This window comes from Columba livia, chromosome 2 (assembly GCF_036013475.1).
Source record: "Columba livia isolate bColLiv1 breed racing homer chromosome 2, bColLiv1.pat.W.v2, whole genome shotgun sequence".
Lineage (NCBI taxonomy): Eukaryota > Metazoa > Chordata > Aves > Columbiformes > Columbidae > Columba > Columba livia.
This window is the reverse complement of record NC_088603.1, coordinates 87,771,819-88,348,534: the sequence shown is the minus strand read 5'-3', so window position 1 is coordinate 88,348,534 and position 576,716 is coordinate 87,771,819. Positions and strand designations below refer to the sequence as shown.

Here is a 576,716-nt window from a genome sequence, read left to right as displayed (position 1 = left end):
TTCTCAGGTCCTTGACAAATTCTTGGCATGGCATTGAACTAATCAGGAGGAAATGTTCGATCTGCAAAAAGAGATGAGTTGCTGTTGCTAGCAAGTTGTAAAATTTTTGAGGGGCGCTTGCAGACCACAGAAAAAGGAGGCCATGGTGTTGCCCTGCCACATGTTCTGCAAGTAAGAAGGTGATGGAAATGGAAAGGTCACTGTGTCACTGTATAATGATAAACCTTTCAGTAAAGCACACTGGTCTGTGGTTCGTATCCTCTTACTGGTTTGTGTTTCTTAAACCTAACATGGTGACACTCTTCCATCCAGGCGATGGTCAGAGGAAAAAGTAATATTCCACTCTATGCAATGGCTTATGTATATGGTCAAAAAGGAAAATATCCAAATGCATCATGAATTACAAAACAGGAGATGTAGAGCGGGAGCTTAACATCTTGGATGACTCCACAGTCAACAACAGGGTGCTGACAGCTTTTGAATTTAACAGGTGCTTTTCCCATAGCTGTATCAAGTGCTACCATGGAAATTACTGAATCCCTTCTGGCAGGGGGAGGCCACCTTTAGGCACTCGTGTTGCACAACTCAGCAAAGGATGGACCACCTGAAGAGAGCAGGTGTTAGTGTCGGCTGTTAACGTGGGCTGCTGTGACAAGGCCAGATGAGAGCTTGTGCAGTTCTCAGCCAAGAGCAAACACTGCTGATCCCCCCCGGAGGTACGCTTTTGGGCAGCAGGACATATGCCTTTTGTCTGTATGATGGAGCAGCCCCTGATGAGAAGATACATTACTATGATTTTGCTAAACCTCATCACTTCATAAACAAAACAATTGTGTCTTGGAGATTCCAAAGTTATTTCTGAGAGCTCTGACACCCTGATGGCGTACTTTGAGCTGGTAAAAGCAAACACTACTTCTACCAGTGGGAGAGAACCAGATGAGTTGTATGGCTACCTCTTTTCTCTGACTTATGCTGTGTCCTCCTGTCATTTTGTTAATAAGGATGTGGCCCCCATTACATGGAAGCACATAAAAGGAGGAATGACCCTGGTATGCAGCACTAATACTTGCTTTGTAATATTATAACTTGTTTTGCCCCTCATGCATATATCTAGAGCTTTGTGACCTCTTAGGTGCCTTTCAATGTCACTGATTTTATAACAACACAGATTTTCTGAGATTTCAGGTGACCAGACGAGCGAGCTGCTGCTACACAAACACATTACTGACTTTGCATCATCAGGACTCGAATCCTATGGCTACCTGCAGTATCCATGAAAGTTAAAGGCATCACTCTAAATGAAACAAACAAAACCCATCAATTTTGAGTTGCTGAGGGACCCTGTATTGGACCATGGCATAATTTCAGACAGTAATACACCCCAAAATATCATGGTAGAGCAGTGCTCTGTTGTCAGGAACAAGAAGTGTGTGATAGAAAAGAAGGCCCCTTCAGAAGATGCAGAGATGCTCTATGACAGGAGGGTACTCAACAAAAATTTTAATGGCCTTTCCTATAGTTTTCAATCACTGGTCATTTGGTCACTGTCAGGAACATCCTTTTTCTGCTATTCTGACAAGGCACAGCAATTCTGGAAAAAATAACTTTGTAAGAAGTCTTGGAGAATGCCAACACCTTGCTTTTCGCCATGCCCAAGTGTCATGTTCAGTTACAGTTGTTGGCAATTGTTGTGTCAGAATAGCAAATCTCCAAATAAAAAATCAGATCTGCTCTGCAAATACTTTTTCATCAAATTTCTGGAGATGAAGATCTTAGTGACTGTCCTTACAAGGAGAGGCTGAGAGAATTGGGATTGTTCAGCCAGGAAATGAATATACTTAGGGGTATCTTATTAGTGTGTATAAATACTTGATGAGAGGGTGTAAAGTCCAGACTCTTCTTGGTGTTATCCCATGGATGAACAGGAGACAATGGGCACATACTGAAGCACATGAAAAGACCTGCACCTTTGTTCTTGACTCTTCTGGAGGCTTTCAAGCTAAGAATTGATTTTTTTCTGCCAGTGCAGCTGAAAAAACTCACTGACATTCAGGACTTAATAAGAAGGACCCATACCAACATCCTGTCTTGCTATCTGGGCAGGCTTAGGAGCATGATGTCCCATTGTCTGAGGAGTGACTTGTACCTTCTGGAGCTGTTGATGCACACAGGGCTATGCCATCAGTCACTTGGGTACACGCCTAGAAATGTTTATCTGGCACAGGGCTTTGCTGGAAAAAATCCCAGGAGAGCTGTTTGGTGTCTATTTTCACATTTAGTCAAAAGACATGTATCTCCTCTGGTTTATTTCTATCTCATTGCCAAATATGCTGTCCATGGTTATATTAACACTGGTGGTCAAAGCCTCTGAAAAGTGTATTTCTGCTCTCATGTTTTCTTTTTTAATCAAGGAATAGCGCTCAGCATGTTGCTGATCTGGAGGCATGTTGAAGGCAAACAGGTTACAGGGAGGAGTGGACTCTTCTCTGTTGGTTGACACCATATGGCTCCCAATCAATTGTAGGAGTTGCAGGTATTTCCACACACGACAGACTTTCCAAAGTCAAGATGCAGTGGTTTTGCTAGGGTTTGATCACCATGTATATATAGAGCTACAGAATGTATACCTTGGTGTTTAAAGCTGAAAGAGTTCTAAGCATAATTGCTGTTAAAATCATTGTTATCTGTCAACACAATAACAACAAACTTGGGTACCTGTCCCAAAACCAGATTTTCCTAGTTGCTGATGTGACTGCCTGCCTTGTTGAATGTCTTCATGCCCACCCAGTCAACCAGATATTAGCGTTGGCTCTGTGTAAAGACCTAATATGCCCCAAATACACCCTGTGTGCCACTCGCACTTTCTTCACAGACAGGTAATAAGTGGTAAAAACTGGCTTGCAGGCCCCTGTTGCCAGGTAGCTCATCAAACAAATGCTGTCTTTCTGCACATCAGCCTAATTTCTACATCCACTCAGCTCTACAAAAGCTTGTCTTGAAAGAACAGATTGTGGTGGAGTGGTCCCAAGTGCTCAGTTCTCCTACTTTGGGCCATCAGAGATGAGTATTGCCTCAACTGCTTTTCATTTTCTGCTTTCTGCTGCCCAGCCAAGTCTTTGCAGAACAGCCCCATGGAGAAATGTGTGGACAGTGTCACTGCTGTGATGGGGAAGTGACACAATTATTGTGTATGAGGGGCAGCAGTTGTTGCTCTGGTCTGTAAGTCAGTCTCCCAACATAACTGATGGAAAACAGAGCCTGGCGAGGCTCATAGCTTCACTGGCACTGAGGTTGCACTTCCCAGCTTTCATAGTTTTGCAACAAAGGAACAGCAGATCGTTCAGATCTCTCTAATCTTTGCTATTTCTGGCTATGAAAAAGTCCATAGGTGCGGACTGCCATGGTGGAAAGTGGAGGCACCTCCACAAACAGGCTTTTCTAAATGCTAGTTTGTGCTGGGGACACTGCAAAAAAATCCAGCTTTAAGCTGACATATTATTCTAGGCGACCTTAAATGTAAGCCATTCCTTTAAAAATATATCTCCCTTTCCAGCAGTAGAAGAGGCTATATATATATATTTATTTTTTTTCTTTCTCCTGGTCTTTCAATTTCTTTTGCACCATTTGGCCTGGGTTGTTCTTTTCCTTCTTCTTCCCAGCCAGACTGCTGTCTGATGCCACCTGTCCTCGTGTTTTTAAAGGGCAGGCACAGTTTGTCCCTCTGCCAGGGGTCATGAAAAGTCTCTCTTTCTTTTAAAGATTTTTCTTTGAATGTACAGAAGCCAATAAGCCACAGGTCGTCCTTGATTTGCTGATCTTCCCGATTTGCCCAGCATGAGCTTGGATATGTGTCCAAACACATTTTTTTCAATGTCTTGAGTGATACTTTCAACATGAGATTTAACAATTTCCAAGCCCCTTTTCAAAAGTTGTTTGGCCTTTCTACAGCTGAAGTAGGTGGAATATACCTCCTATATACATAGAATCTATGGCAGGCTAGAGAGTACACCACTTATGCCTGTGCCATACATAGCAGGCATGCTATGAATGTGTATAACCTTTTTCAAATCTCTCTTTTCTTTCAGATACCCTTACATGGTCTCTCTTTTTGAGAAAAGTTGCAGATCATTAATTTAAATTTAATTTAAATTTTTAAATTTCAACTACCACAAAATTTAAAGATTTTACTTCTGCAGGCTCTGTGGCTGTGATAGTTCTGTGGCAGCTATGCTTATAGCTCCGTATAAGCCCTGATAATATATCAAAGTAGCAAAAAGTGTTGTGGGCTATAAAAAATCTCCACATCTTAGTGTTGAGTGTCCTGTTAAAGTGCTCTATGATGGATGCTTTTACTCCATTAATAGTAACAAAGCAGTGAATGTTATACAGCTTTAAAAGCTTTTTTGAAGATTGGTTTAGAAGTCTTTTGCCAGACAATCTGCAACTTCTGAGGTGGTGTGCCCTTGGTAAAAATGGTGTTAAAATTCTCCCCAGCTATTGTGCAGTGGCCTGCTTAATATACCTGTCACCATGAAGATGCACTGAACACCATCCTTGTGTTTGGAAAACAGTTACACATCCACCAATGCCTTTGCCTCTGCCATAATTAGCTTGTTTATTTTAAAGAGCTTTCTTGCTTCCTTACATAAGCTTTAAGCATCTTGGATTGCCAGCCACACTGCCACTTGGCTTTTGTTTGGACTGGGGATTTGCTCTTTAACTACTTCAAACAGGTGACTTATACCCCCAAAGTTTCCCATTTCCCCAAGAGCATAGTGTTTTCTAACAGGAGCTGTGGCATAGACATGTCTACCAACTCACCACTAATACACACATTAAGAAATGAAGCACTGGAAAATCTGCTTAACTCATACACAGAGAAATTTTATTAACTGGTTATGAGGAGCAATGGTTGCTGGTAAGGCTTCTCCAGCTCCAGCACTAGATGAAGTCTCTCCTATATGTTCCTCATCATCTTTTCCTATTAGGGATCTTGTAGTAGAGTTTATAAGGCTTATTACGAGAAGACATCAGTGTTCCTCCCATTTCATGAAGCTGATTTACAAAGAAGTAGCTGTAGTACTGTAGTAGGATGGACTTTTCTTCTCTGCCTTTTTTGTTTGGGATGAGTATTATTCCTTCTGTGTCTGAAAAGGTACCTTCACAGGGGTCTGTGGAGTATGTATGCTGCATTTTGACATCTACACTGATTCACAGGAAAATTAGTTGTTGGTTTTGGGGAAAGGAAAAAGTAACATATTCCCTAGCTACAAATCACAGCAGAGAATGTGGTCCTTAAGTTACTCTCTCAGGAGAGGAGTTAAACACATGACTGAAAGTCCAATGCCTTTTTTCTTTTCAGATTCCAGCACAGTCAAAATTAATCTGAAGGTTTCATAGTTGATATTGCAGTTGAATGCCGTACTGAATGTCGTGTTACGCTCTTTTCATGCCGTGCTATGCGATAATTCTTAATCCTACTCATGTTATCCCATTTGTTCTCCCAAGCTAGTATCCTAATGACTTGGATAATGAAATATTTAAATCCTATTTTGGCTCACAAAATGTTTCAAAGCATGACATCACAAAGGAATGGAGCCAACCAAAAGTCTGAATTTTGTGTTTTGGTTTAGTAAATTTATGAATAACTGTGATTTTAATTTAGATCATTAACATTTAAGCAAACCATATTTATTTTGTCAGATTGTTTGTGATTAGAATTAAAAACTTTGCAAACTGCAGGGTGAAAGCACTTATACCACTAGGTATATTTTTGAGTCTGGCATTCAGAAAGAGCTTTTTAGCCAAGCCAAGTGTTTCATTCCCTTTTTTTACGTTTTCTGACTGACACAATCTCAGTCACTACAGAATAATGAAAACAGCCTTTGACTGAAAAATCTGATTGTTCAAATGAAAAATGAGATTCTTTTTTTTTCATCTCCCAGCTGTCATATTAAACTCAGTTAAGATCAAGACTGAGACAACATTGTTACATTTCTGTATTTGCTTTTTAGTGATCATTCTTTACAGTTTGGCATATGGACAAAAGGCTCAACATATATGTAAATGGAATGTTACTTAACTTCACTTTTTTTGCCTTGAGTGGCTTGTCTAAGTCTGTAGTGGAACAGTGAAAATGTGCACTGATTCCTGACAACACACTTTGTCCATTCTGGGAAGAAATACAAAGGTCCAGTCTGAGAGTTTATCATTTCATGATCTTTCATGGGAAATTAACATGTCTTTCATAATGCAGTCACACAAGAAGAAGAACTACAATGATAATATTGGGATTTTTATTCAAATTAATTTTAATTTCACATTAATTTTATTGTGAATTGGTATTATAGACACTTAGGAATTATTTCACTTCTGTACAAAATATCGCTTACTGAAATGAAGTACCTGTAAGCAATAGGCATGCAGCCTTTCAATGTATAAAATAGGCTTACAAGAAAGGTGGATAGAGATGGAGAGAGACTTTTTATTAAGGCCTGGTAAGGACAAGGGGAAGTGCTTTTAAACTGGAAGAGGGTAGATTTAGATTGGACATAAAGAATAAATTCTTTACAATAAGGGTGGTGAGACAGCGGAACAGGCTGCCCCGAGAAGCTGTGGATGCCTCATGATCGGAAGTATTCAAGTTCAGGTTGGATGGGGCTTTCAGCAACCTGGTCTAGTGAAAGATGTCACTGCACATGGTGTGGGGGATGGAGTAACCATAACAGTGCCACTCTGCTTGGCTCTGTGCCAGTTACTGTGCTATGATCTTTGTCTCCCTGTTAGGCTGCATGCTCTTTGATTTACACAGCCATGTACCATCTTTATCCAAGGCTGAAGCAAATAAAGTCAGATCCTTCACTTCATGCCTTAGAAATAATTTGGTGAAAATAGTATATGGTGACTGGTATTCCTGAATTCCATATCCTCCATATCTTGCTTCTTAATCATACCACTGACTCAAACCAGAAGACACTTTCCTCCTAGAGCTGACAATACTTTTGTAAGCAAAAGAAGCGTGTCCTACTGCTGTTCACAAAGAGACAACTGGCATACTAACAGATACCTTCATAAATATTGCATAGTCTTCCAAATCTAAGCATGAATACAAATATTCACTGTATAAGCAACCTGATCTCTATGTCTCCTCCAATTTTTGCCATTTCCTAGTCTTCTGCTTGAAAAGTTCCAGTCATTTCAACCTGCGGCCTCTTGCTGCTTGTCCACCTGGGCACCAGTCAGACAGCCAGAGAAGACGTGAGCAGGTCAAGGATGAGGGAGAGGAAAATGTACCCTTATGTGGGAATCCTCAGTCCTTCTGATCAATAGGATGGACTTGGGTAAGAGGAAACACATCTGGTACAGCAGAACCTAGAATCATGTCATAATGGAGATTAGAAGGGACCTCCAAAATCATTTAATCCAATGTCTGCCTTAAAGCAGGCCTGATTTGATCAGGCTTCTCAGAGACTTGTTTAGTCAGGTTTTAAAAACCTCCAGAGTTCAAGATTCCACAACCTCACTGAGCAGCCTGTTCCTGTAATAGACCATTCTCATGGTTAAAAAAAAGAAAAAAAAAGAAAAAAAAAAAAAAGAAGAAATCCTTGTATCTAACACAATTTTTTTATGATCCATCTTGTGTCTGTTGACTCTCATCTTACCACTGTATACGTCTGATTAGAGTCTAACTATCTTCTCTCTATCCTGTGACTGAGTAGTCATAGACAACAATAAGGTCTCTCTTTAGCTTTTTCTTCTTGAGCCTGAACAGGCACGGTTCTCTCAAATCTCTTTGAATGTTGTATGCTCCAGCTGCTTCACCATCTTTGTAGCCCTCCATTGGACTTAGCTAGTCTGTACAAATCTCTTTTGTAATGAAGAGCCCAAAACTAGACAGAGCACTTCACATGTGGTGTCACAAATCCTGAGTAGAAGAGAAGGGTAACTTCCCTGGTCCTGCTGGTTACATTCTTGCTAATACAACCCAGGATGTGATTGCCCTTTGTTGTAAGGGTGCATTGGTAGCTTAGATTCAACTTGTCCGCCAGGACCATGAGATCTTTTCTGGTAATATGATTCCTTGATACCTGTCCCTCAGCTTGTACTGTAGCAGGGGTGGATTGCCTGACATCATTAGAAAGTTTTGTTTTCTTTGATCATGGCACATCATTCAATGAATATGAAGTTCTACTAGGAGAAAATGGTATCCATCTGATAATAGGGAGAACATCCACATGAACGGACTTACTAATGCCACCAGGACAGGGACCTCAATTCAGAGGCAAGTGAGGAAGTGGTGCATATGGAGGAGGTAGCACATGGGAGAAGGTTACAGAGAAAACTTTTCACATTGCTGTTCAAAAGGAAGGGCATTCAAAGGCGTATCTCTAATGTCTGGACATTAACCCACAGTGAGCTACATGCAAAAAGTGTTGAATGTACATTCACAGCCACAGAGCTTCTTCAACACCAGAGCAGTGCATAAACATGTAACTAGTAACAGCATTTTTCATTCTCTACTAAGTTAATTTCTTCATGAGGGAAATCAGCAGATATAAAGACATTTTGCTTGCCTCACAGTTGTTACTGCTGTGATCATTTTCTCCAAAATTATTTTGTTGGGTGGGCATAAGTATCACATTGGGAAGAAGAGACCTCTCTCTACAGCCTTTTCAGCCTGATACATTGCCATCAGATGACTCCAAGTGATGATACCTTATATCTCTTGAGAATTTACACAAGTTCTTTCTGTGCAAAAACAAATAGAAGGTAAGATTCCCCCCTAAGATTTCTCCCCTGTTTTCCAGTTCTTTTTGTTTTCCCACATCTCCCTCCCAAACTGACATTTGCTTCAGCAAATTTCTGTAACATATTCCACACTTTTTGTCAGCAGGATTACCTTTACCACTGGGGGCTTAAGAGGGAAAGAGCATTATTAACATTTAGTAGACTTCATTGAGTTATATCCCCTTTACTTGACTATATCATGCTCTAAACCTATATTTCTCTTGAACTGTGTACATATTTTCTGCTGGGAATATAGAAATTTTATTGCAACAGAGGACTTTCTGCTTTCTAAAAAAGCAGCCTTGCACTGATGAAAAACAAAACTGTGTTGACAAATGCACATATTTATTTTCACAGGCAAGTGGAATAGTTGCTTATTTTTTGTGACCTGCTAAAATTCTAGTAAAGTAAAAACTGAAACTAAGTTTTAACGGCAGAAATCTGAATGAGTAAAATAACATGCAAAAAATATTTCCTTTCCAATAAATCTGTTCCTCTTTTATAGCCTATTTATCCAGCATGAAAGAAGATTGTGGTGTACTTGAACGTCAGTTAATGAATTTTTAAAAAGGAATTAAGCTTTTTGAAACTAAAGAATGTGAGTCAGTAGAGTACATTTAACCATGTACTGACTCAATCATCTTCAGTAGTCATTTTTGCTTGATGAAGACTTGCAGGGCTTGGTTCTTTAAGTGATATATTGTTGTATTCTATGTAGGGCTTCATGTCACTACGAACCAACAAAATGTTGATGTATTACTGATACATTTCACCTCCTATTCGCAATGATTACAACTTGATACTTTCTCCTTGTCTGAGACTTTAGCATGGCAGAAACAAGACTGATTAAGGTCCGGCTTTGATGAAGTTGAAATGTTTCTTACTATAAAATATCAGTAGTAAATCAAAGCAAGCAGGGACTATTCCCTACAAAAGCATATGAAATGTCTCAAGTGTTTTTTGATTTATTAAACTGCAGAATAGCTAGAACACAAAAGACACTTATGGGTCTCTTAGTTCTCTCTGTGAGGGATAACCAGAATATTCAGTGTGTGCAGAAGTTGTCCAATGTTAAAATGGCTAGACATGGGTCAAAGACATTTTGACTGAAATGTAGATGTACTTTAGAACAGGATTTTGGCTTCAGGTACACAGATAAAGTGAGCAAGCATTTCAAGTCCACAAAAAATATGATTATCTGTCTGCAGATTTTATGTGCTTCTTTCTGTTAATAGCTTCCTTTTCTTTGAAAAAGTCCATTAAGAGCAGTGGCTGTATGCGTGATTTTCCATTATTAGTACTGTCTCTTGAAGCTGTAAAACTCAAAGCCATTGCACAATTTCATTGCAATATGTAACACTTCCCACAATTTTTGATCCCAACAGTTCTACTAGGAATAAATGTCATGGGTACCCTTTAGCAGTTAAATTTGAATCCCAGCCTAGCGACTGGTAGACCTGGGGAGATGGAGCAGTAACAGTCTCCCTTCTTTAGCTAATCTGACCCTTGCTTCAAAAATGTGAGGGCTTTGTTTCTAAACTCATACTTGGATCTATTATCCTGGTTACTCTGAGTTGCCTAAGACAGGACAGTGAAGAACATATTGGCTTAAGGTGAAGAAGCCAGGAATTAGTACACTTTAATTTCCATGTAAGAAAAACAAGCTTAGCATCTGAGCTGGTCAGTGATTGAATGTATTTCTTGTATTGGCTATACCAAGGACATTCACTAGATTTTGACGTGAATTTTCTAACTAACTCCTTCAGATGTTTCTGCCCTCCTCATCAGTATTGCCACAAATATATCTCTATTTGATATTATGGTCAATTTAGTGACTAAAATGGTTTTGTCTTCTTCTTCTAAGGCAATCTATTTACTACAATATTTTTTTACTATCTCCCTGTTCCTCAGTAGTGTCTTCATTCATTTAAGTGAATAAGAATAGGAAATGAGCACATAGGAAACTGAAACACAGCTACCCATGTTACCTTCTATCCATATAGATCCACGTGGAGTACCTGCTGCCTCGTGGTGGCAATGATTGCTTCAAGAATGCAGTTATAGCTGTCTGACCCCACCTAGAGACTCGAAGATAATGTGTCAAGAAGTGTTCATTGTGTGTTAAATCTAGGCAAGATTTCAGAGGGTTCTACAGAAAATTAACCTCTTAAGAAAATGGGTCCCTCCCTAAAATTATACAAAGGAGGTTTGTGTAACAGAATATATAGGATAGGAATTGTCCTAATATTAGTAAGAAATCTGTTCACTTAAGGAAACGTGTTGGGAGTTTCTTCTCTATTTCTCTCCGAAAAGGCAAGTTCATCATAATTGTATTTTTCTAGCCACTATATAGCCAGAAGCAGTGTTCTTTTGTTCACACAGGCTCATGTGTACAGCTGTGTATTGATGATGATCTGTATGTCATGAGAATTGTTTGTGTCAACAGTGCTTTTTCTTAAATAAATACATCATTATTTCTGAAATATCCAGCAGTTCTACAACTATATTTGGAGTTCAGCTGTTTGTGAAGTTGTGAACTGAATTGCTTCTATTTTATGTTTATAAATGTTAATTTAAGTCTTTTGTTAATAGAGCAATCATTCTGAGAGCAAAGCCTTTAACATAGTGCCTTTATTATATTCTAATGTTTTTTTCCTAAGTTGTTATTAGCCTAAGGAACATATTGGTACATCTACATGATAAGCTATACACAATTTTAAAATAGACATTGGGGACACCCGGGTAAGTTCGAGTGAGGAAATCAGTGTGAGCTCAAAAAAACCAGTAATGTTATTTTAATTATTGTCCAAATGATTGTTCTAGTAACTAGCATTCTATTTTTTGGTTTGTAAACAGATACGAGCCTGCACACCTGGCTTCAAACCTCCCCCTACAGTTCTTATGAATGTGCCATCTATTACAGCTAGCTACAACCTGCTCACAATGATGTCACCAGTGAAAGCCATCACAGTGAAATGGCCTTTCTAAGTGCCTTATCTGCTCTAGCACTCTCCCACCAAAAGAGGCTGTTTTCTCCCTGAGAGGCGAATCCTACTGAATTGCCATCCACACTTACCATCTCCATATGGTTGTAACTGACAGAAGGGCAATAGAGAACCAAAATCTTATTTTAGGTGATGCAGTGAACAGATACCACACATTTTATTTATTAAAGACAGTAGGTGTGTAGAAAACCCTTCTACATATCTTCAAGAGATACCGTAAAATACGTGGAGTGTTGCCATGGGTAATTTTTCTCCAGTGAAGAGCTAACGGACTCAGATGAGAGCTTGAGGAGAAAATTTTTTTGAAATTATAAGTTTTAAAATCCTTCTTTTAAATATTTCGTCAGTGCTTCAGAAATTTAAGTAAAACCAGGGTAAATCTACAGAGTCCTTATGTTTCCACAGTGTTCAATTAGCAGTGTTTTTCTCCTGAAGTTCATATTCAGAGGACATTTATGGAGCAAATGAAAATATGAGCAAGCATATCTGCACTAATTCTCACCTACCTAATGCAAGAAATGAGAGTAATGAAGAGATTATAGGTTGTAGCTCACATAGCCTAGTGCAAACCCACCTTCATGAGCAGTTCAAGCTGGTACTAGGCTGGCACCTGAAACATCTGCAATATAGAATCCTTTTAAGTGCCTTATCTGTTCTAGCACTCTCCAACTGTTCAGCTAACTTTTAGGAAGAATTAAAAACAAGCTAAAGTTGGGATAAAATATCAGAACAATAATCTCTTAAACTACTGCAGTGAGGTCTTGTCTGCCAGAACGACATTTCTGTCACTACTCTTACTCAAGCTAGAAAGAATGTACTTTATGTACACCTATCTACACTACAAGTATATGTTTCTTGATAGTGTTGTCACATCTACAAGTTGCATGCTGGGATTAAAATTTAACTGTTAAGGGGTACCAATGTAGAACAATTTTTATTTTTCCTACTAAGCCACTTGGTTGCTTTTCATAATTTATTCTGAGTAGAAGCTGATGCAGTCACAGCAGTCTCTGGATTAATTTAATATACTTCAGACTCCCTTGCTATCTCAAAAAACCCCAAACTTCTTTGGTTAAAAATTTTACAGTTTTACATTTACAGTTTTACAGTTTTACATTAGGCTGAAATGGAAAAGAAAGCACCAGAAAAGTCCATGTTCCAAAAAGTACTCTTCTGTATGTCTCAATATATGTTCATATTTTATTTTCTAGCATGTAATGTTAGAAATGTCAGTGTTAACTTTAAACCCAAGTATATTGTGGAAGGTCTTATAGCAAGGTTTTCTTGTTTCCATTTTTTTCATAGTATAGTATGAGATGAAGAAAATTCTACTTTTCAACATCAGTTATATCTTATTCATATTTGAGTAACATATCAGAAGGGAGTTTTGATATTATACTCAAGGACAACATCACAATAATTATTCCTTAGAGATGATGAGGATCCAAAGGTGACGTCATAACTACATTGTACTGTTCTAGAAATAGGTCACATCTTCAGCTGTGCTATTGAAGAAAAAAAAGGTGAGAAAGAAAAAATATTCCTTCCCATTTTCAGTTTTCAGACATGTTTTAGGAACAGACAGCAGTGGATATATTGAAAAATGCATACCGTTGAATGGCCGTTGAATCTAGCAGTGGTGTTTCTAAATCTTTACTTTTAGGATGAGATTTGAGTTGTAAGTTCATTAACATTATTAATGTGAGATGAAGCAACATGCATCTGCACACAAGTGTGCATTTTATGTATCTTCACTAACAATGTTTTTTGACATTTTCATGGGAAGAAGAGAAGGGTGAGCAGATCCTGATTTTCTGGTAACAGAGGAAAGGGCTAGCTAGTACCTTCTTACTTTTCTAGTCTAATACACCACTAACTTTTAGATGATAAGAAGATTAGAGAGGAAAAGGAAAAACAGAATGGGATCCTATGAATAGATCAGAGAATATTTTGTGCCAACAGCGGCTAGTAATAAAAATGTGTAAGTTTAAATAGAGCTGGAGCACTTTTATTGCCATGTGAGATTACAGAACACACACGTTGATATATAAAAATGAATATTTATATGTATATAAAACATACAAAAATATGCACAAATACTTGTCTCAGAGCCTGGGATCAAGTAAAGGGAACAGTTTTCTACCTACTCTAGAGTTGTATGGAATTGTTGGAGGGACTTCTGATCAGTAAGGATCATTCATCTGTGCAGAACCAGTCACTGGGATGAGTGCAGCATGGTTTGTCCTCTGTAACGTGATTGACATGTTTCCATGATGATTTCTTTCTTTTCAGTCCTCCCTTGCCTTTATGAATTCCCAGACACCCACAACTATAGAAAACAGTTAACATACAAAAAACCTATGCCCTCATCTTCATGTCCAGAAGGCAGATCACTATATAAGTGTGACTGTTTAGAGCAGGGCAGTAATAAATGAAGTGACAGATGCTCTCTATGAACCCCTGCCCTTCCCACCAGGGAAAGAGAAAAGGAGGAAAAGGAAGAGCGACTTAGGAGTTCGAAAATTAAAACAACTTTACTAATAATGCTGATAATAAGAGAAATAATGCAAAATATACAAAGCCAATATTGGGTCTCCCAGATGATCACGGATTTGTGTGCTACGGGTACTGATGTTGTGCCAGCAGCTGCAGGGCAGACACCAGGAAGTTCTGGACTGGAATAAGCAGTAGATGGCAACTGGAATCAGGAAGGCATGGACTGAAATTGGATCAGGATCACAGGCAGGACAACGGGCAGGCTCCTCTTTAGAAGCTGGTCATGGATGAAGGGAGTAAGATCCTCATGATGCCTTGGTTTTAAACTGAGTATGACGTTTATGGCATGGAATACCTTAGTGGTCAACTTTTGTCACCTGTTCTGTCCTCTCCTCCCTGCAAGTACAACCCTTTTAGGACCCCTCACTTGTGGAACATATGAGCTCTAACCGTGACCTTGGCTGCTATAGAAAGAAATTAAACATGGGTCTTTTCTGCGTACCTTTTTTACCGTTAGCTCAGTAAAGGTACACACATCAGGCATTGTCAGTTCTGGAGTGGACACTGTCTGAAAAACATGCAAACAACTTCAGAAAAATGCAGTTAACCTAGAAAACTTGACAACTTGTCTTGTTTTAACCAAAACTAGGACAATAAGATTGCTGCTGATAGGCATCTTGAAAGCATAAAGAAGTTGAATGAATGGATGTATGTATTACTCTTTGACCAGAAAGATTTGGTCTGCAATGAAAAAGGTCTAAAGAAGATGGGAAGACAATAAGACTTACAAATAGTGGAAGACGATAGTCTGTCCTAAAGGGACTGGAGGCTTGCAGCTAGCTAGTACTTTTGGCTAGCTGCATCTTGCATGCTATCAGGATATAGAATCTTAACTGCATAACTTAAACATCCAGTGTTGATGGTTTCTTGGGAAACCAAGAAAACATCTTGGTTATTCTATAAAAACATGAGACTTGGAAGATTTGAAATGATCTACCATTCTGAGGAGTTTGCTAAGGGAAGGGGGAGATCCTTAGCCTCAACTTTTGGGCTAACTGGAGCCCAGGAATGCTTAGTGAATTACCAGAAGAGAAATTTGCTGCTGGATTTATCTTCACAGAAGGGAATGTTAAGTATAGACACGGAAAAACAACAGAGAGTATCTTGTGGAAACTGTCTTTAAGAGGTTCGTTCTTGTAGGAACTGAAGCAGAGGAAAGGGAAGACTTGCTTTTTAGGGAGTATCAAGACAGGAAAAGCTAGGTTATGTTATAAAAAGTTTGTCTTCATATACAAAAAGGTATACATAGGAACAGTGGTGGTGATGGCGAGCCCAAATAATACCCTTCCAGACTAGCCCCTGGCTCACCACAGGTGAGTAAGTCCCATCTCCACAAACATGAAGGAGCACAGATGCAACATGCTATTGACAGATGCAGCAAGCTATTGACAAGCTGTGGTGAGTTGACTCCAGACAACAGCCAAACTCCCACCCAGCCACCCACTCACTTCCCCCACTCAGCAGGATGGGGAAATAACATTAGACCACCTTTCCTCTCCCCTTTCCCAGGGTCAGTTTCACTCCTTCAGTCCCAACTCCTCTACCCTCACCCTGAGTAGCACAGAAGGGAATGAGGCTGTTTCTCACAGAAGATGCCACTGCAGCCTCATTCCTGCAAAAATCTTGATACCTACACCCAATATACAGGCCAACAGCCAGTCAGGAAAACTGAGCCCCTGTTCCAGCTCCTCCCAGGGCTGTCACAGGAGTCCACTCTGCTCTATGCTCTGGGGTGACACCCGTCACCATGAGGCAAATTTCCCGAATTTCCTTTTGCAAAGGTGTCCCATGTGCTATAATACAATTATTTAACAAACCATTAGATGACTGTGAGGGAAAATCCTGGGACAATTCAAGTAACTGAATTGTGAACAATCTAGGTTATTGTCAAAACTGAGATGTAAATTGTCTCTTGTGGGTGGAATTGTTGTATTTGAATAAAATGTAGACTTAAAGGCACATATTTAGGTCCTTTCAAAAGCAGGTAGTCTACCACAAATGGAGACCTAAACTGTGACAGCCAAGAAGCAGAGACCTGAGAGAAACAAACAAAGACTGGGTTCTCTACAGTCTTCTCTGTGGAATCTGGTTACAATGGGAAATAAACACCTGCAAAGCAATTTCCTCAACTTACAGAAACAATGTCAACCTTTATGGAGTCAAGTAGCAGGGGTCTGATTTGTACAGGAAAAGCAAGGAGCCTTTGGGAGGTACAAAGTGTATAAATTTTAGCCTCACCATTCTATGAAAGATTTGATGCTTCCAGCCATCTCCTACCTCCTCTGTCCCTATATCCACTCCTGAACCAAGCTTAACACTGTAAATGGTGCAGGTTGTGTACTTGTCAATACTGTCACTAGTGGTCCAGTAGGTGGTCCAGAAATCTTGTCCTCTTCTTATCCCCACTGTGTGCATGGTAGGTCATCCTTTGCATCCAATCCAGGGTAAATGAAACAGCATCTGGAGGAAGAAAGCCAAGTATGGAACAAAAAAATAGATTAACTGAGTTTATATCCAGTTGTGTAGACATGACTTTCCTTTATCCAAGCTAATTGCTCTATGGGAAGAATTCTTGCATGCTGAGAAACCCTTGAAAAAATTCCCAGCACATCAGCCATGACAACCCAGGTCTCCTGAGCTGCAGAGCAAACCTCTCACTATTCTGCCTTCTGTTCTATTGGCTACAAAACAGTGAGGTAGCACAATCGGAGAGGGTTAACCTGTGGACATGAAGAGACTCGGTCTTCAACTGTGAAAATCTTGATGACTGGCAGTTTAAGTGGGAGTCCAAGTGCACGGGTGACAGCAAACAGCATGACAGCAGGAAGAGAGGCAGCTGGAAGATAAGAACGCAGGAACAGGACTGGAAGTTTCTCTAGGGGCTGTTCAGATCCCGTTTGTACCTGAGCTTCCCACTGCAGCTGACCCGGGAACTGGCCAAGGGAGCAGCATTTCCTCAGTAGTGCAAATTGTAGGAAGAACAGATATCTCTCTCTGATACGTAGGTACCTATATGATAAACATTCAGAATAGTTTTTAATACCTACAGACCATACCTTCTGTAGTTAGGAAAGACATGCATACCATTTTTTCCTGCCTAATACTGTCAACAGAAAGTTGAGATAGGTGGGGGCTGATTGAATGCAGCTGAATGTTTCCTTGGGACTTTTAAGACCTGGAAAACAAAGTAGAGGTCTTAGATTAATTCCTGGTGATGGTCTCACCTGTAAGCAGAGAGGGCAGAAGCTGTTTTAGTCTCTAAATCATATTCTAAAGGAGCTCAGATGCAGCCATGATGCTTGCTTTTCCAGTTTCCTGCTGTGAAATTACATTAAAAGGAACTAAAAATACACTTTCTATTACTGCTTTTTCATGCAATTAGATGGTGTACTTACTACAGGGATATTATTTACCTGTCAGGATAAAGACAAGTTAAAGTTTGTAATAGGAAGTCCTGGAGACATTCACTCTACTTCTCTGAACTCCATGGGATAGTGTTTACGGTCTTTTGAATTCAGTGTGACAATGTTTCATAATTAAGATTGACAAGCAGAAACTTAAAATTGTGTTGGTTTTTTTTTTTTAAATACATCTAATTACTAAATAACAGAAACAAAGTACTGGCAATATCATTGGTTATTTGTATTTAAAACCAAAATAGAAAGCATACTAAAAAGGAATACTTGGAGAAGCTGCCCTGTCCTCTCATAGTTTCTTCAGACATTAGCAGTCTAAAAAAAGTTTCTTTTTCCCCAGTTATATAATTAGAGAAATTCGTACATTTGCATTTAGGAAAGCAGTCACTTTCAAATGTGTTCTACAAAGCCATTTTACGTAAAAAAGCCATTTCCAAATCATGCTGTTCTTCTAAGTATGCTAGAGCATAAAGTGTAATTAGAATTCTTGCCTTAGAATTTAGTGGGAAATGTTTTAGAATAATTCAACTCTCCTTAAAGCATGAGTCACCAGCTGGCTGAGGGCCTGAAGAGCCACATCCCAGTCCTCTATCCCTTTGTTAATTGGGATGCTTGTGCATAAACTTCCTGTTAGGAAAAAAAAAGACACGTTTTGCTGGTGGTGTTCCCACATGTTTGCAGGTCGATGCTGAGAATCTGTTCCCATCTCTGCTTTTAGACTCCCGTTCCCATTGCAAGAAGGACCAGCAGAAGAAGAGCTTGTCTCTGCTCCTGCTCTTTGCCGTTGGAGGAAGCACTGGGAAACTCAAAGAGGGACCTTCTGTCTTGGCAATCGGGAGGAAGATCAGCAGGCAAAGTCCTTTCAGCCCAGCACTGATGCGAGATAGGTACCGATCTGATCTGTGGCTCATGGAGCATGTGCTGTTTGCTCAATATGTAAAACAGAGAAGGGTTGGACCATACCCAGTGAAGGTCACATCTTTAGACAATTTTGTCTCCTTTGAATGTACGTGAGCTTCCAATTTCTCATTCCTGAAGTATAATAATGTGAATGTAATTGGGCAGCCTCAAGAGCCAAAAAAGCCTTCTTGTTACACATGTAGTGACCGCAGTTAACTCCTTCATCTGCTGAAGTACTAAAGCTTTTAAAAGAAATGCTTAAGAAGGGATTTTTCTTTTGGCTTTTAAAAAATTATTATTATTATTTTCAAGCTGAAGGAGATTTTATTACATCTGTCTTAGAAATGTCTGCAGTACATGACCTAAAAATTAACAAGATAACAGTCAATTGCAGCAAGTGCATAACTGAGAGAATTCAAGCTCAAACAGCTTAAGATTCACAAAACTGTAGCTAATGCAAAACAAGATTTACAACAAAAAAATATTAGTCTATCTTAACTATATGCTAAGTATTGATTTTATTGCTTATTTACGGGCACGAAAAATTTTATTCAGCCTGCCCCCACTTACAAGAAATTGTTAGTGGAAGCATTCAATATGCAATGTGGGAGTCACGACTTCTACGGGAACTCTAATTTTTAATTGTGCTGTTCGGACAATTGTGCTGTGGACTCCAGAGAACCTCTCATACTGATTTTAAATCAGATTCAAAGTGGTCTTTGCCAGGCAGTCTAAACTCATTTGGAGCACTGTTATACATCAGAGAATGAGCTGTTTAATACCAGCCTCCTCTTCTCCACATCCTTGATTCATGGTAACATGGCCATTTAAAATATAGCAAGCAGGAGCATATTTCATACATTTCAGTCAGGGCTGCCCAGCCACAGACTCCAGATTTCTTTGAAACATTTTCTAACCTCAGTGCAACTTTCTGTGCAGCTTTCAATTGACTGCAGTACTACAATTTATCACCCAAGCAATGTCCTGTAGGAGAACCACAAAAGCATCATGTTTTAGCTATTTCGTAATGACATTTTAGTTCTCTCAAAAAAGATAAGTTATTCAACAATTTCATGAAGTGGAACACTCACTAACCAACTGTATGGTACATTTTGTATCAAAGATATACGATCCTCATGTTGCTCTTTAGCTCTGACAAAATGCTTCTTGCACTACTAAAGTTGAGTTCTGCTGAATGTTTATTTATTTAAAATACTCTGTGACCATTATCTGTAACTGACTGAACATGGTTTAATAGTGTTTTACCAGACAGTATAAACAGAGGCTGCAGGATAAATAGAAGGGAAGCATGCTGTGGAAAGATAATGGAATCTATATGTGCATTCAGTATTTCTGTCTTATTCAGCTGTTAGTTTTATTATCTTTACTATCACGTTCTGTCTTTTTATGTTATTTCTCATCCTGAACATTGCCTATTTTTAAAGTATTCTGCCATTCAGTGACTAACTCAGATTGACTCTACAGCATAAGACAAGTTACCAACTGCTTCTGGCAACTGATCGTATTCTTATTCATTAAAATCTTAATGCCTGCAATATATCCTAATCACAGGATTACTTTTGCTTTTGAATCAGTCTAGCAAGCCTAATGCCATTGAGGATTTTGCCTCTTGTCAGATTAAATTTTACAGGTTATTGTGCTAGAAGGATTGGAGTTTCCGAGCAGAGTTACTGGTGAAATCCTGATCTTCTTACAGTCAGCTGGAGTTTCCCCTAAGCTTAGCTGACATTCAGCTTTCTATGAGGAGTTTCTCATTTTTAGGGCATGGTTCTAAGTTGAAAGTTCTTGAACATTTCAAATCTCATGTTGACCCTTTCAATAAATCATGGGCCAGATTGGACTTTTGTGGGCACTAAGAAAAGGAGAAGCATTAGGAGTGAGGACATGGAAGCCTCTCTGTACTAAAAACTCCTCTTCAATCATTCCCTTCCAAAGAAAATTCTGAATCACTTGTGGCAAAAAATTTGACACTAACCATTGCAAAACTCCACCAAGAAGGCCACTTTCTATTGGCCTTTCATGTTAGCCTCCAAGCCAAGACTGGATGTTGTCCTGACCTTACAGCACAAGATGTCTTTAGCAGGAAACATCATATAAGATGTAGGTGCTCAGACACACTTGTCTTTGGCAGCTGTCTTTCCTCAGCTACCACTTGTAGAGCTCAAGAAGCCTCTTATCCTGTTTTTGGACTGGAGCTGAGGCAGAGCTGCCTTTGGAAGATGGTCCAAGACAGGACAGCAAAGGCCTTTTCTCTGATGTATGTTTGTCAGGGTTACAATAAAACAACTACCTCAACTACCTCAGGTCCTCTGACCTCAGGTGACTGCAAGGAAAAGATTTATTTGCATCCCTGTCAGTAACTCTAGGCGTAGCATTTAGTATACAATAAAGTAGCCGGCTGCATAGGACAACACTTAGAGATAATGGTTAGAGACCTGTAACATATGACTTCAGGAAGCATGTGATGTTGAGAGGCTCTGACAAAGTTGAGACTGATGGATGATCTAATTGTTCCCTGCATCTCATTGACCATTTACAAAGATGATGGAGAACTTCATGTTAGTGCCAGATACTAAAAGAAGGAAATAACCTAGAAATACCATGTGAGGGCTTTGCAGTTTGCCCAGCAGCTGGGACCCTGCTCTAACACCACCAGCCTGCCAGGCTGAAGCCTTGTACAGTCAGAACTGATGACTCAGTTGATTTATACCACGGCATGCCATGATGCCTTTACAGTGGACTGGGAGATTTTGCAAAGAGAGGTCAGTGCCAGCACTGCCTTCTACTTTAGCCAGCACCCTGTAAGAGTTTGAGACCCTGTCTCCAAAAATCTCTAAATGTAAAGAAAGGCAGCAGCCTTGATACGAGGTCTTTTCTGAGCAGTGTCTTATCCATGGCATGTGGCAGGGATGACAAGCACCAGAAGAAAGGTAGCATGTGTTAAATGCAGTGAACCCTCCTGAGGAGCCTACCTGATCAGGGCTGCATTTCTGGTGTGTGTTACCAGACCAGCCTGCAAAGTACTTGGTTTAGGGGCAGGATGGCTTTGTATGAATCAGATGGTGTTACTGCTTCTGCACAGAATCATAGAATTACTTTGGTTGGAAAAGACCTTTAAGATCATTGAGTCCAACCATTAATCTAGCACTATCAAGTCCACCTCTAAACCATGTCCCTAAGAACCACATCTACGTGTCTTGTAATAGAGCCTTCTGTTAATCACTGTTGAGGTGAAACTCACTCCCAACCTGCCTGTGGCTGTGTAGTCTCCCTGATGCAGGTCCTGTGTGATCCAAATCTTGCTCTTCTCTGTCATTCAGAGGTTTCCTTCTTTGTGGGCACCCTCTGCAGGGATGGTGAGCTTCCTGTATAAGCTGTACCTGCAACTTGCCTGTGATACAGAGTCTTTGCAAAAATGAGTTACCTGTGGGATGGAAATATCCTGGGGGCACGAGATTATGATAATGATGTCACATTGCCTTTGGGGTGTGTACTGGAGAACAGGGCTGGTTTAGCATTAAACACTTAAAAGTGAAAGTCAGGGCCGCAACCTAATGACTGGAGACACCCCAGAAGGCACTGACAGGGCTAAGCAGACGCAGCATTTCAAGAGAGCAACCTCACAAGGCTCACAAAGATACCTCAAGGCCAAATATGCTGTTGCTGCTTGGGGAATTTAGCCTTGTATGTATTGCCTGGCATGAAGAAAGCATGACTTAGCAAAAATGTAGTGCTAGTGTTAGGTTTCCTCTTTAAGCACTTAAGCCAATTGTTTATATACACTATGAACATGCTCAAAATCACTCTGCATCTATTGCCTGATTCTTTGTAGATCCATTCCTAGCCAAGTCATCTACATTTCTGCTGGTGGGCCTGGGCACAAATGCCTTAAGGCTTAAACTGTTCCACAATTAATCATCTGCTTGGTGGCCTTGACATGCCTGAGGGAGAATTCCCAAAGGCTGTTTCTCCTACATGATCTGCCAGTGGAGCCTATCGCTGTGACATGATGAAAGATGATGCCACACCAAATGAAGCTGGCACATTACGATATGATGTCACCGGATGTCAAGAACTGATGTGTGAACAGAGGGTAAGGTCCTTTTGGTATATGACTTGAGGCAAGTGGGGCACCCCCCCTCCCCCAAGAGTGAAATAAACCCACGACAGCCAGTGACTTGGTAATTAACCCCATTGTTCAAATATTTGAGTGAAATTCCTGCTCTGAACCTCTTGCATGTTTCAGTTTGGACAGTTTAACTGCTATAATGTTCCATTTGCATGCTGCTTTATGTGCTTCAGTCCTGTTAAGTCAAAATGGTTTGCTATGCATGTTTTATCACGAACATTTCCTGTGTTGGTATGTGTTTTCTTTTTCACACTTCATTATATATTTCTGTTTCCATTTCCCATTCTGCATCTCAGCTATTGTATCTCTTTTGGCATTTCACATGCCATTACATTAACTGCATTAATGCTGCATTAACATTTCAGTTCTTCTTTTTGCTTGTCATTATGAATGTTCGTTATCACAAATAATTTTATTTCTGATTTCACATCTTGTTACTGATTTTCCAGACCCTCACTGTGGATTTCAGTGTTCATGTTACACCATACACTGGGGGGTTTTCTACCTGTCAAACACTGATTTTTCGCAACCTGCTATGGGTACTTTTCTCTGCAGTTCATTATGCATTTAATCTTTCATAATTCAGTCTGCATTTTCCCTACTGCATCACGATTCACTACTTAACTTTGCCTCTTATTTTGTTTTTCCTCTTTCATCTTAAAGGTGCATTTCCAGTTTTGCCTATCATTACTCTTTCAGATTTTGTATTTCACGGCTTATTAAAATTTTTCAACTTACTCTGTATTTTTTCTGTCAAATCCTATTATGAGTTTTCCTTTTCACATCTCATTACCCACATTTTGACTCTGAATCTCAATATGTATGCTTTTTTACACCTCATTTCCACTTTCCAGTTTCAGGTTTTGCTCTGTGTGTTCATTTTTATTTTACTGCTTGGTTTTACTTCAGTGTCTCATTATGTACTTTTAGATCTAATTTGTAATTTCATGTATCATCACTTATTAGTCAATTCCTTTTTGCTGCCCATTACAGGCTATGCACAGCAGCCTGAGCATGAGCTTTCAGATTTCCCCAGGTGTTTTCCTTTTCTCACTTTTTCATTTAACTTGCTAAATCTTATGATAAGTTTTGTATAGTTCTACTAGCATCTTATCATAATTTTTCAAAGCTGTAGTGTTTTTTTTTTAATTTTAATTTTATTTTTTTTACACCTGAGTAAACAGTCTTTCTTTTACACCTCAATAAACGTATTATTTTAATATCTAATTACTAATTTGATTGGTATCATACTACAAATTTCATTTTTGTAGCTCATAGTAGGTTTTAATTTACAGAAATCATAATGAACTTCCATTTTTGCATTTTTTGAAACTTGGGGATTGTGATGCCTCTTAGCACACATTTTCATTTCTGCAAATCCTCACACGTTTCATTTTCAGATTGTGTATAATTTTCTGTGTTTTCTTTTTTCAGAGCTATTTCTGCACTTTCCCTAATGCACGCAATTATGCAGCTTCATTTATTTCTAATGACGTGTTTCAGATTTTGTAGCTCATGACACACTTCCGATTTTGAATCCTCTCATGCTTTTTTTATTTCTTTATTTAAGCATTTTTGTTTTTGCATTTCCTTACAAATTTTTCCTTTTTGTCTCTCACCAAGTTTAAGTTATTCTTTGAAGTTTTCCTTAGAAGTTTTCCTGAATGAATCATCTGATTTGATTTTTTAACTTTTACAATACCTCTTTTCGTGTATAACATCACCCATTTTTTATTTTTGCACCTCTTCTTTTACTGTTTACATCTGTTCTGCATTTCATTATGCAGCTGCGTTATTCATAGCTTGTTCCTGATTTGTCTTTAAAATGTTGTTACATATTTCCATTTTACATGTCCTTATGTACTGCTTATGTTGCATTTTTCCACTTATGAGTACTTGTTTGTGTTTTTGAGCAATTTCATATGTATCAGATGTGATCTTTACTCATTTTATCACCTGTTTCTCTATCATCTCATCGTATTTTTTTCAGGTTTTCCTTTTCTTTTCTTTTATATATATTCCTAATGGAGGTTGTTTCTTTACAATTGCTTAAGTCTTGAATGGCACATCTCGCTATATTTTTCTTTTCACCTCCCATTGGTAGGTTTCAGTCTTTTTTTATTTTCCCAAAAATCAGTATGCATTTTCATTGCTAACACATGGTCTTTTCCCTGTGACTTAACACCTATTTTAACTTTTCTATCATACGCACTCATCCTCTGGCATGTATTCTTACATCTCTTATTTCCCTCTTGCCACTGTGTTGCACTATTTCACGTTTACTTTCAAAGCAGGTGTACTTTTTTTTCACTTTCACCTCTTATTTAACCTTTTACTTCTGTCACCTTACTTTGAATATTCTTTGAATATTCTTTTCCCCGGGCAGTGATGTTTTCTTTTTATATGTAACATTATGTATATTTTTATCTGTATTTCCTTGTGATGGCACTTTTTTATTTATTACATATCAGTCTGTGATGTTTTCTTCATTTCTTCTACTTTTTCCTCTTAGCTACTTGCATTTAATTATGATTTTTCCATTTCATCTTGCTTTTTTCTACTCACCTATGATTTTTAAAGGTTTTACTTTTCACTTTTACACACATTTGTTTTTATATATTACCTTTTATTCTGTATCTCGTCAGAAAATACTTTTTCTCTTCTGCATGTCATTGCTTTTTTGCTTCCCATTGAATGTATTCCTTTCTGCAGAACAGTAGGTTTTGTTGGTATATCTTTTACACCGCCCCCCCCTTTTCACGTAGTGCCGAACTTGCTTGTCTCTCATCATATCTCCCTTTCTGCCCCTCACTATGCAAGCTTTTTTCACACACCACTACACATCTGGCTTTCACATCTCATCATTCATTTTAATTCCCCTCTTTCTCAGAAAAAATTTAAGTAGCTGATGGCTCAGAGGTATTTATTTTAATTTTGTGTACAACATCTTAATACTGAAACCAAAGTGTACTTCCTCTCATGGTTTACTTGGTCCTTCATTTTTTCTAGTTCCTACTTGTGTATGTAAAAAACCCAATAAATTGACACATCTTTCTTTTCTCCCTACAGGGAGACTAAGTGCTTTTGGCTCACAGAAAAAGCCAAGAGGAAATACAACAGAAAACAGATATGTCAGCACTGAAAATACATTGCAGGCACTATGGGAATATATAAAGTTGAAGATGAATGTATGCTTAAAGGCATAATTAAGAACTTTTTCTCAGGTTTGTTCATTAAAATAATACATATTTTGAAATGCTGATTGCATTAGCAAGCACTCTCCATTTTCATAATCAGATTTACTCTATGAAAATCAGATTAGGCAGGTTCTCTGCTCTTCCCAGCTTACCTTGGGGGAGGGGAAAAAAAGTAAGAGAAATATGGTTCTTCGGCTAGCTCCATGGCTCCAGTAATACAAATTAGGTGAATGGTGATGGAGGTTATGAGGTTGCTACCCCTGATTGACTAAGCAGCATCTTAAAAACCATGGAAATGCTGTTTGGAGGAAACCTCTGTAGGTTTCCAGTTCAGCATCCCAACAAAGCTCTGAGGGCACTGCCTAGCCTCCTGGCCATGGCCAGCTCCACCTGGAGCCTCCTCCTGCCCTGCAAACATCCCTGGACCCCATTTCAAGGTGAGCCTGGGGCCTTCAGCCCCTGCCTGAGCTGTGCTGTAGGAGTGCTGGTCTACAGCCACAACCCTACCCATCTGGACCCTGACCTGCAGCCTGCTTGACCTTGAATCTGCTTCACCACTACAGACCTGCCTGGACTCTTGGCTGAACCTGACTGTCCCCCTCGGCGTACCCTGCTTGCCCTGCTGGGACACTGTGGCACTGGGAGTTGGTGGGACCCTGCCCTGCCAGCTGCAGAGAACCGCTTGGCTCATTGCTGCTTGACCTCCTCTGCTCAAGTGGGACAACACTATGTTGTCCCAGCCTGTGTTTTGCTAAGCCGCATACTGAAAGCCTCCAGCTGTGCACAATCTACTTCTCCCTGGACAACCTGTTCTGGTGCTGCGCTGCCCTCCTGCTGAAGCCCCCAAGCTGCTGAATGCAGCTGTTGTTATTCGTTACATTGCTTGACATTATGGTGAAATGTTTTTTTCCCTTGACTTTGTAGTTGCCTCTTCAAACAGTGTAGGCAGTGATCATGTGGTCCCCCCCATCTGTTTTCCAAATCCTCCTCAGCTAGAGAGGGGAAGTGAACAAGACCATTGGTGCTGCCTGTGCTTATGTGTGGGCTGAGTGTGTCTGTGTTCATCGGTACAGCTGGATGTGCGCATATATATGTATGTGTGTGTGTGTGTGTGTGTGTTGTGCACGTGTGCATGTTCTTGTGGTCAGCGTGTGCTCAGCCTTGCTACTGAGTGGCCCTGGAGGCAGCGGCACTTCTCTCCTGGGTTACTGGATTTGGCAAGTCTCAACAGTCTTAACCACATCCCCAGATCAGTGTCCTCTACAGGTTTGCTGAAGGTGGACTCTGTCACATCCAGACCACTGACGAAAATGTTGAACCACATGGGCACTAGTATGAATCTCTGCTTCAGTCATTGCCATCTTCCAACTAGATGTTGGTCATGACCTGAGTGTATTAGTCCAGAAAATTTTAAGCCCATCTAACAGTTGTCTTGTCCATTACACTCATTCTCAGTTTTCTGATGAGGATGCTGTGGGAGGAAGTACCTAAAGTAAAGGTATATCATGCCCACCTCTGTCCTTAAGTTTTGTGTCCTTTTCCATTTCCTTTTTCATCTGTTTCCAAGACATATCTCAGGAAAGAAAGAAAAATTCTCTAATCCCTAGATTCCCTATGGTGGGAAATCCAGACATGTTAATATTAAATTTTTATCACGATAATTATTATTTCCATGTCTGATATGACCTGCTACAAGCTGTAACAGATGAGAGACACATACAATCTGGTTCTCTGTGTCTACTATAAGGGGTCAGAAAGCTGGAAAGTAGTTGTAGCTCAGTTCTGGCAACAAGGGACTTGTCAGTGTTGTAGGATAAACAGACTAATGGGGAATCAGTTCCCTTGAATCCATACTAGTTTGATCCCACCTCACTGAAACTGTTTGCAGCAGTTTGATTAAGGACAGTGTCTTCTTACAATTTTCTATTTTATCAGTGCTAATAGTTGCCTAAATATTGTCTTAGAGTGCACTTATCTGCAAAATTATTTTTTACAGGAGAGGAAACAAAATATGTCACTCACAAATAAACTTGCTCATTGAAGATAATTGATATTGGAAGCTGAAAAGTGAAACAACTATGAAACAACTGAACAGTTACTCTAATCAGTCAGTGCCCTTAAATGAAGATCTATCGTTTTCAATCGTGAGACAAGTATCTCAGCACAGGACTGATTTTCTTGCTTCATTTCATGGGCATGTAGACTAAATGAGTCCATTTAAGGAACAAAAATTGTAAAACAACATAAGCACAATACAGTAAAGACTTTTAGATTCAGACAAAAGTGGGTCCAGTACTTACTCAACATTCATCCTTTTTTGCATCATTCTTGAAATTCTTCCTAGAGAACATGACAGACCTCTAAATATTATTTCTGTATCTGTCCTTAATTTCCACATTTCTGAATGCTCAAGAGCAACATGTTACTTGCTCACATGTCACTGTTAAAATTAAAACTTAAAATCCCCAACCATTATATCAGTTTAAAGACATATTAATAAATGAGATTATTAGGGAAATTTTTGTGCTTGAATACTTTCTATATTGATATTATCTTCCTTAATGACAGTTCATTTACTTTCAGATTGTGCTAGGAAATTCGTATTTGCCCGGACAGCAGTCTCCTGGGAATCTGGAAGGCACTTGCTTTGCTGCTGCACATAATTTAGTTCCTGTCTGGCACCTGTAGCACTGATGTGTAACTTGAATGTCTGTGGCTGCTTATTGCATTCACATTTGTTCTGAGTGAAAGTAGGCAAGAAAAAGCACAGTAACTTTGATCAAGCTCTGACCTCTTTTGAACAGACATGCAAGGTCAGCATCCTGTGTGTCACATATTCCTTTTTTACTTCCTTGTAAGCCCTTAAACAAATGAACTATATAAAGAACATACGGAACTTGCAGTTCCATTGTGCCTTTTAGTATATCAAGTAAGACTATTATTTTCTATTTTCCTTCACTATTTGTGAGAAATGAGGTGCCTACACTTGTTATCTGACAGATTTTCATGGGCAAGAACAATAATCAAGGGATTCTCCTACTGAAGATTCATATTCTGGATCCCTGACAGTCTGGGTTCTGGTGTTGAATGCTGGACTAATATTCCTTGATTGCCAAAGGTTTAAGTCAGCTGATGACTTTTACATATGTATGCAAGACAGCTGGAAGTATTTTTGAAATTCAAGGTCAGACTAAGCTGGTATAGTCTGGGAGCAGTGCCTGAAATCATGCACTGCATTGGGCTATTTCCCAGTGTAAGTATATTTGGGAAATATTAGGGCAGTATTCAAGACAGGAGATCTGACAATCCAGCTGCATCCCCTATGCATGTAAAAAAACCCAATAACAAGCAAAAATCAAACCAAATTGTTGCTTTTTGTTATAAACATGATGGTTTAAAGATATCATCAGGATAAGGCCTATAGTCAGTAACATCGTATTAGACCAAGTGATATAATGAGAAGAAAAGTAGACAAGTTTTGAGCAGGCCATCCCTTTTCCAAACAACAGACATCAGACATAATTAGGGATTCAGAATACTTCCCCTGAGGTGAGTTACTTATCAGACTGACTCTGAAAGAAAAAGTGTGTGGAGTCTTCAGAGCTGATAGGACATTAGTGCAAGGGGGCAAAGAAAGGAAGAGAGAATTTTTGTATTCTGTGGAGAACAAAAAAGTTGGAGAGGGAAGAAAGAGACTATAATGTGCCATAAAAAGTGTCTTTATAGAATCCATGGGTTTTGATGTCCTAGAGTAATGCATGTAATTCTCAGGTGCATCTGTGCACAGTGTTTTGTAAGACTCCCTTGAGGATCAGGACTGAGATGAAGGCCTTGCTCTGTGCAAAGCATTTCCTTGCTAACTATATGTGTCATACTTTACAAATTACCGCAGCATTTAATTCTGGCTCATAGTGGGTGCTTACCCCCACACGTCCCAAGAGCTTTTGGTGTGCTGGATGAAGTGTGCCGAGGTCAGATCTGAAAGTGGAATAAGGTCACTAGTAGATTTCTTTGGGGATCTGGGCTTATGTTGGAACTCTTCAGCACATTCATCGACAGGCTAGAAAAGGAAGTGAACCATGAGGTGACAAAGTTTGCGGCTGATACCGAGCTACCAGTGTGACAAAATGTGCCCATTTTTTTACTGCAGCAGAAACTCATCATGGTACTGACTGGGCACTACAGTGAATTGTGAAATTCTAGTTAAATAAATATGTAGCAATGCACATGTGGGGAAGAATAACCCTTATGTGTTGTTGTTTCACATGTATAAAAAAGATGAGCTCTGAGCTGACTGTTACCACTTACTTGGGAGTGAGAATTTGTGGTTACAAAAGATGCTTCCGTGCATATGTCATCTTGGTGCTCTGAGGTTACTGAAAAGCAAATCGAACAATATGAAAGGGGGAGGCTCAGTCCTTCAGCTGCTCTTGGTCAGGAGAAGTAGGATACTGGAATCAGCACCAAGATCTATTTTAGGTTTGACTCAGTGTAGCTATCCTTATATTGATGATTCTGTCACATTGCAGTATTAGTGGTGTACTGTTGACAAACTTTTGTTTGGTTGCAACAGATTTCTTGCATATTCTAGATCCCTTTGCTGTATTTTGTACATTGGAAATTTGCTTTGGGATTTAGCAAGTTTGGGAGGATTATTAGAGGTCAGCAGCAAGGTTTCATAAATGCTCTAGGGAAGGGCTTTCATGTTCACAAATCTGCCTAATGTTTCTGGCTGTGTCACTTGCTCTAGTACACAAAGTGGTCAGAATTCAAAGGACTGAGTAGCCAGGACTGAGCAAAAGTCCTTGGTCCAACATTGTTGACATGAATCATTCACAAAAATTGAATGTGATACAAAATTCTAGCAATATTCCACATACATTTTCCAAACAAATAAACAGCTCACCTCCGAAAGTTTTAGTTTGTCTTATTCTACTTTTTCTCTATTGAAAACACTTTACTCATAATGTGCCTGCTGAAAATGAAATTACAAATGCAATTATTAGCTACTCCCAAAAACATTTACTCCATAGCTGGACATGAGATCACTGATGATGAGTAGATCATTGGTCTTTTTCAGTGAACTTGCATATAAAATTGTCCTAGGGTAATCAGAAAAATGGCAGTTCTTGCCATCATAAACTTTCCAGAGAAGTGTTTGAGTGCATACCTTTCTTTGTAAGTTCTCCGTACTGACAATGATTTTCCAGAGTAGAATACCAGGCAAAACAAAATGAATTGAAGGCATACACCAAGAAAAAGAGCTGAACGTATTTTATATAAATGCAATAAAAAATCCACAGTACTAGTTTGCAAATCTAGTAGAGTATAAGAGTAGTAGTGAGCTGTCTCCTGACAAATTAGAACTAGAAAATAATCCATTTAATGAATGGGTTTTCTTAAGGTGTTCAGGCAGATGAGCGGGTCATAGCCTGAGATTTAGCTAATTGATCAGACCATGAGAAACTACAGGACGTGACATAATGAATAACACAGCATGAAGCTCACAAAAGTTACACGTAATACCCTGAGGAAGGGCCGGATTTCACAAGTGGTTACAAGTGAGTTATGTGAGAGGTGGTCAAACTTCAGTGACAATTGGAAAAGAGTAATGTGGATCTTTAGATGAGTACAATCCTACAAGACCCCCAGTATCTGGGTAACCATAGCAGTAATATCATGTAAGGCCTAAATCATGTAGATAACAACATCAGAAATACAAAATTTGGGTACATGTGTGACAAAACAGGGATGAATAGGAGAAATTAACTAGAGATGAATTAGGGTGAAGAAACAGAGGGTTCCAGGTGAATGGGGAGACTACAAGTATGGGGAAACAAAGAGAAGGTGGGGATGAAAAGCTGTATGTTAAGAAGGCTTATAAAGTGTAATCTGCTTTCCTACCTAGGCAAGGGAAAAACTCCAGTTAATTATTTCATGTGAGATTCATGTGGGAATAGGTTATGTCTCAAGAGTAAGTTAGTGTTTAATCTAGCAAGCTTAAATTCTGCCCGTCACAGTAGTTAAACCCTTGACTTGACCCCAGAGGAGGAACTTCTGATGAGTCTCAGTTACTTTTCTTCCTGTCAACTCATGTGTGGTACTTCATCACTTTAATACCAAAAATGAGATAGACACCTCCCCACATACACTTGTTTCAGTGATATAAATATAACATCTTAAATTCTGTTTTTAGTTTGTTCAGAAAAATACCGCAACCTGCAATCTAGTTCAGATGGGATTAAAGAGTCTTATTGACTTTATCCTATTTGATCTATTCTCTATTGCTCAAAACAAGTCTCACCACACTCAAGAGAGGGCTTGAGCAAGGGACCCAGGGCTCTTATCTAGGAAACAACATAGTATGGTTTGGGATGTTGTTTTCAGAGAGATGCTCTTTTTACTGTGTCACTCCACAGGCATTTGTGTTGATACAGTGCAGGGAGTGAGGCAGGGATGCAAAGGGGAGACTGGGGTTGGAGTGAAAATTCAGGGAAAACATGGTAGAGAGCTTTAAGTAACAGGTTGGTGGATATTTTATGACCATCCTATGGTTTCTAAATGTTGGCCTTGAGTATCTATATGTTCTTTTATTTCCATTTTAAAAAGTTTTTGAGAGTTCTTTCCTTCATCCAGTCAGTCAGTTACTCTTATCTTTACAGATAATGTTATTTTAAGTACGGTATTGCATTTTCTTGAGTGCTTCAAGGTACAGAGAATAGAAGCAGAGTAATTTAATTTGGAAGAGACCTTTGGATATCATCTAGGCCAACCTACTGCTCCAAGAATGGCTAACTTCGAAACAAGATATGGGATACTCCTTAAAGTATCTTCTGTAATTTGTTTAGACATTAAGAACAGATAATTTTAATTTCTTGCTTCTAGGCACTCTGTGCTATTTGAATGCAAAGTGGTATTTTAGTATTAAATTTGTACCCAAAGGCCCAACTTTCAGCTGCTGTTGTGCTGAAGGGGTTCCTAGTCAAATCAAGTGTGGATTGGGAGCTGAGCATTCAGGCTAGAGTGACATGCAACCACTCTAGATTGCCATTGCCTACAAAGCTGAACTGTCTCACTGATGAAGATGAGTAGGAGGCTGGAGCATGGGATGTATATAGAGAGGTTGGGGGAGCTGGGTTCATAAGTTCGGGGAAAAGAGGGTTGGAGGGGGAGGGAGAAACCTCACTAAAGTCTGTCTTTACTGAAGTGAGTGACAGAGAAGATGGGCTCAGACTCATCCTGGGAAATATCCAAACTTGTAGATTTCTGAAATGTGATGAGAAAAGGCATGATATGACATGGAAGTTAGTTCTGCTTGAAGGAGGTGACTGAACTAGATGACCTTCTGAGGTCTCAACGTAAAGTGTTCTAAACTTCTTTGAATAGCATCTTGTGAGCAGAAGGTATCTGGTAACTTATCACATAGTATCTCACAGACCTACTTAAGAATTTTCCATGGCATTGGCCAAATGAAATTGGAAGAAACTGTGATAAACTGTATAACTGTACATATATATATATATATTAAAAAATGTAATATAATTTTAATGGTCCACTGTTCATTTTATCTGATAAGGACAAGGTTACCTGTCAAACCGACTGCCTGTTGACTAGATTTGCAGCTGTAGTGAGTTCTAAACAATTACACAAAATAAGCGCTCATATAAATTTAAGAAAATGATAACCTCTTCCATCAGCTTTAACCAGTTATATTCTGTAAGGATTGAGGCACAAAAAACTGTGTGATTCAATAATGTCAAAGTGTGGATTGGAGCTTTTTTTATGTCTGAAGCACACTCCAGTTTCATACAACACATTTTCATATAGTGCTCAAAATTTCCTTCAAAGCCTTACAAAAGTAAATGACTTCCCTCCCTGACTCCTGGTTATCTTCAAAAGTCTAATCTGGAATTTCTTGATGACTATAAGTAGATTTGATGTGACTGATGCATCTCTCAAGGAAGAGTATTTTGCCTTCCAGCTCACTAAAGAGTACTGTGATCCAAAGAGAACTTGATTGCAAGTCATTTTTGAGACCTAATGTTGTTTTCTTATGTAGCTCTTTCCCAAGACCAAACAAAACTATGTTTTCCTCAGGCTTGAAAATTAAAGTGAAAATTAAAGCGAAAATGCCCACATTTGAAGCAAGACAAGGAGCCATCTGTGACTGTAAGACAAATAATTTAATGCATCTTTTTGTCAGATCCAGTCCAGCAGTTTCAAGGCAGGTGACAAGTCTGAGGTCAAACGAGGTAGTCAGTCCACAGCTCAGGCACAGCACCCAGGTCCATGGCCAGGCACAGGCATGTTATGATATAGCCGGAGACAAGCAAACCTGCAGCATAGATCAGACTAACAGGGACTAATAGCCCAGGATGGAGCTCAAACAGGGCTGGATCCATGAACAGAAGGGGTGGATGGATCCCATGGGTGAGGTTGACCAAGGCCTCCTAGTGCCCTCAGGACACTGACACATCTTGGAGCAGTCAAGAACTATCACTAACATTATACGATCAGAAGATAATGGGATTTTGGACCCTGAAGTTTATTATCTCTGAGTCCACTGTGAGCCTTAGAGTTTTATTACATGTTTCCCATGGTCATCCTACCTCTCAGTGTATAGCTTACCTGGAGATAATTTAGGCAAGTGCCTCTTGATTACATTTTTTTTTCTCCTTATTTTTCAATGAGACCTTGTTTACAATCACCATTCAGAACTCACTCTGATGAAAAAAAAAACACAAATATTTTCTTTACAAACTATTGTCTGAAACTCATCACAATATTATGAACATGCATAATACATTACTGTTGCATCTTTGCAGTACCACTGAAGGGAAGAAAACTCTCATAGATTCAGAGAAACTGCACTATTCATTTCATTTCAAGCTGCAAGGACTTGGTACAGTTGCAAACCAGAAAAATTAGTTTAATTCAGGCAGTACAGTCTCAGTTAAGGAATTCAAGAATGGAGGAACATAAATGAGTTATTATCTTTGGTTAACTTCATTTACTAATTTAACGAACATCTTTACAGGAACACTGAAGAGGTAAGGCTGCATACCAACTCTACTAATTAGCATTTCATTTCCTTGATCGGGAGACCAATACGGTCTCACATGGCCTCCTGGTTTGATCACACCATACCTTCAAACTCTAGCAGTTCCACTGCCTCTGTTATCATACTACCCTGCTTCATCCACAAGGCAGATACACCTAATGTGCTGAATTATATATTTAAGAGAAAGAAAAGAGGATTTTTGCAGTGAATATTGACATCCATGTTTCTGAACTTTTTGTGTTTGAGTCTATTCATAACATTTCCTTTGTATAACATTTGTATGCCTTCTCTTTTTAACAATCACAGAACCCATCACAGAGAGAATGGTCACAGAGTTCATCATAAGCAGATATCTTGCACACCTGTTTGTCACTCAAGGTAATGGAAAGACTAACATCAACAGCTGGTGTAATATTCTGTTTAAATCAGCCCTCATGCCACAGATGTTTGTTGACAGCAGAGGAACAAAAAAACTTGAGGATTATAGAAACATTTAGATTTTCCAGAGGTGGAAAATCTTTCCTGGTTGCCACAGGCTGTCATTCCATTACAGTTTCTTTTCCAGTCTGTGCTCCTCTTTCTTGTATACGTTTTTGTGTCTTAGCTCCCCAAGAGAAGTAAATGAGAAGTACTGTTGCATTGTAAGTCTTAGGGAAGACATTGTGTTTGAGGAGTCAGTGATCTTGAGCAAGCCCTGACAACCATCCTGGGCCTTGTGCTTGATATACCCATATGTTTGCACAAGTGAGTGCTACATAGCCCCAGGTATATAGCAACAGAAGGCAACTCACTGGAAGGCTCTGCATATGTATTGATCCTGGATACAGTTCCTAGATATGTTTACCTAGGTATGCTCAGGTGTCCATAAAGAAAGAGATCTGTCAAAACAAGATGGGTGATTCTCTTTTCCAGTAAGAGCCAGAAAGAACCCTGAACCCCTCCCAGCACAGAGCAACTGTGCAGCCAAATGAGGAGGAGAGGAGTTAGCAGTTACTTTATGAAATATATAAATAGCTCATATTGTTTACACTAAGGACTTTGATGGGATGTGTCATTTAAGACTTTGAGGGGTAGAGCTCCTTCTGTGATATGTAGCTGTTAAACTGTACAGTGAAGGAATTGTGAGAAACATATGTGTTGTCATACCACTCCCCCATGACACTTCCCATCTTTTTCATTACTGAAGAGGAATAGCTCCAAGACTTTGTGGGGAGGTGGTATCATACACCACTTCACAGAGAAAGCATTTCAGCATTTGCTTCTAACCTGAGCTTTATGTACAACTCCTTTATTAAAAAAAAAAAAATAAGAGAAAAATATTTTTGCCACACTGCCTGCCTATTTGTTTTATTCTTCCTGTTACTTAAAAAACACTTTCAGGATGGACAACCTGATTTTCTACTAGGAGAATATTAAGTTCTACTATTAAGTCAAACTCCTGTGTATACAACTGAAGTCAGACATTTCACTGCAATCCATTGTTCTGTTACCAGGGGTATCATCAGCAGAATTCATTAAATACCTTTTTCAATTCCAGTGAAGTCTATCTTCACCTTTTCAGCTGGAGAGAGTAATATATTTCTCAGCCTGCTAGATAAAACAAACAGAAAAAAAGCCCAGGGAGACTGAACTGTCTCTTAAAGGAACTTTCTCTCTCTTTGCCCTTCTCTCTTTTTTGTCTTGTTTACCTGTGGTGTTTTGTTGTTGTGTTTTATTTATTTTTTTTCTTTTTTTCTTCTTAAGAATACACTTTTGATGCAGCAGCAGGTTCTTCTCATGCTGAACTCTCATCAGTGAGATGTGCTGATACAATATATTGCTGTCTCCAAATCTTAGCTGATAATTCTCAGTCTTAATTTCTGCATTCAGACTATGCTTTCAGTTTATCCAAGAAAAAAAGAGGCTATCTCAGTAATTTAACCTTTGTTATAGTTTTCCTTCAATAAAGAAGAGAACTAAATCAAAGAGTTCAAAACTCTTAGATGAACTCTTGCTAGGTGAAGATGAGCTTGAGTTCTCCGTGAAGTTGTGTCTCGTTCTGCAAATTCCTAGCTGACCTGAGTTCAGCGAGGCTGGGGACACTTCCACCAGAGCCAGAAGAATATATGCTGTCTCCAGGAAAGAATGTACGTTTCATACATGTCTTCTAAGATTAGACTGTGGTTAAGTGTTCTGCAGAGTAGTCCTGCGATTAACAGTCCTGGAAAGCAAACCTCTAGCATGTTGTATCCAAACAATCATGAAGCTTTTCAGAAAATAAATGTCAGAACTTGAAAAATACACCATATTTTCTTTAGAGAAATTGAATATATCTTTGTTTGGACAAGCTCACACATTTCCATGATATATTTCTTTCAAAATTTTGAGTAGTCCTCCAATGCTGTGCATATAAATGTATGTTATGGCTTGTTTTATGCCCTTGGGAAAATATTATCAGAATTCAAAGCAGAAGAATTAATTTTACCAGCTTTCTATATGGTACCTCTTGGTGTAATAACGAATCTGGATGAGAGATTCACTTAGAGATTTGCAAGATCTGCGGAAAGATTACAGGTATAGGGAAACAAGAGATTTTACTGAAAAAGGGAAAGAAACAGTGGCTATTTTAATAATCACCTGCATTAAAACTTTTTCGTAATCAAAAATATGTCTAGCAGAACAACTCTCACCTGTGAAATCGGAGTTAATGATACTAACAGTGACTCCTATTGTCAAGAATAGTATTTTTTTACTATATGTGTTTTCATCCTGCATGGATGATCCTGTAGGCAAGTGTCCTTTGAGAATTCCAGGAAAGCTCTCCCCATGACCTGTGATGAAAATGAGTCTTGATGGTATTCAAATTAGAAAGGAGGAGAACTAATCCAGGTCTGGCTACCTACCTGCAGGGGAAATAGATCAGCCTATAGCGGAAGAGTCATGTTTCTGTAGCCCAGAACTCTCCATCGCAGTGTGCTCTGGGGCTACCTTTCATGTCAGGCATCAGCTGATGCAGAAGAAGCAGAAGTAGAAGCAGAAGCTCCAGCACCACTTTCTGGAGCTACAAGAACCAACCTTCTTAAAATGGGATCCCAGGCTCATTGTCCTCACTTTTCTCACTTTCTTTGTCATAGGTCTTAGCTGTCGAATACAAGAATACAACTCCAGGCTCACAACCTCCTCCTATTAACACTTACCTTCGGCCTTGAAGTCTGGAGCTCACTAAGCCTTCTTCACCCACCTGCAGTATGTTCTGCCTCAGCCAGTGCTATGTGCTAAGCCAGGAATGCAGACACCAGATAGAATTACTTCAGCCAACACTAGCCGGACCTCACACATCAACAAATTACGTCCAGGTAAGCATTGCAGCAGCATGTTGGAAGAAAGTGTATTTGCATAACATTCCCAGAGTTGCTTTTCTGTGCATTCTAGGTCTTACCTTACCTGATATCTTATCTGATATGGGCCATGTCTGGTCTTAGTCTTAGTGTGAAAGGAAGTCAAGTATTCTCTATACAAAAGAGAAAAAGTTAAGTAGATTAGTACTGAGAAACCTCAGGCAACCCCTACATGTTCAACAGCAGAAATTAAAAAAAGATAACAAACTATCAGAAGCTGAAGCAATGTGACTCTACCTTGGTATTTTAGCACATGTATTGAGAGGTTAAGGTTTTCTTTGGCACAGTGACTGCTGATGATACAGAAAGTCTCTTAAAATTAGTTTTTCTGGGGTTATAGCATTTTGTCAGAAGTCGGTGGGCACAATATTCCCTCTTTTTTCCTCCGACTTGTTCAGAAGTGTCACATTTGAGAGTGATGTCTGAAAATGTTCTTGTGGTGCCAGAAGACATTTTTATTTCCAATTCTGTGACAACTTTTCTGGAAATAAATTCTGCCAAAGGCAGCAATTAAAAAAACCTTCCGACTGTGCCTTAGGCTGCACTTTTGTGTTTGTTTTCTGCACAAGCTACAAAACCGGTCATGACAGTAAAATATTTTGCTGGCATATCTTGGAGGCATATGTTCACCAGAAAGCAGTACTTAATTTCTAGATTTCTAGCTCAAATAATTAGCTATTAAGCTAAAAAGAGCTGAAACTTATGATTCCATTTCAGATATTTAAGAGTGTACGTTACACAAGGGCATGCCAAACATCCCAGCTTACTACAACGTTTTCCCAGGGAACGCCTTTTTTTCTCAATTTCTGACATATCAGTGTGGCTGTCTTCACTGCCTAAGATGACATTTTAAGGAAGTTTCTAAGCTTCAAGAGTGGGAGCAAGTGCTGTGCCTTTTCTGCACTCTCTCAAGAAAGAGACATCTGCTTCCTACTGAACTTCCTTGGAAGTCTCCCAAACTATAATCATCCTTACCCTTCCCACCTCATGTCTTCTCATTGTTACCCCTCACTCTAACAGCTTCTTTTAATTCTCTTAATGATGCCTAGTAGTGATTCTAAACCCAACTGGAACAAAGCACAGTAGCTGACACTCACTAAGACTTCCTTATTTCAAACTTACATGCCATGGCATGTATGAGAAAAAACCAAACAAAATTAAACCAACCAACCACTACCCCCACCAAAAAAATGGCAAAAAAATCCCATATGTTTTTAATACTGGCTGTGAAGTTAAGGCTAGAATATCATTAATCCCATTTTAAAGAGGAAATTTGCCAAATGATGTTTCCCACACTTCCTGGTATTATTTCTGTACTTTGCCAATATGACAGGAGAGCCCCACAGAATCCAGCTCTTCAAGTACATCCTTTCAGTTCTTTTACAAACTTTTTAAGAAATCTGAAATGTTAGCACTAGAATAAATGTTATTTGATCTGCATTCAAATAATGAACACCACCAGGAGCAATTCAGAATATATATCTATTTTTTTAATATACCTGCCAGTGCCTTGTTTAACTGAACAGCTCAAAACCAGATTGGTTATGTCAATCTAAAGTTTGAAAAGTATCATGTACAGCTGACAACAAATTTCTGAGAGCCAAAGTAATCTCTTCAATGGATACTAAATGAAGAGAAGCACGAAAACAGGTTCAAAGCTGAGAGTTTTTAAATAATCAGAAGCACAAGGTTATTTGCATAATGTTTGACTGATACCTTAAAAATGTAACAAAACAGTATACCTAAAAGATGATGTGTGCTGCAAGCACACTGATAGCAACTTTTTTCTTTAATTCATTTAAAGCTATTTAAATCAATTAGTGTGATTTGGAACAGACTTACAGAAATATTAGTCATATAGTTTCACCTTTATAACATGGGGAAAAATGACTAACGAAGTGTCTGTGAAATAGAGTGGCCTTAGTATGGATGATTTATGTAACGAATGTTAATTAAAAAAAAGTTTTTAAAGAATCTGTAGTTTTACTCTTCCTTCTGAAAGGATGTATTGTGTTTAAAAAAATAATAGAAAAATGAGATGGTAGGACCATAAGAAAATTCAGTCTGGAAGGTAACTCAGGAAGGATCTAGCTGAAGCTCCAGCTCAAAGAAGGGTCAGCTATATGAGGTCAGGTTAGGTTACTTGGAGCTTTATCCAGTCTGGCCTTGAAAATCTCCAAAGATGGAGACTGCACAAGCTCTCTGGGCAACCTGTTTCACTACATGACTGTACTCATGGTGAAAAATTTATCCTTATAGCCGGTCTGAATCTCTTTCATTTTAACTTATGTCCATTGTCTCTGGTCTTCCCATCATGCACCATCATGAAAAGCCTGGCTTCATCTTCTTGGTGACCTCCTTATCAGAATCTGTGTCAGCTATGAACAAAACATTTATCTCTGTCAGCAACACTTCCTTGTTAGTGAATATCAGATGCAACTGTGCATCACCTTCTTTTGCCCCAACAAGTACTTTTATGAATAAGTTATCCTTCACACACACAAAAAAAATTGTTTAACTGCTTGCATCCCACCATGTTGCTATTCCAACTAAGATCTGTGATTTATAGAATTACTGGGGTTAAGAAAGTCTTCTCTGCAAAGCAGTTTTCCAGCCAATTGTCTTCCAGCATATATTGGTGCATGGGGTTATTCCTCCCTATGTTCAGGGCTTTCATCACCCTTTGCTGAACTGCATCAGGTTCCTCTTTGCAGATCCCTCCAGTCCCTCAAGGTCCTTTTGAATGGCAGCACAACCACCTGGTGTATCAGCTACTCCTCCCAGGTTTGTATCATCTGTGAGCTTGCTGAGCATCTACTCTGTCCCATTATCAGGTCACTAATGAAGATGCTGAATAAGATTAGACCTATTATCAACGATGGGGGCACACCACTAGTGACTGGCCTTCAGCTGGATTTTGTGCCCCTGATCACAACCCTTCTGACCTTGGCACTTCAGCCAATTTTCAGTCCATTTTGCTGTATACTTATCTAGACATCAGCTCGTTTAAGGGGATGTTATGAGAGACAGTGCTGAAAACCTTCCTAAAGTCAAGGTAGACAACGTCCCCTGCTCTCCACACACCCACCAAGCTAGTAATCTCATTGTAGAATGTTGATTAAGAATGAATTCACCTTCCATGCCGACTGCTCCCAATCACCTTCTTGTATTTCATGTGTCTAAAAACATTTTCCAGAATTAGTTTCCTGGGGATCAAGGTGAGACTGACAGATCTGTAGTTCCCTCGACCTTCTTTCTTGCCCTTCTGGAAGACAGGAGTGACATTCACTGACAGTCCTCAAGAACCTTCTCTGATCATCATGGCCTTTCAAAAATAACTGAGAGTGGCCTCACAATTGTGATGTTATCTTAACATCAACTGTTATGAAGTACATCGTCATAGGGGAGAACTGTCATGATGTTACATATGCTGTAGCTTTTCTGTATTGTCCAACACTCTCTTTTAGACCCAAATCAGGTGATTAAAAATAAAAAATCACTTACTCTAGGATTTCCTGTTTGATTATGACCTTCTTAGAGAACATTTTCAACATTTTTTTTTTTTTTTAATGTGGTTATAAGACCTGGAAATGGATTGGTTTCAAAAATGAAGGCTAAAATAATCTCAGAACTGTATGCAATCAAGAGAAAGGAGTTTCAAACACTGTGTCATTTACCATGACATATATATTGGGTTTTTCAACCTGGGGAATAGAAGACTCTGGGGAGACCTTACAGGAGCCTTCCAGTACCTGAGCGGGGTCTACAAGAAAGTTGGACAGGGACTTTTTACAAGGGCATGTAGTAATAGGACAAGCGGTACTGGCTTTAAACTGAAAGAAGGTAGATTAAGGTTAGATATAAGGAGAAATTCCTCACCATGAGGGTGGTGAGGCACTGGAGCAGGTTGCCCAGAGAAGCTGCCCCATCCCTGGCAGTGTTCAAGGCCAAGCTGGATGGGGCTTTGGGCAACCTGGAGTAGTGGGAGGTGTCCCTGCCCATGGCAGGGGTTTGGAACTAGGTGATCTTTATGGTTCCTTCCAACACAAACTGTTTTATGATTCTGTGGTAGGTTGGATGAAAGCTTGGGTTCTGACAATGCTACTGCTGCACAAGGGAAATATAAGACTTCTCATTCCCCAAAAGTAGAAATTAATCTTTAGCACTTTTCTCATCTTTTATCATCATTAAAACATCTGTTATCCAGACATAATATTTAATAAGTTCACAGCAAAATTTGCATTCTAAATACTTTGTGATATGATACGTAGACACTGCCTTTTATTCAGAGCTTTATGAATAGTTTAAAAAGTAATCACATTTTATTGTACTGACTGCTTGCTTTGAGCTCATCTAAATGATAATAAGGGAGAAAATGAACGAATTATTTCATTAGTTTTTCATGTTTTCCATAAGTATTGAACCATCTCCCTTAAAAGTTCTCCTTCTATTGATTTGTGCAGTCATTTCTGCGGATTATCACTACTTAGATACTGAAATAATTATCTTTGCTTAGTAGCTTTTTCTTAGAGGAAAGTCCTAAAACTTTCTGGCCATTTCATATCAGTGAAGAGCAAAACGGATTTTTAGCCTTCTCTTTAAGATCCTCTTCCTGTAAAATCTGCTTTCTCAGATTTCTAAGAGAAAGCATGCATCCTGCTTAACTTTCTACAATGTACCCTACTTGTTCCAGGAGGAATACATCTGATTTGTAACTTCTAAAAGTCAGTCCCATTTAACTGATAAACTACCACTTCTTTGCTCACTAGGTTATAACCATGAAAATCTGTGGCAGTGCCCATTTAATTCGAAAGCCTTTATTCAGAAGCAGTCTGAGCTGTTATGTCAGAGATGTGACTGTGCCTTTTCTCACACGAGATAATAAGTAGTATACCAGTTTAAAATATCAAGTGTTAATTACAAAGTAATTATGAGTACCAAGCTCATAGCACAGGTGTCTCTAGCATAACACCTTTCAACAGCTGCATCCCAAATTAGCAAAATTCCTGACTTCCATGACTACACAGCAGAGACGTGCATTTTCAAAGTGAAATAATTGCAAAGAGTAGAGTATCATAGACCTGGGTGGGCCTATGGAAGAGACTTTGCTTTGGCAGAAGGAAAATGGATAATATTTCTTTTTGCAAAATCCCTTGTTATGAGCTTGAACAGAATTTCAGAACAAGGTGAAAGGCTTGCTTCAAAGCTGATCTTTCTGAGATGTCACGGCTCACAGGGAAGCACACATGCTTTGGAGTCTGAGCATGGGCTTACAGGAACTCCTGGGGCTCCCACAGGGAAGTGAAAGACAAAAAAATAGTGAATTGTAGTAAATGCACATCTGTATCACCTGGAGATGGTAAGAATATCACCAAGCTGTAAGGAGAGAGCTCTGTAGCCAGCTAAAGGAAGAAAACATATCTGTGAAAGCCTCTTACATAGATAGCGAAGTGACAAACACCATTGTATGTGAGGCAATGCAACACAGAGCAGAAGCATATAAAAAAGGGTTCCTGCAGTCCAGCAAAGACACTAGACATCAGCTGGGAGGCAGTAACTGGCCGTGCATATATCCAGACTTATCTTATTCCACAATCAGTTTATAACCTTAGGCAGCTTAAGTGATTCAAGCCGCTGTGTTGAGCACCACAAGTGTAATAAGCTAAAAATGGATTTACAGTCTGTTATGAGCACTTGAATGATGGGCAAGTAAATGAGGAGCAAGTGAACTTGATCGCTTTCTGGTAGGTGACATGCCCTTGGTGAAGTGTTAGGTGAATTCAGTCTAAAGTGAATAATTATTTTTAAATCTTTAAACCAAAATATTCTCCTGTCCTTTCCAAAATGTTTTTGTCCATTGTGGAAGAACGTCTTTGCAGGCTGTTTCTAATTGCACTGAAACCTGAGGGAATTATTCATATAGAAATAGTAGAAATAGTTTAGCATATATTTCAGAGTCTTTGCTATTCTAGACAATTGGAACCTGATAGATTAAATTAACAACGAAGAATGACAGTTACAAGCAGCTATCTTAAATCATTATGGAAATTCAGCTACTAAAAAGATGTATCGGAGTTATGAAAATGTGTACAACAATGGGACCATCCTCTGAGACCTTTGTATGTAACCCTAGGGCTATTATTTGTTTGCCTCCTGAGTTGACCCCGGTGTTATTTCACATTTGAAATATTTGTGCCTACAGCTTCAAGTGATAAATGTAATTCCTTCAGAAATTATTTAAATTAAAGCATTTTGATAAATGTAAAGTATCAACAATATAATGTTTCAGACACATGTTCTGTTACGTCTGTTAACTGATCAAGAATCAAGGAAACTCCGAACTATAAAAAGGACATGTTTAAAACAATTTTAAAAATTAAATTGAAAAAATCTTAAGTATGGTTTCCAGTTGACAGAGATAACAATACTTCTAGGGAACTGACAGACTTTCTGTATACTTGTAAAAAAGTGAAACATGGTGAAATAATGTGATCAGATGAAAAATTATGAAACATTGAATCACTACAAGGAAATGTGTCTCACGGACACATTACAAAAATTGGATGAATGGCTAGATAGAACATATACTGTAGATTAGAATAAGTAATTATAAATGTCTCAGTTTTCTCATGAAACAAAGACTACGTTTTTATCAATGTCTAACGTTTTGATATTGAAAGGTAATTGGAGCTACGTACACTGGTAGTGCACCTGCAGAGTACACTGCTTCTTCACTGTCTGCAGCTAAATTGAAACTTTCAGTCTACGTTTATACCATATTCCCTGGGTAGACAGCCTGGTGCCTGCATCAGATGGTATAGAATTTCTCATATCCATCTTTTTTTATCACCTAGAATTCTGTGTCAGGACCACAGAATCATTTGCACTTTTACAGTGAGCCTCTCACAAATATTTGCTTTTATTTTCAACTATTTTAGAAAAGGACAGATGCAGCTTGTTGAAAGGGAAGGTATGAAAAACTTACGGTTAGTTAATGTTTTTGCCTGTTCAGTGGTTCCGCACCTTCAAATAGGCCATTTTAATTTCTTTTATTCAAAAAACGTTGCTTGGTGCCATGCTGGGAGCTGGCAACTACTAATAGCAGTCCTGAACTGCACAGCAGGATTTTCACAGGGCTACCAGCACAGCCCCATGATGCAGCAGAGTTCTGGCTCAGAACAAGTTCTTTGCAAATGCAGACTCTGACTCCTATTCCCTCTGGACTACAGGTTACTTTTCTCTGATCCTAAGACATCAGAATTAATAAGCATAGTAGTACATACAACAGAAGCACCATTTGCAGCCTGCCAGACTTGATGATTTACAGCATAATGCCAGGTGCATGGCAAAGACTGTGACCACAGAAGACATCCTCGGATATCTTAGAAAATTGTATTAGGAAGAAACAGGAAAATTTGCCAATGATTTGGGACCAAACTGTGGAACAATGACCTTGGCAGAGGGCATCTTCTCTTCCATACCCATGTTTCCTCATGAAAAGAAATAGAGGGCTTGTTCCAAATCAGAGCAATGTGGATGACCAGGAGATTACGGGTCCCAACTGAAATCAGCAAACAGACATGAACAATTATTCAAATAATTTTGAACTGTAGTGTTCCCAGGCCATGTAAGCTTGGATTCCTGAGCATACCTCAGTCTGGAAAAGGAGAGAAATACATGCACCTGGTATGATTCAAAAACAAGGTCAGTTCTGCTCAGATCTCCATGGGACACAGAAAATGAAGCATACTCAAGAGCTAGGTCCAAGGTACTCAGAATGTTTTCAGTTCACAAGTAGCTTTGACAGTGCAAGGGGTCAGTCTTTACATAATTATTAGTCATCATTCAGGAAGGTGGAACATTCGGTTTCTCTGCATTCTTAGTTTCAAGAGGATTGAACCACATCTTTGACATTCTAGGGAAGTGTCCTCATTTGAAGAATCTCAGAGTACCCACTGTCCACAAGTATGAGTACAAGAGCCATGGTACTAAAGAAAGAAGACAAACAATAAAACTGGAACATGACCCAGGTAAAAAGAAAATTTCTTTGTTGGAGGAAGTTGTGGTTTGTGGGAACAGCAGGACATGCAGTTCCAGCCACTTGGATGATAAAGAAAGATCAATACTAACATGACCATCCGGACAGTCAAAGAAGAAATAATACTAATGTGATTAAATCACAGCAGTTAGTCAAAATGTAAATGGATTGTATGGAAGTATGTTTTTCATGAGTGTAAGGAGTGACAGCCCAGGCCAGTGAGAATGGTATCTTGGGCCGGAACACCACCCCCAAGGATGTGTGATGTATGAATGTTGTTGGGCCTGGGCTATGAATGAGTGCGTTGAAACAAGGTATGCATGGGAACGTCACTGAAAGCAGTCATGACATGAGTGTAGTGTGTTTGGAATAACAATTATGGAAAAAACATGCTGTCTAACCTCTTGGTCCAGGCCCATATCTTTAAACCTATAAACTGAGCATAGTTAATAAAGAGGGTCTCAGCTTGTCTCAGCTTAGCTATCAACTCTGCCTGGTTCTGCTCTCACTGCTAACAAGAACTTTGTCTCTGCATCTCTGTCCGCTTTTCCATATGCATCGTTCTCATCACCGCAGTGGGTTGCACATGTAAAACTCTTATGAGAAACCACACCTTTGAGCATAAGGTCACCCCTGAAAGAAAACTAAAATCACAGATTAAGAGGGTAGAAAGTTTGAGAAAACCAATGCCATACCGATTTTCCTTACTTCCTTCAAGAACAGCAGAAACATAGGGTGACTTAAGAGAGCTCTTAACAACAGCAGAACTTCCTATTCATCTTAACCACAGACAGATGAGTTTCCATCATGGCTTTCTGATGTTTTATCCCTGTCTCATAGCTACTTCATCCCCTGCATTAGTAGTTCTATCTGTTTTTTCTGTAATTTCTATCCCTTTTTAAATAATTCATGCCTAATTAGATTACTTCCACAGTGAACTGACCATGAAAACCTCATTGACAGAAATATTAAAACATAGTGTGACTTTTATTTATAATAATAAATTGTTTTGTTTTTTAAAAAAATTTAGTGAAAATAGAAGTCAAATTAAATTCATTCACTTGTTGCAAAATTCAATTCTGATTATAATTAGGATTTTAGGATTTTAAGTGGCTTTATTTGCATGCATATTATTCCTCTCATCTGGAAATATTCCAGGCTACTGATTAATTTAGTATAGAAATCTAATCTGGGATAGTCACGGATGGAATTATAAAAATAAAAAGAACTTTACTAAAAGAAATGTAAAGTTAGTGCTGCATTCATGTAAAATTCATTACAGTTGAAACTCATCAGTTATGCCTATTAACATGTAAGAAATTAATCATTCAAAAATCCTTGTGCCTTGCAACATCTCAAACTCAATCATTAATTTCAATATAGAAAATTCCAGACAAATCTTTCTGAGGTGAAATTAATGAAAAGCCATCCAGTGCCCAAAGCAGGAATTGAAAAGGTGGTACATTTTTCTCATATTAATTATTTAATCTCTAAGGCTTAGAATTCACTTGAGAAATCAGTTATGAGTATAGCAAATACCTTTGTCAACTAATACATTTTGCATGAAATTAAACATACCATAATATGTGCCTGTATAGTAAACTCAAAAACCTAAAAAATGGAAATGCGCTGCAAGTTTTTCCCGTTAGAAACAAGCACATTACCAGGGATTTAAAGGAAAAAAAGGATTATTCAATTAATCAAAGACAAAAATGAAAACCTGTAAGTAACTATTATGGAGAAAGATTCCAGATAGAAAAGGGTTTTTTAAGTAGCAGAAAAAACTCTAAAGTAAGATTTAATGTTTCCAAGATGAGGCTAGAGAAATTTGAACTTGAAACTGCAAATTTTAGTTGTGAGTTAAGTTATTAATCACTGGAGCAATTTTCTAAACATGTAATGGTACTGTAGAAATAGAAGTCTTTGGAATGTTCTCTAATAAAAGAGGGAGACTTTTCACAGAAGTTAGTGAAATCATATTTACTGACTTGTTCAGGAGACCAAAAGAGACATACTGCTGGTCTTTTCTGCTTTTTAAATCCAATCTATTAAATACAATTAATATGGCAAATATATGTTTCAAGTCAGCAAACTCTATCTGTATGGGATTCTCTTGAAATTTCATATTCTGTCTTCATCCATGTATAATTTTTGCCATATTAAAAATTTGACCTCAGCTGACAGCTCTACCTCAGGATGAACTTTCTGGAAAGTTTGAACAAAAACATTCCAGGTGTTTCTGAGGACAAGAAAGAGATAAAATGTTCATTTTCACATTAAAATGGTCTGACGATCTTTCAGATACAGTAATGATCTTTTATGCAAAGATCTCAGCAGAAAAACGACTTTTTAATAATTAATGTAGTTTTTCCTGCTGTAGAAATCAACTAACTGGTGATTAAGATACAGGATTTTGAAAAAATTCAGCCTTCAAATATTTTTTATGGAATGTTGAGAATTTATTTGGTAAAGTCTCTGAAGACATGTTTTTCACTGAGCAAAGTGAAGTGTCACAGAGCTGTCCATGCTAATGACTTGGCTATATGTTTTCCTCATACTGTAGGCACATATCTTATTTCTTCACAGCTCCAAGGCTGATGGTAGCTGGACTGGTGTTAGCTGGAATGGAGTTAAGCTTCATCATAGCAGCCCATATGGTGCTGTGCAATTTGTGGTTAAAACAGTGTTGATAACATACCAATGTTTTGGCCACTGCTGACTGATGTTTGCACAATGTCAAAGTTTTCTCCTCCATCACCCCACCCAAAGTGAGTAGCCTGGTCAAGAAGTTCCGAAGGGACATAGCTGGGACAACTGATTCAAACTGACTAAAGGGATATCCTGTACCATATGATGCCATACTCAGCAATAAAATGTCAGAGAAAAGAGGAGGAAGGGGTGGTGTTTGTGCTTATGGTAATTTGTCTTCCCAAGCAACTGTTACTTTTACTGAGCCTCTGCTTTCCAGGAAGTGATCGGACATCTGCCTGCTGATGGGAACTCAGTAATTAATTCCTCTTTGTGCTTTGCTTGTGTATGCAGCTTTTGCCTCAGTTATGAACCTGGATTATCTCGATCCATGAGTCTTCTCTCCTTCCTTTAATTTTCTTTCTGCCTCTTGGGACAGTGGAGTGACTGAGAGGCTGGGTGGGTGTTTGGCTTTTGCATAAGCAACTTCCATCTTTTCCATGTGAAGCTGTATTGCTGACAGGTTTTCCTCTTTTTTTTTGGCAGAACCAGAACTCTGTGCCTCCTTTTCCAGTTGTGGCTGGGAGATACCCCTTGCAGGGGAGCCATGTGTAAAGAGTATGTATATATGGAGACCAGTTCCTATTCTCCTCCTATCCCGGGTGACCCCTATGGCCCTGCACTGCTGTTTTCCAGAAAGAGACAGGAAAGTTGGGCAATAAGAAAGCTACTTTACAGATTTGTATACCTGTGGATATATACAAAGTCAGCCAATTGGTTCACTACAGGTAATAGCACAGGAGTGACATAGTATCTTATGGATTATGAGGGAGAATGAGTCTCTGAAGCCAAACTGGGAGCAAATCACCATGATTTAGTGATACATGAACTTTAATAGTATTATCTGTTTGGAATATCTGCCTCTGTAAATTACCCAAAAAATTTATATTATGGTATCTCTACTTCAATTAGTGTCATTACTGTATCAAATTTTAGTGCCAACAGAAAAAAAGCCCTTATCTTTGTTGTTCTCTGGGCAGCACTTCAGCTTGAAAAATGGCATTAAAATTGTGCTGAGGTTTTCAGACCAGCAAAGGATACAGACATAACAAAAAAAGAAAGCCTGCCAGTACAAATTTACCAAAAATCCTCGTTCAAATCCAGTCATCAACATAAAAATTTTGATTTAGGTGTTTGAAGACCTTATTCAGAAATTCGTCACTATATGAAGTGACAATTGATTAGAACTATTAATACAGCTGCTGATTTTCAAATGTATAGGAAAATACAGAATTGCCACAAATGAAGAGTTAAGTCTCATTACTATTGTTTGCTGGTGAGAAAAATAATTGTTTCGACAGCTGTATAAGAAAGTAGGGCAAGGAGAATGGAAAGTTGAAACAGTCAATACAAACTGTTCTTATCACAATGGCTTGTAGGGTGGTGGGTGAAGCAAGCTGCTCCGTGGATGCACTAGAAACAGGGTCTCAAGGGCACCTTTAAGCAGTGCAGTTTTCCTTTAGGTTCTTTGTGAGTGCATTGAACTATTTGTTCTCTGAAATCTTGTGCTATTGTTAAGATTGGAATGGCTCTGACAGTCATGTGAGCAGGAAGGAGTCCATTCACCTGCATCATCTAACAGGGATCAGTTCCTTTTCAACATATAGGATCATCTGCATAATAATTTTACTGTATTAATAATTCCTTCTCAGATATCAAACAGATACACAACAGATACTTAGAACCCAGTTAGAGACTGTTATTGAGATACAGTATTTGTCTTATTGTGATGCCTTAACTAATGTTTTAGTAGAACATATCTATTCTCTGGGGTGAAGGCCTTGGTAGAAATAAAGCTTCTGGTGTACAGTTCACACATCTCACGCCCCCCTTGTTGTTTTGGAAAATGTTTGTGACATTTTTAGATATATGGCTTTCCAAAATGGAAATTTAAGAAAAATGAAACGAAACAAACCAAAACAAAAAGCAAACAAACCAACCAAACCAAACCAACAACACCACAAAACAAAGCAACCAACCAAACAAACAAAAAAAACCCCAACCCTAAGAGTCAGATTAGGAAAAGGAAATATATGTATTTTCTTATATGTGAATATTAGAAAGTGACTTAACAGCTTGTTGGAGAAGTTTTAATCAAACCATGCAAATATGACATTCTTATACACTTTTTTTCCTGAGAAAAAATCCTTTCTTCTTGAAGTTCCGAGACAGAAAATTATTTGGATACTCCATCTGAAGCGATCTTGAAGTTAAGAAACTGAACAGAAATTTAGCTGTGGTTCCTGCCCCATGGCTTTATCATCTTGCATGTGAAAGGGGAGAATAGCTCTCCTGTGATCTCAGTACTCCTCCTGCTAGTGACCAGGAACTGTATGCAAGAGGAGAGAAATCACCTGTATTGAACGCAGAGGACTGACTCTACCAGACTGATGTTACAAGCACAAACTTAAAAGGAAAGGATGTGGGAGAATGGGAATAAAGTTAAAAAGAGCTAGGAAGAGATGAGAGGAGAGCCTGGAATAATCAGTAAGAGGTTGTGGGCCAGAGTAGAACACTGAAGGACAAAGGTGCAGAAAAGTGAAAGATTGAACAGGACTTAAGATCTGCTGGCCAGTGACCTTCAGAAATCAGTGAGAAGGGACCATCCAATAGATTTTCTGGAGGCACTGGCACTTGAAGGAGATGACCAGGGAGAAATGGATGGCAGGAGAAGCACCACTGTAGTCAGCAGCATGATCAGATGTCCTTCATGTGCTGATTAGTGTGCTGGGTCTGCTGTAGATCTGAACTAGCCACTGTGTAGGGGTGCATATCTGTCTAACGTGTTACTACAGCATGCTTTTTAACTCACACTGTCAAAGTCTTCTTTGAAGCCCCTTTAGCTTCTCAGGATAGATTCACAAGAGAATATATGAGACTAAAAATGTAAAAAGGCACCTTCTGGGATTCATTTCTGTTTCTCTGTTGGGTGATCAATTCACATTATTTTTTGTCATGGAAGCACCCCAAAATTACTCCAAGCAATTGTAAGCTTAAACCAACTTTAATTTGGAACCAAAATCAAATGACAGACAAAATAACAGAAAGCAATGGGAATGATGAAGGTAATCTAAAATCAATCAGCACTCCAAAAACATTTAACAAACTGCAGGTTCTATATACCAGTTGGGGGTATTATACATACGACCACACAAGAATAATGATCCACAGCATGTACTCACTCCCTCAAAAGAGAAGCTTCTTTCACTCAAGGGTACCCAGAAGAAATAGTCACTTGCATGAGGGGAGCAAGGGTTCATTCAAGAATACATCCAGAAAAAATAATCACTAGGGAGAAGGTGAGGGAAGTTTCCTTAGATTACATCCCTGATCTAAGGGGATCTGTTCATAGTCCCACTGCTCTGAGAGGACCACTCAAAGGGGGTCTTCAGCAGGGGCCTCTTTTTATAGTCTAGTTGGGTCTGACTGTTGTCATTACGAGCATGATCCAGAAGCTACTCTGGGCCTGGGCACCTCACTGTCTGAGGACCCTCTCTATTGACTGAGGATCTCACCTCTCCTGTTCCTCCAGCCAGTGGGAGATACATGTGACTTCAGCTCCCATGCCCCAGAAAGGAAGAGACATGATGTTCTGCATCTACCAAGTTGCATACATGAGGGCAACCATAGTGGCGCACAAAAGGTGTGAAAAAGCCAACAACTGTTGTATTGAAAGCTCGGGACCTCATAAGGGTGGGTACAACTGCCACACTTTTTAATAAGAGGGAGGTTGGGCATCTGTCCACATTGCCAGCCCCTTTTAAAAGCAGTCCTGATACCCCAGCAAAGAGACGTGGACTCCCTTCAGGTCCTCACCACAGCTGTTTGGTCCCCACTGTTCTGGATTTATCAATTTCCATGGCCCCACTGCCCCTGAGGAACTTTAGCAGGAATGTTGCTGCTGAGCTGGAAGACAGTGCAATGCAATGGCTCAAAGTAGCAGCAGGAGCACTGGATGCTCTTTCCAAATACCAGGCCAGTTCAATATATCAAAGTTGCAAAGGCTCTTGCATAGATGGAAAACTGTTGTTGCTCAACCAAAAGAATACTCCCCCAGCAAATATAAGAGGAAAAGTTAGGGGAAGGCATTTTAATTGCTTCATTGCAAAGCTAGTAAATCTTTCACTAAAGTAGTAATGTAAAACCCTTTGAAAAAATGACATTTCATGTTACAAATGTGAAGACAAAAATGTGTTTCGTGTACATCAGCAACCAGAACTGAAAGTTTGGGGTAAAAGAATAAGAACAGGGTTAGTGCACAGTGATGCTGTTCTGTCAAATACTAGAAAGACCACTAGTTATGGGAAAAAACCACACACAATTAATTATCTTTCAGTGAAGCGATTATAAATAAAATACCACACCCAAGTTTTAACTTCAGTAAATGAAAAAGTAGGAAACTCTTTGATGTGGTGGTAAATCAAATCTCCCAAACCTGGTAATTCCATTTTGACAACACTCTTCCTCATGCTTTTTTTTTTTTTTACACTTTAGCTGGATCTATTTCAGAATCCCAAGGCTTGGGTTTCATTGTGACTAGATTAATGTCACTAAAATAAGTGTGTGTTGCAACACGTCACATCTTTTGTGTAAAGCAAATGGGCATTTAAATCATGGTATCTATCTTTGTATCTGGTCAAAGGAGATAACACTGCTATTTGTTAGGCACATGCCATTTGTTATCTGCCCAGACTGTTTACGCAGTCGCTTGTGAATGGATAAGAAAACTTAGCATGGGTGTACTGATGTCAGCAGGTAAAATGGATGTCCTTATGCAAAGTCTCTATTTTAACAGACTTCCCAAGTCAAAGATTGTATCTGCCCTTTTCATTATAACCTTTAACGGATAATCTTCTGTGGATTCGTCTATTCAGTTTTACAAATTGATTATATTTTTCACACATATGGCTTTCTGGGGCAAAGAATTCTATAGTTGAATGACAATTTGTGTGGAAGTCCTTTGTTTGCTTCTTATCTGCAGCTTGGTAATTTCTTTTGATATTTCCTGTAGTTCCTGTAAGAAATTATGAATTATTCCCTGCAATTAATCAGAATATGGACTTGACAATGCTGCCTTCCCTGCTGCACAACCCCAAGTCAGCCTGTCACCTAAATAAGACACTGAACATGTGGATGAAGCATAGGGCCATGCCTGAAAAGAGTTTAAAAGAATACATACTGGAAGCTATCAGATCAAGGCTGTGGAGATAAGAAATGACAGGATTCTGATAAACTTTTGTCCACTTGGTTGTGGTGTGTGCAAGATTTAGATTTTCTTCTCATCCAGTAGAACCTAGAATCTCCACCAGAAAATCCGTATTAGATTTGCAGAAAGATACAGATTGGATCTCTGTCTAAAGCTGTGTGGGAAACAATTTTTAGTCTCTTCACTGGAGCAAAGGTGACATATTCTGAAGAATTTCATTCAGTTGTTGAACAAGCAGCATTTAGAATAGCCAAAACCTGACAGCATTTGGGTTCTCATGCAGGGCAGAGAAGACCGTTTTAGAATCAGTAACGGTGCCTCATTCTGGTGTGGATGTGAACCAAGGCACTAGCCTACAGGCTATTCTCTGAAGACTGTTTCTCATGTTAGATCTGGATATATTGTATTTTTTGTATTTAATTAAGCCGTAATTAGGACAGAGTGTAAACAAGGGAATGATGCTAACACACAGGAATGAGAGACAAACTAGTTCCTTCAGGCCGTGTTAAATACAATTGAAGACAGATGCTCTTCTTGGTAGGCTGTAGCCTAGACAGTAAACTGTTTGCTGTACCATACTTTTCTATGATTCTCTGAATTTAGTGAATCTAAGGGAGAATGAAATGTGATTCTCTAATCTGTGAGCAGAGGTTCTCACCTCAGAAGATGACTTGTATTCCAGTTTCTTATTCAATGAGTACTTGATGTAAAATGCTCAAACTTTTATCAGAGCAGGTATTTAAATCCAAGTCAGCAATCAAACCAAGTAGACTAATTGTTATTCTCTGTAGACTGACCTAAATTTATAACCCATATTTTGGTGTGATCAGAACTCCTCTGATAACACCACTGTTCTCTCCTTAACATGACAGGTGTGTGAGGGCAATTCTTGCTCCAGGAAGGCTGTTGAACAGGAAAAGCTGAAAATGCTTATTTCAGTGCACTGTTGAAGCACTCCCTGTGCTTCAGGAGACAATTCTGAGAGAGCCACCTCTTAGATTATACTAGTCCCTGGAGCCTGCTGGGTGGCTTGTGAGAAAATTTCCTCAGGAAAGGCACTGATTCCAGTTTTGAATCATAGAATGTCCTGAGTTGGAATGGACCCACAAGGATCATCAAGTCCAAATCCTGTCCCTGCACAGGACAACCCCACAGTTCACACCATGTGTCTGAGGGCATTGTCCAGTCTCTTCTTGAACACTGTCAGGCTTGGGGCTGTGACACCTCCCTGGGGAGCCTGTTCCAGTGCTCCACCACCCTCTGGGGGAAGAACCTTTTCCTAATGTCTAACCTAAACCTGCTTTGACATGTCTTCCTGCCATTCCCTCAGGTTCTGTCATTGATCACCAAAGAGAAGATATTGGCTCCTACCCTTCCTCCTCCCCTTGTGAGGAAGCTGTAGATCATGATGAGGTCTCCCCTCAGTCTTCTCTTCTCCAGGCTGAACAAACCAAGTGACTTAACCCACTCTTCATACAGCTTCCTCTCCAAACCCTTCACCTACTTCACAGCCCGCTTCCGGACACTGTCCAGTAGCTTTATATCCTTTTTATCCCGTGGTGCCCAGAACTGCACACAGTGCCCCAGGTGAGGCTGCACCAGTGCAGAGCAGAGCGGGACAGTCACCTCCCTTGCCTGGCTGGCAATGCTGTGCTTGGTGCACCCAGGACACGGTTGGCCCTCTTGGCTGCCAGGGACACTGTTGGTTCATGTTCAACTTGCCATCAACCAGAACCCCCAAATCCCTCTCTGCAGAGCTGCTTTCCAGCCTCTGATCCCCCAGTCTGTACAGCCAGGGTTGCCATGTCCCGGGTGCAAAATCCAGCACTTGTCCTTGTTAAACTTCATGTGGTTCTCCAGTTTGGCTAGATCCCTCTGCAGAGCCAAAGCTTAGGCTCCCTTCAATCTGAATGAGTCCTTTGGACCATTATGAATTAGACTGGGACAATGACTAAATCTGACTTCTAAAATGCTGTGGAAAGTTATGATGAAGTCAGTTATGAAGTAACTCAGCAGGTATCTCAGCAGTTCAGACTATTGTCCTGTAGATAACAGGGTTTCCTGAAGAGTTTGTCAGAGCTGGCCTTAACTGCTTATGCCACACATTTCCAGAAGCTAATTCCCTATTAACCAGAGAAAAAAGGCAATCAGAAGAGCTGTTAGAGAAGAACAGAAAATAACCACAGCCTCAGGCATGGAAAAACTGCATGGGTCTGAGAAATAACTCTGTCCCTGGAGCTCCAGAGCTGTCAGAAGATAAACTAAATTAGAACTTTTGTAGTGAAAGAAAACAAAACTATGTGCCATTTAGAGAGATGTTTTGTCAAATAATTAAGCTGCCTTCCATCACTATTTTATCTATCTAAACCAATAAAAACAGTGTGTAGAACACAAAATATTGGCTATGTAGGTCTAGTGAAGTTAATATTATGGACCAAATGTTTCACTTGATGCAATTATAACACCTGATGGCAGGAAGTTCACAGATCAATAAAACATTATTGTGTTTCAAAGCCACAAGCAAAAATTTCTCTAAGAAACCTTTTACTTTGCAAATAATACAGAGATACCAGCTCCCTCTTGCAAAAATAAATAAATAAATAAAGACAGACATATTCTGGTTTATTTGGAATAACAACTTATAGCTCATTTTGTAATTCTATGGAACATTGTCTGGGAAGCAATTTATATACAAACACGAAATATATGAAGCATGCAAACACAATGTAAAATGCAAGACCTTTCTAAATAACTTAGACATCACCCCTTGCCTTTTGCTTGATGGTCAGAAACAAAGCAGAAGTTAATAGACGTGAATCTACAGTCTGCTCTATCATGTGTGTTTAACGTAGAATTTTCCTACAGAGATCTAGGACCTAATGCAAAATCTTCTGTAATTACCATCACTGTCTGAAATTTTAAAGGCAGTAACCCACACCATAACAGAGCAGGTAAAATTGCAAAATATTTCATGTTAAGTATGTTGTGTTATGGCAAACTAGTTAGAGGAACTGATGATTGGCTCACCTTTTTTAAGGATTCTTTGGTCACTGGTGCCAATCTCTCAGACTGATTGTACATTTACTCTATTGAAAAGTAACACTTTGTCTATTTCTATAGACCTTTATTCAGGCGTCCTGAAAAATACCAAGTATATTTAAAGGAATCAACCCCTAATGAAACAAAAACATCCTCTTGTGGCACTCTTCTTGCAATACTAGCTGCTAGGGACCTGCACATATAAATGGATATCTATTCAAAGCACATAAAAATATATCGCATTAGTGTGCTATACTTATTTAATGGAATTGTCTTATCTACATAACCAGAGGCTCAGCTCAGAGGTAAGAAGTCAGACAGGCTTATTATAACCAGTAAGACAATGTGATAACACAGAATCATAGCCCCTTTGGCCAGTAAAAAAGGATGTGGGTTTGACTGTAAGAAAGCTCTATGTGAATATCAAATCACAGAATAATTACTGGAGTGTAAGCAAATGTGTACAGTTGACTTTCTCTCAAACTGCCTTGTCTTCTCAACTGGTTCCCTGCCTGAAACACAAGCATTTTCTTAACCCACTAGATCTAGTTTTCAGGGGATGAGCAGTATTGTGTCTAGAGAAAGTGCTTGTAGCTGTAATCCTACAGTGAATACAGAGCGATGCAGGACTGAAGAGAACTCCAGAGATCTCTAGTTCAGTCCCTGCTCCAAGCAAGACTGACTTTAAACCTATATCAAGCTGCTCAGGAGTTTAGCCAGGCATATTCTGAAAATCCACAAGGACAGAGATTCCCCATACTCTCTGGGCAACTTGTGCTAGTGCGCAGACACTCTTGTGGAGGTGAACGTTTTCATTCTGTTGACTTGGAATTTTCCTTGTTTCAGCCCATGAGTATTGTCTTCACTCCTTTCTCCATGCACATCTGAGAAAAGTCTTACTCTGTTTTCTCAACAACACTCCTTTGGGTAGAAAAACAACAACTGGATTCCCCCAAGCCTTCTCTAAGCTAAACAAAGTCTGACCTTCCCACTGAACGTTGTGTGCTCCAGCCACTCAACTATCCCAGTGGCCCCCTGCTAGACTCACTGCAGTTGTTCTGTTGTGCTGCAGCGTTTATAGCAGCCATCACCTTTTGATCTATTACTGCTTCTTCCACTACCCAGCTGTGTAATTCTGAGAAGACCAAACCACAATATTTTTTTTCTTTTTCTCTTCCCACTTTGTTTACTATGTCCCTTCAGGATGTGGATGCTTAGAAGTAAGGATTGTTTCTACCACTTGTACGTACAGTTCCAAATATATCAGGATTCCAATCTCTGTTGGCTTCTGGGCATTGCTACAATAGAAAGAGCAATAATACTTATCCACAGTAAGCACACATGGAAAAAATAATTGAATACGACAAAAAGAGAAAGACTTAACCATAAAAAAACCCCTAAAGTATGAAATGAAGAATGATGATTTTTTAATGTGCTCGGACTGTTTCTTTCATAGAGCAAAAGGAGAAGTTGGTATAAGCTGGAATACCCACCCTGTTTTTCCCCCATTTTTGCCTCACTGCCTGTAGCTGCCATCCTTGTGTTTTCCACAGTCACTGGATAAAGGTATTGGTCTTGGGAATCACATCTTCCATTTCCCTTCACTAGAGTGCTTCCTGCAGGATGGGCTTCACTGGGTTTCTCTGGGTTTATGCCAATAGATCTTCACCGAAATGTTGTAGTTGTGTTGTTGCTAAGTATAATGTGTGAAGACAGAATCAGTCTGTAGATGTGATGTGACTTTCAAAAGGTTCTTGGGATGCTAGATTTTTATGTATCTTCAGTGCCACTGGGTGCCTTACAGGTATCTCCAGGTAGGTTTCATTGTAAAAAATAAGGTCTCTCCATTTTTAGTTGAACTCAGAAAGAACCCAACCTGTGTGCTTCTCAGTGTTCTTGTTACACAAGTGATATTGCTCATTCATGTAAACAAGTAGTCAACTGAAGGATATAACATGCCATGGGGCAAAGATTAATGTTCTTCCCTGTCCTGTTCAAGGGTAGACAAATTTTATCACTTAATAAAAGCTGACCTCCTTTACTAGTCACTTAGACCTTTACATAAGCACATTTTTTTTACTATTTCTGAGTAGGCAAGGCAGAAATTGCATACACGAAGAATTCAAAATACAGAGCATCAGAGTATTGTTAGATCTTATAGAACTTTCCCCTGCCCTGTTTTGTGGTTGTGTGGGTTTTTTTGTTTTTGTTTTCGCAAGCTTTCTTTTTTTTTCTAGAGTGCTAAAGGAAGTTTCTAAATGAAGTTCTGGAAGCATATTCTGTTATTTCCGAGTTCTGGAGGATTAAAAGTAAAAAATGTTGTCAAAGAATCAGCTGTGAAAGTACACATGAATAAGTCATCAAAGTTATTGCTGGTAGAAAAAGTTTTGTTCACTCTCATTTTTATCTATTTCGTAGATAAAGGGATCAGACAGTTTCAGTGACTAAGGTTATAGGACTAATTAAGCACTGATCTTCCAGGTTACAGTTTGAATTTTTGCCTTCTTTCACAGGGGCTGGCATATATTTAAACCAGTAGATTACAAAGCATAGAAAAATAATGGAATCATATTGGAATAAAACTGTAGATCAAATTACTAAAACCAAACAAGCACAAAACTCAAACAGAAAATCTCCTGCAATCCAACTTATTTGGTATTGAGAATCTCTTAGATGAATTCAGAAAATGTGATTCAACTTTTTACTATTTTAAATTACACAGTCCCATATAATAGAATACAAATTATCTATAGGTTTTCTGGGTTATCTGTCTTCCCCACAGCATTTCTTGACCCCAAAAGTACAGGATTCTTGACTTTCCTAATTTGAAAATTCTGCTTACAGAATTTTCCTTATTGCCTGGATATAACCCAGCAGCTTTTCCCTCAACAAACATAAGAAACAAAATGATAAAGAATTTTTTTCCAGGAATTATCTATTTGATTTAAATAAATTCCATTAACATAGAGCATGCCTTCTTATATTAAAATTTTTAATACTTTTTTTTTGTTGTTTTCATACTATAGAGTTGTCTTTTTCATGAAAATGAATGGTTCTGTGGAAACATCACATCAGTGCTTAGTGATGGCAAAAAAACCCAGAGTGAGTGCTACTAAATTACTAGGAAAAAAATAGAGAATAGAAGATACTCTTATGCCACTGCCATGCAGTTCTAAAACTATTTCTTGACAACTTCCTCCTCCTTCACTACAAAAAGCCTATAGCAGAACTGGAAAACATATGGACAAGGTCAACAGTGAAAATAAAATGTATGGAAAGCCTCCGTATGTGATCAACTAGACAAGGACTCTTCAATTTAGGGTGGAGCTGACCGAGGTCATGGAAAACATACATAGAAAGCCTATGAAATCAAAACAGCCTGGAGAAAGCGAGGATGCAGGTCACTACTACCAAAAAAAAAGTAGAAGCCATCAAATGAGAACAGTAGGTGGCAGGTTCAAAACGAAACAAAGGAGGAGGTTCTTCACACAGTGTTAAGCTATGAAACTCCTTGCCAGCTGTTGGTGAGAGCTAATCATTTGCATGGCTTTGAAGGGAGGCGAGATGGTATAAGAGAGAGAAATCCACAGAGTGGTAAGATATGGAGAAGTCACTTCTGCACTAGGAAGTCCTCAAGCTACGAATCCTTGGTGCTGGAAGAGTATTTGGGGCACTTATCACTAGATGTTTTCTTAATTCCTATATTCTTTCCCTAGGTATCTGAGCTGGTGACAGGGAAGGCAGAGTCATGAGGCCATCCATGCCTATGTGGCAATAGCCAAATAACTGCACTTCATGGATGAACATCCATGACCTTCAATTTTGCCTTATATATTTGTCAAAAATGGATTTTCTCTGCCTTCTTCTGGCCATTGCAAAGGGAAACCTTCAGCTCTGGCCATAGTGACCAGATTTTGACTTTCTCTGGATCCTGCATTATGCACTGGATTGTACCATCCACCCAGACCCTCTCTGCATACTGAATTCAATGCAGCCCAAATTCATTCTCTTTCTCTAAGCATTGTTTAGAAGCCAAGTCATAACTTCTTTTCATCTCTCCTAATTCTACCATTGCTGGCTGTCTGCACTGCTCATCTGACTTAGCAGAGCTCACTGAGCCTTAAGAGCACCTTAGCAGGTGGCTGTAGATACTACAAGTAGTTGAGAAGCAGGTAACAGTAAAGGGGATGGAGGACATTTATTGCAATCATGCCCATTGTGTGTTTTCTTGCCTAGCTCAAACTGGTTCTGAATGATTGGTGGTGGGATCTCAGGAGTGACCTGGTGCCAGTGAGTTTATTCCACATACCAAGCACAAATGGTCTCTTAGTCCCCTGTGCACCCTGGCCAGAGCAGGAGCCACAGCTGATCCATCTTCCCAGGCCGACACCATAGACACAAACTGTCATTCCAGATTTTTGTAATCAATATGACACAAAGGATGAAGTCACAGTAACAAGTCCCTCCCTCCATCTGGAGTCACAGAATCATAGATTCATGGAATAATATTTGTTGGAAGATACCTCTGGAAGTCTTGTCAAACACATTCCACATCTTCCTGAAAGAAGTGCCTTTAAGCTACAGAAGCAGTCAGTGCTATCCATCTTGGAGTTAGGCTCCAAGGTCTCGTCACTCTCCTTGGCATTTTTTGTCAGCTGATAAAAGTTACTTCTAGCTTGGTGTTTTGGCTTCTGTTAATATTTCTCAGGTGCACAAAGCTGCTCATGCATTATATGGCTAAGCTGGAATTCAACTCAGGTTTGAAAATTCCCTTAAATGATATGGCACCCAAAGAGTCACTGTCATAAGGAGTTTAAGGAACGGATTACAAAATGGCAAATGCCCACATGGATACAGGCTCCCACCAAATAGAAAGGGCCATTAAATCATTTTTAGCACATCAATATTTATAATTATGGAAGGAAAAACTGTTTATTTAAAAAACAATCCAGTAATAGGAAGTCAGAAAGTATCCTTTCTGGTTTCTTTATAAGAAAAATACAAGTGGTATTTTATCTCATAAATTATTTTAAAGAGCTCAATAGGTCACATCTTCTGTGATCTAATGGTAGTCTTCATAGGCTAGTTTTTCTCAGATACCATATATTTTTTAAAAATAATTTTGCACGATCATGAGTTATTTCTGTCTTCTTCTTTTCCATGTTATTTTTTTTGCCTTCTTTCTGATGGTTCATGTGGTGAAATTTAAACTTTTAAGTATGTGTTATTTCAAAAGAACCATACCAATGACTAATTCAGTGTTGTTTGGCACTTTTTCACAGCATTAAACTAGAGTGGATAAAATAGATTTAAATATAGATTATCTAATTAATTTCTGTCCCTATGTGTCTCCTGTGAGGTGATATATTACATGAAGGAAGGATGAGGATAAAAAGTCAATGATATTTGGCTACAACAGACGTGCTTGTGTTCTAGCACATATGGAAAGAGCAGTCCTAACTTCCTCAGACAGTACTGAGTCTTAATTTTGTACAGTATTTTGCACACACTGAGCAAAATAATGAATTTGCAATCTAAGATAAGATAGAATTCCACAAGTGTAATGAATAAAGGAATAGGAAAAGGGGGAGTGAGTTGACCAGTGCTGTAAACTTGTCTTTTCAAAAGCCACTATGACTCTACCAGTAGAAACACACAGGATTTAGTTTGACAGGAAGATAATAATAGGCAATCTTTGCAGGTGACTTTCGCCAGCCAGCCAGTGATGCCTGTTGGGAAGACACTACAACAGAGTGAGAAAACAGAACAGAACAAAAAAATGTCCTATGTGTGGGAAACAGTTGAGTTTAAAACTCTCTGGTTTGTTCCAAAGGACTGAGAGTTAAGTCTGAATGACTGAGTATATATATAAAGATAAGAAATGACATAACCAGCACAGTTAGCATAATTTTTTTTGTAGAACACCAAGCTGTTCATACCACAGCAAGGTTTGCTTATGTCTTACTGAGCAGAGTTTCCCTTCTTTCCCACCCTGCCCCCTGCCCCAGGAGAAATTGCCTACATTATCAAGGCCTTGTTTGCTGAACTTACCTATTACTGGTATTTTGTTGTATTTTGTCTCATCTTTAAGTTTCTTTAGTATTAGTAGATCATTTTCCATATGTTCATATTTAGTTGAGCTGTTTCTGTTTTAGAGGCTTCAAAATTCCGGCTGTAAGAGTTCTATTGCACAGCCCTTCAGCCTCTGTCCTAGGACCCGAGCTCAGCTCTGCAAATTTGCAGATTCTCTGGAATGTCAGACTTCAGCAAGAACAACCGAAGTGCCACGAAGTACAGATTGATTTATTTATTAATATTAAAAGCATTGCAAAGAAAGCCCATCATAAAATTAAAGCCTATATCAATGCTAAAATTAATAGATGTTGATTCCTATCCACCTGTCACTCTGTCAGTTCTGATATATTGGTGCTCTGTTGGAAAGAAAGTCTTTGAAAGCAAACTGGCCAGTAGATATCACACAGAATGGAATTTGTTATTTAATAATCTTCTTCAACCAGCTCAACCCAATATATGCCATTTCTTTCAGACGTTTCCTGCCACTTGTTTCTCTTTTACTCAGTTTTAGTTCCTGTATCAAACTTCCAGGCATCCTGCAAGGAGAAGATAGTCTCCAGGTCATACAAATTGTTTGTAAACGTCAACGATGATAAAAAATTAATAACACCTATCAGAAGATATTACCATAAATTAAGTTTGCTATATCATTACAAACTTATCCATAGTGTTATTATTTTTAAAAATACTTAATACATAGACAGTAGAAACTTTCATGAATGATCATTTATATGTTTGTTTTTATCTACTTGTTTTATTATTGATTGGCTTCAGGACAAGAAATTTCCTAGAATTCTCTGTTTTGATGGTACAAAATGAGGGTATTACATGCCTCACAGACTATTTACATTCAGGTGTGAAGAATGAAAATGGTTTGTAAAGAAGGCAACTGTCTCACAAAAAAAGCATCTTGCCTGAGGAATTTATTATAGTTCTGCTTGTGACTGAACAACTGTACTTTCTTAGTTTTACATTCACTTATTGTCACATTTGTTGTGCCAAGAGAAAAAAGTCCAACTGCTCACTTCAGCTAAACATGTTTGTTCCATGTTGTTATTTCAGATGTACTACTTTCCTTTTTCCTGTTATTATGACTTATTGTTTCTTTTCCATTTTATACACTTCCACAATAAATAGCATAGATGGGAACTAAAATAATTAGCTTGAAAGCCTAGGTCTCTGTACTTGAGAAGAGTAGCAGACTCCAGCATCCTTGACATGCTCCCGGGCAGGGATACCGTTCGGAAAGACCTTGACAGGGTGCAGGGAGGGATTGGGAGGAACCTCATGAGATTCAACAAGTCCTGAAACTAGGAAGGAAAAAATACTTGCAGCTATACAGGCTGGTGAAGTTCTGTCTCGGACGGACCTTTGCTGGAATAGGAGTCGTGGTAGTAGCAAGAAGAACAAGAGTCAACAGCATGCTCTGGTAGACAAGCAGGCCAACCACACCATGGAGTGTATTAACAGGAGTATACCTATTAGGTTGAGGAAAACTGTTCTCTCCTTCTACTCAGCTTTCATCAGACTGCACCTCAAATACTGCACCCAGTTTTGGATGTGCCAATGCAAGAAAGACACTGATAAACTGGAACATATTCTGCAGATGGCCACCTTGGGAGAAGAGGCTGAGGGAAGGAAGATTGTTCAGCCTGGTGAAGAAGTGGCTTGGGGTGGGACACACACCAATTAGAAGCATTCTGTAAACCTAAAAGGAGGTCATCAAGAAGATGGAAGCAGGCTTTTCACAGTGGTGTGTACCAGCAAGACAAGCAACAATGGGTACAAGTTGAAAAAAAAAGATTCAGACTGGCTATAGGGAGACACTTTTCCACCACGAAGACAGTCAAGCAGTGGATCAGGTTGGCTGGAAAGGTTGTGCAGTCTTCATCCTTAGACATTTTCAAGGCTGGTGTAGGTAAACCTTAAATAACCTAGTCCAACCTCATAGATGACCCTTTTTTGAGTAGTAGGTTGGACTACATGACCTCCCAAGGTCCCTCCTCACCAGAATATTCCTGTCATCCCATGATCAACCTAGAAGCCTTCCTGAATTTGCAGAAGTGCAAAGAAGTAATTCTTTCCAATAATAGCACTGTTCTAAATATGGCTATTAACACTATGCAAATAAGTAATTTCCTTTGGCACAAAGACTTTCACTGTATAATTATCTTCAGAGACTTTGTACCTCTAGGTCTACATAAAATGAATTATACTCAGTACTTTCTCCATGTGCATTCAGTAACAGCATGGCAAGAACTATAGAAAAGAATTTCTGTGAATCTATTTTTACAAACTACTGTGGCTTCAGTTCTCCCAGAATGATCCACAATTTTTAATTATATTTGGCAGAGAAAGAAAATTGGTTTTGTATTTACAGGCATTCTGGAGGAAATGAAATGTGCTATTCAGTTCAGCAGCTAATCACAGCTTAATGATGGAACAGCGAGATCAAAGTTTTATGGTTTTTGGGTTTTTTGTTGTTGGTTGATTGTTTTTTTTAACAGCCTTAGAGGAAGTTGCAGATACAGTAGCACATCCTTTGAAAAAATCATGAAACTGGAGGATGAGACTTCAAGTGAATGCTCAAACTACTGACCTGCCAGCAGACACCAGCTCCTCCATTTGCCTTCCTCTGGTTTTGTGCTTCACTTGCCATTTTTCTTGTTAGAGACTCTCAGCCTTCTTTTCCTCCCACCAGATTACAACACTACCTCCTGCAGTCACCATGCCTGGTCAGAATAACTTCATGTATTTTAAGCGTGCTTTCCCACATTGCTGTGTAAATGTTAGTAAATAGCGTAAGACTAATGCTGAAAATTATGTTAAAGAGTAAACACTAGTGTAAACTAACCTAAGATTAACTCGCCCAAGAATATCAACACTCAGCAACTCCCAAAAATGCAAGATGAAAGTACATTAAAAAATTTTGCCTTTAACTGAAAGCCATGCTTCACCTTGTGTTATCTTCTAACAACAAAGAACTCTTTGGGAGCACTAGCAATGCTGGGAAGAAGTGTTGAAAATTTAAAGTAAAATCACAGGTATATCAAAAGAGACAGTGACCAACCTTAAATGTGATTCTGAGTAGTCTAGTTTAGCAGTTTTCTGAGATCACAAAATTGCTTAGAATTAAAAAGTGTTGGTTCATTCACATGGTTCAAAATTTGCTACATCTCACACATAGTTGTGTGCTGTATCTTCCATTCAACCATCAGAAACACGTGTATGTGAATAAATATACGTTTGTATATGCACATATCTTTTCAGCTTCATGTGACAGAGAATGAATGTGTCCCATATTTGTCCAAAGCCTAAAGTATTTGCAAACATTATCCGCATCCTGCCCATTTAATTAATCCATTCAGGTTCTTTTAAGCTATTATTTCTAAGCTCAAACGCAATCCCATGTAGAAAATAAAATAAAAATGTACAAATAAATCCAAGCTAATTTCTAAAGCATGAGTTTAGGAAACAAAGTTAAACCTGATGAGACTGGAAAAAAGTGCCAGGGCATTTTTAGGGCAGAACTTCAATTTGCCAATATGGTTTTGTTCAACTTTATTCTCAAGCATCAATATGTTTCAGTAAAATATCATATTTGAACACCTTCTATTAAATGCAAGCTTTTTATGGTGCATTTCCTCACACCCAAAGCTGTGATGCTCTTTGAGAGTGACAGAAAGTCTGGACAAGCTGATCAGGCAATGACACATTTATTAGTGGCTACAACTTGCAGTTATACCATATTCTTTCAGTAGTTAGAGATGTATATGCATGGTGGGTTGACCCCTGCCACCAACTAAGTCCCCACTCAGTGGCTTCCTCACACCCTGCTAGTGGAATGGGGAAGATTATTAGGAGAAAATCAAGAAAAACTTGTGGGTTTAGATAAAGACAGTTTGATAAGTGAAGGAAAACCAGGAAAACAAGCACTGCAAAGGCAATTGGGTCACCACCTCTCACTGGCACATTGATGCCGTGCCACCCTCTGGTCAATGGCTACTTTGGAAAAACTCTTCCTTCTTCCCTCACGTCTACACCAGTTTTATTGCTGACAATGTTATATGGCAAGGAATATCGCTTTGGTCAGTTGGGATCAGCTGTCCTGGCTGTGTTCCCTCCCAAACTCTTGCCTAACCCCAGTGCCCCAGCCTACTCACAGTGTGAAGAAACAGAGAAAGCCCTGACCCTTTGTTCAGCAACTCCTAAATCATCAGTGTGTTGTTAACACTATTTTGGACACAAATCCGAAACAGAGCACTGTATAGGCTGCTACGAAGAAAATTAACTCCATTCCACCAGTCCCAGTACAATGAGAATGGAGCAGAATGCCACTGAATTCCTGGTATTCTGCAGTATCAAATGCCAATAATTATCAGGCAACAGTTAAGTACTTAGAGTGATTTGGGCTAGACCCTTCAAAGATGTGGGACAAACTCTATCAGTTCTGAAGAAGCCAGTATATGTGGGCAGCTGTTTTAGTGAAAAACATTACAGGATGTTCCAGAACTGGAGATGATTTTTACAAAGAAACTGTCCTGACAAAAATATCTTCAGTCATGCTGATGTTTATGAAATAAATCCAAAAAGTAAATACACAGGTGTTTTCAGAAGGCCTGAGTAAAATGTTTGCCATAATAAATAAAAGAAAGCGAAACACAATCAGTACCAAACACAATCTATACTTAACTCAGTTGAACAGAATATCTCTCAAAGCAGAAATAAACTACGGATTTTGTGTAAATAAAAATCAGACCTCAGTACGTGAACAGTAACTGTGAATGCTCACTGGAAAATTACTTGTAGTGCAGCAAGATAACATTCAAAAATGGAAACTACCTCATGGACTATTAATAACTTAATACCAAAAAGCAAGAAGAAACATGATAAGAGACAAGTAATTATTTGTTATTTGAAGAGCTACATAATTCTAAGCCTTTATATTTTTTTTTCTTGTGAGTTTTTTGTCATTCCTTCTGTGACGATGTTGGTAGAGGTGCAGTGCCTGTATCCCTCCTATAGTTGACACTCCCTACATTCACTAGCAACAGAATTCTACAACAGGTTTTATTTAATGTTATTCCCCTGTTCAGCAAAACACTTCAAAATCCTGCATTTGAAGTCACATGACACACAAAACAACATCAAAAGCAAACCCATTAGCAAAAGCAATCAACCATTACTTGATCATCACTAAGCAGCACTGTACAATTCTCAAGTGGCCATAGTGCACAGACCCTCACTGTAGATGATGAAAGGCAATCATAATTTTCTGGAACAAAGTAGCTGGTTATATAGCAGTACCTGCCTAGAACTCTGCAATAGAAGGAAATACATGTTCTCTCTTTTGTGTATATGTGTTTTTAATAAAGTTTTGAAGCTTCAAATAGGCCAAAGGCCCAGATGACTAAATTACTACCTCAAAATGAAATCTTCTTTTATCACTTTGTTAAGCGGGCATAGGACTGTATTTTGAATAGAGCTTTCCAGACTTGCAGACAAATCCAGCTCTTAAATAAGCAGATATGAAGTGCCATTAGTGCTATGAGATCGCGATCACATATCACATAAGGTTGAACTTGGCCGTCATTGCAGAAGTTACCCATTGCTTATCTAACTTTTATCATAGATTTCAAAGATAAATCTGATGTTGTTGCATGTGGTATAACTCAGTTCCTGATTACAGCACTCAGGTGTAACATTCAAACGTGAAGTTCCTCATTGTGTCAGCATTGTTATTGAGAGTTGCAAAAAAGAGTCTGAGGCATTCCTCTCTTCCTAAAAACAATTTACCATGTAGGCAGGAATGCAAGCAGAATGACAAAAGAACACATCACCTTTTCTGCAATGATGTATTATTTGTTTAGGAATGATTTATCTGCCAAGAAGTGAATAAGACACAGGTTGTTCATCACATGGAAGAAAAAAACACCTTCATTGGTCTTGCTATGCATGAATCGGCAATGATACTAATAATACTGGGATTTTATCAATAAAGATTTTTGTTATTGTAATTTATGTGATGTCTATGTGCAAAAGCTATTCCACAGACATGTCAAATGGTTTGGTCCACGCTTACCATACCCTAATTATTCCTTGTCCAGAACTGCAGCTGTCCGTTCTATCATTCCTGGATGAAGAACAGCTTGAAGTTAGCCACTGACCTCGCAAGGCTGTTCAGCTCAAACTATGTGTACATTAAAAGAGCAGGAAGAGGTTGAAATTATTTATTTAAATCAACCACAGGAGATCAGGGAGTCATGAGTATTTACATATGACACACCTGAAGAAATAAAAGAAAAAACATATTTATTTTCTTGTGTGAAAATATGACTATCCTGTCTCTTGTATTCAACCAAACAATGGTAGATGTTTTCTTAAGGTGATTCATCATCCATGTAATTCTTCTTACATTTTAGGCTCCATCAGGAGGAAGATGTTAGCTGTGGAGCACCCTAACTTCATAAACAGTCTCTATCCAGTATTCCTGAAGAGTTTTTTCACTCTTTTTTTTCAAAAGTAAATTTTCTTCTACTTTATTGAGGAGATGATAGATACTCTTCTTATTAAATTAAGGACCGCTCTGTATCTTAAGGGTTACAAATGTTGTTTTGGCAGACTAGGCGACATGTCTGTAATTTGGTAGCCTATTAACAACTCCTTGATTCAGTATGAGGCGAAAATTTCCTTTCTTCTATATGCTTGGTGACTAAATATCTTCTTTCTCTAGGCTCTATGTTTCATACCTGTCTTGTATTGCTAAACATATGCAAAAAACTTTTAAACTAGCATTAATCAACATAGTCTCAATGGAGACAAGGTTCAACCATAATTAGCCACATGAGTTTGAAGTGAAAGGTTTTTGAAATCAATTTTAAATGGTTGTGGTAAACTTGGCTGCAAATACTTCATGATGCTTTGTGTCCCTCCATTGTGCCTATTCTACCATCAAAGAAGAGGACGAAGTGGTATGAGAGACTTTTGGCACAGTTTGCTTACTCTCTAAGCTCCATGTTAGCAGGTCAGCCTAATATAAGGCCTCACTGGTGTTACTTCACTGTCCGTCAGCTTGCCACCCCCTTTCTTGAGTTTATTTATCTTTAACACTGAGTTGAATTTTCATACTTATTTGATTATTTATGTTAAAATCTAACGCTATTGGAGCCTCCCCCTTCCCCAAAGTACTAAGCTGGACTCTAAGAAACTTATATGATTCTGTTGTGAATGAAATTAAGACAGGTCACTTTTTAAAAATGAAGATTTACATGGGGGTTATTTATTTCCAGAATTCAATAAAAAAATATTGTTTGCAGATACTTCTAAATTGCTGTTCAATTCCAATACAGTTTATTTCACCAAAGCTAAAAAAGTACCAAATCTAAAAACACCTCCCACCCCAAATTTCTCTGAAGCTTAAATGGGTAGCTTAAAAAAGAAGAGAAAGCTTGGAAGGATCTACTTTGTGTTCTTCTACTGAAAATAGTGTTATAGAGAAAACAGTCAGACTCTTCTCAGAGGTGCGTAAGGAAAGGAGTGGAGACAGTACTCAGACTGAAAAAGGGAAATTCCAAGTGGACAGAAAGAAAAATTAATCTCCCAAAGAGTGCCTGAGCACTGGCAAAGGTTTCTCAGAGAGGATGGAGGTAACTCCTGGGCAGCTTGATCTAGCTCTTAAATCAGTCCTGCCTGGAGCCAGAGGCAGACTACTTTTATGTATTCAGTATAGGATTTTGGCCAGAAGCACATCCATACTGATCCCCTAAATACTAGATCTGGTGGGGAAGGAAAATAGCTGTGTTTCAAGTAGAACCAGGTGAAAAGACAAGATGTTTTGGTAGCAAAGCGGCTCTAAACATTTGCTTACCCTGCACTGTCTTCTGTTGCCATGGTATTTCAATTCATTACAAACATGAATGCTTTTACCTCTGACTAGTGATATATAACATTATCAGCACTTCACAGACAGTGAATTAAACACACAGAGCAAAGCCCTAATTATCTTGCCCAAAGGTCAAATGCAGAAGCTGTGAGAAATTCAAGAGCAGAAGCAAGTCTTCTAAATACTATTCTAGAGCTTTAATTTTAAACATCCATAGTTTCAAGAGGATTTACTTGCCCTATTACTGCAAAACAGTAAAGTAGTAACTGAGGTACCAGAGCATCCAAATTACTGTTTGCTTCCTACTTTATACCTTGTAGTACACAAATGTGTTATTTCTGTTGGTAATATGATTTGGAGAGTGATAGCTAAAACACTCTAACAAGCTCTGACCTGTAGCCAAACAATCCTGTTGATTATACCCCAGTAGTAAGAATCAGATGCAACACTAAAAATATTCAAATATCTATGCCGTTGGCGAGGAACATCTGCATGAAGCTCAGTGCTGAACGGTGGACCAATCAGCAGCTGTAAATGTTTTATTACCATACACACTTTCAAGCACATTTGGAAGTGGAAATCAACCCCCTGCTAACTGGTCAGGACTGATATGGAAGGCATCCTGTAGTAAATTTTCACCAGCATGTCACCAATGAAATGACAACAAACAAAATGAAGAAAATTCCAAGGGCTAGGAATAATTTTTCAAGCAAAATAACAAACAAATCAACTTGTGGAAATCCAAGCTCCTATTTAGGTTTCTATTTCGATTAGAGAGAGAAGACTGATCAATAAAAAACAAGGAAAACCACAGATGGCTACATAGCTTTTCAGCGATTTCATTGAAATAAAATGTAGTTTCTTATTTCCTTTCTAACAAAGGTTTTAAAACTTTTTTAAAGCTTTGAAACGTCAACTAAAGCCTATTCTCCTGAAGAAGTGCATCCCATCCCCTGCGATATCGCACAGTTAGTGTGCTGCATTCCTCTCCTGTCCTGCCACAGCACCCTCACCACCACACCTGCTGTAATCTCCACTTCCTGCACCCACAGTGCCACCGTCTGTTGCCCTGACAGTGCTCTCAGTCCTCTCCATCAGCCTTGGTCAGCAGAAAAGCAGGAAGCAACATATTTGGCTGTTGGTCCTTCCTGTGTCCATCAGACACAACTGCAGATGCAGCTGCCGACGTCTGCTGGGTTGTCCGCCATGGAGGGCCAGGCTCCTGCTCTGCTGCCAATTCACAGTATCACAGTATCGCAGTATGTTTGGGATTGGAAGGGATCTCAAAAGATCATCTAGTCCAATCCCCCTGCTGGAGCAGGAACGCCTAGGTGAGGTCGCACAGGAACATGTCCAGGCGGGTTTTCCTTTCTTCTCACCCCTCCTCAAGGTTCATGATGCTTGCAGCAGCTGCCTGTCTTTGGTATCTATCATGCTGTCAAATCAAGTTTAAAAAGGGACCTAAAGCTTTTAGGGCTGAATAAGAAACATAAATAAACTTCCTTAGGAAATTAGGATTAATACACATAATACTAATATTTGTATTTAACTACTAATAAAGTAAATATATGGAGTGTCGGACTTTAGTCAGCTACTCATAGATTTTAAGTGGAAGTTTCACACAGACCCCAGACAGAAAATATGCTCCCAAACCTCAGTTGCTGGGAACCTACTTTAATATGAACTGAGAGGAAGCACTGCTGAATCTAAAATAACTGTGGGACACACTGAGATTACAGATCTTGAAAAGCAGATGAATGGAAAATGTGACTAAGCCTTTTCTGGTTACCTGATAGAAAAGCAACAAACATATACTGTTGGTTACAGTGCTAAATTCATTGAGGACAGCACAGATGTGTGAGTCATAATTGTCTTCTTGCTGCAAGCTTACAGTTTAAAGCCAGTCTCCTAATCCCCTTGCTGCTCCGCTTTCTCACATCAATATTTAGGAGCATTTTAATGGTTTCTTGCTGACAACTTTCTGTATATACAAGAAGTATACTTCTTTCAGGAAAACAGTGTTCACAGCTGAGTGGGCAGTACTTTACTTGCATTTGGTCTTCTTTAGTCTCTCTTCTGTCAGTGCACTTATTTTCTACCATATTTGTTCACAGTAGGCTAAAAGTCACTAAAAATAAATAGGATTTAAAGAGAAAACAGCAACATAAGAATCTGGATTTTTTTTAATCTATTTGAATTATACCACAATGGAAATGTACATGAACAAGAATAAAAAAATAAGAGTCTACATAAACAAAAAAACTACCTTGAAAGCTCACATGAGAGAAGGAAAAATATTTTTTTTCATGCTCTGACACATAAAATAGTTTTGCTCCAGGCATTAAAATCAACCTCTCGAGGAAACAAAATATTATTTGGAGGTTGAAGAAGAGGGCTTGGGACCTACAGCTACATTCTGCCTTATACTCCAGGTTATTCAATTGGTTTGATTTCAAAGCATGTAAAACTAGTCAGGTAATTATTGTTTCAGTTTCACGTGAGTTGGTTCTTGATAAATACAGGGAATTCTGACTCTGTTTATTTCTCCATTTTTCTCATTTGGTCACCTTTTTCTGACCAAAATTCCAAAAAGCAACAGCTCAAGCATAAAGCTCTGGCTTTTGCATAGGTTATCACTGTGTATTTATACCCCTACCTATCCACTTTTCCAGTAATGGTATCTGCATGCAGGGAATATGATGACTTTGTGTACAAGAGCCTCCAGTTAGTAATGAATATTAATCATGCAAGGCAATATTTGAAAAACAAGTACTCATGGAAAATGGTTAATCTTGTACTAATTTAAAACTGCACTGAGATGAGACAGGGAAGAGATCAAGAAGGTAGATTATGAAGTCATCTACCTTCTCAAGAATAGAATGATGACCTTAGTAAGGACAGACTGAATCACAACAGATTTAATCTCTCCATAAGCCCTCCTTGCATCCTAAAAGTAGAGGAGCATCTCTACAAACCTCTTCCAGGCCGTAACTATATGCTTCTACTCAGCTTTTTATATGATGCTTCACAAAGAAGAAAGAAAACAAGGAAATAAACCTTCCCTTCCTTTCCCCTTTTGTTGAAAAGATAAAAATGTTATAAAATATGCTTTTCAAAAGTATTCAGTAATACTACACGTCCAGTTGAGGTTTTGTGCCTGAGTATCAGAGCACTTCGTATTATGTGGCACTGTTTATATATACAATATATATCTAGTATACACAATACTTATTAATATATAATAACATGTACACAAATCCCACTAATTTCAGTTGAAGCTATGAATGCTCAAGACATCTGTAAATGTAATATCTTGCTTTCTAACCCTACCTCCACTTTTATTTCCAGCTTTCTTTCCCAGTGAGACCCAGCTCATGTCCTCATAAATCCTCATTGTCTTTTTCTTTCTTGAGGCCTCCTCGTTTTTTTCTTCCCCTCCAGATCTTCTCAATTCAGTGGTCAGACACAGCCTTTCCCTGATTCTCCGTCCTTTACTCTGCCAGTCACTGTCAGGTCAGGCCACACATCTTCTCTGCCAGCACATCTCTCTACAAACCCAGCCCTAGACTGCCCAGCTGGTCCCAGTCTTATCACTAAAACACAGCCCTGTGTTCTTCACACTTCTGCAGTGAGAGTTCTCCGTATTGCACAGTTCTCTATTTTGTTCCTGTATGAATTGCACTGAATATACCTTGCTTTCATAGGTACATGCCTAATAACACTGTGTAACACCTTTGAAAGAACAGAAACCTTTAGCTTAAAGAGAAAGAGCAGTATTGACAGTAATGACTCTGAGGACTCTTATACCATTTTTCCAAGTGTACAAATAAAATGGTCTCAAATTTCAGCGTCACTGAGGATGAAGGCTTGCAAGTATGCCATTATCTTGTGTTTTGCCATCCTTCATGGTCCCCATTAGACTGATGAAAGCTTTCACTTCTAGAGAAACAGAGGTTTAAGAAGGAACTGCTATTCCTGCTTTACATACTGATAGCTATTATCAAGCATATCACAGAGGTCTTTGTTAACCAGGAAATACTATGCAGAAGTGGTTAATTAACTGTGGCGATGTGAAAGCACCTGAGAACAAACAGCTGGTTATAAGCAACACTATAATGCTCCAATTTGTGTTGGCTGTTTGTGTTGTTCTCCCAGCACAGACTTTGCTGGGTATGGTATATTTTCATACTGATTTTTAAAAATCTATTTGGACATTTACCTTTTGTTCCGCAGTGCCTGATCTGAAATATTGAAGTGAATACGGGGACACTGTGTTGTTTCACTGTTGCAATATTTACCTTGGATATGCTGGGGAGAAGCTATTCGGGGTATAGAAAAAAAAAAAGTGCTCATTTGTATATCCCACTCTATGTATGCCCAATGAATGCAGATTTTACCACCAGAAAAATGAAAGCATCTCAAGAGTAACTGTGTACATGGTGCCACGTTGCAAAGCAAATTACAGAGTATAAACCTAACTTGTGCATCCATGTCCCTGGTATAAAAAGTTAGCTCTTATCTCTGTTATATTTCTGAACAACAACCACATTCTTCTCTCTTACTGGAGGATTACGAACCCAAGTATTGGATTCTTAATTAACTGCTGCAAACATGCTTCTCATTTCAGAATGAAAAAAGAGAAAAGGAATATAAACTTAACCCAGACCAAAAGAGGTAAAGATCTACTGCTGGGTTGGATCCTGACATATGGTATGTTGTGAGTTTGTTTGTTTGTTTGTTTGTTTCCCCTACATAGCTGTGCTCCAATATATCATTTTATGGTAAAATGCAGTAGCAGTTTATTTGGTCATGAGGAAAAGTCTGCTAAACTGTTCTTCTACCAGACTTATTCCTCAAGTTTGCTCATGAACATCATTGTCTAAATTTAGCTCTGGAAATATATCTAATGATTTTATTTCAAAGCATGTTAATAGCTGTCTCAGTCCCAGGTCGGCTACAGTCCATGCTACAGCAATAACCATTGTATCACTGTAACACCATTGACCGCTGACATCACTGTCTCAGTGAACACTCTTAAGTAAAGAATTAAAGCAATATTCCAAATCAATATTTGCACCTTTTTCCCTTATTGCTATGTTTAGATATTGAAAAAGCGTATTTCTTCCTGTCAGAATCCATCGCTTTGATTCATCTATACTTTAGCAGTATGATTCAAGTTTCCAAGCTATACAATGAGTAAAAAGCATATAACCAACAGCATCAACAAAATTCTAGCACAATATAAGCTAGTATTACACACACGTTCTCTGTAATCACACTCAACTCCTGTGAGAGGAATTCCTTAATTTCAGGAGAGGAAGCGGGAGAGTGACTCCACCCTCCCAATCACTGATGCCTTCTCACCCTAGAATTTCTAGTGCTTAATAAAAAAAGGAGCAGGAATTCTTATATGAGCAGTGAGGAAGGCAGAAAATGTAGAAAGAATGAGAAAGAAATGGATGTGGACTGGACAAAGAGAATGAGAAAAGGAACACAGGAAAAAAAAACAAAAACAAAAACAAAGCCAAAAACAAACCAAACCAAACCATAACAAAAAACACACAAAAACAAACAAACAACCTCCCCCAAAAACAACAGCAAAAACAAAACAAACAAAAAAAACAAACCAAAACCAAACCCCACAAAAATAACCTGGGGAGAATGGTGGCCAGGGTGCAGAGACAAGTGGACGCCAGGATAGAAGAGATTGGGCAACAAGGGACTGATGCGACAAGGATGTTGCTCTGAGTGGAAAAAAAAGCCAAACCCAAACAACCAAAACAAGTAAGAGACAGTGAAGAGCAGGAACAGGATGAGTAATACAAAGCCTGAAGTATAAGAAGATGATTGCTACATCTACTGTGTCCTTATGATCTTCTCGAGGGAGCAATTCCTTTTCTAGAAAATGATCCAGGCAGCTCATGTCTAACCTATCAATGGCTACTCCCAGCTGGTGTGAACTGAGCACCTCGGTGTTGCAGAATACTTGGAATAAAGTCCTAGCCTGGTACCTGTTGCACAGGCCTTTGCACCTACTCACTCACAGGCATATGTACAAAGCTGTGTACTTCACGTTGAGCATTTGCATGTTTTACACAGTCCATGTAGAGCACATTTCTCTTGTTTTAGCTGGCCTGCTCAGAGTTATATTCAAAAAACATCTATGAGAATTTTTCCTACTACTTTCCTGTTCATTGGCAGGGAGATTTTCTTGGTTGTGAAGCACTCAGTTCAACCCAGTATAACACAAAGCATGCAGCTACGCTGGCCTCCGCTTTGCGTCTCTTTCAGCTTGAGACATTTAAGGTGTTCAAGATTCAGTGTGTCTTTACAGCTTACCAAAAATAATGAGGAAATAATTTTCCATCAGTTATTCTGGGCTCTTGTAGCTTTCTGCTGAGCATGTATGTTGAATGGGCATGTGTGAAAAGGTTCATAACAATCTATATAACATGATGATAACTATACAATAATAATATGTACACTTGGTATCTCAGCTTGTTATCTCATCTCTTAATTTCTATTTGCCTGACTATTGAGGTCATATATTCCTTGTGACAGGAAGAGTGTGCTAAGCTCACCTAGAAGTTACCCCATAAGACTGCCCAGTAACTCTTGCTGCAGTTACTTTCACTCACTCCCACTTCCACTTAGAAGCAGACAGGAAATCCTTGTACAGTGCTCACAGAACAAAAAGAGTTTCACAGCTATTATGAAGACTATGCAGTTGATATCTCTGTTAATATGGTAGATTAGGTTTTCTGGAATATCTGCGGGAAGCTGAAGTTGAAAGAAACACTCTGAAGATAGGATTGTGCTAATAAAGCCATACATTATAAATATAAAACAAAGGGATAAAGAAGTAAGGAAATCTCCATGTACGTGCTGTCCAATCAAGAAGGAAACTCAGGAAAAACAAGAAACAAAGGAGATAGCTTTCTTAAGTGGAAAATAAACTTGCACATAGACCATGACAGGAAATTTAAGGCTTTAATGTTTGATAGTCCACTTCCTCACTACAAAGCTCTTTTTATCCACACAAAATGCTAGAGCTTCCCAATATATTTACTACCCCTATTCCTAACGCTGCAGTCTATCTCATGATAATGGATGGTTGCATCCAGAGGCTAGTGGTCAACGTCTCCTGATCAGTGATGAGTGGTATCCCTCAGAGATCCATATTGGGACCAGTACTGTTTAATATCTTCATCAATGACATGGGCAGTGGGATTGAGTGCACCCTAAGCAAGTTTGCAGATGACAAGCTGAGTGGTGCAGTTGACACGTCTGAAGGACAGGATGCCATCCAGAGGGACCCGGACAAGCTCAAGAAGTAAGCCTATGTGAACATCACAAGGTTCAACAAGGCCAAGTGCAAGGTCCTGCGCCTGGGTTGGGGCAACCCCCAGTATCAATACCGGCTGAGGGATGAAGGGATTGAGAGCAGCCCTGTGGAGAAGGACTTCGTGGTACTGGTGGATGAAAAGCTGGACTTGGGCCAGCAATGTGCACTCAAAGCCAAGAAGCCAACCATATCCTGGGCTGCATCAAAAGAGGTGTGGCCATCAGGTTGAGGGAGGTGATTCTCCTTCTCTGCTCTACTCTGGTGAGACTCCACCTGGAGCTCTGTATCCAGCTCTTGAGCCTTCAGTACAGGAAAGACATGGACCTGTTGGAGAGGGGCCAGAGAAGGTCACAAAAATGACCAGAGGGCTGGAACAGCTCTGCTGTGAGGACAGGCTGAGAGAGTTGGGGTTGTTCAGCCTGGAGAAGAGGAGGCTCTGAGGAGAACATATTGCAGCCTTTTAATCCTTCAAGTGGTCTTGTAGGAAAGATGGGGACAAATTTTTACCAAGGCCTGTTGCAACAGGACAAAGGGTAATGGTTTTAATCTAAAAGAGGGTAGAATTAGACTAGCTATAGGGAAGAAATTTTACATAATGAGGTTGGTGAAACACTGGTACAGGTTGCCCAGAGAGGTGGTAGATGCCCCATCACTGGAGACATTCCAGGCCAGGCTGGACAGGGCTCTGAGAAACCTGATCTAGTTGAAGATGTCCCTGCTCATTGCAGGAGGAGTGGAACTAGATGAACTTTGATGGTCCCTTCCAACCCAAACTATTCAATTATTCTATGATAATACATTCTACTTTATATCCTTGCTTGTAACAATAAGGAGATATATGTTCAGCTCATAATCCCCCAGGCAGCCATCCGGAGTTGAAGAGACATTATTGTCATCTTCTTGTTAAGCATTGCTGGCTTGAGGAACTCCTTCATCTTGATCAAAGACTTTTATCTTGAGAAGAGATCACTGATTAGATGCTCTGACCAGGCAGCCAGAGGTTTTAGCTGAGGGAGCCTGGACCTAGCTTAGCATTTTGGCTCGTAACAGGAGAGTGCTCTCCAAGCAAATCACCTGGTAGTCCTCACTTACCTTGAACTGGTTAAGTTCACAGTGAAGTTTTCACAGACACAAACTTGATGCCTTTCAAAGCAATCTAAATTTGGAAGGTCTTCTCCAAGTTCTTACCAGGCAGTCTCCATCTCCTAAAGAGGCATGAAGATCCAAACCAACATGTTGATCACACTGAGCTGAATTACTCTAAAGGACACCAACTATTTAACCATCAAGTGCTCCTACAACACCCTGAAATGATTTTTCAGGCAATATAAAGAACCGAATATCGCATGTGCCTTCATATTTATAGAGGACTTCCAGCCTTCTATTATTTGTAAATTCATTGTTCCTTTCTCACCTATCCACCCATTTTCTGTTTCAAAATTCACTCTCATCTTTACCTAACCTTCCTTCTTTTGCCATGCCCTACTGAATCTTTCTTTTATCACTTTCCATTTTTAGTAGTCATAGTAGAAGTGGTGGTGGTGGTGGTGATGGTGGTGGTGGTGGTCTTCTCTGATTTTCTATTGTTACCTGCTGCAATGCTGACATCTACTCCAGAAGTACCAACTTTGAGTATGAATGTAGTAAAACTGCAAATAATATATATATATATAAAAAAAAGAGAAATTAGGGACAGGTTGTTAATTCAGGAGCAGTTTTGATGGAGAAAAAGAGATGAAATGGCTGTGAGAAGGTACATTGAATTCAGAAAAGGAGTATAAGAGATGAAATTATAGAAGACAGGATAACTCACTGACAGGAGCAGTATAGATGCCTATAAACAATAACAAATCTGATAAGCAAATATCAAGATCACCAGGCAAGTTCAACGGGACAACCAGCTGGGCTGTCTTTCAGGTCTACAGCTATATGACTTGGTGTGGGGAGAAATAGAGTCACACCTTCATACTTACAGAATTTTAATACAACAGAAGCTCTTTATCTGATTCACTAGATTTAAGAATATTTAACAGCTTCATAGCAGTACATAACAGCCTGCACCACTGTAATAATGAGTTAATATTAGTGGTATGCTATTTAACTATTTAAATTATTGAATAATTTTGGTGTTCTTTGCCAATTTCCTCATATTATATTCATTAATCAATAAACAACTTGATCAGTTTACGTCAGTTATGTCTTAAGGTTCTGATTTAAAAGGGGAGTGTTAAGCCTCAGAAACACTATGTCTCCAAGCTTGGGACTTGTGTGGACACACTTATTCGTCGAATCACTACCTAGAAGAGTCCAGAGAAGACTTAGTCTCTAGCATCGCTCTGATGTTCTCATTGCTGAGCACCCGAAAAGTCCCCCACCAGAGAAAATCAACACCTTCAGAGACTTTTGGGGTCCTCTTCCTCTCACAGTTTACATAAACAACTCTCTCTATCAGCATTCCTGATTCCAGCCAGGTAAGTGCCATGAAGGTATGCTAGTGCCAAAATTCTAGAAGCCTCACTCATCACCATTTTAGCATTTGGTTTAGAGCTTCAGAGGCACAATAAATGTCACTGGTCTGACTGAGGGGCTTCTCTGCCTTTCAAAGCAATTCCTCCAAGGCTGAAAACTGTGGTGACATGAGAACCCACTTATCGTATATTCTCTTCAGTGTTGGGAGAAGCTGAGTTGAAGTACTATGCCTAGGTTTAAAACTTCTTTTGCACAAATGTACCTCAGGTTCAAGATCAAGAAGAAAGAAACTGGATTTGTTCCTTTCTTGGGGAAGAACATGACAAGAAGAGAGATCACAAGAGTCTTCCTCTACGGTTATGGAAATTATGGTTTTCATAAGGTTATAAATATCCCCTTGGGAAATGATCAGAGGAAATCAAGTTACCAGGGGAAAACCTAAGATTAGATAGAGGTAAAATTTTCATTATTAAGACAGTACAACTAGCTTGTAGAAAATTGTTGGAATATCTTTCACTGTAAGTTAATAAGAGAAGGTTAGACAAGTACCTGTACAAATTGCTTAGATACACTTGATCTGCTAAAAAGTATGGAGTAGATTATGTGACATTTTGAGAGTCCCTCTGCCTATATATAACTGTGATACCTGAGTCAATAACTTCTGATACTAGAGTCATATTATAATTAATCCAAGTATAATTACACTACAAAACAAATGACATTTTTAATTTGAATTTTGGAACATAAAATAACACAGGAAAAGAAGAAATATCAAACAAAAACATTGCTGTTAATAGGTAGAGCTGTATTGTTCTTCAGCTTCTACTTAGCAGGTTTTCTTTCTATGTTGCTTTAAAATGAATAAATGAGTTGATGGCACAGATGAGACAAATGATAACTTTCTCTATACATGTAGTCCAGATTCTGAAATTCTTAACATTACCCATTAAAATCAAATCACATACATAAAAATGAAAAAATATCCCTTTTACTTTTGTTCTGACATGAATGTGTGAAAGTCCACGAAAACTTCTACACAGAAACTTTTCAAGCTAAATTCTTGTGCCTTCCACTGCTTAAGAACAAAGAGCAATGGAATAAATGTTGGATGTATTTTGCTCTCCTTTGCACCTCTTCACACTCGTACCACAATCTGGATAGTCTCCATTGCCAATATAGGCATATCGTGTCACATGGAACAATAAATTTCAAGAGAAATTTGAGACCTCTGTAAACAGAAAAACACATAGGCAGAGAAGATGACAACTTCTATGAGACTACTTAGTTTATTGAATTAAATTCTGTAAATATATGCAATATCTGTTCTAAGTTGATATGGAATAAATAAAAGGAGAACTGACTTTGATACAGTCTAGTGAGATCAATCTATTTAATATCAAAATATTACTTTGGTGACAACCTGCTTTGTTTTCCCATCAGAATAGTGTTACAGTAGACTGTGAGGTCAAAAGTGCAATATTTTCTTCTCACATCACTGTTTCTTCCAAGTGGTCTTCTCTGAATGAAGATACACTGCCTTCAGCAGGAACAGTCAAAAAAAGTTGGTGTAGGAAAAGTGGCATATTTTGCTAGCAATTTTTTATTTGTAACTAGCAGTTGAAAGACTTTTTCCTGAACCACTATCTTTACCTGGCTAAGTGACCTGGCTAGTAGAAGGTTTCTGAAAAATGTTGTGGGGTTTTTTAGTAAATTGACATTTGCAAAGAAGTCATTATTTAGTTCCCCAAATGATTTCTTGCTATTTGACATTTTAGGAATTGAATTTACATTTTCATACAACCTTTTGCATAATTAATATACTAAAAATGATTATTTGAAAGAGGTGAAAACCTACTCTCCTGTACTATGAATGTATCACTAGGGTCATAATTATCATTCAGTTACTAGTTATCCTGTATTCAATTTCACAACTCCTTCCACAATGAGTCTTAGTTTCAGAAAAAGACCTTTTGTTGTTTCTCCTCTTTTGTCTGGTCTAAGCCTTTGATTTGTTTCCAGTGTCAGTTTTGCCAAAGAGGTTATTTCAATAGCCTCAGGAATAAAGTTGAACACAAAAGCAGAGTGTTCCTGCATCAGATCAATCGCTATAGATTTCAGGTTTAGCGCCCATTTTAGGCCCTATATGCCTGTTTGGGAAGAAGAATCATTATTTAACTCTACCTTGGCACTTGGATCCTGAATTTCAGTGGTGACAATGAGTGCTGCACTTGATACCCAGGCTGCTATGGAGAAATTGGCAGAACATAGGAAAAGATAGTGTTGCTAGATGTATTATCATTTGCCAAAAGTGTTACAATATCTGTATACATGGCTATTATTTATTCTTTATAACAATGGAAAAAAAGGCCAGTCCAGAAAAAAACCTCAAACTAACTCCCACATTCTTTCTGCCAGTGGTATGTCTCTCTTATTAAAGTTGGAAGAATTATACTAGTCAGAACTGTGGGGTATATGTTTTTTTAGGATCCTTGAAAACTTTGGGTACCTTTTGAAGAGCTGTTTAATCATCATTGTGTGCAGCCACAACTTAATCTGTGAAAAGTATTTTAGCAAACATTAGCTAAAGCTTAATGTTGAGCCTTTGTTATAGAACATTTATCTAACCAGAACAAAGTACAAACTTCTCTCATGCAGAGCAGTGTCTAACCCAAAGAATGTGACTCAGGGCCAAAGGAAAGGATAAGGCAGTGGGTTGTTTGAAAGAACTTCTAGTACCTTTACTACCACCAGATATTCTTCATGTTACTTGTAGATGACTAGGTTGTACTGTTAGGCTTAGCTCTAAACCAACAAACAAAAAAATTTAAAAATTGCCATTCATCACACTGAAGAATGTAACACCCTATGAGTAGTAATTATTCACTGATCACATTTTGTTTCTCTGTAAAAACAATCTAGGAAAGGATTTTGATGATTCAGAACTGGGAAAGTCATGGAATAAATAAATCTGAAGAGAAGGTAAGCAATTCTTCTAAATCAAAAGACGCCCAAGTAGTTGGAACTTTCAGTTTAAACACTAATAGGTAAAGGGGAGTTTTTATAAAGACAAAGAAAAAAATATCCCACTTTTCCACATTCTATGATGCTTTTCTGACATAAAGAGGTTTGTTTTTTATTTAAATGAAAACTTGTCATTTTCTTTTAAGCTCCCGTCTGATTATTTCTAACATTTATTTCTGAATTTTTTAAAAGGTGGCATTTAGGAAAGCCCTGGCCTTACATTGAAGCTGTGGACTGGTCTTCTGTGGGATGCTTGAATGCTTGAGTAATAGAGTTGCTGCAAAATATATTTCGCCAGACTAATGCCATTTCAGTTCAATTCCTTGCACCCTTGGCTTGCTGTTGACCATCAGCCATCATTGCCCGATGTGAAGCTTAGAGTCCCAGAAAAGTAGGTTTTATAGCAAGATATAAAAGAATGCAGGGAAGCAGGAAGCCTACTGAAAGAAGAAAATGAATTGAATTGCTAAGGATAAGAACAAGAGGTTATGAAGAGAGTCAGAAAAGCTAAAGCAGAGCTAGAGGAAAAGGTAAAGGAAAGTGAAAAACTAATAAGAAATAACGCTAAGAAAACCAGCGTGTTTAAGATCTTTTCTGTGTTAGTTTCCAACAGTGTTTTTGGTAGTTACTTTTGAGCAGTACTCTAAGTAACATAGATGTCTGATTAAAAACATGGGAGTTTCTACTCTTCTCGTGAAGAACTGCCAGAGGGCAGTGATTGCCACACCTGAGCCTACCTGGTGACTGAGGGCAATTGTATGAAATTAGATTCTGTTTCAAGGTACACAATTGATCCATCTCTCAGCCTCTTTTTATTTTAGGTTTGTTTTTTTCCTTGTTTGTGGGGTTTGTTTGTTTGTTTGTGTGTGTGTGCTTTTTTGTCTGTTTGTTTGTTTACTTCTGAGGGTGGGAAGGCAGGACTGGATGGTAAAAGGAATGAGGATTTGGACCTTCCCCTCCAGAGACTCAGCCACTCCTGCTGCTTGCTTTTTGTGTTGGACTCTTAACTCATGTGAAAGCGCAGAGATAACAACATGCTTCCCCACCTTGCTTGTGCTAAGAATTTTAGGACAGCATGCAGGGCTTTAAGTTCTGTTTTGTATGTGTCTGTGGAAAAATAAAGATTCTGTAATCATATTGGTTCAACCTAGGAAGCATCTTAGTTATATAATGAACATACAATGCCATGTGCCAAAAAATAGGGTACAGTCATGTGGAGCTTCTCTTTGCCCATTGGTAGCTTAGAAAACTGACACTAATGAGGTCCCTTGATAAGCAAAGGCAGAACTAAAAGCATCCTAACTTCAAAAGGATTTTGTGCTTCAAATATTAAAGTGAAACAGTGGAGGGAAAGGGTTCATAGTTGTGGAATCTCACGAGTTAAGTCAAACTGCCTGAAGATTAAGAGCCGTGTCTGACCTTGCATCACAGATATATAAATGATAGAAAACCTGTTCAGAGGAGATTATTGTCCCAAATTCTGTACAATTTCTAAAGGAACTTCCCACAGGGGACTATGTGGCTGAAGTTAGATAAGGTCTGACATTGCTAGGGATCATGTGAATGATATGCATGATTTTGTGAGCATCAGGAATGAGTTTTTCTCATGTGTATATGCCCGGTAATCGGCAATGAGGAAAAAAATCAGTCATGCTTCACTAAGGTTTTTAAAGAAGTTGTGGGAATAATGATAATATCCTAAAAATAAAGCTCTAGGAAGATGTAAAATGCTAAAAAAATATGAAATATATTGTAATACATAAAAAAGAAAGATAGGCCAAGAAAAATAGAGTGATTTCCAGGGTCAGATTTTACTATCCTAAAAACATTTTGTGTTTCTCACCACCTCTTAAAGGTTTCCCAGTCTGTGGCTACTACTGAGTATCTAACAGCAAGAGATCCTGGCTGCTTATGTAGGGTCTCTGATCCCAGGAATGAGTGCTTCAGTGCAGGTAGATGACTCATGCAGGTTACCTTAACTGAGTGATTGCCAGGTACTTGATGTTCTTGTGTTTCAGACATTGAATCAATTTTGCTGTGTTTCACACTCCCTGCTTGAGCCTAGTCTGTTGTCAGGAGATCCCCTCTCAGTAGTTCAGTGTTTAGGAATGGGAGACAAGTAGTGTAGGAGTGAAATGAAAGAGGGAAAATGAAGCTGCTGAGATGGTGTATGTGCTAGACATAGGAAAGACTGGAATTCTTGACTGAGATGGAGAGAGGAACAGAGTTAAGGTGCTGATTTTCAGCAGTAGGGAATAGGTGGTAGGAGAGTACATGTGGCAGCATGGGGCTGAGCTTTTAGTTGGTAAAGTCATCTCGTGGGAAGGGCAGGAAGAATATTATTGTAGAATAAGGGAGCTTGGAGGCCACCTTGTCCAACCTCCTACAAAAAGCAGGTTTAATTTTCATGTTAGATCACATTGCTCCTTAATCCTTGGACACTATGGGATCTTGATCCAGGCTTGAGGAAGGTGTACAGTTTCTGATAGAGAGTGGCAAGGGCTGAGGTGGCTCCTGTCTGCTGCTTGCCATGCAGTTGGACACTAACAGAATGCTTTAGAAAATGAGTGTGTATGGTATGCCTCTTGCCTGTGTAGGTTTATGATCTGTCATGGAGCCAGCAGGGGCTGACCTTTAACTTCCATGTAAATAGAATAGGTAGGCTGGATGCAGAAATGAAAATACACTTTTGGCAAGCAGTTTTGAAAAAAATTACTCCTTTATGTGGGAAAATAAAATACAGAAGAAATTAAGTATTGCATTCAGCAGAAAGACCCACGTCCAACAGTGGGATTTTGAAAAGTTTGACTGCTTCTGAGAATCATCAGTTGAAAAATCATAAGTAATTCAGGCAATTTTTTTTTAATTAGGGGGAAAATTCAACTCAAATCTTAAAACTTAAATAGCTCCCTTGGCTTTTCTTGAGGCTTCTCAAATTAACTCCAGGATCCAATTCCTTGTTCACTTGTGTTGTGCAGTCAGTTTATGAAGCTGGCCAGTGTCTTGCATAGATTAGAAGGAAATTACTACTTTTCTGAAGGGAAGTCAGAACATACGGTGGATAGGTAGATAATATTTTGTGTTTTGAGGGGTCTTTTACATTGTTTTTAACTCTTGTGTTGCAGATCTGGGTCCTAGATATCACATCAAAGCGACTTGATGGGTATGTAAAAATGTGTGGTTTCTGAGACGTATTTTCTTAGAAAATACAGAACAATTAACTCAGATTTTCATAATAGTTCTTTTGCCATTGTAGTATTTCTGAAGTAACTTTGCCTTTAGAACTTTTTCATCCTTGCTCAGCTAAAAATCTGAGAGTCCTGCAGATGGTTTCAAAAGGACAAAAAAGGCTGAGTTTGCACACCTAATTCTATGTTTTTTCTTGGGAGGCAAGACTGCAGATGGCTGAGATGTCTCTAAAAACTCCCAGACTTTTTAATGAGAAAGGAGTGATTAAACACTGCAGGACTGGGCATAATGTTTACATGCATTAAAATGCATGTAAATGCATAATGTTTACATGCATTACAGCTTGTGTTGCTGAGAGCTGATGATGGTGCTATATGTTCTTGAAGGGACAATATTTTTCTTGACTTGCAGTTAGTTCTCAAAAACAATGCATATTTTTAGAATTTAGATTTGAGGGTAGTGATCTACAGTCATTTTATGTTCCCATCTTTACAAAAGGAAAAAAAATGGAATCAAAAGTCTTCAAGTTTAGCAGGAATGAGTAGGATTTTCACTACTTGGAACGTGCTAAAGTGCCTTTTCCTGGATCAGAATTTCCTTGCAGTTCGGTAAACCTTAACATCAAAGAAAGAGATTGATTTCCAAGAAGGTATGTGGTAAATAATATGAACAAGGAAAAACTGTTTTTAAGAGATCAAATGTCTGTGTGTAGAGGTAGGTTTAGCTCCCACATTGACAACATTCTTAATTAGGGAAGAGTATGATCACTGGAGGAAAAAAATGGGGTATAACAACAGTGAACTGGAAATGGTATGAAGAATCGTACACCACAATTTATTAAATCTCTCAACCATTATGACATTCATTTCTCCTAACCTCTGTTCTATCTCTTCTTCTTTCTGTATAAATCCAGGGATAGTGTTCCAGGCACAGAAACAGACGCGATGGTACTCACAGGAGTAGCAATAAATTTGTTTCCGTTCAATGAATCAAGACAACTGTTCAGCACAGTAAGAACTTTTATTATGTAGTCAGTGTTGGTTAGTAAACACAAAATGATGGATCTTCCAAAGGACACAGATCAGAACTCTACTGGGCTTCAGAGCAGTCTTCCTCTGTGGACCTCACATGTGCATCTGGTAGTGTTTACCTTCTGACAAGAAGGACATGGAAACAGAAATTCATGTAAGCAAAGGAACCTCTTTTCTCTGACTTTGTATTGATCTCTTGCTGGGATGTTTCTGCTTCCACAGGAGGCAAGCAGGGCTTCTGGATTTTCACACTGAATTGTGAGCACATCATAATCTTTTTAAGATATTACATGACATAAGTACAGGAAGTTCCTTCCTAATCTGAAATACTTGTTGCATTAGCACGTTATTAATCCACAAACCAGAATACTGTTATCTGCAACCATTGATACTATAATTAAACAAATTAAAACCTAGATATAACTATCCTATAAAAAATGAAGTGGTCTGCATTTTTTAAAGCCTGTTTTAATTAAAAAAAAAAAAGTTCACTACCCCCAATTAATTTTCAAGCGGAGCATTTAGCTAAAAGTCTTGTGAGTTTATGTTAAAAAATTGGTCTTTAGTGTTGAAGCCAGAAAGTGGTGAACTTTCCAGAAAGAAAAGTCTTATTCTTTCTCTGTGTTAAACATGGTATATGTGCCACAAACGAAATGCAGTAACTTCATTTTCTGAACTGTTTTGTTGGAGGGAAGATAGCAAAGACTTAGTGTGACAAACTAGTTGTTAATGTAAGAATAGGACAAATATACTATAAAAGGACATCAAAATGCTATTTAATGTAACTCTTTCTGTCTTGGTAAGAAACAGTCTTATAAGCATTAAACCTGACTCTTTTATTTTTCCTTTTTCTTTTTTTTTTTTTTTTCCTCCCCAGTTTCCTAAGGTGAATCAGGCTCAGACATCAGGAATTACAAGAGACATTGAAAAATTGAATTTTTACACCTGGGGTGGTACAGAGGACTCATTTGTGAAAATATCATCTAAACTGAATTACGGCCTTCTCCTCTGCTGCTTACCTGCAGCACTCTGGGTTATAAGTCCTCATTGCTAAAAGTTAGAATCTAATAATAGTAGTAATAACACTAGTACTAGCACTAGAAGCTTCAAATGATGATTTGTTCCCTTTTTGTTAGGTGTTACACAAACACATTTGAAATGGAAAGATCAAGGGAAAAATATATGCTAGTATTTTTCCCATTTCATATCAACGAGTCACAATACATTTAAGCAAATTTCCAATGTTCTCCTGAATTAGGATTTAATACTGGAGTGATGGTTAGGGCACGCCAACTACATCTGAATTAATCTTTGCCTGCATGCTCTACTTTTCCCTTCCTCCTGTTGCTTTGCTTGTGCAGGGAAAGGAAGATTAGGGTGTAATCCTCACATTTTCACTTGAAATGGAGGAGGATCACCACAGGGGATCTGTCAAGGACTGAGAGCTGAACTAGATTAAGCGTAGCTGGTTTTGATCAGAGGTTCATCTAACACAGTATCTCACCTCTAACAGTGATCAGTGGAAGGTGCTTATGGTGGACTGTAAGGATAGACAAGTACACTTTAAACACTCACCTAGCTACCTTTTTTATTTTAACATAACTAACATATTTTGTGTTTCATAACCATTAATGTGTGCTTTTCCCCACACCAGAAATCTTCCAATCTCTTCTTAAAACTGTAGGAACTCTAAAAGCTCATCAGCTCTTGTGGGAAGGAGCTATGTATTTTAAATCTATCCTTTCTGAAGTGCTTGTTGTTGTTCTGAAAGTGTTGCACCTAATTTCCTTTGTTGCTCCCTGTTACTGAAAGAGACAGAGAACAACTTCCTACCTTCTGCAGGCCATGCTTAATTTTACAGGTCTCCAGAGGTCCCCAGTCACCTCTCTTCGCAGTCTAATTTAATAATAATAATATTAATAATCATGTTTTATTAGCTATTCATGGTCAAAATCCACACATTCTTATACTCCTTATATTTTACTGTTTTTTGTTTGTTTGCTTGTTTTGTTTTGTGTCTTCTTCTACAACCTGCTTCAAAATCAGGAGCAAAATGGGGGATTCAAGACACAGATCTCATAGAGATTTATACAGCAGGGTTATGCTCACTGGCTTTTTTTTCCTCTCTCTCCTGATAGTTCTTCAAACTTGATTGTCATTTTTGACCAGCAATTAGCACTGAGCTGATGTTTTCACAGAGTATTACTATAACCCAAATAACTGTTTCATAAGGGTCATACTCAGTTCAGACTCCGCAAGTGTACAATCAGATTTACAATTCTTCCCTGGTCATACTCTTCCTCAAACAATTTGAACTCCACAAGTCTCCTGCGGGCTCACTTTTCCAGTTGTCAATGTTGTCTCTTGGAGAACCAATACTGACTCCTCTTCCCAGGACCTTCCAGCTTGGAGTCATCTGCAAGCTTGTTGAGCGTGGACGCTACCGTATCATACAGACTGTTTATTGAGACATTAAACAGAAGACTGAAGATGTTCAGTCACTTGTCCTCTTGTACTAATGACTTCAGAAGTTTCAGAAATTGTTTTCTTTTATCATTCTCAAAAAAATAGAAATTTAAAGTTCTTTCCTCTCACGTAGTTCTCTCCACAGTCTGCAGTAGAAGTTACATTTACATGTTTTATTTTATTAGAAGTTTTTTTTTTCTACTTTAGTTTATTGCCTAATTGCATTTTTTTTTTTTTTTTATAATAAACTTGGAGGTGATGGAGAGGCCCTTCTGTTGACCAAAGGTTTGGATATAGCTTGACTTTGTGAGGAATATTGTCTGACAATTTCAGTAGAAAATAAAAGAATGTTTCAAATCCTATATTAGGGAGTGGACTGATACTCCGTATTTTATATTAATTCTCTCCGTTGTAAAATGTGTTTATATTCTATCCATTTCTCTCTGTTTATAGCAAGGGAAAGAATATTTTGCTGCATTAGACTGGAAAAAGTAAAGGTATATTGAGCTAAAAAGATTAGATATTCGAATTAAAATAAGTGATGCATACGAAAAAAGGAACTGTGAAAATAAGAGGAAAAAAATATGATACATTGAGAGATCTGATGTTTCCCTAAAATGTCTTTTCAATGTCCTTTAGTCTTCTTCTGCTCATCCGTTTGTTTTATATTACACAGAGCTCTTCTCACTATTGGACTAAACTTACAAATTGCCACTTCATATTCAAATGATCTTGCACCAACAGAATTAAGTTCTAGAAAAAATAACTTCTCCCTTCTCCTGCTTACTACCGTTTTATTTTAAGGGTATTTGTCTTGTTGGGTTTGAACCAGTTAAATCACTGTATTTTTTAAAAAAAATAGAATAGACGGAGATCCTGTTACGTTGCTAACTATATCTGACTCAAAATAGATGAATTTGAAGTGGGTGGCCAGAATTACAGGCAATATTCTAGATGAGCTCTTACATGATATCATTTGAAATGGAAAACTGGAAGTAGTTTGCCTGATGCATCTTATAATTGTATTTGCCTCGTCTATAACTTTTCAAACTGGTTGTTCACAGTCTGACTAATCATGAGTATTTCTTTCTCCCGTTGTCTGTAAGCTGAGATTCTTAGTGTTAGTTTGCCCATAAATAATGTAAAACTGCTGTACTTTCAGATATTATTGCATTTCTATTGCTGCATTGTCAAACTCTTCCTCTTTGCTTTGTCCTATTTCTTCTCTGCTTTGACAAAATGTTCCTGGTGACTCTTGAGTCTTTCTCCTAGCCACTGCTATCCTGACACATCATGGCAGGGAATTGTTGAGTCATTTGAGCACCAAGCAGGCAGCTTTGAATGCTCCACTCGCCTCTGAAAATCTGGGTCCCTCATTTTCATTCCCCTCAGTTTTCATCTCTACTTTTTTCTTTCTCCTTTAGTTTCTTCTCAAATTCATTAGTTCTACCCCAGGCTCTTCCCAGTTCAAGGTTAAAACAAAGCACGTACTGAAAAATATATCAGACTTTATGTGGGCTGCACTGTGCCTAGAAATGCTAGAAAATTGATTTCTAGGAGCACAGCAAGTTTAGTCAATGTTCATTGTTTCCAGCAGTGTAGGCGGGTTTGTTGTTCTGAGGAACCATCACAAAACAGCCAGGGCAGGACTGCTCCATGAGGGACAGTCAATGACAGCAGAGGGTGACTGCAGTGCAGGGGGGGTACTGCTCTCCCCAACAAGGGTGCAGTCTCCCCACATCTGAGCAGGATGGATCATAATAGGGGTCCACCAAAATGGGGTGATTCACCAGGCCCACTGTCCCCACAGGGATCCCAGTCAGGAGGAAGAGGAGATGCGGCCAGAGAAGAGGAAAGAAAAGGAGGCAGGGCTAAAGATAAGCTAACAGGTATGAAGTCCATCCATGAGACAGTGCCAGAAACACAGAAGGGGATGCATACAACTACAGGGGACACAGACAAAGTAGAGTTAACCATAGCACAGAGTGGATCTGGGGTTTATCTAAGGAAAAAAAAAAAAAAATGAGCTCTTACTCTAATTGATGACTACACACTCATTTTGCCTGCAGAGCTGCATTCACTAGAATCTATATAGTCTATGTGCAGGTGGTTTTGTCTCCCATCCCTTCATTAATCAAAGGATTCAGAATGTGCTGCTTTGGTTTAGTTCAGTTATTACTAAAACTCATGACCAGCCCACACCAGTTGCCTCTAGCAGGTTCCTGTCTGAGAATTCAAAAGTCCAATTTCAGACAGTCATCCACAGCTAATTATCTGCAGCCTGTAAGCATTAGCACAGCTCAGTTTAGGACTGAAGGACCAACCCTGAGCTTAAATGGAGTTCCTGGACCAATTTGCAGAGCTTGTGTGGGTGGAGGCCTCAAGTGAGGCTCGTCAAAGCAATTTAGGCCTATTAGTGCACTCATGGCCCTGCATTCATGAACTGCATAAAAAGCCTTCCAAAACTCTTCAAATGATCAACTCAAAATGATACTGATAGGCTAAAATATTCTGTTCCATTTTATTTTTTTTTTTCCTTTTTCTTTTTATCCTTCTCTTATGCAAATTCCTTACTGGATTTTCACATCCATCTGATCTAAAACAAAGCATTAATCTGCATATACTCTAGAGCTGAATGTGTCTGAAGCCACCACCTGCTTCTTGTGTTTTACACGTAATGTATTTCCAAAATATGCTGTAATAAAGGATTCCAAACCGCAGTGAACTGTGGTAGCTAAGAGGGTTTTAGGAGACCTGGCTCAGTCAGTTGCAAATATGCCTGACCTTTCAAGATCTTATCCTTAGTTTGCTTTGATCTGGTCAGATGCAAGACACTTCCAGATCAGAAGCAAGTTAGTTGAAATGCTCTGGAAGTAATGGCAAAGTAGCTCATCTATGCATGCAAAGCTAGTTTGGAAGTAGTTTTGTTTCTGAAAGTATTCCCTCCTGTAGAATAAGCTGATACCAGATTTTTCAGTCTATTAAATAAGGAAGACAAGGTGCTTATTAGAAGTAAGGTACATTATACCTTGGCCATATGCTGCTTATAAGCAGATGCAAATGTAATATCATTCAAGTGACAATAGCAGATCCTTAGGGAAATGTTCCTGTAGAAACACAGTCCACACATATCTGCAGGACTGACAATCACTGCAGTGATTAACATACAGATACCTTTATGGTAATCCCTCAGTACAATTTTTTATTGCATCAGTCTACCTCCAGCTGTGGAGAAACTTCCATTTTGTGTTTGTCTGAAAGAAAATAAACATAACCAATAATGTCTTTAAACAAGAACAAAGTCAAGAGAGTGCTGTGATTTGAGCTATAGCAGACAGCTGATGGAGTAATTTCTGCATGATGTACAACCCATGTGCAGAATATAGCTCAGTAAGCAATACCTTTGGGTGACAGATAATTTATGTCATTCATCTTGTCATCAGCTGAGAAGATAAGTGTGATTCTTAGCTGGCTGACCAAAGTGAGCATGTCTCTGAGTGGCCAGCCAAAAAGGTATCTGTCCGTACCTTCCAGACTGAAGGTATGCTGGTTTGTCAGCACACCAAGATGCTCATGTGTTTTCCTTGTCCATCTGCCCAAGGAAATGCATGGTAAGGTATTTGTTCTGTGCGCATCTGCTGTGTATTTGCAGGCAAGCGAGCCCATCAGTGCACAAGTATGTTACAATATTACTTCAAACAAAATTTGTGTTCATTTGGATAGGGAAAAGAGGACAGCAGATTATGGGGGAAGGGGAAGGCGAAAAACATACTGTAGCAGAAAAGAAGGTGCTGCCTACTGCAGATAAATGAAATATGTTTAAAAGTTCACTCATTTATATTTGACATGTCTGGGCTAAATTAATGCAGTTGCCTCTTCATAAGCTATAGATGGGTGACAAACAGGCAATTCAGATAAAGTGAGGGAACAGAATGCATCTTGTCCTGCCTTTCTGAAAGATTTTGGCTATGTGACTTAGAAAATTAAAAGGTCATTTCTCTTTCTCATCACAAGGCCTTTCATACTGAATACCTTTTCTACTTGTGAAGAAAGCACATATTGAAATGGTAGAGAAATAATAATTTTTTCATTCTTTGAACATTAAAATAAAGACATTGCTGTAAACCTGGCTGTCACAGACCTAGTCTAATACTTAGTTTTTAATTTGACAATTCAGATCAGCTGTTCTTAGTCCTTGCAATGATACATTATGCAATCAGCTTTGTCTGGTCTACAAAATTATTTTGCTTGGAGAATAAAGAGCTCTATTCAAGGACTTGTAAAAACAATAGCTGATAAGAAGACACCCCCTAGCTACTCTCTCCTGCAGATTTTTTTTCCTCAGTACTTGGATATACATATTGTCATATTTGCATTTAGCATAATAGCTGGCAGAAACCTCTGTGAGGCCAGAGAGGAACCTGTGTGTAGTTGCAGGCAAGAGGTGCATCTGAGTATATAAATGAAATAGAAAGGGCATAGAAGTCAGAATGAGAGTGGTTAAGCACTGGAACAGTTTGACCAGAGCGCTGGTGGAATCTCTGCCCTTGGAGGTTTTCAAGACCCAGCAGGGCAAGGCCCTAAACAATCTTATTTAGTTTAGGAGTAGGTCTGTTGGTGCAGGGGGTTGGACTGGGTGACCTCTGGAAGTTGCTTTCAGCTTTTCAGTGATTTTCTGAATCAGCTCTAACAGTAACCCTCTACAGAAGTAAACTTCAGGAGGCTCTCTAGCTGCTTGTTTTATCTCACTAGCTCTTAATGTTATGCCTAATTAGCATTCCTTTGCACACAAAATCAGCCTTGTTCACATGCCATAATTACTTTCACTTCCCACCTTGCAGACTGAGGCAGACTTCTCAATGATTAGATGTTATCATTCTGTTGACAGTGCTTCTGAACCTCTTTGTGTCAAGGATGAGATACTGACTTCTTGTTTGTAGAACAACACTTATGGATGTGGCTTAGTCTAGGGGCACTTGAGATGAGTAAGATTTGTGGGGGACAGGAAAGAAAGCAGTTTCTTCTTGCTCCTTGGCTCTTCTCCATTTTTCTTAATCTCCTCCTCCTCTACATTCTGAGTCAACTGCAGGCTTCAACTCAGCCCCTAACCTGTCTGTGCTCTGTTTTCCTGTAAGTTCTTAACCCTTTTTTCACTGCTAGGGCTCACTGTTCTGTTCTGCATACTACGCTTTTCAGAAGCAGCAGGAAAAATGAAAAAAATCACAGTGATGATGGAATTAGTTACAAAGGAATAGATCCTACCCAAATGAGTCAGGAATTTACTTGGGAAACAGTACTGTCAATGATCATAGGCAGCAATCTTCCAACCCCTTGCATTTTCCTTTTTCTGGAGGTTGTTTTTCACTGTGAAACTCTGTATGTTTTCTTCTTCTCAAAGCGTTTCTGGATGCTTATTCTCAGTCTTCAGCAAGCTATGCAACTTTTAAAACCACCCACTTTCTATAGATAATTAAGCTAATCAGAGAATTCAGATTAGAGAACTAAATCTTGACAGTATGAATAATATTTCCTCCAACTTTTAGACTCAAATGATAACTCATGGGACCCACAAGTCCAAAGTCATAGTTTTTTCCCAACTGAGGGTTTATTTTTCACCATTTTTCTACCCTGTTAAACTCTACCGAAGTCTTTCTGTAGTATACAGTTAAATATGACAACTGCACCATTGACACAAATTACCTTTTTAAACTACACAGATTGCACATCCCGATGATCTGCTCCTGAATATCTCATGTGAGAATCAATACCAATATTCTCTTGAAAGTGACTGCTGAATGGAATCACTCCTCAAGTGCTTAACAAGTCACATTCATAATGAGACACTTTACAGGCTTGCAAAGCCTACGTTTTTATTGAAAATTTCAGCATTGTTAGCTCTACATTTTCAGTTTCGGTTCACAGCTGATATAGTCTGTAGTTCCATGAAAATTCAGGAACTACATGAATGCTGCCCCTTCGCTCACAAATAAGGAGACTTGCCCTTACTTACATTGACACTGCTGTGCTATATAAATTGGGGCGTCCTTTATATCTGCCTGTAAAGATGTCTCCATCTGCAGTTAATAGTTTCAGGGCCCAGAGCATGCTCCCACTGTTCTGTGAGTTTAGCTGACTGCATTCATGCCCAGCTCACTGGTGAGAGCTGTACTGAAGATACACACAACAGGACTCATCAGAGGTCCTCTCTCCTTGCCTTGGGAGCTGCTTGCATGCTGAAGTTCTCTCCCTTGGTCCCCACCTGAGCTGCACTGTAGCCTGCCCATGCCTGCCCACCTAGTCTGGTGATCCAGATCCTGGTCCTGGCCCACACCCTGGACTCTCCATCCTGACTGCAGACTTCTCTGTCACTGTTTACTTGTCTGGAGATCACCAGACATTGGCTTACCTTGCTCAATGCCTCCAGAGCTGATCTTCACGCTGACTTCCTGACACAACTTCCTGGTGTGATCCTGGACATGCCTCGTTGCTGTGCAGTTGTCCATAGCTATTGCCATATGGACTTGGCAATCTGAACTCTTGGATGAAACTGGAGTCCCGTGTTCCCTTAGGGAGCAACCTGCCCAGGCTGCACCCTGACAAATAGGCGGCCGCTGACCTACCCTAAGGTTATAGCTCACTTACCCTCTTCTTTTTTTTTTTCTTTTGGCATGCAAAAGTTAGTAGTAGAGAGTTCAAAGCATTATGTGAACTAACACTAAAGAAACTTTAGATCCCAGAAAAGTTAAGCCTGATTTGAGCTTAGCATAGTCAAGGAAAACTGCTTCTTGTTACCTGACCCATAAAAATGAAAGAGGAAACCAAAACTTCAATGTGCTCTCTAAGACTGGCCCCTATCAGAGAGATGAGCTTTTAAAAGTCGTGCAGACAACAACACTAACAAGATCTTTAAGCAAATCCAAAGCGTTTTAGTGTTATGTAATTTGGATTGTAGGAAAATCAGCCCTTTTGCACTACTCACAATTTATATATTTGACTTTACATTCCAATGGTACCATTAGGTTTGTTTTTTCTAGTCACCGTGGATGTAATTTTTGTGCAGCCACTGGAAAATTCAATAGTTATATAAGACATTCAAAAAGTTGCTGTTTGAACTATTCCTATCTGTCTTATTTTATCTGTTAGTAACTGATAATTATGAGTTCATGCTGATTTTAAATTTCACTTTCTACAGCAGTGCTTTTAAAAGTCATTTGGTTTTACTCTGACTTATTCTTCTCCAGTAATACATTTCAAGGTTTGGGTGTAACACTGAAATATTCATAAAGTTCCAAACCAATTGCAATTTTTTTGCATTGTATTATAGTAACAGAAGCTGTCCTGACCGAAAAATGGGACACAACAGAGCAGAAAGAAGGGTGAAGGATGAAGGGAGAGTAAGAGAAAAATAGAAAAATAAAAAAGATACAAAACTGAGAATGAAGAAACAAGAGAAACATGGGCAGTAATAAAAGAAAACCAGAATAAGGAAAAGTAAAAACAGTGGGAAGAGATAGGAGGAGAGTCATTAAAAATAGAATATAAATTTTTGGTCACCATCCAACAAATAGGTTAGTAAAATGCCAATTTTTATCTCATCTTATACAGTTGACATACTACAGTAGCTGAAAGACTAACAAGCCAGTGTGACATTTAAGTTTCTGAGGGGAAAAAAACCCACAAACTTTAGGTGAAATACAGGATAATAAAATGAAGAAAAATTGTTGCTGAGAAACTGCATTTAAAACAATTAGAGGGGTTATCTGAATGCAAGTTCTTAGAGACTAGAAATCGGACTACCTGAATTTTAAGAAATGGTGGAGCTATTATTTTCTTGGCAATCTGTTTCTTTGGATAGCCACCCTGAACTGGACGGCCTGAAGTGTTTGAAAATCTGGCTTTTAATGGCTTATCAGTTGCCCCTGTTGTGTCAAAGAATAAATCAGATGTGTCTGATAAGGTCTACCTTCCTTCACAGCCTGTTTATCAGCATTAATTCTGTTTATAGTCTTTAATTCCTCTGCTGTTGTATGCCATGGTCTCAGAGGTTTGGTTTGTTTGTTTATTTGTTCATCCTCTTCCCTGGGCTTATTATAGTTTCACTAGCCTGTTGTTGAATCAATTGCCCCGCTTGACTTTCTTCATTTCGTGGTGGCAGGACATTAGCACTCTCCCAGCCCTTGGTCTTCCTCCGCCACTGTGTCAATTACAATCACATGTAGCCTTCTGGTTTCAGCTCAATGAGTGAAAAGTTTTTTATTAGCAGATTAGCACAGACCCTCCCCAAAATCTTCCCCCCACCCCGGGTCTATCAGCGTAAATTCACATGCCACATCCCTCTATAACCTAGGTTTACTGAAGTGATCCTAGGGCTTTTTGTCCCATTGAAAACAATAATGATTAAAGTATTTAAACTAAGGAAAACAAGCTGATCACTGTTACTTCTTAAACAGCTGCAGTGGAGCTGGAATATCACATCTTGACACGTTTCCAGGCTCCTTTCTTGGTTAGCATTCCCATTTTAAGATGCTGGTGGCTGGATGAAGGATTTCTGCTTTTGGCAGCATTCAACAGAGTCATTAGGAATAGGCTGCTTGTTGTAAATTGCATCTGCCTCTGTTAAACCTGACTCTAAGTGGCATATTTGTGATGTTTGGCCTCAAGTTGACTTGATTATATTAAAGAGTGCACTGCAAAGTGCTGGTAACTGAAGGGCTGTTAGCCTAAGTGTCCCTGCTTAATAGTCTTTTGGTCCAGACAGCTATTAGTACTGAAATTCTGTGGAAACCTAGCACATTATATTCACATGCCTCTTTAAAAATGTGATGTAGAACAACTTTGCCGCACAGTTTTGGTCTTTGTGACAAATCAGAATTTTGTGTACCAGTGATCACAAGTAAGATGGGAGGTAGCTCCCAGAAGGCATGCACACGTGCATATAGAGACGCAATTTTATAAATTGTTGTAACTTGAGACTTCATATTTAGATTAACATCATCATAACTCAGGATTTTGCCCTACAGCGCACTTCCAGAGAACACCAACGTGTTTGTAATGCCTGTAACCCAGAAGTTTAGATTATCTGTCAGAGTTCTGAAACAAATGCTATGTGAATTTACTGACTTGCTTGTAAGCTGTGTGTGTGGATTTGTTTTTAAATCTCTAAATCTAGGAATGTCTAGGTAATGAAGGAATAGCAAAACACTTCCTGTTTGCTTTTTTCCCCCATTCACTGATGTCATGTTCTTCTTCAGCAGGGCATGAGTATCAGCGCCCAAGACTGCTTTCCTGATTCAGACTTAAACACTAGATTCAGAATGGACATCATTGCAACACCTACTTTTTAGCTGGCAGTGCAGTAGTACTCACAACCACGCCTGGGAGAACTTCTTCCCTGCTGTATCACACTCCTATTTCTTTCTATGGTTTATTGTATGTGTGTTGTGTGAAGAAGGAGGCAGGGTTGGTCTGGAGGGTTGCACTCCCGCTCTGTTGGCACTTGTCCACCATGAACTGGTCCACACTGAACTCTCACTTGATCCAGAGAGGACAGGAACCTCTTAGTGTTAAGTCTTTAGCAAACTCTCAGGAACTCTCTGTTGCAGTGCTTTCAATAAAGATAACTTATGCAAACCTTTCACAGAATAAAATAGTGCCAAGGGAATAGAATAGAGACCAGGTCCTCTTCTGCCATGAGTACCAAACAACTACCTTAGCAAATTCATTTTTTAGCCAATAAATTTTGAGTGTTTCTGCAAAATGGGATACCTTCAGCAAGGGTTGTTTTCCACTCTTCTCTGGCTAATGCTCAAGGCAGCTTTCAGGGGGCATTCAATGAGCAGCAGAATCCCTTTGACACCATGCTACATACAGGGAGGAAATGGACTTAGGTCTACTGTACCCTAATAATTGCTGTAAAAACTAAAAAAAAGGAGAAAGAGAGAGTTTTATCCGCTCCTGTACCTATTAAAAAAAATCCACTGTGACACAGCCTCTCTTGCATGCGTGAATTAATAAATCTCAGACTGCATCTACTTCAGCAAGTCCTCAGATATTTAGAGGAACACTAATTGGTCTTTTGTGCTAGTTACATTTGCAACTGCTCAGATCCATTAATGCTGGGGCATTTCTAGACATGCTAAGAAGCAAAAATCTAGAGAACTGGGAAATACTAAAAAAACTCCAAACATAAGCAGCTACAGAATTGTTCGTATTTTCAGAAGCAGAAAACAAAAAAATAAAAATTAGGATTGTGATTTTGGCCACAGATAGATGCTACTTACGCCTTATTTCAAATACTCTTCACATTTAAACAACCTGTTTGCTTGAGTTTAAATTGGATGCCTTATCTTTGTAAGATTTGGTCCTTTGGTTGCTGATTCTTCTTGTAAATCTTTCTATGATAGATTTTTAAAAAGAATTTAACATGACTATTATAAAGACTTTGGACTACAGCCTCTGAGATTTAGATTAATCTTTCAACATGCTCAGCATGTTTCCTAGTTCTGAAAGGTGAATTATTCTACAGAAGTTTTCCATGAAACAAAATGACACTATTTGTTTCCATGGCAAAATGAAAGTTTCTTTTCCTGTAATCAGTTTGCATCTTTGTACTCATAACAAAAACAATCTGTTTAAAACCCGCAGAAATAAAATATGTTGGCCAAAATAAAAGTGTAGGGCAGTCAAACTACAGGAGATAGGTTACATAATATACTGAGGAAAAGCTACAAAGTAGGCTTTAATTTTTAAAAATGTTATGAGGGATTTCTTTCTCTCTCCTTTTTTTTTTTTTTTTAAACATGAATGAGTATTCTCAGATAGAGTCCAAGAACGGTCACAATCAAATATAGAATTAATGATCTCATCATTTGTGTGATTCTACAGTTTGAATATGTGCCACACTTTAAAGCTTCATAGTAATGACATTCAAAAATTACAAAGGACCTACCTGCATCATGCATGGAAGTTAACAAACCAGTACAGACATTTTATTTTCAATGTGAATATTACTTCAAGTAACTCTTCATTTGCCTCAACTGTTAAAGCACTCTTCCAAGATTCATAAATTTTGAAAGCAGTTATGAGCAAACAGTGAAAGTTATGGTCACTTAACTCTCCAAAACCCTTAGCAGAGTACCTACTGGCCAAAAAGCACCAAGTACCTGTCATCAGCTTCTGACAAGAAGTAGCTGGCAGCCCCAAGCAGAGAGTAAAGGCTACAGGTAACCTCTGACAGATTACAGCGTGATTCACTCCAGTCACACAAAATGCAAATTTTGAATTTGATGTCAGCTGGAATTTGCTTTTTACCTTTACAAGATGGAAAACTGATCAGGAAAAAATATGGTGTGCAAGGATGCAGAGAGCACTAGCACAGAACAGCCTCGGTGCTTATGACTGAGGGCAATGCAGACAACCTGCTGCAGCTTTTGCAGCCAGCAGGCTAAATTCAGCTTGGGTTAAACTTACTGCAAGGCTGATTTAGGTCTGGTTTTGGGAGAGCACCTGCCCTAGTTAGGAGACAAAACATACATTCAAACCATCTGCTTAAACCTTTCTTTTGAATTGTGCTGTAACACACTAAAGTGGTGACTGACATGAAACTTCTGGTTTAGAACATGAGAGTAATGTATTTTTATAAAACACATTACAGTACATCACAATAAAAAGCTTAGGAGGGTAGGAGAGTGGGCTCAGCCTGCTGACATCCACTCACGTAAGCTACAAGCAGCCTTCCCTTCAGGCTCTTACAGTTACAATTACTCCTATAATTGCTACACAGGTGTATGTGACCAGTCCGTGCTTGAATAAGCAAATGTGAGAAGAGTCCTATAAGGTCAATTAAGAAACAGTAATGACTTTATTAATTACTAAATTCTAGGAAATGGGGGATTATAGGATCACAAGGCTGCAAGGAATCTCATGAGCTCTTCTACTCCACCCTGTTCCTCACAGCAGCCAAACAGCTAAAGCTAGGTCCCAAAAAGCATTTCCCTAATCTGTTCTGAAGGGAGACCTGTCTTCCACCTTCAAATGATGATGTCCCTCTGTTATCTATCCCAGTTACTTCACTATCATGATCATCACAAGATGTTTTTCTATCCTGAATGTTCTTCCTTGCAGTTTACTTCAGTGGCTGTTTCCCTTGCAATATTAATGTAATTAATTATTCCTGCCTCAAAAGCCTGCCTAATCCATATTCACTGATGCTCAGTAGTCCTGAGAATGAAGCAGTTGATGGATTTGGGCAGAAATAGAAGAAGTGTATCCAGTTTCCTTAGTGCTGAGAACTTGTATTGCAATGCTTCCATTTCTACAGGAGTCTCTAGAAGTAATAGCCTCCTCCATCTTCCCATAGCTGTGATTTTACAGTGGGAAAGACTGCTATTTGATTTTTGCAGCTGCAGAAAAAGTGAGCAAACAAGACTCAGCTGCATGAGTGAAGAAGCAGATCAGAGGAAACAATTTCAGTTCAATTAGAGTGTAGCAACACACTGACTACCAGAGAGGAAAATAACATATTTTTCTTCTCCAAAAGATTCAAAGACAATACCATGAAAAAATGCAAAACATGACAGAAAAATATAACACATTCATATTCACGAAGGGGAACGTTCCCTTGTGATGCAGGAATTGGTTGCGTGTTTCATCACGTGAAAATGGCAGTCCCATCCTGTGACTCAACATAAGCCTTCACATGATTAGTATGCAGTTACTTGTCATGCGAGCAGGACTGCTGGAATTCTGTTCCCATAACTGCAGTGATTCCTGGTAACATGAGTAGAAAAGTTAGGGCATGACAATTACTAGTCCATTAAGAGTGATCTGTTGTGCACCCACGCCAAAATGTTCTCAGATGTTGCTTTAGACAATCAAAATCTTATTAGATCAGCTGGAGTTTTCAGAGAAACACCTTTACAGAACAAGTTACATTGATTTAATGGACTTTACCAACTTTTGAGCCCCAGGTACACTTACCTGCAAAATTTAATCAGTGTGTCACTGAAGATTTCTATAACTCTTTACGCTTTAATGGGTAAGTATATATGTAAAAGCAATACATATATTCCAGGGAGACTATATTGTGGACTTCCAGTACTTTAAGGGGGCTTATAAGAAAGATAAGACTTTTTAATAGGGCTTATAGCAGTAGGACTAGGGGCATGGTTTTAAACTAAAAGATGGTAGCTTCAGACTAGATATAAGGAAGGATTTTTTTACAATGAGGGTGGTGAAACACTGACACGTTGCCCAGAGAGGTGGTAATGCCCCATCTTGGGAAACATTCAAGGTCAGGACAAGGCTCTGAGCAACCTGATCTCGTTGAAGATGGCCCTGCTCATTGCAGAGGCAGTTGGACTAGGTGACCTTTAAAGGTACCTTGCAACTCCAGCTATTCTATGATGCTATGGTATTCCACAGTGGGAAATGATTTTATATACAGCTAAATTTGTCCCTAACCAATACAAAACAATTGGTATCTGAAAGCACTTACTTTTCTTTAAAAGTTCTCAAGGAGTTTTAAATTATAGCTTTAAAGAAATTCTCCTGTTTCATGTAGGATCAAGATTTCTCCTTTTTGAAAATGAAGGTTTTAATAAATCTTAAGGTCACAAGAGACCTTAAAACTGGGCTTTTACTTTATAGTCTTCACATGCTATGCAGAAGTATGGTTAATGCCTGCTTTATTGAGGGACTCAGTCAAATGTTTTCAGTTATGTCTTCCTAGAAGTTTTGGAAGACTTCAAGAAATTAGTGTTCCAGCATTCTTTAGTGGTTATTCAGTTATTAATGACCCTGTCTTTTAAAATGTGGATGTTTTTCCTCAGATTTGACACAACATGATTCAATGGCTTTCCTGGGTATGCCATGAATTCTAAAAAAAATAAAAATAATTCAGAAAACAGTAATTTTTAAGCTCTCTGAGGCTATTTATGGAGGAACTAATTTTCATGCCTGTGTTTTATACAGGCATGTGTAAAACCTCCTCCTTTGGGAAGGAGGCATGCTGAAGGGTACAGTTACATAAAATAACTGGCAAAATGTTCTACTGGGCATTTTAGGTTCTTAACTTCAAGAAAACCTTCTTAAACCCATACCTCCTGCTGTGGAGATACTGACAGCCCACTGGTGAAAATAAAAACATTTTTCTGCCATTTGATAGATTCAGTATCAGTAAGTCCTGGCAGCAGTCTTGCACTGTTGTGCACCTAAAGTTACCAGTAGCCCCTTGGTATCCTTGTCTGCATGACCTCATCCAGGAGGGATCAGGTCCTTTGCCCTCAGCACTTGTCTTCATATTCAGGTCTTGTAGATGGAATATGATCTTACACCCCCCCATCTGTGCTGCATTTCCTAACACTCTGTTAGTGCAATCGCCTGGTGAGACCCAAACTCATAAACTTTGTGGGTCTGCTTGAAAGCCAGGATTTGCTTCTCTATCTACCATTTCCTAGGAGAATTCTTTAGTAGTTGGTCTATAAACATGCTGAGAGAGAGGTCTTGGAGGTCCCTCTGTCTGTACCTCCAAACTTGTTCCAAACTTGCCAGAAAAAGAAAGATGGAAAAAAACCTGATGGCTGGGACCCCTTCAGTCATGCTCCTCACTGGACTTCTGAACACCAAATTGTGGCCAGTCTTTTCCCAAACCTGTTCAGTTTTTCCTACTACACAGTCCAGCTGACTTCTTGCTCAGCTTCCACAAGCACCAAATTCTTCTAATTCTTTCCTGTTCAAGGTACATGGATATCCAGTTCTGGTTAAAATCAGTGGAATAAAGGACTAGGTGTTTAGGCAGTATAAATAACTTGGAAGAGGGGGAATGGAGAATACAGTTAGACAGGAGGAAAAAAAAAAGCAGTTACCAGTTGAGACACAAAACTTTGGCAATGTCTAGGTTTGTAAACTAAACAAACCAGAGCATGTGTTTTGGCCTGGAATCTTTTACAGCACAAGCTGCCCTATGTTAGTAAACTTTCTGTCTTCCGAAACAGGGTGCCCATAATCTGGTTACTCCCATTTGGCTTTACATGGGTGCTTTATCATGCTATTTAGTGCTAGAAAACTCGTGAGCTCTATGTGTCCATGCTGGCAGTTTCTGGTGCAGCATGTTGCTTGTGACTCCTGACTCACCTTGGGATGTTTCTTCTCCTGTTTTTGTTCCTTTATGTTCACACCAGACAAGATTTGATACCTTCTCATATTCATGGCCAGCTTTTTCCTTCAGGCTGAGACCTGGGTCTCTGCTTCAGTTCCCATTTGGTGTAATGAGACGTTGATCTGAGTCCATTTCAGGAGATTCTGAGAGAGAGGTATAATCATGTTTCTTGTTAGTTGAGTAAACAGTTGAAGTCAACCTCTTTGATCCCTAGGGAATGACATGCACTCTTATGACAGATCAAATTAATCTCTCTCTTGACAGGAACCATTTAATTTCTGTTTTGTGTGTGCGCATGTATGAATTATCTTTGCAGCTCGTATGATGTCATCTTTTGTATATATTGTAGCAATAAGACTCTGTTGCAAATGCTCTCTGACGGTTGTCAGGGCTATTTTTCAGGTGTTCCACACCAGCCAAACTGCAAGGTTAGTCCATTTCTGCAAAGCCTTTGATGGACTGATCTTGTCTGTTTTCCAACCTGAGACAACAGTAGCTTGAATACTCACATTCCTCTATGCTGTAAGATGTTCTGTGTGCTGTTGCCAAATCGCACAGTGCCTAAGTAATCATAGTCATAGCAATCATTAAGACTGAACTCCATGAACCTAATGATGTACAATTAATACAGGACTGCACAATATCTCCTCTCTTATTACTTGACCCTCTTTCTTAACGCCTGTTATAGGTCTTTGGACCAAACCATCAAAAACTCAATACTTGTTTATTTTTCCAGACAGTAATACTGAAGCAGGAACTCTCAGAGGTCAAGTAAGTGCAGCTTCCTAGTGGCAGAACAGTAGACATGAACATATTCTGCTGCTGTAGTAATTGTTTGACAGAGTCCTTTCAGAACAAAGTGATTCTAAAAATATCGCAGTCCTAAAGGGTGTGTGTTACCTCTCTCAGTCCAGTTCTAGGCAAGAAACTTCACAGCAGGAAGAGGTTACATGTAACATAATTTCCTCATTCAGGGAAAATTGAAGTCTTCTTGGATTTCATTGTTAAAGTACAACGAGGAGAACAGAGATTAAATTTTCTGTCAGTTTTGAAAAACCATAAATTATTCATAGTCTAAAATGTTTGCCATCTTTAACCTTTTGAAGAGCACAGCATTCTGTTTTAAGGCTACCAAAGTGTTTTCCAGAACTGATCTGCTACAGATGCCTCACATATCTGCTGGACAATCAGTTTTCTTCTAAACTTTGTTTATATACACCTGACAAGCAGCACTACCTATACCCTCTATCACCTAAACCAGATTTCTGCTCTGCAACAGCTGTCAACATCAATAACAATCCTTAGTTTTTGCTAGTATCCACGTTGCTATGGCTTTAAAGAAGTTTTATTGCTGAGCTCAAACACAAGCAATGTCAGCAATTGGTGCTGCAGCTGACTTTCTCCATGGAAGTTAATCAATGAGAAGCTTACTGGCAGCAGGTGGTTAATTTCCCATTAAATAATCTCCATGTGAAATGGCATCCTTTCCTGGCACGTTTTTTTGATTGTGGGAGAGACTGACTTGGCTGACTTGGCCATCTGTCAGCTAGATGATCTGATCACAAAAATATATTTTAGAAAAGTCATGGTTAAAAAAAACCCAAACAAAACACCAAAACAACAACAAAAACCAACCACCCAAAGAAACCAAAAAACCAAACCACAAACAAACAAACAAAACCTCACAAAACGCCACAACAAAAAGCAACCGAACAAAAACCCAACCAAACAACACACACACACACACACACAAAGAGAATTACTGATCAAATAAATGTTTCCTGACCACTCCTCACTCACTTGTACAAGCACCAAGGCTGCTTCCAGGGAGCACATGGAAATGTATAGCTACCAGTAGAGGTGGGGGCAGGACAGTATTATAGCAACATGGGTTTTGATGACTTCAAGCCACTCTGGAATTTCATCTTGCTAAATTTAATTTAGATGATTGGTGACATATAGTATAAAAATGTATTTCTTTGCCAGGGAAATTACTTGTGAAATGAGAGATTTCTTAATGTGACTATGTGACCAAGTTGCTGAATAGGTAGGAAAAGGAAGAAACACAATATCCTGGTTGTAGAGGAAGGCAAAAAGATGATAATGCTGCATAGAGCTTGGCAGTGAGCTCCATACAGGGCAGTTAATGACAGAGAGCTCCATACAGACCTGTTAACCAGAACTAGCTTAGTTGTCTTTGCAGGACATGGTTTTGTGACCTCAGTAATAATATGAGACCAAGTTGCTTGTGGAGGAGCACAAGAGACAGAAGCCATAATTCAGGTCACGATGTGACAGGTTCTAGTAACTGTATTCAACTCCAGGGCTCTTACTGCTTCTTGATGTGAGATCATGTATCCCATTTTGTGATGCTTGCTCTTTCCCTTTCTTATGGGGTCACATTTCAAAATAAGGTGTCTACCAGTATTACACACCAACATTTGCAAAACTTCTCACTGGCTACAGTGTGAAAATGCAGGCTTGTGAAATCTAACACACAATGGACTTTGCTTACTGATGATTTAGCTCCTGTTTCCCAGAGCCAGTGAGTGAAAAAGGAATAAAATATGATTAATGAAACTCCAGGTTTATATTAGCAGCTTTGACTAACTAGTTTGTTGTTTGCTTGTTTGTTTTTTAAATCTATATATGTAGGTTTTATTAAATTATTTTTTACTTACTCTGAGATTGACTCTTTGAAGCAGGGCTGAGTATCGAATTTTGCGTAGCATTACACTGAAAGTTAAACTTCAAGGAAACTGCGTGTGAAAGCAACTATAAATAGGTGTTAATTGCTCTCAGTCAAGTTCAGAGAAGGCTTGCCATGATTTTTCTTAGTTAAATATTATAAACAGTATTGAGAGATGGCAATGCATTATAAATTGTATAAAACATAACAATGGAAGCTAAATATTATGAATAACTGGTAAACAAACTTTTAGAAAATCTAATGTTCTTTAGCAAAAATCTGTATGTTAGACATTTCAATAACAGGTTTCAACATAATATTTACTCTGTAGCTTAGGATGGAACAATGTACATTCTTTAAAACTCAGCAAAATACATTGCCTATTTTACTTTACTTTCCTTCTTGTTATTAACAAACAATATACGTTTATGCACGATAGTGTTTCCAAAGGGAAATACTCCAAGTATTTTGCAGACCCAAGAATACTGGAATTGATGAATTATGTTATTGTATTTTGGGCCACTGCTCTCCCACAGGGCAAATAAAATCTCTGAGAATCAACCTGGCTTCTTCCCAGCCTCCTGAGGGAAAGGGAAGAACAATCACATCTGGACAGTCCCACTGGGAAAGTGGAGTTGTAAATTAGAAATGCAGCAGGAGGGAGGGCAATCTCAGGAGTCTGGACACTGTTCATGCTGCACAGTCTTTGTGCATCTGGTTCCTGTTGAAGGCCTATAGGAATCTAGAAGATAGATGAATAGATAGATAGACAGATAGATAGATAGATAGACAGACAGATAGATAGATAGATAGATAGACAGACAGACAGACAGACAGAGTACTGCTTATCCTAAGTTCGCAGTTCAGGAAGATGTTTAGGGATCTCTCAGCACAAAGTCTCACAGCTGGAACTGCATCAGCAGTAAACACAACTAATATCTTGAGAAGATGCCACATACCCTCTTCATAAGAGCTTCCAGTTTTGAGCACTCATCCAGGACCTAAGACCTCATTCCTGTACTTAATGAATAGGTGGCACATCACTAAGAAACCAGCTGTAATGTCAGTGAACAAAGGACTCTCTCTTGGAGTGTGTGCATGTCCACTGGCAAGTTAGGCTAGAAGAGTTTTCAGTGATGCCAACTTTTCTCATTAGCCACTTGGGCTGTTATTAATACATCTCTTTCATGGAGCGTTATGTTCTCTGTTGAATTATAATGAACCATTAGAATTTGCACAGGCTTCTCATTGCATCTCTGTAACTTATATGTAACTTTTACCTTGCAAGTGAGATTGCTGACATCAGGTTGCTCTAGCCTTAAAGCGTCACGGGAGCTACAGAGCTCGTGAATTAATTCATGCTCTACTAATTATTTTCATACCCCTGATTTTACATTAATTTTAATTAATCTCCAAGGTTGATGGTCTATGTGTGCACACATATAAATGTATTATATTGACATACACAAATGCACATCCTTGCTTATAAAATAATTTTTCCTGCATCAAGTGTCATAGTTATTTTTTAAATTACTTTATCTATACTACTGTGCTTATCTTTTGAAAATCCAAGAAATGAAACCAGACGATTCCGTCTCTAAATAAACCTTATTTAAAATTGCCTGTATGTTTGCATTTTCATTTGTTACTCCCACCACCCCTCTCTCCCCTCCCAGGGAAGTTTAGCTAAATAGGTATGAAATCCACTACGAAAATTGCATTGTTTTTCATTGCACTGAGCACCCTACCATAGTCAGGTTTGATCTTGTCATATTAATTGTATGCTCCAGTGATGCCAACTAACCTTATGACACTGTATATGGAGCTATCTATATGTAGCATTTTAAAAGTTTTTTCTCATCCGTGTTTTTTGCCCTTGGTATATGGAAGCCTAGAGAAAGCTGCTTGTCTGCAAACCTCCTAAAGTCCATTTCAACCACAGATTTGGAGACTAACACTTTTAAAAGTCTTTTCTTCTTCTCCCAGAGTTTGTGGACCGGTGTCGTGTTAATTTTACTCAAGGGCATTTTTAACTTCTCACTACTTTTCAAGACTTCAGGGCACTACTTCAAGACTGAATGTCTAATCATTGAAATAAAAATTTTGACACTTCTTTTTAATAAGATTTGTATATGTTGAGGTTATAGTTTCTTTGATTTGAAGTTTTTACATCGGTTCCTTAGATTTCCTTTCATCTTTGTTCAAACCTATGTCCTCATGATACATATGTTTCCATTCTTGTTTGAGCATTCTCATAAGAGCACTTTGGACTACTTTCTGAACGTGGAAAGAAAAGCAGTCACCACAGTACCAGTTCCATCTCTTCCTTTCCTTTCAGTGGATCTGTGCTGAAGCAAGATTGGTTTAGTCCAGCATTTATCTAAGAGGTTCAGATATATCTTATAGATAAGAAAGGTGTGTGGGCTAGACCTGCCCATTTCAAACTAATTTCTTTTCACCCATTGGCTAAAGTACTTTCAAGACTTTACAAGCCCTTTTTACAATTTGCAAGAAATGACTGTTTTTCCACACAAAGATTTTGCTTTTTATTCCATTGCCTTTTTAATCTCCTGTTCTTGCATTTGTTTTTACTAGCAAAGATCAGAGATGTCATTTTTGCTAAGAGCCACAATCTCAACTAGACACTTAAAAAAAGTGTCTGTATTTTTTGAGAAATAACATTTTAGTTAATCACAGTTAGTGATTAACTAAAGTTAGTGATTAACACAGTTAATCAAGTAGCTTGCTGCTGTGTAGGAATAGGTGCAACTTACAGGAAGACACACTCTGTAGGCATATAGACCATCATCTCTATTTCTCTACCTCACCTACCCTCCATGACCATGCCAGCACTATACATATGTTGCCTCATAAATACTGTTTTCCCCTTATTTGTAAAAGGCCACAGGCTTTGTACTGACCTCATACTGCAATCTTTGGGCTAGTCTGCTTAGGCCTTTGTTGGGTTTAGATGGTGTTAGGCACTGTATCAGTTGCCTGGTGGCCACATATTGGCTCCTCTCTGGGAGTGCCTGGGGCAGGGGGCTGGCACCCCTATGCAGTCACTCTGGGACAAACAGCCCCTCCATGAGAACGGGGCTGGGGGAGGGCTGCATGCAATTTTCAATGTTTAGTCTGGAAGAAGTGACAAGAAGCAGACTGTGATAAGGAAACATATAAAAATAGCAAATTGAAGATTAGTCTAGCAATAAATTCCTAACTCTACCACTAGTTTGTGTTCCTCTCTGCTCTGAAAAAGATTTTCAGTGTAATCATCTAACATACTACAACTATCACAGCAGCTCACATGTACAGATATTCTAGCGATAAAAGCAGCTGCCTTGATCTATCAGAAATTGCCAGGCTCACCTGAGAATTTTGCTGAGAACTATCCATGTCACAGCTCGAACAGCCTACAGGCAAAGAAGAGTTAGTATTTAAAACTTATGCTTAACCAGCAAACAATCTAATGAAACTGAATATTCCTGGTCATTCATCAATTCCTAGGAAAGTGACCAAAGAAAAATCTTAACAGAGGCAGAAGACCTTCCTGGACTGGAAGAAGCACAAGTTAATATTGAAATATTATGGACTTACTACTTACTCTCTTAGAACCCAGAATCATGTGATTGCAAACAGCAAACTTGCTTTCAGGTTGTAAAAGTACTCACTTCTTGCCCTTGTGATTTTATAAAAAGTTGACAATTTTACCAAAGTGTTAACAGTGCAGAAATGTCTGGCTTGCTCCACAGAACCTATGCCATGCCTCTCAAGATGGATTTGATATTTGCTGATCATTTTCTGTAGAAGATATGTGGGTGTGTAGAGTTTACTTCTTCTCTGAGATTTTTGGTCACTCTCTTGTTACTCCCAAGAAAAGGGATCCCACAGTTTCCTTTTTTATTTTTTTTCCTTTTGTGATTGGAAACAGCTGTGTTAGAAATAACTCTGTCATTATTCCCCATGTCTTTGAAAGGGATAAAAAACCCACTGTCACATAACTGGTGATAGAGGATCAATACACGCAACCGAAGTTAACAGGAAATCCATTTTTTGCTTTCTATCCAAGTTTCTTTCCAGTCTGTCAGGGAAGATTAATATCATGTATTGAATAAAGTAAGAAAGGTAGAAATAGTTGGCAAGAGTAACAATACTATCAAACATTCTTAGCAAGTTTAGTAGAATATTGTCCGTTTTTCATCTCTAATCACCTAAAATGTCATTTGAGGTTATCACAAGCAAACCAATATAAACAAGGGAATTTTACCTGAAGAAGGTAATGATCAGCTGTTGTCTTTTGCTTAGTTTTTCTTCTGGGTGTATTCATTCCATAAGCACTTAATCAGCGTAGTGAAAAAGTCCTCCAGAGGCATCCTGCTGAGGTTTCATGGATGCCATGGCAGATTGTAGGGCTCTTTCCTTCATGAAGCAGCAGATTCCCAGCGTATTGCACATTGTTCTGGGAGAAGGCAAATGGGAATCCCACTTCTCTGGCCAGAGAGTTAACAAGAAGGACATTTGCAATACCATTTATAGCATATCAGGTATATTCTTTAGTCCCTAGCTCCAATATTGGCTGTACCATGTCTAAAACCACAGAAGCTAATGAGTGTGAAGTAATTCAAAGTCAATTGTTAGCCATCACTCTCCAATGATCTTCTGAACAGGACAAACAGGACTGTTGTAAGGTACACAGATTTTGGACACAATCCAATGTTTCCTCAGAGAATCAGCTGATTTTTAAATTTCACTCAATCAATTTGATACTGCTTCTCATAAATTACTTGGTCCTTCAGCAATGGCACCTGGGTCTATCTGAGCATACATAGGCAGGAGCTACACCACCTACTCCAAAGACTCAAAGCCTTCCTGCCCCGTAAGTCCCCGTAAAAGCAAATCCTAATGATAGCAGGGACCTCAGGGCCCATGACAATAGGTGAAGGGTGCCAATCTCATCTATTCAAACTGAAGCTTTCTCACACTAGACTAGGACATTTTTTCCCCCAGTACCTGCCCTGTGTCCAGGGGCCACAGTCCTGAGAGCTGTAGGTACCTCTGTTTTGTGCAGACAGTCCCACCACACAGAGTGTGTCTCCAGCCTCAAGCAGCTTCCAGTTTCTTTCTGAACTGTGTTTGGGTAGGGGAAATGTGTGACCCTTTGAGTGAAGTTTCTTTGCATGATTGCTAAGGTTTTTTGTACGATGCTTGTTTTGCATCATTGTTTTCGTGTGCCATAGGGCTGACTGAATTATTATATGGCCTATAACATAGGCTCATTCCGTAGGCACACTTCTTCACATCCCACTTTGTCATCTTTTAAAAGATGGTGTTTAATTCTTCTATTTTGGCTAAACATACATACATGCATTATAGGTGCAATATAATTTACTGACTTTCACATCTATCTTGACCATTTAGGAAAATACATAACATCCAGCATTTCAACAAAATGTCTTCTTCTATGCTCGTATGTTTGTCTTCATGAGTAGTCATCAGTTCTCAGTTTTAAGGAACACATTGGAAGTGATTTTCTCTAATGTTTGCTTGGGCAAGAGAAGGATTTTTGCACCCATGTAAGTATGACTCAGTGTTTGGTAAAGATTTTTATAGCTGTAGCTTCTGGCAGTATTAATTAGAGAGAATTATAATGTGATAGACAGGTTTTGCCAGTTTAAAATGCTTAACAGAACTCCCTCTGTCTCTCTTAAAAACCAAATGAAGATTTTGATTGCATTTGCATATCTGAATTGTTAGACACCTTGAATGTTAGACTCCATGAATATAATAGGTTATATGCAAATTAAATAATCAGAAGTTTACTTAAACAGATAACCAGATATCCATGTGTATGTATATAGCATTAGGAATTGTACAATACCAAGCATAATAAACATTGTGGGGCTCTTCTTCATGAACTTGTTGCTAATAATTATTTTCAATCTCATCTTACAGATTTCTGGTCAGACTTTCTATTATTGATACTTCAGTCATTTTTCAATTATTGCAGTTGATAATTTCAGGTTTCTATTTGACTGGAGCTGGTGTTAAGCTATTAATTGGAAAAAATGAGTATATTTTTAATGAAGTGTTTTCTGTCATTATCTGCTCCACTGGCTTCCTAGATCCCAAACAAAGACACTTAATTAGTGGTTCAGTCTCTCTGGTCCAGTAAATGTTTTAATCAAATACAAAGAATAAAATGCAGCAAGAAAAATCTAAGAATCAGTTAGTGTACAACCTTAAAGAACATCTTTACTTTGGTTTCTTTCTCCACCCACAACTTCTCAAAAACCTAGTGTTGTAGTTTTTTGTGAAATAGATGTCAAGAAATATTTTTTGTGTAAAATCAAGTATTGTTTTCTGGCCTACCCTGCTACCAGATGACAACTTTGGAAATTCTTTTTCTTAACATGAAGTAATTTTCAACAGTATTTCATCCCAATGGCAACATGAAGTGTGAGTTAATTATCCAGTGATTCTTAGTATACTTTTCTAGAAAATGGATTTTTTAATATGCAAAGACATGTTCTTTAACCATGTATGGCATGCTACCAGGACTACAAAGTGACTCACAAGCAGGATGCTAAGTATGCTTTCTTCATGTCCTAAATGAAACAGTTAAAACAGTGAAAACAACCCTCTGTTAGACTGCATATCTGGACATAAAATGAATAACTCTAAATCAACTTTCTGTGCAAAGACAGTGGAACTCAGATGACCAAAACCAAGAATCATCAGCTCTCCTTAATTAAGCATTCAATTAATAATTATTAATAGCAGGTGATATCACCTATTGTTAATTATTACATCTGAACAGTGGCAGATCTGCTCATTTGAAGTTTCTGTATCTTGACCTTCATTGCAATTTCTAGGTTACCAGATCACCATGTTATTGGGTGCAGACTCTGGCTGTTGTTCCTACTTCACCATGTGCTGTGCTTTCTTACCCTAATACAGTACATTTCATCCCCCTCTAATACCATCAATCTCCAGATGCCTCAGCATGCATAGACCAAAGCTGGAATCCCTAGTTTGTACTTTTCTCTGCTTCTGAAAACTGCAGATACAAGGAATAGGTAAGCTTTTGTATGTCAGCTCTTGGTTGATGCAAGTCACCCCTTTCTTTCACTCTACAATTGATTTTAAACATGTGAATTCAGCTATAGAAACTGATATAAGTGCTGATTTTTCATGGTCTCAAACCAAAAATGTATTTGGTTTCGTAGTCATAATTTAGTCTTTTGGTATTTGCTCTCTGAGATTGTCATTAGTAGGCCTGACCAAAACATTAAATCTATTTTTAATTCTGTTATACTTCTGAGACTTTTTTGTTTTCTGAGGAAGAGAGAAAAATTATCTCCAGGATTTCTACTAAACTGTCTTCATGTTTTTTTTCTGTTTGTTTGTTTGGTGGGTTTGTTTGTTTGTTTGTTTGTTTTCTTTTTTGTTGTTGTTGGTTGGTTTGGTTTGATTTTTTTTAGCAGTTTATGGTCCTTTCTTTGGTGACACACATCAAGTGAATGTATTCAAGAAAATCAGATCCTTGGGCAGATCTTTTTAGAGGCAGATTGTGGAGCTCACCAAGACACCCAACTGGTTTCTGTGGATGCCTTCAGAAGTACATCCTGTACCATTGATCCACTTGTCACTGCGTGCTTGATGCACATGATAGTGGAAAGCACATCTACAAGCCACTTCAATGTAGGAAATGAGATCTGATGTTCATCTCGTCACAGAATTTTCTTGAAAATACTTGCTAGAGTTCATATACAGTATTATCTAGTGTACCTTTCTAACAGTCCGGTAGCGCCCATGATCTCCTGAGATCACACACTAAAGCATCTTATGGACAAAAGACAACACATTAGACAACACAGTGGAGCATCAAGGTAGGAAAATGTGCAGTTTGGTTGAGATGCTGGAGGCAACATGGGTGCGGTGATAAAGCAGGAGAAAAGAACCCGATAACACGGATCTGCTGACTACATCTGATACGTAACATGACTTCTGTTAGGTAACCATAACTTTAGGACTCATCATGGTTTTACAGACAGTTTGGTTAATCTGGACAACATGAGTTCCTGTTCTAACTAGTAGAAATGAGCTTGGTTAGGTCAAATGTATCTTTACGTCTTTGAGGTATGTGAAGTTCCTAGTTAATACTTACACCAAGAAGAAAGAAGCTTTCAGTGGAAAAGGGGATGAAATAGGTAAATATTTGGAAAAAGGGATGGCCCAAGACATCAGGTGATACAATATCCCATTGGAAACTACCATTTGCCTAGGAGTTTCAAACAGCACATGGGCCTGACTGGAGATCTAACTGGGCCACTGGTTAGAGACTGACAAGGAATGTGGTGGGATTCCAGGCAGGCGCTTGAGGTCAAGGCCAGTGATGGTCAAGATCTGGGTTATCTATGTAAAAACTGAATAAATCAAAGTAAATTCAGCGTCAAGCAGCTATCACAATACTGTAGTTTCAAAAAAGGGAGGACAGAGTCCTTTGCAAAGAAGAGACAAAGGCTCACACAGGGCTAAGGAAAAGATAAATAACAGGATCAGATGAAAAAAGTCCTCGATAAAACTAACGCTTTTGGACAAGTTTGTGCCAGCTGGCCTTTACTGTAGCCGCTCCTGAATCACTATCATCTCTGAAGCTTGCAGGAATGCCCCGAAGGAGTAGTATGAGCACAGTGATAATAGTCCTGTCCCATTACAGTCTGGGACCTGCTTAATCACTAGTGTTTCTCCCATCCCTTAGACTGCCTTTATTTCAGGTACTTTTATGTGGTATTCGACTATAAATCCTAGATACAAACCCTTTCAGAACTGTGAAGTTCAGGTCTGGTTCTTGGCTGTTGAATTACAAAGCCTTTCTACCCAGATCTGTGCCTGAGATTTGAACCTCCTTATGCTTTCATGTTTTGAAATCTGAATCTGCTCCCTCCTTGACGTTAGCGAAACACATCTCAGTGTGAAGTCAGGGTACTCAAACCTCTTACTGTTTCTCTTTTTGCACAAGAGGGCAAGTACACTGCAGCTAGATATTCATCATCCACTTCAGGTGCACTTTGTCCAAGAAATATTCAGAATTCCACAGGACTTACTAATTTTGTGCTTTCTGTAATCCAGGTATAAATTTTACTATGCATGTATCCTTCTCCCAAACATTTGCGTGAATTATTCCAGCCCCATCAGCCCCATGAGCTGGGTGAAATGCAGTTCTGCATCTGAACTGTTTGTTGCAAATCTGCAGTCAAAGGTGGTAAACCCTGACTGAAAAAAAGCCATGCTGAGCTGACGGAGCAGATTGCCACCATAATGGAGTATAACTTCACCTTTTGTGGTTTTGCTCCAGAGAATTTACATGCTTTCCCTGAAGTCAGACTGTTAATTTACTATCTTACTTCAATGGCTAAGAATAAATCAGACTCTCTTGGTTGGGCTGCTATCTGAAATTTGGTGTGAAAGAGCCACAGTTAAGAATATTTACTCTTCACAACGACATTTCCACTCTTCCTTCATCCCTCTGTTTCCTTTCATTTTGCAGACAAATCTCTTTAAATAGTACAAAGATACCACTTGCAAACACATTCCATTCCCCAAATATAAGGGACTTTAATAATTTTCTCTCAATATTTCATCAGCATCCCTCATTATTAAGAGCAGTGTCCCCTAAGACAACAGTGAGCAGCAACAGTGTGCCACAACTGTATGAAAATTACGACTCTGTGTTGCAAAAGCTGTGCCTGAGTGACCTGTATGTCATCCCCACTGGACCTCACTTCCTTACTTCAGCAAGTCAAGAATTCACCAAGTAGTTCAGTAAATTTATCATACTATTTGCTATTCTTAAGTAGTCTTCTGAGGTGTGCCTGGCAGGACTACAAAGAGCAGTGAGATCTGAAGCCTGTTTCATGAATTATTGGGTGATAAGTTAAAAGAACTCCATACTTCTAAAAGTAGGTTGGCTTCTTAAGAAAACCTGTCTTAACCATGCTGTAACTGCAGCCGTTATGTCCCCTGAGCACAAAAATAAATTTTTTGATGCATTTCTTGTGTCTCTCTCCTCTTGCAATATATGTTTGCCCTACTATTTACCATGCAGATCACTGAGCTCTCTGAGGAAGTTGTTTTTGTCAGGCCAGACCATTCTTCCCAGAGTTCATTCCCCTCAGTGACTGCAGACCTTTCATGGATTTTTCATCACCGCTTTAAGAGAAAGAGCTGTACTGGTTTCTATTAAAAATACTAGGATCCTCCTGCCACCATCTCAGCTCAGGAACTGAGGCCTGATGTCTGGGAATAAGCCAATGCTTTTATCTCACCAACGTTGCACCCTGTTGCACTTCCACCCATCCCTATTCTCCTCGGAGTCCTTAAGATATTGTCTTGGTCTCAGTGTTTTATGCTTCAAGGCTTGATTAACTTCTTGCATTACACATAGCCTGCTAGAGGGCATTCCAGGAAAGTAAAAGCAACACTGCAGAAGCTTAAGATATCTGGCTTGCAAGATGCCATGTACCTTGCCATGTCCTGGACAGATGAGAAAGTTTTCTGTAAGGCTGTGAGAATTTGAGAAAAAAAAGATGTAAACAGCTGGGAGGAATTATTTCTTCAGATTTTTACTCTTTTTTTTAGGCCTTTCCTTTTACATGGCTGCAGTATTGAGCCCATTGGAGGCTGGAAAAAATAAGAAGTTGTAATAATTTAGTAAGCAAATAATAGTTGAAAACTGGAGAGAAATAAGGCACATAAGTAAAAGAAACATGGTGACTGACTGTTTTCACTGATCTGCCCCCCACATTTTTCTTAGAAAGAATTCATTTGTTCCATTTACACAACTGCTCATCACAAGGAATTGCTGTGGTAATAAGTCCCTGTCTCTCAAAGAAGATAAGATATATCTGTCATACAAAGTATATTTAAAGTGAATTAAAGCAACAGGAGATTAAAAAAGGAAATCAAACCAAGGGAAAACTTAAAAAATGTCAGTAAGGATAGAAAATCAGCATTGGAAGACTGATCATATGTCAAGATAAAAACTGACAAAATGGAAAAGAAGCTGTGGATTTGTGTTTTGCCTGTCAGATTTATCCCACAGCCACTACAGGCAACAAGAACAATTTCTGTTTTGTCATCAAAGCTGCTATGTTGCAGTCAGTGCAATAAGCATTACTTTAAGCTTCCTTTCAGTGCATGATGTTTTTAACTGTTCAGTATGTGATTAGAGGAGTCGGGATCGCATGTGTGTGTGTATTAAAGCCGGTGAGCATGTTGTCCGGAGTATGGTAGGTCCAAACGACTGCTGTAACAAACTGAGATTAAGTAACAAAGCTACTGTGTTCTCAGCTGTAAAAGAGAGGGGGTGAATTAGCTCCTGTGCCTTTCAGCATTCTGCAATGGAAGCAGACAGTTATCTGAGTTCATCTGTCCCAAAGCATAAATGGGAATAACATCATTTAATTCTCATCTTTCTCTGCCAGAATCCCTGGTTCTTAAGTTTCTACTTTCTGAGCTCCAGGTTACTGTTTACAGCACAAACCCTTAAGTGTTCCCATCTGAAAACTCCCCAAATTTCAACTCCCATACCATAACTGTACTAAAGCTCTGCTCATAGAACCCCTTCCCCAACAAGGATTCAGTCACAGAAAGGCTGACATTGGCAGGGACCTCTGGAGGTCATTTGGTCCAACCATCCTACTCAAGCAAATCACCCAGAGCTGGTTGCCCAGGACCATGTCCAGATGGCTTTTGAATATCTTCAAGGCTGGAAACTCCACAGTCTCCCTGAGCAACCTGTGCCAGTGCCTCAGTCATCCTCACACTGAAAAAGTGTTTCCTGACGTTCAGAGAGAACCTCCCATGTTTCAGTTTGTGCCCGTTGCCTCTAGTCCTGTCACTGGGCACTGCTGAAAAGAGCCTGGCTCCATCTTCTTTGTATCTTCCTTTCCAGTATTAGCATACATTGATGAGATCACACTGAGCCTTCTCTTCTCCAGCCTGAACAGTTCCCTCTCAGCCTCTCCTTATATAGGTAACGCTCCTGTCACTTAATCATCTTCATCTTCATCTTGACTCTCTCCAGTAGCTCAATACCTCTCCCGTAGCTCAATACCTCTCCCGTAGTGAGGAAGCCAGAAATTGATCCGGTATGCCAGATGTAGTCTCCTCAGTGCTGATGAGAGGGGAAGGGTCAGCTTGCTTGACCTGCTGGTAACATTCCTCCCCATAATGCAGCGCAGGACATCGTTAGCCACTTAGGCCTGAAAGGGACATTGCTGCCTCATGTTCAACTCAGTATCCAGCAGGACCCCCAGGTCCTTCCTGGGAAAGCTACTTTCCAGCTGGTCAACCACCAGCATGTACCGGTGCATGCACTTCTGTCCACTGGACTTCACCCTCTTCCTCACCACAGTCCCCACATTCGTCCCATCATCTCCTCCCACCCCTCAGCTTCTGCTCCCACTTAGATCTCCCTCTGCCTCTTTGCTCTCAGCCCCCATCCTCAGCCCACAGTGTCTACTGTCTGCAGTTGCTCTGCAACTCCCTTTCTATTTTAAAATTGCTGATAATTCTTCCTTCCTCCCCCCGCCCTGGACTCAGATTACTCTCCAGCATCCATTTGTCATTGACTCCACCTCCTTTCCTGACTTTGCTCACAGGAAAAACAAAAGCTGGCTCCACGCTGCAGCTATCAAAAATCTGCTTGAATGTATTCAGATGAAAGAAAAAGAGCAGCTGTCTGGGGGGAAAAAAAAAAAAGATGTATGATAGCCTGTATTATACAAGTAGGCATTTTCTTGTGAGCTAATAATTATTGTCATCAAGGCAGAATCTGTACAAAACTGACTGGAACTCTTTCAATTAGGAATGAATGCCAACACTAAGTTTGAAACACTCAGAGATTTAATATAATTTTGTTTCTTTTGTCCTCTATCTATTCCTACAAATAAGAATTAATGCACTTGGACAAAAGCGGGACACATTGCGGTATTTTTAACTAGCTTTTCTTTCAGTATGCAGCAAATCCTGACGGTCTCTTAAGTGGGGTAAGCAGATGTACTGAGATACCTGCCACTCTGCCTAATGAGCCTTTCTCTCTCATCCTTGTAATTCCCTTCTTCTCCAGGAGTCCACTCAAGAACACAACTTCTAACCTGAAATCAAAGTATTAACAAAGGAAATCCAAACTCCTCTAAAATGTAGGAGTCTTCAATTTCACTACATACTCCAAAAAATACAGATCCTTTTCATTCAGCTGGTATGCTACTTCCATTTCAGTTTGAAAACAGCATGATTTCCCAGAGAAAAATAATCTCTTTTGAGCCAATTGGCTCAGAAGTTTAAAATACAGAATTCAGAAAAAGTATATTGCATATGGTTTTGATTAGAAAATAGCCTTTTCATCAAATTATCTTAAAACATGAAATGGTGGACACAGGGTTTCTGAGGATAGAACATCAAAGGAAATTCCTCAGAAAACCAGCAACTTTCTCAGATCAGTGCTGTCAGATCACAAGACTGTGAGTGAATTGCATCATATAATGCAAGGGGGTTTCGAATTTTTCTCTTTTTGTGCTTTTCTCCTCTTGTTCGGGCCTAGGGCATGCAGAAGACAAAATGGAGAACAGAGTAGCAGAACAAGCAGGAACAGTTGCGATAAGTTTATAAATACGTACAGATTGAATGAGTGGCAAATCTTCAGAGTAGAGTAAGAAAGAGGCAATGACAGGAAAAAGGCTGAAGTATAAGATATGCTTGTAGTTAACAAACATATGTGACTGTTAGGCATACATGGTGACTGAAACCAAGAAAGTAGATAAAATCAACAATCAGTTGAAGTAACAGAACTTGGGAAGGCCTGCCAGAGTAGAGAAAATAATATGGACGTTGAGGTCTGGCTGCAGAGGCACAAAAACTTATTTTCAGAAGAAAGAGACTAAGCAGAAAGTAATGTGTGTAGCTTTCCCTATGTATACACTGAAAAAAACAGACTGACTTCTATAGGAGGCTAAAGTTCCTTCATTTGATCTTGAAAATACATGAAGGGTTTTTCAACATTTTACTTCATACTTTTCTGTCTTTATTTTTAGATAGTCATTAAAATAGTTACAATGTGTTTCTTTGCATTCCATATTTCCAAGTCTTCTTTCTTAATGTGAACTCTGATGAAATGAGATCTTTTAACACTGAAAATAGTGTTGCGTGTTTGACATAAAGAAAACAGTTATGGAAGCAAATTGGCTAGAGTATTTGAATCATCCTAAACCAACGAGATTTTTTTTTTTCTTAAATCACTTTTCATTTCTAGATACTTCCTATGGTCCTGGGATTATTTAATTTAGTATCATTGATGCAGACTGAGCTTTCCAGTAGGAATTCCTGTCATCTCTCTGGATGACGCCCTCTTCATCTGCACTCTATTTTTAAAATAGAAAATGTGATATTGGGAAGAAGTAAACAATTCCAGTAATTGTAGTCTCATGCACTCCTGCATCACAAAATCAGTGCCAGTAACACCAACACATCAGTATAATCAGCACAATTACATATGCATGACTACTTTGAAATCTGAAGGTTTGTGTGTGTTTAGTGCTTGTGAAAAGGAGCATATTGACAGTGTCCGAATCTCACATCTTCCATTTCTCCACAGAAGAGTTTCACAGGGGGAGCTAGAGCACAGGAGCCTTGACTGTGACATGACCCATTCTTAAGCACTAATCACCTGTTATTCCCATCTTGTGCATGAGATCACCTTCAAACTGAGGACGTAAAGACACAGGTCTTTTGTTTTCACCAATCTTGGACTCTTGGGCTTCCTCAGTGTAATATGGACATTCACAGCGCTGCAGATTTTCTGCCGTGATTTGAGCCACATGCTGTAATGCAGCCATCCAGAACTCTGAAGAGTAACAGCAGCATAACTCTGTACTATAAAGCACCCATTGTGTATTTCCTTCATCACCATAATAGTGTGTTTTGCTAGTGTGATATTGATTGAGAATAAATCCTGTGTACTTGAGGTGTGGAGGGTTCCTGCAGCTGGATGTAGCCTTCTGTACATGTTGATTTAGAATTTCGGCATGATTATGTTGGCCAGAGAAGGACCAAGCTTCAGCCCCTTGAACATTTCTGTCCTCTGCCCTCTTGCCCTGTGAAGAGGCATATTCTGACTCTTAGGAGACAGAAGTGCCATGCTTGCTACAGGAATCATCTGCTGGCTACTGGCTGGAGGCTACCACTCCTTGTGGGTGGCACACAGCCCAGAACTGAGCTGCAGGAATTAATCCTAAACACACCTACAACTTCTAAAGGCTTTGAAAACTAATCTGCTTTTTCCTCCTCAGAGAAAGGCGTAAGCGAAAGGTAATAAATTACAAAGAGAAATAACAAATGGGGACAACATAACCTTTTCAAAGATGCTGCTTTTCTCAGCACATCTATTTTGATACCTAGGTTTGGGAGCAACGCTCAGCACATCTCTGCTGCCCACTGCACATTTTTTTCACAATTAGAGTGTTCTGCTGGAGCATTGCTGACTTATATTGAATTTTTCCCGTTATTTCACTTCTGTGAGGATAAATTTGAAATAGTCAATTGAATGTGAAGAAGTTAACAAGAGAGTGAATTTTCTGTTTATCAATAAGCAGAAATGAGGAAAGCTGTCCCATGGCCTTTAATTCATCAGCTGTGATTCAAGAAGTCATAACCAGTAACAGAGAAAACATTTAATTCTGAATTTAAACAGACAAAAATATGTAACAGTGTGTCATAATATAGTGGATCAGAAAAAATATATTTGGCAATATCTGGAAAGCTAAGGTTTTAAACTATTTGACAAAACACTGAAGAAATACTTAACGGCTCGTGATGAAGTTTGTCACTTGAGGGTCAAATCAGTTTAGTGTCCAGAAACTCTCATTTCATAGTTTCAGATCCTTTCTTGTTTCACAGTAAGGTTCTCTAACGCCTGTTCAATATTCTTTATTACTGTGAAAGATGATAGGACAGTTCTACTGGTTTGCTCATAATTTAATTTATATGCACTGTGTGGTATGTCTTACTATGAAAAGAGGGGCTGCGCTTCAAGGCCAGAGGGAGTCTCTTTGCTCTCTCATGGCTGCCATGCTCCAGGTTGAGTGGAGGCCTCTGGAGGAGACACTTCTTCCCTTAGAGCTTCTAGCAGCACAGGGCAGGCCCAGGGCAGGCCCAGGGCAGGCTTTAGAGCTGAGTGCAGAGAAGAGACATTCCCAGAAATGCAGAGATGGTTGTGCATGGTGTGCTCAACCCAGGAAGCTACTGGAGAGGAGATGGACTGCAAAACACAACAGGAAAAGCTGCCTCACCCCACAGAGAGTTCTGGGTTCTGCCTCAAGTGACAAAGCAGAATGGTTTTAAATATTTTTGTCTGCTTATGAAATCTGACTTAAGAGTTCAGAGGAATTTGACTTTTAGGTAACTCCTTTATAGGAATGCTCCTGCTTCAAATTGATACTCCATCACGGCTAATTTACTTTCTGCTCCTGGCAAGCATACTCATGAAACTGCACCCACATTACCAAAAGTACCATAATAGGAACATTTAGTTGTCAGCTGAACAAATCCAAAGGATTCAATGGATGTGAAAATCGAGCATGTTGTAAATGTAAATAAGGCCAGGGTTTTGAGAGGTTGATGTATTGCTGGCATCTTATGCCTGGCCAGCTGTAACCATCAAGGGAAAATTTTTGCAAAAGTACTATATTCACAATACAAAATTAAATCTGAATGCATTTGTTCTAAAAAAATAAAACAGCCTCCTCTTATTTTCTTTGCCAGAAAATCATGACAGACAATTCTGCCTCTGAGGAGCTGAGCTCCCCTGAATGGCAGGAGGGAAAGCAGCCTAAATGAAGTCAGAAATTGTTAGTTATTGTACCAAAGGAGAGGATGGAGGGAAGCAGAAATGGTATGAAGCAGGAAAAGATGGGCTGTGAAAAAAAGGGCAGATTTTATGCACATACATACTCATGGATAGGATGAAGCTTGTATAGATGCTCATTCATACCTGCTGGAATGTCAGAAGGTGTGCGAGTAATGGAGGGGTGACAACAGCATAGTTCTACCTATAAGCTTGGAGGATAATTAACTATTGGTGATAGTTCCAATTAAGCTTTCCTTTTGCGGCAGGATAACTTAAAAACAAACAACAAGCACATTTGCAAAGTTTACCACATGAGAACCTTGAATGGGATGCTCCTAGAGACTGTCAGAAAACAAGTCGCTGCAACAGCTCATCAAAACTGATGCAATATAATGAAAAAGCATACCCTTGCAAGCATTTTCCCAGTACAGAACAACCAAATCTGTGCTTTGCTATATCTTCTTTAGCCAAAAGAGAGATTTTTCATTTTTATTATTCAGATTCTCAACATGATTGTCTCTGTCACAGAATTATTAGGGATCAACTAGCCTAGGCACAAAATTAACTAAGAAGGTAAGCTGTGTATGACAGCACCTTCTCTTTTAAGAACATGAACTAAATTGTGAACAGACAGGATACTAGAAAATCACCTGCAGAATCTGCAGTAACCACTAATAGTTATATTCCTATCTAAAGGGACTCAAGGCTTAAATTTTTTATGCCACAATAATATTTTCTTTCATTTAACTAATTACTTCACTATAAGGTAAAGAACCTCCTTTTTCTGTCTGTACTAATGCTAAGGATGCCAACTGGGCAGCTGTATATTCCAGGTTCCTTTTTTTTTTTTTTACCTTGATAATGATAGCAAACGACTGAAATGTTATAGTTGACATCAGAGAACTAGTTAGGGAAAAATGGAAACTTTTGACAAATAAGACTCATCTTCTCTACTGGGACAATGAATATTTTGGTCAGAACTGCACACTTTTTCTAATTTTTTTCTTTTATTATTTTTTTTTCATTCTGTTCTTTGTAAAGGTGACCACAGAGTCACAGAAAGATTTTGTTTGGAAGGGACTCTGGAGGTCTCTATTCCCACCGGACATTTGAACAAAGCCAAATTCAGACCTATATGAGGTTGCTTAAAGCCTTGTTCTAGTGACCTTTGAAACCTTCTAAGGATGGTGACTGCAAAACCTTTCTGAAGAACCTAACTTTTACAAAGATATGGAAATATTTATTTATTTATTTACATGAAGTGGAATAAATAATTGCACATTAAAGCCAGCCCTGTTTTTTTTTTTTCTTTTTCTGATTCTTATTTCTTAACTAAGCATACCACTACTATGATATATGAAACCTTAGCAGACTGAAACTGAGGAAACAGTGTTTTTTCTTTTTTAAAAAAAGAAGAGTATTTGTGCCCTAGATTGTACAATTGTCCAGCTTTACTTTGAAGAGGATTATCTGCATAGCAGCATAGGTCCCAGTGACAGATGGGCACTTTTTGAGCTGTCCCAGCTTTTCCAGATTTTTTAGCGAACTAGCCAGCTGTTTTTCTTGCTGATGGTCCTGATATGTTCTCATTTGCCCTTACACATCCTTCTCATCTTAATTTTTTTCCAGGAAAGAGGCAAAGCTTCCAGTTAGTTCCTCCCACCCCAGCCTAAAAATAAAACTCTTGCCCAGTTCTATGGTAAGATTTCATATTTCAAAAAGTAATATCTTTTTTTTTCCAATAATGCCTTTCACTACTGCATGCTCTTCTGCACTTACTTTATAGGTATGATATTTGTCAATGCCAAACTCACAGAAGAGAGAATACTATACACACTAGATAGACAGCTTCTCACCTATGTATTTGTAGGATTTCAAATGCAACACTCAAAGCTGCTTTAATTTGCTGGAGGATCAAGACAGCTTTTTCTCCTGTCAGAAAATCCTTTGCAGCTGGAGCTCCCAAGTAGCTGAAATTTTCCTTCCTGCCAGAAAGAGTAGTGCCTGCAATGACAAACATTCCTTGAAAATCTGAGATTCCGATGGAAGGTTATCAGGAGTGTGCTGCTCTGGATGTGCCATGAGGTGGGCAGGAAGGGTTTGCACAGCTACATCTTAAAAAAAAGTCAGGCCTCAGCTGGGCACACCCTATCAAGTTACAGATAAACAACCTCTTTTTCATTACAGAGTTACCACACAGTGTTATCTGCTTCTATGATCATTTGTTTTTTCAGGTAAATAGTTTTGAAAGTACACAATGATCCTGATGCAGAGAGTGAATTGTAAATTGAGAGTAGAGGTTACCAGACTTAACTGGGTACAAGATGGCTGCCGAGACTGGAAACCTGCAGGTCATTAGGCTGCAAATTCCGGGAACTTTTTATTACATCCATCACGTGGTAAACATCATGTTCTACTTGTGGTGCATATTGTCTGTTGGGAGGTGTTAAAGGGCCTCAGAGCTGGCAGTTGCAGGCATCTTAGATAAGAGGGAAAATTGGGTCAACAAAGCTGACAATGTTTTATACCTACCAAAATCAGGCTACTAATGAAAAAGTTATGTGAAATGCAAGATGTTAAACTTAGTATTTTTTACTGTGTTTAATCTGGCTCCAAAAAGGATTGCTAATTCATTGAAGACTGTGTCTTTTTGTCATCTGTTATCCATATGCCATGTATAAACATATTTGTTCATAAATGCCACTATGTTCTCTTTTCTTGGAATCAAGAACAAATTATTCTAATTATGGATGTTTGCACTCCTTTTAGTTAACAATTGCTACTGATGCGTATTCTTCAGACACTTACTTGATTCTCATATGGTGTCTCTGTCTCATACATTTATCTCTCCGTTCTCATTCTTGTGAGAGATGCGTTTCCTTCCTCAGACCATTCAGATCGTGAGCATGCAGATTCTGTCAGTGTATCAGGTTAGAAAACTACAAGAAGTTTTCCATTTTCTTTTGACACTACAGTCAAGTTGGGTAATTTTAGAAGAAAAAGACATGAATGCTGTCCCAACCACCTACATTTTGGCAGAAATCCTGGTGTCAAACAGACACACTGATTTGTGTCAAGATTGTTGTTTACTTTGCACCATATGGAGAAAATGAAAATAATTTCATTTTGCAATCATTTCACAGTTCTTGCATATTTGCAATACTGATTCAGTACTGAAGTAAATACCTAAATTACATTTTAAGGGGAGGAGGTACAAAATTATTTAATTTCTATCATCTGTTATAATAACTTTGTCCCATTTTCCCTTTCCTCTTTTTAAATGCTGTTTAAAATACTGTCCGCTTCAAATCAAATTTAAAAAAAATGTTCTCTAAGCTAGTAGAAGGACTGTTAAAAACCATTGATCAGACCTGTTGAGATTATATTCTCCATGACATATTTTACAAGTATGCATTTTAATTATTGCCATCAGTTTTCAATCAGATTATGAGAAACAAATCAAAAGGAAGTTATTGGAAAAGCTCTGGAGTACTCTATTTCACAGAATTTTAATGACAATTTTCATTTCCTATTCATGCCTTATTAGAATGCTTTTAAAATCTTAATCCTTCACAAGGAAGAAAAAGAAATGTATAAGATAGAAATATCAATATGATAAAGTTCCTTTCTCCTTGGAAAAAAATCCAATTCACAGTGAAATCAAGCAGAGAAGACAGCTCTGAGTAAGAAAGTGAATCTTTTAGGCAAATGCTTAAAATCTTCTTGGTTGGATTGTACATAACTGAAAACATGTGCATGTGTTTGCATATATCAAAATTATAGAGTTCTCAGGACAAATACTTGATATCAAACTCTAGTATTCGTTTTCTCTTATTGTAATAACTTATGAAAACCTCCCTTCTGTTATATAATAATTTCAGATAAGGGTTCTGCAGAATCAGGACAAATGGCCAGTTATGAGATGCACGCAGCTTGATTTTGTTCAGCTACCCTTTCATACTTCCATGCTGGGGGAGTCACGCTCTGGTCTGACACAATAAATGTGTTAAACTGGCTTTAGAGATCTTCTGTTTTCCAGTGGCGATGCTGTTTCAGAGGGACTGTTCTGGCTGTCAGGACCAATGAAGCACAGTGCATGTCTGTCATAATTCATTCCTCCCTGACCTGCACTTTCTCTGAAGTGTTAATTGAGCAAAATGAGGTCATAAGCTGATGATACAGAGCCAACAGCCTTCTCATGTTCAGCATCTGGAGGTGTTGCTTCTGCAAAGGTGTCAGTTGTTGACTGTTCAGGACAATTTTAATTTTTTATCTGCTGCTGAGCGTACAAGGTACAACTGATGCAGAACAGAGCCAGGTTCATGGCTGGTTGTTAATGTAGCCATTTGAAAGATTCTTGATTTGCATTACATAATCCATCTATAAAGCAGACTTTGAGAAAACATATTTCATAAAATGGTTGCTACTAGTACAAACTGAAGGATAGTAAAAATCACAAAGCTGTGTCTCCAGTAAGTGCACAGCCAAATACAAACCTTCCTTTTCCTGGCTTTGTATTCTTACCTGCTTCCCCTTCCACCAATCTCCTTGTTTCTGCTGAGGTATCTAATGTGATGCTTCACAGCATGTCAGGTAACTCCTCTTGTGGCTCTCCCTGCACAGAAACTTCCCAAATCTGTTTTCCCAGCTTTCCCCATTGATGTCTAAAGTGTTGTAGACCTGGTTGTCTTAAGTCTACAAGACAGTTCTGGAGTTTAGATGACATGTAATCACTTGCTAGCGTTGTTAATTTCAGACAGCTGAATCACATCACAATACCCCAGAAACTCAGGCAGTCATCTTCCCTCAACAGGAAGTCATCTTCATTCCCTTACAGGGAAGCCCTGAGCAACCTGGTATAGCTACAAAGCCAATCCAATTTAGAGTAAGTTTTGCTTAGAGGGCCGTGAGAGGTCTTTTGCCACCTGAATTTTACTATAATTCTTACAGCACAACCTTAACCTGGAAGACTGGCACTTGGTACATGTAATATTAACAGCATTATGCAAAGCAGCAATGTGGTGGGGGAGGGTTGTTAAAAGGCTTTGAAAACTGCATAGGAATTGTACCAGTTGTGCAGTCCTATCTTTTTCAATGTGTTCAAATACAGTTTAAATTAATATTCTTAATACTATTGTGTTCCTAGTATAATGATATGCAGGTTTGTAGTTAGGAAACTGCAAGACACTAACACAAATCTTTGCAGCTGTCCATTCAGAAACATTTATTAGTTTATAATTACTGAAGTAAGTAATATGCCTTTTGTCAAATTATTTTGAGCAAGCACGAAAAATGTATAACCAAAAGAAAGCAGTTTAAGCTTTGATGCCAGACAGTGTCTACGTTCAGCAGCTGTTTAGTGCAAGGAAACATATTGCTTCTCTAAAGCAGATGCTATAAAGAGGATGAAAATATTCTCAGATGAGTGATAGGAGAGTGATAGGAGGGTATGAGAACTCTGTGTGTTTGAGACAAAAATTATACCCACAAAGACAAGCAATATCCCTTTAACATTGTGATCTTGTGTAATTCATTACGAATATGTGTAGAATCTTCTTTTTTTTCTTTTACATAAACATAAGAACAACTAAGTCAGGTTCAATCCTAGCTTAGTGGCACTAATAATTAATAGGCAGTCTTGTTGCTACTTGAATGCTAATTGCATAACACATATTGGGTAGTAGCTGTTTATCTGGAGTATATAGATGCTATACATTAACTTCCCTTACAAGGGCAGTGCAAGGACAGCAGGGAGAAGTGTGGTTTCTAGGTTGTTGGGGTGTGGGAAGTTGGGAGTCTGCAGCATAATATACACTAAGAAACTCCTGGGAAGAATGTGGCTTGGCACAGAAATAGTTTCTTACAGACCCAGAAGGTTAATGCAGTATTTGTTGCAACTGGAAATCTGATGAAGCCTGTTGGAGCAGGACTGAAATGGACTGTGAAAGAAGACAGTATGTAAAAGGAGGTACGTTTACAGACCCTTCTGTTTAAAAGATCTTTTGGTCTAGTTGCAGTTGTGTAGCCTAGCATTCACAAGAACTTCAGATGTTCAAATTGGGGAAATGACAAAGGCAAAATCATGTCAGAAGTCTGACCAGTTCACACGAAGGTAAGAAACAGCGTCAATCCCTAACATGACAGTGTTCCACTGGGTATCTCTGGAGTGATGTGTAGGGCCTTACTAGCAGGGAAATACTGGCTGTATTGCACTCCACCACAACCATGGAAACATTTCAGCTTGTTGCTTTTGCCACAAATGAGAGAGTGACAAAATGTGTGATTGGGAATGTTATCTTTGTGTGGCCTTGCCCATGTCCTGAGAAAAACATGTTCAGCCCAGCCTGCAGGACAGAATTTATCCCCTTTTCTGACTCGGTAAACACCTTGCCTTTGGATCAGCCTACAACTTTTAGGTGAATAAAAGCACCCATAGCCCACATCTAGTGAAACTGTGCAGAAGTACGTTTACTAGGGCTTGTTGAGTCCTGACCTTTCTTTGCACAAGCACAAAATATGATAATCCTCCTCCTAGGAACATGAAATTCCATTTGTAAAAGTCATAAAGCTTGGGAACAGCCAGGTCTCCTTTTGGAAACATGGACCAGAATTTCACTGCTCTGATATTTGCTATGGACCTTCTTTTTCACCTAGCTACACTTAGATATCAGATGCTTTTATTAATTTGCTTTTATGACAGTTTTATAATTTTGATATTCTCTCTTCCTGGTATTAATGCTTCTCTCTATTTATAGATAGCAATTGTTCTAGCTAAGATTTAGTTTTGCAATATTATCAAAAACCAGGCTTTTCTAGTCTCCTTTAAAATATAAACAGACAGTTTTTTGTTGACTTGGTCATGTAAGAATATGGCTGTCCTCTAGAAGTTAGAGACAATTCCCAGGTTCAGGTGTGTTATCTAGTAGGATTCTTGTTCTGTTTGGGGGTGAAATCTGGATGTTTACCACTCTGTTTTCCTGAATTTGCATTGGAATAAAATCAAGGCACATAAGCGAAATGGAGCAGTAATAGCCTCCAGCTGATTACCCTTTTAACAAGATGTAGGGAGAAAATGCTGTGCAGTACCCATATCCACAACATAGACACAGTTTTATAGTTCTCTGTACATTATCTGTTTTTCACTCCTATTTTTCAGTATTGATAGTCTGGACTTCATCTTGTATGACAGTCAGGACTTTATCTTATATTCCTGATGGGGTCCCACCACCATGTCTGTAATGATATCAATATTTCCCTATCCTTCTTTCAAATACTTTCCTCATACCTAATAGAATTGCATTTGCCTTCCTTGGTGCTCAATTTTGATAGCTTGTAGTGAACCTGTAGCTAATTAGTTGAGATTACAGGTCCTGTGGCTTGTCAGTTATTTCCAAAAGTGAACTTCCAACTTATTCTGAGTTCTACAGTGTTTTACAAGTGCATTGCCTTGCATATAGAAATACTGATTTTATTCTCATTTTCATTTTTTCAGGGCCTGTGGTCATTCACTTATTGCAGTCCTCTTTTATGGTAATACATCCCAGCCTAGCATATTTAGTATGCTTTATTCATAGAATCACAGAATCTTTTTGTTCGGAAGACACCCTTAAGATCATCGAGTCCAACCATAACCTTACTCTAGCACTAAACCATGTTCCTAAAAGCCTCATCTATAAGTCTTTTAAACATCTTCATGGATGGTGACTCCACCACTACCCTGGGCAGCCTGTTCCAATGCCTGACAACCCTTTCCGTGAAGAATTTTTTCCTTAATATTCAATCTGAACCTTCCCTGGGGCAACTTGAGGCCATTTCCTCTTGTCCTATCACTTGCTACTCAGGAGAAGTGACCAACACCCCCATGCTACAACCTCCTTTCAGGCAGTTGTAGGCAGCGATAAGGTCTCCCCTCAGCCTCCTTTTCTCCAGACTAAACAGCCCCAGTTCCCTCAGCTGCTTCTCATGAGACTTATTGTCATGCATCTTTTTTTTTATGCCAACACTATTAATGAAAATATTTGAAAATATGAGTTTCAGGGGCAGTACTTAGGAAACTCCACCAACTACCTTCTCCTGGTATGATATTTGTTTTTTCAGTAGTACCTGCTGTGTTCTCCACTTTGATGAGCATCTTACCTGCCCTGCAGCTCCTAATTCTATCAGTTGTTCAGACCTTTTTGAAACAGAGTCCCTCAAGCAAGACACACATCCATCTTGTATTTGGTACTTCTGAAAAAAGAGTGGGAAAAGCATGCCACTGAACATGAAAGGCAGACAGATGTCTGCCAGCCATTAAGTTGAAATCAGTTGTATAAATGAGTAATCTTTGAAATCCTGTTAACTTTTTTGTAAATTGCTTCTATTTTTTTCTGACAGTGAATTAATTCCATAGCTTAAGTTCTACAACGTATTTTAAGATACTCTTTTTTGAGTTTTAACTGTGATATCTTTTAACATAATAATTTCATATTCAGCGTATAATGAGAACTTTTCTCTACATCACCATTCCTATAACAGATTGTTTATGTCACATCTAAACTGTCATCCGCTTTTGTAAAGTTCTCTATCCAGAGACTCACAGATAATTCTACGAGCCCTTCACAAATAAAGGGCATATAGAAGAGTTTGATGCTGACAGCAATTATTGTTAATATTTCTTTAAAAAAATAATATGGAATTTGTTTTTTTCATTGGTCAGAAATATGGTCTTCTTAACCTGTATATAGCTGGTGGCCCTTTTAAAACAGGAGCCACTTAATAGGAGCCACTTAATGTCAACCTAAAATTTAAAGAAGAAAAATATTTTGGAATACTCACTTTTTTTTTTTTTTTTTTCTCTCTCAGTGAGGTGTAAAGTGATGAAAGGAAATATTTCAAAACAGAGTTCATAAGCAACATGTGGAACCTGCTGCCAAAAAAGAAAATCTTTTACTGAGATTAAGAGCTTGGTTGAATTCCAAGGCTGGCATGTATCTCTGGATTCATCTCAGCCCCCCTCTGATTGTCACTTCATGAAGTCAAAGTATCTTACTTCACTAATGTTTGACAAGCACTCTGAGCTTCTCAACCGAATAGAAAAAAATCCCCCTAGGGTTTTTCTGACTGCCCTCTCTCTCTTGCCGCTATCTCTGTCAGAATCTTTAGACAGCTTTAAATTTTGAAACTCTCTCTTAAACAATGAATGAAGCAGGGATTTGGATATTCAGCTATCTCATTCTTCTTTCTCTAGTGGGTAATGTATTTCTAAAGACAATTAACATCACTTGCAGAAGATAAAATATCTCAAAACTATGTCAGGATTTGTAAAAATGTCTGGAAAAAGTGAGAGAAATTGGAATCTTTCTTTAGCATGTCATGAAGCAGCACCATCTCAGAACTGTAATATATCCAATAATATTTGCCTAGGGAATAGGGGGAGACATCAGAAAATATTTGCATGTTATAAATATGGATCTGGAAATGCTTTCTAACTGGTTTCAGTAGCTACATTTTGTTTAGTATACAGAGTAGGCACTAAACAACTGAATCTTATACTTACGCTATTTTACCAGCCTTCAGAATTGTTTGGATCAGTAAGAACTGTATTTGTGGCTGACAGATGATCATACCCAAAGTCATCAGAGAGATATCCCAGAGTTTTGTCTACCAAGGTAAAATGCTTATTTGGTAGTGTCAGCTGAATACATTCTCATTTAAATGGATTGAAATGCATTTGACTTCTGTGAGTACTGGCCTTATTTATTCTCGCAGTATGGCTAAAGCCAATTTGAGATAATGTTCCTTCCAAAATGTAGCCATTACATCTAGCATATTAAAGTTAATCAATTGTCATTGATTTTGGTTCTATGCCACACTGGTGAACACATTAGTCCCCATTTCAGAAAGTCTGAGACAACGCTTTGGTATCATTTAAAGAGCTTCTCAGAATCAAGATTTTTAGCAGGACATTTATCAATATTATTTTTTTTTCCTTAGTTCACAACTGATATACTTGAGAGTTGGTTAAATATATAGGCAAACATATACATTTTAATCTCAAATTCATACAGATAAAGGAGACAGGCAGCTGTTTCTTAACAAGGAAGGGAAGAAAAAGAGATATTTTCTTGCCACTGCATGTCAATACAAAGTAAAATATTAATTCAAAAGGTAGTGAAGTGAACCTACTGTGTCTTTCTTGTACTCCTTTCACAATCCCAATTGCTTTGGCTTTCTCATTCTACCTCCTCTTGATCTTGGCTGCACTGTATTGGCCATGTAAGACAGATACCAATAAAACAGAAGAAAAAAGGTTTTGTTCTGAAAAACGATGAGTCTCTGTAGTAGGTAGGACTTCAGAAAATGGTTAAGTGCTCAAAAAAATATTACCACTTGTATACTATGCCTACAGTGCCTTCGTTATACTGCTAATAACTGCAGAACTTGCAGGAGAAATTATTTTAGAAGCCCATATTAGCAAGTCTTTTACATGTTTCTGAATACGAAAGGAGCCTGGTAGTATAGCTGAGCACTGAAAAGTGTTCCTGCTCAAGCTCCAAACTAGAATTCTTGATATTGCGTGTAACTTCCCTGAGGAGCTGGCAGTTTCTTCTGTTTCAGAAGGCCAGATGGAATTGTTACATTTTTTTTAGGGAATGAAAAAAGTCATCTTGCAATGATTTTTTGGACCATTCTGGTAAAAAAAAATGTATTGAAAAAACCTGTTGTGTTCTGTGCTTACTATAAATTACTTTCACTCATTGCCACACTCGGCAGCAGGAAAAATCCAGCCACTAAGCTCTTCATTGCAGGTGGCTCCATGAAGATCACCAATATTCAACACCAGTCTGAGTTCCTTCACCCACTCCAGCTGCACTGTGTGCACTTCCTCATCAGATAATCTGAAGAAAGGATGACTGCAGGCATGTCATTACTATAATCCCTTTTCAGTATATTCCAGTATATTACATTTGTAAGTGCAGGTCAAGAAATTTCAGAGGTTGTGGTCAGAACTGAGTGATGACTCTCACATAGTAGATTACTTACTGGCTGGAGTATTAATTTGCATGCTTGGGATGCTGAGTACTAGGAGACATCCAGCCAGATGAAGAATCACCTTTGCCCCAAGTTACGGGAGAGAAAAGCATCTTGTCCAAGAGCTCATATCCGTAATTTAGATCAATAGAAACATACCTTTATGCCAGAAGTATATATTGAGAGGAAAAAGAGGTGGCCAAGTGTGGGAATGAAGTGTGAGAGACAAAAATCTATATCAGAGCTGTCAAACTAATTTTCACTGGGGTCCACATCAGCCTCGCAGTTGCCTTCAAAGGACCAAATGTAATTTTAGGTCTGTTCACATGTTTTAATTCAACCTCAGGATGTCTTGTGCAGTGAATCAATTTCTTGCATCCAGAACCAAACCCAGCAATGGTTCTGGGACACCTCCCAACCTGCACTAAGGATAGGCTGTTTTTACTCTTGCTGCCATATGCAATACCTCAGCCTTATCTCAAAATAGTTTGTGTCTCAGTGTGGCAAATTACAAGTTCACATTAGAGAATAATAATGCCAGTGGGATGTAGCCCAGCCTTTGCGTTGTTACTAATAATAATGTCACAATGCCATGGGACAACAGATAGGACAAAAGAGACAAGTGCCACATAAAATAGACACAGTCTATCTTCTTTATCTTCTCTAGAAGAATATAAAACTATTGGGACCACTTGGCCAAGGGACATAGATTCCCCCTAAAAGTGATGCATTTAGCACTCGAAATGGAGGCCTTGTATCCTGAAACCCAAGTAGTCCTCTCACCTGTGTCACTCCAAACTACAAATTTCTTGATGTCCATCATTTTGAAATGACAAAAAACTCCAAGCTTTTAAGCTGGGAAACATTATCAGTGATATCTGAAAGCCTTACAAGAACTCTGCTTGATTCAACTCACATACTAATGAGCTCACAAACTGTGGATCCTGTAAACAAGAAAACATATGGGCTTTTATACATGTATCAACACTTTTAACAGAAATAATATTTCAAGCAAGTAGCTACTGAGGTTCTCAATGTCTAATGTTACTGCAGGAACTATAGAGCTATTCTTCAACCCAGGTTCAGGAAATATTTCTTTCTGTCAAAAATTAAGATCTAAAATATTCCAGGGTATTTTCATGTGTCATGAAGGCTACATTATATAAGAGTAACTGTTATCACTGTCATAGGCACTGCTTCAGGGCTGGAGGAAGTAGGAGGTGAGCAGTTGTTACACGAATGTCTCTAAGATATGTGCGCAATAACCATATTTTAATGAATACTCCACCTTGCCAATTAATAAATTAGTATGTTGCTGTTGCTAACATGCTTTTGCCTTGCATATTTCTTGGATTTCAAAGGTCATGCTATAATGTTCAAAAGCATATATGAATAGAGAAAAGTTTAAAAGAATTAGCCAGTAAATCATACCTGGTCAAGTGTGTTCATTGGAGTGCCCTTGAAATACTTTTTTTTGTTGTTGTTCTAATCACATTTCCTTTTTGTTTATTCCATAACAGCAGAGAAGTTGTTTGGACATTGCTCAGGCAATCCTTTGGTCCAGATCATGACTGATGGGTTTTATTGTATGAAAAATACTTTGATATTAAGAAAAACTTTTCTGAAGAGCTTCAAAACTTTGTATCAACTTTTATCAACTTGGCCTAGTTTTTTCAGATACAGCAAGAAAGGATAATGTTTATTTTACTGATATGGGCACTTTATTTAGTTTATATATATATACATATATATATACACACACACACACACCGTGTAAAGCTAGAATGTTCAAGCTTTAATGGCAAAGGCCAGCTATCTAGAAAAAAAGTGATTGTATTTTTCAAGATACTAAACACTCACAGTTTTCCTGGACTTCACTAGTACCTACTTTAATCAAAAAAAGGTCTCTTGGTGTAACTTTGGTCAGTCATCCTATACATATTTGGACAATTCTATTTGCACAAGACTTGTCAGAGTCCATGAGAGAACTAGAAATAAGGCAGAGTAATTTCATAACTAAACACAGAACAGCTGGGGTTGGAAGGGACCCTTGGAGATCATCTAGTCCAACCCACTTGCTAAAGCAGGTTCACCCAGAGCAGTTCGCACAGGAATGTGTCCAGGAGGGTCTTGAATGCCTCCAGAGAAGGAGACTCCACAACCTCTCTGGGCAGCCTGTTCAGGGCTCTGGCACCCTCAAAGTAAAGAAGTTTCTCCTCATGTTCACATGGAACCTCCTGTGCTTCAGTCTGTGCCCATTGCCCCTCATCCTGTTGCTGGGCACCACTGAAAGGAGTCTGGTCCCATCTTCTTGACACCCACCCTTGAGATATTTATAAGCATAAATAAGATCCCTTAATGAAGCTCCTAAATCCAATTGCAGATATGTCATTTAGAAATCACAGTGAAAGCTGTTAAACACACTTTTGAAGATCGCGTCAGGTAAGTACCTAATTCTTGCATGCAGCAGTGATTTCCTTGCCGGTGTAGTTTCACTGTCTTAAGTGAAGTTACATTACCAGGAAATGTGTGTGCTACAAAATGAACTCTCTTAATTGAAAGTGCTGCTCATTCTCACACATGGTTGTCATGTCACTAAGACTCAACCCATATTTCCCAAAAGAAAAACTTTAGTCTTCAAGGGAATATCTAGTCAAAGCAGCATTTCTCACTGGTAGCATAACTTTTACATAGAAATTGCAATGCAGCGTAAGCAAATCATTTATCATGTAAGGGTGACTGCCTCATTGCAATAGTTTTTATTCACTGAACTTTGAGTTACATGTCAGCATGCCAAATCAAACCCAGCTTTTACCTACCACCACTGACAAAGCAAACATTTCTTCTTCTTTGATTACTCATTCTGTTTCCTGAGCTCACATCTAGTCAAGTCAAAAATAGGAAATACTCACTGATGTAACAGTGACGTAAAAATGATGTTACTGTGTGGAATCTCCTGGTCCCCAAATAGGAGCTTGCTAACATTGAGAGGGAAGAGAATGTCTCTTTGTAAAAAGTTCAGTCTTAAATGTATTTGGTCTTAAATCCGTTGCTACTCCAATATTTTAAAAATAGAAGCAGAAGTTTAAAAAAATCACTTTAATTTTTCTTGGAAGGTTTCCATAAGCTCTTCATATAACTATATCCAGTGACTCTGGCAACGTGTTTTGCAGGAAGGACACTCAAAAAAATTGCAGCAAAGTAATTTTGACATCTCAGGAAAAAAAGTCAAACAGATTATCTGTAACTTTTTAACAGTCAGATAAACCCAAATAAACCCTCTAAATCCCTGAATGCTACTTTAATACTACTACTATTAATTGTATTCTAGTAATACATTTAAAATCAGATTGCAAAAAACTTGCATGGTCTAAACCTATATCAAACCTTGTTGATATGCGTTAGGAATCGTAGCTTCATTTATCTTTTCAGAAATGCCACTTTGTTGACTTAAGTGAAATATAGCACATGCTACACTTCCAGAGGGATGAATTTAATCATCTTGGGATTTTTTTATTTCTAGTTCAGAATGTTCTGTATATCTTTATTAGATGCATTGCACTGGCAGATACATTTTTTTTAAATTATCAAGAATTTCTGTGATAGTTCCTCCATATTTATTCTGTATATATTTACACAATAAGAAGTAAGATTTTTGTGATATGTTTCTGTGTATTATTAATAATGTGATTCAGCACCCCAAAATTATTTGTCATCTAAATTATGAAATTTAATATGAGATCACAGCTTTTGAAAAATGTCTTTCACTGTCAGAATTTCATTTAAAAGCCTCTAAAGGACAAAAAATTGTATTTACTTCTAGTGAATTAAGATTATTGTCTGATGCATTGCAGTTCTGTTTAGGAGCTAGATATGTGGCAAACTAGTACAAACAAAAACACCTGTGTTTGTGAAATGTTACAACTTTAGGGGCAGTGGCTAGGAAATTATTTCTACAATGAAAAGTGCAGGACTGCTCTTTTTATCTAAAAAAGATCGAAGGAAGACACATAAGTGAAGACTGATCCTAAACATGTGGTATGATGCTTTTATTTCAACTGTAATCATCCATTGACCACCATACATAGGTACTGGATAGATATCTACATTAATTTATAGCTTCATATTCTCAGTATTTTGTCCAGCCAAATCTGATAGAAAACTTCGGGATACGTAGACAAGTATACTCCATTCGGTTGCCAGACACAAAGCAAGGAAGGTCATTTTTAGGTTTCTGTGGGGAAAGAGAAGAAATATGGGTTTAGTTGATACTGTTTGTTCAAACTATGTGCTGAAAAAATGCTTAGGAGTTCCACAGCCCAGACAGTGTAAATGGGAGCAAGGGTGCAGGTGGGAAAGATGTCAAGGATCTTTCGTTCTTCCCTCCAAATTCTGCAGGGCGTGCCGCCTTTGTGAAGGAGATATTAAGAATTTATTTAATAGCCTGTGCTGGTTTTGGCTGGGAGAGTTCAGTTTCTTCACAGTAGCTAATATGGGACTACATTTTGGATTTGTGCTGAAAACAGTGTTGATAACAGAGGGATGTTTTAGTTATAATTGAGCAGTTCTTACACAGAGTCAAGGCCTTTTCTGCCTCTCACACCATCTCACCAGCAAGTAGACTGGGGCTGCACAAGAAACTGGGAGGGGACACAGCTGGGATAGCTGACCCCAACTGACCAAAGGGATATTCCACACCATATGATGTCATGGTCAGCATATAAAGCTGTGGGAAGAAGAAGGAAAAAGGGTACACTTGGAGTGATGATGTTTGCCTTCTCAAGAAATGGTTACGCCTGACGGAGCCTTGCTGAACACCTGATAGGAAGTAGTGAATTAATACCTTATTTTGCTTTGCTTGTGTGTATGGCTTTTGCTTTACTTTTTAAACTGTCTTAATATCAATGCAGGAGTTTTCTCACTTTTACTCTTCTGATTCTCTGCCCCATGCAACTGGGGAAAGTGAGTGAGTGGCTGTGTGGGGCTTAGTTGCTGGCTGGGCTTAAACCACAACATAGCCTTAAATAATGAAATAGGTAGCCATTCCTCATAAATATATACTTCTATTTACTGTTAGTTGCCCTAATAATTACCAGTTTGTTTTATTACTGCTATGTTGTTTATTTTTATGAGAAAAAAATTAAAAAATGAAAGGGTAGATCTGATGTTTTTCATTAACAGTTGTGGATATTTACTTTGTCTATCACACTAAACAGTACAGTACATATTCATATTTGTAGACTAAAATATGTGGTTTTTTCTTCAAAAAACTCCAAGCCAACTTGTTTCTGTCTTTGCCTGTTTTACTAGAAAAAACAGGGAAGATTTTTCACACCATTTCTTATTTAAAATCCAAGTAATCCACCATGTTTTATCCAACCTTGCATGACCAGACTGTCCTTATGGTTTTAGAATGGGAGGAAAAATTTAGAGAATGGTTGGACTAGATGTACTTTTTATTTCAGTATTGTACAGAGAAGATATTAAATGACTGTTCTATTCAGAGATATATCGGTCCTATACACGTGAATAATTGTTTGATTTTTGACATTGCGCCTTGGTTCATATTGTCGCTGAACAAATTTGGTTCATGACAGGAAAAGAATCTTTTAAATAATACTTTTGGAGCAATCTTATAAATCTTCCCTCTTCCTCTGTTTTAGTGGTTGTTGTTTTTCTTGGCCTGTGTATGCCTGTGAAAAAATCTGTCATTTCCTGATAAGCGTGGGATACAAAGTGACAGAACAGAGTTAGACAAGTCAGGTAGCACAAAAAAAAAACCCAGAATTTTGCCATCTCTCTGCTAGATGTGCATAGAGTTGGGAGAAAAAGTTGTTTAAAAAATAACCAAGTTCCTGCAACTTCATTCTGTGTAGGAATTGGGTTTGTCTGGTATGTTTTTTCTGTAACAATAATGTGATTCATTGCTTATGATTATACATGTTTCATAGATTTGGACTTTTATGACTTTTGAGTAACCCTTTTTTCACTGCGGTATCTTGTTTTCTAGCATTTTTATAACCTTTGAAAATGTTAATCAATAGAATGCAAGATGAGCAACTCAAAAGAACCATCTCAGCCTTAGTGCTACTGCAGAGAAGGTGTGATCTGCAGGTCCAAGCAGGAGTCAGTGCTTACCTCGGTTGTTTTCCTGCAGCTCTCACAACCAGAGCTGCCCTTAGAGACACCCTCACCTCTTGTTTCCAGGCCATTTCACCTGCTCATCAGCTTGTCTGGGTTGACTTTTGCTGGCCATCACATGCACGCCCACATTCATTCCAGTCACCAGCACCATGGACATGTGGATCCTCACACCCATGGTCTGACCCCCATGGCTTTGCTCACACACCCACTCACACACACACATCTAGACAGCATAGAGACTCCCCAGCCATTTTTAATCCCCTTCCCTCTCCATTTTCCCACACTTGTTCCTCTTAAAATCATCTGAACACCTCCTACCTTTTGTTCCTCGCCTAAACATCCCATAATAGTTCATTTGCAATCGCAAAACATTCTTCCCCTGCATCCTGTAATGTTTTCCACACCTCTAGGCAGCAACTACCCTCAACCCAAAAGGTGAGTTGCAGAGCTGACTCCCATGGCTCACAGGAATGGGTGTCACACCTGGAGCCTGGGGTGGAAGCTCTCCTGGTACAGCCCTGGGAGGAGCCCAAACAGGGTGTTCATTCTTTGAAGTCCTTAATTTTGATTCCCACCTGTCCCTGTCCTCCTCAGGGCTTGTGGACATGGGTCTCTGATGGGCTCAGAGCTCCTGTGGTGGCCCTGGCAGTACCCAGGGCAGGGGATTACTTGGGCTCCTCCACTATTGTCTTTCTGTGCTCCTCTATAGGAGTGCAGATGAGCTTTTATCAGATAACCTAACAATCTAGGTTTGCTTTATTGTATATTTATCCTTTTCTCTCACTTCAGAATACAAGAAAAACAGTAGGCTTAACTTACACCTAATAGGAAGTATCCAGATCAAATTGTATTGGGCCCTTAGAAAAATGAGGTAACATAATGTGTTTCAAAACAGCACACATCATCAAGTTGCTGTACTGAATTTTATAATACTCTTAATGTTTGAAAAATGGAGCAAAAGGATAAAAAGAAAGCTTCTCAAACTATGTAAGGTTCATTTACAGTAACACCACCCCAAATGTATTACCTTTTTTCTTAACTTCACCAGCTCAACTAGACTTTTCCTACTTGAGTGACCTTCACAACTTTTTAAAAAACACCTACTTTTCTGAAAGTACTTTCTCTTTTTTATTTATTTTTTATTTTATGTTTCTAAACTATTTGCAGTTTCCAAATAGCTTCTGTAGTGATTGCAAAAAACTTCAGGCCCAGACACAGAGACCCAAGCTCCCCGAGGGCAGGAGACTGATGTGGGGCCTGGGAGACAGGAAGGGAATGTGAAAAAGAATGGGTAAGCGTAGCTCACTCAGACTGAAATTGGACCTCATCGGATTTGGATATGAGCCTAAATAATCAAATAATGAATTGTTTTAAGAATGATGTTAATAATTTCATTCCCACTGCTTTGTGGGTCTACTGTCCATCTAATTGTCCTTTTACCCATTTTTATTGTCACAGATTTGAGTTTTCATTGCAGTTCAAGCCGTGGTAAATGAGAAGCTTCGCAATTTTTCTGCTCTCTAACACCTTGAAAATTCAACATGGCTGCAGATCATATGGACTTTAAGGATTAAAAACCAGCTACTAGGTATATTGCAGTATAATGATTGTGGCACTATCATGCCATAATAACTAATTTGATTAATAAAATGTCCAGAGTTAGTCACGTTTTGAGTCAATAAAGTTCTGGAATTAGCATCTAGTGAAATTACTGTAGGACTGCACCATGCTGCAATCAGGCACCCAAAGGATGGTAAGTAAGTAAATACACTTTGTGTGCAAGAAGAGTCATCAGAGTTAATCCTGTTAAGGACCACAGGCAAAGCTTTGTGTCTCAGTTGAGACTTGACATTATGACACCTCAAAGGACAAAGGCACTTTCACCAAAAACCTTAAAAGGCTTATTTTGATATTGGTGACTCATGAAGAAAACTTGGAAGAGAGGGCGAACATGCCAAATTTAAGTTTGTTAAAGTAACAGATGTAGAGACTGTTGGATTGGTAAAATAGAGGAGTGGCATTTTAACCCTGCACAGGAGCTGAATCAAGTGAAAATGTAGCTGAAATATTTGTTAAATGTAGTTAAATGTAGTTTCAAGTCTCTGTGGAAAACTCATTGTTGTCTATGAAAGTAAACAACCCATGTAATTGTTGTCTTAGTGGACTGGAATAACCTACATCACTTCTCTGAAAAAAATAGTTAATTTCATCATCGGACACATTAGATTTGCTCCAAATGTTATTTACTATTTCTGTTAGTTCATCGTACAGGATCTGGACAGAAATTGGAACAGTGAATCTTCTGCAATTATGTTGTTTTAGACCTAAATTTAAAAGATTTAATACTCATCCTGCTTGTTATAAGGCCCTTGGAGGTGTTTCTATAATAACTAGATTTAAGTGATGTGGGTTTTTTCTTTGTTTGTTTATTTGTTTACTTGTTTGGGTAGGGGGGTGCGTGTGATAGTTGTGGCGTTTTTTTTGACTCTCTAGCTGTTGACACTTTTCATTCAATTTTGAACTTCTTCCAGAACTTTATAACCCTTTAAATGACAGGAGAAATCCTATTAGTAAGTATCCAATTCTAGATCCAGTCCACCTAGTCTGCCTGAAATCTGAAATCCAAAGAGAAGCTTTTTTTCTGACAAAATTCAAATGTGTTGGCAGACCTGCCAAACATACAAAGTATCCAGGAGTAACACAAATCTTGCACAAAGATGATCTGTAGACATTTTGGTTTGTTGTTCTATCTGACACGAATAAAGAAAATGTAACGTGATATAATTAACATTTCCTTCTTAGAACTTGAAACATATATTTAGTTCTTATATTGTCACTGAAAGCATACCTATATGTTACTGGAAGTATGCTTCATAAAGTTTTTAACATTCCAACTTACAAAGTTTTGGCACAGGAAAAATAAAAGGTGTATTCAGGAAGAATAAAATGTGGATTTGGTTAAAGCACTGAGCAATCACAGCTGGCTTTCTTAGTTTGTTACAAACACCTACTTCCCTCTGGGTAACAATATTGCCCTAGACATTATATGGAGAAAAAAACAAAATAAAACAACACTTTTTTTTTTTTTTTAGTTTATTAAACTTGTTATATAAATCGATTTTGAGTGTTAACATACTCAACAATAGCTGAAGACCAGAGAAATAAACATAACAAGGGTAATTCTAAGCATGATTGCCTTCGGATACCATGGTTTGCTTAAGGAGCCTAGTAGCACAAGCCATGTAGTACATTGCTGCCTGCAGCTCAGTTGTGCAAGTGTCACACATCACATAATCATACTGGCAGGTGTATTTTAATAGCCCTCAGCTAAACAGCCTGTTATGGTGCCATACAAACACCAAAAGCAACCCAGGAGCTCATTCTCCCTCATCCTGTCAGTTGACACTGTCAAGTTCAGAGAATGTCATCTGATTTACAGAAAAGTCCAGCAGCAGAGATGGCAAAACGTCTTAGTGCAAAGCTTGCATCTTCACAATGGTTTGTGGACCCAGCCTAAAAAGCTGGTAGAGCAACCAAATATCTTCACTCCCACATCAGTAAGAACTGGAGGGCTGCACAAAACGACAGTGAAAGGCAACTTGTTTGCCACACCACTTAACCAGTAATAACAGAACTTCAAATCAGGAGAGGCTAGAATAAATGATGAGGGAAACTTTCAGGAAAATAGTATTCCTTTACTGTACTCCATTTGAGAACAGTGTTTAGGTGCAGTAAGTATGTCAATTAATGTGGAAGCAGACCTACAAGTTTCGTAATTTAAAAATCTGTCTTGAACTGTTAATTCTTGAGTGTCCTAACAAGTTCTTGAAGGGATGAAGAGGGACAGGTCATATATAATTTTTTTTTTCTTTTTTAGTACCAATTAGATAACTCTATATTGCTATGATTTCATTTACACTTGGAAATATTTCTTTATTACTTTATGAGAAAAAAAAAGCTGCAAATCAAAATAGACATTCTCCTTAAAGCAAATCTGGTTTAGGGGGCTAGATAAATGTTTTAAAAACATTACAGATATGAAAGAAACACTCGCAAGCTCTGAACACATGAAAAAAGGAGTAATAAAAGAAAACACATCTCATTGTTACCATAAAACAAATGTGTAAGGAGAAAATAAGAGGCTTCATGTCACACCATGCATTCACATTATGCTTATTCAAGCTGTAATTCTTCTAAGTGTCATCATCCACATTCCCCAGAGAAGATGCCTGCATGTAGCTGTAATTTATCTCCCCTGGGACAGGTATCCTCTTCACCTGTTTACACCATAAGAGGCCTTAAAAACTTATAGAGAAAGTGATTAAGCTCAATGACTTCCTACAAGGCATACAGAAATCACCATATCCAAAGTAAAGTCTGCACACCCCTTTTGTGCTTCTGCAAATGGCATTTGTAATGCTCTAAAATGAAACAACACCACAACCAAACACCCCACCAACAACAACCAAACAAAAAACACAAACAAAAAAAAAGGCACCCATCTTGTTATTAGGAAAATATGCTGAATTAGAAAACACCCTTGTAATAGGAGGACTCATGAGACAGTAGGTTCATAATTTTCCATCCTGAAGAAGAGTCCGCTAAGGAGCCTATACCTGACACACTGCTTTTATCCCCAGCAGAAGCCAAGATGGTAACAACAGAAAAAACGAAAAATCAACTTGGCACATGGTCTAGAACTAGTCAGAGCACCAAGAATTACATCAGGCTTGCTGTATTTTAGATGAATCACAGCCTGGAACTACTATGTGATACACTACACTTAGTCAGATTAATTATTCCTGAAAACTTAGCAACCTGAAATGAAGACAAACTATCCATTTTAGCTATTGTTCATTAAAAAACAATAATTAAAAAGAGGGATGTTTTATTCGTTAATTAAAAAAGACTATTCTGTGTAACAGGTGGTCATCTGTAGCTAACTGTATTTCATTCTTCCTTAGATGAGCCTCCATTGATTAGGTATTAAATAAAGCCTTTGGTATAGGCTCAGTAACACCATTGTGAATAATGTACGTAATGCGTGTAACACTTCGTTTGGATATAAATCTACATGGTATGACAAGTCCCTCTCACATTATCTTCTTTTTTCAGCTGAGGACCAATGTTTGAACAGCATGAAGGCCACTGATTCTTCCGAAGGTGATGCTCACATGAAAAAGCAAAGATTACTCAATTGGCTAGAGGCTTCAGGATAATCCATATAACAATGACAGAGTAAACCTCCACATGTGAAAAAAGATCACAAAATTGACACTTCAAATGTGAAAAGAAAATTAAACTTTTTCTTGTGGTTTTAATAGCTTAAAAATCTTGTAATCCCAGGTTTCTTTAATTGTGGTGCACAGAGTGTTTTATTTGTTTTTCATTTCACTGCTCTATTTTTTTCTTTTATTTTTTTAAGGTCATGCATTTTACTATTTCCCAGCATTTTAGCTCGTTTCTGCCTGCTCTGCTTATGTAAGGAAGTAAGACGGGTGCCACACGTCAAGGGCAGAACTCAAAGCATCCCTTTTCGCGTTATAACTAGAGGATTCACAGTATCAAAATGCTTGTGGCTATTGTAGAGTCTGCTTCCATCCCAGCTTCTACGCAACAGCGAAGTAAATCATATTATACAAGAGCAAGAGAATAAATTCTTTGAGTTAAGGGTATGTGACTTTTACCAGAAGTATAGCCTGAAGCAGAATAATGTTCACAAGTTCCTGGAACATACTGCATCTAAAAGAGACAAACTAGGCAAGAAGAAAAACAACAGTGTCATCCAAATGAATGCCTTTGGGGAAAAAAGAAGAAGTGTTTGTGTGTATCTTCAAGTTTCTGAATGTATTTGAGCATGTGGACCAGTAGCATGAGCTGTCATGAGACCAGAGGGAGAAATCATGACTGTGTCAAACATGGTCTTCATCACTGCTGATAAAACAGTATTCCTACGAAAAGAGACTTAGATATCACAGCAGATTCTCTTCAATATTCAGTATTATTAAAGGTTATTTGGCCTGTTGATATCATGCTGGGCTTACTTGTTCTTCAGTTGTATTATTATGGTTGTGTGCAATAGTTCCTGGCAGGTGAGGACAGACGCTTGTTTACACTCAGTGGTAACAATGATGGGGCTGATTTATGTCTCCAGTCCAGCCTGGGTGTGGGTCAGAAACTTGTCATGCTGCTCCGCAACACCTCCAGTCAGCCATGTCATAAACAGGAATGGGACTTTTACATGGAGAAAGGGTTTAACAGGCATCCTGCTGACTCCTGTAGCCACTGGAGTTATTGTTCTGGCTGGGTTGGAAGGTAACAGCTGTAGACACTCACAGTTCCTTTCATCTCAAGCAAAATTTTTACAAAGCAAAAGCTGGTCATAAGCATAAATCTGCATACTGGGCAACCTTTTTGGGCTATTGTTGATTATTTACCGTGTCAGATAATTAGATCTCCATGTACGCTACTATTCTGAAATACATGAGATGCAGCTTTCCTGAGGCGTACAGGGAATAGCTGGAAAAAGCATTTGCTAAGACTCTTCTTACGTGTATAAACAGAACAAGTTATGCTTAGAAAAGAACTAGACTTCATATTACTGGTTTCTCCTCCATGAAGAAGTAGACTTACTGACTTTGACAGCTGTTTATTAGTTAGTTGAAAAGCAGCCTTAAATTAAGTTCAAAGATGTGAGTGAACATATAAAACATTACAGCTACACTCCCTATCTTTCCCTTTCAAAACACCACAAGTTCTGTAACTTCTAAAATATAGTCAGGAAATTCATCTGATCACATTCTGGATGGGTATCACTGCTACTGTTATATTTTGTGCAAGGGGAAGGAATTTGAACCCTCGGGCAACTCTTGTTAAAATAAGTGCTTTCAGTTCTGCTAACTGGTGAAGTTGTCAGCAGGCCAAAGAGGGAAAACTGTGTGAAAATTGAACTACATTTTACTTTTAGAAGTGGCCTTTCCTGTTAAGAACTGAATTATAATGCAGAGCAGCGTGTGGAACTTCACACTGCTGTGTCCTATAAAATACTTTTTCTACAGAGGAGTCTAGTCCCCACTGTTTTCAATTTGACATTGACGTGAGCAATAAATCTGACACACACACACAAATGGAAGTTAGAATATGATGATATACCATTATTTTGAAACAGAGATCTAGCTAAAACACTTTCAGAGAAAGACATCTTGAAGATCTTCTAAAAATAGGTTACTAAATGATGGAAAAGGTATTTTTCTATTAGCACATCTCCACTGCCTGTAAATAATAGTCATTAGTCTTGTGTAGTATGAACAACTGCAACGCTAGTGATTTAGAAGATTAGCTTGAGACTATTTCTCTTATCTGTAGAGCCAGGTTAAGGAGCCCTGTCCTTCCTCCAGCCTTCCGCATTGATTCTCATTTTTGCTTCCTATCTCAGTTTACATTGCTGCAACTCTGAGCTAATGGTGTGATTTCATTATCATCCTTCTCTAAATGTTCCTCACATGATAGCCCTAACAAAACAGCAAAACAAGCAGCAGAACAAAACAGTTTATGTCTAAGATTGCAACAAACTGAGAGAAAAAAATAATTTGTAAGCAAAGATGTTATAGCGTATGCAACACATTGCATAAGTTGTTAAGCCAAATAACATTTTTATTTCAGGGTTAGTTTATTTTTTAAATACAAGATAAAAATACAGGAAGCCAATTCTAAAAGGAGATGTTTTATAAAGCTAGAGGGGTCTTTGTTCCTAAAATTAGAGTAGAACCCTAATGACATAAACAGCAAGCATTTTAAGAAACAGGTAAGAGATGAAGACTTTAATGTAAGTGCATCAAGCTGCCCTGCAGGAAGTCAGGGTAATGAAATTGTACTGATTTTCTGCAGCAGTGAAGAATGTCACCATACGTTACTGCTCTGACCAAGATAGTCCCTGTAACACTTTTCTGCAGTAATTTGCTTTGGAAAAGATGGAGATTTGATTTTATCTTGAGACAATGTGGTGCATGTAGTTCAATTCTTTTTGAATTATTTGGTTATTCGCCATGTGCCACAATGCAATGACATATTCTAATAAAAATTATTTGTTCATTAATTGTTTACATATCTAACAATATCTGTACAACTATGTAGCATTTTATTAGACTTCCTTATGCTCATCGTCCAAATACTAGGTTATATTTAAAATGAATCATCTCAGATACGCTATAATACCTTTAGTTTCCATAGTGTTTGTCCACTAACGGTACACGTGTCTTTGTGCCATTCATTTAAAGGAGAATTTTGTTTTCACTCACTTTTAAAATTAGAGAAATTAAAAATACTGTTTTCTTCTAAATAATTTAAATTTCCTCAGCCATGAATTGAAGGTGATGCTCACAAGAGATTCCTAAGACATAATCACTGATTGCAAAAGCCTTTTAAAATAATTCAAAGAAGCAGACTGTAGAAATATTATCATTATTAAACATGATATAGTGTATCAAAAGCCTATTATATGTATAATATTAGCCATTAGGAAGGGAGCAGAGGGTGCTTCTTGCTAATTTTACAATGTTCCTCTGTTTAAATGTGTCTGGACACTACATGATAAATCATCTTGTGAGTTTAGCACAGCCAGAGCTTCATGACTCTTCACAACTCGTTGTAGATCAATTTGTGTTTCCATGGACCTTGTGACACTTTTGAGCTCAGTCACAGCCTCAGCTCTGTGCCCTGTTGGCCCTGTATGACTGGCCCCCAAGCACAAAGTAAAAAAATAGAGGGGAGGTGAGGAAAAGAGAGAAAAGCACCTGCTGAAGCAAACACACCCTTCGCGTGGTGAGGAAAGAGAGGATGCTGGATGGACCAGGAGACGAATGAGAGCACCCCAACCCTCCCCGACATGGAGGGCAGGGACAGAGGGACGAGCAAAAATAGTTGAATCATAGAATCATAGAACATCCTGAGTTGGAAGGGACCAACAAGCATCATCGAGTCCAATTCCTGTCCCTGCAAAGCACAACCCCACAGTTCACACCATGTGTCTGAGGGTGTTGTCCAGTTTCTTCTTGAACACTGTCAGGGTTGGGGCCGTGACACCTCCCTGGGGAGCCTGTTCCAGTGCTCCACCACCCTCTGGGGAAAGAACCTTCTCCTAAGGTCCAACCTAAACCTCCCCTGGCACATCTGACATTCCCTCAGGTTCTGCAGCAAAGGAGGGAGGGAGCATGAAAGGGAAGCTGACGGGACAGCATAAAGTCCCGGGCCCAGCTGGAGCTGCGTGACCTCACCATCAAGCTGCCCTTGTCTCACAGTTGGGCAGAGGAGAGAGCTGAGGAGAATCCCAGGCTGAGGGCTGCTCTGGGCGCTGCGGTGCTAGAGTGGGTTGCCCCAAACAGACTCACAAACCATACAAAAGACCAAACTTTGTCCTAGGATGAAAACCTAGTTTCACAGGAACAGTCTATGCATAATTAATGAGTAACTAATCTGTCAAGTACTGTGGTCAGCTTCAGTCCTATGTCTAACGTTCCCACGGAAGCTCATTGGATTTTTATAATAAACTGAGGCTAGAATATGAAGCTAATTACTGGCATTCATTTAGATGTGAAATCCCATACAAGTTTCAAAATTCTTATTAGCATAGGACTTGTAAGCACCTAATTTTTTTTACTACAATAATTTAATTATATGCTTATTAATATAGCTGCAAGTAAAAGGAGAAAGCAGTCTAATTATATATTTATATACTGTATGTTAGCACATATTTGTGCTAAGGGCTATAGAAATCAGTATAAGAAACAATATGCCATACAGTGAGCAGGAAGTCAATTAACTGAACATGGTTCAGTTCTTCTATGTGAGCTTCTAAAACTTAGTAAGAAACCAGCTATGACATAAATTTACTCACTGTGTAAGTAATACACATGCAAGAATAATTTTGGAGGATTAGGCCTTCCATTACCGACCATCGAATTTTATCTAAATAATCCTCAAGCTAAGAAGTAAAAAGAAGTTACTAACTGAATGATTTATAATGAATTAAAGGAAAAAGTAATTCAAGATTATTGGAAAGATAGAGAGAAGATAAGTATTGAAGGAAATGCAGTTAAGCTTTTTTAAAGTTCAATTAAGGCTTGCAAAAAATTAATGAGATGTTTGAATTATGTTTCCACCTCAAAGGCAAGCCCTAAAATTGGAAGGCATGAAAATAAACATTGTGATACTGTCTGTACTATGAGTTATTAAGCAGAAAGAGACAAAAAAAATCTGAAAGAAATTAAATAAGTCCAACTTGAAATTTGTGAAAATTTTTCACCAAATGTGTTAAACAAATATTAAAAGTCTCATTCTTTACAGGAGTTATTTAGCATGTACTATGTATTAACACAGATCCCATTCTATCTGTGCTGTATTCTGTGTGCTTCTCCAAGACCTGAACAAAGAATTGAGGAATAATATTTCCTTAAATGTTCAGAATTATCACTATTATCAGTTTCTTTCACAAGAGTAAACCTAAGAAATGTGAATCTGTACTGTCACCAATGCCCTCATTTTACTTAGAAGTTAAAAAGATACATCTCATAACCCTGAAAAAAAAAGCATGACCCAAATATTCACAGCTCTCCATCATTTTCTGTCTATAATACTTTATGTCTCTTATGTGGACCTCCACAGAAGTTTATAAGGGCTCCACCTCTGTTTTTCTGAAATAAACCGTTTAACAGCAATTATTAAAGTGCCTCACAGATGCAATAATGAAGGTGAAAAGTGTGTTTTGACCTTAGGTCTGTGGCAAAGCTAACATCAGTTAATACCCCTTGCCATGTCTCTCCATAGTGCCATGCAGCATAACAGATTTATGTTGCATATCATAAAAAATCTTTGTTTGTCCTGAGTATTAAACATAAGCATGCCAAAAAGCTTCACAGTAAAATCAACCTAAGAATTTCTAATTGGAAAAGAAGCAATTAATAAAAAACAGACGTGCTTGAAAATCCAATCCCTTTATGAATAGTGGTTGAATATGTGCATAGGCAGACAAACTTAAGGTGATATGTACACTTTTTATGTCCATTTAAAATACATTCTGCTTAAACATCATCAGTCAGAAATGTGCTCTATTCATTTCAAGATTTTTGGATACTGCTCTGATTGATTCTGCTGACACAGCCTAAAATAAGCTCATTTTTCATTTTTTGGCTATTTACCACTGGCAATTGACAGCACTTTGGGCCAGCTCCAAAAACTGTCAAAGCCATGAATAATCCATCTCCTGGCTCAGTTAATAGCTTGTTCCCTTTCTCCTTTTTGCACCAATTCATATGCAGACTGTTCTCCAAGCCTGACAAGTGGGGTAACTTCAGCAGCAGCAACAGCAGCAAGGGGTGGCCCTTGTGAGGTCAAATCATACCCAGATAACACTTGGAAAGAGCATATTCTGGGATCCTCTTTAATAAGCCCACTCCCCAGTCTGCAAGGCCCCCAAAGTGTCTCTAAACATCAGAACCAGAAGCAGAAACAAAGGCAGAAAGCACCCAGCTTCTCTCTACCCAACCTGTTTGTGGAAGCTGAAGAAAAGCCAAAGGGCAAGGAGAAGCAAAGGCACAAGGTCCTTTTAGCAGAGCAACCTGGCCATGGAAAGCAGAGAGAAGTATTGCTACCAATATCCCCAGGAAAAGCTGTGAGTAGAGCTTCAGGTATCTGAGCTGGCAAGACTTTTTTTTATAGCTGAAGATTTTAGAATGTTTTTCAACAACTTATCTGAAATCCTGGCCTACAGCATTCGTAGTGACTGAAATCCTCTTCCCATGTCGTGAGCTTTTCTTTAAGATCCTCTGGAAGGAAATATTGCTATCTATTTTCTGTTGTTAACAGAGCTACCAAGTTATGTGTGGTTCCACATGGGATACTTACTCAAACGCATTGAGGCACGTTGTGATTGATATATGCCAAGTGTCAGCCTTTAATTAACTCAGCCTGGAGGTGCAGTGTTAGGGTAGGATTCAGAGCACGCCCATATGTATGGAACAGGAAAGTGGTTGCTGCCTTCCTTGGAAAACTGAGCAGACATATGGGGAGTAGATCGGGTAGGTGGTTGGTATCATGAATTGCTGCAGGTGTGGGATGTATATGTGTGTGGGAGGGAATCTTTGCTAGGCTTGCTTGCTAGCTGTAGGATGAAGAGAACTTGGAGTGAGTGCTTCGGGAACTGGAAAAATCTGCTGGAGGAACTGGGTGCCGGATTTGTTCAGTTTGGCTTCTGGAGAACTTGGAGGTGGTATGAGGGAGTGTTACTTTTGCATCCCATGTAACGTTGCTGCCATCCTCTCGGAGACTGCTGTTGCTTCATTCTGCCCCTTCACAGCTGGGACTCACAAGACAAACACAATTTTTGAAAAAAAGCAGCAGTCAGAAAGCAATTCTGCAGCCCAGGGTATAAGTTAAGATGTATGGCAGGCCATGTCTGTCACTTGTGCATCATAGCAGTTATAGAGCAGTGCTGCCAGTTCCTTTGCTGCAAAAGGCAAAAATATTGGGAGTCTTGCTGGCACCAGTCCCTCTCCACTAGACATAGGAGGTTGCTTCTGTTGCTGCACAAAGGCAAATGCACAAGCTGCCAGATCACAATTTTTGGCCCTTTTCCTGAATCTTTATAAACCATATCTGAATACGAATTTTTATTTTGCTTCAGGAAAGAATAGTGGTGGTCTTTTATTTTGAAGCCAGGACACAAATTTCCCCATTATGTGGTTTTGTTTCTGGATTAATCTAGATGGCAGTTTGATATATTAAACCATTATATTTTTTTTCTTTATTATTTTTTTTTGTCCTTGAGGGCTCCAAAACAGAGCAAAAATCTTGATGTGTTGCTGGAGGAACTTCAAGAAAATTATTCCAGAGCCTGGATATGACCCGGAATGATGCTGGCAGATCTACAGAGATGCTCTTTACAGTAATAATGGTGAGGTTTTTGCAAGTATTTATTTGGACATGCTAATATTGGAGTTTTGAAAAGATAATACAAATAACTTAAATAAAGCCTCCCTTTTCTTTTTTCTTTTTTCTTTCTTTTTTCTTTCTTTTTTTCTTTCTTTTTTCTTTCTTTTTTCTTTCTTTTTTCTTTTTTCTCTGTCTTTTTTTTTTTAATTTTGTTTTTATTTTTTCTTCTTTTTTTTTTTTTTTTTTCCCAAAAAAACCCAAACAGTGACACCTTATTAAACAGAGGAAAAAATATATAGATTTTTCATATATGGATACTGGAGGCACTTTTAACAACCAGCAAATTTTCAGACTTGTAATTCAAACCAGGCATTGATGTTTGAACAAAGTGAGATTGTAGTCAGTACTGTTGCAAGTGGACACTTACTATAATAATTTTTTGGCTAGGTTCTTGGGTCACAAAGCATGGAAGTGTGAAAGTCAGCATGTGAGGGAAAGTCTCTTATTGTCTTTGGGCTCTTAGCTGGCCTGCCGCATTCTGATCTTAGATCAATCTATTAGTCCACTCACTTTATGAAACACTTATCTAAATCTGCTTTTCCAGCAGAATAAGGGACTATATTACATAATTTTCCATTACATTTTCTGTTGTGCCAATTTAGACACGATTTATCTGTAGGTGTTATCTCCAGATGGGATGGCTCAGCCCTACAGATCAGGTGTAAAATGTAAAAAGTAAAGTTAGAAAAAAGAAAAAAATAATAATAACAAAAAAATCCTCAACCAATCCTCCAGAAGATTTGCCTTAAATCAGGAAACAAACAACAAAAATCAAATGGATTATGGATCTGTAATCCTTTTTTTGTGCAGAAAATATTTTTCCTTTTCAAAGTCTAACCAAGTTTCTCAGACATTAAATGACTTTGAACCTATTGGAAGAGTCCTGTTTATTCAGGCAGCTATTGCGTTTTCCCAGTTCCCAAATTCTGTGCACAAAATTTTCTGTTGTTCCCACCTTCTGTAGTTAATTACGCTCACAGGTGTTAATATCTGCTTTCCCAGCATTTGCTAAGATTCGTCTCACTCTTTCTCCTCCCAGACCTGATGCTACAGAGGTGGATTGAATGAGAGCATTATTCACAGGTCAGCTATACCTTCTCCACTGCTCAGATATTTCTGTATTCTTGAAGGGATGATGTATGTTGCTCTCTACAATAGCTCTACCAAAGTGCTCTGGGAAGTACTAAGGTTTGGAAGAGAACCTTTCAGATCGGATTCTTCTTCTACAAATACAACACATTTCTGGGGGAAAATCTAAAGTACTTGATATTTATTTATTCTCCCTTCCAAAATGGGAATTTCTGAAAAGTGTAAGGCAAAAAATGTTGGCAACTTCATTTCAAAGCTTTTCAAAAATTCTTCAAATTGAACTACTTCCTCTTGGCTTGGTGAAATGTCGTGGTTGAGACGGACAAACGACATAGACCAAGTTCTTCCAGGATGAAAGTAGTAGATGCCATTTATTGCTACAAGTGCATTTTTATACAATTCTACCAGTTCATGTGTCTTTTCACTACTGGTTACAAGTTACAGCACTAACATCTCATTGGTTAATTTTTCTATCATCCATGTTATTCTTCTATCCCCTTCTCTCCCACGGGTACATCTCTCCTCTCTCCGGATACTCCTTTACTCCCACCCTTCTCAAGGGTAAATCTTAATATCTCAAGGCTGATCTCTACTCTCATATTTTCTGTCAAGGATTCCACAGACCCGCTGCAGTTTCCCACAGTGAAATGACCTGAAGTGTTTAATTTCAAGCTATTTTTATGTTAATCTGTATCTTCGCTGATGGAATGATACCCTTGAGGAGGAAGGTGACAACTGGATTAAAATAGAGAATCCCAGTGGGTCAGACATTGTGGCCACACAGCAGTGCTCACTATGAACTGAGAATCCCACCAGTCCTGAGATGCTCTGGAAATCTTCACAGTCCTGTGTGGAAGCTGTAACCTGACCCCAGCAAGAGACCAGAAGGTGGACATAGAGGACTCATAAGGCAACACAGAAAACATCATGGTTAGGATCAAAACAAGCTGAAATGAAGCATTTTGCTTTGAGCTTTCTGATGGAAAATCAAGAGCTCAAAAATTTACCAGGATGAACCACACTTGTTACAAACAGCTTGTTGCATCAGTAAATCATTTCAGCAGAATATCTTTGCTGGCTCTGATCACTTCTGTTACACACATTTCCTTAGTTTTCCTGAAACACAAACTCAACTGCTGATAAGGAGATGGGCTGCTCGCTCTCAGTAGGTATTTCAGAGGAGATCTGGAACACCAATGAAAACACTTCTGCCATTGATAATGGCAAAAATTGCCAAAGAATGGCGATTAAACATTTGGTCTATATTTAGGTTTATGTTTGGTCTATATTTAGGTACATTAGTGGAGACTCAAATTTTCTGTTTATGCTGGATGAACATTCAGTACCTTTTACTAAGGGTCCAGCCATGGATTGCATTAAAATATTGTTTATATTTGTTTATATTGTTTATATATTGTTTATATTTATATATTATTATTTATATATATTATTTATATATTGTTTATATTTATATTGTTTATATTTTTATTGTTTATACTTTTTTTCCACAAAGATTCCCTGCTTAAAAAACCCACTTTGTTTTTCTCTTCACTGTGAGCAATTGTTTACTACCATCCATTTCAGATGAAGTTACATTTCCATAATTGACAAAATAATGAGTCATAACATACAACAGAAAATTAATTAAACATGATGTGTCATTTGCTTCATTATGGTAACTTTTCTTGAAAATGGAGTAGAAATAAGAGGCAATTTTACAAAAATGCAGGGGTTTACCATTGTGTCTGATTATTTTAATGAACAAAATACATTCTTAGTACAGTTAACATTTTTAGCCATGGTGATCTAACATAGCTGTGTGTGAATTAACTGGATGTGATTAATAGTTGTGCTAAATAGTAGAATTACGAGAATTTCAGATACAAAAATATTTGTATTGTCCAGAAGGAAAGTTTAAGTTTCATGGTAGATGGTTCAAATTCATTATTAGCACAACCATAAGTATTTAAATGAAAACTAGACTAAAAGGAAGAGTTTGTAAATTTGCCACATTATTTTGTAAGTTTTTTTTTTTAGAGAACAGTTTTTAATATAGCAAAAGTAACTGTATCCAATCTAACTGGACTGAGATAAAGCAGCTTTAGAAATAATAACTGAATACATCAAACATAAATTCAATACTCTCACAAGGCCTTCTATCATGTGTAACTGAGGCTATATTTATCACTTCTGCTCTTTTTCAAGTAAAAAATACATCAGATTTCGACTGTACGTTTTCTTATTCAGCCATAACAGAAGCCAAGCAGAGCCGTGGCTCTGTGTAGAGCCTCTCTCCAGTGCTAGGTCATTAGTATTCAGAAAAGGAGAATTAGTTTTTGGAAAGAGTTTATTTCTTCTGACAAGGCAAACTGATAAGAAACATTCCAGGAAAGGAAAGGAAAAAAATAAATGAAGGAGAAAAGATTAGATGGCGACATTTCATCCTTGAAAGCAGCATATTTTTAGAGGGTAGCTATTATCATTAAGTTACACCCAAATAAGAACAACTATTAACAAAAGCACTGAAAGTTTAATTAAAGGCTACAGAGACTTTAATTTAGCAAAAATAGCATGCAGTTTTTCTAAAGCCACAGGAGCAGTGATCTAGGAGGGATATGATAGAGGGAAGAGAGAGCTGTGCAGAAGTACCTCACCGTTATCCTGCACTGTAAAAATCACAATGCATCAGCTTCTAAAATAGGGCCTTGCAGTGACAGAAATAGAAATAAATAGCAGAAGAGAGAATAAGCTGAGCATTAACTGGGCAGGAATGAGTGCTTTTGTTGCGTTGGGTTTGAATGCTAGAATACTGTCTAGAGAAGAGGAGAGACTGGCATTTCAGCAGACCTGAGCTTTCCAAGACATGGCTGTGGCTGTTTACTACATCACTTTTGTAGCCAGTGAAACACACAGATGCTGACAGGAACTAATGTTTCCTGGACAAATATACACTGTTGACACCATGAATGCATCATGGACTAGTGAGACTGGTAAACACACTGGCAGTCATAAGCTTCTTTATTATAGCATACATGTATTTATGCCTCCCAAACAAATATGTATTAATCCCCCCCCCCGCAGTTAGCAATCTGTATTTCCCAATAAAATACAAATTTCATTCAGACTAATGACCAAGGCATACCTGGTCCATAAATACTGTTTTGCACTTTAGATATAGCTTTACTAACATACAATCAATCACACCTTAAAATCAGAATAGCCAAGGTAGTTTTCAGACAAAGTTATGTTCTTATTGGAAAAAAAGTGTAACACCAAATAAAATAATAGACAACGATTGTTGTCTCTTGTGTATTATTCCCATTTTGTGTTAGCTTTAAAAACGCTGATATTGCAATTAATTTACCATAGAAATTTGTATATTGACACTGCCTTGCTTCATCACTGACATGAAGGATTTAAAATTTTCTCACATGTTTATTACCAACTTTATAACACCTGGTATTTTTCTTAATGTCTGAGTTACATGATTGGCTGAGAGTATTAACTTTTGCAGGGGGGTGACTTTTTAAATTAAAATTCCTATTCCTCAGGTTTTGGAGGATAAGCCTCTAAATAAAACATTTGGGAAAAAAATATTAACAGGTAAACAAGAATATTTGTTGTTGGTTTTATTAAAAAATGCATAATTTTAAGTACATTTGGGAAAGAAGAATTTTAATTCAAGTCTTACAGTTATGGAAATACCATGGGTATGGGTGCTTAGGACTGAGAGAAAAGAGTAAGCTCAAAATGATCTTTGGGTCAGGCTATCTCCTGTTCAGGATTTTTTCGAAGGTGACTAAGAGAAAATGGAAAACTTTACTGTTGAAAATTTTTGTCTTCTATCTCTATTATAAATAAAAGTGGTGAATCTGCAGCACCAGCTAAGAAACATTTTAGTTTATCATTCTGTGAAAGATGTTCTATGAAAATTGATAGCACCAGTCAGATTCAATCAACTTAATATTTTTTTGGTGTACCACGGGGATGGTGCAATCTTTCGGTTTATTTTATTTTTGATTTATTCAATTTTTTTGGAGGAAGATGTTATATAAAAAAAAACAAAACATATCCAGTTTTTTACCCTGGCCTTAGCCCCTCTTTGGATTTTTTCTTGCTACCAGTGGTGAGTCATTTCCTGTAGCTCTATGTGTAGCTGGTAAGTTGCATAGTTGTATATTCTGTAGTCCAGCAGTTTTGATGGCTTGGCATCCTTTGTCATTTATTACAACTACTGTTACCTCAAAAGTGTTGCAAACAGAAAATTTGCTTTCTGTGGCTTTTTCTGTGACAAGGTCTCTTTCATGACCTGAGGATAGCTTTGCAGAAAGCTCTTGTTTTGACAACTAACGCTAAGTGACATTAGGTGTGACTCGCGGACTCACAGCTGAAGACCCACAAAGAAGTGTGGAGAGTTGTGAGATCTGACTGTACTGACCCACAGCAGCACTATTGTATAAATATGACTTTGAGGCAAGCCTAATTTCTTTTTTAAGATGACCTGACGAAAAAAGGTAAAAGATCTAAGCTGGGTTCACAAAGTCCATGAATATTTATATGCCTATACAGATGCAGAGGCATCTGGTGTCTTGGTCACCTCAAACAGCATGCAGAAGTTAATATGAGGCTCCAGAACGGCTGTCCTGCTTGATTTGTAAAGCTGTGGCATTGTTTTGGGTTGAATTCTAGCTTAATGAAGTTAACAGGATTTTGTCACTCACTTTGAGGGAATAATGATAAAAATATCTGAAAATAATAATCTCATTGCTTCACTTGTTTATTTTTAAGAAATGTTACATACTTTCCTCACAGTTTATTTAAAACAGGTTTTCCCAATTTTGAAGCTATTACATGGCCTGTTACATTCTGTTGTTCCAGATATTATGTTTTCCTGTATATGTTGAAACCAGAGAAGTGTAAATCACAGCCTGCAGTGGAAATGAATTTTGCTTTGGGAAGCAAGAGAGAAGAAAGAAAATTCAAAATAGACAAACAAGGAAACCCATGAAATAAATTTAGCCAAATCTTTCCACTTCATTAGGAGAACATACAGAACATTCCAAACATTAAAAAAAAAAAAATGAACTGAAAAATGACAATTACTACATTTGTTGAGACAGAAAGATAAAACTGTATCTAGAATTTAGAACATGCATAATGGGTTTGAGACAAGAGCAGCATGAGGTTTTCTCTACTTTTTTGCTAAAGACAATCTGTTTTTCACTTCCAGCTTCTCATGTCTATATAGTGACTGTCTGGGCCCTGCACAAGATGCAGAAATTCTGTCACTTCTTGCACCCTGGTCAGGATTTGACTGCCCGAGCTGTAAGCTGGCTCTGCCATGGTGCTGCTGTGGCACCTAAGACCACAGCACTGTGCAAGGGGTACTTAAGAAGGAGCTGTGAGAAGCTTTGTTGGAGGTCTCCATCTCTTCATTTAGGAGCTGTGGGTAGCTCAGGCCCTGAAGCTACATTGCAGCTGAGCCTATGCCTGGCCATGTACCTTTGCTGTCCCTGACTTGATGACATGACTTCCTGGCTTGACTTTGGGCCTGTCTTGTTGCTACAGGCTTGTGTGGAAGTCACTGGTCTGTCAGCTGAACCTGGTCACCATTTTGTAGGCACTCTTCAGTTTTGGTTGGGTGGAAGCGCGCCAAGTCTTGCAAGTGAGGTGATTACATCTGTCTGTCATTCTCGGCTTCTGGCTCACCTTCCTCTATGGAGCAGCCCCAGTTTTGCTGTTCCTTAGCAATGAGGATGGGGATTTATATTAGGACTGATAAACTCGTGCATTAGTTTCTTGGTGTTGGAAGATGAAAGTCAGTGAAATGCTTCTCATCTCAAAATAAAGGAGAACCAGCAAAGGATTGTACAGGTAATCAAAGTAATGGAGTACCTTCTACACAAGAAACAGCTAAAAATGCTAGGACTCGTCAGCTTGGAAAGGAGATGACTGATGTGGAACAGGACTCCAAGCTGTGAATGACCTAGAGACCTTTAAGTAAATATAATGCTGACAGATTCAAAAGACATTGACGGGCATGGTTCATGACACATGTCGCTGGGTCACTGAATTACTTGCCAATTGGCTGTGGAGTCCGAAAGCATAAAAGTATTCAAAAGAAAACAAGGTATGAAAAAAGCAAGGGGTGGAAAAACTCTACCAACACATCTTTACTTACTTCCAAGACACTTTTTCTTTATGATAAAAATCTCTGAGCTACAAATCACCAGACGTCTGAAGCATCATTATATGCTTGCTCTGTTCTCATACACTTCCCTAGGCATCCGCTAAGGCCCCGCCAGACAGGATGCTGGGCTAGACGGATGTCTGCTCTGGCCCGATACAATTGTTGTAATGTTCTTAGCACCCCCGGTTGACACTAAGGAGTCATTTATGCTGTCAGGATTTGTCTATGGAACAAGGACTTACTGTTTTGAATCTCTGGGGGGAAAAAAGGAAGTGTTATTTCCCGTAAAGGATTCTGCCTGGCTTCTTTCAGTTCTGCAGTACCTGGAGGATGAATGCAGAAGACACTTTTTAGCTACAAATTTGGAAGTTTTATATCAATAATATGCATATAAAGGTATAAAGACATTTGCAAAGTTTCGCATCAATAATTTCAATTCTATCCAGAGTGCATACTATTTGGAGTATCTGAGGTCTGGAAAAGCATATCAGCATATATTTTGTACTGAGAAGTAGCACTTGCTTTGGCCCCTTCTCTTGAGTTCCTGTATTTCACCGGGAACACAAGATAAACACACAGAAAGAGGGCTGAACTTGTTCAGCATGTTTGTTACTTGATTCCTTCAAGTGTCTGTGCCCAGAGGAAACAGAAGAGAGGGAGTTTATAGAGAGGTGAGGATGAGAGCTGCCAGCCTTATCATCACAAGTCCATTTTCCGTTCTTTGAGTAAAATGCAAGCTCCTGTGTTGCACCTATTTCAGCTGAGTCATCCATGCCCTGTGGGAGATCAAATGAGCATTTAAAAAGGGGGCAAGCTCATTTGAGGAGATTATTAGAGACCAGATGCCAGAAATGTATTATGGGGGGAGAGTATAAAAATAGAACAAGCTATTCAGGCAGCAGTGAACAATATGATGTACAGAAAGAGGAAGAAGGAGAAGGCAAAAGAGCAATTTGGATTATTTATAATAGAATGAACTCTTTAGATAATTGAACCAAGTGATCCAATGCACTGATATATTTAAAATTGATAACTCTAAAATAACTAAATTTAATTAAAAATAAATCCATTCACATAAATTTACACAAATTGTCCTTTGCTGTAAATGTAAGTGTAGTATCAACAGAGGAAGATTGAGAGTGTATATGTCACCTTTGTCTCACTGTCTCAAAAAAATAGCCATTTATTTTCATTATGCAGCCTAAGAGAAAAAAACAAACAAACAAACAAAACAACATAGAAGGTTTCAAAGCATCTCAAGCCACACAGTAAAGTAGACTCACAGATGAGTGAGCTCTGAAAAGTGCCCACATCGTGAAGTGGGCATGGAGGACTTAGACAAATGACTTTTCATATAGGTTTCAAAGCCTGCTGGAAGGACACAGGACACTGGATAGAGAGGGGAATTGCTAAGATTTGCATCAAAGAAGGGGTTTAAGGACACTAACAACATGACATTGCCCTAGCAGTGCTTATTCTCTTTTGTATCTCAGTAAGTAACAGGATTACCATAAAGGGATGTTCAACCTTAGCAGTTTGGACATGACTTTTCTTGCACGATAGGGTGGAGAAGATATCCACTAGTGCTGCGAGATATACCTGTCATTTTGCATAATTCTGCTCATGGTTCTTCATGTGGGAAGGGACCTCTAGAGCTCTTTCAGTCTAGCCCTCACGCTCAAATAATGGCTACCTTAAATATGTTTTTTCAGGATCTAACCCAGTCAAAATATTAATATCTCCAAGACAGAGATTTCACGACATCTCTTGGCAACTCATTTCAGTTCTCATCAACCTTCAAAGTAAAAAAATCTTTCCTTTAACCTAGCCTGAGTGTTCTGTTTTCAGCTTAAGTCCATTGCCCTTTGTGTTTCCAAACTGCACTTTTAAGAAGAGTCTGGCTACATCATCTCCAATTATATAGTCCAAACACCAGTAGGATATTACCTTAACCTTCTCAAGGACAAAGAAACCTAATTCTTTGCCTCTCCTTGTACAGCATGAGCTTCAGTTCCATAATCAAGTGATGGCCCTCCTCTAGACTTGCATTGGAGTGACATTATCTTTCTTTTACTCGGTAGCTCTGAACTGGAAATGAGCCCACAATCATTAACAAGCAATTTACCCTCAGCTGAATCCTAAACTTTGACAGAATTTTACCACTTTAGCTCAAAAGTACTTATTTCCACACTGAAGCCAAAAGACAACTACCTTTAAGCAACTTCAAAACTTGTGAAACTTGCTGCTCTTAACCACATTTTCAACCAGTAGAGAATGTGTCCTTCACTTAAAATCCTTGGAAATTATTGGCTCCTGCAGAAGACTCCTCTCCTCTTTCTCTTCTTCTGTGAAATATTTTCAAAGAATTACTTGCCCATTTCTCATACATTCTACAATAGTAACATCACTGAGTTCTTCCTCCTGTCCTGTTTGGTTAGCAAGATGTTACTGCACTCTGCAGCTCAGCAGTCCTGGGAAGTGTAACAGAGAAGAATGTTTACTGTGTTGCTCTCTCACTCTTCCTCACATGCATACTATTTTTACTATGCAGAGCTAGATGGAATAATATAAATAATTAATTCATATTTGATAAAAATTGCAATTAAGACTGCTCATTTGAAAAAAAGCTTCTTATTTTGCCTCTCAAATAAGATGCAAGAATCCACTTGTTCAGAAAACTGTTAATTGCTTAAATTTTATGACAGTGCTCTTCAATGTAAAAGCAAGATCTTAAATCTCTGCCAAAGGAAAGGTCAATTGCCCGGTCTTCTCTCATGAGCTTATGAGATAGCATCCCTCTGCATTTATATGACTGAGGTCAGAGACTTTTTTGTGTATATATAGTAACACAGCATGTTTTTACTTGACTTGGAAATGTTGTAAAGACAGTAAGTAGTGCTTCATTAGGATTTTCATCTGTGGTATTGATGAAGCTGGAGGTGATTCTAAGCCATTCTTCAACATGCTTTTATATGTTTTCTGAGTGAAGGTGATTACTATTATATGTTATCTACAACACAGCTGGTATACAAGAGGAAAAATATTCCTAGTATGTGTATTGTATGGATCTTGAAGACAAATATTAGCAATGTGATCTGCATTAGCACACTGGGAAGAATCAGTTCTCTCAGAATTAGCAAAAACAAGTGTTTTCAACTGTAATGCATATATATTTTTGAAGCAGTTCTTGCAACATGGCATCAGTCAGATAAATACAATGGTACTCAAATCCAAAATAACATTTCTATATTTAACATGTAACTTTTCTGTATCTTTTCTACACTTGCACTCTGTGTAGCCCAGCAAGGCCATGTTTTCTCATTATAAAGTTTTATTAATATTATTATAATCATCCTGAGACTTCTGTATTCTGGCCTTTAGCTTTACACCATTAAAATTCACGGTCTCCCCTCACCAGTCCACCAATAAAGAACACAGATTGACTCTGGAAAAGACAATTGTAAGTTTCAGTGACAAGTAATGTTAAAATGTATCACATAGGTCTCAAAAAAAAAAACACAAGGAAAACCCAGAAAAATGATCCTTATCTTGATTTTAGGATAGTCTTAGATGTTTAATGATCAATAAACAGCTGTGCTGCTCTACACTAGCAAACTGTCCAGCTCAGAATGGTTTCAATATGTTGGTTTATGCACATTCACAGGATAAGAGCTCAAATAGCTATACTTTTCATCCACAAGTGGAGCCTGACTACCTCAACATGTGACAAAAAGGTAACCTGAATGTGGGGTTGGAGATTAAAGCCCTGTATTCCTCTCCGTGCTAAAAAAAAAACTGTCCTCAGGCAGTACACATAGGCACACAATGTTTAGGTAAAAAACCAACACCCCGATACAAATTCTGTAACAAAACAGTTCCACTGGGTACGTTTGCAGATGGAAATTTCATCAGCCAGTCTCTGCTGTTTTCATGTTATGTAGTGATGTCACATTAGTCATTCTGGTTAAATAGAAACTGTCAATAAAAGCACTTTATAAGCAAGGAAGTATGAAAAATCTTATTAGTGTGTGGCAAGAAGTCTGTTTTAGAAAAGCTGTGTGAATCTCCAGTAAGTAAATAAGAGAAGTAAAAAAAACTCTGAGTAAGAAAAAGGATGCAAGTAAGAAAACTGGTCATGAAGAAGAATATGGGGAATGGAGAAAAGAAGCCTTAAACAGCCAGATGCTGAGAAAATATGCATTAGAGCATCAATTTGAAACACAGTGGGATAAAGCATAGCAGTTCTACCATTTTTAAGTGGCACTTTAATATCTGAAAATGAAGTATAAACTGAGCATGAGTCAGTTCAGTACAGCTGCCTCATCCAAGTATGCACCTCAGTCCTCAGAGAAAGACTAAGGGGAAAATAGTTCCTTTCATGAGCCATTAAACAAGCACGTACAGAGGAAGGCAGGGTTCAGAAAGTATTGGTTTAGACCCTGAATCCCAGTGTGGGAATGGCAAGCCCAGCTTTGCACAGAACGGTCTCCACACCAGACCATGTAGCGGACATCAATGGAAACGTGGTGCGAGCAGCTGCCGGCAGCTGCGTCACTGACACGCACGTAACCCATGCTGCATATGAGAAGCCATCTTCTGTAAACAACACACAACAACCCTGTAAACAACAACAACCCCCTGCAGCGCTACAGGCTGGGCGCAGAGTGGCTGGAGAGCAGTCAGACAGAAAGGGACCTGGGGGTGCTAATTGACAGGAAGCTCAACATGAGCCAACAGTGTGCCCAGGTGGCCAAGAAGGCCAACGGTATCCTGTCCTGTATCAAAAACAGCGTGGTCAGCAGGACAAGGGAAGTGATCCTTCCCCTGTACTCTGCATTGGTGAGGCCACACCTGGAGTATTGTGTTCAGTTCTGGGCCCCTCAGTTCAGGAAAGACATTGAAGTGCTGGAGCGGGTCCAGAGAAGAGCAACAAGACTGGTGAAGGGACTTGAACATAAGACCTATGAGGAGAGGCTGAGGGAGCTGGGGTTGTTTAGTCTAAAGAAGAGGAGGCTTAGAGGTGACCTCATCACTCTCTATAACTACCTGAAGGGAAGTTATAGCCAGGTGGGGATTGGTCTCTTCTCCCAGGCAGTTAGCAATAGGACAAGGGGGCATGGGCTTAAACTCTACCAGGGCAAATTTAGGCTGGATATTAGAAAGAAATTCTTTACAGAGAGAGTGATCAGGCATTGGAATGGCCTGCCCAGGGAGGTAGTGGACTCGCCGTCCCTAGAGGTTTTTAAACTGAGATTGGACATGGCACTTAGTGCCATGATCTAGTAAACGGACTAGAGTTGGACCAAGGGTTGGACTCGACGATCTCTGAGGTCTTTTCCAACCCAGTCGATTCTGTGATTCTGTGATTCTGTAAAAGAACTCCACCTCGCTGGTCATCTTTGTTTGCTTTAACCTCATAATGGCACTACTCAGTTTATCAAGTGTTTGCATCACTTGCTGATGCAGTATTTAGAGTTCAAACTTGAATGTAGAAGGCAATTCTGTGAAAGGCTGTGGAAAGGCAAGTATTTCTCTGTAGATTGTGGAGAGCTCACAGCAGAGCATGAGAAAGTGTAAGGAGGCAGGAGGGGCAGAGATGAGCCATTTTGGACTGACCACAGCCCCCATTCCCCATCTCCTGCACCATTCCAGGCAGGAGAAGTTGAGTTGTCAGGAGTGAAGGGGCGAATCTGAGCCTGGGAAGAAGGCAAGGGGTGGGAGGAAGGTGTTTTAGTTTTGCCTTTGTTTCTCACCATCCTACTCCATTTTAACTGGCAATACACTACATTTAGTCCAGGTCCAAGTCAAGTCTGTTTTGCCCATGACATGAACTGGTCAGTGGTTGCCCTGTTGTTATCTCAAACCATGAGCTTTCCATCTTGTTTTCCCCCATGTGCTGTTGAAGATGAGAAGCGAGAGCGGCTGAGTGGGGCTCTGGCAGCCAGACAGTCTTGTTAAATTAAACCCCTGTTTAGCATGGCTGGTTTTGTCACATCTATCTCAGTTGAGCATAATTCAAAATTTGTCGAAGGGAAGCCTGAGGAAGCTCAATTCTTCGTTTAACTCTCTCTGTTTGCTGCTTTGTCACCTAAGAGATCTACGACAGCAACTTTTGCCTTTTGGCTAGTTAAGTAAAAGAAATCTTGCACCATGTGCCTTTCCAGCACTGTAAAGAAAACCAGTAAGGGCTTAGTAGAACAACATATAAGAGTCTGTCAAAAATTTAACTGAGGTAGTGAAAACTGCTTTACTCACAGAAGACAGGGTTGTTTAACCTTAGTATGATGCATAGCAAAGTATGTCATGTAGTAGGTAGATGTGGCACTACCTGGCAGAAGCTCCAGGCATGTATTACAAGACAGAACTGTTATGGTACTTATACCGTTTTGTGAACACATTCAGTTTCTTTCCTTTAAGCTAATTTATAGCAATACAAAGTTATCTCACCCATACCTGCAATCAGAACAGGAAACAGTTTCCTGAGTAAATATATGCTAATTTAAATAAGCTGCTCATATTTTTCTTTTCTAGCATAATCCTATTGCTTACTCAGCAACAGAATGAGTCATAAAAACCAGTTAGAATCAAGAGTTAATGTTAAATTCTTTGGCATTTCCACTTTCATTTATCATACATTTGCAAAGGAAATGATACATTGCATATCTCTTTTTCTCAGGTTTGTTAAAAATCTATTTTAACTATACTGTCTGAGGTCAGCTTGCTCATGGGCACCAGTCTGACATGCAAGAAAACAGACTGCTGTTCAGAGGAAATAAATCCCACGGAGTAGCTTGCTTAGATTTTCTTTTTTTTTTCAATTTAATTTGCCAGAGATGACAGAGAAATTATTCCTGCTCAGGAAACAATCAGATAATGAGGAAAGGCCTGAGGCTTTTAAACACAGCACCTCTACTTCCCTCAGTGGCATTAGTGGTAATGGCCAGTAAGTTTCTGGCAAGTTGCCTCTTGCAGGAATGCCATTTACTTGCTTTAGAAACAATTATATCTGAGTCTCGAGGTGGTTTATTCCATTTTTAAGGTCGTTTTAAATAATTAATAAAGACTCAGTACTTCTGTGGGCATCAAGTTCTATTTCCAGTGCTGATTCTTGCTACAGACCAAGAACCCACATCTTCCTGACAATAGCATCAGCAGCATCTTGCTGATGTCCCACTGGCAAGCTAAGCAGTGTCTTTGCAAGACTGGCTGCCAGCAGTCTAGAACTTACTCTGTGTGCTATCAAAAAGTGCTCTGTGTTGGTATTGCTCTAGGCTGGGGTACTAAATTAAGCACAATCTTATTAGGACTGTATAGCAACCAGACACAAGCTGTTTCACATCTGAACTGGTTCAAGAAAAAATATAGGTATATAGGTATATTAGGACCTGCTTATAAAGAGTATCCTCAAGTATCTGTCTGAGGGAGGGACCTGGAAAAACACACCTAAAAGGGAAGGGAAGGGGAAAGGGGAAATGCAAAAAGGAAAAGGGGAAAGGCAAAAAGGAAAGGGGGAAAGGGAAGGGATCATTGACATTGGAAAAAACAAAATCCCTACTTGAAGCAAGCCTGTTTACAGATATTTACATGTATTTATCATCAGGTTTTAATACTGTTACGGTAAAATGAAGAACAACTTCAAGAATTAATGAAGCAGGACATGCACTGAAGAGTTTTTAGGAAAGTATTACACTCCTCGCTGTACCTGACTGTCCTGTATTTGAAGAGTCCTGTACCATGTCACAAAGACCATCTTCCTTTAAGGTGTTCCTTTTTGACCAGTTCATTCGCTATCTCATAGTAAGGTTTCTTGAAATATAAATATCATCTGCACTAAGTCCGTTAGGGAACATAAGCAAGAATATTTCTGTATTGTGTCTGTTTCAAACATGAAATATGTAGTATTTATGCATAATGAAAAAATATATTTCCACTGGGCTTCTGCAACAGGCCAATTTGTCAATATAATAAAATGCAAATTCTACATTTTGATATTAAAGTGAGCAGACAGGTTCAAATTAAATTTCTACAAGGTAGTTCTTTAAGAATTTGCCATCAAATATTCAAAGATTGTATGAATGCTATAGAACATCTCTAAAAATGAAACAAAAATAAAAAGACAATTTTCTTTCCTTTGGAAAGCAGGATTCGTTTGTTGTAAAGTTTAAATGTGTGTCAGATGTGGAAACACAGCTGAAACACTAAAAACTTCATATCATTTAAAGTGTTCCACATTAATGTCATACTAGGCAGGCAAAAACATGAATTATGGGAAATGCATTAATTTGTTTTGTTTAAAGATATAGTATAGAGATATGTTGACTACAAAAAAATATTTCACCAAACTTCTTTAGGCATGAAACACCCTAGATATAATAATATAATGCCTCGTATGCTCTTGAATAGCTTGACAAGTTGCAGTTTCAGTCAACTTTGGCTTTCAATACTTGCTGTCATGGAAAGAAGAGCTGTTTCAAATAAAAGACATGACATGAAAGGAGTGAATCTGGAGCAAGGTTCCTTAGATAAATGACCTATCAACCTAGGACAGACATAGTTATTACTTAATTGGGGGAAAAAAAAGATAATAGATTATGAATATTTAATTAACAAGACTCCAGCGCAAACCAGAGGCTGAAACAGAGGCAGAGATATCTTAGTCTGAGATTATACTGCTTTTTCCTATTCATTAGAACCCTACTCAATGCTCTTTTGTTGTGTTTGTAGTATCTCTTATGTTGATTGTAGATTTAGCCTTCCTTATGGAATTGTAATTTATATTTTATAACATTGTATACTTTGCCATTTATCGTCTTGTAGCTCCCAGCCCATATGTTTTGAATTACACTCATCTGTAACCGGATATATTAAGTCTGTTGAAGTGTCTATAGCTGGAGTTAAATCCCTATATGCTTGATTATGTTATCAAGTCTTTCTCAATAAAATTAGTAATTATGTACAAGTTTCTTTAAAAGAGTGGAAGAATAAGGGGATTGATTTGAAAGATGGAGAACTCTTATGCAGGTAGTGTTTCTTTCTTATTTATTCTGCTATAGTAAACTCAACTTTAACTCAACATAAGGCTTCATGCTATCCTACTATCAAAATAATGAAAACTCTTCCAGAGCAATCAGTTTTGTGTAGATTCCTCTTACATATAAACTAACCAGCCATTTCCACAATCAAACATGAAAGACAGCACAACAAGGGACATAATTTACCTGTATCAGTGGCTTCAAAATGTGGCTTCTGCTCAGACTGGATATGTCAAGCTTCAGAAGATTGACATCATGCTCTTTGCTCATTCCTCTACCCAACAGCCATCATTAAATGTGTTGGACTACTTCTGTTCTCTTCCGTGGTGAAAATCTGTCAGCTGCTTGTCACTTGCAATGTTTCAACAGATGGTGAAGCCTTCTGACTGTTTTCCTAGGATTTTTGTAAAAAGGTCACTGCTTAGCACTGTCCTGCTTCAGAATTCTCACACACGGGACTATATAACGAATAGATGGCTATCCTGGTGCCAGTGAAATGGAAAGTAATCAAAATGGTTAGTGGACATGACATATGATGAGAAACTTCTTGCCCTTCCTGAAGATGGGTGTGAAACTTTTGCCATTCATCAAGAAACATCTTCTCATTCCCTCCTCTCCAATTTCCATGAACTTTTAATGATGACAGAGTATCTTCTTGCAGTTATGAAGCCAGCTCCATCACCGCTCCTGAATAAATGTGTTTTTTTCTAACATTCTTTTTTTTCCCCCCCTCAGTCTCATGAAGATTTAAGTTAACTTCCAGTATTGATTAATATGAGGTAAGGAAACTAGACTGTTTCTTATTGTATTTGCTCAGTTCTATCTAAAGGATGGTTGTTTGAGTTTTGGCTGATTCACAGGTAGTAATTTAGTGCCTCCACAGATGGAACAATGTGGTAATTTAGTGGAACAAGTGGGCAGGGTAGTGTATCAAAACCAAAACAATAGTCCATGATGGAAAGCAGCATTTTCGAAGGAGATGAAGTCTTCTTTCATTTTTATCAAGGTGACAAGAGCCTTATTTTATGTCACCTAAGACTGTTTATCCAAATTCTGATACTGTCAATGATCTTTCATTGCTATTTCCTTCAAATTTAAAGTATAAGCACAGATTTTTAACAAACTTGGCTGTGGTGGTGGGTTATGAATAAACCCTACTCATGAAAATAGCTAAAATAGCTAGAATGTAGAACTTCCTGTGCCTTTAGATATGTGAAGGTAAAGGTAGAGAAAACAAAACCAAACCAAAACAAAACAAAAAAAACCAACCCAACAACTCACACCAAAATGAGGGCTTTGAGGACACTATTGTATGGGCAACCTGTATTCAAGGCATTGAGATAGGCTTTTGAGGAGACCATAGAATTACAGATTAGTTGACTGGGATATTTAAATACTTTAATAGTTACTTGGGAGGGACCTGAAGCCATGAATTTTGATGGAGAAAAAGAAGAGAAAGTTTGTCTTGATATTTGGAATTCACAGGATGGAAGTAAAAAAAAAATAAAAATCAAGGATACAATGCTTGGTTTTCTATGGATTAGCGATAAAGAAAGAAACTCAGAACCCTGGGTAAGGACAGAAAACAGAGGGGAAAAAAAAAAAAAAAAAGAAAAAAAAATCATGATAAAAAGCTGATCCAGGTAACAGCAAAGGTACTTCTAAATTCTGAACATTCCAGAACTGATTTGGATATTGAAAACATGACAAGAGGCAGAAAAAGCAAAGGTGGTACAGAAATAAAGGATGACTGAAAAGAAATGCAGTGATTTAATCTGGAACCATTTATTTTTAAAATGAGATTTTTTTTTAATATGGTAATCCAGACAACTATGCCTGTGAACTTACTACAGTGGCCCTTAATGGAAAACTCTAGGTACAGGCTCAAAATGTCTTAGTGGCTTCTGGACAAAGAGAAGTAGTTAGTAAATACGATTAATTACTGCACTGTGTTTAAAAAGAGCTAAGGCTTGCAGTGGGTGAGAAATTGTTTTAATTGATTTGTTGGGTGAACTACCTGCCTGTTTTCTAATTGCTCCTTCCTTTTCCTTCCCTGAGCTTGGCCTTTCTCTGTTGCGGTCGCACAATAAAATGTTCCTCTAGATGAGAAAAATATTTCCCTGCTTTTCCAAAGGACCTTCTAAGGTTGAGTGATGCCTGATTCCTGAAGTGTGCATAGTTTTTGGCTATAAATTAGTCTTTAACAAACACACCAAAGACATAGCTTGCTCGACATGGTGCTCAGCTCTATTGGTTGTTCAATACCTAAAGAGAAATTTTGACTGGCAGAGAGAGAAGTTAGGGAGACAGGTGACAGCAGCCAACTTGTGCTTAAAGGCTGCAGAGGCTGGCAATAGTCTTTTGGATCTTGGCCAACAAATGGAGACTACTGAGATAATACATTTGGTTCCCTGTACTTTATAATATACGTCATGACTTGGTGAATAATTGTAATTAAACTGGCAGAACGTCACTGAGAGAGAAAAATAGCAAAAAACATATTCTTAGGTCTTACATAGACCTAAGTCTGGGGTATTGTTATTCTATTATCTCCACCACTGAGACTCTGTAGAATGAAGCTTTTAATAAGCAAAGAAAAGGTGTGGAGAGAAAAGTATTAAATTCCATGTGGTGTTGTCTGCCTCACAGTGAAAATGTCCCCTGGGAAGAAGAAAAAAATAATGCTGTATGAGCTGTCTAGTTCAGAACCATTTCTATACCCTAATGAAGACAATTCTGGAATAACATATCACTCATCTTAGGTGGAAGGGGCAATCTGTATAAACCTGTCTCACTGGTTATGGGCAGTTATTGTCTGTCACAGTGCTTGAAAAAAAGATTGGCCTGTCACTGAGTGGGACATTTGAAAGTAGGATGACATATACAGAGGGAGCAGTCAAAATACATATGCTTCATAGCTGCAGCAGCTTTAACAGAACATATGAAGATAAAAAACATGGAATCAAACAATATTTAACAAGGGAACATTACCACAGCAAACCCAAGAAGTTTTATATATTGCTGTCATAAGCATTAGTTCATACTGGTTACCTCAACATTTAATTGCTTGTGTAATGAATATAGTCTTTATTATTACTGTTAACATTATTGTATTACAGTTCTATGTTTATCTTTTAAATGTAATATAATGATTATGACTTTTACAATTATACTACAGCTCTAATGTTATTATAATTAAAAATAATACTGTTGTTAATCAATTAATGTCTTGTATCTGTGTCAACAATATTTCATACATAGTTATTATTTCAAACTTTTTTATTAATGGTCTGAAATGCCAGAGTGGGAGACTGGGGTGGCTGACATGAAGACTTGAACTGCCAGTGGCAGAACATGACTCAAAGCAGCCCGAACCAGAGTGGCACGAGGAACACACAGAGCATTTTTAAAAGAAACCAGGGTCAAATCATAAAGTACAATATGTAGCTGCCTACATTTCTGTTCCCAGAAAAGTGGTGACTGAGTCAAAATTAGTGAATTATTAGATAGTGAAGCAGTTAAGGAGTCCTTTGGAAAAATAGAAGTTAGGAGGGAGAAATCGACAACTTACTGCAAATTTTTTTGTATATTTTCCACAGACATCTGAAAATTTTGGAGTGAGAGCCAGACTGTGAAAAGACTAATGTGAAACACAGGCTGCTGTTGCATGAATGAAGGGGCACCAGCACTGGAAATACAGGAAAAAAAAAAAAAAAAAACAAAACATAAGAAAAGGCAGTTTAAAATGTGGAAAGATTTTATGATGTCTTAGAACAAGAGGAACAGAAGCTAGACATATTTTTCTCTGAGCATTTTTTTTTAGCATTTGAAGCATATAATAGAAAAATCCCGTTGGTAATGAACTTATATGCAATAAGAAGCTGTGCGTTTGTAATTCATCACAGGCTGCACATTGGTAGAGACCTATCTGTGTGGCAGATTTATTCCAAGCTGAAGGTTGCACGCTTTTTTTCATAAGCCTGTACCACTTTCCATTCCTGTTTCATCCTTGATTCACAATTTTCTTTTGGGGCAGCCAGCTTAAACAAGCATCAGTTTTGCAGCTGCCCATATATCACATAAACTCTGTCTGCTGGAGTTGGTGTCAGCAGCAAGAGTTTCCCATGGTTTCAGCATTTTTCTGCAAAATGTTAGTAATATTTGGGAAATGGACAGCATATGTTCCCAGAGCTCCTTGTGAAAACAATAGGAGTCTGAATTGTTCAGCTCTGTGAGTCCATCCAAGCCTATTTGATTATTGACTTTCTCTTTGTCTTGAATACATCTTGAATATATTTATAGGAAGCTTAGGGAAGGGTTTGATTCTTTCCAAACCAGCAGAAGTAAATTAGTGAAAATAGCCATGGGTGTCAAATCCCAGAGTAGCCCCATTTCGATCATCTCCTTTCTCACAGTTTGCAGGCAATGTGCTTGTACTGTTCTGATTCACCAATAATGGGATGTTTTGCTTCTGCTTCTCCAGAGTGCCATGGTAGGAAAGAGAACATGTTCCTTACTCCTTACAGCACTTGAGTTCTGTTCATTGCAAATCAGTTCTAGATGAGATAAAAAGCTATAGAAGAACTGAAGCTTTTGGAAAGATGGAATGGCACTGCTCATATTATTTACTCTACTTCTTCATACAGTTTGCTACCTGCATAGTGAAGTCTTCTAAGAATTACACAACAGTATCTATATACAGAAGTCTTTATACTATAATGCATGTGGTGTTAAATTTCTCTAGAAATAGAAAAAAATGAAAAAAAATAATGGTTGAATAGTCTTTGATAACTTAGTCATATAGCTACATCCCCAAAATGTGGGGCAAACAAAACCAGAATACTTAGTTAGCGTGCCTTGTATAAAGACTGCAGGCACTAGCAGGTTTAACTTATGACTGAACGCTTAACTTGGATAAAGATCTTTTTTGGAAACACATTCATAACCACAGTACATACATTCAGATTCTAAGTAAAGACACTGCTTTTAATTTTCATGCTGATAAAATTCATTTACAAGGAAAATGGAAAAGGAAATAGCTTTTTGGAAGCTTTAATATTCCAATCAAAATATTGTGTGGTGTTCTGCAGATTAGCAGAAGTTATGCTATTTTAGCACATGTGACAAAGGAATAAGTGCTTCCTCTCCCTGGGGAGAGAAAAACACAAAAGAAAAATCAGAAAATTTCGTCAGCCATCCTAGTAGTCTTCAAGACATTTTAGGAGAACTTTCTTAAAATATTCAGAAAATAAATATATGTTATTCCTTTTAATTGCTCCCAACTATAAAACATGAAACTCAAATATTATATACAAAAATCAATATGTCATGTGGTTTCCCAATGTTGTGAAATTAATTGGCAAAAGTCCTTAATTTCTATTTGAAAGTATTCCCATGTTCACTCAAACTCTACATAAGGCAGAAAATAATGAATTAAAGAAATAAACTTCTGAAATATATACAGAAAAAGAAATATTACTTTCTTCCCCATGCCTCATCATGCTTCAAAGATTAACTAGTCAATAATAGTGTATGAGCATCTTTATATTTCATGCGTGACATTTTTAGGTACTTGGAGAGGGTGAAAAAAATGGGAGAGCTGGAAGGGACTGGAAAAGGGAAATTCTTTTTTCCTGAGTTTAAAATTCTGATAGAATAAGAAGAGAAGACACAAAAGTGTTTGCTTTGTTTTGTTTTTCCCTCTCCCCTGGGCCCTTCTGAAACCATGTCTTGTAGCTTCTAACGTTTACTGTCTCTGTAAAACTCTAAAACCCTACAAAATAATTTTATCACACCTGAAAACACGGAACTTCTCAGCAGATGAAGTTGTGACAAACATCACATCCTTTGGAAACCTCTAATGGCAGAAAAAGTTTGGTTTGGTTTGGTTTGAATCTTATCCAGAACACCTATCTAACCTTTTATTAGTATTAAGAAGTTTATCAGTGGTTGAAGCAGAAACTGATGATTTCTTATAGGTGTAAATATTTCTCTCTTTTCCGAGAATATTTAAAGAGAAACGAGTGGAAAAGTGATGTTTTACTACAAAGCCAGGACACTGGGAGAAATCTGGGTGTAGAATTCTTATTCTTTGAATAAGAATCTGTGATATACCACTCCACAGAACATAATGCAGTGATGGGGCTGTGCCCAGTGACAATACAGGCTTTTGGTTTGTGATCAGTAAGAACCTCTTACTCAAAGATTTTTACTGCATATTTTCCTTAAGTACCTTTTTTGGACATTTGAGAAAAGGTGTAGAACAGCTCTGTGCAGTATTTTGGTATTTAATGTTTGTAGTATTTCTGCATTTCTTGACTTCAGTTTCTGCATTTGTTCCAAGTCAGTACATTTTTAAAGAGGTATGTGTTTTCCCAATTTCTTATTTATTCCTGACTGAACAAAGCAATAGTTTCTCTAAAGGTCAAGAAAATACTTGCTCTATGTTATGATGTCTCTTCATGGTTCTAATAGATCTTCATCCTTCACTGCCCTAAATAAAACCCTTTTCCAAATCCATTAATACAACCCCTTCATGCTGCTGCATATAATTCAGTCATTTATTAAGCTATCCCTATTTGTTCAGCATTATCTCATCTGTATTTCCTACAGGATGTCACTTATTTAACTGTAGCCAGTCCAGTAAACTGATTTCACCTCTTGAATGTGAAGTCTTAATTTATTTTCACACTGGAACAAGGGTCTGCTGTATCCAGTATCTGATGCCTATTTCATTTAAGGCAGATGCTTGGATCCAGCGAGTAATGCTTCCTTTTACTTGAATACATTTAATTTAGCAGCGTTTCACAGTTTAATTCATCCCAGTGAGTTAATGAACATTCATAATAATACATAGATATATTTCTCCTCTAAAAATCAGTAAAATTAATGTATTAAAAAAGTTTTCACCAACTATTGCTGCTAAGATTCTTCAGTGGAATTTTAAAATTAGTCTTGGCATGAGCACTCATTCAGAAACAATTTTGAAAATACAGTACTTTATAGCAAAACATACTAGCCTGTAAAATCCAAAACAAAAGAAGGAACTTACAGACTAGAGGAACCTCTAAATAGTAGACTAATATTTTTTCTAATATATGCAGTTCAGCCCATGTGTGACAGTCTCACATACTCCATCAGCAAAATACTGAAATTTCATACCCATAGTGTTTAGTAACTGAGCACTGATGTTTGCCATATTTCTTCCAGCAGTACAGCACAGCTTGATTCAAGACTGAATTTACTGAAGTCCTGCTACATCAACAGCTTTTGGGCAAATACATTTTTTGAGCAGGCATGGGAATCCCTGGGATCCCAGGGGTGGATATTCAAAAGAAGAACCAAGCAGCAGGAAGCCTGTGGACATACTAGAATGCAAGATATCCACAAGGACAAGTGCAATGTCATGCACACACCGTACTCTTGAAAGTTCAGTATAAGTGAAACATCTCACTCTGTGTGATGCTGGAGCCGGAAGAAAAATGGTATTAACTAAAAGAGAAACATTAGCCTTCTTGATAGATACAACATTGGAAATATGTATTGAAGGAGCCTGACTAATTCACAGGTGACATCTAATGTGAAGGAAATGCAAGGGGAGAAATAGATCATGTCAAAACAAAATAGTGCCCAGAAGTGTTACATGCCAACAAATTCTGTGATGATTCTTGCTGTTAAAATGAGAAGTTGCTCCTTGGCTCTGTTTTCAAGTACTGCATCTGACTCCCTTTGAAAACAAACAGGAAAATGGTTTGGAAGGAAAGAGTGCTCTGTGTGCATGGTATGGATGAGATGGCATTAGAGCTGTTGTGTTCCACCCAACAGAGTCTATCAACAATGAAGTGCTGCACCTGTGAAGCCCTCTACTCCCTGCTAAGTAGATAAATGCAAAGAGGTTCCAGAACTGCGTGCAGTCTTCAGAGTAACTTCATTTTTGTTTGTTTATTTCCTTTCTGTTGTGGACCAGAAGAAACTACAAATGGCAAAACTCCCCTGAAACACAGACCCTAGTTCTCATTTGTCCTTAGTGGTATAGTTGAGCTATGACTATATACTCTTAAGCTTGTTTCTCTAGTCAAATAAACTAGAACAAATTAAAAAAAATTTTGTAATCATTACTCATTTTCTTTTACCTTATGAAGCTTTCAGAGTGGGCACCAATTACGAAAAGAATTTAATGGTGGTATGACCTTAGTTCTAACCTTGGTTGTTTTTCAAACCTAACCTATTTATTTGCTGGAGTTTTAATTCCTTTTCTTTTGCTGGATTAATGTTTCCTTATAAATCCAAATACTTTATTATTTTAGGATAACTGAGCTTTTTTTTTTTTTTTAAATTCGTGCTCCAGTATAGTACTTTGACTGACAGTTATCACATGCCAGCTGTTAATCTCTTGATGTTGTGTAATGACATATGTATTTGGAGGATTTAGAAATTAAAGTTGTGGGAAGATGTTTTAATGTCTGTATTTGCCACTCACTCAAGTCACAAATTCAAGGTATTTCTTACATCTGCCTTATCGCATTTCTTGTACCTCCCATCACTATTTTACTCAGCAGGCACTCCTCTGCTGCAAAGTCATGTTGCTTACTTATGTTTTCTTGACCATGTCTAATATATTGTTTGTTGTATGCCGTTGCTCTTCTGTTAGATCTCCTTGTGATAGTTTTATCTTCTCGTTTTTAAGTTAACCTCTCAGATGCAAGATAACAGCTGAGCTGAGACTACCTCTGTGAGGCTGTCTGACCCTCTTTTGTAAGTAGAATGTGGGTGGAATTGGAGAAGGGAAAGAGGAGCATGATTTGTTGTTGTTGTTGCTAGTACATAAAACGATTTGTTCAGTTCAGCTTAAGAGCAGTCCCCAAGAATATTACTATGAAAACTTATGGTTGTATCAAGAGGTCTTGAAACTTTATACCACTTCTGCTCAAATGCAATCTAAGACCCTAAACTGAAGTTTGAAAGAGGAAACATACACAAATAAGTGTGTAACACTTTTCACCATGAGCAGAAGTAAGTTTTGAACATCACTTGAATTATTTTAAATATCAAATTAAACCTAGTCAACAGCATCTCTTGTGGAAAAAAAATCACCTTTAATGAAAAATCATTTTTGATGCCTTGCCTTTGTATAATAACATTTCAAAGCAACTAAAACAGTAGGTTCTCTCTACATACATGTATGTTTATAAATACCTCACACCTCAAATTCCTTTGAAATTCTTAGGAATTAGTTTTGAAAGCCCCATGTAAACAAATATCATTAAAAAGGAGCTTTTGTTTTTTAATCAAGACTTCTTTCATTTGCTCTGTGGTAAAATTACTTTGCAGCTTCATGTGGTTAAAGACAATTCTTGGTTTAATCCATGCAAGGAATCATTGGAAGGAGCCTCATCTGTTCCATTACTAGAATAAAGTACTTTTGTACTTGTACTTATGTCGCTCCTGACAGATGCCTGTCGATCCTGATCTGAAAGACCTTTAGCAATGAAGATTTCACACCCACTCTATCCCACTCTTCTTCTGTTCTTAGCAGTTGAAATCTTTCCTGAATGTCTAATCAGAATCTCCTCTGCAGAAGTCCACTCTTTCTCTCTCTATTTGGACAGGGAAAAGCTACAAATTTTGCTTACTTGACTTCAGTGAAGCTTCTGGAATGAAAAAAAAATTAAAAATTACTTAGAGAAAGATATTAAAGAAATTAAATTCAGCAGAAGAAGATGAAAAGTAATCCTATGCAGGAATAATAAATGGCATGAATATTGGAGGGGATCAGTGGATGTGGCTCTCTAGCACTTATGCAGTAAAACATGAAAGAGACTATGAAGGATGATGACTGTGACACAATAATATTGATATAATATGAAAAGAAATAAATATCACTCTGGAAAGTATAAACAGATATATTAAGTAACTCTGCTATATAGTACAAAATATGGTAAGGTTGGAGTATTGTATCCTATTAGGAAACCTTCATTTTCAAGAAAGAAGTAAAGCAATTAATGGAAGCTCAGATGATAAAAATGGAAAGAAGGTAAAGTGTAGTATATATGATCTGAAAAGGCTGAACAAGCTGGGACTTCCTAGCTTTAGAGGAATGTGACAGCCTTCATCACATAGGTGAAACAGTTCCAAGGAGAAAAGTATTATTTGATAATTTAAGGACGTTACAATTGTTCTCTTATCTTTTTTCTAGTATATTTTGCATCAGTCTGTAATCACAAAAGGGTTTTTCAGGAGTTGGTCACATGTCAAGAGTGTCAGGACAGAGTTCAATGTTGACTTGCCATGTTTGACCTGTTCATTGGCCTGCTTTAAGGGTGCCCTCAGAGTCAGCAAGACTTGTGTGAGTCCATCTTCACTTGAGCATTCACAAACTGCCCCAGGTATTTCCCATGATCTTCCCTGAATTTTGAAACCAGGATTCTTAAGTAGGTTGTTCTCAGTGACATCGGGTTGTTGACTGGATCATACTGACATGACATTATTTGTTGACTTCTTTTGTACATAGTTTCTTGCTCTCAGAAGCTGTGACCTCGCTAGGCTGAACAGATTTTAACGACACTTAAGACCAAATACAGCCACTGGGGCAAAGCTTCATCAGCTTCAACACAAACAAGCAAAGTACGTGTGCATTCTCACTCCATTACTATGAAAATCAGAGTGTTCAGAATACATGCTGATCATTGCAGCACTAGGAGTAACTACAGAAGTGTTTGAAGCTAAATTAAAATCAATTTGTTTGGAATTAATATTGATAAACTCTTTGAGACTTTCTACAGTGTCAAATTACGATGAGTTTTATATCAACTACATTGTACACACTCAGCAAAATACCTTATGTGTGGGATCTGGGATATGATATTCTTTCATTCTTTGTGGATGGCATGCTGTTGGAGAAAAAGGCCCTTTTTATCAGTTAGAAACGCAGTTTTATAGTTAGCATTTCTTAATTAGTTACATTTACTTGTTCTTTATATTATTACATTCTTTCTAGAGCAGTTGCAACTGATATAAGGAAAAAATCCTTAATTTGTAGAAGAAACACCATGAAGATGCATTAAGGCTTAATTTCAGCAATTAATTTTCATAGCTGAGTTAATAATGGCTAACTAAAGGTTTTGCTAATTGAAGATAAACATTGTAATAACAAAATGTCCGTGTTGGTTCTTTTTCATTTTAAAGCAATGACATAATTCTCAGCAAGTAAGATTTGTCTCCTTTATATTTTTTCCTGAAAGAGCAAGCTGTTGAATGACGATACTAAAAGGATCAGAGATCTGAAAGAAACCTTAGAAAACAGAACTGGAAGGAGTGTAGAGAGATCATACTATTAATCCTCATGTGCATAATTAATATCATTGCTGTGGGTAATCCTGATAAATTAAGTGGAGTAGCTCATGTGAATAAATAAAAGAATATGTCTACAGGTCTGATATGACATTTTTTAATTATTAAACTGCAATTTTCATTTTTTCTTAAGTACACAAAGTTGTTGATTTAAAGACCTCTGAACTGGTCAACCATTTGAAAGCAAGAAGTTCCACAGATTTACCAGAAAAAAAATAGGACACTAGAAAATGGAAAAAAAGTTCTTTTAAATGGTATTTTGCATTTATATAGTAAGTGTTAAGACAACTACATGTGTAACATAGGAGCACTAGATGCTAACACTGTTGTGTCATTTTGTTCTTTCATAGCCTTACAGTTTTATTTGGCTTATACCAATTTCTTCATATTATTTTTATTTCTGAAAGGAGTAAATAATATTACTTCTGAAAGGGAAGCATAACTATTTTAAAAACAGTATTTGAGCAATTAACAAAGTGATACTTGTTAAAGAGAGCATTTACAAGCTTAGTAGATGTAGATAATTTCAGGATTCAGTTTCAAGCATGGAAATTCTCTTCCTCTTTCTGAAAGTGCACTTGGGAAAAGTATTGTAATCAGTGGAATGTATTTAAATTATAGAGTGTTGCCTCCCCAGGAAAGCACCATGCTCATCTTGAACCCATCTGAAAGTAGAAATGAGCAGCTTGATGGCACAATGTTGGGATCCTGGAAGTTGCAGTTAGAGTTGGATCAAGAGAGGTCAAGGACGAACAAGACAGTTGTCATAATTTGATGCATGACTGCCTTTCACAAACAATGTGATAACGAAAGTAGACAAAAACATTAAGAGCAGTGTGATTTTTAGAGCAAGATCCATCTGCCTGGAAGTGTGCAAGTATTTCTCGATTGCACATCTGGATAACTATTCCCACGTGTTTATTGCTGGATCTAGCTCCTATGGCAAAGTCAGCTCTAAAAAAATGAAAATTGCTTCATGTATTCCTTTGATGTTATACTTCAGTCTAACAGCTCTAGGTTTTACACTAAAGACATATATTTTTGAAATTCTTTCAGTTTAAATTACGACATTTGTTTTACTGAAATGATTGAAAAAGAGTAGATAGTTCATATCTACTGTTTCTATTCTACGGACTGTTCAATATCAGGGCTAGATTGTGAATTCCTCACTTACTCTGATTAACAATAATCTACAAAAGTAGGTCTACCAAAAGCAGTAACAGGTTTTGTGCAACTTTCTTACTTACTTAGCCTTTTAATTCCAAGCCTGAAATTTTAAGATCTCCTTTTTTACTTCCTTTTTTTTTTCAATGAGGATATATTCTCCTTCTTCTCTCCATCAACAGATCCTTAACTGATTCAACCTACTGAACAAGGGAAAGTGTAGAGTCATGCATGTGCGCAGGAAAAACTCCAGGTTCCAGTATAAGTTGGGGAATGACCTATTAGAGAGCAGCGTAGTGGAAAGGGACCTGGGGGTCCTGGTGGACAACAGGATGACCATGAGCCAGCACTGTGCCCTTGTGGCCAGGAAGGCCAATGGTATCTTGGGGTGTATTAGAAGGGGGGTGGTTAGTAGGTCGAGAGGTTCTCCTTCCCCTCTACTCTGCCCTGGTGAGACCACATCTGGAATATTGTGTTCAGTTCTGGTCCCCTCAGTTCAAGAAGGACAGGGAACTGCTGGAGAGAGTCCAGTGCAGGGCAACGAACATGATGTGGAGCATCTCCCTTATGAGGAAAGGCTGAGGGAGCTGGATCTCTTTAGCTTGGAGAAGAGGAGACTGAGGGGTGACCTCATTCATGTTTATAAATATATAAAGGGTGAGTGTCAGGAGGATGGAGCCAGGCTCTTCTTGATGGCAAACAATGATAAGACAAGGGGTAAGGGGTTCATTTGGAACACAAGAGGTTCCACTTAAATTTGAGAAGAAACTTCTTCTCCGTGAGGGTATTAGAACACTGGAACAGGCTGCCCAGGGAGGTTGTGGAGTCTCCTACTCTGGAGACATTCAAAACCCACCTGGACACCTTCCTGTGTAACCTCATCTAGGTGTTCCTGCTCCGGCAGGGGGATTGGACTAGATGATCTTTCGAGGTCCCTTCCAATCCCTAACATTCTGTGATTCTGTGTAATTCTTGAAACCTCTCTGACAGCTTGCACTACCTAATCAATTGTTCTTCCAGCCTGCTTTGCATGTGACTACAAACTTGACTTGTTGCATACCCCCAAATACTTCTCTATCTATATATATGTATATTTTAGAGGTAAATGTACAAGATGTCAAACAAAAGACAGATTGTAATACACAATCACGTTCAATCAAAAATAATTGAACAATTTGCAAAAGTTACTAATTATAAAACAAAACAAAACAAAACAAAAATCCACCAAACCTAACCCATGCAGGAAACGTGTTCAACTCATTTCTAGTGTTGCTAAGTGTCTGGAGACATCTAGAAGTCCTTAGTCATACAGTTCGCATAAATTACCAAATCTGTGAAACTCATCCCTGAGGTAAAAGATGGCTCAAAATCAGTATTATTTATATCCCATTTAAGCAATATCACGAGAAATTGGTTTTTAAACCATTTGGTAGCCTTCAATCACTGCAGTCATGAACTCCAGTCATGAACTACAATTATGGTCATTAAAATGCAATATATATCTTATTTTACTTTCCTTGTATCCAAAGGAATAAGATAACATTTCTTTATTGTGATAAAATACAATATCAGAAAGATATAATGCCACCAGGTATATTACTCTTGACATAGTTAGATACAATATGGGAAAGAATTGCTGGTGGGGAGGAGGGGCTAATGAATAAGCACATATGAATTTATACTAAGAAAATCCTAAATTTATCCTATTGCCAAACTGTAAACAGCTGGAATTGCTCTAGCTATTCAGAAATTTTAAAATATGGTAGGTGGTAGCAGGACACATTTATCTCTGCATGGGAGTTTTCTTTACAGTGAAATTATAACCCTGATACTATCAATACCTTTGAAGGTCTACTTTGTATCTTTAAAAAAATAAGAAGCTTGTCTACATGGTTTAAATTGATAAAAGATACAAAACCTTTAAAATTTTACTATATTTACTATTTTATGAAGATGCTTTACCAAATGTTCTTAGGTCTTTATCTTTGGAAGTCTTTCTAGGGTACTCTGCTTCTTAGCCTTTTTTTTTTTTTTTTTAATTTATTTTCTTCCATTCCATTCCAAAGATTAAATACATCATCTTAGGTTCTCACAGGGTTTTGAGGCATCGCCACTTGCACCAGTGCAACGTCAGAGTTCCAGGCAATCTGCTACCAAAGTGGGATTTTCGGTCTCTAAGTAGGTCTTAAATGTTCCTTGAATTGCATGTGAGGAGAACTTGGTCCTGATGTCACAGAATGCCACAAATTGACTTGGAAGTCGTAAACTTGTGGGCATAAAATTTTAAGGAAGCATATGCCTTATGAGGAGAGGCTGAGGGAATGGGACTTGTTCAGCCTGAGAAAAGAAGCTTTGGGGAACCTATCAGCAACCTTCTGGTACCCATAAGGAAGTTATCAAGAAGGTGGAGCCAAGCTCTTCACAGGGTTGAGAGGGTGAGAAACAACAGGGACTAGTTAAAACATGATAGGTTCAGACTAGATATAAGGAAAAACTTTTTCACTATAAAGACAGTCAAGCAGTGGATCTGATCACCTGAAGAAGTTGTGTGCAGTTGCCATCATTACACATTTTCAAGACCAGACTGAATAAAGCCCTCAGTAACATGGTCTGACCTCACAGGTCACCTTGTTTTGAGGTCCGTGGGTTCTGACCCTGCAGGAGATGACCTCCTGAGGTGCTCTCCAGCCTGAATTAGCCAATTATCCTATGATCCTTTTTATTTCAATCTTGAACAAAGAAACAGATTAAATATTTATTGAGCTGTCTGTTTATTTACTGTCTGTAATTTAAAGGTTAATACGTTTTTAACAAAGGAATTAAAGAAAATTAAAAAAAAAATGGCTCCATCCTTGGCAGAGGTTAGAACACACATCTAACTCAGGTGATCAATGATTCAAGCAGGGAAGATGCTCTATATAATTTGTTACTCACAAACAAGGAAGAATTGCCTGGTGGAGGGGTGGGGAGGAAGGTTAAGGTCAGCTTTGTCTGCATCGATGGTGAGATTCTGTCATTTAAAATCCTGAGAAAACTGAAGAAAACAATAGATAGATCAGAACCATGGACTTCCAGGAGATATAATTCAGCTTATTCAGGGGTCTGTTTCATGAAATCCCATGGAAAACTGCTCTAAAGGACAAAAGAACCCAGGAGAGCTAGTAGGTCTTCAAAAAAACAACAGACCATTCTAATGCACAGGCAGAAGGTCAGCATGACCAAGGACCTCCTGACCAACCTTAACCTCCAAAAGGAATCCCACGGTAGGCCAAAGTGTAGACAGACTACCCAAAAGGAATATGGAGATATTACCTTTAGCATGCAGTGTTGGAGTTAGGAAAGCCAAAGCTCAGCTGTTGTTGAAACCAATAAGGGACGGAAAGAATGGCGATGTGAACTTCTATATGTACATCAACAAAGACATTCAAAGGGCCCAAGCAGCCAATGCCATTTTATTGTCTCAGTTTTCACTGGCAAGGTCTGCTATCTGGCTTCCCACGTCACTGAGCCTACTGGCAGAGCCTCTGGGAATATAGCATTACCCATTGTACAAGAAGACTCTTAGGAAGTAATGAAGTCAGTTAGATATACACAAACCCATGGCATCGGATGGGTTTTACTTGAGGTTGCTGAGGGAGCTGGCCATACTCATTTTAAGGTCATACTCTATCATCCTTGGAAGGTCATGACAGCTGAGGGAGGTTCCTAATGAGCAGAAAAAGACAAACATCACACCCACTGTCAGGAAGATCAAGAAGGCAAACCCAAGTAACAACAGTCCTATCAGCCTAACTTCTGTCCCCAGAAGACTGAGCAGGAAACCCTCCTGCAAGTCCTATCCAGGCATATGTACGAAAAGAAGGTGATAGGGAAAAGTCAGCATAGATTTATCACAGGGAAATCCTGCCTGCCCATTATAAATCAATGCTAGGCTCTGTGGGATGAGGATAACAGTACATGACATTTACCTTGACTTCAGCAAAATGTTTGACATGGTCTCATGTAGTATTCTTGGAGTCAATTTGAGAAGACACAGACTAGAAAAGTGGACTGTAAGAGGGATGAAAACGTGAGTAGACTTTCAGACTCATCAGCAGTACAAAGTCCAAATGGTAGTCATTACTAGCAGCATCCCTTAGACACTGATATGAGGATGATATTTTTAGTGTCTTTGCTAGCAGTTTGATGGGACAGAAAGCACCTTCAGCAAGTTAATGAATGACATCAAGTTGTAGATGGGGAACAACACATTGAAGGACAGGTTTGCTACTCAGAGGGTCCTCAATGAGCTGGCCAAATAAGTTGATGGCAGGCTCATGGAATTCAACAAGCACAGATTTGTGGTCTTACATTTTTATGCAGAATAACACTGTACACCAATACAGGTTTCGCACCAACAGACTAGAAAGCAGCTTTGCAGGAAAGGGGTGGGAAAACCTGGTGTTCAAGAATGGTATAAAATAAACACAGGTCAGTAATGTGCACCTACAGCAAGAGTGGCCAAAAACATATCAGGTTGTGTTAGCAGAAGAGTAGCCAGTAAGTGAAGGGCGGTGATACTTCCCCTCTGGGCTATTTGCAGATGGGCTGCTGTGCCTGCTTGTGGGCTTCTCAGTACAAGAAAGACACTGCCATCCTGTGCAAGTCCAATGGAGGGTCATCAAAATGCTCAGGGGACTGCAATACACGGGATATGAGGAGAGACTGGACAACTGGGTTTGTTCACCTTTCAGAGAAGGCTGAGGAGACAGTTTTGAAGTGTCTAATAAGAGGGTGTACAGAAAGCAGAGCCAGATTATTTTCAGAAATAGGGACAGGACAAGCAGCAGCAGCACAAATTGCACTTGAATGATGTTGCCATAGTGGAGTGAGTCCAGTGGAGTTGATTAGTTGCTGGAGCACACAAAGTATTAGAAAAGACTAAGAGAACTTGGGTTGTTTAGCCTTGAGGTGAGAAGTCAAGAGGATCTCTTGCTGCATTTATGAAGTTCTTAACAGAATAGCACAGAGAAAGTGGAGCCAGTCTCCTCTCAGAGGTGCAGAATGCATTGCACAGGGGGCAACGGACCTAAGTTGCAACACAGAAAATTCTGATCAGGTTCAAGGAAGGCAACTTTATTTGAAGGCTGCTTAGCACTTGAACAAGTTGCCCAGAGAGCCTGTAGAATCACTGTCCATTCAGCTGGACAAGAACCCAAGTAACCTGACCTTGTTGAACCTATTTGGGGCAGGAACCTGCTTGGATTAGCAGTCTGTTAGAAGTTGCTTCTAGCCTAAATTTACAGATGCTATGATTACTTTTTTAATAGTTTTAATGAAAGTTTGCATGTATTCTATATTTTTAAATTTAATATAAAAATATTGATTATATTAATGTATTTTAACTTTCTCATTTTATAAAAGGGAACATTGAGAAGACATTATCAACATTTTCTACATTTAGAATGCAGAATTACACAGTCTGCCAAAGTTTGTTTGGGTTAATGTAAATATAAGGCTTATCTTTGCTATCCACATACAACAGAAGGTTTGTTTTGTTATAACGTACAACTAAAATAGTGCTTAATTGTGCTTTTCATAATATATTTGCAGAGCATGTGTTTACATGTTACAGCTGTGTATGCACCAATCATGGGTGGCAGAGTTCTGCTCTGAGGCTGTGTGGTCCCTCTGCCAAGTCATATTGAGGACTTTGAAGGAAGGAGAAATCAGTAAAGCTGATATACTCATAAAATATATGTACACATACACATATACGTACATAGACGCAGAAATACACAGATTATATGGGTACTTGTACTCACACTTCATACTTATACATATCACTCATGCAGTCTGGAATTAGGTCTGCCAAGTGGCCTTCTAGACAGTTCCTCTTTCCATGACTCTTAGAGTTATACCAAAGACTGATAGTTAAAAGTAACTCTGCCTATACAGACACCTTTGCATAACCCATAGACTTTTTCCCAAGACTATCATGTGCTCAGGTGGTAGGGTAAGAATTGGATGGTTATGTGTAACAGCACCACCTGGTGAAATATTTTCAAAGTCTACATAAGGCAGTACTAGTAGAGAAGCAGTAGTGTGTGGACATCAAGACAATGCTGAACCAAGCTTTTCCCAAGATAGTTTTTCTAATTCATTGCTTATTTCAGAGCTGCTTTGAAGATCTCAAGTATTAAAACCAGTCATTTAGTATAGAACTTGCAACTATCTGAATTTTGTGGTCACACCATTGCAGCAGCCATCATAAGAATGGAAGAGAAGCCTCAAGAGGTCATTTCATCCATCCCCTGGCCCAGAACAGGATCATTTATCGTTATATACATCCTACCAGCTGCTCTCAAACTTGTTCCAGTCATGTAAAAACTTTTCTAGACAAAAGAAAAAAATAATAATAATAAAAATAAAATCCCACAGACTTGCTAAAATCTTACCTGACAAACCTGCAATCCATTACTTCTTTCCCTATTTATCATATGAATCAATTATTCCCTTCTTTTTGCAGTTTTTTTCCTTCTCTTTCCCCCAGGAGGGGCTCTGAATGTTTTCTAGTCATTTACTCACTCTCCTTTTTCTTTTATAGATTATCTTTGCTCTGGTCTAGCTCCTCCCTGAACACCAGTGCCAGACTCGGCACATAATTCTCGTAACTGCTGACTTACCAGTGTCCAGTGGAGCAGCAGAATCACCCAGTATGAATTAGAGGCTATATTTCTGGTTATAAACTCCAACTAGACATGTAGCTTTTTCGAGGGAACATACCATGATTCCTGTTCTTAAGCAAACTTTAGATCCCTTTTTGCAGCTCTGTACTAGGCCAGTTATTTCTTGATTTTTGTATGAAGTGCAATTCTCCTGACTGCACATGGCAACATGTGTTTCCCCCTGCACAGCAAAATCCTCCTTTTTTATATCAAGTTCCCAGCTTCTCAAGCTTCATTTTCACTCCAAATATACTTGAGTTCTCTTCCAGCTTTATCTCACTTGCAGATTTAATAAACCGTTCTCTTATCTCATCCCCAGGCTAAGCATGAAAATATGATACAGAACCAGGCTTAGAACAGACTTGCACAGCATCTTCCTAAATCGCTCCATTCATTCAGACACTGAGTCAGAAATAGCTGCTCTCTTGGTGCAGTTATTCTGATTTCTAGCAACTCTGCACCCACTCTACAATAATTTAATCTGTATATTGTTTCCCTCATTTGCATCTGAGAATACCATCTGAGATGGTTTCAAAAACCTTACCCAACCATCTTATTTCTCTGAAGTCTGTTACCCTGTCACAGACAGAAATCAGATATTATCGACCAGTGCTTAGGATGAAATCAAATTATGTTTAGCTGATCTGAAAGCATCTGTTCTACCCAGATATTTTCTGTCTATTAGAGGGTGGACTCTTAATTTTGTCTTAATTATATTTGCAATGATAGCCATCTGATTACAATGAACCCTGAAAAAAAATTATGCCTAATCATCAGGCCTCTCCACAAGGCCTGTCATAGCATCCTCTCATATTCAGTATGTCTTTGGATTTGATTTCACAATTCAAGTCATTAAAAAATAATTTCTCAATACCGGTCTTACTATTACATTTCTTATGAATCATTTAATGCCATAGTCTTTATAATTTGTTCCTTCATATTACTGTTTTTCTACTCATCTTTTTAATCTTGTTCAGTTTTTTCTTCTGCATGTGTATATACATATATATATACATATATTTTCTTAAGGGGAAAGTACATTTTCTAAGAATTAATCAAGATTGTTCAACAGGGAAAGTATAAGTAATATCATTATTATTATTAGACTTCCTGGTCACTTCTGTGGACTTAAACATTTATTTCTAACATAGCATAGCTAGAACAACAACCTCAATGAAAAAAAACCAGGAAGCAAAACCCAACCAAACCAAAAAGTGAAAACAAACAGAAAACAAGGAAAGTGGGAGCATAGAAGGAGGCTTATGATTAGCTTGTTTGCCCACTCTTAAACCTGTGAAATAAATCCTGGGGAAAAATGTAGCACTTTTGAGAATTTTATTTGGGGTGTTCTTATGTATGTGATATGGAGACAGGTGTGGAAAGAGAGTGCAACGGATGTTCTGTGAGACAGATACAGTGCTAAAGCAAAATTATGTAAAAAACAGAAATGTACTTACTCAAGAATGAGAAACTAGGACCACCTTTCCAAGGACAGGTGACTGGGATGACACCTGGCAATCTGATGCCACTGCTGAATGTCTGTTATGCTGACACCCAGCTCTGCACAGGTGATCTTGCTTGCTTTGTATCTCTTCCAGATCACAAAGGTGTGCATAACTTTTCTTAACACTATTTAAATATTATAAAAATATTGCTTTCTATACCATTCTTAGTAATAGGGCCATCAGTACATAAGAGATACTCCAATATTAAGTTGATCTCTGTGTTTTCTGGACAGTTTTGGGGAGCTGGGAAATCACTTCACTTCCCTGAAATGATACAATTCCAGAAATCTGGTGCAAATCCAGAATTGCACCACTTTGTCCTGGGCTCTAGCTGAAGCTTTTAACCACAAACAGTATAATTCTTCTTCTGAAAAATATCGTGTGTCTTTTTTTTCTCTTCTGAGATGATCTGTACTGATCCCAAGAATACTCAGACTTGTTGTGTTTTCCTATAAGTGACAGACACCAGGAAAACAGAAACTTTGCATTATCTATGAGCAATGCAATATGCAGCTCTCAACACTTGTGAACCTGCCTTTGTTGCAAAATTAATTGAATCTTTCTGCCAACATGTTTACAACAAGGAATGAAGTTGCAGGCTTTACTCTTTCACAGTCCAGTTGGCTGAGCGACACTCGATCTATAATTCACACTGCTGTGCATTTTGATACCAATTTTATTTTTTCTTCATACTTGGCACAATTTTGTTGCATGCCTTCTTACGTAACTATCTGGCACTAGTATACAACTTCATTTTTCTCCATTCCAAGTTAGCAACCCATTCACATAATAGATCTTTCTCACTTTTTTTTTTTTTTAGACAGTTTAAAAGCTCCAAGCGTAAGAAGTTCCTCTTCTAAAATTTTAATTTAAATGTAGCTATTCCTTCCCTATTATGCTAGTCTCAATTTTTTTCTTAAACATGACATACATACAAATCTACAAAGGAAACACATTGAGGAATACTGTATTCTCCACATATAGGCTTGTTATGCTAGATAAGATACTCCACATTGTTTTATAGCATGTTACTGTTTCTTGGGGATACAAATAAATACTTGAGGCATGGTTAAAGCTTTCAGCCTTTGCTCTGGCATTTTCAGCACTTGATTTTTCATCTTCATGATTGCATTAATGCTATTGTCTTCCTTATAATAACAGTAACAATGTTATGATAATCATATCCCCTATTTAAGCAAAGCGAAGCAATATTTTCGGTAATAAAACAAAGTAAAGCAGTTATTTATAGATGAGGGAAGAAGAAAAGGCTACCTCTAGCAAATACAGCAGTGCATATTTTATATTAGGAATGACCGTTTTATTTGGAAATTTTATTTACCTAACTAGGATTTCAGTCAGGATAAATATTTGTTCTGAAGTAAACTCTGGTTTCAATCCTCACATATCCTGGAAAAATGAAGTAAGTTTTATTCTCAGGCTGAAGACTTCACATACTTTATTTTTAATTTATGTCCATGAAAAGCCAGGACTCAGTGTCAACAGTCATAGAAGAGTCATGGAAAAGATCTTTAAGATCATCAAGTCCAATGGTTAACCTGGCACTGCCAAGTCCACCACTGAATCACGTCCCTGAGAACCTCATCTAGATGTCTTTTAAACCCTTCCAGGGATGGTGAGTCTACCACTTCCCTGGGCAGCCTGTTCCAGTGCAGACAACCCTTCCTGTGAAAAAGTTTTTCCTAATATCCAATCTAAACCAAAGGATCTGAAGACCTTCAAACTCAAACCATACTTGTTGTAGTTCCTGCCTTCCTGTGCCTGACTTCCTCTAACAACAAGGATGCCCTTTGTGTTACAGGAAGCCCTTTACTCTTTATCCATTGACATCATTTAATACATTTTAATTACACATTTACTCACTCTTACAGATTCTCTGCTACTGATCCTTCACCTTAGTTTGCAACATCAGAAAGCATGCAGTGCTAATGAAAACATTTTTATGGCATTCTTATAGGTTCCAGACTCACTTAGGAGCTACTTAAGCTAATAGATACTTGGCGCATTTTCTATTACAATACCAGCTAAATGATAAAGTGTAATTAATATTATCAGTAAGTTCTGGGGAGGGGGTGGCGAGTTAATACAAATTCTTTATGATCTGTCACAACTAATGGTTTTAAAGTCACAAATACTTTTCTCAAAACTTTCCTTTACCAGAGAGAGAGAGAGAGTGAGGAGTATCAGAGTGTTACCAAGGAGTGATTATATTGCTTGCTCTGTGTTTTTGTTTTTCCATCTATAAAATGGTGATTTCTCCCCGCCCAGAAATTTCATGCATTTTTAATTAATCTATTTAAAGAACTTTGACTTGAACAGAAGAATGGATTTACTTTCCTCTTCCTCTTCAATTTCTGTATTCCTGTCATTTATATGACATTTGCTTTTCATAAATGTTCTTTTTTTTTTGCAATTTTCCTTTGAAATATCACCCCAACTTTAGAAAAACTCTCAAACTATTTCCTTGCCATTGGAAATTCCAGATTTTCACTCTGTAATGAATGGTTATGATCAGCAAGACCATATTGTCAGATGTTCACCAGAACAGCATTATGTCTGTGCATGTAAAATGTTCCAATATTTTCAGTAATTCGGATGAGTGAAGCTGTTTGCCAAGGAATGCTTTAGGGGTTTATAAATTGAGTGATACTTAATATAGAAGTGACTTAAGTCCATTTGTAATGTTCATATAGAAGGCTTTTTATGTTTTTGGAAATTGAAATGGCTGAAAGAAAACAGAGACCCAAAGGAGAGTCACTTTTCTTTTGATTGGTGGAGTTCTATAAATCACACCCCTAGGAATGCTGAGCATCCCTGCAGAAACAGTTTGTATCAAGGTGCTGATGCTTGGCACCGTTGAGGACTGTGAGACTTATTTCAATGGGATTTATCAGTATTTAAACAGCCTCAGGAATTGGCCCAATAATAATAAAAGAATGACTTTATTTTTAAATTATGGTTTCTAACAGTAATTGTGTAGTTTAAATTGTTTTGCCTTTAACTAGTTTTTCACATTTAAAAGTTGTTGGCATAATGCTAAGACTAATATTCTTTGTGCTTTTTTATCAGTGTTACGGATGTCTGTCTTTTTTACAGAAGAAAGTCTGTTCCTGTTGTGTTGTAACTGTGCTTATGCCATTTCTATACAGGAATCAGAGAGAAGGATGAAATGAATTTCTGACCTAAAATTTTGTTGGGCAGCATGGGCCCTTCCTCACTGGCCAGAAGTCATCTCGTCAGTTTTTAAGGCAGATCTTTTTCAGATTCTGGATGTATTCACCTTCACTGAATAAGGGTTGGTTTTTTTTTATTCTCCAGTTAATTTACTGATAATTCTCTATGAAAACTAAAAGAGAGAAAGAGGATGGCTTTGCTTTTGCACTTTTGGATGATGCTTATGTAGTATTGGGGCTTTGGATGAGATTGCAGTGTGGGTGAGAACTTAAACTGCATCCCTTGATCTATTTGTTGAAAAGGTATCTGTTTTCTATTACCAGCCTTAATGATTATCTTTCAAGATTTCTGAAACTTTCCAGAAACTCAAATTGTAATAGCAGAAGCATTACAATGTGTGCAGGTTGCTGCTGACCAAGATGGAAAAACTTTGTAATGGTTCTAGGTGAACAGTTTAGGCACTCCACTGAGGTAATTCTCTCAAAGCCTCTTCTTAATAAAGGTCCTACTGAGAGGTCCATCCATCCTGGGAACTGGTCTCCAGCACTGGCCAGTAGTAGATGCTTGGTATTATGCATAGAAATTCGTGACGACTAACGAAGAGACAATATCTCACGTGAAGATCCATGACTGGACTTTACTGGTAGCCTAATCCTGTAACAGTCTAATCAAATATAACAACCACTTTTTGTTTTGGTTTGGTTTTTTTAGTCCAGTTACAACAATGCTACCACTTATACCTACATTTCTTAATTCTAATAAAGGTTATTATTAATAAAATAAAATCAACAGCATCTGCCCTTTAAGGTCTCACTCTTTCAGTGGATTGTTACAAGTTGCCAGTGTCCCATGTTTTTTCAAAGAGGAATACAGTGTTGCATGTTCATTTTGTGGGCGTGCTCAGAGTTATTTTTTCATGTTTCCTGATTTCGCCAGGTTTAGTTATACTATGGTTACTTAGGTCTGGTACATCTTATTGCCACGAATCCTTTAGAAGCAGAAGAACTCCACAGCTGAACAAAACTAAGCAAAACTTGAGCTAAAGCAAGTTAGGTAAGTTCATATAGATTAAAGATTAAAATTACAGGACAAACAGCAGACACTGGAAGCTGAGTAGTTTTGCTGCTACAGCTGTGGCAACCTGGACAAGAGTCATCTGATCACACAGCAAAATAAACTTTTGACTTTTTTTTGTTTGTTTGTTTTGTTTTGTTACTACACTTAAAATGAAGTTAAAATACCAGACTGGCTGAGCCACAAGGCTACAGCAGGAAGGGGTATAAAAATTGGACAAAATGTGTAGTGATGCCTCCTCTGACTCACCTTTCAGCCTTCAGTGATCTGCAGCTGGGAAAAACAATTGTTCAGAAAGTTTCTAAAGTGAAAGTTGTTTCTGAGCCCAATAGCCACCAGCAGATTCCCCCTACTGGCCCACGACTTTCTCATTTGCTATTTGAATGCTTGGAAAGATCTAGCATTCACAGCATCCTTCAGCAAACAGTTCCACACTTTGCTTATGAACAATATGAGGAAAAGATCATTTAAATTAGGACAATTTCTCCAATCTATATTTAACAGAAATTCTACAGATTTTGATTCAGATGTGAAAACTGATGTAAATGAAATACATGTTTCTGAAAGGTTTTCCAGTTCTCCCTACTAAATCTTGTTAGTCTAATAAAGTAAGTGAGGTTAAGATCAAATAGGGTCTGTGGAAGAATAATATAAATCATTATCTCTGTTATATCATAACCTCTGTACTTTTCTGTAGCGCCAAGGGTCATTAGACTTACCCAAAACAAACAAACAAACAAACAAACAAACAAACAAAACTTATGCAAGTCATTGTTTCCTACCAGTCCCATGAATTTCATGAAAGGGATGCATGCACGGCTACTTCAGGGAAAATGGCAGAAAAACGGTTCTCTAGCTTAATTAAGTATTGATAGCAGACAAAACAAGTACTGATCTCCCTATAACCTCATAATGTATTACTGTGACCTCTCTTAATCAAAATACTTGTGTAGCTTTTACAGAATTTATTTTTCCAAGCAGTCAATGAATGGAATATGATTAATTTTAAAAGCATCAGTTTTTCACAGACCCAGAAAACTACTGTATTTATCTTCTGTTTAAAATATAAAATGCAAGTGCGATAGCAAAAGTGTCATAGCCTACAAGCTAGGAATCACTGCATTTTTTTTTTTAAATGAGCAATTCTCTGTTTCTTTGGATATTTCCGAATTTGCAGACTAACACAATCAGTTTATGAATTAAATAAGATCGCATCAGATTTTTTTTCCTCTTACTTTTAGCATTTCAGCATGACAATTATGAACATTTCATGCCTTACTTCTGGGAATTCTGGTTGCCTTTTGAAATTTGTACTTGTACTTACACTTACAAATTTCATTCTTTTCTTAATGCCTCAGCTGTCTAGAAAATGGCCAATTTTGGGTTTTCATTTGAGATTTTTTTTATCTGCTTCACTATGAAGGACGTCTTTAAAATACTTTCTTAATTGTTTTATAATTGGATATTTTTTTTTGTAACCAGAATATTTTATCGTAATTTTATTCTTTATTAGATTATTTTATAATTCTCATCCTTTACTCCATGTGTTGATAACTTTCCAAAATACTCCTACACCACTGTCACAGCTGTCTTTGAGCATTCTCTACCAAGTCATGTAAGCGTTGTCTTGCACTTCTTCACGCATCTATTGCCCTCATTTGACTTTACCACTCAGCAGAAGACTGATGCTGAACTTCGGACAAATGTTCCAAGTTTCATATTGATCCTTAATTTGTTTCCGGCAGCTGTCATCCAGCTCTTGCTTGTTCTTTCTTACTGAGTCTACTTATTTCTTTATTCTGTGACTCTTTCTACCCTATCTTTAAAAGTAGTGACTTGCTTTATAAATTTTATTTCCTTTCCAAAGCCTCAAATCTGTTTTTAACTAGTACTTGATGTAGTCCTGTCTTTATTTTACACCCTTTAAAAAATTCTCTATCATATTTGTTTTGTTTATTTTGCTGATTTTAGCTGCATATGAATTTTAGATGTTGCATTGTTTTGAATCAGTAAGTATACGGCCAGTCTGACCATACACAACTCCACTACTTGATTATCACACACTTATGAAAGCATATGTAAGAAAACACATTGCTAGAGAAAAAACATGTTAATAACTAAATTACTGGCATAACAAAGAATATACTCTTTCATGATCAAAAGAAAAGTTATTTTTCTTGCAGTCAGAGGTCTACATGGAAATGTAATTTAATTCCATATAGCAGGTGTGATCTTAGGAGCTTATAATGAATCAGGACTTTATAATAAAATACAAGAATTCCACAGTTTTGATGAGAACAATTAGTTAGTCCATAATTAGTTATGACTAATTCTTACCTCTTTCCTACAAGGATAAAAGTCATAAGACTGTCTATATTGTTGTGCACAAGTCCCTGCCTATTGATAGTGAAGACTTAGAGAAGGCACATAAGAACAGGACATGTAGGATAATATTCTCTGGGGTTTAACTGCTCAGTTTCCGTGGATCAACCTGTTTGGGTCTTCTCTTGACCTAGAGCAGGGGTGTCAAACTCATTTTCACCGGGGGCCCTAGTTACATTTATATAGTCCTAAAATTACATTTGGCTCATTGAAGGCAACTGTGAGGCTGATGTGGCTCCCAGTGAAAATGAGTTTGACACCCCCGACCTAGAGTCGAGGTCTCTTCTACCTTGATTATAATTTTTAACTAATTCCTTGATTTTTTTCTAGTCCATTTTAAATGAATTTATACTTGGTTTTCATAGCAGCGACTGGCAGTGAATAACACAATTTAATTACGTTGTGGGATTTTTTTGTTCTAAAAAGAAAATCTTCTTTGCCTGCCATATGACAGTTTTACCAGGTGTGTGTTAGTTCTTACTTTAGAGAAAATAATGAATGGCCATTCTCTATTCACTGTCCTTACGGCTTTTCTGTTCCATAAGCTTCAATCAGACTGGGAGGATATATCCTCTTTTGAAAAGAGTCCTGTTCCATTAAGTCATTTCTCCAGCTGGGATCATAATCCTTTTTCATACTTTTTTATGTTCAGGGCTTTTTTTTTCAGATGGGAACTGTGCAGAGTAAACAAGGTGTGGGGTATTGATACATGAATGTATAACTAAAAAAAAACCAAAACAAAAACATAAAAAACCCTAGCAATTAACTTAATTGTTAGTTGTTTTTTTTTTTTCCCCTCTGTGTATTATTTTTAATTACCTTATATGTAAAAGTCTATAATTTCTTGGTTCAAAAATCACTGGTTGTGCTCTAAAAGTGAAAATGAGGTGGTGTAGAAGTATTCTATCATACCAGTATACTGACAGTTATTACATATAGTTTACTGTAATAAGGATAATATAATCCTAATGGTCTAATGTTCACCTAATTAGCATGGCTTGAAGAGCAGTTCATTAAGTGGTTGTTTAAAAATTGGCACAACTAGTTTTCCAGTAACAATGTAAATAACACGTATGTCCAATAAGCATGAATCTGAGAAGCATGAGACTGACACTATTGGTAAAAAATGATCAAACTTATTTCTGGTATTAACCTAAAACACGCATTTACTGGATATTTTCTTATGGTTGTGAGATTGGCTGCTGTATTCTAACATATCATAAAAAACAGTATGGTCATGTAAGTTCTACACGGTTGTCTATTAAAACACGAACCTTTGATCATTATAACTGAGACCTAAATCAAATAAAAATATGCCAGACACCAAGATCAGTTAGTAATTGATCAGTACAGGTGTCTTTAAAAAAACAATTTCATGCTGGTCAGATGAACCTTGTGCCATTTATGTACTGGATACTGACAAGGAACAGGAAAACACTGTATAATGCTAAGCATTTTCTGAAAAACCCCATGGAAAATGCTTGTATAAGCAGGAAATAATGTCTTTATTTTTGTGCTACTTTTCTTTCCTAGAAATCACAAAGTACTTTAAAACTTGGTAATTATTTCATAGCTTTTTGACATAAGACGTGTGAAATTTAGAAAACATACCTAATGAAGGCTCAGGAACTAAAATAAAAAAATACATCAGGAATATTTGGACTGGGAAACCAATTCTTTTTAATCCCACCGTAACACCAGCAATCAATAAGGACACATATGGTGGTGCAATACAACTTCAGAACATGAGGTCTTTACCTGATATTTGATGCTATGAACTGTCTGGAAAGCAGCTTGGTAGAAAAGGACCTGGGTGTACGGGCATACAAGATGAATACAAGATACCAATGTGCCCTTCTGGCAAAGAAAGCCAACAGTGTACTGGGCTGCATTACAAAGAGTGTTGGCTGCAGGCTGAGGGAGATGATTCTTCCCCTCTTCTCAGCACTGGTGAGACACTTAGAAACGCTAGATTCATTTCTGGGCTTCTAAATACAATAAAGGCAAAGGCACACTGAAGTGAGTCCAATGTAGGGTCATGAAGTTGATCTAGCAATTGGAGGATCTGTCTTATGAGGAAGGGTTGAGACTGTTTAGGTTAGAGAAGAAAAGGTTCAAGAGGGATCCTACCAGTGTGTATAAATACCTGATGGGGGCAGGGAGCAGAGGAGATGAAGACAGACTCTTCACAGTGCTGCTCAGCGAAAGGACAAGATGCAACGGGCACAAAATGTTAAGACAACAAAGTCTGTTTAGAAAAAGCTTTTTTTACTGTAAGGGTGATTGAACATTGGAACAGGTTGCCCAGAACAGTTGTGAAGTCTCCATCCTTGGAGACATTCGAAGCTCAGCTGGACATGGTCTAGTTGATCTTGCTTAGAGCACAGGAGTTAGACTAGACAATCTCCAGAGGTCCCTTCCAGCCTCAACTTGTTGTCATTACCACTTAAAATAATGAATCTGCTAGCAATTGCAGTCTGCTCCTCTAAGAAACATGAGTGACTTGCAAAACACCTAATCACGAGCTACAGAGACTACTGACATTGCAGCTTTAGATATTCTGAAGCCCACACAATTAGTTGTGGCTTGCTTTAACATGTATCTTGAGACTGTCAGATGAAGTGTCCTTTAGCTGAATGTTGCTCATTATACACTAAAATGAATATGCACTAAAACCAATATGCAAGTGTGTAACCTATTGGCTCTTTAGGGTGTGAATGCAGTGATAAGATTTTGTATATAATGGCTGCTACTTTTCTTTCTGGTATGCTGGCTTTATTCCAGCATCCAGACTTGTGCAACTCTGAAATAAACAGTATCTCATCTCTGTGTGCAAAAATTTGGCTTTTCTTTTTTGCACATTGGGTGACAGAACCCTGTTCTGGGACAACAAACTGTTCTGTGATTCTGTAAATTTTCTTTCAGTCCTAATGAGACAGAAATCCCTTGTGAAATGCCACTGGCACTTTAGTTTTGGAGATCTTGATCTTCTGGATAATTTTCCAGTCATACCATGCTTTTTGAAAGAAGGAGACAGTAGGAATAATTGACCCAGTAGGAATAACTGACCCACTATTCAGCTATAACAGATGCTACAAAACCATCTAAAATACTGATATATGCTTTGATCTTTAATAAAAAGTTTATCTTGTTTAGGTGACCGATGTAGTTACCATCTGTGATGAAAACAGGGAAGAAGGAAGACTACTGAGGTATTTTCAGATCATCTGGATCTCCAGAATTTCCTTCAATAACCTCAGAACTTCTTAGTAATTACTCTTAAAAGTTTATGGAGGCTGAGTGAGGCCCAAAGTTAGATATATTACCTTCAAAATGAGAAGGAAGAAAAGTAAAAGAACACAAAGAATTATAGATCAGTCAGACTGTAATTTAGCACCTTAAATAATAATGTTAAACACCTCAGGCAAGTCTGTATCTAAATCAAAAGTGAATTCACCAGGTTACAGCTGTGTGAAATCAAATACATTTCTGTAGGAAACTCTGTCATCATGTTTTGAAAAAAAAAGCAGTAGGACATAGCTAAAGTTATAAGGCTTGAGAGAGCAAGTCCTGATAACTGAACTCAGTATGGTATATCCAGAAAAATTCTGTGAAAAAGTTGTGTGTCCCTGATGGAGAAGTTACTGTTGTTAATTACTGTTGTAATTTTCCATGCAGATTTAGTATTTCTCAACCCATACGTTTCTAGGTCACAGGGAGTGCCAGTTCCCGGTACAAAATTTAATCCCCCCTTCTACAATTGTGGACAAGCTAGATGTACTGCTCTTAAGGCAGGGATGGCTCACGGGTTGGTGTCCCCCAAGAGCAGCACTAAGCAGGACCGTTGACCTGTCTTTGGCCACGCAGCCACAGCCAAGCTCTGGAAGTGCAGTTCAGTCAGCAGGCATGTGTTAATCTAACTGGCAGGACAACTTGCCCTGCAACTGCAGCTCAGTGTGAGGTGGCCTGATGGACATGGGCAGTGGCAATAAAGTCTCAAGACTGTAGCGATGGGTTTGTCTTTCTGGGCAACGTTGGTGGCCAGCTGCTGAGTAGGGGAATCTAGCCATCACTGTACTTGTGAGCAGTGTATTTTGCTCAGGGAAAGCACTCTGGCTCTTTTGAGGGCTTGCTGTGTTGCAGGATGGCGGGATTCAGCATCTCTTCCTTGCAATTTATTTCCTCTGGGTATGGATGTCCTAGAGCTAAGAAGAGTAGCTGAGAACAAAGGATCTGTCTCTCTTCTCCCTCTACTAGAGAGTTAGTCTGCATCCCTGACCAGAACATCCATGCAGGAGAATGCAACAGGAAAGGAAAATGAAGGAAAAAAATAATGGAGATCGATTGAGCCTGAGTGGCAAACACTGTGATGTAGGGAACAGGAGGTTCTCCTGTTCCTATTTAGTGTTCTCCCTAGGACCTATCACAGATCCCTTCACCCTAGTAATAAGCTGTGATATAGCAGAATCACAGAACAGTTCAGGCTGGAAGAGACCTCTGGAGATGGTCCAGATAGAAGTTCTCTGCCTTAATCAATCTGCTACTAGAAAGTGTAATGCCTCTGGCACATGATTTCTTTGACAAGCAGCTGTGGAGCTCAACCTTTTGTTCTGTGTTGTTCCGCTTCTCCAGAGGGGTACAGCAGATGCTTAGACACCAGCTGCTCATGAAACAAATTCTTTGGCGTTGTTGGAGTCCCACGGGTACACAGTGGATACCTTCTGACAATCTTAAGTGCTTTTTTCCTCTTTTAGGGAAATAAAGTGGAATACACAGAGGGCTTTTCTTCTGAATGTCCTTTGCTTATCAACCTTAGATTATAAAATTCTCTATATCTTCATTTTCCCTGAGGCACAGAAAACTTACAGGTTGAGCCAAGTAAGGATGTATATTTTAGGCTACCTAGGGAAAGTGGTCTCTATAAACATATGACATTTTAACTCAAGAAATTACAAAATTGTCATTTGACTGTAATAATATTCATTTAATTAAATGCATCCTGGGTGGGGGTGTGGGGAAAGTGTTGACATCTTAGTTAAAAACTAGATCATTCAAATCAGAAGGTCAAATTCAGATCTAGGTATTGTGCAGTTTCAATTACCTTGTCCATACATAGAACGTTGCAGTCATTAATTATATGACAGTATGGTATTTTTTTTCACTGAACTTTCGCCTCTGACTATAGATCTACACTAAGCACTGATGGGTGTTGTAGACATTAAGGTATGGGATGTTCCTAGCTAGAGTTTGAAGAATGAATTAAAAGATGCAGGTTTCTAGTTTGGAGAGGGAACGTAAGGGGAGTGAGTTCATCAGGTGGGCAAGAAAACAAAAAGTCAAATAGTCAAATGGAAACATAACCTGACGCTTCCTCTTGCTCAGCTGTTAAAGCATCCTACGTCTGATCTTTCAGAAGGGAGTTATGCTGAACTCATAATTCTGAAAAGGCACAAGATACCACTGGGCAACCTTTGGGCTAATTAAGTTTTTGCTATGGAATTATAATTTTATTTCCTGAGAAATTGCATGAGATGAATATAATGAGAAATTAGCTGTTACAGGCATAAGATCTTACTGAAATAACAAACAAATGACATGATCAGTTTACTAAACTCTTTGGAATGGCCTTTTCTGTTCAAGTTCAAAGAGGGGGAAAGTAGTGGAAAGCTCTTCAAGCACAATTACCTATGGTAAGAAAGACAACCAGTACTGTCAATATTAACCTACTGTGTAAGTTTCAATTACTTTTGGGGACATGGTTGTTGTATACATGGAAGAGAGAACATGCTTCAATTTGCCTGTTCTTGTCTTTTACATTTTTACGAGTCTATACAGAATCATGTAATTATTATTGTCTTTTAAATAAATACTAGTGGGCTATTACCCTTCCTATCCTTGAGAGATCAAACCTCATGTGCCTCAAAATCCCAAATATTGCAATCTGCTTTTAAAAGTTTGTGGGTTTTTTTTTATGTTGTAGTTCTGGTTTGTCTTTTGATTTTTTTTAAAACCTCTCTTGCTTATGCCGCTATATAAGTGTGTGTGACAGTGAGGGTGGCCAACTCCACAGTTTTCGAAGTGACTGCAAGTAAAGCCTTTTCACATTGCAAAAAATTCTCACACCCACCTCTACTAACTCCTTCTCAGCAATTAATTCTGCCAGAATGTTCTCCCCACATAGATTTGTGTTCATCCTTCAATCTTATCACTGCTGCTTCTGAGAGTCTTTCGTCCTTTCTCTCCCAGAACAGTGGGCGCAGTTGTAACTTTCCACTTCTTCCTCATCTGTTCCTTCTGTCCCAGCAAACACTTCAGGGGAAGGAAGAGTGAAAGCCAAGGAGCTTTTCTTTCTGCCAGCCAGCTGAGAGGTACAGAGTGCAGGGAAGATCAGGTTTCATACTTGTTTCAAACCCAAGGAATCTAAGAAGTGTATGTGTATGGATAGGGCTTCTGAGCTACAGGTACTGTTGGTTTCTTTGCTTCGTCAGACTGGTGGCTGATCATCTGGATGAAACCATGAACAGTGGCAGAGAAAGAAGGCAGCATTAGGTGTTAAAGGGGCAGTTTTGGTCCATATCATCCTAGTTACCTGCCTTCTCTTCTACCTGGCTGCTAGCCTTCTGCTCTAAATCTCTCATGACCGACCACTTATAGTAGCCCAAATTTTCACTTTCTGTATTATTGCAGTACACACCCAAGTCCCTCTTGCTCCTTGCTATTGCTCCTGACTCCAGTCACCAGAAGCCACCCATGGACATTTAGTCCCAGTAGCATCCATGTCACTTTTGTCTCTTCTTTTCCCTGGAGACCTCAGGCATCACTGCATCCTCTGGAAGCTAAAGGATGTGGCAAAGCAACAGCAGAGGCTGGACAGTGGGTCAGGGACGGCAGAGAGAGATTTGTGTTGCAGGGATGGATATTCCATGAGGCAGTGGGCTGGGGAAGGAGAACCGTGTGCATGTGTTTACATAACTTTAGCTGGTAAACTCTGTGTGTGATGCATATGTAACTTAAGTGAGTTACATGGCCAGTTTGTTTCAGGTGTCTGCTTTGTTAGGAAAACTAACTAATATTCCAGTTTGTTTCAAGTACCTGATTTGTTAGGAATAACCAACTCCTTCAGAAAAAGGAAAGCAGGGGAAAAGGTATGTTACGCTGCTTCCTAACGTGAATTCCTTCTCTCGACAAAAATTGAGGTGTGATTTTTAGAAAGGAGATTCAGGCTCCGGGAAAGGTACTCAGCGAAGCAGACCGGCCAAGCCCTCCTCGCCTGCAGGAGTAACTTCAAAGAGATTTTCAGTCCTATCTCCCTCTTGCGCCGGGAGGTGCTGCCACGCACCCGCGGGAAGGCTGCCGGAGCTGCCCCGCTGCGGCGTCCCCTCGGGGGGCCGGGAAGGACCGGGGCCGCGGCAGGCGGGAGAGGCACACGGCGCGCCCCCCGCCACCGCGCCCGGCCAGCTGCTGCCGCGCTGTCGCCGTCCGGAGAGGCACCTGAGGAAGCAGCGGATCCCTTCGGGAGCGCCGGGAGCGGCGAGGTCTCCCGGTCGCACGCGGGGCAGGGACTGCTTTCAAGGTCGCCCGAGGAGGCGCCTCCCGCTCCCGCCGCCGCCCCTTGGGTGCTTGTTCTGGGCGGCCGCCCGCTCCCCTCCTCGACGAGGAGGAGCGACCCTCCCGCCCCCACCTCCGGAGGAGTCGGGAGAGGCATGTGCGTGCGAGGTGGAGCTTTCCGGAGGGGCACCGAGCCCCGGGCTGGCTGCGCGGCGGCCGCCCGCCGTACCATGCCGCTGCCGCCGCCGCCGCCGCCGCGGCTCCTCCTCTCCGCCTCCCGCGCGGGAGCGCGCCCCGCTCCACTCCCCGGCTGCCTCCTGCAGCAGCGGCGGCGGCGGCGCTGAGGGAGTTGCGCGGGCTCTGCCCGATGTGGCAAGAAGCGATGATGATGAGGAGGAGACGCCGCTACCTGCTGGAGCGGGCAGAACAGGCGGGCGGCGGCGGCTGCGGGGCGAGCGGCGAGCAGTCCCGCTCCCGGGACTGGCTCTACGAGTCCTACTACTGCATGAGCCAGCAGCACCCGCTCATCGTCTTCCTCCTCCTCATCGTGATGGGCGCCTGCCTGGCCTTGCTCGCCGTCTTCTTCGCCTCCGGGCTGGTAAGAGACGCCCTCTCGGTCTGGGACCCGCGCCGCCCGGCATCCCCGCTCCCACCGCCGGGCATCCCCGCTCCCACCGCGCGGCTGGCAGCTCCGCACCCGGCGCCCTCCGCTGAGCCGAGGCGGGTGGGGCGGGACGGGACGGGGCGGGAGAGAGCCGGTGCTGCTGCTCTTGCGGAGGAAAGTTGGTGGCGGGAGGCGCCGGTGTGGCGGCGGGCAGCGGCTGCGGGTCCCGGGGACCCCCCCTCCCAAACTTTGCTGCCCGATGTTTTGAGGCGGCGCTGGAACAGCGGCAGCGCGGCTGGTCGGGCGAAAACTGAGTCAACAAGCGCATCGAGTTTAATTCACTTAATTCGTTGACTCTGCTCCTTTCCAACTGGCAGTTTAGCCGTATTGGCCTTTTTAGTGGCAGGGTTTAAATCGCCGCACAGAAATGCAGTCCGTATCAGCATCTGAAGTAAATTTTTTTTTTTGGCAAGTAGATAGGGGCCGTTCCCTCCTTGTTTTCCCCCCCTCATTTTGCCGTTTTCTAGCGTTCGACCCGTTTTCTCAAGAAAGCTTTTGGAGCAGCGCAGCCTTCGTTTTTAAGGGAGATGAAGTTTGGTCGGTCGGGTACCTTTTCTGCATGTCCAGTGCGAGGCTTCCAGCCTTTGGTAGGGAAAATATGCCACAGCGGCAGATGACAGTCGGCATCAGTTTATCTCACCCAGAAATCTGTGGCGTTTTGCCCTTGCGTTGAACGCAAAGGAAAAGCTGCAGAGGGCAGTAAAATTCTTGCTCCTTACAGAGTTTTCCTGCTGTTAGTGATCAGAGGCAGGCTGTTTGCATTACTGTATACTTTTAAAGTGAAGAATGGGGATTTGAGGGGGGTCTCAGATATTTTGTGTTTTTTTCTTTATTTTCTTTTTTTTTTTTTTTAATTATCTGATGTTCTTCTGGAAAGCTTCATGTTTATTGAATAAAGCTAGTGATCTCTAAGAGCGTGGATAATAGGTTAGTATAATCTAATGGATTCTCTTCTAGAGGCACTGTATCTAACTGCTTAAACAGAGAATCCTGCTTTCTTGCTTGTTAGGACCAAACTTTTGCCTTAAAAACTGCAAGTATTTCTTGCAAGGTTATTTAGAGTTAATTTTCTTTCCTTTTGACATTTCCTTTAATTATTTTTTGAGCTTCGTGTTTAAGTGCCATTCCTACTAAATACAAAGCAGTTGTAAAAGAACTAATGTGACGCCAGTAATGCCGATGCCTCATAATTCAGTTGTTTACTGCCTAAATGTCTGAATTTTTGAATTCTGTGTACAAAATATGGGTTCAACATCTTATGTAACTCTGGTGTGTCAACTTGGATGCTTGTCCATTAGGGATGAAGGGACCAATGATGGAAATCGAAGTCTGTCAGATATTCAGTCTGAAGCATAGTTAGGTGTGGAGATGTACACATGTACACAATAATCACCTACAGCCAAGGTGGCAGAACTTGGGCTGGACAGTGTTTAGCATTAAGTTTCATACCTTTCAGTCATGGTATGATCTAGAGCAATTTATGAGTTGCATGTGCTTATTTTTGTAAATTGTTCATGATAACAATGGTGGCATAACACTGAGCCTAGATCAAAGGACTACTGAAAGTTATGGAAACAAAACTATGAGCTGGTTGAATCTTGCCAGACATTACTACTTCAGAAAGCGTGAATTTTATAGTTCAGTCTGCATTTGGAATTCCAGACATACCAGAAGAAGAAAAATGCTTTTAAAACCTTTTTCCTGAGCCTTTATCTCCCTGTGGCTAACAACTGGACGGGTGAGTGGAGAAAGAGGTGGGGTTCATCCTTAAAGTTTCCAGTCGATGGATGAAAGTAACTTCAGGCGAAGAAGAAAGCTTGCCTATACGGACTTCCAGCCACAGGATGTTGGGCAAAATCCTTTGGAGCCCTGCCCAGAGTTTCACCTAAAAGCGTTTTATTATAGTCTAGCTCTGGTTGCATTTATGATTAAAATATTCCTGAAGGTTTGGATCTGTTTCTCCTGCACCTGAATAAAGAATACACTTTTTATATAGCTATGGAATCTTAGTAATTTTTTTTTTTTGGTGGCTGAATATATAAAAAGGACAAACAGTTATGAGTGTCTGATCCACGTGAGCCAATATTAATATCCTTGTCTTCATTTTACACATCTAGTATGTATGCAGTTGTTTTGACAGAAGATGTAATTTTGTAAAGGAGGCGAAAGGGAAGTGGGATAGTTCTGTGTAGGTCTGTGCTGTGCATTTGAAGTTAAAGGAAATATTTTTTAACAGTTGTTGCCTTTACATTTTGTATAAAGCATTTAAGATTTTACTGAAAATTACTTAAGCCTGTTGTGGAAACAAAACTCCAAAATGACTCACCATAACACTTGATTTGGATTTCTTGCTTGTACTTTGAAGAACAGCTTAGAACGTGGAACATGGGATCGGACATGGTTCAGAAAAAAATGATATTTTTGAAGCACGGAGCATTTTTATGGTCTAGGATTTCTTAAAAAGGAATGAAACCAATGGAAGTGAGAGGCTTTCCTTCTATTTTAATTTTTTATTTGATTGTTAAAATAGACCACTGTGATGTCTGAGTTGCCTTTTTTTTCTTTTTTTTTTTTTTGGCAATGTGTCCTTAAGTGTTCCCAAACACAGCCAACCACACAGGGATGTATTCCACTTACTCAGCTATTTCAACCTGTCAGAATATGGGCTGTAGCCTTCCTGATTTCAGATGAAAAATTTATAAAAGCTGTTGCAAAATTACAGTAAATAAGATTACTTACAAAGTGTGCCTGGAAGTCTGATTACTTTTCTTTCAGACAATGTACTGCTGTTGTTACTGAGAGAGATTTCTTGGGAGATTTTACTTTTGTTTGTTTCAGAAAAATATTGTGATTTTGACCTTCGGGATTAAGCGCTCTATCTCCTCAAACACAAGATGGAAGAGTCCCAGAGTCTACTTGAAAGATGACCATTCACAGCTTAAAGTTTTAAATAATGTAGTGATGGTATCAACCTTTGAATTTCCTGTGTCAAAGTATCATCTGTTTTTCTCTGTACCTGGCATGGACTGAAAACTGTCAAAATGAGATCAGTCATCCATGTTTAGCTCCTGCTTTAATTTCCCAAGCCTGTGAAAGCCTTCCAGTGCTTAGAAATGCCAGAGGTCAGGTTCATTTTCTGTCTGGTTATAGTCTTGTTCTTGCAATATAATATGTAGGACAAACTCATTATTTGTCCCCATCTCCCTTTTTAGTGCTAAAAATTTATGACCATTTTCAGTGGTATCTAGAGCAGCTTTTTCTTTGGCCAGAGTAAATCTATTATAACTGGATTATAAAAGAGAAAAAAAATGCAGTTTTTAAGTTCATAATGTGCAGTGTGAGTGTATCCAAAATATCTGCAGTTGTGATGTTTGGTTTCTTATGCAGCTAAACAAAACTCTGACTGTAAACAGGGATGATACTCAAATTATACAATTTATTGGAAGGCCATAACTTTCATTCATCCATGTATTTTCTAGACATTAAGCATGCCCAGTCCGTAGAAACAGGCTTCAATAAAAAACTACAGGGATATCAGAATCTTTTAGCACAGGTAAAGACCTTGTGGTCTAAGTGGGAGAAGACCTAAGTCTGCCAAGATCTTCTTTCTGTCCCTTTTCCCAAAACTTAGGGTCCTCCAGTCTGCTGGCAGATGTGCTTGTTTTCCTTTAGGCTTGCCTGTGCCCCTTGCTCAAAGACTGCAAGTCTGCTATGAGGTGCTTGTGCTTTTAATACTAATCTGTGGCCCTTATCTGTCTCTAGAATCATTGCTGCTACATGTGACCTCGTAAAGCTCTTAAGATGTGTTGACCTTTGTTGATGTGGAGCTGCATGCTTCTTGATGATATCATTGGCCAAGTGGAGCATGTGTTGAGTGAAGAGTGCTTCTACAGTGTGGCATTCTGATGCCTTCTCCCTTCTAAAGTGCCATGAGATGATTTTGCTTTAGCTGCCTAATGACTGTGTGATGATCCCCCCAGCCACTTCTTTGAAGTTCGTGGAAAGTTCCTGATTATGCTGGTAGGCCCAGTTATGATTCCCTTCACTGATTCATAAATCCAAGAAATTGAAGTTTGGCTGCATACCTGCCCAAATACCTTCTGTAGCAAGAGTGGGAATAGGCAATCTTCCTTAAAGGGGGAGTACAATTAACTAGGGAGGTGTACCTGCAGCATGGCAGATGTAGGAACTGCAGGAACATGCTCATGCAGCAGCTGGTTTTCTGGCATCAAACTGAATTTACCTTAATCTGATCCTGCAATGGAAGTCGAGGTAGCTGCCTCATTCTGAAGGAGCACATTATAACTTCTTCGTGGCAACGTGGCTGGCAGGGAACTGCCTCTGTGCAAAAAGAAGAGGATGAGAAGAGTCCTGTAAGCTTCCTGGGGATTGAACTGGGGAGTGCCATGTTTTGGGCCCTTGATCAGAATGACAGCAAATCCTCCCTTCCTCTAATTGATCTCACTCTTGTCTAAAAGAAATGCTGCTTCTGGTAAAAACTGGACATCAGCCAAACCCTTCAAGATTTCCATGATCAGAATCTCATCCTGCAAATGGAGGGGAAACGTCTTCAAATCCATGTGGAAAGAGTAGCTTTGGAAGATATGTCGCATCATTCTCATGGCAGTATCTCAAGTGACTAGGTGTCTGCAGAAGGGCATCTGTTGCATGCCTCTGGTAATGTGCTCATCTGTACTCTGGATCTGAAAAATTCATCCATCCACACCAAATGGTCACCACACAGATGTTGTAGTAATGTTATACTCCTATTCCTGAGACGCTCTGTTACAACCTAATTCCACAGAATAATACAGCTGTAGTGTAAGTTCACTTGTACTCTCAATTTTAAGAAATCTTTTGAGATCAACCCTGTGTAATTTAAAAATTTAAATTTTGTTCGAGAGCACCAACTGTCTTTCCCTAAGTCCAAGAGTACCCAAGGTCTGAAAGCATTCCTTGGAATACTTGCAGACTGAAGTAAGCCAAAGCATCTGCTATACTGTTTTCAAACTTTGGCATATCTATTCCTGAAAAAAAGAAAGCTAAGTCACAGCAAAGGTAACAAACCAGGAAAAACCTCACTAATTGAAGGACAAGCAGTGACAGGGTTGTTTGCAAGCCTGATGCTGTCATTGTTGTGCCCAGGAGGTATCCTACCTCTTCTTAAACTCATTCTGCCAGATTATTGCTACTACAAAGATGAGGAAGAAGTAAAAACAAACATTGGAGTATTTATAATGTCTTTTCTTTCTGTAATTCCAGCTATAATTGAGCATGTATTTCTACTTTCAAGGCCCCCATTAAAATGTTCCATGAGGAAATCCTGTGTTTCAAATTTTTTTTTTTCTGGTCTCTTGACACCATAATATTACAATATATTCTTCCAGCTATAGTTGCTGGCTATTTGATACAGTCTTAGGATATTGCTGTCCCTGCCAAATGCTCCTTACAATAGTATCTTTAGTTGTCTAACAATAACTTCTGTAGCCAATATTATCTCTTTAGTCAGGCCTGTAAAGATTACTGCATCTTCCTGCCTGAAACAGGAGTTGCCGAGCTTTGTGTCTGGTTTCATTCCTCCCTACTACATCAGCCTGGGCCTTTTCTTGTTTGATTTGCTAATGACACTCCCAGTACATCTGTGATTGCCTTTAATGCTGCTAAGAGCTGGTCTCATTTACCAGTCCCTAACAAGCCTGGAAACATAAAGCCATCGAGATAATGAGGTGCCAGTGGCAACTTCACTTTGCATACCTCTGTTTTGTCCTTCATGTTGAATAAACTGAATGCTGAACAAGAACTGGATAAAACCATAGGTATGGCTATGTTGGAAAAATACTTAGCTTTGAACTGTAATCTTAATAAATTAAAGTTTTGTGGATACCCTGGCAGTGGAAAGTTAATTTAATGTCACAAATTGTGACTCAAAGCAATGGATCCACAACTCCTAATCATTACTGCAGCTGACAAAAATGACAAACAACATAGTGACTAGAGCTGTTGTTTACTGAGGTGCAATGGCAATAAGACAGATGATGAACTGGGCTACAATTGTCTGCTGTCTTTATCAGCATCAAGCCAGGCACGTGGATTCACAGATCATCTATCGACAACTTCGTAGTGGATCTGCCATGAACCAGTGAATACCTGTCTGCTTATCTTGCTTAAAATTTTTCAAATTGATTTTTCAAGTTCCTTCCTGTGGACAAGGAAATGTGATGCATTTATGGACATCTTCAAGCTCTTATAAAAATGGTGAATAGGTTTCTTTGGTTGGGCCTTCAAGAGGTCTCCTAGATTAAGGACAGTCCTTAGGTTCTTGCTCTGAATAAGAAAACTCCTCCTCATCATAATGGTGACAGTCACCGGACTCTTCCAGACATCACTGTGCATCATTCCATGCTGGTGGTGGTATAGGCATTTAACATAGGTAGAAGTGATCTGCAAATCTCTTGAGCGGCTGGGCATGGGAACAAAGATGTTCCCATGATGGGAACAAAGTGTAGCTGAACACCTGTGGTGTTTCATCCTGTGCCTACACTCCCAGTCACAGCCGAGCTGTGATCCCACACAAGCTAAGTGCTGCCACAGTGGCTTCTGCATATTTCAGAAAGAACTGAGTCAGCTCAGGCCTTACTGATATGTGATGATGAGAAGCTGACAACAAATAAAACTTCTGGTTTGGGGATCTAGATCCCAAAATAAGTGAATTAGCAGAGTTCTGCTCCTTTTCTTTGCCTTTTCTTTTTTTTTCTTTGAGCATCACTCCTGATCCTGTTGAAAAAAAAAAAAAACAAACCACAAAACAAAAACCTTAATCTCTCATCTCTAAACATCTCTAAACCTTAATCTCTCATCTTAATCTCTCATCTCTAAACAGAACTCTTGTTCTTAGTGGTGCCTACATGATATAAAAGTCCGTTACTGTTCCTGATGGGAACTTATTCTGGGCTTGTGTCTGGGAGAAGCAAAGGAAGCAGGACCCATCACAAATGGCCTCTCAGCCTTGCTCTTTTGTCTGTTGTCTGAGCATCCATTTCTTTCACCACCTATGGTTCTAGATTCAAAGTTTCTCTAACCTGGAAAATGTACTCCAGGAGCAATGGCTTCTGGTTGCGTTCTCCAGATGGCAGCTGAGGTAAGATGTGCTCTGGTCTGGTTGTGTTTCCCTTAGAGCTGCAACCAGTCTCGTGTTTGATCATTGGATGGTCCCATGAGATCCAGTGTGGACTGATGGCTTTTCAGAGCCACTCACTTGGGTTTGCAGAGGTAGTTAGAGCTTGCTTTTTCCACCTACCTCCTCAGCTGGCTGAACCCTGTGTTGTGGGATCACAGATGCTATGGCATGCACCGTGAACCTGTCCACTGACTGGATAAGCAGAATTGAATTCCATTCCAGGCAAAATTTCCTCATCTATGTCTCCAATTTGCCAGTACTTTGGTCAGCCCTGCAGGAAAATCATAGGAACACTAGATTCCCCCAGCTCCTTTTCCAGCAAGACTGAATTCAGGCTGGAGACTCAGATACCTTATTTCTCCTGAGAGGTGTGTTAGGAAAAGAGATGCTCTTTGAACTTGGGTCAGCACCTGCTTGCTAACACTCCCTCTCTTACAGAGTAACAGAATCATTTAGGTTGGAAAAGATGCTTAAGATCATTGAATACAACCATGAACCTAGCGCTGTTCATCAAGTCCATCACTAAACCATGTCCCTAAGTGCCATGTCTACATGTCTTTTAAACACCTACAGGGATGGTGACTCAAGCACTTCCCTGGGCAGCCTGCTCCAATGCCTGACAACCCCTTCTGCAAAGAAATATTTCTGAATATCCAATCTAAACCTCCCCTAGCATGACTTGACACCATTTGCTCTTGTCCTATCACTTGCTGCTTAGGAGAAGAGACCAACATCTGTCTTTCAGGTAGTTGTAAACAGTGGTAAGGTCTCCCCTAAGCCTCCTTTTCTCCAGGCTCAACAGTCCCATTTCCCTCAGCTGTTCCTCATAAGTTGCTCCTCTTGCTTTATATGCCCTGGCGGATGGATTCCCTTTCTTTGATGCAGCCCACTGTTCTGGTCCTTCCTAGTGGCACAGTGGTCTGAGCACAGTTTACTTTGGTCAAGACCCAGGATGTGGTAGGTTGTCCAGACTGGTAGCTGGTCCTGTAATCCCTGCTGGCACCCCACTAGTTTGTGCCAGAAAGTAGCCATAGTCTCTCACTTGGGCTTGTTTTCTGCCCCAGTGACTCCAGGTAATTTCCAAACCTGACTGGGAGGTGGTGGCATTTTAGACACTTATTCTAGCGATGCAATGTCTGTTTAACACTAAAGCAATTTACCAGATTGTTTTTGGTTTATTTGTTTTTTCATTTTTTCTTAACTGTGCCTTAATGGAATGAGGTAACAGTAAATAAGCCCTCAGCTAACACTAAACATAAATGCCTGGATTTGCAGGATCTCTTTTGCTCTATTTCCTATGAATGTGTCTGCAGTTTCGCTCCTTTACAGAGCTGTGATTTGGTGCAGTTGTATTTCAAACCTGAGTTAACAAGGTGGTTACCTTTACTTGAAATATTATTATCATAGAAGTAATATCCATTGCAGAACATGGGCCTGATCCTGGAGTCAAAAATGAAATAAGAAATCTCTTTGGTTTGAAGTCAGTTGAACTGAGAGATGTATGAGAGTGTGGGAAGTGTCCTTGGGGGAGTAAACTTCAAGAACCTTTTCTGCGATAATAACAACTGTGTTTAGTAAGTAATTGCAAAACCTTTGGAAAAATTTGAAAAGTAATTACACAATGACAGTACTGACTTTTCAATATTAAAACTGTATTTCATGTTACCTTATCATGCCGATGTGTTAAATCTGTGGAATATTCTTGCAAAGTGTATTTTTAAAAGATGCGGTAGAGAAAGAAGCCTAAGCTTACCTTTTTCTTCATTAAACAGACTTTTAAAACAAGCACTTTTTCCTCATATGCTGAAACTCATGTGCTCCCTGGTTCGACTGTTGTGATCCATACTTTTAAGCAAGTTCCATCTTGACATTTTTTCTTGATTACAGCCACATTCTCAAGTTATGATGTCAGGAGTAAAGTGGTAAGGAAAAGTCACCTTTTAGCTTATCTTTAAAAGTGTCAGCCAAAATATGTCACTGTCAGTATTAAATAGCTAAAAGAATCAAATGAGTACTTCAGTATTTCTGACTTCCATAGGCCTATATGGGAGGGCCATAACTTCACCTTTAATATGGGTTAAAGTGCAGAAATGTCTTTGAATCCTGTGAAGTAATGTATTATCCATAATGTTTAACTGATGGAGCTCTTTTGAAAATGACATATTTTGAATATATTTAACTGCAAAGCATACATTTTCCAGAAGTGTTTTACTCAATTCATCTTCAGGTACCCACATTTTGGGATGTTGCATTTATTGGAGAGTTTCTTTAAGATTATTTTGATACTAAGAGGAGGAAGGATTCTGACAACACCTGAAAACCAAGCAAAACTAAGTCATTGGAGAGGAATTCAGGACTAATACTCATAGAATAAAGCATGCAAGAAGGATATATTGATCGCTACATTTACAATAATCTAAATGATACGAGTAATCAGCTTTGGAACCTGAAATAATTAGTTTCATCAAAGTATAAACTTTTGCTCTCTTTGCTGCATATTATCTCAGCCCTTTTCGGAAGGGGACACTTCAGAGGGCAGAATGTAATTAACTGTCATTGCTCTCTGGGAAATGGTTTATGTTCTGTGGCTGCCAGCTAGTGTCATTGGATAGGACAATTTTACAGGTGCACCAGCTGAGCGTTGTAGCCACTAGTTAACTGTGTTGGACCATCTTGTTTTTCCTAGGCTGTTAAATGTCTTAAAGTAAAGCTACTTCAGATAACTGCCACCTTGATAGAAAATTGAGATGGTGCTGGATGACCAAAAGGCACGACAGACCCGTTCATGTTCCCTGACCTCCTGTGGGCCCTCTGAACCCCCAGCTTATTAAATAAATGGTTGTATGCACTGATAGATTTTATATGACATGTGGTTAACAAGATAAGAGGATACAAAACAATGGAGAATAAATCAAGAGAGAGAAAACTGCCAGTGTGGCAAATGAGGATGTATAAATAGGAAAAGCTGCTTACCATTCAGATGGGGTGCATGGGGTTTGCACAGGGCAAATTTAGATATATATATATAAAAAACACACAAACACACATACCCTGGTTTTGCTAATTATGTTTTTGGCAAGGATAAGTGTCTGTGCTCTGTCCCATGGCATATGATATGGTATGAATGGTGGCAGGCTCATGGGGTTCCCTGGATACAGATTTGTATGTAGGCAGCTCAAGTGGTGGTTGCTCCCTGTTATCTGAGATGGACACTACTTTTAAAAATCAAAAGAGCTGTATCGAAAGACAGTTATGCTCACTCCATGCAGAGAAGAAAAATCTAAAAACTAAATGTTACTCCATCAGTACCTAGCCACTGTGTTGCAGATTTGACCATCCTTGGAAACCTATCTTTTCTAGTTCTTTTGTATTAATTTGGAAGTGGTGGTGATGGTAAGACCGGAATTGTTTATGGTGTTCATTATACATTGGGGTGGCATCATGGTGCTCTCTCTTGTTTATTCTTTTCATATTTTCTTCAGTTTTTAATTGTTTTTGACTGCTAGTGAGTACCAAAGTGATGTTTTGATGGGTCTGCCTATGATAAACAACAAATATCTCCATTTCAAAGTATTAATAGTCAACCAAGAGCCTGTTGTCATGTGTATAGAATAAGGATCGTTTTGTGTGAGCTGTGTCAGTTCACATACTTCTCCACTGAAATTCATATACCACTTTCTTGCTCAGTAGTGACTATTATAAGATACTTTTCGCATCTTTGTCAGATTGCTGTTCACTCATTTTCCCAAATTGTTTATGGATATGCTGCACAACATATGCCCTATGATTTCTGAGGACTTTTGTGGGCACTTTGGGACCTTTGTTGTTAAAAAGTTTTCCCAGACCTACTGGAGCTTCCCTTAGCCTTTGACAGGGATCCCAGGAGAGACTGGCGTCACATCACATTCCTGTCTTTGGATATTGGAGCACTCTTTGGTGGAGGTTACATGTTACTACAGCCTTAGCTCTTTCTCCTTTGAGCCCCATTGATCCTTTCTGGCGAACCCTATGTGCTTTTGGTGATTCTTTTTACATCTCATGTTCCTGCTTTTGTCTTTAATGCCTTATACTGATACTACAGTTTGAGACACATCATCTGATATGTTCCCCCCTGTATAGAATATTCTGGAATGAGAACTACCCCACTCTGAACACAGATACAAAGGAAAACAAACAAACAAACACCTTTTTGTTACAGTCTACTCTTCTCTAACTGTTCTTTTTAATACCTGCATCATCTGTTCATTTAGAAGTCCTTTTGCAGGCTGCTATCTCCTGATTAAGTTTCAAAAAAGAATTTACTATTTACTTTTGTTCTCTTAAAAAAGATTTCTCAGGCTCTTTTCTTGACCTGCATTAGCAAGTCTTTATATTAATCCTGATAAATGTTATGATATTTTTTATTAACCCCTTTCAGGTTTTTTTTTCATTTGTTTGAAAACTATCTTTAAAAAACCAGAATCTTCCTAGCTTGGCTGTTTGGGCATTCTGGTTGTGTTTTGGTCTTTCTTAAGTTCTTTTGGGAACTGATTAGCATTTGGTGTGTGCCTTTGAGTTTTATAGCGTCTTCACCCCACCTACAAAGATTTCCGTCTGTAAGCTCCTAGCTCCCCCTTTCAATTTTAGTGTTTGGGTTTTGTTTTTAATTTGTTTGCTTAACAAGCTTTGTAATTGTTACAAAGTGGCTTGTTACCAGTCATATTTTATGAAACAGGTTCTTTCCACTTCTTGAGATCAGATTGAGTGTTTTCCCTGTATGAAAGTTTTTTGTTTTTCAGCTGTGCATGAGACATAGACAGTGGTCTGTGCTTCCATCTGCTGTTGCCACCCTAGCTGGGAGTCACTGGAGTAACCCTCGACCTCTCGTGTTTTTTTCTTTCACAGCCTTTCTTATCTGTGCATTTCATAGAATCTCAAATAGCTTCCATCCTGGTTGGATGACCGGTCCTCTGGCCATTTATTTTGTTAAGCTTTTGCTGTTCACTCTAGATTTTTTGGTTCATGGGGCCTTAGTGCTATTTGTTGATTCTCCTAGATTTTTAAGACAAGCTTTTCTTCAGTCCGTGATGAAGTGCATAACTTTAAGACTTTTCTGCCTTTTCAGTATTCTGCTGATGGTCTTTTTTTCCACCATGATTTCAGTAACACTATTGTGTAATTAATGTTGTTTCCCATCTAGCTTCTTAGGCTTTTAGTGCTCATATAAAAGTGTATACTTTCACATGTGTATTTTATTTCTCTGCAAATTTTTTAAAAAGATAGTCTGTCCTGGATTTTCTTTGCCATTTTCTTCCTACTTGAGTTTTATCAACATCTGTCCTTTCCTTTAGTTGAGAATTACAGGTCTCCATGACATTACTGCTTCTTTCAAACCTTATAGTATATTTCTATAACCTCTTCAGTTTGAATGTTTTCTTGTGACCTTTGAAGTGCCAGCAGACTCATTATTCTGGTTTAGATTAAGCTCAACTACCTTCTAGAGGCTCCCTCCCTATTCCCAAAGATTGCGTGTTCTTTTGAGTTCACTTTTAAAAACATTTTCTTAGCTGCCTATTGAACCTTTGCTTGTCAACCTGTCTTGTTTTGCAAGTATTTCTCAGAATGGTACCATACTTTTCTGCTTCTTCACTAGCAACCAATATTTTGCCTCCAGAACTTTTCTCTTAACCTTTCCAATGCTGCTGTTATTTGCAGAGCAGCCATGGCCTTTGATTCTTCCTAATCACCTCCAAGGAGCCTTTCCAAATGCTCAGTGAGGTCTGATGCTTTTGCATTAAGCAGAGAAGTCTGTGATCTCTGGTATTTCAGGCTCTGCGTTCCTGATAATCATTGCTACAACACTGAGGCAGGCAAGGTTCACTTGCAGCTGTCAGGCAAACTTGGAAAAATGGCCATGAAAATTGTTTTCTACTGAGGGAGAAGATGAATGTCTGTATCTATTTGGACTCACTAAAAAGAATCTTCTGGCAAAAAGTGCTTGGCTTTGTAGTCAAACATATGGATGATGAGAAGGGTATTTACAGTACCTACATGGCTGTTCACTGTGTTATCAGAGAATCACAGAATCACAGAATGTCCTGAGTTGGAAGGGACCCACGAGGATCACTGAGTCCAACTCCTGTCCCTGCACAGGACAACCCCACAGCTCACACCATGTGTCTGAGGGCGTTGTCCAGTCTCTTCTTGAACACTGTCAGGCTTGGAGTCGTGACATCTCCCTGGGGAGCCTGTTCCAGTGCTCTACCACCCTCTGGGTGAAGAACCTTTTCCTAATGTGCAACCTAAATCTCCCCTGGCACATCTTTCTGACATTCCCTTGGGTTCTGTCATTGGTTGCCAAAGAGAAGAGTTCGGTGCCTGCTCCTCCTCCTCCCCTTGTGAGGAAGCTGTAGCCATGAAGAGGTCTCCTCTCAGCCTCCTCCAGGCACTATTGGTGCCTGTGTACTAACTTGGACAGACCCTGTCAAGTCAAAGAACAGTTCCTTTTGATTTCAGCAGCATTATTACACTGTTGCAAAATGCCACAGGTCTTACATGGGGGGATTTTACAGTGCACATTGTTCACGACTCTCAGGTTTGAGCAACGGCTCCAGGTGACCAGGAAGTTGTCTGGAGGATTTGAATGAAGTCTTGCTACTCTAATAATGTCCCCATGTACTAACAAATACAAAATGGTCTAGAATATGGCCATGAATGCAGAACTGCTTCTTGCTGGTTATATATGGCATCACACAGCAGCTTGGCAGTTGTAATGCTAATCAGAATTATCCAATCCATGTCATGTGCAACTTGCTGGACTGATTGTGGATTAATGAGGAGTCAAATATCAGTGTGTGCTAACAGCAACTGTAGACTGCACATCAGATTCATTAACAGAGACAACTGAATTTCTCAAGACAACAGACTTCGTGAAACAACTGGATTTGAGCCTGATGCTGTTATCATTGATCTGCTAAGCCAAACAGGGAATGCTGGATCAGAGGCAAAAAATCTGAGACATGCAGCTACATAGGGCCATAGTGAAAATCAAAAGCTTCATTGACACAGACTTCAGGACGGTTTGATTAAAAGGCGCAATTCAATTAATTTTCTGCTAGTGTCCTTGAATATGTTGCACAAAGCTCAATAAAAGAATAATAATAATTAAAAAAACACATGAGAAAGCTTCTAACAGGCAGCTAAGCAAGAAACACAACCAAAGCTCTATGTTCTTCCCCAGCACTGGACACTTTTAAGATTCAGCTGGACAGGGTGCTGGGCCATCTTGTCTAGACCATGCTATTGCCAAGGCTGGACCAGAGGATCCTTGAGGTCCCCTCTAAACTGGTATTCTATGATTCTATGATGATTCCGTGATGTTATGAAAGATAAACTGTGGGTATGAAAGGCAGAGGAGTTTTTCTAGGTTGTGGATTCAGAAAATACCATGTGCGCTTGGAAATAGCATCTGGCCTTAAAGACACTGCACCATTTCTGAAGTGAAGATGGACTAACAGTGATGGAACTGATGGAAAAGAAATCTGAGAATGCTGGCCAAAACTTTTCAGTTGTCCTAAATGATGAAGTACTAGATGAAGCTGTACAGCTACTTGGCCAGGAGCAGGACATGGCAGCTCCTCATAAAATGGAAATTTTTCCAGCTGGCTAGCAGATGGCACAAAGTGCAATCAGCCATAAGCAAATTCACTAAAATATAAAACCATGGGATAAGATTCATGAGTAGCCAGAAGACTTTTGCAGCTTTTTGGCTTTGTAGAGACCTATTTCTTGAGATGTTAGAGAACTGAAATGCTGTCCAAAGAGAAGGGTGATGACATGCCTACTGAAAATCACTGTAGTTCTAATTCTTTCATGTCCTGGAAAAGGACTTGCAGGAAAAGCTGTGCAATTTTTGCTATATAGGTGATTAAAGAGATTCTTTCAGTCAGTCGGGTTAATGGAAGATGATGTTCTGTTTTGATTAAGTGAGGCAGTAATCCTTTAACCTTGTATTTTTTTTTAAACACTCGACATTTTTGAAAATAAGTGTATGAAATCATACGTAGTTTTAATGTCTGAAGAACATTATTCACTTGTTTTCATATTTGCTTTCAGAGAGTGTTTCTCTGATCTTAGCAAAAACTGATTTTAGTAGGAGTTCCGTATAGTAAATGGTTCGAGTTAACTCAAAGTGTGTGGTATTTCAGATCCCAGCAGGAGTCTTCTGTATATAGACTGCTGTCAAATTCCAGCAGGTGAAAAGAATAAAGTGAAAAGTACTAAAAGAATGAGAGACCATGGTAAAAGTTTTTATGCTAAAACTGGTATTTTAAATGCTTGTTTGTTCATTTTTATAGAGTACTTCATCAAGCTGTATGGTTTTATGTAAAACAGTGAAGTGCTCTACAGCAGCTTTGCTGTTTAAAATTAAACTGAGGGCATGACATTATCTGGAAAAGGAAAGAACAGGATGTAGAATGAGAGAAGGTTGTGGGTTTTGGAGAGATGAGTGAAAGTGATTCTTCAGTTTTGAGTAGTGATAACAAGATTATCACACACTTCTGAAGAATATATAGGCGTTGGAAAAATTTCTAACAGTAGACTTCCTAATTTCTTCAGTAATTAAAAGAGAGCAAGATAGAAAATACTCAGGAAGACAGAGCTGTCAGGCAAGATCCATGGATTGCAAGCTTAGGCATTATGTTCAAAAGTGTCATGCTGATATTTTAATTCCATTACCTCTGGTGTATTTTAATTTCTGTCACTAGCAACCAAATAAGAAGGATTATTTTTTGTTTCTTTTTTTTCCCCACCTCCTTGGGAAATGGTTATGGAAACAGGTCAGTTAGCCTTCAGAATTTGTCTTTCCATCCAACATCATCTTTTAACTGGCTGAATGCACTGATGTTTGCAAATATTGGTCAGGAAGTTACAAGTTTTAAATGTCCTGCTCTCCAAGTTACAATTTCATAAACATTTGGTTCCTCTGAAGCAATAGGAAAATATTGTTAAAAGTAATTTCCAAGATAAACCCTTACCTCGCATGGACTGCTTTTGTTGACTTGACGTGTATTTTACAGGGAGGATTGTGAAAAATCCCCCTGTACACAGTAAGGCTTTCTGGAAAGGATAGAAGTTGTAATAATTATTTTCTCATATACTTTTTAATTGTCAGGCAGGGAGGGTGCATGAAAGATAACCTGCAGCCTGCAGGATCAGATGTGGACTTTCATCATGGTGTTTCCCCTTGGTTTGAACCCGCCAGCGTCCGCACGGAGCGGAGCCTCGGCTGACGTGCTCTGCAGAGGGGCGATCTGCTCCTCTCCCCTTCTGCTGAAATGCGGAGGGTTTTGGTTGGGGTTGGGCCGTGGGTTTGTGTGTGCGAGTGGCTGCCGGCGCGGGGCTGCCCAGTGCTGCGGTGCTGCTCTCCGCAGGCCAGGTGGTGCGGGGTCGCAGCAGTTTTGCTCCAGCTGTAGCAAGTCTTACGTGCATAAGAATGGAAAAAAAAAAAGGGACATCAAAAGGCTTTTAAGTAAGATGTTAAGTACTTAAGTTGAATTTAAGTAAGATGTTAAGTACTTAAGTTGAAAACCCAGCAGTAAGCAGGATTTATCAGGGCAAAAGCCACTACTAAAGAAGGGAAAAAGAATTTCTTTGTGCTTACAAATCATCAAATACATATTTTCAGATTGTCCCAAGATTTCACCAGCATGAAAAAAAAATGGATACGGGGCTTTTCTGGAAGTGGAAGATTTTATACTGTGACAACAGTAGCATTTGGAGCCTGCTTTTGCAATCCTTGTTGCTACAAGTGAGCCTCTAGAATTCATAACAGCTGAAGGAATGAGCAGAGATCCTATGACCAGACTTTGATGCAACACTGTTGTACTTCAACCAGAGATACTTTGAACACATACAGGATACAAAATCAAATCTATATTATTTTTATTAACACATTTATTACTAGGTGATTTAAATATATTAGTATAGTGACCTCTATGTAAGTTCTGTAAATTATTTTAAATACTCTTAATTCTGAATCTCACTTCAGGTTAGATTCTAGTCCTTGGTCTGGGTTTATTTTGCACATTTTGAAGTAAGCAGTTGCTAAGAGAAAATGTATATGTGTAATATAGAGCCCATTCTTCCAGATAAATATTTTTAACAGAAGCAAAATGTATAGTATACAGCAAATGTCACTGTCAAAAAGGCTTTTATAGAGTTATGAACACGCAGTTGATTTGGGCGACATTCTGACAGCTGCAGTCCTCAGTGAGGATGCTTGAATTTCTCCTGCAAATGATACCAATCAGAGCAATCTTTTCGATTCTGGAGCAGAAAGGCTGTGCAGCTTATGCAGGTTGGGTTTGCCTTTTATTTGCTCAGTACTACAGGCCTGATGCATTACTGTACTGTGTTTTACAGTTTTCTCAATCTGCTTCAGTTCCTCAATTTAGTAAAAGAAGTACCGTACAGTAGTGTGGTTCATAGTTGTTTATGAAGTTAAAACTCCAAATGACAGCTTCTTACTGTGAAAGAAATCCTATTTTGATTCATCTCAGTTTTAATATTCAGCCATGTCTTTCTGAGATCTCTGTGTGCAATCAGTGGTCTGACCTTTAAGTACATTAGTTTTTAACTTCCTTTTCATTTTCCTCTGTTTCCAGGAAATTGAAGACCATGTGGCATTTTTAATAACTGTTCCAACGGCCCTAGCAATCTTTTTGGCCATATTTATCCTTGTCTGCATAGAACCTGTGTTTAAGAAGCTGCTTCGTGTATTTTCTCTGGTGGTCTGGGTATGTCTTGTTGCCATGGGATATCTCTTTATGTGTTTTGGAGGAATCATCTGCCCCTGGGACCAGGTAAGAGTGTCATTATTATTAATTTTACTTCATTGGGTACATTTTCAAGAACCATTCCGTGCACAAATATTCATATTCATTTTTGTGGGACATGTCATAAAATGTTTTTGTGACTAAGTGTTTGCATGCTGAAACTCCCTGCCTCTATTATATAAATAGCAAAGAGATGTGCATGCTGAGGATATGGAAATATTTGAAGGAATTTGAAGGATTTTGCTTTTATATTTTAACTCCTTTGCATAAAGAACATTTGATTCCAGTCACCAACTTCTTTGTATAGTGAATGTTTGATTATAGTGACCAATTAACATGGCATAAATGCTAGTTTTGTTCAAGCCTGCTGTTTCTATCTTCTTCCACTTCAAATGTTCAAGCTCTGAGTGTAGGCTTTCTGTGTTCTTCAAGATGTTCTCTAGCATTGTGTGAGAAAAAAAGTACTGGGAGTTTCCTTACATTTATAGGGATATAAATAAGCATACAAACAATGAAGTGCCCTTGACGTTTTTAAAATTTTATCATGAAGACAAAGCAAAAATATAATTGCATTTTAATGCAGTGCGTTGAAATATCAGTAAACGATGTGCAATATCCAGCACTGTGCCTGATCAACTCTTCTGTGTTCTGCCATATCCTTTTCCTTTTCCCGAGCCTCTCTATGTGGAAATACTCTTGATATAATAATTGTAAAAACCTTCAAAGGATAGAAAAATGCTTTAAAATATATAAATATGTCTTCTGAAAATTTCATGCTGATTCCATGAGTTTGTTACGACCTTTAAATGGTAGTGCTGTACCTGGGGTGCCTTCTAGGTCTTTAAGATAAACTTGAAACAAATTCTCTGACTTGTTATTCAGATCCTGCAAAGACTTATGCAAATACTGAACTTTAAGTATGCAAGTAGTTCCTTTGAAATCTTTAATTCAAATGATTAAAATTACTGGTGTCTGTTGGTAATATTAGTTTTCGAGCCCTTACCTTTGTGGATGACTTTTATATTCTCATTTTCTTGGAAGGTTCAGAGATTAATTAGCTATGAAACCGCCTTCTTGCCTTATTTTTTTATTTAAAGTATTTGAAACTACTGAACCAGGCCACACTTGTATGTAATAAAATGCAAATCAGAACATTTTTCTTCAGATACAGATTTCACCATGGGAGTCCCTGTATCTTTGTGATGTCAAGGACAGATAATTCACATGGTTTTACTATTTTGATGTATTCCTTTTCATTGCCAGTTGTGGGATGTCATGCTAGAACGCTTCAGGCTTTCAAGCTTAGATGCAAATATTTAGTTAGAAATATTATTTGTTCATTGCCAATTCTATTGAGTTTAATTTTGATATGTGAAAGATCCAATAATGATTTTCAAAAGCATGGAAGAGATCTGAGAGGGATGCTGATGTCTCCATCCCAGGGTTGTATTTAGCCTGTGAAGTCAGTTTGCTTCCCTCTTAGGAAAGATGCAGGCGCTCTCTGGCACCCGAGGGATGTGGCTGGTGGTGTGAGGCAGGGAGGGCTGCAGAGCTCCAGGGAAAAGGCATCATCTTCCCGCAGGTTGCCAGGACACAAGTCCTCTGCTGTTTCAGTCCGCTCCTCGCTTTGCGTGTGGGGGTCGCTTGGAGAAGCAGATATTTGGGAGGGAGCTGCGGGATCGCTCTGCCAGCAGCAGCTGGCTCCGGGCAGCTGCTGCCTTGCCCAGCACTGCAGAGGCTCCAGCCCAGAGTGGGCAGGACTTTTCCAAATAACCTGCACCCAGCTGCAGATATGGGGCTTAACTCCAGCGTGTGGGTGTCTTAAGCATCTGTCGGGAGAGGGGCGATGACAGGGCGGCCCTTGGCCACTACTGGCAGTTGGACATTGTGTGGCTTCCCACAGTGGGAACCTATGCTTCCCCAAACTCTTTTTTTTCCCCCCTTCGAATAGCAGCGCTGTTTCGGCCATCACTTTTGTAGGTGTACTTCCGCCTAGTGTCAGTTAAGAGTATACTATGGGAATATGGGAAACTTTCAGGGAATTTGACACCTTACACAATAGACTAATCGCAGGTTTGATGTTTTTGAACGTTTGTAGAAAAGCAGTGAGCAGTAAAATACTGCCGTGTATTCCTGTGATGCTGGTGTTTTGATTGCTCTGCATCAAGAATACGTAGGTCAATACTCGGTGTTCTTTCCTATAATTATACATGAAAGCAAATCTGAAAAATCCTTCCTCAGTGATCACTGACAGTTTCTTTGTTGCAGTGTTACATTTTGTGAGTTTTAGAAACATTTTGCTTGGCTTATTAGGGTGTTTTTGTTGCTCCTTTGTCCTTTTTATTAAAGAAAAGAAATATGAAATAAAATTTAAATTAGTTCTGTTTCAAGTATGTCTTTGTCAACATAGCTAATTATTATTATTTTTTTTAATAATAAGAGCCACTTCATGCACTCCTATTTACTAACCACATGCTTTATTTTAATTTCATTCAAATTACAGCCTAATTTTTGTTCTGGTCCAGCAGAGTTTACAAATACTCTTTTCATCTTGTCTTTCATGTCTCCGAATCCCAAGCTTGCTAAAAATATGGCATTTCTTAATTTTAACAGTAACTACTGAAAGATAAATTTTCTGCATACCATACTTTATAGAAATAACATGTTATTCTCTCATTTGTGCACAAGTCTTCTGCCTTTAAAGGGCAGCCTCTCATTCTTTAAAGTTTGGCTTAGTTATTTGAATGTTCCTTTTGGCTGCTTACAACTGCTAAATGCAGTTTTTCTCTTGTCTGAAGGAACCTTAGGTGTGAACTTTTGCAGTTTTGTTCACAATAAAAATACCACGTTGGAGAGACTATTTTGGTTATGAACTCAATATATATTTAACGCAGAGCAGTTTCTCCTGAGCCTGCAGGCACATAGCTCAAATAACTTTCACAAACAGTAGAGGGCTGGAAATGAAGTGGCTGGTCAGGGCCGTTTTTTGTTGTTGTGGTCGTTAGAAACCTGTGGGCTGATGTGAAGTAAGTGCAAATCATAATTGGTTTCAGCTATCTTTTTGCTGTCCCTGCAGACTGCTTTTATCTGTCTGCATTTCCTTGTCTCTTGTTTGGCTGCAGCTACAGCTTTGGATAGAAAGAACACTGTTACCAGGTGGGTGTCTGGCTGCTGTTTGAAGGGAAAGGCAGCACAGCTGTAGATGGTTACTCCATCACTTAAGCTGGTCTGTAAGCACCGTCCTGGCTCTGTAATCACCTGCTGAGCCTGATCCAAAGGCTGTGTGGAGACAGTCACGAACCCATCAACAGGAGGAGGCAGGGTATTAGCATTAGACTTTTCAGTGGTACCTGAAGACAGGATGAGGGACAGCGGGCACAAACTGAAGCACAGGAGGTTCCATCTGAATATGAGGAGAAACTTCTTTACTTTGAGGGTGCCAGAGCCCCAGAACAGGCTGCCCAGAGAGGCTGTGGAGTCTCTTTCTCTGGAGACATTCCAACCCCACCTGGACACATCCCTGTGTGATCTGCTCTGGGTGAACCTGCTTTATCAGGTGGGTTGGACTAGATGATGTCTAGAGGTCCCTTCCAACCCCAACCATTCTGTCATTCTGTGAGAGTGAGATGGAGGGTGCCTTAGTGAGACAGTGGGTGGCTTTACATGAAAAAAAATTGGGACAGTTATGGCAAATGTCTTTGGTACCTGACAAATTTTTTAGAAGAAGTGTGGCAACCCTTTCTCATTGGTGTCAGCCCAAGTTTCTGTCAGTGCCGAACTTGGCAGTGGAGCACCTGTGGCCCAGGGAACTTGGATGCTTTGATAGGACCTACATGCACTACACTGTGTGACAGCCCTCCTGGGCTGTCTGGTAGGAGTTGCAGGACACCTGGCCAGGTTTGGTAGGAAAGCAGTAGAGCAAAGGAAGTAATGCAGAGGCTCAGAGAGGGCAATTGCCTGCTGGCAGTTCTTTCCAAATGTAAGGTGTGAGCAATAACGTGTGGAGATGGTTTCAGTGAGAAAAGACCCAAGGGCGATGCTCAAAAAGGTCTGTGCAGAAATCAGTGGGCGGTGTGTTTGGTGGAGGGCCAGCAACACAAGGCAGGCAAGCTGGGGAAGTAGTGCTGCTGGAAAAAGGTGACATACTGATTTTGTTATGTTAGGACTTTTCTGTACTATAGAAAGGAGCGCCTTTCCTTACAATATGTAAATCTAGTACCTATCTGTAGAGTTACATGTCAGAGAATGAATTTAAATTAACTTCCTCTTGTTTCGCTGACAGTGTAGGTTTTGTACAACAGTCGCCTTTCCATGTCATCCTCTGACATGTCTAATGCTTCCTCAGCCTTTTATACAGGATGTATGTAAATATGTCATAGCACATTGATATCAATGGGTAAAAAGAGCTCTTAAAGCATACAGTGGATGATAAAAAAAGGAGAGTAATTATACAGCATTATACGAGTCTAATGAATTCTATCATTGCTGGATTTTGGTGTTCAATTGTACTTAATTATAAATACGTTTGCACAGCCCAGGCACCAGATGTGTTCCTCCTTGTCTATATTCAGTTACAGCACAAAAATTACTTCAAGCAGGATTTGACACTTCTGGTTTCCGAAAAACATTAACCACATTAACTATGTGTTTAGAGTATGCGTTTAGCTATTTTAGTCTAAATGCTACATTTTGAGCTGAATCTAAAAGACTTATTTTTTGGAATGTTTCAATTTGGGGGCCTTAGAGCAGCCCTGTTTTACAAAGTGTGGGCAAAATTTTCTGTATTAGTATTTATCATTCTCATTTTTTTGCTGCCTGAGGATATCTGTCTGTCATGTGCTGAGGGGTGAGGGCCTGCACAGAGCTTCTGTGGTTGTGATAACCAGCTCCTGTATTAAGCAGTGGGGTGAGCTGATGGGTCCACAGAAAGGAAAGGATTTCCTTTGTAAAGAATTGAATTGGGTCCCATTTCCCCACTGTGCTTGGGGCTTGCCTTGTCTGAAGTCAGCGCTGCCATAAATTATGTTGTGTTGGTCAAGCAGTGCAAAGAAAAGGAGTTAGACATTTGAAAGGAGAGCAGGGCAGGTGTTGATGATCTCCCTGAAATGCAGGCGAGCGAGGATGAGTTGCTGTCAGCTCTACCACTGGCTCAGAATCTGGAGTGTGGGGGAGACTTGACATTTTTTCAAGTTCAAGATGAATCAGACTATCAGGAATGAGTATCCCAAGCAAGGAACTAAATCTTGTAGGAGCATGGTTCAGTACCTTTTAGGTGAAGAGTCATCTGAAAAAGAACATAAGGAAAACCAGGAGAAGTGGATGAAAGGGGAAGATACTGCTCAGCAAATGATACTGTACTTTAGGAGTAGGTGTGATAGAAAAGGAAGAAACCCACATCCAGAAGTATAAGCCATACTTGCATTTATATTCGAGAAAGGAGAAGAACAGATGATTTTTATCTTAATATTCAGTTTTTTATAGACATATGAAATCACAGGCTTAATAGCAAGACATTTAAATGTGTTTATCAAGTTGGTATGGCTATATCTGTATAGAAGACAGGAAAAAGCTGAGCTATTAGCGACCTGCTAGTTAGTCATTAAAATCGGTAATAGGGTAGATTAATATAGTAAAATAGCGTGTGGAACCTTGGAACACCCTGTTAGCACTAATGTGCCATTGTTAACCTTTGGTACATCATGGCAATGCATTGTGATAGCTGTTTGTGGAAAGAGAACCAATTTCTTTTTTTAAATAGGGAGAGCAGGTTTGTCCAAAAAAAAAAAAAAAAATAAAAAAATTAGTGCCAAATGGAATAGCGGAAGCACTGCTAGAGGGAATGAGCATTATTCAAGTAACTGTACAAATAGGCGAGGGTTGATGGCAGCTGGTGTGACTTCAGAGAGCATCAGGCAGGAGGAAGGTTGCTGGCTGAATTTCTCAGGGAGCTCTCTGGGGACTGTTTGCCTTTATTAGTGCTTTTTACTGGCTGTGGGGTGACAGAATGTCACCGCTCTAATGAAATTTGTTGATGACCCAGTTAAAAGATTCCTAATACAGCAAAAGATCAGAATATTATGGGGAAGAAAAGCATGACCTTGAGGACTGCAGTAATGGCAACCAGATGAAATTTAATAATAGGAAATGTGAGGTACCCACATTTGAGAACTAACAGCAGAAATTTCAGCTATAGGCTGGGAGTTCATCAGCGGAAAATGAGCAGGGACAAGCAGAATGAAGAGGACAAGCATTAGTTGGTCACTGGCTTATTAGGATATGCGTCCAGAAAAGACTCAGTTATGATGGCAAAGTATCAAGCTAAGGATGAAACCTCACCTGGATCACTGTGTACACTTCTGGTCACCTGCATTTAAAAAGGTAAACTGATACTGGAATAAATGCAGAGAGCACCAAGTGGGATCACCAGGAGGAAGGAGAGTTTTGTGAAAGGAGATGGGAAGAGCTTGCCTTGGGTATAGATCAGCAGAAGAGAAGAATGCTGAGAGTGTTGTGACTGCCATCTACAGATAATTTGTGGTTGCAAACATCAGATTTGAGGAGAAGCTACAGAAGATAATGTATTATTGAAACATACACACACACAAACAAGTCAGACAGTCATTAATGAAATTTACACTGGAAATTAGAATAAATCCCTTAGCCATTAGGGCACTGGGTTTGTGGAGTAGCTAACATCCTCAGGATGATAAGCATTAAAATAATGAATTAGTTTTACATTGGAATGCTGACCTTAACTGAGAGTGGTTCAGTGTCTTCCATAGCAGGGACATGGACATCAGTGATCCAGGAGCATCCTTTTAGTTCTTTATTCCAATGCACTACTTACATCTGGGGACTACTGAACAAATTCAAATGACAATTTTATTTGACCTGTGCCTGAAGTTCATCTAAAAAATGAAGAGATGGATTTTCTGAATCATTAAAGTTCACAGCTTTTTGCTATATAAGTGTCTCTTCCAGTGTTCTTCTGGAGCAGTAGTCTCAAAAATTATGACATTGGGAGATAATAATCTTGCTATATTTCTGATCTCTTCAGGCATTCATTATAAGGTGTAAGAGAGAGGTTTAATGTAATGTAAAACAGAAGAGACTGAATGCATCTTGCGCCTTTATCAGAAGAACCTGATGAAACCCCTGTTTCCCTTCTAGTTTGTTTTTCTTTACTCTATTTCCAGTAGTGATTATTCCATCTTGGAGAGTACAATTAAGTACAAAAACTGAGCTGATTGTAGATTTCATCAAGATTACTGCATAGTTTGTGTGCAGTGTGGTATTTGCTGTGCAAGTCATGTGAATGAATTTTGCTAAGGAAAGCATTAACATAACTCTGTTGAAGTACAATAGAAATGTAAGTCTCAGGTAAATAAGCAAAACCAAATGTGGCAAGATTTTTCTCTCTGATGGAAATAACACTTATCAATAAGTATGTTAATGTTTCTGAGAGTACTGAAACTAAACCATACTAATTACAAATATCATCATACTGTTTGGATGTTGTTGAAATCAAGAGACCAGATGACAAATGGAAATTAATAATTTAAGCAATTCATAAGGCTTCTTCTGTTCTTAATAATTGATTTGACATTAGGAAATAAACATTTTAACAATTTCATAGTACATATTAGTTAACGATTAGTTGTATGATGGAGCCACCAGAGAGCCATTAAAAAAGCTATCCAGAATTTCTTGTTAGCAACTATAATTTAGGGTAGCCATTCAAGTCTTTACCTTTCATTGGAATTGTTTTCCACTCAGAATGTGACAATTTACCCAACTTCCAGGAGGAAAGGTTTTTGCCATGACGCTGCATGAGTGCCTTGGTTTAATCTCTTTGACTTTGCTTAGGTAATGAAGGGTTATATCATCACAGATCCTGACCTTTGGTCATTTTTGACCATTTGTCTCAAATCTGTTTCTGTTTGCGGGTTTCTAGTGCTGTAATAATTCAGCTAGTGAGACGTTACACAAAGTAAAAAATAAAATAGATGGCAAAAGTGTTTCCTACAAGCTGCATAAGAAGACTTCAGTTTGACTGTCTGAGGATGTTCCTTGTTTTTGTAGCCTGAAATTTTAGGCACAACTGTGGTGCTAAATAAATGAATCTTAGTATCTCGATTGTCGTAGGATCACTTCTCTTTTAGTCTAGGAAGCAGGTAACACAATCTCCCCCATGTGTTTGCTGTTTGTGATATGCTGGCTGTGAAAGACCTCTCAGTGTCACTTGCCAGTATACCAGTTTATAATGCTATGTAGATATTAGGAAATATTCCTTACATTAAATTAACTAATATTTGAAAGAAAGCTATGTGGTCTGCTGATTACAAATTTGTTGACAAGCAAGGTGCTAAGCATACTTTTCATGCTGGTAACTCCATGAATAAGAATGGCAGGTTCAGTAATTAAATGGAAATAAAATATATGAGAGAAATGTATCTCTTACATTAAGTAGTCACAAATATTTGTACTGTAGTGTTCTTCTGTTTCTGGCTACTAAAATTAAAAAACTTGATCTTAGAACTTAATTTTAACCAGTTTTGTGGCTTTAGCATGTCTGGTAGATGTCAGAAGGAGGTTTTGTAGCACAAAAGATATCTTAAATTTTTCGGTAGCATTTACAACTGGTTTGTCAGTGTGCTTAAACCCTCTAAACCATTTATAGAGTTTTACAGAAGTAAGAGGTAGAATTACATTCAATGTAGTAAGGCTCACTCAATATGAGTTGTAGAAGATGTATGTTTAAGTTTTAAATATTCACATGAAAAAATATAATTTGTAAAATCTACATGAATAAATTTGTATAGATATCTTAAATGCACTAATACAATTGCCATAGAATTATATTATTGTATGATTTCAAATGTGTTTATGATCAGCTTTTTAAGAATAATGTATAATTAAAGTGTTAGTTCTATAAAAAGTAGATAAATTATTACTTTAAGATTTATTGAGAACTAGAAAACAAGTGCTTTCAAGAGATCACTCGTTCATTTAGTGATTTTTTTTTTTGTTTTGCTTTATTTTACTATGTGACAAAATAATTTTTGTGTATGCAAAGCACTGTGTGTTGCTTGTTTATTGGGACATAGCTTTTACATTTATTTTGGCTTAATTCAGCAATAGGTTGTCTAGGAAAACAGGAAGGAGACAAATAATGGACCAAGATAATGGTCAACTCTCGGAAAACATTTCAGTGTTGCAGAGGGGCAATCCCAGGAGTATTTACCTTTTATTATTTTGCTACCTCTTTAGGTAATGTATGAGACTGATTTACTTGTTGATATGAGAAGGGCTGAGAACAGGAAAGGCAAGAGGACTTTGGCAGGTTTCAAAAGGAGCAGTCTTTCAAAAAGCAACCAGGAACGACTTGGGAGATCCAAGTTGGGGAGAAGGACACAACATGTCCCAGCTTCATTATTGTGGAAAAGCTAAGCATTCTGAATCACTGTTATGGGATCTTAGACACCAGTTAAGACTGTGTTTGTCTTTGAAAAGCTTTGTTTCTTTTGCAAAACCAAAAAGTTCTTGAGTGCCAAGAAGCAGCATTGATCAGACTGTCTTGGTCTCACCACACTAGTTATTACCTCTCGGGGTGAGAACAGCAAATACTGAGTAGCGTTAAACAAAACCCCAGGCTCGGCTTCATTGGTTTGGGGAATCTGGGTCAGGGGTATGTTAAAAAAAAAAAAAAAACAAACAAGGAAAAAACAGCCACAAAAAACCTTCAAAAAAACCAACAAACTGAAATGCTAGAGGTTTCATTCAGAGCAACCACAAAGCCAAGAGAATTGCACACAGCCCAGGATCTGTGGCAGTGGGCGAAAAAACCTTTTCAGTCTATCAGGGAAAAAAGAAATAACCTCTGCCCCCTGCATACATGTATTCACAAGGCTTAAAAAAATAAATAATGTTTTTATGCAGTGCAGCATGCACTGTTGTGCCAGTTAGGAAACAGGGTTTTCTTTCTGTTACTATTACAAAGCTGCATATTGATTTTATAACTTAAAATAAACTTCCTGTGAAACAACACATTTATCACCAGTGTCAATTTTGTGTAATCTTGAATTATATAGTTCTGCAGAATTAGTTCGAACAGTTTAAAATTTGACTACATATTAATAATGTTGGATTGCATTTTTCTCCATTGATTATGGTACATACCATTTTAGCCAAGTTATATATCTATATAAATTCTGTATCTTACTTTTCAAGGCATTAACTTTGCTTAAATTGGCAAACATGAATCTCTTCGTAAGTGTTCTGACTTCTGTAACATTTGCTTGATTTGCACATATCTTTGTTTCGCAAGAATCATATTCAAGATGGCAGGTGGAGTGATAACTTAGACAGTAACTAACAGTAACTAACAATAACAGTGTCATCTTTATGTGGCATTGCAAAGTATTTTGGATTTTGTAATCTGCACCGTCTCTTTCCACATTAGTGTCTTCTAGTTTTCTTCCTTATTGTAATATCCCATTTTGAGGTGGTTTCTGTAATTTATCAGTTCTCACATTTGTATTATGAATGTCATTTGACTATTTTCTGCTTGTTTTGGTTATTTCAGTTTCTTGGTATTTCTTTTTCAGCTGTCCCTTCCATACATTTCCTCTTAAGTTTGTATCACGTTCTTTTATTTACCATGACAGTTGTCTCCTCTCCCACTCATTCATGAAGACAGCCTTTCTTCAATGTAATACATCATTATTTTTCATCACCCTGTATGTTTTTTCTTGCAGCCAGCTGTAGTTTCCATAACAGTGTTTTTTGCCTCATTCAATATGGATGAGTTTATGTAAATAACAATTTTTTGGTGTATTAGTGACAATGATAGTGTTGCCAGTTCAAAATATCTGAGGGCTCAACTAGAGTTCCGTCACATTCCCCTTGACCACACTTGCAGTTCTGGCTTCCCAAAAAGAGAAAAGAAAAAAGCTGTATGGCCAGGTTATTTTAGAATCATAGATTCATTTCAGTTGGAAGAGGCCCTCAGGATCATCAAGTCCAACCATAACCTAATTCTAGCACTAAACCATGTCCCTAAAAACCTTGTCTAAACGCCTTTTAAACAGCTCCAGCGATGGTGACTCCACGACTTCCCTGGGCAGCCTGTTCCAATGCCTGACAACCCTTTCCATGAAGAATTTTTTTCTAATATTCAATCTAAACCTCCCCTGGTGCAACTTGAGGCCATTTCTTCTTGTCCTATCACTTGCTACTTGTTAATACATGCAAGAAAAAGATTATGGCTTTATCTTCCAGATTCTGTAATTTTGTTTTGTTAATTTGGGGTGAAATTTATATTAAGTAAATAGGATTGTACTTCTTATGTGACAGTTTTGTCTACATTTTTCTTTATTACACTGTTGTTAGTCTTGTTCATTGAGGTTTTTTTCCAAATAATATACGGTGATGAAGGATATGGATTAAACAGTCTCTTGTATAAAGAAGGTGAATATCTAAATTAATAGTATTACACATATATGTGCCTGGAGACTTCTACTTTCCATAACGAACTGAAAAAGATTTTATCGCAATTAAATGAGGTAGAGATTTAAGTAAGTCTTTTATCTCATGTCACACTCCGATTACCCATTATGACTGCATATGTTATCTAATGACAATTCCTGTCAGTGTGTACATATTACTTACACATATATATATAAACAAGCATAATATGGTATTTTAAGTGACTTTCACATAGAGGAGATTACATTCTTACTTAGATACACATGGATGCTTTTTATTTTCTTCTTGCAATAACCTGAATTTACACAGCATTTAGAAACCTATTTAAGATTTAAGGATATGAAATATGAAATATCATTTTGAGTCTTTGTCAGATCCCATGTGGATAAACTGCCAGGTCTATTGGGTAGTAACAAGGGAAGGAAAGTGTGTTGTCTGCATAATATTAATTTGTATATTAAATTCCATTAAAAGGTCAGGTTGTTGCACAAGAAAAATTGGGAAAGATCATGTTTCTTTGGTCAGATGCAGGCTGGAAAGTGAAATCCTGATTGATTGAGAAAGTCACAAATGCAGAAGAGTGCAATAAATACACATTATTGTATATGAATCATGTTTATTTCTATACTACCACATAATTTGCTTTAGATAAGCATAACAGTTTCATACTCATTGATGATGTAGGCAGATGCTTACAGGATATATTTCTCCAGAGGGGCTAGCAAAACAATCTGTACTTAAATACCTCTGAATTTCTTTTCCTCCCACCTCTCCTTATTTACTTTTAATCACATTTCAGTAAATACTACTTTTCTCAAGCCATGACAACATTCTGCAAATGGCATTTTACAATATTGCAGGGACATGTAGTGACCACTGAAGTCAGCTGCAAAAGGAAAATCTTTCTGGATCCATAGAATTTGCATTGTTTCTGTGATTCATTATTTAACCAGTGGTAACAATCACATATTAGTGATACCACATAATGTAGAAATGAAGAACAAAGCAACTTTGCGTCTTGTCTTGTTGTAAGGTTTGTATTATCGTTTTGTTTTGTTTAAAAAAACAGTTTTATCAAAACAGAGTGAGTTTGCCAGGCCAGATGTATCCCTTTCTTGAGGATGGCTGCAGTCTCAGTGACAGTGGGAGAGGATGGAAGTCAGGATGAAAGTCTACCACTGCTGTGTCTGGCTTCTGCCTCCCCTCATTTCCATGAGGTGAGATCTGTGCCCGTGGGCAGGTGGCTGCCATTTGATGTGCATGGGCTGTGCACCCGATGCTGGAGAAACATTGGAATCGCTGGGTAGCCTGGCCAACACCCTTGGGGGTTGATCCCATGTCCTGGGGTTTCTGGAGCACAAATCTTATGAGGAGCGACTGAGGGAGCTGGGGCTGTTTAGCCTGGAGAAAAGGAGGCTGAGGGGAGACCTTATCGCTCTCTGAAACTACCTGAAAGGAGGTTGTAGCATGGAGGGTGTTGGTCTCTTCTCCCAAGTAGCAAGTGATAGGATGAGAGGGAATGGCCTCAAGTTGCACCAGGGGAGGTTTAGATTGGATATTAGGAAAAAATTCTTTGCAGAAAGGGTTGTCAGGCATTGGAACAGGCTGCCCAGGGAAGTGGTGGAGTCACCATCCCTGGAGGTGTTCAAAAGTCTTTAGACGAGGTTCTTAGGGACATGGTTTAGTGCTAGAGTTAGGATATGGTTGTACTGAATGATCTGGAGGGTTTCTTCCAACTGAAATGATTCTATGATTCTATTCTACTTGGAAGAAGCCGCCTAGAAGTGCGGTGAAAGCTGTGCACTTCCACTCCTGCTGCGTGGAGATCTGGGCATGCAGATGAAATAATGGCTTGTGTGAAAATGGTGCCTATTGATTTTTTTTTTTTTTTTTTTTTTTTTTAATCAGACAGTTTTCCCTGCAACTCCTGTGTTTTCCTTCTTTCTGGGAGCTGTGAAAGTTAGTCCCACAGTCCTGGAAATAGATGGTTCCTGGGTGGAAGCCTGGAGGGAGAACAGCTGAAAGGAAAGGTGAAGGAGTAAGAATGGTTGAGTTAAAACTGTAAAATAAATATAATCCTTAGTTAGGCACAACTTAGTGTAACCTGATGGTAAATAACAACCCTGGTTGAGTAGGCAAGGAGCAGTGCGCATTTTGTGTGTACAGGAAATAGACTTTCAACCGTGGTTATTTGTAGACTCAGTGGCAATGGATAGAAATGGGATGGCAAACAACAATCTGCAAAAGTACTATAGGAGCTGTAAAAATTGGAACAGTTTCGAAGTACAGAAGGTCAACAATATTGTGTATTTCATGCTGCTGTGTCTTATTGTCATGTGGCTATAGTAAGATTTCTTGCTGTTACGGAAATTACTTCTTAAATACACCACATCATCAAGTATTTTACATACTGAAATTTATCTTATGTATTTCTAAATACAATTCAACACTTGGCACACTAGTATTAATATGACTCTCCAAATGTTTGAAAAACAAAACAATGCTAGCAAGAGGGAGTATCTGTTTTGAATGGATTAATTTTAATGCAGAATATTTATAAGGAAGTAATTCTTTTTAGGCAGTGTCTGTTGTTGAAGTCATGCAATATGAAGTAATACATTAAACTTGGCACAATTTTAGAATATTTTTTAAAGCAAATAAATTTCTGGGTAAAAAAAAAAAATACCTAAAAATATTCTTCTTATGAAGGTTTATTGAAAACGTGATCGTTTCAGTGACCTACCAGTAAAAAAAAGTGAAGTTTTTAATTTTCCCCTGGTCAACTTTTCTGCATTTTGTTATACTTGGAATAAGGGAGAAAAAAAAAAAAATACAAACCCAATGTAAAGTTTTTTAGTGAAGTTGTTCAGTATCCTCTTACCTGGCAAAGTGTTGTCTCATCATTATTGATCTGTAGAGTAGACAAATGATCTCCCAACACTAGTTTAAAGCTGCAGTGCTCTAACCTTCCTTCAACCTGAGCAGTCTTAACCTTGAGATCCTCCATAAGAAGCTGTCAACTAAACAATAACTGCACAATAAAAGACCCATTGCTATGTCGATGCAATTAAAATGTTGCTCTAGTTTGGTTTCTTCTTACTGTTAAGTAAATTACGACTTGAAGATCCCATTTTTTCAGTTCTCAAACTAGTGACACTTTCTCAGTGTCATTGTTTTCCTGACTAGAGATATTGTGGTATTTTTAGTGTTGAATTAATTTTATGGCACTTTAATATATAAGTCTGTACATTTTTCACAGCTAAAGCTATGAGTTAAGGAAGAGGCAGCACAGGGCAGCTGGTGGGGTGGAAAATTGTGGTAGCACTGGTGCCTTTGCCAGCAGAGCAGCTGAGCTGCCCCCTGGAAGCCCAGGTCCTTGTTATCCAGAATTGTCTTCTGCTTGTGGGATCCCATCTCTTTTCCTTGAAAGCTCAAATCTCTCACTCCTCTAACACACCTCAATTCCTGTACCAAATCCCTTCTGTTCCAAAGGATCTCCTAAATTATTCCCAAACTTCTCAGTAATTCCTTCTGCTCCTTCCATTCTTCCCTTTGAAGTCCTCCTAGCCGGAAACCCCATAATCAAGGTTCCCTGCTCCCCACCTTGGGCCATGGCTCTATCCCTTACTTCTTCAGTTTCCCATCTTCAGTTTTTGCCACAGTTTCGTCTGTTCAAGCATCAATGCTGCTGTAGTTTCTCACTCCACTGTGGCATGATATTTCACTGCTTGCCAGCAGATTAGCAGTCTTTAGTTGGTCTTTAAAAATAGTTGTGCCTGATTTATCAGGTTGATCTTCAAAGAAGCACAACCACAACTTCTGCTCTGGTTTAAATAACTCAGATGGGTGTTATTTATCAAATAATTTGGTACAAGAATCGTGAGGGCAGGAAAAGCAGTGGGACACAGCAGGTCTGTTCATGATGCAGTTAAAATTGTTTATAATTTCTGAAATATTTCAAATGACTAATTCTGATTTTCCAATTCCTGTCTCATTAATTTTTATTTAAACTTGTACAACAGTACACACCTGAAATATTTAAGCAACTTTCAGAATATGATAGCTTATGTCTCTTAGATGTTGTTAAAAATAGAAGGCTTCTACTATTAGATAAAAAATAATATTACAAAAAATGTGGGGAATTAAAAAAAAAACCTTAATGAATGAATTATGTAATTTCTATGAGTGCATAAATACATTAGAAATCATTATGCAGTATTGAGACATAATCCATCCTGTCTTGTGAGAGCTTCTTCCCCACTGTGCTGCCTAGTAATTTTATGGTGGGCAGTTCTATCTGATCCCGAAGCTTTGGGAATCACTGACAGTGGACCTTCTCAATACAGTAAATTAACCCTGTTATAATACTGTAGTTAGCACACTGGTGCAGCCACTTAATTCAGATATAGCTGAAGATATAGTTGAAGCGACTGTCTGTTTCTACATGCGTCTTAGCATGCAGGATCCCTAAAATGGGGCAAGCGTGATGTGGGACAGTGATTCTTTCCACTGATGTATCCAGAGTGGAATCTTTCCCAGAATAGCATCTCTGATCCAATCTGTCCATCCATCCTCCTAGCAAAACTCTTTGTTCTGTCCCCAGTGCACAAATCTGGCTTAAAAGCTACAAAGAAGCCTCCTGTACGATTGTTCTTGAGTTCTTCTTCATTACAGTTTAAACCTCTTGCAGTGAGAAAACGATGTTATAAAGGTTGTAATTAGATTACTGCAGTTAGAAATTCCCAGGTGATGTATTGCTGTTGTCCACTTTGACATTTACATAGTTATAATGTTGACAAACTACCATATAAGAGCTCAGCTGAGAGTATGTTGCAATCATTAATCCATTGTGCCCGGGCAAGCATTTTAACATGATTATCAGAAAATATTTGCATGAATACAGGCAAAGGTGACATATGATCTAGCCTCTTCAAATTCAGGGGTAATGGCTTTTCAGCTTACTCTAAGGGAAGGGAGAACAGCTGAGGAACCAGCTGGAACAGTTCCAATGTTCAGCAGGGTCTGAAGCCAACTAGGAGATTTTTGCTGGAGTGGCATTTCTTCTGAACATTCAGGAACGGCAATAGTTTGAAGCCCTTCTGTGCAGCATCTCATACCCCTGTTTTCTCTTTTTAAAATTTCCTGAATCTTAGTATGTTATATTTAGATGCAATGCAATACCCAGTCTTGCATTACATGTGCTCATTTTTATTTTAAATAGCTGACTTTCCTTGAGTGTTGGAGGATGCATCATGTCCCCGTTTGTTTAATAGGTCATCATGAAAGTAATACTAAGCAGGCATCATTAAAGGGGATATTGTGTGTGACGAGTGGAAAGTTATTTTTAACCACACGACTGAAGAGCAATCTCTTCTATCCTAGTCCCCCAAAAGACAAGAATGACTCATTTACATTTCAGATGAGATACAGATTCCGTCTGTTACCAACTTCATTCAGATTTGTGATGAAGCCTTCAATAGATTGCTTTCAGAGGAATAAAAAAGTGACAGGTTATTAAATATAAAAACAGTAATGTTTGCTCAGCTCTGATTACACTGGATTTTCAAGAGATAACATATTTGGCCAAATTGTATAACATATTGCAATTATTTTTGAAAATGTTTTATGTATTTTTATTTCAATCCTTTAAAAATTGTAAGGTACACAGAAAAGCCTTGGTCTCAGAAGCCAAGAACTGTTGAATTCTGTGCTTAGTGTCTCGGCTTCCCACTTGATGTGCTTTGATAAAGAAAGAATCAATTTACAGCTTGCAGAATGTAGTGTTTAATAAAATACCTTCCTTCTCCCCTGGAATAGTGCCCTTTTTTGAGGTAACATAATAGTGAATTACTTTATCTGGCACCTTTTGTATGCTTCTGTAAAAAAAGCAGCTTTCATGACTAAAAACTACTGTTTTATCTATATTGATAGTCAAAAGGGAAGGTTTTACCCGTAGGAGAATAAATTCAGCTACTTGTAACAACAGCTATAATTTTGATATAAGTACTGGAAATTCCTCATTGGATCATACTGGTGGAATAGTGGCCGTCATGAGCATTTATCTCCCAGGTTTTTCAGGCAGCCCTTGCAATGCAGAATCGATGGCTTGTAACAGCAGTATTTTGGCAATGTACCACTTTATCGCGGTTCCATAGTGGCGTAAGACCTCCAAGGACTGCTTTGAGATGGATCAAGGTAATGCTATAGAAGAAGTGTTCCTGTTAAGTGTAGATTTGGGACACATACAAGGTGGCAAGGTAGAAGTGGCGAACAGCATGCAAAGCCTGTGCAGGGCAGGCTGAGGAAGGGCTGTGTGATGCTGTTGGAGCCTGGGCACGGCTGGTGAACTGGTGGCAATGTTGTGCAGCCAGTGCTGCCGCCATTTGCCTGCCAGTCTGCTGATCAGGAGCTGGCTCTGGCAGCTCTTCCAGCTGGACGAGCCTTTGTGGCTGCATCAGACATGTGTTCGTGGTGTTGGCTGAAATAATTAAATAGTGTAGGAAAACAGATGAGAAAGAAATTAGAACATTCCCTTTTGACCGAGGTTATCGAAAGTGGGATTTCTCACCTGCAGCATAGTTTTGCCAGTAGCAAGATGTGTAAACTGATGAAATGCGGGAACAGAGTGGATGGTCTGATGCACACCTATGCATCTGGTTATCCAGATGACAGCCAAAATCATAGAATCATTTAGGTTGGAAAATACCCTTAAGATCATGGAGTCCAGCCATGAACCTAACACTGCCAAGTCCACCACTAAACCATGTCCCTAAGCACCATGTCTACACACCATTTAAACACCTATAGGGATGGTGACTCAGCCACTTCCCCAGGCAGCTACGTGTGGGGTCTGGCTGTAGACTGACCTGTTCTCTTCTTCTGTGCCCCCTTTGCAGAAGGCAGGTGTTCTTCTGCACCAGCCCCGAGTGGCACGAAGGAACATTGCATGCTCCTGGTTTGCTCTGTGTTGGTCTTGCAGGAGTGCTTGGGGCCACTGGCACAGCCAGGTGACCTGGGGACACAGTGGGGAACTGGTCATGGGGCATGGCAGAGAGCAGTACAGCAGGGGGTGATGGGGAACCTGATGTTTGTATTTCCTGGCAGAGGAAATCTTAAGTAGGATTTACAGCAGCAGGTGCTCAGTCTAAGATGTTACAGTGGGAGAGGAGCGCACATTTCTGGAGGTGTTATCTCTGCGTCTCTGTAAGTGTTACCAGAACTGATCAGTTCTCACTCCTGGTGGAGAGAGCACCGAGCTATGAAGGGATGGTGAAGTGCTCTGAAGGTGGGCCCACAAGAGGTAATTCCACTTAGTTTTCATTGAAGTGAAGGTTTCCCTCACAGGATCCAGGCTAGGACATTGATGCCTTAAAAATGACACAAATTAATGCTTCCAGTGTAGTCTTGGTGAGTATAAGGTTTATATCAGATCACTGACACAGTATGAAAACAACTGAATTTATTTAATTGCCTTCCCATGATACTGGACAGTGATGATAACAAACACACAAGTAATCACATGCGTGGAATAATACATATGTATTGCCCACACAGTCCTGAGCCACTACTCCTGTCAAATGCATCAGAGCCTTAACTTAAAGCATACTTTGTGAATGCAGTCTTCAAGTAGATACAGTATTTTGTGTTAAGTGGTCCCTAGAATGTAGGCATAGATACATGATTTAAATATATCTAGCTATCTGTACTTGATTGGAGCTTCAGAACTGTAAATAGTAGCTAGAGGTTTCTTTCCTCTCAGAGATAGGGAAGGGATTCAGACAGAAGCAAAAGAATGAACTCTCAGTCAATAAAGATAATATTTACTTTGCTAGTGGTGACCTGTTTTTTTTGAAGTAGAAAGGATGGAGGAAATGAATGCATATTTTACGTTTATTGTCACAGGTTTATGAATACAAGGAACAAATTAAATAAGACAGAAATGTCTTCTTTAAATGTGGAAAAACTGATTACGTAAATGCTATTTGGGTAATGCAAATTTTTCCCCCATAACTTCAAAGTGAAACACCAGGTCTGCAAGATAAATGGGAAGAAGCAGGCACATATTCAGATCTTCCTCCATCCACTGTCCCCCACTTTAGTGTTTTTAAATGTTCATTTGAGGACTTCTAAATTCTTGTTTTCATCATTGTATAAATGTAAATCCAATCCAGGAACTATCAGCAAAATAACACATCAGAAATCAATCTAGAAACATCCTACTAGTTATGTTACTGCGAAATCAATGTAATAGAGGCTAGAATAATGTTTTGCATGTCTTTCAGTTATGTTTGGTGAGTTGATTTACCCACGTGAAGGAGCTAATGCTTAGCAGAAAGTCTTGCTGTTTGTGCTGCCTTATGTAACACTGGCTGAATTGCTACAGAAGGGACAGTGTCTGATGCAACAGAAAAGCAGCTCATGTTCCAGATACCAATTTGAGTGTATATTTTAGTTTTGTAGAACAACGTTCCTAGAGCTCCCGTTTGAATGCTTTGTCTGGCAACAGCAGCAGCAGCAGCTCAAGGATCCTGGGAGTGTTTATGTGCTGTTTGGGAGCCCTTGTTCTGGATTTGTCAGGAGTCTAGCAGATGAAAAATTAAGATTGAACGTTCATGTTTCAGTTTCATAGTCACATTCTCGTTAGGAGAATACACCTGGCTTTTGTTCTGTGCTACTTCAAAATATGTATTGCATCTGTTTTGAAAAAAAAAATATTTAAAAATAATATCAGGGAAAAGAAACTGATCAGAGCTTTTAGTAATTCTAAAATAACTAGCTACCTGAAACATCAGGAAGCTGTATTCTGTGTAACACAGAATATTCCACTGTGCGCTCCTAAGTCCCGTGTAATTTACAGTGTGAGATATTGCTTTTCCCATGTTTCCCAGTTGCGACTGCTGCTCCCTCTGCCAGTAAAAGCATGATGGGTTAGCATCAAATCCTCCCATCTTCTTGTCCCCGTTACTTACAGCTTCTGTCAGGTGCAACTGCATATTTTAAAATTCAAAATATCTATCTATATGGATACATAATGTCTAGATAGTTTCTAGATATATGAATCTGAAGAGCTTTCAAAAAGAGCCGAAGATATCCTCCGTCTAATGCCAGGTATCTTTAAAATTCTCAGGCTTTTTTCTCTGCCTTGGTGAGAAACTCCGTTCTCCATTCTCCGTTCTCCTCTTAGGAGACAAGAAAAAATTCCTGTTTCCCCTTATCATAACCACTGTTGCTTGAAGCAATGTTGAAATTTGAGGCTTTGCAATTGCCCTTTAGCTAGTGGGTGCTATTGGAAGCCTCTCATGACACTGACCTTTTTGGTTTACAGTTTTTAAGTAAAAGCTGCATCCTGACGTCATAGAATAGATCAGAATTCCTAGGTCATACATAGGTTCTGAAGATCATCACAAATAAGCCATTAGATGCTAGGAAATCAACAAAAATATGTGTTCATTTTGGGCAAACAAAACAAAACAGACAGAAAATATGACTTTGAATGAGGACCAAGTATGGTTGATTTCTTCTTTGATTGTTTTAGGTTTGTCCTCTGTAGCTGCCCACTTCGATAGCCCAGTTATGTTTGTGTGAGCGGCCCATACGCTTTATTATAATGTGACGTGTTTTACGTATGATAACTTTTATGTACACGGCTGTTTAATTATTGTACCTATCGATATAAAATACTAAATCCAACCATTCAAAAACATCCTTTATATTATGTAATGTGTTCTATTTGAGATTCCTAATTTAGCAGAATAGGTGATATTTTCTTGCAGATAACTGGTCAGTAATGAAAAACAGGACTGCCAAGGAATAATTTCTTTGAGAACCACATTTTATCTCAAAAAGTGCACAGAGAAAGCAAGCAAAAACTGCCAAGAAGTCTGAAGGTTAAAAAATTATTCTGTCTGAAATTTCTGACTGATTTTAAACATCAGCTTTTAGAGGAAAGCAGGACTGCAGATATCATTTGAAGCCGGTTTTAGAATGCAGCCTTAAAATAGAGATGTTCCCAGGCACTTCTGCAAGGCTTTTTGTGCATACAGAAACTTGAATTGTTTAGAGAAATCATATGGGTCATTGCTTTGCCTGAATTTATGTACACTCTTTCATAAAACTGAGGGACTAAATCTCTCCTAAGATGGTAGCCTCCCCTCTCTTAAACCCCAAACCACTGAGGACTGAATCCCTCTGTAACAAAGGCCTAGTGTAAAATATGACTGATTTTGAAGTAGATTTTACCTTGTATTTAAAATCATGTTTCTTGAGCACTGAAGGCAAGACAGTGAGCGTGTTTAGACTGATATGCTGCTGGAGCTTTATTGAGTGGATACCACACTGAAAGATGCTATACAAGAAATGAAAGTCATTAGTCATGAAAACAGGGTCAATGAAAGAAGTTACACCAACAGCAAATATTTATGAGAGACAGGCGTCTTTTCATTGACCATGGGCAGCTGCAATCCAGACAGCAAAATAGACAGAGAGGACTCTGTTAGTGCTTGGTATGTTCCTGGATAAGGCTGACCCTGTTGCTAGCATATATTGATTTAAATCTAGAGGATGCCAAGGGGGGAAAAAAGACAACCAAGACTGATGAGAAAACTGTTTTAGAACTCATTATGAAAAAATCAGTAACATAATTTTATTTCTGAGTGATTGATAATTGCTATTTTTTCCCCCCAAATTCTCCTACTGTCAGTATGCAGACATGTTATGCATATGCTCTTCTTCTGGACAAATATTAGCATTTCTCAGCTAGTTCAAGTTTATGTGTAATCAGCATAGCTTTTAATCCCCATATAAAGAGCAGAAGATGCCTTGTGCATAAATATTTTCAAAAAACAAAAACGGGATGAGCAGAATTTAAAATTTTTATATATTATCTCAATATTATTTTCCCATATGTAAACAGCTCCTGAAGTTGCTAGTGGATATTTCACAGTTGGGAAGGAGTTTGGCATCTGCAATTGCCAATAGGTGAATAATGGCTGTGTGAGATAAACCATCCCTATAAGTGTGTTGCCCATACTTTAGAGACGTCTGGGAGCCTTCTGCAAAGCACTAGATCTTCCTGTTCTCTTAGGAAAGCCTGCAAAAGAAGTTTCTCATTTCAAAACAATTATTAACTTGCAAAATATGGCTTCTAAAGAGAATATCCTTATGAAATTTGATATATAACTTAATAGCTTATTGATTCATTTGCAGGCTAGCATAAGGGATAAGAGAAAAACCTTCTATTGATCAGATCATGTCAAGGTTGCATGGATTATTTAACAGAAAACAATCCTCTTTGTCTGATCATGTAAATATGGATCAGGCAAAGAACTGAGCTTTTCTTAAAAAAACTGATCTATAACTTACAGATTTTTGTTACCTATTTTTTGTCAGTGTTGAAAAATAAGTGCTGTAGGGCATCAGTGCTACTGAGAATGATGCGATCACAATGGTGTTAGTAGTGGAACGAATGCAGAAATGCAGCACATGGCAGTACTGTATTGATCTTATGGTTATCATTGCCTGAATTGTGTTGATAGCAGCATTTTTAATATTTTCAGTAGATGTGGAATTAATTTTTTTCCAGATTTGGCTGGAATAAATTGGTACTCTCGATGGACAGCTGTCTTTCATATATGAGGGAAGGACTGGTTTATAACTGATGCTTTTGCTGCTGATGAGAACTTAAGTAGGAGGTTTCATATGATTAAACCTAGGCAAGTCAATGTGATATTTTCTGTATGGTCTTCAGGGTACTTAAAAATAATGTGACACATAATACTCCCGCTTTTTATAACTCTAATTAATAGGTGAAAAATCTCCATTGCTTAGATCTTCAGTACATCTTAGATGTCTACATAGTATAACAATGTGAGTGTTTTTTGACATTTTGGCAGCCTTTTTTTTTCTGAAAAAAGTTTTTCTGAGTCCTGAATGGGTAGAAATTTCTGTTTCTGAAGCTTATTGTGGTATGATTGGTGACAGTTGAGAATGTTTCTTCTCTATTTTGTACATCCCTGTAGGCTGATTGTCTGAAGTTGTTCCTGGCCAGCTGATACAGTACAGCTGGCTGCAGGTATGTTATGTGTTTGGTCATCTGCCTTGGAGATGAGCTATCATCTCTCTCCCTGTATGTTGAAGTCTTCCCCTGCTGGGTGCCCTCTTGGGTCATTCTGTATTTGAATCATTTCATAAGCTGGTTGAGTCTGCCAGCAGGTTAGCAGTGTTATCTAGTTCAGATTGTTGAAAGCTCGTTTGAAGCTACTCTCATTGCGACATTGCCTAACAGTTTCTTAAATGGTCTTTGTTGCTGCTGTTCTTGAGCAAGAAGAAAGCCTCAGAGAAAGACAGAGGAAGCAAGCCAGCCTTTATATGGTTTAGGTCTGAGAGAATGTATCTGATTTAATCTGTGGTTCGCCTTGTGGACCTTACAGCCACAGCTGAATCCTAGCCGAATGGCATGTTTTGACAAGACCTGGATGCATATCGTTCTTTCCACATAGCAGTTTCCTCTGGAATGAATCCCAGACACATGGGGAAGGAGAGAGCTGCAGTGCACTCTACCAGGAGCAATGGGTTTATCTTCCCAGGTAGGGTGTGAAGACTCTGGGTGCACACCCAGCATGGCCACTTTCACACAGGTGTTTATTGTCTGTGCCCTGAGCTGCTGAGCTCTCTGGTTTTGGACTTCACATTATGAGCTGAGAACTCACTTGCAGAGGTAGGAAATACTGATTTCCTTCCATAGAGGAAAGCACTGGAAGGAGGGAAAAACCCTCATGTTTTGGAACTTTCACAATGTTAGGAGGAAAGATGAAAGTTGACCTGAAAAAATGTATGTGTGTGTGTTGGGGTTTGTTTGTTTTTAAAAGCTAAATAAATAAAGGAAATAAAAGGCAAATTTAGGAAGAGGAGAGAATGTAAGCATTTTTAATTTTTGTGTCTTAGGATTCTCAGTAAAGCAGCTACAGACTCTAGCACCAGGCAATCCTGTCTTTCACTGAAGACTAAGAAAATTCTTGCCTTGATTGCAGCCAGAGGAGCTAGGACAAACCAGTATCGTCTGCTTGTGGGTAAAGCAGAAATCAGGGGAAAGGAGTCCCTTTTGTTTTGTCTGAAGCAAAGCCAGTCTGATGATTTTGTTTGGTTTGGTTTGTTTTCTGAGTGGGTTTCTTTGCTTAGGAAGAAGTACAGCCATAGAGAGATAAAGATTATCTTTGGTTTGGCAGCAGACAAAATTGTATGAACAGTGCTGAGCCTGAAGATGCAAGGACAGTTCAGTAACATGCTTGGGAAAGAACAGTTTGAGAAGTAATCAGAATGTGCAAAAAGAGACTGGTCTGTTCATAAGAAAAAACACCCACCAAAAAACTACAACAACTGGGATCATTTTCACTGCTAAATCAAGTTTCATCCTCTTCCAGAGGTCTTTTTTCAAAGGACAGGCTTACCAAGCATAACAATATAACAGTACTGCCACACAAGGAAAATTGTTAGTTGCATAGATAAAAAGCCCTGTTTAATTCCCTACCCTGCAAATGAGCAACCATACTATGCCACTGCATTGTTCATCCTTTTCCCACCTTTCATAAAACGGTATAAAGCATGGCAGCAAAAAAAAAAAAAGCATGCAGCACATTTAACTGGACTCCACAGTAGTTAGTTATCTTCACAAGTAAATCAACACACTAATTTTCTTTATTGCCATAAGCTGTAGGTAAAATATTGTCTCAGGAATGGAAGTAAGAGGATGTTTGAGTTGGAATGAATTTGTTCTTGACAGAGATGAATGGAGAGCTTGCTGGCAGAATGAGTAACTCTGGATGCTGCATCTTGGTTCCTTATTCTTCAAAGACATATATGGAAGACAGCAATCTGAAAATGAAGCACTCTTTTTTTAAAGTGAAAATTACAGTAACATTTCATTAATGTGTTCATCATGAGTTAAAATTGCTGTTACAGGAGAACATTTGTGCTAGAATAGTAAATGGAAGCATATTTTAGTACAGGGCTACTGCAATACCGTGATAATTATGTTAAGAAAGCATTTCACCAGTCTAGCACAACTTGATTCTTCTTGCATATCAGTAGTAGCAGGCAGCTGTGCTAGCATCAATAATGCAAGCATTCATGGAGTCAGCGTAAATAAGGAAAAGAGTCATATTATCCGGAGGTTCCCTTTCACCTCGGTGAGCACTGTGTCTTCTTTCAACAATACAATGCCGCCTTCACAAGAGGATTTCCCTGAAAAGGCCATTTTTGAGAGGTTGCCTACTAGCTTTCCATGCTAGTATGGGGTCGTGCTGTGGAAGAGGACTGAGGGCTCAAAGATGTGAGTTTCGTACCGCTGCTGCCAAAATGTGAACATGCTGCTGAATTGGCAGCATTTGCAAAGCTCCTGCTCTGATGTACCCTGAGGAATGAAGATGGTGACATTCAGGAAGGTGTAGTGGTGACCCTCAAGACCCTTTTGCTCCCCTCCTCCTGGCTCCTTCTCAGTCTTCAAGGCTTTTTTTCTCTCTAGGCATCTAGTCTTACAGTTTGTATGGAGGGGGACTTTTTTTCTGCACAACTCCAACCACAGGTTTTAATAGTGCTTCTGTATTTAGGCTTGCTACCTTTTTTGAACAGGGAAGTGTGTCAGAGAGAAGACAAAATAGATTAGAAATGCTGTAGCAGTGTCTTCCTGTCACTGTTGTTATTTTTATCAAGGAACAACTGGCAAATGGGGTCCTAGAGAAAGTCAGAAAAGAGAGGAAGATGTTTGGATTTTGTTAAGAGATAAAACCAATAAGTCAAGGCTAAATTTTTGACCACTAGGATAGTATAACACCTGTCTTAAATAAGCCTTTCTTCAAAGTAAATTACAATGAAATGGTTCAAATGGGAACAGGAAAGAAACCACATTATGTGCTGCTGGTAACTAATCTTACCATGATGTGACATTTCTCTGGAAGTACTTTTAATTGTGCCAAATAACCTGGCATTCTGAGAACAGTGTCTTTGTTTATCCTTTTTACACAAACCTAAAAATAAAAAAAGGAAAAAAATGTGGAAAGCATTGAGAAAGATGTAAGGGAGAGAGTGCTGAAGAGCTGTATTACTGTTCCTAGGGAATTTTAGCTACCTTTCCAACATTACTGCTGTACATTAATTCTTCAGAGATGAAAGCAAATTTCTCTTCAAGACTTCAAGGCTTGGAGTATAAAGTGAAAATTCACTGATTAAAGTGCAAACCTTATGTGGTTGGAAAGTCCTTGTAAAAAAGTCAGATTTCATAGAGGAAAATTATAAGAAGAATCCTTTTAATGAAAGCGGAATCTATGTTTGAGGCTTTTGTTTGACATATAAGCTGGCATTTCAAGAGAATATTATTATTGAGCGGAGATGTGTGGCCAGATTTAAAGTTGGCAGTTTAAAGCCCCATTAAAAAATAGTGACCATTGATTTACACATTTAATAAAAGGAAAATAACTAACACATCAATTGGTAGCTAAGGAAACGGCCTTAAATCTGAGGCCATTTTCTGGCAGTACATTAATTATTATTTTTCCATAACCTCCTGAGAAGATGGCATTAATGACACATCAAGAGGTGTGAAGTGTTTTATTTCTAAGGTCAGTGGACCTACTTATTTGTCTAAGAGGAGTGCTTAAAGCAGCAGATTTTCATTTCTCCAAGGGAAGCCTTTAAAGGAACGATGCCATTTAAAAAACCCAATATTTTAATTTATTTTGTTAGTTTATTATTAATGTAATCAACGTGATCAGTTTTGTAAACAATGGCATTTTTATTTGGACTTACATTTCCTTATTTATTAAGATCAAAAGGAAAATTTGAAAGTCAGCTTGACTGTTACTTGTTTTAATGGCTCATTTCAGAGCTTCTGGACAAACAAGGTCACATTGATAGAGTTTTTCACCGTTAAAAGTCAAAGAAATTTATTTTAACTTTGTTTCTGCAGCATTAGTGGGCACTTGTCATAATTACTGGGCCAAATGAATGAGACCTGTGGCTTTACCATTGTGAAATATATACTCAGCTATGATTTGCTTGGCTTAGCAAAGCTTAGTTTAGCTTTACTTAGTCTTTTCTTAACATTGATGTGCTAGTTGTTTATATTTCTGCTCTGTAAAATCTGTAGTATGAGGTTTCTGGTATGGAACTACTCATCTGGGAGTAAGATAAGCTCACAGGATCCAGCAGGAGGAGCTTTTTGTTACAAATGAAAAACACATCAGGAGCCTGGGGAGCTCAGTTTGGGTGCAGAATTCTGCCTGCCCAGCACTCGTTCATTTTTAAGCTTTTCTGCAGTACAAATGACTGAAGAGTGGGAAAGTGGAACGTTCCAAAATACTGGTTTTTAATAATTTTTTAGTTAATTAAGCAGCACTATGAATATGTGATGATACTTATTACCTTTTTTTAGCCTTATAATTAAATCGTTATCACTTTTGGTTTTGATATCTGGCTTTAGTGGAAAGCTTTGTGTCCTTTTTAGATTTCTTTTGCGCTCCAGTAGTGCATGCAGAGGTATCTGTGTTGTAGCACAGTTAAAAAAACAGGCTTTTTTTGTGTGATAAACAGTTCTTCCTAGTGCTGACAGCTGTGTAACTCAGATGGGTTTGTGTGGGAAAAAGCTCAAGAACTTTTACCTGGCTTACTTAGAAATAAGTTCAAACACTAGCAGAGCTGTTGACTCTTGTAGATGTATATTTGCACATTGAATTATTTAAAATTGATAACAATTATGTTTAGATTGGATATTAGGAAAATAATCTTCAGAGAAGGAGTTGTCAGGTGCTGGAACAGGCTGCCCAGGGAAGTGCTGGAGTCACCATCTCTGGAGGTGTTTAAAAGGTGTTTAGACGGGGTTCTTAGGGACAGAGTTAGGTTAGGTTAGTGCTAGAGTTAGGTTAGGTTATGGCTGGAGTTGATGATCTGGAGGGTCTCTTCCAACTGATGTCATTCCAATAACCAAAACTAAGGAGATACACCAGGTAACAGAGTGGTTTGGAGATGTGTATGGGGCATATGTGGCAGGGGTTGGTAGTGGGGGTGGCAGAATGCCCTGTGCTGGTCACAGCGGGATCCAGACAAGACCCTTTGGAAGAGACGGTGGCCATGGGTGGCTCATGCCAGGGCAGTGTTGGCTTAGTTGTTCCTGTTCTTTTTTATCTCCAATAGCCAAAGCAGTGATCAGAAGTTGGCATTAGCTGGCAGTGAATTAAGTAAAAAGTCTCACAAGTCATTTACCCAGCAATAAAAAAAGTTACAAAGAATAGCTTATAAACCTTGGTAGCTCAGGTCCAGCATTAGCATGCCATTAAGAGCACATACATTTCTCCTTCTATTTACTGTGTCATAGTCTGGTAACATTACAGCTATTTCCCAGTTATCAGCTTCTTTCTGCAAATTATTTCACCTTTTTGGCTTGGGACTCTGGGTTTCCCCTTTGTTTTAAGGGCAGAGTTAACTGTTTCTTGTATCTGCCTTTGTGCTGCTGCCAGTCAATCAAAACCCCCAATTTCCTGCCCCCAAACCAAACAACGACTGGAAGAGGCAAAGACTTGAAATGATCATGAAGGACGGGCATCACACAGGAAGAGGTTATATGATGCCTGGCTGCTATGGAGGCTTGGGATCTTGTAATTATTTTTCTGACATTTTATGACATTGCCAGGCATTTGGGAATAGAGAGTAGTGCATTTGGGAAAAGAAAGCAGTGTTTCTACACTGAACATCATGTTCCTTCATTCTCTTACACTGAAAATGCAGAAAGATTTCCTTTATCCATACAGTAACGTATCCAGGCTAAAAATAGTTATTTAGTACCCTTTGAGAAGAGACATTCCTGGTTTTTCATTACTGCTCAGAACCTATGTCTAGCCCAAGCAGGATCGAATATGTTGAGCCTTTGAATTGTGACAGTAGATGCTGATAACCCATCTTGGTATCTGCGTAAGAGCTAGAAAATCTATCCGTTTTTCTCAGTTTAAAACTTCTACTTGTGATAGCACATGCAGAGTTTATTGAATATCTTTCAGATATATTTTTGCAAAGCATGTGGAATATTGCAAGACAGATGACATCACTTGACATTATTAGTTACCTGAGTAACACAGAGGTTGCCTGGATGAAGGTGGAGCACAGGAATCATTTGCAGCTCTTTGGGGTGCCTGGTCCTGATGCTTCTCAGTCTCTTGGCGGATCATCAGGGCTTCTTTTGGTTAGGTAGAATTTGAATGTTTCATTCAAGAAGTGTTTCCAAACTGAAATGGAAAGAAGGGTGAGAAGGCAGAAAATAAAGCATACTGAAAATTATTGGTTCTGCAGAAACAGATGTACCGTTTCATTTATTTCAGTGCCTAATCCTAAGTATAAGTCTGTGGGCCTAAGATAAAAGCATGGGAGAAAGATAAGTGGAGGTGAGAAAAAAATGCCACACTATAGTGAAAAAGAAAAGCATTGTTGATAAAATGTCACTCCAGCTAATGCATGCTGTGATTTCTCATTCATTTCAGACATAATATAATTCTCTCACATCTGATAACATTTTAACTTAAATGTTTTGACCTCTACTCCTCTACTTATTTGCATTTTTAAGTTCTGGGGAGTTTTTTAGCTATTGCCCAGCTACTGAAATGAGTAAAAAGTCCATACTAAAATATGCAAAGTCAATAAAATATATAAATGAACAAGTTCAGAAATTTTAGTCTGACTGCCTAAATCCAAATCTGTTCCTAACTTATCAAACTTGATTCTGGTCTCATACTGTTGTATATCAAAAATAACTCCCCTGCTACCAACTTAGTATAACCAGTTAAGCGAGAACATAATTAAGCATGTACTTTTTCCCTCCCCAACAAGATTTTCTTTGCTGTTGTTTGTGTAAAAATAAATAATGGAATTACTATTGCATGAACAGTGGCAATTATGGTATCTAAAAGCTCTGACTATCATTTTAAGATAGTCAAGCTTGTAAAACAGCTTGACAATAAAGCTTCAAAGGGCGTGCGAGGTTTGGCTTTTCATGTGTGAGGATGGAAGGGGACTTTGAACTCGTACATTCTCAGCATCTCCTTGTCCTATTCAATCTCACCTGCATTAAATGGTATCTTTTTTTCCCTATTATGTAGTATAGAAACATCTGTCAGAGTGTGGCAGCAACAGAAGAACAGTGCTTTTTTTTTTTTCCATTTCTGTGGGATGTGTGCTGTGATAGGAGTCAAGTTACTTTACTCTGTTTTTTAATATTTAATAAAGACACGCCGACTCTGGAGGGCATAGTTTTTGTATGTTTGCAGAAAAAAAAAAATCTCTTTAGTTGATAAGACTTAAAAAGAGGAAGGAAACTACTAAGAAGGAAGTGTATCATTTCTGTAATTTTACATGACAACATGGGAAAGCTGATGTATTCCAGTAACATTGATAGGAGTGAAAAGAATTGGCAAATTTAATTCTTTAGGCCATGAGTCTCCAGGGAAAATCCTTGCACACATGTGCAATAATATCACTGGACATTGTATTGTTAGAATTTGGCGTGGGGGACCAGGCCGGTTTTCCTACTCTTAAGTATTTGTGTGTTTGGGTTTAGTAGAGAATATATTTTGTGGAGATGTAGATCTAGAAAAGAAGCATTTGCATGGCTTTTATATACACTAAAAATGTCTCAGGAATAAAAATTATAATGTCTGTGGTAAACAGAAAATTAAAATTGGAATAATGGTAATTTCACCTAGAAACAGATGAGAGGATACATAAATGATCTTTTTATTCAACTTCAGCACAGTGATGACAAATATGACCTGCCCTGCAAATGTGGTTAGCTGTCTCTTGTGAGAGCTGCTTTTTAGAGAAGCAATGATTGTTAAAGGTGTCCCTGGAAACCCCACTTTTTATAGTGGTCTGGTTTAAAGTTTTTAATCCTGTCATCTTTAATTCATATTTCCATTTCTAGCTAAAACCTTCACTAAACTATTCCTTTAGGGAAAAGCTGCTTGCAGAGGTGGACTTGATGCAGAATAATGCTGAGATTTGTCCATTAGTACCTCAAAGTGTAGAAAATTGTGTCTGAGAGCTGTGAAGTTCTGTTTCAGACTTCTCCTGTCATACTGGTGAAATAATTGCAGTGCCTGTAAGATGTGTAAAATTAGATGTTGTAATGGGAGTTCAGAAGTACTTTTATGAATGTTCAGAAGTATGAGTATGGGAACACTGAAGTCTTGTGATACCTGATTTTCTCTCTGCTTCCCCTTCTTGGTAAGAACTGACAGATCTCTTTCAGATGCTGTTAGGATATACTGGCATACACTGGCTTATTTCAAGCACCAAGGATAATGATAATGATATTTATCTAACCTGTCTGTGCCTCCTCAGTGCTTACCAATTGCTAAATCATGTTCCTGATGTAGCTGTGTTGCACCTTAAAATAATAGCATCTGTATAATTTGGAGACAGATAACTGTCAACAGATTTGAACATGCAGTATATTAGAATCATTTCTGTGTCACCCACTTGGCATTTTGATGCAGCTATATTGCTTTAATTGACATCCTTAGCATGAATGGAAAAAACAAAACCAAACCAGATGTGAATTATGATTCCTGGTGCAAGGGAATAGATTTAATAAACTAAATTATCTTCAGAGACACTCCAAGCTTGCTGGAAGACTCTTGGAGGTAAAACTATTGCTCATGTGTTTCTAAAGTCATTGGTCTGTGCTTATCATTAGAAAACATCTCTTCCATGCAAGCTCCTGCTGACCCAGTTTCCAAGAATTTTATTTAGCTCGACACTTATTTTTACATTCTCTGGACTTGTACTGAGCACTGTGAGAGTGTGATTCAGTATCTCATTTTTAAGGATTACTATTTTGGCAGGGATAGTATTTGCCAGTTACTTACCAGTCACCCGTAACACAATCCAGATTAGAATAATTGAAAAATAAGTAATTTATTTACAAAACATGTTTTTGAGATGTGATACAACAAGTGAAGAAAGATCACACTTAGGTTTAGTTATCCTTAGATCAACTCCAAAGCTTCTTTCATTCTGCCTGGTTGTTTGCAGCATCCATCCTGTCATCTGTCTGGGCATCATGTTCTCATGCACAGGAAGCCTGTTCTTACACAAACTCTACGTTTTTATTAATGGAACAGAAATTTGATCTGGATGTGTACGTTTCCTTTACACTCAGTCTGGCCTATGGTTCTGTTCAGATTCACATCATCATGGTTTTCTCCTTTCTTGCTGGGATAAAGCCACTCCTACCTGATGGCAGAGATGGGTTTTAAGTCTCCTCTCACTGGACTGCTGAAAGACCCAGTGCTGTGTTAAATTATTAACCTATAAATTGCCAGCCTAGTGTGATGTGAAACACTCCCCTTTCCACATCAGGGCAGTGTTCAAGCTCTTTTTAGCCTTTGAACCTTATATTGTATGTTACAGCTGTAGCTTGTCTATCTTGCTTCAGCCAGTCATTTAGTTGGAATTGATACCTATGGCTTACTGGTTTAGACTAGGCACAGTGGTAACATGGCACTTTGCTATGACTGACCTTTAACCTACCACTGCAATAGTGGGAGACCAGTTGTCATGCTAATGGACAGAAACAAAAATATATCCCGTTGCTCCCAAGCTGTTCCCTCCCCTCTGCCACCCCCATTTTTTTTTCTATCTGTGAAGACACAGAGAAAACATTTCTCCTTGACCTGAATGGAGCTTTCTTCTTGCTGAATGTTGTAAGATTCCTCTATACTGCTGATTGGGCAGCTGAATCATAGAATTACAGAATCATAGCATGTCCTGAGTTGGAAGGGACCCACAAGGATCATTGAGTCTAACTCCTGTCCCTGTATAGGAAAACCCCACAGTTCACACTGTGTGTGAATCCATTCAGGGAGAAGAAACATGGCAGCTCAGTTTGTGTAAGAATATACGTTGGCACAGATTTATTGGTGATGGTAGTGTCTTAGTCCTCTGGATTGGCTGCCTGGGAAAGAAATGCAAGACACAGGACTTATGTTTACTTTACACTTTAGTTTATTTCTCTGGCACGTTTAATTGCTTGGACCTTTGAATTAACTGCAATAATAGATTTTTTTCATTTAAGCTGTCATGGAGGTAATGTGAAGTCCAACTGCTTCTGAAGTGCATGCCATATTATTTTCATTTCTTTTGTTAACACTAAACCAGGTCAGCAGTGACTTTGGATTTGATACAGAGCACACATTTGTAGCTGGCCAGTCTCCTCAGAAATACACTGAGAATCTAATCTCATGACTGTATTCTTCTACAAACCATGCATGGATTCCACTGATTTCTATAGTATGATCCACAAACATTTATTAGGAGGTAGTCGTATCTGTTAATGTGAATATCTGTGTGTTTCTGTCTATTTCTGTGCATGTAAACAACCTGGTAAGAAAAAAAAAAAAAAAAAAAAAAGAGAGAAGATCACTATTGTATTGTTGTAATAACTGTGAGGTACGTGTTTGAATTTCTCTCTTTTGTTGGAATATCTCTTTCGTCATTGTTCTCCCAGCAGTATCTGGAAATTCTTGCCTATATTTTGTGGCTGTTTTTTCACGGGCAAAATTGTGTGTGTCTGTGGAGTGAGGCAGAATGTGAACATTTATTTTTTTAACACTTTTTGACTCTTCTAATTTTGGCAGTTATTTTCTTCCAGTCATATCTACTAAGATCAGGAACTTGACTGGATTTGGGCGTCGGTCTTCTATAGCAATTTGGGATTGAGTATGTCAGAAAAAGAGATTAAAAATTTTCCTTTCATTTTAGGGTAATTGCCTTGTTCTATTCACTTGTAAAATTGAACATTGTTATTGTTAACACAAATGTTATTTCCTGCTATAATAAAGAAAAAAAAATGAAGAACAGTTCAGGTTTTTATGTTATATTTCTGTGAAAGCTTTTCTTTAATTAACTCATCACTGTATGAAAGCACAGACAGTTTTGGTAGACAAGAATCAAGTAATTCAAGACCTTGTGCCCATTATATGAAGTAATCGGAATTTCATCTGTCTTTGAAACCAGCCAGGAGATTGGACTGGATGACCTTCAGAGGTCCTTTCCAGCCTAAATTACTCTGTGATTCTCTTAAGTGGAGAAACATGCCAAACATTTCATTGTTTAATGCACATGAATTTTTCTGTGATGTGTGTGGTATACGCTGCCTAGAGACATTGCATGGTATAAAGATACTATTTTGATTCCTGGAAAGTTGTAACACATTTTCTGGTATGTTGAGTAAGCTGTTATTTCCTTTGGGAGCCCAAACTTCCATACAGACTGTTCCACTGAAAACTTCTGAGGAGAAAAAGCTTTGTGGTGTGAAAGGTGTGAGAGAGGAGGTGTGAAACAAAATAACACAATCTTTCCAGCAAGCAGTGGCTGGAACCTTCTGCAAAACAACATGTAAATTAGTTGTTGACTAATTTTAATATTTTCAATCCAGTGATACATGAAACCCCAGCCTTGTTAAAACAGACTGGAATAACTTTTTGTCTATATTCATCCTGCTGGGATTAATTTAGTCTATCACATTTAACTAATCCTACAGCTACATAATGAATCTCTTTGTAATTAGAAGATAGATACAATTAAGAGTTGCATATGAAATCAGATCACTAGTCCATGAGTATCTGGGCCTACATTATTCATTAAATCAATAAACTCTTTATAAAAATAATTACAATATTTAGAAAGTGAAGGACTCTCTATTTAAAATCAGGTTTATTAAGATTATTAAAATCACCCAGCCTAAAGATATGCTCCACTGCTGCTCTCTATTGCAGAATTGCTTTGAGTTTTATATGATATTGTTTTTAACACAGATGTTACATTAAAGTAATATCAATTTATAATTTCTTACATACTAAAATGACAAAGATTTTATTTTTCATTTGTATAACAAAGTGTGTGTGTGTGTCTGTGTGTGTGTGTGTGTTTGAAAAGCATCTGAGAATTTCTCAGTAACAAAGATATTATATCATTATTTTGCCATTGCTATATTCACAATTCCAAAAGAGAACAAACCCCAGCTGCATTATGGCAAGAGGGCTTGGGTTTAGGTGGAAAAGAAGCTCATTGTGAAAAACCTGTGCTGAGAAAAGTGTTTGGCCTTGAACAGTACACTGACAGGCAATGAGAGAAGTTTGGGATGACTGTGCTAATGGTGAATCTGCGTGGCTGTCAGGTTAAATTCAAGCCTTAATACAATTTCTGTGTAACTTCTCTCCGGTTTAATCTTCTTTCAGTCTTTACCTAAAAAAGGCCAAACCTCTGACAGACCTTGTCAAGTGAAGACCTATGTATGTTATCAAAACAAATATCTATGAATTATCATGAAATTATTTTACCCACATATTTTTATTGAATTGCAATTAAAATGAAATCCCTGTAAGAGAATTAACAGCTTTGATCTGTATCCATGGATCTAGTAGGGATTAGTGTTCCTAAAAAAAGGCTGGAAAATGGAGCAGTGGGAAATAAATGTATGAATACCCTCTCTCTCTCTGTTTTGCTTGGAGAAGTGTTATGAGTAAAATAAATGCAAGTTTGACATGTCAAAACTGGAAAAGAGATGATGATGGTGATTATTATTATAACATGTGTCCATTACTACATTTATGTCCAACCTTTGCATCTCACACCTATCGCTTTTGCCCTGCCGAAATGTTTGTCTGGAGTGAAAAAGGAAGGGAAACCTGGGCTGTCTTGCTCACAACAGCAGCACTTTATTTGTAAAGAGGCACCACCCAGGTTGTGAGCCCTGTTGCTCCCCAGCATTCATGTAAAGGTCTTAGTGGCTACCAAAACCTGACCCCTTTCTGAAGTTGGAAATCACTTTGTAGTTTTCAAAAGTTGAAAGACAATGTTCCATAAAGGCTGTTGAGACAAGTTCACATGCACAAAAAAAATATTGGCAGGGTTTGTAGCCAAAGGCATGCATTGGTGAAGAAACAAAAAGTAGGAGAAAGGGAAAAGGGAAAGGACAAACTCTCCTCTGTGGCCAGCTGGGAGGAAAAGCATCAGGGAGAACTCAGGTGAGCATCCTTGTCCTCTCTAGTGCACTGGCTGGTTCTCCCTGTAATATCATAATTTCACCCTGTATTTAAGTCTTTGAGAATGTATTAGCAGATGATTTGAAAACCATTGGGAAAGGCAGGTGTTGCACAGGAGTAACACAGTTTTTTGAGTAAGTGCTACAAAACCCATCTTAGCCTTATGACAATTAAATGCTATGCATTTTTCATTTATTTTTTTTTTTTTTCCCTCGAAGTTTAGATTATCTTATTTTGCCAACTTTTCTGACATCATGCACTTCTAGGCATGTTGTTCTGTGATGAATAAAATGTTTCAAGAAGGTGTTATGTCCTATTTTGGCAGCTGTCCTAAAGAAGAAATCTATTTCCTCCCTTTCTATTAACATTATGCTATTTCCACTCTGTACAGTCACGATATTTCATGGCAGTCCTTGAGAGGCTCCTTTCCCTGGCAATTTCCTGTGTTTCTTCTCTGATTTTCCTAAGAATATACGCTTAGGAAAAAACATAATTTGCAAAAAAAACATACATTCAGGTTGTCAGGTTTCTGTAAGTGGAATCATGCTGCTCAGTTCTTTGCCACGTCTTTTGTTTGCAGCGATTCTGTCTTGAGCTGTTAAAATGACACTACTGAGCTCTGCACTATTGATCTGTGCAAAAGAAATCCAAGTTTCCTTTCTTCAAGCTCCTTACGATTTTTATTTTTTCTACCAGATGTACCCCAGCTGTGAACCTTTTACCACCTTTCTGGTTATTTTCCCCTTATTCTGACACCGCCACAGCAAATGTCAGCTCACCGGGGTGTTGCCCTTGGTTGACCCTTGCGTGTCTCAAGGAAAGGAGGCCTCCTGCTCTTTTAGAGGGAGTGACTACTCAGTGTTATTATCTGCATAATGCTGCTTGGTAATAGATAAGGTCAGGAAGACACATGCCCTCCTTCTCTGAGTAGCTGCTGGGCTACTGGGTACTATACCCTGGGTACTTTTTACTCTCGGAAACATCTTGTGCTCCTCAGCACACAGAGGTGCAGTTTCTGTGCTGAGCTGCACTATGTTTTTGCATCTCATCATGAACCCTCCTTTTCCCTTCTTCACTTTCAAGCACTGCTCCCTTTGGGATCTCTCATAACCATGAACACAGAACATTTTCAGGACTTCTTAAAGTGTTGTTAAGGCTGCTCCAGTGGTTGCAGAGTTCCCATGGGTCAGCGTGACAGAGGCATAGATCTGTCAGGGCTTAGACTTCCTCAGGGTTTTGGGTGGGACTTTGCTGGACCTGGTCATGTGGTCATGCCCTGGGCTACATTAGGAAAAACCCTTGCCTGCAGGTCGAAGGGAGGAGCGAGTCCAGTGAAGAGCCACTAAGATGACTGAAGGACTGAACACCTTTCATTTGAAAAAAGGTTGAGACAGCCAGGAGAAGAGAAGGCTTAGGGGGAACGTTATCAACATGGGGCTTTGTCCTTTGGATTTTATTTATTTATTAGTTTTTTTTTTTAAGATGAGGAGAAAAGAGTTGCAAGAGCTATTCAAGAAATATGCACAACATGGTTTCATGTGATGTCATTTTGATGCATGATTGTCTATTCTTTTCCTAATAATTGCTGCCCTTTCATTTGACTTTTCAATGACTGCTATCATGCGTTTTTTCAAAGAGCTGCTCACAGTGACTCCTGTATTATTTTCTGAAGTTGTAGTAACTAAAGTGAAGCCTGATCTTAATATTTAAGGGCAAAACACAAAAGGGAAGAATAACAAGTGTGAACAATGTATTCTCTATCTCTGATGCTTTTCACTTCTCTTACCACAGAAAAAAGCGAAAGGCATAGCTTATTGTCATCTGATCCAATTAGAGACTCAGATCACTGCAACCACATGCCATTGTTGGGCTACATAGTGCTTCATGAAGTTGCCTTTCTGTGTGTAGGGACCATCAGCATTGTAACAGAACAATTCTGTTTTCTTGGCTAATTAGACTGTGCTGTGGTTGAAACAAGGGTGATGAGATACAGCAGAAAGATGAGAATTAAGTGAGGACGAGAATTATAACACAAACAGGTGTTACAGAGTGAATTAAATTCTTTATTTTCTAAGCGTGCTCAGGAATAATCTCGAAGTTGGTAGCTCAGTCTTCTCTTTCTGTAGCAGCAAGGACCAGAAAATGTTATGGATCTTTGGATCACTGCTGAGGGTCCTTGGGTTACTTCTTCCAGGTCCCATATCCTTTTTACTGATCCTGTTCAGTGAAAGAAAAGCTTCTGTGACACAGAAAGCAATCATACAGTAGACAGCACACAATCTTGATTATTTAAAATGTGATTTTTCCTTCCTTTTCTGGAGTCTTTCATCTTATTGTCATGTTAATCTGTGACTTTGGCGGCACATTTGCAGGTCCCTTGATGCACTTATTTTAAAATATCCATTTTCCTGCAGTCAGCTTGCTTTTATTCTATCCTATTTTGCTAATGATTGTGGTTAATTTTTTGGCAGAGGTTGCAATGACTGATGTTTCCTGACAACATTTAAACCCAGACCTCTGTACAAAAGAAAAAAGATTATTCATTTGAGAGTTCTCCATGATCAAGAGAAAGGCATAATTTTACAGGGTTGTTTACTATCTCTATGATAATAATTTATTGTGGACATAAGTTTGTGGAGTAAATCACAGGCAAAGTCTTCCTTTTTGATTTTATTCTTGAGTTCAATGACATACCTGACACTTGAGAAACAGTGATTTTATATTAATTAAAAGTTAGCAACTTACAGATTTTACACTGTTGTTGATGCAAGTTGAGCTTTCCTTTAATAATTCCCTTCCAGCTAGTGGATGGTTCTACAAGGCTGTGTGTTCATAGTCTCCTTGGACTTTCAGTTCTTGTTCTGAATTACATGCTTTATTTTAAACTCAGGGAGGGTACGGTGTCATAACTGCCCCTTTCCCCTTCCCATCCCCCTTCCCTTTTCAAAGTACATTTGACTCTTGCCCCAAGAACACAAGACACTTTGTGTAGGATCAGACCAGGGTCCATCCAGCATAGTGTTCTGTCTCCAAGAATGGCAGCAGAAGCTGCCATCAAAAGTCAGCAAACACACTTGATCACTTTTTGTGGTCTATTCCCTTCATACGTTGCCAGCCTCCACAGCTGTGTTAGCAAAGTGAGAGGGTACATCTCTGCCCTGTCTATTTATTCTTGGTTTATGGACAAGGTGTCCATGAATTTGTTAAATCTGTTTTTGAACCTGCTAGTACATCCTGACCTCCCGTGGCAGCAAGTTCATGAAAGTCACTGTCTGCTAGGTAAAGACGTACTTTCTTTTAGTCTGTTTTAAATCAATGTATTAGTTTCATTGAAAGCCCTTTTGTTCTAGTGTTGCAGGGTTTGCTGAACAACATTTTCCAACTTTACCTAATTCTGTGCTCTCATAATTTAAGCGTTTTTTTAGATGACTCAGAACAGAAGTTGGTTTTAGCACTCAATGAATTTTTTGGTTTGTGTGGGTAGCATATTTTGTCCTTCAAACATGGCCTGGCTTCTAGAAGTCTGAGTCTGAAGATTTGAGGTCTGGAACTCAAGAAGCAGAATGGCAAAGACCTTTATGTATTTGCAGCCTTTACTCTGCCTACACAAAGTTTTAACATTCAGTTTATAGCTTGCATAAATATCCTTCTGACAGTTTAACATATACATTTTATCAAATCATGAATACAGTATTTTCAGCTGTTTTGTAAGACTAATAGGTCCTGCCAGTTCTGTTATGAAACTCAGTTATTTATTTAGAAAAAACGAGGGTATCTTCTTTTGTGCTATTATGTGCATAGACAACAACTGAAATCAGTAGCTGTAAACCAAGTGTCTTTCCAAGGGAAAATTCTTGAATTACCTGCTCGATTTTTACTCCGTTTACACAGGAAGGAGGAAACGGATCTTGAAAAACTTCTGAGAGTGATACAGGAGTGGGTTGGCCCACTTAGTGTGAATATTTGTAGTGTAACAGTTTAATTACGGGAACAGTCTTTTCTGGTTACACAGTGAAAAGCTAGCACTATTTCCCCAAGAGTTTTGCTGTCATTACACTTCTGTGTAAGAAGCTGTCCCAAAGAACTACAGATATTTTATTAGCTGTTGCCTCATTACTGCTGTCTGTGTCTAAAGCAGTGTTTTCCCTGAACTCGTACTGAAATAGCACATTTAGATTTGCATGCCTGGTTCAATGCCAAGTTGTCATACTCCTCAAGGGAAGATTCTGGTCAGAGTAACATTAAGTTGCGTGTATCTTGCATATGCCAAACCAGTTATGATTAACCATTTAACACCATCTTAAAAAGCCTGTCTAGCTGGGAAATTGTGAGTCATTGTTGGAACATAATTTGCTTAAAAGGGATGATTAGTATCTTTTTGTACAGTTGTTCTCAGTGTCAAAAGCAACTTCCCCTGTGGTACAGTATATGCCAAGAAAGACAATTTTAATTGTGTTAAACATTTTGAACTTTCTGCTCCAGATACCCTCCAAAGTTAAGACAAAACCACTCAGAGTAGAAACTGGCGACACCAGGGAGACAAAGTTTCTGATAATGTGTTGGGTCCATGAGCTGCAAAAATGGGTTGGGTCCACTGCAGTTTGTGCCATCACAGTCCAAAACAGTGACCTTTCCAACAGTGATGTGTGTGAACCACCAAGTATTGTCAGCTTCATACCACTTCTCCTAGATCACAGTCACCAGCATAGGTCAGAGGCTAAAGTGGACAACATACATCTGGAGATGCTGGGACAAAAATGGCATCATTAAAAATATTCAGAATAGGCTTGATTTAAAGAAGGAACTCTATCTTGTACAGTCAAAATCTTTAAGTTTTGCAAGATTCAGAAAGATGCTTACCTATTGCTTTATGTTGTTTTCTGTGACAAGAATGAGTGTTTATGAGTGGTTGTGATCATCAGTGGTATCCCGCTGTCATTATACCATTTGGTATGCACGTCTCTAACTACATCACTACAGTAATCTGTGTGAGAATTTCAGCTGCCCTGCTGAAAGCAGCTGCACAGAATCTGCAGAAAAACAGTCTGTTACATACCCATCTCAACATGCACACTGTGGCAGCTCTTCATTCTTTAAATCACTGTGGAAAAGAACTGCTTACATAGTAGATGAAAATGCGGCACTACTGAAGTGTGGGAGAGGAGATATCTAGTGCAGCAAACACATTCAGAGTTTGCTAAGCTCTGACAGTAAAGAATGATGGGTAAAAGTCCTGGATACCCATCTATCAAAGCAGGAAAGCTACATACTTCTCTGTACGATGTTATACCAGTGTTAACTAAAAGTGAATGCTACGTGCTATGATGCATACCATCAATGCCCAAACGCTTCCCATCTCCAAGGTATGGGTAATATAAGCTCATGGGAGAAGAATCAAATTCCTAAAGCAGTCTAAGTGCAAGTCAAGACAAAAAGTGTGTTTCAACCAGGCAGTTGTAGTGATGACTCACATCAAAGATGTTTCAAAACAGTGACAGGCTTTGTGGTTATGGCACGCTTTGGTGTAACAAACTCCTTTTAATAGTGTCAAAAATAGTGCACTGTAAATGAATACCATATTTACTGATGGGTACACACGCCAAGTGCAGACCTACAGTGACACGCATTAGCAACTCTTGCAATGGGATAATGGGATCCTTCAGAGCTCGGCATCACTGCCTTTTAATGATCTTACCAAAAGATCATGAACAAGGTCGAGGGCTGCTGTGCATTCTGCAGACTGTGACCCAGTCCAGAAAGCCTGTATCCTCTTTCTACTCAGAAGCCTTTGAGTATTGAATTCTACAGTACCAAACTTAAATATGGCCACATTTTGAAATATGTTGAAAGGTCCTAAGGCTTAAATACTATGTATGGCTGCTATCAAGATGAAGGATAGAAGCATCTTATTTCAGGGTACTTGGGGAATATTCTTGAGCCGTGGTGAAATCAAAAAAGGAACTTCTGTAAGAAACAGAGTTCTCAACAATTTCCATTACTGGAAATAGAGAAAAGGGCCATGGCCAAGAATCAAGAACTATTGACAGGAGCCATTTCCAGTTGCTTTTTGGATGAGAGTTTCTGTTTTAGCAATCCAGAGATGACTGATACCTCTCCTGCTTCGCAACAGCATTCTCAGACCCAATTTCAAGAGTGTGCACCAGCTACCTTCTGATGCCCATGAAGCATCTGGTGTTTGTCTCTATGCAACCATAAGAACTGACAGATCAATTTGTCAGTGAGTGTTCTTTAACCCAGTTGCAGTCCAATTCTGCCTGTTTGATGCTGAGTAACTGAGAATATGAGGTGTGAATATGTAGTGTCCAGAGGGGCTGGAACTTCTAAAAACTCTATCTGTAGTTGCTGAAGGTTGAAATTCTCAATTTATTTTGACCAAGGAAAATAGTGGAGAAACTTAATGAGAGGATACTTGTTTACAGTAGTATAACAGATTTGGAGCCAATAGAGCTGCATACCACTAGAAGAACTGCAAAACACAATACCAAAATTTTTTTATGTGCTTAGCAGTCTGTGTTATGTTGAAGTTGAAAAGCAACAACACCATATTATACCTTATATCCACCAATGAGTTTCAGTAAGTATCTAGCATATAGCTCACAAGTGGGATCAATTGTTTAGACTGGCTATAAAGTCAAACCATATTCAAGTGCAGGAAATAATAAAGTTCTGGGTTTTTTGAGACAATATAGATAGAAAAGGATTTTTTTTTATTTTCTAATCATAAAATTCTCACAAATATGTAAATCACATCTTCCTCCTAGTCAATTAAAAAGCTAAACTTAGAAACAACAAAACTTTAGTTTTATGTGAAGTTGCTGGGATTGGAGGCATTTGGAACCCTTCTTCCGGTACTAGGGTCCAGGATTCTTCTTCAAATCTTTTTTTTAATTGAAACTTGTCTTAGGCAGCTGGTTTTACATGTGGGTAAGGTATTTTGCCTCTGGCATCTGTTCATCTTACACTCATACTAGAGGATTTTTCACATCCCTTCTTGCTGCTGAACTTATTATTCAGGTTTTCCCCCTACCCTGATGCCTGCTATCATGACAGAAGAAGATGAGAATGCTTTCATATGATTTGTTCTAGCAAAATTATGCTGGCTGTGACTTACATTCTTCTCAACTTTCAGAATTCTTCATTGTGAATTGTTTTATTATTTTATCTGTTATTGCTGTGGGAATTGAAGCTAAGCTGACTAGTTCTTAATTCCTTAGCCTTTTTCCCAGCCTTTCAAAGACATGTTCTGCCAGAACTTTCTACATCTTCCCCAAGTGTTGAGTCTATCAGCTAGTTCTCTCAGTATCACAGGTGATTTTTCCCAGGCCTGGACCAATTGAAAACATCACGCTTACATAACCATTCTCTTATCTACACCAAGTTCGTACACCCTTTGCTGTTGGTTTTACTAGCATCTGATCACAGTTAAAACTTTCAAGGATGACTGAAAGGAAAGAGATATCAAACACTTCTGTTTCCCTGTGCTATCAGCTGCGAGGTTGGAAGAGCAGAGAAGCAAAGTTTTCCCTTTGCTTGTTACCTGTTTTCTTACTATCCTTCATGTCCTTGCACTTCTGTTGTGTTTCATGCCATTGAACTTGTTGACTTTGGAGCATAGGGGATGGTTGGGCAGTATCAAAAAGAGAATGTGTGACTAGGATGTAGTTGGATTAATTTTAACAAAGGAACTGGAGAAAGATGACTAGAGAACAGAAGTGGACTTCCTTTTCCATCCAGTTCTTTCTCCATGGTGGAGAAGAATGCCTCTCACTATCTTGTAGGAACACATACATTAGGGTTCAGTTTTGACTATGGAATCATATGTGCAGATGTAAGGAAAACAAACTGTCAATAAGAGAACCGAACAGCAAATTATTATTGCTGGTGCCTGCTTGGCGGCTTTCTGAGTTAAATACTGTACGTATATGACTGTTAGATGGTGAATAGGCTTGCAAATTAACTAAAACTCATGGAAAGGCTTAGGCTGGGATATAATTATAGGGAGGTTGGCACATTTTCAGGCTTATGTACTTACGCGTGCCAAATCTGTGTCCCAAATGTTGCTATGCTTTCACAAATATGTGGCGAAGTTTGAAACACATGCATACCGTCAAATATATGATCTTTTGTATGTATAGCAAAGGAATCCCTTTTGCTGTTACAGGTTGGCTTGTGCATTTGGAGAGTTTGTTCCATAAAATTAGTGTGGATGCTCGTAGCCTTTTGTAAGAAGCAATCAGCAAATTCTGCTTGTAGGTTGTGCTTGTCTGAAGATAGTTTTCATGTCCAAATAAATGTATTAGCTTAAAATGTAGTGTTTTAAGGCAATTTGACATCCGTCATGTAGATACACGTGAAGTATAATCTTACTAAACCAAAATGCTTAGCTAAACTTGGGATTTTTTTTTTAATAATGTCATGTTATATTACATCATGAATTTTTAGTACATCAAGATGAATGAAATTTCTCTGAATCTAAATTCTTTAGGCTCTGTGGAGGGGGTTGAAAAAATGTTTTGTAATGCAGTTCACAGTCAGAAGCCACCAGTCCCAGGAGAACTACACTCTAACTATAAACAGAGTGTTAATAAAACTAAAATTTGAAAAGATAAGTTTGGAGTTAAATTTGTAAAGTTAAATAGATTGGAGTATTGTATAGTCCTTGAACCACCACGTAGTGTCTTGAAACTGCACTTCTTAAATCAAGTATAATGTACAATTTCCATCACTTCCTTAAATTAATACTTTCTAAATAAATTTTCTGCAGTGGTTAGCAGTAACTTTCCTTTAAAAAAACTGATGTGTAACTTTATGCTGAAGACAGTTCAAAATTAAATGCTACTTTCTGAATGTTATTCCAAAATGAATTTGACATGCTTCTTTTTTGTCTTGCTGTCTTGCACAGGTATCATTTTTCTTGTTCATTATTTTTGTGGTGTATACCATGCTGCCCTTCAACATGAGGGACGCTATAGTTGCCAGCGTCTTGACCTCTGCATCTCATACGATTGTGCTGAGCGTCTGTCTATCAGGTACAGCTGTTGTAAAGGAACACTTGGTTTGGCAGGTAGGTTCTTTGTGGAATTAATGATTAATTGCACACTGAATAGCCTCATAAATGAGCCAGGATTGCCCCAGTTGGTGCTTGGGAGTATAAACTTATTTCTCTCTTCATTGCTGTATTGCTACAGACTTAATTCCCAGGTATTCGCTTTCTAATAATGAGAGTGTCAGTAATGTTATGTCTTGCTGAATCGCACACTTAATTGGTAGAATCTACAGCCACAGAGCACTTACCATTTTTGAAACTAACTTTGCAGAAAAATTATGTGATGCAGCCATATTCTGGTAGATGCGTTGTCATTTTGGCATGTAAAACACATTGCTGCTCATTAAAGCCTAACTTTGAAGACATAGAGATGACACTGATATCTGGAAAATATCCTTGAGTCAGAAAATTCAGTGTTCCTCTGAATACCCCAAGGCCTGCTGCCAAGGCTGCTGTAGAGATTGTCCTCCTTTTGTAATTCTCAGCCATTTACAGGAGTTTTACAGCCTTCTCCTGTTTGAGCCTCTGATTGAAGGGGACTGGCTGGCTCCAGACTCCATGGCATTTAGCGAACCCAATTGTGTTTGTGTTTGCAGTTGGCTTGTAACTCGACTCTGATACTTTACTACATGACATACTACAGATTAATAATTTTAAAAAATCCAAATATTAGGAGGTTTTTTTCCTTACTGTTTTGCAGATCTTTTAAATGATGAAATGCTCCATTTCTTCTTGTAGTACTGTAAGGATCGCAGCTGTCATTAATAGATTTTTTTTTAATATAGTTATGTCATTTTAGGGAAACAGAATTATTTGAACTTTTGCATCAAAGTGACACTGAAGCTTAAAAGTATGTTTTTATAAACATACCAGTAGAACAAGATAGACATAATGCTATTTATTATTAATAGCATGAAGAATGAAGCAAATAGTTTCTACTTACCTTTTAAGTTACTCGAGCCTTATTTTGAAAAACGTTGTGCCTCAAAGAATAACTTCAAAATTGCAGTGATTGTACAAAGTTGTGCCTTGCAAGTTGCTTTTCAGGAAAATACATTTTATTTTAAGATATGGCTGCGGATCTGTGTTACATGGAATATTGAAACTGAAGTCTCATAAACAAAATATGATTTAAAATTAAGGTATCTGTAGAAATTTTAAATGGTGAAATAAATGGGTTTGCTTTTCTCTTGCTGATTTGGATTAGCTGTGTGTTTTATGAGGAGGTTGCCAAGTCGTGCTATATGCTAAGCAAGGACTGTCGTCATCTGCAGTCAATATAGTATTTTAATAATTCAGTAATAAAATTAATGAAAGTTGTAGTGGAATAAGTCGGGGAGAATGTTATTCTTGGGTTTATGTCATCCTATGGCTTTTATTCTGGGCATACATATGCTGCTAAAACAGTATTAATGTTTGCCACTCCTTTCCTAAAAGCATTCTGGGTTAAAGTTGCTCTTTGCAACATGTTTTTCCTGTCTGTCTTTCTAGACCATTAATTTTTGGTATATCTAAAAGAGTACTTTCAGAAGATATTATATTTTAGACACATCGTGTCTCCGGAATCAATAGGAATACATCATGGGCTGTGATGTACAATTAGTGTCTTTCATCTCTTGCTATAATTTCCGGTTTCATTCAGAGAAAGTGGAAGCCTTTGAGCAATCTGTAAATCTGTTAAGGTATTTAATTTCCAGGATGTTATTAATTTTCTATTATTTCTTTGCAAAATGTATTAAATGTTCTGAATAGTTTGGCAGTTGCTGAAACTACTGAGTTCATTGCATTCTTACAAATGTGTGGAAGGGACTAAATGCCACTATTGCAGTGCATTCTGCCCTCTGTACACTTTTAGATTACTATTGTTTATACTTTGGACTATAAGCAAAAATATGTTTGTTTTGGGTTCTTTCCTTTTGAAAGTCGAGACAACAAATAAAGGATTAGATTGGAGATACTGATTGCACTAAAAAGAGAAATAACATTTGTCAATGATGTACCTCAGGTTGGTATAGAATCTGTGTAATTAACAAAAAAAAAAAAAAAAAAGAACTATGGTGTAATTGTTTAAAAGGATCGTGCAGTTGAATGGTGGTTGTTTTTGTTTTTTGTTGTAGTTGTGGTGGTGGGGTTTTTTGTTTATTTTTTAAATAGTGAGGCCTGGACTGAAACAGCTTTGCAGAATTTGGTCACTAAAGCCCAGAGATGAGGAACTACCAGCACACTGAAATTCAGAGGCTTAGAGATACACATTCAGGACTAAGTAAAGTGTGGCTTGCAGAACTACCCTTAGCTTTAACAAAAATATGTTATTAATATTTTGATATCAGGTCTACTAATGTGTCTGAACAGAACAGAACCAAATACTTTACAATGTTAGCAATGAACAGTGTATTTTTCCTCTGCCATGGATTTTTTTATCTAGAGGACAGATAGAGAGCCAGTAGTATGGTATTAAGAAACAGAAGGACAGGGGTATAACAAATTACCTATAAATAAACTTGAGGTATTATAGCATATTTCCTGTATATTTAGCAAGTATGCTTCTGTAGAGAGTACCTGCATCTCCTTTATAACTACTTCCTGTGTACTGGAAGTCTTTGATTAAATCTTCTCTAACGTTTCTGTTCTCTTGGCTGAACAAACCACATTCCTTTAGTCTTTCTTCTTATGTCAAGTTCTTCTGCCTTATAGTGCTTTTGGTAGCCCTCTGCTAGACCCTCTCCAGTTTTGCAGCATCTTCCAGTGACTCTGGTTGGCATCCCATAGCAATCTGGAAGTTAATCATACCTTCAGTCTGTCAGTAGAGAGGAACTGATATTCCAAAGCATGTGCTTGAGATTTGGCAGAGCCTATCTTACTGGTTTTGTCATCCCTTTTCTTGTCCTCTGTAAAGTTTTACACTCAAAATTGGCTTAAATAAAGTTGAAAGGCTTAGCCTGCTTTTGATTATCAAGTGTTGGTTGCAGTCAGCGGCACTGAGATAAAAGCCTTCTGTAGGGATAAAGAATCCTTCAACAGTCTCTGCTGGTTACATGAACTGGTTTCTATTTGACCTATGCATGTCTTTAAAGGGGAGGAAATCCACCTTGGTTTAAAAATTGGCAGTGATGGAGATGATCTTCCACACGCCTTCATATTTTTGCCATGGTTGTTGACTGTTAGTGTTACAATTTTGTTCCTCTTTCTTAGTAGGAATTTGTCAAGCCTTGGCATCCATCTTCTGCTGGATCTAATTTTTTTGGGCGGTAGACTGACAGACTCGATAGTATCCAATTTCTGTTTCTCCCATGAGAGTACTTTTAGACTCTCACGAATTTGCCTCATAACCTTTTTGTCAGTAAAATAAATGTGGTGCCTGCTTTTGCACAAGCTAAGCCTTGCATCACTTTCACAGTTCTTCTTTGAGGCCTTACTTGTGCTTCATCAACACCTTTCTTGCAATGTGGGCATAAGCCTTAGAGGAACGTGCCAGGAGCAGCTACAGTGGTGTCAAACGCTAATAGGGGGCTAAGTCTACAAAGGGGTTAGTGTGCTGCAGGGTTCAGCATGGAGACATAGACTCCACAGTAAAATACCCAGTTAGTCTCCCATTGCAGTTCAGTGGGGAGTTTAATGTGCAGCTATGGGATCTGTGACAGGGAGGAAGAAAAAGAGTCCTGTGTTCCAGCCTCACTTTATAAAAAAGTAACTTTCTGTAGAAAATTTTAATCCTAACTCTTACAAGGCACATGGTCTGCCCCCCAGATGAGCATCCTACTGCTGATCTGTCTGCTTCTGGTAGCCTGGTGGTTAGGGCTGCTGCAAGAGAACATGACTCTCATTATGACACTAAGGTATTTGGCTTGGAAGACTTTAGCGACTTAACATGCCTTTCAGTTGTTGCTGAAATAGAAACTGTTTCATTGCCATTCCTTGCTATAAACACATCACCTCTTTCTCCCCAAACCAGAACAGATACTAACGACAGAACAGATACTAACGAAATACTTGTGGTTTTCGTGCTCTATTATCAACTGCTCAACCATTCTGATCTCTTAATGGGTTGATACTATCATTAGAGGTCATTTTGTTTTTAATTTGTTAAAAAAGAGCTAACCAAAATCATTAAACAGCCCATAAGCTTCCATTTTTCTTTTTCCCTATGTTATATATGGGGGATGTGATTTTTTGTTTTAGTCTTTAAATAAAATTGTTGGTTTACTCTCTCAACAAGCAAATTTGATGCTCTTGTAATATTTTTTCATTAGATGTGGCTAGATGTTTTCTAAACCTTGACTAAATCACTAAGAACTGTCATTTTTTTTTCTTAAAACTAGTATTCCTTACCTGTTTTGATTTTTTGGCAGCTCCTTGCAGCACTGTAAAAGGGATCCCTTTTAGAGACACGAAATTGTAACTGGGCGGCCTGCATGTTTACATATATATTGTTTGTTTGTTTGTACCCTGTTCAAGAATGCATGTAGCAAAAATAAACAAATTCTAACAACTTTTATGTAACTAGTGTTTGGTCTCTGCTTATGTGAGAAGTTCCTTTGGTAGCCTGGTAGCCAGGATAAATCCTAAGATAATATTCAGTCTTGCTGGACAAAAACAAATGCTAAATGAAAATTTTGTTAATTTTCAAGAATGTTTGAATTGAGAAATTCTGGGGCTACATCCACAAGACCTTGTGCCTTTCCTGTGAGCTAGCCTGAAGTCTCCTATTACAGTACAAATTTTATCCTATGTGTTATGGATGGCTGAAGATCAAGCTGTTATACCTTAGTCTTATGTGATCTGCTGGTGTATATGCACCAACTAGTGTTAGTGTAGATCCAGATTATGGTTTCTGCTTGACTTCTGATTCACAAGTTTTTGGTATGATTTGTTTGTAGTGACTAACAAATTGGGTTGGTTTGGTTTGTTTGTTTGTTTTGTTAATAAAATCATCTTCCCTTTTCAAACCACTGTTTTGTTTTGTTTTCTGAATAGGCCATAGCTATTGATTTTTAACTTAGCAATCGGGCAAATCTTTCTGCCCATTTTAATCTCTAACTTTCTTGCTGCTGGTTTGAATCTCTAACCTTCTTGCTCCTAGAATCTCTTTGTTCCTGTAGGGAGGTGTCGGTGGCCCAGACGCCTCCTTTTGGGGCCTGGTTCTGCAGGCTGCAATGAGACTTCACCTATTATTCGAAAAACATCAACTGATTAAATTTTACAGGTACTCTTCAAAGTTAGGTAGCTAGTTTGGTTAGCATGTGGCAGGCCTTCCTCTTTGTGGCTGCTCACAAGCCTGCAGTTGGGATACTCATGGGTGGATCATTAAGTGTTTCAACCCTCAGAGTACTTTCAGCAGGTCCCCCTCGATGAACAAAAACCTCTCCGGTATGGTTGCCTTTGCCATGATGATTCTTTGTGATTGTCCCAGGCCACCACCAGCAATGTGAGCCTTTGGGCTTATGTTGTGTGTCTTCTTCCACAAATGGAAGTTACATTCTTCCCTCTCTTATCTGGAATGATCAGTGGGTTTCTACTGTGTGTGGGCTTTTATGAAGTTAAAAAAATAAGATCTGCTGTGTGTTTTGCTGTCTGGAAATTCATGTGTCTCATCAAGTTAAACTGGTTAGTGTGATATGATCTATATTTGGCAAAAATGTGCTGTATTTGTACACCTGTAGACAATACATATATACATAAATACACACTTGGCCACACAGACTGACTCATATAGCACTCACAGAAACACGAACAGAACCAATGGCCTTATCCTGCTCCCTTCTCTGGCTGGCCAGGAAGAAGGTCTGCCAGTGGAATATATATCAATGTACATATACCATGTAGATCCCTACAGCAGCTCAACTCAGACACTCAGTCTGCCCAGTGGCTGCCCCTGGATCCCACTCTTCTCAGTTGCTAGTACCTGGACATGTCAGCCCTACTCCAGCTGCTTGTACAGCCCCCGCTTGCTCACAGTCATGCACACACACATGGACTTCCCTCTGGCAGCCCCCCTGGTCATGTCACTTAACCAGCAGCTGCTCCAGTTTGTTTGTTGCTAGTGCTCACACATGCGCTTGCACACCTTCATGTGCTCTAGTGTCTGCCACAGGGTCTGCTGTGGCCCATGGCCATACCCCAGCTGATGCACATAGACACCAGTACACACAGACACACACACACAGACACACACACACACACAGAGTCTCTCTCTGAGGGAAAAAATTAGAAATGGAGTTTAATGAGAAGACAGGACAGATGTCACTGGTCAGGTGCAGGGCATGGCCAGGCCAGTGTACCAACAAGGGACCTGTTTACATGCAACTGACTTCTTTTATCCCCTTATCCCTCTATTTTGTTGTTCTTCCCCAAACTGCCATGATCTCTCCATTTCCCTACTTTTGGTTCCTGCCCTAAACATCCCATAGTAAGTCTTCCATTGTCCTGTATCACATAATTTGTTCTAATGTGTCCCACGCCCTTGGGCAATCGTGTCCCTCAGTCCAAGAGCTGATCTGGAGAGCTGCACCCATGGGCATGGTGTCACACCTGGACGCTGGGGCTGAGGCTCCCCTGGACAGCCTGGAGGGGGACCTGGACAGGGTGTCCCTTTCTCTGGGCCCTTAATTTGGGTTCCTGCCTGCCTTTGTGCCTAGGTGCCCCTCTGGGCTTGTGCAGGGGGGCTGGTGGCTCCTGCGATGGGCCTGAGAGTAGCAGGGTGTTATTCAGGCTCCTTGTCTCTCTGTGGTGCTCTTCAGTGTGTGTGCAGCTTTCTATCACTTAACATAACAATAATTACATGATTATTTCTATCAGGATTCATGAGATGATGGTTTAAATGTGTTTTGCAATTCATACTTAAGGGAAATCTCTAAAAGAACATACCATATCTAAATTACAAATATTTCCATAGATCTAGTTAGCTTTTTCAGAGTTAATAGTGCTAATGCTTTTAAATCTCATCAGCTCCTAAAAAAGGAGATAATTGACAGCATCAGGTGATTGACTGGATTTTCAAAGATGGGTGACTTCTGTGTAGCATCTATAATATACATTTAGCTGGTCTAATCAACATGCAGCACATAGGCATAGACCTTTTTTGTAGACCACTAATTTAAACTCATTTTTTAACTGAACATCTTTAATAGGTGATGATATTTACAAAAAAAAAAAAAAAAAGTTCTATGTAATAGAGTGGTACAACAGCAAAATACAAATAAAAAGCATCAGTATTCACCCGCTAATAAAAGAAGCAAATGTACACTTCTAGGGCTCAGAAATAGACTAGAAGTTGGTTTATGCTGCTATCATGCAGTACAACAAAAAATAATATTTATTTTAAAAAGGGCAGAAAGAAAGACTGTGTCTTTAACTACGTTTATTATTGTATAACCCCTGAGGGTGCACAGCTACACAGTGAAAGCTTAAAGCACAGAGGAATTTTAGTAGGCTGAATGGCTGAAAGCTGTTTCTGTGGGCTGAATTTATCTTTCTTTCTTGAATACCTTTTTTTTGAAGCTGATAGGGAACAGTTATTCATGAAAGTAATGCAGCTTAAACAACTCTTGCTTTCTCCTGCACACTTACATGAAATGAGTTGCTGTTGTCCCTGCTGAAGGGGTGGAGGGCAGCGACTGCTGTTGAAGGAGGGAGATTATTTCTCGTAGCAGCAGCAGCTATTGCTGTCCCATCCCTTGCTCCATTTTTGCTCTGCTGTCCCCACCCCAAGAGCAGTCTGGCTCACCACGTTGTGCACCAGCTGCAAAACAGTTTGAGAACGGAATGCTGTACCCCGCATAGCACAATACAGTAGGCATGTTTTTTATTATTGCATGTGTTTCTTTACTTTTGATTTTATGCCTAAATCTAGGCAGGTATTGAAATGCCAGCTGCTATGCTTTTTTAAACTAATTCTTACAATCTATAGGCCTACGTTGGGTTTCACTTGTTCTCTCTGCCCTGGTGAGACCACATCTGGAATATTGTGTCCAGTTCTGGGCCCCTCAGTTCCAGAAGGACAGGGAACTGCTGGAGAGAGTCCAGTGCAGGGCAACAAAGATGATTAAGGGAGTGGAGCACCTCCCTTATGAGGAAAGGCTGAGGGAGCTGGGTCTCTTTAGCTTGGAGAAGGGGAGACTGAGGGGTGACCTCATTAATATCTACAAATATATTGAGTGTCACGAGGATGGAGCCAGGTTCTTCTCAGTGACAACCAGTGATAGGACAAGGGGTAATGGGTTCAACCTGGAACACAAGAGGTTCCACTTAAATATGAGAAGAAACTTCTTCATGGTGCGGGTGCTAGAGTGCTGGAACAGGCTGCCCAGGGAGGTTGTGGAGTCTCCTTCTCTGGAGACATTCAAAACCCACCTGGACACATTCCTGTGTAACCTCATCTGTGTGTTCCTGCTCCGGCAGGGGGATTAGACTAGATGATCTTTCAGGTCCCTTCCAATCCCTACCATTCTGTGATTCTGTGAGTCTGTGATTCAAGACAATCTGCACCATTTGGATATGCTTATGAGGAGCCTGCTTGCCTAAAGAGTATAGATATATAGGAGAAGGCATTTCACAGTAATCAAGCATTGACATTGAGAGTGTGAACATCTTCCAGAAAGTCCTTAAGGCTACGAAGAGAAGACCTGCAGTACTTCAAAGGATGGAAATTTCAGCAAAGGCTGAGAATTGCAATGCTATGGTGAAATGAAATCATGTGTCCAGGCAGTCATGTGTTTTTTTAAAAGCAGCATTTACCAGCAACCCAAAATCAGCATCTAAGAAAGGCATAGAAAAGAGTTCCAGTGATATGTGTAGGAAATCATCAGGGCACAGAAGTTAAATAATAAATGCCTCTTTTAAAAAAAAATCATGGAAATATCTCCATCTAACATTGATTCTTAAGCTTTACTTGAAGGGTCAGATTTCTTTTGGTGTCCACTCCCGTTAAATTAATATGATTTCAGCAACAAATTTCACCTATGTGTTTATTTATCACTCTTATACTACTTTAGCTTTCATTTCTGATCATAAAAATTTAAGTTTTATTTTAGCAGTTCAAATTTTCCAAAATGTAAATTTATTTGACAAACAAGTCCACAGTCCTTTAGTATATTATTTTATTTATAGAATGTCTGTCTTAGAATACTCAATCCTGTGGCTGCTATGCCTCCACAAATGCAAAATGCTTAAATAGGTGATTGGAAATTCCAGTACTTCTAAACTGAAACAGAAAGCAGTGTGCTGTACCAGCTGTACCTTCCTTTCTCGCATAACATTGCTGGAGCAGCAACTAAATTCTCACTGTCCAGAATACCTCTTCCAAAGGAGTTATGTTCCGTATCTTTTTAAGGATGACACTAACATAACTTGCCAGTGAAAGGCTAAATCTACGCATTCAGAATTTTGTAATGCTGTCCTTCCAGGTAATTTTTCTAGAGTAAAGAAACTTTAATTCTTTCAGTTGAGTCAGTTTTGCTGTTTTCTTTCCATTTTCACAGACATTGCCTAGCCTTTTCCTTTATATAGTACCTTTACAGTTTAGTAATATTTGTTAAATTTATTGTGAATAACTTCTTATTGCAGCTGAAGCATAAAATTCTGGGTGAGATACTCACTCTAGACACTACGCTTTGTCATTTTATGTACTCGCAGAGTTATCATCTATCCCTACGTGTTGTTTTCAAGAATTCAGTAGAAGAAAAATGCCTTTCACGCTAAAGATGTGGATACATTTCTTCATCCTATCAGCCACTTTTAGTGCAGTATAAACTAAGATGGATCAGGAGCACAAACACCTCTTGTTGTGTAGAGAAGCCTTTGGTGAGTCAGAGTCCAGATGAGATGCCACCCTTCCCAAATTACTGACTTCCCAAAGTTGCGGTGGTTCAAGCCCCCATTTGTGTGGAGAGGCCTGCAATAGGATGTGATCTTTTTGTTTGTCCTCTGAGTCCCTGCCATCTCCTGATGCTGAGCTGCTGGTCAGGCAGAACAAATCATTCCTCTTCCAGTCACGGTCCAAAATTTGTACTCCTGTGCATTCCTGCCAGTGCCCACTCATGTGAGTCCTTGGATAGCCTTCGTTTCCCTCAGTAGACTTCTACCATGTACTGGTCCTCATTCTGTTTCAGTCAGGCACTCGATACAGAGACACCTGGCTTTTAATTATTAACTACAGCCTCCAAGTGCCAATGTTGTCGGCACTGTGGAAGGATGTCATGGAATCATTTTATGCTCCCGAAAAAGCAAGCGGAGACCAGAAGCAAATGAGGTAATGCAAACTTCTACCACATGTGGGTGGTTTTTTTTTTGTTTGTTTTTGTTTTGTTTTGTTTTGTTTTGTTTTTTCTTAGCTACAGCTAGATTGCTGATAGAAGGGGAACGGTTCTCTGGCCCTGGATCTGGGTGGCACAGCACAGCTCATCAGCACAGCTCATGGTTACCTGGCTAAATGCCCACCCTTCTTCCTTCACCAAACATGGTGGCCAGGGTGTCAACTTTCTCCAAATAAATTCTGATGTGTTCTGTCCCCTAAGATGTGTCAGGGCTCTGGGAAAATGTTGGTTGGCCCAGATCAAAACGGTGCAAGTGAACAGGATAACAGCTAGACAGCAGTGATGGTCGCAGGGCTCAAAACTGCCTTCCAGTCTTGTTTGGTTTACCAGCAGAAACACAGCTGGTGGAAATCATTTGCAAACCCTGAAGTAATTCTTAATTCTTCCCAGGGATTGTGCCTTTTGTTATTATACAGTGTATTCTTTCCCTTCTCAGTGTATGGCTATTACTGCACATCCAGTGAATGACATCAGTATCTGTTCTGTGTGGGCCTGAGTAAGAGGAATCATGTCTCTCCCATGCCTCTCATGAGTTATCTATATTAAATCGTATTTATATGCTGTGGGACAGTATTAGTTACAGCTGATGTCTGGCTCCTCCACTGTTACAGGTTTTGTTCTATATGTTTTAATTTCGACAACAGCAGTCTGAAAACAGGCTGTAGTTTATCAGACAAAGTTGCATTCATGATTCTATTTGCAGTTTTATTTTCTTTGTCCCTTTGAGGTTGTATTTTCTCATAGATGTGTAGCGGTCTATCAGCTCAGAAGCCACAAGAACACAGGCTTGAAGTAAGCAAGCTGGCTGTGCACTGAGCTAGCTCAGGTCCACAGGCTTTGGGAGTTCAGGCTCTGTGAAAGCACTTACGCTGCTCCGGAAACACAGGGCTATGCAGAGGTATGCCTGAACCTGAACCTTAGGCCAGCTCCCATGTCTTTGGACAGTTAATCCACAGCCCTCTACACTGTTATAACAAATAATTTAGATTTATCAATATCAAAACTGTAGGTTTTCAGAATATGCAACTGCTTATAGATGCACAGATCTAAGACTGGTGATCAGTAACTGAGGTCTCAGCAGGGCAAGAAACAAACATGTGAGCAAAATCCCCCTAAATGGTTCCCGGCAGATGTTTGTTCTCAGTGCTGAAGAAGGAAGCAGGTGTCCTCCACATCCTTATCCATCTGACTCGGAGAAAATTTTCTCCTTGATTACTAAGCAAGAATAATTAGTTCCACTGATCCTGTAAGTAGGAATTGCACGCATGCAAAAGACTAGCTATTCAAGATCCCAGTGCCTGTCCTTTCTACAGTTGTTGCCAGTATCTGCTACTTCAGAATAGGATGAAAACAGGAACTTCAAAGTTTATCTGGCCAGTTTTAAATGGGAGGAAATTTTTCAAACGGTTCCCATGCAAGTGAGTAGCTCAAACTCTGAAGCATGACATTTTGAGTTCCTCAACACAGACACACTCTTACCTTTGAGAACACAAAACTTTTGCTCTGAAGAGATAAATCAAGTTTTGCTTTGAAGATATTTGCTCTGTTTGTTTAAAAGATTCCTACAGGCCACCTCTGAATAATCTTCTTTGTCTTGAATACTCACTCTGTATGGTCTTAGTTCACCTTGGCTCTATCACAGCAACGTTTGCTCAGGCTAACTACAGCAGGATTTAGCTGTCCTATGCTAAGATGAGATCTTGCCCAAATATTTTGCAGACAGGAAGAGACTGTGTCTTGATCAGCGTTTACTCACATACTTCTAGTGAAACTATTTGGATTATTCAAGGAGGTTTGCAGCAGTTTACATGTGAGAGAGCTTCACACTCTGAATGCAAATATGAGTTGTGCAGTAATCCTGTTTCCTCTAGGATGTAAGTGATGGGATGGAGTTTCAGCTTGTGCCAGACATCTCTTGGGGTTTTGCTGATGGTCTGTGAGTACTGACTGTTGCTGACCTTTGCATACACACACATTCTCTGAGATGTTTTGGATGATTACACACTGTTTGGCCTGTGGAAAGAATGGCCCATAGTGACACCGATAAAGGCAGGCACGAATGGAGAGAGGAGATAGCATGCTCCCTGTATGACACCTGGAGAGGATGTTGCTCTAGTGATGGTGTTACCTGAGCTTAATTGGGCAGTGGAATAGTGGCATTTCAATGCTGGTTCTTTTGTGCTAACGTGGTATTTAGGTCCAGAATTTATCATATTTAATTAATTTCTTAACATGAAATCCACTTAGGTTGTTTTAGAGCCTTAGGGCTTGTTTTTGAATTCCTTCCACCTCCTTTTTTTTTTTTTGTTTTTTTTGTTTTGTTTTGTTAGTAAAATAAGCATAGGATAACACTTTGAAAGTCTTCTTAAAGAGTAAAAATGGTCAGGATGTAAAAAAAGAACATGCAGCAAAAAGGATAAGGGAAAGAAGAAGAAACAGGTGGAAATCATCCAGGCAAAAAGGGTGACAAAGGCATAAATGCTAATAAGAGAAGTAGAATGTTGAAAAATTAAAAGTAGATAATAAGGCACCTTTGATAATGCTCTAAGTAGAGCACTAAGTGATGCTCTGCATTGTTTGCTCTAAGATTTTCCTTCATTTACTGTTCAGTTATCAGTGATGACACTTCTTTTTTTTCTGCTATCCAGCATTTTAGATGGTAAAGGTTTTCCTTGGGTTTTTAGCTGACTTTCTCACCTCAGTTTAGTTTATTGGTATTTCACTGACAACCTCTGAGGGCAGAGATGATTCCCTTTCTACTGTTATTGGTATTGACCATATCACTTCATCCTCTTGTACATGCTACAAATGTAGTCCCCTAAATCATTATCTAGCTGTTTTCTCTGTGCTACATCATTTCAGCTTCCATTGAGCTTCATTAGCTAAAAATATTCCCAAGTCAGATCCTGGGGTTACATAAACAGAGCTGACCTGCCCAGGACAACAACCTTTGTAAACGTGTTTTGAAATCTCCCTGGACCTACCTGTACTGGTAGTCCTGGGTTTTGTCAGTCACCTTTAACTTCTGTTCAGCTACAGTGCAAATAAAGATCCCACTTTGTGATACTCCTTTTCTCAGCAGAGTCAGTGTTAAACCCAGCTCTGCAACTGAATTGCCTGATACATTGCCCGGATGCGTGGCTGATGCTGATGCGTCACAGGTGTCAAAGCTCTGTGGCTTTCTATCCTCTCAGGAGGGAGACCATAGTTAGGCAGCCACAGGTGTCCTGAAGAACCACTTTCAGTGCCGCTGGAGCTGCCCCAGCAGGGACTCCAACCAGGTGGGTCATTGAGAGTGGGACCCGAGTTCACCTTACAGATGGAAGGGAGTGCTGCCCACAAGCTGTGAGTCTCATTTTAGGATAATACGGGCATAGAGCATTTTTGGATTGTTCAAGACTCAATATGGGATGTTTAGGTGAGGGAATGAAGGGATAAGAGTGGTTTGGGGGAGGAACAAGTGTGAGAAAATAGAGGCATAAGGCAATAAAAGGGTTTGATTATCTGTTAACAGGCTGCTGGCCAGTACAGTTGTCTGGCCACGCTCTGTGCCTGACCCATGCTGTCTGTCCTGTTGCTTTCTCAGCCTCCATTTCTAACTAGATGAAGGGCCTTCGTATTCTGTGCCTGTGTATGGAGCTCTGCATGTAGCAACTGGAGTGGAGACCATGGTTCACAGGGGCCTGTGTGTCTGTGGTGCAGCAGCTGGAGAGACTGGAGTGTGCCAGAGGTCTAAGTACCAGCTATGGGATGAGGGGCTGTGGGTTAGAGAGGTCAGAGAGCAGGGGCAGCTGGAGAGACTGGGCTGCATGTGTGTTTTGTGGGTGTGCATCTCAGTGTATGTGATGACTCGTCAGGCCAGACTAGGTGGTAGGGGTGAGATGAGGCCATCAGTCCAGGTCGGTTACTAGAGAGAATCACAGAATCATAGAATGTCCTGAGTTGGAAGGGACCCACAAGGATCATCGGGTCCAACTCCTGTCCCTGCACAGGACAACCCCACAGCTCACACCCATGTATCTGAGGGCATTGTCCAGTCTCTTCTTGAACACTGTCAGGCTTGGGGCTGTGACACCTCCCTGGGGAGCCTGTTCCAGTGCTCCACCACCCTCTGGGGGAAGAACCTTTTCCTAATGTCCAACCTTAAATCTTCCCTGGCACATCTTCCTGAAGAGATCAGCACCTACCCAAAAGGCCAGAGGCTGTGTGGCTTGGCTACTGGGGTAAGCAGGGAGTCCAAGCTGGACCAGAGAGACCTGTTTGTGGCATGGGTGAGTGGATGATCCAGGGGCCAGCTGCTGAACAGACTGGGTATCTTTAGCCAATTACTGGAGGGATGATATGTAATGTATCTACTTATGTATTTTGTGCTAAATTTCTTTCATCCTGGTAAGACAGGCAGGGGAGTGGAATCAGGACGTTGGTGCAGCTTGTGTTTGCTTGAGTGTTTTGTTTGCAGCCTATGTTGATCTTGTATGACTGGCCATGGATATATGTGTGTATGTATTGTATGCATGTGTGCCTGCATGCCTCACAACTGGATGGATGTAGAGATGCGGTACTGTAGCAGCTTTACCTTTGCCCGTCTACCAGATTTAGCAACCTCCAACATAAAACAGAGCCATATATTTTCAAATAGCATTTAATGTATTTTTAAATAGCATTATGGATTTTGTGTAGGAAGTGGGTTTCTTTGTGATCTTGATGAAGATTTAACTTCAATGTCTTTACAAATGAATGATTTAGATGTCTTGCACTCTTTTGATCACTCTTAACAAAACTAGGTCACAGAACTATTTTCTTCCTGAATAATCAGTATAAGCTTGTGTGCTTTGTAAATAAAACCATATACTTCTCCTTGAAAATTGCATGCAATTGTCTCTTTTATTAGTGTGGTTTGGCTTTTAAGTTTGATTTAGTCTTTTTATATCTGCAGAAATCTTCAAAGAAGGGATTCTGCTCTTTGTCACTATTTGAGGTGACAAATGCTCATGTGATGCAGGGGCAGTTCCTTCTCTGGGTATCCCTTCCCTCTGTATTCATATGCGGGTTGTGCTAAGCCATGAGCCCCTAAGCCACGGTCATTGTGAAAACATTAAACTTTCATATCCCCTTCTGGGGTTTGCAGGCATATATATTACGGCAAGACGAGGTAATTGATTTTTCATTTGCTGATCAATGTCAGAGTTCCAGGCAACCCAACAGTAGCAGAGTTAAGAAGTATGAGAATAAGTGTGAAAATTCTGCTCCATAATTACTAGACTGATGCAACACTTGACAGCCAAGACTGCCGCAGGCAGCCTTTGTTGGGTGCAGAGGGCAGGGACTGTGTATGTGAGGGAAAAGCTTTCCTTATGCAAACTGCCAGAGAGGAAAATGATGTCCCTAGAGAGACATTGAGCATCCATTCAGGTGATGCTGTATGTTTTTTTCCCCTCACAGGCACTGAAAGAAATCTAAGCATTAAGAGCAGAGGTGATCCCAGAGTGCTAGAGTAAAGCCAGCAAGGTCATTATATTTTTTTTGAGAAATGGACTGAATTAATAAGAGCTTCTGAAAAGGGACCTACAACAATGAACGCTTTCTCCATTCTCATTAAAAATCGGTATTACCTGTTAGTTAGTGTGTGACAGCAGTACCAGGAAGATAGCAGTGTCCAGATTCTCATTAGTGCGAAGTACAATTTGGATGATTTGGTGTGAGACAGAGTGGTGTATTGTTGGGAACTGAGGAGCTGAGAGGTAAAGTAAGAGCTGGAAAGTCTATGGTTGTTTGCCTTTACGCTTAACTGCTTCAAGGCGATGCACCTCTGTCTCTGCTATGCTTTTTCCTAGTCAAAGTGCATGCAGTTAAATTGGCTTCTTTTGCACTACAGAAAGGAAATAAATCTTCCCCTTCTTAAAACTGTAACTGTTGACCTTCATGTTGATAGCTTTGAAAGTGGCACCCTTCGATTCATATTGGCTATGAACTCGCAAAAGTCAGCAGTCTACCGTTTTACTTTTGCCTTCTGAATTCAATGTTTTCTTTGTAAATTGCTTAAACTTTTCTCCCATTATTTTTTTTCTTCTTTCTACTTTCCTCTTCTTGCTATTTTTCTGATCTTGCTGGACCTTTTTTTACAGATTTAAGATTTTATTTTTTTAAAAAATCCTTCAGTATACTGCATCTTGCTTAACAGCATCTTGTGACAAACAGTTCAGCAGCTGAACTTCATTCTAAGATGAACCATCTTTTGCTTTTTGCAAACCTGTCATCTGAGTCCCCCAAATTCTTGCACTGGAAAAGGCTGAACAGTTGATCTCAGTTCACCCTGTCCAGGCCATTTATGTTTTTATAAACTGCTGTCACACCTCTGCTATCATCTCTTTGACAGGCTGAAGAACTGGAAATTATTTATCTTTCGTTATTTAAAAGCCATTCTATACCCTTGATCTTCTTTATTGCCTTTCTCTGATCTGAAAGGAGCTTTCCCTTACACGACATGAAAGCACAGTCTGTAAGACAGAAAATCAATTAATACTTCATAACACGCTTTTTTAGCAAGGAAGTAGGTAAATTCTGATGACCCCAAATTAAAAAAAAAAAGCTTGCTCCTCAAGGCAAGCACAAGTTAGTTGAAAAGTTACTAGTGAAGGGAATGAAAAATGTGACCTGTCCCATGCAGTTTTGAGGTGAAGACTTAGAATATTTTGCTTAACAAAATGCATGTAATTCTGTGGTTCGTGAAGGAGGATCTAAAGAATTGTTATGCATTTATTAGAGTGAAGTGAGAGAAGTAAATATGCTCGCAAAAGAGCAATAAACAGGATCTCAAAGGGGTATTACCTTTCAGGTATTAGAGTGTTCCCTTAAGAAGTGTCTAAGACATGGATCAAAGTAGAACTTCAGCATGTGTGGCTTGAACTTCTTATATATTTCCTTGAACTCGTGCTTGCAGATCTGTTCATATTATAGATACCAGACAGTTCACGATATCTTTCAGCTAAAAATTGTGGTATGTTCTGTGGAATTCAACATTTTAGCAATGATGAAATGTCTCCCATTATATGAAGTCTTGACAGTATTAATGTGTGTAAATATATAATATGCAAAATTATATATATAAAATATATATAATATAGATAAATATATGTATTTTTCCCTCTTCTTGCATATGTAATTTTAGTAGCAAATCAAAGGCCTCTGGACTATACTATTATGTTTCAGCTGTGATTAGAGAGGTTATTTGTTAGATTTGTGTGTAAATATCTTTCATTTTAGTTCAGTGAGCCCAGTGGGAATTAAGCACGTCTGAATATCACAGAACCTTTTCAGAAGTCTGAACCCAAGTACAGAATTTGTCTTTCTGCGCATTGTGTTTGTTCATCAAATTAATTAACTTAGCATTGAGGTAAGAAACAGACCATCAGGTTTGATTACTCATAGTTTAAAACACAATGTTGGGAGGGGCAGGATAGGCTGAGAAGAGCAAGTAGTGTATATACATCCTACATAGATTGAGAGTGTTGATGTTCAATTTTATTTTACTGCTATTTGCAGCATTTTAGCACAGGGGACATAGCAGAGGTAATGGACAGTGCTAAACTCTAGTGCACACGGGAAAATAAACCTTTCCCTTTACAACCCTAGATCTTTTGAATACTTGGTAAGTCTACTGCACTCTTACATTTATCTAAGTAAGCTTTTGGAAGGAGAACGGCAAATATAATTAGTACTCTATTGTGGCAGTCAGCTTTGTCCATTCTATTGTTTTGGGTTCTTTTGTTTTCCCCTGTCCTTATAGTCTTGTAGACAGTCAAATTAAAAGATATTCAACAGGAGTTAATTCTCTTCAACTTTTTAAGAAGGTTGTTGGGCTGGCTAAAAAAAAATAATTCCAAAGCTGTATTCAGTTACATAACTATTTTAACATACAGCAGTGATAATATTTCATAAGTGCTAAAGTGCGATGGTACATTGCTTTGGGATTCAGAAGAGATGACCTGTATCTCTGGCTTTGTCTCTTGAAGTCCTGTTGATTTATTTGAAGTCCTTTGAAGTATCATCTTTCTACAATATGCCTCTGTTTCTTCCATCACCTTATTGGATAAATGCTGATTTTAATATTTACCTTCATAGAGTTTGACCTCAAATATGCTCAATAGTGTTTGTAACATGCTATAGTATTTTATTTTGAGGAAGATTACTGCAAAGCAAAAGCTCAAATCTGGAGTGGAAAAGAACACCTTGTATTTGCCTGTATTCTTGTCTACTCTCAACAGATCTGAGTAATAGAATTATTGTGTAGTATCTTAGGATCCTTCATATGGTACATAAAAAAAAAATCCTGCTTTCTTAAAGTTTTCTAAAAATCAATATTACTTAATGTCTTTCCTTATTGTGATTTTTTTTGTTGTTGTTGTTGTCTTTCTGCATTGCGGGGAATTCAATTACTTCTCACTTGGAACAGGAGGTGCATTGTATCATCAGTATGAGCCTGGAAATTATTATAACCCTTACTCATCCAGGGCCAGAAAGTGCCTTAGGGTCTTAAGGAGAAGTAAAGGCTAATTATATAGATTACGAAGCCAGAAGGAGTTGTGAGGATCATCTGGTTCAATAGGTTATCATCTTGTGTAGCTTAACTGAATCAGTTTCCATTTGTGCTCTATCAGTGGCTCCCCAACTCTGAATCTTGGCACACCATGGGCCCACAATAGCTCCTGTGGACCACCATACATCTTTGTTATCAGACTTCTCGTTTAAAATAACATAAAATCTCATTGCACAGGCTAACTCTGAACATCTTACTATAACTTTGCAAGACCTCCATAACAAATAGTTCTCTTGCCACAGCTGTGAAGATGAGCAGTTTCCACACAAAACATCCTAGGAGGTCTGCCTTGCTGTCTGCTAGTGACACAAACTGACTTGTAGTCACTAAAACAGGGCTGGATTGATAAGAAACCAACCAGTGGTGGGTCTTAGAAAACCTGCTGGGTCTTCTCTGTTCTGTGAGCTGCATCTCAGGAGCCTTAATTTGGAGGAGTTGCTTTACTGACTTACACAAAGGCAAAGCATGGGGTCCAGATGGTCGGGACTGCTTCATGAGATGCATACAAACTCAAGGAAGGGGAAGTGATTGGCAGAAGCAGGATGAGAGGAGTCAGAACAAAACAGTCTCTTGAGTTGCTCGCTGTCAGACGTGACTGCCGTGTATTAATAAATAGGCTATTTCAATGCAAGTGAACTGTGACCAAATTGTCAAAGATATTTGTGTGCCTAAAACCCACTTGTGAATATTTTATAAAGTACTTCGATTTCTGTGTGAGTTAGGTACCTAGACATGTTGAAAACAGATTTCCTCTTGCCTTGGAATGAACTGTGAAGTTTTAGGAACTAGTACTTCTAGAGTGGGGCACACAACTAACAGGCAGCACTGCTGAGTGGGCCTTTTGGTCTGAAGACTGACACAAGAAGGTCTATTTGGGCTCTGAATAGAGCCTTACATAGAAATGATTGATAACCAGGGGTTAAAAAAAGAATAAGAAGTAGTCTTTGGCAGCTGCCTGTGAGTGTTGTTCAGATCAATATTGTGTTCCTCACCTGACAATTCTTGTAAAGGTTTCTGGCTACCCCCTCATGCAGTAAGTGTTGATGGTGATTGACTTTGACCTTTAAAGCAACGCAAAAAGAAGAAAAGCAAAATTTTTTTTCTGCTCGTCTGTCCTGGAGCTTCTAAAGAGCCTTTCTGTATCTACTCTGTCACCGCTATAGCTGTGCTTCAAAATCCAGATTTATTTGTTTCTCTTAACATAGAGGAAACTTGATTCTGTCTTGTGAATGGATCTGCCTGTCAGAATTAAGGCTTGGGGATGTTAGCTATGATCTAGGTCCTGCTGACCTTAATTCAAGGCCAAATCACGTGTCAAGTAATGTCACACACTGTTTTGTTAGTCCCCTGCTGCAGTAGTTTCTCAACAAAAACTAGCAGCTGAGCACAGCATAGGCAAGCTAAAAGGCATGCAATTAATTTGTTTCCAAAACATCTTTATTCAAATGTGATTTAAATTTCCTCAGTTATGGAAACATTTCCCATGATAGGAACTACCATAAACACACGAGATGGGAGACAAATCTGGAGTATTTGTTTGTTTGGGTTTTTTAACAGAAATAGCAGGCATGTCTTGTCTAAAAGGCAGCACGTGAAACTTAGTCATTTACCACCTACTCTTCCTCTTGTGTTTTTTTTTCTTGTGTGTTGTCATTTTTGGTTGGTTTCTTTTTTTTTTTTTTCCCCTGCAGGTCCTGAGTTCCTGTGTTGCTTGCTATTTTGTGCAGCCAGTAATTTCTTCCTTGCCTGGGAATGCAGTCTGGCATAGGGTCTGGACAGACTGCCCGGGGCCACAGGAGGACAGAGGGAAGGCGCCAAGGAAGGCGCAGTGTCCTTTGTAGGCACCACCTTCTGCAGCTCCCTTCCCCTGTGAGCCAGCAGGCACTGCTGTGCCCCCTCACATGAAGTGGAGCAAGATGGTTGACAGGCCTGTAGTTGGCTAATTGTATTCCACTTTTCCTGTTGTGGAGGTAAGGTCATCAATTTTCTTTGGAAAGCAAGGACCTGTGGAGAAAAAGAGGTTGTTTGATGCGGAGTAGGATACAATATTTTTTGATATTTCAAATATAAAGCTGTTAAAACAAGCTGTTCGTACAAAATGTAAATTACCTTTGGGAGACGTTTAGAATCCAGAATTCATCTTAGACCTTTGATGGTCTTGGTGTTTTTATAGCCACGTTGGTCAGCATCATATTTCAAACTGAGCACTGTTTGCAAGGCAGTTGATTCGCTTTCAATATCTATCCCAAGTATGAGTAATATAGAAGGTAATATAATGAATTAAATAATTTTGGTATTTTAAAATTTCTTACATTTTCTTCTACTGTGAGATAATTTCTCAATAATTCTAACAATTTTTTTCTCTGTCTTTGTTCTGTATATTTAGTTGCACTAATCTTTGTATTCCCTTTGTACTTCAATCCTTTATTATGTATCTGATATTAGTCTCTAGTTGTGGTAAGAGACTAATATTTTCTTTCATCCATAACAGAAATTTTCAGTGGACTTCCAGCCACTCTGCTGTAGTTTGGTTGTTTTTAGATGTGGTTTTAACCATATGAACTGATAATTTGTTGGATTTGGAACTGGATTATTATTACTTTTTAAAATTTTTGTTTGAATTGACTGCCAGTGGTTGTTAGCTTTATCCACTGAGCATTTTCAAACTGACTATAAGCATGTTGCTTGTGAGGAGCTCTGTATTGAATATTAAATTAATATTGAAAGACTGGTAGAGGATAATTTAAATACCAGATTAATATTGCCTACAATATAAAATAGCAGGCAAGCATACAAACAACTTATGAAAAAATAGACTGCTGAATAAAAGTTCATTAAACCCAGCTAGATCTTTTCTGAGATGCTTTTAGAATCAATTTTAATTTGCTTTTAATGCATAGTCATTAAGTATATTAATGAACTGTTCTAACTCTGTGTTTATTTCTTACTAGCTTAATTCCTGCTTAGTTGTTTGTTTGATTCTTCTTTGATTATTGTGGCATTTGTTTAGAAAAAAAAATCCTGTTATTAAGCTCCATTCATTTGGAAATTGTTCACTAGCAAGAAATGTTGAAAAAGTGTTAGTAAAACTTACAGTATTTTAAAAGTGTAGAGGAACCTAATATGCCTTTTTCAGCTAAAACTGGAATAGGCCAATATTTGCCTCCCTCTCTTTCAACATTTAATAGGTGTGTGCCATCACTAACACTGGATAGTGTAATTTCCTTGCCTATTATCTGCAGCTAGAATTGCTCTCGGAACACAGCTAGCATAGTAACTCCCTTTAAAACATATCTGCCATCCTTTATTTTTACCCATTGAGTGCCCAGATTACCTGTAAAGAAAGCAAAACATAAAGGTACTTCATTTAGTAGCAGTACAGCTTGGATGCTTTGTAAACAGAGAGAATTTTACACCAGGCTTGCTTTCCAAAGTCTTACAGTTATTTTTGTAGGGTGGGAAGGTAACACAGAGCTGAAGTGACCTGCACAGAAAAAGTGACTGCATGGTGTCTATATAGATTTCAAATGTACTTTTGCTACTTCAGTTCTGCCTCCATTTAGAGGACAGCAACTAGCATTTTTTACCTCGAAAAAAATTCTGGACATAAGCACTTTAAAGATTATGAGCTTTCAGATAATACGGTGAAAAGAAGACAAAAGTAATTTTGCAGGCTTTTACAGCATTTTGCATTATTCTATGAGAGATTCTTTTGAGCTTTAAATACAAGAAATTCCAAAGAAAAAACATTTAGCTTTGTAGCATTTGAGTTCGGTACACTTCTAACATACTGGGCACAGAACCACTGCAGCTATTCTGTCAGAATGCTACTTTTGGTGGGGAAGACGAGTGAAAATACAGAGGCCAGTTTTGAATTTATCTCATTGCTCAGCACCGTTTTGCGGTCCAACAACAGAGAGAGCAACATGTGTCACAAACCTGGAAGGAGTGCCATTTGCCCAGCTGTACCTATGTAGAAATTGATGCACACTTTGGATCTGTACATTTTCATTAGCCTGGCATGGTGCATTACCATATCCGCACTGTTACTGCACTTACATGTGCATGTGAAACTGTATCTCTGGTTCTTTGGTCGAAGGTGCTGCAGGTGCCATCAGCCTGTAGGTGGTTAGGCAGGACACCCTGCATGTTCACTGGAGAGCAGCCTGGTCACCAGCCACACTGGCTGGGAGAAAATAAGGACCAGGAAAAACAGCCTTACTAAGCCTGAGAGAAGCTCTGCCTAGCTATCCTGTCACCAGCGCAGCGGTGGAATGGCTAGGGAAAAATAAGTGTAAACCAACAATATAAGAATATTAAAATCCTTTCCGGGCCTACTTCCCCACGTCCAAACAATTCCTGGGTGTGAGGTAGTATCTTTGTTGGTCAATTGTTCTTCGGTAAGTTTTCTAATTGACTTGGCATCATGTGCCAAGGAACCGCACAGGTCATCTTGCCTATATGCCTGTTTCATTGGTGTCCTCTAGATCTTTTACTGTGAGACCAGTGAACAGTCAGTCCCCGTGGACTCTGTGCTCTGTCCATCCAGGAGTGTGTTGATACTTCATAAGGTTCCCACAATATTGTCCTTTTTTTCCAAGCTGAAAGTTGTTCCTCATGGCTCTTCTCTCCACACCTTTTTTTTTTTTTTTCTCTTCTTCCACCCTTTTTGAGAGGAATAGACCACCTTTGTGTGTAATGCTGGAGTTGTGATCATGCTGTGCTTTACACGGTGGCGTATTTGGTTGACCACTACCATCTACGTAAAGCATTTCCAAGCCTGAGTAGTTTCCAGTAAGGCAGTAGTGGGATTCAGGCTAAACTACACTTACGATCCCAGAACAACTTTTCTGTAAGAAAGGGTTTTGTACACCCCAAACTACATCACCTGAAAACAAAAGAAGCCAACCATGGTGCACTGCTACAGCTATGTCCAAGAGAGGATAACAGCATCCCAGCATGTTCTCTGTGACATCCCAAAGGACAACTGAGAGGAGAATTAAGGGGAGGGGAGTGGTAATAGGATTGAGAGTTACCTGCACTGGAGCATGTGATATAATTTAGGAAGGGTTGCTAGGACACTTATTGTTGTAGTGTGCTGGCAGTGATAAATGACCACTGCTTTGCTGTTCAGTTTTGTGTCCTTGGTCAAAAGACTGTGTTTTCTAATGCATTAAACTTTGTGTTTTGGTCTTGAAGTTTTGTGGTTAACCATTTGCCACACAGATCCACCTTTAATGGCAATGCAGTACAGTTTGTAACACAGCAGTGTCTCTCACCTATCAGCCCATGCTCATTAGTTGCAGACTGTGCAACTAATTTGTAGTTTCTGTTTTTTGGTGTATGGCAGTGCAACTCATTGTTTACTAAAATGATGTTTTGTTTAAGCTTTTACTAAACTAATAAAAATTTTTAAGCAGGATATGTTTTGATTAAGATGAAACAAACATTATTCGTAAAGGACTACTTTATATGTGATTTGCCTCTTAGGATTTTAGGGTTTCTTCACAGCAGTATTAACTATTCGACATTAAGAAATATTTAGGATTAGATAAGTACTTTATTTTTTTTATAGCTTTAGAATTTTACCTTTTTAAATTCAGGTAAGTTATTTGTTTTCCCAAACGAAATGTAGCATTTATAATGTCTGAATATATTTTTGTATATAGTAACATTATCTCTATTGTTTGCAAACGTACCATAAGTTACTGCAGTTATGTGGAAATTAGTGTATTAGTCATTTTATGTCACTTAAAAAAAAGTTTCAACAAATTTTTTAGTTTGGCCTTCCTAGAGAAATAAGTCTGAAGGTACAAAAAGCTGCTTTCGTAGTAGGTAGCACTGATGTTAGTCAAAACTCCAGCTTACTGAAGTTCCCAATCTTATATCATCTGTGCATTTTAGAAGGTGAGCTTATACTTAGTAGTACTTCATATGACAGTTAATAAAATTTTGGATTTTTACCAAGATACGGTTGTGTAATGAAATGTATTTTGTTTACATATGCTGAAGCTCATATTTATGCTTATATTTTAGTACAGTAAAATAATTTATTGTACAAGTTGATGCACAGGTATAACTTGTTATTCTTTAAAGCATATATGAAAGCAATGATTGAAGCCTAAGCTTGGGAACACTGGTGAATTCTAGAAATGATGATATAAAGGCAACTCTTAAGAATTAGTCCATATGAAATGCTCCTGGTGTATAATTAAAGTAACTGGAAGCTGTGTTTTTAAAAACTATTAATGCTTCAATGCACTTTCATTCAGTAAATAAAAGATACTTGCATGGAACGTGGATGAAACTTGGTGTGTTAATGGGCCAGAATGTTCCTGCTGAAGTATCTGTTCTATAGAAGATGGATAGGTACTGTTCACATTACGTCCCATTCCTGAGTTAGTGTGCTCTTTTAATGTGTAGCAAATAGAAATATATTTCATGAATTCAGTCTTCCCTGTAATTGTTTGTTTATGAAGTACTGATTATGTTCTCAACACTGAATCCAATAAAATTGCTTGAAAACCTTGAAGGCAGCGAACTGAAATTCTTGGGTGAATACTATTCTTTTAATGTAAATTGAGTGAATCGAATTGCATTTCTTTCACAGTAACATGTGAAACAGCCATACTGCCAGCTGTCTTGATTTTGGCTGGGATAGAGTTAATTTTCTTCCCCGTAGCTGGTATAATGCTGTGTTTTTTATTTAGAATGAGAATAATGTTGATAATATGCTGATGCTTTAGTTGTTGCTAAGTGCTCAAGGACTTTTCAGGTTTTCACACCATGCCAAGTGCACAAGAAGCTGGGAGGGTGCACAGCCAGTGCAGCTGACCCAGACTGGCCAAAGGGATATTTGATACTATATAACATTGTCACAGTTTAACCCCAAATAGCAATCAAAAGCACAATAGCCACTCGCTCACTCCCCACCCCAAGAAGGGGGAGAATTGAAATAGAAGGGAGAAACTCACAGGTTGAGATAAAAACAGTTTGATAAAATAACAAATTAATAGTAGTATACTAATACTACTACTAAGATACAAAATAAAAGTAAAATATAAAATAAGTGATTCTCAATGCAATTCCTCATGAACTCTGTCCACACCAAGCAGCCAGTCCCAGGAGGAGGGAGAGCACCGTGGTCTCGAACAGCCGGTCCTGGGGGAAGAGAGCAAAAAGGCAGAAAAGCTCAAAGGCCAACTGCAAAATGGCAAAATGGCAGCAGGTAGAACTGACAACACTCCAGAATGGAATTGAACTGGAATGGAGCTGAACCAGAACAGATCTAACGAGCCAGTAACACCAACTCCAGTTATATACGAAGCATGGCACTAGTGGTATGGAATATTTTAATTGATCAGCCTGGATGCCAGTCAAGGTCTGTCCCATCTGTGCCCCCCTTTTCTAGCTGCCCCCCATCTGCAAATAGAAAGTCTAGACAGACCTTGGTCTCCCAGACAGTGGTTAAGATATCAGTAAGTTCTCACATTCTCTTCATACCAATGCAAAACCACTGGAAAGTTACTTGAAGAACACTAACTCTATCCTAGGGTGCTATCTTATTATTCTTGAACTAAATCCAAGCAATAACTGCGCTAGCTATGAAAAAGAAAAGTTTCTAGCGGCATGAAGTAAATTAACTCTATTTTAGTCAAACCATCTGTGGGAATATAATGAAGATTGGCGAGGAAAAGAATTGTAAATACACTCAAACGACTGCAACTGGGGTGCAGAAAAACACATATATCACACTAATTGCTGTTTAGCCTTGTGTGCTTCACAAGTAGAACCTTTGTGTATAGATAATATAGGCCTGTGAAATTCTTAAAGGCACCTTATCAAACATCCTTGAAATTCCTGCTTTACTGAAAGCAGAGATCAAAGCAGTGTGGTGAACAGCACCTCTGTGAATTCCTGAAACACAGTTGAAATCAGCAGGCTGTCTATCAAGGACTGGGCTCTGCAGTGCATGTGGTTCTGCTAGTGTACCTCTGCCTGGGTGCTTAAATGCTTTTTTGAAGATCCCTCAGTTAGCAAGATAATGAAAATAAATTTATTCTTTACATTTCGTCCGTGGTTTGTTGTTGTTCTTGTGACCTGCCTGTGTTGGCTCACACACCATAACGGATGTCATGCTCAGTATATATATTGGGGGAAGCTGACTGGGGGAACCGCTGCTTGGGGACAGGCTGAGCATTAATTACCACATGGTGAGCAATTGCATCGTGCATCATTCATTTTATATATATATATATATTTTTTTTCTCCTTCTTGTCTTTAATTGTCTTTATCTTAACCCATAAGGTTTACCTTCTTTTCTCTCCCACTTCCCACTGTGGGGTGGGGAGTGAGTGGACACCTTTGTGGTGTTTAGCTGCATGCCACATTAAACCACACCACCCGTGCAATGCTGCGTCAGAGTCTTAGTACAAAATGGTACGAGAAGCAGCTGCAACTCTGAAAAATATAATTGAAAGCTCATTATTTTTTCTTATGGACAGTCAAAATCATTTGTTCTTGTCATGGTGGCTCATGGCTTTCTTCAGAAACTCCATGGTGCTCAGCTTAGGGCTCAGGAAGGCCTGAGCTCTTTGAAAGGGACCAGATAAGGGACTCATTGCCCAGATCCCAGTGCCACCAGCACCTGAGCAAGGCAAGCCCAGACATAGTAACTGGGTTCAACCAAGAGTCAAGATCATAGGGCAAAATCATGGCAAGGAGGCATATGTGACATCAAGCCAGGAAGTCAGCCTGTAGGTCAGGGTGACATCCAGCAATTTCTGGACACATCCACAGTAACAAGGCAGGGCTGAGGTCAAGTCAGTCCACAGGTTGAGGGCCAGATCTGTGGTCTGTGGTCAGTCAGAGCTGGGGTAGAGACCATCATTCCTCCGACACAGCTCAGGCAGGAACTAAAAGCCCTGGGCTGTGCTTAAATAGAACTTCTCGGCCTGTGAAGATGTAAGCGGAAGCCCCAGGTGAGTGAGGGTGTTAGGGTTTGTGAATGTGCGGAAGCCCCTGGCGCTTCCACTGCACTCTCCTCATCCACAGAGCCAGCCATTTTATCACATATGGCGGTCAGGTTTTTCAGGCATGATTTCCCCTTCATAACTCCATGCTGGCTAATCCCAGTCACCTTCTTGTCCTTCATAGGGCTTGTCCTTCATAGGAAAGGGCTTGTAGGAGAATTTATACTATTGCCTTCCCAGGAATCAAGGTGAATTTATCTTTCTTGAAGATAGCTGTGACATTTGCATTCTTCCAGATCTCAAGAACCTCCCCTGATCACCATGGTAATTGAGAGTGGCCTTGTAGTGGTATCTGGAAGCTATCTCAGTTCTTGTGGTTACATCCCATCATGTCCTTGAATTAGACTTTCAACTGGATCTTTACTGAGGTCTCTTAACGAACTAATAACAAAATAGTATGAAGGATCTTTCACATCTGAGGTCATCTCCAGGCATTCTGTTTTAAAAAAAGATGTAGAAAAATCTATTGATCTGGATTGTATGGTATGCAAATATGGAAAGAATATACATCAAAATACATTTTTTTGATGTGAAAATGCCAGAGTGCTTTTGTAAAAAACACCATTTTGCTAACAAGAGAACCACATTCATACCGGATACAACATTGCTGATTTTTGTGGTGATGTTGTAGGTAAGACATTGGCTCAGAATGCTTCTCCAGTTTCAGAACTAATGAAATTCCTTTCCTGTGGTCGACTCTTGCTGCCTTCTCTCTTTAGGATAAAGTCGGACACTAAAAGACGTCTTCATATTATCTGAGAGGCTGTAGTTTCCCAAACCTGAATGGGACGAAAGAAAGAATGTTGAGTTTTTGTTGGAGGAAAAAATACTTTTATCAGGAAGTAATCTCTGAGGGTCTGTAGCAGTGCTTGTACAGTTAGTGTGCACTGCCTTAGTGAGTTTGCTGCAAACATTTGGCAGGCAAGAAGTATATTCAGCACAATGCTAACTATGGAAACATCTATACACATTTGTAACTGCACTGGGGATGTATCTACCCTCAGCCACACAGGCAATGTTGGCAACTACACAAAACACCAGAAAAAAGGCATACAATTTTAATATTTTTTTTTTTGTCCACCTATGAAGTAAATTTATGAAGATTTTTTCAAAGTAGAACCAGAACAAGACTAACTATTTATTTTCTGTCAAGCATGATTTTTTTTTTTTTTATTAATTGGTACTTTACTTTGCTTGTGGGTCTGTGTGTGCCTTGCTCAAGATGGTTGCCTCATGCACAACCTGTGCTTCTTTTAGCACTGATTCAGAATTCCAGGAATGATTCAGCCTCTCAAACTTTTCAGCACTGCCAAGCTAGCTGTCTCTTACAGCCATTAGTCTTGCTGCCGCTTGCTTTTACTGAAAAGTGCCTTGTAAATGGCCATTTTGAAGCAATTCACTGTCCACTTTTGTGTTACCTCCACAAATACGATCCACACTATCTGCACAGTGCAAACTTGTACTACAGAAGTGGACAAATGGGAGGTTGAGGAAGATGAAGAAATCTGTAGGAAGACAAAAGAAGGTCACAATTTTGAATGAATGCACAACTGGAAACCAAAGAAACCCTGAAGCAACTAGCTAAAAAGTCTAAACAAAGTGACTGAATTAAGGAGCACTTAAAAAACCAAAAGGAGGAATTTTTAAACCTTGCACAGAGGAAGCAAATTTCCATACTCATTGCAATTCTTCTCTGGCACTTTAAGCCATTATTCATTTTGTCCCTCTTCTAGCATTTTAAGCAATAAAGTGTTGGGGTGTTTTCTATTGCGTAACCCTTACATGAGGTCCCCCTCATTCCGGCTGGGGGGCAGCATTTTGAGAGCTCTCCTTGTGAGCTGATTATATTCTTTCTCATCCTTTTACTTCAAGAATGTGGTGACGGTAGGCACCAGACCTGTCTTTGTGGTCTTGCAAAAACCAAACCTATTGGTGTTATCCATCTAGCTGGCCATTCAGAGATTACTTCTGTAGTTTACCTGGTAAATCCTGCCTGGTCATTTTGAAGTCTTTTGTTATGGCGTCGATAGTTATTTGCCATGAAGTTTGTTCTTTGGAGTCTCAACACAGTCTTGAAATATCATGATAAAATTCATGTATAGAATAAAAGGGAGAAAGCATGCCAGTTTTTGTTAGGATCTGGCAAGACATAATACACTGAATTAGCCACTGCACCAGCCTTCTATGACACCACTACCTAAAAGTTCTTCAACTTTGTGCATGGATATCTGAGCTGTGTTTATCTCCAGACTACCTCAGAAAGCTGCTTGGAGAGAGGTTCTGTGCAGACTGATAAACTTGTACTGGAATGAGTTTGGGAGAGATGGAAGAGCTTAGGTTAGTCTGTGAGCATCCTACAGCTTGTAGAAATGTCTAACAAGCATATTCAATGGGAGTGCTGAAGGAAAGGGGTCAGTTTGTGCGCTTTTTTAGAGACACTGGATAACTGCTGATTCCTAGCTGTGATTTTGCTGCTTTCTCAAAGAGGAGAGAAGATTGAAAACCTTTTTCTGCAGAAGGTGGTGAATAATGAGTCAGCACAGTTTTCTGATCAGACTGGGATTTTCCAAGTAGAGGTAATGAGTGCTCATTGTAGAGAGCTGAGAAACACTTAAGTGAATATGTTTAACTGGTGAGTAAAATAGAGCAGAGACTGTTCTCTAGCCCCAGCGGTGAGCATAGCTAGTGTCCATACACCTAAATCCATTTGAAATAAATGTTAGGTGAGAAAAAATAGGGAAGGAAGAATTAACGTGTATGTGGATTTACAGATTTGGGAAACTGTGTTTAAAAGATTGACTTACATAACTGAAAAGCAAACTAAACCTGCCATGTTAGCTGGTCCTGAGAACTGCTTCCCTGAGGCAGCACATTACTTCTCAACATGTGGATGCTTCAGGACATATATAGATTGGTCTGAAATAGATAGTTGCTCCTGAAGACCATAAGGTAGCAAATGTGAAAATTAACTTTAAAAAAAAAAGGTTCAAGGAAACTGTAGATCTATAAAATCATTGTGTTCATGAGGTGAAAACTGAAGCTGTAGGAATAGAGAGTAGCATAAACACATCCTATTTTGAAAGAATTAAAGGGAAGCCTTTCCTTAAAAATGTCTTGAAGTTGTCTGAAGGCATCAACAAACAAATGGATGCATCTGGTTTAATTGATTTCTCTACTTGGATTTCCAGAAGGCCATTGAAAGAGTCCTTTGCCCAAGCCTTTTTGGGGACTGAGTAGCTGGGAGGGAAGGTCCATGTATGGATAAATAGTTCTTTAAAAGATGAGGAACAGAAGTTAGGAGTAAATCGTAGGTTCTTACATTCAGACTTAAAGAACAGAACAAGTATGGAAGCATGGAAAACGTCTCTTCCCTGGACAAGTACCTCTATCTGTTTAATCATTGCACTCAGCTAGTTTAAGAGGAACAGCCTATTCCTAATAATGCTACTTAGTATTTTGGGTGTCTATATTGCATTATATAACCACATGCTGCTATATAGGGCTTGTCACTAATACTGGCATGAATGTGAAGGACTGTGCTAACTTTTGAGGTGTTAGCCAGAATGCATCCTCATAAATGATGTGATTAAGAAAAAAACTGGTTCAGGGTGTCTGAAGTGCTTCACACTAAAGCATTGGAATAGAAAGCCTGACCTGACTAATGACATCTTGGTAGTTTTGAGGCATGAAGGAGAGAAAATGACATTATTTGTGTAAATATAGAATAAAGCAGCAGCATGAAGAAGTTTAAATATGTACTTCATTTCTTCCTGAATGGAAGCCAAATGAAGTGCCTTCTTTGTCCTGATTTGCTGACTCTTGATAGCATTTGCCTGACACCAGAAAATTGAACTTTAGGGTTTTCTGAGAATATATTTTCCTCTTAGATGCTTTCCAATTAAGAATTAACCCAAATGCTGATTGGAGAACTCAGTAGATTTCAAAATGGTAAACAAGATCTTAAAAAACATTACAAACACATGTAAGAGTGTCATCACTGAAAAATTTAGCTCTGAGGACATTCTGGAATCAGTTTAATCCAGTTCTGTAGGTCATCACTTTCCTCAGTTATACACCACTATCATTATTCTCCCTATCATTCTCCATATCATTTTTTGCTAAGTTCATAGTCAAAGACCACTGTTGCCTAGGGCAGGCTGCCAAATTATGAAAAGTGAACTTGACAAAAGTTTGTCATAGTCATCAGTCAAGCAGAACAAATATTCGAGGAATATTTCCTATTAAAAAGCTTATCCACGTCATGATGAATACTGACAGAGAAAAATATCACCTAAGGAAAATATTCGTACATAAATCATAATTTTATTTCATTAGAGATCATAAAAAATACTGTTTCAAAAAGTCTAATTACTGTTGTCTATCAATTAGATTAAAACACATTAATTGCCAGCAGTTTGCAAGGCAATAGAAAAATTGAGTATATGTTCTTACTGTAATTTATTAATGTAATACTGAGCTGTCTATTGATTTGAATTTCATTATATATTGATAGCTTAGAGTAAGTAGCATATGTAATACGCAGTACAGTTACACACAATATAAACTACAGTGATTGGGGAAGAAAACTGAAATCATCATTATGGTTTTGAGGATAATCTCATTTCTAGTTAGGCATGCCAGAAGTTAGTATGTTAATAAAGAGCCTGTGTGTAATTATCAGTTCATTTTTCTGTCTGTCCTGCGCTCTCCTGGGTAACTTTTAAACCTATTGATTAATTTCTGTAAAACTTGCCAGAAGGGGAGATATCTAGATATATATACATACCTCATGTATATATTCTCTAATTAAAAAAATATATATATCTATAAATAAATTTCAAAAAGACTGGGTAGATAATAATATCAAATAAACTTTATGAAGACTGATAGGTAGTACAGGAGAGATAGCTTAGTAATACTCCTGCTGAGGGAAAGAAGGAGAAATATACTGTTACACGTTTAACTTGGCAGCGTATTCCTGGTCCTGTAAGTAAACATATTTATATTACAGATTTATTTTTTTTTAAGAGTGAAGCAGATTAATTTATTGGAAAAGACTGAGGGTATCTCAAAAATCAGACATGGGACTTCATCTATAATATACCAAAGATTGATGTATTACCCCATAGATTTTTTTTTTTTTTTTTTTTAAGTAAACTGTTTAAATTTTAGGGTATTAAATGTCATTTTTTATATAGCACACTAGTACTCATTCCTATATCAGATCCAGGATCTGAAAATGAATCTCTGTCTGCGATAACATTTGACTTTTTAAGATGGATGAGAGTATCAGTTGTTTACAGATTTTGCTTCCAAAATTGAAGGCAAACCCAAATTCCTGTTAGTTTTACCTAAATATGTATCTGAATAGTCTTGAATTTTTGTTTGTTTGTTTCAATTAATTGTATATTCAGATGTGTTTGAGCAATTTTGCTAATAAAGAGATAAAATGACCCCAAATGTACATATAAACACAAGACCTCTCCGCAGGTGGGAAGGGGAGTGCAGTGTCTGGCTGGTTCCTTCTGAACGAAGATTCAAAATATGAAGAGTCATTAATTAGAGTCAATGATATTGATTATATGTGTTATACAGAAGTGATCTAGAGGGACCATAACTAATCCTTGCTTCTAGCGTATTTTTCCTGTTTTTGATTCAAGAGTTTACAGTTTATGATCTGTTTCCATCTGCACTAGCATATAGAATGGCTCCGTGTATGCAGAGCTGAACAAAATAAATCCAGTCATTCCACAGAATAGCCTGAAGCTATGAGAAACTTCAGTCTGTATTAATGATCAAAAGAAAACCACATCAAATAACATAGATATTACAGAAAAGGAATATCCTGCTGTTGTCCACAATGTTCTGATTGCGAAAGCTACAAAGAGAATTACACACACAAATTAGAAGACAGTGTCACAACTTCCTGGATTGTAAATGACACCAATTCCTCTTCCACAAAGGGGCTTTTTACCAAGTTTATTTTAGCACTGAAAATATGGAACAGTTTGCTGATGTCTGGAATAACGACTAATTCAAACTCTTGTTTTTCTGTCGGTTCTCAGTTATTTTTAGAAATCTTAGATGGTTGGGATTTTGTTGGCATTTTTTCTTAATTGTGTTGTTTCTTGCAAATTTGCAATTTGTTTTTTTACTTATATTTCTGAAAAACACTTGAGATTCTCCTTGTTATAGACAATGGGTATGAGGATCCTGGAGCTTCCTGTGTCTTCTTTTTATGTGTAGTGTGTTCTCACTGTGGCCTTCAGGAGTATTTAAGGATTTAAATACCTTTCAGCTTTCAGAATATTAAATATAATGTGGTAGTCATTAAAGAAATTTATTTTTACTCTTAATTCCTGAGGAAGTAAGTCTGTGGTTGTCCATATTTTGTCTGTCCTTCAACCTCTCATGTCCTGTACCCAGATAGCTTTAATTCATTGACTTTTGCCATCAGCTGTGAAACAAAAATAGAAGTCCAAAAGATTGCTACATTACTTTATGAAAGACAGAAGCTTTCATGACAAAGACCCCAACTTAGTGATCTCACTAAGACAAATACAAGAAAAGGACAGTTTTTTTGTAGGCAGATTTCATCAGTTGAACTTCTGTATGATGAACGCACTGCATTTTTTTTCAGCAACTCAGTGAACTTTAGTACTCTCTTGAGAAATTAGTCATAGCTTCTTAACTTTGTCTTCATTTGCTTTTAAATAGTGTATTTTGGTAGTTAAGCACTAGAAATCAGATTGCTTTGTATTCACTGATACTGAAAAATACATGTGCTTGAATGTAAAAATACAGTTCAGAAAATGCCCCATTGCCTGGAAGCACGTACAGTCTTCTGTAGGTTGAAAGAGATGGGAGAGAGATCAGGCATGGTAATGTTCCTTAAATGATTAGAGGTATACGCTGGTAGTTAGAGTACCTATAGAAAGGGTGCAGATGTCCTAGGAGATGGACTTGACTCTCCACTGACTGTACAGAGAAATCGGGACTTCTGTTGTGTGACTCAGTTTTTCCATAAGGTGAATTGAGTGGGAGCTTACTAGAATTTATGTATATTGTAGTAGGTTTGTTTTTTTTTTTTCATTCGGTGTCTGTTTGTAAAGGAGATGAACTAGGATCATGCAGTGCTCTCTTTGAGGTCACCCTGCTCTTTTTCTGCTGTTGAGTTACCATCGTTAGTTAGACCTTTTCCCACAGCTCAGGCTTGTCCTCCTCCTTGACAGAAGCCTGAACCACGTTGTGTGGCCCATTCAGATGCTCCTTAATTCTCTTACAGAGGTTCTTTGCTACAGTTTTGTTCATGCAGCTGATCACAGCTCTCACAGCAAGATGCAGTTTCTTATCAGAAGATCCACGACATCTTCTCTGATTATCCAATGTTTATCTAGAGGGGACAGAAGCAGGGATGAAGAGAAATAAAAAATTTAAAATAAAATTAAAAAAAACCCAAACAAACAAGAGGGAAAGAGAAAGAGCTGAAGAGTCCTAGCCTAGAGAAATCGCAACGTAGAAGACTGGTCCCACTCAGGATTTCATTCCAAGTGCTTCAGTCCATGTGGCATTCACAGCATGGGGTCTTCTCAGAGCAGGTGCCTGAACAGGGGGAGATTTTGTAGAATTTCATACTGATTAGAATACTTGCTTAGGAAGTGGAGAGCGCAATTAATTTTTTTTGGACTGAAGAAAACTTTGAATCTGTTCCTTCTGAGAGAATGCCTATGAGACTTTAAAGCCAGCCTGGGATGAATCTCTTCTCCAGCTCATACTTTGAAACTAGACCGCAGTTCAGAACAAACTGCAAAACATAGGAGAAGATACTCAGCAAGAAGTATATATGTTTTTTATTTTGTTTTATAATGTTAATTGCATTTTCCATTGAACAGTCTATTGACAATATGTATTTCACGTAATAACTCTTAGTGAAAAATACAGAAGCATTCACACAAGCCAGACTACATACAGGCAAAAAATTCTGTTGGTCTGAGTTAGAAACCAGTTCATCCATTTCTTGGATTTATTTTTTTTTAAGTTAAGACCCCAGTGACACATTTCTGAATGAACTCCATACTAGCCAAAAAATTATCGATGTTTTGAACACAGTTTCTACCTACATATTCACTTATACACTTATGTGGCTGTGGTATCTTAGTTATCTTTGAGCAGCCTGATTCAGGTACTGTAAGCCAGTGCAGAGCTTCATGTGGGCTGAATTACCCCATTGAGAATCTGAAGAGCTTGGTTAATTAGCTTCCTTGCCTGTCAGTCACTTGTTTCCATCTATTTTCTCACTTCAGCTAGTTCAGTCATAAAACTGTAATCTGTTTTTCTATGTCTGTGAAGATGATACTCGTAATTTATTCCTCCATCTACCCATCACAACATTTTTTTAAAATTTTGATTGGTTGTGTTCCTAAAGTTTTGTTTTAAATAATCTAAAGCTTTATGAACCTGGACAATATGTTTAGTAAGTTTATGTCTGGCTTTTCAACAATGATCCATACATAGAGATTATGACTGCACGTTGGCTGTTGTGAAATGTTTAATTTAAACTGTTTCTTATTCCTCTACTTCATAACAGAGGTTCTTTGGAGAAAACGAGTTATGTATATTTTTCTCCTTGATTTTACATTTATTTATTTTAGAAAATTTTGAGAACTCAGAGGTTGCTTTTAGAAACATTGTAATCTTAAAGTTTTAGGGAAAGAAATAAAAATGTTATCAAATTGAAAACATCAATCCTTTTTGTGGCAAAGGTGTATAGTTCCCACTTGTAGCTTTGTGGAACCATGAGAGGTGAGATGTCACACATGTCACGGAGGGAGGAATAGGTATTGCCTGTAGTGATGTTATAATCTGTGAGGAAAATAAAAGCATTTCTTTAAAATTTTCGTTTTAAAGTTTGTATTTCTAAAAGGAACATTAAAACTTCATGCATTTTTTTGTGAATAAAACATATTCCTCAAGGAGAAGGATTTCTGTTAACAGGACAATCTCATTTGTCTGAACCACTGTAGCATACTGTTGGACTTCTTTTCTGACATCTCTGGTTCTTTCACTACTAGCAGTTCACAAAAGATTGCCTGGTACATAGTTACACTGAAAGCAACCAATGACTGATCACTGGGGAAATCTATCATAAACCTCATGATTAGATTAACTGTGGAGAATTAATGAAATTTTAGACCCTTTTCTTCCTCCTTCACTTCCAGACCGTAAGTACTATGGCACCATGTAGCACATGTAATCCAGGCTATGTGATACACTTGAGCCTTACAGATAGAGACCCCTCCTGACCAGATGGCAGCTGTATTCCAACTTCAGTTCCCTTTTTGTATTATATTTTTTTATTGAATTAAGACTTGGTTTCATTCCTGTGTTTATTCTCCTCTGAAGGAGCTGGGGTAGGTAAAAGTGTCTCTTTTTTTGCAGCACTAAATTGGGGACAGGTGGAAGTGCTAGCATCACCACACAGTATTCTGTCCTTTTTGAAGTCTAAGCACAGGAAAGACCTGCCTTTCTGCTCTCTTTACTTCCTCTGAAATATCCCAGACAATTCATAAATAAAACTGGGTTCTTTAAGTGAACTTATTTCTTGTGTTCAAGTGTTGTTGTGTACGCTAAGCATCTAATGCTGCAAGTTTGACCCTGAATCTTATAAGTTTTGTATTTTAGGCAAATGCAGTTTTCTGGTAGTGGTGAAAAGTATATTCTCACAGAGAAATGTCAGCTCTCACTACTTAAACACTGCTTACTGTTAACTAAGGTTAATATTTATAGCAACTGACAGATAGTAGGGGGTCAGACTAGGGTAAAATGAAGAGCAGGCTGTTGATGTAGGAGGATCTTTTCACCCCTTAACTGTATGGCACTGCAAAGAAAATGTCTTGCCAAAAGAGTGTGGCAATGACATGGCTTTTGATGTTGTTGCTAGAAGGCACAGCTATTGTTTGACATCAGTCGATCATGATCCCACCTCTTTGAAACTCAGCAGTGAATGTAGAACACGAGCTGAATTTCTTTTTCAGATAATGTATACCACATTGAGTGGGCAAACATGTTCATTATTGTTCTTATTTAGTCCTGAATTAAAATGGTATTATTGCTTGGGGTATTTCCACTAATTGTGAAAGTTTTTGGAAAAGTGAACCTTTGCTAGAAATCAAACTAAACCAAAATACATAACTGCAACAATCTTTCATTGCAGGTTAGGATTATATTATCATCTTAATTAATATAAATACCCTGACACTTCTCTTTTTTTTTTTTTTTTTTTTTTTTATTTAACCTCCCTAGATACTGGCAAATGTCATCATTTTTATCTGCGGAAACTTGGCAGGAGCGTACCACAAACACCTCATGGAACTTGCACTGCAGCAGACGTATCAGGACACGTGCAACTGCATCAAATCCCGTATCAAGTTAGAATTTGAGAAGAGGCAACAGGTAAAATCACAGCAATGTCTGGGTCTGTTTTGCTCTTTTCACACTATCCCTCCATTCATCACTATACAATCCAGTTTGCTAATGCAAGAACACTTAATGAGTTACTTAAAGTTACTTAAAAAAATGTGCAAAATCTTTTGAACAGGGTTGTGCACAATTTCCATCTGAATATGAGAAGGTATTATATTTACTTGTGTTGTCAAATACATGTTTTCTTTAATTTGTTCTATGAAAATATTTTATGTTAAAGAAAGTTGGAGATGCTATATGGATTCTGTTTGCACACTATCGCTTTTGTTTTCCTTATTGAATGAGCTGTGTCTGTTTTACGAATCTTCAGTTCTTTATGCCCAAGACCAACACTGCAAAATCACTGTGAGAAGATATTACTGAGTTGTTTTTGAAAAATATTTGAAACTACAATACTGATGAATCATGTGATTATTTCTAGGGGTCAGGTATGTTAAGAGGAGCTAAGGGAATTGCATAATGAGACTGTCTGTCATTTATTGTAGCAGCTGAATAAAAGGCTTCTCTGATTGCTTTATATAGTTCTTTTTCTCTTTGCAAGTTCTGTACAGTGCCTATCATCCTGACAGATAGGTGCTTCATTTAAGAGAATTTGAAATACAAATTAGTTCATCAAGTAGTAAAGAAGATAGGTATGTTTTGCTTTGAAGGTCACCAGGCTTAAACTTCTATGAACTGTTGAGGGTCAGGGAATAGAGCCTTCACTGACACATTTCTGTTTTCACAGAAGTGCAGATGTTAACCTCGTATGTCCTAGCTGACCTTAACTGTCATGTCTGTCTCACAAATACCTGTAACCTTTTTCAGTATTCATCACCAACACTTTTTTGCAGCAAAAGCAAATGGAGAGTCCTTACTAAGATTTAAATAGGTGATGTGTGTGTGTGTGTGTGTGTGTGTTCAGAGGACTAGCTTTATTCTGCTGGGCACTTGGGTTGCATACTGGCTGCAGTCACTGCAAAACACTTAAGGTAGTCTTAAGGAGAACACTTTACAGTAAAGGCAGGCTTTGATGATTAGATACAAAGTCTGCATAAGGTACTATTTGCAGGAGAGATTGTGTAAGAGCAGTCATTTTTAAGTTTCCACCTCTACCTCCATGAGCTGTATTCACTGGATCAGTAGGCTTTATAACTGATAGTACACAATGCATATTTTACTATTTCTTGTGAATATGGGCCAGAGTATCTCCAAATTAGTTCCAGTGAGACAGCTTGTAAGCACATGGCAACCAATACCAGGTATCTGGAAGCGATACCGCTCCAGACTGAGGACTCTCCAGTGACATGAGGTCGACGTGATGGCTTCTAGGCTCATGGTGACATTGTAGAAGATGGTTAACACTGTTCCCTCTGCTCAGGCCTCAGCTGTCAGAAGTACACATGCAGACCATAATCAAACATCATAATTTATAGCACTCATCAAGGTCCCTCTTACTCAGGGGAGACCTGAGCTCTTAGCTTCCTGAGAACAGCTGTAAGGGCTCAGATTTCTATTACTGGTTGCTTTTTCCTACAGGCATAGGAAATGCATTGGCATATCTGCCAGAATCAGGAGGGTGTGTTACTGGACACACTCACCAGGTGAACTTAAAGGGGTAAGGATGATGCTTGTAGAAGCCAGTAGTTAGAACAGACATAGTGCTAGCTGGTGGCTTCTGTAAATGTGTACTTTTTGCTGGACACTACTAATTTCTATGGAAAGACATCAGTAAGTAGTTTTGGTTTCCTAGCGCCTCTGACGGTCTTGCAAAAGTCATTGAGAACTTGACAATGGAGAGAAGCAAAAATATCTAGAATTCTGTGCAGATGCTTCTTCCTCTTCATTGTTGGTAGGAGTTGTGTTTCTAATATGCTGGAGCACAGCAAGATGTAAAGCAGCAATATGGATAAATTTTACTGGTGTTATAGAATAATGAAGGACAGTGTAATTTTTATTTATATAAATATAAAAGTATGTGTCATCATATTTGTATTTTGATAGAAAGATATATAGATTTCTTTAAGACACCTCTATGTAGTGTATCGCAGGTCTGGATTATTAATAGATCAATGACATTAAACTAAAGTAAGTGAAGTATTTTGTGAATATTAATGATATTTTGACCTCTGATGGACCATTAAATCATCATATCTCCTTATAAAGATTTCTTTAGCCTTTATCCTCTCAACCCCATAATATGTCCTTTATCTCGTGTCACCCTTTTTCCAAACAAAAAGACAAGGAGCTACACATCCTTATTATCACACTTACGAATGCTAGGTATTTAAACATGAAAAGGTAAATAAGAATTAATTTTATAAGGTATTTGTGTGTTTTTTTTTTTTCTTTCTTGCAATTTGCAGACTTCTTTGTCTTCAAACATTAGTCCAGAAGTGGATATATTTTAGTCTTTTGATACTGCTTGTTTTGCCAAACAGATATAAAACATCATCCACATTGTTAGTATTCAGGGAGCAAGTCAATCATATTGCTGACTATTTTTAGAGGATTGAGATACACTGAAAAAGTAGTAGCAGGTGCATTTTAAAATCTATGAGTTTGATCAAAGCCTTCATTAGCCTTTGAAAGACTGTAACATGACCCTTTACTCTGTGTCTCTTTAACAAGAAAAGTTTAATTTACATCAGTGAGAAGTAACACAAACTACTTTTGTACAAGTGCAAAGCATATGTTGTGCTTCTAAATGTTTAAGGGCTCCAGATCAAATTTGAAAATTTGTCCAGATCATGGACATTGTGTCTTTTGTAATTGTTTTTGAAAGATGTACAATTTATACTCTAGATTGTTCCATGGGTTTCCTTTTATTTTGTTTGAGAGTAGGTTCATACAGAAGCAGCCAACTATTATTTTTGGTTGGGGTTTTTTGTGTGTCTTTGAATAGCATTTTTGAGAATACCATTTTGATTGTATCAATAGACAAGTGTATTGAATTACCACTCAACAGTTATGCCAAAGAACTCAAGAGAAACACCAAATTATCTGTTTTCAAGTGAGACCAGCATACATAAGTATCTGGTGAAATAGGGATTAACATATATATACTGAGATACAGATTAGACATATTGTACCCACTCCACTGTGAATTTTTTGGGGGGCACAGTGAAGGCTGCTGCTTCCAAAGGGATGGGAAGCCTGAAATGGGTCTCCTAAGTTCTGGACAGAGGCTGAGGATGAAGGCCCAGGTGAGGTTGGTCAGGGCCAGTAAGGCCAGTTAGTGCCCCAAGGGGCACTTAGGCTTGGCTTGGGTTTGCACTGTATAATGTGTGTTTGCACTGTATAATGTGTGTTTGCTTGCAGTTGTAGATGTGTAGAAGTTTATGTGTATTAAAAAACACACTTTTATGAACTGTGGTTTCATAGGTCTGTGCTTGATAACAGTGGACACTCTGGACTTTATTTCCATTAGTATACTTTGTTGTGAGAGTCACTTTTTTAAACTCTCATAGTAAAAGGCAGTATTTTTAAGGCCCACTTCGATGTTTCTCACACAACTTTTCTATCTTTTCAGTGTATATAAAAGAGAAACATGAAACTATTCTAACCTCTATTAATTTGCAGCCTTATTTCAAGATAGATATATGATCTCTTCTCCAAAATAACAAGTGATAGGACAAGAGGAAATGGCCTCAAGTTGTGCCAGGGGAGTTTTAGATTTGATATTATGAAAAAATTCTTCATGGAAGGGGTTGTGAAGCATTGGAACAGGCTGCCCGGGGAAGTGGTTGAGTCACCATCTCTGGAGGTGTTTAAAAGGTGTTTAGATGAGGTTCTTAAGGACATAGTTTAGTGCTAGAGTTAGGTTACGTTATGGTTGTATTTGATGATCCTGAGGGTCTCTTCCAACCAAAATGATTCTATGATTCTATATTTAAAATAGTCTCTCATAACATTATTTGTCTTACTGATGCATCCTGGCTGACAGTTTGTAGGGGTAATGACTCACTAACACTCAGTGCAAGATCTTCATGCTGACAAGCAGTTAGGATAATTGCTCTCCTCTCTCTCTTCTGGTGCTTTGCATCACGAGACACAGGAATATACGCTGAGAAGTTCTTACAACATCACAGGGAGGTGTTTGTAAGGTGTTGGTGTTCAGTGGGTTCTCTCAAATGCTGTCTTTGAAAAAGAGGCAGTATAATGATGGTTTTAGAAACAACACTCAGGGAGCAGATGAAAATGAATGAGGTTTCAAATCATCGAGTGGGATTTTAATTTTTTTCACCGAAACATAGTGAAGCAATACCATTCATTACAGGAACTGAAAGATTTCAAAATTGTTTTAAAATTAATTTAAAACAGAGAAACCTCATACATTTCTGAGACTTAAGGCTTGGTAAAGAACAGAAACATTTGAAATATATTATTTGGAGCTAATATGTAAAATGTGGATTCCTGTAAGTTCAATTAATGATTTTAAAATATAAGCTACTAATATTTTCATGGAAATTATTTTTCTTTTTTTTTTTCTCCACATAGCTTCAAGGCCAGTAAGCATGAAAAACAAAACCTAGTTTCTTTAATTTTTGAAGCCATTTTCTACTCCAGGTGTGTTTGTACACATACACATGGGTGAGGTGCCAATCCTTTATATTGATCTACATGTCATTACCAGAATTAAAGCCTGTTCTGAGGAAAATATTAAATGCCAAGTTCAGCATAGAAGACCACATGGAAGATGGATAGAATATGCAAGTAGAACCTGGAAATAGTCCACCAAAGGGCTACAGGGGTAATTAGGGAACTGGAGCTCATGACAGATGATGAGACTTAGGGAACTTTGGATGTTAGGCTGCAGCAGAAAAGGCTGCAAGGGGAATAACTAACATCCACCTGCTGCCTGAAGGAGCTTGCGGAGAAGATGTGGTCAGCTTTTTCTCAAAGGCAGACAGTGAAAGGATGAGGGGCAATAGGCACGAGCTGCAGCAGGGCAAATCGTGGCTGGAAGGAAGTAAACAGTTATTTCCTATGAGAGGGGTTAAGCACTGGGAAATGCTGCCTGGAGAGGTGGTGGAATCTGCGTGCAGGGAGATTTTCACAGCTGGAGAAATTGTTATGCTTTGACTCTGGTTGTGGGCAAAAGGGAACACAGAATAAATACAGGACTCAGAATCTATTCTTTGCCTAATTAAAGTCTGAACAATCTAATGAAAATACAACAAACAATTATTAGTAATATTTCAATTACAATAATAATAACAGTCACAGTCTACATTATCTAATTAACACAGAAAAGTGTAAACACGGCTAAAACTATTATGCAGAAAATCTAGTATATCCCCTTTTTCTCCGGTATTATTGTCAGTGTTCTGTTACCACGTAGCCCCACAATACAGTTCTGAGTTCTGCCATTTCCATGTGCTTTGTACTTTTGTACTGAGTTTGCAAGGCCTCACATTAAGGCTACTTTTTTTTTTTTTTTTTAATCTTTCTGGAGCTTTGTTTTCACTTGATTTGTCTGTAAGAACAATTTTCCTAATAACAAGGTGGCTATAGCTAAATAATTTTACTTTTGTCATGGCATGGTACTACCATAGTTATTATTTAAATAATATTAGTGAAAACTGTTCCGTGAAGAATGAGATATTTACAACTGTTACATAATGCGGAAAAATACAGACCTGGCATAATAGTAGAGGCCTTAAGAAGTGATCATACAGAATGCAGTGCAGAGGAATACAGGTATGTGATGATTAGAGATGGGACACAGGCTTGGCAGTGAAGACTTCAGGTCACCACTAGTCACCACTGGTCAGTTAAAGAAATGCAGACCTGGACCTGGACAAATGTGCTTTTTCAGGGGAACAAAGAACAAGTTCTAACACATATAGAACACCATATATATTAAAATTGGATATAGCATGAACTTGCAGACCGACAAAGAAGGAGCAAGATAAATGTGTGTTATCATATATATAAAAGTTACCCCAAGGAGATCCTAGATTGAGGAATAAGTAACCATCATCATCATCATCAACATCAGCATCATACTTCTCTTCCAGATGCTGATGACTTGCTGAAAGCCTCTCTCACTACCACTTCCAGGCTGAAGCTTTTAACCTTAGAACTCACAAGAACAGTTAAACCATGAACCTTTTACCAGAAAAAGGGTTAAAAACTAGGAAGTGTATGTATAGCCTTTTCTCCAGGCTAAACAGCCCCAGTTCCCTCAACCACTTGTCATCGCACTTGTGCTCCAGACCCCTCACCAGCTTCATTGCCCTTCTCTGCACTTTCTCCAGCACCTCAGTCTATCCTGTAGTGAGGGGCCCAAAATTGAACACAGGATCCAAGGTGGGGCCTCATCAGCAGACTACAGTGGCACAATGACTTCTCTAGTCCTGCTGGCCACACTATTCCCGATACAAGCCAGGATGCTGTTGGCCTTTTTGGCCACCTGGGCACACTGCTGGCTCACGTTCAGCTGTCTGTCGATCAACACCCCCAGATCCCTCTCTGCCAGGCAGCTTGCCAGCCACTCTTCCCTGGCTGTGTAGCACTGCCTGGGGTTGTTGTGACCCAAGTGCAGGACCCGGCACTTGGCCTTGTTAAGCCTCATACAGTTGGCCTCAACCCAGTGATCCATCTGGTCCAGATCCCTCTGTATGGCCTTCCAGCAGATCAACACTCCCACCCAGCTTGGTGTCATCTGCAAACTTACTAAGGGTGCACTCAGTCCCCTCATCCAGATCCTGATTGCTTGGTTGTCTTGAATCTGCCACATGACGGGACTCAGGATGATCTGTTCCATGACTTTCCTTGGTACCGTGGTCAGGATGAGAAGCCTGTAATTCCCCAGATCCTCCTTCTGTCCCTTCTTGTAGATGGGTGTCACATTTGCCAAGTTCCAGTCAACTGGGACGTCCTTGTTTGCCAAGACTGCTGATAAATAATTAGAAGTAGCTTGGTGAGCCTCCACTGCCACACAAACTGCCTTGTCCCACTCTGGTTTTGCTGCAGATTGGATTGGATCGGCTCCGCAGCAGCTCCCCTTGGTGACTGACATTTATTGCACTTGAGACTATATTAATAAGTTTTTCCATCACCGCCTACCTCCTCTCTGCTCCTCAGGCAAAGCCTGGGAGCCACAGGCTGTTTTCACCCAGCCCTGTTACCCCAGAGGGGCTGTTTGTCCCACAGTGGCTGTGTAGGGGTGCCAGCCCCCTGCCCTTGGCACACCCAGAGAGGAACCAGCACAGACAGGGCACAGACACATGGCCACCAGGCAGTTGCTGCCACGGCTAAAAATCAGGCCAATGTAAGCTCAGAGAAGTCTGGAGATGCTGTGTTGAATACAGAGCTTGTGGTGTTACAGTAAAAATTGTATTTTCTGAGCTGGAAAGGCCCCAAGCGACTTCATCTAGTTTTGAAGTCAGCCCTGTTTGGAACAAGATATTGGACTATAGATCTCCAGAGGTCCCTTCCAACCTGAATATTTCAGTGAGTTTGCAGTTTTTTTTAATGTATTTCCTATAGCAGAGTGCTGTGAAATACAGAAATACTGTGATTTCTGATAGATAGAAATGAAAAAGTAAGTGTCCCCTTTAATCATATCCTATAATGGCAAATGAATGTGGTTTATATCAACAAGAAAGTCCTATCAGGTACTAATGAAATTCTTCCAAGTTCCCAATACTGACTCTTTGTTTACAGAAATGTAACACCAGAAATAACGTAGCCATTTTTTCTCCAACTTATTGATGAGAATAATAGTAATTTTGCAAGACGAGTGTATATTTTTATCAAAAGTTCTGTGATGTGAAAATTATGTGGGTACCTGTTGTCAATTCATTATGTTCAGGTTGCCCAGTCATTGACAAAATTGAAATGGATTACATAGGCATGATGATACTACAATAAGAAGAATATTTTCTGATATCTGTTTAAAAGTCTGCAATTGATTTTCCCACAAAGTTCAATATTTCAATAAAATTCTGAAACTTTGATTTCAAGTAACAGCTAAATATGTTCCTGGTTCCTACCTGGACACTTACAAGTACTTCTCTTCATTCTACATTTTAGAATTGCTTCTTTATTATTTCCATGCTGAGTCATTTCACATAAAGGATATTTTAAAATAGCAAATAGGTACATATCGGCAGATTTAAAACTAACAGTGTTGTACAAAAATTTTCCAGATACAGCAGCATTTAGTGTAGACTGTTGACAAAAAGTAGGCTACTTGTTAAGAGTCCAAAATGTGAATTTAAGAACCTGCTTTAGGCACTAATGTTTTATAGTCCAGCTGTCTTAGTTTGTGGTTTGAGCTCTGTCATAGCTTAGAAAGGACGTTTCACTTATAAATTTCATATGGCTAATAACATAATAATTTTACATCATACATCAGTTACTTACTGGTGAAAATAGACAATATAATATTTATGATACCTTTCTACTTTTTCAGACTAGTTTATCCTTCTCATCATACATTAGCTGCTTAGTACTGTTACTTCATTTATGACGCCCTATAATGTTTTTAATGAGTGTTAGTGGTGCTTATGTGTTAATAGTATGTATGAAAGAGGTAAAATACATAAGAAATTTAGCATTAGCATTCTACAACAAAGTAGGAAGCCTGATTTAGCAGAAGAGAAACTAGGGATAATAGTTTTTAGTAGAATACTTTCGGTTACATGCTTCTCTATTATTTTTATCTAACCCAAGGTGGAAGAGTATTTTTAAACGATTTCATTCAAAACTCACTGTGTCACATACACCTTTACTTTATCATAAAAATGGGTAAGTACATAACAGCTCCTCAGGTGAATAATTTTAAAATCATAATTATTCTTTTTATATTGTTCTATCAGTGTTGGTGGTTCAAAGACAGTTATTTTTGGCCTCATATATTAACACTTCAGATGCTAATAAGACAAAGGGATTTCAGTATCTACGCTCATAGTATTTGTTCACTCTCACTAATGTGTTTAGCTTTTTGCACTGATGTTGGGATGTGGTATTCTGCTGCCTCTTCTACTAAGATGTCTATACCTTCATGACTGATTCTTAAAAAGAACGGTCTTTGAAACTTTTTTTTCATAAGAAGCTGCTCTTAATTGGGCAAGTTCTGATAATGTGTTGTATTCAGAATGGAATTGTGGGCTTGTCCCAGTTCACCACCATTTTCCTACTAGAAGTATATTTACAAAGCCTAGTTCACCAGGGCTAGACTATGTGTTGTTCATCTCTTTACAGCAAATTTTTGTGTTACCTAAATATATTCTTAAGGATTAGTTTGTCGTAAAAGTGGTAGCTACAATGGAACAGTTTCTTTCCACTCTCTGGAACCATACATTTAATCTCTGAATATCATAGGGAATAATTAGGGCTTTCTGGGTAATATTAGTAAAACAAGTGAAACTTTAACCATCATTCATAGTGACTCTGCACTTGCTACTGGATTACCCCAAATATTTTTCCGCTTCTTTAAACAGTCCAGTTCTCTTAGTAGCATAATTACATGTGCTATCAATGTATCTCTGATATTTCATAGAAATCGGAGTTGGACTCGATGATCCTTGTGGGTCCCTTTCAACCCAGGACATTCTATGATTCTATGATTGCTTTGTATATACAGTAAAAATACAATATTTCCTAGATGTTTGCATTTTAACTTTTTCTACATCCACATTGAATTATAATTCTCAGACCTTCTTTTTTAGTGCTGCAAACATTTCAATAAACTCATAGGCAGTTTTCAGTTTGCGTGGCTGCAGTTGCATTTTTTTCTTCTCTTGATTCCTTTTCCTGCTGCGCATTGTTTCAGTTGATGCTTTCGTACTGCTAAACACATCACTGTGTTTTCTGAAAAAAGGTCTGAGACAAATGACCAGCCAATAAATGTAATAGCTACTGGCAGAACAATTTCCTGCTCCCTATGACTTGTGAGCCTCAAAAAGTGACTGTGGAACATTCTTTGCATAGCACACGTTGGCAGAGCGGATACTCCAGGATTTTATTACCCAAGTCAGTTACCGTGTTTTACTTTTATGGCATGACCAAGGCCTGTGGGTCAAGAAAAAGAGTAAGGGTAGTGACGGGAGGTACAGAGACTTTGTAAATGCCTTGCTAACTGACCAGAGCTTTTGTAAGGGAGAGAAGATATTCAGTTCCTTGCCGGCAAATGGATCATGTACTACATTAGCAATCCGCATCTTGTTTAAAGTTCTGGAGGTATTCTTTCATAAAACTTCACTATTTCAAAAGTTGTTTAGGAGTTTCTGAGATGGAGTAGTGAAGAAAGGTGGTTGGTTAAAGCCTTCGTATGCAGCTTTTCGTTTCACCCCTTTGGAAAACTCCAGAGCTTCATCAGGTGTGAGATACCACCCTTTCAGTGCTTTTCCAAGGATCTGAGGAATAACCTTGAAATATGTAGAGAAACACTAATGACATAAGACTACTTTTCTTAAGCTATTTTCCAATTTTTGCTCTGCTAAATTGTTTGTAGGAGCTATGACATATCTCTTGTGCAGAAATAAGGCTTGTCATGTTTGGAAATGTTATAAACTATGCCTTTCACCCCAGGGAATGTATATTTCATTTTTAGAGGGAAAGATACCATTATTGGAAGTCTGATTATCTACATGAAGACACTTACATTGTCCACCGTTTTGAAATGAGTGCCTTAGCAAATGTCTTGTGCAAGTACCTACTGCACGGATCAATAGAAACACGGCAGTTCTTGCATGTAATGTCTTTTCCTGCCTCAGGACTTCATAGACAGAACACGTCATTTACCGTTTTGCAGCAAAGCAGATGAGATTTCAGCTACTTCTCTTTGTGTTGATCTGCAGTAATTTATTACATCTAGCATTCTCAGATAACCCAATGAGTCATGCTGCTTTAAGAGTAAAACGTGTAGTTTAAGGAGATACTAATTGCCGTGTTTTCATGGATATCCTGATAATTCTGATGAAATATATAGGTGGCAGACAAATGTTAATTTTTGTCATGCCACCTGCAATTTTGTCAGCCACATCAAAAAAAACCCTAAAATTAATAGCGAAAAAGTAGTTCTTTTTAGAAAGTTAATGTCTTTTGTCAGCAAGTCCAAAGTTTTCAATTGTTAATTATTCCCATAATTAATTGCCTTGCTTTTAAATTGCAGTTTTATTTCCAGTTTTAAATTATTTAAATACAACTAGGTCCCTTTGCCCTTACTATCATTGCTATGTCTTTTCCAGCTGTCTACATTCAAAATATTCTCTACAAGAAGGGATTACAGGATATTGTGGCTACAGAATCTACACATAGATTTTGATAACCCAGAGGCCTCTTCCAATCTCTTTTTTTTTTACATACAGAATTGCTCAGACACGACATAAACATCCTCATAATATTGTAAATAGCTTGAACATATTAAATGATTCTCTGTAATGAGGATTTTCCAGGCATCTTATCATTCTTGTGCCTATTTACTGAACTCATTCATGATTTCATTTTTATAACAAGCATATCTGAATACACTGTTGTCAATAATGTTCTCAGTGAATATCCTATAAAGAGGTAAAGATCCATAAAAAAGTCTTTTTACAAATATAGAAGTCACATTGGCCTTGTTAGCAGCAGCATCATGCTGGGAGATCTTGCTCATTGAGTTAAGTACCCATGAACTCTGTATTATTTCCAGAGTTACTGCTTTCCAACATACATACTTCCATATTGTAAATAGGGGGTTTGATTCTGAATTAATTTCCTTTGGGTATTTTAAATATCTTCTGTATTGCTTCTCACAAATAGTTCTGTATTTTTCTAGCATTGTTAATAACCCTGTCACTTCTAAATATTTTCTTTATGTCACTTGTAGTATTTTGAGTTCTTCAAATGATTGTCTGTATAAACATATATACTGGCAGTGCATATATGCTAAACAACTTAAGTTGGGGACATTTTAACCGATGTGCCACTGTATTCTTCGTCCGTGCTCTATTGAGCACAGGTTATAAGGAGAGAGGTGTGCTCACTGTCTAAAGGTCTTCTCGGCAATCTGGCTAAATTTTCTAGAAGTTCATATCCTTGTCAATGGCCTAGCTAGATATTACTTCTGACACTTTTCACATCTTCCTCTTCCTGTAATGTTCTCTTTCTTTCCTTTTCCCTCCAAACCCTTACCTCCATTTAGCAGTTTCCCTGAATCTGAAGGGCTTCAGACTGTGGCAAACACTCTCAGGAAAAAAATGATAACTCTGAAAAATACACTATTCCCAGGTGCTTTCAACAAAAAGACCATACCAAATGGTAGATGCCAAGTTTAGAAGGCCGCTCTGCTACCTGCTAGGAGCTGAGCTAGTTGTGTGCAAGGCCAGCTTGCTAATAAGAGCTGTTATGGAGAAAGCTGTAAGAAGTTATAGTACGGTCTTCTCACTCCTTCCCTTAGGAGCTGCTTTTTTGCTGAGGCTGTCAACCTTGGTCCCTGCCTGAGCTACATTGCAGCTGAACTGCAGTCACGCCTGTGCCATCTAATTTGTTCATATGGGACCCTGACCCACAGACTTGACTTTATGGCTTGACCTCAGACCTGCATGTGACAGTGTACTTGACTGGAGATCACCTGGCTGTAGCTTACCCTCATTACCATCTCCAGAGATGATCCTCACCCTGACTCACTGAAATGATATCATACTTCTTTGTTGGTGGGATCCTGAGTCCTGCCTCTTGGCTCCCAACTCTTGTGGAGTCACACAGAATCACACAGAATCACAGAATGTTAGGGATTCCTGTGACTCTTGGCCCCCCGACTAGCCTTCCCTTGCAGAACAGTCTGCCCTTGCTGCTCAGTGGCAGTTAGGGAGACTAATGTTTCTTTTATGGTGCTTCCTCAGCTTCATCTTCTAATGAATTGTACTTTGACTGTTTTTTGGTTGTTTTATCTAAACCCATCTTCTAGACAGAATAAACAAACATCTTCAAAACTGTTTTGCGGATGTCAGGCAAGGGTTCGGTCTCCTGTGAAATTAACAGAGAAGGTGTTCTTCCATCACTATTCACTCCTTTTGGCCTTGCCGAATTCCAGCCACAAAGGGCTCCCTCCTGGCTTTGGAGAGTCTAATCCAACTTGGGGTGGTCAGAGGTCACCAAAGGATAGCCAAAGACAGAAGGAGACATGAAAATACTTTAATACCTATCAAACCATGCGTATCGTAGATCTACAGGATAATGTTGTCATGCTGGACGCACAACTCTCCTCTCCTGGTTGTTCTTTGCTCCAAAGCCAATCCTGATGGACTGACTGATGCTTACTTTTTTGCTTATCTTCTCACCCTAAGCGTGTTGTGCAAGACACTTCTAAGATAATTTTAATTGTCCTAGCACAGACAGGGCAACTGATTTCAGGACTTTCTTAATCTGTTTCTGCACACTGTTCTGAAACCTGGCATTTGGCTAGATCTCTTTTTGAAAGAATTGGAGGAAACTCTGCATCTCATGATCTGGAACCTGACAGTTTTTGAGTTATAAATGATGTGAATGAAGAAGATCCTCATGGCTAGAAGAACAAGAGTCCATGAAGTTTCTTTTTTTTGGATTGATGTATTAACTATTCAGTAATTCTTGAGGAAGTCCCTCTGCTTTTGATTCCAAAATATCTTTGAGAATTAAGATATCTATTCTTTATTTAATCAGGAAAGCTTCATTTACAGTTATTTTGGGCTTATACTTGCAAAAACTATGGAGTTCAGATTTTTCTCATCTCCCTGCAGGATGTTTTCTTAGCTCACTCATTTGAGTTTCTCTACTGGACAAAAATCTGATATTTGTGGTGGCAAATGAACATGGATTTGATTAGTGTAAAAGGAAAATAATGTGAGCAATGGCTTCTTGTTTCCTCCTCTACCTTTTAATGAAGCTGTGCTTTTAGTGATGATTCAACTGCAAGTATAGAAGAGGGGGATGTCGGCATAACCAGTCCCAATTACACTAGGATTTCAGGGTGGAGTCAGACACTGAACACAGCTGAAGTTTTGCCTAGTGTTCCATTCTTAGTTGGTTTTATTTTACAGATGACATTCATCTTCAGCAGAGGCAGCTCTTCATAGTGGGTGTCGAAATGTCTTTGTCTTCTGAAATACAGTGAGATTTCTCTGAAAGACCTCTTGGGTTTTCCCTTCTAAAGAAAATCCCTTTCCTTCCTTTTGGAGTGTTCATTGGTTTCAGCAGTTTGTACTCAAAGAGAGTATTAGGAATATGACAGTCTTTCCCCATAGGTCACTGAGCTTCTCTCCAGGCAGCTACATTATATTTGAGATATTCATAAGAATTGTGCATGTGGATGCTTGTTGAAATGAGAAAGAAAAAATACTTAATACTAAGTAGAGGTTCTGTGAACTATTTTGCCCTGAAAGATGTTCACAGCCTGTGTGCCTTGCTGATTCTGAGCCATGGGGTTTTTGTTTGTTTGTGTTTTCTTTTTTTTTTGTTTTGTTTTGTTTTGTTGTTGTTGTTGTTGAGGTTTTTTTTTGGTTGGTTTTGGTTTTTTTAATATCCTTTCAGATTGAGAGGAATGTACTAAATTCATACAGGGAAGAAAGGGATGTAATATGGGCATGCTGATACTGTTACTGTTAAAGCTAAAAGGTGCACGTCCAACCTCAGATGCTTGGGCATATATGTACCTACGGCATGGTTATGTACAACAGCTTTCAAAGTACGTGGACATTGAGGCAAATAGGTTTTTGTTAAAAGTATTACATTTCTTTATTCTTCCAGATGATCAACTAGCTCTAAGGAAACCTCTGGTGTCTCAGACATGCTACTCAAAATGCTCAACATAAAAATATGTTTCTCAGGAAGTTGTACTTTAAAATCTGCCAGGAAATTTAATTGCAAGCCATTCAATCTGTGCTACTCTGCTAATTTTCAAACCAGAATGTTGAATAACACTAAATTGTATGTTTGTATAAATCTAAACTATCACATGAACAGCTGTCCTTATTGACAACAAATATCTTCTCATTACAAAAAAAAAAAAAAGTCTGAATGCAGTAGTAAAGGAAACAAAAACTACAGTCGAAATGAAGCTTTGTGTATGATTATGGCTGAACTTAAATTTTACATCTTAGTAAAAATCTGCTTAACCTTTCTAAAATACTGTATTGGTGAAACTAAACACCCTCCTTGAACTTCCTCTCTCTGTATTTCCTTATTTCGCTGAAACCTGACACTTTGCTTCTGAAGCCTTACCAGAGCCACTAATGAATTGTTTCCGGCCTCCTCCAGTTTTAATGTGTTTTCTGATGACAGAGATTCAAAAAGGAATAAAGAGGAAAAAGAGAAGTGTTGAGAGAAAGAAAATGTCCACAAATTTAACTACTTACCACTTTTACATTCACCTCTCATGTATCTACTGAAACCCATCTTGTGAACTTAATTGGTTCCTTTTAAAAAAAAGGGATTTGTGTATAACCAAAATGTTCAACCTATTTTCTTTAGCAGAAGTAGAATTGTAGAGTAAACCCTACTAGATCTGTTTTCAAAATGTAATTTGTAGAAGCCTTTATTCCTACTTCAGAATGTAGAAAAAGAGGTCTCAAATGTGAAGAGGTTATTTAATCCTTCTCATTGCTCAGTGGCAGGACAAAGTATACTTGAACCCCCCTCAAGAGCTGTCTGTGTAATCAGCTCTTCAAAATATGAAGTTTTTACGCCTGCTCTAGATCTGTTCCACTCCGTTTTTATCTTTGGGGAATATGTTCCCTGTTGCCCAACTTAAATACCCCACAATGTAATCTAGACTTGTGAATGCAATTCACAGCGGTTGTAAATAAGGTTTATGCCTTCTGTGCACCTGAAGACTATCGCCCTCTCTCACCTCAGTTATCCCTTCAGTGGGGAAACAAGCCCAGTTTCTTCCATTGTGGCTTATAGGCCATGTTTTCCAGACCTGTGACATCTTGTCATACTTGGTGCAATTGGTCCAGGTGGTTTTCTGTAATGTTACAGCACTTTGGCAGCATTATGTTTCCTGTTAACTTCAATTTAACATTTCAGAGGACCTTGGAATATAATGTGCTATTGTCCTTTCACCTTTGCATTTCCCAAAGTGAGTTTAAAAAACAAATTACTGGAGGTCAGATAGAATCAGCAATTAAACCCATTCTGTTTACCAGTGCTGGACTGGAACTGTCTTCACTGTTTAAATGATCTTTTCCCACTCCATTCTACACAGTAGTTTTCCTGCTTTCAGAGTGTAGCTACATAAACCATCATGCACTTAGCTGAAATACAGAAGACCTTCATTCAAGTATAAGTCATTTTTGCTTGTTTGCTGTAACCAAAGTCTAATAGAAATATGTAGTATTTATGTTTTTCTACCTAAAGTGAGAAAATCACCCCTGGCACTTTAGACTACTGTAATTTGAAATGCTTTCATGTTTTAAATATTTTTAATACAATTTGGCTGCCTGTGTAGGATTTTACCCTCTTCTAAGAAAAAAAAAATTGCAACACTGATGTCCTTTAGTCAATTACTGCGAAGTCTGCAAGGTCTCTGAAATCTTGTACCCTGGAATCGCAAGGACATATATTATCTCAGGCTTTTTGTAACCTCAGATGCCTCTCCCGTAACACCAAGTAGGGCTCTTGTTGCAACTGCTTGTATTTGAAGGCTCTTCCATATCTTATTATTTCGACTATGCAAGAATCTTCTGCTTCCAGCTAACGTGCATTTGTGGCTGTTCCATATTTTAATAAACTAACTGTTGCCTCTTTCCCGTGCTGTTATTTATATCCAGTGCTTTGGATTTCCTTATTACTAATGAAGTAATGAAATCTGATGGAACAAAGAATTGCAGCTGATTTTTCCCAGATCCACTTCTTTGAATACCCAAAACCATCCTGTAAATAACTTCATCAAGCAGCATTCCTTTTCCTCTGTCATTTGCATTTGTGACATCCTTAGTCTTTGTCAGGTATTTTTGTTAAAACAATCTCCAAATGAGTTTTCTACTCATAAATACCATTCAACTTCCTTCTTTTATATCTCTCTCTGCCGATGAACTGGTGTATTCTTCCATGCCTCTTTTCATCTCTTTGGATGTCTCTTACATTCCTCATGTATATCTTCCTTCTTTCTTCCTTCTTTTAAAGTACTTTTTTTTTTTTTTTTTCCTGTACAATCTTTTAGTGAGATCTTCCGCCCTACAAAAACCAGAACCGGTTTACTCTTTGGGAACGTACCAGTTTCACACCTAAGTACTGTATTCCTGTTGTGTGATTGGTCAGATTAGTACTTGTGAATATTTGTGAGCATCTGATATACTGGTCCTGTTCAAACTTTATTCACCTTCCTTATCCCCACTTCCCATTTTTTTTAGATGGCCATTAATGGCCACTTATTAAAAGCCTCAAAATATAAAACAACCTGCCTGCTACTCCCCACTAGATAGTCTGTGCAAAGAAGGATAAACACTAAACTGCAAAAGATAGTCAGGTCCCAGCTACTCTTTATTCTCAGGCTCTCACTGAAGCCAAGGAACTGCTTGGGGAGATAATATCTTTGCCTATGGCAAACACAACAGTAGCAGGAAGCTTCAGTCACATCCATATGGGCTGGGTAAGTGTTGTGGGCCATGGTCTCTTGTGGGTTATGATACAGCACAAATAGGTGTGCAGACATAAGATTGCTAAGCTAAGTTCCTTCTCAGTTCTTCAACTAAGCTAATCAGAGAAATCGTATAAGGAAAGTAAGCCTTGATTTAGTACTAAAAATTGCATGTGAGCATCCCTGCATGGTTGAAAGGAAAAAAACAAAACAACCCACAAACAAAACCAAAACCAACCAACCAACCAACCAGAAAATAAACAAAACACACACACACACAAAATGAACCAAAGCAAAAGAACAAAGTAATGTTGGGGGGAACTACACAAAAATCAGGAAAAATATTGAAAACAGCATTTAGGAGATAACCTGAAATCTGAAAAAGCAGGGAGGAAACATGGAGGCTATTTAAACCACCATAGAGCACTGGAACAGGCTGCCCAGGGAGGTTGTGGAGTCTCCTGCTCTGGAGGCATTCAAGACCTCAAGGCCTGGATGCCTTCCTGTGTAACCTCATCTAGGTGTTCCTGCTCCGGCAGGGGGGTTGGACTAGATGATCTTTCGAGGTCCCTTCCAATCCCAAACATACTGTGATACTGTGAGAGGCTCAGAGGACAAGTGTATTTATTTAAAACATACTAAATAGACAAAAAGAGAAAAGTTGTTGAAAAGCAGAGCAAAAGAGATTGCTAGGAATAAAGATCATAAGAACAGGCACTCTGAGACAAAGCAAATGACCATCTTGTTCTCAATCTTGTTGCTAGCCAGTAGTTTATGCCCATGAAAAAGTGGAAAAGATAATCTGTCTCAGTTACTTAACAAGCTAGAATTGATGTTGTTTAGTTTAAAAATACTTGACAAATTTTCCACCTGTGAATTTATCTACTCTTTTTTTGAGACATTGTAAATTTTTGACATCCACAAATATTGTGGCACACTTTTTCAGCTCAACTGCATTTTGTTTGTTTTAGTCATTGCCTGCATAGTTTTATTTGATGCTCACTTAAGTCAGTCTCAAATAGTCTAAAGACCAGATTTTTGTGTGCCTATTTTAAAGTTTCTTCTTCCTTGCTACTGTTATTGGAGTTTTCAAATTCAGCGTTATCACCTTTCTCATTATAAGTCATTAGATGTGACTGCTCAAGCAGTAAGACAGTACCAAATCTGTAGCATTTTTAAATTTTCTGCTTTTAGCGGATAGTGGAAAATTACTCTGCTGATGAGTTTACACAGGATAATGAATTTTCAGGCTTTCATAATGGCTGACAAGCCCAATCATTCTTGCAGCATTAAATAGGAAGATTCCTGTAGTATTTAGAAAGCAGTGTAATGTTGTCAGTTAGTCATGGTCCACAGCCAGACTCGCACCCAGCTACTCACTCACTCCCCCCAACCCCAGCAGGAAAAGTGAAGAAAATAAGAAAAAAAAACAGGGATGAGAAAGCTCATGGATGAAGATAAAGACAGGGAAGTCACTTACCAGTTACCTTTGTGGGCAAAACAGATTCAACTTTGGGAAAATTAACATCTTGCCAACTAACGTAGCTTTGGCTAGTGATGTTCCCTCTGCTGTTTCTCACTCCTTTTGTTCCCTGCTCTCTCTGTCTGGAATTTCCTTCCCTGCCTTATGCATACGTTCCCAGAGACACCACCAGCTTTGCCCAGCTGTGTTCTGCAGTAGGTCTGTTGTAGAACCACTGACCTCTTCCCACAGAGGCCACCCCTGCAGCTCCTCTGCTGTCAAAACGTTGCCACCCATGCACAAAGCCCACACGGGGATCACAGAAGAGAGGTGGGGACCATAATGACTGACAGTGGTGGAGAGGCTGGAGGGGAGCTCTCAGTGACAGCCAGTGGGTCCTGTGAAACCATGGCCTCGGTGTTCTGAGACCTTTCTACCACTTTTCACAGGCCATTTTTCACCTAGTTAGTATGAATAACTTTGTATCATCAGAAAAAATAAATGGCCCTGGTAATTGTTCCTGTTCATTTTATCACTGCGCTCTAAAACCTGTTCTACCGCGACATTAATTTGTATAAACTTCTTTGTTTCATACCCCTTTTGATTCATTAATAGCTTTGCATCTTCCCAGTCTCCTCTTGTTGGTACAAATGAAAGAAGTTACCTGGCCTTTTGGCAGTCTTTCTGCAGTGCTTCTTAATCTTCCTTTGGCCCCACCAATTCTGGTTGAACTCCCTGATAACAAAAATACTTTATTTCTATTGCTCGGAGAAAGTTGCTTCTCCAGAACTTTTTTGCATGCCTTTTAATGGTTTTATGCTCTTCTCTATTTCTTACGTTTGGAAAGAATGCCAGTTTTGGAAGGCTGCCTTTCTCCAGTCACATATGTGATCATTTGGAAATGCTCTAGCCAAAGTAGATGCTGACACCTGCCTCCCATCCTAACTCCAGGCTATATTGGCTGCTGTGATCTTTCAAATGCAAGAGGACTGAGGGAAAATAAGGCTATAACTCGGCTTCGTTAAATTCCCTTTTCTTTATAGGTCACATCTGGTTTTGTGCATGAGTCAGTCCGTCATAGGTACCTTTAATAATGCCCTTTACAGCATTGAAGAGAACCCTCAGGCAGCCCAGGGCTGATACGCGGCAACAACTGGGGCTATGTTTCTTTTTTTAATTAATTTTAAAAAAGGCCTAGTGCTCATAGGGATTATGTGCAGCTGTAATACAATCCACGCTGACAACACTCCTTAAAAGGACAATTACAGTAAAGAGGTTTACTCCAGACGAGTAGCTCCTCATCTCTGATTTTGCAATGTAGAGGTTGCTGGATGAAATCTGTGAAGAATGGAATGTTAAAGAAATAACAACTCAATTTTCTCTCTGTATTTACAAACAATATTTGTACCAGTAGTCTTCCTTCATTTTAAGATATTCTTCCAGGTTATTTTTAAATACACCCTTCATGGTCACCATATGTTATGAATGAACATTTGTTTTCTGGTACTGTGGAGAAAAAAACCTGTTCAGCTTGAGACAGTGGTTATAAAAATAGGAGATGAAAGTGTTAATGTGCCTGGAACTCTAATTGTGATATGCAAATACTCTGCAAATATGGCCAAGGACATCTGGGTTTTTTTTATTGCTCTAAAAAGATAATTTAAACAAAATCACAGGCTTTTGTTTTTCTTTTTATACCAGATTTTTATGTTAAATCATTATTTTATATGTAGTCTTTTGTTGCTCTTTAATGTATACCTTTCTAATGAAAGCTGATTGCTTAACTTGTGGGTGTCCTGTGATAAACTTTCTCTGCATGTTCCTCATTTCATGTAAATTGTAGAGCTAATTTTTCTTCCCCATATGCATTTTTTAGAGTTCTTGTAAATTAATGCATGCATCCTCAATGAGTTTGAGGAACAAATATGTCATAACCCAATTTAGAATCAGTAGCATATGAATAACATATTGCTATTAGCTGATGTCCCATTAATTTTTGCATATAAAATGCAATTAAATATTATTGTTGTTGTCAGTGTTTTTGTCCCAACTCTGTGCAAGGATTCTCAATAATTCCAACAGACTATCATTAAAAGGCTGTGTAGTGCTATAAATAGATGTACTATAACTTACTCACATAAATCATTGTAGCACAGTTTCTTCCTAAATTTTTTCAGTCGGTGAAAACTATTATCCAGCCTGTCAAAGACATAAGTACATTGTTGCATAGCATAGCATACATTAGCATTTTAAAGATATGACTGGCTGAAGGTGAATTGGTTGACAGATGCGAACAGTATGAATGAAGATGCACAGAGGAGAAAAGGAAGTGGCAGTGCCATAGTGTAGCACATCGGGAATGCAGATACAGATGCAGTAGGTGAATCTCAAGAAATTCTGATGACAGCTAAGTAGAACTGCACATATTTGGTGTGCCTTAAAATGCAGGCAGTTGCAAGATCTGCAGAATTTATTATACATTGTCAGGGGCATACTGAAAAAAGGAATCAAGTCAGCTTGATGCTTGTTGAAACTTCGGTAAAAATAAAAAGTGTATCTTATGAATATGTGCAGGAAAACAGCTATCCATTTTGAGGAAGAGATTGACTTTTCTAGATTATGATTAAAATGTAGAAGCCATATGATAAGTATCTGCTAATCATAGTGGTGATTTACAGTGTTTTCTAGAAAAAGCATGCTATTGTTTTCCATACTAGGAAGAGTAAACTAAGTGATCAGAGTCTCAGGGACAAGATAAAAAAATCCAGCACTCTGGACTTCAAACATTTTAGGATCTTACATAAGCAATGAGGCAGGACAACTAGACAATTAAGCTGTGGACTATGGAGAGCTATGAGAGACGGGGCGCATTTTAAGGGGCAGAGGGAGCTGAAGGACTGGCTTCAGTGTGTGCCACTACTGAATATAAATTGAAAGTTTTCAAAATACCCATTTAACCCCTAAAATCATATTAAAATATGGTTTTATTTTCATTGACATCACTGTTAAAATCAAGAAAGCCCTAACAGCATGCACCAAAGGATTTATATCCTCTACAGGTACCACCACCTGAAAATGACTGATCCTGACAGCATGTTATAGGGGATCCCTCAAACCTTGTTTCAGAAAGGTTCAAGCTGGTCATGAATTGAACGAGTTCAGTGGTACTTCTCAGATTTAAAAACATGTTAATATATTAAATGCTTACTGAAAATTATTGAGACATTTAGAAAACTGTCTTTAAAATGGCTGTGGTGCAGGGGCAAAGTGGAAAAAGACACAAGGTGCACATACAGCAGACTTCAAAACCTCCTTACTTACGCTGTGGTTTCAGATGTAGAAAGGCTGTTGCTGGTATAGCCTGGGTACATTTGTTGTGTGTGAGGAGTGACAACCATTTAGTCCATGAAAATACTTGACCAGATTTCTCCTAACTATCTACTGGTACTCATTTCTGCATCCTCCTCCTGACAGCTTGTGTGGCTTCTCTGTCCTCGTATCTCCACTTCAAAGGGTGTTCGTCCTCTTGCTCTTCCGGGAGCTCAGTTCATTAAGAGATTTACCACGGAATAGTATTTTTCAAGCAAGTTTGGTTTCTTTAACATTCATCAAAAATTCGATATGAGATCAGCATATGGTTCAGTCACTGACTTTGTCTAGTATATCACATTTCTTACAGTTAGAGAAGAGTTGCATTGCTACTGGACTCGAAGAGAGAACCGTTTTCAAAAGTCTTCTGTCTCTTCTTGAGCATAAGCGTAGACTTCTACATACCATTGTTGTTTTTAAGTAACTGCATTCCTCCCTTTCCAGATGTAATATCTGAAACTTTCTTTCATAAATAAAACTCTTTCTCCAAAAATATCACAAGTGCAATTTCTCTGCAATGAGAAACATTTTCAGTGAGAGGAAGAAACAGTGGGTAGTGTAACTGAAAAATCCAACATTAGTTGACAAGTTTATTATTTCTGAAATGCTCAAAGTCACTTGCAGTTCTCCAGTACAGTGTCTCATCTTAAATGCTGGAATTTCAACCTGTTAATATGGGCAGATAGCAAGACATTTTTAAGAAATAGGAAAGAAAATAAAATTACTAGTATGGTACAATGCGAGGTTTTCATTCCAGGGAAATGTGTGCTTGAGTTGGTCAGGTGCTTAACCTAGCCAGAATGAATGAATCAGTTTCTTAATCTAAAAAGCCCACATATTAAAAAACAAACAAACAAACAAACAAACAAAAAAAAACAACCAAAAAACAAGCAAACAAAATGTTGCCCTCTGAAGAGGTTTTATTTCATGAGGTAGATTTGGCATTGGGGACATTCTGGCATCAGCTGCAGGGTGAGTGCAGTGACAGCTACTTCTGAGTCACTGCCTGTGTCAACATGGACTCAGGGTTGTTTACTGCTCAATGAAAGATGCTCTGCTGAGCAAATAAATTAACAAACGCCACTGCAAGGGCTTCTGTAACCCCACTGTACCCATCACTTTGTGGTAACTCTAACTGGTGCAGTGTTGCCATTCTGTCCCCCTTGCCACGAGTTCCCATCTGTCTTACGTCTGATACCTCTATGCAGAGCGGAACCTCTGCAGGAGAATATGTTCATAAGTTTTCTTCATTCAGAAAAGGATGATTTTAGCCTTTCAACTGTAGAGCTGTGGTGTTTGGTTAATTGCTTTTTTCAGAGGGACTAGACATGAGATAGAACTTACATTTGAATGTTATCCATCCATTGTTCAATACACTGTATTATTGAAGTGAAAGGATTTTTTATATAAATACATATAAAAGTATTGTTGCAATCAGTTACAGCAGAATAAGAAGATGGCATGGTAGGGTTTCTTTAATTTGTGTTTTGATTTAGTTTTAATTTCATGATGCAAGTCTCAGTGTTAAGAAGTTTGAAAAATACAAATTTAAGGCATTTTGTTGTATCTGTGCCCTTTGAACTTGTAAGTTGGTATACAAGACTTAATTTTGTAAATCACAAATAGAATGAAATTAGGCACTTGTTCAAACAGGTATCTCTAGTCATACCCTAAACGCACTTAAGTTACACACTCTCGTAAGTTCTATTGGGTGAATTCAAATGCCTGTTGATAAAGAACATAAGTGGATATAAAAAGAAACAGCAAAAGTTTTAAAGTACTAGGCTGTGTTGTGTAGCTTGCCTGCTCTGTCTTCTTGGAAGTCTCTTAAAATATTAAAAATCAATCATAAGAAAGCTACCTTCCTTTCACCATTGAAAGTAAAGTATTAATTTAGTTGATTAAAGACCAGCTTGCTGTTCTCAATCACAAAAAAAAAAGGAAAAAAGGAAGTAATAGAAATACATTCAGTTTAATCCATTTTTAATGTTTAATACTTTGTTATTGTGAAAGAAATTTGGTAATAGAGTAATTTTAAATAGCTACAAGAGCATCTGAAATTTTGCTTAGATGAACGGAGATACTGAAAAAAGTAAAAAAAGATATATATATATATATATATTTTCGCAAATTAAATCAGCATTGAAAAGAGAAACGTTTCTGTAAGTTTAACAATGATTAGAAAGAAGCAAGAAGTATTTTTTAAACTGTATAGAAATGAACTGATTTGTCTTTTTTGGAGTAAGTTAATATTCAGGAACTATGCCATGTGATTCCCTATAGTAAATCTGGTAAATCCTTTTTTAATACTTCTGCCTTCATTGTAGAAGAAAGGAGTTTCCTACGTTGATGCTCATTACAGCATTTATCTCAAGGTGAAGAATGAGGAGGAGAGGTCAAGGAATAGATAGACGAAATAAAATAAGCAGTATTAAATCTTCATATCTGTGTATTCAGCAGCGAGATCTAAAGAAACTCAAGAATGCCACAGCTGAAATGCTGCTGCTGCCTCTCATGTGTAGTCTCTTACCAAGAGTTGTGCTGATGCTGCAGGATACAAGGGAGGCAACTGTGATGGAAATTTTGGAAGAGCCCCAGTAGAGACCAGACTGCAGACTTAGAAACCCCTTTTCTGCTTTGGGCGTATTCGTGGAGGTAGAATTGGAAGATCAGTGTACATTTGGGTGAGGGTGAGGTATGGAAGAAGAGTCAAGATAGCTTTTGTAGAGGAAAAACTAAGAATTCTCTGAAGGTTTCAGTGATCCTGTGGGCGAGAATGATCCACTTGATATGGACTGCCTGGATTTCTGGCAGGCAAGATCCATCACAAAAGGGTCTTGAAGAAAGTAAGCAGTCATGGGACAAGACAAATGTCTTTACCTGATCAAATAATTTTAATTTGATTAGTTTTCCCCATTGAGAATTTTTTTAAAATGTATTTTTAAAAAAATCCCTCTTACGTCCCTTCAGTTTTCTTTTATGTTTACTTTAGTTTTAAAGTAGCTTTCTGCATTGCTCCAGAAAATAAAGATTTGAGTGAAAGTTGCTTCTCAACCATAAAATATGCACAAGTCCCAGAAACAATTATTTGTTGTCAGACCATGTTCCACCAGTCTGCAGAGTGTTATTCACAAAAGTGCTTTAGTGTTGCATAGTACAGCATAATGGGGAGATCTGTAGGCTTTCATGGTGAGCTTTATGCTACCAAAAGTAAATCTGTAAATAAATTTGATTTGTTATGGAACATATTTTTAGATCTCTAGTTATGTATAGAATAAAGCATGAGTATGCAAGTATACAGAAGGTAGTTTATGTACATTGCTAGAAGATGAAAAGAATACTGAAAGCGTAATTTTACTGGAATTCGTAAAGTGCAGGTTTGCTGTTTTTTTTTTTTTTTCTTACTGTACTGCAGCCAGATATATTTGTTTATGAAGTAACATAGATATTGAGAGTAGGGCCAGTTGTTACTGTAAAATTAATAGCAGGCATTTTCCTTGCTTCTTCATAAAAATGTTTCTGGCTGATGTTTGAAAAGAACAACTGTGTTTACTGCCAAATCTTGCAATGTAGTTTGGGTCCCAGCTTTTGACATAGCACCAGGCTTTCTTTCTGAGCTGTTTTGAAAGCAAACCCAGCCATTTTTCCTTTCCGTCCTTTATATCACATTGAATAAACCTGATTTCTTGTTGGTCTTTTGGTTCCTCCTGGGACATATTTTCTTCCTTTTTATTTATTCCCTTCTTCTGCACTGGAAGCAGAAACGTGAAAATACCATCTTGAATACAATGCTGGATTTCTGTACCACTTTAATGGAAAAAGTACATCTGGAGAGTCGTCCTTTCAATGTGCCGATGTTAGATACTAGAAATATATGAACAACAAAAATGTGAACCTGTAGACGAGGGAAATTAGCTGACACCAGCAGAGGAAGTTGTTATCAACGTGTCACCTTCCCCTTAATGTTAAGAGAAAAACAAACTTTGAAGAAGTTGTTCTGGGGAGACCTTATCGCTGTCTGCAACTACCTGAAAGGAGGTTGTAGCATGGAGGGTGTTGGTCTCGTCTCCCAAGTAGCAAGTGATAGGACAAGAGGAAATGGTCTCAAGTTGCACCAGGGGAGGCTTAGATTGGATATTAGGAAAAACTTTTTCACAGAAAGGGTTGTCTGCACTGGAACAGGCTTCCCAGGGAAGTGGTGGAGTCACCATCCCTGGAGGTGTTTAAAAAACATGTAGATGTGGTGCTCAGGGACATGGTTTAGTGCTAGAGTTAGGTTAGGTTATGGTTAGACTCAATGATCCTGAGGGTCTCTCCCAACCAAAATGATTCTATGATTCTATAGGATATGTGAGGTGACTGGTCTAAGTGGCTGTTACTTTCCTGAATGCCATGAACTTTGCCATGCTGGAAGAGCTGTGGGTTTTCCAAAGAAAGATGGGACAGTTGCACCGAAACAGCTGTCAGTATTTCAGCATACAGTCTCAGACCAATGCACGAGCTTCTTTGGAGACTACACAAGGAAAAGGATATGAGGGAATAGCAGAGGAACTGGTATCACACCACAGAGATAAGATACAGACATTTATCTGCCAAGCATTAAATAAGAATTGCCTTGTGTATATGCAATGTCCTTTGAACAGTAGCTGTTATAGGGAAAGGGATGAGCTTTTGCAGCAAAAGTTTCTTTTGACTTGCCCAAATGTGAAACAACCTTTTTCCCCCAAATAATTTATAGAATTTACTCATTACATGGCCAGCAATTCATACAGGAGTAGGCGTAACTGCAAAGATTTAACCTTGCTGGATCACTGAGAGAGTTTATTCAAACTCTAAACCACACTAGGTATGACGGAGCATGACTCATATGGGTCCTTGGGTGGAATAGCTGCCAGTCTCAAAATAAATTGAATTTTATTTACTGCACAGTTAACTTTTTCTAAATAACTCTTCAACCAAGGAGAACTTGGAATTACTAATGAAACAGAGGAAATACCAAGACCTGAAAAGAAATCTCTCACTGAGCCCTTGCAGGGCAGACTTTCCTCCAGCCTTCTTCTGGAAAGCCCTTCTAGTTCAACAGCTTCCAGTGGCTTCCAGCATTGAAACGACCTCAGCAAGCTCCTCTGTGCCTCTAGGAAATCTTCCTGTCAACTTCATGCTTGGTTGACAGGCCACTCCGCAGAAGTCAGTTGCACTGCAGCAGTGTCTCGCTTCTTCATGCTCTCTCCCTGCTTGCTCCATTCCATCTTCTGAAAGGTTCCTTCTGCGGCACCTCTCAGTTGTTTGGATGGATCTTTCTTGTTTAGATGGATCCACTTGGCTCAGAGCGCGGCATTTGGAGAATAAAATTTGGTTTTCCTTTCTTCCCTTCCCTTTCTTCCCTTCCCTCTTTGGAAAAAGACAAACAAACAAACACCTGAGTTTGTAAACTGCAAACAAGCAAGTTCTGCAATGACCCAAACTGAATATATAGGGCACTTTTCTGTAGGAAGGCCATGTTTCATCAGAGCACAACTGTGTACTTAGCATGCGTTCTGTGGATTCTTGGCAGGTTTTAGCATTTGCATGTTGCTAAGCTGTGCTGGATGTGGCAATGCAAGTGCTGCTGAATACAACTATGAGACTGTCGTGGGGAGGACAACCATTTTAAGGTGTGCCCTTGAGGCTTTACCAAACCGGGATTGAAAAGAAAATTGGCTCCCTTTGGCTTATTAATAACAATAGTGTGCTTTAACAATCCAAAATTACATTTTATAGCATTTTGTATTACAAGTGGCTGAAAACACAGAGAATCCATTTTGCCATTTTCTTCAAAGTTATGTAGTGTAACTGGCGGGAACAGCAATACTAGTCTGGAAAAGAGGTACATATTCTGTAGTTTTTGCTAATATCATGCAGAAAGAGTTTTTAAGCAGTAAAAAAAAATTTCACCAAGGGGACTGGAGCAGGAGCCAAATATGAAAATAAGAATCCTGTTACACTAAACATGTACATTTTAAGTTCTGCCTCCCTTTCCAGGAATTAGTGTTCCTGTATGCTAAATAGTCAGCATTATGTGCCTGTATTGCTGATGTCTCAGTGATAAATAATAAATCACGATCTGTGAATTACATGGTAAAATTGTATAAGTTATTATATATACTCAGAAAAGAGTATGTCTTCAAAATTACTTTCTGGTTTCCCTTAATTTTATCTGCTTGAACAACAATATAACCTTCATTGTCAAGATGTTTTTCTGATGCATAAATGTGTTAATCCATGTTTAAAATATGGAGCTTCAAAATTCATAAAATTAAATAAAGGCTTGGAGTATATTGACAATGCATGTTGGAAATAATCAAAAAGGATTTTAGATAAAGAAATCACAAACCTTTTCCAAATTTCTCAAAAGCCTGGAAGTTATTTAAGTGCAGTAATCACAGAATAGATTTAGTTCATCCATGTAATATTTTCCATTAGAAATAATGCTGCCAAAATCAATCAGCTGCAGCTTTGTTATTAGCTTTTGTAATATATTTAATTTATATTCACATGTACAAATGTGCTGGCATCCATGTGTAAACCAGGATTCCAAACCAATAGACATAAAATGTAGAATGGGTAAGAATTAGACCCATTTAAAACCCCTAACATGTGAGACTTTTAGATAGCTGTAAGTCTGGAACTGATACCACAAGAGGACAAACTGGGACCCAGCCTTCCCCGTGTGGAAGGACATTTGCCAAATGTCTTCACAGGGTTGTACTCCCATGAGAGAGAAAGAGGGAGCGCAGCAGCCCTTGTGCAGGAGCCCTGGGGATTAGGGAATTCACCTGGAGCACTGCAGAGACAGAAAATCTAGTACATGCTTCAGTGATTTTTAAATAGTTTCATTTTGGAGCAGATTAGCTTCACCTGAAAAGGCTGCTAGGGCTCTACCTCCAAAATAACCTCATGTTGACTGATAAGCATTTTTCCTTGGGGACAGGAGGAGAGAACAGAGGTCTCTTCTGTCAGAGCACTGTTTTGAACAAGGGTTGTTCATGGACCACATTGTCTAACCCCTGGATCTCCTGTTAAAACATGAAAACTTCTGGAGCTGACCCCCTGTTTCTGTGGCACTGGTATCTATAGCTTGGTGCTGATCCTGTGTTAGAGGCTGCAGGTTGCAGGGGGCTGCGGTGATGAGCTGTGAAGGGGGTGTTGTGAATCGCCACATGCCAAAGCCACCTCTGGCCTACCATGGTGTGCATGGAAACGACCATGGAAAAAAACTCTTTGTGTACAAAAACTTGACCATTGAGCACCAAAATTTCATCAATCATAGGCCCACAGTGCCCCTGTCCAAACACAGTTCAGAAAGAAACAGGCAGCTCCTGGAGGCTGAAGATAAGTTGTTGTGTAGAGAAGTCTCTGCATCAAAAGAGGGCACCTACAACCCTGGGGGGCTGTGGCAAATGGACAACCCATGCTGGAGCAGGGACACACCTGAGGGCACTGCAGCCCATCAATGTCCCAGGCAGGAGCAGGGACACTGAGGAAGAGGGCAGCAGAAACCATTAACCATAGGGAAGCAGAAGTGATTAAGGACACAGTAGCAGAAAGAAACCATCACAGAAGCCACCTCAACTTCCTGTACTGCCTGTCACCTCATCACAGGAATTTTGATGGACTGAGTATAACACACAGAAAAAATAAGGAAAATTGGGAATTGGGATCAGAAAATACAGAGGATAGATGGTTTTGTCCTGTTTTTCTGAATATTTATTTTCTTCTTTTTTTTTTTTTTTTCTCCTTTTCCAAAACTGCAATCAGCAATGAGAGGTTTAGTTTTGTTTGCAATAAATTATGTCAGTTAAAAGTCCTTTACCATATACTATTTTGGCCACAACAGAATCCCAGGCAAGTAAGATTGTGGCCTTGCAGCCCAGAGCTAAGCACCACCCTTTTCTGGGCATTTTCTACTTATGTGGCCTTCCCTTTCAGCTCTAATTTTTCTCAGTCACATGTTTAGGATTCTGATTTTTTCTGCCTTAGTGCCTGTCCTCTTGGGACTGGCTTTCCCTAGGTGACAAGGCACTTGAAAGTCTGGTGTTGACCATCCCAGTCTTTCTGTGGATTAAGCCTGAGTACCTCTGGAACCTACTATAGAAAAAAATTCAGAAATTGTAAACACAGTGACATGGAAAATATTGCTTATGAGTTTTAGAAAATAAAACCGAGATAATTCTGAAAGCTTTAACCCTTGCAATGATTTCTGCTAAATTTTGTTTTGCCATTAGGCCTACTAATAAATGTTCATTAATAGTTTAGCATATATCTGCTGTACAGTAAGTTAGAGGGTTTTTTCCCTGATCTGGTTCCTCAAAACAAAGAGAAATGGTTTTCAAAACACTGTTTTTCTTGTTCATTTTTCTGTGGGAGCAAAGTTTTTAGTTTAAAACTTTCTATATTTAGTAGCTAGTGAATATAATCATTAAAGAGCAGTTGGGAGATTTCTACAAGTTACATTTTCTGTGAATAAGCAAAAGAAACTTTCATTCCTGAGACATACATAATGCAAATCATTCTTGTTCCCTTTCATTTATTATAGAACATTGTTAAGGGAAAAAAGGTCTGCTTTATGAATGTGGTAACAGTGCATACCTTCCAGGCATCTGCCTGTACTTTGATTTCTACGTTGGGTGAGTCAGCTTCCTCTGTCTCCAAGGCTAGGAAGTGAGCTGTTGAATGAATGGCGATGCTTACTGCTGCTCAGAAAAAAGGCGTTAAAATATATAACTTGCGTCACTAAAATTTATCATTGCTGTTTCACAAGAAGTAGGACGGATTCTTACTGTACGTTTATTGTTCATTTGTATTTGGATGAAATAAAATTATTGACTTATTGACTTTTCTCCCTCCACTTTAGTAGGCTGTTGTGTGGGCCAAGCTGATGGTTATCTACCTCTACTCCTGACTAATCTAACAGAGACTGAATTTTGATTCATTTTTATTCCTGTCTGGCACTGCTTCTGACTGCTCTGCCTGACCCACTTTATGGTGTTTTTGAGCTTCTGACAGGTATAGCTGAGTGGCTGACCCTTGGTTTTGTGACTAATAGATGATCACACAAATGTGTGGTATCTGTGTGGTAGCCAATAAAATATTGGAGAATTACAAGCGAAATACAGAAAGAAATCCATTTTTGTATACTTAGCTGGTATTCTGTAAGCAGATGGCTAAAACATCAGTAGGCAAAGTCTGAAGTAAAACTAACCAGTGTCACACTAACTAGATGAGCACGGAGGAGCTATGATGTCAGTGTGCTTCAAACATGATCCTCTAACTTAAGTATGATGCTGTGCCTTAGGAATGCTTTTGGCTTTGCTTTGCATTTGATGCTTTCAACCACAAAGTTTGACTCTAAGCCGGGCAGCTGAATAGGAAAACTCTGTCTTTGTGGAAGGGGCTGCACAGATACCTTTCAAGTGGTACTCTTGAATATCTTCCCTGATATGTCCCATGGATGGGTTGGAAGAAGGAAAAGATGTGAAGAGAGAGCTGCGTGTGGTTTTGTTCATTTCTAGTGAAAAAATAACACAAAACTCTTCTAATCAAAATGTGAAATGAGACGTACTGAAGCTAAAGGGTTTATTGTTTAAAAGAACTGTATTGAGCAAATGCCAGCATTGTAATACTTCACCATTATTAAAGGCTGATCTAGTAATAACCATGTTAATCTAATCAAATAGATTCTTTGAAAAATGCTGCTTGTGTTTATTCAGTGGCAATCTTGAGATATATAAAACTTGAAGCAAGAGTTAACAGGATCAGACAGAAACAAACCTTAAAATTGTGTCAATTAATTAAGCAGCTCTGGCTGTGTATGTCGTTATGTTCTGTTTTTACTCTATTGTTTTGCTATTTGATGACTAGTCTCTTGAGCAGCTGCAAGATAGGCACGCATTCTGAAGGTGTAGTGAACCTCATTTACAAAATTAGTCATAGACAGCCTGCATATGCAAGCTGTAATCTATGCATAAACATTAAGCATCCCCTAAGTTCCTTGAAGGAATTTGTCTTTGCCAAATACGTGGTGAGCCTGTGCATTTAAATGAGGTTTCAGAACCATGCACTGAAACCATTGCAGCAAAGCTGTGCTTGTATTAATAGGTAGATTTGGTGTTATTTGGAGATGAAGGTGGTCAGCTGGACATTAACTGTTCATATGCATAGTTATTCGGCAGCAAATGAGCTGGGTATGATGATGGCTACAGCTGCAGCTCCTGTGAAACAGCCGCCATGGCTGTGCCCATGGGCCCATGGTCTGACCCAGCCTCAGCCTCTCACCTTCACCTGGCTTCCCAGCCCTCCCTGGACTTCACCCTGGACCTGGCCCACTCTCTGCTCCCTCATGGACATGTCACAGTACCATGGGCTGGGCTGGTGACCTGGGCCCTTGGTGGCCACCCCAGGCCTGTCCCGCTCACCTGGCCATGGGGATGGCCCCTGCCCTGCTGGCAGCCCCAGCTTGAGGGTCCCTTTCTCGCAGGAGCAGCTCCCTGACACCTACAGCTTGTCTTCTGCAAAACATCTTAATGAGGGAGTTTGTGTCCTGTGGCTGGTGAAGCAGCAGGGCCTGAGTGAATGGTGCTCTCATTCTACTTGTGTGTTTTGGTTTTCTGGTTTTGATATTGACTTCTGGCGTCACCAGCCTTGAAATTTCACCTACAGGACCATGAAGATAAAAAGCCTTATGGTGCTGTGCTTAGGGATTTGAAAAAAAAATATTTTCTGCAAGAAAAAAAAAGAGGCATAGATGAACGTTGCTAGCAACGGGGAGCCCTTTAGGAGGCTGTTAATGAACAGGCGAGATGAGATAAGATCTCAGCTGTGGCTTAAAGCCTGTACTAGCCAGGAGTGAAAGCAAAAGCAGCAGTTAGATATGTAAAAAAATGACAAAAATTGTGATATGTAGGAGACTTCTAAATGTCAGAAAGAATCCTTATCTATTTTTTTTTGTCAAGGCTGATGGCAGCATTTTGGAAGTATTCCAGGAAAAATGCTTCCTAACAAAGGAAGGGCCTGCCTGCACATAGAAAGAGTATAAACAAAAGATGCCACTTTGATGGTTTTGTATTTGAAAAGAAATAGAGTGATGTACTCAACAGCTTTGTAAGCAATCAAGTCATATAAAAATGTTTTCCAGTTTCTATCAGGGAACGGGTTTAGGTTAAATAATTTTCCAAAAGCAGTGGATTTCAGTATGATGTTTGGTGCGATGATGGTGGACATTCTGATTAAAATACTGACACCCATCAAAAGAGCACAGTCTGATGGATTTTGAGTCAGGTATCTGGAAATTGTCAGTGGAGATATTTGATAAAGTGGCATGTGTGTCATATTCTGCAAGAACCAGTTCTCATTCTTTATGCTGTCTTGTGTTCTTTAATAATGATCTAAGAGATACATGAAGATAATCACAGACAATCATTTTTGCAGAAAAGCCAAATGATAATCTGAGAGTAAATACAGAAACACAGAATGCTTAATAAACTATATTCATCAAGACAAGGTGCACCTTTGTAATAACTGTCTGGAAAGATGTAATTGTGAAAGCAAATGGTAAGGGTCATAGCTAGAACACTGGAAGGCTGCAACTTTGAAAAATATTTTGGAGGAACAGCAGCCAGGGGACTCCAGAGACATTTCAGCAGCGTATTGAGGTGAACAGGGCAGAAGGCTACGTGTGTCTTTATGTACTGGAGCACAGTGTCAAGATCTGTGTCAAATGAATGTTGAAAAAATGATTGAGGGTTGTTGAGAGTTTAGAGAAGAGAGTGTAGAAAATACTTAGCAGCAGGAAATTTATGGAGCTATGTCTGTTTACTTGATGGAAAAGAAAATTAAGCTATCTGATCAGTATTTAACTTTACAGGGAAGAGAGTGTGGGCATTAATCTTGAGCTGAGAAAGATATAATAGAACCAAGACTTCAAGTAAGAAATACAGAACACATTTTAAACAGTTTTTAACAGTTCATCTGATTAACCACTAGAACAAACAGCTTAGGAGTTGATGAATTCTCCATCTCTTGATGTCTCTGTAATCAAGACTGAATACCTTTCTTGGTGTGTATGAGTAAAATGCAAATTATTAGTCTCAGTAGAAGTAATCAGGTTGGTGGAGAATACTAACATAGGCTAAAATTAAGGGGATAATAGTGCCTAATTGGTAAAAATCATCTCCCCTCCCAGTTAGGAGTCCAAGTTAGCTTTAAGAAAAAACAGTCTACAGCTGCTTATCCTCGTAGGTGTATTTAAGAGAATATACTTGAGATCTGGGTAAAAAGTACCATAATTTGCAAAGCAAGTACCCTGTTGATCACCATCTCTGTCAGCCACATGGCTGAGTCATCGTTGCATGATCAGGAATCCTAAGACTTCTTTCTTGTAGGTTATTTCTTGGTACATTTCAAGGGGAGCTAAAAATCTTATTTTATCCATGTTTATTTGTAAATTTCATTGTTAAGGTGGATGTGTGTTTAGGCTAATGGCTTCTAGAGCTCTTACTGCTGACTTGTTGACCTAATTTGTCAAACTTGCTAAATAGTTGATTAAATACATGCCACAGCAATCTGAAAACAAAACTAACCACAGAAAAGTAGAATTCAATATTCAGTGCCCTAAATGACATTTTAAGGGACAAAAATATCCCTATATAGGATTATAGAGACTAAAATGTCCATCTGTCACTTAATTGATCTACATATATGTAGTTATTCTGGAGGCTTCTTCAGTATCAGAAGCTCAACAAGGAAGATAGACATCTCTTCCAGTAAGACCAAAATCTGGAGCTGCATTTCCCTCCATAGACAAAGTGGGAGGGGTAGGGGGGAAGAAGGAGAGAAAAAAAGGGAGACTTGCCCCCTATAGGAATTCAGTATCAGATTCTGTGAATTGCCTCAAAGGACAGCTTTTTTCCATTGAGAGTAAGGCACTGAACTAATTTTAATGTAGTGAGCCTTACCAGAATACTTTTGTTTCTCCATGATGACATTCTGTTGTCTATATTATTCAAGTGATCAGACTAGATAGAGGAATATTTGGCCTATAGATCTATAAATTATTTGAATTACTTATGCTTTGGTAAAGAAAAGAGTTGATAGTCATGTAGTCCTGTACAAATGAGTGAATCACATTTGGTAGTTTACATAACAAAACAGGAATGAGCAGATAAATAAAGCATTATTGCCTCAGGCCCAGAAGACTTTGATTTGTGAAATATTCACTTAAGAAAATGTACTGTACCAAGCATTTCAAGGTATTTTGCTTGCTTACTGCGTAACAACAGCATGACCTCCACTGTGCAAGATACTGCAAATGCAGTTGCCACCTTGCAAAAACTGGCGCAGTGCTATGATCTTTAACTGAGATACGCTAGCTTACCCTAGCTAAACAAACATCCAGAGTTTATCAAGCTTTAAGGGGAGTGATGAGTAACTGGATATGACTGCTAAAGTCATCTGTAGAATTCAGGAAAACTTCTGACAAGGAAATCAGCGTGGATGTGAGCGTTTGAGAGAGCAGGAACTCGGGTAAGAGTTTGACAGACACCACTGAAAATCCTCAGAGAATCCAAGGAGGATGACTACTTGCTAGACCTATACTGGGATCCAGATGGACAAGTTCTGAGAAGAAATGAGTGCTTAAACTACAGTATTGCAAGACACTATAATATTATATTCAGTGTGGATTGTGTGCTCTGTCTTTTAGCCTCAGGAAATAAAGGTCTTAGCTACAAGTAAGCAGAAAGCACAGCCCCAGAGGTGTGCCTGTGCATGAATCACACATACTGGCTGTGAGGTCATATTGGTGATACTCAATGAAAGACATTTCTCAGGTGATTTTCGTTATTTCCACAGCACAGCAGCTTCTCTTCTGCCAGAAACGGGTACTGTTATTTTTAGTCTGAAGACTTTTAAATGCTGCAACTTGACCTGCATTCAGAATTATTTTGGCTTTTTTTTTTTTTAAGGACTGTTTTTGGAGAGTTGCTTCTCTGCCTACTACAAATAGACAAGTGTTTTGTCTCAAAGTCAGTGCCTTGTATGTCAGTTCATCTAGGTTTTGATGTGTAGATTTGACGTCTTTTTGAGAAAATACTACAGAATATATTCTCAAATAAAAAGCCACCATAAGCAGCAGTCTTGATTCACTTTGTTCTTGATACTTCCCCAGTCTGCAGAAATTTCAGTGCATATCATCAAGCACTACAGTCTGATTAGTAATTGATTTTGTTCCTTCCACTATGCTCTTTTTAGCCACCAGAGATGACAAAACATGAAGGAAGAGGTATTCTTAAATGCTTTGCATTTCTTAGGATCTTTAGCAGAAGGAAAGGGAACAATGTATTAGTCACCATCTTGTATTTAGCTGACATGACCAGCAGAGCCATGGTGTTGAGACTCCGTTTCTTTCACAGTTGTCTTTTAGTGAAAGAAACTAAAATTAACAATCTGTGTGAAATATGTGACTTGATGACAAATTATCACACAAGTGGTCACTTCAGGACTGAAAGGTGAGCACTCGCAGCCTCTGTGATGGAGAGGGTGGCTGAGGCATTTAGGTGGAGCTGGGCACAGGAGGATGTTTGTCAGGTGTTTCACCCATTCGGGTTCTCTAAAGCCACCTCTGCTTGTAACCTTCTCTTCTGCACAGTGGAAATGGAGGAATGAAAACATTTGGAGGCAGGTTCTGGTGTGGTGAACAGTTTTACAAGGGTGTTTAGGCAGAATGGAATAGTGGTCTGGCCTGGCGACAAAAAGCACCTACAAAATGAGGACATTCTCTTTTCCCTTTCTTCTTATGATTTTTTAGCTTGTAGTTGACTTCATGCTGCTTCCTATGAAAACTTTTTCTATTCCTTTTTCTGCAGCTTTCTTGAAAACTTTTGTTCCTTTTCTCTTTGACCTTTGCCCAGTCTCTCTGGGTTTCTGGGAGCACAGTGGGGTAAAATTGGAGCTAAGAGCACTCACCTCTTTGTTATCTATTTAATGATAACTTTTTTAAAAAAGTTGACTGGTCTGTCCATCACAAAACAGCAAATTTCTGTTGGATAAAGAGCAACTTGCAAGAGTAAGCTTTCATTATAGGAAAAAAAATCCATTGGTTTTGCAGGCATTTTTTATAAGTTAGCAAAATACCTCCACCAAGGGTGAGTGGACTACATTAGAAATGAAAATACATTGTCCTCTTGGATGTGTACTTGCTAAAATGCCTAAACATACTAAATTAATCTTATATTTAAGAAATGAAGTCACATTAACATTTTGGGGAAAAGTCAGTTGTATATATTCTTTTCAGTTACAATGTGTCAAATCTGAGATCCTAGCAGTAGGAAAACAATACATCTTTTTTGTTCTTGCCTTCTTTGGTCAGTCTAGAGACAGGTATGCTTTGTCTTGAACATATATTTCACAACTTGTCTTACTGTTTATGTTGTATGCCTTTGTATGCAAAATAAGGAGCAGTCCATGGGTATGTGAATCAAAATTATTTTTAGATCTCACCAAAGTGCAAAAAAAAAAAGGAAAGAAAAAAGAATGAAAATTATTGGTTCGATATTACTTAGCAACAAAGCAAGATTCTGTCTGGATTCACTGAAATAGAATTTTTTTACAAAGTATGCAGGATCAGTTTCACAGGGCCTCGTGCAAGTTAATGCTATACTTACAGGTACACAAATGCTGTAAGAAATGGGAAGTCTTCATAATATATGACAGGGATAGGCAGCTGAGGTAGCTGCAAGTATCAAAGAATCCATAGCGTGTTATTACAATGCTCTGCTCAAGGTCATTAGAGCTCAACAGGAATAATTCTCCTAGGCAGAGCACTGGAGTAATAGTTACACTCCCGGTACCTTCACGAACAGAAGAGCAAACTCTGCAAAGACACACATTGTGAAGCAAAGAAAATGCATCACTGTAGCACCTGCAGACCATGCACATTTGGAGGTTGTCATCTTTTCTGGCATAGCTGTTTCCATCTCTGACTCCATTGTGGGCTTTTACAGTTGTCTTCACCCTCCTCTCTGGTTCAGGGTTCTGGGTTTTGTGCTCAGCCAGCATTATCGTCTCTGCTCTGTATACAAGAAAATTCCTGTTTTGAGGTGGAGTATGATCAAAGCAGGAAGGGGTTTTTTTTGCAGAGTTCTAGCTATTCTCTTGTAGATCCAGTTTTCCAGAGAACTAGGAACAAAATGAAAAGCTGTCACAGGTGAAATTGCAAAATTAAAATATACTGGTGTAAAAGAGCTTCACAAGGAGAAGACCATGATTATAATATGAACAAAAGATAAGGAAAAATATATAGGTTTTTTAAAAAAATTCCAGTTCCTTTTAGGCTAATATTTTAAAAAAACTTTAGTTTGTCAAATGCCATATTAAAATAATGGGAGAGTACATATCAAAATAGTCTGCAGAAGTCCAACATTTTCAATATATTCTGTGTCTTGATTTTATATTTTCATTTGCAGTCCCACAACAGCTAAAACTAGCACTAACCTTTTAAACTTCATTTAGAAATGATTCAACCTATTCTTGCCTGAATTGGACTGCATTTCCCTGAAATCCTCTGAACAATCCTTGCAGTTCTTGCTTTATTTGCTAATCTGTATTTCCTGCATTGTACTCAGATATTGAATAGATTACTGTATGTAACTTTTTCAGATGTTAAGTTTAGCTTAAGCTTTCTCTAATATACACAAAACCTTGAGGAAGTTAGATATGTGCGTATATCTTTTGTCATGTTCTTCAAGGAACACATTAATTTTGGAGGCCATACCAAGCAAATGCCTGAGTGCGAGTATTATTGAAATGTTCTAGGTAATAGACTGTAGTGTATGCCTTGCTTCCATGCTAATTTTTTTCTCCTTAAAGAAATTGTTGACATTTCATTTCAAATTTTAGGAGCGTCTTCTACTTTCTTTACTGCCTGCTCACATTGCCATGGAAATGAAAGCAGAGATCATTCAGAGGTTGCAAGGTCCCAAGGCAGGCCAGCTGGAAAACACCAACAACTTCCACAATCTCTATGTCAAAAGGCACACCAATGTCAGGTATTGTACTGTAATAAAATGTATCAACAACATTCAGAAAAATTTTGAAAACAAAGTTTTAAGAGAGCAATTAAGAAAATAATTGTTTTTTTAACAACTTAATGTTTAGTATCCGTTAATTTCATCAAATGCTAACGATTCAATGTTGTAGAAGAGCAACAGAAGTGATAGTTGTTTAGAAAAAGCCATGCATTAACAGACTTTCTTCATATTGTCTTAATTTTTCAGGTTCAAGTACCAAATCCTGCTTTCATGTATACTAGTCAAAATTGTAATTCATGACAGTTATATTATTCTGAATTTGTAATTTTCTAAACTGGAGCAATTTCTTAGGTTTTATGTAATGTAAGTAGAGGCAGCTGTATCATATATGTATTTACACAGTACCTGAGATAAAATGTTCTGCTGACAAATCTAATTATTTATTAATTATAAATTTCTGGAAGTTTGAAAAAAAATTCATTATTTATTTCAAATATTCTTTCATGTTTACGAGTTGCTTTGCCTGTTTTTCTGATTAGACGAGTTTATTTGAATGACATTCTTAGAAATTATTATTTTAAAACAAGTAGGGTAGGACTTTTGAGGAAGTTCATTTTCACTTGCAAACACAAATACTTATTCCTTTGCCTGATTCTATCAGTTGGTCAAGTTGTTGTGGTGAATAGAAACATAGTGTATGGCTTGAATATCTTAGCAACTGAACTTGAATTTCATAGTCTGAGTAACAATTGAACAAATACTTCCATGCTGCATATCACTGACAGGTACATCCAGATAGAAAATACCTACAATGATAAAAGTTATTAAACAATTTCTGATAATAAACATGTTTATTGAAATAATTCCCATTATTGCCAATTTGTTAGTAGAAAAATATTTATTTTTTTTTAATACACGGTACCAAATATAGGTGTAGAATGCCTATAAATACCTATAAATATAGGTATACCTGAAAAGGTAATACCTGTGAAGGTAATACCTATAAAGGTAAATATAGGCGTATATTAACTGTAAAGGTAATGCTTACAAAGATAAATGTAGGTTTACTTATAAGTATAGCTATATTTATTGCCCTACATTTAGCAGTGGCTGTTTTGGGTATGGGCATACTTCTGTGAAGTCCAGAATACTTATTTTCAGGTTTTACCGTTGACTGATAAATCTGAGTTCTGCAGAAGGCAACTGTTCATTCCTATTGTAGCATCTTGTACGCTGATATCGTGGGATTCACTCGTCTGGCCAGTGACTGCTCACCAGGGGAACTGGTGCACATGCTGAATGAGCTGTTCGGCAAGTTTGATCAGATTGCAAAGGTGGGTTTCTACTGGGCTGCTACTGTGGATTTAAATAAGTAAGTCATCTTTAAAATACTATTTCTTCTTGAGGCCTCTTCTACCTCCAGGCAGCATTTCTGAGGCTTTGGCAAGAAGATTAGACTTCAAATGTGTGAAGAAAAAAAATCTGGCTCTGGTCTGAGTGCAACAGTGTGTTTCTGCCAGTGTTAAAATCTGTGAAAAACAAGATAGCTCCTTGTAACAGGACCAATAGAGACAGTTTATGGAGCCCGATAAAGCTTAATGGCAGATGAACAGCTTTTAAAATAGATTTTTTTACAATAACAAGGATTAAGAAACTCAAGATATAAAACTGATGCAGTCAGTTTTCTGGTCTACGAAAAAGTATTTAAGAGACTGGAGGACAAGAGAGGCAATATTGTTTGAAGCGATTTTAATTTCTGACCACAGTCTCTTGATTACTCAAGAAAAGACTCAAATACAGTCAGATTTAGATGTCATTTTTATAAGAATTACATTAAACTTCATGCTGTGTGCAAAGGTGAAATAGAAACACTAAAACAGATACAAATTTTCTGTGTTTTTTATTAGTTCAAAAACTATGGTTCAGTATTGGTTAAAAAACACCAAACTTTAGATTAGATTGCCTTAGAGTACAAAAGACAGAAATAAGATTATGATTGCTTGTTTCATGTAATATTGTATAGTCCCTCTTCAAAGATGTGAATGTGGAATTTTGATTCCATATTTCAAACAAAAATGCTTTATTTACATTGAGTACATGATACCTGGGCTCATTTCTTTAATCTAAGGTGTGAGCAACACTGCGGATGTTTTGCAGTGAACTTACTTCCTAGTTTTGCCCATTAAGGACCATAACAGATGGAAGAATCATCTGAACAAAACTCTCTGACAGCACTTCTTTTTTAGCAAGCAAAATCCTTCTCTGCTGAAATAACCTTAAGTAGAATGATTTTCCTAATGTCATTTAAGTCAGTCTTTGTAACATTAATCTTCTTTTATGTAATTTGAAAGTGATGGTCTCACCTTGCTTTTTCTTCCAGGAAAACGAATGTATGAGAATTAAAATCCTAGGTGACTGCTATTACTGTGTTTCTGGACTACCTATTTCTCTTCAAAATCATGCCAAGAATTGTGTGAAAATGGGACTGGACATGTGTGAAGCCATTAAGTAAGTGCTGAACTTTTTGGTAAATATTCAATAATAAAAATTCTGCCATTTTCTGTCTGTAGCTATGCTACTGGTTGAAATTTTCAGACCTGCAGTAGTTGGTGTGTTTCACTGCAAGGTTGAGCATGGTTATCTTAATCTCAGACTCAGCAAATAAATGTTTTAAGATGTTGGTTTTTGCCAGTCTATCTCATCACTACATCATAAAGATGATTAAGGACCTGGAACATTGCTCAACTGAGAAAAGGCTGAAAGAGCTGGGACTGTTCAACCTGGATAAGAGAAAGCTGACAGGGAAAAATCTCATCAATGCATTTAAATACCTGAAGGGAGAGTGAAAAGAAAATTGAGCCAGTCTCTTTGGTGGTGCCCAGTGACAGGACAAGAGATGACAGGTACAAACTCAAATACAGGAGGTTCCATCTGAACATCAGCAAACACTTTTTTCACTGTGAGGGTGACTGAGCACTGGCGCAGGTTGTCCAGAGAGATTGTGGAGTTACCAGCCTTGGTGATACTCAAAATCCAACTAGTATGGCCCTAGGCAACCTGCTGGCCCTGTTTTGAGCAGGAGTTGGACTAGACAATCTCCAGATATCCCTTCTGACCTCAACTATTCTGTGAATCTGTGATTATGAGGTGACTATTCCAACAGATATCACTTAGGTCTTAGAAGCTTTGGTTTTTGCTACGTCATGATGCTGCCACGCACCTATTAGTCAAATGGCTCTGTGAGAGGCCGGAGCTTCTGGCTCCTGCTGCGTTTGGAGTTCAGCGGTGGTCAGAAGCAGCTGCTCCTCCACAATTAAGATGCCTCAAGCCCTGATACCGAGCCTGTCTACCAAAGACATTTCTAACGACTTACAGATTACGAGGCTGAGAGGCCTACTTCCTGTGTTGTTAAATAAGTAAATAAATATGGCTGTCTTACTAGACCCCAGATTTAGGTTTAGTTTCAACTTTTTTGTAATTATTTTTTTAGGTCAGGACTTTCTGAAAAGTTTTGTGAGTTAACACATTAAGGCATTATTGAGAATTCTGTGCTAAGCAGCAGTATTTTGGATTTTTGAGTTACTGTATTTGTCCCTTATTTCTTTCCCATAATCATTGTGCTTGTGCTGTCTTTGAAGCAGAAAACTGAACAAGGTATTTGCGAATCCTGATGAGATTGCTTCTGAAACAGCAGTTGTAGCTTATTTCAAGTAACTCATGTAATAACAGGAGGCTTGATATGATTGTGAAGGAGGAAAAAAAGGGTTGTATCTGATGGGTTAATACTTGTAGGCATCTGAGGATACAACTATGGGCATACTTGAGGAATCCTCTAGTTTATTACTTGAAAAGTAGATTGGGAAGAGATTATAGGCAACTTGAGCAGTTCTGAAGATGATGGGACTTCAAAGAAGTCTTGCAAAAGGGCAGCTTTGCTCTGTCTCTTCTCTTCACCTGACTGCTGTCTGAACTCTCAGTGCAGAATAGAAGTAACTCTTCCGTAAGCTACCTGCCCCGAATGAGTTCTGCCACCAAAGCTGGACTTAATTCAGTATGAGGGTATTTATATTTAAACCTAGTTTGGATGTCTGCATGTAATGCTGAAGGGTCTTAAACCTGCCTATCAAGAAACTTCAGCTCAGTATTGCAGTTTATTTGTTAAGCAACAATCTGATTCTGTTAGCTTATTTAGAAAACATTTTGTAAGGAAAGGTCAAGTAAAAAAAACTTCCACCTCTTTTTTTTTGTTTGTTTGTTTTTTTTTAACCAAAGTCAGATCATTCATCTTCTGTAGTTCATTCCTGAAGTTCTTTTTAGCTTTTAAGACTTAAAGGACTGTAAATGGTTACTTATAGCAGTTATCATTAATGGGGACAAGTAACTTTTCCACAGAAAAGCTGAGTTTCCTTTGAGTAAAATTACATGCATCAAGGTGAGCTACATTTTTCAAAAATATATATCATGGGAAGGTCTGGATATTTGGTAGTCACCTGTGTGATTTTTTTCTTTTTTTTTTTTTAATTGGACTTTGGTTTTAAACCTTGGTATGCTCTTCTGCAAGTCTCATTTCCAAGTTTGATGTTTTTGCCCAAATCACATTTACCACTGTCCAGGTAGCAAAGTAAGAAATTACCTCAATCTTGTGAGGTGTATGTGTGGTGTGCACCTTATAATGAAATGGATAGTTATGTTGAATAGTCACATTGTCTCAATGATTAACTAAACAGGCATACAAAAGTGGTTCCTCACATCCTTAAATAGTATCCTCATATGTGTGTAACTGTTGTCATAAGAGAGTTTTGGCTTTCGCTTGCCTGGTCTTGTAATTCAATCCTGGATAATTAGTGTATGGGTACACTGATTAATGCAAATTTGCTTCTTTTCCTTTTGAAGTATTCATGGAAAAGGTGCATTATTTGTGGAAACTAGGATTTTGATCTCCTTGATTTAGGGTTCTTTAGTAGAACTAAACTCAGTGAAGGAATCAGGTTGCTGCATTTTCTAAAATGTTTTTACTTCATCCAGGTATGGTTATACCTTACAATGTGTGCAAATAAATCTATTTTTTAAATGGTTCTTAGAGTACTTCTCCTTGCCAAGCATTAAAATCTACAGATTTGGTTATTTCCTCAGTTGCTTTCACTGGATGCTTTCTCTTTTTCATTTAGATATACTAGAACATGACTATCATCAAACCAACTGCTTCTCTAGCAGATTAGGAACTAAAGCTAACATCCCTTTGGTAGAGCAGTAGGTGAAACAATGTCTGTCCCTAAGTCCTGACTCCTCACCTTGGTTGGCTTAAAAATGTTGAGTTTTTTCCACAACCTTTCAGTGAGAATGAGAGCTTTCTGGTTGACATTTCTAAAGGTCTGTGTGCTGTGTGATAAATGTGAGTTAAAAGCATTTGCATAAAGTTCCTGGTCGACCTGTTGCTTTTTTACTTAAGAGAAAAAAAGTACAGAAGGTCACAGGCTGGTGGAAAAACAATGCTAAGCTCAAGCCATGAATTGCGCTTCATGAAGAACTGAAAGTCTAATTTTACACATCACATTGCAGTGCTTTACTTGAGCTTGGAGAGCAATCTGTAGTTCCTCATACTTCAGAATTTCTCGATGTTCTTTGAAATAACTTTCTTCTCAAGCTGCTATGAAGTATGTTCATTGTTAATGCTGGATGATAAGATCATCCTTGATAAGAGCAGCCTTATAGACTAGAAAATTATCTGACTTACTGTAGTCAGAATCCACAGCACTTCTGTAGACAGATGCTTGATTGTCACAACCTGTTTACGCCTCTGTAAGAAGTGAGAAATCTGTACCCTGTGTTTTCAAATGCTTTCAAAGTATTATGTCAAGTGTTGCAGCCTGGAAGTGAATAAAAAATGCTGATCATTAATCAACTCCATATTTTCTTGTGTGATTGCTGCATCTTTTTGTGGAAGCATCTCCTGAAATACTTCTGTGGCCTATATAACTATAAGTAGTAATACTTTCGCTTTTGGACGTGTGTCACTGAATATAAGTTTGACTCGCTCTGTCTAAAATATCTTTTTTTGTCAGATACAAGTTTTTGTTATATTCAGTCACTGAGGTGCAAACTGACCCCTCAGTGCATAAGGTACTGGAATAAAGCGGTTTGCTGTTTAAATTAATGGTTCTGTATAGATTTTACCACCTGAATATGATTTCAGTTCCAGTTCTCTTTGAAGAAAAAAGGGAAAATTCTACCAAATAGCCAGGAGACCTGTAGTACAAAGCCTCATTCAGTATTGTTTCCTAATGATGTGTAGCTTCATTTTGAGAAATTGAGCCTCACTACACTATGGATTGTTTCCATTTAAACATGTTAGTAGTCCCATTACACAGAGTCACAGAATCACAGAATGTTAGGGATTGGAAGGGACCTCGAAAGATCATCTAGTCCAATCGATTAATTGCTTTGCTTCTCTGCTCTATGTCAGAACAAATCTAATGTTTCTTATAGTCTACAGCCTGCGGGACCAGGAGTAGAATGCTCACCTTATCAAGCCGTAGACGCCACTGCTGCCTGTGATATTGAGAGCTGGCTACCTTAACTGGCTGCTTTAAAGCTAGAGCTTATCTGTTAAGGAAAAAAACACTTTTCTGTTTGGTGATTTCCTAATTTACATGTTTCTGAGCCACACATTCTCAAAGTCTGTCTTTGATTTGGTAGCTTGAAATGAGTTCCATTTCAGCGGAAAGTGAAATAAACTGTTGGACGAGGTGGTTATGCCAATTTGAAAGCTAGATACTAAATAAAATATACATATATTTTTAGGTATTATTTAATTTTTGTAGGTCTGAACTAAAAGGGAACTATGCTTTTAAAGCTGGGAATTTTCAGGGTACTGACTACCTGCAAGCTAACCATACCTGTGAAAAACATAGAATCTTTATAAACTTGAAATCCAGGCTGCAGTAGGAAAAATGCAGTCGTGATGAGTAGTTTGACTGCCCAGCCAGGATGGGCACACACACTGTGATGTGCTGAGGGAAACTGAGGAGACTGTGGGAGCAGAAAATTAAATAAATAGTAGTGGAAAGTTTCAGATATGCTTGGGTAGGCAAGACAAGTATCCTATGGGGATGTGAGCAACTATGGTCTTAGACACATTCAGTGTCTGCATCATCAGTGTTCAGGGAACACAGGAGAGGAGTACTAAACCCTAATTTGGTCCAGAGTAACACTTCTAATTTAAAATCTTCTGTGGTTTCTTTAATTTGTGAGACAGAAGAGAAGATTCAGTTCTGGCACATATTCTACTTGCTCTTCTCTTAACTCCTGAGAGCTTATTATAAAGCAGTATTTATGGCTTGCTCTGCAGAATATGGCAGGGCAGCCTTTCAACAAGCACTTCTAGAGGATAAATGTTCCTCTTCCACTTTGCCCAGTTTTGTGAAACACTTTTATTTTCCAAATTATTAAGCTTATGTCATATTCCTTGTGCAGAGCAAAGTGGTGTTTGTCATTTGCCAACTGCTTACAAAGACCATTTGCAAGCAGTTCATTTTCAAGTGTGTCAGCTGCATAAGAGCAGTGTAAAATGTCAAAGTGAAAGGACATACCAATGAACACCTGATAGAGACTGAAGGAATTAAAAGAGTTCTCTGCTCTTTTTGCTAACTTCAAAACACAGTTTAACAAATTACTTTCAGTCATGCTTCTGTTATTTTCATTTCATAAAATGTAGGATTTAGCATATCAAATTGAGCCTATTAAGCTCTATGTCCCCTTTAAACAAACAAACAAACAAAAAGGATAAACAGGACATTTTAATTCTGTAATTCAGAAGGTACAGAGCTGATCATTCTCATCATTGAGACTGAAGATTTTGCTAGAATTATGAACCTGACTCACAGACAGGAGACATTTAGGTTTCTTATTTTCTGTATTTGTTCCTTCCATCAACATCCTGAATTCCTCCAAGAAAAATGGATGTACATGTTCCTTATTACTGGTTAGGTTTAGGTGCACATGAGTTGGGGCTTAAATACATACGTCCAGTTATGATCTTCCCATCTTTTAGAACAGTGTAAGCCTGTAGACATCTGAATTCATTTTATAACTCTTTACATATGTCATTAGGTACCCATATGACATATGTCTGAAAATGTTCTGGTTGTTTGACTCTAGTCACCCACCTGTGATTCAGAAGAGCCTCTTCTGGAAAGATTAATGCCTATCGTATGTGTAGGGCTTTTCTGAGATTTGGGTTGGAGTGAACAGATACTTCAACTCTGGCTTAAGTCCCTGGAAAGGTCAAAGGTTTAGATGTGGTCTGGACAGTGAGGGTGGCCTCTCATTCTTTGTATAATGATCTAGTAGGTACAGTGTTCACCAACCACGTGGAAGACTGTTGAGCTTGTTTTCTCCACAGCTTGAATGGCACTGAGCCCATAACCCCAAAAAGTGTATGAGCCACTGGCCTGTAGAATATCCTGAGGTGCTGTGCTTTTTGTCCTTCTGCTCAAAGCAGAACCATTTGCAAGCAGGTGTGCAAGAGTGATGGGACCTGACAGAAGCCAGATATGTGAAGATCTCAAACACAGATAATAGACTCTTCAGATAGAAGGGCATGTAACTAGTTCCAGACATCCAAAATATGTTTGTTGGACTGTTGCTGCGTTTAAAGCCATATCAAAGGCTGCCCACAGAACAAAAAGAGTCCCTAGGTTCTGCCATGACACTGAACATTTCCACTTCTTAGTTGAGCCCTCCCAAATAATTTCAGATGAGTAAAAAATGGGAACTCATAAATGGACTAGGGGAGTAATATTTACTACAAAGTTGCAAATATAGATTATGGGAAAGGTAATATATGAAAATAGTCTTGGCATAAAAAGAATGGCAGCAATGTTAAAGAGAAATAAATATTATCACTGTTGTTACTGATAATTTGACTGGTAAATTAAAAGAAAACGAAAGCCCTGTTAAGTATACCAACATAGGTTTTCTTCTCAACTACAGGAAAGTGAGAGATGCAACTGGAGTTGATATCAACATGCGCGTAGGAGTGCACTCTGGGAACGTGCTTTGTGGGGTTATTGGGCTACAGAAGTGGCAGTACGATGTGTGGTCGCATGATGTTACTCTGGCAAACCATATGGAAGCTGGAGGAGTCCCGGGGTAAGAGGCTTCTCTGTTAACCTTTGGACATGTGGATTTCTGTATCATGGAGAAATGCATAGCTACCATGTCTTCAGCCATCTGCCTTCATGGAGAAGCCTGAATTAATTCTTAGTGCTGTCTTTAGGAAAAAAAACCAAACAAACATGGGCACTCAGTATTTCCTGTGATTTAAGGAGCATTTTTTTTGTGAATGGAAAACTTTAGATTTATGTCCATTAGAACTTCTAAGAGTGAAACTAGAGGGTATGTAATTGAAGCGATCAGTGTATGAAAAGTATATCCAAAAGCTAGTAAAAAAGGTTGATCAGGTTCAAATTATGCTTTTGATCGGTATTTGTGATTCTGTCATTCTTTTAAAATATAATTTCAGCCGTGTTCACATCACCTCAGTCACCTTGGCACATTTGAATGGAGCTTACAAAGTGGAAGATGGGGATGGAGATGTGAGGGACCCATATCTGAAAGAGCATAATGTTAAGACTTACTTTGTAATCAATCCTAAGGTTAGTAGTACTTTTATTTTGTGGCCAGTCACAGTTATTTTTGAGCAGGAGTACTAATCTCTTTATTGAATAATTCACTACTATAAGGTATTGATCAGAGTTATTACTGATGCCTACAAATACATAGTGTTAGCTTTGCAAATATTTCTCGCTCTTCAGAAATAAGTCTCTGATATTTCCCAGCAATATCATTAAGAATTGCAGGTTCTTAGCATCTCCCCATTTTTAAGTTCCTAAGCACACAGATATGTGGTACCAGATGACAAATTACTGCTTCAAAAGGTTTGTGAACACCAAGGCTGATATCACTGTTTTTCCTCTATAAACCAGGGAGAGAAGCGAAGCCCTCAGCACCACATTAGACCTCGACATACTCTTGATGGAGCCAAAATGAGAGCTTCTGTCCGCATGACCCGGTACCTGGAATCTTGGGGAGCCGCCAAGCCATTTGCACATTTGCACCACAGGGACAGCATGACCACTGAAAACGGCAAGATTAGCACAACAGTAGGGGCCTACTTATGTCATTTCATACAATTTATCAATATTTGAAAGGAAAAAGGTGCTCACTGCTAAATACGTGGTTATTTCTGACAGAAATGATATACACATATTTGTACATAAAGCTAGTGAAGGTGCTGGGAGCTTTTCCATTTGCATATGACCTTTGGATTAGACTCTAAAGAGCCATGTCTTGTTATAAGTTTATCTCTAAATTATAAGGAGTCAAATGTACTCACTAAAACACACAATTTGACCCTCTGAGCCTGAGCACCAGGCAGAGCACATGGAGTGGCTTCTGTTCACCTCGTGAAAAGACATTTTGAACATAAAGCCGGACTGCAACACCTTTGGGAAGGCACAGCTTTGGTACAGAGACATTACCTGAGACTTATTGGCTATTTAGCCACATTGTCCATTTGGAACATGGTGAAAGCAGGAGCAAAGGCTGTGAAGTTAGAATATCCCTGTGGTATCTGGAGTGGACTTCATTAGAAGAGTTCTCTGGGAACCAAACCCATACTCATGTAACATTTAGCTTTTGAAGTTGCATTAACCAGTCATCTGCTATGGCAGATGCCTTGAGTTTCCCAATACTATAGTGCAATGTTACATCTCTTACACTGAACAGAAAAGATTTCTTTTTAATTTTGCTAACACTATTTTACTGATGCCAGTTAGATGCTATCAGTCTGCATCTTGTACATTGCATTATCTTCTACTTCTGGAAAGTGAAAACATGAAGGGAAATTCTCATAGTTTTCAACATTGGCATTCATTTTGTTCCTGTTGTATATGAGAACATATGATTGAGGAGCCTAGCCCATCTTGTTCAATAAATGCAGTGTATCAGAATGTGGATTGCGATGTGTTCATTACAGAAAGTACCCAGCCATCTCTATTCATCACAAAATAAATGTGGTTGTGATGGCCGTTGTTGCTTATCAATAAAAAATGACCATTGCCTGTATTTGGCCACTCAAATTTGTTTTTTCAAAAACACTTAACACTGTTTTTTATCAAACTGGCAGGACTTTGGGCAACATTAAAACTGGTGACTTTGAAGCATTGACTTTCCAGTAGAGCAAAACATTCTTGGATTCAAACTGTTGTATTAGTTATTTAGTGTTTATAATGATAGATCAGTTTGTCTCCAGGTCACTCCATCTTCTCTCTTGGCTGTATTTCTCTTTTAGACAGTTTTAATCTAATGCTAAAAGCATTTGTATTGGAAACTTTTCTTCTTACTTTGTTTTCTGTACTATTTTTAAAGCAATTTAATTTTGTCAAAGCCTATTATAGTTCATAGGTATTTTCTTTTGTTTTTTAGGATGTTCCCATGGGGCAGTATCATTTTCAGCGTTGCAGAGAGAGGTAAAATTATTTTTAAAAATCACTTATTCATATAAATCCACATTAATACATACACATTTTTATATATATATGTAAGGCATGCTTTCAAAATACTGGGGCCATTTCTCACCCAATCTTCTTACATAGAGAAGGCTGTTTAGCCTGGAGAAAAGGAGGCTGAGGGGAGACCTTATTGCTGTATATAACTACCTGAGAGGAGGTTGTAGCATGGAGGGTGTCGGTCTCTTCTCCCAAGTAGCAAGTGATAGGACGAGAGGAAATGGCCTCAAGTTGTGCCAGGGGAGGTTTAGATTGGATATTAGGAAAAAAATTCTTCATGGAAAGTGTTGTCAGGCATTGGAACAGGCTGCCCAGGGAAGTGGTGGAGTCACCGTTCCTGAAGGTGTTAGAGATGCATAGATGAGGTTCTTAGGGACATGGTTTAGTGCCAGTGTTAGGTTAACAGTTGGGCTTGATCTGGACGGTCTGTTTCAACCAAAATGATTCTGTGGTTCTTTGAAAGAGACTTCGCAGACATGTCACTTATGAATTGCGAATATACCTCCTGCTAACAAATAGCATTTTTCTGAATTAGTGTGTGTTGATGGGGTACTATTCATTTCTCCTAACAACCTAATTACTCTTGTCAGTGGGGAGAATATTATAGACATGAAAACTGAGAGGAGGCACAGAGGGGTAAGAAAAGGAAAGACAGTAAGGGCTGTTAATAATTTGTGTTACAACAACTAATAATATGTACTAAAAGAGACTTTTTATATATTTTATTAATTGCTTTTAATTTGCATTGTGTTTTATTATTTCAAAGTCTGTAGTATGTTTGCACCAGTAAACATTTCAAATGTATTTTGTAGTCTTCCACAAAGCTCCCGCTACATAAAATGTTTGCAAAATCAGAATAGCTTTGAGTTTTTGTTCTCCTTCTTGGTACTTCAATGACTGGGGCAAGATGGTGAAAAATGGAAACAGGGTTCAACTGATCACTTCTTTAAAAACACCCAGAATTTGTAAATCAAGGAAATAAAGATGTCTGTTTAAAAAACAAGCTTAGGACTGTCAGAAACCTGGATTGGGTAATTTTTATTTTAACGACATGATTACACTTGAGATAAATTATAAATATAATATAAATATAAATTATAAATAACATCACCAATACCATAAAATAGCTTGAAAGAACTGTTTAAAATTTGTATTTTTATTGTCTTTGGTTATGCAAACGTGTCATCTCTCTGTTCCTTCGCTATCTGTTCTTGGTAAATGTCTCCTCAACAAATCACAGGTTACTGGAGAGCTATGTAATTACCTAAAATGTAGCTAAATTCCAGAAGATGAACAAGCTTTGACTGAATATGCACGGTATTAATAAAAACAGTACCTGATTTTAACTGAGCATTTACATTTGGACAACACGTCAAAAGGACTTCTATCAGACATATGGGAAAAAGAAAGATCATTGGACTGTGGTATTTGCAAATAATGCAGTTCTTTAAGATTCTGAGATGTTCTTGCTTTTGTGTTTCCAAATTTCTCTCTAAAATAGGTCCAAAAGGTACAAATGTTACCAAGTGTCTTGATACCATCTTATGGAAGGAGTTTCTGGAAACCCTTGGTGGAGTGTGATGCCCATAGTGAGGCGTATAACTAGGATTCTAGATAAGCTGGTTAGTCATTCCCACAGGAGAGAGCTGAAATGATAGTAAGCACCTTGAAAATCAGTATTTTATCAGAATATGAAAATGTGGGATTTGAAGCTTGATTGTAGGCTTCTGTTTGTGGCAGTGTTAGCTCTTATCTAGTTACATGATAGTCTTACATTGTTAGGGATCTGCCAAGAGGATTAAGTGTGATTAGATCGTGTCTCTCCTCATTTGTCTAGTTATTTCTTCTAGGCAGATTATTTTGTGTGTGAAAAATAAGGTGTAAATACTTTCTTACCTAAATTCTGTTGCATTGAATAGGCATAAAATCAGTTTGGTTGTTTAAAGTTAATGTAAATACACTAATGTAATCTCTGAATGACTTTGAATTCTGCAACAGGTTATCAGTTTTGGGGAAATAACCCACAACCACGATGTCGAAGAAAATCCATGTTACCTTTGGCAGGGTTCAGTTTGTAGGTTAAGAAAATTTTGACAAGGAAATAGTAGATTTTAAGAACTGACTGTTGACTCCTCACAAAACACTGTCATTAAGTTACCTTGAATTTAAGTTTTCAAGAGACAGAGACATAATCTGGCAATATTTGAAATATTCCATTTTCAAGGAGAGTGCAACTGCGGAAAGGACTGATGATGTTTGCAATAACATATGTTAGCAAATACAAACCCATTCTGATGATCCTCTGCTGGGTTCACGCTGAGCCAAATGAAAATATCCTTTCATTTTTCCATTGCAGTTGTGTTAAAAGTTGTAAATAAAGAAACATGACATATGTTTGAAACTAACTTCAGACTTAATGCTCAGTTTTCTGATCAAAAGTAATCAAATATTTCCAAGAAAAGAAGAGTTAGCAGGCTTTTGGTAGATAATACTTATTATGCCTCAGTGCACTAGCACATTATTGCTCGTCATACAATTCTGACATGGATTTTTAAAAATAACTACAAGAAACATGAATGCTTTGTGAATTTGAGCATATTGCCTTTCTTTTTCATGAATACATAAGACTACGGAAGACCTTCCTTCAACCAGAATCTCTTGAACTTTCTTGGTGTTTTTATTTGTTTGTTTGTTTTTATTAAATGTCCTCTTATGTTTGTTTTCTAAGTGCTCCCTAATAGCCAAGCTCTAGGTTTATGTGTTTTTGTGTTTCCAAATTTCTCTCTAAAATAGGTCCAAAAGGTACAAATGTTACCATGTGTCTTGATACCATCTTATGGAAGGAGTTTCTGGAAACCCTTGTGTTTGTTTTCTAAGTGCTCCCTGATAGCCAAGCTCTAGGTTTATGTGTGTGTCAGACTCTGTAGCTTATGCTGGTTTTGTTAAGAGTTTGTTATGAGGCTCAGCATGCCAGAAGCCTGTAGCTGCTATTGAATCATAAATGGTGAAGAATTGTTATTATCCTCACAAGTTTATGCCAACTATCACCTCATTGTTTAAAGTTAATGTTTATTAACAATGTAATGATTTTCATTCCGCATTTTTCATTCCAGAACAAAATCACAGAAAAGGAGGTTTGAGGAGGAACTGAATGAGAGGATGATCCAGGCCATTGATGGAATCAATGCTCAAAAGTATGCTTTCATCTTCTGTTGTCTCCTTCCTTCAATTTTGATGTAAAACTGCAACAGAAGGTAGTGTTTACTCTTTCACTTTCTCACAGGTATCCAGCAGTCTGAAATCAGTAAAGGTGTCACTAATACTGGCATAGGAAGCTCTGCACATTGTGAAGTATAGTAACATTTACAGCTGTGTGGGATAAGACAGTGCCTGTGAATCATGGTGTGACAGAGGTTTTGGCTTGTCTTGATCTTCATGGTAGAGGGATTTTTGCTCTGTATCTGTTCATGTCTCTACATTCATAGCCTTAACTCTATCAGAGTTATCTGAGATGGGAGAAGTAAGACATAGGTAATAGCCGGCTCGGGAATCAGAATGATGTGAAAATTGGTACTTCACAATTGTCACAGAAACATCTCAAAATTAGAAACTTTCCCTAAAATAATAGTTTAATATCTCTTTGTTTCAACTGATTGTTTGATTCTTAGAGAAGGCTACGCTGGATGGCGTATTGAAATTATTGGGGGAGGCAATGTGCATGTATTTTTTCTGTGTGCTAGCAAGAGCTGGAGGCAGTATTGATGTTCTCCGTTTGCTGGTGAATAGATAAGACTGAGTGAAAAATCAATACAAGTCCAAAGTAAGCGTTCAGGTTTCTTACATTTATCTGATGAAGTAAGGGAATTACCCTTCAAAAATGTGGACAGTAATTGTGATAAATTACATGTTTCCCCCCCTACTTCTGTTACTCAGAATCTTAATCAGATGAGTACTGCACATAGTTATTACATGTTCATATGTCACATTTGATTTTTTGCATCTAATAGTCCTATTAAAAGGTATTTGGCTTTAGGAAAATATTTTTCCAGTTATTATTTATAGAAAAGATTGTTGATAGTTACAGGTCATACAAAGAATACAGTAAAATAGGGTAGGTCATGATAGGCAAAGCCTTTTGATGATACTAGACTTGCCTAAAACATCTATATAAATTTGAGGAGTTTTTATATGTCTTCAAGTTTGCTGCTCTGATAAGTGGATTGTAAAAATGATGGTTTGATGTCAAAAGTAAAGCATCTTATAAATACATGGAAGTATTGGCATGATAAAACTGCATGTTTAATTCAGAGAATCCCTGTCTTATCTTATAAGTGCATAAAATTCAGAGAAGCTTGGGGATAAAAACATTGTGTGATAAAAAAGGTTTCTGAAAAAGCTTCAGTGCATTTTTTGACTTACAGGGGGAATTGCAGAAAGGTAAGAAATTATCTTGTATATTGGAGAGGCTGAATGCCACCTTCCAAAACTAGATTCTCAACCTATTCCTGTATTGGTTTGCTGAATGAGTTATGTAATATTATTCAGCTGGGTACCTGAGAATAAGTTGTCAAAAGTGCTGATTCCACAAATGGCAAGTTAATTCAACAAGGTTTTAACTATGTGGATGGTCACTCAGAAAAAAGAGATTAAAGATTTCCTACATTTAGGACACAAAGCTAATAACATTTTTGTTTTTCTTATAATTGTGTGTGGGTTTTGTGCCTCAGTTTCTTGGCCATAAAATGAAAATACCACTACCAAATAATCCCATGGAGTGGTTGTGAAGCTAAATCTTTTTCTTTTGTGAATCAAGAAGAAAACTTTTAAGAAAATATATGAGAAAAGTGGTATTTCTAAATTTTTTTAAGTGTAGTTTGGATTGTATAGAGATTAGGACTATGACTGCATGAGGAAAATTTTAAAAAAATTTGCATATAAAATGTAGTATCAAAATTAGCATTCTTTTAGCCTTTTTAATTAGGAAATTGCATGAAAATTATTCAAAAATGAACATTCATTGTACAGAGCTATTGTTTCTTCTACTCTGTGCTGGCAGTACAGTCTGACTTGTTCATCTACATCATGGTTCTTTGCCGTGTGTTATTCTGTGAAAAAAGTAACTGGTTGCAAGCAAACAATCATAATATGTGGGTCTTTGACATTACATGCCCAGGTGTTTAACAGCCTGTAACTGGAAAATAAAGGAATGTAGAGTCTTGATCTTCTTAGGCCAAGACAAAGCTGTAGTCCAATTGAATCACTGTTTTTACACAGTGTGAAATAGTGTGGTACATAGTGAAATGGCACCTCAGGTTTTTAAAGTGGTGCAGCATTTTCTCTGACCTCCATCCCTCACTGCTCTCCTGCTGGTTCACAAACTTGCTGTCTTTGCACAAAACTGCAAAGTGCCACGTGAACACCCTCAGGGCCTCTGGGTTCAATTCTGTCTTCTGGAATGCAAATGAAATCGTGGCATCTAAAAAGCACCTCCCTGGCCTTACAGCCTGACTCAGAGTAGGTTTAGTTGGCAGTGCTCCTTGCAAAGTTGCATGAGGAAAGTTATGACCTGTTTATTCATTATTATTCGGTTAGAGCACTGAGTTAAAAGATATGTAAAATACAGATTTAAAAAAGCAAGTGAGGAACAGAGAGCTTCTGTCTCTCAGCTGAGTGCCTTAGCCGTTAGGGTGTAACATCCTACATTCTCTACATATTTCTTTTGCCTGTACCTTTAACAGAATGTTTTTAGAATCATAGAATCATTTTGGTTGGAAAAGACCTTTAAGATCATAGAGTCCAACCATTAACCTAGCACTGCCAAGTCCGCCACTAAACCATGCCCACAAGCATCTCATCTATGCATCTTTTAAACAGCTCCAGGGATGGGGACTCAAACACTTGGACAGCCTGTTCAAATGCTTGACAACCCTTTCAGTGAGGAAGATTTTCCTAATATCCAATCTGAATCTTCCCTGGTGCAACTTGAGACCATTTCCTCTTGTCCTATCACTTGCTACTTGGGAAAAGAGACCAACGCCCTCCATGCTACAACCTCCTTTCATGTAATTGTAGACAGCGATAAGGTCTCCCCTCAGCCTCCTTTTCTCCAGGCTAGACAGCCCCAGTTCCCTCAGCTGCTCCTCACAAGACTTGTGCTCCAGGCCCCTCACCAGCTTCTTTTCCCTTCTCTGCACTCTCTCCAGAACCTCAATGTCTTTCCTATAGTGAGGGGTCAAAATACTCATTCTGCACAGGAGGGGGATGAGTAGCCCCAGCTATTCCACCCTTCACCTTGGTGGTTACAGGCCTTCTGTAGCACATGTGATGGATAGATAGCAATCTACTAACTAAATGCATACCTACAGAGGGACTTAAACTGAAGTTATTTGCTCTTTGATAAGTAGGTTACTATGTTAATGAGACACACTCTCTTTCCTCTCTTTTTTCTTTAAGTCATGATGGCTGCTATGTTCTGTGTATAATTCCTTGCTGTACATTGTCAATCAGTACAAGCCCTATCAAACCACACACCTCTGCGGATACAGGCACAATTCACTGTCTGTCTGTGGTGTTCCTTGAATTGCAAAAGAACTTCAACAGAAATTAGGTACCTAGCTTCCCAGGAGGCGTATCCCCACGTACTTGCAGATACTTTGCTAATTTTTAGGCTCATCAGGGAGTCAGTAAGTAGGCAGAATTTTTCAGTACTTATCTCCGTGACAAATATATGTGATTTTGTGTTCCTTCTTTTGTACTTACATTTGTCTGTGTTAACCTGTTTCCCTCATCTCAGGCCCCTCGGCACCTGCTATCTAAAACCAGTATAGTTTTTTCTCAGCTTTAAAGTAGAGCTAAAAGCTCCTGAAAACATGAGGTTGTAATGTGGAGTGTGAGCTGGTGTTTGCTCTCAATGGCACTACTGACTTCACATGTGATCAAGTGTATACAGACCAAATTAGGCCTTTGGGAGTAGATCTACAAACAGAAATTTTTAGCTGTGTAGTAATGGCAATTAAATCAATCCACCCCTCAGATACCATAAAGAAAAAAGGGAAATTAGTTAACAACTCAGAGAAGAGGGTTACTTTTTGTTTGATTTTTATAACAAAATGGAAGAAAACTTGCACTTAATTTTCACAGTTCACCAAAAAAGTTCCACAAACTGAATATATGTATTTTTTCCTTAAGCACATCTAGAACTGAGTATGTTTCCAGCCTCTTTTTATAATGAAATATTGCACAGGAACAAGGACAGTCTCCCAGGCAAGGAAACAAATATTTAAAATTTCACAAATCAGAGTTAATAGCTTACATACCACTCTGTTCACTCCTGTTCTCCCAGGACCTTAATTCAGGACATATTCCACTGTGATTCATTGCTACTACTTATTTGCATTTGCAGCCTGTCAGTTCAGACATTCCCTTTTATTTGGAAGGCAGTAGCTACACTACTAACTTAAAGCCTAATTTAAAGTTATTGCTGGGAAGGTTGCAAAAAAATCTCAAGCCCTGCTATTGTTGTTCAAGCTCAAGTACTTCATGTTCACAGAAGCAATCTGCTTAAATATTTTTTCAAATTTGTCAAATCCCCTTGCAAGCAACTTAGCACTCTTGAAATGTAAATATTCTGTTTCTTTTCAAGTGCCCATTAAAATAAATATACACTTTCATATTAGAGCATTTCATTTTGAAAAATTATGTCAAGCTTTTGTCAAGATTCATTTCTCTTAAAATAGATTTGTCATTTCAGTGCAAGTACTTAATCTATTTTGTATTGCTCATCTTTAAGCAGGGAATAATTTTTTATAATCAGTAAAAAGATCAAATTCTACCTCTAGAGTACAGGGTCATGGTCAAGAGAGGATTACAGCTCAATGACAACCTCCTCTTTTAATAATGTTTTTTTACATGTTTGTTTGTAATAGGAGTTTGTAAAGTGTAATTTACCTGCCGCTGTTGCATATTGTAACAGTGTGCTTCTTATAGGTACCTTGTGAAGGACTTTTTTTATCTTGGGTTCTCTTCTGTGCAATGGATATACTCCGTTATTTTGAACATGAGTGGAATATCAGTGTCAGACTTACGTCACATAAAATCTCTCCTTTTATTATCTTTAGGAATGATGCACAGAAAAAAATGGTTCATCTGAGCTTTTGTTTAATGTGTATGTTAGCAATAGAAGTCAAAAGGGAGAGGGGATTTGTAGTTTCTGCTACAGGACTACTCTATTCTTACGTCAATTATAATGTTCCTTTTCTCTTCTAGGCAGTGGCTTAAATCTGAAGACATTCAAAGAATATCACTTCTTTTTTATAATAAGACTCTGGAAAAAGAAGTAAGTTATTTATTTTCACTGCTGGGTCGTGGGTGATTCCGTCTTTGCCTCATCCTAAGTGAAACTTGTATCCCTTGATTTTGTAACATGGAGCCATGGCCACAGCACCTCTCCTGCAGGAAGAAGTGCTCAAACCTTACAATAATATCTTAGCTCATTTATCAAAGAAATGTTATGAATACGATGTCAAAGAGTGCCTTCTGCTTTGTAGGACTCTGCAGTTCACTTGAATTTCTTAAAATTTTCATGGTCTTGCAGAAGTGGGAGAAGGTTTGAGAGCCCAAATTTCATGTAACTGGAGCAAAGAATTCCTAAATTCCATCACCTGCATCCTCAAAAGACATTTATCAAACTCCAATGTTTTTAATTTTTTTTTTCTTTGTCGTCGTGTCTCAAAGACTCTACCTGTAGTAATGATAGCTTTGTAATTATATCGGTTGCTCATTAGTTTTCTCCATATGCACTTGATGCTGGCAGTCATTCCGGGGAAACAATACTATGAATGTATTTAAAGAAAGATACCCTACTGTCTTGGATGCAACACACTCAAATTTCTTCTGACTAATATCATAGAATCACAGAGTAGTTTGGGTTGGAAAGGACCTTAAAAATTAATCTACTCCAACTCCTCTGCAATGAGCAGGGACATCTCAACTAGATATGTGTGATAAAACATGTTTGAGACATGTATGTGCAAATGGAATAAATGATATTGTTTCTAGTCCTTGGAATAATGATTGGAACAAAAGATTCTTCCCTTTATGTGACTGTCATGACCACTAGCCTAGAAAGTCAGGCCTTTTCTTTGTTTTGTGGCCTTGTAGAACTTGATTGTTTTTCTACATAACTGACACAGCCTCAGCAGAAAGATTGGAGAGTTGCCTCTTTCTGCTTTCTCTTAAGCCTAGAGCAACAGTTATATGCTGTCCTTCAGGGATGTAAGAGGTGGGATTGACCACAAGCAAACCTGATGAGAAGGGGGTACAGAAAGTATTACCATACTGTGCTCACACTGTACAGCACAGATGCAAGTGTCCTCTGGGTCCCATGTGGTTGTCAAATACATATTTAATTATTTTTGTAGATATCTTTCAGTTCAAAGCACCTGAAATAGTTCTCAGATTCTTTCACAGCTCAGCAGAATAGTGTTCTGATGGCCATCTGCCAAAGGCATGTGTTGTAGGCCCTTGGCAATACATTAGGGTGGAAAAACTTTCAAGGCTCGTTGATACTGTGTAGAAGATGGCATAAGAGAGATGAAGCTACACTTGGTGTGTTCTCATTCATGGTGTTGAAAGGGTACACTGGGTGGATCAGAGCCGTACCTTTAGTGTGGGTGGTGCTTACAGATAAATTCTGAATGAGAACTTGTGAGAAAACTATCATATGTGCACTTTGGACCATCAGGGAATTCAGCACTTGGGAGAAAATCAGAGAGCTAAGTTATTCAGCTGTGTAGATGCTCCATGTAGGAGTCTAATCTCTTTTAGATTGTAGAATGCTAAGGAATGGCAAAGAACAAATTGTTCTTTTTGGATCAGCTTTTTCATATCTTTCTTCAACGCCTTTTAATGAGTCACCAGTCCAGTCTTGACTTTAAAGAACTCAGTCAGAAGCCTGCTTTTGATTTAAACAGGAGCTTTTCAAGACCTGGAATTACAGCAAGGTAATAAAGCAAAATAATTATTTAATCTAAAGATCAAGTTGTCTGACCTCACTGGGAAGTGTCTGGGGAAGTATGAAATGCTGAAATGCATTTACAAGTTGGTTGGAATTTTTTGAGATTTTAACATCAGCTCAAGGTCTAAATTTGTTGGATAAAACCTTTAAGAAACAACAAACATTCCACAGATGGAAAAACAAAATTTGCTACAATTGTACCCATCAAGCAAAGTCTTAATTGTACCTCAGAATTCAGTTAGGTATGTGATAAGGGTTGCTTTTAATTTGTCATATAATTCAAAAGTCAAAAAAGCTGTTGAGTTGTGAAATTCAATTTCTACGTGTCCATGTAAAGTTTGGCGTACCAGTTTCAAGGGCAGAACTTGGCACTAAGCACAAAGACACAGCTGCGTGCCTGCAGCGAGAAAGCACAGCTCGAGCGCTTTCCATTTTATGAAGCTGGCACTCTGAGCACTTTGAGAAAATAATCTTTGGTACATTTTCTTTTCATAATCAAATCTTCAACTCTTGCCCTTTGAAAAAAAACTTTGATAGTGTAAGTAACTTTAATAGGCCCAATACTTAGTTCATTTCCCTTTGAGTACTTAATTGGTTTCAATCAGGACATATTTATCTCAAATAGCAGAACAACTCTGATAAATATTTAATTGCTTAATTCTTATGTCTCTAGACAGGCTAATTAGAGATTCACAAATAGATTTTTTTTTATGACAGAACAGATCAAATTGACTGTCTCCTAAGAACATCAAGTGTTTAGTAGTATCAGTGGACATATAAGATCTTTTAACACAGACAAAAAATATTTTAATTGATGTAATAATATAGTCCCAGTAAATATCAGTGTGATGGCTAGCTATGCTGTTGGAAACAGAACGTTTATACACATCTGAGGCACAGTTTACACTTTTCTGCTTCATGCGCTCTGAAGTTTCCTATCTAAATGAGTGTTACATTTTTTTATAACTTTTTGAGCCCACTCAGTATTTATTAATAATTGAAAATCAGTTTGAGGAATTAATGACTAAGAAACCTGGAACTGGCTAAGAATGGTTGGCCATTCCTAAAAATATTTTAAAATATTATTTCACCTTTTTTTTTTTTTAATTAAACTATTTACAATGAATTTGGGATAGTCCTGTTCTGTAGAAGAACAAGACAAAACCATGTGACATGGCTGCTTAAGCTGTTTTTCAATAAGTAAAAAGATTCAATACTATGTCTGATAATCATTAGCCATAACTGAGTGGATGTGGAAGTTATTGAACAACAAGAAATTTACGGTTGCTAGATACTGCCTATGCATATCTGCATCTTTAAGCTGAAATTTCAGTTGGGTGATACTTTATCTGCTTTGGAAATTCTGTTTTTAACATTTGTTTGTTTTTTTTTCCTTCTAGTATCGAGCAACTACTCTGCCTGCGTTTAAGTATTATGTGACTTGTGCCTGTCTCATATTCTTCTGCATTTTTGTTGTGCAGATCCTGGTATTGCCAAAGTAAGTGGTTTTTAAGATGTACGCATTCCTGTGTATGTTTGCCCGTTAATGTGAAAAATAAAAATGTATAAGTAAAAAAAAAAAATAAATTGGAATTCTCAAATCACAGAGGTAAATTCATAGAAATGAAACTGAACTGAAAAGATTGAGGGTTTCAGCCCATTATCAAGCTTGTTTCTAATTTTAAAAGCTGTTCCATCAACTTGCAGATAGAGCACTACTGTTCATAAAATGTCTCTTTTTAAAACTAATTTTATAATATTATACTCAGTTACTGGAATAATTATTTGTATAAGAATTTTTATATTGTGAGCTATTTTATATTTGTGCATATAAATCAGCTCTCTTTCTATCTGTGCATATTCTAAAAAGGTTGAGAAAACTGGAAGACAGTTCCAGTAAAGACTATTTTACTAGACTTCTTAAAACGCAATTTCACTGTTCATCGTTTACATAGTGAAAAGCTGATATTTATTTTATAGCAATTGTTTCCAAAGCCAACACTGTATATTCCCTGTGACACAGTGTTGCTTTACTCATCATCTTTTGTCCTGTGTAGCACTTTGAGTAGCATTTGTAAACTCTGTTGATTCATCAGTCTTGTGCTGTAGTACTTATATTTTAATTCAAAGCCAGAAGGAACATTTAGGTTATTATAAATTGACTTTCCATATGGCAGATTTGTTTTATAATATATATAAAGTTTTATGGACTTCTATTGAGATGTTATAGCATTTTCTTTGCAAAGGGTTTTCCAGCTAGTTTCTAACACAGAGACACAAGCTGCTGTGGGACGCTTTTCCAAGAGTTCAGAGGGATCCTGCACATGAGGCATTACTATTGCAAAATACGTAACTAAGACTCATGACTAATTTTATTTGTCATTTTGCATAATGAATATATCTTACAAGCTCATACTGTCTTTTGATTAGTACAGGAATTAATTCTGGGAAATTCGTGGTTTGTGAGACACCAAAAACCAAACTTGGATCTAACTAGTCCCTTCCAACAGTATAATTTATGAATCTGGTTTTATGTTTTGATTTCAGTCATAAAAATGGATGTAGATTTGTCACTAGTCATGCATGTAGTAAGATGCTCATTTTTCTATTTCAATATTATGTCTCTTAAACCAATTGTGTAGTTCATTCAAATATACCAGATATGTGACATCAGTGAAATCTTGGGGATCTGTGTTCAACTAGGGAAGTTTCCTCCCACGTGTAAAAGCACGTCCTGATATTACATGGTCTTTTTCTAATATCAGAGCAAAAGATACATACAATTTATCATTTTCATTATCAAAACATAAATTATCTTTTTGTCCTTTTATAAGGCTGCATATTAAATTGAAAAAGCAATAGTGTAAAATCAAGTATTGCCAACATGGATGCTATTCAGCTTCAAGGGGTGTGTGGATTAATTTAAGAGATGCAAAAGTGGAAGGCAGAAAGGCATTTGCATCTTTGCTGGAAAACTGGGAGCACTGCAAATTAAAAACAAAAAAAAAAGAAGTTAAAAAATCGCCTGTATATCACAAGTGTAGGTTAAAATGGACATACTCCAGTGCTTCAACTGTTATTTCCTCCCAGAAGATAAATAAATACTAACAGCTTAGTATAAAATTCTATGTAGCATTTTCGTTTTCTTCCATATATTCTACAGGATTTTTAAATGGTGATCTAATGAAGACAAGGAGATAAACTATGTCTGTCATTGGATTTTATTGATTCACTATTCCCTTAATCTGGTTTTGCAGCAGTGTAATATCATTGATTTCTGTGCAGGCACACAGCTGCTGCTTTAAAGTAGGTTTGGAGATATTTGATGGTGAGTAACATCCAGCAATTTGCAAGCAATAAGTGCTGTCTCCAAGATCATGAGACATTTATTTCAAGGCTGAAATAATTTATTAATGTTTTAATTTTTCCCGGCATCAATAAACTGATGTGATGTTTTCACAATAAACTTTACACAAAGTGGTAAATATAAATTTAATCAAGTAAACAAAATATTGGCATGAAATTTATCATGAAAAGTATTATGACATTAAAATGACAGGAAAGCTTGATCCGTACATTTCTTCGGAACAGGCCTTCACTGGCTCTCTGTCATTCTTGGTTTACCAAGAGCCAGAAGTATCTCTAGTAATTCGCCACACTCTACATTCTTCATTTGGGGAAACAATCAACTGACATGGAATTGGTAGTGTTGTTTTTTGAAATGCAAATTGGTGAACTGATGGGAGTATATTCCTACTGAACAGGAGTTACTTCTTGTGCTATTCAAATCAGGTATTTGTTTGGGGCTACGTTTAGGATTCTTGCCAAGTCTTCACTTTCTGAGGCTGCTCTGTTCAAGAAGTTGTGTCTTTTTGTCCTGAGTCATGCCAAATGAACAATCATCTTGTTCTACCCATGGTAGTATTTTCAGTCAGGCACAGCTGGTTTTCTTCAAAGAAATGCTAGTACTTAAAACTTTTGTCTGAAAGCAGGTGTGTAAAATATAAGTATAAACAAAAGAAAGCCATCATTACTAGCTATTTTTTGCTGTATCTTATTTTTAAAAAAAGGGAAAAAAAGAAAAAAAACCCACAAAACTCAAGTTAGAATACTGAAATTATTTTTCCAAACACTGGAACTGTCATACAATTAGTCTACACAGCCATTGAATTCACTATGGCTTGGTGAAAGCATCAGTTGAATTAAGAAAGCAATATCTACTATTAGATACCAAAAAAGTCTGAATTCAGTATTGCCTTGTATAATTATCATTTGTAATTGCTTCATTATGATTTTATCAACTCAAGAGAATTTGAAAACTAATAGTTCAAACATGAGTGTTAATTATCTGGCAAGCTAAGGAAATTCTCTATGTCCCATTAAGGGGCATGTGCCGTAAGTCACACATTTTCCTAAAAGCTACAAAAATGTACAAAGAATATGTTCTCTTCTCCCCTTTTCAGTCTCTTCGTAATATTTTTTTTATTTTTCTGTTAAAATATTACCAACAAGACATAAGTGTATATAAATACTTTTTTTTTCCCCAATCTCTTACCACCTGATAAAAATGAGTTATTCAAAACAGATATTTACTGATGAAACAAGAAAAATATGAGAAGGATAGCCAAGATCATAAATTATTTAGTCTTGGAACTATCTGAAGCCAGGGAAGTTCTCATGTTGCTTTCTCAATTTTAAACTCTGTTCCTGTGTAGGTTATTGTCAACAGTTGTCCTGTCAGGGTTCCTGGTGGGGCACTGTAGCAGGGGGTAGAGCGTTCAGAAATGAGGTAATTCCTTGAAACATAGGAAGAGGCAAGTAGAAATTTAGCTGGATTATGGGATCCCAGGTGCTCTTTTGACAAGATGGTTTGCCCAGACCTGTCAATGCAATTAATTTGATGACTTGTGCAATGCGTTTGATGACTCAACACAATAAAGCCGAGATTAGTTTACTGTTAAGACCTGTAGTGTTTCGTAATGTTCCAGTGATTAAAAAAAAAAAAATGCATGTTATGGCTTTCCTGTGGTTGTTGCCCCACATGAGGTTTGTTTATGGTGGCAATTTTTAGCATTTTGCTTCCCAATAGAGCATTTTCAGCCCACTTCTTTCCTTCTAGGAGCAGCATCAAACTGTTTTGGCTCAGCCTAACTGAAACAGAAGTCCTGCTGTTCCCAGGAAAGAAGTGGGTGTGGGGAGCAAAAACCTTACAACTTTTCTCTGTATATACCACTTAAAAGGGGACTCTAAGAGACCACTTTTCCTTTTGCTTATCCTCAGTCCTTTTCTCATTGTCCTGATAATCAGAATCTTGTTCACCTTGCTATGTAATTATTTTTCTTGTGCCAGCTCAATAACATCATTGATCATGGGCAACAAAGCCCTTTTGTTCTTGCCTGTTGCCCACGTGATTAAGGACTCTTTGCATAAGCTTTCCTTATGCCATGTTAACTTTATTTCCTTTGCTCACCAGTTTCTCTCACAAACATCTTAATTTCTTCTTCTACAAGTATGCACTCCAAACTTGACTTGTAAGGCTATTCTCCTGTTGAATCATTTCTTAAGGTGTGCAGGCTCTATCTTTCATATCAGAAAAAGAATAGCACTAGTTTGAAATGCAGGAATGGTTACTTGAATAGTGTTGAAGGATGTACATGATTGAAAGTGTTTATGCATATACAGAAAATAAGTCTGTTAATTATATTCCTTTTCATTCATCTCTTCTGTTGCCTACTAGATTTTAAACTCCTGAGAGTAGAGACTGTAGTTTTACATATTATGATATACAGCTTACTGTCTTGGTCTCGATGAGAAATTCTTGGAGAACATGTTTTCATAAGCAATAATGATTTTCAAATAACTTCTAAAAGAAATATTATTATAACATTAATGTACGTTGTGCATTGCCAGTTGTTTGGTTTTCATCAGCTTTTCGCATCAACACAAAATCTGATGAATATTTAGCATATAAGAGGTTCTGTGAATGATTGGCAGGGAAGCTCATAAATTACTCTCCAAAATGCTTTTAATGGCAGCAATACAGCATCAAATTGGTTTGCGAAGTTAATGCTTTTTTGTTCTTTCTTGAAAATAGCTCCTATAACACTGTTGTTAAAATAGATCAAAATGTTTTGCAATATTTGTATGTAATCTAAGGAAATTGATCCACAGATTTCTACTCCTATATTTTTAGTATTCTAGTTTATAAAATGCATATATTAGAATACACATGGCATCTCGAAAGAACAGAGATGTATGTTTTTATTAATAATGTATTTTAATTCTGAATCATGCGTTTAGGGAGGAGCTAACTTAAAATGGAACATTTATTACAGTTTTGTGGAAAAAGCAAGGGATATAAAACTTATTTCTAGAATATCATGGCAATATTTCTAGCATATAAGATTTTATAATGTATTTGCTGGTACTCAAAGGGTTTGAGAGATATTTTTTAATTCTGTAAAAATGTCAAATCTGTGGTGAAAACTGAAAGCAGACACTCAGGTGAGGGACTTTATGATGACATCTAGTTCCCTTGCTTAAACAACTCAAGTTGGTCCAGAGCTTCTGATCCCCTCTTGGCATTCATTAAATGTAATTAGGTCTCATTGCATCTTTCCCTGGGCAGCCTTGTTAAGCAGCTCGTATATGGTGCCTGATGGAGCAATTACGCTCTACTGTGGTACTCACAGAGAGAGATTTCCACATTTGCAGAACAAATGCATGCACAGATTTCTTCTGCATCCCTGTTTCTGTTTACTGAGTATCTGGTGATGCTATTTTTGCCAGACTTTCCTATTTATAACACACAAGAACACTGAGTAATGATGATTTCAGGAAGAGTATATGATTTTTTTATTTATTTTTTTTTTAATTTAAAGACTGTTGTTTTTTCTTTTCTTCATGGTGTTTAGTTTCCCTTCCTCTCCTGTCCTCTGATACTTCAGACTTCTGGCTGGCCAGTTGGTAAACAATGGAGTTTTCAGAGATATAGACTCTCTTTCCATTCATGAAATAGCAGTCACTGTATTAGGGCTTTTGCTGACTGAGAGATTGCAGCACCACAGATACACAGGTTCTAGACGTGAGGCGCTGAAAACTGGACATCGTTGTCCAATGCTATTGCTTTTCCTAACTTGGGAGGAATGTACACTACCAACAAATTTATTTTGTGTATCTATTAGACTCTTAAATTATAATATAATCAACAGCATAAAAATAAAATTAGAAGGATCTTTAATACAGGCTTTCTAAAGTAATAGCAAAACAAAACAAAGCATTGCTGCTGTTAATGCACGCTTTCATTTAAATTATTTGTGTGGAAGTTATTACCTTCTCATGGTCATAGTTTTGCAAAGTGAGAGGTAAAGCAAATTTAAGCATTCCTGAGTTGGGAAAATGGCAGGAAAAAAAGGCCTGTCATTCTGGTAAGGATTGGAATTGTTTTTCCATGGTGTTGATGTTTGGAAATTGCAACTTGCACGTAGTAATTTTTCCTGTCATCAGTACTATACACAAAGAAAGGTCATGCTACAAATGTGTAACAGAGAAATTAATACATGTTTTTATCTTTTCTTGTAGAACGTCTATTCTTGGAATTTCATTTGGGGCTGCGTTTCTCTTGCTTTCCTTCATTTTGTTTATCTGCTTTGCTGGACAGCTTTTGGTAGGTATTCAAGGAAATGTAATCCAGTAGTTAACAGTTTCTTTTAAATAATGTGTTCTTATTTTGCCAAGTCACTCTGCCTTTGCAGAGTACCAGTTAAATGAGAAAAGCTGGCACACTCAGGCTTCTGAGGACATTGTTTTGTCCTTGTTAACGTACTGTAAAATGTCCTCATTTATCTGAAAAACAGAAAATGCCAGTGGAGTGACTGTCTATACCTATACTGATATTTTCTTGCCCTCATGAAGCTGGATCCTCTGAGAGGTTTGCATTATTGTTTGATAGGTTGACTTTTCAAAAGGTTTTGCTATTGTGCTTACAGGAGGTGATATGAGTCCTTTAATTTGGGGGACTGTGTATTTGTTTAAGTATAGTATAAGACCATTTTCTGAGTTTAGATAATATTTCGCAGTTAGAATTTAATTCGATATATAAAAATTTTATTATAAAATTCTAATTCTGCCATTGAGTGGTCCAAGTGTTATTGCAATACCTATTAGCGTACCTAATACTATGATGAATTTGAGAATTTCACAAAGATTTGCATAAGCTCTTGAATATTTCACAATATAATTTACATTATTGTCTTTCAGTTATTCTGAAATAAATCCAGCATATAACTCCATCTTCAACAAGATATTACAGCATTTGTAAAAAAGTGAATGGAATTTTACTTTGGCATGTAATCTGGAATAAAACTATCTATATACTTGTCACTTAAGCCCCGTTCTCCTTTTCTATCTTTAGATCTTTCCACAAGCTCCCATGGAGAAAGATGGAAGATCATTAAAAAAACCAAACCAAACCAAACCAAACATGCATATAGAAAAGACAATTGCATCACTATGCAGTAAAACTCTAAGGAAAGGTGGCCTGGTAGTTAAAGCAAGAAATAGAGGAAGCAGGTTTTTATAATTTCTCTCTCTTCCCTTATGAGGCTTGTAATTAACCAGGACATGTATTTAAGAAAATGTGATGATTATACACTTCAGCTGTCTTTCAAATAAGGCAGGGATGCTGCCGCTGCTCAAAAATTAATCTGAGATACAATGCAACAGTATTTTTAAATATTTTAAATCCTTGAAGTGAGGTCCTAGAGGCGTTCGTATTACTTAACAGCAAAAATTAGTTCTTCTATTATGTCATACTTGATTGCTGTTTGTTATTGACATAGGAGTAAAATGATGGAGTCGGAGTACTGCTCTTGAGTAAGGAAATTTTTTAAAAAAGCCTTCAAGGAAAAGCCAAACTTCTTCCTATAGGAAAAAAAGGTGCCAAAGAAATAGTAGCAGAAAGTGCTGAGACATGCACTCTCCTGGGGTTTTTATTTTCAGGAGGAATATAAACATACTATTCTGCATTTAAAAGCCTGGCTAAGCAAAAATCCCAAGTCAGAGTTGAGGAGTCATGCCACTTGAATAATTTCTAGCACCTACTTTCAATGCCATTTTTCCTATGTCTTGTATGTACTGTAAATACTGCCCAGAAACGGAGACCTATGATTGTGTTTCTGTTGACTTGCAAGATGTCATGTTTTAACCTAAATAGCTTGAAGAGGAGCTATTTATATCTATGTCTTTATGAGTTCAGCTGCTCTAATACAGAAGCTATGCTGCTAATGAGCCTTTCAGCAAGTAAGTTGACCACAGTTGATGCAGCGCCGTCTTTCCTTCACGAGCATGGACATAGTTCTATAAGGTGATAGATGAGACGCAGTTACTGAAAGAGGCAATAGGTTTCTTTCCCCTGTCCTCTGCCTAAGATTTCTTCCTCCACGTCAAAATCCAAGTATTGTTTTGCAGCTTTAACCACGTTTACATCCTATGTTATGTTTCAGAAGCATGTCCATTACAGTATGTGACCCGTAACTCTATGTGGTTTCTTTCTAGAAGAAAAAGCCTCAAATTCTCAAACAAGTAATTATCAATATCTAGGTTTTTTTTTTTTACTATAGTGTCAGTGTTAACAGAAATCAAGCTTTATTGTCCTAATCTTGCTTGAGTTTGGTTTTTTTTTGCCAGTGTGGGTTTTTCCCACCTCTTTTTCTTAAGGGCACATTTTGGACTGTGCTTGTGTACACACACCTGCACGTATTTACAGAGTTTAAAATCACCAAATACCTCTTTTCTAAAAATGCACTTAAAAAAGAAGAGAAGTGTTGGGGTCTGACTGACCCTGACAGATGAACTGTGGTGGGTCAGCCTTGGTTATGGGCCAGACACCCACCCGGCTGCTCACTCACGGCCTCCTCGGAGGCATGGGGGAGGAGAACAGGACCAGAAAGCTTGTGAGTTGAGATAAAGGCAGGGAGATCACTCACTAATTACTGTCATAGACAAAGCAGATGTCACTTGAGGGTGACAGAACACTGGAACAGGCTGCCCAGTGGGGTTGTGGAGTCTCCTCTGGAGACATTCAAAACCCGCCTGGACACGTTCCTGTGTAACCTCATCTAGGTGTTCCTGCTCCAGCAGGGGGACTGGACTAGATGATCTTTCAAGGTCCCTTCCAATCCCTAACATTCTTTGATTCTGTGATTCTGTGAAAATTAATTTCATTTATTGTCAATTAAAATAGATTTGGGTAGCAAGAAACAAAAACAAACATTAAAGCCATGCAATTCCTCTCTGCTCTCCCAAACTCAGCTTTACGCCTTCTCTCCAGACTCCTTGACCTTCCCCCAGGCAGCACAAGGATGGAGGGTGGTCAGTATGTAAACATTCTTCTCTGCTGCTCCTTCCCTTCACGCTTACCCCCTGCTCCAGCATGGGGGTCTCCACAGGCTGCAGTTCCATCAGGAACATCCACCTGCTCCGGCACAAGTCCCCTGTGGACTGCAGTGTGGACATGTGCTCCAGCATGGAGTACCACCTCTGCTGTTTCTCACTCTTCTTGTTCCCTCCTTCTCTCTCTGCCCAACATTTTCTGCCCTTTCTTCCCCAGGCTTTCCCCAAGGCGCCCACCCATGACTGAGGGGCTCAGCTGTCCCTGCATTATGTGCTTTTCTCAATACCTTGACACTTGGCGCACTCAGTGTCCACTGATTTTAAATGGCTGTCAACACGGCAGACTAAGTCACACAGAAAACAACTTTGAACAAGTTTCTCTGTATGATTTTCATTTCCTTGGTACATAAAAAAAACCAACCAACCTCCAGACTGCAATGCTAAAATTACCAGCGCTTATGGAATTTAATTACAATATTGTAAGAAGAGATTTATGCTCACTCTTTCACTCTGAGGTTATTATTAGTTGATCTTACTGTGCAGCAGCACTGCAGCGTGGTCCAACTCAGTCTGTTGTGGAGCGATAATATCAGCCATTAAATAAGAACAGGAATGTTTCCATCAAATGATGCATCAGAGCGGTAGCACAAATAACGAGGTTACAGAGTTCTCGAATCTGCCTTTGCGGCCTGTGATCCCCTGCCGGCCTTGGGCAGACAGGCTGAGGGCAGGGAGGACTGACAGCTCCAAGAGAAACAGTCATTTGCCTGTAGGCTTTAAACCTTCATCAGTCCTAACTAAAATCAGTGTATGTCCTGAAACTTTAAATTTATTTATCTCTTTTCTACTCTTAATTATTTATTTGTCCCTATGCTTTTTTTTAGATACAGTATTCAGACTTACATCTTAAGATTATGAGTATTTTTGGTCTTAAAGATCCTTTTTGGCTTATATTTTCATACTTTACATGTTAGTTATTCTTTTTTTTACTAATTTGGAATATTTTCTTTAAATTTGCCTTGAGAGGTTTCTTTCCCAAATTACATTCAGATAAGAAGACAATGATCGTCCTTTAGCTCATATATTTTCTGTGTCTTTTTATCTTACTGAAGTATACATGAGTTCATAGAACGAGTGTGAAATGCCTCAGGCCTGGTAACTGTTAGATGTGTTTTACCTCCTGATGTGAATGCAAGGAAGCAGAGATCTGGTTACCTAAATGATACATTGGAAAATGTAATGCAATCAATAGAAAAAAACCCACAGTAAGCATGTAAAGGAAAGATCCCTGTGGTAGCTGAAGTAGCTTGCCAGAGAATTATTAGTCTCAAGCAGATGTTCTTGGTGCACTGATTCAAATACTGTCTCAAAAATTTCCTTCCATTACCCGGGACATGTGTGCACTTAATTGATACAACATACTCTTTGTGCCAATTATTTTCCATTAATATGAAATGTTTATTTGTTGCATATGTTTATACCTTGCAAACCTATTTAGCTACTTCAGCTAACAAGGAAGATTAGAAGTAATAACATTTCTTTCCTAGCATCTCATCTGAACATGTTTATAGTCTCTCTTAAATAGCCAGTTGAACCATAGAATTAGCAGAACAAAATGCCAGCAAAACAAGCATCAGAAAATAATTGTCTCCATAGTTGAGAAAGATGTTCTGATTTGAGGTCACCAGACCATCTAACAAAGTGCAGCCAGTACGTGAGCAGTCCTGTCCCTGCTAGAAGAATGCATGTTATTAGTGTATTAGTTGCATTGCACCACCCCACCGTATAAAGAGTGATACACAGTCTTTACCTTTGTTTGCAAGGATTTGTATCATCTTACTCTAAAGCAGTTGGTATTGGTACTTAATGGTCAGAAAGACTTTGTACAATTTAGATACTTCGAAGCTCTGCAAGAACAGGAATATCAGCACCAGCACTACTTGGAAATTATTTTTGACCTGGAATCTTACTTCTGATGTGAGCGTCCCTCTTAATGCAGATAAGAATGAAAGACTGAGGCCCTTCAGTTTATTCGATAGTAAGGCTTTGCTTGTAAATTCAGTTTAAAACAAGGATGGGAAAAGGAAGAACCCAGAGAGGCACTTCGGCAGGGTCCATGAGAAAAGCTCACCAAACCTAAAAGTCATTCTGATGAGTCTCTAGCACAAGCACTGCAATGGCAAAACCATCGTCACTAAATTAGATACTATATTCAGACTTCAGGAACTGTTAGAAATGTACTGATTTCAGGAACAAAAATCCTACTCCTGACTCCTCTTGAATTATATGTGTATGACACTATATGATTGTGACCAACTGAAGAAGTTGTCTAGCCTGGTGAAAAATACAAGTTTCTTATGTCTGTTGTGCCAATAACTTTTAACATTTTTTGATAAGTGAGAATATTTTGATTTTTTTTTTAATGTGGCAATCCTGTCTTTTAGTGTCTTTGCCCAAGATGAGATCATAAGTTACCTCCAAGTAAAGAGAAATCCATGTGTGCTTCCTAATACCAACAGTGCAGAGTGAGAACAAATTTCCCTACAGTTAATTAATACAAAGGATGAAAGCAGAGAGTATCCAGATTGTTTTGGACTTTCGTTTACATGTATAACCTGAGAGGTGGTATCCATGACATTTAAGTACCACAATATGGTCACAGATGAGGGCTCCTGTTATGTGAGGCAGTTTTTGGGTGGTAGCTTCTTACCTGGAGACCAAGACTTGGTCAACAGAGAGCATAGCATTTAGAATTCCTTCCTCTAGTTCATTGCCCTGAGCACTGCCTTAAAAAGTCATTCAGGTTTACTCTTTCTCAAAACCAGTGGGTCTTTAAATATTTAGTGTGAAATAGGAAAATGTTGATGAGAGGGACTGAGGATGTCTTCCCTTAAAACAGCATAAAACACAATGACTGTGTTTTTTTCTCAAATGAGGAAAGCACAAGGACTGAACTCTGAGTGTCTAAGGGCATATTTATGTATCTCACTGCCATGTTCTTTCCTTTGAATGAGATAGTTGAAGCACATGGCCATTTTAACATGACCCTTGTGAAGGATAAAAAACACTGCAAATTGTGGAAAAGTAAAAATGTAATATTGACTTTAGTTTTTACTGATACTTCTTTATTCTAGCTTTTGTCAAACCAGTTGTATCCAATATAAGTTGAGTAGACTCTTCATCTGGATGCATTTTGCATGGTGCAAAATCCCTGGATTAGATTTACAGATGCTACCATGGAGTTCAAAAACTTGGTGTTAGAGTATTCGTTTTAGAAATACTTTGGTCCTTTTTATCAACAATAGTAGCATTACAAAGTATTTAAAGTATAAGCTTATGTCTCTATACAAAAATAACTCTTCTCCAAGCTTAGATCAACGTAACCTCTGTCAGCCAGTCTGCCAGTTCTTTGGATTTGAATTTTTATGTCTTCTTCAAGTCTGAGTGAAAACAAGCATGAGAAAAAAAAATCTGAATTTTGGGGCTTTTTTTAATCTTGATTTCTTTCTTTGAAGCACCAGTATTAGTAAAATATTAAGTTGTATTTGAATGCAAAATGAAAAGAATAATTGAACTATAGAAAATGTGATTCACTGGCTTTCTGTAAATAAGAGGTCTACAGTCAAGTTATTCAAACCTCTGCTAGCATGTGAAGAAGTGTGACAGCTCTTGCGACACTGTCTTTCGTCTACAACACAGCTGTCACAATTAATTCTCACACCGGTCCCTTGATCTCACTCAGAAAGACAGCATTCATTTTGTTAAATGCTGAAGTCAGGTTTTGTGTGTGGAAAGACAACACAGGATACATTTTAATAACCTGAATATTCAAAATAATTTATTACTCATTATCATGCTGAGCTGTCATATCAGATTTATCATGTTCAGATGAAAAGGTAATACATTAGTCACTTTTCAAACTACAAATACCTTTTATTTCTAGTTGGTAAATGATAAACACTGAACCATATTCTTCCTGCTCCACTTAGAATTAACACAGAAGCTAAAGCTACTGAGATCTGACGTCTTACCCTTCTTGCATGTTTTATAGAAATTACTACTTTCTTCCTTTCATCTCATTCTCCATTTTCTTAAGAAAATTTCGAATGAGACATAACATTTCCAGGAAAAAGTGTCTGACTTAAGCTAAAAAATCAGCAAAATAAACCTGCACAGTTCTGCCAGTGCCATTAGGAGTCTGAATTTAATGGTCACCCCACCACTCCAGTTCTGCATCCAGGAGTTCCCTAAATTTTCAGCAGTACTGAACTGCTGCCGTTGCACTAGATACGGACTGAATGAAATGAAGTTCAGCAGATATGTTAATTCACATGGATAATTACTGATCAACAGTGTATTTTCCATATTTTCAAAGGAATTTCTACTCAATGGCTTCACGTCTTTTAGAGTGAATCAGGGGTTTGTCACACATTTTCCTTTCAGGAGCCTCACTGGCTTAACCTATGTAGGTTGCTCTCTCCGCTATCAAAGAGACCTGTCAGCTATTTAACACACCAGGTAGGCACGATGGATATACCAAACAAACAGTGGTCCATCCCCTCCAGAACTCAGAGCTCTGCATTAAACAGCCTCTCTAGAAATGCATCACAGAGTTCTGGACAGTTTCTGTTTTATGACTGGAAATAACTATTTACAACTTAGTTTTTGAAGTTGCAGTCTAACACATTTTTCTTCAGGTCAGAGCTAGCAATATCTGTAATTTAGCAGTAGCAGCTGGAAGAATGGAATCTCTTTACTGATTAATCACACTGGCTGTATGCTATATTGTTTCCTGAAATTCATTTTATTCTTCAGAACTTTTCTTAGTGATAAAGTTGCCCAGAGAATTTTTTTCTTTTTAATGGAAACAGAAAAGCAGCTTTTTAAAGAAATGTATAAAATCAGCCCAATTAGTTGATCCTTGCTAAAATACATTAGCAAAGTCAGGTGACATTGATCAAAAATCTTGTAAACAAAGGAAATTTGGAATTATTGCAGGGAATTTTGGTACAGAAGTTACATAAGTCTGTTAAAATTGTACTTGGAAAGCAATAAAGCAGTCCCCAGCAGTAAATGCAATTCTCAGCATGGACATTGTTAAGTAACTTCAGCAATTTTGTACTGTAATTATTTCAATCTTTAAAAAAGTGTAGAAAGCTCACACTGAACAATTGGAAGCAATGATGTTAAAGCAGAAAAGTCCGAGAAGTCTCCATCATTTGACACCAATATTCATGCATTTAGATTTTGAGATTCAACAGAGATTTTCTGGGTGAAACTTAATTTTATCTTCAGAATTAACACCAGCTCTTTGTGCAGAGGAAAACATCAATTTACATCACTTAGCATGACAAAAACATGAAAGCTTATTTTTTATGATGTTGTTTTGCATATGTTACTGAGCCACGTTTTTTAAAGTTTTGAGATTGAAAATAAGAGCTGCTAGAGCATCTTGGCTCCAGTGGAGTTGAGGAGCCAAGGGAATGCTCCTTCCTCATCCACTAGAGCCCAGTTTGATAGAATGAAAGACCAAAGGGATCATCCTGTCCCACTGTGATTGACAAGAGGCTGCCAGTACCATGTCCCAGGTACAACCAGGAGTGAGGCTGAGTGCATATTCCCAGTAGGCCCACAGGCACATACTGTACACAGAGGACAACCACACAGATCCACAGAGAGAGCAGCTCTCTTGCAGCACCCACATGACAACAAGCAGCACTCAACGTCAATGTGATGAATACTGATGGTCTAGATCCTCCTTTGTGGCTGACCAGGACTGCAGTTTGCTGGTGGAGTTCACACACAGCCTGACTGCCATCATCCACAGGCACACTCGCGTTTGTGGGTTGCTCAGTGTGGACTTTAAGTCAATACAACATCCTTGCCCAGACTCTGCCCCCCTTATGGAGCAACTGGCTCAAACCTTGGATCTCTTCAAATGGAGATCCCCTTTTTACCAGACAGTTCAGCTTGAAATTTCACAGAATCACAGAATGTTAGGGATTGGAAGAGACCTTGAAAGATCATCTAGTCCAATCCCCCTGCCGGAGCAGGAACACCTAGATGAGGCTACACAGGAATGTGTCCAGGTGAGTTTTTAATGTCTCCAGAGAAGGAGACTTCACAACCCCCCTGGGCAGCCTGTTCCACTGTTCTGTCACCCTCACCATGAAGAAGTTCCTTCTTGTATTAAAGTGGAACCTCCTATGTTCCAGTTTGCACGCATTACCTCTTGTCCTAACATTGGTTGTCACCGAGAAGAGCCTGGCTCCATCCTCCTGACACTCACCCTTTATGTATTTATAAACATTAATGAGGCCAGCCCTCAGTCTCCTCTTCTCCAAGCTAAAGAGACCCAGCTCCCTCAGCCTTTCCTCATAAGGGAGATGCTCCACTCCCTTAATCATCTTTGTTGCCCTGCGCTGGACTCTCTCCAGCAGTTCCCTGTCCTTCTGGAACTGAGGGGCCCAGAACTGGACACAATATTCCAGATGTGGTCTCACCAGGGCAGAGTAGAGGGGAAGGAGAACGTCTCTCGACCTACTAACCACCCCTCTTCTAATAAACCCCAGGATGCCATTGGCCTTCCTGGCCACACACACTCCCCCACACACCCCATGGGTCTCTCCAGGGACTGGTCTGAGACACTTCAGTTGCTGGCACCCAGGCCATCAGTTGCCTCACTTCTCTCTAGTGGCTGGCACCCATCCTGTGCTACTTGCCATCTAGTGCAGCATGAAGTTTGCTAGCATTTGCACACATACAGGCTCAGAATAAGGACTGTACTTACAGAGAGGACAGCTAGAGAGAGGATTTAATAAGAATATGCAATAGACTTATTTAAGCAAGTGTTTACATGCAACCATTTCCTTTCATCCACTCTCTTCTCCATTTACCTATGCTTGCTCCTCCCTGATCCACATTAATCCCTCCCTTTACTCTCCTGTGTCACATCCCCTAAACATCATGTAAGTTTTCCACATACCCACAACATTTTACAAAATCCCAAAGTTTCTCGTATTGCAAAATTTTCTGCCCTGTGCCGGCGTACTATCCTTTTAGGTAGTAATTGCCCTTAGTCTGCAGGGCATCCTGGAATGGGACTTTCTTTTGTTAAGGCTTCTTGGTACGTTTCCCATCAAAAACCAAGTCTGAAGCATTCTCCTTCAATAGTCTTAGGAGCAGCAGATTCAGTGGCTTCTGTTCTTCACTGATTTAGTTACTTTAATTCCACCATCTGTCATTGTCCTTTCGATCATCACTAAGTCTTTGTGTTTGATTAGCCTTTAGTCGGATAACCTAAAACCAGTAAAAATCATAATAAAATGTATCTGCTTTAGGCCAGATAATTTATTCTCATAATTAGCTTCGTGTCTTGGAATTTCTCATCCTAAAGGCTCTGCTTGAACAGTATAGCTCCCTGTAACATAATTCAGAAAGGAGAACATAATGTATTGGTTTATCAGTATAATTTTTTATCCATTTTAAATTCCTCATACTTTCTTGGAGTTCCTGCCTACTTTTGTCCCTAATGCAACTTAAACTATTCCAGCTACTCTAAACTTCCACGAAAATTACAGAATAATGTAGGTGAAGTTGTAGTAAAGCTCCAGGAGTGCTGTAACAAAGGCAAAGTGTAATGGTTTCATGACTGTTTTAATTTGCCATAAATCCATGCTCCCTGACTCATTAGGTTTTAGGCAGACTAGACAGATAACTGAATGATTCATTTTCACACAGATCCATTCCCTGCATCCAGTTGAACGCTTCCCTTCTGGAGCAACAGCAGCAATCTAGGCTTAGTGCTTTCTACTTTATTGAAGCAGGAAGGATGACAAAAAAATTCTAAAATCTACACATGGGTTCAAATTATCTTAAAATTTGCTATGTACTTAGCGGTCCAGAACAAGGCTTGGACTTTCAGAAAGGCATTTGAGCAGGAGTTTGTTGCTCAAAAATGCAGGTCCTTTGGGTTTATGTGGGTTTTTATTATATGAGGGAGGAGTAATGTGTATATAAATTCTCTGGTTTTTCACCTTTGTCCGTCCTTGAGATTCTGATATTGTTTTGACCTTCCTCAAACTGTCTTCATTCACTCAGAATCTGCCCAATACAGTATGTAAAATTTTCTCTCTTAAGAGGAAGCAATACGTAAAAGGAGTGTTAGATATACAGTGGACTTATCCAAATGGTGTGTAATTGGGAGGGAAATAGTTATGTGCAGCAAGACAAAGACCTTCATGTAAACCGTGTTGCATATGTTGGGTAATAGTATAATTTAGCATAATGTGCAGCAGTTATTGAACCTGAACTAATAGATAAGTGCTGTAAATTAAGTCCTATATTTGGTAGTTTTTAGTGCTTGAGTTGTCACTTCAGAGACTTTCTGTGCTTGTGTGCTTGCTGATTGCTGTGGCTAGTGTCAAAAAAGGTGTAAAGTGATCTCTGAACAATTTTAGTAAATGGAGAAAATGGGCTGATAAAAAGTGAATACATTTGTGGGACTGTCATGTTCCTTAACTTTTCATTGCCTTTTTTACAGAGGTTTCAGTATAGCCGAATTTGACATTTGGAAAGGGCACGAGATGCTTCTAGGCAGCATTATCTCGTCATTGCTAAAGTTTTGGGAAAATCACTATTGATTGGGTGTTGTTTATTCTGTGTGAGCATCTTGTTCCTCTAGGAACTATATGTATATGAATGGAGGCTATTGCAATGTGTTCTTGGAAGCACATTCAATGAGTCAGAGTTTTTTATTGTTGATTTTTGCCAATATATAAGCAATATTTTCTGTTCACTAGATACTCTTCATGTGAAATTGTGAGTCCAGTTGTTGTATGAGATGCTTATTTGTTTTCTAGATTGTTTTAGGTTGATTTTCTTTTCTGAGTTACCTTTCACTTAAAATAAATGATCAAAGAAGTTTCCAAACAAATGAAAGAAAAGCACAGAAACCCTGTTATGTTGTAGACCTGCAGGTGTGTGTGTGTGTGTGTATATATACATATATATATATGTACTTATACAGCCTTTATCCTGTGTGAGGAGACCTCTGTCTCTCCGTCAAAGACTTTGAAGAGTCATTATTTACATTTTGTAGTTTCCAGAGCCTACTAAATATTGGTCTTTCAGTTGCGGTGGAGGAGGTCAGTTTGTCTGCTTGTTATTTACTGATATTAGAGGTAATGACACTGCTGTCAACTCTGTATTCGCTATTACTAGTAGCATATATCGAATGTTTAATAAGGTAGTTGCAAATTAAAATTATTTAACAGAATTTATATTATGGCAGATATTGTAACTAAATTTGCATTTAGCTTTGTGTGTAATCATGATCTGTAACTCTTATGAGAATATACTAGTTGAATACTTCTGTATGTTTCAAGATTAATGCTGCCTTCAATCTTAAGCCTTATTAATTCTACTCTTTTTAATTGTAATTATATACACTAAAACTGTTTTTTGTTTTGTTTTTTTTTCCTTTTTAAACTCTTTGCACTTAGCAATGTAGCAAGAAAGCATCAGCTTCATTGTTGTGGATCCTGAAATCATCTGGAATAATTGCAAACCGTCCTTGGCCACGGATCACTCTCACATTGACAACCACTGCTATAATATTAACTATGGCTGTATTCAACATGGTAAGGGGAAAAAGGGTATTTTTTCTTGTTTTTTGTTCTTTTAAGATTTTGTTGTTGTTCAGTATTTGCTTAGATGTTGAATTTATGGCCCATGACTATGCCAGGAACATGATAATGGTTGCCATGATAATGATTACATGATAATGATTGCCAGACAGAAACATAAAGCAGAGCAACAGAAAACTTGAAGCATAATGGGGACATCCGCAAACAGCATGCCAAACAAGAGCTCAGATCCTGGCTAAGTTTATTAAAGAAAAATGTAATTTATAAGTTAAATCCCATGTTTGAATTGTTTAATTCCCTTACTCATTTATTAATTGCTTAGAAAAGGAGAGTATTGCTCAAAGATCGAAGTACTTCCTCACACAGTGTGTGGAAGACTTTGTGCAAAACACACCAAACTTTATTCAGATTTTTGACACTCCTCTGCTGATCACAAAATGATCATAATTTATACATTATTGAATTTCACTTGCTTGTCTGTGTTGTTGTTTTTTTTTTGAAAAAGGAAAAAAAGTGAAAGTTGATTCAGAAGTACTGAACTACAGAGGGTTTACCTCTACTTTAGGCTTTCCAGCCTCTACTTTGCTCTCATAATAGGGAAAATCTAAGTGATTCCAGTATTCTTTTTGTACCCATAGCAAATATAGAGCAGATCTGTCATTAGTCTGCATAAAGCCTGAATCTTAATGTCCTCGTTTATTCTGAAATATATGTTTTCTTATGGAATGTGCAGTCTTTGGGATTCTTCTTTCCCCATGGGCTGAGCTTGATTTATCTATTTATAAACCCATAAAAGTGGTCCAGCTCAGTTCTGCATTAGCAACATGGGAAATGTAATGTTTAGGTAATGTTTTCATTACAACATGAATGCATAGATATTAGTCATATTTCAAATGAGTGAGATTTTCACCTCAGTGCTTTTGAACTTACAACTCTAGTGCTTCCTCGAGTTACTGATACTTTTGTTACTTGAGGTTTATAAAGGACTTAAGGATTTATAGGACCCACACTGTTTTAATTTGTTTTCCCACATTTCAGGGGACCCTTAGTCAATCATTTGTTACAGTAAGCACTAAACTTGCCAGAACGATGTAGTGGTGTAATGTGGGCTTCTAAATGTGAACACTTGACATTTCTGGTAGAACCTTCCCTCCATTTTTTCTATTAAATGATCCTAGTAATGTATTTTTGTTTGTTTTCTTTCCAGGAAAGTAGATTTTTTTTATTTTTTTTTAAGGAGAAAGGATAGACTCAAAACTAATGTCATGTTCAAGAATTTAAAATCCAGCTAATTCAATTTGGCGTTTAATGCTGGCAGAGGAGAAACTCAAAGAAGCAGTGACTGGAAAATGAGAAAATAAGTTCACTTTTTAGTGGTGAAGGCAGGTAGCAAAGGGAACAAATTATTCTCAAAAGCTGTTGATTCTCCATCACTTCTTGCCCTCAGCTAAAGACTATATGCATTTATGAAAGATAAACGTTAGCCAAGCAAAATTTATTTGGCATGCTACAGGACGAAACCCTGAGATGGAGTTGCTTGTAAAATGTAGGTCAAATTAGACTTTCTCTTAACTCTGTAAGTGTATAAAAAGAAATTAAATAACCTGCTTGGGTTTAAAGTATACTTTGAGTTAGAGGCTGTGCAACCATATAGTTATCTATTAAATGAAAAAGTGCAAAAGAAGATATGGTCAGCAATTGTTTTTTCCTTAGTTCCTTAGTTCTACTACTGTGTACAGCTCACTTGAGATTTGGCCTTCAACTACTAAAAGACATTTTAGCAAAAAATTAGTTGTTCAGTACAGCATTGTTAGAAAAAGTTTTAAATTTTATTTGTTCAAGTCCATTTGTATGTGGACTGAATTAATAGGCTGTATTTTAAAGTTTTTCTTCTTTATCGGTAATGACTGCAGTAATACAAATAATCATGTTCCATGATATTCATGAGATGATAATTTTAAGTACAATTCCCACCTTGAAACTAAACCTTAATAGTTTGACTAGCAAAAATGACTTTAAATGTGATTGTGAAATTTACATTTCCTTAATATTAATAGCAAATTGTGGGAGAGACTCTGAAGTATCATTATTATATCTCCAAGCAACATGTACTTCATAGCAGAGTCCATTAACTGCATTTATTTCCACGAACTCTTTCAGTAGAAAAAGGCAAAATGTAGCCATTAAGATTTAATGGAGATAAAAAGTGTCTAACCATCCCACACCTAATAAATCATAATTAAGCCCAAAATGTCAAATAAAACTCGGTCTTTATGGTCAAGGGGCATTAAAAAGGGTGGGGAGTGCAATTTTATTTCAAATTAGCTGTTTCAGCAGACATCTGAATCTGGTCTTCACGTTTGAGAGGTGTATATAGTCATGATCAGTGGAGGGAAATTAAAAAACAGCTAATGTGACATAAGTATGAGAGGAGAGGGTGACTAATGCTCCTTCCATTGAGCATTAGGTCTAGTGCCATATATAGAGTGGGGCAGCAATCCATGGTGGAGGAAAAATGTTTTTATGAAGCTCAGCTGTGTTAAGCCAAACATGAGAAAGCATCTTGCAGGGAACAACCCAGACATCTCAGATAGACAGCAGGACTGCGTGACTGCAAAGGGTTGACTCTTGGAAGCTGAACGAATGATTGTATATGATACGGTAAATGATCGTGTCTCACCACCCTCTGGGATTCATGTCATCCCAGGGAACATGGCCTATGAAGAGCTCCTTGTTTCAGTGACTTCTGCATTAAATGCATGAATCATTCTTGGCACAGCAACAGGATCTCAGGGCTATACTGTCCCAGGAAGGTGCCCTGACTACCAGCTTTCAGAGTCAGGTTGTTACTTGCTTTCCTGTCTTTCATCCAGTGGATTTTGAACAACTGGACTATTTCCTTTGAAACATGTGTCTTTAGAAACGTGAGGACTGACAGGTTTGAATATTTTTGCTTCGTTGCTTAATGTACATTTGTGAGCATGAGCTGCCTTAAATTATGCAAGTATTTGCCCCATATTTTTCTCCCTTTAGTCGTGGCTGATATCCTGTATTTTAATAATGACAAATAATTAAGCCCTGCTTCCATTCTCATAGTAAAAAGTTGGTTTCTTTAGCATACCTTCCTTCTGGTGTAGCTACCTCTGTTGATACAGCTGTTGACCCTATTCAGTGCTGTATTTTTAACAGACAAGCTCTTTGGCAAATACAATCTAATTATTTGTCTCCACAGTGCCTAGCACACTGAAGACCCTATTTTGGAGGATGCCTAATGCATTTCTGTTAAGAACAATGAATGGACACTGCATAGAGCTCAACCTGGCCTAGGAGTTGGAAGGGAAATGCACAGGTCCGCTCATGCCATGGGAGCTTTGAACAAGGCAGTTGCTTGCTATTTCACATTGCCTCTATAGGGAGGCTGTGACTTGAATACCTGAGGACAGATAGATGGTTATGCATTTTCACTTGACACACAGACTTTTATCAAAAGGGAAATTAAATTATTGAGCAGCTTGAATTTGGTAAGTTTGACTATTAACAAGAGACACACCACAGGACAGCAAATATTAATAACACAGATGTATGAGCACTTTAAAGCTAAGAAGTCTTGTACAAACCCACAGACAAAATGCTCTAAAAATCCTATTCAATGCAGTGCAGTACACTCTGGATCGTCATCCTCATTTCCCAACTTACCAATGTCTCAACATCACCTCTTGTTTACTCAAAAATGCTTAATAGCCTAGTTAGGTACTTAGCATTCCAAGCTCTCATAAACTTCTGTTTATGAGCTTGTGAAGATGAGGAATTATACCAGAATTTGGGATTCTCCATAATATTCTTGGGGTATTCATGTGGGGATCTGAGGATAATTTCCTGACTCGGCTGCCAGACCATCTGGCATTTTTCAAAGGAAGCAGTGATATGCATTTTGAGAAGAAAGTTCTCCTAAGCCACATGGATATATGAAGAGTCGGTCGATTTTTAAAAAACTTTCGTTCAAAAAGAAGTCCTCTGTGTTTACCTTAGAGGTTCAAACCAAAGAGCAATACTGAACAAAAGCACAATTGCTTCATTTTTTTGTGTTAAGAAAAATGTAAATTCTGTGGTTCAACCAATCATACCAGACTTGCATGCTTTTGCCATACTTAAAAGTATACTCCTCTCCTTCTGTGTTTTGCTGAACAAAAGAGTAGGGCACAAACAACTTTGTTTACAACAGCACTATAAAAACTGCAGACTGTTGTGACTTGAGGAGATTGCATAGCTCTTTTTGAATGGCAGAAAATTAATTTCAGGTACAGCTGTATGTTCATATGAGGCAAGGAGGTAGTGGGGAGAGAGAGGGATGGTGACAAAGTTGGTTTTTATACTTTGTAGTCTTCACATGTCCATTTCCAGTGTAATTTTTTGTAATAAGAAAAACAGTGATGGGATCAAATTAAACGTACGCTGTAAATTGAGTTGTGCCGCATTTATTGGTAGCATGCCAGAGCTTTGGGTTTGCTGTTGGTGTGTTTCCATTGGTGAAGCACAGCTCTGTTCTGGAACTGCTGATCCTGGAGCACCTGCTCCCTAAAGAGCTTTCCTCTGGGCTGCGAGGTTTCTTGCTGGTGTGCAAAAGCACACTTGTTAGTGCTCTGAGGGTAGCCCACACCTTCTTTCTGTGCAGAAAGTGACAGTAGCGTTTGTCTTTGCAGATGGCTACTGCATGACTTTTACTTTTTACTCTGTCATTCAGTAGTTCAGTGGAGGGGTATTTCCCAGCTCTCTCCCTCCTGCCCACCTGTCACAGGGTCAACCCATTCACGTACTAACTACTTAAGTTTTATTATTTATTCCATAATTGTTTAATTTGGTGTGCATTTGATTACTGCATTTAATATTAAATTCTGCCACCTTTACTTCTTAGTGGGATGGTATTTTATGCACAGTACCATGGAAAACAGCAAGCTCACTTGCTTAGTAAGGTGAGACACAACCCATTCGACTTGTCCACGTTTACAGGCTGTAGGACCATGTTAATTGTGAAGCCTTGGTTCTGCTGCCTTGTGGATTGTAGAGAAGGGTTGAAAGTACTTCAGTGAGAAAATTGTCTTTGTTCTCAGTAAAATATAAACCAGTGTATTAGGTAGTCTTGTCCTAATTCTTGGTCAGACAAGAAGAGAGACGCACTAACTTGCTTATCCCATGTTTCGGGGGGAGGGTCTGTCACCACATGGTTCCTATAGCAGCACAGAAGGTATTTTCATCATGTGAGGCAAAAAACTCACACCTGAAGATTACAGATCATAGGAATAGAACAGAAGAAAAAGCTGTTAGAATATATGGAGTTTAAATGAGAATTTAATGGTAGTGTGCTCAGATGTTCCCTGGCAAACATTGGTATTCATAAAAAATATTGCTTTCATTTGAGTCATTTGAGTAGGTGTGACTGCTTAGTAGGACTGAGCTGTCTCTTACAAAAAAATACTATGTTGAAGAACAATATATATCTTCAAAGCGTGATAGCAGATGTAGATAACTGATGAGAGACAAGAAAGACAAGTACAAACACATCATTCAGAAATAAGTGTTGTTTGGCTCATGGGAGATGACAACATTTCCATATCCCTTTTTTCTTTTTTCTTTTCTATGTTTATTTATGTATTCATAGGTATGCCACATTTCATATAGCATTCTGTGTATACAGGCAACATTTATAGGTCAGAAATGCCCTATACAAACCTCAAAAACAAAATTAAAATGCTTTAATAGAAATGAACATATATATATCTATATATAATATAATTGCATTTGAGTTCTTCATGGTATATAATCTTTTGCTCTATGGACATGCACGAGATGGGATTCTGAAACTAAATACAGCTATTTCATATTTGCAAAAAAAGTATATGCACTATTAGTGGGATGCTGGAGCCTCTTCGCTCACCCCTTGGCAAATGACCTGGTTAACAACATCTGTTAACATGATAATGTCAGTGCAAATAGTTGAGGAGAAGGGAGATTTAATACTTCGGGCTGTCTGGAGGGCATTTTCCCAAAACTCCTCCTGTTAAAGGGGACATCCAGCATCTGCTGGGTTAAACAGAAACCAAGGCACTTCAATGGGAATTTGAAGCAAAGAAGGCAATAATGTGGGGAAAAAATTACAAAAGAAGCAGGGAAATTCATAACAGAAGGCAGAGATCTGTAAGCAGCAACAGCTGACTGTCAAAACCAAGTTTGACGCTGCCATAAGTCTCCCCTCTGGTGTCACACCTCCACCTTGGCCAGTGAGAGCAGCCTCCCTGTCAGCCCCATGACCCTGCTCTGCGGCTGGTGGGGCAGCAGTGGGGCTGTGGCAGGCAGGGACCCACACCTGGGGTGTGCCTGTGTGCACGGACTCGTGGGGCGCTTTCTCACTAGCTTGTGGATTAACAAGGCACAGGGAGCCGTGCAGGTGCACACGAAGCTGGAACACCTGCGTCTCCTTACAGGAGTGTGCGAGCAGGGTGACGCATGATCCCAGAAGGGGGAGTGTGTTTACTGAACCCACGCGTCCTTTGAGAAGGGACGGATGTGCGTATAACTCTGTGCATCATTAGAGCTCTTAGGGATCAGCTACAGAAGGATGTTTCAAAATGTGTAGGTCTTTATTGACATTTTGTAGGGTCTGGTATTGTGATTTATTTCATATTACTGATACGGATCCTGAATGTATCATTCATTGATTGTGGGTTAATTATGTGTAGTTGCACATAAACAGTCAGAGAAGCCTGTTTGTAAAGGAAAACAACCTGAAAATGCAACTGTACAAACAAAGGTGAGCCCATTCTGCATGTTATTCCAGAGGCTGTGCCAAGTTCTTTTGAAACAGTCTTGCTAACAGATGGCGTATCGATCCCCTTCGCAAGCGCATAACCAGTCCTGCTTCTGTTGAAAGGGTGTTACATCGATAACTGTTTCAAACCATTCTCAGCAGAGCCACAAAACATATAAAGCGGCAATGACCACGGGTGGTAGCTTGGCAGGTTGAATAGTCTTAAAAAAAAAAAGGTCACTATGCAGATAGTACAGCACTGGGACATGTTGTGGGGTCTCCACCCTGGGAAGTTTTCGGCACTTGGCTACACAAGCTATGGCTGACCAGATCCAGATTTGGTTAGTCTGAGTGAACCGAGCAGTTTTTCTCTAGGGCAGCAGGTAAAGTTGGAGATCGGGGAAAGAACTTAGAGATGGGTTACATACTGGCTGTGTGCAGAGAAGAGCAGGTGAGAGGGAGGCAACCTGTGGAGCTCCGCAGTGGTCAGCATGGGATGGGTTTTCATGTGCAGTGTATGAGAGGTACTGTGAAATTTGCTGATGAAATTAAGGTGACAAGCAATGTCTGTGAAGGAAGGCTTGGGATTTTAGAAAGGAAGAAGTCAGCTGAGGATTCGAGTGAAAGAACTAGGATGAAATTTAGTACAGAGTGCAAGATTATGGTTAGTCCGACAGACCAATGACAAAAAATTCTGATACAAGTTGGAAGCTCATCAGGTAAAGATGGGATGAGTTCTGGTTTTTGATTACTTATGTGATTTAATGACAACTCAGCTGAATCACAATAATCCGTGTGACTGCTCTTAACTCACAGTGTAAGTATAAACCACATTGCACTAAGTGAGCCCCAAGGAAGGAAAACTACCTCACAGTTGCTGAGCATGATGTTAGGGGTTGGGATTATGACAATGTTCAGCAACGTGTTGAGCTGCTATAACTTGATAATCTGCCTGAGCCCCACTTGCATGAGGTCCGATGAGGTATGGTTTTGCAGCTGCGAGCAAGGGAGCTTTCATTCTTGGATGTATGAAAACATATTTTCTGCAGAATTAGTATTAATGCTATTGCAAAACTCTGATAAAATCTGGAAAGTGTGTTTTCAGTTTTGGTTACTCAGAAGATTGAACTGAAAGAAGTATGTACAGAGGGTGACTACTAGAATGATTAGGGGAAAGAAAAGCTGCTTCTGGGGAGAAACTAGAAAAACATAGATTGCTGAGCATAGTGGAGGCTGAGATAGCATTAAATATTGGCAATGTAAATACTAGGGAGAGAAAGGAGCTATCTGAAAGCTAGAGAAAGAGTTTAGCACGAAAATTAAAAAAAAAAAAAAACAAAACCAAAACATGGGAACTGGCCATGAATACTGGTTAAACCTACAAACAATTTAAGTGGTGAGATTCAAAGCAGTGGAATTAATGTAGTCAAATCTAACTCATTGAGAAAGCACTAGATCAATACAGCAAAGGCTAGTGTATGACGGTGGTTACCCATGACATCAACTGGCTAAATTTGATGACCCGGGAGATACTGGTTGCTCTCTTCTGCTTCAATAACATTAATACCAATATTATCATCATTATTAATATGAGAAGGATTACATCTGTGTAAATCAACTTCAGTAAAGACTTCTTATTCTTTCTTTGATTCTTCCTGTATTTAAATAGGAGGTTCAATTGAGGGAAACCCAGGAATTATTCATATTGAATTTGTTTTATCATTGTCTCTTGTGTGTGTGAGTTTCTGATATATGAAAGTAACATAGAAAAGAGACATTTGTCTTTTATTCAAATGGAAAGTGTCAGACGGAGGTTAACAAAGTTGGTTTTGTCTGAACATGCAGGAACAAGCAATCAAGTGATGTCATTTCACCTCTTCTATTTCAATTTGCAGTGAAATACCAAAGTTAAATTATTACTGGCAAGGCTTTCTCTGCTTCTCCAATTTCTTTTCTCTATTTTGACTTTAAACATCTGACAAACTGATGGATTATCTGTTGTTTTTCTCTAGTTTTTCCTGGATAATGCTGTGAAACCTTTTCCCTCAGTTCTTAATTCATCAAATGCAAGTTTTCCTAATTCAAGTAATCAGACACGGTGGTGTATACAAAACAACTGTTTTTTCCTACCGGTAAGTTCATTTTCCATTTCTTTCTTTGTTTTCAACAATTACACTAAATTGACTGTTGCTGGATCTGCTCGAAGTTAAACACCCACCAGTTTTTTTAAGACTACAGCAAAAGCTTGATTTTTTATCAGTCACCTGCAAGTGCATTTGAAGGAAGTGGGAAGTCAGAGGAGACTAGTACTTCTGAAAATAGAGATTTTAATGAATGTCAGATTAAAAAGCAGGAAACAGACTGATAACTAAGAAGCCTAGCTCACCCATGCCAACAAATGGGTGTTATGAGATATCAGGAGAACACACAGCAACTGCAAAGCAAACTGTGGACTGAAAGCTGCACATCACTGTCAGTGAAACAAGCAGGTTGGTCTGCAGATGGGTTTCACAGAGACCAGTGGTGGACATAAAAATATTCACCACTTCCATCATTGACCTGGCAGTAAATGTGAGAACTGTGGTTCTCACACTGTTGTCATTGCAGTGAGGGAGGGGAAGTACAACACTTGTGTTCCATTATACAAACTGTTTAAAAGATCTGAAGTGACTTGAAGATCTCTTAGTGTGAACAAAAGCACAGCAGTACATGCAAGAAGAGTGGGAAGGACATTCCTACAAATACGGAATCTGTATCCGTGAGAGGAATGATTCTTAAAGGGATTAGTGTAGGGCAACAAAGATGATTAAGGGAGTGGAGCACCTTCCTTATGAAGAAAGGCTGAGGGAGCTGGGGCTCTTTAGTTTGGAGGAGACTGAGGGCTGACCTTATTAATGTTTATAAATATATAAAGGGTGAGTGCCATGAGGATGGAGCCAGGCTCTTCTCGGTGGCAAACAATGATAGGACAAGGGGTAATGGGATCAAGCTGGAACACAAGAGGTTCTGCTTAAATTTGAGAAAAAACTTCTTCTCAGTAAGGGTGACAGAGCACTGGAACAGGCTGCCCAGGGAGGTTGTGGAGTCTCCTTCTCTGGAGACATTCAAAACCCACCTGGACATGTTCCTGTGCGACCTCACCTAGGCGTTCCTGCTCCAGCAGGGGGATTGGACTAGATGATCTTTTGAGGTCCCTTCCAATCCCAAACATACTGTGATACTGTGATTACAGAAGACCTGCATTTGAACATAACAAGCTGCATATTATGCCAAAATAGGTAAATAGTCTTTGGATGAATAAGCAGAAGACAGTGAAAGGAAGAGAGATTATTTTACCTCTGTGTAGAATTGATGAGACCAGTACCAAAACAGTGCGTGCTGATTTCCACACAATATGTTTTACATGAAGCAGCTATTCACTATGTCAAGCTAAACAATCCTAGACACACACAAAAGCAAGATGTTAATCATGTATATAAGTCTCCTGGAAAAACAAACAAACAAAAAACAACATTGCAGTAGCTGAAGCACTTATGAACTTTCAGCATCTTCGTGAAAAAGTCACAGCAGAGCATGAGTTTCTGTTTCTCATTTTTGAATTTAGCTGACTAAATACCACCAGGCATGGACAGAGGCCTATGTTTTCTTTTGGATCTGACATCAAGTTACCCTCATTGTCAAAGAAACGATGCAGTCCTTCTCCCAGCCTCTGCATATCTTCACACTTATAAGCACATAGAAATAAATTGTTCCAATACTTATTTATGTTTGGTTTTTTTAGTTAGCAGGTTTTCTAGTCATCTTTTAAATATAATTCTTGTTATAGTTTTGAACATCTTGAAAGGTTTTTTTGTTTTCCTTTTTACCAGTAAGCTCTCCAACCAGCATCTGAAGGATACAACTTTCATAAATTATACTTACTAAGATTCAATCTGCTGTCCTTAAAAAAAAAAGAGTGTGTTTTTTCCTTTGTTTTTTCATGTATAATCAAGATGTTTGTCAGCACTTGATGTGATTGGTACATTTCTAACAATTAGTGGTTTATAGATTTTAAACTTTTAAAAAGCATTTTTTCATCAAAGAAACTTTGATAAATTGGCACAAAAATACTGTTAAAATGTCACTTTTGATAGTAATAAATTAAAAGGTTAGGTTGGCTAAAGTGTTGAAACACTTTTTCCCTAACTTTTTCTATTAAACAGCTCTCAGATGCACATCATTTTCATCCTCAGGCACTGCGTAACTTCTAGCTAGAAAAAGCTACAAATCCCTTTTGAGTTACTACTTTTGTTTGTTTGGCGGTTTTTTTTTTTTAATCTGGAAATAAAAATATTCTCTTTTTATTGAATGAGATACTGAATACTTAAACTGACAAATCTTTGTTTTCTTAAATTAAAAATGCAATCTTTTGAATCTGTGTGTTAGCTTTAAGCTTTATTAATATAGGTAAACTCCCTGTGATTTGTGATAGTGAACCTGACAGATCTATTGAATATGTCATCTAAAATTAATGAATAGGAGATTTTTGAGTTACTTCAGCCTCAAGAGAATTTAGTTCATTTTGAAGCATACTGATTGATTCTTTCCCTCCTCCACCTCAAAAAATAACTTTTCTGAGTTGTATTGCTTGTTTTCTTGGTCTTTTTAAAGATTTAGGAAAGACTACATAGTAAATTTTAGGGACTTTGCCTGTGTTTGTTTAGTTTTGCTATTATGCTTCTGTAGTTTCCTTGTAATAGAAGTTAGGCCTGGGAGATTTCAAGTCGTGCATACCTCTTCCTGTGATAAAATACAGGGTGGTATCAGTGCTGCCATCCCCACATGTTAAATAAATAAAAGTCATAATACAGACTTGTAAAAGATGCAGTTTTGGAATATGCTTTATTTGACTAGGGAATTCCAAAATTACTTTCTTCTCAAGTTTTTCTCCGTGGACATATTGGAGCAGAATCCCTTTTTACTTTACTAAAGGTCTGTATAACCACAGAACTGTCAGTCTTAAATGTTAAGAGCAGAGACCAAATGCACGAGGCTGGAGATAAGATACTAAGGGTCTAGTGCACTGGTGCAAGGCACTGGGCCTATGATCGCTGCAGGAGAGGCACTCAGACTCTGTAAAGTATTGTTTAAAATACCGTTTATTAGAGCTAGCACAGGAAGAAAAAAGAGGGTAGATGGAGTTACATACATCCCTTCAGATGCTGGGAACTCTGAATCATCCAGCATCGGATGGCCCTTCAGTCAGGGACAGCGAGTGGTGCAGATCGCATCTGTGGAGAGGTTACCCAGCATTTTCCTCTTTTGAGCCCTTACAGGATTTTCTGAAAAAGAAACATTCTTATTCATCATTTCTGCTGTCAGACAAAAGTGACATCCATGAGAACCTGTTGCTGCACTGTTAGATGAAGTCAAGGCCACACAGGTGGCAAAACCAGTGCTACCAAGCGGGAGCTGCCTGCAGGCTGCTCGGTTGCAGCAGGCTGGCAGAGCTGGCTGAGGGTGTCTCACAGCCACGGGGCACGCCCAGCACAGCACGGACCTGCGGCTGCTTGGCTTCACTGCCGTGTGGGCTGCTAATCCATCAGTGTGCCGTGATATTTCGATCATAGTATCATTTCCGTTGGAAAAGACCCTCAGGATCATTGAGGCCAACCATAACCTAACTCTAGCACTAAACCGTGGCCCAAAGAACCTCGTCTAAATGCCTTTTGAACAGCTCCAGGGATGGTGACTCCACTGCTTCCCTGGGCAACCTGTTCTAATTCCTTGACACCCCTTTCTGTGAAGAATTTTTTCCTAATATCCAATCTAAACCTCCCCTGGCACAACTTGAGGCCATTTCCTCTCGTCCTATCACTTGCTACTTGGGAGAAGAGACCAACACCCTCCATGCTACAACCTCCTCTCAGGTAGTTTCAGAGAGCGATAAGGTTCTCCCCTCAGCCTCCTTTTCTCCAGGCTAAACAGCCCCAGCTCCCTCAGCTGCTCCTCATCAGACTTGAGCTCCAGGCCCTTCACCAGCTTCATCGCCTCTGCACTCTCTCCAACACCTCAATGTTCTGCTTATGACAAGGGGCCCAAAACTGAACACAGGATTCAAGGTGCAGCCTCACCAGCAACACGTACAGTGGCACCATCAGGGTCACTACAAAGGATTGGTATCTCTGCTACTCTCTGCCTTGGAAAAAAGCCTCAGTGCCTGTGTAGTCTGAGCTCTTCTTATTCTTCAGTAGGTTGTAGTGAGGTGTAGGATGAACAAGCCTGAAAGGGGTCTTTACTAAGAAACAAGCCCAGTATACCTGCACACAAAAGCTGTGGTTTTTCCCAGCTGGGCATTTTTTCCTGTGTAGGAAAGTCCATGTTCATTTGATGAACTGAGAGCAGACCGCTAGGCCCAGGAGGCAGGTTGCCATTTGTCTGACAGCTTGCAATTTTTGTGCTTTGACAAAGACCAGAGCTCTCATGCTATACATGTGGCGGTAATTCCACCAGTCCTGATTTTCCGTATGGCTACTTTGACTGTTCTTCACCAGATTGTTACTGTCTTTCCAGTGTCTTGCCTGCTTTGTAGCTGCATGCATCCTTCTGAGACACTAGCTAGAATGCCAGTTACCTTTGTTCCTCTACAGTGTATCTTTTGAAGCATTTTGTCTTGCAGTTCTTCCTCCGATTTTTTTTTCAAGCCTTTTTGGATTAGTGTGAAAAGATGAAAGGGTAAGAGAAGGATTTAAGCTACAACACTTGAAGTGTATACTAAAATTTACAAATTCTTTTATTCAAAGGTTGAAATTTCACTTCCTTTGACACAAATTGAAAAATTCATTTGCACTGTTGAGCAGTCAGAAATAATAACCTTGAATAGCCTTGAAGTTACAGCTGGAAAAAGGTTTATTTAAGGTGGCATTTTCAAAAGAAAAAACTTCATAACATGGTGTGGCTGTTCAAGCAGCATTGCTTGCAGACTCATTTCCAGATCTGCTTGTTGATTAATGGAATCTGGCATTGCAATACACAATACTGGAGTATGCATTCTTAAATGTGTGGCTGTGCCCCTCTTCTCTAATCCATCAACCCTTTTCTGAAATTTTAGCTGAAATTTTCAATCTAGTCTACATATTCCTATGGAACACTAACAGAAACAGTTTATTCCACTTCAAAGTTTCTTGGTCTTTGTCAAACTGCATCCAGTTGTGGATTCAAGACTGCTGTTTATTTGCTTCTTTTTGGAAAACTGATTTCACAAGTAGAATGCCTTACAGAGTAAAAAAGGGATGCTGCTTTTATGTAACGCTGGAGTGTGACCTCCTGTGGAATGCAACCATCAGAAGTTTTATTTTTGGAGATTCTGAACAGTAGTTCTTTCTATTTCTTACTTCAAGCAGATCTGCAAGAAAATTACGGTAACAGCAGACACTGAGATGGCACATCAATTCTGTCTGATGGGTGCTGTGAAAATTATTCTTCTTAGTGATCCTCCAAACTTAGTATACAGTGATTCAGGTTCTGTCAAAACTACTGCCATCAACAAGTCAACAGTAGTCTGAAAATAGCATATCTAGAAATAGAATGCTTTGTAGTTTCAGAAAAGATAACTTTCTTACCAGCTGCAGGACTGTAATTTTCAGGAAGCGTCTTTGGCAAAGGTGCTGTAGGTTACAGACTAAGATAATGATTCTACTGAGAATGTATTGTTCCTGTTTTAGCATTAGTTTTGATGCCCTAGTCCATTTTCAGAACGTATCCAGAGAAAATATTTTTCCAGGAATTCAACTTCAACCATACATATTTTTGTTGTTTTATATGACACAGAGAAGAAAAGGAATTTGTTAACATTGTGTTCTTCTGTAGTCATAACTCAAGAAGATTTGACAGAAGGATTTTTGTATATTTATATTAAGCATAGACCATGTTAATAATCTTTTATTTTTCATATCTTAGGTCTATTTCTAGAATTTGTAAAAGTGCTTACCTATGAGGTTTATAACAACTATTCATTGCCTCAATTTATAAATACTGCAAATATAGGCAATGAAATTGTTGTTTCCAGATCCTTAGACATTTTACCTTGACACTTATTCTAATAATACATACAAGGTAGATATTGAACTCATGAGTGAAAACAGTCCAGGGGCACAGGAATAAATCTTTGTCAGTCTTCTGGCACTAGACTCTTGCATTACACTTCAACACCAGCAGTGGTGTCCCATGAAGAGGTGCTCCTCAGTACTGCAGATGACTAAATCAAAAGTTAAAAAGGGTGAATATTAGGCAGCAAAAATTAGGAGCATAATCTGGATTCTACTGAGTTTCAAGTGAATGGGAGCCTAGTAAAAAAAATGTTCTATTGTACGAAATACCAACATCTGGTTGTTATTGACTATTTGTAAACCATAATGTCCCAGCTTGTGATATATTCCATGCTTAAGTGGTCAGTCAACAATTTGTTTTTTAAACTAGACTGAGCATTTTATTATGTATGATTTCCTACTCAAGAGTCAAGTTCTAAATATTTTCTATTTGATTTTTCTTTGCCAGTATTTTATATACAGCTGCATATTAGGGCTCATTTCCTGCTCTGTTTTCCTGAGGATAAATTATGAGTTGAAAATGGTGATAATGTTGATTGCATTGGTGGGCTACAATGTTATTCTTCTGCACACTCATGGGCCCATACTGGATGACTACAGCAAATTTATGTATGCAATGGCACCTCTTAGAAGGTAGGTGAATAACTCCAGTGCTTCTGAAATTAGTAGAAGTTAAATACTACCTTTGGCGGTTCTTATGTCATGGAACAGATATTTTTTCTATGTCTTTGGCTATATGAACTACAAGTCACAACTTTAAATCATTGTAATGTTGCAGTTACATGATTTAATGTCACAGCTCAGAGCATTAGAATAAAATAAACAAGGTTGGGCAAGGTGTTTAAATCACATACTATGGAAAATAGAGTATGGTTCAATTTGCATTTTTATAATTAAGAAGAAGTCATCATTAAGCTTGTTAAGGCCTAAGGCTGAACATAATTAAGGCTGCTGAAGCATAATTGCTGCAAGCCAAAGAAAATCAACTTCTTCAGAACTAGTGCATTGTCTTTAAACTTCAGAAATGCATTCCCAGGTATTGAAAAAATCAGGAGAGAAACAGTTGGGATTTTTTTTGCTGCACTTGCAAATTTGTATGTTAAATTTTCAGTGACACTGCTGAAATCTTTGTTATAGGTGATAATACATAAGGCCAAAATTATGACTCTTAAGTATTGCTGTGTAAAATAATTATTGGACACTTGTAATTTTTACCTAATTTTCAAAACAAAGAGGTGATTCTCTTCTATGTTGGCTGAGTGCACAGTGCATATGCCACAACAGGAAAACTAACAGTGTTTCAGTATAATTATTCCTGTATTGTAAACTGCTCAATATTGTTAGGACACAGAGACAACTATACAAAAGGATCTGAATTAAAAAACAAACAAACAAACAAACAAAAAAAACCAAAAAAAAAACCCAAAAAAACAGTATTTGCTTCCTTTGCACTTAAATCTAAGGATTAAATGAACAAACTCATGTCTTTGTTTCCTTTGCATTAGTGGAAAGGATATCTGTGTGATGGAGAACCATGGGACAGTTTAGATTGAGCACATGCTTCTGGCAGCCTTGATTTTGCCAGTCATGTGCCCGTTGGTGTTCTCCTTCCTAAATCTCAAGGTTCTTCTTTCAGTGGCATCAGTAGGAGGTTGCTGGTGTGAACTATTTCCCGTTACCTCTAGTGTCTTTTCCCAAAGCAGAGTTTTATTAAACTCTCTACAAGATCTAGTTTGTGCCTCCTGTGATTCTGAGGTGAAAAGGTATTTTGGGAGTTAGGTGCTGTAGTTTCTGTTTCTTCACATTCCTTGGATACAGGCAAGATCTCCATTATGGAAGTAGTGTTACTACATAAAAAAAATATCTCTTTTTAATCTGCCTGTATAGAATAAGCACCAAATGGTCTCCGTTTTGAAAGCAAACATGGATATTATTTTTCCTAAATCCTCATCTTGTTACTGGACTTCAAAATGCAGGCACATTTGCACGGAATGTAGTAGAAGCAATTAAAGCTACATAATGAAAATAATAATATTTCATCAAATATTAAAGCATATCATATTTAAATGGTCTTAATTCACATACTAGAAAGTAAGATAAATTGTAATCTTATTCTCGCGCTAAAGTAATTTTGTTCTAATTTTGAGCAGCCTGCTTTACTTATGTTTTTATTTTATAGGCCAGGAATACTGAAAGACTTGAAGACAATGGGCTCAATTTCTTTGTTTATATTCTTCATCACATTACTGGTTTTGGGTAGACAGGTAAGATGCACACTTCTCTTCATCTTTATCAGTGGGCACAATGCAGCCTGCCACCTTCCCAGACATTTTTTAGATGTTCTGACAAACACCTTTATTCTGTTCTACCCCACACCCTTGAAAAGGAGTGTCAGAAGCGTCTAAAAAGCTATTTTTCTGTATTACCTTCCAATATGCCCCTAAAACTAACCAATAACTGTCTTTGAGACTGTGGACATTATACTGATAGTCTGCTGTGACTATTGCTTGTCATGCTGACCAATATTGTCTCATAGCTTCCTAGTGTGCTCCCATCTGTCTTCATCCATCTGCTGTCTCCCTAGTTGCTTAATTACAAGCTATTTTCTTCACAGTTATTACTTTTTGATGCAGACATAAAAACAATGTAGCACACACACACAAGTGTACCACGTGCCAAGGCCACAGTTGCACTAAAACTATGAGCCAACAGGAAATCACCCTTTTCATTACCCAGTTGTGCTTTTTCAGTACAAGTGTGATGTCAGTGGTCTTACCCTCTACAAAGTTGAGGGCAGGTGCAAGGGCAGTTCTTTCTCTAAGTCCTTGGGTCTGTCCATGATCCATGGCCAAAAGCCGCAATCCCAGGCCGTTAGGTGATCTCCAGAGACCACTTCAAGCCCTAACCATTCTGTGATTGTGACTCTGTGTGCCAGGAAGGATGCAGTGTGCAAGAGGGGGCTCTGAGCTGGAACAGGCAATCCATGTGAGGTCTCATGAACAGCCGCTACCCCCATAGCCTGCAGACTGGGAGGGTTCTTACCCCTAACTGTCTTTAAATCACTCAATTACATTATATTCCCTGAAACATAATGACTGGCATTTAAATTGCCAAGCAGGCCTTGCAGGTTACTAGGCAAAAAGTTCTTATCTGACAGACTCTGCAGTATTTACTGTAGTGGGGAACATCCTTCCTGAGTTAGAAATAACATTCTTCATCTGCCTTGCTGCCAGCACTGTATTAGAGTTTGCTTATTTGATGACAGTAGCAGAGAGTGGGGCTGGAGCACAGCCACTTCCACTCGGAAAGAGGAATAAATATTTCATTGCACCCCTTGAGAACCTTGAGTCCCTGTCAACCACAGCGTCAGATGGCGGCGGTGGGTGCAACACCAAGAGCAAAGGAGAGAGGGAACGTCATCTTCATTAGTCAAAAAGAGTATTTCTTTGTGAGTTCAGTCATGTGGACAGGAAAGTTTGTTTTGCATACAATAACAGTGTGTGTGTGTTGTTCCCTGTCACACCAGCTGAAAAATGATCCTGTAACGGAAAAAGTCTGTTTTCAGACATGTCCAGGATCCTTGTCATGATACCACTTGTTTGTGGCTCTTCAGTCTTTGATTTTTTGGCTAATTTATTCTCCATTAAAGAAGAAGGAGACAAAACCTCTATGTTTTTGAACACTTTCAAGTAAAGTCTATGTTAGCAATGTTAATTAGAAAATGTTATGAACTAATTTTCATACATACTTAAGTTACTGTTAGTGATACTGACTGGTAGCAAATGCTTATGAAAAGAATAGGGGAGGAAATGAACCTGTGTAGAGTGACCCTTCCAGGAGCGCAGGCTTCCCATCTTCTGCCAGTTGGTATTTCTGTGGCAACATTTAATAGCTATTGGCTGATCTGTTTTCTCTTACACTTCCCGATCTCTTTTTAACATGTGTTAACTTCCTAATCTTCCCAACACTGCCTGATAATGAATTTCACAATATGATAAAAAGTTATGTGAAAGTGTCTGTCTGTTTTTAAACTTTCTGCTTGCTACTTTGATTGAGTGACACTTGCAGAACACTGTTGAGTCACCTTAGAAGTGTAGGCAAATTAAAATTCTTCTTTACCCTTCTTCTGCAGAGAATAATATACAATTTCTCTGCTATTGCAGTTTTCTACTTTGCATACAATGTCTTTTCTCTTAATATCTGATTATGTTAACAATGCTAAAGATAATAGCTACTGATGAAAAGGGTGGTCCTTCCATTTCCGTAGGCTGGCATTGGTGCTTCTCTGTCCTCAGAGTAAGAAATGGCAAAGTTCATCTAAACAAAAAGTGAATGATTTCTCAAAAAGTGAATTATTTCTGTGAACCTGCTCACCACTGGTCAGACAGGTGCCTGGCCTGATGTAAAAGCAAGAGTGGGAATGTGTGTCTCTGGGTGAACGGGGATGAAGAGAGGGAGAGCTAGTATATCATTACGTGTCTTATGACCCAACTTAATTCTCAGGTTCAGCTAACACTTTTAGCTGCACAACCAGCATCCCTACTGAAAGAAGTAGGCCTTCACAGATGCCTGTGAAGCTGTATAGTGGCCCAAAATAGGGAAATGGTCTGGCTTAAAAATTAACCCTGGAAAAATGGTTGTTTTTCAGCCAGATCTGCTTCCTGGTGTGGTTTTATGGTGTGGCTGCAGCAATGCTTGTGCCAACAGAATCAGCATAGGATAGGAGTGAGCAGCCAGAAGTGAGGTGGAGAAAGTAGAACTGTTTTTTTTTGGTGTTCATATCAGTGTAAGCTACAACCATTCCCTGACACTGAGGTCAAGTGACACATTTCATTCTGCATGCACACCATTGGAGTTATTTGAAACTAGGCTGGCAGCAGGCAGTTGAGAATGGTGATTCTTGCACCTGGCTCAGGCATTGCCCAGGAGAATGCAGACTGGTATGGGCTAGACTGTGTAAGGAGTGTGCTCACATTTAAACACTATTGAGCATTAAATCTCTCTTATGGCCCAGTTTGAATTACAAGTATTGACAAAGCCTGTGAACTCCTTTCTCATCAATACATAAAATTGCACATACCCCGTTCCTCTTAAGGACAGGTGAATAGTTTTGTTCTCCCATGATTGATTGTAGTATGTTTGTCCACACTGAACTTCACTGACTGTTTTACTGCCCAGACGTTTGTGGCAACTTTCCTCAGCCATGAAAACTGTTTATTTGTAGCCTCTGTTCTGCTTTTAGTGAGCTTTTATTCTGTGAGAGGATCTTTCTCAGATAGTGTAGTCTTTCAAGAGCCTCTTCGGAAAGCATTTCATGAAAACTTATTTCAGTCTTCACTGCTATTCACATGCCCATTCACTTCTTTGTAACAGAAGGAGGCATGTTTACAGAAGAGGTGTCAACCCCTCCCCATTGTATCAGCTTTAGTTAATGTGTCTAAATAGCTATTTTTGTCACCATGTTGGCTTTTTTTTTTTTTTTCCCCCAAAGTTTATTTCTCTGTTGTTCCTGGGGTTAGCCCAGGCCTTTTCCAAAGATTTTCATTATATCCTTACCATTTGTCAGTTCTCTGACACAACAGCTGTTTCAAATGATCAGGCTATCTACCACAAGTTTCAGACCAGCAGCTTTTCATTTTGGTTACTTTAGAGCTGATGATTTCTTGTTGATCAACTTATTAATGTGTTCTAAGACATCTTCTGCTGGCATTCCCTATTGAGACAGTTTCTCAGATTTGCTGTTTGTAAGTAATGGCTGTGAGGGGATCCTCCTAAGCTCCCTTGCCTGAATGAAAACCTACATTTAATTTCTAGTGATCTTATCTGCTTTAGTGTTGCATTTGCTGCTCCTTTGCTGAATGTGATAGCATTCATCTCTCCTGACTGTAGATATCTGTGGCATAGACAGCTACTCTCAAGCTGCTTATCTTGACTTTCTGTGTGACCTTCTTTCAGTGAGGAGAATTAGTTCATTGCCTCACTCAGGCAAATATTGCAAATAGACACAGGGTGATGATGAGGGGCCAGGAGCATATTTTTTATGAGGAGAGACTGAGAGAACTGTGTCTGTTCAGCCTGGGGAAGAGAAGGCTGAGAGGAGATCTCATCAATGTCTATAAATATCTCAAGGTTGGGTGTCAAGAGGATGGGACCAGACACCTTTCAGTGGTGCCCAATGATAGAATGAGGGGCAAAGAGCACAGACTGAAGCACAGGAGGTTCCATCTGAATATGAGGAGAAACTTCTTTACTTTGAGGGTGCCAGAGCCCTGGAACAGGCTGCCCAGAGAGACTGTGGAGTCTCCTTCTCTGGAGACATTCCAACCCCACCTGGACACATTCCTGTGCGATCTGCTCTGGGTGAACCTGCTTTAGCAGGTGGGTTGGACTAGATGATCTCCAGAGGTCCCTTCCAACCCAAACCATTCTGTGATTCTGTGAGTGTCCTATTACCATTTAAAAATATAGACAAACCCACCTCTGTGTAATCAATGAGACATGAATCAGTTCTTGTGGCACTTAACTGTTTTTGCCCAAGAAGTTACCACTGATTTGAACCTCTGAGGTTGCGTTGTGTTGCCCTGCACAGATGCAAGGTAGTCTGTTTCCCTGAAGGAAGCCAGTTACTCTGTGGTGCCTGGAGGAACAGAGTGTCTTTCCTGCGTCCCTGGGCGTTCCACTATGCTCACCCACTGGGAAATGCTGTCAAGTAAATCAGCATTAGGTGAAGAAGAAAAATTTTGTATCTCAAGGATATTGTGCCTGCAGATGTATAAGGGCCACTCTGAGATATTTTCATTCTGATACGTTGAAGAGATTCTAGATATAACATGTAAAGTAGGAAACAATATTGGTTTTCATATGACTGCAAGGCTACAAATATTGAACAGTATCTTTAATGGCATGTATACAAAATTGGTTAGATCACGCAAACAAAAACCCCCACAATTTAAAGTACGTTTTGGTAAGGTAGTATTTTTTTTGTTTTTAGAAGTCTGAATGGGCATTTTGAAATATGCTGACTTCTTTAATTTCAAATAAAATTGTAGAATACATTCTGCTTTATTTTTTTTCTGATTTCTGAGTTCTTTTTGCCATTTTTTGTGGCAGCCTAGATTTCATTCAATAAATAATCAAGTGGTAACTAAACTACCTATTTAATATTATCTCTTAAATAAACATCTCTTAAAGACTTCAGCTTATCTAGCACCTTTTCTTTCCAGTACAAAGTTGGTAAAATGTATGGATATGTAATTTCAGCTTTATGCCAGGCATCCAGTTTACATTTGTCAATTTATGTAAATAATGCTGACATCTCAGGTTTTCATTGGATTTTTTCTGCATGAATACAGTTGGCAGCATTTGAATTTGTTTTCTATGTGGGGAACTTAGATGTATAATGTATAATATACATATTTAAAAGCTTGCCAAATCATTTTAATACCATCTTATTTCAACTCTTTGCTCTGTCTTTGGCTGTGATCTCAACAAAATATCTATGAATAATTTTGATCTGTGACAGCCACTGTCCAATCACAAGGACTACTCTCTTTTTAATGTGAACGCTTACTCACTGCTAATAATACTAGCTAGCATTTTTAGTTTTTTCTGTAATAAGATTGTCATCATAATCATGTTCTTCTGGTTACTAACATAGTCTTCATTGGAGCTGCATGATAGCATTAAACCATTGGACTACATTGAAATAGCTCTTGATCTAAATCAGGTCAAATGAGAGAGTCAGGCTAATGGAGGCTTTACTATAGAATAGAATTTATGATAAAATATTGACAATAGTGAAAAGAAGTAGAGGACTCCACAAAAAGGCATTTTTATTCATTTTTCAACATATTTTTAATGGAATTGGTTCTCCAAAAATACTGATATTCCAAGAATGTTATACATTTCCATATAGTTCCAGTTATTGTTAGGGATGTTAAAAGCAATTATGAAAGATCTGGGACAAAAAGAAAAAAAAAATAAAATATTATAGAAAGCAGTGTAAAAATCAAACAAATTAAAAAAACCCCAACACCCCAAGCAAATCAAAACTGGGTTGGTCCAACTGACTGGGCCATTTTTGATAATCTGATAATGGTTTGATAAATTGAAGCCATATTATATCAATAGGCTGTTTTTTTCTTGTACTGCCCCCTTTTTACCAGGATAGTTGCATGATGTAAGTTCAAGCTGGTAAAAGTGAGGGTCTTCTTGAAATATTTTAAGTGAAATTCTACACTTCATATAAATAAGACATCATATTAAGTTGCAAAACTGTAAATTGTTTCCATAACAGTGTTTAATTTCTGTAATGAATTTCTACTAAAGACTGAGAGCAAATAAATAAATCTTCCATTGTTTAATGCACATTGCAACTTTAGTTTTTCATGGACCTTTTAAAGGGCCTCTTTTTGGAGGGGCCTTATAAGTTTGATGAAATGTATGTCATATAGTGTGTACTGGGGGTTTGATTTCTGTAGGATCTGGAATTGTACTTACGTGGCCAAATAATGGCCTTGTAGGGGTGGTGTACTGTGCTTATTTTGTCTCTTAAACCTGTACTCCAGCAGGACAAGATGCCTATTGTTTCTTTACCTCTGTGTCCTCTTGTAACAGAATGAATATTACTGTAGGTTAGACTTCCTGTGGAAGAACAAGTTCAAAAAAGAGCGGGAGGAGATTGAAACCATGGAGAACCTGAACCGAGTGCTTCTGGAGAATGTGCTTCCAGCCCACGTAGCTGAACACTTCTTGGCGAGAAACCTGAAGAATGAGGTCAGCCATCTCTGTAAATCCTTTGCTCTGTAAAAAAGCAGAATATCCTGAAAAATACCACTTAATGCTTAATTTGAACAGTAGGTCCATAGAGCGAGATTATAGATTTACAGTCACTTTCATTCCGCCTTACCTACCTGAAAGGCTTGCTTTACAGCACTGAATGCAGCTTAGTACCTTGAAGTAAAAAATGTGAAGTTATCTTAAGTGGCAATGCACTTTGGCCTTCGAAGGAGGGTAAAAAATATTGATGAGGAAGAAGGGAATGGTTGAATTAACGTGGGTTTATATTTGAATCATTTGCATTCAGATACTTTCTCCTTTGTGATCAGAGTGGAGCTTCATCCAGGTTCTGAATTTTCTCCTAGTGACTGGAGACCTTGCTTAGTGGAGTGAAAATTAACCTTTCCCCTGAAACAGTGATTATGTTAATTCTGGAAAGAGGCTCTGAACACTGAATTACTTGTTTACTCACTGCTTATGGACCTAACCCAAGCACCAGTGAAGTCAACCAAAAGGCCCCTGTTGACTTTGGTGGAAATTAGATCTGCTTCTAATATTGCTTTACAGTTTGAATAAAGTGAAAAAAAAAAAAAGTATGAAAAAATAAAAACATTTAGACAGCAGCAGTTCTAGAGATCTTCAATGCAATAGTTTGAATTATTTGTGCACACCAAATAGTTCCAAAACTGACAACAGAGGGGAGAGGCATCTCTAGGCATTCGTTTTTGATCTCCTGAGCCAAAAAGGGCAATAACTCCCCTTTCACTTTTTTTTTGCATTAGGCAGTACTAATCAGTACTTTATATCAGTACTTTAGTACTACCTGCAAATATTCATTTGGTAGCTAATGAAAACTGCCGTGGGGTTCCTTTGAATCCAGTGAGGACACTGGCTGGAAGCCAGGTTGGCTCAGCTCCAGTGCTCAGTTCGGGCATTAAACACAGCAAACCGTCACGAGATTGCTTTCTCATTTATGTGCTATTCCATCTCAGCTCCCCAGCAGAGCAACGCCATCTGCTCACCTTTGCATCGGCAACTGGATTTATATTGTCACCCCTCAAGATTTTTAGGTTGGAATGAGCTCTAGTAAATTTAGTGAAGAACAGGAATTGTAATGTGCTGAGCTCTCCAGTCTGTCATGTCAGCTGAAGTAAAAATGATTTGATATTATTTTAGAATCTTGAGATTTTTCTTGTTTTGTTTATCTGTAGATACAGTTTTCAAAGAGGGAAGAACCTTTTAAATCCCTGGAAATGTTCAGAAATATAAGAATCTGTCAAGTCTCCAGATTTGTTTCAATGTCAGCACAGATGTGTTGACCCTTAAAGGACGTTCTGCGTGTGTTATGTGTATACACCTAAGAATATGTTAGGACAGATGAAGCCTTTGTTTTCTTTGTGTGGACATTTAGGTCAACAGACACTGAACTTTAATTTCTCTGTGTTGCAAACATTAATGTTAATACAGTTTATGTATATTCTTTTCTGTTTAAACCAGATTTTGAGATGAAAATTAATCTAATGGATGAATAGTCTGTTTCAGAATACTACTACTCTTAAAATTTTGTGCATGCAGCTGTATGGAGGAAAGGGAATGCAAAGTGTGCTGCTGAGGGACAGGCAGCAGCAAAGAAAGGGGAAAAAATAGTGGATGAATGCTAACTAGGAGTAGTGGGACCGTACTTTTAGATGACCAACAAAGGTCTTTTCGTAACAGGATGCACATTGACTAGTGCTGCTATGGTAAAAGCAAAGTTACTTCAGAGCAAACTAATAAAGGTTTGTTTGCTCTACCAAAACCTCCGGAACCAGGTTTCTGCTTATAGCCTGCAAGCTGGATACCAAACAGGGTACTTTCCAGTTGAAAGATATAAAATATAAAATGAAAAGCAGGAAATGGGCCAGGATTAACTATATCTGCACCTGGCTTGTGCAGGCTTTTCCTTTATGCTGTTAGCATCCAGATCCTCTATTGGTAAAAAGTGCTCAGGAGGTTTTGTGCTGTGAGCTGGCTGGCAAGCACATTACTGTGCAAGAGGAATCCTGTTTCATTAGCTGCAGGATGGAGCCAGCACCTACTTAGAGCACAAATTCTGCCCCAGAGAAGCTGACTGCCATATCCTTACAAGAGGTAGCGTGGGACCACTTTGCCTCCTCCATCTGGAGAAGGTCTGCAGGCGGTGGAGGAAAAGAGGGGACAGTAAGGAGAGCCAACCAGCAGAAATTTTAGATGTTATGAAAAGGGAAAGAGGAAAAAAAAAAAGGGGGATTGACTGCAGAAGACAGGATCATTTTATTTTTGTTGAAAGAAGTGGAGCCATTCCTTCCTGGAATTATGTTGCATTTAATTTTCTGATTAAGCAGTTTGGAGAGCACTGTTTCAAGAGAAATGCTCACAGGAAAATTAAGACACCCAATTGCCACAGCCTTTATTATTATGAATGATCGAAATAAAGTAGCTGGGAATGCCTCCTTAAAATCCTCTGACATTTATTGTGACAACCACAATTACTTACTCATCTGGTTATAAACAGTGCCATTTGTTGTTGTTTCCATGTTGGTACTATGCTATAGAGCATTAGTAGGGATGGATACTGCCCCAGTGTTAGAGAGAGGAAGGAAATGGGACACTGTTGCTGAGCTTCAGCATATGACAAGGGCTCACAGACAACGTGTTCATTTTGGGTTTTTTTTGAGGTGAAAGAGAGAAAGGAGCAATAACTCCAGTTATAGAAAAAGAAGATTTGTGTCTGTAATTGCAACAGTCATGCATGCAACCCTCTCTTACAGGTTGGTTGTCCCCATACTGTGTGCACAGCCAACAGCATGACGCACACGGACCTACCTGTGCCACAGCAGCACTTTTATTTGAATCTTTGCTCTTCTCTTTCACTCAGTCACATTTCTCTTCCTGATGAATGTGCATTGTGCAAGTTGCTATGGTTTATTCTGGGCAACACTCTTGCTTTCAGGGAAGACAGCAAAGACACTTTCTAGTAGCTAATTAGGGCTCCACATTCAACATCTGTAAGACAGATTTGTTTTCAGCAGCAATCAGAGCAAGACAGGAGTTGACACCCATCAGCAGTCCAATCAGCTGCTGGGCACGGGTAGTATTGAGTGTTAGATATTTCAGCAAAAGTTTGAAGAACAGCTGAAGATTAATATATTATTCACCCTTCTGATTTACCTGTAAATGTAATGTCATCTTTTGCTTCGGATGATCACAGTATCACAGTATCACAGTATGTTTGGGATTGGAAGGGACCTCAAAAGATCATCTAGTCCAATCCCCCTGCTGGAGCAGGAACGCCTAAGTGAGGTCGCACAGGAACATGTCCAGGCAGGTTTTGAATGTCTCCAGAGAAGGAGACTCCACAACCTCCCTGGGCAGCCTGTTCCAGTGCTCTGGCACCCTCACTGAGAAGAAGTTTTTTCTCAAATTTAAGTGGAACCTCTTGTGTTCCAGCTTGATCCCATTACCCCTTGTCCTATCATTGTTTGCCACCGAGTGACCTCTGGTCTTTCATGTTGTTGAATAGCAATTGATATATCTCCTGTGCAAAATAATTTTCCTTATTCTACTTTTAAGCGTCCTATTTATATTCTGGTTCCTGTATTATGAGGTGGTAAAATGAAACCATCTTCTACCATCTCTGCTTCATATTATTCAGTAATATCCTATGCCTGCAGCACTGCACAGTTGGTCCCCTTTTCCTATAAGGGTTCAGTTGTAACTCCTAACAGACCTGCATTCTTATCACTTGAAGTAATATTCTCAAAAAAATTTACATGGCGTTAGTTTCCATGTATTATTTCAGATATGGCACTGTCCTAGTATGACCTCTGTGCCTAGATTTTATGTGTTTCACAAACTTTGCAACCAGTATCTCATCAGTAGTGTAATTCTGGCACATTTTACATTCTCAGGATGCAAAATCAGCAAGATTCAATAAAGCAAATAAAACAGCTGCTATCTAATGTTTATCTGGTAAATTAAACCAAGGGGTTTTTTTGTGTTTTTACTAATTAATAGAATCTCTAGGGCAATAGAATTGTGTATTAATTATAACTGTACTATTAATTTGGCTAGATTTAACTTACTGGATTTTTCAATCTGGTAAAATTAGGATTTTTTTTAAATATATATTTGTAACTGATTTATACAACTTGTTTACTTTGCCAGATCAGGTTTCGAAAGTTTGTGTAATAATCTATGTTTTGAGTATTAATTATCGTTCTGCTATAAATTAATTATCATGCTGCTATCTCTTCTATCTCCGTCCAGTTTTTTATATAACACTGTGAGTTTCCCCTTCTGTATTACCAAGGCCTGTATTTGTGATGCAGTCCTCTTTCAATGTTGTTAAAAGCACCATGTGTGTGGCCTGACTTCCTTCACCAAAAGCTGGAATCAAGTTACAGGGAAGGTGAACTCAGGAAATAGAAGGAAAGCTGAGTTAATGTAATCTCTGTACCCATTGTGCTAATTTGCATATGAAAAGCACGCAGTGCATCAGATCTTAACTTTTTAGTATATTTGTATGCAAGTCTTACTGTAGCTTCACTGTAGACATGCCTGAGGTAAATTTGAAGTACACAGAGGGGAAGCAAAATGCAGATGGCAAAAGCTAAACATTTGAGGAGTAAACCTATTAATCTCCCTCTACTACTCCACTTAACTGATTTCAAGCACCGAGTCTTGGTGCATACCTGTTCAAGACAGCCACCAGTGTATGTCACTGCAGATTACAGAGTAGGCCTGGTTTTAAGTGTGAAAGACTGGAGCAAAGAGAGGTCATTTGGGGCCTGAGCTGCTGAATTTCTGAGAGTTGGAGCCATCCTCTATAGTTGCCAGCACTCCTTCTGAGTGCCTCTTTAGTCTTTTTTCCACAACCAAGTGAGAGAAACTATCTGAGGTGATTCTGCCCACCTGGCATTAAAATGACCTTCCAGATAAGCACGTCTGCAGCACTGCCAATGTAGGACGCATAGGGTGACTGTGCTTTCAAATTAAATACTTCAAGTCAGGTGCTTAGATTGCCTAAAATCAGTTGATGACATCCAGCCAGAGGGATTCCCTCTCCCCACTGTTTGATTACTTTATTATATGGATTAAATTTATTAACCAGGCGTTTATGGAGAAGGATAAAATAGATGGCAACAAAATATTATCACATTATTGATTCTTCATAAGAAACTCCCTTGGCAAGAGGACACAGGAGATCCAGAACTCCTTTGAAGTTTAGTAGTGATCTGACAGTGAACTCATCAGCTTAGTGTTTCGTTTAGTTGCTTTTGATTTGCACAATCATGTCACATTAAAATGATACTGATCTTGTATATATGACTGTAAGCTGGATGTCAGGTACAGATTGGCGATTTCAACAAGCTCAGCTTTAAGAATAAAAATAATAATGGTGAATTGCAATGGTATATCCCACCCCCACTGCACAGAGGCATCGTGGGGTGTCAGTGATGCTCTGGTTATGGAATAATTAGAAAATAAAGGAGCAGAAATATTTAGTAATATATCTTCTACCTCCTCTAGATGCCCATGTTCCTCCCTATCCAACATTATTTTCATGTTTGCCCAGAAACTTCCCTCACACCTGTTCTGTGTGAGTCAACAGTTTTCCCATAGTTCTGCTATTTTTCAGTTATACAGCAGCAGTAGAGACTCAATATGGCTGTACACATGTGTACAGACACACCACATTCCTCCAGAAAGAACTGTACTGCCAGCAAAACTGCAAAAAAACCCCAAAAACTTTGCTAAGTGAAAAGAAAAAAAACAAACTCTGATGCTTCTTGAAATCACAGAACAAATCCTGTTCATCTTATTCACATGAGTATTGAAATCCTTGTTTTACTCAAATAATAACTTGAACAGAATTTGACTTTATAGTAGTTCACAGCATCTTTTATTGCTGTGGTTACATTTGTGTAAAGTATTAGTTTAACAAATATTTTTTCTTTCTGCTTTTTAGGATGTGAATTTATCCTGAAAGAAGAGATATTCTAATGTTTAAGGGCAGTGGAGGGGAAATCGAAGCGGGGGGTGGTGTGGTGTGCTCAATTTTAGCACGAGAATCTTCCTGTGGATCAGTAGTGCTCTCATTTCACTGGTCACAGAAGGCAGTGGAGAATCCGATATAAATAAGTTTTGGTTCAGGTGACTTCTTTCCCTTTGCCTCAGCTCCCTGTTATGGAAAAATAATGACAATTATTTTTTCCTATTAGGCATCTTGTCATTTTAGGTTAGAAACTACCAGGATTGTGTTGCATTATGCATTTATAGTGCATTGGGTTTGCGATTTTGATTCAGTTTTCTAGTTACTACGATAGCACAAAAAGCTACTAATAAATTAGATATTGTTTTGCAAAATATAGTTCCAGCCATGTAAGCCAGACAGAATTCTCTTCATGAGAACCCTCAGAAATAGGACCATTCTAACAAATTAGTGAACATTTTATGTTCACAGAATTAATGTTTGGGAGGAAAAAATGGTACCTTTAAAGCACTAACATATATTCAGCTGCATATGTTGAGTCTCTTTAACAAACACATTTACATACCATTTAAAATTAATAAATGCAACTAAATACAAAAAAATACCCAACCACCATCTTAAGGCATTCCATCCACTTCAATGCCTCCCTTTTCAGAACCAGAACACGGAATATTAATAAGGAAACTTCTATTTAGAGCAGGGTATGACAGCGTTTTTTGTCTGTTCTGTTTTCTTTTGGACAGGATCTATATCATCAGTCATATGACTGCGTCTGTGTCATGTTTGCTTCCGTGCCGGATTTCAAGGAATTTTACACAGAATCTGATGTGAATAAGGAAGGCTTGGAATGTCTCAGGCTGCTAAATGAGATCATTGCTGACTTCGATGATGTATGTACTTCTGACAGTAATCAACATATGGTTTCAATCTTAATAACTCAGGGTATACAACAGTAAGCAAACACACTTGAAAGGGAGAGTGGAAGAACCTTCAGAAAATAACTTTTCTCTACCTAGTCATGTGGAAATGAGTTACAGGGAATACCATAGGAAAAAGAGGTTTATGTGGAATAAATCAGATATTGATCTCACATCATTCTCAATTGCTTTTGATTCACTATAGTGAGAATTCTGTGTGTATATCTGATGGAGAAATTTTTGCCCTCTAGCTGCAGTTCATGAGGCAGTCATATTGCATGCCATGCATTAACTACAGTTTCTAAATACTGGTGCCTATAGTCAGGTATGTGAATATGTGTCCTCTAAAATGATACAGCTTTGTGTTATATCTGATCCGTGTTGATGTCGTTATACAGAGTGCTGATCAGCTGCTACTTCAATGGCTCGAAGGATTGTATAAGTTTTAATATTCCATTCCCTTAAGTTACAAGCAAGTACAGAGTATGACTGCAGATGGATTGTGAAAAGGCAGCTGTAAAGGTCTCACTGGGAACAGTATTTGTCTTAAAGAAAGTTCTTAGTGATGAAAATACCAGAAAAAAAGGTGTTAAGACTGCGTCATGAATCAGAGAGCACAGTCTGGATTTGCAGATCTGCAGCTGTTGAGGGTATTTTAGCAGTAAACCCAATTTGGAGAACATTGGAATGTCCAAATCAACCTGGGATATGAACTAAAATCCTTGGATTTTAGTCTCGTTGGCATGGACTGTCCCGTTGGCATGGAAGAGATGCTTACTTTCAGAAAGCTGCTTAAAGCTTAACTGTTGGCTTGCATGGTGACTCAGTTCCAACAGCAAATGAGTGCAAAGTCTACTGACTTTTAAGAGCTGGATGTACAATAAGGTGGAATTTATTCTCATTACTATAAATTTAGCCCCTTTATAATAAAAACGTATTTTAGCAGACAGAAATTCCCTTTCCTTAGGTGCTGTATCCATTGTTTTATCCATCTTTAAGTCCTTCATCCTGTATATATTTGTGAAACAATTTGTAGTCCATTAAGAGACTGTTTTAAGAATTGATGCTTTGAATGCTGTTAGAATAACAACGCTGTTAGAGTAACAAGGCCACTGATCTGAATAATGAATAACCATTCTTGTTTTACAGTTATTGTCAAAGCCAAAGTTCAGTGGAGTTGAAAAGATAAAGACCATTGGAAGCACTTACATGGCAGCAACAGGATTGAGTGCTACACCCAACCAAGAACAGTGTCAGGTACAGGAAAAGCTTCCTGTTTAATAAAAAGCATGTTCAAATGAAGGCTAAAATTCTGTTCATTAAAATGCAGGTTATGTATAATGATGTGGCCTAGTTTTTTTCTTATTAATGTAGGTTGTACTGTACTGAACCATTGTGCACTTCTGTTTAGTAGTCTCTGTGAATTATTGTTCTTCACATTGAGGTTTGAAAATGCCACCTCTGTATTTGCTAAGTCTAAAACAGGCCTTCTACTCCAAATACAATACAGCATTCTATTGCTACATGTTGCAACAGAACTGGATTTATAGAGTGTACAAAAGACTGCAAGAATGAGTATTTTCCATTGTAAGCTGGGAGGGCTGAGTAGCTGTATTAACCATACACTTACAGAACCCTCAGGCTCAGCATTGAGAACATGTTCCTTTGTTTCTGGTTTACTTAATAGGGTAGGATTGGGAACTGCAGTCAGTAGAAATGAAGTTCAGAGAAGCAGTTCATAACTTTTAAGCAAAAACCTCACTTTTGCCATGATCTTTACTGTACTATAGGTTAGCAACAGAGAGGCAGAAATTATGAATCAACTCATTCTCTGCTAAGGATTAATATGTTCTTGCCAAAGTCATGTTCCTTCTAGGCGGAAGTAATTAACACCTGAACTGTAGACCTTAAGGATCCTGAGGACACACACAAAAAGATTTTAAATTAGCTCTGACATTTAATACAAGGAGGTGAAGGGGATGGAGGAAATGCAGAACTGTAGATGAGAAGACATAGAGGAGCTCTCAGTCACAACGAAAACTAGTGTGTGCACAGGAAGAAATGTATCGTTTGAATTATTTCCACAAACTGTGAATTAAGAGATCCAAGGTTTAATGTTCCTTTGGTAACTGAGCATACATTTTCAAAGGAAATCCACCAAAGCTCAGCAGCCTTCAATCCAGATGCCCAAGGGTCTGCAGTACCTAGTGTGGCAGTGACTGACTGGTAGGCACACTGCTGGGAACAGCCCCCAGCTCAAACAAGCACCCAAGAAAGACTAAGTGCCTGAGGAGGGGGGCTGAATACATCAAGTGAGCAGAAAACCATCTGTCTTAGCTAGGAGTGAACTCTAAAGGAAACAGGCTTCATTTGTCTAAACAACTGCTCTGGGAAGCACCACTACTGTCCCACCTAGGCTGATGCATCTGCCCTATAAATCATCTCCTGAAGTTGTCATGTGTCCATATCTTCTGTCACTTTATATCAAGAAATGAGGAAGATTCAGTCATTTCTCACAGAGATCAGTGAGTCCATCTCTTACGAAATCATTCTCTTGTCAGGGTCCTACCCCAGACTATGGGAGCCTGAAAATCAATTTTCTCCTCAGCCTGAGGAGATGCAAACCAGTACTTAGAAATCAGGCTACACTGTTGATTCATGAGCAGACGTTAAGTCCGTAGCTTGTGGAAGTGGATAAGCTCTGAGACAGTAAATTGAAGGACAGAGGATGGGTTGCCTTCTTCCTCTCTTCCTCTTGTATTTTATTCATTTTCAGGTCTCTTAGATGTTCTCAGAGGTGTGTGCTTATCTAACAGATTAGTGGAGGATCTCTTAAAAGTGTGAAGTTCACTGGAGCTTAAGCATTAACTAGGGTGCTGAGCTGTGCAACAGTGAGAGGGAGGTATCTCTGTGGGGCTGTCCATAAGCATTATTTATTATTAAGAGGCATAAAATAGAAGCAGACAGAGAAAATTAATGAACAGATCCTAGGCACACATAGACATTGAGTGCCTGTGGGATTAGGTAGCAGCTAATCGGTTAATCAGGTAATCAAAAAATCAGATTAGACATGTTTTGGATCTATCATCTCTAGAGTGCCTGATTGTGTAAGTAAAATGCATCCTGGTCTATTGGCCATTGATCTAACTGATGCTGTACAGGGCACCTTCTTCTACATTACTTTTCTTCTGCTGCCTGCTGGCATTAGGACATCCTTAAGCATTTATGTGCCTTAAAGTGTTCATTATATTTTCATGGTATTCTCACAGCAACTAAGGCTAAGGAAAATTATTTTATTCTGTTTGTTTGGCTGTTTAAATTCAGGAACCTGAACGACAGTATATGCACATAGGAACCATGGTGGAGTTCGCATTTGCTTTGGTGGCAAAATTGGATGTCATAAACAAGCATTCATTCAATGACTTCAAGTTGCGAGTAGGTACGTATCACAGGATTTTTATGAGAATATTAAGGAGGAGTAGGACAATTCAATGTGAAGTACCAACTGATTAAAGTATTAGTAGACCTGACCAAAAGGACCATGAAAGTAAATAGCACCATATTTACCTTGTTTAAAGGCTGCCTACGTGGTATTGCCCATTAACCATAGCTGCTGTTGTGGCCAGGAGTGTTACAAGGCAGAACTCAGGAAAGGGCAGTATTCCTAAGTAAAGAATGGTCAAAAAATATATTCCCATGGCTCTGAATGGTTTTATGGTAACTCTATAGTAATTATTCTAGAGGTTGTTAACCGAATAAATTTTTTAAGCTCTTCAATACCAGAGGACACGAGAAGGCTCTAGACAAGACTTTATAAAACCATATAAATGGCTTTGGAGGACAAGAGCTGTAAGGGGCCAGTGGGGCTGGAGTTTGATATATTTCAGATGTACTAAAGTCAAGTAAGCATACAGAAATGCACCCCATCCTTCCCTGTGGTAGACAAAGGAGGATATTTCTCTTCTTTGTTATTCTGTGGTTATTGACAAATAAGAGCAAAGATGACTGGTTGTTTATATTTGAAAGAGGTATCTGTTACATTTCAGCTTCTAATTGCTTCTACTTGTGGAGCATGGTATTTTAAAGAAAGAAACAAGCAGCTGCAGTAAGCCATGGAAAGGATGATGAAATAAATGAATTCAGAGCTGGTCAAGAACCGTATGTTCTAAAATGTTTATTTCTTGATAGCAGTACACTGCAGTTTTACAATGCAATATGTAACTTGAAAAGTGTGAAATGAAAGCAGTAAATAAATATTGGAAACCCATAAATCCTGTAAACATGTCAGAAGCATTTCATTTCCCGCAGTTATTCTCCTCTCTTGTCTTTTCTTGTTGTGCTGCTTGCTTTTCCTTTCCACTGCTCCTCTCATCTTTATTTCACAGTGCCACCCACTGGCAAAACTTGCTATTTCCGACTTGAAATATGTATTTCTGAGAGATCTTCTTTGCCAGTATGTTTTGTATTCCTTGCTAGAGTTAAAAAAATGACAAAGCAAATCTGAAGTGTGCTTCCTTCTCAAAGTGTGACAGAAAAAAAAGTGTAGAGATACCATATTTCTGTACAGAGTAAAAGTTCTTGCCATAGATGACACATGCCACACACTTACAAACATATTTATATCAGCAGTGTCAGTACAGATAAAGAGCTTCTGAGTGTCGGGGCTAAATCCACAAACTGACTAAAGCAATACTGACTCCTTTAAAGTGAAGATCATGAAGTAAACTTTCTACGGGAAAAAAAAATATTCGTATGTGTGATTTTTACAGTGTTTGCTATTGTCACGGTTTCTCTTTTTCCCCATACGGGCCACCAGTACCTGGACAGCTATAGATTCCAGAGGAGTCAGACTCTTGCTTAGTGAAATGAGGTACACAGCCCACTCTGACATTGTCAGGCAAGAGAGGGAAGCACCCAGATTGTATTACAGGCATTCCTCCCCTTCTGTTAGCTAAGGTTCTTGATTTATTAGACAAGCTCAGATATGCTTTTGCAGCAGATTTTGCACAGGTACTGCTATTTTTCGGAACAGAATAGAAGCTGATGTTATTTTCCATATAAATTCACGGTTAGGATGTTTGTGTTGTAGGAGAACTTAATTTGGTTCCTGCTTTTGGCTGAGGCTGCTCAAACACGGGGATCCCTGTTCCCTGGAGGATGCTATGAGGCTAGGCTGTGGGATATGTTGGAATGAGATATTGTCTTTCTGTCCTGCTGAACAGTATTTGCCTTTTCATGGAATAATTAAATGTTGCTTTGGATATGAGGGAAAGAGACAGATGGTGTCACCCTCTGTCAGAACAGTCACTTGGACTGAGAGTACGACTCTTCCAGCCTTGCCCCAACAAACATTCACTTGTGTCATGCAAAGGAGACCTGCATGAGCAGGAATGTCATAGACCAGCACATCTCAGAATTCCTGGGTGGTCAAAACACAATTCCTAAGAGATACAGGTAGAAGTCTTCTTGAAGGAGGAGGGTTCTGGATCTGTCTTTCCAGCCCCTTAGGTATTATTCAGACCACCAGCAATGGTGATTCGAGGAGGAGGTAAAAAAATAAAAGTCACCTCCTGCCCCTTATATTTGGTAGGAAAGTCCCATTGCACTCCCCTAATTTCTGGACCATGGCAGAGCGTATGCAACACACATCTCCTCAATATTCCTATGAGCAGCTTGGGCAAGTCAGCGGATGGCTTCTGTGGATTCCAGTCTTGGGTCCCTAGTGCCTTGGATGTCATCACGCAGACAGGCGCACAGATGGCTTGGTTGTTAATGCATAAGTGTTGCAAGGCCTAAGTCCCTTTGTGGATCTAATCCCAAATGCTTAGACAAGTATTTATCAGGTTCTATCCGGTATCCTTTAGAGTTTGTATATTTCCCCAATATTCTAAATTTCACTGCTACAGTCACTTTTTCCAAGGTTTCCAAGGGGGCTTGTAGTGTGGTTGCTAGCCCATGTTGCCATGATCCATACTAGATGAGCCAGCACTGAGATGCCTCTCTGTGCTACAGTCACACTTTCATTTTGCTGCATAGATGTATCCTTAGTGATGCTTTTTGTCAAGGAATAAATAGACGTTGGTTATGATCCACTGATGTGGAGGTAACTTTAGAAATCTAAACTATTCACTTGTTCAGGGTTATTTCTTGCTAGGTCTAACTTGGCTTTCCTGCTCATTAGTATGTAAGGTTATAATTATAGTATATTAGATGCTGGTTAATGATAGTGCTTTTGATTTTGCCTCCTGATTTCCTTCCCTACTAGCAGAGTACAACTTACTCCCTTGACAAATGTAACATAGGATACAAACTGACTGCAAGATAAAAAATGCCCAGAGTCTAATGAGGGATGGTACTACATTGTTCTACACTCTTACAGTGTGCATTTCAGAGCTAGCAATTTGTAACTGTTACTCCATGCATAATCAAATTATTTGAACACATATATTTATATTGCAGTTATTTGGACCATTCTATGGGCAATCCAGCCTTCAGAACAAGGCTCTAAATCCATCCAGCTCATTCATAACTGTTTATTCTACATTCAAGAAGCAAAGAATATTGTAAAAGTCATTTGATTTGGCCATCAACTATTGCAGAGAGGAGAAGATAATCAATTAAATATTTATATCTGTTTTCCCAGAAGCTGCTTCTCTCCCACAGTGTGTTCCTCGTGCTATGTAATAAGGGCAGTAGCAGATTATTAGGATACTAATAGCTGAAAATATCACATTTATTCAGGATGGGAGGGAGCTGTAAAACTAAAATTAGATTAATCAACTTTTGCATTTTTATAATGAACATCCTCCTGCTGTAAATGGTGGATAAAACAGTCGTGAACAAGCTATTGATTGCTGTATTATTCGGCATGGGCCAAATACCACGTTCAGTAACTTCATATGTTACCAGGTGCACTGTGCGTCCTTGTTTGGTGGGTCTTCTCTTTTAATGTTAAGTTCTGATGTTTTCCAGGTATCAACCATGGACCTGTAATAGCTGGAGTAATTGGAGCTCAAAAACCACAATATGATATCTGGGGCAATACAGTAAATGTGGCCAGCAGGATGGACAGCACTGGTGTCTTAGATAAAATACAGGTAAGTTTTGGTTTTGTGCTAGTATTTATCTTAATCCTTTGAGTTTGGTGCTTAAAAAACATCATATATTTGCACATTAAAGAGGTCTGTGTTTTGGAGCTAAGAATGCCTACAGAAAAAAATTACCTACCAGTGGTACCTGTAAATTTCAAAATAATTAGACATTGGGTAGGAAAGTAAATAATTAATTGAAAATTATAGGGAAAATTGAAGCAGAATCAAAACCTTATCTTGACCCTACAGTGGAAGAAGTCATGGGTTTCCTGGAAATGCATCCCTAGATTAAGAGAGGATTTGAGGGAAATCACATTTCTATTCTGTGAATTTCTGAACTTGTAAAATACTAGCTATCTTATCTCTGAAGGGCATTCCTGATGTTAATTATTTCTAAGTAAAGGAAATTACCATAACTGCTGTAGATGAAGTTAAATCCATAAAGCAATCATGAAACTTCCCTTTTAATGAACCACGCTGATTAATAATCTTTATAGATTATTATCTGTATAGATTATAGATAGACCTGTATAGAAAAGACCTTCAATTTACTAACTTCCCAGTGATTCCATAGTCAGGCATCACATTTTAAGTATCTGTCTAGTATGCTGCCTAGCACTTTGGGATCCCACCATGTGATTGAAAGCACTCCAAATCTATGATTGAGACTATTCAGAACTAAATAATGGAAAAGTAAAGTTACCATCTGTTGGTCAAAACTGAAAACAGCAGGGATGTCAAAGCAATGACATCTACAAATGGTTGCTTGTTTCACAAAGAAGCACAGACAGCCTGAAACAACTGATGCTGTTAAACGACCTCTGTCCTACTGGGCTTTCACCTCAGATGGCAGAACTGCCTAAAATTTGGTGTACTGCCAGTTATGTCAGAAACTGGCCACAGCAGCTCTGTCAGATGATGCTAATGTCTTACTACCACTTCATTCACACAGTCTTAGTATTCGCAAAAAGATGAGGAAGCTTGGGTCTACTGAAATAAAAAAAACAGCTCCTGAAGCTGAGAAAAGTGCTCTCTGAGAAAGATTGTTGTCCCTAGTGCTTCTTGTGTATCTACAAGCCCTCTGTTTGCAAGCCTAGGTGTGGACATGGTTATACCCAATTTGATACTTGACATAAGCAATCATAATGGGCATCCAGCAACAGCCTATTTGAAAACTCAGGTGCTCAAACTTCACTTGAGACCCTTGAAGGCCTTATAAGCATTACAGCAAAACCCTCCTAATTGCTCAGAACATTATCTTCACACACTGGAAGAAGATTTTGCTTTGTTCTGTTATCAACACTGGTTCTATTACTGTATGTTGCAGGTTACAGAGGAGACGAACAATGTCCTGCAAACACTGGGGTACATGAGCACTTGCAGAGGAATAATAAATGTAAAAGGAAAAGGAGAACTGAAGACATACTTTGTACATACTGAAATGACAAGATCCCTTTCACAAGGGAATGTGGCATCTTGAAGATTGCTTGTACGTGTCATCAATACCATATTTTCAGGAAAGTATCACGCACTTTTTAACTACATTTTGGCCCTTAACATGCGTGCTATTTTCTGGTATGTGGCACTTATTTTAATATGGCTGCAGAATAGTCCCATGAGCCATCATTTTGCACCTTGATATTCCTGTGTTCAAGGACAGTTGCGATGTACGCTATAGGACTGGAAGATTGTACTGCAACTTGCACAGTTATTCAAAGACAAGAAAAGAAGGAATAGGAATTAAAGGAGATAATTCATCCTGAAAGGACTAAAAAGAGATGTTAGTGACAAATGCGGGGGGAAAAGGCAATAAAGCTAGGGGTGCCTACTATTTTCTGATGCATGGTGTTTTCTGGAAAATACAGTCACTCCCCAATAGCATCCACTAATCTGGTATTAAAGTATACAGTATTTGTAAATAAGTTTACTCTGTCCACACATGATTTGGATGTGATCACCAGTTGCATCTCATAGCCAGGGACACGTTGGGTGGCTTGCTGGCATTCTTTCTGAAGAGAGAACTAACAATGCTGGAATAGTTTTGTACAAACGTGTCAAATGTTTTGAAGCTATTGTCTTTTGTAAGGTTAATTCATTAAAAGTTTATATGTACTTTGTCTTACTGTTGCTGTCTCTTAGTTTTGCTTCCTTCCATGGCTTCTGTCACTCTTAACCTGCGTGTCCTCTGCTCCTGCTGCTTTTTATTCAGCAGTTAAATGTTGGGACAGGCTGTGTCCAGCTATCTCAACAGCCTCTGTCAATAATATCTGCTAGACTTGCTGTTGCCTTTCAGAAATTGCATCACCTCTTTTGTCTTCAGTCTTGGGTGGCACCCTGGGCACTTGGCAGCCATTTAGTCCCTAGGTGATACAGAAGACTTACCTCAAATCCATAAACACAAGCAAAGCGGGAGATACTGGAGACAGTAGTAGCGTTGCTACTTTGCAACTGGCCTGCAATGCTTAAACAATAACTAGGAGAAGCTGTATAAGAGAAAAAATGTTTTGTTTGTCTTGCACTTTAACAACTTCTTTTGCTCGTGCAAGCCCGTCACTTCACTTGTACAATGCCGGATTTCATAGGGTGTTTAAAATAATTTATCAGGACATGAGTACGAGTGGAAGATACAATAAATGCTATTTTTTGAATATTCAAGATTAATGTTTAAATCCCAGTGCATTAAAGAGTATCACACTTGCAGAGTTTCATAAATGAGCCAAGTGAAAGACTGAAAAAGCAGGTAATTGTACTATCTTTGCTCCTTTGAAGCATAGATAGTAAACATTAATTTTTGCTTTGCTATAATCAGGACTTGAAATTAACATATTCTTTAGTCATAACAGCATAACAAGACCAAAATTAATAAAATCCTCCTATTTAAAAAATAGCATATAATTACAAGGGTTTTTTCTGACTGATATGGTATGAACATAGAAGTCAACTTATGCACTGTTACTTCTGGCATGCTATTGAAAAGTAAAAAGTGTGCAGATTTCTCATTAATGAAACATATATTGGCATTTGTATTGCATTGTTGTCCTTTCAGAAGGAGTTCTCAAAATTGTGGGTCACAAATAAATGGCATCAGGCCACAGTCTCACTGAGTGTGGCATGTTTACTCACAGCAGCCATCTGCTCGCTAGCAAATTGGAATGGCAGTAGATTTCAAATGCCTACATTTGCAGTAAAATACACAATCTGAATTTTGATCCCTTGAAGTTAGTCTAAAAGCAAAATGCAAGTTATTTCAGTGATGTCCAACATAACACGCTTGATGTTCCACCCAGGGCTGGGAACTTTTGATCAGTAAATCTCAAAATAGGTGGTCAGTCTAATAAAATCTCTTTTAAAATGTTTTGTTGCCTTTATCATTTATTCCTTTTAATTAATAAGATAAATATTTTCCAGTGGAACAAAAGGCTTTCCAAATAGCTCACATGGCAGCAGAAATAATATCCCAGTCATTGCCCAAAACAAGCTATCACTCACCTATGCTTAAGACTTCTCCTAAATCTCGCCTCTCCACTTACTATAAATTTGTCCTAGGAACAATTTAAAAAGAATTTAAAATCTCTGAGACTTTGAATGTACTCTGGGCCCTTAAAATCATTCTGGTATTGTCACAGGTGAAAGCAATCATTTCTTACTGTGGATGAAAACTCTTTATGTAAAGTTGATTATATTGTACTGTTGTATCTCTGTGCAGCTTCCAGGTATAACATGTACATTCAAGATTTTGCTTTTCATTTGTATTCTTGCACACTTTATGCATCGGTAGCAAACCTTGTACCTAACTTGATAGCCTTGTTTCTATTATTTTTATAGAGGTTAAACAATATTATATTTCTTTAAGCCATGAAATGTTACAACATTTGAATGGCCGTGAGTTGACTGGTCCAATGGTATATAAAGATATATATGTGCCCTCCAACAGCATGTTGAAAATGCCCTTGTTTAGAGAACTCATGTTTCCCTGGTGTTCTCTCATTTTGCAGTTGCATTCTGATTCTTGCAGCCAAATCCCACTAAAGAACAAGAAAGTGGGCAAAAGATCTGCATCTGCAGTGTGATGCCCAGACAAAGAAAGGTGCACACCATCCTCTCTCCAGCCTTCAGTTACTGACTATTATTATTATTATCTTTCTAGTGCCGAGAAACCATTTGTATCCAATAAATACTTTTTGTCTTCCAATGCATTTTACATCTGCTGTTTATACTGTTTTATTTTTCCCCTGTCTAGATTGACCCAGAGTTCTTGTATCCTCTTTCTTCCTCTCTTGCAGCAGTTTCATCTGCCTCCGTAACTGGGTATAACACTGCTCACGTATCAGTGTGTAACTTGGAAAGCTTCATGATAACCATACAAACATGTACTCGACATGCCATAGATTCTACATCACAGTAAGGTTCAAGTTCTACAACTTCCATTTTGGTGCCGTAGTTCATAGGTCACTAGCGAACCACAAAGAGTATGATTTCCAGAAGTACAAGGCAAATGTATTTCACACCGTGAGGAAGCAGCCAAAAGATCAATATAAGAACGATTCGCTGTGGTCTGGGAAAATGAAATCCTAACGGGAACACCTGGAGAGCCTGCTAGGTTTCTTTTTCAGAGTCACTGCTTTGCTCCAGCTTATGGAGGGCTACAGAAGGACAGGAAGATTAGACTTTGCAGATATTCCTGTTAACTACAAAAGTAGTTGGGAATACCTGCAAATTAATGCTATTTAGCTTCTGTTTCTAAAGAGAGACATTAGCATCTTTCTTACGCTGTGTTAAAAGCATTTTTCATTCTCTTTATATTCCTTTACGAGCTCTCTATTTTGTAAAATATCTATAGACCTTCCCCTTTTCTGCTGAGGCACAGGCAGAAGTCAGTCTGCTTGTTTCTAAAGCGGCAGCTGTGCACACCTGAAGGCAGACCTGCTGAAAGTCTGCCCTGTTTTGTTTTCAGAACTTCATATCAGGACAAGTAATTAGCGATGTTGTCAGGATGCTTTATAGAGCAACAGATTTACTGCATTTAAAGCAAATATTACCTTGTAGTTTTCCTTTTAGTTGTACTTCTGTGTGAAGATATTTTTTTCTTTTTCAAATAGCAGATTCTCATTCACCTGACCTAGATACCACCCTTCAACATTTTTACAGATTGACCCCAAACAGTTTTGAGATTAGGCGTTTTTAGTTTTATTCTTCCTTTCTTGTCTGAAATAGTGGAGTGAATCTGGGGTGGAAACAAATGTAGAATGAGATATATGTGCCTTAAATAAAACATGCAATTAACAGAGTATTTTGTTCCTTGGAGTACGTCAAATTCGTGTCAATTTGTCAAAACTGGTGTATAAATCAGTTCACCCTGAAGTTTGCTACATATTAATTTTAAATGGTTTCAAATTTAGGAAAAGGAATTATTCAGGTCAGTGTAGTTTTGAATACGTCAAAATACAAGATTAAGGACATTTTAATCCTCTTTGCAACTATGAAGATCTGATCCCCTTCAGGTTGTAGGATGCCTTTGTTCAAAATAAAGATTCTGCCAAGAATTGTTTGAATTTTTTTTTGAAGGACTATTTTTCAAATATATTTGTAGCCATGAAAATCTCAGTTTTGACATGAAAAAAATGCACGAGGTATTTCGAAAGATTGACGCTCCTGGACTAGAAATTTTCATGTTTGCATTTCAAAACAGCGTTACAAATAGCAATTGTTACGAAAGTAATGTCACCTCATGCAGAAAGTTGTACATTACTCTACTTAGCAAGAGGGTGATTGAACAGAATATTCATCTGAATTGGAGTATCCATTCAGCAGATGTCAATCAGCATAAACAAGATAATTCTAAATTCTATCAGTTAATCAGTTATAATTTTACAGTTGTTTTATAATTCATTAAAATATAAATAATTATTTGAAAAGCCTAATTCTCCATTCAAGCAGTTGAAATCTTAGTCACAAGCCAACGAGGAGATGTTTGTAATCTACAGACTGAGGCTCAGTCATAGCAATTGTGTAGAGGATTACTTGAAACAATAGATATATTCAAGAAAAGTTTAAAAATTTCCTGAATAGCTCATTAAAAAAAACAACAAACAACAACAAACACAAAAAAAACCCTCAAAACCAAACAAACCAAACAAACAGAAAACAGAAAAACCCTGCAGACTGCAAAAGGTGTGGTGACTTCTGTAGATGATGTACAGCTGTCTCCCTCTCCTTCAGAAAACTTCTGAAGAGCCTCCCTGTTTGAGATGGGCAGTCTGTCATTAATTGGGATCTAGAAGACACAAGCCCTCGTGTGAAACAACTGACTTGGAACAAAACTGTGGTAGGGGGAAGGAGACAGAGTTTTTGAGCCATTTTTGTTTCAGCCTCTTTTCAAGGTCCATCAGATGGAACATTTGTGGCAAAGATTGTCTCTCCTTTGTGGCTCAGCTGAGAATCAGGAACACGTGGCAATCTGGTATCTGCTGAGGTAAAACAGAAAGGTGAATTGCTAAACCTTAATTTGACAGCAGGCCAGCCATCTCTTATAAATATCTCAAGGGTGGGTGTCAAGAGGATGAGACCAGACTCCTTTCAGTGGTGCCCAGTGATAGGATGAGGTGAGGGGCAATGGGCACAGACTGAAGCACAGGAGGTTCCATCTGAGGAGAACTCCATACGAGGAGAAACTTCTTTGAGGGTGCCAGAGCCGTGGAACAGGCTGCCCAGAGAGGTTGTGGAGTCTTCTTCTCTGGAGACATTCAAAACCCTCCTGGACACATTCCTGTGTGATCTGCTCTGGGTGAACCTGCTTCAGCAGGTGGGTTGAGATGATCTCCAGAGGTCCCTTCCAACCCAAACCATTCTGTGATTCTGTGATCTCAGCTCTAAGTGACAAGTTTGAAACAGGTATGTCAGTTTGTAGTGAGAACACAGATACTGTGGGTTTTCTGCTTATCAATGACCTGTCCAGTTACAAGTCATCTGTCCTCTTGTATCCGTCCCATCCCTGTCCCCATCACTGTCATCTCTGTCCCTATCTGTCCCTACCCATTACCATTTGCTTTCTAAATTTCTTTTAGAAATGTCCAGTTAGATATTTTTGAACAGTCACCTTGGCCCTGAGACACCTTTATGGCCATAAAAGTATATATCAACATATTCAAAATTCAGGAACATTAGCAGCAGAACCTGAGGGACACATGGCTATTCCCTAAAAAAGCAGGCAATTGTATTTCTCCTCAGGACACAGAATTAAACTTTTAACACTTCTGTCTCTGATCTCAGCTGTGTTTGAATGCAAAGTTTTGGCCATGTAGATTAAAATTGCTCCATCGGCCTCTCACAATTGTTTACCTGTTCATATTTACATTACTAAGGAAACAGACTGACCTCCTGTGAGATTCTATAACAGGAACATACACTTAACAGTAGCATTGTAGTAGCATATGATCTAAGTCTGGTAGTAACTGGAATAAAAACCCTTGGGCATTCATATCCAGCTTCTGGGAAATCTGCAAAAGGTGACCAGGAAGAAAAAGCCAATGTAAAATTAAAATAATTCTAAAGGGTTTTATATAGGTTCATTGGGCAGGAAAAATGTACTGAAAAAGCATCATTTTAAATTATTTCAAATGGAAGGCTTAGGACAAATCTCTAAAGAGCATTCAGCGGTATTTTTGACAATCTGTATTGCATGCAGATCGTGTGATTCAATTAATGCCATCTTAAATGTTAATCAAAGTGAGCTACATGTGAACAGCAGAAAGAAAACTGGAGAGAAACCTTTCATATCTGACTTCAGAGCTCTTGCCTAGTTTAGTTTGTATTTCTGGCGAGCAGTTTCTTGCGGCTCTATTTATAGCTGCAGCTTCAGCTGAGCTGCTTGTTCTAAATGGGCTTGCTGTCTCTTGGTGCTCGGACTAAACTACAGAAAAGCACTTGCACAGTAGCAAATGTGTCTCTGCATAGGAAGCTGATGTAAGGCAGCTGTTGGATTTTTGATTCCACTGCTCACTTAGGCTGTGCTAATTTGGCCCGTGCTACAGAAGGAAGAGGGTCCTAATTGGTAGAGGGATGTTATTAGTTAAGCAGATGGAAATTGTCACAAATGATTAAAAAAACACCCACCCAAGTCTGTAGAGTATAAATGCCCCCACAATGCACTTGCAAAGAAGCATGAGACTATGTTACTCAGTGTGTTAGTGATGGGGGAGTGGCAGCTATATAGGAGAGGTGGGACTTTTAAATCAGTAGGCCTGAATTATTGCCTGGGTCCAAGATGCCCAAAACAATCAGTTGTGAAGATTTCTGGTACTATGAATGTTGTGGGGTTTGGTTTTGTTTTGTTTTTAATGAATCTTGGATGTTCAGTAAAATTCAAGATGCCTCGAAGACTGCAGTTGTGAAAGTGCTTGCCACAAGATACTGGTAGCAATAATAATAGTAATGCTGGACCTGCAGCACATTATTTCTGCAACTGTGGTTGCAGAAATGGTAAAACAAACAAAGCTCATTGCAGGTCCCCAAGAGGCGCAGTGATAAGAAGCACAGGCTACATGTAGGTATTAAAGGAGGATAACTGTGGGGTGAATATCGAAACTAGAAGCCAAGTGCTACTCGGCCAGAGCAGTTTTAGAGTCAATCTGTTGTTAGATTTGCACCTGGAAGATGCTTAATTTCAATATCCCCAACATGAGTGTTTGTGTGTGTGAGAGATTTCCGATTGCATTGCCTGAAATGGCTCAACATCCCACTAAAACTCGTGGGCAAGGAGGTGCTGGCCAAAGAAACCCCACGTTCTTCAAGACTCGGGATAATCATTCTGGTGGAAACTCCACACTACAGCGTGTTTTTATTCAACTTCTCAAATTCAAAGGTGATTTCTGGATTAGTGCAAACTGCCAGGGAAAAAAAGCAAGTCCCTTTCAGCCAGGATTTGCTCAAACCTTCTTCCCCAGCATCAGAGGACACAGAGGATGAGGCAGCTGGCCTGTGGGAGGGCAGTGCTGGAGCCCCAGGCCAGGCTGTGGGACGTGCTGCTCGCTGAGGCAGCCCTGAGGCCACTGCTTAAAACTGGGCCCAAACCCTCACATGTGGGTGTGAGTTAACCCACACGCCCAGGTTTAACACCACTCTGGGGGAACACTCAGAGCTTCCCTGAGCTCCCCACGGCCACAGCTACTGGGGCTCAGCTGTGCCTGGGGGCCGGTTCCTGACACTGAATAGTTGGGGTTGGAAGGGACCTCTGGAGATCATCTAGTCCAACCCAGCTGCTAAAGCAGGTTCACCCAGAGCAGAACACACAGGAATGTGTCCAGGTGGGGTTGGAATGTCTCCAGAGAAGGAGACTCCACAACCTCCCTGAGCAGCCTGTTCCAGGGCTCTGGCACCCTCAAAGTAAAAAAGCTTCTTCTCATAATCAGATGGAACCTCCTGTGCTTCAGTCTGTGCCCACTGCCCCTTATCCTGTCACTGGGCACCACTGAAAGGAGTCTGGTCCCATCCTCTTGACATCCACCCTTGAGATATTTATAAACATTAATAAGATCTCCTCTCAGCCTTCTCTTCTCCAGGCTGAACAGACCCAGCTCTCTCAGTCTCTCCTCATACGAAAGATGCTCCAGACCCCTAATCATCTTCATAGCCTGTGGCTGGACTCTCCCCAGTAATTCCTTGTCCTTCTTAAACTGGGGAGCCCAGAACTGGACACAGTACTCCAGGTGTGGCCTCACCAGGGCAGAGCAGAGGGGCAGGATAACCTCCCTCAACCTGCTGGTCACACTCTTCATGATGCACGCCAGGATACTGCTGGCCTTCTTGCCCACAAGGGCACGCTTGTGTGCTCTATCAGGCTGCCTCAGGCTCCGGGTTGCGCCCGGGAGGGGCCTGGCCCAGTGCTCCCCGCCTCTGCAGCCCGTTCCGCGGCGCTACGGGCCCCCAGACCGCCCCGGACCCGCCGCCCGGGCCCTCCCTTCACGTTGCCGGGTAACGGCGGCCGCTCGGCAGCATGGCCTCTCCCGCCCCGCCGGCGCCGCCGGGCGCCCCGGGTGCAGTGGGGCCGGAAGGGGCAGAGGAGGCACTCGGTGTCGCGGCGGCAAAGGGTCGGCAGCCTCCCGTCTCCGCCCTCTCCGCCTTCAGCCACATCCCGGCCAGACGGGAAGGGCCTCCGGAGCTCAGCTATTTCCACTGTGTGGGCAAGGTGAGGGAGGGAAGGGAGCGGGGCGGGGGGAGAGCCGGGCAGGGCCGGGCCGGGTCGGGCCGGGCCGGACCGGGCAAGGCAGGGCAGGGCAGCCTTGCAAGGCCAAGCCGTGGGTTTCCATGCAACGTGAGGTCCTGAGAATGAGATTGTGGTGCTGGAGAGAGTGCAGAGGAGGGCGATGAAGCTGGTGAGGGGCCTGGAGCACAAGTCTGATGAGGAGCAGCTGAGGGAACTGGGGCTGTTTAGCCTGGAGAAAAGGAGGCTGAGGGGAGACCTTAACACTCTCCACAATTACCTGAACGGAGGTTGTAGCATGGAGTGTGTCAGTCTCTTCTCCCAGGTAGCAAGTGGTAGGACAAGAGGAAATGGCCTCAAATTGCACCAGGGGAGGTTTAGATTGGATATTAGGAAAACATTCATCAAAGAAAGTGTTGTCAGGCATTGGAACAGGCTGCCCAGGGAAGTGGTGGAGTCACAATCCCTGGAGGTGTTTAAAAGGTGTTTAGACGTGGTTTAGTGCTAGAGTTAGGTTATGGTTGGACTTGATGGTCCTGAGGGTCTCTTCCAAATGAAATGGTTCTACGATTCTGTGATTCTATGACATTGTCCTCAGTCCCTCTGCAAAGGCTCAGCCCTCACCATGTTCCAGTGTATAAAGAGGATGGAGACTCCCTTTGTACAGGAGTCCCATAGAAAAGATGAGGGTTAATGGTAGAAGTTACTCCTGGGGGAATTCCGATTGGAGATGAGGGAAATTTTTCACAATGAGAAAAATCAACCGATGGAATAACCTCCCCAGGGAAGTGGTGGATTCCCCAACATTGTACTGTTAAGATTTAGCTGAACGGGGTGCTGGGCCATCTTGTCTAGACTGTGCTTTTGCCCAGAAAGGTTAGACCACATGATCCTTGTGTGAACAGCAACTTGTGAGACTTCGTGGGTCATGTGGCCCTGGGCAGGGCTCAGATCCCAGCACAGCGCCAGGCATTAAAGGAACAGCAAATCCCCTGCATTGACTCAGTGGCCCTGCTAAAAGCCAGATGGATTTGTAATTTCAGACTCTTTGCATGTTTATTTCAGTGTTACATCGAGAAGATGCTCTGACCCAAAGGTAAATGGGCACAGTTGGTGCCACAGTTAGCAAAGCACGGGGGAGAGCCCAAGAAGAGTCAGGGTAGGGCAGGTCAGGGGCCTGGCCTGGTGCACTTGGGGCCAGCGGAGCTCACAGTCTACCCAACATGCACGGAATTAACAACCATATGGTAGAGCTTTTGCTTACATTTTAAAGTCTGCTTTCAGACTCCAGATGACCTGTTTTGTGGAAAGTGCTGCTCCAGTGGCATGGAAACAAAACGTGATAACAGCCACGTAATGGGTTTCTTCACAGAACAAGCCTCGGCCACAGGGGAGGAAGCAGATTCGACCCAGTCTTCTGCACAATTAAAGAATTAAACCATTTGAAATGTTTTATTTATCCAAGAAAGGGAAATTCATTCTTTTTTCAGCTAAAATACGTAAAATCAACTGTGTGTCAGAGTCTGAAGCAGAGAGAAATAGAGGAAGACGTGCTCAACACGTGGCGAGAAGCCAGAATTCCTGCTATTTAATCTCTTGGCTGACAGTTGCTCTCCCGATTGCTTTACATAAGTTACTGTAGCCAATTTGCATCGTGTTTCCTCTTCTGTGCCATGGAGAAAGCTATTATCTATTTTATGTGTGTCTGGAATATTAATGAATGTTTGCAAAGTGCTTAGTGTTAGTACACAGAGGGTGCCCACTCTGAGTGCAAATTTATTGTCTGCTCTCTGTGAATCACTTGCTCTGATGGTTTAAGAAACAGCTCCCCAACACCACCACCTAAGCCAACTAAGTCAGCATTTAACAACAAAGAGAAACAGCGGCAAAAAGTTATCAGTATATGGAGCACAAAAGTGTTTTCTCTACACATCTGACAGGAGATTTTAAACAGGTCATCTGGGACAGGGCTAGCTTTTAACAGGCTGGCTACCTGTCTGTGAGTTGCAGAAAGAATGACTTATCTGCTCTGATACAGGTAACAAATAATGGACAAATAATGCTACGTGAATAAAAACAAAGAAGCAAATAACATTCCCAGTGGTGAGCACAAATTAGATGCCCACTAAAATTCTGAATGAAACTGGTAGCGTTGGGAAGAAAGGACAAGCAATGAAGCACAGAAATAATAATAATAATGGAGGTGGCAAATCAGATGCAGGATGATCTTAAACATGCCTGAAATTCTGTGAGGCTTGGTGGTTTCTGAGAAATGAAGGGATGAGAAGGTTAAATACCAAACCGCTTCTCCTCTTGGCAGAACCAAGTAGTGGAGATAGCCTTGCAAATGAAGCCTGTGATTACAGCAACACCTCAGTAGTGTTCTTAGGTACAGTTTCCTTTTAATGGAACCTTTATAGCCTCCTTGACCTGCCCTGACTTGACTAGTTTTGGAGGATAGCATTATAAATTGTAAGAGTCAAAATATAAGAGTTTTACAAGGCTAAATTGGGCACAAGGTAAAATGAGGTAAAAAAAGAAAGCCCAACAAAATGCACAAATTCAAATTTATAGTCAGCCATGCACAAAATCACTGATTGATTGACACGTTTACCAGAATATAGACCTTTTAATGATGTTCATTAACAACTGCCAGCATCTTTCAACAGTGGATTTTGCTTTTCTTTCCTTGAAAACTTTTTTGTTTTGATATCCCTTTGATTCCACTGATGAAAGAACTTGGTTGGATTTCACAAATGAATTTGTTAGCAGATCAGATCTTTAATGTTGCATATTTGGATGCAACTATGTCAACCATAAATACAGTAATGCTCTGGCTTGAGGTGTGCTGTATTTTCATATGTGATAGATACATGCATGTTATTGGATCACAGGATTACTACTATGGCATGTGTCTAAACTCTTCTTAATTCTTCTTTAATAAGAAATTAAATGGTAATTCCACTGCAAGACACCTTTGTCTTTTTCATTCCAAATAAATTCTGAATCTCACCGCTTTCCTTTTACATTACAGTGTCAGGTCATTTGACAAGTTCATGAACTCAAGAAGGAGAATATAAAGTTAAAAAATTAAAACAAATAAAGCAGTTAAATTTCCAAACGTAACAACAGATCACAGGGAAAAAAAAAAAAAATAGGTAAATTGCCACGAGCTGAACAGACTTAAGAAAACATGTCATGTGTCATTAGGTATTTTTATTGCAGACTATTCTGAAGGGCTGACCCAATCTTGCTGATGGTGTCTCAGTAATATTACAGTTGTCATCATCTAATGCTGTATACACACTGATTAAGTATTGATTTGACTACATATATTCTGTAACCTGTAAAGTTAAGCAATACTGTGAATTAGCCTTTTTTCTCCTTCTCTCAAGACAGGAGATGTTTCCACTTACGATGCCATTTTTAATAGATCAGAGGGTTACAACGAAAAACTTCACCGATGTGACAGAGAACATGCAAGCAGTCGTGGTCTTAACATTAACGAGGAGGTAACCTTTTGATTAATTAATAATTATCTTTGTTAAAAGTATTTTGTACTTTTTGACGTAGCTGGAGACTATAGGCATTGTTTTACCCTTTATAACGCAGCCTATATGGTAGCAAAGGCATCAGGAGGAGGACGTCATTGTCCTCGGTCTGGAGATTTGGGAGAAAGCATTAGGCAGTTCCTGCTCTGTGGCATCCTATAGATTTCCAGGTGACAAGCTGTATTTAAGCTAAAGTGTGGGGAGAGGGGAACACACGGAGAGGCAAACTCTCTATTTCAAAGCTTCAGGGTCACTAAGAGTGGCTTCTGAACCATCTGTGCCCCTCGAGCATGGAAACATAGAATGTCCTGAGTTGGAAGGGACCCACAAGGATCATTGAGGCCAACTCCTGTCCCTGCACAGGACAACCCCACAGTTCACACCATGTATCTGAGGGCATTGTCCAGTCTCTTCTTTAACACTGTCAGGCTTGGGGCTGTGACACCTCCCTGGGGAGCCTGTTCCAGTGCTCCACCACCCTTTGGGGGTAGAACCTTTTCCTAATGTCCAACCTAAACCTCCCCTGGCACATCTTCCTGACATTCTCTCAGGTTCTGTCATTGGTCGCCATTGGTCGCACTTGCAGTTCAGGTGGTCCTGCAGCTATTAATATTTCCGTGATGCTAATGAAAACTCTTCTCTGAAAGGACTGGATTCAGGGGCCTTGATTCAGTTGCTGCCCTGTGATATCCACCCTCCCTATGCCAGCATTTGCTGAGAGAGCGCAAGTCTCTGGAGCTGCTTAGACCAGATTACCCTGCAGGAAGGAAATTCATAGGGAGCTGGTGCAAAGGAGAGGTCATTCAGAAGACCATGGCCATACCTGGGAAAGGCTGACCAAAGCAGTGAAGGCCAGCAGGTTTGGTGTGGTGCCTGATAGCTAAGGAAGTCTGCAGCCATGTTTTTAAACAACTCTCTTGAAAACAGGGATACTAATAGATATAAATACATATTTTTCATGTAGCATCTGAAAAATACACATACATACATAATTGTGTCTATATATACCCATATATTTATACACCCACATACACACAGAGGCAGAGGCTGTCAAAAACCAAATGATATGCAACCTCTGTGTCTTAATGGCATCAAAATCCTGGTGGGTTTGTGGTGTGTAAAGAGGTGGCTAGGCTAAGAATGGCTGCCTGTGTTGATGATTATGTATGATAGACATGGAAGAAAGAAGAGAGAGACAAAAGTTAAAATTACCATAATTGCTGTGTAATAAAATTGTTGAGATTTCTGGACAAAGGCCACTCCTCTCACAGCAGCTATATATTCCAGACATTTCAGTGCCGCACCATAGTGTCCTTCAGCTCTACCAGACAGTGCAGGGAGTATTAGGTGCTCCCAAAGGAATCCTGAGAGTGCCCGTTACCATCACCTGCTCATGCCTAGTAACTCAACTGCCAATCTGTGAGAGGCCAAAAGCCATGTAAATGACTGCTCCAACTAAAATGTTCATTTTTATTTAAACAAAACAAAGCCACCCTGCTCCCCCAATACCAAGGCAAACTTCCAGCTGGGAAATTTGTGTACAAACAGTTCATCAATGCAGAGTTAAGGTTTCTTACTGAGTTCTTGTGTCTTTTCAGTGTCAGCAAAAATCACTTTCCCCCCAGTTTGTTTCCTTAAGCAAATGCTTATATGCAGAATTCATACCAGCTCTGCTGGACTGTGCATGCAAGGGACTCTGCCTGAGCAGGTGTCCCTTAATCCAGCCCTTTAATTAGCATGGGGTCACATCAGACCCACAGCTGCTAAATGTTACAACATGATCCTCCCGCACGTGATGACATCCAACACTGGATTTACCCATAACTAAGTGCAGGTCACATACTCAACTCCCACTCTTTAATTACCCCAGTGGCCCTCACAGACTTTGTATAAAAATAACAACCATGTTATAAAACATAATAAATAAAAAGGCCATGATTTGCATATTTGTAGTGTAACACTGAAGGGAGACGGGCTGCATCCACCACAGGTCACTCATTTCCTTGAAGCGGAAAAAAAACAACCACTGCAAGTAAGTCCTTGATTTACCGCAGAGAGAGCCTGGGTGCACCCAGGAAATCCAACAGTACAGCTACAGATACTTGGTTTAGCTACACGTAGCAGGGTGACTGCAGTAGAGTGTTTGCACAAGGCTGCCATGGCTGATTCCAGGCGTTAACAGTGCTGGAATTACACGCTGCGGAGGCGTGCAGCGGGACGCTTCCCAGCCAACTGTTGGAAAATCTGAAATCTGCTGAATGCCGAACCCACAAAGATGAAATGCCACTGCGCACAGTCAGTGCTGTGCTACCAAGGATGCTGGAAACTGAATCTCATTTACTGAAAGGGAACACAGACTATCAAAATTACATACTGTTGCGCGTTGTTAGCACTGTAAACCCTGTATCGCTAGCAAAGTCTTTTTTGATGGTACAAAGATTCTGTCATTTCTCCTTTTTCAACATTTATCCCCAACTGGGTGTGGGGAGGAAATGGTCTTATTTGTGCCTGCCACACTTCTTGACTTGATTTTTATTCTGGTGGGGTTATAAGTTGATATAGTGAATAGCTTTTAATGAGGTGGAGCAAGGTAGGCAAGAAGGGTTAAGGGAGAGTTGGGGGATGAATGGCTGTTATGGAATAGGCTTTTCTGGTTTGTTGGGTTTTTTTGGTTGGTTGGTTGGTTTTGTTTGTTTGTTTTTGTGGGTTTTTTTGTTTGTTTGTTTTGTTTTTTGTTTTAAAAAAAAGGGTTTGCAAAATCTTCCCAAGAATCTCAGGTCTACTTTTACTTGCAAGTCTGGAAATATCTCACATCTGACTGCCCTGCTATGAGACCCCTTGGATCTGTGCTCCCACCTGTGTCCCCACTGGAAATGCAGTGGCTCTTGTGCTTCACGGGTTCTCTCATAAGTGCTGATGTGGCTCAGACTCACGTCTGTTGTAGCAAAGAATTCATTTATTTGCACCTGAACTGTGGTGTGGTGCCTGCATTTTGATTCTACTTGTAGGTATTATTTAAATCATGAAGACTAGGTAAACACATTGGGGACCGAGGTTTACTATGTTAGCCAGTGAGCAAATGCATAAGCAGCCTGATAAATCTGATACCTTTGGCCAAGGAAAGTACAACAAACAACTCCTGTCTTTCCCTTCTGACTCCAGAGCTCCCCGTTGCTGTAGCACAGGAAGGAACTGCAGATTGCACATACTGATTGCACAGTCACTTAAAGTGCAGTTTACTAAGAACAAGCTTAAAATCATCTTTTCTTGCTCAGGTTATTTTTCACCAAGTCCACTTCCCATCATTGCAGAGTGGTTATTTCTGTAGTCTTACAGCTACAAGCATTTTTAGTAAAACCTTTCATTGTACAAAAATACAGTAGTATATGTTTTTATGTCCTTCAGGGAAAGCTTGCATGGACTAGTCCTTCCTCCTAGTTTTTCTTTAGGCTTTGATTTTTTTAATGCAGTGGTTTCACTGAATTGTGCAAGCAGGGAATGTGTTCCTGTAACAGGGAATACAAATTAAATCTTGTTTTTTAAATGAATCATGTAAGTCAGTGCACAAGAAAAATAAGGATTAAAAGAAAATCTGTGCCACTTTCCAGTAACATAGCATTTAGCTTGCCAGTAATCACATGGTAATTGCCTGTGTGTCTGTAAGTAAAAAATTATCAGTCCACAGTAACTCATGGCTGAGGTCCATCTCTTATCGTCTTGTCATCTAGGGATACATTCATGGTTTATTGATATACATTAAAAACTAGGTCAGGGATGGAACAGTAAGAGTGCAGAACCCTGCTAAATAAATACACATCTGTATAGCAGATGCTGTACACTTCTGTCTGTTATTTTGCCCCTGGCCACAGCACGTTTAGCAGTAGATAACTGCCAAGTTTTCATTCTGTGACTTTCTTGTAAGGAGAATTTTATATTTTCACAGGAAATGGCAAGACCTGTCGCTGTTCTGTCATCTTCAGAATATGGGAGACGCGTACATAAGCCCTTAGAGCAGCCGATAAGAGAACATGTGAAGATTGATCGCTTGCAGGCAGAACTCTACAGGACAAATGGTGTCACCTGCTTAATGGGAAAACCTCCTTCAAGCCTGGAGCCATTCTAAGCCTCTTGTACCTGTCATTACCAGCAACATTTATGTAGGAAAACACCCACCTCACATCAAAAAGCAAAACAGTGCTTTTGCCTTTTCCTCTACATTTTAGTTAATGGGAATGATTTGGATTAAAATAGGATGAAATAGCAGCTCTGCTTTTCTTCATGCTACTGCAAGTGCATGTCTTCTTATAGTCTCATAGAAGTCTCATGAAGAAGGGCATCAGCAAGAGCTGAACATTTTAGGTAGCAAGACTGGAAGTGAGACCTGTTGGGTCAACAGTCCTGCTACATAATTATTCACAGACTTTAACATTTAGACAAGCTTGTTCAAGGCATCAGTGGTCACCAACTTCTTAATTCTTACAGTGTTGCTACAAAATTGCTAGGTGTTATCTGTACAACAGCTGAAATGGGGATTCGACCCAGATTTTCCAAAATGGGCAAATAAAGAAATGATCTGTGATACTGTGATCTCACTTAGGCAAACACTTAGCAGTTTCAGTAGACTTCAAGTGAAAGTCAGGTTAAAAGGCAGCTTCTGAGTACTTAGCATTTAAATAGACAAAATCTGGGCTTAGCTGATTTCAGACATCTGTTTGCTGACTTTCACCATACAAATGGTGTCCGAGGGATTGATTTGTTTGTCAAAAGTTTCACAATAAAAATTATCTTTGTTTCTGTACCCAATGCTAAAAAAAAAAAAAAAAAAGAAAAAAGAAAAAATGAAAAAAATTTATACTAGGAGAACAAGCACTTAATAGTTTGGTAGAAAGGATGGAATAAACACAAGGATTTGAGCTGTAGTTATTTTAAAAACCATGTTTAGAGTAAATGTCTAAACCTGCTTAAACATTTAGTGCCTTGTATTCTCACTGAATACTAAAGTTATAAGGCAATTTCAGGAAAAGGAATATCTCCTGCAGGGTGTGCATCAGTTTGGTTCTCCAGAGCCATTGATCCTGTTGTTTAAGCTGAGGCACTGTTGTTCAGAATGGAACAACAGCCTGACTGATGATACCAGAACAAGGACTGCAAGTCCACAGCTTTGACTGATGCTGGAGTTCTGTCAGGTACTTACACTTTGGAAACCTGTATCATTTGTGAACACAGTGAGTCTCCTAGTGAAAAATAGTAAAATGAAAGAACTTTATTTGGGGCCTGGTTAGGTAGTAAATTAAGCAATCAGTGGTAGTTGTTTGGCATGATGTAGCAAGTAGAGCACACAGAGCAGCCCATTCCATGAGGTGTTTATTACTTTCATCATTCATGACCTGCAAGTTCCTTTATATTCAATGAGCTAGGGGCAAGAGGGCAGTAACTCCTACTTTCAACAATAAATACCTCATTAAACAAATCCAGCAGCATTAAATGAATCACAATAAGAACAAAGTGAGAAGGAAATATTTTCTAACAATACCAGAATGCATTTTCGAAAATCAATACCAAATGTCTACCCATGAAGAATGAGATGGAACGTGGCCATATTCTAGACAGGTTATTTTTAGTTTGGGACAGCCAGTACAAGTTACTTCTTCTAAGCAGTCTTACTATATTTACAAACCATCTGTGTTGGTAAAACTATGAGAAATCAGATCTGTTTGAGAACACCACCACCTTCTGGCTTGTGTGAGAAATAAGCACCACCAGCTCACTTGCACTGTGGATGAAGTTGTCAACACCACTGTCAGTTTTGCCCTCATTTCTTTGCTTGTGTTACCCCCTCCTCTTTCAGTCCCTTCTCATCCCTCCTCACTTTCGAAGGTTTTTCACCTACTTGTTTCTTATTCAGTTCTGAGAGGTTGACTTCTCCAGTGCTCGGTTGGTGTCAAAAGAACACTGTGACAATTTCTTCTGTATTAGGGAGAAGTTCCTTAGAAATGTCTGTAAATACATTTCAGTCATTGTCCTTCAATTTCTCACAAATTATTAACTGTAGCCTTGGAAGGAAAAAATGGCCACTTTCTGTATCCACTGGTGAAATATATAGAACTTAAAAAGATGTAAAATCTTCACCTCTTTTGTATCAAATCACAACAGTTAAATCAAACCAGGTCATGCTGGGAATTCAGCTTTGCTACTCATAATAATTCCTCACAGGACAGGATGCACAAGCTAACCTGAAAATGTGTTCTAGATGGCAGTTTATCAAGTCTATGTTATATGATCAGTTCTTTTCCCTTCATCCATCTGTAAAGCAATATGTCGATTCAAGTTAGGGCACGCGTGTTCCAGCTGAAGTGGTAACTGGTTCTGGTTCTCAATTCCACCCTTCTCCCAGCATGTATACTCACGCATAGCGAAGGACTGCACAGGACATAGCCATTCTGGGCTTCAGAGCGTGAGGAGTTTCAGTTTAGGCTCGAATGGCAGGCTGTAAACTGAAGGAACTCTGGAGTGCATGTATGACTCGGTTGAGCCAGCTTTAGCTACAATTGCCACCAATTGCCACAATTGCCATACTACAAATACTACACACCCAGAACCTAGGGTGCCCCCCTGAGACAGCTCTGCAAGTCCACTACCCTGTGGCAGCTGTTCTTTTACAAAGTAAAGTGAATCTTTTTAATAAGAACTCATTTTCTGTTTGCCATTTAGTGAATGGCACTCTACATCTCTTAAGTATGAGCAATAAGCCAATACGGCATGTGCAACTACTGCAGATTTTAGTTTTATGGAACACTTGGGGAAATCACATGAACAGCTATGAGTAAAGTGCACAATTTGTTTTTATACTGTCAAGAAAATCCCTGATTGGTAGGTAGCATGGCACATTCTGTACATTCAGCACCAGCCAGTATCCTTGAATAGTCACATCTGCCCATTTGTAGCTGCAAGTTAGCACCAGAGATAATACAAAAGAAACACAGCACTGACTGGCACTTACATCTGTTAATGTATAATAAATGTTCACACAAAACTTAAGAAAATATGTTGCTCTTTATTATTCTTTACAGGTCAATTGTTCCAAATATTGGAAGGTCTCACACTCAGAACCTAAAATCAGCTTTGGTGGAGATAGTTAGAAAACAGAACTGTTCTTCATGCACAATATTTACAATTTATAGTACAGGAGGTCAACCTGTGATTTACTATTATTCTCCAGTGTCAGCAGCTGAGCCCGTATGTATGAGGAAAGATTTTTTTGTGTAGATATTCTGCCATTTTTCTGCAATTTTGTAGACTCTCTATCTCAAAAAACGGAATCTGGAAATGAAACAGAAATGATTGCTAGAAATACTTTTTAATAAACAGCTGGGTAAGACGGATGTTCGTTAAAATTATATGTATATGTAAAATTACATATAAGCAGTTAACCCTAAACATGTTATTAATCTGTAAATTGCCTGCATAGAGATTATCGTAAAACAAATTACAGTTTAAACTAACTTTAATATAATGGAGTTAGTCTTATGTGATAATTGATTGCGAATGGAAAAGGAAATCTCAAAAATCTAAAAGTGACTGTTTTGGTCCAAAGTACATTTGAAGATAAAAATACCCTATTAATTCAACAGGCAAAATAAAAGATATACCCTGTTGTGAAAATTTTATTTACAATACAAAGGAGTTCCTTGTTTGTTTTTTTTTTAACCACTTCTTTTTAAACTCCAAATTCAGATCTTTTGAAAAAAAGTATTTAGTTAAAATTCCCAACTTTGCTGAAGTCTTAGACAATATTTTCATTTGAACCTTAATCACTGCAGAGTACTCTTTCAAGCAGCCACTATTTGGCAGAAAACACTAACATATCCAATAAATAAAAAGGAATTTCTGTAACACCCTCAAAAATGCAAAAGCTAGGCAGAGAGAAATAATGTAGAAAGGACAAGGCTGCATCTGCCTTGGGAAGTAATTGCAACTACAGTTTTAAGCATTATAAAATAATAATTTTTCACTTGTTTTGTTAGCCAGAGCAAAAGCAAACCACTGTCTTTGGACTTTACCTGCACAACTTCATAACCAAGTAACTGAAGATGTCTCTGTTTAATAGCTTCTTCTCCCAATAGACTGTGGCTATTAATGCAAAATCTATTTTGACCATCGACACAGAGGGCAATTCTAGAATCAAGCACAAGTGTAGTATCAAAAAAAACCCAATCAGTTACTTTAGTTACCACAACTACTGCAGTTCCTAAGAAGCTTGAGACAGTAACTCCCCTTTTACTCCCTAGTACCTCCTAGAATTAGGTGTTGTAGGATAGGAGTTAACCTAGTTCAGGACAATTTAAATGACTCAACTTAAGGGTGGGAGGGGGAAAGGCTGAAACTTAGTGCAACTGATCTGAAAAATTTATTTATAAGCTGTGAACAAAAATCAGCATACAAGTTAATAAGAGTTTGATATTTTTAATGCTACTATTAGTAAGCTGTTTTGAATTCTTCTAGGAGTAAAAACATACAAAATAGTTGTCTCAGCTTGAAAACATTCCAGCAGCTAAATTTATTCAATGTATTAGTACCTGTTAAAACTGTCTGAGTTTAACTTAAAGGTTAAGCTAAATCTGTTAAAGTTTAAGCTGTACATATGGTTGGCAGCATTATGGATTATAACTGATTTTTTTTCTACTTGGTGATAAAAATCACATGAACTTAAACCAAAATTAATACCCACTTGACAAAAGTTGTTTACATTTTCAATATGTTAGGTATATTGTGACCCTATTTACACATGAAAGCTGTAATTTAAAAAAATCAAAGCTGATTCTTAAATATTTAAGGATGGGATTTTTGAAAGCACCTATATTGGTCTGTGAGTCTTGTGAAGGTTAAGCTGGAGAAAAAATAACCTTTTCAAAGACTTTTGCTTTACCCACAGAAGTGCAGTTGCAAATACCACACAGGCAGGTCACTTACGTTTATATCCAAACATCTCAAAATAATCCTTGTCTAACATATTTTCTAAACACCTATGAATTTTTCAATTAAACAAAACATCTGTAGCAAATATCCTCATTACACTGGACTCCTTACAGAAGTAAAATTGTGAAATCAAACTGTCTTAAACTGTGTTGAATCAATGCAGACACGCTCACTTAGAATTAATTTGGTTTAAATTTGAAAATGAATTACAGAAGATCAAAATACATTTCTATAAGCCAAACCAGGATCACTGATCCTGTCTTACACTGTATAGTCAGGAGGCAAAACGATAAGGAAAAAGTACAGATCGTTCATTTTGCCAACTTCATCCTTTGGCCAGTGTTTACAACGTGAAACCTGAACTTTGTTGAGGTCAATGGCAAAACTCCAATTAGCTTAAATTTTGCCAGAGTTTCACCCTGGATGCTCTTTGTCAATATTAACCATTATTTTACCAGTGGTTTATTTTATTCCCTTACCGTCTGTGTACCTCTTCACATTGGGCAGCAGGCAATACAAAACCTTCTTCATCTAATTTAATCTCAATATCTAGTATAAATAAAAAGAAAAGTAACATTAAAACTTATTTGATATAACAAGCTGTTTGCTGTAATTCTCATCCTCTTACAGTTCCTTGTTTTATAAAATAACAAAAATGCTATCACAATACTTTTTTCTGAATCACAGAGGCTTGCAAAAGATGTGTAGAGAGTATTTAACACAAATGATGATAATTAGTAACATTTTAGCCTTTCATAATGCTAACACCAAAGTATTACTCCGAGTCTACTAAAAACCAATGCTGGGCTGGCTAGGGCCTCCGGAATTTTGAGAGCTTTGGGGACAGATGTTCTTTCTCTCTCTGCTCCTTTATCTTTTTTCACCAATTCTCTAATTTTATAGATGTGAATTTGCAAACAGAGCTTTGGACCTAAGCCCTGCCAACTTCAACCCCATGTGGAAGTTGAAACGCAGAATATTTCTGGAATCATCTGTTTCTCTTGATATTTTTTTTTTATCTTTCCGATATCACAGAATCATAGAATTTTGGTTGGAAAATACCTTAAAGATCATGTCCATGGGGTCCAAGAAACCCCTCCCTCAACACCTTATTTATCATCCACCCCTCCTGGGCACACATCCTTCCTCATCATTACATTCTCTCAGTTTTCTTTCCTGGCACACAGAACAGTGTTTTGCTCACTCCTTTCTTTTAGTCCACAGACCCCCAGTGACTATATGTAGCCAGTAGTTCTTGCTAAGGGGAGAGCAGACCAGCTGAGCAGGACAGAGGGCAAACCACCTTCCAGCTCTCCCTTTCTCTACTCACCACCAATGCAGAAAGAACAGGCAAATGGCATTGCTTCATTTTGCTTTACATTATATAAATTGTTTACTATATAAGTAAAAGAAGAGTTGATAGCAAAAATACAGAACATGAGAGTTAGCAGCTATCTTCAGTGCAGACTGACTGTGTAAATTCCTGGTAATGGTGCAGTTCTTTTTTCACCCTGTTCTTCTTTCTGACTTTGAAAATGACATTTCCTCATTTCAAACCTCCTACAAGAGTTTTGTATTCCAGTTTCCTTTTTCTGTATCTGTACAATCTAGAATGCCCACAAAGGGAATAAAATAAATAGTTTTTATTTCTGGAAAATAACAGAGCCTAAAGTTTCGACAGCATAAGCACACATTATTAATCTAAAGAAATGTTACTTACCAACTGTATAGAAATATGGTGTTGATACCTCTGATGCAAAATATATTCTTTTTTTCAGTAAATAAAGTAATCCAGCCTTCACCCTTTTCATGAGGTGAACATCCAGAGAACTGCAAGGCGTGAAAAAGGACTTTGCTTGATATTTTGGAAGGAGTTTGGGACCCTACATAATGACAGAAAACCAAATCAAACAAAAGAAAAACGAGATAACATTTTTATAATTACCTCACGTTAATGTAGCAAAACATATTCTGTGCATTTCAAAGCAAGGTCTATTGAGAGACTTACAGTCTGAGGTATGATCTGCTGGAAACTGAAAAAAAACCCAAACAAAATCAAAACAAAACCCAAGACACCCACCAGAACATCCTCAGTGAGCTTCCATGCTGTTATGCCAAACATATTGCTCATGAGAAATGCACGACTGTTTCCATTCCTCTGCAGTCAGGCCAACATCAAAGTGCCTGATCTCTTTTGTGCTCCAAGACTTTACATGCCCAACATAAAAAAGGAGCAGTTGCTAGAAAAGCACTCGGAAATACACAAAAAGCACTTTAACTTAGAGCTAGTTAGTTCCATCAAACATACAAATATATCAAGTCTAACAGGCAGAAATGCTTCTAATTTTTGTCAAGGAAAAGAGATGTTTTTATGGGGAAGACAGTCTTCACCTAATTATCAACAGGACCCTAATGGCCTTATCACATTTTGTTAAAATCAGTTCTGGTTTCCTATGTGCCATACCTCATAAAATGGGCACTCCAGGGTAACAGTCAGAAAAAGACGGGTTAGCTGGGAGGTAACAATTCTGTCCAAACCAGGTGGCTGAGCTGAAACAACAATATTCAGGCTTTCAGGTGTACCTTCAACAAAGTATCTTTACCATCATGCAGAAATTAGGAAAAGCTATTCAGTTTATCATGCAGAGCAGCTACTTGATCATTATAATTCTTGATCATTGTTTTAATGAACAGAAAGATCAGTTGTGAAATTATGCAGTTGGTAAAATGATGAAATGGTTTATAGAAATATCAAAAAAATATACAACTAGCAACATCTTAGCTAAGACTCTCCTAGTCTTTCAAAAAAAAAAAAAAAAGAGTATCTGAGTAATGCAGGATGTTCTAGAGGGAGGAATAAGTTTGAGTTGAGGTCTTGAAGAAACATCCCATTCCCCTCACCCCAAGTTATAATCTCAGGATCTTAATGTTTCACTTAGGGGTTTTTTTTAATCTGAAAGTAGCAGATAATACTGAATAATTTCTGGAAATTTGTCTACAAGTGTATACTTTAAGCATCTTTCATGTTATGCGCAAAGTATTATTAGAGAACAGTGAAAACCTGACATAGGCTAAGATGCTAATCAGACAGGTCATCCTCTCAAGTTCCTGTTGTGAACTTTGACTACTCTACTGGAATAGCTGACTGGAAAAAGGGAAACATAACCTCCATTCTTAAAAAGGGAAAAAAGGAAGACCCAGGGAACCACAGGCCAGTCAGTCTTGCCCCTGTGCTCAGCAATATCACAGAGTGGGTCCTCCTGGAAGCTATGCTAAGGCACATGGAAAATGAGAAGGTGACTGGTGACAGCCAACATGGGCAAATGTGCCTGACAAATCTGGTGGCCTTCTACAATGGGGTTACAGCATTGGTAGATAAGGGAAGAGCAACTGACATCCTCTACTTGTACTTATGCAAAGCATTTGACGCTGTCCCACATGAGATCCTTGTCTCCAAATTGAAGAGACATGGATTTGATGGATGGACCACTTGGTGGATAAGGAATTGGCTGGATGGTCACACTCAAATTATTGCAGTCAATGGCTTGCTGTCCAAGTGGAGACCAATGATGAGTGGCATTCCTTGGGGATCAGTATTGGGATCAGCACTGTTTAACATCTCTGTCAGTGACATGGACAATGGGACAGAGTGCACTATCAGCAAGTTTGCTGACAATACCAAGCTGCATGGTGCAGTCAACACACTGGATGGAAGGGATGCCATCCAGAGGGATCTTGACAGGCTTGAGAGGTGGGCCTGTGCGAACCTCATGAAGTTCAGCAAGGCCAAGTACAACATCGTGCACACGGGTCAGGGCAAGCCCAAGCACAAATGCAGGCTGAGCAGAGAACAGATTGGCAGCAGCCCTGAGGAGGTGCTGGTTGATGAGAAGCTAAGTGTGAGCAGGCAATGTGTGCTTGCAGCCCAGAAAGCCAACCGTATCCTGGGCTGCATCAAAAGAAGCGTGACCAGCAGGTCAAGGGAGGCGATTCTCTGCTCTGGTGAGATCCCACCTGGAATACTGCATTCAGTTCTGTGGCCCCCAACATAAGAGGGACATGGACCTGCTGGAGTGAGTCCAGAGGAGGACCATAAAGATGATCAGAGGGCTGGAGCACCTCTTCTATGAAGACAGGCTGAGACACTGGGGATTTTTCAGCCTAGAGAAGGCTCCGAGGAGACCCTAGAGCAGCCTGCCAGTACCTAAATGGAATCTACAAGAAAGCTGGAGAGGGACTTTTTACAGAGAGCACATAGGACAGGGGGTAATGGCTTTAAACTGAAAGAGGGCAGATTTATCTTAGATATAAGGAAGAAATTCTTCACCATAAGGGTGGTGAGGCACTGGAGCAGGTTGCCCAGAGGAGCTGTGGATGCCCCATCTCTGGAAGTGTTCAAGGCAAAGCTGGACAGGGCTTTGAGCAACCTGGTCTAGGGGGAGGTGTCGTTGCCCATGGTAGGGGGTTGGAACTAGATGATCTCTAAGGTCTTTTTCAACACAAATCATTCTATGATTCTATTCTTAACTGCTCACATTTATGATGCTGTTAAGTTTTACTGGTTCAGATCTCACTTCTATTTTAATTAAGCCAACAATTATGCACTGCTAACTAATTTTTCCAGCTTGATCCATTTACCCTTTTCAGTTACCAGTTTCATTGTTACATAGTCTCACTTCAGTGTGAATATTCACATTAGTCACTGCACAGGCAAAAAAGTTTAAACAGACACAGCTAAATGTAACAGATTTCCTTCACAGAAGAACTTAGCATCTAAAACATATGAGACAAAGGACAAACATGGGGAAAAACAGAGGGTCAGTATTTTTTAGAAAATCAGTAGGATTAACTGAAATACAATTTTGAAGGGATTTCAAATCTATGTTTAAGAATGTGCAGTGCAATTTTCAAACTCCTGTAAATGACATAAACTGAAAGACAACTGCAACTGTGACAAGTAAGCAACAATCTTTGGCCTCCCGATCACTATTCTCCAGTCACCTTCATCAGGTTATTGTTGATTTGACAGATGTAACTGATAACAAATGGGTTCTCCTTACCTTGAAGCTTTTGCAGAAAGTAAGGACTAAATATTTTTGGCAGAAAATTTACTGGATAACGTTGAATAAGGACACATGAGTGCAGCAGGTTCAACAAGGTGTGAGGCTGAAAGTGAGTAAAGCGAGTATGCAGCATGGTTTCAAGCTTCCTAAACAAAGAAGAAGCACTTGGAGGGAGATAGTTAAGAGTCCCAAATGGTATAATGCACTCGGCAATCTGGTCAGTAGTAAATCTGTCCGCATCAGAGATGAAACTTTCAGCCACTGCATCAAAGATGGGCTTAGAAAGGATCATCTTTCGGCAGCAATACTGCATGACTTTGCAGACTGTTTGAGGACGCATGGTAAAGATGGAGTTGGGGACATGTGTTTCCAGTGCCTCCGTAAAAGTTTGTTCACGATGTTCAAAGTATAGGAAGGCTTCCAGTACATTTACCAGTTCATCACCTGTGAAATATGGAATAAGCTTCACAGAATGTTTACACAGTGCTGTGACTAAGGGAACTGCCCGAGTCTGATGAAGAACAACCAGTGAATTCAGTATTATGCTTGTAAACTTTGGGCTTAGCTGGGAAACTATGGTTAAAGTGACACTGTTTAGTCTGTTTAGGAAGTCTTGATATGTTTCCCTTTCCCTGACAGTCACCTGCAGCATCTTATAAACCATCACCATTTCCCTAGGACTCCACTTCTCAATGTCTTTATCTTGCATGTGGTTGACAATTTGTTCCAGCATTGCACAACTCGGGCCTTCTAACTCAATCAAACTCTCCCCAAGAGCACACAGATTTTTAATAGCCAACTGTCCTTTAGCAAGGCGTTCCTCACCCTCTGACAGCAAACTTGCCATCAGTGTACTCTGGGGATCTATACGAAGTTTTATCAAAGCTTGCAATGCATTCAGCAGCCCAGTGTTTGACAGTTTTGAGGATTCAAATTCAAACTGGAAGCACAATGCCCTGAAAACCTCATTCTCTAGCACTCCTTCAGGGTTTTTCAGACCATTGTCATCCGCTTCAACTTCAGAAATCCTCTGCAGGGCTCCTGATGCCATAGTATCAGACATGACTTCCAGAGAGCTAAGAAAGTCAAAAATATCTTTCGATGTACAGAGGCTGTTCAGCTTCCTGAAAAATGGTTGTTCATCCATCCACCTGTTGTTAGATTCGGGACTGCTCCCAGTATCTCCACAGAGATTCACAGTTTCATTAATAGAAAGAGACTGTATCCGCAGTTGTACGTGGTTTTTTCTACAAAACATATGCTGAGATTTATCTCTGAAACACAGCATCCTCATGGCTACAGAGTTACAGTTTTGGGGCTTTTGCTGCCCACTGAAAAAGCTCAACCTTTTGCTTAGGGTCATCAAAATGGACCTGCTGGCTGGTGTGCTGGATGAATAAAACTGGAAACTTTTTCGGCTAATCAAAGCCATATTAGATCAGGTGGGTTCTCAAAACATACCTAGAACAATAAAAATATATATAAATACACAGTTTGGAAAACAGCACCAATGTCAATGCAGAAAAAACAAAACAAAAGAAACAAAATCTTTCAGTGGCTGGACACGACAGGGACGATCCCTCTCCCACGACCACCAGCACAAGGCAATGCAAAGAGAAGAATCATAGAATCGTTTTGGTTGGAAGAGACCCTCAAGAACACTGAGTCCAAATATAACCTAACTCTAGCACTAAACTATGTCCCTAAGAACCTTGTCTAAATGCCTTCTAAACAGCTCCAGGGATGGTGACTCCACCACTTCCCTGGGCAGCCTGTTCCAATGCCTGACAACACTTTCTGTGATTAATTTTTTCCTAATATCCAATCTAAACCTCCCCTGGTGCAATTTGAGGCCATTTCCTCTTGTCCTATCACTTGCTACCTGGGAGAAGAGACTGACACACTCCATGCTACAACCTCCTTTCAGGTAGTTTCAGAGAGCGATAAGGTTCTCCCCTCAGCCTCCTTTTCTCCAGGCTAAACAGCCCCAGCTCCCTCAGCTGCTCCTCATCAGACTTGTGCTCTGGGCCCCTCACCAGCTTCATCGCCCTCCTCTGCGCTCTCTCCAGCACCTCAATGTTCTTCTTATGATGAGGGGCCCAAAACTGAACACGGGACTCAAGGTGTGGCCTCACCAGTGCGGAGTATAGTGGCATGATCACTTCTCTAGGACTGCTGGCCACACTATTCCTGATACAAGCCAGGATGCTGTTAGCCTTTTTGGCAAAGCAACGCAAAGAAACTGCTGGGAGCGGTGAGAGCTGTGTGACAGGTCACAACCCACCCCCGCCCCGTGTGTCCCTAGGGACACTGCACGGGGGGACGTTTCCCCAGGCAGGAACTGCGCACAGCACAACTTTCCTCCGCTCCCTCGCGAGCCGGGGTTGCTGGAAGCAGAAGGGGGCACCGCCCGCACCCACGACTGGAGAGACGCCATGGGGGGCTCGCAGCCGGGGGGCGATGGCTGAGCCTCTCCGCCCCTTCCCCTCACAGGCCCAACGCTTCCCTCCGCCGAGCGCTGCAAGGGACGGGCTGGGCCCGAAGGCGCCACCGGGTGCGTCCTTCCGACCCCCGCGCCTACAGCCGCCTGCCACGGGCCGGGGCGTCGCTCCCCCTCCGTCCTCGTCCTCCCGTCAGTGCCGGTGGGCGAGCTGCGGGAGCGCCCGGACACTCACCTCAGCCGCCATGACGGAAGGCGCTGGGGCGGCCGGGAACTTCCGTCGCTCCGCTGCCGGGTAACTCCGGGCGCCGGCAGCCGCCGCCTTACCCGTCACTCCTCCCCGCCCTGGCCGCCTCCGAGCTCCGGCGTGCTGCCGCGGCTCCCGAGCGGGTGCGGAGCGCAGGCTGGCGCAGGCGCTTTGACGCGGGAGCCGGATTTGTCCCCGCGTACGTATCGATTAGCGCAGCGTCCGTCAGTGAGAGCGATCGCGTTTGCCGCGGGTGGGCGGCGGGTCGGCGCTGCGAGGGGCAGCGGGAGGCGCGGGGCGGCCCGGCCCGGCCCGGTGGCGCCGGCTCCCTGGGGGACTTTGTGGCTGCAACGTAATCCAAGCCTCCGATGTGGACCTGGCTTTAGCTCCCTAAAATCCCCGTCCTTCCTCAGGGGCAGCTCTCCGCCTTCCAAGCGGCGTGTCGGCTGGTCCAACCAAATTCTTCTGGACGGAAGGTCAAACCCCGGACAGCGAAAGGTTTCACATGCCGGTGTCCCGCTGCTTTCATTCAAGTTTTTATGATTTTTATCTTTATTTTGGTCGTAGAGTGAAAGTGATTCTAAGCAAGCCAGTAAACTGCTGAAAAAAATGACATGGGAATGTCCTAATGGCTCTGAAGGCGCAGTTCCAGAGCCCGGTTTTAAGCCACACAGGAGCATGTAAAGCTACCACAGGAGTTCCTTGCGTTTTTATGCTGTTTGACAGACCAGGTACATGAATTAGGAACTCTAGCCCTACAGTGCAGGTACATCAGGGGTGTCCAACTTGTTTTCACCGGGGGTCACATCAGCCTCGTGGTTATAAACATTTATAAATGTTCATACAGTTCTAAAACTACATTCTGCCCTTTGAAGGCAACGGCGAGGCTGACGTGGCCCTCGGTGAAAGTGAGTTGGACACCCGTGAGCTACATAATTGCCAGGGCTAGCACACCCGGTTCAGTGAAACTGTGCCAGACATTCGTAGGTGGCTTGTTTGCTCCTACAATGCGTTGACATCTGGAGCCAATGGGCTCCCTGTTAGTCTTTTGTGGACTGATAGTTTTCTGACTTTTCAGAGTATTTAATCAGATGATCTATAATTTGGAATTTCATCCTTAGTTTCATGGTAAACCCTGGGATTCTTTAAAAAGCTTGATAGTCAAGAATTACAATTTTTCCCCCTCTTTATTTCAGTTGAACGCATATCACAAAAGTGGAAGTGGCATATTGTCTTTGAAGAGTGTATAGTGCTGCAAAGCAAGAGCAGTGCGGGCAGTATGTACACCTGAGTGCAGGTGTGTTCCTGGTTTAAGATTGTATTCATCTGCAGGTAGGCATGGCTAATTTTCCTTTCTTAAAAGCTAAAGCAGGCACCCATTGATCAGTTTGTGCGTGAAGCTCTTCTGGTTGATGACAGAGAGAAAATGCTGTCATAGGGAGAAACTTCTCAACTTGTGCAGTTTAGATCAATCAGGATCAAAGGAGTTTTTGTTTGAAGTATGTTGGTAATTCCCTGGTTATGATGTTGGCAGCTTACCCCTCAGCTTTGTGTGTGCAGAAGCCTTCTGTGCTATGGCGTGGTCCAGTGGAAAACTGATTACCTTTCTTCCTTTCTGAGGTATGAGAAAGGATGTGGTAATGCTATGACGCTTCATCTTTATTGTTTTTCTCCATTTATAGTCAGACATTGCCATCTGCTGACAGAGGACAATTAGGGTGAAAACAAAGCATGTGATTAGGATGAATCTGTATTACTACAGGGATCTGAGGGTATTTGGACTGTATTTAAACTGTATTTCATGCGAATTGTCATAATTTGTGTGTCATCAAATGTCTTTGTATTTCTTTTGCAAAAGGAGAGTGAAAAATAATTTTGTGGGTTGTGTTGGCATGTGTGTTTTCTTCTATGAACATGCACATGAAGCCAGTTATTTAAATGAATTTGTTTAAAATAACTTAAGGTAATTATTAATAATTTTAGGTAATATAATGTGATAAATATAAAGTGAAAAGTATAATGGAAATGTAGTAGAGCAAAATAAATCAAAGCCTTAAAAATTTTTGGTAATTACATTTTTCATGGAATTCATGTGTGGTACAGGCACTGTACTCTTAAGAAACTATCAATTACTTTTACCCCTTTTGATTTACAAGTACACTTTTAAAAGAATTGTAATAGGAGAAACCTTCCATGATACTATGGGGAAAAATATCATGCCGTATCAATAGAGTGCAGTATTCATCTTCTGTGGTTGAATTATGTTTGTTTTCCCTTGAAAGGAACAGGAAAAACAAATGCCTCAAATTAGTTAGCTACAGTTTTCCGTAAATCAGTGTGTGTGGGTAGTACACTGAATGCTTTCTGTAGTTGAATCTCTGTGGGAACAAAAGGTGAAGTACAGCAAACTGGGCCCAGGCATGTGAAGAACATCCCAAATTTGGAACTGAAATCTATTAAATTGTAGTTCTAGGTATTTGACTTTTACTGCAGCTCACCAACAGTGACAAAATGTTAACAGAAGATTCATTTGTAATCTACGTGCAAGAGACGTTCTGCTTGTCTCTCTTATTCAATGCTTCTTGAAGTTGTCCTTATATCTGTTGTGTTCTGTTTGTGTCAGAGTCATGAATGAAAACTTCTCGCATTCAAACATCCATGGGACAGGTGAAAGGGTAGGGATACTGCTTGCAAGACTTTGTGAGGGAGTGGCATTTCACACTACAGATGATTTCTCTAACATGGTTTCTTATTTTTAGGAGAAAGGAACCCAGTCAGTTCTGTAGTTGCACTTGTGTGGGCAGCTTCTTTTTGAAATATGAAACGAAAAACATTTGTGTTCTAAAGTAGAGGCATAGTGGACAGTAAAGCATAAAGGCATTCAGGCAAAAAACACTGATTTCAGAAAAGAAGAAACAGATTTTTTTTTTTTTTCTATTTTTTTGGTCATAGTTTCACTTCGCCAGGTCTGTGTTTTGTTTTGTTTTCAAATACATCTCAGAAAATTGACCAAAGCAGGCACTGACTTAAAGTGGAAAATATAATTTATGTAATAAAATAGTATTTGTTTTCATGAAGCTAGTTTCTCTATTCTGTTGTTTACAAACTAGATTCTTCATATTGGGCATGTTGCAGTATTACTGCAATATCAAGGCTGTACAGCACATATGATCAATACCACAAGTCCTTCGCAACCTGGCCTGCAAAGTTTGGTTGTGAGAAATGACTTCTCTTCAAAGTAGATACCTCATTTCCAAGTTAAACACTAATACTACTATCCTTTAAAGTATATCTTTTTAATCTAATACTTTTAATCTAATAATAAGCAAAACACTGTTCTGCATGCAATAAATTCATTTTTCCTTTTTTTTTTTTTTTTTTTCTTTTCCTCTGCAGTGTCTTTATTAAAAAACAAACCAACAAAAAGTGCTCTGTTTTGGGAAATGTGCTGTGATTTAAAAAGGAGGTTTTTGCTCCTCTATGCAACACAAAAGGGGCAGGCAAAAGCCATAGCTGAGGAAATATGGCAGCAAGCAGGCGCCCATGGATTTGAAGCTGAGATGCACTGTATAAGTGAAATGGACAAGGTGAGATACTCCATGCTGCTTTGGAAAACAGGTATTTAAGAGCTGCATTTTAATTCATGTGCTTGAGTGGTGGCTGTTAATAATCATGAAGGCTAAGCACATGCACTCACCTAAAATATGCTATCTAGTTTTACATTTTTGTTTCTTATGAATCAGTAATTTGGACCAGTACTCAGAGACGCTTAATAGCCTTCTGCCAAAGGTACCTCCGTCTTGTGATTTTTTTATTAGAACAGTAACTTAATGTATCTTTGATCCCTTCTAACAACACTGCAGTGACTTCTTGAGAACTATGCATGCATGCGGTAGTGAGAGCATTCTCTACTTACTGGTCAGCTCTCCTGTTGCTAGAAATGGCACTTTTTTTTCCTGTTGTTTTTATTTTGCATTGAGTTCCTGTGTTCTATTAAATGTGGGCTTCAACATGACCCTGAGCTTTTGTGGGATCTTTTTGAGTTACTTAGCATATGTACTCACTCCAGTTCACATTGGGTAGGTTCAGGATTTGTTCTAGGAAGAAATAAAAAACTTGGTTGGAGCAAGGAGGTGGCTTTTTATTATTTGCCTTTATCCAAGGGTAAGGATCTGAAAGCTATTTAGTGTCTGTTTGTAACTAAAAGCAATACAGACTGTAATTTCCTTCAGGAAGTACTTTCAGCTGTATGCTCTCAGAAAAAACATTTTAAAAAACAAATAAACAAAACCTGATAGCCTGGTATTTCATATGAAATAAGCAGCAAATAACACCTAAAAGATTTTTTTCCATGCACTTAAAAATGTGAGCAGTTTATAAAAATAATTTAGTTCCATTTCAGCAAGTTGCTTTCTTGGGCTTACGCTACATGTTGGGTAGCTGGAGATCTCCTTTTGAATGCATGTTCACCAAGTATGTAGCCCTAGCAAAATGTTACAAAGAGACTTTTTATGCAGCCAGCAGGGAATCTGAAGATTGTCCTTATATCCTTCCATTTCATTTCTTCGGCATTTGACAGGTTTGGAGATTAGTTTCAGGAAGGTGGTAGGCAGGCTATTACTAGCCCTGACGTTTGCCTGTCACTTGAATAAATCTATTTTGTCAAATTTGGCAAGACAGCTGAGCTGCAAGTTAATGATGAGGCATTCAGATGTGTTGAATTGAGAATCTGAGAACTGGTCACAGAGGAGAAAAGTTATTTCTGCAGCTTTGTAGAATTCATCCCTTAAGCTTTTCCTTATCCCGTAAATAAAGAGAACTTCTAGACATTTCAGGGTAATTGAGGAGCAGAAGACAGGGTGGCATAATATACTGGAGCAAGAGCCTGCCTGAATTTGGTGGGGCCTCTTGTGAAGTCTTTTGGGCATGTTAGATATGAGAGTTCATTCCACAATATGCGTAGTTCAGAGAAGTGTGTGTATGTCTTAGGCAAGGAAGCAAGAGTTTTGTCCATGTTTGCCAGTCGGTAGTCCTGTCTTTATGTGGTGGTTGGGTATTTCTCAGACCTTGTCATCACTTAAAGGGATTTCAGTGGAGGTCTGTGGATGGACTGGTGGCTGCAGAGTCAACAGTCATAATGCGATGCCGTTGTAGCGCAAAAATTAATGGTGAAATACTGATCAAGTGTTGGAAACACTCTTTGTGTCCAAGTACTGTCTTTCACTGACACTTGTAGGTGAGGAAAGGTCATAAATATTTGTTTGGTTTCTATAATTGCTTTTAATGTTTGAAGAAAGACTGAAATGAAGCAGAAGTGAAGTAGGAGCAGTAAAATAGGAGGCTAAATGGAGATCATCTTGTGTAACAGTGCATGTAGTCAGCCTTGGATGAATTATGTGAATAAGCATGTTTGCCACAATGTGTATTTTTCTGGATAAGACATCATCTGGGTGTCTGATCCCATCCTCTTCCTTCAGCAGTCATTCACAGCTTGAGCAGGCTGCTCACTGCTCTTGTGTGCCATTGCTGTCCTCAGCTGAGGAGAAAGAATGGGACAGAGATCTGACACCAGTGGTAGAGGAAGAAGTTAGAGTAAAAACCTATGCAATTGTCTAAGGTTCTTGTTGGGTTAGTGATACATCAGACTTCCTGATAATTAGACACAAGTCAGTACAGGACCTCTGTCCTTGCAGAGGCCAAATCACCTTGACTCTTCTTCTTAAGGAATCTGTCCACAGTTCTTTTGCTTCCACACAGTCTTTAAGTTTGCAGAGGAGAATATGCAGTGGAGGAAACAGGAATTTAGTGAATTAATCATACCTCTTTTCTAATATACCACCTTTTACTTTCTAAGCTTTTTTTAAAAAAAATAATGGAATGTAGATTACTGTAACTTTTAATGTGATACTGGTAGAATTTTGCATTATATATGTGAGAATTTGCTTTTGTTTGTAAAAGCATTACTCATATGTGACAGTGCACTGTGGGTTCTCTTGTATTTGTACTTAAAATCAGCTGTGGAAGCTTTGAAAATCTGGGTTACTGTAACAGGACCCTTTAGGCTTTTTATAGTTCAGTTTTGGAAGTCTCAGGAATTTGCGAATACTTGGGGTTCACCGGTACTTGTAAAAGACAAAACCACTGTTTGGAATATTCCTGGACTAGACTTCATTAAGGTCGGGCAAAGTACAAAGTATCCTTGCATGCTGCCTCTATTGTCTTGTGCTTCTGTAGACACCTGCTGTTGGCCACTGTCAGAGGCAGCACACTGTTCCAGATGGTAATTTAAATTGTTCAATACAGCTGTTTTTAAATTCTTCAGGAAGGCTTTGGAAGGAACGACAACAGCAAAACCTCTTGATACCCTTTCTTTGTGTTTCCCCCTTTTTTGGATTGCAGATGTAAGGGGTTACTGTTTGAGTGATTTACTGAGTGTTTACAGGATATTAATAACTCCTTAAACTATGAAGTTTTAAATTGCAGCCCTGAAACTGTTTGAAGTGAAACATAGTATCTCTTCCCAACTTTATTTATATTTTCTCATAACCGTACTATTTTACTAAACTTGGAATGCTGGGAGAGAGTTTAAACTGAAACCTACAGGGAGCAGTAAAAGACGCTTGGGTTGCTTACTATGGCAAAGAGGAGACTAAGGAGTGACCTAATAGCCGCCTACTTGAGCCAGGCTCTTCTTGGCAGCAGAAGACTGTACATCAGGAGGCAAAATCCACTGAGTGCAGCCTGATATACTCAGATTTTACACTAATGGAAGAAGTTCTTCTGGATGGAGGAGGCCATCCTTAGAAGTTTGCAAATTTCAGCTGGAGTCATAGCTAACCTAATGCACCCTGTGATTCCAAACTCGTAGCCCATCGGGATGCTGTGAAAGAGCGTGTTGTGAGGGGGACCTGACAGACAGCAGGCTGTCACAGGGCTGCTGCTGCTGGGAAGCTGGAATGATCAAAGAAATGGAATACTTTTTACTTAAGAGGTACTAAGTGGTTGCCTTACACCTGAATTTATGGAAATGGTGCACAGTGCCAAATACAGGCTGTTCTTGTCAACCTGGTATAATGGGAGCAGCCCCCATAAAAATGTGGGAAATGTGGAGGATCAAAACTAGCAAAGAGGAGATAAATTAATTGAGGGTAGAGGGAAGGGGCCAAAATGAATCAAACTGTAAAGCATGGTGACTGATTTTCTGTGTTCAGAGATTAGTTCCCCCAAAAGCACAGAGGAGTTTTTTTTTTTGGCAAAGACAGATGTAACATGGAAGTTATTAGACAGAACCAAATGAAATTTAATGGATTTAGAAATGATCCCCACAGTTTGTACGACTGCACTCGAGTTATCTGTGTGAAATTATCAGGATTATGGCTGTGTGGTTGTGATGGTATACACAAATATACTTTTTCTGCTTCACAAAGCAAGTGCTTGAGGAGTTGTGTATATAAGACATCTGAATACAGTCGTGAAATATTCGTCATGTGTGTACTAGCTTGCTCAAAATGCTGCCCTTTGGTGTGTGTGTATGGGGTCATGGGGTAATTCAGGTTGAAAAGGCCTTCATGAGGTCATCTCACAGCAGGGTCAGCTGAGGTCAGAGTGGATTCCTCGGAGCTCTACCCAGTCTGGTCTTGAAAACTCCAACCAAGATTATGAGTTGCATCCCCAAATGACTCGTAATTACTGTAATTACTTGAAACACTTTGTGTGGTTTAATACAGGTAAGATGAGATTAAACATTTTTTTCTAGGAAGCAGAAGAGTGGAAGGTAATATCTAAGGCCACAAATAGGTATCCAATGGCACCTTGTAACTTACTTGTTCTATTACTTGTAGTACAACCTGGAAACAGAAAAGGATCCTGTCGTTATTGTTATTTCTACTACTGGTACTGGAGACCCACCAGACACTGCCCGCAAGTTTGTAAAGAGAATTCAAGACACGACCTTGCCACCTGATCATTTTGCACATCTCCAGTATGGATTGTTAGGTGATCTAGTATTTCCTCTGTTATTGCAGCATTTGTCTGTCAGTGAATAATTTTTATATATTTACTTGTAAGTTGTTTGGGGTTTTTTTTAAGTGCTTATAAAACATGTATTTCTGTAACATGAGCAGCTTTTTTTGTGTAACACCCTCTCTAAGTGGTAAAGGAGAAGTGTTACAGAAGCAATATGAATGTAAGTTACCAATTTATTTTTCTAGTTTGATTTTCTTTGCATAAACAAAATATGAAATAAGCCATCTATAATTGTCAAAGTTTTAAATTTCTGTCAAGTCTCTATGGACTACTTGGTTTTTACTTTCCAAGTAATTGGGAAATTTTATATAGAGGGCAAAGAAGTATAAAATGTTCTTAAAAATAAGGTTTTAAGATCATCCCATCCCTTTAAATTTGAAATAACTTTTTAAATTTTGAATGTCATACTTGTCAATAGAAGGAATGTAAGTTGATGCTACAGTTTGATATGCAAAATGCAGATTTGGCAAAAGGCACCTGATATATCTTGAGCTGATGGTAAGGTCAGTTTGTTGAGTTTTTGGGTTGCATATAAATAGACTCCAGAAATGTCTGTTTGAACTTAGGTTATTTTTACCTGACAAGTCTAAGCTTATAGGTAGGAGTGAGGAAACTTCTAGACTTCCAGTGAGGAAAGTACCCACTAGAAGGAAATTCCTAGTGGATATAGGATGTGGAAGTCTGAAATATATGCATTGTAATCATCGAACATTTTGAGATGTTATGCTATTGCCTAGTTATACATTACAGTTTGTGAAATGATTGCGTTTTTCATAGCTGACTGGATGCGTATATGCATATATGAAGGTAAGCATTGTATTAATACTGATTTTTGTTGTAACAAATATTGCTATAGTGTCTAAGTTACAACATGGTTTCTGATTATAGTCTAAAAAGTTATCAGTGTTTAAATACATTCACAGTATTCATTTCAGCTTGTCCAATTATGTGTTCACTCTACCGTACTTGAGAGGGAGCAGAAGGCAGTTATAAAGGAGAAGAGAATAGTCCATTTGTTAGGTGGGGAAAATAAGCATAAAGTTTGAAATGGCACACAAAATAGGCTCAGGCTGTGAAAATTTGTGATAGTTACAATAATGAAACAGTAGTGTGGATTACTTACAGAATTTGTGAAGAATACCTAACCAGTGCTCTTTGGGATTGTTAGATAAGAATCTGTTAAGGATGAAGTTTGTGTGGTTGATCACTTTTAGGGAAGGTCAGTGGTTTAGTTGATCTTTTAAAATCATCCCCCACAAACTTACCTCCTGAGTACATTGACTTTTTTAACGGATCACAAAAAGCATCTTCTAACATAACATCTTCACTACTGTCAAAGGGCAGAAAATCCAGTGCAGTGAAAATGAGATCTACAAAGAAATCTCTGATTCTTGGGAAGGAAGATGTTTGAGCAGATTCCCGTAGGCATCTTCTCTACATTTCTAACTTCATATTGTTTAAAATCATGCCTGTGTTTGATTTTTTTTTCCAAGGTTCCAATGTTTTTTAATTACTTTTAATACTTCCTCTCTCATGTTGTTGATATATATTAACAATTTTAACCCGAAGGTGACATAATTTAATTTGGTAATTCACATACTGTTTATCAGTTTCAGTCCTTTTCTAATTATTTCAGTTCCTTACATTTTTCCTTTGAGAGTGGTTTTGTATTTTTTAAAGCCTGATACTAAAGCAATATTCTTCTGAAATGTGAAATATTGGAAGCAAAGTGTTTTCAAAGAAGTTCTGTGTCTTACGTTTGCGAAGGAGGAACCACTTTTTTAACTCTACTTTGGAACAAACACAGTTTTCTTTAAGGTCATAAAACTATCCTGGTAATACATACTTTGCTATATGAGATTCTTCTGTTTGCCTGCAAGAAAATCCTGTGTTGTCTTTGCAGATCTTTGTGTAGGCTGGGTGGCTGGCTGATTGACATGATTCCTTTCTCCTTGAATTTGCCAGGTCTGGGAGATTCAGAGTACACTTTCTTTTGTAATGGTGGAAAGACAGTGGACCGGAGACTTCAAGAACTTGGTGCCCAGCACTTCTATGACACAGGATTAGCAGATGATTGTGTAGGGTAAGAGGTGAATGAGTGTGGATTTAATTTCTTCAGGGTACAATAATTACATGTGAATTTGGCTAAACATTTTGAACTCTTTGAAATCGGTTGAACCTGAATATTCAGCACCTCATAGCAATACAGTGTGCCTTTTCAGTCTCAGTTTCCATTAGATAAAACTCCATTTTTAAAGTGTGAGCATACATCTGCAATGCCTGGAAAAATTGAGGTTATTTAGCAGTTTTAAAATTAAGTGATTCAGAATAAGTGGAGGGTTTTAAAAACGGAGTCCACTTACTAAAGCAAATAAAAATAAATCCAGTTCCCAGTATGTGTGGTACTGGGTAATGGGATCTCTTTCTACATACACATCAGACTTTTGTCAAAGCTCATGTCTTGCAGTACAGCTGCTTTAAGCAAACCCTATAATGTTTTTCATTTTTTTCTCTGTTCCATAAAACATCCTTTTTAAAAAAAAAATAAAATCACTGTAGTGGAATCATGCAAGAAGGTTTTATTTTATTCCTGTAGAGGCATTATCTAGGAAAACAAGTCCATTCCTGTTCTGCTGCTGCTCTGTCTGGCCAGTAGGCTGCAGTCTTGTCTTATTTATTTTAGACTGCAGATTATATTGGTTCTGTGCACAATGATACAAGTCAGTTGAACACAGACATTGCTATAACCATAAAACTTATATCTTATGTTCTAAAATAATAAAAATGGAATGTTAGCGTAAGCTATTGATGTTGCTGTTGCACAATATTTTGCAGTATTTGTTGCATATTTCGCTACCATCCCTTCAACTTCCTGTCATAAAGTTCAGCGTAAGAAAATAAAAATGACAAGCTAGAAGAAGAGCGAGGCTGTTACACACTTCAGACTCCATAAATTTGCATAGTGGTAATGACTGACTGAAAATATAAGTTTAACAAAAAAGTCGTCTTGGTAACAGCTGCAGATGTATACTAAAAATGGAAAATTAATAGTATTTTTAGCTTTGATCATCTTTTCATTATTTGTAAATTAACAGGCCAATAAGACACGATAATTCATCCCTTTTGTTTCTTCTTTTCTTTACCAGTTTGGAGTTAGTGGTTGATCCTTGGATTGATGGACTTTGGCTTGCTCTCAGCGAAGCATTTATATTGCAGAAGGAAAAAGAAAGCATGAGCTGCAATGCCGACACTGTTTCTAGCTCTCTCTCTGCAGCCCCGCCCAATATGGACCAACTAAACTTAAGCACAGAAGTACGGAACTTGAAGCTAGAAGATGAGGGAGTGAAGAGTTCTGATGTTCTGTCACATAAATTGGTTGACATCCATCTTGCGGCTTCAACTAGAGACACTGAACCTTCACTTGTTCATTCTGTCCCTCCTGTCTCCCAGTCCGCTCTTAATATTCCTGCCTTGCCTCCAGACTATATAGAGGTGGAGTTCCAGGACACCCATGGTGAGGTAAGGACTTCACTTTGAATGATGAAAGCCTCCAGCTCTGTTAGAGCATAACTGGATACGCCTCCATATGGCTCAAAAGAGCAAGTGGCTGTTTGTATAATGGAGATACGTCGCTGAACGCAGGAGGTTTCTGAATGGTAAGGGAAAGGTCCATTTATATAGCGAAAATGTAGTTACCACCATATGAGTTATGGGCACTTATGTCAAAGTATAATTTAGCTAAATAATAATTTGGATTTGCAGTGCCAGGAGTGGAAGAATTAAAATGCTTAGTGGCTTATATTAGGACAGTGAAATCATGTTCCTGTTGAAAGGAGTGTAGTGCAATTTCTGTTCAAATTTTTAGTATAATGCTTGCAGGATGCCTTAAGAGGGTGTAAAATTCTCAAAGTCTCGCTGCATATTTAATAACAGAGAAACTTGTTGTAAAACAGGAGCATAATTTTAGTATTGGAAATGGAAGATGAACTGTAGATCAAAAGCAAGTGTGCTTTTCCTATAAAGCCATGTTGAACAAAGACCTGCTGTGCAAAGAGAAAAATTAGCACGAGCCAGTGATCAGCTCCAGTTGGCATATTTAGTGTTCAAAATGAACAGGAAGGCGTGACTCAAACTTTTCTGGTTGCCAAAGGGCAGATGTTTTGGTTCCCTGTGCGAGCGATCAGTGAGGGCTGGCCGCTTGCTGAGGGACAGGGAGCCGGGAGCTGAGTGTAACACAACCAGCTGCATTCCCCCATACCCCAGCAATGCAAACCAGGAGCTGGGAGACAGGACCAGGCAAGAGTTCAGACCATCAGGCAAGTTGGTGGGAAAGAGGCAGGTGTGGGGCCAGGCTAGGAAGTCAATCTGGAGATCCAGACCTGGATCAGCAGCATCTGTGACAAGACGTGGAGTTGGTTGTGGCTGAGCTGCCAACCAGTGTTCTGTGATGTAGTTCGGGCAGGGACTGAAGTCCCAGGCTCGAGCTGAGATGGAGCTTTGGCACCCATGAGGAGACGTGTGTCTGCAGTCCTCTGGTGAGGCTGGTCAGGACCGTGAAAGCCCTTTAGTATCTTCAGGACCCTCACACATTCTCTGTTGGTAAAGTTGAGAGAATCACTTAGTCTAAATAATATTGTTATGTAAGAGTGTATTGATTTTAACACTGGATAATTTTGCTTTTCTTTTAAACCTTATATTGTGGTTGGTTTTGCTGAGGCTGTTAAACAATACAAATTACTGAAACAAAGATTTATGATTTAGAGGTACTCTTTGATTAAAGACTAATACTCGGGTTGAAAGTGGTGCTACAGTGGTTAAAAGATACCATTTTCTTATTTTAAAGTCATAGCATATATTCAGGCTGATCTCAGAAATAATTGGTGAGATTCTAATATCTATGCTTTAAATTTTCTGTAAATAGAAAAAAAGTAAATTTTGCTTTTGAACAGCAAATTGAAGAAGCTGAATCTGCTGATCTGGGATTCAGTGACAGATTGAAGATTATAGCCCAGATTTCAGGTATAAAGCTGGATAGTTGTCTTGAGCAGGTCTGTTTTTTTGCCTTTGGCACTATTTTTGGCATGATTTGATAGACCTTGTCAATAAGGATGCCCCATGTGTCATACTCGTAAAACCTAACATGTCTTTAAAGTGCATATCCTTTTCTAGTATCTCACATTGCAACAACCGTAGGTATTTTTTTGCCAAGCGCAGATAAAGTTGACTTGTTTTGAAATGCATCAACTTGAGGTTTAGATATTGCCGAAAAGAGTCTCCCTGCCATTTAAAAAGGGCTGGGTACATGGTGTCTCTAGTTACTTTTATAATCTGTGTCCTGGTCTGTTGAGTCTTGGGATTGAACTAACAAGCTGCTGCTTATTAGTAGCAGAGCAGTAATGGTCTGCCTCTTAAGGCCTTGTGACAAGTGTAACTTAAATCGTGCTCTCACTATGCCTTGAACTTGACTTGCAGGGAATATGAATGTAGACAGTTATCACAGTCTAGCTGATGCACAATAACTTGATATAGTCCAAGCTGTTAATCATCATGTCAAAATTTTAAGAGAATGATAAAACATCTGACTGTTGATCTGACTGTTGGTCTGAAGTGATTCTTCTGTCTCCTTTTTTTGTTTAAATAGGAAATCTTCAGATTAACCAATATTCTCTTATTGGTAGAATAATTCCTTTTTATTTGACAGAGTATTGTTATGGACATACAGTATCTCACACCTGTTTTCATTTTTGTCTGCATTGATCTCAAATGAAGCTTGCTGTCAATAGTAAAGGAGAAATGAGGGCTGTGATCTTATCTTCAAGTGACAGCCTTTGACAGAGGTGGTCTGGAATTATTCTTGGTGCACACTGGCAATTCTTGGGGCACATTTTCACCTGTGTAGAAACACTGCGGCATAACATGATGCCGTTTTGTAGTGCGGAGTTTGCTGATTAGTTCTAAATTTTACTGTAATTTTAAAAATTGCTTTTATAAATTGCCTGTAATAATAGCACCATTTGCATCTCAAAGCCTTAATCTGTAGATCCCCAATGATGTTTTTAAATAACTTCTGTTCTTACTTCTTATGTCTGTTCTGTATACCTAGTAATCCTTTAATTAGGTGGGAATTTTGGGGGTTTTAACATAAATGCCGTTCTCTAGTTGGCTGTTTTCAAGGCAGCTCTTGAAAAGGGAAACAGCTAGCTGCATTTGGTAGTAGTTTAGGCCCATTAGAATGTACAAGCCTACTGACTTTTTATTCTTTAATATACGCCTGTTACTGCTTGGATGTGATTTTTAAAAACGTAGAGCAAAATACTCCGTATGTATGGGAGGTTCATATATGCAAGGTTCATATTTTTCCTTATTGTTTTGAATTGTTTCCTGAGATTGTTTAAAAAAAAAATGTACCAACACTAATTCCTGTGTGTCATAGTAAGATTTCATTCACTGATTGGCATTTTTAGTGCAAGTTTTTGTGTCTTCTTTTTCAGAACCCACATCTGTCCTCACTGATTTCAGAGGGAACAGCTTTTGAAGTTCCAGTTACCAGAGCAGTTCAGCTCACTAGAGAAGACGCGATAAAAACTGCATTGCTCTTAGAACTTGATATTGCCGTAAGTTAGTGATGGCTTTTTCTTTAGTAGGCTAAAATAAAGGGTGAAATTAATGCGTGTCATGTATAATAACTGTGGGGAAAATTATTTATGTGATTGTTTAAAAAGAAAAAATAATTTCCAATACAACAGCTTAGGCTGACCCATTTTGTAAATGCGAAGCTTGATTTGTTCACTTAAAGATGTGACTCCGTGGAAGTCAAAATTGAAATATATTGTCAAATTAATTTTTTTTGTTGTTTCATCAATATTGTATTGACTGAAATACCTTTTTTGAAGGGAATTTACAGTGGAGAAGGGCAGGCAGGGAATATTAAAAATGAATTATCTTTCAGTTTGTAAGTATACAACTTAAGAAATATTCAGAAACTGTATAGTTAATTGTGACTATTCCTGTGGTAGGTAATCTACCCAAGTAATAATTTGACTAGTATGATCATGTGATAAGAATTGTTGGCTCTCAAGCACTGTTTCTGCCTCTGGCATTCATTTACTCTGACTTGTTAACATACTAAAACTGTCAACCTCTGTTACTCTAGATGTAAAAACTGCTTTAGTTTATTCAGGGAAGATGGTATTTTGTATACTAGTTTGAAGATGAAAGGCAGAGAGTGCTCCATAATACTTTACAAGAAATCTTTGAAAGCAAGATACGTTGCTTTGGATCTGTTTTCTCTATCTGTAGAATGATACCTTTGGGATATTGTGATTTTGGCACTAACTTTTATTGGACACTATTAGCCTAATCTATGCCAATTTCCATGGACATCTTTAAATCTCAGTTATAAAGTCTATTAAGTTTTGCACAAGTGAGTCTCTGAGATGTTGGGGTTTTTTTTGCATATATTTGTATGTATACATGCATCCTGTCATCAGCACGCACTAAAAATTTGAACATTTGTGCCTTTTTTTGCTCACATACTCAAAAGCCTGGGTATGGAGGTCACCTCACCTGGTGCATAAGGGAAACATAATGACACAAGTATAATTCTGTATGTTTCTATAACAGGCAGATGCTTGAGTAGAATTTTAGCGGCTGGGCACAAGAACCACAGCCAACTAACTGGAATCTAGGGTTTAAGGTGTGAGATACCTTTTAATTTTTACTGTGCTTTCCCTTGCTGTCTTTCTTCTTTTCCTCCAGAAAATAAAAACAGATAGGGTCATTTCAGTTACAGTACATCAAATACTTTAACCAGCAAATTTTCTTTTGGTGATAATGTATCTTTATACAAAATTGCGTTCATTATGAGGACTTAGTTTTCTCTTCTTCTCAAACCAGAAAACAAAGTACATCAATAGTGAATGACCTGGGCTGATTATGTAACACATCCTCTCAATACATATATATTTTCCTTCTGTTTATGCTGTTCAGCAGCTCTTCTTAAAGAGTGTCCAAATATTTAAACCAGGTAAGGAAGGATTTTTCTAATTAGGGAGGTTGAACCTGAAAAGGAAACATGAATATTTGGTTTCTAGATCTAAAGAGGGAAGTGCTAGGACAGACTAAAAGAACATATGACTTAATGTGACTGCAACAGAGGGAAGATCACTGTTTGCCTTGGTTTATATACAATTTAATGGAAATTATCTCATATTTTAAACCAGGATACAGTGTTCGACTACCAACCTGGAGATGCCTTCTGTGTAATATGTCCCAACAATGTCAGTGAGGTGGAAGAACTTCTTCAAATCTTGGGACTTTCTGAAAAAGGAGATTACTTCATTTGTGTAAAGGTTAAGCAGGGCACTAAAAAGAAAGGTACGGTGTGATGCGCTGGTCATGAACAAATACTCCTTTCTGTGTTGGGAGTAGTTGGTATGCATATTTTTGAACGCTTTCATCTTTAGTATTGGGGCATGGCTGTCATTTCATGGAGGCATGATGGAAGTAAGGGATGTGTTAAAAAAAGAGAGGACACATAAAATGCTGCTGCTGGTTTTACTGTAGATGAGTTAGCTTCTGACTGGGAACTTGTACCTGGCATTGCCATTCATCCACCTCATTCTTCCTCTGTGCTCTTTCATGTTTAGGGCAACGAGTCTTTAATCACGTAACCTAACAATCCCCCACTCGAAAGTAAAATTTCTCTTTGCACAACACTTCACATCAATCTGTTTTACATCCTAAGAGGCTGAAGCAGATGTCTTAGTGCTGCTCTATGGTACCGTTTAAGGGCTTGTAGGTCTGTGTGGATCTGTTCTGCTGAGTCTTATGGTCCCACTCCTCAGAAAGGGTAGCTGCAGGTTCAAGGCCTGCCCATGTACTGCCAGCTGGACCTGTGAGAATTACTCTTCTTTTGCCTTGCAATTGGTGTTTTAGTGGTGCTGCTGAGCTGTGCCTTTAGTTTTGCAGGATGGGGTGGGACGTTTTGTTGTTCCAGTCTCTGGGTAAATTAGTTCCCATGGCAAGATTCCCTGACTCATTGAGAGCAACACAAGTTGTCCCTTAAGTATAAGATGTAAATGAACCACTCTTCTTGTGCTTGGCAGGTAACTTGCTTGGTCATGAGGAGGGTTTACATGACAGGCCATGTCATAACATATCATATGGGATGTCAAGGCTCAGCTGATCCCCATCCTTGACTCCCACCCCAGTAACTAACCTCTACTGGGAGAGATCACAGGTTATATTTGGTACAGAGCCAGTATCAGTTACAGCCCAGTCCCTGCACTGGGAAAGAAAAAATGGTGCCAGGGGAGTCCCAGCTTTATAAAAATCTCCCTTTGAATCAGGACTCGTCCTGAGCACCCTCAAACTCAAGGCCCTGTCCAGGGCCCAACCATCGTGTGCAAGGAAGCAACAAGAGATTGAGTGGAGCTGGCATGGGCGGATTTCACAGGCATGCTACTATTTACAGATTTTACAGAAGCACATTTACAAAGGAAGCTATAGAGGACCAAAAGGATCAGATGTTCATAGGAAGGTTGAAATTTTGGTCTCTCCTGAGAGATAGTAGGTTTTCTATGCAAATCAGATCTCTGCTACCTAGCCGCATAAAATTTGAATCTCTCTCTTAAGTTGAGGCAATGTCAACCACAGGTTCAAAGTGAGGGTCTCCTTGAGTAGCCACAGAGATATTCTCTCCTTCCTGCCTGCAGTAGTTCCCTTTCTTCTGCTATATTGGTGTTGCAGGAAGACCGTAAAGCTGCCCTAACTGGGCACTTTGAGGTCATCAGCGCGGAGCACTTTCCATGTGGAACAGAGCTTGTGTAGCCAAGTGAACATAACTTCGCCTCTTAATTGTTTTTGAGTACCAAAAAGACCTGCACTTCTAAGGCAAATTTGGTATAGTTGAGTGAAGCTTGGAATATCTGTGCTCTTATCCTATGTGTAAATAAACAAGGTTATTGCATCTGGAGCTGCCTAATGTAGCACTATTTGGGGAAAAAAGGTGATATTAGGCATTATTTATATAGCATTTTGCCAAATGGCATGACTGTCTGTGAATCTTAATGAATGATAGTGGAAAGGAAGATAATAGCATGGGTTGCAGCACAAAGAATCAAAGTTCTTTGTTCCACTCTTGATCCTTTTGCATGACCAGAGCAAGTAATTTTTCACATTTGCCTTGGATACTTGGCCAGGACCTAGCAAGTTGCTGCTGATCCACTGATCTCCAATCATAGCTTGTACACCAACTTCCATCCACTGCAGTCATGAGGTTAAATGGTTTAGTATCAAAGCCAAATTAATTTATTTGGTGCTGTGCTGGTTAGCAGAGACTTATTATGTTACTAAAACTTAACCACTTACTGTTTCCAATCTGAACCAAAGAACTGAGCTCCGTAATGCAGCTTTGCAAATCCCAGCAATGTTCCAGAGCTGCTTTCCTTGTGAGATGGCTGTCTCTTAACTGCATTCACATTTTCAAGGAATTTCTGGTAACTCTTGTGGTTGTGGCTTTACTGAAAGAAGAGAGCTAATGTCCAACATTGATACTTCATTGGAAAACTGTCTTGCTGCTTGATTAATGATTTCCACTAATCAGCTGGAGCTTGCCATTTTAGGATATTAATAGATGCACATTTGTGGTTTGTTTGTTTTGTTTTTCTCCCACTAAATTAGGAGCAGCTATTCCACAACACATCCCTGCAAGAAGCACCGTGAAGTTCATTCTAACCTGGTGTCTGGAAATAAGAGCAATTCCTAAAAAGGTATTTATGTGTTTGTTCTTTTAAACTGAAATCCTTAATGATTCTATGCTGTATGGTCTCTTATAGAGCTATCCTTGCTTCATGTGTTGTTACCGTGTTTCTTGTTGAATAAGAATTGTTAGTTTATATGCTGCTGTTTGTACTTTGTTGTGAGAAATTTAACTTCTAGTACTTTATCTGGCAAACTCTCAGATACTGAAATCTGTATTCCTGTTCTGCGGTACCTTGTTTCATAGCTAGTGTGGAACTAAATAGAAGAGTACTAGATATTTGGTGCCAGATAACTGGAAAGCTGACTGAACCTGGTCATAGGCATTTTAGAGAAGTAGTTCTTTCTTATTAGAGGGACCCACGTTTTGTCACTGAAAATGCACATGTTGCTCTCTGCAAACATATAATGTCTTTTAAATTATTTTAAAGCTTTTCTCTAGCATTTCAGTAATACAACAAAATTCAAAGTAAGATTTTTGCTGGTGTAGTGAATGTTATTTTCCTTGCACTCTGTGCCTGCAAAAAATTGGAAGCTTGCAGCTGGAAATGGATGTGTATTTCTGGTATTGTCAAAACACATTTTGAAGATGATTACTTCGTGTGAAAGATGAAGCTAAACTGTTGTGTTGGTTGGATCTCTGAGGGAAATCAGTTTTTGGAAGGACCTTTTCACTCAATTTAGTGGATTTCACAGCAGAAGAGAAGAGAATCTTCCAATTGTTTCAACCTTTTCAAAGCTACATTCAACAATTTTGAAAATTTATCTCAACAATAAGAGTAGACAGAGAGTGCTGGCTGGGGAATATCGGCCAATCCAGGTTTTATAACCTATCTGCTTTATTACCTGTTCAGTGTAGAATGTGCTTTGTGTAACTCCCTACTCAAAACTATTGTCTGAAAGCTTAGTGTTTGAGCACACTCGAATTATTTTCTGAGTATTCTTTTGTGTAGAATACGTCCTCTGATTGTACTTGCTGTGTTGGATCACTTTTATGCACTGTATCTATTTCTGCCTTGCTTTTGAAAAAAGCCTTGTAACTATTTACATCTGATTTTTACTTTATCTTATAATGCTCAGTTTAATTTTCCCTTAAGAAAAGCTTGCAGTACCATTATGTAGGCATAAAGTATGGAATAAAACACCACAGCGGCATTTGCATGACTCATTAAATACCATACTTTATTTACAGTAATACTCCTTCTAAGATATTTTATTATTCCTTTCCCAGCTTCTGTAACTTAGCAAATGGTGTTTTGTCTTGATTTAATTTGTGTTATGGGGCTTTTTACTCAACTAAAGTACACATACATAAATAAGAAAGCCTTTCATAAATTTGAGATTTATCAGGTTGTGCCTGTTTATTTGTCTCTCCCCAACTCAGGCTAAGTAGGATTTTCTGACCCGCTGGCTTGTCCCAGACATTAGAGGAGCAGCCAAAAAAAACCCAAACCACAACAAAACAAAGCAAACAAAAAAACCCCAAAAAACACCCACAACAACAACAAAAGTAAAATTTTCATTGTAGGCAAAAGTGTGCATTGGAAAATAAATTGTATTATCCATTAACCTGCTAGGTGACTGCTTCCTGTCCCCAGGCAACCCAAATGTTTCCCAGTATTGTGACAATTTTCCCTAATTGACAGGGTTTTTTTATCTTCCCCTCTTACTTTCTTCCCTGCAGGCATTTCTGCGAGCTCTTGTAGAATGTACCAGTGATGTGGGAGAAAAACGGAGACTTCAAGAGCTTTGCAGCAGACAAGGAGCCTCTGATTATACACGCTTTATTAGAGAGTCTAATGTTTGCTTGCTGGATTTACTTCATGCTTTTCCAAGCTGCAAGCCTTCACTTAACCTGTTAATTGGCAAGTGACTGATTTAGAATTAATTAGGTTTTGTTTCCGAAAATAGGTTAGACTAAATGTTCAACTTCCCAAGAAAGGGGGATAACTTATGTTAACAGCCTTAGACATATTGTAGTAGTCATAGTGATCAAACTAAAAATATTGTTGGGAAACAGAGCTCTGTTCTCCAGTGTGTAATCTTTGACCTTAATTCTGCAAACACTCAGGTACACACCTGTGCTTCGATTGACTCTGGATTGCTCCTGTGCATAAAAAACAAGCATAAAGTGTTTGCAGGATTAGGGTCTGTTGCTCCACTGTATCTTTTCTGGCATATGCTGTGGCATTTTTCTGGTACTGCTCACTTGTCACCATTCCCCACCACACTGTTCACTTAGCGATGTGTCTGTGTCCTTTTAATATGCCCATCTCCTCAGCAAAAATGCATCGTCTGTATGCATGGGCAAATCATTCCCTGGAAGACACCATATCTATGTATGTATATGCACATGCATATATATCACCCTCCGACACACACATTTACATTTCTCATTGACAAAATGCTCAGTAAACTCCTATCTCCGTTATTGTGGGGATGTTTTGTTTTGCTTTTTTAAGCTGCGATTTCAAAATTTGCATATGTATTCACAGTGGTTTGAAATTGAACTGGCACATCTGCTTCTAGGATGTTATGTATAGGAAACTTTCAATCAAGGAATTCCTATTCTGAGAACTTTTGAGCTCCATAAAGCAATCTTAGATGAAAGGTAGGGAAAAATTAATTTCCAGGTTCACCTTGTCCACTAGCTACTGGCATCTCTTCTGTGCACCTTACAGTTGTTTTTAACGGACAAAGAACCCCATAAATTAAGTTTTGACGCCTCATTTTATGCTGTCTCTAACAGATGTTCCACAAAATCCAAATAACATGCAAGATAGAGTGTAGTCTTAATAGCTTATTTCTGAGACACAAACACTGAATGTTAATAGAGTAAAATTACAGTTAAACTGTAATATGCTTATAATTTGTTGAAATGTACACACTTATTATATGATATTTTGATTTTGGTTGGGGAGAATCAATAATAAGTGATGCTTTTATTTTTTTTTCTTTTAATTTTTCAGAACATCTTCCTAAACTACAAGCCAGATCCTATTCAGTGTCAAGGTAATGAAATATCCGAATTATATCTTTTTGCTAATTTAGGTATGCTCTTTTCTCAGGAGTGTGTGTGTGCAATGATCTTAAGAAGAAAGAGAGGAATGAAGGATTATACCTGAGGAAGAAGTGGTGTATCCCTGTTGCAAAAAACCCCCAGGGTCTGAATATTTCAAACAACATTGTTTTGTGTGTCTGGCAAAACTTCTATAGCATTCTCAAAACAAGCTCACACACGTGAATCTGGTAGAGAGGAATTCAGATTCCTTTCTGTAGGCACTGCCCACTGAGTCCAGCCTTAAGACATTTTCTAATCATATGAGAGTGTCATACAATTAAGTGAACACTGAGAATCTTGAGTCAAGTGAAGTGGTTTGGGCTGGAAATGGACCTGCTCTAAGTTTGTACATCTATCTCTCAAAGTTTTGGGTTTTTAAAAATACTTTTATCTTTACAGTTCAAACTTGTATCAGCCAGGAAGACTGTGTTTTTTGTTCAATATTGTGGAGTTCCCCACCTGTCCTGCTAGACCAGTCTCACGGAAAGGAGTGTGTACAGGCTGGCTTGCTGAGTTAGTTGCACCTCTACTGCACCCCAGTAAAAACATTCTGGATGCAAAAGGAGGGAGCCCTTCAACTGAAAAGGTATTATTATTATTAGATCTAAGCTCCCTTAACTGTTAAATTTATATGCTTGAAACAACTGCAGGTTTCTTATTCACCGCTCTGATGTAATGCAGGTGTTTCGGCATATGCATCTTCATTTTGCAGTTCTACCCTACTTGTAAGTTTGTAATATGTTTGGAATTTCATTGCTAAGTTGCTGAACTCAGGTATACCTAGATAAAGTAAAACATGAGTAGCGAAAGTTCCCATTGCTGAGAGGCCAGAGTCATTTTCCACCCCATTGTAGTGTTAAGTGAGTCTTGGAAGATGTTTTCGTGGACTGAAGTGCCACTGTGCAGTTATATGATTATGGGTGTTAATGCTGTAGGAGAGTGGCATTGGGTCACTTCTGGGACTGGGTTGCAGGTTATAGGGGAAAAATCATAAACCTCTTAATGCTTGTTAGGTCTCACACAGTTTGCAAAGGCCAAGTTGTTGAATGTGACACAGAGGACAACCTTCTGTGGTATTTCTGATGTGCATCAAAGGTGGTTTGGCATAGTGGGTGCTATTAGGAGAAGGTACTTTTTTTTACACAAATAGAAGCATAGCATCATTTCAGTTGGAAGAGACCTTCAGGATCGAGTCCAAACATAACCTAACTCTGGCACTAAACCATGTCCCTAAGAACCTCGTCCAGATGCTTTCTAAACATCTGCAAGGATGGTGACTCAACCACTTCCCTGAGCAGCCTGTTCCAATACCTGACAACCCTTTCTGTGAAGACTTTTTTTCCTAATATCCAATCTAAACCTCCCCTGGCACAACTTGAGGCCACTTCTTCTTGTCCTATCACTTGCTACCTGGGAGAAAAAAACAACACCCTCCATGCTACAACCTCCTTTCAAGTAGTTGTAGACAGCAATAAGGTCTCCCCTCAGCCTCCTTTTCTCCAGGCTAAACAGCCCCAGCTCCCTCAGCTGCTTCTCATGAGACTTGTGCTCCAGTTTCTTTTGTGGCAGAGAATTTATATAACTAATCTGTCTCAAAGTTACCTGTACGGTAATTATTAAAAATTCTACTAAATAATTAAGATGACAAAAGAACTACTGTCAGTCTAATCTATATTTGTTTAAGAAAATGGAAACAAGTGTAGAATTTTGTTACAAGAAAACTGCCGATAATTCAAGATGTTGGTCTGGCAAATTGGAAGGGAAACCCATACAAGTTATCTTTTTAAAACTAACTCAAAACCCAAACTGATTAATATGTGCATCATGTATATTATTCGGGTATTCACATCTGCTTTTTATTTAAAGTACAATTGATTTACAGTTTATTAAAGATCTGACATGAAAAAGAAGTGGAGTAAAAAGAAAAAAAATTATTACAAGATGAGCCTGAATAAAGTTCAGAACTATTTGCATCCACTGTTTAAGCCAGAATTCAGCATACATAAATATACAGGAATACACATAGATTGCAGAAATTTATGGAATAAGAAAATAGATGAGTGTGATCTTATGCAAAATTACCTGAGATTAATTGAAAACACTTTACAGTATAAATGTGTTTACCATTTGCAGTATTTTTTAAAGGAATGACCAGTTTGGAATCATTAATAGAGAAAATAACCTCCTAACTCTAGTGTGGTTTGAAGTAGTAAGTGCAACAGAAATACAAATATTTCCCTCGGAGCAAGAATTATACTATTTTTTTTTTATCATCATCAAACCGGAAAAATAATCCTGTTCAACATCGTAGTATGTATAATGAATTAAGTTATAAAAAATGAGTAGTGTTAAACCACTTAGGTTTACAGAGCAAAGTTTAAATAGCTTAGTCTAGTGCTTCACTCCTTTCTTAAACTTGAAAGTAAATTCAAATCCTTTCATAATTAACATGCAAAATAAATTGGAGGTTTCCTTATGAGTTTAATGGATGAAGCTCTGCTATGGCTGCTGCTGAGACTTGAAGAGTTTTTTAAAAAATTAAAAATAGTCATCTCTTGTTTTCTATACATTATGTTAGCTATGCCTCAGACAATAGTTGTGGAGCTCCTGTGAAAATCATATTTAGACTTCCTTTCAGACACAGATCTGAAGATCAGAATTAGAGTTTATCAGTGGAACGATATAGAGTGGTTTCCAAGGTCTTTGAGCACTTATCTGCCTCCTCTCACCCATATGCATTTTTGGAGATCATGTAAAACTTTCGTGAAAATTAAGAATGCAAGCCCAGTATCACTAGGTTTTTATTCACTATAGACAAATTCTCACCTCTACTGGAATATTTGTAGATGTCCACAATGTAAAAAAATGTTGAGTTGCTTGTAATAGCAATAAGCTTCACTTCCCTTTGTGTACCAACACCAGTTCAATACATTTTGTGAATCAGTATTCCCCAAATTTATGGTGCGGTCACCTTTCATACTCTGAAATTCACGTTTGTGTGGTTTTGCATAGTTTTTCTGTGATCAATAGGCCTGTGAGTATGGTGAGTATGGTGTGGATTTTTTTCAGAAACGCATGTGAAGGTTTATTCCACATGTGTGTATGGCCTTAAAAATAAATTCTGAAGGTCAGCATTTGGAAGAGTATTTGGACGCATGTACTATGTAAATATCCTGAAACTTCTAAAATGTTCATCGTATTTTCACTGCTTAAGAATATTCTTCAGTGTTATTCTATCTAATTTCATTTCAGATATCTATTTTTGCGCGTCCAAACAATACTTTTCACTTACCTGCAGACCCATCTGTCCCGTTCATGATGGTTGGTCCAGGAACAGGAATTTCACCATTTATTGGTTTCCTACAACATAGGTATGTACCAAATTGTTACCTGGAAAGCAGCCTTTTTCTGTTGAGGAAAGTAACAGCCTCAGGTTCTGAGTACAAATATAGTTAATATTTTTTCCTTTTTTTCTTTCTTTTTACTTTTTGTAGTGGTAGTCTGTTGATTAGAAAGTCTTATTAATTTAAACAAGCAGTGCTTGTCTATGTATTTGTTTTTCAAATGAGTAAAATTTACACTTCCATCTGACTGTATGTAATATCCGTAGTGGATCTGTAAGGAATTGGGTGAATAAGAAACTAAATCTTTTATCTGTGTGTTGCTGGTGGAAGCCCTGAAAGTGCTTGGTACTTTTTAGAAACGGTGTTGATTAGCTGAACTTTAATATTCAAAATCAATTTCCTTCAGAAATGGCATCCCTATTAAAAGCCTTGGCATGCTAAATGTCAAGCTTTCTCTGGCATTCCCCTATTTCTGTGTGTTTACAACATTTTCCTGTATTAAGATCAGTACCTTGGCACCTGAAACCTCAGCTGGGCAGTAATCTTGGGGTTTGTGGGTTTGTATTTGAGGGAAGGTAGATCCCTTTTTTCTTCCCCTTCTATTCCAGCAGCATAATTTTGCAAGGCAAAGAGATGCTTGTTCAAAAAGTGACAGGTACCTCATGGCCTAGAGTGTGTAAAAACATGATTATTCATAGGAAAAGAAGAATGGGATGAGTGACATATTTGAATGGGTATGGTTGCAAGTTTTTATAGATAACCAACACGTATCATTCCTATGTGACTCGTTTCCTCCAGCAAGATAGTGGAGTTTCTTGCATCCTTTAGCAATTATTTTTAAACCATTTTGTTTGAGAGAAAAGTGAAATTTTGACATGATATTTCTGACTCCATGCTTTAACCAAATCATTATGTACAATATTTATTCCTTAATTTTAACCCCCAAATATGCCTTTATCTCTTGGAAGTATTTTGCATTTTCATAGCATTTAATAAGCATGTGATCAATGAAAAAAAAAATATCTCTCTCAAAATATAACTAGAAAGTTGCAGCTAAAGCTCCTATAAAGTAACACCTTCAGCATTATTTCAAGAAAATGCAATAACTCTTCTGATATAGTAGTAAATAGATTGTTATTCATAAAGTCTTGCAGGTTTCTACAGCTAAATGGAAAGTGTGCTAAAAATGCCTTCTGCAGAGTTTTCCTGGGTGTTTTTACAGGGCTTCCAATGAAGCATAAAGTGTAGTGATTTCTTTTTTCAGCAGTCAGGATTGTTTTATGAGATGTTTGGAAGTGTCAGTCTTTACTATTCCGATGTGAAACTGGGGCAAAAAAAACCCAAAACCCTTTGAAGTTGATTGATCTTGAGTGGGGCCAAAAGTGAGAACTCAAGAAAATCAGAGAAGGGTTTGACTGTAATTTACCTTATGCCATTTCACAGTTCTGCCAATACAGAGGTTTATTAAACCACTACTTTAAATGAGAGTTATGTTATAGGCATTTTAGATTATTCACTTACTTTTTTGATCTGTTTAGGCAAAAGCTCAGAGAGGAACACACAGACTGGGAATTTGGAGAGACATGGCTGTTTTTTGGTTGTCGGCATCAAGATCGAGACTATTTGTTCAAGCAAGTTCACTATTTAATGTTAATTTCGTATTCATGAGAGAATGTGTATCCCGGAGTCATTAATAACAGTTTTTATTGCCTTTCAGAGATGAGCTCAGGTGTTTTCTTGAAAATGGCACATTAACTCATCTTAAGGTCTGTTTCTCAAGAGACTCTTCAACTGCAGAAGTAGCTTCGCCTAAATATGTACAAGAAGTTGTCAGGCTTTATGCTAAGGAAGTTGCCAGAGTCCTGCTGCAAGAAAGAGGTTACTTCTATGTATGTGGGTGAGTACAGTGGAGATGGACTGTCTCAGAAAGAACGTAGACTCAGCAGATCTTTTTTTGAAGATGGTTTTCAGGCTTCATTCATAGAATGTCCTGAGTTGGAAAGGATGCACGAGGATCATCGAGTCCAACTCCTGTCCCTGCACAGGACAACCCCACAGTTCACACCATGTGTCTGAGGTCATTGTCCAGTCTCTTCTTGAACACTGTCAGGCTTGGGGCCGTGACACCTCCCTGGGGAGCCTGTTCCAGTGCTCCAGCACCCTCTGGGGGAAGAACCTTTTCCTAATGTCCAACCTAGCAGAAGTTTGAGGCTTTAGAAAGACTTAGTGCTGTCTGAAAGAAAGGACCAACATGATGCTGAAATAGCCTTCCTGGAATGCATGAATTTCATCACTATGTCCATTTTTTCCAATACAGCGTTGGAAGTGTGGCTTGTAACCACGTAGTTCCACTGGTTTCTTTTGTTACTTATTATTTCCTTTTCTTTTGTAGTATTCAGTTAAACTATAGGAGGTTTCAAGCTAATAGATTTCTCTTGAGAAAATGAGATACTTGAATGCATGTGATGATAAACTGCACAGCTGTGAGATAGCAGCAGTCTTGTGCTGTGTTCCAGGCTTGGAGGGGCCAGAATGCTAAAGCTCCATGATAATAATGTATTTTAAAGTAGGAAGTTTTATTTGTGGATGCTGACGTACCTGGAGGTATGAGGTTCTTAGGAAGTTTGTTGTTAAATAAACAAGCAATTTGAATATTGAGCCCAATGTCAATACTTTCTGCTCCAGGAATAAATGTCAGCTATTTGTATTAAAAACAGCATTATTAATAAGTGAGTGGTTTGTGGGTTTGGGGTTTTTTTTTGTTTTCTTTTGAGGAGGGTGTTGTTTGTGAGTTTGTTTTTGTTTTGTTTTGTTTAATATTGGTACAATGTGGTGATATTATAATAATAAAAAATACTTCAGCAGGTCCAGTTGTCCCTAAAAGAGAACAATTATTCAGTGACAGCTCAACTAGGGTTCTGTGATTTTTTTCTTATAAATAACAGCATGCTGAAATCTTTGTAATCTCAGTGAGAATCTTGCCATACAATATACAAGCTGTATTTGTGTTTGCTTTTTTTCAATGCCTCTTTTCCAATAGTGTCCTGCCTATTGATAAATGGAACAATACGCTATTATTCATTTTCCTCCTGTTTTGTTGTTTTGGTTTGTTTTTTTCAGAGATAAGAAGCACATGGCTGATGGTGTAAGTGATGCTGTAGTGGACATTTTAAGCATAGAAATGAAAGTTGACAAATTGGAAGCAATGAAAACCTTGGCCATGCTTCGAGAAGCGAAACGATATTTGCAGGATGTTTGGAGCTAAATATTTGTAACACGAATGATTTTGTTTCACACTCATGCTTTTGATGAAAAGTTATTGTCAAAATGCTATCTGTAGTCACACAAATCTGAACTTTTTCTATTGACCTTTCAAACAGGAATATGAAACCTTTTAAACGACAAGCCAGGCTGCCTTTTGAAGCATATTTTTTTAATGATGTTACATCATGGACTGTCTCAGTGCCTTGATTCTTTCATTTTAAGTTTGGGTTCACATAGAAAGTAAAAACTTCTGCACTTGTACAAGTGTAATTATATGTTTATTCTAGGTCATGTATTTTTTCCTATAATGTACACATAAATAAGCTACAGAGTAAATACGATGTTGCATACTAATCTGTGCAACATCAAATACATTACTGACTTGCCAAGATTTATTTGAATGTGTATTGGGTTTGTGTGGCAAGGTTTTGGTAATGGGGAGCTACAGGGGTAGCTTTTGTGAGAAGCTGCCAGAAGCTTCCCCCATGTCCAACAGAGCCAATGCCAGCTGGCCTCAAGATGGACCCACCGCTGGCCAAGTCCCCGCCCCTCTGTGATGGTAGCATCACCAGTTAGCATCCCTGGGATAACATAATTAAGAAGGCTATAAAATGTGTACATCTTCGACCAGAGGAAGGAGTGAGAATATATGAGAGAAACAATTCTGGAGACACCAAGGCCAGTCAAGAAGGAGGGCAGGAGGTGCTCCAGGTGCCAAGCAGAGATCCCCCTGCAGCCCGTGGTGCAGCCCATGGTGAGGCCAGATGTCCCCCTGCAGCCCATGGAGGTTCACGGTGTAGCTGAGATCCACCTGCAGCCCATGGAGGACCCCACTCCACAGCGGGGGATGCCCAAAGGAGGCTGTGACCCTGTGGGAAGTCCACACTGGAACAGGCTTCTGGCAGGACCTGTGGGCCTCATGGAGAGAGGAACCCACATTGAAACAGGTTTGCTAGCAGGACTTGTGACCCCATTGGGGACCCACACTGGAGCAGCCTGTTCCTGAAGGGCTGCACCCCATGGAGGGGACACACATTAGAGCAGTTCATGAAGAACTGCAGCTCATGGGAAGGACTCATGTTGGAGAAGTTTGTGAAGAACTGTCTTCCACGGGAGGGACCCCACACCGGAATGGGGGGAAGAGTGTGAGGAGTCCTCCCCTGAGGAGGAGAGAGCCGCAGAGACAGTGTGTGGTGAACTGACCACAAACCCCATTTCCATCCCCCCTGCAGCACTTGTGGGGAGGAGGTAGAGAATTCAGGAGTGAATTTGAGCCTAGAAAGAATGGAGGGCTGGGGGGAAGATATTAAGATGTTGTTTTATCCCCTATTACCCTACTCTGATTTGATTTGTAATAAAACAAATTTATTTCCCCAAGTTGAGTCTGTTTTGACTGTGATGGTAACTGCTCTCTCCCTGACTTTATCTTGACCCACCAGCCTTTCATTATATTTTCTGTCCCCTGTCCAGCTGAGGAGGGGAGCGATAGAGCGCCTTGGTGAGCAGGTGGTATCCAGCCAGGATCAACCCACCACCACAAGTTTGTCTAAGAGCAGTGCCGAGTAATAACTCTTAGAATAATGTATAGAACTGCCAAGTGCTCAGATAGAATAAGAGATGTATCAAAGACAGAAAGAGAGATATGAGTTTGTTTACTTGTTTTGATGTTGTTTTTTTTATTGTTGTTGGCTGCATCTACTGTTAAGTGTTAAGTGCACATCAGTCCTGCTCTTAGGGAGATTCATGAGACAGAAGGATTTTTCTCTTCCTTGCTCAACAGAAATAGCTGAGCAGCAGGATGTTTCTTCTGTTGGAAGTGTCTTCCTCACTTGACCCTTTTTTCTTTCGTAATAATTTTAATGTATTTTTCTTTTACTTTCAGATTTTTTTTTTAATAGCACCCAGCAGTGATAATTTGTTTCCGGTCAGGTTTTAAGAACATTTACCAGGCAGGTTATATTGTTCAGTTTTTATTCAGCTGGTTAGATATGATCAAGACAGTGAAAGTGTTACTATTCCAATATAATTTTTTTTTAAATCCATTTCTCCTTGTTAAGTGTTCTTCAATTTCCTGCTTATTCCTTGCAGTCATTCAGATTGCTGCATAGGGCAAGAGATGTGGAATGCCAAGGAGTCAGTGGCATCTGCACACATATTATGTGAACTCTTGCATTAGCCAGTGGCTTACTGCACTGTTAGTTAATTGTAAATACTCTGAAAATCCTAACTTTTTTGAAACCATCCCCAAAGGAGATGCAAATACTTCTCCAGTGGTTACATTTTAGGCTGCCTAATGGCAGTTACTGGGACAAAGATGTGTTGTCATATAAACCATACGGAAAACACACACTGCATGTTGTATCTAAATGTCATTATGTATCCTTACTAGTACTGCTTCCTGGATGACAGTATTTCTGTACTGTTGAGGATAGAAATATTTTGTCAGGTTTCCCGCTTGGCTAAAATAGTGCCCATGGTGGATATATCATATGCCCATACCTGAAGACTTTGTGCTTATTAAAACCTTTGTCAAGACAATGTCATAGATAATTTTAAATGTATCTGACTCAGAAATCCTCTGTTTGAATGGACAACTTCAGCTGCAGCCATCTGTTGTTCTAAATTCCACTTAAATAACCATTTATGTTCAGTCCATTATTCTGTGGGTGATCTGGTTTTGTTTTTGTTTTTAAAGAACTCTTACAGCAGATGGGTATGAAATGACCTGCCTAAAGCTCAGCTTTGAGCTTTATGGTTCACATGAGGTCATGCGCTTGCAGCTTTTCTCTAACGCAAATATGGATATTCTCATTGCATATTTACGCAGTTAGCAATTTGGTATGTTGATGGTCTTGCACAACCACTTTGTTATTGTGTCCGTTTCACTGGATGTCCCTTGTATAAAAGCTTGGTGGTTTTGTTTGTTGGTTTGGGTTTTTCTTGTTTTGGATGTTTTTTTTGGTGGAGGGTTGGGTTGGGTTGGGTTGGGTTGGGTTGGGTTGGGTTGGGTTGGTTTGGTTTGGGTTTTTTTTGAGTAGCTCTGCCATGCTCTATCTCAACCAGACTGATTCAGATTTTTTCCTGCTCTTCAAATGGAAACCTTATGCTTCCATCTGTTTCACTCTGGATACGCTTCATGTGAGTTGGGGAGACCAAAACCAAATCCAGTAGTCTGATTTAAGACATGACATTGATTATATAATAACTAACAAAAGCATATTTCGGTGTTGTTTTCTGTTCTGGTTTTTAAGGTGTAACAAAGGAATAAAAGTGGGAGAATCACGGCATGGCTGCTGGTAATTATGGGAAGAATATTACATTACTAAAAGTTAGTGTCTACGAGCCCTCATTGCTTATGATGAATTGGTAGAGGAATCTACACGGGCAGAATGGCACAAGCAATTGTTTCGAATCTGAAAATTGAGCTGATCGATACAATGTTTTAATGTAAGAGCTGTAGACCACTTTAATGAATCTTGAGAGTTTGCTCTCCAGTTGAAGAAAATGTGTAAATATAGAAAGGTGCTCAGTATTATTAGAGCTGCCTATCATAAAGGAATCAAAAGACTTTGAAATTGATGGCAAAAGCAGTATGTCAACTTGTTTAGTCTCAAAACCCTATTCAAGTGTTTCATTTTGAAAAAAAAATCAGGTTTTATAGAAATGTAAATTACAGTCTTTAAAAGTCCATTCTGCACCTCTACAAAGTACATTCACTTTCATTAGCATTTGAATAAATGGTCCACTTCTGCTGGAAAAGGTTCCTCACATTGACAAAGCGCTCAAAGTCAATTGTGCTGATTAAAAATAAAAAGTTCTACAGTTGGTTTGAAAACAGCCATTTTGTAAGGCTCCATCCATCAGGACTATTAATTTCTAATCTGCTTATAAGTTTATTGCTTAGATGATCGAATGGATTTCTTTAACTTTTTTTAAAAAAAAAAAAAAAAAATACATTTTATTGTAACTTGTTAGAAGATCAGCATGGCTGTTCCCATTACTTTCTCCTCAATGGCGACTAAAGAAGTGAACAATGAGGTGGACTGAAATCTGTCTGAGCTGCCGGTCTCCAGTGGTTGGGATTGGCTCACTTGGATGCCAGTCACTAGCGGGCTGCCCCAAGGGACAATATTGGGTCCAGTCCTGTTTAACATCTTTATTAGTGGCCCGTACAATGGGGCAGAGTGCACACTCAGCAAGTTGGCAGATGATGCAGAACAGGGGTACAGGAGTGGTTGATAGACAAGCTGAGTGTGCCACCTTTCAGAGGGACCCTGGCAGGCTGGAGCACAGAGCCAGCAGGAATGTCACTTGCAAGTGACCTTTGCAAGTGTTTGTCTTCAGCTCAACTGCTCGCGTCCCTCCTATATGGAGTGTAGTTTCCCCCGACAGAAAGCCTCTGACTTCAGCTTCAGACAAGGAAAAGATATTCCCCAAGGAAACCTGCAAATGAAAAGCGAGTCCTCTAGAGATTACTCAAAGCTTGCACTATATGGAGTTGGAGCCTTTGATGCCTTGGATATATACAGCATTGTGTGATGGTCCGTGGCCTACATTCTGTTTTCCTGACACTTAATTATTTCTGAAATGTTCAGTATTACACATATTTGCAAAGGGTGAGGCAGGGGAGGGGAATTCATGGACCACTGCTGCATTTTATCTAGTAGAGCCATTTCCCTTTCCCTGATGTTTGCATTAAAAATGATCACATTTCTTTCCTAACAAAACTTTATGTTGAAGTTCGACAGTATTTTTCCAGTATAACATTTTCGTCAGAATCTTAAGCACTGGTATGTGACTAAACATTTGTTTTGTGTTCCTGCTTTGTTTTGGGCCCAAGCCAGATTAATCTCTTAAAAGAAAATATTCGAGGCATGGTCTGAGCGTCTGCAATTCCGTACATCTGGGCAAGTTCATCCTCAGCAGAACTAAATTAAAAACAAACTGGTTGACTTACTGTGAGTCAGGCTGCAAAAAAAGGTGCATACAGGCTTCAGCAAGACAAAGTACACATGCCAGCTGGCCTAATAAACCAAGTTTTGGTTTGTATTTTTACTGTTGGGCTTGTGCAAATAACGATTACATTGCTCTTTTTTGGGTTGTGTGTCGAGGCTCTGCAGCACTGGAGGATAGTCAGCTTTGATCTGGACAGAGATCCAGGTGATTGTAAGTTTCAGATGATCACTTAGGATTAGTTTTCTAATGCATCTGAAGAGGATGGTTAGTTCTTGTAATGCTAATATGCAGGGCACACAACTCTGGAAGTTTGAAATAGAAAGTACATGTTAATAGATGGCTAAGCCTATGGGGTCTAACCCACAACACACTGATTTGAAATAAGGGACTCACAGATTCTGAATGTATGTGTTCCTGTCAATGAGGGATTCTGTAAATTCTTGTATTTATGACCTGGTGATGGTTGAATAGTAAAGTGAACCGTTTCACAAGTTGTTTGTCATCCCCTTGTATGTACAGCATGCCAGTCCACGTTTTATCATATAGGAAGATAGCAATTAAATTATTGTTAGGACTTCTGGTTCATTTTGCCAAAGATCTCCATGGAATTCTTACTCTCCTCACTGATGAGTTACGGTTACTTGGGCAACACAGTTGTTTTGAATTATTTTCTCTTTAAAATCCATAAAATCTCCAAAAATATATAATTCTCGTTAAATAACTAGTTTTCAGATTTTGTGTAGCTCTGAATATAAATGTGAACCTCTGTAAATCAAGGTATTTCAAATGTCTTACCGTATTATGCATATTTTAATTTATCTCATGTTGTGCGTTCCTTCATCATCAGATTGCACAAAACACCACCTTGCATCTTAATTCTGGTATAATACCTTAGTGTCAACTCCCGCTGTTAATTATAAGGAAAAGCCGGACTAAGGTAGGTCTTTTTCTGTAGTGTAAAAATGTGGAATCTTTGAAAAGTTTTAGCTAATTTCTCTTTCTGTTTTCTTATTTTCTTTCTTTGTTCTTGCACATTCATGTATACGTTTCTGTCATTTGCATGTTTTCTGTTGCAAATGCATGTATTCCTCTGTTAGTCTCTTCTCTCTCCTCTGCATGTACTTGTGGCTACGTTCCTCATGCTAGAAGGTATCCTGTTGGTAGTTTGGAAATCTGCATTTGAACATACCTGCTTCCAAAGGTGTTTCTGCCCTCCTGAAGGTATCTCATGTTTACCATGCATTTTTGTGTTTCATGGCAATAATTCCAATGACGACATTTGGGCTGGAATTTTGGGAGTCAGGAGTCAGCAACAGAAGAACTTTTTTGTACCTCTTGCTGTGTATTTCAGAAAAGATTGCTATAATTTTTATTTTATTTATTTATTTATTTTTAATAGGACAAATACTTTATTTGTCTCTTAATGAAAGGATTCTGTGCCTCTGAACTCTTACCAGGAAAATTCTGCACATTCTGGTTTGCTCTCTGTAGAGGATGTGCCCTTCTTTTTCTCTGACAGACCATTCAGAATAGAGATGGAAATATTATTGTTTTCTCTACCACCAGTACTTATGAACTAGTGAATATGATGCAGATAGTCATGTCAACCTTTGGGTTTATTTAATTCCAGCTTCAAAAATCTCCTGTCAAGGGAAACCAAAAATATACGTGCATAATGTACATGCCTCCAGCACTGGTTGTGTGTAAGATGACACAAGAAGAGCGTGCATCCTCTTTTTCCTGTTCTTGTTGTCACCCAGGTGGGGGGTGTGTCTGGAAATTGGGCAAGCCAGTGAATAATCAATGATCAGCGTAGCATATGCAGATATCTGATGCTGTGAATCTGCCCATGGCATATGCACCAGCCTTTCTTTGAGAAAGGAGGAGAAGGATCATTAAAGTGGGAATAATGTATCTGAAGAGTCACAAGTATTAGTTTTCAGTATACTTGGTTTTTGTTCTCAGATTTTTGTCTCCTTGCTGCATGCTGGGGTTGAGAAGATTTCCTGACATGTGATTCATTGCTTGCATCGTTCAGAGTGAACACAGTGGCTTGCCTGAGGCAGACTGCCTGGTTTATCTCTGCTAGCAAACTGTAGCAGAGGAGTAGAATAAAGGCAGTTCTGCCAGAGGTGGACTTGCTTTCTGAGGAGGCAGAGGATACTTGCCCTGCTGTCAGCTGCTGTGGACTCTGCTGTCTTGCAGCTTTAATGTGTAGTTGAAGTTAGATAAGAATACCACCCAAGTCAGCAATATGGGAAATGTGCTACACCAACACAATCACCTGCTCTGAAGGCTTTCTGGCCAACTTCTGTTTCGTGGAGAGCTAGTGTTTTGGAGAGTGGCACGTGCATCAGTCTTCAGTGAACTGGTGTCTCCAGGAGAGTGTGTCCCGCAGTGTGTCCCCATGTTGCACACTACTGAGTGTCTCAGCAGTGGCCTCCTGTGCTCCTCAAACACTCTTGACCTGTTACACGAAGACCACATCACCGGCTGCTCATCGCCAGGGCCCTGGGCAGCTGCAGTTCCAGAGAATACGTTTTGATGGTGTTCATAATATCTGCCTTCTTTAAGGTGGGGAAGCATGAAAAGGGCAAAATTGTTTTGGAGATGAAAGGCTGGGTGATGTTAAAAGAAGTTGTCATAATTTTAAGGGTGAAGCATAAAAGAAATCCGTTGTGTCTTTATTTCAGATGATCAAACACATTGTGTGTAGTGTCCCATCCTCATTGTGTCACAGTGAAGAATTATTGCTATGATTCATTGTCGCCTCTTGTGTGTGTCCTGGCTTAGCTAATACCTGACATCTAATTTCTGCAAATTTTTACATTCAGTCCCTTTCACTTACCTGCCATTACCTGTATATTCCTCTGCTCTCTTCCAACAGTTTTATTTTTACCAATTGGATCAGAGAAAGAATACAAGAGCTATAGCTAGTTTTACTCTTTTGATTTTTGTGGCTTTATTCTTTCCACTATTCTTGCTAATGTGGACATGCCTCAAGAACATTGGTACCATACAAACAGAGAGACAGCCAGAGAGAACACACATAAAGAGATACTCGTTGTGATGACCTTTGTAAGGAGAGTTGAGAGTATTATGACAATGTTCAGAAGTAAATAAAAGATCACTTTAAAAGAAAACAGTAGGAGAGAAAACAAAATGAAACTGTCCATTGATTTAAGTTCAGAACAATTTTAGAAGAGCTGAGAATGATTGCAAAGTCTAGAGTCTGTTTAACAAATTTAACCTCAAGCACTTCTATTTATCTTTTTTTTTGGCTGGTAGAATTAGCTTCATTTCAGAAGCAATGACAGATAGACTTCTTGATTTATGATATATTTTGGCTGAGGCCTGAAATAGCCTCTTAAAACCCTTGTAGCAGAAATCTGTTTTATTGACCTATAGGAGGATTGATCTTCTACAGAAGGTAAAGCAAATTCCTAGTGTAGCCACAAAGCCACATCTTAGAAAAGAGATACATCAATCTTGATGGTCTGATTAATTTTCTTTTTAAGATATATAATCTTTCGTAGTGAAACTGCTGTTAATAAGGTGTCAAAACCAAAATAAAACAAAAAGAGATGGAAAATGTTTTTAAAACATCAACTTGCTTTTCAAAACTGATGGGTTTGTTCTAGTCTTGGATCTGTGCTTCTTAGTATGGCATAATTGTAGTGTTTAAGTTTTTGGCAAGTGCTACAACTAAGAAGGTGAGAGAGGTTGGGAGCTGGAATTCTGGGCCTGGCTGAGCTTTAGTTTGGTGGAACCATAGGAACATTGGTCCTTCTGCTTTCCCAAAGATAAGACACATACCAGACCTTGGCAGGATTTTTCAAGTGGGCTTAATTACTTCTAACTGTCTTGGATGCATTTAGAAAGCTGACCCTGCCCTTAGCATCTTAGCATTTGAGTTTATTTTATTATCTTTTATTCTCTTTACCACTCACTAGTTCTCATGGCTTTGCTGTTGTATTTAAATATGTGTTGGATTTATTTTTCAGCAAGAACAACAAAGGAGGATTTTAGAAACATTTCCCATTCATGTGGAAATGGTGTCAAGAAAGGCAAAGGTCATCAGGAGTTTACACTTACAAGGGATGCTGAGGGCATCAAGAAGACCCCAGATTTGCAACAAAAGGTTGAGCAAAGCAAACATGGCCCATTGCTGAGTAGGGTAGGTGCTCTCATGCCATTTTAAACACAGAGGGTTAAGATACTCAGTTGCTGCTTTGCCTCAGATTTCACCAACAAGGTCTTCCAGGCCTTCTGTATCTAAGTGTTATGGGTTGACCCTGGTCAGCAGCCAAACACCACACAGTGTCTCACTCCCAGTGGGTCAGGAGACAGAGTAGGAGGAGTAAAAGTGGAAAAACTCACCAGTAAAAACAGTTTAATAAGTGAAGGAATGAAATGGGGAAAAAAAACTCGCGCAACAGTGGTAAAAAGGCAATTGCTCACCACTTGCCCAGCCAGTCTCTGGGCAACGGCCTTGGAAAGACTGAGTGCCTGGAAGCAACTTTGCAGAAGATGACACGGGGGTATTTATAAACCCAAGCTAAATATGAGGCAGCAGTGTGCCCTGGCACCAAATAAGTCCCAGTGGGATCCTGGGTGGTGTTAACAGCTAGTAGGCTGAAGGAAGCAACTATTCCCCTTTACTCAGAGCTCGTAAGACCACATCTAGAATACTGTGTCCAGCTTTGGCCCCGTAATACAGGGAAGACTCTGTTAGGAGGACCTAATGGCAGCTGTCTGATGCTTATGACTCAGCAAAAAGATGGGACCATAAGTTTCAAAGTGGTGCTGCTTAATGGGAAGACAAGGGGCCTAATTTAAAACAAATGAGGTTCAGAAAGAACACAGGGAAAAGTTTTTGCACTGTGAGGAGTGTCCTGCCATGGATCAGGTTGCCCAGAGAGGCTGTGCAGTCTTTGTTGCTGGTTTATTTCAAGATTGGACTGGGTAAAGACCTGACCTGACCCTCCTTTGACCTAGAAGTTTTACCAGAATCTTGCTGAGCTGCTTTCCGACTCAAATTATCCTGTGATCCTATGAACATCGTATAAATCACATAGTCAAAATTCATCTTTATGTCTGAACATGAGGCAGCTACTCGAAGCAGGGATATTCCCTTTCACTATACATGTGTTGAATTATGCAGCATAATGGGAGCCGACCTTGCTGTCTTGGAAGGGTAGCATGGCACATTCCAGCAAGAAAGGAAAGGACAAAGCCAAAGAGCTTTTAGGAACTCTAGCAGCCAGGAGATACTTGAGTTTCTCGAGTGGCAAGACATGATTGATCTGTTGACCAGTGTCACTGTCCAGTCTCTGAAAAGGTGCTCAGTTTGGAGTTCACCTGAAGCTTGGTCTGTTTGCTATGATGATGTACAAACTGGGATGTGTTAATGAAACTTCTTCTACTGATAGTTTGTAATGTGAGAAAAATAGAGCATGATGGAGGTGACTTTGGATCCCTATCAGGATGGGGATGGAATTAGCTATGATTTTTCTTTCATTATGAGATAAACAGTTTGCTGAAGAGTACAGATGTGCTACTGGCTAAGTCAAGCATTTTTTCTTCACAGAATACCTTATGTAGGGAATTCCACAATACCAGAAAAAATAAGCTTTCATCTAGTGTTAGAAAACCCCCTGAGTGCCATTAGATAGCTACAGACCATCTGTACCATGTTTGATATATGTTTGCAGGATTGCACTGAGGCAAAACAGCAAGGCACAATATCAGTTGTTATTATAAATAAAACGTGTACCCACCACACAAAAGCAATCGAACATTTAGTCTAGTTATCTACATTTATTGCTTTAAGTGTGTGTGTGTGAAAAACAATAAAAAGGATTTTGTATGTGCATTTGTGTTGCTTTGTTTTTTTGAATCCGATCAGTAAGGATCCATTGCAGGTTAGGTAAAACCCATCTAAGAAACAGTTAAGGTAATATAATGTAATTTTCTTTGAATGAGGAAGACAACTTGCCTGATTTTTCCATCTTTTTGTTTTGATGTTTGAGAAACAAAAATGTAAGGAAAAAATGTGAGGTATGAAATTGAATAAATGGCGAATACCTCGTGTTTCTTTTCTGAGTTTCTGTATGTTTGTGTCAAGGCGAGTAGGTCTGACGTGCTGTGGTTGCAACAGGTAGTGCTGGAGGCAAGGCTGGCCATCAACCGGGGTCAGCTCTCCAGATCACACCTAACAAAGAAAAGAAAATCTGAGTGTTCATTTTGGTTTTGGAGTAAAGTGTCCTCAGATTCTACCTTGGAGAGATGTTCCCTTTATCTACAAAAGACAAAAATCTGCAGATTTTATTAGTGCCCTTAAGGGTGAGTATTTGAACCATTTTACCAGGGAAACTGGAAAATAACAGATATCCTGTATTTTACTTGACCTCATTTTTTTCTTTTTTTGAGAGAAAAAGTGATGAACTAAACAGGTTGCCTAATGATGGGAATTCTTAATTTAGTTGGGGCTGATGGCATAATTTTTACTTGACATCAGTACTTGCATGTTAACATCAGAAGTCCATGGAGTTCTTACTCTGATTCCTAGACAGTAGGAGCCCATTAGGCATAACCACACAAAAACGTATGTGCAAAATTTGTATTTCTGTGGTATAGAGTGAGTTGGTATTAAGTCTTCAGAGAGCAAAAATGTTACTTATCCAGGCTGCAGCATGAGAGGCTTCAGGAGCTGTAGTTTGTTTTTCATTTCACCTGGTCTCCCCCAGACTGCTCAGGCTTGCTGAGAGACTGCTACCAGAGGAGGACACACTATTGTGTGAAGTTCTGGTGAAGGTGCCTGGAGCTCCTTGAGAGTTGAAGTAGTCTGTCCTGGCCTATCTAAGCTCATTACCTGATGCAGCCCTTTCGCTTTGCAAGATCACAGTTTTCAGTGAGATTACCCCAGAGACAGATAGAAGAAAAAAACAGTCATCAGTCATTAGCCTTCATTTATCTGGCCACCAAAAACCACAGCCACTTCTGTTCCCATGCAGGGGGAGAATAAATTTGCCCATGATGTCTATTTCCACTTTTTGAGTAATGAAGAACTGTAGTCTGCCTGAATCCTCTTCCCTGGTTTTGAATGGGTATTCTGTCTGTTTATCTTCAAAAACATTTTCAGAGCTCTGTCTTTGCTCTCAACAGGAACTCAGCACTGGAGTCTTTTGCAAGCAACAGTGTTAAAAGCAGCTGCTGACTTGTGGAAGAAGTTTCTGCAAAAGACCATCAGAGGAAAAGTTTTCAGTCCTGTATCTTTGGACATAAGGGAAAATCAGATGCTTTCTGCCTGTGAATAAAGAAAAATACCAAGTAAAAAAAACCCCACAAAGACCCAGTTATAGTGGATCCCATTATCTTCTCAGCTATAGTTTTGGATGATACATGAAGATGCAATTGATGCTGCCAGAAAATCAATAGACAGTTTACAGAGAGAAGCACCTTATTCAGGAGTATATATAGTTTGAAAACTGGAAAATAAAATTTCAGGATTTAAAATGTATTCTAGTTTTACTACCTGTAAATAGATCGATTTATTTTATTGCCAAGTATAAATGTTGAGGTTCATCTGCCTTCAGAAACTTAATCAGTGTAATGGTAATAGTTTTGTACAGTGTGAGATTCTGTAGGGTTTGTGATCTAGGAAAGAGAAGTTTTACATGTGTGTATCCTTTTTTTTGAAAGCAACATGCTCAGTTCCTTGAAAAATAGGAGTCTGGGCTGAGACCCTGAACAAAAATTGTCCTTGAAACACAGAAATGTTCACGTAATCTAAACTTATTTAAATATGACTTGTTAAGTTAAGTGTTCTCAATTATTTTCAAAAATATAGATTTGGCAGTATTAAGAGTAATTGTTGTGGCAAAGCTTATAAATCTGCTTTCATTCACATTTAGGATAGGAAAAAACCATGCTTAATATTTGTGGAAAAAAAATTACTTTTGTGAGGGTAGGAAGGGCTAAATATTTGTATGTATGTAATGGAAACAAAACAAAAGCACACTTCTAAAATATACTAAAACTAGCTAAAATTAAAAATTTGAGTCTTGGCACTTAATAACATGAAGACATCCATCAACTTTGCATTTATTTATTTGGAGTTTCTTTATTGCTTTAATTTTTTAATGGCAAATGTATTAGTAAATGACATTTTCCTCTTTCTTATTTTCTCATTATATTTTTCAGGCTCTGTTTAAGCCAACACTGGCTAATTAAGCATTTTGATCTGTCAGTGAAATAATGAGAAATACTTTGCACGCAGTTGTAATCTTAGCAACATAAAACTCAAGTTGATCTGTTTAAAATGCGTGTAAAACCCGATAAATTAAGTAATAACATTTCATATCCATTAAAATATAAAAAATGTAACTGAATGGGAGACTAACTCAGTTATTACATCAGAGTGCTATTCTGAAAGCAGTCATTTTTGCTAACTGACCCAAAGCTTTAAGCCTCTCTTTGTCTCCTTGATTTTTCCCTCAAATGCTCCATGTAAATCCCAGAAGCTTCAGGTGTCTTTGAAGTGGCTACTGTCACTTTAGCAGTTGTAATGTGAAAAAGGGTCTTTTGGACATTCAGTCATACTATTCTAGTGAAAAGCTGAGTATGTCATGGAAAGCAGCATCTCCTACAGTTTTCTTTCACTCAAGGGATCAGCGGACAAATTTAAGTGTTAAAGGAAAAGCCTTTCCTGATTCTGATTTCTGCTCTGAGGTCAAGGCTTCAGCTTGAAAGTCTTAAGCTGTCATTTCTTCTTAAAGGTTTTCTTCTATTCAGAATTACTCTTTGAAGGCTGTCTCCTTCATAATATCTTAATTTGGCTTCTGGAGTTAAAGGGGAACTCTCATTCTTTTCTCTTTCATAAGAGATATTGGCAACTGTGTGTTGCATGGCACCTGAATTGGACCCATTTCCCAAAAACAACTCTTCAGCAAATCTGGATACAAATAGCTGTGACAAATCTGATTCCCTGAGTGGACACAGCCTGCTGCTTCTTCTTTTTTCATACTAGCCATGTATACGGTATCTCATCCAAAACCACGTATCTCAGTTTTGCATTATCAGACTTAGAGCAAGTGATTGATAAGGGCTGTGTGCTTTCAACCTTTGATGTCTTTTTGATTTTCACAATTACTACATACTGCAGAGGAACAACAGAACTGAATAAAGTAAATAATAAAATAACTGAGAAGGAAAATACCCAGCAACATAAAACTTCCCAAACTTTGCAGAAACTTGTCTCGTTTTTGCTAAAAAATTGCTTCACGGGTATTCAAACCAGTAGTAGTCTCATTGTTTTTTTTGCAAAATAAACTATTTAAGTTGGCATAACATGTTCCCATACTTTAGTTTTATTCTGTATTTCTCCCAATGCACAAGGGATTTAGTGAATTAAAATGACTTGCAGATATTGGCAGTCAGGTCTTTGTTTTTTCAGCTTGCATGCCAAATGTTAGCAGGATTCAATTCAGAATGATTGAGATAATAATCTCTCTCCTTGTAGCATGTTACTTTATCTGGCCTGTACAGCCCATTTTTCTCTCAGTCAGGTTACATGCTGTGGAAGCTTTCAAAGCAGATAAAGAATAAAATACAAACACTGACTGATTTCTTTGTACTTGTAGCAAGTTTAGCCTTGAATAAATATTCTCAGATTTAAATGGTTAAGTGCAAATTTTTAATTACATTTCTATTTCAAATATGTATTAACCTGAAAATGATAGGTCCTTTTTTTTTTTTTCAAAGGAAATGCACATAATAATTTTGAATTGTACTCAAACTGAACTGTGAAACCAGTTTCATTTTATATTATAAAGAATGACTGAAATTAGTTTGATTTTGTATTATATTTTCATGCAATTCTTTTGTATTTGTAGCTATATTTCAGTAAAATAGTTCATTAAATCTAGTGAGACTTGCTTTTGTGTTCAGAAGATATTATCTAACAATGTGCTCTTCTAGAACCACTCAAAGGTGTTTAATCTGGTGATTCCCTGTTGTGGTTGAGATGGACAAATGACATAGACCAAGTTCTTCCAGGATGAAAGTAGTAGATGCCATTTTTTGACACAAGTGCATTTTTATACAGTTTTACCAGTTCATGTGTCTCTTCAATATTGGTTACATGTTACAGCAGTAACATCTCATTGGCTAATTTTGCTATCATCAATGTTACTCTTTTACTCCCTTCTCTCTCACGGGTACATCCTTAACATCTTCAGATACTCCTTTACTCCCATCTCTCTCACGGGTAGGCCTTCATATCTTCAAGGCTAATTTCTGTTCCCATGCCCTCTGTCAGGGAATCCACAGACCCACCGTAGTCCCACATTCCCTTTCCAACTTTTTTTTTTCCCCACATTGAAATAAGGCAACACTGGGAATTCTTGGTTGGAAGACCTTCTCTGAGGGTCTCCAGTCGAACCTCCTGCTCAGAGCACTCCTATCACCAGCACTACCTTAGGTCACCTCTGGCGTTGTCCAGCTGAGTCTCAACAGCTGCTAAGGGTAGAGAAGGATATGTATATGTACACATACGTCAATATAACTTTTCGAAGTTTAGATTTACGTTTCAAATTCTAAAACTACTACAGTTATACAGAGAGAATTAATGGAAGAGAGTGGAACATGGTCTCTTTTTAATAAATTCTGGTTTAGTTTTAGAAAGTTGCACAGCTTTACTGGCGGTTTTCAACCAAATTGTTCAAGGTCTGTTTTAAACCCTTCTGAAATCTGCAAGCATCAGGGAAAAAGAGCAGACCTGAGTGCAGCCACTGCCGCTGGCTGTAGGGTCAGTGGGAATTCTCCACACAGGTATATTTCTACCACAGATTCCTGATGCACTGAAGGTGAAACACCTTGTGGAAATGTGTCAACACCCATGAAGTTTTCAAAGGAAATTAAATATCTTTTTGTCTTGTTTCTGGCCGGTTTGGCTGCCTACCTCTTTGCTTCTCAGCAGGTCCCACACAGGCTGTTCTAATGCAAGGTTTCCAGATTCTCTTTAGAACCAAAATAATGTGTAGCAGAGTTTCACTTCCATTAGATTTTTCATTGAGACTGCTGGCATTTCACCCTCTCTGCTGGATGGATTTGTTTCAAGGTTTGCAGGCAAGCAGGAATTGCTATCTAGATCAGGTCTTGATCAGAGCTTCTGTGGGCTGATCTGCTTTACAATATCTGTAAAATCAATCGAAAGGGCAAGACTAACTCCTTCCCTGTAGTTTGTGGTGTTCTGCCTCTTCTCAGGTGTGGAATAAACACTGTAAAAGTTGTGCAAGATGGGATGCAGAATGAACATTGAATACACTAAAGTGGGCAGGTTACAGGTGTAATTTTACACAAAGCATAATTCTAAGCATTTGAAACTGGAGATATTTTTGAACCTGATGAAAAAGTGTACTTTAAGGTATATTGTGTAGTTGGTAAAAATGATGGGTAAATTAGTAAATTAAAGAGTCTGTAATATTTGATGTGTCTATACTACTTACGACACATGATTTCTTGCCTGTCTCACCAATAATCAGAAGAGAGATTTATGACTGAAGATCTCTTTATATGTGATAACTTCCATAGTTTTAATATTTAAACCTGCCCACAGTGACTTGATTTATATAAAGAGCTGGTCTTGAAAGTATTGTTTATTATTAGGAAATAAACTTTTCTTCATGTCTATTTTATCTCCTGAATTCCATCTTGTTTCTGTCAATATTAGTTTACATTTTGTAATATCATGTTTTTAATACATGTCGGTGTTTTTACTGCATAATAATAGATTTCCTCTGCTTAAAAGAATAGTAATTATTGCAGAATAATCAACTGTTTTCGTCTCTTGTTAAACCAGAAAAACATTATCAGAGAATATGGACAGGTTCAGAATTTGCCCCTTTTACTCCATGACAAAGGGGAAGATAGTAAGTACATTAAATCAATACAAGTGAAGTTTTTGCAATGGAAAGGATGATACTTCTTTTTGCAATAACACTAGAAAGAAGCATGATGGAACAAATGGTGTGACAGCCTGTTATCAGCACGTCAGCACTTGCAAACTTGTTTCCGATATTAGGACAATGTGATTTTCTTGGATGAGCTCTTTCTTAGGTAGCGTGTGTAGAAGTAAATTTTCCAGGTCAAATAAAAGCATGTTTCTTTTAAGTCATTGGACACTTTTTTTTTGTAAAATTCCAGTTTATCCTCAGATCTCCCTTTCACAACTGATTTATTTGCAAATTGTCATATCACATCGTCTGAAAAAGTTTACTGGGAAACATCACACCAGAAAGAAGCAGAGAATCTGTGGCTGCAGAGATATGGGTTCTCACCCACATCAAAAGGACTGTAAAGGGACTCTGAAGGCGTTTGTGAGTAGTCATCATAGATTTATGAACATGAAATCATGTCTGAACAACCCAAGAGACTTCCAGAATGAGATGACTGGCTTGGGAGAGAAGGGGAGAGCAGTGGACTTTGTTTATCTTGAATTTGGAAAGGCTTTCAACATTTCCTCCTATAACATCTCTCTCACACACAGTGAGGGAGAGCCAGCTGAACAGCTGGGCTCAGAGAGTTGTGATCAGCACCTCGAAGCCCAGCTGGGTTCCAGCCACTGGCGGTGTGTCCCACGGGTCAGTGCTGGGTCCAAACATGCTTAACATCATGGATGACCTGGACAATGAGGCAGTACACTCTCAGCAAGTTGGCAGATAATGCAGAATCAGGCCAGGGGGGTTAATGGTTAATAAACAAGATGAATGTGCTGGCTTTTAGAGGCACCCTGACAGGCTGGAGCATGGAGCCAGCAGCAATCTCAAGAAGTCTGGCAAAGGGGAATGCCAAGCCCTACACGTGGGAAGAACAACCTCAAGAAGTTTAACAACAGGAAATATGAAGTTCTGAACACTGGGAGGAACAACCTCATGCACCAGCAGAAATCAGGGGCCACGCGGCTGGCAAGGAGCTCTGCAGAAAAAGACCTGGGGGTCCTAATAGACAAGCTGATCATGTGTGCCCTTGCTGCAAAGAAGGCAACCAGCATCTCGGCTTGCACTATGAAAGGTGTTTCCAACAGGTCAAGGGACATGACCCTTCTCCTCTGTTCAGCACTGGTGAGATACATCTGGTCTGCTGTGCCTGGTTTTGTTCTCCCAAATGCAAGCAGGACATGGGCATACTGTAGAATGTCCAGCAAAAAGCCACAAAGGGAATTGGTGCGTGTGCCATAATAATAACAACATAATGCTATCTTATGTGCATAATATTTTTTATTTATTTTGTTTATTATTTCATTTTATTTATATATTTACTTAATAATTTTACTTAAAAAATAAATGTTATTGTGTAAAACGATAAAATATAATGACAAAGCGAGAAGGTAGAAATCACAGGGTTTGGTCGTTTTGTTTGTTTTTGTTGTTTTGTTTCATTTAGTTAGTTAGTTTGTTTGTTTAGTTTGTTTTTGGTTTTGTTGTGTTTTTTTTTTAACCTGTATTTGAGAACTGATTTGGCTGGGACGTGTGATATTACCTCTTTTTAAATTCAAAGAATGGTGAAAGTTTTCAGCGTTTTGGAAAGTTAAGGGGGTGAGCATGCCTTAAGAACAACCATCACACAATCTCTAAAAACTGAAGCTGTATGACATGGAGTTTGATTTTAGAATGAGCTGATATTACATCAAGATTCAGGACATTATAAAATAGTTATGAAAGTGAATATTTCATTTTTGTGATATATAGTTTAAGAATAATATAAAATCATATAAATATATTGCCTTTCTTTGGATGTCTGTTGGTAAAGCAGTTCAGAGAAAACTGGAGAAGCATCAGGAAAATGAGAGGTATAGCAGACCCTTAAATGTATTTTTCACACTAAGCCATTAAAACTCAAGTTGTGCCCTAAAGCCAAGTGATAAGCTTCAACTTTGCTCTCAGATGGCAGCTAAAAAGAAGCAATACAGTTTTAAGACAGAGGATCCCACAGGCACGGCTCAAACTTATCAAAAGTGACTCCTTGACTTCTCCTGTCCCACCCCAGGTAAACAAATAAAATGAATCCTAAGCTAAGTGACCTGCTTCTGGCAACACTCACTGTCTTAGGCCCACACTCTACCGATAATGTTTCAACTAAAAGATCCTAACATAATCGATTTGTAAACCATATGAACAACTTTGTCCTAAAGAAATAACCTGTTTTGTCCATTTGTGATGAATTGCTGCAGAAGGGCCCCTTTACAATTATGCATTTGCATAAAGAATGAAGCAAAATTAAAGTGTCATTAAAGACTTCTTCATGATGTGCTAAAAAAATCTGACTTGGTATCTGTTTGTGTAATCTGTTGATGGTACAGGATTTATGATTTGGCCCTTCTGAATGACAAACATGCAAAAATAGATTAAACCATTGCTTTTCTGGAGACAGAAAGCCTCATGATGTCTGAGACTTTTTTCCCTCCCTTTCTGGGTCCCCATGGATGTAGTTTACTCCCTGTTAAGTCTGTGGAAAAATTGCCACTGTGTAGTGACAGTGGTGAGCACCTGGGGGATGCCATTGTGCTTACACCTTGGTTTGTGCAAGCACCACTCATTCATCTGCTCAGATTTACATTTTTATACTCGTCTCTTTTGCCACACTTTTTCAAGTTTCTCTTAGCCTGGTCTCTCATTTTCCTGGGTAAAATTACTGAAGCTGGTTATGCTCTGCTTCATGAGCACTGTCTCTTCTGTGCTACTTTTTCATATCTAGTCCAAAAGTGATGAAGTGAAAGAAGTTCCAAAAGGACATGATCTCAATATAAAAGTAGAAGCTGTTGCAGAACAGGCTGAAATGTTATTTATCTAGTGTATAAATGAAATCCCTAACACTAGCTTCACCCACATGCCACTTTTTTTCATAGATGATGTTGTTTGTTGGACATAGTTTAGTTTACCTGGTCCTTTCATGAGAGATTTTCCCAGCCTGAGAACTTACTATTTAAAAATACAAAATCCCTCACATTTCATTTGACATCTATCTGTCTTCCTCCCTTTATCTAAATTAACAACTTGTTTGAAAGATTTATTTTTTTTGGAATAAGCTTATCCCTATGTACAGAGACTTTATCAAAGCACATCATGTGTATTTGTATTAATGGGATGATTTACTGGTCGGATTTTCTGTTCAGTGCCAGAGTTCTCCGTCTCCACTGATTATTTCTGTCATCACATAATTACTTATTTATTTTTTGGCTGACCTTTTGTAGGCATTTTCTTTCGTAAATAAGTGTCAGTCAGGAGAATCATGACTTGCAAATTGCACGGTCCTTCAGTACTTACAAGCCATCAACTGTTGATGAGTACAGAGAAATCATGAAAGAAAGACTGGTTTTGTGCATAGGACTTTTGTACAGGACTCAGAAAGTCTGTTTTAATTTGTGGTTCTATCACACACCTCTTATGTGGCCTCTGGAGAATTGTGTTTGTTTTGAATTCAAACTGTATAAACATGATAATGAGAATTCCTACACTTTGTATTTAACCTGCTGTTGCATTACAGCCTTTCTAGAAGATGCTATAACTTTTACTACAGTAACACAATGTCTAGAACAGTGGTTTGTGATCACCTTTTGGTCCACATTAACACAAAGAATACTGTTAGAAGCAACAAATCATCCCCCTTTGAACATATGAACATCATCCCATGGAACATATGTTCAATGAAAAATAATCAATGGGCCTGCTTATACCAGAGGTGTTGCATTGTGTTGTAGAGTCACACACACCAGCAATTTGTAATTTCCTACCATTTATCCAGAGGATGGCTCTAAGAATCAGAGAAAGACAGTGAAGAAAACATTTCTTCATCTGACTCAATAACCCATAAAGGTTGGTGAAATAGATTTGTGTCTGAACTGGCAACCCTTTCTCAACCCTTTGTCGGGGACGATATGCTATCCCCTGAACCAGAACAATGCTGTAGGTGTGTGGAATGAGTGGAAGGCTGAAACAAGTCCCTGGTGCACCAGTTTGCACAAAATGCCTACAACGTTTATGTACATTTCATTAAAATTATACCCAATGTCAGAAATCCACATTACAAGAATTACCAGTCTTATTATTAACTAGAATGCCTCTAGAAAGAAAGGACTCTAGTATCTACTTCTACTAATTTCATCTGAAGCTTCAGAATGAAACTGAATCACATTATACATATTTTTTTCCTCAGAGAATATGAATAAAGTTGAATTTGTATTGCTAGGAATGCATTGTTTTAGACACAACTTGTAATTTCTGACTTCCTGGGGAAAGATCTGCAAATTCAAGCAGGAAATTAAAAGACCCCAAATCATTTCACATTCAAGTTACTTTAAAATACTTAATTTGGCTGGTCACATCCTCTGCATTCAGCAGCTGTCAAGAGCTAACTTCTAGAAAAGTAATAAAAAGGCTGGACAGTTATACTATCCCACACTTGGGTAGAATATCCATTCCTGACCACTGAGGTTAAGCAGTTAGCATCTGACATGATGTCACATCCCTGCATCCCTTTCTTGTGTATTCACAAATAGCAGTAATGATCACTGGGGTTCTGCCCAGTTTCTCCAGAAAGTGAGAATTCATGCTGTTCTTCCTGAATCCAAAGAAGTCCCTAAAGCTGTTTGTTTAGCAGATAATTCAGAACATTTCACCTGAGAAATGTATTAACTATGCAGGCTGAGAATAGGGAAGTTTTACACACAAATCAATTCTGACAAGCGTGAACCAGAAACAAACGCTCACATTAGTTTAATATTTCACCCTGGCAGCCCATATGGAGAGCTAGCAATCACTTGACTGGCTTGGACTATTGGAAAACGTCAAGGAATTTTCAAAATTTGGCACCACTTAGTTCAACTGCAATTGTTGACTGGACAGAACTTGGGCCCCGGTGATTCCTGAAGGAGTTTCTGCACAAAAAATCATGGTAGAATGAAGACTGAAGCACTTATAGATCTAATTTAAAAGTTGCAACTCTAAATGGTGTAATAACCAAGACTTCAGGCTGTAATAGTTGAAGATCATTAGGAGAATTGTCACAAACATCTTGTTCTTGACCTGTTGAGAGAGTTCACGGTCTAGAAAAAAATATTTGACTCACACAAGATTCTACTTTTCAAAGATTTTTGCATTTTTGAGAGGTGTTTTTGCCACTGAGGGAGACGGTAGAAGGAAAGCGAAAGAGTTGTTGATGCATATGATGTGTAACACTTTGTCAAATCATGCATGGATAGCATAGGAGTTCCTACAATTCTGTGTAACTGAAGGCCTCCAGAGGAGAAATCCTGACTGAGTTTCTGGCCTCTGTAGCAGGAGGCAGGCAGGAGACTGAGCAAGGAGTGATAAAGCACAAGGATTTAAGGGGTCAGCCTGAACTTTGTAATCAGATACTTGCATTGACAGGAGCTAAACAGCCCCAGCATCTAAAAAAGCCCCTACCCAACCAATATGTGATCACCAGTCATGTGATCTTTGGGACTGAGAGATAAGTTCGCAATGAAATTGCAGAAATAGTTTAAACCAAAATAAATATTATTACGTTTTATGCTTTGACGTGAACTTTCTATGGCTATCTGAAATGTTTATTTTCCTATGTTTCACTGTTTTTTGCACTCTCAGAAGAGTTCATTCTAACTTTATTCTGTATTTATCTCCATGTTTCTCCACTTCTTTTTTTTTTTTTAATTGTTTCCTGTGTTATTACAGTCCTCCTGCTTCTCCCTGATAAGCTGCTTTTATACAAGTCCATTTTTTTCCTAACTCCATCCATCCTTCTTATCTGCCTGGAGCTCTGTCAACGCTTTCTGCTGTGCCAGGTTGCCCAAGGTTACTGTCTACGGTGGATCTTATACTCAGAATTGACTCCGCCTATCCCTTCTACTAGCCCTCAACACATCTTGGATGTGTTCCCATCACTCATGTATCCTGCTGTGCATGATGCTTGACTGAGTCGTGCAGTGGGGTAGATTATAGGAAGCAGTGAAAACCGAGGCAGCTTGGAGAACAGAAATCCCATTCCAGGTGCAGCCCTCAGGGATTCATCCCCAGTCCCAGTAAGGTTGCTGTCAAGCTGGAGACTGATGGCTCTGCTGGTGGACACTGCACATTGTGCCAATGAGACAGGGTACTCATTTGCAAGTCCTTGGAATAACTTGGATGTGCTGGAAGTGGAGAGGGTTTCATTGGAATTGGTGCATTTCAGTGTACTTATTAGTGCTATTACTAAGGGTCTGTCAAAACTAATTTTGATGAAATGAACCTTTCTTAAAGTTGAAATTGCTTTAATAAAAATTGTGGGGAGGGGACAGTATCTGAGACAGTCTCACAGCTGCATGAATGGACTTTTCTTCCCCACTCCCTAACTTCATCTCCAGTTCCAAACAATGCAGTTCATAAACATAATATTGTGCAAAATTTCTGCAGTTGTTCTAGTGTTTAATGAAAACAATTTCCAAGGCAGTAATGTGGTGCTGGCAAAAAAGATATTATTCTCTTCAGGCTGCTCTGTGTCTAGATCCTACTAAATTTTCTTTCCTTCATGTCTCTCTCATGAGAGACCATGTATAGCAATACTGTCCAGAAGGACTAGCAGTGTGTTCACAGCATCTTTGATTCAAGAATGGTTTACCTAAATATAAAAAATGGGTTTGATTTTCATTTTAAGCTTTGCTATATGTGTTTTCTTTGCTTTCAAGGGTTCTCTGTCTTTTAAAAAGATAACATTCCAAGTCAGAAATACAAAAAATTTATCAGATGCATATTATGAAAATAAGGCAATACAACTAATGCTGTTTATTGTATAGCTTATCAACAGTGAAGAGTAGGGGGAAAAAAATATTCATTTCAGACAAATCATCCATCTTGATAAAGTTATTATCCTCTAAGCTCTAAAATTTTTTCCTGGTATTGCTATTAAGCAGAAAACATAGCATTTTTTTATTTTAAGAGCTCTTTGTGTACATGAAGAACAGTGAACTACAGGGATTGTTTATATTGGATCACAATGCAAATCATATGCAAGGGACTGCAGGGTGCAATGGAGAGCACCCATTCCCCTTGGTTTGTTTTCAGTTTGTGTGCTATCATCCTTCAAAAAGCAAATAAGTGGATCAGACCCTCCAGGGCAGATCTTCCTTTTTCAGCTGAGACTGTTCCTGGAGGGGTTTTGGAGCCAACAGGCTTGATGGCAGAGGCAAAGAACTGGAGCCTGCAGTTCACAGGGAGAGACTACTGGGAGGAACAGGGAGCAAACAGAACATGCACTTGAGAGTTAACAGGGTGAAAACCCAAAGGTTAAAGAATATTGTGCAGAATTTTGTACAGTCCAGAAAGTTCTTGATTAAATTGACAGTAAAACTACAATAAACGAGGGGAAAAGTGGTGTATGAGCTTTTAAAATTTCTGGTTTGCTCATTTTTATAATATAGGATTTTTTTGGTCACAGTTTACTTTCTCTGTTTAGAAATTTAAGTACTCTGCATTCTTGGATGCAAGATAAAACCCATTTGCTTTTTTTATTTCTTTTTCTATTTAAAAATATGCTGTTCTTACAGAAGTTCAGTGTAAGCTCATGACTGACATCAGCTCAAAACTCTAGTTGATTTGGGGTACTTGTGTAGGTGGCAAAAGCATTAGCATAAAACTATTTCACTTATCTGGTCTTCAAATAACCCAAGTGTAAATAGACTGTATTCACATAATAGATAATGAGTTACATAGAAAAAGCCAAAAAATGTAAATAAATGACCAGTACAATAAAAAATGAACCAATTTAAAATTCTTTCTGATTTTGTGCACTTCACTCTACTGATTTATTAGAAGGCACATTCTAGTTTTCCAGTTCTGGCTGCCTGATCAATTGTGAGGTGTGTTTTCTGCAGTCTCTCAGAGAAGTTATAGATCTCTGCTATTTTAACTCACTCTGTTCCATTACCTAATCACTGAAATAGTAACGTAAGGTTACTTTAAGAATTTTATTGTTCTTATTCATCTATTGTTAGGATTAATATGAAACTGGAAATGGTTTTGCTTCATCTGCTGGGTTTCTGAATTTAATTTATGTCCATGCAGTTCTCAGTTGCCAGTCCTGGAGAGAAATGTTCATTGGTCTGGCTAAGAAAGAAAGTTTTCAATTTGTAGTAAACTGCAATGATGTACGTGGCTAAGGATCAAATAAGAGTTGTTTAATAAAGTGGATGGGAATCTGCAGTCAAGTCCAAACAGACAATGATTGCATTGGCTGGGTTTCTGTATTGGGGACTCTCAGAAGATTCAGATATTTGGGATCAGACAGAGACTTGGGACTCACAGCCAAGAGTTTGGGTTATTATTCCAGCCCTGTCTTCTCATGCACAGTTTATTCACTCAGCTACACTTTATGCCACAGTTCTTCCTTCCTAAAGGGTCATCCTGCACTGCCTCAGATTGTCCTCTCTCATTGTTTTCTCAAGAGCTGCTTGTTTTTTCTCAGTGAAAGGAGAGATTTTTTATCCTAATTTTTGTGTTTGAATGAACTTATGATGACCTGGAAGTTGACTGAAAAATCTGTGAAACAGCTGCCAAAGCTTAGTACAACTTCCTGAAGCTTGGACAAACCTTTCACTGCCATACCTCAAGACACTAGGAACAGAAAAATGCAGTGGCAATTTTTTTTCTTATACTGTTTGATTTTTTAAATGTTTTATTTTTGTGGATAGATAATTATTAGGTAGAGTCTTTGAAAATAATTCCCAGTGAGACAGTCAGGCAGATACAGACTTTTCTGCCGATACATGAAATCTATTTAAAGCAACCACTGAGAAAAAATATTCTTCCGAGGCATTTTCTATAACAGTGTCCTCTGGTGGCTCCTGGTGATATGATAAGTTTTGGAGCACCATGATTAAAAGTTTTCTTTCAGGACTTGTGGTCTGAAATGGTCACAGATGAATTGCAACAAAAAGCTGATAAATATGCCATTAGTCAAAAAAGTCTCCAAATAAGTATTTATATGTTTCCCACATATCTCTGTGTCACAGAAAAGCTCAGATTCAAATAAAAAGTCAAGATGCATGTAAGTCTTTGTGTGATGTATGTACTTATGCATATATAGATACACTTTCGATATGCCCAGCATTTGAAGATTAGATGTCTTTAGCCAGTCAAACTGGACAACTTCAAACAAGCCAAGGGCTTCCCACAATCTGAACAACCTTCAGATAAAGTGACACATTTTATGACATAAAGTTTCCAGAATACCACCCATTCAAATCTGAGTATACAATGTTCTTATCCAGTTGATTTGGTGTTATGTAGCTGTGTTTTAGCTTGTACAGAAATGATTGTGACTGCAGTGAGAGAGATGGTGCTAGTTAACATAAGAGGAGATACTGCTGTGCTTGAAAATAAGACATGAATAATTTAACTTCAAGTTATATAGAGAACCTTTGTACTGAATCATAGTTCTGAACTATTTTGAAATAATTTTGAACAGTGCCTGGTGTATCTATTTGGTTAGCTAGTTCTGAGGAAGTGATTGAGAGCTAATTCTAGTTCTAATCTCAGAGCCAACAGAAGTGCTTGTGTCACTGCATGCATCTTAGACACTCAGTAATCGTATATGTTTCTGACACCAGTGACTATTGATGCAACACATTGTAGAAGTATGCAGGCTAATAAATACGGCGTGCCTTCATATTTTAGGTTTGTTAAAACCAACGAATAAATTCCCCCTTTTTGGTGCTCTAGTTCAGGGATAAACCCTCATATTAAATGACTTTTACAGATTTATTTTGAGTTAAAAATAAGACAAATTTGATTTCCCATTGTTGAGGGTTTAGATTGCGGGGTGACAATAAAACCCTGGCAGATGTATTGTTAACCTCCTCTCCTCCCTGACTTCCCTCTTTCTCTTCCCTCTCCCCGCTTCTCACTCAGGACAGGCGATCGGGAGGAAAAGAAGGACAGACAGACAAGAGTTGGAAAAATTAACAATGTTTTACTAATGCTGCTAATAAGAATAGAGAAAATAATACAAAATATACAAAACCAATCTTGAAAGTCTCAGCAACTGCAGAGCCGGCACCCGAAGTCCTGGATTGGACTCTGCAGCCAACCGGAGCTGGATTCAGTCTGTCACTAAGCCTCAGTTCACAGGGATGACTAGCAAGGTCCTCTCCTAATGTCGGCCACAAGGAAAAGGGATGAGATCCTTGTGATCTCCCACTTTTATATGAAGTATTCACGTGAATGGAATGTTATACACCGTTGGGCAGTTTCTTGGTCACCTGTTTCTCGTTGCCCCTCTTGCGAGATGTGAATCTGTCCTTATCAATAAGTTTGCATTCCATTGCTTTGTTTACCAAAAAATGTATCTGGTTCTCCAGGAAAATGCAGCTAATATGAAGGCTTTAGCTGACAGGCAAATTCACTAAAAAAGGAACTTGTTTTTTAACAAAACCAGGACACCCATTTATGTTAGCATGGATTTTTTTTTTGAGAAAGCCCCTTTTTTGATTTTTCACACATTCTACTTAGAACATAATTTCTTTCAATAATTTTCCAACACGAATTTACATGTCTCTTTAAAACCAAATGCCTTTTAGTCACTATCCTTGTGAAGTCTACTTTATTTTCAGAAGGACATGACACTTGTTTTCCATGTGACATGCACAGAGGCACATGTTCACAATCTCACAGGTTCCTTGTAGGCCGAGTGTTATGGTGACTGTCATGACCAGACTTTCAGTTACCACAAACGTGACTGACTTTGATGAACTTCTGCACATCTTTTAATGCCACCCTATGCTTTATCCAAGGAAGTGCTTTGCAGTTTTCTCCTATGATTAATGAATGTACCTAGATAACTTCTATTTTTTTTTTTTTTCCCTCGGAGAATTCTAATTAGTTAGAAGAAAAGAGTCCTTTAGTAGGTGCGGACAATGGTTCCACTCACCAATTCTCCTGCCAGAACCATTCTGCCTTTTATACCTTGCTGAATGAAGGGACCACCATGGCAGTAGCCTGTCAAATTTATTAGGATGAACACAGGAAGAAATATTTCTTTTTTCCACATGAACTTCTATAACCAGAATCCATGTTTTCCAGGTAGTAAGTGTTTGTTTAATCAGTTCTTTAAGTATCAGTCTTCTTGTTAGCATCTGAAAGAACTGGCTGCTGCTGCTGGGAATAAACAATAGCAATACTGCTAGGTTTGCTCTTTCTTCCCTCTCTGTATTAGTCACAGAAAAGATGTGTTATCATTTACTGGAAGAATGTAAGGTAATTTTTCTTTGCTGTATTGTGATGACAAAACTCCTTGATACAGTACTTCTAGTAGGTCTCTAACTCACAGAAGCTCTGTGTTTTGAGAATCTTTCACACTCAATATTGCCAATAGAAGGAAATGGATCAAGAATATGCAGAATGAAATTTAGATACAGGATTTGTATTTTATCCTTTTCCTTACCTTCGGATAGAATTCAGAGTACCTTGAAATCCTTTGCTGCTAGAATACAGCAGCCATGTACACTCACTTCTTCTGACTTGGATTCCCTATCATTTGCTGGAAACAATTTTCTTTGGATAGTTTAGTCTAACCTTGAAATTATATACTACCTTGAATTAATTTGCAGTTACCTCAGGTACTCCTAACCTTATGTGACGAAGTTCCAGGTTAACACTCCAGATCCCCCTCCTTCTGTTTTGGTAAGAGTTTTGTACATGCAGAATGCTTCTTTCTCTCTGGCAGGAGACAACCCTTGGGAAAGTGGGAACTGCTCACCTCCCAGCCTTTCACCCAAGAGAGAAAGGAGCCCCTGTGTCACTTGTTTTGGTCCCATTTCAGTTGTCATAGGATCCAGGTGATGTTGCATGAGCTGGGGTCCTGATGCTCCAAGCAGCCCTTCTTAGGTTACTCAGGTCAGCTTGTCTTCCCTCACTCCGCTCTGTGGCCAACAGTATCTGACTGCCCTGTGCAAATGGGCAGCAAAGCAGAGCAGATTTAGAGGGCTGCTGTGCAGGTCTGGTGATTACAGATGCCACATACAGAAATTCCTCCTTCAGCTTTTCTTGGATAAGGGATAGTTTTCAAGTGCTCCTGCTTACTCTAACTACTGGCTTAAAGTCATATTTCAACAAACAAAGATTAGAAGATACAGGCCAAATCACTGCAGCAAATCAACATAGGCCTTAAAAACTTGCAGCAACAGAATTTACTTAATACTGGAGAATTCATATTTTCCTCACTGAACTGGAGAATAAATCTCTCTGAAGGGCATTGTGTCTAAAAGATACATGAGCCTTGTTTCCAAAAGCTGCTTGAAAGCCCAAGAAATCCCAGTATCATGAGAAACAGTAAAAACCTACTTGTCAGTGCAAATCCCATCAGTTTCAGCTTGTTTTTTCCTGTCATCTTGGAGGCAGAGGTGATCAGAAGGCTTACAAGACCTTGTTTTCTATAACTATATCACCTGCAGCCTTCTCCTGTCTTGTGCTGCATAGATTTTGAATGACATGAAGTAATTATAGCAAGTTTTATCAGCAAAATTCAAACCCACTGGGCTTTTGAAGATCAAAAGATTGTCACAGATATGATCAGTTCCATTTATCATGTTATCACATTCTCCATTTTCACCTTGTACTTCTGAACAACAGTGAATTCTAGTCTCGATAACTCCAGCTGCAACATTCACAATTTTTTATTTCATACCTTTCAGTCTTGAGACCTTCAAATCTATTTAACTGCATCACCTTTATCTGCTCACTAACTACTCTCTGGCTGACATGTTGTTACAATAGAGTGAAGCTTGAAACCATCCCTGTGGGCTTTAAAGGTTGATCATTTATGTGGGGCTGTAGATGAATATAAGTTGTGTCTGCAAAATTTGAAAGTGAAATATTTTCAGGATCTATGTTTCCACAAGCCTCTTTCATATTTTTCATCTCCAGAATTGAACTCATAAACTTGTCAGCCCATCATGCATATTGAAATAATAAACAAATAAAAATGAGACCATATGATAAAGCACTCTATTCTCTCCTCCTCACTCCCAACATGTTAAAACTGCTATATTAAAGCCTGGCATTTCAATCACAACAGAGGCGCACTGCTGATATGAAGGATTACCTAAATGGAATAAATGTAAATGAACACTTTCTCAGCCAGACATTAAATGTGATTTGTGTGCAACTGTTTTTTGGCCATGTGTGAGGCAAATATAAATGCTATTAATCAAATTATGAGTAGATTTTTCCTTCATCTCTTAGTCCTTTCATTCTTTTTAGCAGTGAAAAGGGCATGGATTTGGGGGCAGGGGAAAAGGGGCAAAACTAGTCTGATTTGGTGGTGCACTAAGATAACACTAAGAAGTCATCGGGGAAAAGGTCACATATCTGAGCACTTAAAAAATAACAAGGGCTTGTTTTGACAGCGACACAAAATACCGCATTTTTCTCAGTAAATTAACCACAGTAAGTGAAATTATTGCTGAAAACTGCATTTGTATGGGACAAAATGGCACTTACCTCACACCTAGACAATGCAGTTTAAACAAGCATGCAAGTTGCCTGCTGTGCTATTGCTCCATAACTTGTGTGGCTGGTGTGCTGGTGTAGAAATGGTCATTGATTTGCAGCTGCTTTTATTTACTTTGGAAATACACATGCCAGATACGCTGCCCAAGGAAGCTGCGGGTGCCAATAATGCTTACCTGTACAAAGCAGAATGCAAAGCTGCATTAGGAAATGTTGGTCAAGTTCTCTGAAGGAGGAAAGATGGGTGAAGATGTAAGCAGTGACATTGCTGGGAAACCGCTTGTAGGCTTATCGCATAAACATTGTCTCATGGTGTAGAGAAGGCTACAGTTGTGCATGCTGTATTTCTTCATAGGCACTGTGGTGGGACTTTACGTCATCTGAAATCCTTGAGTTCAGCTGCCCAGGTTGTCCTTTTCCCTGAAGTGAGCATCTCCAAAAAAACCTTTACATTCAAATGGCTCTTTCTGCCACTTCTCTCAGGTCATTTCGTGGTCTACACTGGATGGTGCAAATCCCCACCCCATCTCTTTTCTGCCACCTTGGGGTGGTATGTCCCCTCCCCTCCCATCCCCTCCCATCTAATTAATTGCTCCAGTGGAGGATAATAGGTGGAAGCAACTGGAGATTTAAGTAAAGTCAGTGTGTTCTCTAGAATAATAGACAAAGGTAATGTATTAAGAATGAATCAATACTGCAAAGTCCTTCAACAAAAGACATCTTAGCTTCAAGACAAGAAATATTGGACAATCAAGTCAACAATTCCAAGCAACCATTAGCTTCCAAAGAGCATCTCAGATGCTCTCTCAAGACTCTTCATTCTGAGTTGATTTTTCTTGTAATCACCTATTTTTTCTTCCCATCGGTGGCATTCCATTTGTTGCAAAGAGAGTGAAAGCAAGAACATCCTAGAAATCATGTGGTAATTCTTACCCTGACCTCTGCTAATGAAGTCCTGTCTGATTGACTGTTTACAAGTGTTGAATAAACTTCTCTGCTTGGAGTTATATTGACTTAAAATACCTCGCAGATCAAATGTATGTCTTCTCCTTGATTTGCTTATTACACCCAGCAGTACAAAGTCTTATAGCATAGAGAAGTTTCAACAGGAGCTCTGGTGCAGTGAATTAACAGAATGACTTGCAAGATTACAGTATTTAGTAGTGATCAGGGTGGTACCCAATTTCAGCATTCTGTGTGAGGAAATTGCAGATGTAAACAACAGTATTGTGTAGCCATTTTTATCTTTGTCATATTGCAGACTCCTTTTCTTAAGACATACACATGAACAATAAGTTTGTGTAAAGCATCTTGAAATTTCTCATATCAAATGGCACAATATTAAAGATAAAAAGATCTTCAGTAGTTAAAGCAATCAGTGGTTATTCCTGTAACTGAAAGGAAAAGGTTCTATGTTCTGCACATTTCCAGGCTGAGCATTCCTGAATAGGAAGTGGTAGATAGGTCAAAGATTTTGAAAGATAGAGTAATATATAAAATATCAGCCATGTTTTTCCCCTTAAGATTACTGGATAAAGCTAAAGATAGTATAATATTGTCACTGGAGAGAAAGGCTCACCCAAAATTAAATTAGTCACATCAATCAAGTTAAATCAGTATGCTGTTGAAACACCAGGCTCAGAAGAAAATTTCCACCCCAGGTTGTTCCCCAGGCAGTTTGCAGTGGCATAACCGTAACACAACACCACCTGGTAACTTGAGACAATTCTTTTTGCACTTAGGAAAGATTTTTAGCACAAAATGTTTAAATCAGAATAATACTTTTTCCTCCTCTCAAATTCCTGTCTTCAGTGATGTATTTGTAGTTTTAATACACATTTCATCTAAACAGATTTACACTAAGGAAAAATAATTCCCATCTTGGTTCTACAGGTGTCACTTAATATCAGTTGGGAAGGAAAATACCAGAAGATAATATTTTACTATGAGATTAAATTCTGTGTATATATGTGATTAAATTCTTCTTTATTGAAGCTTTTACTAGTTTCAAAAGTAATACAAATGTCACCCATAATGAATAGCTTACAAGTTTTGCAGTGCTAGTACTTCAGTGACTAGAGTTTTCTTGCCTATTTTTACTGTCAAAAGGAAAAGGAACATACAGTAGGAAGGGGCCACTTTGCTCACTCAGGCCAGTTTCCTGTTGTTGCAGATAGTGACACTACCTTATCTCTTCCATACACTGATAGAAACTCCATTTTTAACACCAATTATGTGTTTTCTCCCCTGTGTCACTTGAAAAGCTGTTCCAGAGCTCACCCCTCAAGTAGAATTAAACCCTAGATTCAAGCATACATTTATTAACAGAGAATGATTTGTTCCTGTGCCAAAAATGTCCTTTAGCTTAAGTATTTTTTTCCTTCCAGAGTTTGTTTCTGATGATGTATTTATAGACAGTAATCATATCCCTTCTCACCTGTGAAATATTTCAAATTTTGCAAAATGCAATAAATAAGACGGTGAGCTATGTAGAAGAATATATGGAATTCAGAAATAATGCCAAGAAAATGTCTGAAACATCTGATCCTTTAAAACAGAAAATATCCAAATTGTGAAAAATACATAACTATACCTGCTCTTATCACTTTCGGATCTAAGATATAATAAAATTATGCACAAAGTAAGGAGTTAGTATGGACACTGATGGTGAGGTGTGCCAGAAAATGTAACAGGCTTTACACATAAACTGAGACTATTGGGAAATCCATTTTATTGAAAGAAGAAATCTTTGCAGAGAGTATCCACTGAACTTCTAGTGACCACAGCTTGATAAATTCACTTGACAGAGAGGTCAATGGATAAAATGGGGAAAAAGAAACTCAGTTCTCCAGACCTGATAATGTCTTTAAATTTTTCTGTTTGCCCTTTGTTAAGCCATATATATATTACCTTTCCAAGGTGCTTATGAAAACTCACTGCCAAAATGTTTGATTGTAACTACCACCAGTACCTTAGGGTCTAGATATAGTTGCACCTGTGACTAGCTAAATTGTGTAGTCTACTTTTACAGATACAGAATGTGCTGGAAAATAAAAGGTCAGTTTCATGCAAATTAGGTACAGAAGTAAATATATGTCAACTTCAGTAGGCTTTCAATCCCTCTTAAAACATTTGTTCTACATCAGCTCTTGTAATAATTCTGTGTGACAGAATACATTTCTATAAATTAGGAGAAGTAACAGTTCTTGATCTTTTATGATAATATAGGACAATATTGATAATTTTATTGAAAAACATTGTTGATTTAAATTTCACCTTTAAAGGTCATGGCTGACAGGCAAAGGAGACCAGAAAATAGATCACTTGCATTTCATTGGGTAGATCAGGTATTGAAGGTACTAACAGGCATGCCTTTGTAAAGGTTGTTCAAAAAGTGGCAATGCTGTCAGTGGTTATGTTTTGCTGGTTGCCTGGAGTGTTAAGCATTCCTAAATGGCTGCAATCTCTACCTTTTCAACAGCAACTAAGGTAAACTTAAGTAAATAAGTACTAGTTTTCATCAGAAGAGTTGAACTTATTTTTAAACATCACTTTATTTGTATGAAAATCACCCTGGTGTATATATTGTGAGTTATCAAGTTTTCCGAAAGGAATTTCTGTTGTTGCTGGGCTAAATTTGATTAATACCTGTTACAAAAATCAAAGCTTTTTTCAGAAGACCCTACCGAACATGCAGTCTAAGGTATGCTATAGTTCAGATTGTATTTCTCATGGTTTTTGTCCTGCAATAGCAGGCTGGAACACCAGAAGTTAAGGACTAGTTTGCTATTCAGAATTGCCAGAATGCATTTTTTTCCTTTAACCAAAGCATGAACAACTGGGCAATGGGCTATAGGCAGCTCTGTTCTCCAAGGTAAAATTACTTTGTTTCTGTTGGATTTAGTAATTAGGTTAAGTTAAGCACCAACTAATTGCAGGCATTTTCCTCTCTGATCTAATAAGACAGAATGTCTGACCCACAGTGAGACAATTAAAAAATAGAGACAGATATTTGAAGCATTGGATGCGCTGTTCCCATCCTTGGGCTCCTTCCAGTCACCAAGCTGCTCATTTTTGTGTCAGCAGCAGCTGACAGTGCTCAGGCACATTTCATTGAATCACAGATGTTCTATGGTTAGAAGGGAGCACTGGCAGTGGCTCAGCCAATTTCTGACTTGCAGCAAGGCTACTGCCAGCACAAGATCTGGTCAGCTATGGCTTTGTCCAGATGGATCTTGAAAAACTTGAAGGGGATTTTCCACATCCACCTTACTTTGTGGGATTGTGTACTACAGGACTGAGGCAATGCCATGTTTTTTACATTCCTTTAAATTTTGAGTACTCAATTCTTCATTATAAATGCTGTGTAAACTTTAGCTTTTTTGGTTTCTCAGACTTAAGAGTTCTAATTTTAGAAAAGAAATGACATCCACTTCACAGTCGCACTCTGCTGAAATAGTTCTTTCAAAGTCCAAAGTTTAACTGAGGTACATATCTGCTTTTAAAATTGATTTCTTGCTTTTTGATCATTTATGAAAGGAGATGCATGCATATTGGTAAAGGAAATTGCAATAATAGGAAAGCAGTTTCAAAATGGACTATATAGGAAGATAACAGGTTAAATAATTAAATAATTACAAACAATTACTTATAAGACTGCTATGAACTGATATTTTTGTACTTGAATAAAATGATGGCCTGCTGGGTCATGGACATAATGGCTTATAATGTTACCACTCTCTTCTCGTACCTTTGGCTTTTCGCTATAACGTGTTCTTAGTATCTCATTCTTTCCCACACTATTTCACTTTATGAACCCAAATAGAACCGACCGCATGAAAACTAAACTGGAGTAGTGCAAAGTAAATCAAAATAGCAATTTTGCATTCTACTTTTGAGATTATTTACATTTTCAGGCCACTTGAATGTAGAAGCCTGTGGGGTTTAGTACCCTATTTGGAGCAGAACATTTTGTCTGTTTTGGTGCTTAGTTTACTACTGAAAACCCCGACTTCAGCCTAAACTGAGCAGTACTTTTGTGCTTCTGCACTTTAGCAGCTGCAGTGATGAAAGAAGAAACCTGCTGCAGAATTGACAGTAAACTGAAATTAAAAGAATAACTGAAATAAACTCTTACCAACTGAGATTTGACCTGAATGGAGTCCAGGCTGTTGGAGCCTGAAAAGCAAGGACTACCCGTTTGTCAAAGCTGGTCTTCAGAATGGTTTAATTGTCTTCAGACTGTGACTGTCCTGAGTCACTTCAATGCATTTATCATTTTACATTCTCTGGCACTCACTGTTATATGATGTGCTAATAAAAATATACCTAACAGATGAATTTTCCAAAGTGATTAAAATTTAGCCACCTCAGGCAGGCTTAAGGTCAGATCTATGTCTTATGAGCACCAGGTCGATTTTCATGCAGAATGTGTTTTTCAGTCCTAGAGAAAAATCAGCCTTAGTTTTGTACATTAAGTAACCACACTGCATTTCAAAAAATGCTTTTACTTGTTTATATTATTTGTAAAAAACTTTAATGCTTTGAATCTTGAAACTATGCACATTTTGTTTAGCTTTAACTTCTGATTTTTAAACTTCAGCTTAACTTAATCTCATTTAATTTTTGAGAACTGAGAACCTGCTGTGTAGTTTCATAGCCAGAAATGTACCTTAAGCATCAACGTTTCTGTCAGCATGACTAGGAAATTGCCATCTTGCTATCCGTGTACAAAAAAGCATGTAGTTTACAGGGCTGGGTGGAGCTATTGGCCACGTTCTGTGACACCTTGAATATGCTATATATATATACATCATATTGAGCAGCGTGTATGAAGCGGTTACCATTCTTTGTTACCAAATACCTCAGTTATTGTGATGGTTTGACCCTGGCTGGATGCCACGTGCCCGCCAAAGCTGTTCTATTGCTCCCCTTTCTCAGCAGGACAGTGGAGGGAAAATAGAACAAAAGGCTTGTGAATCAAGATAAGGATAGTAATTGGGAGAGGTAACAGGCAAAACATGGACTGAATACAGCTAGGGACTGGATGATCATGGGGAATTTTGGTTGTAATTGTGGTAAAGGGGCAAGAGGTGGACTGTGTGTAAATTGTCCATTTTTGTCAGTGTTGTGATGACATTATTTTGATTTTGTTGTGGGAACTTCTTTTGTTGATGTAAGTTTGTGAAGATTGTGAAAACTGTGTGATGAATGTGTATTTTAATGCTAATTCTTAAATATGTGATTCACAGAGATGAGGGGTGGGATGCACTGGGTTTGTGTGGAAAGGTTTTGGTAGAAGGGGGGCTAGGGTTGTGTCTTCTGCAAAAAGAGGCCAGAAGCTGCCCCGTGTCTGACAGAGTCAATGCCAGCCAGCTCCAAGGTGGATCCACTACTGGCCAAGGCCGAGCCCATCAGTGAAGGTGGTAGCGGCTCTGGGATGACATAGTTGAGAAGAGGAAAAAACAGGTGAGCAAGAGCAGCAGAGAGAAGAGTGAGAATATGTGAGAGAAAGGACTCTGCGGACACCAGGGTCGGTGAAAAAGGAGGCGGAGAAGATGCTCCAGGTGCCAGAGCAGAGATTCCCCCTCAGCCCACAATGAAAACCACAGACATCTTTGTTTCAGCTACTTATATCTGCAGATTTCTCTGCCATATGTTGAAAGTAGGGGTCTTACATTTAAAAATCCTTGCAAGCTTGAACTAGCATTTGGCTATGAAGAGATGTAACTTTAGTTGTAGACTGTATCTTCAAGCCTAATAGACTGTGTTAGTTAACAAAGGAAAATGTGTTGCTTTTTTAAAAGAACTGTAGAGTATATAAATGATTGATGAGGATTTATATTAATTATATAAATTATTGAAAAATTACATGAATGGAAGCTAGAATGCCACTAGTTTCCCTTCACTATATGCCATTCATTTCTAAAAGCCGAAAAATTTGTTATTTGATATTTGAAGGTTGAGTTTCAATTTTCAACTTAAATTTTAAATTAAATTTTGATATTTGCTAGAATAGAGACTCCTGACTCTCCTCCAGTGTACTACATCTTCTTTCTCCAAACTAACAATTGATTGTACAGATTACTGATTTAGTCTTGGGGAAACAAGTAAAAATATCTTGGACACAAATTCACAAAGCCAAATGCACATACTGGTGTGTTTTAGCATCAATAATCATGCCATTCTGCAGAATCCTTTCTCTGCTTACATGGTGTTAACTGTGGGGTTGTCACATACAGGGACAGGAGTTGGACTTGATGATCGTTGTGTGTCCCTTCCAACTCAGGACATTCTATAATTCTATGATTTTATTCTGTGTTTCCAGGTCCATTACTGATTCCAATTATTGCTTCTCTCTCTTGTCTGTCACCCATACTCACCTCTGGTTGCACTCCCCACTTTTCCACACTGCTGATCTCCTTACAACTTTTAACATAAAGGTCAGGAGTGCTAGACTATTTCCTGACATCTCAAAAACACCAACCTCCAGTTTTGTGTGCTTCCTTGATATTTTTCACTCCATTGATTATAGTGTCACTTTCAGAAGTTTTCAAATGAAAAAGTGTTTCTTCTGAAGTTTTCTGAGGTGTGTATGGTTCAATCAGTGTGTTGAGTGTAACGAAGCTGTCTGCATACTGTGGCATGTGGGATCGTTATATGAACACAACGTCTGTGGTGTGAAAGAGTACAAGACAGCTTTTATGATAAAAAAAAAAACTGTGGCATTTGAACACAGAAGAGTCTTCCTTAATTATAAAAAATTATGTGGCTTTTACAGATAAAAGTGTATCAGAAATATATTCATTTAAAAAAAATTGTGGGGTATTTCTTGAAACATTACTGCTGTACTATTGGTGTTTCAGTATTGGTAATTCTGTACGATGTGTCAGTGTTGCTCTGACTTTGGGTTTCATTTGAAAGCTCATAGTATGCTAATGCCTGTTGAAAAATCTCTGTTTTCTTGATTAGCTTTCTGTTGTCAACTTTATTATGCCATCCTAAATCTCAGATCTTCTCATGTGTTACATGGGCTAATAGCAAACATAAATGTGAATTGAAAGTCACACTGAAGCTATGGACAAAAAAAAATACCATGTATAATATGCCTATAGATGAATATGCAGTTTTAATGGTAAGGTATAATCTGAACAGAATAGGCAAAATCACTTTGTCAGGGAATAATTTCCACAATTTGTGGATAAAATCTCAGTGCATCAATATAAGTATCTTTGAGAGAGAGAGAAGAAGTTACGTTAGAGAAAAAGGAAGAATTTGTTACTGATGTCATGGGAGGTGGTGTCAAAAATTTTGCTAAATTCAAGAAAAACAATGTACACTGCTCCCCCTTTGTACACTGAGCCACTCATCTTATCACAGAAGAGTGGGTGGTCAGTCATTTTGCTTCATAAATCTATTCTGACTCATCCAAATTACTATTGTGTGCTTACTATGGTTGGGAATGGCTTCCAAGGGGATTTAATCTATCACCTTTCAAGGGAATACATCAAGTCTGACTGGGCTGTAGTTGTCTGATTCTTCCTCTTGCCCTTCTTGAAGACGGCAGTGACATTTGCTTTTTGTCACTACTCAGGAAACTTCCCCCATCACCATGATGTTTCAAAGATGAGTAGCCTCTCAATGCCAGCTCCCTTAGTACTCAAGGGTGCATCCTGTCAGGTCTCATGGACTTGAGCATGTCCAGTTCATTTAAATGCTTCCTAAGTTGATCCTGCTCTGTTGAGGGTAATTCTACATTTCTCCAGACTTTCCCATGGGTCTGAGTGTCCCGGTATTCCTGAGGGTAATTCTGGCCAACAAAAGAAAAAGGAAAAAAAAAAGACATGAAGGAGACATTCTGTATCTCACTGTTTTCATTGCCCCTTGTCACCAGGGCTTCTGCCCCATTCAGCGCTGGGACATTCCTGGTGTTGTCTTGTTTTCCCTTTGCTACTGGTATTCCTGTGGAAGCCTTCATTGTCTGTCCCCAGGCAGAGCTTCATCTGTTCCAGCTATTCTCTACTACAAAGGCCAACTCCTCCTCCTCCTCAGAGGGTCTTTATCCTTCCGAAGGAGAGTGTATAAAACTGCCTCACATTTCTTGTCAAAACAATAGTTCAAGATTAGTAAGCCAGTCCAAAAGACAATCCTGATGTACAAGACTTATGGCAAGGGCAGCATAACTGCACCTGTTGTACAGTGTTTGGCTGAGTCGCTGCCTTCAGAATTAAAGCAGCTGTGTGCTTGCCCAGTGTTTTCATGCCAGATTTCTACCTGGGAAGAAGTTAGTGACATAAAAACTGAATAGTATCTAAGTGTTCTTTCTTTATTCATCACAGGTAGACAAGCCTTTGATAATGAATAGTCAATCTAATGCTCTCTTAGACCTTGCATCACAAAGAAACGAACAACCCATAGTCCCAGAAAACTGGCACAGCATCAAGAGCTGATCTGAAGGAAAAATTCATCGCAGTTGCTCTTGTTTTCCTGCCATTGGTGTCATTCCTTTTGCTACCCTTTCTTCCACAAACAGTTGCTAGAACAGTACAGCGTAGGTATGTGTAATAGCATACACAAACTCCCACAGAAATATTCTTTTATTTCAATACTTGCATTATTTATTTGTACTTCTATGAAAATGCATTTTTCAGTCTTGAATAAAAGAAACTTGTCTTCTCAGCATTGGAATCAGGTATGAGCTGCATAGAATACACAGAATTTCCAAATAGCTATGAATTAATACAAAAATAAACTTTCTATCTTGTTTGCTTTGAATATAAATTTAGCCTTAATTCTTTTGTTCTGATTGAGAGATGCATCAGAAATATATACATTACATTACAAGATCTCTAGTTAGCCATGTAATAGGACATGTTCTGTAAAAGAGCCTGGCATCCATGCTATATTTTCCAATATAGAAAATGCTGTATATATTTAAGAACAATGTCTGTAGTTTTGAAAGTGAAGCCATAAAGCTCTTTTAAGCATTTTACACTGTTATGCATTTTGCTAAGGAAACACTATATGACAAGAATGATAGGTGTTTGAAAAAGAAGCATGCTATACAAGAATCATAGAAGCATATTAGAATTTCAAAAGACAGAGATGATAAATCCTTAGACAGTGTGCGTGTTTTAAGTTGAGTAAGTTCAGCATACAGTACTTATGTCCAGAAAGAAATTGTACAATTATTTTACAAAACATAATTGCACATTCCCTGACATGACATAAGAGAGCAGAATAATCTGAAGGTGTTAATGTAGAAAAACTTGGGGAAAAAAAGGCAGTTTTAAAGCCAAGAAGATTATTTGTGTGATGCAGTGTCTCTTTCCCATACCTGCATATCTAATACAAGCATTAAAAAGTAAAAACACCTTATTGTGCTATTCGTGTGCAGAAGTGGTGATTTCTGCTAATGACAAGACTTAAAAAGGACTATATTAGAGATGTGTTTCATGTACTATTATTCATTTGCAACTCAGTTTTTTAACATACTGTTGATTTTGTTACGCACTTTATACAACTTCATGGGAAATTAAATTCTCTTTCTATCTCTAATTTGCATTCTGTGTCTGTCTCCAGCTAGACTACAATTCCCAAGGAAAGTTTGCTGTTAACAGTAAACATAATTTCTTAACATAATGCAGGACTTCAGGAAGCCTCCCACTGACTGTTGGGAAAGTCAAATGTGAGAATCATAATGACACCTTGCCAGCTAATGGAGAAGAATGAAACCCTGTGAAGGGCCTTTGGTGGCTTTTTGGTTCTCAGGTAGCAGCACAAAGGCAGAAGCAGTGGCGTCTGAAGGCACAGCAGCAGTGCTAACAGACTGGATGTTTTCACATTGAATACTAAACAAGGGTTACTGGTGCTGCCACTGAGTTTACTCTGGCTCAGTGCTGCAGTATCAATTACCTTGTCATGTAAAAAGGCTGGAGCAGAAAACACAGAGACACATACACTACCCTTTAAAAAGCTCATTTACTAAACCCAATTACACAGGAAAAGATAATAGGATTGCTGAGACTACAGTAACAAGATGTAGTAAATGGCAACTCAAAAAGCAGTGCTTTCACTCTGCCAAAGGGAAAGGAACTTCTTGGGGCTTAATTAGTAGTAATCTAGAGCAGTGTCTGAAACGGGGGTCACAATACTGGGGCAATTCCTACCTAACTGTTCTTCCTTTGTTCCCATTCTTAGAGCGACTGTAACTGTCTCTTACACATTTTGTTACCTTCTTTGTGTTTTAACCATATAAAACATGTTATATAAATATTCTATTTTCCTTCTGCTATATCCTGAAATCGATTGTACCTCACTCCCAAAGCTGCATTCCTTCAGCAAACAGTGAGTGTGTGTTGTCAGGTGCATTTAAAAGGTTTTCTTTAGCACCTTCTGAACTGGCCATCTATTGCATGGTGGTTCACAATGGAAGGGTATGGGACTTGATAAACCTCTTCAAGAGGATGCAAGCAAGCTGCAGAGGATCCAGTGGAAGACTATCCAGATGGTCAGGGCCCAGAGCACACAACTGGTTGACAGAGCTGGGCTTGTTTAGTTTGGAAAACAGGAGCTTGAGTGGTAAGTAAATTCTCAGCAGTCTACAACTACTCAAAGGAGAGTTACAAAGAAATGCTTACTGATTGTGGCTGACAACATAAGGGACAACAACCACAAGCTGCAAGTTCAGTAACTTAGATTGGACATTTCTTCAAAGAGTCGCCCAGAGAGTGGTAGAATCTCCATCCCTGGACGTTTTCAAGACTTGGTCAGACAAAACCACGGCTAACCTGATGTAGTTCGGTGTTAATCTTGCTTTTAGCAGGAGGTTGGACTTGAGACCTCCACAGGTCCTGTCTCTTCTTGGATTCTGTGACCCAGGGCAGACTTTTCCAGCCCTTACTCCCTTTTCTGTGACCTAAGAAGGAAAACTCTTTAGGACTTCCCAGAACACAGACTTGTGTTGAACCCACATAGCTCTGTTTTTTCAGTATTGCACAGTTAGTTATGGTGATCATCACTTAGAAAGGGGGTATGGAAATGGCCATGTTCCCTTCATCAGTTTGGAAGTTATTATGTATAAATGAAATTCTATATCTTGTGTTTTCTTCTTAGATTTGAACGCAAGAGCACCTTGCTGTTAGGTGTTGAACTTCTGGATTAATTATATAGAATGCTAATCCTCATCACTCTACCACAATTGACTTTCTCCTGGATTGTTTCAGTGATGTATACTTGTTAAATTGTAGGTGATTTCAAGTTCACCCCATTCATGCTTTTCATAATGCCTTGAACAAACAAACAAACAAACAAAAAAACCCAAAACAAAGCAAAACATAAAACACAGTCTTTAGCACTCCTGTTACGATTTGGGGTCCTTTGTGGCATCATCTGCAAGCAGAATGATATTTCTTTAAAGGTCAGAATCATGACCATACTCCAGAAGATGGCACTGCAGTTTCGATTACCTTTTTCCAAGTTGCAGTAGCACATACTCAGAGAGCTTAAAGTGTTCATGTACTTCCTGCTTTCCAGATGTCTCACAACTGTATCTATTTCATAAATTGAACATTTAAAAATGACATTTCATTTACAATTGCCACACCTATAATAATATTGCTACAAACCTGCTTTCATTTTCAGAATATTGGACATTTAAGTCTTGCACATAGAATGTGAAGAGAAGTGTTTTGAGACCTAGAGTCACCCCTGTAACTGTTTTTCTCTGTTGGCATAAATATTCCGTGCACAAGGGATGTCTGTGCAGGATCAGTATGTAAACAAATATATCAGGTGGCAGATAAGAAGTTTAAGAAGCTGATGAAGAATTTAAAGGTGTCTTCTCTTATTGGCCGTTTAGGTAAAAAGTGATATTGTAACTTAGTGAATTACAGACATATTAGCTAATGTCAATTACATTCCAAAACTGTCACATTCTGGCTTTTGCAACATGAAAAATCACTACATCAAAATTACAGAAATTTAGGCAAAGAGGAGAAATGAGATTCAAGGTGTTGCACACAACTAGCCATATTTTTTCAGCGTCATCTTCCCACTTCTAATGATTATGCAGACATGCTAGAACAAAACAGTTTTCTTAAAGCCCATGCTTTAGTCATGAAAACTGTAGTGTATCAAGAAATTTCTGAGCATCTCTGATTTGCCTCTAAATTATTATAAAACACCCACACAATTTTAGCTGGACCTCTAATTAGAGCAAAAGCAAATTTTTGCCAGGAGCCCAAACACAAATGGAGGAAAGAAAGGTTGGTCAAGATCTATATTTAGGACATTCTTTCATTTCTGTAGATTTTTTTTTTTTTTAAAGTTAAATGGTTTTATATGTTTTATTCCTTAGGCTGACATTTCCTTCCATAAGTGTATTCTATGTCTTCACTGGAGACTTTTTATATGCATTAGAAAAGGTTTTATAAAAATTCTTCAAACAGGCTGTCATATGCGAGGTGCACAAGACTATCAGCAAATGGTACTAACAGGAGATCCAGAGTGATTTCATGAGCCTACGGACATGAAAATGTTAGACTTGTTTAATGTAACTTGCACTTCAGCAATGTATGAAGCTAATAATATTTTACGCTATGTTTTCTGTGAGAAAAACTATTCTCTCCAGTTTGTTAGCAGTTCAACAGCTGCTTGTCTGTAGCCCTGTGAGACCTCCAAAGGCCATCAAGTCCAACCTCCTGTTCCAAGCAGGGCTAACTCCAAAGATGGATCATATGGGTTAAGGCCGTCTTCAGGAGAGTTTTGAAAATCTCCAGGGATGGGGATTCTACTGCTTCTGTGGGCAGCCTTTTCCAGTGCCTAGCCACGCTTACTTCCAATTGAAATTCTTCATTCGCAACTGTTGATTCACCCTCTCTTTGTGCAGTTCTGATAAAAGTCTGGCTTCATCTCTGTACAGCTGCCATCAACCCCCTCTTCTCCAGGCTACGCAAATCCATTTCTCTTAGCCTCTTCTCACAAGCCTATCAGTGGAATATTTTCATTGAATTATCAATGATATTTAATTTGATGTACATCAAGCAAAGTTCTTCATTGTTCACAGTTATTTCCACAGAGAGTCCTTCAGAAAAAAATTGAATCTTGTAGGAAGAAATCACGTTAATAGATCATGTTTTATTTAAAAAAATAAAAAAAAGTAAATGGAAAACTAAGAATGCAATTATCTGAGTGACAAGCTGCACAGTCTGCCTGGAGAATGCTGGTGATGTAGCTTTGCCAGTCATGAAACAGACATAATAGCAATCTGTGATGTTGTGCATGTTCTTTTATAGGTCCTCCAATAAGTTTGATGACAGAAAAGATAATTGCAGTAATGACAAATAACTTTCAGAATAAAAACAAACAGAATTCAGTACTAACAGTAAAGAGACAAGAGAAATAAAAAACGCAACCCAAATCAAAAAACAAAGCCAAAAAAACCTCCAAAGAACAGTGTACCCAGAAATTCAAGACATATAAGTTTTTGTTTTATGAGTAGATAAGAACAGTAAATATTAAGGGTTTCCTCTTTTCCTCATCCGATTTATAGTGTGCTTTCTATTATAATCAAAAGGTGCTTGAATAGTATTTCTATAATTAAAAGCTTAAGACCATTTCCCAGTCTAATTATATATATTTCACTATAGTTGATTTGGATTATAGCAGGTTCTGGCTCTTTTTGCTATAAAACCTCTGTGAGCTCCCTGATAAAATCATAATTGGAATTAATTAATTCCAATTAATCCCTTGAAATTTTGATTTTCAGATTGTTTCTATTCTCCCAAATTCATGTTTAAATACAAATGCAATGAGGACAAAACTGCTACCAGTTAGCAGTCTGGTCCCTGCATCAAATAAATCACAGCCAGTGAAGCCCAGACAGTTGCCTGCGGTGCCTAATTCTGAGCAGCTTTCGGATGTGGTAGAAGAACAATGACCAATGGCAAAGGTATGAATGCAAGACAAAACAAAACTATACATTTGCACTGTTGTTCAGTAGTGTATTCCACAGTTTTCCTACTGTTTCTAGTGGAACTTGCAGGAAAAAAAAAAACAACAAACAAAACCAACCCACGATAATCTAAATGCACAACACCCCTCCAACTCCCAAGGAGAAAACAAAAAACCAAACCAAAACAACAACAAACAAAGATGAAAATCCAAACCAACAACAAACAGCTGAATAAATTAATGAAAGCAGGAGTTTGTTTCTGTTTTGAGGAAATTATTATTTGGCCCCAATAAGCTAATGGCATCACTGGAAAAGGATGAGAGCATTCAGTGTCTACAATGCTAACAGGACTATTTGCAGCTTTATTAACATACTTGAACAGTGACATTAAGCAGATCGTGTTTTTGTGTGGCTAGAAAGAGATGAGATGCATAGTATATTCTGCAGCCCTGTCTATAAGCCCTGTGGCATAACCAGAGCAGAATTCCTCCAGATGAAAAGAGAAATATATGCTAGAAACACACAGAGTTCTCTCTCTGAAACAAGAAGTTAGGCCAAGTTTAAGAGGGTCTATTGTTTTGTTCCCACAACAAACCACTGCATGCACTCCTTTTTTTTGCACTAAAATGAGCACAAATAAAACTGTGCCTGCCATCAACTGAAGAATAACCAACTCCAGTGCAGTAATAAGCTTATTGATAAGCAAGTTCCTCATGTGGTGGACCTTTGCGACTCCATTTCCTTCCAGCCTGTTGTGTAGAGACAGCTGTTCCTTCTCTGTTACCTGTACTCAAAAAATTCCTAGAAGAGAAACTGAAAGTTAACATCCTCAGTGTCATTGATAAAAACAAGGAGCAACCACAGAGGCACAAGATGAATGCTGAACAGTTGTGTAAGGTCAAGTTTCATTCCTTTGTGTCTTCTGAAATTCTCCAGGAGGCAGTAGCACCACTTTACTGTTACCCACTTCCCGGGTGACTTTGTTTTGAAGCTTATGTCATCTTCATTTTGAAGCTTATGTTCTCTTGGATATGGACTCTAGAAGCAGCATCCCTCACCTCATTTCTATGTTTGCCAGTAATTTTCCTAGGTGTTAAATATTTGGTATGCCATACAGCAGCAGCTTTTCTGTATTTTGTTTACTAACGTATGCACAGGTATACACAGGTAAGTTTATATTTAAGCATGTATGCTTAGGGAGACATAGGAGAAAGAGAAAAGCAAATCTTTCTCCTCTTACTTCAGCGATGTTTCCACAGAAGATATCAGAAGTTTCTTCTTACATATTTTAATGAGTCCAATTAGAGTCCTAAGAGAAGCTGTCCTGTCAAAATATTGTGTTTCCTCTATATTTGAGATCCCAAAGAACATAAATTAATGTAGATTTTAGTCTGCATCTTTTAGGTTTTAGTCTGTAGGTTTTATCTCTGTAGCTCAATGAAAATTATTTTGCAAAACACATCTGAAGTTTGTCTATGGTCTGTCCTACAAGCTACAGAGAAATTGGATGCCAAAGTGAAGTTTCCAATACTCTTAATAATGCCAGAAGCATATGAAGAGAAATTCGAGAAGTTGAAGGCTCTGTTCAAACAGTTATTCCAATCAGGGTAAACTGTACTAAAATTGGGCTAATATTTTCCTGGATATGAGTTCACGTCATGCTTGAACAGGTGGAAATCTGAAGTGCTGCCACTGAAGTCAGATGTTCAGAGTTATTATCCATGTGACAGTCCTGATTAATCCAACAGTTTTTCCCAGACAATGACCTTGTAATGTACTGTACTGTAATCTTTTAATTTATATGTCCCTTTTATAAAAAGCAGTCCCTAAAGTGTCTTAGGTACTGATTTTCTGACTCTGTGTGCCTTCCAAGTTCACCCAAGCTGGCCTTTAGAGGGTTAAAATAATTTATGTTTATCAACCTAAGGAAACTGCTGTTGACTTCATTCTACTTAGATATTTGTTGTGTCTTCACGTCATGCATGAAGAGTCATTACCTTTAACAGACTCATAACGGTGCCAGAGAATAAGGTTTAATACAGAAAGGGTACACTCAGTTGTCACACGTGCTTGAATGGAAATTAATGGAGTGAGATCATACCCAAACCTGTATCCAAATCTGAACGCCAAAAGAGTTGCAGTACAGCCTTTGGAATAAGTGTGTACCAATCTGTGAATTTAATTTTGTTTTGTGAATCTCATTCACTACTGCAACCTGCATTGTAGGCTGAAACTCTCTTTGTTTCTGATTGTCCTTTGTGTTGTGTGATGAAGGCAGATCCAGACTGGAAAACATGTGTCTTCATCATGGTGTATAACACAGCTGGGAAGGTGTGAGTTTTTCTCACCTTACAAAGAGATATATATTCAAGTCATCCAGACATTCCTCAAATCTCTGCCTGTGGATAAGAGCCAAAAGAGGCTTTGCCATTTCTAAAGGTATGTTCAACAAAAATCTGCAGAACCATGAGGCATTTCCAGGACTGAAAGAAAAAGGAAATGTTGTTCTGCCAACATCTGCAACTCTTTCATGCTCATAGAGGTAAGTTTTTGTTTGTAGGGAAAAAAAATTGAAAAATGCTTTCTCGTTACTATTTCTTGTTCCCAAACACTTACACTTCCAAACCATAACACTTACTTTGGAGTTACCTGAGGAGTTGCAGGAGGCTGGGGAAGAACAGCTCAGGCACCAGTGTTGACTGGCACTTAGAGTTTGGAGTCTGATGTCTCAAATACAGAAATGCAGATGATGAACTGCATTTTAGCGTAATAATCAGAGACAAAATAAATTACTTTGTTCTACCAGTGGCCCAGGTAGAATTTAAAAATTTGTGTTGGTTTAAAGAGCATGCTATGATAGGCTGCAGTAACTCAGCGAGAGCTGTAAAAGCTGCAGGGCTTTGTTTTATTTAGGGAGCAGGTGCTTGTTCCATTTGTTACAATGATTAGGTGGATTGAAAAGACAAATGCTGCAAGAGATAAGGAGTATTTGTGTGCAGGATTTTGGAGTCACCTCTAAAAGTAAGGGCACCTCTGACTGCTTTTCACTTTTGCATTTCTGTCTACGGTGATTTTCTTTTGTAATTTCTGCTATCCTTTCCAGTTTTTTGGCAATCTTTTAAAATATAATCCTAGAATCATAGAATCATATAATGGTTTCAGTTGGAAAGGACCTTAAAGATCATCTAGTTCCAACGTTCCTGTCATGAACAGGGATACCTTCCACTAGATCAGATTGCTAAAAGCCTCATCCAACCTGGCCTTGAAATACTTTGAGACAAAGCAAAATTGGTTCTTCAATTCACAAATGAATAGATTTATGATATTTCATCCTTTCTAGTGGATGTCGCTTTTATATTTTAAAAAATCAGTCCTTTTGGCTTACATTGAATATTAGAAACACTTAGCTCATAATATCTGCATGAAGCTGGATAGGCACTGGGACACTCAATCCCCTCAGAGCTTTCCTTTAACCTGTTGCAGTGTCTTGCAAATATTAATATTTCACAGAGAACTGCAGAAGAAACTTATAGAGACATCACCATTTTAGAAACATGAGAGAGGAGATAATCTTTAATTTAAATGATACTACTTACCTTCCTTGTGGAAAAGCAGATTGATTGGAAGGTGTAGAAGAGCAAAAGGGAGGAATCCACTCCTTTTGCAGAAAGCTGGGCAGGAGAAGGGACAGGACAAAAGCACAAAAAAATCTCCGCCTTGCTTCTCACTTGGCTTTTTACAAACGAAGTGATCTAAGTATATGGTGGATTACATGGGTTTTTGGATGTGTGCCTCTAAATGAATAGTCTTGAAGAAGCTGATGAAGCTGATGGGGAAGGGATATGGTTTGAAAGGAGACGAGGGGTACAAAATTGTTCCAAAGACCTCAGCAAAATTATAAAGCAGTTTCTTAGCAACATTTTACCTTTCTCTGAGAGTGAGACTGAGACAGATGTTGGTTCTTGGCAAGTGCTTCAATGTTTATTTTGTGGTCTTTGTCACAGCCATTGCAGCCGCTAAAGGGAAGAATAGATGTTTGACCTGCACACCTGGTAGTTTGCAGGAGTGTGTACTCTTTGAATCTCGTGTCATGTTCATCATTATTAAAAATGTTAATCTTGATTTCTGCATATGTCATCTTTGCTATAACTCAAGAATCAGCAGAAAGAAACAGCCTAAATTCCAGCTGTATGCAAAGCCCAGGTCAGCCTTACTTCAGTTAGAAGACACCATTACCATACAGAAGTTATTCCACAGCAAACCTTTTTTTCTTCTTACAGTAATAATTTTTCTCTTCCTCTGAAGGAAGCACTGCAAAACCAGAAGTCTCAAGCAAAATCTCTGGCTAACACAGCTGCCATCAATGACCACAGATGAAAAAAGGTCGTAGGTAGGCACTGGATAGAGACTCGAACTCTTGTGGGTTACTCTGAGCAGTATTTATTGTAGAAGATTCACCGGAACAGCAGCGTTGGGTCACCTCCTCAGAGAGTGACAATCATACAGCAGTATAACTAGTCATTATATAGGGTTCTAACAGGTATTGTGCAACTAAACAAAATTTATCACTGCTATCACTGTCGATATCTTTCACTGTCGATATCCTCAGGTTCCTTCTGTTCCAGTGGTCTGCGGGTTCCACTTCTTCTTTCTTGGCAAGTACCGAACGAAAGGTCATCGGGTCGCAGGGCTAGCTTCTTTTGAAGTTTCACCTGTCTCAATTGTTATCCATAGTTCATCAGTCTAGCATAGAAATCAGCAACCCTAAGAATAGCATCTATCAATGTCTTAACTAAAGGTAAAAAGCAAGCATAAGGTAACCACGCTCGTGGTTCTGGGTAAGGACTATACAAGCTGAGACTTGCAGCCTTAGCAGCACAGCTTATAACACTGATATAGGCCTAAAATCCTAATTTCCTATTTTCCTACAACAACAGAAACTCCATGGTCTATTAGAAAAATCTCAGAGTTGTTGGTGTGGAAATGTAGGATCTTTCACAAGACGGTGGCAGAGGAAAGAGCAACGGTGAAAGACATATTTAACCTGGAAACAATGTAGAATGTTTTCTGAGGAATGAGTTTGAAAGTGGAAATAACAGGATTGTTTCTGGAAGGATGGGAGGATAGGGGAAGACTTTACAAAATGAATCTCCTATGTACTGCTGACTAGAGCCAGTTAATCCTCTGAGCTTCCAGTCTAAGAGTTTGCCGTGGAAAATATAAATGACAAAGGCAAGACTCTCACATATATTTGGATTATTTTTTAATAATGAGTTTGTTGGTTTTTTTTATCTTAACCTGGTCTTCTTTCTTCTCTGTTCTAATGTGTATGTAATTACAACATCATTCCCACTATATCAGAAATGCTATGATTGCAAGAAGAAAACTATGTGATAGTAGAGATACGTTTCCTTAAAATCAATGTCAGTTTAGAAAATAAGGTATACTAGAGAGTGACTGGGTTTAAAGTGTTGAATGACTTAACACCCTTTTCAAGGCTGTAGTTTGAAATAATCTGATAGTGACCAAATTACCCTTGTGTAATGCATTTGGAAAAGACAAATATAATAAACCATTCTACTTGTCAAGTTTGAAAAAAGATTAATAGCTTTACCAAATTAAACATAATGTTAAAAATCTTTTTCCTGTCTTAATCAGCTCTGTCAAATCATCAAACATAAACCAGTTTTCTTCCAACACTACAGCTGCCATTTTGATATTAATAAAACTCTGTGTTAATATCTTCATATGATAAGTAAATAGGTCAAGCAAATGCTTCAGAAGTTTGTGTTTGTAAAAATCACAGAAACTGTGATTTTGAAAAAAAAATAGCTTTCTGAAGGCATTACTCTCTGTCATATCTTTAGAACTTTTTTCAAGGAAATAAGTACATCTGATGAGAAAGCAGTGGATTTGTTTAGTTTTAAACAATTACCCATCTGGTTAGTAGACAGTAGTAACAAACTGTAAAACTGAAGCTGAAATTTTGAGGCATTTTGTGTGGATTTTTTAATATTTTGATCTTTGTCAACTTAAAAGTTAATTTCAATAAGTGTTCCTTCTCAAAGCCAATCAATTATATCATACACACAGTTTTAAGAAGCCAGGGGAGATGCTAAAGCTCTTAATTTTTCTTTTTATGAGAAAAGTGGAACTAAATTTAATTTTTCCATCCCCAGTGACTCGTTCTCTGATGTAAAATACATCTATATGATTTATGTGAGAAATGTATTGATACTGAGGGCTTCTCCCTTTTAGTGGAGAATATATGCCAAGCTACTCTTACGTGAATGCTGGTAAAAACATGTATTGATAACGGAGAGCATGAAATAAGATTTACCTAATGCATTTTAACATTTACTAACTCCTGATGGGATTATAAGAAAATTTTTGGAGCCAGATCTGTAAAAGTAACAATTTTTACCATTTTATATAACTTTATTGAAGTTTCAAGGATTTTCCCATTGTGGAGTAAGCTAGCCCAAAACCTGACAAGGACTGTAGAAATGAGAGTGACAGCACAGAAGACCCAGTGAGTTTCTGGAAAGAAGTCTCACCTGGAATGTGATCGGCAGGTTCAGATTTCTGTTTTGCCAAATTCAGCCTTTAGTCTGAGCTCTAGGTATTCTTCTCATGAAAAAGACTCAGTCATGTAAGTATTGGCTAGCCAGGCACATCTGCTTTCTAGGATTTTTTAGGCCTTCTTTTATGCCGTTTGTGTTTGTGTGGTTTTTTTTGTTTGTTTGTTTGTTTGTTTTTTGGTTGGTTGGTTGGTTTTTGTGCTTGTGGGATTTTTTTAATATTAATTATAATGTTAATGAAAGTATAGTCTGATCTAGTTCTATTTTGATTCAGGTGGATGATCTGAACCCTAAATTGTACAATCATTGACTGTTGCCCTATTCTGGTGGATTGCTATTTTTCCATCTGTGAGAAAAAAAATCTCATGCATTTGTCTGTAGAACTGATTTTTTATTAGTTAGAGAGCATGATAATTTTTTGATGTTTGTGGAAAACATTATGACTTTATGCTTTTTTAGATTTTTAGCATCTAATGCTTATAGACATACCACCTTGGACTACAACCTCAGGTTGAATATGACCAAGATCAAATGAATCCATTAAGGCAAACTTAGATGTTACTATAAATTATTCTCATTCCTCCTTGAGCCTGCTAAAATAATTACCTCAGTTCTGTTAATTAAATGTTCACTCTAGTTAAAGTACTAAAAGCTAAACCTTTTTGTAACTAGTGTTTGCAAAAATCCTTTCTTAAGTATGGTCTATAATGCTCATAAACCAAAATATCATATTCTATTGCAAAAATTGCAGCATTTTATTGCTGAATGAAAGGATCTATGAAAAAAATAATGCAAAGCATTTTGAGATACTTAAAAATGAAAAATACTAAGTTTATATGAGTTAGCAACAGTAGTTACATCTAAAGACTTCTGTCCCATACTGGTATTGTGGTTCCCTGAGGAGTCTACCAGAGAACATATGCAGCATAAGCTAACATCTAGAAACCACCAAGACTAAAGAGTACATTTTATTTCCCCAACAAATGTTAATTTTCATGCCTTTGCAGATACTTCTTAAAATTTAATTTCAGTCTTGAGGATAGACTCTATCCTTGAAAGAACATGAGGTTTAATTGTCAAATAGCAGTCTTGTTCGAACTACAATTATTGCCATGGTCATATGTGCCACACAAAGGTAAACATTTCAGGAGACAGAACAGTGGTATAGAAATGAACTATTGTCCCACTGAATTTTATTATCTCTTTTGTTTAGGGTCATCATGGATGGATGGGAAGTCCTTCCTTACAGTGGCCACCTCTATCTCCAAGTATTTTCTTGTGTTCTAGGTAGGAACAGCTGAAAACCTAGGCTATACTTAATCTTGCCCAAGTACTGTGTTGGCAGCTTGAGTGCCAAACTGGTACTCTGAGTTCTTGGGAGCCACAAGATTCAGTTCTTCCTTTGCTGATATTTGCGGTTTGTCCTGCAAGACTTTGCACAAGTTTGAAAAGAGAGAAGTTCTCTTAACTACTGCTTCTGAGGAAAGTCTTTTTACTGATAGATATATTTTGGGAAGAAAAAAAATACCTCTTGGAAAGAAGGGGACACTCAACATAGTTCACTGAAACTGTTGGAAAACTGACTTCCTCTTTTAACAGCGCATGTGTTATGAGTAGATGGGTGTTAGACTTGGAATTAAGTTTCTGTTATGAATACCTAGTATTGTATTTTATGCATTCAGATTATGAGGGTTTGCTGATCAAATTTGCTTGTGTTTATAGCATTGTTGTTATCGCATTGGTGTGGCTGGAGTGCAAGTGGCCACAACTGAGCCTTGTGACTCAGTAGACTGCTGTTATTAGATTTTGCTGTTACATCAGCTGTAGTGTCACTGATATTGAATACATGAATTCATAAAATAGAAATACATTAGATTTCTTATAGAAATACTATTTATAATGTAATTATTAACAAAATAATCCACATTCTGCAGGAACTTATTTTCTCACAGTCACTTTGCAATACATTTTTGAGGAGCACATTTTCCTTCAACGCTCTTATTGTAAAAATCTCATTTGATATAATTTTAAGACCAGTCAGAGTTTTTAACAAACCTCAAATTTAAAACCACACAAAAATCAATTGTGCCTACTATATATCTTCTAATGAGTTCCCCAGCAACTGAAGACATAGATACTTCGATAGCATTTTAAAAACACATAATTTAAAATTATTTTGCTTATATATATTGTCTTATATCTATAGTTCGGGAAGCCCAGATCTAAACAAGAGTGAAATCTATTACATCTCACCAGACAACTTCCAATGCAGTTGTGTGTTCTTAGCATAGAATAATGTAACACGCAACAAAAAATTGTAAGAAGCGGAACAGAAATTGCATTCAATATGAGGCTTAAATATGAGTAAGTTTGTGCTGATTTAGTTAGTGAGTTGCAGTTTTAATTAGTTAAAACAAATTCCAGATTGGAAATAAGCTGAAAGCTGTATCAAAGGTGTTTGCCAGAAATCAGAGGTGCAGCATGCTGCAGATTAACCTCCAAATTGATGCTGAGCAAAAATCAAATGGCTCTTGAGGATAAAAGATAAATAATCAAAGAGGTCTGTAACTCCTTAGACTTCAAAATTCCACTCACATTATTTCAGGATGAATTTTAAGACTGAACTTTGTATGCCTATCTTGGGAGGCATTTACTTGTCTTCTTTTAAAGATATTTTACAGGGAAATATACAGTACATTTCCTTTCTTCCTTCAATAATTTTTAAACAGATTTTCTAAAATTTGAGTCATAGCTAAAATACGGTCAGCTGCTTTTTCTTCACCTGCCTTGCAAAGGACAGTGACCCAGCACAGAGGAAACACTCACGGGGGACTCATCTTCTGGAAGGAAAAAGTCGAGACTCATGCTGCAAAGATGGACATCTACTAGCATCTGCACCATGCAGTGCTGCTAATAGAGAAAATAAATGGTAATTTCTGCTTCAACCTTCTTATTAGGAAGTCGTGATCACCCTGGGATTTTCTTAAGCATCTATACTTTTATTCCTCCCTGACACACAGGAGAAGGTATGAAAACGCAAAGATCTGGCTCTCACAAGATTCCTGGTTTTCTAACAAGAAAAAGGAACTTACTAAGAGGGAACCAAAACTGCAAATTTTTTAATTTAAATATATTTGTTTACATAGACTCACTTCTTGACCTAAGTCAGATTTTTAATTCTGTACTGTTTGCCTTGATTAGATTAATACAGATATAAATGTAAATTTCCTTGTCTCTTTTTGAAGGACACTTTATAATGAGATTATCCATAAACTAATGTTTGCTATCTGTCTGGCCCAGTTAGCTTCTTATTGACAGGTGTCAAATAAATGCATCTATTATCTTTAGAATTTGTGTCAGTGTGAACTCATGAACACTCTTTGCCTAATAATTCTATTCTTAAAGTGTTGGCCTCCTGCACCAATTACCAGTCAGTTTTTACTTAAAGTAATAGTCACAATTTCCATGTTGTTTTTGCCTTTCATTTTTTTTTTTAATCAGAAATTTTAAAAACTGAGAGCTGGTTTGATGGGACTTTGCTCTTCTCCTTGTAAGAGAAATGTAGTGGTAGAACTGTCTCTTAACAGCTAAAGTAGGGCACACTGGCTGCCTCTGATCTCTGTAGCATTTTGATTTGGTACCTTAGCTCTTTGTAGATTTTACCTTTTGTACTACAATTTATTGAGTTTGTTACAGTGATGTGGGAAGTGTTTCTCATTCCTTACAGACGGATGAAATATTCTCTGGGCTTTCTTACTGTATCATTCCCTGCAAACTTTGTGGGAATGACAAGGTAGAGAACTAGAGATGTAAATGGCCTCTAATAACTATGTGGTCCTATATACAATGAATGACACTGCTTTGAGGGAAGATTTTCAGAAAAATAATGTGTGCTAGCATTTATTATATTTTCAAGAGTGGTTTTGTGACAGCACTTCAAGCTGAGTCTCTCTAAACTCTTCCCTTACAGTGTGCACATCAAAACACTGAAGAGGTTTTAAAACTCAGAGATTACTCAGCAGCAAATGATGGAATTTTCAGAAGCAGAGAAAGCACAAAGTCACTTGAAGGAAAGAAAAAAAAGGGGCATAATGGACAAATCTTCTCTGCATGTGTTTTCTTTGCAGGACATATCCTATCTCCTGGATTTCTTTTTAAAGTCTTAAATCAGTGTTTGTCTAAGTAGCAGCAGGGCATAGACAGTCTCTTTATGGGACTTCTGTCCTTCCACCCCTTTGGAAGTCTCATGGTGTGCCTACTTCTTGCTCTTTTGAAGAGACCCTTATCAGTTGCTCCGTGAACTATATTCCCAGGGAGCTTTCATTTCTCCCTGCACTCTAAAAGCTTCTGTTTGCTGACAGACATTTGTATGTCCCCAGGAAAAACATATTTTCCACTTCCTTTCTGAAAGGTTCACCTGCCCTAAAGTGTGGTACTTAATACTGGAAGAGCTTTGACTTTCCTTGTGCTACTCAGCCACAGTCTTTCAATGAAACATTTCATAACAAAGTGTTATGTAAGTGCTGTCGTTAAAAAAAATAGTAAATATTTTTATGACTATGCTGCAAAATGTATACACATGAGTAGATGATGATTCCTCGAGCAATTATGAATCATATTTTTTTGCTTTTATTTACCATCTAAGTTTTCATTTGTTTAATCTTTTCTCATGACAGCTTTATAGAAATTTTGTATTGTGAATTGGTCTGGGAACAAAGCAAGATTTTAATTAAAAGTGTGTTATGAGACATTGCTTTAGAGCTTCTCACAAACATCCCTTAGAGCCATTGAATTGCTAACATGAACATTATGCAGAACTGCACAACCAACACACTTTTCTCTGATGAGACATTTTCGTTATGCACTAGCTATAGAGATTCTGGTTTTGACTCAGCAATATCTGTGCCTTAGAGTATAAGCTTCATTTAGCAGTCCCTTAATCACTGACGCTGAAGCTATACTTTCCTATGAATGACTTCTGCTGGATGGCTATCTGGTCAAGATGAAATTGAAAGAATTTAATATTTTTTTATTAAAATTACTGCTGGATATAGTTTTCTACTGTTTCTTTGACATGAAGGCTTAATGGATGAAAGTAGTTTTAACTTAATTGTGAAGTAAGAAACTGTAGCTAACGTGACCCTAGCTTCTCTGGCAGTGTTTCATACTGGTAGAGTTCCAAGTTCTTACACCTTCAAATGAAGATAGGCTGCTGATTCCCCGAAATCCATCTCCTTAGAAGCCTTTATTTTTGCAGTGTGTTCAACAAAGGAGTCAACCTTAAAGAATGCTTCAATGGTGCCAATAATTTCAGTTGACATTGATGGCATTGTTGTTGTTAGATCTTAATGAATAGGTTAACTGCACTATTTTTTTTTTTTAATTATTTTTGAAATAGGACTGCAGCACAACTTTACAGACAATGAGAAAGTGCTTTTGAATTCGTAATGTTTAATTGTTGTAAAAATCAGTCGTTACAGAAAGTACAGTACTTGTCAGAGTAGAAATGCACAACTGTGCTGCTCTAATGTGACATCATGGCAGCTAGATGCAGGTTATATGTAAGCTGGCATTTTCATCTTTAACCCTGGTTTTGGCTCCTCATAACTTCCTTGAACCATTATATTCCTAGTTGAAATATCTTGTCTGGTATCAATTGCAAAGTAAAGTATTTAATTTTAAAAGGTGTTCATAAAAAGGCAAAGAGAAAAAAAGTTCTCACATAAGTTCAGCAACTTTATTTACTTGGAGAAGTTTCAATTTGAACTTCTATTTTAAAAGAAGACTTTTTGAAAAATAACTTACAAATTATATGGAATGAAATATTTTATTTGGAGACTGTGCAGCATAGACGTTGTATCTTCAGTGGAGTGGACATCAGCATTTACAGATATGTCAACCGAGAAATCAAAGTGAAAAAGATTGGAAGAAAAAAGAAGGAAAAAGGAAATGAAAAGTAACTTTCAGCACTGTATCACAGAACAAGATTTTCTATACATCAGTTGCATTAGGACTTGTCTTCAGGACAAACATATAAAGTAGTACTAAGGCAAGGAAGTTTTTGACTAATGAAAATACCATAGAAAGAAATAATTTTGTCGTAAGCAATCTCATGAGGGGGCTGTAAATTGTTCTTAAAGGGGAAATAAAATTCTGTTGCCTGTCCCAGATGATCAATTTTGTAGGAAAATACAGATTTATTATCTTGCATCTGCCAGGAACCACCACAAGAAGCAGATGAAGACTTAGCTATTGTGTGTAAGACATTCTCAAAGAACTACCCCTATATTCATTTTTCAGTATAACTTCCTATGTCATGATATATGGAATATTTCCCATGACATAGTGATTCTTGATTGGGTTGGTGATTTATAGATATAGAACTATGATGAGGCTTTGGAATAGTTGGTTGTCAGCTACTATTAGAAGAGACCTGAAAGATGGTAGAGTTACTGACTTGGTAAGGAGGATCTCAAGTGGAAGTTTAAGAATTACAAAGAGTGTATTACAGAGAACTATATCCATGGGCATGTTTTCGTGTTTGTTTTAGGCCTATTATTAAGACATAGGGAATTATGCAACTTACAATAATCCATGTGTTTTACTTTACATCCTTATGCAAAAGGCTATTAACAACCTGTCAGAAATCTTTGAGATAGACAAAAGTGAACAGACATGCTGATGAAATCTTGAACCTTGCTAATGTGAGCTCTACTGGCAAAGAAAGAGTGATCTATGCTCTGATGGCCACTATGAGTTTTTGTGTTCAAACTTAATACTGTGGAGGGTTAAATAAGGACTCCAACTCTTAAAGTGAAAAATCTTCTAATATATGCTAAATCTTATATAGGACTTCCAAAAGCTGCTTTGTACTCCTAGAACTAATGTGAGAGAACATAATAAAACTGAATGATATGAACACACTTCAGCATAAGTTTGTTTTGTTTTGTTTTTAGGCAGTGGGAACAGTTGACTTTCATTTATTGTTACAAATTTTATTCTAGTCGGGAACTGAAGGTGACTGAAATTTTATTTAGGCTCAGCAATTGTGGTCAAAGAGGATATGCTGAGAAATAAAATAATGGTAAAATATATTGTGTTTTCCTATAGACAGGGTAGATTTTGAAATCTGTTCACCTTAGTCTAAATGCTACCTATTTTGCAATCTTAAAAAAAAAAAAAAATATATATATATATTTAAATTAAGTTACAATACCATGGCTGCCTATGTGCAGATAAAATAATACTTATTTCAATCCAAGACATCATAGAAAGCTAGGCACATAATGTTTACATGTATTTTCTTCAAAGACTAAAAACGTATATACCTAAAATTTGTTTATGTTTGACAAGAAAATATGGGGAAATGGGAATAAAATCTTTTAGACTCTTTGTATTTGCATTCAAAACTATGTTGACCTACAAACCCCATCATTGTTTGTAGTGCTGATGGGTTTAGTTGTTATAAAGCGACACATATACCATATGTATATTCCTATGTCGACCTCTACTTTTTCTATGTCTATTTCTATTCTTCTGTTTCTAGTTCAGCTCTCTTGGATGCCTGTTTCAGCACTAAATGGAAGGCAATATGGAGAAGTTATGGCTGATCCAGTATTATGACTCTAAGTAAAGATTCCCTTCCTATGTAGGTGTGCTTGTTTTGAGAGGTTCCTCATCCCTGAACTTTGACATCTCTTAACAAAAGATGTATTTTGTGCTCAGATAATATGAGGTGCAGGAACCATTTTCTGGCAGTTTTCCCTTGCAAGTGAGAAGAAGCAATTTGATGTATAGAATATTCAGCCAAGGTTTTTAACTGGAAGGTTGGGCAGAAAACCTATGGAGTTACATGAAGACTGCCTAAGGTTTAGTAGACTGATACTTTGGCTCTTAACAAGTTAAATTAAAACTCCAGTTTATAAACAGAGAAAGTGAGAGTTGTAGTATTTTTTCATTCTTCTGACAATACTGAGACCTCGTGTCAAACAGAGTTACGGATTTGACTGGATCTTAGGCATATATGATGTGTATGAATCCAGAATATTTTTTATCTGATTAGAAAGATAGAGTGATTAAGCTAAAGTACTTTCTGTATCTATTTGTAAAACTAATGTATCATCACATTTCAAGGCACTTAAGGAAACAAATAATTGCACTTAGGTGATCCCCCCAACAGGATCTATATTTATTAAATGTTATTAAATCTATATTTAATAACAAATGGAGATTTGGATATTGGGGCAGCCTATTACTTTCTTTCCAGACTTATACTAAATGTATAGAAATCTAGTTGAGTGTTTTTTCCTCAGACATGTATACAGTTATAAATTATAACAGTATTCCAACACATCATTTTTCATAGAATGATAGAATCATTTTGATTGGAAAAGAACTGTAAGATCATTAAGTCCAACCATTAACCTAGCACTGTCAAGTCCACCTCTAAACCATGTCTCTAAGAACTTTATCTATGCACCTTTCAAACATCTCCAGGGATAGTAATTCAACCAAGTCCCTGGGCAACCTGTTCCAATGCCTGGCAACCCTTTCCATGAATAAGTTTTTCCCTAATATCCAATTTAAACCTCCCCTGGTGCAACTTGAGGCCATTTCCTCTCATCCTATCACTTGCTACTTGGGAGAAGAGAGACCAGCACCCTGCATGCTACAACCTCCTTTCAGGTAGTTGAAGACAGTGACAAGGTCTCCCCTCAGCCCCCTTTTCTCCGGGCTAAACAGCCCCAGTTCCCTCAGCCACTCCACATCAGACTTGTGCTCCAGACCACTCACCAGCTTTATTGCCCTTCTCTGTATTCTCTCCAACACCTCAATGTCTTTCTTGTAATGAGGGGCCCAAAACTGAACACAGGATTCGAGGTGCAGCCTCACCAGTGCCGAGTACAGTGGCACAATCACTTCCCTAGTCCTGCTGGCCACACTATTTCTGATATAAACCAAGATGCCTGATGACTTGTAGAAGATATTTTCTGTTTCTTATTGGTTTTGCTTACCTCAGTTTCACATATGTTTTCCATTAGTGTTCGAAACACTACTAAAAACCCTCTAGGAATTATCAAAATAATTCTATATATTCTCTGGGATGCAAGTTAAACAGAAATTTAATATTGGTTTAAATAAAGCACCAAGCTTCTAAAGTGTGTTTATCTCCCCAGAGCCATGTATAGTCTTATATTTTCAGATCTATGGTTTTGATGCAACACATTTTAAAAATCAGAAAATGATCTGTTAAAACAGAACCCATACTGTGATTTAATATGGTTACTAGCACATGGCATGATTCTAATCTGCTGCAATTATCTAATATAATTTCATGAACCAAGATGGATCTTCTTATCCTATTACAGTTTGACGCAGGAGGTTGTCTTGCTAGCCACGAAATATTCATTACTGATATATCAGATAGATTTCATGTAGGACCAAAACATGATTAAAATTTCCTAAGACAAACAAGAACACATATAGAAATTTCTTTCTGTATTAATGCCCATTCACAAAATATCACAGAAAACGTATTCCACTGCATACCATGAAAACTACTGCATTTAGACATAGGCTAGCTCTTGGCTAGTACCAGACAGAAAGAGCATTCAGATTCTGCTCGTGTTTATTTACTGTCCAGTTATGTAATAGCCTTAGTAGGAAATAATTCTTATACTTCTGATACATTATGGTGTAAAAGCATATGTATTTTTAATGATCTCCTAAAAATGAAGACTGCAGAAGTTTTGCTTTGAACTGTTCTTTCTCAAATCCAGATATCACTGAGAGAAATAATTTTGTGTCCCGAAGACTTTTATAGGCCTTATGGCACAGAAAATTATTAAGGGTAGACTGTTAGATTAATAAACTGACTGTAATGGTAGAACTTTGGTTTGGATTTAATGATTTATTTGAAATTTACTCTTTGTCATATAACTAAGAGGGACTACTGCAGTCTTGTAAATGTAATTTTCAATGGAGTGACAACTTGTAACTTTGGATGGTTTTGCCATCTTGGATTCATAGATTTAGTAAATCCAGTTTATTTTTAGTGTTACAGAGATGAGTAACTATAATAAAATGACCATGAAGAAATGGCTGATAAAACCAGCATTCCAGACAAATAAATACTGTCCTCCTATGGTACTGCATATAATAAAATTTTGAAACAATAGAGCTTATTAGAATTGCATTAAAAATGGCTGTACACAAAGCCATGCTTGATGGATTAAACACTTAATTATAACGATGCATTATTTCTGTATACAGCTTTAGGTACAAGAGAGCTTTCTGTGTGACTGTGTTAGTTAACTCATTTAGAATCTATTTCTTACCCACTTCCAAGTAGTTACAAAGAGGACACATGCTGAGCACTTATTTCTGCTCTATGGTTCCTTTTTCCAACAGCCACCACAAAAGTTACAACTACTTTTTCAAGTGATTCTGGAAAGCACTTGCACTGCCCCTCTCTTGCCATGGTCTAGAGATGAGTTGGCTCATTTTGATAAGCCTGGTGACTGAATTCAGTTGCCTCACGTGTTGAATGACTGAGCTAGAGCTGATCAAATACTCTGAGACTGTCACTTCTCATTGAAGATGGATGACAGACCCTTTCTAGCATGATGATCTGGGAGACTTTTAGCCCCCCCTGTTGGAAGCCTGCTGTTTGACTTGTTGAAATATCTTTATTGTCTTATCTTTTAAAAATGCAGCTTTTTATTCTTGCATGGGATGTTAGCTGCCAAGAAATAAAAAGGTGAACCCTGCCGTGAACTGAAAAGAGGAGAGTGAAGTGGAGTTACAGATGAGTGTTGGAGACCCAGTTCTCAGCTACTCATGGGTACAGCCTCGGTACTAATGGACATTTTGAGTGTATGTTGACCAACAGCCTGGTCCTGAAACTGGGGTGGAGAGGATGGGCAGAAATACATGGGAGCTGTTCTTCCTTAGTTTAACGAGTACTATAGACTATCATTCAGATGGTCTCTGGAAACATCTAGAAGTTGTATGTGACTTTGCAGAATTTATCAGTTTGCTCTCTAACATGAAAATTTTGTTTTGCTTTGTTTTGTTTTTTCTTGGACTAACCTGCCACTGACAGCTTTCCCTCTGTGCTACAGAAGGTGCAATTCCTCCTTACACAAAGCAAAATAAAACAAGCCAACTAACCAAAACAGAACCCAACAAAACCTCACCAACAACACAACACATAACCCTTAAAAGAAGTTAAAAGAAATTTGAGAAGGACTCTATATCTGGAGAAAGTGAAGAGTTATTTAAGGAGAAAAATGGTGGAGACATAGGTTCTTGTAGGATGCCTCAGTAAATGAGGCTTACTTAAGTCATGGTTGCAGGACAATGAAGATTTAGATAGGCTAAATTGTTGGTTCAAAAGTCCTTTAGATACTGATACTTTTCTTCAACATTCACTGTGTTTAGCTTTAAGAAGAAGGTTTGATCATCGCATTCACCAAAGACTTCTGAAGAGCAGATGCAGTGGTACCAGAAGTTATTATAGTTCATTTAGGGTGAGCACTGGACAAACACAGAGATATGTGCATGTGTGCATATATGCATATATATATAGACATTCATATGTACAGGTACTGCAGTGAAAGTCTGTTTCATGACTGGGAAAAATACTCTTTTCAGACATGGACTAGAAAACAGACCTAACAGACTTGTTGAGTGCACTCTTAATGACTGTAAAGGGCATGAAAATACATTTAGCCTTGATACCCAGTGTGCTACCAGGATGCTTAAAATTTTCAAGCAAGTGACAAAGAAGGGGGTCTTCAGATATCATAGTAAATATTAAAGAACTATAAGCAGGTAAGTAGATGAACACGAATCAGCTCAAACTGAAGAACTTTAACTGCAGTTAAAGTATTTGGTGTATATGTACCTTGCTAGAAGGCAAGTACCATTCTGCTCTCTCTTTTGCAAGAACTTTTTTGGGAAAAACTCCTGAGAGACTTAGAGCACTGGAGATTTAGAGCCAGGCAGTATAGAACTACCAGCCCAAAGTTATCAGTTTAAGGGCTTCACAAGTGAAATGTGATCATTCTAGCTAACATTCTAGCTGCCATCCGAGAAGACTGGATCCTTAAAACACGGTCACCATGGCAAAGAACTTCTCCAGAGAACAGTTGTTCTGAGTTAACTCTGACGAAGAAGTCACCCAATCCCTATCACTTATGGGACAGCAGGGACTCTCCTTAGGAATTTTTTGACGACTCAGCCTCAGTAAAAGCTGTTTGTGTAGATTCATGTAAAAGGTTAGTTTAGACAAATATCCTATTTCTGACAGCAGGCAGTGATACTTCCCTAAATTGTTCTCCTGACCTTCAGACTGCTATGGCCCTGACACTCACTGGGCCAGAGTTCATTTTTGTTTTCCTTGACTCTCAGTGGATTTTTCTACCATCAGTCAATCCTTTTTAGAGACAAAATCCTTTTTGTCACCTACAGTACCCTCAAGAAAGGAGTTTCACAGCTCAGCTGTGCACTGTGTGCAAAGGGAAGCTTTTCCCTTTGGCTTGTGTTGTAAGGCATATTTGTTGCCCCTCATACTGGAAGATGCAGTGAAATTCTTAGCATTCATGTTCTCCATGCCACACATTATTTTACAGCCACATCATTCTTACCTCTGTCATCTCTTTAACCTGAAGAGGCTATTTGATTTGTTTAATCATTCCTCATGCAAATTCCTTTTCAGATTCTTAATTGTTATGCCACTTTTTTGCTTTTCAAATTCTATTTACCCCTTCTTATGGAGAAACCCAGATCCTACACAGTATCTCAGAAGGCAGTACACCATGGATGCTTTCCATTTTGTTCTCTGTTACTTTCTTAATAATTCCTAACATTTAGTTTCCTCCCTTGAAAATTATTGAATGACATTTTCAGTCCTACTATCTATGATAATACCACAATCTCATCAGATCAGAGCACAGCTCTCCATAAACAGAATTTGAGTTGTTTTTACCAATGTGCATCATTTTTCATTTACCTACATTGAATTACACCCACTGTTTTATTGCCCAGTTACTCAGTATCATGTTCATCTTCATAATCAGCCCCCATCTTTATTATTTTGAATAACTTGATAACATCAGCAAAAATTTGTAACTTGACTACTCATCTCTTTGCTACTCCATCACAAATACATTACACAGCACAAGCAACAACAAATGGTAACTTCATAAATTCTACAACATTGAAAGTATTTGGGAAATTTATTTAGGAAATTTAACTGTTTAAGAAAACTAGTCAAAAGAATATTTTACTCTTTTGTCATGGTTTTCTAAGAATCCATAGGCAGGACAGGTTTTTTAGGCAAAGATAGTGTTCTTTATTAGACCTAGGACTATTCTTGAGGAAAAAAAATCTTTGGCATGCACCCAAGGTCTCAGCCAGGTCTCAAAATAGAAGTAACAGCTTTCAAAAAAATACATGTTAAGAACAATTAAGTAGAATTTACTTAATTATGTATCAGTTAAAAAGTCTTTGGAAAAAACAGGTTTTGTTACCTAGGGAGCAGAGGGAAATTAGGAGGGTGAAAAGAACTAAAGGGGAGAAAAACAGAGAGGGAAAACAAGAAGAAGGGGAGAGATATGAACAGATACTGATAATTTAAGGGAAAGAGGCACATACCATGTAGCCTGTGGAATACAGAGAGGTCAGTTCTGGGTTGAGACGTTGTCATATGCCATAAAGAGGGTTCTGAGGTTTGAATTTTATGTTTCCTTTGTGGAGATGAAAACATCTCCACAAAGATGGAGTGTTTATTTTTACTGGGAAATGCCTTTTCTTGGCAACTGGATAATCCTGTCATGCATAGCCTGGATATATGAGTTCATGCTTTGCATAATAGTTGCCTTGTATCAACTACATATATACCTTGATAACATTTGGTGGACTGCACAAAATGTTCTACATTTGTCCAAATACAGGTGTAACATCCAGAGATGCTCATGATTCTGCTGGAGGGAGTATTTGTAACAAGTAGTACAGACATGTTAGTGAGTCTCGCTTTTGCTGCATAGGTACAGTCTATACTCAGCGTACTTGGGATTGTGGAGAATTTGCTTCCATTGATTGATTTCATGAGGCTGAGAAACTGCTTAAAGGCTCAGGAATGTGGCTGTGGGAAGATTTCTTTCCAGGATTTTCTTCCAATAGAGGCTCTTTTTAATGACTTTCTATGGAAGTTTCAAGATAGATTGATATGTACTAAGTGGGATTTTTCTTTTCACTTACAGCTAGAAAATTCTTCCTACAGTGTTCAAGGCACTCTTAGAAAAATGATCTGTTTATTTAGGTACCTTGCTTGGATAAAAGTCCTCTTTTACTTACTAAGGTGTATATCACAACCCAAATGCAATGGTATAAGAGTGTTCACCTCTATCTTTTAGCTTTTGTTTTATGTTTCAGACAGTAGCTAATTTATATAGACAGGTATTCTGGCATGCAGGTTTTCTATGCATCAGTTTGTATGTTGACATTGTTTATGTTGACTGTACTTTTAAAAGTGAGATTAGTATAATAGTATTTTGGAGATAATTGGACAGAAGAGTGCAAATAATTGAACTTGTTGGATAAACATTAAAGGAGTGCAAATTTCTGATCTAGGTGATAAAATTGACAACTGTGTATCTTAGCTTTTTGGTACCTTTTTTTAAAAATCCTTCCTGAATATGGCTCATAGATTCATAGACAGTGGGCCCATTGTAGTGCTTAAACATATGCGTAAACATATGTACCAGAAATGACTCAAGTGTGCACACGGGTACATTCAAGCTGCTAGCCTGACAGGGACACTGTTTTTTGATTTTTCTGGCTGATAAACTTTCTACTGATAAACTTCTCCAGTTTCTTCTTTTTCAGCAAAATTGGAGCTGCAAGGCTGAAGGCAGGACTCTACATAGAAGTCACAGATCCTCCCTGTCTCCATAGACCTCCTCTGGTCCTATAGTTCAGGAAAAAGTCCTTTCCCCTGAGAAATGTGTGCACATATATCACCTGCCCATCAGAAAGATAACCATAAGTGGCAAAATAAGATCCTCCTGTATTTCTTCATGCAGTTGCTTTACCCGGTCCCTTGTTTTCTTCTGTGCCTTGATATTTCCTGGCCTCTTTTACGATTTGCCTTCAGGGATGAACAGCCTGCTGATCTACAGAAGCTTAAGTTCTGTTTTTGCTCATTTCAGTTCCAGAGGTCTGCTTGTTCCGAACCTTTAAACTGTTTAAGGCCCATTAATTAGAATCTAGACACTAAAATGTATTTAATGATCTGAAGATGAAAGCATCATTCTTAATTTCCATTTTGATCTTGCAACAGAACAATCTGAAAGAAGAATTTGACTTACCTAATTTCAAACATCTGTGCCTGAGTCAGTTGCCAATATAATTTTTGTGAGAAGATTTGTGGTGTATGATTAATCTGATGTACTTCAGATGCTTGCCTTGAGATGAGGTAAATCATCTGCTAGCAGTACATCTTTCTCCCCACTTGTTGTGGAAGAGATCTAGGAAGCTACTTCATATGTAGATGTCTATGTTGTACATGTCCTAGAATAGATCAGACAGAGAGATCCTATTACCTGGACCTCTGCCAATAAATTGGTCATTTGAACAGAGGAGAACTTGGCCAAATAAATTCCTCTACAAATTCAAAAAACAGCAATGAACTTAAAGGGAGGAAATTGTTCATCTTCTGCCATGTGCTTGAAGTTTTTTCCTACAGATGTAGAAGTTTTATGGAGAGACAGGGCCTGTAAGACCATTAAACTCATTAATTTAAAACAGAGAAGTAAATATAGTCCTCTGAGATGAATCCTAAACATTCTTTATTCTTTTTTTACCTCCAACTAGTCATTTCTAATTTTTACAATAGACAAACACTCAAGGCAAACCAAACAAACAAAAAAAAATCCAAAATACACATCCATGCAAGCAAGGAATTTTATGGAAATTTACTGTATTCAGACATATACTTGAGTAAGTAGTCAGGAAAGAATTACTATTACCTAACACATCCAAACTGTACAGGGAGGAAAGGCAGAGGAAAATAACATTTTAGAATTTATTAGAATATTTAATGCTTTTGTTGAAGCTTTGGGTAACTGGCTGTCAACACCTGGATTGTAATAGAGGCTCTTCTCTTTTTTTTTCAGAAGTTCAGCTGTCCGAAGGCAAATTCATTACATTGATTCTGAGAACACTTAACTAAATATGATTCTGCACTTACATGTTGAAATCTACCATCAATATAAAACTTTCTTGAAGACGTATAATTCACAGTGTTAGCTCTTTCATCTTAATCACATAGTCTTTCATTCTCACAGTCAAGCAATTTTAGGCTAAAGATGGATTTCAGGTTGCTGCTTGGTTCTTCAAGCTCTAATATTTAACCCATCGTTAAAATTGAGCCAACTAGCATTGGACATTTGTAGGATACTTTGTGTGGGACTGATGGAAATAGAAGTGGTGTCAAGATGCCTACAGAGTAGTCCCTTCTTTTTTGTAGATAAATTCTAGCGAGTCTGAAATGGAAAACATATTATGTTGTGACAAGCAGGTCTAGAAAGAGGGGATTAGACATGCAACCTGCTTCAGCATGGCACTGTGGAACTGGCTGATCCCAGGCTGTTTGGTTTCCATTTTGGGTAACACTGTTTCAGCAAAATTCAGAGAGGTCTCCTTTTCATCTAACTCTACTTGCTGCAGTGTCTCCTGCTTGTGTAACACAGTGGGAGAATGTGGGAATCTCTGAAATATCAGTAAGTAGAAAGATGAACTTCAGCTCATGGGTTCAAGACCATAGGGTCCTCTGGCTGCAGAGGCTTTTAGCTCAGGTTTAACTCTGTGGTTGCTGATAACTGAGCTACAGATAAGTCTTGCTGTACTGTATGAAAAGGAAATACATGGTTTCTGTGCTATTACACTTTTTCATCATCTTTCCATGCTGATTTTATTTACAGCTTGCCTCAACAAGTGTGTTGTGTTCTTCACAACAGTTTGCCAGAGTTGTGTGGCAATATGCATACAATCATGGGTGTAGTACAGGCATTTTTTGTGAAAGCTGTATGTACTTCTAGTGCTCTTCTGGGACATGTGCCCAGTTCCATGATTTATTTTCAGCTCAGAATGAGGGATGCAGGTAGAACTGTGCTTACCATGAAATAAGATGTCTGCAAGAAATCTGAGAGTTTGTGGATCACACGGAACAACCACTGAGGAACAGTCCAGCACTGGCCAAACTGGTACCTTGGTAGCGAGAGAGAAGTCAGTGAGAAAACTATAGATATCCATAGATTTATTAAGTCAAGTGTGGCTGTATTTCTGAATGCAACAGTAGTGATCCATGGAAGAAGTGAATCCTACTCTTTCCCAAACTAAATTATGTAGAATGAATGATGGAGCTACCAGCTCAGCAACTATTTTCAGTGAACACTTTTTGTGCTGCTGCATTGACCAAGTAATGGAAAAAAGTCCTCACATAAAGCAAACTGACAGCCTGAAATCTCTGTTTTTGTCAATGTAACTAATATATTTTTTATCTCTAGTACTTTACAATTTAACTGGGCCATTAACAGGCAATTGCATCATAAGTCTGTAATCACAAATACAGGCAGCTATTCTTATTTACTGAATTTCATACTATTGCAGTTTGACTTTCCAGATTTGTTTGGTATGATTCTAGCTTATTTCTAACTTATTCTTCCCACCTTTCCTTCCCTCCCCTCCATTGGTCTGTATTTTTTGCCAGCTCAGAAAAAAACAGAGCAGGTGTAATCATATTATACAAGAACGTGAGGAAGGTTTTTCATCAGACATCATCCTGTTGATGAATTGCTTACAGCAGCTCTAACTTAAACTAATAGCATATGGAACTAAGACAGATTATGAAGTGTCCAACAAGTGTGATAAAGAATGTGAATGCGTGCTGAAAAACAGTTTTAAAATGCATGTGATGTGTTAAATGAACTGTGGCATCCAGAGTATGACAGTTTCTCTGATGTTTTGAAGGACTGTTGTAACTTAAATGATGGAAGACATTCAGATGAATACTGAAAAGTATTGAAAGCAAAAGTATTGAACTAATAAAATAAGAAGTTCATAAAGTCCAAGAGGAAAACGTGAAAAATGAGACTATGTAGATAATCTACTCCTGCACATGCCAGTCTCCCCTTCCCCCCTCCCGCTCCAAAAAAAAACCCAAACAACAAAGCAAAACAGACAAGTAAGCAAACAGACAGCCATGAACTGGCCCACCAGCTCTCAGGAGAAGGAATCAGAATATCTGCAACCAGAGTGAGAAGCAATGGCAAGACAGTGGAAATTTCTTTTGTCAGCTACATAGTTCCTGTCAGCTACAGAGTTCCTAACTCTGGAAGCCAATGATGAGAAAATACAGAATTTGAGACATTCTTTCCCAATGTGACAGGACGATCCATGATGTGTTGCAGTACAAACCTCAAATGAAGGTAAACCTGGTAGCTATACTATACAACTAATTGCTGGATTCTATGTATTATTCAAGTATGCAATTGACAGATGGAGAGGCAAGGATCTTGCTTGATGTATAGGTATGGTGTAGTCTATTGCTGCTCTCTCTTGTACTCTGAACATCTAGAAGAAGGCATGGGTAGGAAGAATTGCAGACACATCTAAGTGCTGGTCTTCAAAGGTAGCTGACTGCATGGGAGAGGTCCTCATAAAGGGAAAGTGACAGATGTGCAGTCTTTGAATCCCTGGTCCGCTTTGCTCTCTGAGACAAAAAGCCCAGACTGGTGGATGGGAACAAAACTCATGTCTTGTACAAAATAACATTGTCATATAAACCTAAGCAAAAAGTGTTCCATTTATTTTACTCATCCTAAACAGCAATTCACTGTAAATCTTTCTACTACTTATGGTATTATTCACTGACAGCATCTTCTCAAACAGCTCTTACTGAAATGGCATGAAAGAGAAGGAATGTGACATAACCTACTGTAAAAAGATCATAAAAATATATATGAAGATGATCTAGGTAAAGAAAGAAACAATATAAAAGACCTTCAAAGATAAAGGAGCCTACTCAGATTTTAGAAAAACACTGACCATGTAGTTACATTGAAGAACACTAATGTCCAGGAAAGGTACAAGTGTCACAAGGAGAGTAAGAAATCTGTAGCCAGTACTTTATAGATATCATAGTCATCAGCTAAACTGAAAATCTGAGGAGCAATCAGCATTTCAACCCTTTATCTAAAAAAATTTCACTACTTGCCACTGATATTTGTTCTGAATGTTTCTGTATATCTGCAATGTCTGTGGCAGTGAATTAAATGTGAATACTTCCTGGCCCACAACTATACTAACGAAACCTAGTCTCCAAAGGAAGGTGGCCTACAAATAGCTACTCTCCTACAAATAGCTACTTACTCATTTTAATTCTATTATATTTATTTTAAAATTCTACTTTAAAACTATGCCAGGGACCATTCTATCAAGATAACTCTACAGAAATTCCATTCCAACACCCAATAAATTTTCTTGGGACTGTAACATAGTAGTATGGACACGGCATCCAAACTAAGGAGTGAGACCAGCAGAAGGGAAGTGGCACTTACAGGCTGTAGTTTACATTAGGCTGCCTGCATATATAGGAGATAGTAAAAATTAGGAAAAGAACAATTAAAGAAACCAAAGGAAGAAATGCAGTTCTGCAAGAACTGAGTAACTCACATTTAGTGTCTACATTGAAAGCCACAAGGTACATAAAAATTGTCATTTTGTTAACAGACTGTACTAAACCCTAACCAAAAGGATGAAGAAAGATATACAGGTAGATAATGTAAATTTGAAAGAACTAAACAGTACTTACAGCACAGTGGTTTTACTTTATAGATTCCTGTGTCAGGCTGCCTGACTATACACATGTCCTCACTTTGATGAGAAGTGTTTTATTAATGCATGTGATTGGTATATATATGACAGCCTAATACGATTGGTTCAGCCAGACAGATTCTTCGAGAAAAAAAAGACAGTCAAGGGATAGTAAAATTGTAGGAAGAGTGAGCAGGAGAAAGAACGACGCTAACAAGATGACATGACTTCAGTGAGTGTGAAGGCATGTCTCTGAACAAGTGAGATAATGTGATGGACAATGAGAAATTAAATACTTACGTAGCACAAGGATATGCTGAAATCATGAGGCAGAAAAGGCACAAGTTCACTCTTCCTATTCTTCTTTCCCTAGACCCGGGATATCAAACTCATTTTCACTGGGGGCCACATCAGCCTCACAGTTGCCTTCAAAGGGCTGAAGGTAATTTTAGGGCTGTATAAACGTAACTACTCCTACATTCATACAGCTCTAAAATTACATTATGTACATAGCTAACTTAAAATTTTAGGGCTGTATAAATGTAACTAGTCCTAAATTTATACAGCCCTAAAATTACATTCAGCCCTTTGAAGGCAACCGTAAGGCTGATGTGGCCCCCAGTGAAAATGAGTTTGACACCCCTCATCTCTTGCAGAATTTATCTAATTGGGATAACATAACAGAAACATCATTCCCTTAAAGGAAAAGTCACAATGTGAATTATTTGTGATCACTATTAAAGTCTCAATTATTTGTTTCTATCTGAATAGAACTGGATTTGCTTTGGTTTGCTGCATGAGAATCTAACCCTAAACCACTGTAAATAAATGAGGACTTTCAAACAGGTCAATGACTGCCTTGCAGAGCATGTTATGTGCTGATGACTTCCAAGATACAGTGTGCATCATGATTTACCCATCCTGCTGGTACCAGAAAAGTGACATTTGCTGCAAGAAATTAGATTGCTCTAATAAGCTTAGAAAAATCATGTTCATTTGTTACCTTTAAAGGATGATCACTGTCAGAAATGTTTGAAAGTTTTGAATCAGGTCCATTACAGAAGTGACTGGGCTAGCAAGGCTACTGATCTCACGGAAGAGAGACTTGTGCAAAGATGTAAATGGGAAGGATTTCCCCTGCCAGTGGGAAACAGGTTATAGAGAAGACCAGGACTAGTGTCAGCATTTCTCATTTAAATCTGAGTCACGGCACCAATAAAATCTGTCACGGTTTCTCTTATCTTCCCCGTATGGGCCACCAATAAAGTCTGTCACTGTTTATTGCAAGGCAGAAATAAACCGTGGCAGATGTTCTCTGTTAAACCCCCACCCTCCCTGTTAAGAAAAAGATGGTAAGGATGAAAAGGGAGAGAGACTAGCAAGTTGAAAAAAACGTTTTAAAATGCTTTACTAATGCTAATAATAAATAGAGAAAATAATACAAAATATACAAAACCAATCTTGAGTTTCTCTGGGTAGCACAATGTTGCCCACTGCAGAGTTGATGTCACTCCAGCAGCTGCAGGGCAGGCTCCTGGAAGTCCTGGGCTGGCCTCTGAAGGAAACCAGAACTGGATTCAGGGATGTAAGGTCTGGATCAGGCCTCGGATTGCAGGCACAACAAGCAGGGTCCTCTCCAGGTGGCAGTCATGGTCAAAGAGAGCGAGACCCTCGTGATGTCCCACTTTTAGAGCATGTATGGGACAGCATACTCAATTGTTCAGTTTTAGTCACCTGTTCTGTTCATCCCTCCTTGCAAATACATCCCTCTCATTTATGGGAAGTTTTCTGAATTCTTGGTTGCTATAGCAATAAATCTAAACCTGGGTCTCTTCTGCATTCAGTTGGTCATCTTATCAACTCTAGAGTGTAGCGTCTCAAAAAATGTGAAGCTAAATTCAGAAAAGTGCAGTTACTTAGAAGAACTTAGCTGAAAGGAAAATTCACTAAAAGAGAAACTGGTCTTGTTTTTAACAAAACCAGGACAACTAGCCATGGAACAGAGAATGGGCGTGTGGGAAAGAGGCTGAAAATGAGGTTGCGCAGATATGAGACGTAACTGTGAGTGCAGTAGAGACTTGAACTGGGCAAATTGGGAAATCAATGCAGTATTCCTCCCTGTGTTCTCTTAGTTCAGCTGGCTGATCAATGAAAAGTAAATCTTCCGGAACTGAGTATTCTAAAGGCAGATAACGCTTTTTATCTTCATCAAATTACTCATACTTAACTTGAGAACTGTATATTTTAAAGCTTTTAAGGGCACAAAGGAAACAAGAGTTCTTTCACTAGTAGCTGAGAATGCTTTAAAAACTGAATTTCTAGTATAAAAGGGGGAAAGCCCCCCCCTCCAAGTCTGTGCCTTGGGTTTTCTATGGCAGGTTAATCCAAACATGACTCCTTTGCCCACATAGAATGAATACGATGATTTAATATTATTACCTGCTCCTGAATCTCTTGACATAATCACAGTGTGTTCTTAGGGCTTATTAAAATTGCTGAAAGTTTAGTCAATGTTTCCCTCTTTGCTTTATGCAAATGTATTAAATTATAGTCATACGAAAAGAATCAGGACATGAACTGAGATGCTCTTAATTTAATTAAGCAAGTTAAAAAGGAAAAATCCAGAGACATTTTATAGCCATAAGTAGTAGGCTATTTTATTATCACTGCTTTTGAAAAATTAAAGTAACTCAGGCTGTCCTGTTCTTTAATATCACCAGAGAAGCCATCAAGTGAAATCCGACAAAAACCCGTTGAAATGTGTTTGAGGAATATACCTAGGGAATTAAGTTTCATAAAGTCTGGGGTAGAACGGAGAGGAAACAAGATTCTGATATGCAAATTTAATATAAATTTTTCTAAATGTCTGTATCCTTCTTCAGCATATAGCAATTCCTAGTGAAGGATTGAGATAATGTTCTGCTTTATAAGATTTTGCAGCTATTTGACTCTAAGCCCCAAACCTGCTTTTCTGTATTGTGCTTGGAAGAAGGAAGGAGTGTAAAAACTGCTGGAAAACAGTTGCTGGTAATATCTCAAGTCACCGCTCTCTTGCTTATAGGAAGGTCCATAAAGACTGTCAACAGTTCTGGGGACATGTGGTCATTCTCAGCTACAGTCAACAGGGAGTGAGTCATTCATATATATTTATATATGTGTTCACATTGTCTGACCCATTTCACACCAAAGCTGATGGAAATCACCCATTACCAATCAGAAAGAATATGCCTGGAACAGAAAGCTCACTTTGCTAATAACTTTGCCTAATTGCAGTTTCACGTATCCACCTATAAACAATACATAGATTAAATAAGAAAAAAAGAAAAAAAAGAGACAGAAAAGTATTAAACAAGTTTTCTGTAAAGGTCAAAAAAAATTTTTATAGCAAAAAAATGCATTCACTAAAATTCCCTGTAATTTGGGAAGTTAATGAGCACTTGTTCTCAAAGAAAATAATTTGTGCTTTATTTTGGAAGGCAGCATGAATCTGATTTAATTTATGTTAATTTTTCATAGATAAATGACAAAAACCTGCATCCTGGAATAAATAGTTGTTGAATAGCTAGACTAACATTTACACACATATTAACTTAATTTGCAAGCAATTAGCTTGAAAGAAAAAGGAAAGATAAACCACTAGAATAGCAGGAATCAGATAGTGAGAATGAAGGTAATTCAGAACACTAATAGCAAAAACAGTATTAGGTAGGGGACTTACCTTCAATACATACAGTTATTTAACGTATTTACTATTGATACTTGTTCTGGAAAAAATCGCTTACTCAAAACCATTATACTTCAGGCTGGACTCCTGTATACAGAAGTTTAAAATCAATGTAACACATACGATATATATGACCATGTATCTCAATATTAACTTTTAGTCTTCATTCATTTTCCATGCCTCATTAAACGTAATAGGTATGGATAGTCAAATGTAATTGGGATATTTTATTTAAAATAATACATACAAATGTATACATTATGTATCTGTATCTGTATCTGTATCTGTATCTGTATCTGTATATGTATATGTATATGTATGTATGTATACATATACAGTTAAAATGCATGGGATCAGTGTTAGGGTCTCTTTAAGCATAATTAGTGTCCCGGATTCTTCATTTTTTAGCTCCACATATAAATCTGATTTGAAAGAACTCATCATGGTCAGAATTACATCCTAAAATGTCAACCTAATTAAGAATTTGCCTATGTGTCTGAAACACTTTAAACCACAAAACGGAATGGGCAAAATTTGACATTCATAGACACAGATGACCTATAAATACTTACGAATATGATTTGTCCAGTGCATAGATGGTTGTATGGAGCTTACCTATAACTTACTAGTTGGATGATAACAAAATCTTTTGGTTTACTTGAAGACTATCTTGTGTAAAAGAGTAAGAAAAGATCTCTACTCTCATTTCCAAAATTCACAGTCCCAAAACTCATTGCTGAGCACTCACACTTGACAAGCACCTGACATTTTACAATCTTGAGTTTTTCTTTGATGATTAGCCCTTAGCAGTATGCTTATACTGGAGAGGAAGTATTTTTTCGGGACTGGTGTTAGTTAGCACACCAACTTGTAGTTATGTGATTATTGCTAAAAGAAATGTTGTCCATTTACTGTTGTGAAGAAACCGGTGAAAACATGTTTGTGCCAGACAGTCTGGTTCCCAGTAAGACTTTTTCCTGGATTCACCTGTCTCAACAGGGCCTTAGGATGCTGAGCTGAGTCAAGCACTGATAGTTGGGTTACTACACTCAAGCAAGCCCTGACAAGTTAGACCATTCCTGTATGAAATGCTCAGGAGGAGGAATTTCTTGTGATTTATCTTTATGTGTTTTTGGTTTGGTTTGTTTTTTTTTCTGGACCAGCAACCAGTTGTGAGTATTTTTTGTGACCTTATTGACAATATTTAGGAAATAGTAATTGTAACATTTTCAGTGTTGCCCTCATTCATCTTATTATCTGGGTGAAAGAAGTATAGAACAGCAGAAGTATATTTAGAATAAAAAATATCAATCCATATTTTGAATCTCATTACTTGTTTGAGCTTTAAATTCAAAATATTAATGCTTGAAGCAGGCGCTACCTTATTTGGGGGTTGACCTAAAGTTGGCATTATTGCATATGTATCTGAAGACATTTAACTGAAGAATGTGCTTTGCTATTTTTGTTTTGTTTTGTTTTGTTTGTTTTGTTTTTATTATAGCAAAAGATAATTATATTTTATAAATGTTTTGCAACATATCAGTCAAGAGGAGTGTTGCCTCTTTCTTCATTCAGGGGGTAACATTGTTCTTTGCACCCAAGCCACAGGAGCGTTTTGAGTAATGTGGGAGAATGCCATGCATGCTGATGTTTATTTGCTTGTTAAATGACTTTGTTAGCTTTACTGAATGAACTGACTCAAAAACAAATAATGCAGGAATTCTGTGTCTTGACTAACTTTTCAGCTGGGCTAGATATGAAAGAATTATATCCGTGTCATTGTCTGAAACTACCAGTGAAAGGCCTATTGAAAAAGAATACATGCCTGCAGCCTGAAACTAGCAGCTTTTTGATCTGGTGTTTACAATTCACAGTACATCTCTCGCATAGCAATTTCCATGGCGTGTGTCTGAGCTCAGCATTCTCTGACAAATCCTCATGGGACACAGTTATGTCAATCTTCTCTCAGCTATACATTCTAGACTGTACACTTAAAACTAGTTTTGCTCATAGATTTTGATAAAATCAAAACTGTTAGCATTCTCTTAGAATTAATTTATCTTGAAATGTGAAGGTTAATTTTAGTATAATGAAAAGAAGGAATAGGAGATTGCATAGTTTAAGAAGTAGTTTAAGAAAACATAGTTTAAGAAAACTCAAACATTTGTTTGAGTATATCACATTGAACACAAATGAATAGATAGATGCATAGATAGATAGATGTTTCCAGAATCACATGAAACAAATAGCCTATTCTTTAAGAATTTTTCAACTTTGTTATGAGAGGCAGATGCTTTTAACATATCAGATATTACTTACACAGTGCATTGATTACTATGCTATACTGCTGAATTCAGCTAAGTATACGTATGTCAGTCAAAGTTTATTGAAATCTTAACTGAGAACAAATAACTGCAGGCTTGTTGTTGCTCCATAGCGTTACTGGCAGAGCTTATTTAAATGGAAAGCCTTCAACACCCAGCTGCTCTTTAGTCTATTTATTTTTTAGTTATGTTGAAGAATGATATCTATTTTATCATTATTTTCTGTTAGTATGGGGAAGACAATATATACTTATTTTTAGACACTGTAGTCTTGGAATACTTTTTGAGATAAAATGAATTCATTTTAATGTAATAAATGTAGAACTGATTTGTATGGAGAGAGGCACTTGGAGCTTATATAAATGCATTAGAAGTTACAAATAATATGGCAGGACAGCAGACAGGTGGAATTGTTTCTGGTACACAGGCTGTTGTGGAGTTTTCCAGCACAAAATTAGCTCTAATCATACCACTAGTGAAAGCTATGTTTTTATCACAGATGACCTTTAGCATTCATTTTCTGTAATACTAGAAATTTCCTTTAAAAATATTTCTACTTTTTTTCAAAATCATTACTCCTTTGAGAAGGTCCTACAGCCCAGAATTCAGTCAGAGTGGTTGTCAAACATTTCTGGAGTACATAGGGCTCCTGGTAGTATTCTGCACCAAGCAGAGTGAAATACAAGAGTTTAACTGTATGGCCTATTATAGTTAAAATTCTCAGCACAAAAACTTTTAAGTCCAGAAAGTTAATTTCTTGCTACCTGCTATCTTGCATAAAACTTGGAAGGTTTTTAAGAATGATGGAAAACAGGCAAAATCTCTCAAGGAGTGGAGTGAGGATGGCCTCTAGTTTGTGTTCACAACTGCATGGAGACTGGAAGAGAGAAACCAGATGGGACATCCTAGGGAATCATACATTTCAGAGAGGATTTAAAAACTTCAGACTAGTTTCTAGTTGCCCTTCTGTATAATCACAAATTACAATCTCTTCTATGACCCATAAGTTATTTGTCTTTCATATTATTGTTTGTTCTCCTGGCATACATGGGGACAAAAATGGATATATTTTTACATGAACATATGCATATAATCATAAGCTGCATTTATTTCTAGGAAATAGGTGGATTAGTACTTTTGTGGTCTTCTTCATTACCTGAAATTTCCAAAATACTGATCTAGAACACCGACCAACTCAGTCAAGTCCTGTTTTTCCTTTAAAAGAAGTAGATATATTTTAATTACAGCACAGGCTCTTCATCTGATGTTCCATTTTGTTTCTCAGGCACACTATGTACATGCTGACTTCCCTTCTCTAAATGTGCATTGTACATATTTACTGCTTGCAATGTGTGTTTCTGCCCCAAATTTGAAGCCTTAAATACACTGTCATCTTTCTTGAATTCAGCTGAGATGAATATCACTGATTTTCTTCTGCCCTGCTGTTGCTGGGTTTCTGAGTACTGCCCTAAGCTGAAGCAGAACCTAGTAATATGTTAGTTGCTATTGTGCTTGGGGTAATTGGCTTTATTTTTTCCCTTTGAGAGTTGTTAGCAATGTTGCTGGTGCTTGTGGGCCATTTGCTTTCAGGATAATAGTCCATTCACTTTGTTTTCCTTTAACTATTCTTTTATCAGTTATTTTGATGGCATCTCTTTTCTCCTGCTGTCTCTGAGGTGCTCCAAAATGCTTTCCTTCACTCTTTATTTGTCCCACTAAGTACATTATTTCTGACAGTTCATCCATACACATCTACTCTGTGCTGATTTATGAATTTTCTAATCTCATGCTGACGATGGCGTCCCCAATATCTCACGCAGGATAAGTCATCATCTCTTTTAACTCAGTATGACCAAAAATTAATGCCTTAATTTTCTTTCATAGCTTCTCTTCTCCTCCATTTCTTCTCCAGTTGACAACATTGAACAACAAAACTTGAAGGCCGTGTTTTGTTCATTTACATCAGATAACCATGAAATGCTCCTCTGCTGCTGATTTTTCATCTTCAACATTCCTGCAGTCCATCTCATTTTCATTACCTGGTTCTAAATCTCCCATGTAGGGTCTCATAATATCCTTTAATTATTATCATCACCTTTTTACTTCCTGCTTTTCCAAATGCACACGTTATCCAGCCCTTTATAAAATTCAGTCTCTGAGGTCATGTTGATCTGATTCTCTCATTTCCTTCATCTTCCAGTGCTCTGTCATATCTCTAAGTGTGTCTTCTCCATTTCAAAGCTCTGTGTGACTACTCCTCTTTAAAGAAGTGTTTGACGCATTCTTTTCTGTTTGCTTATGCTCAATGAAGCATCGTTTAGTTTATTTTAAAAGGTAAAAATCCCATTGAAGTAAAGCTAGTGTACATTTCAGAGGCTTGGGCAGGTCTGTCTATACATGGTAAAGAACGTTTTTCAGAAGCCCTGCTTCAGTGTCTGAAATAAAAAAACATTTTGACCACTTTCTAAACAGTTTCACTGAGTTCAGGTTCAAATTTACCAATCCAAGGTTCTCCATACATGCATTGAGCTCACTGCAGGATCAGGATCCTCAGAACGTGTTGTAGCATGCCTGTTGCAATAGGACAAGTGGTAATGGTTTTAAACTAAAAGAGAGGAGATTCAAGCTAGACACGAGGAATACATTTTTCACCATGAGGGTGGTGAAACACTGGCCCAGGTTGTCCAGAGAGGTGGTAGATGCCCCATCCCTGGAAATATTCAAGGACAGGCTGGACAGGGCCCTGAGCAATCTGATCTAGTTGAAGATGTTCCTGCTCATTGTAGGGGGAATGGACTAGATGGTTTTTGAAGGTCCCTTACAACCCAGACTATTCTATGATTCTGTGACTGTTTAATGCATAAAGGATTTAATAACTATTTCTAGTATAGCCTTAACATTCTGATTCATGTCATCTTTCCTGAATAGTGTCTTAGAGAAAGGTATGAGTTTGTATTTCAGTGATCTTGCACACCTCATTGACAGACACTTCCCAAGGACTATCCTCAGATGGGAATAATAATGCACTGAACACCTTCACCAAGAGGACAAACAGTTGACAGGTGTCAAGGAGAGACGGAGTCTGATGAGGCATCTGCAAGTTGAATTATGTACCAGCAAGAAAACATGACTAGTTATACCACAGAAGAAAAATGTAAGATTTGATGAGGTGTAACTCATCTGTGTTTCATAACCCCGGGAAGCAGCAGCAACAACAACAAAAAAAGAAGCAGTTTCATCTCAGCGAGCAGAAAAATGGCCATACGTTTACAAAAATAAACAAGTCAAAATTAATAAAGACATTAAAAAAAGACATATTACAGCCAAAGTTCGGAGAAAATGCAGTCATGAAGATTTATAGTCTGGAAAAGCGATATGAACTGTATATATAATTACTATGTCTGTTAGCATCTCATACCCCGGTCTTAATTTGCAAGGTGATTTCTAGCAAATAAGTAAATTGCTGTTAATTAAACACAATTTCAAGAAAGATAAGTGGAATTTTAATACTTCTGTCTCCACTCTTATTGTACATGTGTACATTGTGTCCTTGTCAGATTTTAGCTTTTGAATACATCAAGTCTAGAGCAGGAACTCTGTCTTTTGGATTTTATAGCACACAACGCAGTAATACTGAGCCTGCTATTGCACAGGGAAGCATGAACATTAGCAAAGCCAGTAGCCAATTGCAAATAAGACCCTTGCACACTCTTTTCCTCATCTGGTTAGGGGAAGATGTGCAGGATTTGACATTATATTCATTATATTCTAAGGCACTACTGAAATGAAAGCTGGAAAAATAAATGTAAATTAATCTCACTTTATTGTCATTAGCTTTCACCCTTCATTTTCTGATTTAATACCTAGGACAAAAACGTAAAGATAACAGTAAGAGGATGATTCCTGAAGTGTCCTGTTGGCAGAGGTAGGGTGGTGCGTGACTCACAGTGAATGTCTTAAAGTCTGTTTTCCTTATTGATACTTAATTTCTGGAAGAAAAAGTCCTTGTACACTCATTTGTTCATAGATCTGCTCCAGCCTTTTCCTATGTGTCTTCAAAAAGAAATCCCCATAGGGACAATGAACTATCTATTTGCCTTGAGAGCCAAGTCTGTGAGCCATGTCTCCCAGATTTTTCCATGCTTCCCCTCAGTTTTTCACTGGAAAAGACAGAATCAAATTTCTTTGCTAAAGCATTGAGACCTTTTTGGTATTTTTATTAAACAATAAAGGTCTGAATTATATTTTTCAAATACTGTAAAATGACAAAGAAGAAATATATATAGTTACAAAACAGTACCCTATAGAGAGCTTGAAGAATTAGCATGAGATGAATTCTGCAAGGAAATTTTTCTTATTGAGAACCAATAACACCCTGACTTTGGTGTTGATCTGACAACATCTATTACTTTATGTGAGATGTGAGCTTGACAGTTTACACTTTTTTCCTTTTTTATTTTAATATGCGTATTGAATTATGTCCAAACAGCACAGCTCTTTAGAGACAAGTATTTATTTACTTGAGATCTATAAGCTTTTTTGTTAGTATTCATTGTAAATCATCCCAGGAGCCTGTTGCCTCTAGCAATTATTTAAATTTTTAGATGCATTCAAATACTGTTACCTTTATTTTTGGTATGAATTAGTTTTCTTCTTCACTTTTACATTTTCTTGCCTTTTTAATGATGTTAGATGAACCAGTCATCTGAGCTTTCATTTTATTTTGGATCTATTTTCTTTTCTTCTCTGGTCCAGAAAGTTTGCACAGCCAATACATGAGTTTTAATTTTGTTCTTTAAAGTGCTTGATAGCCAATAGTATGTACGGTGACCAAACAGAGTACTACACAGCTGCATGACAGATTGTCATGCTGCTGTGTTGAGGAGCAGAAAGATCCAGCTGTTCTCCTACAGGTGGTGAACCAAATGTGATACCTGGGCAGGGCAGGGACCTTGATAGCTGAAGGTCAGTCCTATAGCCACATATCAAGACAAGCAGGGATGGCCTGAAAAAGTCAGCCAGGGTCAGCCAAGGGTCCAGATCACTAAGTAAGTCCATGGTGAAAAGGTGAGTCCAAGGCTGAGCTGGTAACAGAAGTCAAGTTTAGGTCCACTGTTGGTAACCAGGGTCAGCCCAGTAAACATCAGGTGATAAAGCAGGTCCAAGGTAAACCTGGGAAGTCAGTCCAGGGATCAGGATCTGAATCAACAGGATCCATGGCCAAGCACATGCAGAGCTGAAATGAAATAGAGGCCCTGGACACATGGCAGTGGAGGCTCCAGGTCCACTGAGAACTGCATGTCTGGCACTGACGGCGTGTTGAACAATATCCACAACACACTTCATAAGCATATTGTTCGTTTTTGTCTGCTATAGGATCAGCTTGAGCTGTGGGATGCTATCTTTAAACACACAAAGCGTTATGTGTTACTGCAGAGCTGGTAGCAGAATCTTGCCCCATTGGAGACAGTGGATCGTGGCTTTTACTGGTCTCAGAATAATTCTCCTCTTTTTTCCCTCCATGCTCTCCTAAATATTATACAACTGCATTTGAGTTCTTACGTCAATGTGCACTTTAATAGGTGCAAGGGCAAATGGTTAACCACTGCTAAGAATAGAAGATGTATAATTGTATCATGAAAGAAGAATCAAACCCATCAATTAATCCTGACAATAGGTCTAACTTGATCTGTGTGTCATTTAGTTAGCCTCTAAGTAACTTGGCCTTGTGTAAAAGAACCTTAACTCCCTTATGCAATTTATGATAAAGAGTATCCAATGTTCTGAAATCATTCAGAATTTTATATTGCTTATAAATTCCATGGTACTTAGAGACATGTGACATCTAGGAAGACTGAAAGCAAATTGCAAGGGTGGCCTGGACAATTGTTCTGCAAAAAGAAAGGTGTATCAACCCTTAGTGATATTAAAACCCCAGCGATTTTTAAGGAGTGGGCTGTAAGTTGTGGAGAACAAAAGCCAAATTTGTGCATATGTGGAATTCATTTTTGCTATATTTAATGCTGTTAAAATTGGCATTGTTATAACCATTTGGCAAGGTGGCAGTTACTTGGAAAGTGGGGCTCTGCCTTCTCCTGTTTTCACCTGGACTTCTACTGTGCTGCCTATTAGTGGTACTGCCTGCACGTGGAGGACACCAACCTGTAGGGAAGGCATTGGGTAGTACAAAGTCTTTGGCAGCCCTGAGAGGAGGTGTTCTAAGGATGTAAAAATTTACAATTAGTTATGGTCCATGCCCAGAACTGTCCTGGGGTGGTGGGGATTAAGAATGAACTCCTGGAGAGAAAACATATACTACTGAGTTTTGCTGACTCCATCTCACTTTTTTGCCTCTTTCCTGTCCTTCTTGGCCAAAATCATCCCTGACCTGGTGGTTAAGAAGGCGAACCGCCTGTGCTTATCCTTTCAATTGTGTTCTACCCCACAGCTACGGCACAGTCATTGCTGTCAGAAAGAGCAAAGGCTTGTGTTTTGTATGGACTTTATTGCTGTTGTCTGGGTTACACCATGCTCTGTGCTGAGATTCAGGCTAATGATCATTGAATAGTCATATGCTTGAAGGAATATTCCCAAGAAGGAAGTTTATTAGGAAGACTTGCAGAAATAATGGTCTTTATCTGAGACAATAGTTTCAAGCCTCTCAGCCAATAAATAAATAATCAAATAAATAAATAAATAAATAACCCTGTATTTGGTTTGGAGATATTATTTGTTTTTTCTCAGACCCTACTTTTATGTTTCAGTTTGTCTGCTGTTTTCCCCAGCCATTTTGTACTCAAGCTGGAAGCCCAATGTAAATGAAGAAAACATCTGACTTTTTTTTTTTAACCACAAAAAAAAGATGAAAAAAAATGCCACTGACATGTGATTTATTTAAGGCATGTAAATGATTGACAATTTTATCACTGTAACAGTAGCCCAATTTATAATATTACTCAGATGTTTATCTTTGAAATATACACCTGGACATTAATGTAGTTTATGGTGCATTAACAGAGACTGGAATTTTAGTTCCATGTGAATGTAGCTAAGAGCAAGATGATACTAATAAAAAGAAACACTTTAAAGGAATTCCATTATTCACAGCAATTTTTCATTTGTTGTCTTGCATTTTGTGAATATTTTCTTCTCAGTCTTAGTAAAGTGCTCTATAAATCACAGAGAGGCTTCTGGCCAGAAGAAAGGAAGGTAATTGATCTTGATAACACCCAACCATAGCAATGCAAACCTTATGCATTAGCGGTCTATGTTTTGTTTTGTGTCCCTCTTTTTCCCTGACAATACATTGATTTCATTGGTTACAAAGACAATGTGGTACAAAAAAATGATTACTTGATTACTCCAGGAATGTACAATCTAGAATTCAGTAGCATCTGGGAGACACAGTATACTTCCTCCTGATATTAGAGCCATTTTTAGCTGATGATTAATTAGAAGTTTGAAGACCACATTGGAAGACTTAGCCTGTAATAACTGCTTGCTATATGGTATACTGTCCATTACTGCAGCATTTAGAAGGAATCGTTCTGCTGAGAACCAAGCACCCACCCAGGTAGCTCAGTTTAGCCAGCACCTGTAAGCTTTGCATGGTCTAATTATTGTCTAAAATAGGCAATACAGTGACTTTCAGGCTTACTTCTTCACCTCTGCTTCTTTACTCTTTATATTGCAGTTTGAGCTAAAATTCGACATGTAAGTGTCATTTCCATCAGAACCCACTACAACCCTTTTGAAGAGTTTTGCTCCTTTGGTGTACCACTGTGAACTTCGTTCATAATTCTCGTTAAGGTGCAAAGTTAACAAAGCTTTACAATCACATTTATGGAAGAAACTGTGAAAGCCAGCAGAAGATCATGGCCCAGCAAGATGCATTGCATTTTTTTTAACTGTGTTACTGAAGCTACAATTATAAGGAAAATGCATACATTTTCAGAAAGAAAAATATATAAAAGTACAATAAAACTTCTAGTGGTTTTGGACTTTCAGCCAATGAAAATAGTCTATCATATTGGATCTCTATGTCAGCAAAAGTTTCCTTGCTACATCATTATTGTTTGTGCAACGGTGCTCTTCATTTTAGTTTCAAAAGTGCAGTGTTTCTAGTGGATGGGACACTAATACTTTCAAGAGCAAATAAACCCTTGCTGTATCTTGCCGTATATTACACTACTAGGCAAAGATTAAAGGTTTGTTGTTTTCATATGTGATGTCCATCTTGTAAATAATTTAAATATTTCTTAATTCTGGAGGTCTTCATGCTATACCATGAAGCGAGAGCTTATTAAGTTTAATCAAATATATAAAAAAATAAATGTAACCATTCTGTGCATACTAAAAAGTTTCTCACATGGCTGTAGCTTGCTAGAAAAATGATGAATGTTCAAAATGTGCTTCTGTTCATTTGTCTTTATTCCAGTGAGCATGTGGAAGTAGTAATTCAGCACAATTTATGTTAACTCAGCCAAAAAATCTGACTTCCTGAGCTGACAAAACCGAACTCCTTCAAATTATTAACCTTTTTTGTTAGCATAAGGATGTCAGTTATAATGTAGAAAGAGGTGTGACAAAGGTCAGTAAAAGCAGAGAATAAGGCAGGAAACTTGAATTTCACATCTGAGACAACACTAGTGGTTTCACACGCGAGAAGTTCTTTCAATCTAAAGAAAACCAAAAATCCTCATGAAAGACATGTAAATTTTCACTTGAAGAGAAATGACACATCATTTGTCCTCATATGTTTTATCTAGTTGAGTGGACTAACGAAAGTAATTGGAATGTTGTGATTTAATGCCAAGTCATTATAAAAATTATTGAGGCCAAGAACCCGAACACAGGCTAAATAACAAAGTCTGATCTAATCTTTCTCTGGTATCTGCTTATGATGAGGAGAGAACATTATCAGGTGCTGCTCATACGGCAATGTTTTGGCTTCTGGAACATTTTAACTGAGGTTTCATTTTGCTGAAATGGTATTTGTTCTCTAGATATTTTGAATATGGTTTATTGCAAAATAATAACATGCTGTGAAAAAATGTTATGCAGAACAGACATAAGAATCCCTGCAATGTGAGGAGCCCAGTCTCTATGTGATCATAGTTGTAGTTTCTTTGCAAATGTTACTAAAATCTTGTGCTTTATGTTTCGTTGTTGGTGGTGGTGGTGGGTTTTTTTGTTTGTTTTGTTGTTGGTTTGTTTTTCTTGGTTGTTGTTGTTGTTGTTGTTTTCAGTGACAAAGACCTTCAAAGTAATGCAGCAGAATTGGAGGCTTAGTTTCCATATACAATTTACATTCCCTCTATCTTTCTGAAATATTCTAAAGGTATCTCATGCCTTCCAGGGAAGAATGGAAACTATTTATATGTAAGTATGTTCAGTGAAGAAAACAAACAAATAAATAAGCAAACCAAAACCAAACAAAAAAAACACCAAACCAAACCAAACACCACAGACAAAAAGCAAACAATAAAAACAAACCACAAAATGTTTACTTCGTTTGATCTAAAATTATTTTGATTATCAATTTCTGTCTGAATGTTTTCATATCAAAGTGTGCTCAGAACTAAAGAAAACCATCATATTTCAGGTAAAGGAAAGCATTTCCATAACATCCAAACATTTTCCTACAACTTCCTAGTGGGTTACCAGAATTTAAAAAATAAAATTCCTTTTACACTGGGAAGCAGGTTTTTGTTGTTGTTGTTGTTTTGGTTTTGTTTTTTGTTTGTTTGTTTGTTTGTTTTATGAATTGCCAGGAAATGTAAAAGCATTTATTCATGCTGCTTTTGTTGCTATATTTAATTTTTTTTCTACCTTCCAGTTACATGTTCTAACCAAAGAATATCACATAGCGGTCCTAGGTATTTCACTGCCTACTGTATAGCAGTGTACTCCTCACTTTTATCTATCTGGCTTCCATAGTTTGTTAGACACCATTCTGTCCCATGCAGAAGAAGGCAGCTGGGCTCTTTTTTAAGGTTTATGTTCTTCCTCAGTTCTTTTAAAATAAGTAAATATATATGTATATATATGTTTGCACAGCCTGATGAATTGGAATCAGATTCAGACCGGACAGCGTGGCCAAACAGGTAAAAGCTTTCCTTAAGATGTGGAAGAAAAACTTCCCCTTACATCTTTGGGCTTAGAGCACTGAAAGACACCCAATCCAATGACAGAGTTGACAGCCTTCACAAGCAAGAGTCCTGCTTGTGCAAATGGCATGCAATCTACTGCTGTGCTTCAAGGCAGTGGCATGAATGCATTACCTTCTTCTATTCAGTCACACAAAGTGACATAAATTGGCACAAAGTGCAGGTTCTGAGAAGACACCCAGCATTATGATGTATCACACTTTTGAACAATGTAGGCCAGACTTGAAATGTACCCATGGCTTTGATCCCCTGGCCCAATTTCCTGCAGAAGCTGATTCTACATAACATGCTGGCCCTTGGACCCTCTAGTCTTTTCTTGGGGTCCCTGCAGCAACACAGCTCCATTAGATTGCTCTGAAAAGAGCTTGCATAGCTGAATTCTTGAACAGATCTTAGAGGAAGATTATAATGATCTTTCTACAGTCTTCCTCACCTCCTAGCAGTGCAACAGTTCGCAACACATCTCAGATTCCAAAAGGAAAGTTTTGAACAGTTACAAACTGTAGCTGTAAATGCTTAATAGCATCATAATAAGCATGCTGCTGGACAGGAAGAAAAAAGAAGCAGGAGGAAAGGAGGCACTTAGGTGCCAAATTACCCCAGAACCACCTGTGAGCAAAGAGTTTCTCAGTCTTGCTACTGCTCATAGTCCATCCACTCCCACTCCCTCATCTGCACTACAGCTGCCTGTTGATCCATGCCTAGGATGGAGATAAGGAGACCTGCAAAAGGCTGTTGAAATGGCCTGGAACTGTGTCAGATTTCTTTCCTTGGGCAGCCATTGCTACCTCAAATGTGGTTAGCTCTCCTCATTCGATACAAAACTACAGACTCAAAGTGCAGAATATCTTCTGTGAAAACATAGGGAGAGACAAGAATCAGTGAAGATACTTGAATATCTCTAATTAATATCAAGTTTCCCAGAGAAGAGTCATCAAGGCTGACATTGTGGTAAATAACAGCAAAAAAACTTGCTATGTTAACATATAGCTTCCACACTGTGAACAAATGCAAATGTAATCAACAGAAGAAAATGATTCATACACAGCAAGCAGCAAATTGGGCGTTACTTATTTGACAGAGCCATATAAATTACCATTCATCATGATCCCTGTATTTTTTAT

General features: G+C 38.5%; 4 protein-coding genes across 11 annotated transcripts; 3 read left to right on the top strand and 1 right to left on the bottom strand.

Moving 5' to 3' along the window:
* The first annotated feature begins 207,249 nt into the window (after positions 1–207,249).
* ADCY2 (adenylate cyclase 2) lies at positions 207,250–432,737 on the top strand. Of its 2 annotated transcripts, XM_065052706.1 has the most exons (25): positions 207,251–207,681; positions 225,571–225,768; positions 271,231–271,392; positions 309,615–309,764; positions 349,094–349,242; positions 350,447–350,558; positions 351,605–351,732; positions 358,216–358,374; positions 358,748–358,880; positions 359,211–359,387; positions 360,712–360,755; positions 363,908–363,988; positions 369,060–369,129; positions 372,210–372,307; positions 378,391–378,475; positions 390,705–390,842; positions 399,663–399,782; positions 406,186–406,370; positions 407,917–408,001; positions 414,354–414,512; positions 421,272–421,418; positions 422,595–422,702; positions 424,770–424,884; positions 428,418–428,542; positions 429,864–432,737. In XM_065052706.1, exons 1-25 carry the CDS (start codon positions 207,451–207,453, stop codon positions 430,014–430,016), a joined length of 3,312 nt encoding a protein of 1,103 aa, XP_064908778.1. In that variant the 5' UTR covers positions 207,251–207,450; the 3' UTR covers positions 430,017–432,737. The 2 variants fall into 2 exon arrangements, with proteins under 2 accessions (XP_064908779.1, XP_064908778.1); XM_065052707.1 differs by lacking the exon at positions 271,231–271,392 and having other exon boundaries at positions 207,250–207,681.
* Positions 432,738–438,442: 5,705 nt separating this feature from the next.
* CFAP90 (cilia and flagella associated protein 90) lies at positions 438,443–447,137 on the top strand. Its single transcript, XM_065052717.1, has 3 exons — positions 438,443–438,719; positions 442,130–442,246; positions 446,229–447,137. The coding sequence occupies exons 1-3, from the start codon at positions 438,528–438,530 to the stop codon at positions 446,406–446,408; spliced, it is 489 nt and encodes a 162-aa protein (XP_064908789.1). The 5' UTR covers positions 438,443–438,527; the 3' UTR covers positions 446,409–447,137.
* Positions 447,138–449,319: 2,182 nt separating this feature from the next.
* FASTKD3 (FAST kinase domains 3) lies at positions 449,320–459,166 on the bottom strand. 2 transcript variants are annotated; one of them, XM_065052715.1, is made up of 7 exons: positions 459,000–459,166; positions 456,322–457,785; positions 453,726–453,811; positions 452,982–453,144; positions 451,741–451,810; positions 450,346–450,460; positions 449,320–449,605 (listed from the first exon to the last, which is right to left on the bottom strand). In XM_065052715.1, exons 2-7 carry the CDS (start codon positions 457,754–457,756, stop codon positions 449,507–449,509), a joined length of 1,968 nt encoding a protein of 655 aa, XP_064908787.1. In that variant the 5' UTR covers positions 457,757–457,785; positions 459,000–459,166; the 3' UTR covers positions 449,320–449,506. The 2 variants fall into 2 exon arrangements, with proteins under 2 accessions (XP_064908787.1, XP_064908788.1); XM_065052716.1 differs by lacking the exon at positions 450,346–450,460.
* Positions 459,048–488,843, top strand: MTRR (5-methyltetrahydrofolate-homocysteine methyltransferase reductase). 6 transcript variants are annotated; one of them, XM_065052709.1, is made up of 17 exons: positions 459,048–459,210; positions 460,208–460,308; positions 462,408–462,598; positions 466,853–467,006; positions 467,814–467,843; positions 469,002–469,119; positions 470,183–470,555; positions 473,528–473,650; positions 475,259–475,412; positions 477,720–477,808; positions 479,482–479,662; positions 480,767–480,809; positions 481,258–481,444; positions 484,111–484,229; positions 485,741–485,833; positions 485,920–486,099; positions 487,323–488,843. In XM_065052709.1, exons 3-17 carry the CDS (start codon positions 462,455–462,457, stop codon positions 487,465–487,467), a joined length of 2,133 nt encoding a protein of 710 aa, XP_064908781.1. In that variant the 5' UTR covers positions 459,048–459,210; positions 460,208–460,308; positions 462,408–462,454; the 3' UTR covers positions 487,468–488,843. The 6 variants fall into 6 exon arrangements, with proteins under 6 accessions (XP_064908781.1, XP_064908780.1, XP_064908786.1 ...); XM_065052708.1 differs by having other exon boundaries at positions 460,208–460,343; XM_065052710.1 differs by lacking the exon at positions 459,048–459,210 and adding an exon at positions 459,683–459,742.
* Positions 488,844–576,716: the final 87,873 nt, after the last annotated feature.

Bases quoted from the DNA above. Each gene is read 5' to 3' on its own strand.
- ADCY2 (XM_065052706.1), top strand. From the start codon at position 207,451: ATGTGGCAAGAAGCGATGATGATGAGGAGGAGACGCCGCTACCTGCTG. The intron at 309,765-349,093 runs GTAAAATCACAG...TTCAAATTTTAG, and splicing joins AATTTGAGAAGAGGCAACAG to GAGCGTCTTCTACTTTCTTT. The intron at 421,419-422,594 runs GTATGTACTTCT...CTTGTTTTACAG, and splicing joins TCATTGCTGACTTCGATGAT to TTATTGTCAAAGCCAAAGTT.
- CFAP90 (XM_065052717.1), top strand. From the start codon at position 438,528: ATGGCCTCTCCCGCCCCGCCGGCGCCGCCGGGCGCCCCGGGTGCAGTG. The intron at 438,720-442,129 runs GTGAGGGAGGGA...CCTTCTCTCAAG, and splicing joins ATTTCCACTGTGTGGGCAAG to ACAGGAGATGTTTCCACTTA. The intron at 442,247-446,228 runs GTAACCTTTTGA...ATATTTTCACAG, and splicing joins GTCTTAACATTAACGAGGAG to GAAATGGCAAGACCTGTCGC.
- FASTKD3 (XM_065052715.1), bottom strand. From the start codon at position 457,756: ATGGCTTTGATTAGCCGAAAAAGTTTCCAGTTTTATTCATCCAGCACA. The intron at 451,811-452,981 runs GTAAGTAACATT...TATTTATACTAG, and splicing joins ACCATATTTCTATACAGTTG to ATATTGAGATTAAATTAGAT. The intron at 449,606-450,345 runs GTAAAGTCCAAA...TTTCATTTCCAG, and splicing joins TTGGTTATGAAGTTGTGCAG to ATTCCGTTTTTTGAGATAGA.
- MTRR (XM_065052709.1), top strand. From the start codon at position 462,455: ATGTGCTGTGATTTAAAAAGGAGGTTTTTGCTCCTCTATGCAACACAA. The intron at 477,809-479,481 runs GTATTTATGTGT...TCTTCCCTGCAG, and splicing joins TAAGAGCAATTCCTAAAAAG to GCATTTCTGCGAGCTCTTGT. The intron at 480,810-481,257 runs GTAATGAAATAT...TTATCTTTACAG, and splicing joins AGATCCTATTCAGTGTCAAG to TTCAAACTTGTATCAGCCAG.